This window comes from Colias eurytheme, chromosome 9 (assembly GCF_061535395.1).
Source record: "Colias eurytheme isolate Ceu_HAF_F1 chromosome 9, ilColEury1 Martin Lab GWU primary, whole genome shotgun sequence".
NCBI lineage: Eukaryota > Metazoa > Arthropoda > Insecta > Lepidoptera > Pieridae > Colias > Colias eurytheme.
The window spans coordinates 189,440-766,155 of NC_142988.1; the positions used below are offsets into that span (position 1 = coordinate 189,440).

General features: G+C 35.2%; 35 protein-coding genes, 1 long non-coding RNA gene and 3 other non-coding genes across 48 annotated transcripts; 20 read left to right on the top strand and 19 right to left on the bottom strand.

Annotated features, from left to right (window-relative positions):
- The first annotated feature begins 68,789 nt into the window (after window positions 1–68,789).
- Window positions 68,790–72,586, top strand: LOC149905507 (rhomboid-related protein 2-like). Its single transcript, XM_090105272.1, has 6 exons — window positions 68,790–68,795; window positions 69,001–69,366; window positions 69,475–69,627; window positions 70,052–70,227; window positions 70,492–70,673; window positions 70,955–72,586. Exons 1-6 carry the CDS (start codon window positions 68,790–68,792, stop codon window positions 71,077–71,079), a joined length of 1,008 nt encoding a protein of 335 aa, XP_089961398.1. The 3' UTR covers window positions 71,080–72,586.
- A 387-nt stretch (window positions 72,587–72,973) lies between these two features.
- Window positions 72,974–84,652, bottom strand: LOC149905508 (uncharacterized). Its single transcript, XM_090105329.1, has 11 exons — window positions 84,610–84,652; window positions 78,958–79,005; window positions 78,267–78,479; window positions 77,914–77,988; window positions 77,143–77,373; window positions 76,636–76,854; window positions 75,598–76,366; window positions 75,116–75,525; window positions 74,893–75,006; window positions 74,609–74,794; window positions 72,974–74,458 (listed from the first exon to the last, which is right to left on the bottom strand). Exons 1-11 carry the CDS (start codon window positions 84,650–84,652, stop codon window positions 73,500–73,502), a joined length of 3,267 nt encoding a protein of 1,088 aa, XP_089961455.1. The 3' UTR covers window positions 72,974–73,499.
- Window positions 84,653–90,906: 6,254 nt separating this feature from the next.
- LOC149905509 (uncharacterized) lies at window positions 90,907–92,407 on the bottom strand. The gene is made up of 2 exons (XM_090105337.1): window positions 92,223–92,407; window positions 90,907–91,451 (listed from the first exon to the last, which is right to left on the bottom strand). The coding sequence occupies exons 1-2, from the start codon at window positions 92,361–92,363 to the stop codon at window positions 91,308–91,310; spliced, it is 285 nt and encodes a 94-aa protein (XP_089961463.1). The 5' UTR covers window positions 92,364–92,407; the 3' UTR covers window positions 90,907–91,307.
- Window positions 92,408–99,932: 7,525 nt separating this feature from the next.
- LOC149905510 (uncharacterized) lies at window positions 99,933–138,012 on the bottom strand. Its single transcript, XM_090105243.1, has 6 exons — window positions 137,871–138,012; window positions 115,369–115,442; window positions 104,308–104,361; window positions 103,906–104,085; window positions 103,372–103,563; window positions 99,933–102,964 (listed from the first exon to the last, which is right to left on the bottom strand). The coding sequence occupies exons 1-6, from the start codon at window positions 137,876–137,878 to the stop codon at window positions 100,905–100,907; spliced, it is 2,568 nt and encodes an 855-aa protein (XP_089961369.1). The 5' UTR covers window positions 137,879–138,012; the 3' UTR covers window positions 99,933–100,904.
- Window positions 126,534–126,615, top strand: TRNAS-UGA (transfer RNA serine (anticodon UGA)). Its single transcript has one exon. It is a non-coding gene; the product is annotated as a tRNA-Ser (tRNA).
- Window positions 138,013–143,118: 5,106 nt separating the features above from the next.
- Window positions 143,119–144,006, bottom strand: LOC149905512 (uncharacterized). The gene has a single exon (XM_090105276.1). It carries the CDS (start codon window positions 144,004–144,006, stop codon window positions 143,119–143,121), a length of 888 nt encoding a protein of 295 aa, XP_089961402.1.
- Window positions 144,007–147,446: 3,440 nt separating this feature from the next.
- Window positions 147,447–147,528, bottom strand: TRNAS-UGA (transfer RNA serine (anticodon UGA)). Its single transcript has one exon. It is a non-coding gene; the product is annotated as a tRNA-Ser (tRNA).
- Window positions 147,529–148,200: 672 nt separating this feature from the next.
- On the top strand, window positions 148,201–148,282 carry TRNAS-UGA (transfer RNA serine (anticodon UGA)). The gene has a single exon. It is a non-coding gene; the product is annotated as a tRNA-Ser (tRNA).
- A 252-nt stretch (window positions 148,283–148,534) lies between these two features.
- LOC149905515 (E3 ubiquitin-protein ligase rififylin) lies at window positions 148,535–155,260 on the top strand. Its single transcript, XM_090105542.1, has 7 exons — window positions 148,535–148,993; window positions 150,444–150,629; window positions 151,366–151,467; window positions 151,743–151,907; window positions 152,720–152,902; window positions 153,332–153,514; window positions 154,199–155,260. Exons 1-7 carry the CDS (start codon window positions 148,759–148,761, stop codon window positions 154,372–154,374), a joined length of 1,230 nt encoding a protein of 409 aa, XP_089961668.1. The 5' UTR covers window positions 148,535–148,758; the 3' UTR covers window positions 154,375–155,260.
- A 10,029-nt stretch (window positions 155,261–165,289) lies between these two features.
- On the bottom strand, window positions 165,290–168,857 carry LOC149905516 (beta-keto L-gulonate decarboxylase-like). 2 transcript variants are annotated; one of them, XM_090105605.1, is made up of 8 exons: window positions 168,762–168,857; window positions 168,360–168,439; window positions 167,884–167,982; window positions 167,050–167,225; window positions 166,565–166,744; window positions 166,288–166,384; window positions 165,991–166,157; window positions 165,290–165,691 (listed from the first exon to the last, which is right to left on the bottom strand). In XM_090105605.1, exons 2-8 carry the CDS (start codon window positions 168,436–168,438, stop codon window positions 165,518–165,520), a joined length of 972 nt encoding a protein of 323 aa, XP_089961731.1. In that variant the 5' UTR covers window position 168,439; window positions 168,762–168,857; the 3' UTR covers window positions 165,290–165,517. The 2 variants fall into 2 exon arrangements, with proteins under 2 accessions (XP_089961731.1, XP_089961730.1); XM_090105604.1 differs by lacking the exon at window positions 168,762–168,857 and adding an exon at window positions 168,578–168,706.
- A 1,830-nt stretch (window positions 168,858–170,687) lies between these two features.
- On the bottom strand, window positions 170,688–250,292 carry Vps13D (vacuolar protein sorting 13D). The gene is made up of 70 exons (XM_090105105.1): window positions 249,981–250,292; window positions 249,611–249,801; window positions 247,446–247,625; window positions 246,977–247,222; window positions 245,760–245,927; window positions 245,234–245,387; window positions 244,613–244,794; window positions 244,168–244,487; window positions 243,674–243,860; window positions 242,943–243,100; window positions 242,067–242,247; window positions 241,622–241,799; window positions 241,097–241,220; window positions 240,751–240,874; window positions 240,145–240,320; window positions 237,873–238,017; window positions 237,334–237,512; window positions 236,661–236,800; window positions 230,679–230,945; window positions 230,357–230,484; window positions 229,858–229,999; window positions 229,089–229,331; window positions 228,675–228,846; window positions 228,289–228,417; window positions 227,731–227,893; window positions 227,347–227,493; window positions 227,013–227,165; window positions 226,113–226,239; window positions 225,746–225,882; window positions 225,268–225,504; window positions 224,800–224,979; window positions 224,579–224,717; window positions 223,872–224,154; window positions 223,144–223,306; window positions 222,332–222,530; window positions 201,872–202,057; window positions 201,483–201,685; window positions 201,129–201,251; window positions 200,690–200,814; window positions 200,288–200,425; window positions 199,824–199,989; window positions 199,375–199,542; window positions 198,110–198,212; window positions 197,473–197,666; window positions 197,077–197,175; window positions 196,578–196,792; window positions 196,216–196,381; window positions 195,857–195,993; window positions 195,344–195,611; window positions 194,963–195,119; window positions 193,557–193,797; window positions 193,118–193,298; window positions 192,668–192,862; window positions 192,078–192,290; window positions 185,837–186,049; window positions 185,038–185,267; window positions 184,623–184,767; window positions 184,043–184,353; window positions 183,797–183,911; window positions 183,166–183,346; window positions 182,756–182,916; window positions 182,329–182,571; window positions 181,798–182,021; window positions 174,820–174,973; window positions 174,304–174,486; window positions 173,695–173,869; window positions 173,279–173,410; window positions 172,749–172,921; window positions 172,068–172,339; window positions 170,688–171,902 (listed from the first exon to the last, which is right to left on the bottom strand). The coding sequence occupies exons 1-70, from the start codon at window positions 250,075–250,077 to the stop codon at window positions 171,671–171,673; spliced, it is 12,561 nt and encodes a 4,186-aa protein (XP_089961231.1). The 5' UTR covers window positions 250,078–250,292; the 3' UTR covers window positions 170,688–171,670.
- Window positions 250,293–250,650: 358 nt separating this feature from the next.
- Window positions 250,651–254,076, top strand: LOC149905518 (uncharacterized). The gene is made up of 6 exons (XM_090105463.1): window positions 250,651–251,076; window positions 251,144–251,269; window positions 251,422–251,463; window positions 251,616–251,683; window positions 252,605–252,808; window positions 253,728–254,076. The coding sequence occupies exons 1-6, from the start codon at window positions 250,737–250,739 to the stop codon at window positions 253,812–253,814; spliced, it is 867 nt and encodes a 288-aa protein (XP_089961589.1). The 5' UTR covers window positions 250,651–250,736; the 3' UTR covers window positions 253,815–254,076.
- A 6,959-nt stretch (window positions 254,077–261,035) lies between these two features.
- On the bottom strand, window positions 261,036–266,544 carry LOC149905519 (uncharacterized). Of its 4 annotated transcripts, XM_090105191.1 has the most exons (6): window positions 266,406–266,511; window positions 266,018–266,321; window positions 263,767–264,018; window positions 262,679–262,792; window positions 261,446–261,803; window positions 261,036–261,321 (listed from the first exon to the last, which is right to left on the bottom strand). In XM_090105191.1, exons 2-6 carry the CDS (start codon window positions 266,222–266,224, stop codon window positions 261,068–261,070), a joined length of 1,185 nt encoding a protein of 394 aa, XP_089961317.1. In that variant the 5' UTR covers window positions 266,225–266,321; window positions 266,406–266,511; the 3' UTR covers window positions 261,036–261,067. The 4 variants fall into 4 exon arrangements, with proteins under 4 accessions (XP_089961317.1, XP_089961319.1, XP_089961316.1 ...); XM_090105193.1 differs by having other exon boundaries at window positions 263,767–264,015; window positions 266,018–266,544; XM_090105190.1 differs by having other exon boundaries at window positions 266,018–266,544.
- Window positions 266,545–266,908: 364 nt separating this feature from the next.
- Window positions 266,909–269,966, top strand: LOC149905520 (protein CNPPD1). The gene is made up of 5 exons (XM_090105847.1): window positions 266,909–267,083; window positions 267,520–267,616; window positions 267,871–268,076; window positions 268,395–268,523; window positions 268,914–269,966. The coding sequence occupies exons 1-5, from the start codon at window positions 267,033–267,035 to the stop codon at window positions 269,649–269,651; spliced, it is 1,221 nt and encodes a 406-aa protein (XP_089961973.1). The 5' UTR covers window positions 266,909–267,032; the 3' UTR covers window positions 269,652–269,966.
- A 3,754-nt stretch (window positions 269,967–273,720) lies between these two features.
- On the bottom strand, window positions 273,721–280,952 carry Dronc (Death regulator Nedd2-like caspase). The gene is made up of 10 exons (XM_090105756.1): window positions 280,664–280,952; window positions 280,384–280,570; window positions 279,918–279,995; window positions 279,728–279,838; window positions 279,315–279,496; window positions 278,360–278,586; window positions 277,754–278,007; window positions 277,329–277,546; window positions 276,913–276,985; window positions 273,721–273,777 (listed from the first exon to the last, which is right to left on the bottom strand). Exons 1-9 carry the CDS (start codon window positions 280,793–280,795, stop codon window positions 276,983–276,985), a joined length of 1,392 nt encoding a protein of 463 aa, XP_089961882.1. The 5' UTR covers window positions 280,796–280,952; the 3' UTR covers window positions 273,721–273,777; window positions 276,913–276,982.
- Window positions 280,953–283,445: 2,493 nt separating this feature from the next.
- On the top strand, window positions 283,446–284,117 carry LOC149905522 (selenoprotein M-like). Its single transcript, XM_090105795.1, has 2 exons — window positions 283,446–283,662; window positions 283,762–284,117. Exons 1-2 carry the CDS (start codon window positions 283,567–283,569, stop codon window positions 284,002–284,004), a joined length of 339 nt encoding a protein of 112 aa, XP_089961921.1. The 5' UTR covers window positions 283,446–283,566; the 3' UTR covers window positions 284,005–284,117.
- A 747-nt stretch (window positions 284,118–284,864) lies between these two features.
- Window positions 284,865–306,252, bottom strand: l(3)80Fj (lethal (3) 80Fj). Its single transcript, XM_090105061.1, has 39 exons — window positions 306,154–306,252; window positions 305,976–306,078; window positions 305,492–305,687; window positions 305,088–305,268; window positions 304,727–304,891; window positions 304,317–304,569; window positions 303,598–303,776; window positions 303,050–303,247; window positions 302,530–302,691; window positions 301,681–301,840; window positions 300,871–301,200; window positions 300,500–300,693; window positions 300,046–300,221; window positions 299,545–299,674; window positions 299,193–299,273; window positions 298,575–298,798; window positions 298,011–298,192; window positions 297,532–297,711; window positions 297,012–297,142; window positions 296,718–296,854; window positions 296,351–296,582; window positions 295,684–296,112; window positions 295,347–295,475; window positions 295,088–295,211; window positions 294,640–294,876; window positions 294,119–294,298; window positions 293,460–293,749; window positions 292,642–292,837; window positions 291,713–292,227; window positions 291,331–291,468; window positions 290,893–291,045; window positions 290,014–290,202; window positions 289,482–289,744; window positions 288,717–289,038; window positions 288,235–288,465; window positions 287,111–287,342; window positions 286,361–286,809; window positions 285,797–286,054; window positions 284,865–284,996 (listed from the first exon to the last, which is right to left on the bottom strand). The coding sequence occupies exons 1-39, from the start codon at window positions 306,166–306,168 to the stop codon at window positions 284,874–284,876; spliced, it is 8,067 nt and encodes a 2,688-aa protein (XP_089961187.1). The 5' UTR covers window positions 306,169–306,252; the 3' UTR covers window positions 284,865–284,873.
- A 2,747-nt stretch (window positions 306,253–308,999) lies between these two features.
- On the top strand, window positions 309,000–310,288 carry LOC149905524 (uncharacterized). Its single transcript, XM_090105201.1, has one exon. It carries the CDS (start codon window positions 309,123–309,125, stop codon window positions 310,266–310,268), a length of 1,146 nt encoding a protein of 381 aa, XP_089961327.1. The 5' UTR covers window positions 309,000–309,122; the 3' UTR covers window positions 310,269–310,288.
- A 321-nt stretch (window positions 310,289–310,609) lies between these two features.
- On the bottom strand, window positions 310,610–314,086 carry LOC149905525 (uncharacterized). The gene is made up of 4 exons (XR_016457057.1): window positions 313,766–314,086; window positions 312,888–312,970; window positions 311,769–311,950; window positions 310,610–311,190 (listed from the first exon to the last, which is right to left on the bottom strand). It is a non-coding gene; the product is annotated as an uncharacterized LOC149905525 (long non-coding RNA).
- A 52-nt stretch (window positions 314,087–314,138) lies between these two features.
- On the top strand, window positions 314,139–317,238 carry LOC149905526 (uncharacterized). Its single transcript, XM_090105203.1, has 6 exons — window positions 314,139–314,329; window positions 314,424–314,589; window positions 314,745–314,807; window positions 315,408–315,549; window positions 316,003–316,159; window positions 316,351–317,238. Exons 1-6 carry the CDS (start codon window positions 314,213–314,215, stop codon window positions 317,221–317,223), a joined length of 1,518 nt encoding a protein of 505 aa, XP_089961329.1. The 5' UTR covers window positions 314,139–314,212; the 3' UTR covers window positions 317,224–317,238.
- Window positions 317,239–320,613: 3,375 nt separating this feature from the next.
- Window positions 320,614–368,662, top strand: sprt (PDZ domain-containing protein sprite). 2 transcript variants are annotated; one of them, XM_090105718.1, is made up of 11 exons: window positions 320,614–320,778; window positions 338,568–338,659; window positions 339,916–340,006; window positions 341,659–341,709; window positions 351,176–351,297; window positions 351,527–351,751; window positions 351,883–352,035; window positions 365,424–365,558; window positions 366,065–366,194; window positions 366,487–366,648; window positions 367,239–368,662. In XM_090105718.1, exons 2-11 carry the CDS (start codon window positions 338,592–338,594, stop codon window positions 368,478–368,480), a joined length of 2,379 nt encoding a protein of 792 aa, XP_089961844.1. In that variant the 5' UTR covers window positions 320,614–320,778; window positions 338,568–338,591; the 3' UTR covers window positions 368,481–368,662. The 2 variants fall into 2 exon arrangements, with proteins under 2 accessions (XP_089961844.1, XP_089961845.1); XM_090105719.1 differs by having other exon boundaries at window positions 339,919–340,006.
- A 985-nt stretch (window positions 368,663–369,647) lies between these two features.
- LOC149905528 (uncharacterized) lies at window positions 369,648–378,957 on the bottom strand. 2 transcript variants are annotated; one of them, XM_090105568.1, is made up of 11 exons: window positions 378,743–378,957; window positions 378,048–378,367; window positions 377,529–377,761; window positions 377,291–377,394; window positions 376,948–377,101; window positions 374,902–374,996; window positions 374,677–374,755; window positions 373,810–374,525; window positions 373,347–373,647; window positions 372,324–372,525; window positions 369,648–371,392 (listed from the first exon to the last, which is right to left on the bottom strand). In XM_090105568.1, the coding sequence occupies exons 2-11, from the start codon at window positions 378,254–378,256 to the stop codon at window positions 371,359–371,361; spliced, it is 2,127 nt and encodes a 708-aa protein (XP_089961694.1). In that variant the 5' UTR covers window positions 378,257–378,367; window positions 378,743–378,957; the 3' UTR covers window positions 369,648–371,358. The 2 variants fall into 2 exon arrangements, with proteins under 2 accessions (XP_089961694.1, XP_089961695.1); XM_090105569.1 differs by lacking the exon at window positions 378,743–378,957 and having other exon boundaries at window positions 377,529–377,844; window positions 378,048–378,187.
- Window positions 378,958–379,330: 373 nt separating this feature from the next.
- Window positions 379,331–398,028, top strand: LOC149905529 (E3 ubiquitin-protein ligase RNF185-like). The gene is made up of 4 exons (XM_090105433.1): window positions 379,331–379,789; window positions 389,721–389,859; window positions 395,736–395,898; window positions 397,899–398,028. Exons 1-4 carry the CDS (start codon window positions 379,635–379,637, stop codon window positions 397,994–397,996), a joined length of 555 nt encoding a protein of 184 aa, XP_089961559.1. The 5' UTR covers window positions 379,331–379,634; the 3' UTR covers window positions 397,997–398,028.
- Window positions 398,029–402,653: 4,625 nt separating this feature from the next.
- Window positions 402,654–411,172, bottom strand: Prp19 (pre-mRNA processing factor 19). The gene is made up of 10 exons (XM_090105447.1): window positions 411,021–411,172; window positions 410,656–410,805; window positions 409,342–409,475; window positions 407,372–407,512; window positions 406,902–407,084; window positions 405,773–405,895; window positions 405,271–405,389; window positions 404,442–404,586; window positions 403,896–404,074; window positions 402,654–403,569 (listed from the first exon to the last, which is right to left on the bottom strand). Exons 1-10 carry the CDS (start codon window positions 411,037–411,039, stop codon window positions 403,263–403,265), a joined length of 1,500 nt encoding a protein of 499 aa, XP_089961573.1. The 5' UTR covers window positions 411,040–411,172; the 3' UTR covers window positions 402,654–403,262.
- Window positions 411,173–418,351: 7,179 nt separating this feature from the next.
- Window positions 418,352–420,817, top strand: LOC149905531 (uncharacterized). Its single transcript, XM_090105188.1, has 3 exons — window positions 418,352–418,427; window positions 419,782–420,150; window positions 420,405–420,817. The coding sequence occupies exons 1-3, from the start codon at window positions 418,352–418,354 to the stop codon at window positions 420,815–420,817; spliced, it is 858 nt and encodes a 285-aa protein (XP_089961314.1).
- A 1,625-nt stretch (window positions 420,818–422,442) lies between these two features.
- On the top strand, window positions 422,443–423,786 carry LOC149905532 (GTP-binding protein 10 homolog). The gene has a single exon (XM_090105547.1). It carries the CDS (start codon window positions 422,549–422,551, stop codon window positions 423,713–423,715), a length of 1,167 nt encoding a protein of 388 aa, XP_089961673.1. The 5' UTR covers window positions 422,443–422,548; the 3' UTR covers window positions 423,716–423,786.
- Window positions 423,787–426,416: 2,630 nt separating this feature from the next.
- On the bottom strand, window positions 426,417–443,910 carry LOC149905533 (BTB/POZ domain-containing protein 9-like). 2 transcript variants are annotated; one of them, XM_090105571.1, is made up of 15 exons: window positions 443,670–443,910; window positions 438,210–438,314; window positions 437,631–437,794; window positions 436,567–436,630; window positions 436,307–436,463; window positions 435,298–435,397; window positions 435,002–435,130; window positions 434,547–434,706; window positions 433,789–434,011; window positions 432,318–432,477; window positions 431,645–431,772; window positions 430,408–430,647; window positions 430,008–430,086; window positions 428,945–429,069; window positions 426,417–427,092 (listed from the first exon to the last, which is right to left on the bottom strand). In XM_090105571.1, exons 2-15 carry the CDS (start codon window positions 438,289–438,291, stop codon window positions 426,963–426,965), a joined length of 1,941 nt encoding a protein of 646 aa, XP_089961697.1. In that variant the 5' UTR covers window positions 438,292–438,314; window positions 443,670–443,910; the 3' UTR covers window positions 426,417–426,962. The 2 variants fall into 2 exon arrangements, with proteins under 2 accessions (XP_089961697.1, XP_089961696.1); XM_090105570.1 differs by lacking the exon at window positions 426,417–427,092 and having other exon boundaries at window positions 428,710–429,054.
- LOC149905534 (uncharacterized) lies at window positions 438,377–443,334 on the top strand. Its single transcript, XM_090105812.1, has 2 exons — window positions 438,377–438,836; window positions 439,102–443,334. The coding sequence occupies exons 1-2, from the start codon at window positions 438,647–438,649 to the stop codon at window positions 439,932–439,934; spliced, it is 1,023 nt and encodes a 340-aa protein (XP_089961938.1). The 5' UTR covers window positions 438,377–438,646; the 3' UTR covers window positions 439,935–443,334.
- Window positions 443,911–444,864: 954 nt separating the features above from the next.
- l(3)mbt (lethal (3) malignant brain tumor) lies at window positions 444,865–465,440 on the top strand. Its single transcript, XM_090105204.1, has 12 exons — window positions 444,865–444,991; window positions 445,276–445,497; window positions 445,576–446,364; window positions 447,966–450,041; window positions 450,415–450,640; window positions 457,971–458,110; window positions 459,171–459,342; window positions 460,048–460,201; window positions 461,849–461,914; window positions 461,995–462,055; window positions 462,649–462,822; window positions 463,262–465,440. The coding sequence occupies exons 2-12, from the start codon at window positions 445,348–445,350 to the stop codon at window positions 463,448–463,450; spliced, it is 4,197 nt and encodes a 1,398-aa protein (XP_089961330.1). The 5' UTR covers window positions 444,865–444,991; window positions 445,276–445,347; the 3' UTR covers window positions 463,451–465,440.
- A 1,062-nt stretch (window positions 465,441–466,502) lies between these two features.
- PGAP3 (Per1-like protein PGAP3) lies at window positions 466,503–469,402 on the top strand. Its single transcript, XM_090105580.1, has 7 exons — window positions 466,503–466,812; window positions 467,104–467,258; window positions 467,451–467,606; window positions 467,825–467,949; window positions 468,303–468,436; window positions 468,824–469,028; window positions 469,274–469,402. The coding sequence occupies exons 1-7, from the start codon at window positions 466,695–466,697 to the stop codon at window positions 469,344–469,346; spliced, it is 966 nt and encodes a 321-aa protein (XP_089961706.1). The 5' UTR covers window positions 466,503–466,694; the 3' UTR covers window positions 469,347–469,402.
- Window positions 469,403–469,510: 108 nt separating this feature from the next.
- Window positions 469,511–472,482, bottom strand: LOC149905537 (uncharacterized). Its single transcript, XM_090105078.1, has 3 exons — window positions 472,398–472,482; window positions 470,155–472,313; window positions 469,511–470,086 (listed from the first exon to the last, which is right to left on the bottom strand). The coding sequence occupies exons 1-3, from the start codon at window positions 472,480–472,482 to the stop codon at window positions 469,511–469,513; spliced, it is 2,820 nt and encodes a 939-aa protein (XP_089961204.1).
- A 1,049-nt stretch (window positions 472,483–473,531) lies between these two features.
- On the bottom strand, window positions 473,532–476,784 carry LOC149905538 (uncharacterized). The gene is made up of 3 exons (XM_090105182.1): window positions 476,697–476,784; window positions 474,452–476,622; window positions 473,532–474,380 (listed from the first exon to the last, which is right to left on the bottom strand). The coding sequence occupies exons 1-3, from the start codon at window positions 476,782–476,784 to the stop codon at window positions 473,532–473,534; spliced, it is 3,108 nt and encodes a 1,035-aa protein (XP_089961308.1).
- Window positions 476,785–477,612: 828 nt separating this feature from the next.
- Window positions 477,613–478,405, top strand: LOC149905539 (uncharacterized). Its single transcript, XM_090105581.1, has 2 exons — window positions 477,613–477,888; window positions 478,155–478,405. Exons 1-2 carry the CDS (start codon window positions 477,613–477,615, stop codon window positions 478,347–478,349), a joined length of 471 nt encoding a protein of 156 aa, XP_089961707.1. The 3' UTR covers window positions 478,350–478,405.
- Window positions 478,406–482,063: 3,658 nt separating this feature from the next.
- On the bottom strand, window positions 482,064–496,721 carry Hsepi (D-glucuronyl C5-epimerase). The gene is made up of 8 exons (XM_090105370.1): window positions 496,519–496,721; window positions 495,470–495,590; window positions 494,986–495,128; window positions 493,229–493,804; window positions 487,468–487,602; window positions 486,646–486,830; window positions 482,802–482,966; window positions 482,064–482,486 (listed from the first exon to the last, which is right to left on the bottom strand). Exons 2-8 carry the CDS (start codon window positions 495,576–495,578, stop codon window positions 482,120–482,122), a joined length of 1,680 nt encoding a protein of 559 aa, XP_089961496.1. The 5' UTR covers window positions 495,579–495,590; window positions 496,519–496,721; the 3' UTR covers window positions 482,064–482,119.
- Window positions 496,722–516,747: 20,026 nt separating this feature from the next.
- Drep2 (DNA fragmentation factor-related protein 2) lies at window positions 516,748–525,131 on the top strand. Of its 3 annotated transcripts, XM_090105320.1 has the most exons (5): window positions 516,748–516,814; window positions 517,171–517,235; window positions 518,517–518,613; window positions 520,001–520,174; window positions 520,978–525,131. In XM_090105320.1, exons 2-5 carry the CDS (start codon window positions 517,215–517,217, stop codon window positions 521,928–521,930), a joined length of 1,245 nt encoding a protein of 414 aa, XP_089961446.1. In that variant the 5' UTR covers window positions 516,748–516,814; window positions 517,171–517,214; the 3' UTR covers window positions 521,931–525,131. The 3 variants fall into 3 exon arrangements, with proteins under 3 accessions (XP_089961446.1, XP_089961445.1, XP_089961447.1); XM_090105319.1 differs by having other exon boundaries at window positions 516,751–517,235; XM_090105321.1 differs by lacking the exons at window positions 516,748–516,814; window positions 517,171–517,235 and adding an exon at window positions 517,893–517,971.
- A 2,184-nt stretch (window positions 525,132–527,315) lies between these two features.
- Myd88 (myeloid differentiation primary response protein MyD88) lies at window positions 527,316–534,415 on the top strand. Its single transcript, XM_090105652.1, has 6 exons — window positions 527,316–527,622; window positions 528,100–528,317; window positions 530,534–530,715; window positions 531,649–531,814; window positions 532,143–532,302; window positions 532,627–534,415. Exons 1-6 carry the CDS (start codon window positions 527,483–527,485, stop codon window positions 532,919–532,921), a joined length of 1,161 nt encoding a protein of 386 aa, XP_089961778.1. The 5' UTR covers window positions 527,316–527,482; the 3' UTR covers window positions 532,922–534,415.
- A 2,862-nt stretch (window positions 534,416–537,277) lies between these two features.
- Window positions 537,278–546,550, bottom strand: Elp2 (elongator complex protein 2). Its single transcript, XM_090105838.1, has 12 exons — window positions 546,328–546,550; window positions 545,750–546,041; window positions 544,947–545,159; window positions 544,121–544,339; window positions 543,487–543,698; window positions 543,002–543,152; window positions 542,273–542,464; window positions 541,288–541,407; window positions 540,247–540,412; window positions 539,216–539,480; window positions 538,394–538,602; window positions 537,278–537,532 (listed from the first exon to the last, which is right to left on the bottom strand). The coding sequence occupies exons 1-12, from the start codon at window positions 546,454–546,456 to the stop codon at window positions 537,394–537,396; spliced, it is 2,307 nt and encodes a 768-aa protein (XP_089961964.1). The 5' UTR covers window positions 546,457–546,550; the 3' UTR covers window positions 537,278–537,393.
- Window positions 546,551–546,848: 298 nt separating this feature from the next.
- Window positions 546,849–550,017, top strand: Rtel1 (Regulator of telomere elongation helicase 1). The gene has a single exon (XM_090105564.1). The coding sequence runs from the start codon at window positions 546,945–546,947 to the stop codon at window positions 549,852–549,854; it is 2,910 nt and encodes a 969-aa protein (XP_089961690.1). The 5' UTR covers window positions 546,849–546,944; the 3' UTR covers window positions 549,855–550,017.
- On the bottom strand, window positions 550,017–550,796 carry mRpL21 (mitochondrial ribosomal protein L21). The gene is made up of 2 exons (XM_090105565.1): window positions 550,634–550,796; window positions 550,017–550,562 (listed from the first exon to the last, which is right to left on the bottom strand). The coding sequence occupies exons 1-2, from the start codon at window positions 550,689–550,691 to the stop codon at window positions 550,087–550,089; spliced, it is 534 nt and encodes a 177-aa protein (XP_089961691.1). The 5' UTR covers window positions 550,692–550,796; the 3' UTR covers window positions 550,017–550,086.
- Between the last annotated feature and the right edge of the window lie 25,920 nt (window positions 550,797–576,716).

Below are 576,716 nucleotides of genomic sequence, written 5' to 3' on the forward strand. Positions count from 1 at the left end.
ATATTAAATGAACAATGTATTCAAGGTATTTAATTGGTTAAGGATTAATGCTGTATTGGTTAAAATAGCATCGAAAATTAGCCATTATTTGTCGTAAAAAGTAAATGACAAAAAAAAAGTTATTGTGGGTTATCCATAAGAGATAGACATATACCATCGCGGACTTTTCTGTAGACCTTTTCAATGTGTATAATACTTAGTACATAATTTTGATAAAACTCGTAGGGTTCAGCCTGCGTTTGCAATTTAAGCGGAAAAAATGTAATTTTTTACGACATCACATTAGAAACCTCAAAAATAACAGTATTTATCCACTATTTAATGGATGTTATTATACATATAAACCTTCCTCTTGAATCACTCTATCTATTAAAAAAAACCGCATCAAAATCCGTTGCGTAGTTTCAAAGATTTAAGCGTACAAAGGGACATAGGGACAGGGAAAGCGACTTTGTTTTATACTATGTAGTGATGATGATAGTGATAATCAGAAATCAGATTAATAATTTTAATAAGATTTTGTATATTTAAAGGTTGAATGTAATGTTTGTGTATGAATAAACACAAACATTACAGGACTAATTTCATGTTCGTATATCACAATTCACAAGTACTATCTATAAGATCTAAGATACTTAAGATTTGCCAACAACAACGCAAAAACAATAGCCCGCGCCCCGTTCAATAAAATGAATTATAATTATAGTAACTACATAAGATGTGAAATATATCCTGCAACAGACTTTCGCTGCTTTCACTTTATATTTTGGACATCTTATTTCCGTTTCTCATATTATATTCATACTTTTTATAAACAATTAATTCTATAAACTCAATTTAAATATTGCTGTAGTTATAACGTACAACGTTTAATTTCTGGGATATTTTTTTTTAATTCGAAAAATGTTTCACAAATATATCAGGTTCATTAATATCTATTATCACAAACAAAGTCTTAATGAAATTATGCAAAAAATGTACACTGAAATCTTCCAAAGTAGTTTCGTGAAGTAAGAAGTGTGATTATCACCAAACGAAGTAGGTGATCATTTTAAATTTTGCAAAACATATTAATTCCGTAATGTAATTTGATTTGTCACAGAAACGGATACTTCGTTTCTGTGACAAATGTTTCTTTCTCAATATACCTTACATTGAAAGGGATAAATATATTATCGATATTATATTAGGGAAGTTTTACGGAACTTAATGTGAAATTTATTTATGGAGAAGGATGGAAGCTTCGCGAAAATATGGCGCATATTTACGGAATATAAACTAAATTGAGTTTATAACTTTCTAAATCGAGTCTATTTTCGTATCCTTTGGTAGTCGCTTAGCTTATAAATTATTTTTGTTATATTATTTTTGTACGGTCATCTATTAAATTGATATTGATTAAATACTTGTCACGGGCTTTGCGAAGTGTTCGAATTGACAGGATTCGGGATAAGGAATAATAATAATAAGTAAGTCGCAATCGTACTCGTAGTTTTAGTAACTATTAAGAAGTCTGTGGTTTTAGAAATAAAGAATAGAATTAAAGTTTATATCTCTATTTTATATCTCAAACTCTAACCAAAAGAATATGCTACATAACCTCAATAAAATCTCCTTAAACTCCGCAACTAGTTCAGTTGCTTTGTCGCAAGTTCCATGCCGTTAACTTTTGTGCGATAGCTTATTTTTGTTTCCTATGTGATTAATCTGCACACGTGTTGGATAAACTGATCGATAGCTATTTCAGAGTAGAAGCCAGGTCTCATATCTGCATTTAGTGGCGGAAGTAGGACACAAACTGCATTAGCCTGGTTATAAATACTGCGTAAAGCGACGTAGGTTGTGAGCTGTGATTTCATGGGCTTATTTCCTCGATTCTTGATGACTGGAATTTAGTAATCTAGATTAGGTACTGGTTATGATTCATACTTACGTAGTGCTAATTTGTGAAACGGAACTCGTTAAAGTACAATATGGTATGTTTCCTAGAGAAAACGTAAAATAAAACAAAAATGTTTCGGAATAAAACAAAAATGTTTTGTTGGGTCTCATTTTACCTTAAGGTAACAATGTACATGTATTTCGTTTTTATGGCTGATAATGGTTTTAACAATATAAATAACGGGTTAATATATTATTATAATACAAAAAGAGCTACAATTTTAAAACAAGACAGTTTTATTTTCTTGCGTTAGATTTAACAGGACACTCATGAATTAATGATTCAATCGAGAGCACTCCGAGCATGAATAAGCGCTTCATTAGACGTTACAAAGACGGTGTTTACAGCAGATCTTGTCAAGTATAACATTAAATAATAATTAATGGTGTAATGCATTATAAGTGCGATACATTATACATGCGGTCATCTCACGCGAGCTTGACGCACTTCCTACAGTAAGAATTATACAAAACAAGCAATAACCGCTTGAATACATTAAATCAAATGCCGCTATAAATATTTAGCGAACCATTATTGGCGCTTTTTCTAGCCGCTGTTGCAGCGCTTGAATGTCAATGCGCGGATAGAAAATGCATCGATGTTTTATCTGCATCTAATTTGAATGAATCTTTTGTTTAATGAGGTTATTTTAGATACTGAATGAACAATTGTATATTAATAGTGCGGAAATCTAATTGAGTCTATTGTGTAGACCACTGCATACCTAAGTACATTATGTTTTCAGAAGTATTACTATACATTCTTGTTGTCTAGATATATCAGTAGAAATGAGAGGAAGATTATGTCAAATTTTCAGAGTACGCACAGTAGTAGAACGCCAGCTGTTCAGAGATTTCAGTTATTTGTGTTATGTTGTTTGGTGGTGCAACTTAGCGTATTTCAAACAACTCATTTGAGAACCCTTATTTCAAATTCAAATCAAACATAAACCTTATTACATTAACTCACATTTATACATTAAATCTTTCGTTCGTGCCAAACAATAAAAATCCCAAAAATATACATTCAGACATGATCGGAGTCCCACAAAATGCTTGTTAGATCAATAAGAGACGAAGGGACGTGTTTAAACGTTAGTAAACCCTTTTATCGTAAGAAACGAAGCGAAATCTGCGCCTCCCGAGTCCCGTCGCATACAAATTAGGGATAAGTGTGACACTGTGAATAGCTTCTGTAATCTACATTGGGTAATATCTTTAGATAGACTAATTTGTAAGAGTATCCGGATAGCCTGAATAATACTAGCTTTAAGCTCCCGACCTTCTTTAATCTCAGACAATATTTGAATAGGTACTCAAATATACAGAACCTTATAGTTTCCCGTCTAGAGAAGTTTAATAATATTACAAAAATGGAATGTCTGATCTTTATATGACACTTAAAAGAGCTTGCAAACTTCTAATACATACTACACCTGTAGTTAGGTATACATATTATATTATATTATACTAATTAATTTTTAAGAAGTTTTGGAGGTAAAAATGCATGTAGTTATCCTTCCATAGCTGTGTAAAATCCTGTGTTGTGCTTTTAGAAGCTGGCATCGTAAGATAGAGCCTGGCAAAAGTCTTTTCCATAAAAAGGATATATTCCTATTTTTCCAGAATAATTACATATGAATTATCATCATCATTATATATTGGAAATGTTGATTAAACATTTCTTAGAATCATTTATAAGGACAGTGTTATGATATTATTGAGAACAAGCTACAATACATGTATTGTAAGCTTGGCGTGCGGATGCGCAGTTGAAAGGGCAAGTTGCCGATAACAGGTTAAATATGGCCGGGATCAATGACCTTCATACGGCTCTTTACTTTTACATCTATCTATGAATGATTATTTCATTACCTTGATGTCATGCGAACATGGAATTGAAAACGATAATACGATTTACAGTTGAACAAGGAACAGTTTTTGGGCAGTTCAGAAACAAGTCGTAAATCACGATCATAATATGTTCTATTTCATTTTCTATATCTTGTAGTAAGGTTAGAACTACAAAATGAATATAAGACAGAATACATAGACTATTCCTATCGCCATAATTAAACTCAGTAAGTCAGTAGGGTAACATAGAAGTTAGGTGTGAACGTGTCGTCTAAATAATGCGTATCTTCCAGCAAATACATAAGAAGTTTCAAATCGATAATTTCAAGAGCGATTTCATAATACTCGCTATAAATAATCCCGGGATGGCAAAGTCACGGCTATTTCACGTTATTCTTGTCCAGAGATATGACATTTTTCTACGTCTCGCCCGGCGCCCGCGCTTCGCCCTCATTTGTCACCGGCTCGGACACACGGACGTCAGCGCTTACACTTTACTGTTGATATATTGTTTATAATTACGAACATTTTATTTTTTACTATTTCCTAATTGTATTTGATTACTTCTAGTTTAAGTTTTTGGTACATTTAATGATGTAGAGTAAAACTGAATAACAAAAACAACATTTAATAAAATAATTATGTTGTATCCATCGAGATATAATTATGTACGTACGTAGTACATGTATCTCGAATGTTGTATCTGTTTCTTTACACTGTTTTGTTAATTTTAGGACAAGACGTCTACAATATTGGCCGTTTATGAATAGTAGAGATCAGATTCTAAATAAAATAAATATATTCCTGGTTTTTATTCCTCTAAAATATATAAATATCCATACTAATAAATAACGAATTAATATATTGAAAAAATAAGAATATGTTAACGATTACGAATTTAAACCAATCTAAAATTCTCAAAATAAAAGATACAAATAAATTTCAGGTGAAATTATGAAAAGTGCCAACAGTTGTGACACGTCCGCAGTGAATATATTTTGACAGATTTAAATGAGAGTCGAGGTGAATTACACTGCGACGGTCAGACAGTCAGACAGTCAGTTAGCAACGCGTTGAGAGACAAGTGGGTGATGGCACAATATACAGATACAACCAGTAGGGAAACTTCAACAACGTTCCAAATGGCACACGCACACAAGCAAGCGTGCTTACGAGAATCGTAAGGGTATTATGACAATTGACAGATATATAAGAGTACCCTTACGATTCTCGTGAACTTGCCTGCTTGTGTGCGTGAGCCATTTCGAACGTTTGTATGAAGTTTCCTTACTGGTTGTATCTCTATATTGTGGTGATGGTCAGTATCACCTATTCATAAATATTGTTTGTGAATACAGGTGTGAATATTTAGAGAAATATATTAAAGGTATAGAGAATGTTTGACGTAATTCTAAAACTGCAGGCATTGGGAGTTATGACATGATAAGCTCATCTTCAAGATAATTTTTAGTATGGTAGTGACCATATCAGAAGATAGTGATCGTCTTCGGTTTTATTTGGAAGATACGTTCTGAGAATTTCTTAATAATTATTTATTATAGCAATAATTAATGATATTGTTCTTGTTTTTGATTTTTATGGCCACTACTTCTATAGATTGTTTATATTAACATTTATTTATTTTTATAGATGTTTTAAAAATAATAAATATGTATATAATATTATAATCTAATTACATGATAACAAAAATATATCACAGATTTTAAGTTAACTTTTATAAATAATGAATAAAAACATGATGAGATGAAAATAAACTAAATATTCCGAATTTTTCTTGTCAACATAGTATTTTTACCCCGAGACTGTGATACATTATGAAAATGTTTCAGAGAAATTATTTAAGATGTTTAATAAATACGAGAGTATTATTTTTATAACACCTATTCTAGCCGTGTTTTGTAAACATAATACATATAATTTATTTATTTATTTATTTATTTATATTTTAGGAGAATCTACAGCTGTATCCTTAAAGATAGTCACATAATATAATACTTACAATAAGCCATTTACAGATTCTCACGGCTAGAAAAATGTTAATATATAACAATTACAAATGTGAGCGATTACCTACACGAATCAAATGCTTAAAACCAATGCCATTGTAACACTAATCAAATTACATATCAACTTGACCACCAAACTGACGGAAGAACTCGTTAGCTAACTGACGCTTAATGGAGTAAGAACTGCTGCAGAATAAGTCAAAGTCGAACTGTTTTGATAGCTTGTTAAAATTATTGCTTACGCGTAGAATAAACGAGTTTTGACGATAGTTAGTGTTGACTGCGGAAGTAAAGATAGGATTATATTTACGAGATAAAATTGAGGGTGTGTATAAAGAAATTTTGGCTAGTAGTTCTGGGCAGTCTATTTTATTGGATGTAATGCCTAAAAGTAATAAAATATCAGAAATCTCCCGGCGATATGTTAGGGGTAGGAAGTGAAATTTGCTGCAGACCTCGTAATAATCCTCAGATTTGTACGGGACGTGTAATCGGTAACATAGGAATTTCAAAAATTTCATCTGTATTCGTTCAATTCTAGTTATATATTTATCGTATCGCGGATTCCATATTGGCGACGCATATTCTAGAATGCTACGTACGTAAGCACAAAACAGAATTTTAAACGTTTTCGCCTTTTTAAAATCTGACGAAATTCTCATTATAAAGCCTAAAGCTTTAGAAGCTTTAGCTAGAATATAATCGATATGTTTATCAAACATGAGTTTTGGGTCATGTATCACTCCTAGATCTCTTATGTCAGGGCTAGTTCCAAGATCTTGATTTTTTATTCGATAGTTGAAACGCAGTGTTTGTTTTTTACGACTAAATGAGACGACTGTGCATTTACCAGGGTTGAGATCTAATTTATTTTGAGTACAATAGTAGTCTAATTTATTAAGGTCATCTTGAAGCATAGCAGCATCAGCAGAAGTTTTAATAGTCCTAAATATCTTCATGTCATCAGCAATATATATTATATTATTAATATATATATTATATAATATATTATTAGAATGTTATTATTATTACGTTTTGCCGGAAATGACGCAAGACTTTGAAAATCGTAATAACCAAAAATAAAAACAACTAAACATTGTTTATTCTAAACTTAGACAGCCGGCAAGTAGCCCTGAAGTTGCTCTGAGGGTCCAATGTAATTTTATTTTTTTAATTAATTCAGAATTCAGACCAAATTCAATAACTTCAACGTTTAAAATAACTAAAGCTAAATAAAAAAAGGAGAAATACCAACACGAATATTCATAACCGAATAAAAATAGACCGAAGAATATAAATAGACAGGCCATGAACGCAGTTTCATCAAGCTTCAAATAATGAAAATTCCGTCCTATATTTTTATGAACCTAAAGCATAGTTGGAAGATAAACTTACACCAAAAAGTCATCTTCACATGCATTTCATACATTTTCGGTGTTTTAAAATCCCAGTACACCCTCTTGACATCCAGGTCACTACAACATGTCACTACGAGTCACTACACGTCACTACATGTCATTACACCTGACTGCACAAGTACACCCTACACCTGACGCACTCCACATCTCATTATTTTAATTTTCTCGACTGTGATGCGCCAAAATATGAATTTTATTTTGTAGGGCAAATATTTGAGATTATGTGCTCCATTTGTCGGAGACTTTTTTCTGATGATGGGGATAAAATTATTTAACATTTTAAAGTTTTAGTACATGTTATAAATTATAATAATAGACCTGTACAAACTGATAGGGAAAGAAATCTAAGCCTTATAGGTCACAAATAAATTATTATACTTTTATATTAATTAATTATTTTTTATATATGATACCTTCATATTATGTCTGATACAAAATACAGCTTCATCATAAAATGAAGATCAAGTAAGAAAATATTCGCAGATACAAACATTGTTTTAATTTATCTGTTTCAAAAATATATTTGAAACGACGACAGCAGTTCATGGTTCACCTCCGACCACATAACTTATTTTCCGACCAGGAAACGTTGGAAAATTTATCATCCATAATATATTTTGTAAATAAAAAAAATATGATATTTTATACAACTTTTAGATGGCCACTTAAATATGAAAACAGGTCGTTTTTGTGCAATTTACGACGTGTTTAAATCCTTGACGATTTTGTTAGTGTTTCTAGTGTTCATAAACAATTTAAAAACTGCGTTGTCATTTGTTTACTACAGCTCGTTTATGTCTGGCTATTGCATTATACGACACAAATGAAAATAATCTTTAGTTATGCAATCATAGTAGTGTGTTAAAAACACTTCTGATATATTATTTTTGATCGATTATATTGAGATAAACAATAACGTTAATCATTTTATACCCAGAAAATATTGAATTTGAAAAGTAAATATTAAGTACCTAAACAGTTCGGAAATTGACTTGTTAAACTATTAATTTTGTATTGTTTTTGTTAATGCAAACAACACTAAATGAGCTATATTTTTTTATAAATTAACATTAATTAATGTGCATGCTATGAATCATATCAAGTCGTGATATACAAAGTTTATTGTAAAAATATCAGTTTTAATAAATATGAGTAGGTATCGAACCCAAAGATTCAATATAAACATTTGTATAAACGTATTATTTGGATGCTACTCCGAATGTTGCAGGGCAAAGTGGAATCTATAAAGATAAGCATTAAGCACCAGACAAATAGGATTTTATTCCCAATCTCTCTTATTGTGGTGTCGTATCGCAAACGTGGCGCGAAACGACCGCTACACTATTCGTAATAACAACTATAAATATTTATCTCTCTATAAACTTAACAAGCTCTTGAAAGTAATTCAGGAATAATGGGAATCTATTCTGTTAATTGTTTCGCCGAATTACTGGAAGCTATTGGTAAACAATAACTAATAGGCCAATACATTTTAATTGCTCAGAATAGGGAATACTTATAAAAGATCCTGTTCAAGTTGATGATCTGATTTAGAAATAGATTGAGAACATTATGAACTGAATATTTGTGTGTGTTTTTATTAGTTACCTACCTACTAGTTTTGCGGATAATCTATGTTATGAAAAAAGTGTGATGCTTTGGTTTTCATTCCATATTCCAAGACACAGTCTATTTTATATTGATATCAAATTATATATTTTTTTTATTTCATACAAATTAGGGACCTTCATAATAAATATAGTCGTCATACATAACAAACTACGGAAAAAAATAAAATTATTTCCTCGATTGAGACTAGACGATTTTAATCAAAACAAGGAAAATCCGGCAGCCCTGGACTGAAACCTCTAACTTGCCCTTTAATTGAGTCTCCGGGAAACTTTTCCCATTCCACTTTCAGTTATCATTAATTTTCCATAGAAGTTGTAAAACATTGAGTTTTAACGTGACCAAACTAACTGAATAATTGATTTGTTTGCTAATCGTTCAGTGTTTATTAACGGCCAAGGTTTAATGAACTTCACTCAATTACAGGCTGTTTATATTTTTAATTGTTATATTTGTTCTTGCGATGGAAAAGTTGCGAAACTATATCGTGTAAAAAATGGCTTGGCCTATAATGGCTTTTAGGAAATGGATTAAAATGATGTCTCATTGGTTTTTAAACCTTCTCTTACATCTTCACTTTTTATGATTATCAGGTGCTAACGGCTCCTTGGGGAATAGTGACATCTTTTCGACGTTATTGCTGTCTCTAAAATGTATGAGGAAATAATTGTTGATTAAAAGATGTATGAACAAAACCTAATCACAGTCATGAACATCTTATATGCTGCTTGTTATATACACCGAAAACAGGTTAAGTATCCAAAGACATAATATGTTCATGAAACCTCACAACACTTTATTAAACTGTTGTATGATATACATGAACTAGCATTTAGGTTCATTGTTTCAGGTTAACCGCGTCGGGGCAAGAGTTCAATTAATACGAACATATAATCATACAGGCTATAATCAAGTACTTTGAAATGATTGGTCAATAAATAAACTATTGTAGTCCCGGAAGTGTAGTTAGGTACCGCTAGCTGGCCGCGAGATGCAAGATGGCAGATATCCATGTGTGATGGAGGAAGCAGGGTGATTGCACCGCTGCGTTCTGAGAAATCTCGTATAGCCTTTCTGATCCTAGATATTGAAAACAAGTCACTGAGATTTACTAATAGCTCGTGGCTTTATCGACGGTCCCTAAACAGGCAATTCTCAACTCGTATCGTGAATTTAGAGGGTTTATTTTTGTAAATTTATTTGTATTTACTGTAAAATTGTAGTCTATTGATTCGTTTGCATTATAACGCATTTATTTTCCCATATTTTCCGACCTCTTCCTATTCCTTTAGTATCTTAAAAGTTAAAATTCTATTGCTCTATAACAACATGGACATAAGTAGAATCAATAAAATTCACCATATAATTAAGTTGTTCAGCTATGACAGGTAATAGAGGTAATAGAGATAGTACAGCTAGGTTCCAGTAACGGTACGCAATCAAGTTATAATAGTAGACTGCCGATTGCAACCTGCCGCGGCCGGTAACAGTATTGCTCGTTATGGTAGCTATCCCTGGCGAGTGGCGACCTGATGACTCAGGGCTTCATTTTGTTTTATAGAGTAGATGTCTGTGAGTAGAGCAATATATAAAAAAATGGTATGACCATGTTTCGTACAATATTATAAGAAGTCAAGAAGAATTATGACCCATATTTCTCTCATGTAGAACCATGTTATGTTCAATTTTACAAATTCAGATATTTGTAGTAAGTATTTCCGTGCTAAATCTGTGCCTTATCTTTTGAAACTAAACCACTATTGCGCTTTAAAAATATAGGGCATTTACTAATAATATAATAAGCGTGCGTATTGAATATTATAAGAATTGGGCCAAACAAAACTCTAATCAACAGGCGTTTTGTATTAAAATCACAGCTTTCTGTTTACTACACGATGTGTTTATTTAATTGCCTGTATCTTCGTATCATAACATCGCACCAAGTATAGATTTTTAATAAAAATATTTATTCAGCGGCTACCGGTCGACATATAAACCCAAATATTTTGGATATCAGATAAACATATCTCCAGATCAGCGTTAAAAATATCGTGTTTACGTGATGGGAATTAGGCGGCAAATCTTTCAGCTATGTTGTTAGGAGATAGCCCAGATGCTGCGGGAGCGCCTAGAGCTAAACAATTTGTGGACAGAGAGGGATCGGACTTGAGCACTGACATTGACTTTTATTATCTAACTGCACCAGGTATTAGATTTTGGACAAGATGAATCTATTTATTTGATTGTAATATCATCGAAATAGAAAACATTGCAACGGCTTACATCTTAATGCATTGTTTTAACAAAGAATAATGAAACACTTTATAAAATATTACAAATATACATTCTAAAGTCGAAGCGCAAACAGTTTAAATTTCGTAGCAAGACTTCAATATTAGGCTTTCGAAGACTTAGCGATTGTTTGGAAAGTACATCTCTGTAGGAGTTGTAAATAAGAAAAGTTTCTAGTATATTTTCGGTTCGATACGCGTGGGAACAGGGTACAGGGTACAGACGAAGGTAGCAGTAGTATACAGACATGAGCATCGACTCGGCGATAATTAGCGAAGTTCTGTGTATCGTTCCCACATGTTTGGTTATCGGATTCTAAACAAACTTCCCGCAATTTCAACTTTTCCTTTCGATACTTCGTTTAGTAGTATCTACTGCGTATCGGAATATTTTACACTTACGCATTAGATAAAGAAATCAATGAAGTTGTGTGAATTCCTACCTAAACAAATATGTGTGTGGTTTTAAATAGTATAATATTGTTGCACTGCATTAAACTAAAAATTACCTTCTATCTTCTTGTACAAAACCGAGATGAATCGCTCTTAAAATGAGCAAGTAACACCAGTTTTAATTCAATTATCTCCCACTCCACAGTCTAGTTCTGAAATAAAGTCTAGAACTAAAAGATAATGAAAACGTACAGCTTTTCTAAACTCCCCAACTTGAGCTGAAACTTACTAATGTTCCAGTTGCGACCTCGTTCAACTACCCTCTTGTGTTGAATAATGCAGTACATTAAAGTTAAATAATACAAGCTTACAACCTGTGGTATTGTTCGCGAGGTAACCAAAGAAAATTTGCAAATTCTTTTTAGCAAATTCTTCTTTTTTTTTGAGAAATGAGTACTACTTTTTCAGAATTAGGTAAGCATTCATCATTTCGCCGGGTGATAAGCAAATAGTGTGGGTCAGGATGAAGCATGCTTCACTACATAGTATAAAACACAATCGCTTTCCGCCGTCTACGTGTCTGTATGCATACATCTTTAAAATTCAGCAAAAGATTTTAATAGGGTTTATTTAAATAGATAGTGAGTGGAGTAAATAGAGAGTGGTTCCCGAGGAAAGCTTTATTATATAATTTGTTAAATTTAAGATGAAACTGGCAAAGCCGCGAGCGGAAAGCCTTATAATAGTCAATTCACATTACATTACAATAGTCTTTGGCACAGATTATACTTATATAAACAAAATAGAGAGAGTAATTAATTATGTAGTGAGAGCGAGATGCTGTCGAGTGACGTTATATCCGTGTTTATTTGGCTCATTGTTTCAATAAGTTAATGCTTGTTACATATTCATTGCAGCGGCGCTACTCAGCTATTTGCATTCTGCCCATACAATGCGTGCTATGGAAACGAATTAGGGACTGACTACATATGAACGCAGTACAGATTTTGTTTAAAAAAAATATCAGTTATTAATTATTGTTTTATTTCACTCTTAATACAGTAGAATGAGATCGTATGTATTATAATACTGTGCATATATTATATTTATTCACAAATATAAACACGAGCAGATGTATCGAGTCCCCAGAAAGAGACTCAGTATTTGCGATGCACTCACATACATCGATTTATATTCATACGACAGTTTAGAGCTTTCAATCAGCTACACAATCGGCCTGAGTATAATATTAAATATCGATATTACCATAGTTATAACAGGACATGCACCTGTATGGGAATTAGTCTTGTAGAAGCTTGTGGGATGCTTGTGAATGACGGAGTTGAGACTAATTACAGTTACTGACTATTTTTCAGTTAGTTATTTATATATTATATAGTATTACTATAGGTAGAGCTTCTGTTGACTTGAAATTTGTTCATGAAAGTTACCTAGAAGTATCATCATATAAAAAAACTGTTTTAATAAAAAAATTATAAAGTTTTTATTAATATTTTTTTTATCAAAATAACATCAACAATTTAGCTCACAAACTTGTGTAACAAGTTTTGCGTAAACAAACACGAATAGCTTTCACAGAGTTACAAATTTGATTCCGATGAAATTCAATTATATCTGTAATAGACCCCAAGACTTCGGCGACTGGTTTAAAAGTTGCTGAATAACAATTAATTGGGTTTATCGACTTCGAGACGGCCAAAATAAACTTCTAGAACTAAATATGCAACTAGTAATGTGACGATCTGAGCTCACAACTAGTATAAGAGTTACATTTGATGTGTATTAATAAATTAATTGATAACTTAATTAATTAGTCAATTAACGAGTGTTATTATTGCCTTTTCTAATGGTTTGGTTTCGCAATTATTTCGTGTAGAGTACGCCCTGTCCTGTGCCGTCCCCGTAACAGAATATAATTTTACTCACTCTTGAAGTTGTGTTATAAGCCGTAAAAGTCAAGTCTGAAGTTACTGGTTTTGTAGTAGGTACTCTCGAATTATCATGGCAAAAATATTTTGAATACAGTTTCTTAATTATTTCTGGCAAAACATAGAAGGGTAATGAATACAAAGATACAGATAAATGTTACGCGGAAGTGTATCTTTCCTTAGATCTATTTGCACATGTTTCGCATAAATAAATTCAAAAATAGTGAGTGCTCAATTTGCAAATTTATGAGTTCAGTTTAATGATATCATAATTTTCGGTTGAAGATAAATGGCTTCCGGCTCTCTCGAGGAAATAAAGCGAAAACACATAAATAATATTTTTGTATGACATTGAGCGGAGAAGCGACAATGCGTGTGACGTGTTTTTTGTAATACAGAATTATTTTACACTGATCAAAACAATCTTCTACAAATTCCTCATCTTCAAAAATTCTTGCATGTATCTTTTTATCATGGTCACACGCGTCCAATTTAAGTGATGTTTGAGTATAATTTAAGTATTAATAGTACATACTTAACATAGAGTAAATTTGATAAGTATGTAGGTACACCGATGTACAAACAGTTTGGATACATCATTAAATGTGAATAAAATCAAGTAGATGTTTTTTTTTAAACTACCTTAAAACCACCTTAGGTAGGTATGCGATTTTTTCATAAACAACACAAGGTTTAGCAAATAAGAGAGCAGAAAATTGAAATTGGAACATACACTAGAAAACAATATTAAAAATGTTTTATATTTCACAGTTTTCATTGTATTACAGATTTAATTAAGCGATCTTGAAAAATACTTATCTTCCAGATTTGTTATCTGACAGAAGCGAATGTTTGTAAACAAACGCATATCACGTATAGATAAACCTGTACTAACACGTTTATAGCAATCGTATTTTAATCAAAACCTACCCAATACATATTTGATTGCGAGAGTTTTGCCAATATGTGTGTCGATATGAGTATGACATAATCACATATAAATACAATTGATTGACGTCAAATGTTCGTCATTACGAGATAAGTGGCGCCGGGATAAATTAGGCCTTCTGAGAATTGTTTAATTACTAGTTCTTAGGTCTTCTGCGAACAAATGCTACGAGTCGGTCGGATGTAATTGATGGAGGCGGTATGGGCTAGTTGACATATATATTTCTAGCAATTGTGGATGTTAAGGGAACAAGAATTTAATATTTCTTCGATGTATGAGATACTACAATGATAAAAAAAACATCGATAAGAATGTGCAGGCACAATGCACAAAGTTTTCTTAGACCATTGTAGAGCTTTGAGGATAGAGTTTCATATTATACTATATTGTTACAATAATAATTGAAATTGAAAGAGTTCGAATGTCACATTACAACGAACAGTTAATAAATAGCTTGTTCTATGTATCTGTATGCGTGCGTGTGTGTCTATGTACACATACAGATGTATGTGTATGTGTGTGTGTTTGGCATAGATTTTACATCTCACCGCTTTTTCGCCAAACTGTTAAAAACCATGTTTAAATAAACGAATATAATGGGAACTTGTTTATAAAGTACGAAACAATCTTTCACAGTGAACGTTTAACGAAATATTTCGATTGATTTCATAAATAAGTCAATTATCGCATCTGCCTTGTACAGCGTTCGGATCGTGTTGAATAAAATCAAAGGCGGTCAGTGACAGTCGCTGTTGCTAATTGGGGAAACGCCTGTGCCAAATGCGATGAACCCTGTGGGAACAATATTTTTCAGATCATAATATTTTTATGACACTATAATTTTATGTATGTGTTAACGATCTTTCCGCCCGCGTCTTATAAATCTGAGGTTTAACAAGGTTTACAGGTTAAAATAATAATCTGCTTTTCCACATCATAGTGGGATTATTTGTGTAGGTACGTTAAGGTATTTCATGTTGAAGAAGGGTGAATATTTACGCATGCCTACGTACAGTTATGTAAAATCTTTGTCAAAATTAAAATAAATAGTGTTACAAGCCATACAAAAAGTTTATTAAAATTATGTTAACAAACTATATTCCTTCTAGTGATGCATTGATTATGAAGAAAAAATATTAGGTATAGAATTTAATTTGTGTACTATTATTAAGTCTAAAGATAGACGAAAGTTAGTCGCTTTAATTAATTTGTAGGCTTCTCGGTTTACTCGGCTTCAGAAAACTATTCAGTTCGATGACATTGCTATAAACTTGTAGGACAGTGAAGGTCATTTTACCTGTTATAATTTTGATTTTTCGATGGAATTTTTTTCTTTAGATGTGAAAGATCTTTTTAAATGTCGAGGTGTTGAGTGGCTTGGGATAGTGTTCGAAACGTCGTTAAATAACGATTATAAACACGTCCATTTTTAAATCTATTAAAAATGGTATAATTTCTAATTGTATCTTATACAAAGTTTTTGAGGATGGATGTTTGTTAATCTATCACGCAAATACTACTGAACCGATAACAATATTTTTTTTATTTGTGTAGCTGAAGACCCTAAAATAAGACAAGGATTTTTTTCGCGGAAATCTCACAGGGAAGGAAACTATGGGGATTTTCTTTGAAAACGTGGGCGAAGGCCCGGGTGGTAGGTAATCTAGTTGGTTTATAATTGCATGAAATCAAAATATGTTTTATTGCATATACACTTTATGTAGGATTTACCACAACGCATAAGAAAATGTTATACTCGAATATGCAATTAATAATTTGCTTCACAAGATTTTCCCGCTACGAATTTTCTTTTTATCATGCCGCATGCAAAGGCCAGTGACCTCTGCATCACGCTGACCCGCGGTGTGGTCGAAGTATTGGACGCCAGATATAGCGCTACACCGCAACGACAGCTTTATTGCATGTATTTTTGGAGAGCTTTCTTTGATACTCACTCTCAATTTTATTGTAAAAACATTATTTTTTTCAAAGTGTTTGCAAAGCATTGTGTTCAAAGAGCAAATAATTATATTCAATTTTTGCTAGATTTTCCTACGCTTCTTCATGAACTTGAGTTATGTTAATTTCCTCAAAGAATATTAGCTGCAGTTCTTGGTGTCGTTTGCTTGCAATCCAGATCGAATGTAGCTTTCATTTAAGTATATTTTTCTCTACTATAGTCAATCTTTACCTCATATTAATATACTTGATAGGGTTTGTGGGATCCAGTAACATACACTGAACACCGACATTATATAAAAATTTAAGTACATTTAATATTATAGTGAACTTAGTGAACTTTTTCTCAATTCAAAGTTGTACTGGCGCTTTTTCTGATTCCTGCTAATGAAGTGGCAAGTTGTTTTTAACGAAGGATTGTGCAACGAAACATCACGTGAAGTAATTAAGTTGTTTGTCAGAGATTTATTTAAAGATCAGGGTCGGAGTTTAGAGACTAGAAGAACTAATTTAATCAAATTAATTATTATTTTTCAGCTTGGGTACGCTATCACTGACCACCCCTCTCGAATAAGCTTAGAACGATACTAAAGGAAGGCTGTATCCGCTGTGAAACCTAAAAAATAATTGTCAATCTCCTTCAATGTTTATTATCTACTTATCCATAAAAGAATAGATTGCTGCTTGAGCTCATTTTTCACTATCTTCAACTAATGCGAGTGATTCGATTTCAAACTGTATTACTGTGGTATTACTGAAAATTCACGTCTATCTGTTCCACAATCCACCCAGACTAAAAGACATATTTACGATATTTATTCATCACTATGTGTTTCACATCATTTTTAAGTGCAATTGTGGTGACGCAATGTACGTACTATCTGTACTTTTTTTTACCTACTAAGTGTTTTCTCCATAGGGCAATAAATAGAGCCTCCTGTGGAGTCCGTCTGGTTGTAAGTAGAAAGTTCTAGACTGTATCGTTGCAACCTTGAAACTATTCAGACTTCAGTCTTACTCATTAGTACGAGTATTTTAATACGGTGTCATTTACGTGCATTTACAGTATTATTTCGTTGAGGTAAAATATTTAAATTTGTAATTGTATATTTTTTTACGAAAACGGCAAAGTCTCCCAGACTAGCTCGACCTATTGATAAATTTCACCTAGTAGCTCCTATTTTTACCGTGTTTTTTTTTTCAAACATAAATGTACAAACCTCCATTTGAGTTTATTAATGAGCATTAAGGTTGGGTCGCCTAAGATCGGATGTGACATAAGATCGGATGCATGGAATAACTCGCAAACTAGGCAATATTCTCTACTGCTACCAACACTACTAGATCCGCCATTTTGTTCTGCCCCTCTCTTCACTCTGCGGCCGGCCAGCGACCAGACGGGACGTGTACACAGGTGATTCAGCAGAAAAGGTGTATTTTGTGGCGAAAATCGTCGATCCGATCTTACCTACAAAATTTTGATGGCTCATTGTGGAGAGTACTTTCATTGAAATAATGTAATTAATTATTTTGGGGCAGAATTAGCGAATTCTCTTTCCATCTGTATACTTTGATTACGCCTAGGACGTTCACAACCCAAGATCCGATCTTCCCTCCCAATGCCGAAGATCGAACCGAAGTTTAGCTCTTGACTGCGCCTTATGCAATAATTATTAACTTTTAATATATTTAACTATCCAATGACGCTATGACTATCAGACCTTAGGTACATTTTCATTATTTAGTCCTAGAACACGGAGGATAAAAGTTTGAGAAACTTAATTAGGATGAGGAGGGAAGACCGGACTAAAAAAACGCAATAAAAAAAAACTTCTTTGTCAAATTTTTTGAGGAATTTCCTGACTCAATCATTGATGCTCAATGTATGGACGTAAGTCCGGATGTTTTCCTAATGTTAACATTATTATTAAACGCATAGAAGTGAAGATACTACATAGTCCGATCTTCGGCCGAACTGTTATTTTCTTCACTATGGTAAGTCGAAAAAAGTCTGCTTTTTAGGCTCTAAATTTGCTTAGATAGATAGCATCTACGCAAACCAAAAAATTAGGGGTTAAACAATATTTTTTTGTCATCAATTTACAGTTGACCGCAACAGAAAAACGACATCGAATCATGAGAAATAAAATAAAAAATACAGTACGTATAAAATTTTCGGCATATGCGTCCGATCTTAGGCGACCCAACCTTACTTTTTTAGAAATTTAGGCAATACGTAGGGCAATATTATTGAGATTTTCAAGAGTAGGTAGGTAGATAGTGTTGATAAAACATTGTTTGAAATCGGAGAAAAAAATGCAAGAACGTCGATATTGAAAATTAAAATATTGCTGTAGGTTATTCAGAATCTGAAAATTTCCTTAAATTAACCTTTGAGTCAAAGCAATGATTACAGTTTAAACTTAATCAAATATAAACAATATTTAGTACATTTTTATGGTTTATTTACTTATGAAGCAGAGCGGACGCGGCGCGCCACATCCGAAAGTGGTACCAATTTGTCGCTATAAAGCTTTTAGTATTGATTTTCGGTTATGTGAACGTTTCCTGGAACAATTATGATGTAATTTTAAAATTAATTATGGTGAAAATTGAATATTTAACAACTTTGCATGAGCGAGGTGGTGGTCGTAATTTTATCAACGTGAAAAAATTATGCTTGCGTAATTTGTTTTACCCAGAATTAATGTTTGAGATTGTGCTTGTATTGCCAAAATGAATAGTAATTTTTAAAAAGATTCTCCGTCTATTTGGTTCACCTAATTTTTAAAGGAAAGAACCTCTTTAATTAAAATTTCAGCTCAAGATACACCTTACTATCTAATTTAAATTTAAAGAGTAATATTATGTTTCAAATAGTAATAAGAGCTTCCCAGAGACTTTATTTTTCGTCAACGACTTAAAGGTGTCAGTTATTTAATAAATAAGCACCATTATACACTTTATACAGTTATCAACGCACATTTATCTTCTCGATAAGCCAAAGCGTGTGTCGAATATATACTTACTAATATATAAATTGATCACGCATATACGGGACACATTAGTAGGTACTTAAGTCTACGATAAGAAAACCCGTACGTAAATTCGAAAGATTTTCATCTCCAGATAAGAAACCGGACAAAGCTCATATCATAGTATTCGTGTTAATATTCAGATTTCGAATGTATTTTTCATCAGATTACAAGTTGTGGAACGAGAGACTTTAGAATGATAAAGACTTTCGACCAGTGGTACCTACGTAATACCTACGTTCTATTCGTGGATATATCAAATAATACCATGTACTTTCGAACTAATATTATAAACGTACGATTATAAGGTAAGGAATGTACTTAACAAGGACAAAAGGAAAGGCTTCACCGACGCATAAACTGTGGAAACAATATTTTAACGCACACGCAACGTGCAACTTTTGCACGAAACACCATAAAAGTTATCATGATTTATTTCATACAATAATATAACTTTATGACGTTATTTCAGCAATGTCAGGTGAAATGATACAATATAATATCTATTTCTGGACTTCGTATTAACATTATAAAAACGAAACTTTTATCAGATGGTTGGAAGAGATTGGTCTAAAACGCAAAGTATTTTGCTGGAATTTTACAAGCGACAACACACGGAATTTTTACAAATATTATTATACATATGGCTTGAAATATAATAAATCTTCTTTTATCTAAGTATACCTATGTTTGTCGAATTTCGGCAACGTTGTTGTGCTAGGATACCCTGATCACGTAGCTTCATGAAAATATGTATACAGACTTTTATCAAACCATCAAACTCCTACACAATGAATTCGTGAAGCCGTTTAGAACTTAACATGGAATTTTTATTGGTTAGTCATCAACAACTACAATTAGTGTGGGAACTCCTGAGAGAAATAAAAAATATATATTTAATCTACTAGCTGACCCTACAGAAGTTCTCCAATATACATATAAAAGCCAAACGCCTGAAGTTGTAATAGCTGTTATAAAGTTTTCTGACCCTTTCCTAAAAGTATTGGAAAACTTAATAAATATAAGTGAATCGGCAATGGTCATGGGCAAGGAAAAACAGATCTATTTATTTAGATAATATATTGTGCAATAAATTTTATTTAAAATAAGAGGTGCTTATCTAATATCTATACTATCTATACTAATATTATAAAGAGGAAAGGTTTGTATCAGGGATGTAACGGAGGTAGTTTTATCGGAACCGAAATCGGAATCGGAGTTTTCAAATTTGGTTTATCGGAATCGGAATCGAAATCGGAATCGAAATCGGAGGCAGGGTCAGTTTGTTTAAAGACAAATAAAACATGATTTATAGTCAATTCTTTTCATTTTTATTTTTTATTTTAAAATAAAAAACAACTGTGAAAAAAAATTGGCATAATTCCAAATGAACAAAAGATAAAATTAATGAATTTAAAGTTTAATTAAAATTAAAACCCAAAGTAGCGTGTTACATTTGGTGACATTACAATAAATGAACAATAGCTAAAGCAAATTAAATCAAAATGGACTCCAAAAGTAATGTATTGTACTTTATGAACAAAAGCTTTGATGCTTTGTAACAACAGCTAACAAGTGAAAAAATAATTGATGATAGAGTGCACGTAGTGGGGGTCGGGGGATTCCCCGCGCGACATATATGAACCTGTTCGGTACAGGCCGTCGCGCGCCGCCCGCTTTGTTTCGTTCGACCTCCGATTAACATCCGATACAAAAGTATCGGAACCGAAGTCGGAACCGAAAGTGTAATAATAATCGGAAGTTCCGACTTAACGGAACCGGAATCGAAGCTCCGTTACATCTCTGGTTTGTATGTATGTATGTATGGTTTTCATGCATAAACTACTGGACCGATTTTGATGAAATTTGGCACAGATAATCTTTAAACCCTGAGAAAGAACATAGGCTACCTTTTATTGCGAAATATGTACCACGGGCGAAGCCGGAGCGGACCGCTAGTTTTAAATTTTAGAATAGAAATGCGGATGTATGTTGGTCTTTAATTACTATTTGGAAAATACCTTTAATAAAATCATCATTTTCATCATTTTCAGCCTATACTTGTCCACTGCTGGACATAGGCCTCAGTCATGGCACGCCACTGTAATAAAATAAACTTGTCATATTTTTCAAGTATTTTCCTTTCCTCCAACTTTAACGGTATTAACGGTATATAATATTCTAAAGGATATTGATTTATTGCATATAATATGCAGTCTATTAAACTCGGAAACAACCCTTATTCTACACCTGAGTAAAAACCTATGGTCACTTCCTTTCAACCGTTTATAGTATAACTAATTATACAACTCAGATCCCGTGACTAGACCCATAGTGAGGTTGTTCACTCTATACAACATAGTTTTTGTCCAAAGCTGGTTTATGTCTTCGGAGAATTGCTTTTTAATCATTCATGTATGTTAATCAAGTTAGCAAGAAAAGACGTATTGCTATTGGCAATTATTATGTAAATATTTGCATATATAAGTTCATCGTTTTTTTAAATAAGGTACGCTAAGTAAGGTTTATTTCTCATGGAATGAATACGCATACAAATGAATTTTCTAGATTAGTTACAAACAGCAAAATATTAGTAAATTTATGCATACCAATAAATTAAATCATGAAACGGATTTATACTACAACGAATATAAAATTTATTAAATAAATGGACGGAATTCTTCCACACATATATAAGACAAGCCGCTCCGCGCGGTTTCACCCCCGTGGCTCCTCTCCTGTTGGTCGTAGCGTGATGATTTATAGCCTATAGCCTTCCTCGATAAATGAGCTATCTAACACCGAAAGAATTTTTCAAATCGGACCAGTAGTTCTCGAGATTAGCGCGTTCAAACAAACAAACAAACAAACTCTTCAGCTTTATAATATTATAGTATAGATGAAGCATACATGGAAGTTGTTTAAATAAGAGAGAAATATAATAAAGATTGCCACTACCAATCGTACTTTTCCATTAGATAAATATGATCTATACATTAAATAAACGCTTTATGAATTTCATTGTATGAAACAGTAATTAGTGTCGAAGTGTCGTTGTCTCCAATATATCAGAGAGACAAGTGGCAATCAGAGCGTTATTAGTTTGGGATGGAAACAATTTGGTGCCAGGCTCGTGGGAAATATCATAGGTATTAGCTTATAGATTCGGTTTCACTTGACCTTTTTGCAATCTATTTTTCTTAAATCGTATACTAATTAAATGCGTTGGTTATGTGATAAACACAGTTTTTAGTACCTAGTATATTAAATACTAGTTGTGCCGCGCGGTTGCTCCGTTCCTGTTGGTCTTAGCGTGATGATATATAGCCTATTGCCTTCCTCCCATGAATGGGCTATCTAACACCCAAAAAAAAATTTCAAATCGGACCAGTAGTTCCTAAGATTAGCGCGTTCAAACAAACAAACTCTTCAGCTATATAATACATATTAGTATAGATAGGTATGTAGATGCATAGTTAATCTACACGGTTACATTGTAACATTATCTGTACAGCTCTCCCATTTTCTAATAATTAGCTTCCGTTCTTCTTGTTCTAATATTATAAAAATATTTCTTATTTTTCTGTAAAGATACAATATGAAATCAACTTAAATATTAAAAGACCGATAAACTCAAAAACGACTAAACTGATTTTCATACTGTTTTGGATTGATTGATTTGTTTTCAACAATTAATGCCTTGGTTCTCCTGGAAGGCTATTATATATTATCATATTAAACATGTGTATTTTGAGTTCAAAGAAATACGTTGGATGTATTTGTTCTAGTAAATAGCCGTGTTGGTACATAAATACAATGTTTAATATCGTGCAAACTATTTTGGTTACGTTTAGATTGCAAGTCGCGGCAGTAACACTCCGATTCTACGAACTGTTCAAATGTATGACCACATTATTCGGTAGGTACTCACAAATAATGTATTTACGGAAACGACAAAACGTATTTTTGTGGTAAATCTGTGCGGTATAGAAATTATCGTAAGGTTATAATAGGTTCATAATTCCTCTTGTTTTGGTAATAAAACGTAATTATTATTATTTGTGTTACATTATGATGGTATGGTGAAGATTAAGATCTACTAGCTTGTAAAGGTGACGGCAATTTGTAACCACATAAACCACTAAAAATCTAAAAGATACGACTCTACAGACATTTATTAATCTAACCTCTTCTCGAATACGTATAATGTTTTTATTGGATATTTCGAAGTTGTGATTTATAGGTATCATAAATTTATGTATCGTTCAACATAGGTACCTACTTTCATTTTATGACCTGTAATAGATTTCTCAGAAAAGCATTCTTACCTACCTATAATATAGATATAGTGTGAATAAATAGTACAGTCTATATTATGTGGTCTATAGCTTAGTGATTAGTCTATAGGTACTCTATACTCTATAGCATAACTCAAACTCAAACTCAAACTCAAACATTTATTTATTCAATTAGACTTCTTCTAGAAGCACTTTTGAAATGTCATTAAGTACATATTTTTAACATTTACCACCGATTCGGAAAGCAGTATCTACGGAGAAGAATCGGCAAGAAACTCCATAGTTGCTCTTTTTAATCATGTCAGATTTACAATTTTACAAATTACATATGTAATATCATAATATATTATCATAATATGCCAAAGAATGTTTTTATGCATAGCCATAAGGATGGAGATATTGTAAATAATCTGTTTGTTTGTATGCATATTTCAGGGCATTATTCCCATCGAGTGGACTGCCGCACTATAATTTATACCCCTGCAGCGTAAGTTTGGCTGGTTCATTCAAATTTAGCCTGACCGAAGAAGAAGCACATAGCTTTTTTTAACTTCTATCCAAAGCAGTCAGTAAATGTATATGATTCATAAAAGCATATTGTTCTACATAATATTGTAGTCCAAGAGAGCATTTCATCGATAATCCGCCATAAACTGTATCAGGCGATGTGAGTCACGTCACTTGGCCCACTTGTTCTCCTTTGTTTACAATTACGCACTCGCTGCTCGCTGTTTATGATTACCTGTTAATTATTTTAGTATCTAATGGTTTATTTTTGAACACTTATTGATTTGAATTTTGAAGTACTAAGCCACCACTGCATTATGTAATATTAGCTGTGCTTCGCGGTTTCACCCACATTGCTCCGCTCCTGTTGGTCTTAGCGTGATGATTAGCCTATAGCCTTCCTCGATAAATGGGCTATCTAACACCGAAAGAATTTTTCAAATCAGACCAGTAGTTCCAGAGATTAGCGCGTTCAAACAAACAAACTCTTCAGCTTTATAATATTACTATAGATTCGTAATAATAAAATACTTTGTTTTTTATATTTATCTAAATTAATAATTATTTCGTATCATTGTATTACATTCATCAAAGCCTAAAAGGTAACAAGACTGATTGACTGTTAAATGCGGAACTACGCACTTTAGGTATATTTAACTCGTAGTCGTATTTATAGTAGATGCCGTTGCAGATTACTTAATTAGATAATTATTACTTTAATCGCCGTAAATTCATTGCGGTTGTGTGGATGAATTCCAAGGAAGAACTTTGAATAATATTATTTTTGGCATAGGACATTCAGCTCTAAAGAGAATAGATGCAACAGGTGGTAAACGCTTTTGTCTCTACATTCCCCAAATATGGGCACGGCACCTTACTTATAAATCAAATCATAGCTATATATATTATAGAACAAACCCATTATTCTACCAATAATTATTATCCTAACTATATAGGTACCTATATTAAAAATCACTTAAACCCTAAAATCTCCTAGAATATGTGCTCCATTAAATCCAATCTAATATATGTCCAATAAATAAACGAAACGTTCCGGGAACATATTTCAATTCGATTATTGCTAAAATATGAGACTCAGATTTGGCAACACAAATACAAGTTACTGCGTATTTGCGAGTTCAATTATTTATATCCGATATTACTGGGCATATATAACTAGGAATCCATCTGTACTATAATATGAGAATGTAATAAGAATTCAGTATATTGAAGTTACTTGGAAGAGAATATTCGATTTAGGTACTCTTAAATTGATATTGAACCCAAATGTACTATCATAAAATTGAGGTTTAACAAGAAAACTAAAATCTATATATTAGTACATACATATATGAAATACTATCTAAGTCTTTTCTCATGTGTAAATTATTATAGAATAGTGTGAACTGCAAAGGCATTCGTAGAAAGGTTTGTCTATATTGACTCTATAAATAACGACGGATTTTAGGAGTGGGTAGCGACCTTGTCCTTGCGAAGAGGCGTGGGTTCGATTCTCACAAATTAAAAAGGAAAACCACGGAAAATTATTTGCGGGAACTCTGCTAAGGAATCGAAAAGAGTATATTTACAAAGACCAAGATGGAATTAATTCTCATCGGTTCCTTTTTTAACTTCGATATCTTTGAATGATATCTTGCGAATCTTCTTTATGTTTTTAGATAAAACGACGCTGCTCTTTGTAAATTTTCTTAATTACTTTTATACTCGTATATAAATTTGTAAATCGGTTTCCGTCTTTTGATCTATGTGAGGATAAGATTAATAAAATATTCATCAATACAACCTTATATATGTATTTGTTTTTATCCAAGCTTAATTTACGAATGTAACTATATAGGAAGGAATATCGATTTTCATCAATAGAAGATATTATCTTTATTCCGATCTTTGTAAAATTCTTGTAAATTTTCCGTGTAATTGAAAAGATAAGCTTGTAGTTGATTGGAGTCGATGTTCACAACAAAACAAATTATCTAATGAAATTAAAATTAATGTTACTATATTTCCTCACTAATAGATTTCAAGTCTTAGATTTAATTCAAAAATTAGTGTACAGACTGTAAATAATACATACAAACTATACCTAATATTTACAACAAAGATATTGTAAGGTGTAAATACGTATTACAAATCTAAGGCATTTAAAAGATATAATAAATCACACATACACACGTTAAAACTGTAGAACTTTTTTACATAAATACTGATGAATTTAACATTACACATAAGCGAGATCACGTAATAAATCCACTTTCAAAAAAGAATAAATGTGTTTATGAATCGAAAAATTCCGCTCTGAATATTTCGCATGTTTGCTATTACCCCGCGAACGATATCTCAATAAATAATTCGAATGTTACGTTTTTATCATTGTCATTCTATTTGCATTACCTTTGATGTTGCGAACAAACATACATTAGGACGGAATGTTTGATATTATGGTACATAAGATGAATATGATATTACCTATGTATGTTTAATGGACTTTTATTTATCGTGCATTGTTTTTTCAGGCATATATTTTTGCATATTATGATTGATGTTTTGAAATTATTTTACGTGATATGATTGAAGAAGATTTCCGTTTGAAAATGATGGTTATTGTACGGTACAATTATTTGAACATAACTTCTAGAATGTTCATACTTCTTCCGTAAGAGTTTTAACTCTGTGATGAGGTTTTAGTTTTCATAAAATAAGTTTTAGTTTTAAAAATATTGCTAGTATTTACTATTTATTGATATTTAATTATATACAGATACTTTTTGTAGGTATACTGAGGAAACGACGGCTATGAATTTCTTTTTTAACATTTTTGTTATTTATGAGAAACGAGCGAACTCATCTCGGGATAATCCCGTACAATCCTAGGTACTTTAAAAATTCAATAACATAATATTGCAAAGTCTGGAGCTTACTTCCTGCCGAATGGATGGCGAACATCTATTGACGGCATTCGATGTGAAATTATTAGATTTGATTAAAAGTGAAGACTTTAAAAAAACAGTGAAATCTCCAATAAGATTAATTTTTATTGAGAAAACAGAACTTGAAGGAATTTATTTCATCCCAGCGAAGTGAAGAGATAGTTTTGTATAAATAAATTTCCCTTATTTTGTTTGCAGAGCGGCTGGATGCAGGCCGCCGCTGGGCGATCGACTAAAAATCTCATGAGGACATTTCATAGGCGAAGCTGTGACTTTTTAGTCATTCTCAGTATTGTTGCAGGCGTATAAACAGTTAAATGTTTCATCCGGTCGAGTCATTTAAACTTAAAATTGTTTGTTTGTTTTGTAGTACCAACGTAAATACTTAGAAAACTAAAATTTCACATGTTCATTGATAACAACAATGAATGGGCGTCCTTGCGTGGCGACCTCAGTTATAAATACAGATGTTTATTTAAATAATGTGGAATGTGCGGATACACGGTAATTACGCAATCGACTGTGAACAGGGTTGCCGCTTGCCGCGTGGGAGCATAAGGATAAAGACAGGAAAGGAAAGGGGCTTCGTTTCACCTGTGTCGTCATTGTATTTATACATAGTTAAATAAATGATTCTTATGGTATAGAGAGCTAGAGGCGAATGAGCATCTAAATTTTGTATTTTAACTACGCTACAATTTGTTTCAATGATGATGCCAAAGTTATTTACCTACCTCTATAGTATAAAAAGAAAGGTAAAACTTTATGAGAACAGAAAAACATCAATGGTTATAAGAAGCAATAAAATATTATGATTGTGCTTACAAACCGAAACCGACTACACATTAATTCTATTGATATATCAGTCATTTATATAGTGTCTTAAATAAAGCGAAAATAAAAGTTAAAAATTAATGGCATGGTATATAAAGTCGATCTTACCATAAACTAGATGTAATTTGACTATTCTAACTAAAGAATAGGTTTATTCTACCGATTGCTTGGCATAGTGAGTGAGTATTATTCCTTAGTTGTGGCCGGATAGGGGAAGAACTTTTTAAATAGATTTATAATAAAGGGAAGTAATAGATAAGTGAAATAGTTATAATAATATATCACCATTTATCATACAGTACTGATCGTAAAATGAGGCAAAAATCAAGGCAGAGGCAAGATTCTGTCTTATTAAAAATCAGTCATCACCCGAGTCCAGGTACACAAATCATCTTTGTCACTCACAACATTCCGTGACAGCCCTACTGTAAATCCTAGGATCGTAAAAGTATTGTTATAAGTAACTATTAAACTCTGTCTGGCGTATGTTATTTTTACGTGAGATATGAGCGGGAAAATTGTTCCACATTTTTTTGGAAGTGACCTTCACCTGACTGTAGAAAACACATAATATAGATACATAAATAATGCAAGCTTAAGATTTGACGCTTCGTATATTTTTATTAGTTTTACGATGCAATGAGCTTGGGGAATGGGGATTGTTAAGTCTATCTGGATTTTTGTTTATTCAATTTTATGTTAAAGACTCTGTGATTTAGATTATTTTCGGGATAAGTAGTAAGAAATATAAACTGTAACCTAATAAAGTTATTTCCTCTAGTTATATATTTCGTGAGTCCTGACTTCACCATAATATGTTTTTATATTTTTCTTCTTAGGTACTTAAAAAAATTCTAAACAAAATAATTTTTTATTCCAACATGCTATTCTGATCTAAATCAAATGTTGGATCTAAATCTTTAGTTAATTAAACCCTCTTACTGGCGACAGTGAGAAGTAATTTCTCGCAAACACACAGACACCGTTGTATCACAAATCATAACGACCGCAATGATTGATAGAGCTCGCTCTTCCGACTCGTAAAACTTTACAAGCTAATAATGTAAGGCGGCGTATACACGAACGTTTAACTGCTGACCACAACCACATGTGAAGGAGGTATTTATAAAAAAGTAGTAAAACTATTTTACATGTGAAGTGTGGTAACTCGAAGACTCAGACTATTAAAATTTGACGAGACGAGTGAAATACGTATTCTTTTAAATCAAATAGCGGGAATGGAGTCTCTAATTTTCTATAACTAAAGGGAAATGAAGCGTGTAAAATGAATATATTGTCATACTAACTGATTTGAACTTATCGAATGATAACCGTTAGATTTCTTACTACTAAGTTAGAAATATTTAAACAGGTTATTATAAAATCGACATCTTTCGTGGAGAAATAAACGTAATAAGAGCAAAATTATTTTCTCTTACATCATATAAAACGCAACGACACACACGCTCGCGTACCACCATCCCAGCGTATAATAAAGCCAACTCCAAGAGAATTTACGGCGCACTTTGATGTAGACTTTCAGCGTAACCGATAACCGCTTTATCGACGACCATGTGCCAAACACCAATCGAAAATAGCACGATGAACTGACACGGTAGTGCGGGAAATACACCAATGTTTGTGCCTCTTTGTGGTACACAAACGTGGATTTCCGAAATATGGAACAGATTTGAGGATAGCTTAACCTAAAATAGATACAATTTAGAGAGTACTCAACGCTACGATTGTACTTTATTTGTGTCAATCGGCTAGAAAATGATTTTCTCATTATAATGAGCGTTAATTTACAAGTAGACAGAAAATATTAAAGTCCGGAAGTAAGCAAGGCGGGCACTATTACCTTACAAAACATAAACTTCTAATATATCCAGAACCACTCATTAGAAATTCATGTTTAGGTATCTTTATTTTATCCAATCGTGAAAATCTAGGAATTCTCTGAGATGTCACGCACTCTTTTTCAATACTCAATATTTTGCATAAACAAATATATTTGGATGTCAACTTTCCTCCTACGTGTTCCTACGATCAGCGAAGCTGTACACGTGGACACATAACTTCGTTTTACTCAAATCTAAATCAGATTCTCGATCACATGAATCTCACTGACAATTCAATTGTCACGACAATATTTTGTGAATATTTGTACTTGTAAAAATCTCATTTTATTTTCAGATTTTACGAATAATATTTCTACATTTCATGTCTTTTGAAAGCACCACTTTTAGTGACTGTTTAGCAATAGATACATATATTATTTTGAGATTTTTTTAAACCTATTCCAGATACATATTTACCTATACAGATTTTTGAAGTAAGGGAAGACAATTGAAACAAGAAACTTTACACATTAATATCTATTTACTTAGTGAATAGTGTAGACTAGAGTGTAGTGTGTACCTATTTTAAGTTTAAACCTCATACCTATAACCTATCAATATGACCGCACAAAACTTTCATATTTGTGTGTGTTACATTCCTGTTAGATTACACAAAAACATTAATTTGAATCATCATACATTAGCTTCCGTTTGATCTTCATTGTTTCTTCTAAAAGGTTTTCCATTCTATAGAGTCGTAAAAATACTAATAGCGTTTCTGGCAAATACGCAAAATCTATCATTTCTTTCTAGATTTTTCTGATTATATTACTGAGCTTCAGCGGCGGCCTTACCCATTGCGAGGCTCCGGGCGGCAGGCCCTTTGCGAGGCCCTTTGCTCTTTGTGAAATGTATGTGATGCGAAAGTAGGTCTGGTTGTTTGGTTTAGGTATTTGTCATATTTGAGGAGAAATGATAAAGTTATACAAATGAATAAAATTTGAGTTTTAAAATATTTATATGTATATTTATACATAGAAAGATTTACCAAATTAACAAATACAGAGATGATAAATTTTAAAATTGATGTTTGCGGCTTTTCCTAAGGCTAAAATCTTTAATTAAAGCACAATAATCCAACGAATGAGCTACGTCACTTTCGATTGAAAGAATAGCAAGGGCTGAAAGCCGATCTTGTGTCATCGAATTCCTCAAATATGTTTTAATAATTTTAAGCCTCGAAAAACTCCTTTCAGAAGACGCAATTGTCACAGGTGTGGTGGCAATAATTCTCAGGACTATTTCGATAGTGGGGTAAACTTCAGTTAATTTGTTTTCTATTATGTATTTCAGCACCGAGATAATATCGTCGTTTCCTTCATACACACGCATGAACATACTCAGTACACGCACACATTTTCATTTTTTTAAATTTGCTTGGGTGGGTTGTTGCTTGTTGCGCGAGGCCTCTGCAAGAGCGAGGCCCCGGGCGATTGCCCCGTTCGCCACCCCCTAAGGCCGCCGCTGCTGAGCTTCAGCTCAACACAATCCAGAATTTTTGGTTACTTACCCATAAGCCCCAAGCCCATTATGACATTCTTATAAAAAGCTATTAGTTTTCATTAACCGAAGGGATATTTCTAATATAATTATCATCTTGAACGTTAACTATACAACGACCAATATTGTAATATATATTTATAGAGCCATCAAGCGAAATTCCAACTGGAATAAACATTGTTATCTGAATAATAAACATGTCTGTTTGAACATCACGTTCCTCCCCGAGTTACTGACCGCTGTAATCGTGTACATAAATTAAGACGGCTATTAATTTTAAGTCACTTCATAAACTTCGGAAGAAGCTCTTAGACTCGATTTCTTAGTAATTGATGTTAAAGTGGAATCACTTTTATTTCTATGAAATTATATTTTATAATATTACTGACATTGGGACTAAACTTAAGGAACTACAGTAAAATGATACAATTCGTATATCTCATGTTGTCGTAGATGTAATCAAACACAAGAAAGTGCTATTTATATTTTATCAAGGACCCTTTGGGATTGTGGAATGTCACTTATTTCTTCCAGAAACTTATTATTTTCCTGGTGCAGTTTCGTCTGAGTGACTTTCTGATTTATCCCAGATCTAATCTTACCTGAAAATAATTCTGTAGAAGTCAGCTACAAATATTAATTTTATTAGTAGACACGAAAAATGTTTTAAATTAGAATTGACCGCAAAAAATTAATTTAGATCACTAAAAATTCTTTAATTATTAACAGAAATTTCAAATAAGTGAATGAATGTCTTTTATTTTCTTTATCAATGAAAAATGTTTCATTTGGGAATTTTCTGTGACAATAAAATGAACTTTAACTTCGTTAATCAATGATCGGGACATGAAATACAGACTGTAAAGGTATACGATAGAAAATTTAAGGTAATCAATATATCCTAGCATCCTATCGGTTTTATTCCTACTAATATTATAAATGCGAAAGTAACTCTGACTGTCTGTCTGTCTGTTACGCTTTCCCGCTTAAACCTCTCAACCGATTTTGATGAAATTTGGCACAGACTATCTTTAGACCCTGAGAAAGAACATAGGCTACCTTTTATTAAAACACCACGCGGGCGAAGCAGCGGGCGGAAGCTAGTGGTAAATATATTTTCCAGAGTTACAAGACAAAAGCTTCTCTTAGTATTCCTGTTTTAACACTAACTTACAGTCATAATGCGGATTAGATATAACAAGCCCTAGTTCGACCACTCTACTCTACAAACAGAGCACTGTAAGAGCTCTGAGTGGACAAACACTTTACAAGGAAAACATTCTAATTCTCATCTCTTCTGGTCAAGTGAAGCGTTAGTAATGTTTACAGTCGATTTTACATTACTATAATTAATGGTCAAAACTTTCCAAAGTTCATATTATTATGGTTGTATGTTTAAGTATAATTTGGAGAAATTTAAAAAGACAGTGTTTTGTTCAATGGTTTTTGAGACAAATTATTATTATTTAACACGAATAAATTTAGATTCAGATTTTGCTCAATTACGTGAAAAGAACTGAATCGATTTTGAATTATAACACTTAATAAATAAGTTATACTGTGAATTAAAATATTATGCTCTATAATAGCCTTTACATTAAATTATCAATACTTATGACGATTCTTTAAAAGGCATTGCAAAGTAAATGCAATATACAATGATGACGTCAGAGTTCGTTCCCTGAAGGAAATGAGAGCGTGTTTATATGACGATCATGCTCAAAGCTCAAAGCTGCACTAGTTTCATACAATAATAAGCTTTTCTTTCTTGAGTGTTGTTTCCTTTGAAGAATAATGCATTAAGTGTTTTAACAACACAAAATTTGGATCAAATTTATTTATTTGGAACCTACCTAACGATAGATAATGTTTAAAATTTTATTTGCAACCTACCTAAGGATAATGTTTAAAACAGGTTGCATTTCAAGGCACTTACCTAGATTTTTAAAATTCTTACTTCATACTAAAATGGTCATTACAATCCATTTATTATGGAATTTTCTAGACTTGGCTATTTGAGTTAATAAAGTTACTTTTAATAATTAATAGAATATTTATGTGTTATAATCAAGTTAGAATATAATTTTCTTTGATAATATGAATTCGTATCTACATTTAGGTATAAGATAAAATCACATAATTATCTTCGAATTTGTTTTAATATTTTGTGGAAAAATGAAATAACGATTCTTAATTACAGAAAAATTCAATCATCTTCTGCTCTTTATGCTTTTATGGCAATCATTAGAAATTGTAGAGCGTCTTCAATGATTATACTTACGCACGTAGAATTGGAAGTTATTGAAATATGTACATGTATTTAAACTACATATATATTAGAAGAGTCACGGGAACATTTTATTCACCTTTTTCATCATCATCATCATCATCAGCTCTTTATGTTCCCACTGCAAGGACACGGGCCTTCTTTGAGGGTTCAGCTGCCATCCACCACGCTGGCCAAGTTCGGGTTTGTAGATATCACATATCGTCACATTTTCTGTATCTTCGACATGAGGTTAAAATCAACTTTTTACTAATGCTTATTTTCCTAGAGCAACAAATTTTCATGTAAAACATGAATACTTTTGTAACCAAAACACACGAACATAGTAATATAAATTAGCGTGTTCCAGTTATTGCTACAGTAATATGATAGCGGAAGTTATTCCACGGTTCGCTCATTTTCCAATGTTTGCTGACGTACGTACAGACACACATAATACATAGTAGCGACCCAGATTAGCCGAACCGATTAACAGACAACGAATTGCTGTTCGCGTTGTATAAACTTTTTAAATGGTTTCAAAGAAAATTGAATGATATGTTAAAAGAGCTGGTGTAAATGGTTGTTCTGCAACTTATGGATCGAGACAATTATATGTATAGAAAAAACTGAAACTAAAAGCATCTAATAGAAAGGTGATCTTTGGTCTATTTGTTTGTAACGAACAGTTCTTGATCAGGAATTTTGTTATAGAGTACTTCTGAGATTTCTATATTCATCCATCAATAACTTTTAGCGAAAAACTAATTTTCATCGAAAAACTTTCCCATCATTAACTCCGCTTTGATATAAGTAATATCGTGATTGGATAAGATTTATTACGACATTCCCACGAGCCTGCGATTGCGATAACTTATGCCATACAAATAAGGAATGTTCGTAAATAGATATGATTTACGGTATTTTCCGAGATTTTTCTTTCCCTTTTATAGCTTGACACTTCGTTATGTGAGCATTATCCATACTAATATTATAAATGCGAAAGTAACTCTGTCTGTCTGTCTGTTACTCAATCACGCCTAAACTACTGAACCAATTTGCATGAAATTTGGTATGGAGATATTTTGATACCCGAGAAAGGACATAGGCTACCTTTTATTGCGAAATATGTACCACGGGCGAAGCCGGGGCGGGCCATTAGTATTCTATAATTTTATAAAACTGAAACTCTTAACTCTAATGAAATATTTATTTTTACTTGACGAACATTATCTTCTTCTTTCTTTTACCGGTATGACATTCTTATACTCTATTTATGCAGATTTTCAGATATCAGTCTATCATTTTCAAGTAGGTAAATAAATATTTGAAATAAAGACATATAGCAAGTTTACCATAATAGCAAGTATACAAAAACAATGTCATAAACATTTCATATTAACCCAAAGAAAACACCTATAAATGAATGTTATAATCAAAGCAAGCGATGACAAACAATTTAACGACCCTTTAATAAAATTTTAATTACGAAATATTATAGTTAGAGTTCAAGGTGAGCGGTTTATTGCTATTCCTCACGCCAGGCGCTACGTGAGGGTGCCATAAATATCACATTAACTGAAGGGTCAAATGTTATGAATATAGAAAATCTAGCACGCGATTGTGAATAATCCTATATCATTTTTATTATAATTTCACTAAAATTCGTAAAATTATACGCTTCTTTACATCTAGCGTGTTATTTTATGTTTATTAAAGTTAATTTTAACGTAGAAGATCATAATACATATAATCGTGAGAGATAAAATAAAAAACTTAAGATAATACCACAGATAATATAAAACTATACATAGATAGTACGAAACATAATACCTATAACGTTTAGTTTGTACTGCAACTAATAAATTCAACATTAAAATATTTATAAAACACTCTAATAGGGGGTGTCTGGGAAGAACTGAAAAACTGAAACTTAATGAATTATATCTCAGTAGATTAGCCATCTGGTAACAGTCGCAATGATTTATGTTTTTGGTATGGAATTCATTAATTATTTGGCTTTTTATATCTGGATTTAGTCTGAAACTGCTTGTTATTTTTAAAAGAGAGATTTATACTTTATTGTAGGGATGTAACGATACCGATACCGATACCGATATATCGGCCGATATATCGGCAAGCCGATATATCGGTATCGCCGATAATAAATCAACCGATACCGATATTTTTTTATTAAATTCTTTCTTTTCTTTTATGTTTTTGCATTGTATTCATTCATATTGTTTTATTTCTGTTTCTGTAATAGTGTTAAGGAAGAGCGGAACCTCCTGACACAAGCATTTTATTTGCTTACTAGGAGTGTTCCAATCACAAATTTGTTTATGTAAAGGAAAGAAAGATTTTGATTTTTTTTAATTTTTAACGTGATAACGTTTTTAAAATCGTTTTAGTCGGGTGACATGTTCATAAACTTGTGTCACACCAAAACCTCACGAGCGCGATCGCAGGTATAACGAGAGAGAGACGGACCGATCTCCCGTTTCATCTCGAGCGCTGCCACTGCATTATGTTATCACCTCGTTAACATCTCGATCGTAAACCTACTTTACAAACAACCAATTTTTTTGATATCAAATAATTCAAAAATCCGCGCCCAATGAACGATGCGGGAGGCCGCCCGCGCGTGCGCACTTTGTTTTCTGAAAAAACTCAACCAATTATACTAAACTTTTATTAGGTACTGATTGTATGTGTATTGTGTATTACTTAAAAATTAACTGACTTCGTAAAATAATAATACTAAAATAAATGGTTTTGTTGTTTTTTTGATTTGGCATTTTTATTTAAAAGAATACGATTAACAGTTGTCTCTGTTAAATGTTGGTAACTTTTTATGCATAATTCACTATTTATTTTTCTACCAAGCCATCGATATCGGTATCGGTATCGGTATCGCCGATACATTACTACAAATATCGGTATCGGTATCGTATCGGCAAAATCATGTATCGTTACATCCCTACTTTATTGTATACATATAGGCCTTAAATTTATCTACTACATAATCAACCTGTAGATATAGGTAATAATTTATATACCTACCAAGGCAATATGATATGGACAATCTCGGGGCAATAGAGGCGTACAGTCATGTTATGCTAATTGGTGTATTTAGTATTATCAACATTCCTGTTTGTTATAATAATTGAATTAACGCACTGTACGGTCATGTTGACTAACTTACAACCGTTCCATTGTCAAACAATGGTATATGGTGACATGATGTTATTCATTTATGGCTTTATACCGTTGCTTTATAGTGTACATAGGGAAAGAAATTCGATCTTCTCGCTAATGACTCTGACTCGCATGCCATAGCACGTATCGCGATAGGTAAACACTAAACATACTTTCGGAAAACTGCATACCTAGTTCAAAATTCGCGATACGTGGAGGTAACATTCTAAAATAAATTTTATAAAAATAACTTACTTTTTTTCAAAGATCAATACATAGAAAATATAAAAATATCTCGCTCGACGTAATTCAAATTCTTGGTAAAACCGAAAACAGTCCTAGAAGACAGGATAGAGGGCTGGGCAGCGCTTATAATATTCTTTAATACCTACCTATTTATTGTCTCTTGATTTTGCAGCAGACTTTTCAGTTTTTACTCATTAAAATATCTACCAATAACAAACGAACGAATTTCACAATAACTCTTAAGTACCTTAAAGATGAAAGGTATTCGATCGAAACCAAGGTTAACACATTTCTATAATATATTTCTACTGTAGTCTGTAGGCTAAACCGCAGGCCACAGCATTCGCAGACAATACACATCAAAGGGTAGGTACCTTATAGCACTGATCTATTATGTAATTATTTATTACAGCTATAGTTGAGCCATCAAATGTTTATGATTACAGATAATTCACACTCTAAAAAACATTTTGCTAAAACATGAAGCGCTACTAAGAAATCTAGCTAAATTAATGTTTCGATTCTGGATTTGTAAAAATAATTTGGAGAATTTGATGATCCTTTTTTAATACAAGTGTTATTTCAGTTTGTACATCTAAATTCTACAAGGCATTTAGTGATATACCTATACAATTTAGATTCTACTACTCTGCTGATTCTTCTTTAAAAATAAAATGAAATTATTTTTACATGTATGTGGGATTTAATTTCAATTAATAAGTGTCACAATAAACACATGCATTTAATAAAGATTTTATCGTTTAATCAACAGAATATAAAATCAGCAGCTGTGAAAATAAATAATTGCCTGTAAGTATATTACGAAGATTTATTTCACAAACCAAAACACCTCAGTTCGTTGCGCAGAGTCCAGACTAAAATGAACATTTGCATGTTTATTAAATAAATCACATTATGCCGCTTTCGTCAGATTTGCAGTGACGTATTTGGGTTATACTAAAATAAGGGATTTTTGATGGCTTTCTTTGGTCAGCGAGAGAATTAAAACAAAGCAGTCTGCTGTCTGATTCATAAACTTATATCCCAAACGCTCACTACACAACACAAGATGGTGGGACACTAAATATAAAATAATAAAAATTTCACAAATAATCGGGTAAAACGTAGTAATCCACATAGTGAAACCACTAATTACATACCACACTGCAGTTTGCATTTTTCAGTCGAGTTCTATTCAACGTACGAAATTGTTACTTCAAATAGACCTTAGACATTTAAATTTTGTGAATAAAAAGTCCCGTAATTACCATGTTTTATCTAATCCCGAGGAATTATGTTAAAGCATACAACTACAGCTATAAATTAGCATCAATAACAAATTGATGGTAATGATATACATTAATGTCGAATCTGGGAATAGTAACGGCTTAGTTAAAATGGTGTAGATAAAAATATATCGTGGAAAGCTTCTCAAAATATACGAACGTACTCGCGGCAATAATTCTCTGAAACCTGGAAAGGATCAGCGTCACTTTGGGTAAATAAGCAATATTTATAAACTGGCAACTTTAAATTTGCCAGAATTTTTTTGCAAAGTTTTCAAACGATTTGTTTTGGCGGTTCGTTAATATATTCGTGTACTTTATTCGAAGTATTGTAATAGCACAGACTAATAATAATAAACTACGTATACAAATGGGTATACCTAGTACAAGACTATCTGGTCAGCTTAAATAGACAAAAATAAATACTACCTGTTTGCGTATTACACATAAAAATAAATAGTAATTTTTATGTACTATTTTTTAATAATTTTCAGGTAGGTAACTTACATGAAGAAAAAAGTTGTAGGTATATACTATATATCCTTTTAGAAAATTACGCGAACCGAATATCTAACTACCTATGAAAAAGGTAACTAGGTAATGCAGGATGCTGATTAAAAAAAAACTCAATAACTAAGTATTCATAAACATTCTATAAAAAAATCAAATTTAAAAAATACTAGGTAAGTAGTACTTGTATACGTAGTATATTATTATTAGTCTGTGGTAGTACTTGGTTGGAGTTCAATCTTTTTTAAATGATTAAAAATAAATCGAAATAATATTATTTCGTGACATCTATCGGTAAGCACAAAAAACGCAATAACGTTGGGAATTGAAAACATTAATGTGCTTTAGAATAAAACACTAGATGGCGCTACTTATTTAAATTAAACGGAACATTTTATAATATTTCCAATTGTTCCTATTTTTGAATTTCATAAAATATTCCCGAATAATTAAGTAGGTAAACTTTGGTGGTCTAATTTTAATTAATTATTATAACATAAAAAGTACTATCACTACATATATTAGAAACAGCGCCATCTACTGTTTTACGTCGTAACTTTTAGAATCGTCAGTTTAGAATGATGTTAGTAATGTGGTCTCAATGTCCTTCTAAAAGGTGGCAACACTCATTAGTGCCTTGGTGTGTGAATCGTATTCATTTTTGTTTTTCAAATATTATAAATGGGAAATTTTCACAGGAAATTTTTCTATGGGCTACTATCTAATCTGTGCTATGGGGGAATCTTTGCATAATAATAATTATTAATGTGTAGATTATTTCTAACTGTAAAGTAAGTTCTTCCTGATAGAATAAAATATATTGTTATGTAAAACTCCAGTAGTAGGTATTATATTATTATATTATCTTTGGTAAAACCAGTAAAACTAAATAAAACAGTGTTTATAACTATACCAAATGGAGCAGATGCTCGCAGTTAGTTTGAAAAGAAACAAAAATAAAATAGCAAATAACTTGAATAGCACACAGATTCGTTTAAATCAATATTGAAATCCCAAAACCATCTTTCATCGAATCTTCAAAGATAATTAATTATTTTAATTCGGTTTTAATTCGAGAACTATGTGAAGGTCGACTTCAAAGTGTGGCGATTGAAGAAAACCACAAGTACGTTTAATTTATTTTTACAAGAAAATGTTATAAATAATAATAAATCTTCGTTAAGTAATAACATTTTGTTTATTAAAACAGAAAATTCCGACTGTATTTCAATGATGATAATATAGTTTGAATTTCAGTAATGGAATTCCAATGTTTAAAAAAACGGAGGCCTCAACCTTTGAGGCCTCAACAAGTTAAATAGAAAAAATGTTGTGTGCTACAAAACTTTTTCTTTATTATACGAATTTAATTGTGAAAAAGAACCGTATAAAATATTTTGATTGTATTAGAAAACCAGCGCCAAAAGTTGATTAATTATAAATATTTCAGATTATTTCATTATGATTACTTTTTTAATTACCTACTCAATCTTAAAATTAAAGCATTATTCCAATCATATTCAATGTTTATTATCAGGCACATTTCAATAAATTATTTTCAAGTGCAATCGAACCTAATCTTCATGTGCACACACGCTTTCAGATCTTTTTCAGATTTCCACGCGTTTGGCGCCACCTGCATCATGGGACTGCACCAAGGACTGCACTGAAGCTTTCAGGATTTGCAGTCTGTAGCAGGACGTTGCCATGGCAACGCACCGGCCGATGACCCCGCCGTCGCGACGACGCCCCGTATTTTATTTGTAAACACAAAACCTATTCATAGTTCTCAACAAGGAATAGCTCGGGCTGATGACGTTTCAAATAATCGCGGATAATGGTGGGATAGGGATCAATGTGAATTAGTGTAGTGTAGTGTTGGTGAAATTCGCACGTTGGAGGTATTGGTAAGTGTTTAAGGTCGTATTGCTCGACATTTGTCAATATGCTGAAATTGTCATAGCGTTTTGCTGATATTGCGCCTGAAATCCTTATATTTCTACAATTCATGATGGACGCAGTACTTAGTAACAGTATAGTTTCTTTTGTCCTTTCATGAATTTAGTAGACCTATTTATATACCAAAATAAAATTGTGGCAATAATTTATGTCTCACTTAGAATTGTACTTTAATGCTGTGCTTTATTATAAGAAAATGTCCTCATAAATATGTAGTTACCTACTTTCTTATAAAGTGGGAGATATTATTAATATTATGTTTGAAACAGGATGCTCACATCTACATCGTATGACATCGTATGTTGTAGAGACCATCATTATGTATGCATCATTCTTGCATGATTTTACCTTATTATTGTGTTATTCTGATCTTCGACTTATTCTTCAAAATCTTACCTATTAAAGTCTTGAGGTTTATGACGACATAATATTCAAATAACATAGTTTAGAATCCATAGTATAAGTTATAACATGATAAATGATAAATTATGAATATCTGTCTGCATATCTAAACTAGAACACCGATTTGGATGAAATTTGGGATAAAAATAATATTTTTTTTTGTAATCAACTCTTTAAATGTAATACTAACTGAAATAGTTTGGCACAGTGCAGCGAGGCGATAAATAATCCTAACCCATCATTTTTATTAGCCGTTTCACTTATAACATCTTCATGTTTAATCCATTATCTAATTGTGTTTATAAATTAGCAAATGCTTCTGGCAAGCATCGCTATAATTCACTAATAGATAGTAATAACATTTAATAGCATCGCACTTGACCGAATTGAAAGCAGATGAGCCGACGTAAATATTTGCCTTGGTCTGTTGAAAATGAATGCAACACGTGTTATAGGTTGTGCAATTTATATAATAACATACTGTTATAATCCTGCTAAAATTAGGTTCGATATTTGTTGCTGTATTACGCCAGAACGGTTAGACTTTGACCGATCTGTATATGGAAATAAATTAATAGCAGCTAAACTAAAGAGTAGATATGTAAATAAGCCTCCAAAGACCGTCAACCCGGGAAAAAATAGCCTATGTCACTCATGGATAATGAAGCTTTCATTATTTTCACAACATTGCTCCTTAGCTCAACGATAGCAACATCTATTATATTATTTATATTGTCAATAATTATGCTAACCGAATCAGTACAAAGCTAGAAACTTGTACTTAACTTAGATTTGTGTAAAAGTAGCCAAACATTATTCCTACTATGTAAGTAGGTATATAATGAAGACACTGCACCGGTTCGAAACGAAAAACGGAAAAGCTTGTTAACCACGTGATGTCGGACATCCTTTCTGCTCGAAAAAATTATACCTCCATAGTCTATTGTATTCTCTTCGAAAAATGTAGTCTTTCTCTTCTCTTAAAATCATGAAATTTACAACTTTACAGTTTTAGTACCTGACTCACTTACGCTAAGCAGACAATATTATAGGACTTCCCTCGTAATATTTCAAGAACACGCAGCCAAAACGAAGACAAAGGCCAGCTTATAAGGTCAGTGCCAAGTGAGTCACAATTGTTTAGCTTTTAAACTAGGTGACCCGTTTAGCAGTATGGCTGCGACCTCGGAGCGGCGACCAGCCGTCTATCTGATCGCAGCCTTACTTGCTTGTCCTTGTCTTGTACGGTAAGAGGGAGGGAGACGGATATGCCATGTCTTCTGCGATGGGAGGGAAAGAGATGGCAGTGTCTGATATCTGATCCTTCCGAATTTGCGTATGGTCAGGAATCAAGTGGTAATTAGGCAACGTATATTTGAATGTCAATTTGGTAAAGGATGAATGCTGAATTAATGCTGATTGAAGGCTCTTGTTAGAGGATATGGTAAAACTGCATTAATGTTTTTCAATTCAGATGTTGATAAGGCATTCAAAGAAGACGAATCCTTTGAATGTTACTTTAGAGTTTTCTACCGTTAAGGGCTTGGTCTAGTAGTGCAAACAAATGCATCCTGTCATCCTATATGTAAATAATACAAATGTACTAAGGGAAAGTTGCTCCACTTAATTTTATTTAAAAAATTAAATCATTCGTATAATTTAATATTCGTAATAAGTACCAAAAATGACAATTTGAAACAATTTTCGTGAAAATTACACCGGGTGATTTTTTTTATCAGTACACAAAATTTGCGAATACTTTCTATTGATATCTTCAACTTCATGTTTATATAACTGATCAACTTTTACAAAGAAATTTGGACTAAATATAAAAAAAATAAGCTTTCCATACAAAATGCATAACTCTATACATTTTTTTCGACCTAAGTTTCTTAGTGAAAGTTGTTCAGTTTAACTAATAAAACGGATAAACAAATTTTGTATATAATAAAAAAAATGTAATGTTTGTGTTAAAAAATTATAAAATAGAAAAATACACAAATGAAAACAAAAGATATTTATTTCTGACTAGCTTCCGCCCGCGACTCCGTCCGCGCGGATGTCAGTCTTCGCGTCTTCTACAGATTTATTATATTATGTATAATATATAGATTTATATTTATAAACCTAATAAATCTTTTGCTAGCATTCTGATGCTTTATCGGTTGCACTGGATTTATCTCTTTTTTTTCAATCGCTTGAATGATATAGGATGGGTCCTTGATGGCATCGAATGCTGAAGTCTCGAATCAATCAATTCTGACAGTAGGCAATTTATGTAAAATCTTGATAATGGTCCATCATTTTATTTTGCCTAAACGTTACATACTTTTTTATATATGTGAGAGAATCATAACAGAGTAGTTGTTATGTGGCTATACCTTTCTATTATAATGTACTCTATTGTGTACAACATAATGTCGATATTGAATTGATATGAAATGCATGGGCTTACGGGCCATGCTATGGTTTATATTCCTTGAGTCAGTAGCTCGATGATATAGTCTCGGTACTACCATCGACCGCGCAAGGTGTGCGCACTGAGTCATTATTTAATATTATTTCACATATCTACCTAATTATAATTAATTATGGAGAGTTATTTAAATTCTCCGACAGCAGCGGTGGGATCGGCACTTATTACCCCCGATTCCAATACGAATAAGACTTTGTTAAACGGTGCAAATCTGCAAGTGAGTGAAACGAGTGATAGTGTTAGTGAGATTCAAGAAGATATAGCTAGTGTAATGAGGTTCGAGAAGAACCACAGTTTCCACCAATAAATCATGAGAATGTTAGCACGACAACGACAATGTTGTGTGTGGGTTTCGCAATCATCATGTCGTGCGCATCCCTGTTAAAAGAAATGGCAGATACACTTTCCCGAAACGAAACATTTTGTTTCCGGGTCTAACGCATAATTAAGGAAGGTAAACTATAATGATGTTTACATACCGATGTACGACCCGAATGATAGCGAGTTTACGGCAGCATAATGGTGTAACGAAAATACCTTTTTGAGATATGGTATGGTTAAAAAGTGATCGAGTTTCAACATACATCAAGTGTTCCACTACAAAGTCGGTGCTAACCGACCGGCTGCGAAGGGGCTGGAACTAGCGAATATAGTAAATTCGTGGTAGAAGGTATTGCAGATGACCAGGTATGATCTGATTTATTATGATACACGCCGATTGATTTTGTGGGTCTTGATAGACATTTTGGCACAAATCAATTAAAGCGTCGCATGTTGCAAATTGTTTGCTATAACTGTGTGTTCACATGTCATTACAAACGTGACGGTAAATCTCGCCTATGAAACAAAATCAGTTAGTTTAATCAATAAGAATAACAAAGGTCCGTTGAATATTTAAGAAATAGTACAACAACGCACTTATAGTCATAAATTTGGTCACATAGAAGAGGTTTGTTTTCTAAGCAACGGGCGGCACGCTCTTTAAGAAACAATACCCTGTTAATGTGTGTTTACAGCACGATACCCTGCTTACAGTCACAGATGTTGCCAGCGTTAAGTTCAAGTGCCTTATTGACAGCGGGTCCGATTGTTTTTTTTTCCTTTGTAAAAGGATAGCCGCGGATAACATGACCAGGCCTCTAGAGTTTGTATACACTCGCGTAACAAGAATTGGCATGTATCAACCTATTCATTCGCCCGTTCACATTACCCATAACTGTAAATGATGTAAATATGAGCTTTGGTTTTTGTAGACTCTTGAGTACTTCCTGGGATGAAGTAACAGGTTGAGATGTTTTTACTAGAGCCGGACGTAGTTTGATTATGGATAACAATGGGACTCAAATTATTCGTGAATTTAAAATAAAAAAATATTTGTTTTTTGCGGACAATAATTTTGAATTTATAGACGCGGATTCGAATGATTTTAATTATGTTCATCGTGTGAGATCCATTATTGAAAGTAAAGCACGAATTTTGTGAAATGGAAATAAGACTTGGGAATACAACACTAGCACAATCTATAGTTCTTTCAACGTTTATAAGGCTTTGTAATGCCCTTGTTGTTAACCAAGGACTAGATAAATTATGTGACTTCATAGCTACTTTTTATATTCAACGATGTTCTCGAGTTTTCAAAATCATAAGAGGTTACATTCTTTTGTTTAAGAAGAGTATTGAAAGTCTCACTTGCTCAGAGTTTTCATTTAATTGGAATAAATGCAAGTTGCTGTTGCAACATTGAATAGGTATTCACCGCAAGGTTTCATAACATCAAACGGTAGCTTCGTCAGATAAATAAGAGATTACTCCTAGCTTTTCTTAAGTCTTAGGCCCTTTGTATGAAATAAATAAAAAAAAAAGACGTAAAGTAGGATTGGTGCACTTCGCATACGGACAGCCACCCGCGGAGAAATTAAAGTAAAAACAAAATATAATGACGTTCGTTCATCGTTGTTGAAGTACACACAGATTCCTGTTCAATAGATTATTATGGTTCAGTTTTCCTACAAGAAAGTAATGATCAACTTAAAAATCGAATATTATAATCAAAGAATCACTGACACAGAAAGTTGTTATCATAGTTATTGAATAGAGTTAAAAGGTTTAAGAAGACCTCAAGCATAATCAATTAAGCGTTAACATTTTAAAATATTAACAGACTAAAATAGTCTCAAAGCATCATGTCGTAAGAAAAAGATTTTCTCCTCGTGTTCATAGATGATGGGCTTACATACAAGCTTTTGATTTCGATGTCGGTATACCTACGCAAGGGTGCAAGAATACCGCATGTAGATTTTATTAGTAGAAACTAGTTGTCTCCACATAATGTTCAATTCGGGCAAAAATAGTAAAGATTCGCGACATGTGCGATGAAATGACATTATTGATTTAAGGTTGTCACATACGATAAAAAAAATGCCTGCTATATAAACTTCTTGTTTTGTTAGGTGCAAATGAAGTGTTACCATTCATTTATTGATACAATCATTTCATGATTATTTGAAACATTTAAGTTTGGAAAAACCTGCAAAAATTTAGTGTAGTAAGTTCGTTAGAACATACATTGAACATTTTTACATCGCAAAGTTAATAAAAGTCCCTCCAGAGCTAGACAGTCGACTTAACATCCGATAGAAAATGTGTCAGAGCCACTTCATACATTACAATCGATACGAATGGCACTTACGAGTTTAAGAAATGCGCATTGGTAATTGTTGACGCATTTACTGGTAAATATTGTCACCTAGCTCCTGTTAAAAATGTGTCTTCACAAAAAAAAGAGCATGTTAAGCGCTGTGTTTTTGTTGTCTTATTTAAGGCGCTGAAAGGAATAGTAGCCGATCAAGCTACGTCATTTGCAGGTAGCGAACTCATAGACTTGTGTTGACAGTGTTCTTTTGAGTTTTACGAAATTACAAGCGGGATGAGTTGCGCTAACGGGTTATTTTAAAAGGTTTATGTCTGTTCTTAAGTTCATTATCGCTGAAAATCATGAACGTAGATATTGGTATTCTACAATTATTGGCAAAATTCAACTTACTTTGAATTGTATTGTATGAAAGAAACGCACAGCACTGGCGACAGCCCATTGCAATTGTCTATAGGCTGCAAGTCCACCGCGTAATAATGTTTTAGTACGAGTGTCAACGCTTTAGTAGTTAACCTTTTTGAACACAAAAGTCAGGATGGACGAGCAATTGCACGTCTATAAGGCTCGTATTGAAAAAAAAAAAGCATTCTGTTTAATGTTGATGATTTTGTGTTAGTAAGAAAGAAAAGCCGATTGTAACATCAATGTTATTTTATTTGTTTTGACAGTCATTTCTGATTATTGAATTGTCTGAAGGTAGACTATGACAATGTGATATCGTCGGTAGTGGTAAATGATATGGAAGTCGGTGCGACTTTAGAACCGGGTTCAGCCTTCGTAAATTAATTATTAGCTGTTACTCTGCCCCAATTGTAAAGTGTTGTTATTATACCTAGTATACATCAAGTTATAAGTGCAAGGTGGTTTTGTGTTTTCCTGTAAATAGTGTCAACTGTCACTGGACGACGAATTGATGGCGTGTTATACGATGTTAATTATTAAGTTAGGAGAGAAGTTCTCCAGTCCATGCAAAATAATCTAAAATTTGCGATAACGAGAGGTATCGAATCGAGTCTCAAACTGGAGGCCGCAGTTGGAAAGTGAGTCAATGAATGAAAAAAAAAAAAATGAAGTCCACAAGTTACTCCTTACTTCCAGTAACTTCCAGGTTGCCTGGCAGAGATTGCTGTGTGTGAGCAATAAGGCCGCATATTGTGTAAAATATTTTTACCTTATAAGTCTGTACTAGATTTCCTTACATTGTTTTGTACAATAAAGTATTATTAATAAATAAATACATACTCCGTATAATTTTATTTTTGTTTTATTTTATTATTTTTACCTATTTATTCCTTTGGTTGTTACATAGTTCCGTATAGTTAATCTAAGTGTTACACAAAAGTTTCATAACACACATGCACACCACAATTTAATAGCTCAATAATAGCTCTGTGTTTGACATAGCAAGGCGTGTATGTCATATTGTACATTGGAAGCTCCGCGCTTCGTGTAGTTGTGGGTAGCGCTTGCGCTCCTTGTGATCACAGTACATGGCAGGCTCCGCGCTGCATGTAGTTCCAGATGTTATGGGTAGCATTGCGCTCCTTGTGATCACAGTACATTGGAAGCTGCGCGCTTCGTGTAGTTCCAGTTGTTGTGGGTAGCTTTACGCTCCTTGTAGTCACAGTACATATGAGGCTCCGCGCTGTATGTAGTTCCAGATTTTGTGCGAAGCATTGCGCTTCATGTGACTACAGTACATGTCAGGCTCCGCGCTGCATGTAGTTCCAGTATTTGTTCAGAGCTCTACACTTACAATATAATACACACACACACACACCAGTACATGGCAAGCTCCGCGCTGCATGTAGTTCCAGATGTTATGGGTAGCATTGCGCTCCTTGTGATCACAGTACATGGCAGGCTCCGCGCTGCATGTAGTTCCAGATGTTATGGGTAGCATTGCGCTCCTTGTGATCACAGTACATGGCAGGCTCCGCGCTGCATGTAGTTCCAGTTGTTGTGGGTAGCTTTAAGCTCCTTGTAGTCACAGTACATATGAGGCTCCGCGCTGTATGTAGTTCCAGATTTTGTGCGAAGCATTGCGCTTCATGTGACTACAGTACATGTCAGGCTCCGCGCTGCATGTAGTTCCAGTATTTGTTCAGAGCTCTACACTTACAATATAATAAACACACACAATACATTCAAAGCTTCGCCTTTAGGCGACAGTAGCAGTTGTTGATATCGCCGATGATGACGATGGTGAGTAATAAGTTTGTGAGTCGGTGTGAAAAGTTACAAACCGTGAAGGGAAAAGAGTTTGAATACAACAAATGAAATAACAACGCATTAAGTAATTTGCAAAATTACTTGTCGAATTGTTCGCGCGAGAACGCGCTCGTTGTCAGAATGGCCGTGTGAGAGAATCATAACAGAGTAGTTGTTATGTGGCTATACCTTTCTATTATAATGTACTCTATTGTGTACAACATAATGTCGATATTGAATTGATATGAAATGCATGGGCTTACGGGCCATGCTATGGTTTATATTCCTTGAGTCAGTAGCTCGATGATATAGTCTCGGTACTACCATCGACCGCGCAAGGTGTGCGCACTGAGTCATTATTTAATATTATTTCACATATCTACCTAATTATAATTAATTATGGAGAGTTATTTAAATTCTCCGACATATATTATATTTTTAAACGAATGATTCACTCCAGTCCAAACAGCAAATAAGCAGACTTCTGCTTCTGCAACGTTTAGTTGTCCCTGAATTTGGAAAAAATAGTCATGATTCTTATCTATGACAAAAGTGTTATTTTTTGCATTGTATTTCAAATATTAATTTTTTTTAACCGCATCTTCGGCATTCATGTCTTTTGCCGGAATTAGACATTTAACTTCTACTAGTCCCATTTTCCCTTTTTGATATGGGAGTGTATAAAGTAAATTTTTTAGATATTTCTCGTTATACTTTTAAAAAGTTATTATTGTCATTTTGCTCATTAGGTAAAGTAATTTCGATATCAGTTTTAAGTTTTTTGATACCTGCAATAATAACGTCATAATCGCCTGCACATACTTATCGATTACACCCTGTATACAATCCACCATCCACATTCATAATGTTTTCCTGTCCTCCTCTCCTTTACGCTGTTCACCGATACATTTTAAATGAGTAAATCTGCTACCACTGAAGGATGTTTCATTGTGATCAGCAAATTTTCACCACTGTTGTCGATTATTTGTTTTTCATTTTTAATCAGCAATTGGGAATCTTCAGTTTTGTTTTTTGCAGATTGGTGATGTACCCTAACAATACGTCGAAAAGGGAAAGATCAACGAATTATCGTTTTCGTCCTCTTTTTTTATTCTTCGCGTCTCTGTTACTTCTGTTTGTTTAGTTCTCAACACCTACTGAATTTTCTATGTTATTGTGATCTTCCATTACATCTGAGTTTTGATGATGTGATGATAATCCATTCGTTTTAATATTGGTACTTAGAGTTGGTAGACTAAACTAGAAATGGCGGACTAAATTTGTCAGTGCGTCTGTAAGATCAGAATATAAAACCAACATCCTGTATTTAAGTTACAAAATTAATAATCAAACAACATGCCGCTACGTTGAAAATGACTAGAAGAAAAAATTAAAACACCTCGGATCAATTTTGGAGTAAACAAATCATTTTCCCCGTATGGGGATTTCCCCGGATGAACTTGGGAAGTTCAAGTTCTCAATACAAATTTATATTATATTTCGTATTTCTCAGACGAAAAATAAACATTTTTGGAACTTCAAAAAAATTATATTATAAGAAAATTTATGAGCTTACTTTAGTTTTAAAGAAATATACATCCCTTTACTGACACCCCGTAAAATAAAGAAATTGTTGCCAATCACCTTTGCAATCTATTTGGTTTCATTAACTTTATGTTCGAAGATAATTTTTTTTCTAGTAGTTACACGCGTATTTTTTTCGTTTATTTTCCATATCGAAATCAAATGTTTAAAAATACGAATATTTGCACAAAACTAAGATAAAAATAATCAATTAACAAAAATATTAAATTTAATGAAGTAGAGCAACTTTCACTTCGGTATGAAGGAAAATCGAGCGTAGAGCACACGTCAGAACGCTCCGGCCCAAGGAGCGCGACTAAAGAAATTCGCTAGGATTTTTCCTAATTATTTTAAATATTTTTTTAATATTTAAAGAATTATCAAAATTCAAAAAAAATTTTTTTTAAAGGATTAATACTCATTGGTCTTCAACCAACTCGAATAAATTAATGGAAAAAATAACTTTTAGCAGTATTTATCAATAGATTTTGTAAGGCAAAAAATGGGAAATTTAATGAATTTATAACGTTCTAATTAAGAAAATCATAAGTTTTTCGGCAATTGTATTCAGCAGTTTTTAATAACGACTATATAAGGATAATAATGTGCTGATCAGATTGTGTAAATTGTAATCGGTTGCAACGTAGTGAGTGCACAAACTTAGCTCGAAATGTCTTTGGGAGAAAGAGACTTATCTTGAAGGCCTGATTAAGGTAAAATAAAGTAACTTTATAAATGTGAAAAAATTCACGCGCATTGCGTATATAACACTAATTGATAAACAAGAAAAAAAAATCAGTTTATCATTTCATTAGCCGGGAAAAAATTGTCAAATAACTTGTTGAAAACGCAATTTTGCTAGACTGCAGCCTTAAATGCAAAGATTTAAACCTCAGGATTGATTTGGATGAAATTTACAATGAAATAGTGCATAATATGTCGCAGGCAAATTGTAATATTTCGCCGATTACAAGGCATTTTGTAATAATATGTCGAGAATTTGTAATCAGAAATTTATAGTATATTTTCAATTAATGAGCTTCGCCCTCATACACACGCATTTCAACTATTTTAGAATTTCTCACGCAATATTTTAATAAAACAATGGTGATATCATGCAAGTGTTTTATATCATCATGTTATATGTCGCATGATTTACGACGTAGGTACTTAATTACGAGGTAAAACTAGTCATAACATATTCAAGTACTTACGCAAAATTTATAGCACTCAATTTAGTAATATTATCATTACATTTAGTTTAACTCCATCGCCAGTCATTTTTTTCTAAAACCATGATAATATTTCCTACCTGCACATTCCCAGGATTGTTAAATAAAATCCACCCAAAAGATAAACGCAGAGTTACAAGTAAATGGACAATGGTCGTACTGACAAAAAGTCTGACTCATGGATCGATACCTGTAGGCTTTAACTGTGCAGAACCAGACGAACAATTATACTCGTGACTCAGAACTTGTAATTAGCAAGGAATATGACAATTACGCCTTTTTAAACAATAGACTGCCTGGCATAAAAGCCTTCTGAGTAAGCTGTTCTATTGATTGTGAGATTTGCATGCGTAGAGTGTAGACCAATAAAAAAGTATTATTGGCCTGTGTTCGCATGTGAGTTATTCCATATTTGTTACCAGCGGCTGCATTTCGGGATGAAAAAATGTCTTAGTTATACAGTAAATAACGCATATAAAAGATTGTAAGAAACTTTGCTTGATGGACACGTGAAATTTTAATTTCAAGAATGATATAACTAATCTAATGTATTATAAATTATTATATAAGTCTGGCTATACAATTCAGCAGAGAATTTTAAATAGCACACACATAAATATTACAATTTACAAATCAATTAAAAGCTCGCAATATGCGATTGCATCACGGGATGAACTACAGCTAGACGAGACGGTATCGCATGGAAATATTTTAATGAGAATGAACAAGCGTCGTAGTAATTACAATGATTATGATGCAGACGAAACGTGAAGATGTAGGGTGCTCCACGCGGGTCGATGCGGCGGCGCGGCGCTTCGCCCCCGCGGCTCGCGTATGGTAATGCAGTTTGATACACTTTACTATTCACGCATGATAATTTTGATTTGGTTGAATTAATGGCAAGTATACTGCGTCGTAGCTTTTGATGGATTGATTGGTGATCAGCGCTGAGATAAAGTTCAATTTATTTGTAGAAACAATTGCAAAAAATATTGAATAACATCAATTATTATGCCTTAAATTATCTTCTTATATTATGTTAATTGACCTATCGACAGTGCAAACTTGTCTAGACTATGAAAATTTTTCTTCATTCCTTCAACGAATTAATACAAAAAGAACGTTTGACCAAATAAAGACCACGGTAACATAATATGCTAGAAAGAATAATAATAAGCTAGACTGTGTATCATACAAAATATAATGCTTCGTTATTCTGTACCTTTGTTATCTTCACTTAATTAATTTGATGCATGCCTGAACATAAGTACCACATGCTATTAGGTGACGGCGTTGTTCCTTCTCCTTGAATTAAAAGTGCCTTTGTGTGACGTCACTTGCACCCGTGACCGAGGCCGCTTATCAGCTCTTATCAGGCGTTGACCCCTGCCCTGTGAATGCACTAAATTGGCGCTAACCAGGTTATTATAATCAGATCACTGGATTTAGGTTTAACTTCCTAGCCATTTTGCCATTTTTTATGTCATTTTACTGATAGTAATGTTTATTTTGCTTTTTTACGTAATTTTCGTTTCTAAATGCTGTTTGTGCTTGTAAACCTGACACAATATGTTAATGTTGTTCTTATTTTAGTGCTTTCATTAAATTAATGAGACATAGGTGACTGAGTTATAGAAAAATCGATTTTTAAGGTTTTTAATACTTATCGGTTTCTCTTCTTTATTAACGCAGAAAATATAACCACATTACGTACGTAGTACGTACCTACATTAAAGGCAGTTTGTAAGTAGCGTGATGATAATATCTCATTATTTAGCATGCTAAGCAATTAGATTTGAATTTTGATTAGGTTTCCGCCCGCGGTTTGCTTGCGTGCCTGTGCGCTACCCACCGAAACACGCATATCTCACAAAAATATTTTAATTTAAATATATATCTAAAAATACATTTATTTTGTCCTAGCTAGTTATGGTATACGCGAATTAAGCCTGGTTCAAAACCAGATAGTGTAGATCGACGATCGTAGTGTTCTAACAGACGAACGGCAAGTTGCGAACGGCAGAGGCTACTTCAGCCGTCGCTCACCACCTGTCGACGTCAGTCGACGGCCGCGGCGCCTCGGTGGCAGCAGTCAATAAGTCGACGGCTGCTTGCTAATATGCTTATATTAATGCTCTAATGTGCTTGCTAAAACATACTCAAAAATAAAAAAAGACGTGTGGCACTCGGGGACTGCCGCGGTAAAGCTATTGCATGCTATGCCTTCAAGCCACACCTCCGCGCCTGTCGGAGTGGGGAGCGTGAGGTTTTTCGTTACTAAATTTCTGGATTCGGTCCCCGCGCTCAAGGCCCGCGATAGAAACTATACAATAGCTTAATAAAAATCTTATTTAAACTATCTACATAATGTATGATTATTTAATTAATGTATTATTTCTGATCATTCTGTCGAATAATGTATAAAACTACCATTTTAAAAACGTATTCTGATTGCGCGTATTTGACAGTTTACGTGACATTTTAATATTATCGTGTAATACTTTATTGGACGGATAAGTTTTATCCAAGCATTGAAAAATCGGCCCTTAAACAAATAAATAATTACAAACAAAAAAATATTGTTTTAAATAAGTCCAAATAATAACAAAGGGTACTAAGATAAAAGTATTACAGGAAATTGTGATATTACAAAATGCAGAGCAAACAGAACAGGAAAATAAATGCAATACGACAAATTTTTATGCAGACAGACTTATTTTACGGAGAAAAATGAAAAAGGGAAATGGACTGCAATAGCTGCGGATTCAATCCTTTTTAAAATGGGTTACCTGGTAATGATAAAAACTGCCCGGTTTATCGCTGAAAGATACAATTTTTTATTACTGCATAATTTTCTGTGTACCTCCATAACTTTATGCACCTCAATAATGGGCTTGAATTCACTCATTTATCATAATTTAGAAACCTAAATTCAAAATTACATAAATATATTTTATCCTTACTAAAGTTATAATTTATGTGAAAGTACTTTTTATATATTTTCACTGTTTGTCTGTTTACAATCCTTTCTCATACGTAGCAACTAGTAACGGAGTAATTTTATCTTTTTGAATATTATAAATGCGAATGCGAATGAGCAACTATGGAGTTTCTAGACGGTTCTTCTCCATAGATACTGCTTTCCGAATCGGTGGTAAATGTTAAAAATATGTATTGACGTTTCAAAAGTGCTTCTCGAAGAAGTCTAATTGAATAAATAAATGTTTGAGATTGAGTTTGCGAAAGTGTGTTTATTTATTCGTTTGTCTCTCTTTCAAGTCGCAACGGAGCTATGTCATGACATTCTCGTATAGCATTTCCCAGCTGCTTATCAAACGTTATCAGAGGCTGAGGATCACTCGTGCGAACTATCCGCGAGTGAATCACGTCTGATAAACTAGTGCCCTTTTGTTGTGCGAGACAATGTATTAATGTGTATTAAAGTGTATTTACGGAGCTTAGAGTATGGTATGCAGTTAGATGGATAGCAAATGTAAACATCCATTATGAATATGTATTTTATTTCATAGCTTTCCTCCCGCGACTTCGCCCGCTTTGTCTAAAATCAAATCTATACCACAGACTAATAATAATATACTACGTATAGTTACAATCTATACTAATATTACAAAGCTGAAGAGTTTGTTTGTTTGTTTGTTTGAACGCGCTAATCTCGGGAACTACTGGTCCGATTTGAAAAATTCTTTCGGTGTTAGATAGCCCATTTACCGAGGAAGGTTATAGGCTATATATCATCACGCTACGACCAACAGGAGCGGAAGCACGGGGGTGAAACCGCGCGGAGCAGCTAGTAAATTATATATATAAAAAAACTGCATCAAAATCCGTTGCATAATTTTAAAGATTTAAGCATGTACATAGGATATAGGGACAAGGAAAGCTACTTTGTTTTAGGTATAGGTACTACTCGTATGTGGTGATAATTCAGCACGCAGGTTCGCTTGCATTTTACTCTTACTGATACGCATCCTCACATCTAATATATATATGTTTTTTACAGTATTATATTATACTTATATGTGTAGTTGTAAATAATTAATAAACAAAAATATGAAGTTTAAAGAGTTAGACTCATTAATTTAAAATGCAATGCGATTCTGTAATTGAGACAAATTTATAGGTAACTAAGAGCACGCGGTTAATACTACCTAACGAGATCAGGTTTATCTCAACCGCAATTAAAAAAATGTGCGTAAGTATAAAGTATTCATTTCTGTCGATACAAAGTAATGAATTAATCCCACATAAGGCTGGTCTTACACTGTGTTAATTCGATTCTGAATCTAAAGATCAAATGCATGTCAATTTTAAAATTTTATTTGCTTATTCATATAGAGAATCTTGTAAATAAATATTTCAAAACATTTTATTTTTATAAATTAATGCTTTAACTATATTTTTAGGGCAACCCTTTTGAAATTGTGTTCAGTAACATATTTTATTTGATAAAATCTCAGAGGAATAAACCTATATTCCTCTGAGGATAAAATCCTTCGTCCTGTAAGCACTCAACAGACGAGCAAAGGTCAAGATAAAGCAAAGTTCCAAGTTTCCGAAATTCCGATTAGTTTATACTAAGATCATTTTTATACTTTTAGTTTATACTATTCGGAATTTCTAACACTTGTCCGTATCATTTCGTCAGATAAACTTATAAATACTCTGATTAATCGTTACATGTGTTTATAAATTGTATGCGAATTGAGACGGTAAATCCAACCATGTGTTTCATGCACATGCACAAACGTGCATTTTAGTTTGTACCTAGTTTAGTGTTATATTATCTATGGTCTGTACCGCCCTTATCTGTCAATGAGTGACGTAGGCACGTGTGAATGGTAACCAGACCTCAGTCAGCTATTTGTTATCGCATCAGTCTTGCTATCAGAGCCCAAAGGGTCGCACGTGCGGCGTGTCGCTAAAAATTGTCGTAAAACATCGTTTTTTCGTGTGAATTTGTGCGATGTTTGGGAAGAATATTGAGAGTAAATAAACTATGTTTGGTGGACTCTTGAGGAATGAAAATAAGTGCATCGAACTGCAATTTTTGTAGTATTTTCATATTTTTCTTGTTTTCGAATATGGAGTTTAAAATTGTAAATGAGGCTTGATGAGCAGGCTGTCGTTTTGATGTAAGTTTATCTTTTGTTTATTTATCTAATCTTATCTAATAGTTATTGTATTTACTTATCTTTTACCTACATTTCTACGACTTGAAGCAATGATGGAACATTGAGTTTTTGGATATAAATATAATTAAGGTAATGCAATATTTGAGTACAACAGAATTTCATTTTTCCATAATTTTTCTCTCAGAGGCTGTTTAATAAGTTTCACACTATACCTATGAGTAACCCATAGCTTATTAATTTTAAAGCATTGCGTATCTTATTTTTCATTTAATTCAATCCTATTCATTTAAGTAATTATTATGTGATAATTAATTTAACGTCTTTTAATTGAAAGTACCCGCATTCGCAGAAAAACGATAGACATATTTTTTTTTTATTGAACTCGTGGTGTTATTTTAAGTCTTAGAGCATTTAAGTGGAACCGATTAATTAATTATTGACTGATAAGGGAGCACCAACAAGCTCAATAGTGGCTTATCTTTTTGGGAATTGATAGGTAGCGATAATCCGTTTATAGTTAGTAATGTGTTTCACTTTTATGAAAAATAAAAGGAATATATCAATAAAATAATATGACGGATTTGTTTGTTATTTCATCATCACAGTGTCATTATTCGCCATTTATAATATTTGTTTACACAATCAAAATAATGTGTTTTATGTGAATAAATAAAATAATAATCATTAATAATTTATCCTTTTGTTTTGGCATCTGGAAAATGGTTGAACTGTATAAATCCATACTACATAATATTATAAATGCGAAAGTAACTCTGTCTGTCTGTCTGTTACTCAATCACGCCTAAACTACTGAACCAATTTGCATGAAATTTGGTATGGAGATATTTTGATACCCGAGAAAGGACATAGGATAGGTTTTATCCCGGAAATCCTACGGGAACGAGTTTTTCTTTGAAAACGCGGGCGAAGCCGCGGGCGGAAAGCTAGTACATACCTCATAAGTCATAATTAGTATTGTATGGAATTCTTCTAGCTTTATTTGGATATATTTATAATGTTATATAACATGCGCTTTATTATGAAAATTCCGCTCATTTAAACACGCAGCATTCTATCAGTCCTAAAAGGTAACCATACGTTTGTTACCTTTACCATATATCTAAGTAATGTCATATACCTAACACCTTTTTAAAATATAAATGCAGACTACCGCATAGTCTACATTCTGGTGCAATATTTTATTCCGCGTATTGCTAAAACGCCAAAAACTTAAGAGCGGCCAACCCGTCCATCTCTCCATACAAACGCTCTTACGTGATTATGGCGTTGTTTAGGATCTTTCTTTGATTTTTTTTCACTAAATGGTATCCTCTGAACTATACCTAGGTTTATAATAAAACATGAACTCAATATTTGGAAAAACAGATGCAGTATAAGCCTCCAAAAATCTGCTTTTTGCACGAATTTTATCTGAATTTCAGGCGTTTTTATTGTACTTATTAATTGTACCAGTAAAAAAATTATTTGGTTTTAAACCTTGCAAATGTAATGGAGATTCTAAATGTCAAACATTTTTTTAACAAACTTGTAAGGCTTACTAATAATCACGTTTTTCTTGAAACAAGTTTTATAAAATTTCCGCACACTATTTTATCATTCAATGTTATCGCGCTCTCAACTGCTTGTTGCGTAGCGGTAAGAAGTATGCGGGGGACGAGCCGTGCAGGGTGAGACGCAGGAGTTGAAAGGCGTTCGGCTCGTTCTTCGGGAATTGTTAGTAGGTATTGAGTTTGTTGAATGTGCATTGGTACGTAAATTGTGCAGTTGCGTGTTATTTTTAGTGAATTCTGTTTTACTTACTAGGTACGAACGATTTTATTTTGCACACCGGACACTGATTTTGCTTTCGAAAGGATAATTGATTTATATTCTGAAACGAACCTGGCACTAGTGAATACGGACACCGATTTTCTTGTGATAAGGAAATAGACGGCGAGTTAACTTATTACCTACTAGCGGTCCGCCCCGGCTTCGCCCGTGGCATACAACATATTTACGTTTTCTCTACATAAGAACCATCCTCGTACTTCAAAGAATATAATAAAAAAAGAATTATCGAAATTGGTCCACCCGTTCACGCGTGATGCCGTGACAACGCGAAACGGGTTTCATTTTTATCTATACTAATATTATAAAGCTGAAGAGTTTGTTTGTTTGTTTGAACGCGCTAATCTCGGGAACTACTGGTCCGATTTGAAAAATTATTTCGGTGTTAGATAGCCCATTTATCGAGGAAGGTTATAGGCTATATATCATCACGCTACGACCCACAGGAGTGAAGCCACGGGGGTGAAACCGCGCGGAGCAGCTTGTCTTATATATAAAAATGAATCGCAAAATGTGTTGGTAAGCGCATAACTCGAGAACGGCTGAACCGATTTCGATAATTCTTTTTTTATTATATTCCTTGAAGTACGAGGATGGTTCTTATGTAGAGAAAACGTAAATATGTACCACGGGCGAAGCCGGGGCGGACCGCTAGTATTATATAAAAATGAAACCCGTTTCGCGTTGTCACGGCATCACGTGTGAACGGCTGAACCGATCTCGATAATTCTTTTTTTATTATATTCCTTGAAGTACGAGGATGGTTCTTATGTGGAGAAAACGTAAATATGTACCACGGGCGAAGCCGGGACAGACTGTTAGTATAATATATACGTATATAGACTTGTAATGTGAAAAACGAAACATCGTTTTGAAAAATGGGTAAGTCGATTTTTTCACATAATTATACAAGACCCAAGTAGGGACATATCACATAGCTAAATATAAATATACCAACTACTTACACAGTTACATACATTAGATAGTTATGTACCTATTAGCTTGCCTTCTATCTGTATCGTATTGTATGTGTGTGGGACAGATCACAGACACATTTTTCAAACAACAATAGATCGATGTTACCTAAAATACCTACTTATCTACTGATTTTTACAGATAACACTCAGCCAAATTACCGTAAAGGTAATAAAAAGCGTTTACGTCTCTCGGCTCGAAGGAACCTACTCTAAGTACTCACGCTTTTCTATTTCGAATTTTCTATTTTAGATTGTTGCAAACAGGACGCACGAAATTAATTTACATAAAATCTATCTTACTTTTTTTACAATATAAACATGTATATTGGTTTATATACAAAAGAAAAAAAAATATCTAACTGACGGACTACTTAGGTTTCTATTATTTTCTTTTCATGCCGTATAACATCATATTGTAACAGTATTAGGAAGGTAGGTACCTACCTATATATATTCACAGAAAACGACCGAAGATTGCACTATTACTTTATTAGTTTATTACGTTAGATCAAACTACCTATATAGGTACATATAAGTATTATTGAGTACATTTCATGAGTTTTGTGAATATCACAAACCTACCTACACGTTAGAGCAGATTATTATTACACCGTTGCAAGGTTGATCTTATAAAGGTTCATATTAGGTGTTTTCGTAAATTTTAGTCCTTTTCGTTTTTAAAATTGTATAAAATTGCTGTACCTATGTGGGTACGAGCCACGAGGATATAGCTTATAGCGCAATAATGTTTGTAATGTTTGTAAAGTGGGGGCTTGTGTGGAGTCAAGGTTTTGTACAAATCGTACAAAATTGTGACGTCACATGTATATTGGTTTATATACAAAAGAAAAATAAAATTATCTTACTGACGGACTAATTAGGTTTCTATTATTTTCTTTTCATGCCGTATACATAAAAAGCTAAGCCAAGTGAAACTTGAGTGAATTTACAGCGAAGTGGCAGACTCTTTGTGGGGTACCTACCTACGCAGTTTTTTATTACAAATATTTTTCGAAAATCTGTCTGAATTTCTTTGTTCGTTCATGAGATAGGTACCTACTTGCATAAAATACGAAAAAGGTAATGTATGGTATGAATATTTTCCGTGTTGTAAAAATAGCTCACGTACGGTAAGTACCTCCAGTGCTAAAAATAAATAACAACAAATTATGTTGATAAGCTCCAGCATTTCAGAGTAATGTACCTACGAAAATATAGATAGCTAAATAACTATATTATATAGCGCGCGGACCGCGGTACGATATCCACTAAGCGCCCAAACAACCGGTCCAAAGAGCCCAAACATGAAACAGCGACCGATAGAACAATAGATCTATTGAGTCTCGTTTTACTGTTTACTCACGATCGATGGATCATTTTCATGAATGAATCATAAGCGGCAGACCGTGCTCGTACGCGACCGCGAGTGACCAGCCGCGGCCGCGGCGTAAGTTACCGAATGCTAACCTAGCGCTCAGGCGCTCTTTCTCTGTCTTTTCGCATTACCTCTTTATCTGACATTGCGCTGGATGAAACAACAAGCTTTTCGATCACGCTCGCGTTGACGATAGTGCCACTGGGAAGGGGCCTCTTAAAGCTCCTATTTTTTAAATGCCTAATCCCTCACTCACGAAATTCACAACTGTAACATAGTCTAAAGATTTGTTGTGAAAAGTAACAGGTTTTAGGTTTGATCTGCAGTGTAAAAGCATAGTGGCAGCATAGAAAGCAGTATATTATACACCTAATGTACCTACATGATTTCAGGCTCAAAAATTTGTCGAAATTGAAACATTGTTCCTATTTCACGTGGGTCAGTTTATATGTACATGTACAGTAATATGTACATATTAATAAACAAAATAAACATTGACCTTATAAAATATTAATGAAATAAACGTCACTTCCAAAACTACATCGATAACCGTATCTTTAATTTTAACAAAGGGCGCCTTATCTGCAAGGACATTAATTATTGTACATTTGTACACTAACACGGACACTAACTCGGTTTCATTTTTAGGCATTTTAACCGACTTCCAAAATTAGGTTATCAATTTGACACGCATTTATTATATAGGTACCTAACCTCATATTATCCTAAGTCAGTCCAATCCTAGTCAGTAAAAATTATAAGTATTTGCATTATCTATTTTGGGCCTTCAAAAGGTGGTTTTCGCGAATAAGTCAATCGGTTGGTTCTGTTTTTTTTTTGTTGCATTTAGAATTCCATGGCAAATAATGCAAATTTCCCAAAATTGAATTATCTAATAATTAAATAAACAAAAATGATGTTTATATAAATATAAATTAAACTGGCACGGAAGGGTTTTGTAAATATTGTAAAGCTAGCTCATCCAGGTAAGAATAGTAAGGACCCGACGAGCGTGGTGGAAATTAACAACAAATATACTTTTGTACAGAGTCTTTGTTGTGGTTTTATAATAAGCTATTGAATGTTTTACCTTTATTATAATAACCATACGAAGGGCATTGCTCTCGTAATAACTAAAATAACAAATGAATACCTACTTCACTTACTGAACGGTTATGTGCAGTCCGCTTGAATACAAATATATTTGTATATCCTATATTGTTGTAACAATGCACACTAAATTGAGTTTAAACTGAAACATTTTATAACTTCCCTGAATTTTAATTGTATTGCAGTGCATTAATTTTTTAAATAATTCATTATTCGTAAAAAATGTGTTTCTATATTGGTAACTAGGTCAATGATTGATAACATAGCTTAATAGGAAATATGGATATAATTTTTTCCTTGAATCAATTTTAAATGTTTAATGTTTTCCTCTGATAAATTGCACTTATTTTGAACTAGAGCCGCATTAATAATATTTATGAGGAGGAGGATTATCCATACAACCGCTGTCGCATAAATCTAACATTGTCCGTACATTTTCTGAACATTTTTGCGAAAGATGTTTATTTAGTTTTCTTTCCTGTTGGAAAAGAAAACTAACTACATCAATACAATAAACTAAATACCTACAATAAGTTTGTAAGGTTAAGCAAGCTTAATATATTTTAGTTTCGTGCCTATACCAAATAATATACGTATACAGGGTGTTCCAGATGCATTTTTTTTTTCAAATAGATGAATTCTTAAAACTCTTTGTGTACACCCCTAACAAGCAACCCGCCCAACTTTGCCACCCGCACGTGAGCTATCGTTTAAGATTATGTTTTCATAGACAAAATGCTCAAATTAGCGAAGCGTTATATGCCGGCTGCTAGAGAAGAAAACATAATTTTAAGATTAAATGCAAAAAAATTTTGGCATATATTTGTTATCTAAGTACATATTTTTTACGTGATCAGTGTATGCAAGACTACAAGTCCCTTCGCGCTTAGTATACCGATAGTGCGGGACACCCTGTAGGCTGTATAGCCATAATATATTCACACATCCATCTTCACAGCCACAGTAGTATTCTCGTATATAAAGCTATTTGTAAATAGTTTGATTACTGTATTCATATATATCTCATAGATGTAAGTATAAAATATAGCAGGGTGCTTGCTAGTATACAAATCTATGGGTTTATTATGTGTATGGTAATAAAATACGTCAATTAATGTAATTAGTTCAGCGGTAATGAGACACTTGAGGTCGACGCGCTAATTGAAAGGCTCGTAATAATGTGGTTATGACTTTTTGATTTCATCTAATCGAAATGATATGTTTTTTTTTTTATTTTAGTAATTATCTGCTCGTCTAGGTTTCGTCTACTATCAACTTGGGAGTAGATTTAGATATCCATGGAAAATATTTCATCGAAATCGATCTAGCTTTATAATACAACAATTTATGTGCCGGCTGTACGAATAAATATTGATGTTGTGCCAAAAATTAGTTCACGATGATTTTCAGTTCGGTAAGTTTGTTCATTGTTACCATGACAACGTACATTCACACGGCCTAGGTAATCGGTCGTGTCAGTTTTGTACAAAATCTAAAAAAAAACCACAAGCACCATAAATTATAAATCAAATGAACACCACCCACGCTCTCTATATTTTCAAGGGATTCGATTCGTAATTGTTATATTGCTTCAGTGTGTATCCTTTTTAGAGTCCAGGAGAGAACAACTGAACCTATTTCAATTATTAATTTTATTATAGAGTAGAAATTTAAGAAGAAAAATGATAGTTTTTATCAGCAGATAAGTGATGTTTAACTTCCAATTTGACGACTGAATCTGAATATAATCTGTGTCCGAATAAGCTACCTAATATACGAAACCTGTACTTGAAAGTTGCAAAAGTACAGCTACTACCCACAACAGCTAACCTTCAAACCGCATAATCTATCGTAACTACAACCCATGAAACATTTATAAAGCTATAATACATTCACAACCTTTCAATAGAAAAACTATTTACATAATTTTATTGCTCTCATTTATGGGCGAATACACTCAAGGGTAATAATTTTTATCTCGTGAATGCGAACCGATACTCGTACATACTTTATTATTTACGATCGAATGTAAATCATTCGAGGGAAGTCGATTTATTTTCTCTTTGACCTTCGCCTTGGCTTCTACAGTTCAACACGTTCAGGAGATTTGATTTGTGCTGTCTATAAATATTTGCGTAACGGTGCATTTACACCAAGCGAACATAGAGTTAGAGCTAGAGCATTCTTTCGTGATCTTTTAGTGTAAACGAAAACTTGTATTCAGCGTTGTTCAGTATTGAAAAGAACAACGAAAGAATGTTCTACGCCAGTTTACACTGAAAGAAGTTTACATAGCAGCCAGTGGGATTAGAATGAGCATTCGCTCGTATGATCTAAATGTATCGTAAGACATAGGTTACACGCTCAGTCTGGCGTCAGTTCAGTCCATCAGTCTGCTCAGAATGACGGGAGAATTGTCGTCTAACCGGTTGACTGACGGACTGATGGTTCAGATTATTACCGTGTTTTTCATCCATCAGTCTGGCATCAGTCGTTCGTTCGTTCCATCGTTCGTCGAGGCGCACAGATTCTAGGCATCGCCATATGGTTGACGTTCCATGTACCCGGACTAAGCGGTTCGGATCGTCATTCTTTATTCGAACCGCCAGGGACTGGAACATGCTTCCTGAATCTGTGTTCCCCGACGAGTACAATATGGGGGTCTTCAAGAGGAGAGTGAACAGGTACATTCTAGGGAAGCATGCTCCATCTTAGGCCACATCTCAGCTTACCATCAGGCGAGATAGTGGTCAAGCGCTCCCCAATCGCAGCGTAAAAAAAAAAGACTGAGCGCGTGTAACCTATGAATTAGATATATCATGTTCGTGTTCCTACGTTTTGTAAAAATGACATGTAGCTATGCAGAAATAAGCGCATCAGAGACGAAACTGTTTGTCGAGTATAGATATAGTATCTATACTCTAAGCTGTTTGTTGTTGATACAAGATTTGTGTGCATGTGTGTGTGCGATTAAGGGGAAATAGACGTGTCCATAATGTGATAGATTAACTATTAATATAATATATGCATAGTTTTCTGTTCATGGATATATTATATAACTGTAGAAAAACGTATGTAGGTAGTGATTGCCTGTCTGAAAGTATAGTGTTTGTTTAAAGTATCTCATTAGTGAATAAATACGTAATAGATTAATTATAATCACAAAATAAAAAACGACTTTTTCCTCAAGGGTGTAACGTCTTTTGCGTCAATGCAATTCGTTACCATGCAGATAAAATAAACAAATATTACGAGAATTTGATATTTTGTTAGGGAATTCTATTGAATCGTAGCGGTTTTCCTCGTTATTCGGAATTGAATGTTTTCGCGTACTACATATCTATATATTATGACCTTACAATGACATAGCCATGGCACATGATGAACATCTGCCGAAGTCTTAAAGACTCAAACTTAAATCCCTGAATGGATTACAATTTTTAATGAAAAGATACTTACTATTTTTTTTTGTAGTTTTGTTTAATCAAAATTGCTAACAAGGACTAGTAGCAATAGAAAGCTCAGTAACATAATATGATTGACGCAGGTGAGGGTCGTGCCCGATTAAAGCTAAGCAAGTCAGTTGTAAGCGGCTTGTTAAACCAATTACGGGTCAATTACAAACGAATACATGTTTGTATGCAAATAGTTGTGTGGGTGGTCTATTGTTTTACTGCAACTCTATAGAATATGCTGGTACAAGGGCTTAGGACGTAATCTACCACTCTGATGATGTGGGAGTTCGTAGATGTCACTGTAATATTTTACTGTTGTAATATTTTAGATTTTTTAGAAATACACGTTGTATCATGATTTTTCCTTTACCAAAGGGAGCCGTGAATAAAGTGAAGATTTTTTTTAATTGTAAGGCATAACATGTTCATAATGCGATCATGGGACTGAACATGAGTCGCCGCCTCATGATCGAACATGTCAGAATTTTTTTTTATTTGTTTTCTGATTCAAATTAGTCTTTACATATAGTCAAGTATATCATCCTGTAAAAACAGTTAGTTTAGCAAACACTATTGTCCCCATTTCCGAATTTCCACTACGACGGCTTTTCCCTCGCCCAAAACTAATGAAAATCAATGAGGTTAGTCACTGACCTAATAAGGTTACTGTACTAAAGTATTCCCATAGGGCCACAAAATGGCATGTTTTATGTTTCTTTAGAAACAAGGAAACTGTGACTAATAGTTACTAGATTTATTTTGTGTTTACATACGTACTATAATAATTTTAACGTTATCCTGCTCCTTACGTGCCATCAGACACACAAAATATGGTGGATTTTATACAGGTAAATAATGAGGAAAATGACTAAATCTTAATTAATTTGAGTAAAAACTTATAATGTAACAATCTTGACCTACTTAAATATGTGTTACCCAGTTCTCAAAAGGTATGCATAGAATAACCATTTTTTATATTTACATAATATTCGAAGTTAAAGACACTGGAAAGAGGAATAAGCTATATAATATAAAGCTTGTTTTTCTGCCTATTAAATATTATGTTATTCAATACGTCTACCTCATTATATGCATGCATATTTATTATGACTAAAGCGAGCATGTCTAAAAAGGCTATCTCCATCACGAAATACACCGCGAATATTAAGTGTTGGCACTAATTACACTAAATGTATGGTGTGGGTGCATTAGTGTGTGTCTCGCATAGCAAATACATCCCGATAATAAGTGCGTCGCAAAATGGGTGTGGTGGACCGCACCACGTATACTTGCGTGTAAAAAGCTTTAACTGAATTTCAAACAAGCGATGGTTTACAATTCTCTACGTGAGCGTGTGATCTAGAGGGATTTTAGTAATGTATATTATGTAAATTTACCCATAATTTTAGATTTTTAATGCATTTTTTAAAGGCGTACGTACATACATGTGCGGAATAAAATATGATCTATAAGACATCATCAATTATAACGTCGTAGGGCGTATTGATACACTATGAGTATGTACTTGTTTTTCTGTATGTATTTAGGTAGATTTTCTTTATTTTTTTATTTATTTTAATACAATAATCATCGAAAAATCCATATGCACCTTTCTTTAATAAATTGTATAAACAATAGTGTAAAATGCGTTCATGCGTGAAATGTTTATAATTTTTTTCTTTTAAAAATAAACAAACTTAGGATAAAATAATGATAAATACAGGAGTATATTCAGAAATTTAACACGTCATGAAGTTCCCGTAATCCCATTGGGGTCAATTATCTTTCGTAAAATACGTGCAGATATCACGTGTCGCGCCTCACGGTTTTCAGAATGTGATTCATTCAAATAACACACAATATAGTTAAATTGTTCATTAGATTTACATAAATAGAAGCGGCCTTAGCGGCTCAAGATATTAATATGGTATTTCCTCGATTTAACCGCAAACTCGAAAACCCATGAAGGCTGCTTGTTTATCATTTTTACAGGTACAAGTTTGTCTATTTAGATACTGTAAACTATCTGAAGGTAGTGAATTTGTTGGTAACTGATTAATATAATTATTATCGGCGCTGGAATACCTATTATGTATAATAATAATCAACGCTGGACTACGCGTCTAGCTGAAGATCTGATTTAGTGTTGAAAATGTTTTGTATATTTAATGAGAATTTTCAACCTTTCTTGTTTGCTTTGATATTATGTTGTATGACGCTACAAATATATTTTTATATATTTTTACAACTTAGGTTAAATTAAGAACTTGAAAGTTGAAACGGCTTACCAAAAAAACAGTCATACTGATAGAATAGGATTATTAAATAAAGTCGGTTTAAAAAAGTTGCTGTTTTACTCTCAAATTAAGATGAAACATAATACATAATAATGACTGTTTATTAAATTCATAAGTGGACTGTGGAAGGATAATATTCAATTGCTTAGTTTGTTTATTCTTTCTTTGCACAAAAGCTTCGATTTCGTACATTATCGTAATAGTTTCAACAACTGTTATGTCACAGTAATATTATTATATATTTTCGTGGTTTTATTATTTATATTACCGTTGAACGAACAGATTTGTAGTCTACAAATAAATATACGGAAGACTGGCAACTAACTCTGAAAAGCTTGAAATTGTGCCAGTATTTCGAATCAAGGGCTAAATATTTATGGTAAACATTTATTATAGTATCAAAATAACTATAAACTACATGTTATAAAATATGTTTAAACTATGTTTCATCATTCAAATTTTAACACCATCAATATGGGGTTGAGTTTGTATGAAAATCCGACATTTTTTAAGCTAAAAGTGAATCAAATCGCGAGCAAAAATCAAGTCGAACATATCTCAAGTGAAAAATCCCGCGTATCAATAATATTTGCATTATCTAAATGTGCCTCTATATATAAACCTACTTTGTAGACCGTAGGGCGTGACATATGAATAAAGACCACCTTAATCGGAACTGATAAGAATAAACGCTTGTTACTCGGGATCACAGTAAATCTCTGCTTAACTACACGATAGTAAACCGCAGCAATAAATACGGACAAACTGTTTCCCGTTATATTAATATAGAGGGAATTCCTCAACAAATCCAAATATAGTTTTCCTATATGTGCGGTATATATTTGATGTTTTCTGTATGTGGTGTCACTTTGTCGACAGGCGCTCAAGGCGATGCTGTGACATGATCTTCTGTGGAAGATGACAAGGGGATTGAACGACAGAGAATATGGCTCCACACGCAGAGGATTGCGAAAAGGTTATTTATGTTTATTTTTTTGCCAATATTATTTTACTCTATGATAAAATCCGATCATCGGTTTATGCTATTCAAAACTAAAAAAAAAATGTTTATACTTATACTATATCCAAAATTTTTGCATGTATATAAATTCATTCACATGAATGTAGAGTCTTAATTTTGTGATAATCTTTTCACTTTAACCCATTTCTTTCTTGATCTCATATCATAATAATATGTTTTATGTGCCATTGCCATCTATAGACTTGTAATAACCCTGATATACATGTTATTCCTAAACTAACTTTACATTTCTATACGATCTTTCTATTTATGAACATATATGCTAAATTAGTTTACTCGATCTACAGGAGGAGCGATTAAACGGGGAGAATTATCAGCCAGTGCCAGTACACCAGGGAAGGAGGGTACTGCCAGACGACAACGCTCCCGCACAGGCGTGGATCGAGAACGAAGATTCGCCGCAAGGTCTCGATAGCAGGACCAATAGTCCTGGTGAAAACCGCCGCCTACTTGGACATAAACCCCTCCACAAATCCACGACAAGGCTTCAATCAGGATTAACTTTGGGGGTGTGGAAACAATCGAAATGCTCCTTAAGCGCTAAGAGCGTGAAAATAAAGCCCAGGGTCAAGAGCAAATTTGAGAAAAGAAAGGAGAAGATCGTAGAAGCTCTCCGGCCACCGTATTTCATCATCAGCATGATCATTTTTATAGTAAGTTCAGGTAGTTTACCCTAAAATTTTCTTCATGGCAATGAATTAAGTGGTGATATAAATGTAGGAAGGTGTTGGGCAAAGACTTATAATTATGTTTCCCTTCAGGTATTGCTGCATCTATGTGGACCGGAAGAATGGCGCGCGCATTTGGAATGGTCTCCCGGTGCCTGGTGGCGGGAGCCCTGGAGGCTGATCACGTACGGCTGTGTACATGCTAGTACCGGCCACCTGGCACTCAACGCGCTGGTTGCTTTAGCTGTAAGTTTCGTGTTCAATTTTACCTTGCATATTTATGCTCTACATAGAACAAGACAAACTCATTCCACTAAAAACATGTTACGTATTTCTATTGAAATCTTATACTAATTTAAATCAAAATCAATAGATATTTAGCAGTTTAGTTTTTTAAAGTGAAACTTTTATTACATCGTCTCAAACTTTTTGGTCTGTGTAGCGCATGTCGCGTGACGGTCGGCTGCCGAGTAGGTATAAAGCAGTGTTCGAAAAGTTTCACTTTTACCGTGGTTTCATAAAACCACACAACATTTATAAGTTCTTCGAAATTTACTTCATTCTTATAAAATTATTTCGTAATATTTTTCATCAACTTAAACAATTAACGGAACTGTTCAACAATTAACGATAGGTATTTCGATTATTCAATTTTAATGCTTTTTTCCAGGTTGGCTGGCGCCTAGAACGTGAACAGGGTTGGATGCGGGTTGCGCTGGTGTGGGGGGGCGGTGTGGCGGCGGGCGCGCTCGGGGCCGGCGCGCTGCAACCACGGGTACGAGTGGTGGGGGCCTCTGCAGCTGTGTACGCGCTCTTGACCGCGCATCTGCCTAATGTGTGCCTTAGGTAACTGTCTACATAATATCCTTATGTTTCGTATTTTTTTTTTAATAACTTAAACGTAAATGTTGCTTAAAAGATTTTTATTTCACTGATGAATGCACTTTTTAAATGAAGACTATTTTTCTGTATAATAGAAAAGTATAATGTGAATTTTTGACAATATTTATAAAGGATTCTAGACATTTTCTACCAAGAATTTGTTAGTAGCCAAATAATTTCTCTACCTCTCTACATTCTAACTAAGCAAACATTTTTGTTTTCATTTAGATTTGGGCACATTCCCCTCTGGTGGTTTCGGCCTCTAAGCGTGGTGGTGCTGGGAGCGTCAGAAGTTTGCTGGGCCTTCATCCGTGTGTCGGAAGGTAACGCTAGCTCAAATCATGTGGCTTGGGCTGCGCATACTCTGGGCGCTGCTGTCGGTGTACCGCTTGGATTTCTCGTATTTAATGGTAAGCTTTTTTGTATTGACCATCTCCTTTATTCAAGTAATAAAATTTTATATTTAATTTTGGGTCAATGGAACTAGAAGATTTTTAAGACTAAGCACCAAGTTTCCATGAAGCGAAACAATAAAATATCTTCCGATTCTCTCTCAGATACTAAATAGAGTATACCGCACATAGACCTTATAGTTTTTCATGCGCTGACTACGTAGAAAGTACTATTACATTTTGAAAGTAAATAAATAAAAGTAAAACATAGTTCTAACAAATTCTTATTGTAATTGCAGGCGAGAACAGCACAAGGAAAAATATGCTCTGGTGTAGAATAGTATCGAGCTTCATCATGACGGTCGGCGTGTTGGCCGCTATCTGCCACTATCTCTTCTGGTACGATGTGGACCACTACACCTGAGGAAGACTTGCCTCCTACCTCGCATCAAGGAGGAAATACAAAGTCTGACAGTTTCGATTATCGAAATATAATTTGATCTTTTGATCGACTAATGTAATACTGAGGTATTGGATTATGACTGGCTTTAGTTTCATGTAAGGAGCCTGAAAGTTGTGCTGATAAATTGGAAATTTTAATGTCAAAAGAAGTGTAATCGTTTTTTGTACTGAAGTACAAAATTGATTGTAATTATTAGCGGAAGGTTTTGCATTGGATGTTTGTGCCATACGATATACAGAGAAGCAAAGAATAAATATTATTATCTAAAAATCTAACGTACAAAACAATGTGTTCAAAAACGTTTTTACATTGTTGAAATTGTTAACATTTGGCCGATATTAAATGAAACGCACAAGAGTCTTCCTCTAATATTGTTGTATGATATTTTAGATAGGAACCTAACGAGTACTTAAGCCTAACGTGTACTATATACTATCTCTGAGAGAGATGTGTGATATTGTTGTTATAAAACGTTTGTCGTGGACCAAATATTGAAATTGTTTGTACTTTACATTGTATGAATTGCGCCATAATAATATTTGAATTTCAAGCCATTACTTGGTCTACAGCACTCGTTTACTTACCATTAGGTAACTGATTAGAATGATACAAAGACAGAGTTTGTCAATTGTACAGTATGTAAGCTAAACGTAAGAATTTTACATGTTGTCGGTACTTTTTTACCATTTTTTATACTGTTCGATAAGCGATTGTTGTAGTTAAATGTTATGAACATAACCGTGTGACGTTATTTAATATTTTTAACTATGCAATGATTTCAATGAGATCTCGCGATTTGTTTTGTATCAAAACGCTTTAGGAATTGATGTTTGGAGGGACAAGTTAGCGAATTATGTATTTATACTTGTTTTTGTGAGTTATAATAATTATTGTAACCAAAGAGATTATTAATCTAGTCCTATGCTTTATGTTGTTGTAGAAAAATTATGTGAATATAGAAATTCTTTGAATTTAGTTTTAGGTTCTCCCGCATAATTTGAAGTTACAAAAAGGTTTCGGCAATTAATATCATAGAAATAAAATTCATTCAAAAATATCATTTATAAACCTATGAGTCACTGATTTGATGCAACCTTTTCTTAAAATTTTATTGTTATTATATCACGATGTAACTCTTCTTTGTAACTAGATAAAAAACTTAACAAACCGTTTTTCTCTTATACTCTTTTCCAGATGAATTTAATTGCCGATGCCTAATTTAATGTTAAATTATGAAATATAATATGACTAACATTCATTTATGACCCTGAAAGTTTATAATAATATTCGGGCCGACCTGTAATTAAATAATTTTACTACAAACATGGTAACTTTATTGTAATGTTTTTTAGTGGTCTGAATTACTTACTGCATATTCTAACATATCATATTTTTACATTTAACCAAGAACAAGTTGTCTGTGTGTCTTATGCGTACTTATTAAACTGGAACAAAATAAAATACTTTAAAAAAGCTTTATTGTTTTATTTTTATCAGATGTTTAAATAATTTAAATTTCCTTCTTTTACACAGATCATAATCGGGGTAGTAACATGCAAATATAATTTATTTGAGTGATTGGACACTGCAATTATAATTTTTAAAGTGAAACTTTTATTACATCGTCTCAAACTTTTTGGTCTGTGTAGCGCATGTCGCGTGTATCGCGGCTGCCGAGTAGGTATACCTACTCGGCAGCCGACCGTCACGCGACATGCGCTACACAAAGCAGTGTTCGGAACCGTTCGAACAGTTTCACTTTTACCGTGGTTTCATAAAACCACACAACATTTTTTTTTATACTAACTAGTATATTTGAAATTAATGATATTTTAATGCTAACGTCCGCGTCATGACGAATATATACTTTAATCAAAATATAATATGAGGAATTGTTACCGAAACAGATCTAAACTGTATGTATGAAAATACATTTTATAAAGAAGTGAGATCAAAGCCAACGGCTAAACTCTGCTTATCTAATTAACTAATTATTATTATATATCTTACTGACTACTTACTTATGCTAATTTATATCAATCATAGAAGCGTTTTCAACGAAACGGATTAACATCTCCATAAAATGTCCATGGGTACGTGTATATTAGTTTCTTATTGTGTTTTTTTTGGTGTTTTCACAAAACTCATTAATGGAAGATTCTATGACATCAACATAATAATTGCCTCCATCATTAAAAACGCTTCATGTGATTAGTAACAGCGCAATAGGCGTTGTGTTATAAATGCAATTCTTCGAGGTATATTGACTTCCAAAATAATCCGTACGTTTACCGAGATTTTGTTGCACTTTTTAGATAAACGTTCATTGCCAGATTAAATTTGAATGGAAATTGGTATCCTGATAACATCTAGTATATCTATTAACTACACGTTAATGGCCTACATTGCACTCCAAGTTCCGTACATTTGCATTCTTGACATGGTGAGGAGAGCTCAGCTATCATTCTACCAACGTGGTACATTCGCCCGTATATATTACATCCCGCTAGCTTCGGGAGGCCTGGTATCAAACCTGGTAACATATTTGATGGTCTAGAAACTTCTATGGCCTGTCCTGATTGACCCTTGCTTGTTATTTCAATAGTTTTAGTTGTTATCGGTCGAGAAGTTGACTTTAAGAATGGTTTTCTTGTTGGCGTGAATGGTTTGGACGTGATAGGCCGAGTGGTTGTCCTCTTTATTGCAGTCGCTTCTCCGAGAACCAAGTGATCGATCCTGTCAACTGTGTTTAATTTTTTTGATGGAATAAATGAGTATTGATTTGATGGAACAAAACTCGATACAACTTGCGGTTTTCGAGTAGTCGTGGGGGCTGGTGTCGTGGTTGTCCGTCTAGGAATATTCGTGGCTACATTCGGAGGCATTTTTTTAAATGGCACAGTGGTAGTAGTTTCATATGTTTCGCTGAGCAGCAGTTTTAAGACGTTTCCTAAAGAAAATCCTTCGTCATCGTCTTCATCTTCATATTCTTGTGATTGGGAAGAACTAGGATTTATTTGATCCTTTGTGGAACTATCGTGATGTGATGTTTGTTTTTCTGTGGTTGTTATTACAACTGGTGACGTAGGCAATGCTGTTGTACTCACATTCTTTGGACTTACTACATAGGTTTCTCTTATATCAGCATCGATTGCGGGATTTCCATTGTTCGTTGTGATAGTCATATTATTAGTAAATGGTTTTGTTTCAGTGATATTTTTAAACTCAAATTTGTTTAGCAAGGAATCCAGTGTTATGTTATTTACTACATTAGTTTCGGTTGTAGTAGTAGTAGTTGTTGTTGTCGTCGTCGTTGTTGAAGTTACTTTTGTTTTATTTGCTGAAAAAAAAATCATATATTAATTTTATAACCACTTTATTGCAACACATTAGGTATATTGAAATCTCAACTTATATTTCAGATTGTATATTGTTTTCATACGTAGTTGCTACATGCTAATGTATATGATAAAACGTGTTTCATTCTTACCTCTTTCACAAACCAGTTCACCACAGCACTGGTTCGCAGTCACAAGGCGGCGTATGCATCCCGGGGGAGTGTTGCAGGGGCGAGGGGAGCAGTGCAGCTCTCCCCACGCGCATGTGCAGATGGAACAGGCTTGCATGACGGTGTCTCCTTCAGCCACTTGTTTACCATCATTCGATATACATTGACCTGCAATCAAATTTACTTTTAGTACTAATATTAATATTACGATTGCAGTTAATAATATACTTGGTAAATTAATTTGAGGGATGATAAATAAGTTTTACCTTTCTCATCAATTTGCATTGATGTTGTTAAATGCGGTATAACTGGTCCTGGAGGTGTACTATATACTGAATAATATTCGTTGATTATACCAGGTCCTTTAGGAATGAAACCACCTGAAAATAATGTATTCCATTTAATTCGTAAATCATTTATAGGATAATATCAAATATTATTTATCTGCCAATGATTGTATTGAAGAATATATTGTACGTAAAGGTCTACCTTCAGTTTCTGCTGGCGGCGAAAACAAATTGATTGCAGGTGCTTCAACCTTCATATTTTCAGTCGTGATGGGTATTTTCGGTTCGGCTTTAATTTCTTTCGCACTTCCAAATGACGTACCAACAGTAAATTCCATTGGACTTTCCAAATCATCCACATGACCTGCGTAGGTTTCTGGTATTTCATGAGGTAAGGGATAAAGAGAATCGTCTTTATTCGTGAAAACTGGATACTGCGTTGGATTATAAGTATCTTCACGTCTTGTTATGTATGGAATATCCTTTGTGTCAATATTTGGATAATAAACAGGAAATTTGTCTTCTCTTTCTAATGCAGGATACGCTAACTCTTCTTTAGGAGCAACATCATCATCATCAACGACAGCATCAGCTGCTAGAAAGGGAATGATTCTGAAAAATACATTATTTTAGTAATAAATTATAATTAAATCATCACGAAATACATTTTTATTAATAACTCACTTCAAATTAGGTAGTGAAGGTGGCAACGTTGGTTCAGTATAATCGTAATCAGCTTCTTCTTTTGTTTTCTTGGTAATATTATGAGAATCAGCCAACATTGGTGACACAGTTTTAGGAGTTACGGTAGTAGTTGAAGTAGACACAGAAGACGGGAATGATGTGTTAGTTCTTAAAGAACTCGTCACATTTATAACAAAGCTTTCGTTTTCATCGAAACCATCGTTGTAACTTTTTTCAGTGATCAACTCGTTTGCTGGGAATGTATGGGTTTCTATATCTAAGCTATCGACAAAAGGTATTCGTGGCTGTGTCTCCATGTGCATTTTTAATGTATCGTTTATATTCGTTATATTGTATAGCAGCGATGTAGACGATAATTCAGCTGTACAATTGATTGTACCGTTTATCATTATTTTCACAGAACCATCAGGTTGTTCTGTTGTTTGGCTCTCTGCAACTTCCTCAGTAGTGCTTTGTTCAGTCATTGTTGTTGAGTCTTTTGTATAGTCATCTAATTTTACTGTTGTTTCAGTCATCACCGTACTGTCACTCTCTGCAGTTAATTGAGTTGTTGAAGTTTTAACATCTGTAGTGGTAGTAATGGGTTGCTTTTTACTTGTAGCGATGGATGTACTTTTATCTGTGGCTGTACTTATAGTTTTAATAGTGGTTTCTCGCTTAGTAGATTTCGAAGGGTGAAAAGATCGATCTTCGCTTTGTGATGGTTCTAAATAATTTTCTGGATGGGCAAATAAGCTATGAATTATACCTGGAAATTAAGTGAGAAGTTATTAACTTGTGAAACTTGTAATATTTCGATACATCAAAGTTAAAAACATACATTATTATGTTTTTGTATTGATTTAAATGTTGTGTGCAGTTTTAATTGGGTTGTAATTTTAATATTGATTAATTTAGTAAGTTGATGTAAATGCTTATATGGGTTATATCCTGTAACTGTGCCTTATAGAAATAAATAAATAAAATACGTTTTAGCAATATACATACGAAGTACACATAAAATAAAACGTCGATTACCTAATGCTGGTTTCATCTCTGGTCTCGTGTGATTGCATTGGTACTGATGAGGACAGCACTGTCCAGCTTGTACCAATGGTTTGCATCCCTGAAGATTTGGAGCACAAGATAGATGTTGACATCGGATCATGCCTCTCAGACAGAAGCACTGCGTGCAATCGTCTCCAGATGCAACTCTTTCTCCTTCACCTATCCACTTGCCATGACTCGTTTCACAGTCTGGAATATATAGATAATATTTTGAGATAAAATGATCCTATCCTTAGAAATTTATAAACAAGAAAATATTTCGAAGTAGGTACTCTAGAAAATTTTATGATCAGACTGTAGGTTGAAGGTGAGAAAAACATTCTATACTTTATATTAAAGTAATAAATATGAGTGAAATTCAAGAGGAACCAGAATGTCATCGTATAAAAAAATCAAATAAATAAAAAAAAGTAACACTAAGAGATAACGTTACCCAATATTAACTTCTTGACTCTATGCTTTCTATTCAATGCATACCATTTGGATTTCTCTCCGGGGCCACATCGGTATCATGTTCGCAATAGTACCGCTGCGGGCAGCAGGCGCCCGGCGCGGGGCGCGGCTGGCAGCCCGGCGGGGGCGGCAGGCACTGGGGTCGCACGCAGCGCCGCGCACCCCCCAAGCAGAAGCACTGCTCGCAGGCTGTGGTGGAACTCATTGCTGACCCGGCTGCGTAGACCGTGCCGCCTTCGACGCAAGCGGGAAGGGCTGGAATTTAAAGAAGTATCGTTGATGAGCAATTTGGAGAACAATGTTGTAAATTGTAGATATAAAAATCAATTTAATTTTTATAGTGAAACTTTTATTACATCGTCTCAAACTTTTTGGTCTGTGTAGCGCATGTCGCGTGTATCGCGGCTGCCGAGTAGGTATACCGACCGTCACGCGACATGCGCTACACAAAGCAGTGTTTAGAACCGTTCGAACAGTTTCACTTTTACCGTGGTTTCATAAAACCACATAACATTTTTTTTATTCCTTGTCAGTTTATACAAAAAATGTTGTGTGGTTTTATGAAACCACGGTAAAAGTGAAACTGTTCGAACGGTTCTAAACACTGCTTTGTGTAGCGCATGTCGCGTGACGGTCGGTATACCTACTCGGCAGCCGCGATACACGCGACATGCGCTACACAGACCAAAAAGTTTGAGACGATGTAATAAAAGTTTCACTTTAAATTCCTTGTCAGTTTATACAATTGTTTCGATACAATAAATTAATATGAATATTACGAATATCATAACATACCAAGTCCGACAAAGTTTGGAGCAGCGACTTCAGTGTCTTCCAATAGAGCTTGTCCATTGACGAAATTCACTCCGTCTGAAATAATGAGGGAAAATTTTAAGGGTAATTCAAAGATATTATGACAAAATTATAAGTATTATATTTTTATTTCCTGGGAGTAAATCATTATTGAAATTATGCAAACTTGTAACTACAAGGTATAAATATAATCGAATTAAAATGTGGCTCCATCAGGAAATGGTAAATTTCAATGAGCTTCTAGAAAATACCTACATCTGCAATCCATCAGAACGAACTTTAAGATCACATAGAAACCTAGTCAATTATACGTAGCTACATCTCCCTCTACATACCCGGGCACTGTATTTGCGGGCAGCACTCCCCTCTCCGCTGCATCACTTGGCAGTGCGGCGGCGGCTCGGGCAGCGGGGCGCAGGCGCGGCGCCGGCACGACAGCGCGCCGCGTGCGCACGTGCACGCCAGACAGGCCTCCCGCGTGCCCACAGTACTGCCGTCGCTGTGCCACCGCCCTTCGTACAGGCAGCCAGAGGGGAGCTCTACCTTGCCTTTAAGGATAACTTTTATTAGGGAAACATTGATTAACTTATATGTATTAAAATGGTTAGAACCAAACATCTTATCATCAAACGTTTTACATTATATAGGCTTGAATTTGACCTTTTTTAGTATCTCGAATATTACTACATATATTATTCATAACCATACCTAATTAAAATATGTAGTTATAATAATCATTTTTAAATCTCTCAACGCTCCTTAACTTATTGGATATTTTGGGTAGAGAAAAAACTGCTCTAAATAATACGTTTGTAAGTTGATGTTTAGGTATGTTTCTTATATCACGCAAAAACAGCTGAATAGATTGTGATGGTTTTTAACAATATCACAATAACAGAAATAATCGATAACGCAGGATCAGGTGGGATTCAAACCCGCGTCTTTCGTCCGCAAAAGAAATCGATGTACTTTACGTAACTTCATATAGGGTTTTTTTTATAAAAAACATATCGCTATATTACTTACTATTGCCTCTTAATTTACGAATAGTTCTATCTACGCCTTCGCTACAACCTGAAATGGAAACAATGTATTTTAGAAATACGTCAAATTATCACAAATCACAAAATACAAATTTTCTGCATAATAATAAGCGCCTTATCGAAACCCACAGCAAATATTTTGTATTGTGATACACTATTCTACTAAATATGAAATAAATACGTTATTTTTAACCTTTATATTATAATCAAACCTTCGAAACTAAGTTATTAATCCTTAACAAAAAAACCTGTCATACCTATAAACTCGTCAATAAAAATAATGCAACCTAGAACTTCCGTGAACAAGGCATGTAAAAATTGCTTCGGGTCAGTATGGGCAAGTCAGGGTAATTCAGAGTGCCATATTGTCGAGCAGGTTTGCTGTGGGGGGAGGGCAGGGGGAGGGGGGTCGTGGGAACCGGCGGGAGAGGGTCCATTGACTAACTGTACTCCATCGATGTGCTATATTGGCCCGTTTGACGTATGGCTTTGAAGTGTATCAATGTGCTTTGATTTGAAATGCTTAGACAAATAAAGCTTTGATTCCAAGATAGAAGCTTTTTCCTGTTAATTTCACTACTATTCAATATTACAAAACCTTTTGTTTTCATTGATTTGTAATGCAATTGGCGTGGATTACATAAAGGCACAATGTAGAATGTAGATCCGAAGTTAGAGCTTTATCTCTTATTTGCACGCAATGTTTATAGGAAGCTCAACTTTACCGGTGAAAAAAAATTGAATTTATCAATTAATTATCATAAATTCAATTTTAAAATAATGAATTTATCTTTAGACTTATATTGGAATTGGACTGACTTTGAATTGAGAAATTCTCATACTAATATACCATTCAATGCATGACCATCTCGTTAGAAATGAGTATCACAATTAATCTACTACTTCATATTTATAATAATAAATACACCTCACGTGTTTTACTTTTATAAAATAATTACCGTTATTATTTTCAAAAAGCTAAGCAATACGATACATAAGAATCACACATTAACGTCTTCAATTATAAGTATGAGCTTAAGAAGTATTGTAATTATAATAATAGAAACGAAAGTGTGAATGAAAGTTTTTCTAATTAGTAATGTGAAAAACATAATGGCGGTTTACTTTCCCATATGTAACCCGAATTGTGTCGTGCGAATTTGAAATGACTCAAAACTTTTTAAAAACAGTTTTGAATACATACTTTTACTTGGAATAATAAAACCCACTTATTGCATATTATGTTATATTTTAATATAATATTCAACATACATTTCTAGAAATAGTTAAAAATATGAAATGGCTCTACGTTACATATTATATCTTTTATAACGTAAAAAGCTTGCTCTTTCAAAATGACTTATTCATTCAACCCATTCATCGGAATCGGTAATTCATCAATATTAAATGACCAATTGGAATCCTTCCAGTTAATTTTAAAAACGAATAACGATAATATAACTGGTTTATAAAAATGGTCCAGACACCAGAAATGTTGTCTACCTGCCAGTTAACTTGATTGTTAAATGGATTTTCTTTTTAGCACAAGGTCATGGTATTGTATTGAAAAATCTATAATTTCACTCGATGCTATTATTATTAAACTAGATATCTCGTGATTTTCACACAATAATTTAATCATACAATCGTATCTACAAGATGCACTTATCAATACCTACTCAAAAGAACCACCTGATAATATAAAACACACGTCTATCTTCAACTTTTAATCAAGCCAAGTTGTCATATTGTCGACTTCTTATTTCCATAAAAAATGCAATAGACCTAATACAGGAAAGTAGCGACTAAACTTTGGCGAAGACGATACGATAGTTTGCGAAAATGAAGTGTTATTAATAGTAATTATATAAAATAGTAATTAATTTCAAATAATACATGCTGTATTCTCTACAATAGAGTTTTTAGACAATGAGATATATCAACTACGCGCTTACGCTAAAATTTACTCACGTTTTGTACCGTTGAAAACTATTGTTCTGTTCTAAATATTAATATTTGTATCTTAATGAGATGAAAGTCAAGGTAAGATTTGGCAGACAATGGGTTCCCGCGTGAGGAGACACGCCATGGGAGCGGTCTGCAGCGACGGGCATCAAACCAGTGACCCACGAATTATGCCATTGTTCTAGTTGATTATAAAAACTACTTGATGAATATAAAATGCACATAAATTACTTCCAAGTATAACTGCGTTATTAAAAACTATTTTAAAAGTAAAACCTTTTTGATAAAATACACGTACAATAACTAAAATCGTGTTCTATATAGTGTAAAATATAATATTTAAAGCATAGAAAACCCGTATAATTAGCAGCGTGAAAACGACAAAGGGACCCGTATGTTAGTGTTTAAATGATAACAAATAGAATTTGAAAGTCGAATATCATCTGTATTATTTGCCTTGTAAAAACATTTCTGCACATTTATTATATTATCTAGTTAACCGAAGAGTTGATAAATTGAAGAGATGTAACCTCGTTAAAAAAATAAAGTAAAATAAGAGTAATTCAGTTACAATACCGTCAATAATAATTCATAATACGTACTTTGAAATTTTTATGGAGAGTTACATCTATTTTTATAATTTTATATCTTTAACATCAAGGCTCTCTGTTAGTAAAAACACCTGATATGTATGAAATATGACAAATAACAACGGGACTGACTTCGATTCCGGTTTAAGTTCATTCATTCAACAGAGTTATGTGAAAACTTATCGTACTAAACTAATAAGGTCTAATTTTCTATAGATTATTGCTTAGATAGCGGTCTGTTTGCATAGATTACCGCGGTGGTTGACATAATGTGACGTCATAGAGAGTAAGAAATATATTACGGTATAATTCAGCTGGCATTGACAGTTCCTTAAGAAGAAAATATCCGAAGCCTAGAATGAGATTTTGATGAGACACAATTCCCTTTATTCGCGCTTTTCCTCGAAAACTAAAGGGGCAAATGTACAAGCTTGTATTTGTTCTTAGTTTGACTGCTAATTGGCGTCAATTTAGATCTTCAATCAATTCCATATATAAAAGTATGAGTTGCGGAGAACATAATAATACGTATTAACTATCTCTGAAGCAAATTTCCAATATGGAGAAGTGATACATAAATAAGCATTTATTTTCTTACTAAAGCACAATAGTTTCTAAGTATTACAAAGTATTACAATTTAAACATAGGAATTTAATGGCTTGTTTTTTGTGACAATCATCATGGTATTCATGTTATATGTATTTTTTATGTAAAGCACTTCATACATTTTACATCTTTATACAGTTTTTACTGAGGCACTAACAAACAGTTTTTCCACTTCACTAAAATAAAAGCATTCTCACTTAACAGTACTAATCATAAACCTCACTCAGTGCTTTGTATTAGCTTAAATATTTAGGCTGAGCCTCAAAGGAGGCTTTGTTTATTTCAGAACCGTGTCAGTGGCGCGCTACGAACTATTTGCATAACAAAATATGTATTTCTTTTAACTCATCGTGCTCAAATGAAAGATTGTACTTACAATAATAAGATGTGTATTAATTTTTTTATGGGAGTTAAATTTTGTATTTTAGGCTTCTATTGTTCGAAATATATAATAATGATTAAGGAATATTTTCAATGTGAATATTTTAAAACAGAAGTACATTAAGCCTAAACGTTTTGCAATAATAATAAGTTCACAAGAATTCAAGAAGATGCAAAAATATCGGAATCTGCGAGGCAATTTTGGTCCAGCCGGCAAAAGCGAAGATTAACATCAAAAAATACAATAGGACTGAAACCTCAGGTCATCGCTTCAAGGACATGAGCCAGCGAAAGAAATTTCTTTTTATTACCGTCCGTCCGCGTCGGTTTGCGTTGTGTCGGTCCCGCGTCGGGTCCGCATTACACGACTTATAAATAATACCCATTGTGTAGCCATTAATTAAATTGTGACGGGAAGCGAGCCCTTTTGTTTTATACGAATAGCGGCCGGGAATACAATGTTGCAGATCATATTATATACCATTTAATTATATAATAACGCGGTTGCCAAGGAAACTGGAGGATTGAGTTCCAATGTTAGTAGATTGCTGATAAAATCTTGATAACGAGCTTACGAACTTTTAAAGTAGCTTAATTCATTTCACTGATACGTTAGAAACCATAGATTAAATATAATATTATGTATATCTTTGGTAGAGCTTCCTGTCCTTTCTCTGATTTCTGAATAAAATGTTAATTAAAAAATATTATGAGGTGTATACTTTCTTCTGGGACTTTTAATTTTAAATTATATCGTTTCTTATTTGAAATATATTTTGCATATTCACCATATCGTTTCACAACAAAAAAAGTTCGCAGCCCTTGGTGTGTGTGGCGCGCGTTGAACTCTTTTTGATGAGCCGGTCTCGACCGCAGGCTTTACGTGCTGGACGCTGGTCTAGCCTGCTTAACATCACTCGACACGCTTGCTAATTATATTATATTATAGTGTCTATCCGTGCAAGCTTTTAGAAAAAAGTATAGAGAAAAATAATTAATTCCACTACTTATTATAGTAGGTAATTTGATTATTATATAAATGACAATTTGTAGAGAGTCAAACAAAATTTAATCCAATGACTGCCGACCTGCTCTTAGGGTTTTAATAATAAAAGATATATATAAAGCCCTTTGGTCATAAATGTCCAATTCCAAACCCAATATAATTTGATGTAAAATATTATCTGGGATTTAAATAAAAGGTGGAAGGACAATCTTCATAAATACGAGTATATATCATTATCTATATTGAGCCCATGGGACAAACCCATCATAATACGTGATATCGAGATTACAAGAAACCTGTTCACGATCATTGATGCGCATGCGCATCCTATGAAATCACGTTGATCCATTGCAATTGAAAACTATAATTCTTACAAGACTAGAGTTATGAATATGAAAAATGATTATATATATATACCTACAATGAGTGTCTTTTAAAGATATATTTTGAGATTCTCACTCCGATATTGATTGCCCTAATATAACTATTCAAATTCAACAGTGAAATTGAAAATTTTCACATAACTATAAACATTAATACTTAAAAATATGAACAAATAAAATATATTAGTTTAAAGAATCAATTCACAACACAAACATAAAGACTCATTAAATTAATAATCCGATAATGTTCATTGTCTATCGTCTATAATTAATATATAATAAGTCATGAAGTTGTTCCGTTATGTAAATTGAGATCGAGACAGATTAGCTCTTATCTCATCTCAATCGCGGCAAGCTCTTCAAAGCTCAAGCATCTATTATAAATTATAATGCTGGGAATATTGCACAAGTTCAGTATTATTTTAATTCAAATAAGGTAATGATTTCTTACTCCCAGTTACACATAAAAACATTGACAATACAATAACTATACCTATAAAAATCTTTAACGTATGTTTAAAAACGTAATTTCAAGTTCAACGTATCAATAATTCAGCCTAACAAATTTCTTTCAAATATCAATAAAACCATACTACTCGTGTATCACAAACCAAAATACAAACAAAAAACAGAAATCCATGACTTAAAAGGTCATAAGGCGCTTATCCTTGGGCAAGGGTCATTGACCGTATTTGCGTAGGACCTGCGAACGCGAGGAGGACGCACAGAAGGGACAGCGGGGCCATGGCGCACGTGCAGCCTCCGCGACGGCTAGCCGCTTACTGACTATCAGAGCCTATCAGTACACACTACACCCACTCACATCTACAAAACACCATACAGAACTATGAGCTTAGGCGCTTTTACACTGGACGGATACGGGACGCCAACGTCTGAGATTGATTGCATTGTTTGTAAAAATAAATGTAAAATTTGTAAATGATAATAAAAAATTAAAAATGATGTGAACGATTTCGAAAAGACACAGGACTGCATTTTATATTCGCTTGCTTTACTCTCTATAAGTAGAGCAAGCGAATATAAAACAAACAATCCAGAATAAATAGTCACAGTTCATACATTTTTAGCATCTACTCAACTGTATCATTTTAACTGTGTAATGGAAAAACGCCCAGTGATAACTTTTAAAAGTGTTGCATCGAAGTACATTGCTGCTTGTGTTTGAAAATAAATAATAAGCTTTCCATTTTCTATGAGAACCAGCAATGGACATCGATTTAACGGGACGATTATCAGTTATCAATACAATGTAATGTAGGAACTGACATTCACACAATATATCAAGCAAGTGCTCGATTTATATACTTTTTACTTTGAACAACTACTTGGTGGTTGTCGAGTTTTTTACGTAGAGCTTTATGTATGATATGAAATTTATTAAACGAAAGGAAATTATATGATTTGTGAATGAATTACGTTTATCATGTACAAATATAGACAGAAATGTGTACTTATTTTTTTAATTTTCGTGAAAAGATAAATTTTGAGCTTAACTCAAACTCAAACTCAAATATTTATTTATTCAATAAGACTTCTTTTAGAATCACTTTCGAATCGTCAATACATATTTTAAACAATTACCACCGATTCGGAAAGCATGGGGAGGAACCGGCAAGATACTCCATAGTTGCTCTTTTAAAATCATGTCAATATTACAATTAATTACAAATTGCTATAAAATTTAACTTAAAAATTTAAATTGTTTTCATGTACGTTAATGTTTCATTGCATTTATAGATGAGATACTAGATTATTAATTTTCAGAATTTCAAAATAAATATAATTGGGTGTAATTAAAAAAAACGCTCTACTATTATACGTATTAATTGTTAGCAACAAAGTAGTCTAAAATTCTGTCTTCACTTTTTCTCAACCGAAACATACCATCAATGTCGTGGCGTCAGAAGTCATTGCAATTAGCAACAATTAACATGCACTGGTCTTAATGTCTTGGGATTATGGTGAACAATTTGTAATGAGCTTACAATGTCCCTTAATTATTATATTACGTACCTAGAGTGTTAAAATAGTAGAGTGGTATACCAAGTCATTTGTTGTATTTTATTTTTTGAAACTCATTAACACAAGTACTTACTAACACAAGTACTTTTGTTCATATTTTGAATGTGATTAACTTATTTCAAATATGTACCTAGATTCCGAAAATAATATTATCAATTAAAGGTCTCCTTTACGCGTTCCCAAATTATGAGGTCATTTTTTTATTGTTATTTGTATTTAAACGAGTTATTGTATGTTTTTGTTTGTTTATATCGTGTATTATTTGTTATATGTTTTGTAAAATGCTTTCAGTAGGCTAAGCTTACCTAAGCTTTTGAATTAAGCTTTCATGTACATTTTCTAACTATAAAACTTTGTCCTTAAAGGCACCTGCTAGTATCATATCCAACTTTATAACCAGTTATTTTAACTATATGACTGATAATTAGGTCTAGGCGGATGCTGGTTGAGCCCTAGGATTCCTAACGGTGCGCGGCGACGGCGGCCCGTGTGTTCCGGCTTAATTGTGATCATAATTAACACAAAAAACACCTATATACTATCCACCTTACCATTAGCAAAGACATTTTAAACTGTTAAAGGAAAACCTTGGATGTAACAGTACTGGATTCTCCAGTAATTGAATTAGCTAATTATCGATAAGTAACGACACCTCTGCAACTGTTATATACCTCCTATACGAATGTTTATTTGCTTCTGATGTAGCCTGTAGGTGAAGAGTTTGAACTTCAATAAGTTTGTGATGGATTGTCGCGTAAACATATGAAACACTTTGTATTTAGCTATTTAAATGATGTTGATGAACTTATTTGGAAATACAGGCAAAAGGCTTGGTGAGTTACAAAACAATACCGTTTACGAATGTCGTCACAATAATTATGGATGGTGATCGGATGTTACGTCACTGGCCTGCTCTACCGCGACTGCAATTGAGGCCATAGAGTTATCGATGTACCCGTGGGTTAGCCGTAAGTTATATATTGTATTGCCTGTAAGTTATATCATGGACTTAGTAATAATATGACTTCCGAAGAGAAAGCTTACGATAAATCGATATGACAGAGTTGTCACCAGAAATAATTTTCTGACTCAAAACTATTTTTAAACCGAATGAACACGATCGAAGTATTAATAGATATTATAAACTTAGATCATTTTCCCGTTTTCACGTGTATATTTTTTTTAGTAATCTAACTTTATTTTTCACAATCTTCAGTATAACGAGGTTATATAATTAGAGACAACCCTTAGAGGATGTATGAAGTATATTGTAAAAACCGCGGAAACTCAGCCGCGTCGGTCAGCGACACCACTGTTGGATCTGCACTATTTTTAATTATTACTCAACTGAAAAACAAAGATTCATTTACTCTTATAGATAGAGTAGTTTTTCAAAATCTTTCGAAATAAATAAGACAAGCTAAGTATAAAATCCATCATATCAATTGTAAGACCAGAAAAATACTGGAGTTTTCCAAGTTACAGAGTAAAATTATGATGTCTTTCGCAGTTAAGATTAAACGAAATTCTAAACATATGGTCATAGGAAATAGGGATCTCTATTTCCTGACACTTCTCACACAAGCTTTAATAATTATAAAGTCATTATATTATATATAATTGAAAAACATTTCCTTGGTCGGTGAAAACAAAGTGAATAATTAGAATAACCTAAAACCTATAACTGGTGGAGGATGATGATAATTACAATGTGTCGGTAATTAGGTATTCTCGGGAGTGGTCACTGGAGGGTGTGCAGACGAAGAGGGGTGGGAGGGAGATCGCAAAAACATTGCGCTCCCACACGCCGCTGTCACTAAGCGCATCATATTTATTGGGGTGTGTACAAACTGTGTGTTACATTTATTTATGTTTATTTTATACTCTTATATGACATCGATAAATTAACATATTATAACTCATTTTAATTTATTATGAAAAAAACATAGACTTATCTTCCATACTGACGGTCCATTTCAGTAACTATTAACCTGAAAGAATTTTTTAAAGCTCTTTTAAACTATTGAACTTAATTTTGTTGAAACCATGTTGGTTTACCATCTACATAGAATTTAGAATATTCTAAATACGTTATTCACTCACAAAATGTGTTTTCTTGACAATATACATCCTCTCCCAAGGTTTTTATCTATTCCAAAATTCATCAAAATCGGCTCGGTGGTTTAGCAAGATTTTCAGATAGAGTTATTTTCGTATTTATAATATTTGTGAATATAATATAGATTTTTAGGCTTAATATCTTTAATTATCTAACTTTGTGCACTTAGCCCAACAACAGAGCACTTTATAATGATAATATCAACTCGTCAATGGCACTACATTGCTGAGTGTATAATTACCAGTGTTAGATAAACTCGGATTTGCCCAGGGACGTGCCAGGGATACACAATATATTCCCTATTTTAATATATATTGAAAGAAGGTTTGATATATTTTCTGTAAGACAATCGGCTCTTATGAATATAGAGATAGAAGACTAATCGGCTATAGGAGAATTACAAATAACTATCTTCTTTATAAAATTTCTTTATTTGATTATTAATTCTTACTTATACATACTAAAAGGTATTGAGGATTATTTTATAAACAGTTTTGTTAACAGGAAATCTATACTATATATAATATTATAAAGCAGAAGAGTATGTTTGTTTGTTTGTTTGAACGCGCTAATCTCAGGGACTACTGGTCCGATTTGAAATATTCTTTCGGTGTTAGATAGCCCATTCATCGAGGAAGACTATAGGCTATATATTATAATCACGCTAAGACGAACAGGAGTGGAGTCATGCGGGTGAATCCGTGGAGCGCAGCTAGTATTCGCTGCAAGGAAAAGTAAATTGAAAATCTTCCTATAATTCAATAAATAGAGCAATAAAAATGTTTATTTTTACATACTTTTTAAACAATCACACCCAAAACTGCACCATGTACTTATCATTTTCCTTATTTACTAGGTATACATTTCCTAATGTATTCCGTCACCGAGCGTCAACAAAATAGTCGCAGACCACACGCACGGCTAACGGTAGATCATAACATTAATTAACTGTATCAAATACCGCGGTGTCGCCTCACACTTCCTTCTACATTATCTATTCACACGTACAAACGATTCGATTCCCACGGGTGGGACTTTTTCAAGAATATCGTGTATTTTTCTTGGAAAACTGATTATACAGTTTTCATGGAAAAAATCTAACGTAAAAGCTTCAGTCAAGGAATTTTCTTCTAACAAATAAAACAAGAATAGCTCTACTAAAATTAATTCGCTCTCTAATTTGTTAAAAAAAAAAATATTTTGTACAGGGAAAATTTGTTTAAGTAAAAAATATTATTGTTATTAATATAAATAATATAACATTACATTGGTACGTGAGATGTACCTACCTACATGTACTAAGCTTTTAACTTACAAAAAAAGCTCATCATTACAAAATATTTATAATGATACTTTTAAAAGGCGCCATCTGTTTTGTGAGTATAGAAACAGATATGGACAAAGTGATTACCTCAGTGATTACTTTGTGAAGTTTTCTTTAGAGACACTAGATAGAGCCACTATCAGTTCCAAAAATCTTCTTATATATAAAAATGAATCGCAAAATGTGTTGGTAAGCGCATAACTCGATTTCGATAATTCTTTTTTTATTATATTCCTTGAAGTACGAGGATGGTTCTTATGTAGAGAAAATGTAAAGATGTACCACGGGCGAAGCCGGGGCGGACCGCTAGTTAATTATAAATACGTACTTGAATCATCACTGTATAGTATAAAACAATGTCGCTTTTTCTGTCCCTATGTCCCTATGTATGCTTAAATCTTTAAAACTACGCAACTGATTTTGATGCGGTTTTTTGTAATAGATAGAGTGATTCAAGAGGAAGGTTTTAGTATATAATTTATTAGGTTTTAGACAAAGCGGGTGAAGCCGCGGGCGGAAAGCTAGTTAAGTAATAATATGATTAAAGGAATATATAATAAAGGAGAAATATACAGTATTCTTTTTATAATTAAGTAATGTCATTTTGTTTTGTTCACTGAATCCCAATGTAGAGTCGTTTGAACTAAACTCTACTCTAGAAATAGTCAATCAGACGAATACTTTAACTAAATATACATATTAAAATTCTTACCTTTAGTGTATTTATTATTTACTGCTCTCTTTGTATATACAAATAGTACTCCTAATAATATTGTAAACAGGTAAAGATTCCATTTCTAACTTTGAATGTAAACAATTTAATTTAGATTATTTGCAGGGGCTTTTCCAGTGTATGTCTGTGGCAAGAGGTTAATTTTTCTTCACTATATGCATCTTTACATATTACCCAGTGATATTACTTATCGCATTTACTGCAAGATTGTTTTGAGACATTTAAAACAATTGCTTGTGGCTCTCACACTCACATAATGTAACAATGTATGTAGATATTCAATATGTAATGCTTTCAAAAAACAAGGCATTAGATGCGCTGTCACGATAAAACTAACGAGACACTTTCATCTGATAAACTATCAATGGTTATTTATTGTAATGGCTGTGATGTAATGTCTTATAAATATCATATTATGTGTAAATTTTTTATTGTATGTACATATCTACAACCGTATTTAAGAATGTTTTTTCTTTAGGCATGTAAGTGATCCCACTAAATGCATGAGTATCATACTTATTATAGTTTTACTCTTTTCTGTAATTTTTCCATATACGATTTTGAGGATTGTTCCTATACTATATTGTACTGGTCATTATATAATTTTAACATTTTGATTTTGAACATCCTATCTATTTAGTACTTTAAATACTTTACAAACTTAACTATACGTATAAAAAATTGTCACAGTAAGTGTAAAGAATTGCAATTCTTATTTTATGGGTAATGATGATAATGATGAAAATTATGTCATCTAGTGGTTACATAATAAAACAAAATGTATTTCGTTATAATTTATTATAAAAATTCAAATGTATCTAAGTATAAAAGATGTAATATCACATTCACTGTGCTTGCTTCACCAATAAATTAAATATTAGTCAACAGTTGGCCCCTGGGAGCCGTAAAACTGGAAACGGACATAAAATTTTATGAGGATTCTTTACGATTATCGTACTATTATCGTACTTATGTAGTAAGATGTAATCCATGTGGAATTAAATATTTCCAATTTGAGATTAATCTCCTCTTAAATATAATTTTATAAAAGTATAATGCCATTCAATACAGAAGGTTTTTTGTACTATAAAACTTGTACTCATTTCAGGAATATTTGATTGTATCACATGATAATCTTTTCGTATGTCCGTTGCCAGCAGCCTATCCTAGTATTGTTCTAACTCAGTGTTGTCCGACGTGGTTGACCTGCGTCTGGAGGTTGTTGATGACCTCTGAGGGGAGCTGATCGCCGAGGATTTCGAAGAGGTTGATCTTTTGGTTTCCGGGGATGGATTCGTAGGCAGCTAGTTCAATGCCTTCTTCGACCTGGTGGAAAAATCATTGATAAGTTTTATTTTAATAAAGTGTCTTTATCCTATATTAAATGTAGGGTTTTCTAACGAATAACACACATTAAATATTTATTTGCGGTATGAATGGTTGAGTTTGATGACTTTCATTTAAAAATAATATTTGTTGGGTTGCTCCATTGTTCATTTAATTTTGATCAATAATCAGAGAGTTTTCCGAACTGCTTTTTAACATACAGTTTATTCACATTATATGCAAACAACCAAAACTTTTATTGTTTCTCTTGAACTTGCAGTGCCGAAGTGCAAAAGTAGGTGACATGTCCGTGTGCATTTAAAGTAAATATTTACCATAAAGTTTCCGTTTGTTTATTAGTATTCTGAAAAGCTGCTTTCTGAGAAGGCGAACATTATGCACATTTACCAAGAATACAGCATTTATATTGTAATAAGTTTACAAGCGATAGGCTTATTTAAATCAAAGTAATGGAGCTTTATTGGACGTTATCGAGTAATAACTTTATGTGATAATAGTCTTTAACAAGTTAGACTTATAATTTTCATTCAATCTTGTAAACATCGAACTATAAATCAGTATTGACAGATTGTTTCTTCTTTACAAGAATTAATTGTTATTAAAAAATAACTTCAAATTTAGATCTCTAAGTTGTTAGATCGCTTTTAGTTTCGTGGAAATGCCAACGCATTAAAAGCGATTTAATATTTTAATCTCCTGCACTCTATTCAAGCAATCATCTAATTCATTTAATTCTACTCATCTTCTTACCTTCTGAATAACAGCATCCTTAGGGATGAGATACGTGCTCTGCGCCTGCTTGATGGCCTCCTTGCTGTAGGCAGCACCTTCCCGCTGCGGCGCGGCGCTCACGGCCACGGCTACCAACAAGCAGAGCACGAAGGATTTCATCTTGGAATAACTCCTGGGAACACCTGGAAGTAATGAAGAATTGATATAGCTTTGGGGAGAATAAATATGTCTTTATAGCTAAGGTACTTGATACTATTTGTTATGAAAATGTGAAATTTTATTAGGATATAGTTTTCTGACGTCATTACATATTTGATATTGGATATGTTAATATCGTATCAAATGTGTATACTATTATTAAGATATTGATTTCTATAGCTGAAAACCGTGACTGATAGACACGTGTCAGACAGTAAATTGCGGTGTATTTTAATGAACTAAATAGTAATATCGCTCTATTGTCATAATTTATTATTGGAAATTATTTTTACTCTTTTGTTTATAAGAGCTTTGGTAATCAGATATTCATCCCAATTATGCATACCAAATCTCACGGAGTTTTATGTACAATCACATTATCCCACTGATATTATCCCAGTTGTATACGGATGCCTGTATGACGTCATAATTTGACATAATTCATATGTATGACAGGGTTAGCGAGCGTGCATCTCTTTACGCAACGCAGTTACGTTACCATCCATAATATACAATTGAAAGATCGTCTACTGATGCGTCGAGCACACGTCGCACATAAGTAACATGTCAGTATTACGAAATTAAAGGCTTAATATCATCGATAATGTTGCATAAGAGGCTGTCGCAAGACGCTGATAACTGCCAAATGAGGAGAAAGTAGTCGAGTCACGATCTTGATAGTGCAAAAAGGCTTCGTCCTGCGCGTGCGCAGAACGAAGGCTTTTACAAGAGCTAATGGATTGTTTCTACGTTTCGAGAAAGTTGGTCCCATTAGTGGAAAGGAATTTTAGTATGCTCGGATTTGTACGAAAACTTTCGTTTTGTTTTGCCAAATCTGTAATTTCTAATATATTTTAATAGGCTTTTAGAATATCATCGATTTCCTCAATTTAATGAATATTTACGATTAATTATTTTGTGAAGAGGTATTTTTAGTTTTTTATTTGTTTAAATGTCATACGAATGCGAAATTTTTCCATAAGCTCAACGCGCGACGTGTAGATTGTCCGGTATTGTAATCGTAAGTTTGAATGTCTATTTTGTATTGATATCATACCGTGTTTCATCGATAAAGCTTGCATTAAGATAGTTTATGACCTTACTAAGAAGATAGTAACTATCTTAGTTTAAAATGTAAGCTGTATCTAAGAAACATGGTATGATGTAATGACATATATGAAGATGATATTTGTATGTACTCGTATATGGGTCTTTGTAACTTGTTTTGACGGCGCCATCAGCAACGTGATTTAACTGGTTATGTATTAAAATAATCTGATATAGAAACCCGTTAAACCAAAAGCTCTGAAGCGATATTATCTAACTATAAACTATGTCTTATTGGGAAACATTTGTCCGGTTTGTTTCGACGAGATATTTAAATGCTTCTATATTGCACGCCTCATAAGCGAAGCGTTGAGGTGGGTACTACTGTCACTTCGCGCAAAACATCTGATTTTTCAAACTTAAAATGTCTTTATGTATCATACATTGCACTTGTAAGATAATACATACACACACATATTAAGAAAAAACACTATTTTTAACGTTCATGATATTTTTGATGTCATTTTTGTTATTTAAACTAGTTAAAAAACAGTTTAAAAAAGTTCTGTCTTGGACGTCCGTGTGTCTGTATGTGCGGATCCTTTTTCTTGTTAACACGATAGCGACCGAAATACTTTACTAATCGAGTCTTTTTTTTTCTCTTACGTTTGATTATGCTCAGGAATAGAACCCTTTCATTTTTCAGGGTCTGATTCGATGTGGTTTAATTGTTATTAAATAAACAAAAATAATAATTAATAAATATTTATTAAAAAAAAATTATGAGGCGTGCACTTTTGGATTTTCCAAATTATATTTGTGAAATAGTCTTTATATTATTAAGAGAATGGATGATTAACGTTCTAGAATGTTTAAGTGAATACTATAATTTACCATAATATAAAGAATTATATTGCAGGATGAGCGGATAAATATAAAATCAATTATTAGGCTAGGTAATTTGTTATAAGACAATAAACACTTTAAATATTATTCTTCTCTAGATTCACAGTGATCTTTACGTGTCTAAGGTTCATTTCAACATACAGACAAGCAGAGAAAAATAAATAAATCTACACCACAGATCGCTGACACAATGTTTCAAATTAAGTAATAACATACGCAACTTTGTCTAGAGGATTATAATTTATAACGATATACCTATGACATAATATGAATCTGGCACTGATCTCATTCCCTCGCGTGATGCAATACAGGAAAGTGATGCTAACTCACTCACACTCACTATATGCATGTCGAAATTTAAGATATTTATCACTTTTACTTTTTATATTGTTATTATGTTATATGAATAACCGAGACAAAACATACAAATAATATTTAAAAAATATCGTATTTTTTATTATATATAAAGCCATTCCTATTATGATATTGTTATTATCATTTCAAACAAGAAAACTGTGTCTAGTTTAATATCTACGATTCGTGATAGGGTAGTAAATATTGTTAGTTGTATACTAACGTTGTATAAAAACTACTGAACCGACACATTAATAAAAAAATTAAAAAAAAGAATCATGTCGATTCTAATAGGCTACTAAGATAATACAAACATGAAGTGATAAAATCGAAACCAAATACGAATGACATCACAAACTTATAAAGCACATATAACATACAAATATTAAAATTTATTTTCAAAAATAGACTGTGAATGTAAATATTTTCCTTTAAATAGATATCTATAGATAAACTATTGCTGTGAGGCTCCTAGTTCAACATAAGAACTTAAAACTTATTAAAGTTTATTTAATGCGACATTTATGTATTCATTGTACATATTATAGCAAATGTTATAGAAAATATTAACCCTTTACGTATCAATTATAATTATTCTGACAAATTGTAGAAAATAAGTTTTATTAGAATGTACATATTTTAATTAATTGATGATGGTAGAGTATGAACGTTGATGTCTTTTGTTCGTAGTAAATGCTATAAGAGTGACGTTATTTATAGAATTCACATGTTCATATGAAAATAAATAATCATTATATATTTAAATATACATTATTTTTAATAAGAGGAGATTAAAGGAGATTTTTTTACTTGCACAATAAATATTCAAAAATTTTCTTGTGTAATAGGCACTTAAGATTTTAAATATATTTTTTGAAGAAAATATATAATTATTAATACGATTAAAACGTCCGGTATACAATTGGCAATAAAATAAACAATACCTTAAACTCACTCTTCATTAAACAAAAAACCAAAACAATTATCAATTAAACCAACAAATAGATACAATTCACCAAAATAAAAACAATTAGAAAAGTAACATAATGTGCGACTTACCGAAAGATCTTGGAGTGAGGCGCGCGCGCACATCACAGCTTCATATATCGTCCCCCTCCCCCCCGCAGCACTTTCACCGCCCCGCTCCTGGCTCCCGTGTCATCTGCCGCTTATGGCAGACCAAGGCACTAATGGTGTAACAAATTTAGGACCGTTTAAGGGACTGAGATGAGGCTAGTATGCAAATCATTTATTCGCTGAAATTGTTCGTGAGAACAGCGTGTAAATGGGTCAGACTAAGGATGTATGGTATATAGAAGGATCTAGAAAAGCTTAAAATAAAATGATGAAGTAATTCTCTGATCTCGATTTCGATTCTCTGGTAGGAATTGCTAAATCAGTTGCCACTACAAAGCTCTAATGATGAAAGCATCTTAAAGACGGATAAAATCGACGGTCCTAGTGTTTCAAAGTTTATGGTACCAACCTGTATCTGTCTTTAATTGTGCATCAGATGCTTTGTATATTTGAAAAGCTAAATTTAACTTATAGAAAGAATAGATCTAATGATATCGAAATTCAATCTAAGAGCATTGCAAAAGCAATTGGTAAAGCTGTATAAAGCTTTATCTGTTCATTAAGCTTTTTCTGAGCGTTGATCCCGCCTAAATTCAAAAATTTATTTTAGTTCATAATCTTCTTTCAAAGTTCATCTAGCTTGCAATTTTCGTAGTTAAATGTGAACTTATTATAGAGCAGTCCTCCGAGTGACCTGAGTGCGTATGCTCGTCTAATTACATACTATTACTCTCAATTATTTACTAGGTAGTCGTTCTAGATAACAAGTACTTGATGTGTTGATACGAATCAAGTCGACAATTATGCATTTTTTTCTACGAAGGTGTTTATATAATATTAAAGTAGCTTTCCGAACGTGGCTTTGCTTGGATAGAGGTAGATATTTTAGGTCTCTGCTTTACCCCAAAGGGCAAAGGTAGCTAAAGATCTATGACATTATATATTTTTAATGAAATGTGGCTATTTTGTGTGACCATATCATACAGCTGGCTTTGGGAATAATAACATAATATATTTTGATCAGACTTCATAAATTACTTTTTTTATTCTTCCTTTTTTTACTGATTTGAAAATCCATGCTAGAACCGTACATTATTCACAAAGTGTCACCAAGTCGTGTTACTCTCCACCTCCACCTTTTGCTTCGTGGTCACATTGCACCTCTTTCAGCCTTTTTTAAACTTTTTAAAATTACATTCAAAACAAATCTGTATCTTTGATAATAATTTACGGACTTTCAATTTTATGATGATGTAACTTTAATATCTTATCCGGTGAGCAAAAAGTAATATAAACATATAAGTACACTATGTATTTAAGAAAGTAATGTATGTGTATTTGAGTGCACATTGATAGATCTAACCGGTAACTCAAATAATGAAGATCGACATAAAAGCGCCATTGGAAAGTTATTTTTATAAAGTAAATGTTTTATTTCGGTGTCGCTTTTGTACAAGACTGTAAATATATTCGTAACATGTAGAATATTTGCATGAAAGTCAGTGAGATTTTATTGCAAAATCAAACGTAGGTCACTACACTAACTTTACTTATTTTAATTTTGCATTACTTGGAGATTATTTTTATTGCTCTGTAGTGTTAAATTAACTATATTTCTATCCAAATTTATAATTATTTAAAGTACAAAACTTAAACTTAAATATATGTATACCATAGCGTAGGATGGTTTCTTAATGCAAATTTGAGAATCTTTATCTCAATAGTATATTATCTCTAAAATGATGGACAAATCTACGAACGAAACATTATCGAATTTTATTTTAAAAGAGTTCCCTAAAAAAATTAAAATCCCAAGCGTCAGGGAGTATCATACTAATCTATATGTCTACATACACAACCTATCCATAAATAAATATCTGTAAAATAAATACAGCCACAATCAACATGTAACTGGTAAGTTGGTAACATAAGAGGAGCAAAAGTTCAGACGTTACCTTTCTACTGACCGGCGACCGCTCTCCGACCGCCATCTTCCGCGGTCGCAATCGCTTGCGCAGAACATTCCAAATTTTACGGTTGCATTATTTTAGAAATGAAATAATGTATTAACATCGTTCAAGGATTATGTGTGTATTATCATGGTTTCAATTATATAGTAGCTGTAAAGTTTTCTTGCTTAATAGTTAATCGATTATTGATACCTATAGGATTAGCCATAACTCTTAGAATAATTAGTATTATATTGATATAAATTGACTTCATATACCTACTTAACATTGTACCTCTTTAGTTCTTCCATAATTACTTGTTTATGTAAAACTCACTGGAAATTTATTTCTAGCTAGAATAATTTATGATCGAAATAATATTCGACATTTGAACCAAATAAATTTAGAAGTTAGTTGATATTATTCAAACTGGAAGATATTTTTAAATAATGGACCAAGACACGAGGCAAATTGGTTTTAAAAACAATAATGACGAATGAAGAGTGAGGTCAGAGGTTGATGCGCAAGCGCAGCAGAGGTTAGGCAATGTGCTGGCAGACGCTGTCGTTCGGCTAACAAAAATATATATGTATTGCAATTTGTATACACTTTGTATCGACCGAATATTAAAGTAGTTATTGTGAACTTAAATTGAATACTTAGAAATTATTTGGAGACAGATAGAGCTAGGTACATTATACAACACTAGTTAAATTTAACAGCCACGGCGAAAATTTGTATTTTTATAAGCCATAACTGTTCCACTGCTTGTTAAAAGACCTCCCCAAAGAAATCAAAAATAATTTCCTTATTTCTAAGCTCTAGTAAAAACCACGATATAGTAAAATAAATTCATAATAACATTAATATTATCCTTTCAATAGTAACACAAACATACTCAAAAGGTTATAACTTATATATTGTATATAGGTATTCTATTGTTTCGACCTCAGTTATGTTGCGTCCAAAATATACGCAAGAATTAATTAACTAATCGACGCGTATTGTGTGCACATAATATTATTACATTATATTGATTAGAAAGTCAAAGCAGGCTCGTCAAAGAAAATATAATAATCTGTGCAATTCAAGACTAAAATAACATTTAATTAAGGCACGCAGGGAACTTTAATTTTGAGGTAAGTATTGTAGGTATACTGGGGGAATGACTGGGTGAAATATACTAGGTACATATTACATATATTTGATAAAATATGACAATGTTTATGTTCTCCTTGCAGCGATGATGCAGTACACTATTGATCAGCTACTATAAACTACTCAAATTTCTATAATAATTATTTTAAATACTTACTTAGTTTTATTGTCTAAATGAAAAGTTTCGATGAGTCGTGTGAATTTAAGATTGAAAATTAAAATACCAGTTTAATGTACTGTAAGTAATTCCACTTTGATACAAAATACAAGTTTTACATAATTTTATCTAACTATTCAATGAATGTATAATATGTTTTCTCATATAAATCAAAATATTTACTCTTACAAAATTGCTAGCGTAATTCTAAGAGGCGCAACAAATTCGAGATATTTTTTTCCAATCCATTATCCACATACGTTACCTTACACTTCAATAAATTTACCCGATTAAAAAGGAAAAAAATCTCTCTGATCATCATCATCAGAATTTGATTGTCCACTTCTGGACAAAGGCCTCTTCCAATGCGCGCCACTGAACCCGGACGACGGCCCTCTGCCGCTTGTTTGTTTGTACGCGCTAATCTCAAGAACTCCGCTAGTTTAAATATAAATGTATTTTTTTAAATTATATGTTATTTTTAGGAAGGAAGAAACACGATTTTCAAGTATCTTTAAATTTTAATGACCTATTAAATAAGCCATTTTATATGTATCATTACAAAATTTTCTTTAATTATTTAAGATTCAAAAGCAATTATTTAAGATCACATAAAATAAAATATATTAATATTTTTAATACTTTTAACAAGCCAAACGATCCTGCATTGCAGATTGGTTTGGCTTTATCGATAGTTTGTTAAAGTATTCCCAATTTGAAAGTGATAATTCTATTACTATTCTAATCAAAGATAAAAAATACAATTTGGAATTGTTTTCTAAAATTTATAATATACTTTTAGAAAGTAGCAGTTCTGTAATGGAGATTATAGTAAAATTTTCCAGGATTATTATTAACTAAAGATTAAAAATAAAAGACACGTTCAGTCTAATTTGTTTTATTTGTAAAAAAACAATCATAATTGAATACATAATATGAATGAGCACGTGCGCTTGTTGCCCCGGAAAAGAAGTGGTCTTCCGGGGCAAGAAGGAGCACCGGCCGACTCGACTTAGCCATAGAGGTGAACCAAAAGTTTAAATTATCCAAAGAGTCATGATTACTTACTATGTATGAAATCACTTTACCAGTAGCAATCGTCCAATAATAAAGTAATCATTTAAAGTACGTTAATTATAGTCCTTTGGCAAATCAAAATCTCACAAATATTAATATTATAACATCGAAAACAAATTAACTCAATGTATTATCAAAATTGTATTCATCACTGGTAAAGTAATTAATGAAGAGTAAACTGTACATAATATTACATTAAAATTACATAATTTATATTGAGCTTGATCATCGCTTTATACGCGTAGAAATAGAAGATTTATTTGTGCAATAATTAGACACTTTGTGCGTTAAAACTACCACTGAATATCATAAGTTATTGCTAGCATTTGTACCAAATTTTGTCACATTCACAGGCAATCGGTCACGGGTCGGCTAAGGAGTGTTTAATCTAAAGGAACTAATCTAGTCGGAATGATTCGCTCGTTCCATCGCGTCAGCTAGCGAACATGGCAACATGGCTCCGGCGGACACCCGCCGTCACTAATTGACTAGCTTGGTTAATCGATTCACGTTTCTCACTAAAATAAATAACTTACACACGAAGCTTTTGCAACGACGAACTACGCTTAGCTAAGATTATAAATAATTTGTCCAACTAATATATTAATAAATTCAACCAGCGACTGGCGGCTACTTAAATTATAAATACGCTAATTCACAATTGACGATACGATTAATCTGTAAATGAATAGTCTCTACAATACTTAGTTTCAATAACGAAACTTAATCGATACGAAATGCTGAAAGTTGAGGTTCCTTTAATTATATTTGCGCCTCTCATGGAGCAACACTCGAAGTATCTAAGGCGTGTTCTGTTGTCTCCTCGTCTGCGGGCGAAGACGTCTCTGCTTGTTCATCCAGTGTCGTGTCGCCTGGTACAGCTTTGTCGTCATTGGACGATGGAGCCTTGTCTGCACTTGCGGATGTTTCGACGTCAGAACTTGGTTGATCATTGCTGTTTTCCATAACTACTTTCGTAGGATGTTTATTTATTGTTGGGACATAAGATTTGGTAATTATTTCGAAGTCTTTCTTGTCAATGGTCCCGTTGTTATTTTGCGGGCTATTGTCAGATACGTTATCTATAATGGGCCTTTTAGTTGTCGGTTCTACTTTGTCATTCGGTGGTGGTGAGTCAGTTATGCTATCTGATTCTTCATCTTCGATCTCTACGTTCTTCTGTTTGTTAACTGAGGGCTGGCTTTTACTTTTGAAGGGAACCTCTGTAATGGAATTTAAATTCCAATTATTGTTTTTACTTTTGTAACCAGCGTTCACCGGAATCAGTTCTTCAGAGTCCGAAATCGTGGTAGAGCTTGAACCGTGATGTGCGTCGGGTGAGTCAGTATGATCGCTAATTAAAGCCACATCACCGACTAAATTAATTAAATCATTCAACACACTATTTTTCCTTGCCCGGGGAGGTTCAACTATCGCCGCACTTTTTTCGTTATCGGGAACTATTTTGATTAGTTCGACGGCATCTGTGGCAGTCTCTTGGGAACCAAACGAGGTGAGAATAAATTCCGTTGTCTCCATGTTTTCAAGCGAGGTGTCGCTGCCGAGTTCCATTTTAGGTATCGAGTCTGACGATAAATCGACATTTAATGGATTAGCTGTAGAAGACGATAATTTGTCATCTGAGCTATTGTCGGTTACTTCGTGAGGATTTTGATCGCTTGTTTCAATTAGTAAAGAGCTCGGTTGATTTTCTGAACTAATATCAGTGGTTAATATTACTGACCCTTTTGATTCTAGCACATTTTCAGTTGTCTGTGGCGTTATCACATCTGCACGAGGTTCTTTATAACTATTTTGTCCCTCCACTTCGTCTCCCAATATTGCCGCACCTTTATCCGATGATATTTGAGCCTCATCTGTGGGTTTTAAATCTTCAGCAGACTCTGTGGTAGGAATATCTGTTGTACTCTCCATATCATCTGTTGTCTCATCTGAGATAAAGGAGGGAATGTTAAGGATTTGAGTAGGAAGAACTGATCTTAGATTTATCATAGAATTTTCTTTCGATGTAGAAGATTCCGTGCTAGATAAATCATTTTTAGTAGAAATACTAGCTGATGTTAATTCCTGTTCAGATACATTTTCCGTAGAAATAGGCATCCCATTTGTCACAAATAACGTCGTTGTTGGTGATTCTTTTATAATAGGTGCTTCAGTTAATATTTTGTCATTCAATGTCATGACGTCATGCATGGATACGTGTTCGTTGTCTAAGTTTTGTTCTTGTATAATTTCGTCATCGTGGTTACCGACTACAGTAAGATCATCGGGTATCGGTGGAAATGCTGGATTATGATCGAATAGCGATGGATCCTCCTCTTCAATCATAGGAGCTTTTGTTGTCAGCGGACTAAGAGATATAGGTTGCGATGGACCACCCATCAATATCAAATTTGGTACATTTGAAGGATATATTTCGCTGTTTAATGAATCTTGTGTGGAAAAGCTTATTCTTGAAGGCGGTGAATCACTGCCCTTTTCGTTAGTATTATCTTCCAATGATGGTTTAGAATCTGAAGATTCGTTTAAAGGTGATTCCGTTTTGAGATCACCAGTTGTCTTTTCAGATGTTACTTCGCGTGGAATAAGTGGAGATTTCGATGATGAATATTCAGCGACGTCCATATTATGAGGTGAGGGTAAGATTTCCTTAATCTTAACATCAGTAACGACAGGTATTTCCGAAACGGGTGTGATTTCTTTGATAGTAATCTTTGGAACCGTGGGCTCGATTGGCAAGGAATCAGCACTGATGTTGACCTCCACAGCAGGTGTACTCGATACAGATGGTGTCATGCCATGGACCGATGTAACTCCTGTAATGAGAAAATGTTCCAATAAATTTTAATTGTTATTTTCCATGTAAATAAATTATGCATATACCTAATAATTTAGACTAAACTGATATTATTTGAAATTGTTTGATATTTTTAGTCACATCATTCAAATGTTTTTGGCGAAAGACTCGGGTTCGAATCCCGCCTCGTAATCGAATTTTGTCCATCATTTAAAGATTTATATCATTTTTTTTAGTAGTAGAGCTTATACTGAAACTCTGAAATACACAGATAAACTCCAACATTTCCATTCAAATAACCGTTTTGAAGCGCTTTCATTACAATTTGAATAATTAAAGTTTTGCTTCTCTCGTGAACGAGTTATCCCCTAAATCAAGAGCAATTCCTACCTTTATCAGAATATGTAGAAGAATTAAAATATTTACCTCTAAGCGGGCAGTTATCATACTCCGGGCAGCACCTGCCAGGCACGAGGCGCGGCTGGCAGTCATCCCTCACGAAGCACGCGATGCGGCGACAGACCACCTCGCCGCCCTGGCAGTAACACACGCGGCAAGGGTCCTGCGGGTCTACTAGCTTCTCACCATTGCCGTATACACGACCCTCTTGCTCACATTCTGAAATTAGGATTTCGGGGTTTAATTTTGCAAACAGATGTTATATGGTTTCATGTATGGATTGCAATTGATGATAAGAAATACGTTAATAACATGATCTATAAATAGAGTTCTAATTAACTTCTAAACCAATTAATGGACAATAGAAAAACTGGTAACTACTCATAATAGGGAAAGTGACTATATAATATTTTATGAAATTTGTATTTTTTATACGTTTTATTTATTTTGTATTTTTAAAATAATCGTTCGAATTATGTTAATGACCGTAATTTACAGTTATTCTATTCAATGCAATTACTAACTGTAATTGAACAGTGCAGATAAATAAAAAAGTATTACCACACTGATAAGTCGGACAGCAGTGGTCCGGCCGATGCACAGCTTTACACCCGGGCCGCGGTTCGCAGCGCTGCTTCTCACACTGCACCTCCCCGCCGGAGCACGCGCAGCGCTCGCAAGCGCTGGCCCCGGGGAACTCGTCCCCGGACATGTAGACCACATCACCTAGTGCGCAACTGCCTGGAAGACGGGGATTTCTTTGTCATTGATGTGAATAAGAAATGGTAACGGGCCAAAGTTAGATCCTAGAGGAACGCCACGTTCACTATAAGTAAAATTAATTTAAGAATTATAAATCTGAAAGTCTGTATATGTATATGTTGTTGTTTTTTTTTATGAAAATTCTGTTTTCCTAGTAGGTAAGTTATTGATGTAACAAGTCATATTAACAAGCATTCTCACCTTCTTTTAATCCTAAATCCATGCTCGTCACATTCGGCAATGGGCCCAGAGGACCTGGAAATAAAGAAAATTTGTTTAAAAACATTTTAAAACTATAGAAACATTGTGTTTTGATGTATAATTCTTGGGAGGAAATTATGGACGCAGTCAGAAATCTTTTCATTTCAAATATCTCACAATCAAATTTTAATATCCAAAAGCGAAGAACATAAAATTCTTAAGTTACAATATTATGTGATACATACACAATCATATTGTCATGTTATATAGGCTAAAGCCAACGGTAAAACCCTACAAACTTTTAAGCCCACTTGATTCTCCTCAAAGACTTCATGGAAGGACCCTCAAGCACTGAACCGTGGAGCATATAATGATGTCAACTTCGGACCATCCTATACGCTTCCTTGATTATTTCTTATTTGTGAATTACCTTAACAAATACTGAAATATATAAACAAACTCATGTTCTAACTTCTTGTATACATATATTACGTGATTATTGATATTATTAAACCTGTAATAAATGATGTAAGACAAATAACTATTAATCGAGTAATCACATAATAAAGTCTGACAAAGTACTTTTTTCAAAGAGTATTAATCAAATTCAGCAATATTATATTTATAACATACTTATTGCATATCGATTAATGTTCTAATGGAATCTTATTATTTAACTTGACACGTGTAAACTGTTATTTCACATATTATTTGTATTGTTATAATGGCAAAGCAATACTCATATAGTTGATTTGAAATTAATTGCCATCTATAGATCGGTCGTCATCTATTCCTTCCTGTGAATTTCTGATTTCGTAAATTCTTGTACATTCTAATTTTTTTCTAACATATAAGATTATATTTATAAACCGACAGTGCAGTTGTCTAGTCTCAATCGATAAAGGTTACCGTAGCCGAAATTCTTGAGAAGACTCCTCCGAATAAATCGCCACATAAATGACTTTTCTTGTACACAGGACGACATTATAGCAGTATAGCGTTCCACCGTAATTATCAAGCAAACGTAATCACATGATTTCTGCTCTAAATCCGTCGACTGCGAGAGTGAGAGAGTGATCCAAGTCATTATTTTCCCGCACTTTCGTTCCAAAGCCAATTATTATTTTTTTGCAATTAGAACTTATCTTAATATTTTCATTTTCACGTCAATTTATCTAGCTTTAACAATTATTTACAGTTCACTCTTCATTAAAATTAGACGATTTATTTACACTATGAGAAATGCATGCAATTAATTTGTTTTTCACGGGTTATTAACACTAATGAGTTACTTATATCAATGAATCGATGATATTAAGCACGATATCTAAAATATTCTTGATTCGATTGTAATAGTAATTTCCTAAAGTTACCCAGGAAGCCCAACATTGCAAAGGAAATATTTCCTGCATATCAATTGAAAAACTGTCAGCTTAAGCATTCGGTGTATGAGACAGATTGTTTTCATTGGAAACCGAATGATCGGAATAACTGAAGCATTGTATCCATTCAGCTGTTACCAGTTTAAGGGTTCACTAACTTCCCTCGTCGGATTGTGGAAAAACTTCGTTTTCCGAATTCATAAAACGCACGTTAGCATACGAGTTACGTAAAGCCAGGCACGAAGGCATGTACAAATGCTAACCCAATTGGATTCCTACTCGCGGGCACTGGAGCGTGAGCTGCGTCAATGCAAGCGCGTGACGTAACGGAGATTGCTTTCGTGTTGTTCTTTGCAAAACGAGAAATGAAAATGCGTGTGTTGTCTTTATATTTAGGTAGGACCAATTTGGTAGGATCAATGGAAATCTTGGAGAAGCGGTAGGTCGGTCCAAGGAATCAATGTCTCGGAAAAACAAGCTGGAAAATACTTCTACCTCTTCTTTTTTATGGCATCTACATATTTGATTTGGAAATTCATTCACAGCAGTTTTTATAACATCTTCTTTATCGATAATATTGATTGGTAATTGCTAGTAAGAAAGAAACGACAATCCGGTCCTATCGGATGTTGTGCAACTACGAAATCTTCCGTTCATATTGAATGCTGAACTTTTTGTAGGTAACTTTTTTATTGTTTGTTTTCAACTTATTACATCGTTCAGAATCTATACTATATATACTTTAAGATATCTACGAACAAAGTTACTAATTAAGATGAGATATTACAGAAACATGGTAGGCCTTCCTGCAATGGGAACTGGAAACAAAATATAGGATCATTATATAGTCAATTGTACATATTAAGGAAAAGGCGCAAAAGCAATAATTAAATTGACCACAATAACACGCAGTAATCGATCAGTGAGGTTTCCTGGAGTATAGCATGTCGGTATCGGGTGTCTGCTGGTCGCGAGGCATTGAGCCGACCCCGCCCTTGCGTGAACCCTAACGTGCCTGATACAGATGTAAGGTCAAGGGAATGATATTGACAATGAGAGTTTGTATTATTGCAGAATCTGTTATGTACGTAATATTGAAATAAGTTTCGTCTGCATAGGAGGGAATAAATAAATGATGCGAAGTGTTAGCGCCAAAATACTGAAAGAAAGCCCAATCCCATTTTCTGCTCAGCGAATTCCTGTCTCGAAAAATATTAAAAACGATCGAAAGCAATATCCTTGGTTATAAGAATGAAAAAATATGTAATCTTCATTTAGAATACACAAACCGACTCAGCTCGCTCGCAATTTGCCATAAATACCTACCCTTAATACACCAACACAAATGCCGCATATAAAAATCTAAACACAAAATATAGAACCTACGTCGTAATAAAGTGTAATATGCCTGATTAAGCCGGTTCTACACGAGCTATTTATGTCCGAAGTTAATCCGGCACAATTATCCGGCCTGCTGGGCTATGGACTCATTTCACGCTCGTGTGTACCGGCTTAACGCCTAATTACCTTATGAAGTATTTAGGGAACGTGCCGGGATGTTTTGGGCATGTTTCGCTTAATCACGGTGAAGGTATAAAGGTGATAACTTCTTGTTGGATTACGAAATAGGGTGAAAATTTGCGTTTAAGTATCTTCTTCAAGGCGCGGCATTTTTATGTAACAACTCGCTATGAAATGTTAAAATTAAAACATTTAAATGAAGAATTACTATATATTCTGGCTTATAATCAAATAAGCTAAGCTATTAATTAGTAAAAAGGTACTAAAAGTGATGGTTGTGAAGCAACATATTTTTGCCAAGCTACAAGTTATAGAAACTGAGCAATTCATTTAATAACTTAATTAACTAGTCGGTTTTTCCTTTAATAACAACTTAAGTGGATAACATGTGTTGACATCTAAAATTATTCTACAGCAAGCCTGTAATGTTTTAAAGTTGCAGCATAATTAAATTGAGATTCAGAAATTTAAAAATGTGTAAATCCTCGTATCCCCGTATAGAGCATGGAGCAACTGCAGTCACATTTTATCTGTTGATCAATATACGTTATAGACTTCGGTTTAAGAAGTAACTAGATCAACATCAGCATCTTACATCTTCGGGAATCTTATCCAAGAACTCATAGTTCTTCTTTAGTCTTAACCACTGTACCAAAGAAAGGTTCATTAGAAATAACAGAACATGAATACTGCAATGATAAAGATATTGTTCTTATAGCCGGATACGTTCATCTATAATGAAGATAAGCGATGGGGAAATCTCGCGTATGCCACATCACGTCCGACTGTTCACGGCGTGTCAACACTTTCGTTTCCGCTTATAATAATAATTCTATGGATTCTGGACCTTTCTAGAAGCATTTGAGTGAGAAAGTTCATCTGTTTGTTGGTTTATTGATTTGATAGACATATATTCGCTATAGTTGTTTGTTTAATCTCTTGAAGTGTGGTAAGAGGTACCTATGATATGGTATAGTATGTTGAAGTGATATTTTTGATGATATCTGCCCCCCTATGCAAGTGGCTTTCTGTTAGCGTAGCGTTCAATAGAATAGACTACGAATGTATGAGATTGACGTAGGCTGTAGATAAACGTATCTACAGCTTACGTATCTACAGCTTACGTCAATCTCATACATTCGTAGTCTATTCTATTGAACGCTACGCTAACAGAAAGCCACTTGCATAGGGGGGCTGAGCAACCAATAGAAATCGAATTTCGATATAAATAAATGACCTAAAAGGACCGATTCCTACAAACAAATTACACTGGTCATCGTCTTATTCATACAAAAAAATCAATGTTAAACTCAAACATTTATTAATTTAATTACACTTCTTCTAGAAGCACTTTTAAACATAAAAGAAGGCCTGCAATTTATTGAGGGCGTGGCTAGTTACTGCATACAATTATTGTCTAAACAGCTTATTCATGGAATCCCCAATATTGGCACATATTGCTGAGTTGTTTTATATTTATCTATGACACGTGCAACAACAATTTGATGACAACTTAATTCATTATTAAAATATATGAGGTAATAAATGTGTTTAGAGATACATTATTAATGATATTTTACTCGCCATATGAATATTCAAAAATAAAACTTTAACATATATTTTATAAGCTTTAAATAAATATTCTCGTCTCTTGCATCGATTATTTTTTTAAGGAAATCAGAATTAAGATGCGCAAAATAAAAAAATAATGTCTCCCCTTTTTTTTGAGAACAAAACTGCTTTCATACGCTATCAGCTATCTTGGTATTATTAGGCAGTGCTGGGTGACAATCCTACATACCTACGTAACCGTGAATCATAAACTTGGTTTGTAATATTATTGTTTATTTGAAACAAGTTACAGTCGAACAATCAAAATTAGGTATGTAATAAAGGTTTATCTTTTCATGAACTTTATAGCAGTTTTATGGTTTCTCGAAAGAAAAAAAACTTAATGATTCATCAATGTTTGCTCTGACGTAAGTTATTTGAACTATTCTGTTTTGAAAATAGATTGTTCAATATAACATTATTCATAAGATAAAGCTGCGTTTACATTGGCTTAGTTACAAAATACAGCACGATACTTAACTGATCCTCATTAAGTTACATTATAATAATAAAAAATTAATTTTCTTAGCAATCTCTAACTTTGCTCAATTTTTAAAATATATAATAATTAATATAATATAGGGTACACGAAAATTTAAAAACCGTAACTAATAAATGTTGGGTGCACACAACACGCTACTATAGGAAACAGCGCCTTATTTATTACATTATTATTATATCTTTAGTATAGTAGATCTTTCGCTATAAAAATCAGTAGGTATATTAATTAAGAATTAAAATAAGTTTCCTTATTTCTGATATTCGTTTTAGTTACAAGTACATAAGATTTACACAAACTTTCTTAATTTCAAGAATAGTTTTAAAGAAAAAAATTAAATTCAGAACGACACATTTTGAATTGACTTTGAGACCACGTTTGAAAATGTGTATTTATCTAAAAAATTGCACTTCGCTTAGTGACCCAGTGTACACCGAGCTTTATGACCGTCTACATGATTCAGCGCACAGACTCATCTTCTTTACAAAGGTCACGTATAGTATTGCTTGTTATCGTAAGGCGTGTGCTTTGATTCCACATGATAATAGTGTTAAGGTTTCTATAAAGAAAAATAATGTTAAATTATGTTACTTTACGAATATTTTCTGATATTCTCGGGTTAGTTTAAGATTGTATAACAGTTTGTTTGTAAACAAATATCTCGAAAATTAAATATTTCTTCATAAGCTCACATTCAAATAAGAATTATTAAAATTAGTCGAACAATTTTATAGCTACGCCAAATTTGAACTATTGTAGAGTTTAACTCTGTACATTTAATGTCCTATAATATTTATTTATTTATTTCTGCATAAGTATTTTTCTGCTTCCTAAATTCTCATACCCAGTCATCAATGAACACGTGGCAATGTGAAATTGTCGGTTTCCTTGTCATAATATCAAGGTGCAAGTTACAGAGTGGTACGTGGCCGATCAATAGGCCTTCGCCCCGAATGTTTATCCAAATATCTACGCAAGGTTTCACAATATATTTATTTGGGTGAAAGATGACTCAGTTTTTATTGAATAACGACGTCTTTGTTCCATAAACTGAAAATTATATGACAATAAGTTAAAAAAATAAAAATCTTACTCCATAGTATTAATAAAACATTAAATTATATTTCGCAACGCTCCAAAAAGTTCTAGAAAACATGAATGAGTTGTAAATCGGAATTCGCGGAACCTCATTCAATGATGCGTCACTTGGGTCAGTAAAGGGCAAACTTTTGTTTACAAGCGTTCTCGTGAAAGCCAATTAATCAATACGATAACAAGTTTTTGGTAAATATTTACAGACCAAATAGATTTAGGAATTATTTGTTTGGTTTTCCTAAACTTCTTTTATTAGCTAAAAGGGCAAATAATTTACCAGACGTCATACTTCAGAACTTACTGACTCTTTTGGGTTAGAACTTGAGAATACTTTCGTATAAAATGTCTCGTTTTAACTTTATGCGAAATAAGGAAATATTTTTATTTACTTTTTAATTGTTTAACAAAACAAGTAAGTGCAATAATACAAGACGTCTCTTGTAATGTATATTACCTTTCGACTAAATCATAAATGGCAAATCTATAATTATATGATGACAGAATATAGACATTAATTCTACGAACATACATAAATATTCAATCGGCGATAAGCCTCAGCTGATTTAATCATAATGATGCGAGCCATTATTCATTATTGACCCCTAACACCGCAATTTACAAAACAAAATATCTATTATACTGTGGTTATTGTACCTTAGCCCTTTGAGTATAGGGAAGATGCAGATCATGTGTTTTAGATACCTACTGGAAGAATTTCTTTACAAGCATAGCCTAGGCCCTAGACCCTCTTAGATCAGTCTTCTGTTCTGACACTTCGAAGAGTTACAATTTAGTGTAAGTTGGTTCAAAAATATTGTATAGAAATTAAAAATTCGAGAAAAAGGATTTTTTTTTATTCTATTGCTGCTGCTGTTATGAAATAAATAATTTTCGGTAAATGTATGAACCAGGTGTTTGTATCCGTTGAATCTTTTGAATTTACATTTAGTTTAAGAGTATGGTAAATGTTGCAAAAGTTATGATAATCCGATTTGTCGCCTCTAATATGTTTGAAATTCGTAAAATATTGAAATAAAAATAAGCATACCTCATTTCATCACTCATAAATATAACTTCAGATCAGGCATTAACAGTAAATACGAAAAGCTTATAACTCGCAATATGGCGCCAGACGGCTGTAAATATGTTTAATTACCACCAACAGTTCCTGGCTTCGTTGGAAATCTCTGCAGATTTTCCCCGTCTTGTGTAACTGCGCGTTTATTTCTATGAAAATATTCTGTTCACTTATCAGAGGAAATGTTCATGTTAACAATATGTGTGACAAATGATTTGTAAATAAACGCGTAATAATTGTGCTGGTGCAATTTACGTCAGAAAGTAAAATATACGTCATATTTAAATAATAAACAATAGTTAATAGCTATTATGAAGTGTTTATGTTCTTTCATAAAATAAAGGTGTGCAAAATTTGTAAACAATGTTAGAAGTCAATTTAATCTCTAAACTTGTAGAACCTGTTGTGAACCTGCGAACCTGTAGTACCTTCTGGGATAAATGCCTCAAAATAAATAGAAAAACGTCATAAAATAGATTTTGTAAAAACAGCATTACAAAATATGTTCTTATCTACAATACATCTAACGGTAGAAGCAATGAAAACTACAAAGTAAGTGGCACAGATAACGAAGGAGGGCGAACCTCACGTTTCCTGCATTACGCTCTTAGAGCCCTCCAGATCCTCTTATAAGTACATACTTATGTTTTTCAACGAGTCTTGAAGAAAGAAGTAGGCATTATTATGTATGAAACAACATAAATGCAAATATTAATATCATATCAATATTAAACACAGTAAACCAAAATCCAATTGATAACATTAGACCTGCTTTAAAACTATAGATTTAGACATTAATTGAATACTTATGTCCGGTTTTGTTGTGTTAAAAAGTAGTCTGTCACTTCCTGATCTTAAATTATGCGTAAAAATTGGGTCAATCAGTTACACCGTTGGACATACAAAAAATCCTTTCACACACCGCATATTCAGTGTTTGCAAAATGAAAGATTTGTGCAATAATATATTTTTATACAGAAAATACCCTAATGCATATATTTATATTTATATATATAATACATATATTTTGAAAGGCAGAAAAAGGAATAAATAAATTTAAAATTTAAGCTATTGATACAGATGAAAAATTTTAAGATGATAAAACATAGCACTTCGTGTTCATTGTAAACAGGATTGAAGTCATCACTTTAAAACTTCAATATTAAAGAAGAAAACGTATTAAGATACAAAAGAAACAACTGCAAAAACCTGCATCGAATTGATGCAACGATGATGCATTCGAGTAACACTATGTAACGAAAGCGAGTGCAGGCTGGAGGCTGGCATATATTCGATCGCAGGCATTCCTCCAGATAGCGAGATGTCATTATGTAGCGAACCGCGTGGGGTATGTAGCTGTTTGTGTTAATTCATGTTTATTTTTGGTAGTTATGTTTGCAGATTCGAGTATGTATTTATTTATGAGTGCAGGTTTCTATGAATTGTAACAATTATAAGCTTGTCAGAATTTTACCATAAGAAGGTTATGTTATAGAATATGGCTATATCAATAATAATTTATATATGCATTCTTATTGTTTCATTCAGTATTGGTTTACTCTGTTTCACTGCATTATCTACACAGTCGTTAATCTAGCTGAGAAATTTTATAAAAAATTAATGTTCAATTTACTTAGACTAAAGAATAAGACGTTACGTTTTTGCCTTATAAAGGCGTATACACGGGTCCTGGGAAATATAAAACAGTGTGGAAAGGCGTTTAAATGCTGTCACGCATTAATAACATCGATTAGCGCACAATCAGCCGTCAAATGGCATAATAATCAACAATCGACAATGGCGCAATTAATCACGCATTTGAGACCAGGCGCTTTCAGCTGTTCAAATACTTTTATTGTTCGAAATCATCTTACGAGGATACTACAACTTAAAACTAGTGGGAGTAGATCCTTGGCAAAAAGTAAATTGTAAATCGAATGGAATTTTTAGTTATGTCAACTAATGTGTGGAATGTAAACCCAGTCAAGACGAATCGGAATATTACTCATCGATATTTAACTAATTAATCTCTCGCAAATAAACCTCTATGAACGCTTAATTCATGTACGGCGTGGTTATTCACAAACATTTTCATTCAATATAAGTGTTTAGATTTCTCCCATTTTTTATATTCACATACCACGACGCATTTTAATAACAGTTACTATGAAACGGTGCAAACAAATAGCTTCGACATTTTCCAAAAAGCCCTACCTATCTACACAGGCTTAACAAAACAGGCGGATTTGAAGAATTTAAATCCGCCAAACCTTCGAGGTCAAAGTGTAACCGTGAAATTGTCAAATTAAAGACCTGGCAGTAACTGACCACAGCGCGCTGTGAGTCACGCGCGGAATGCCGCTCAGCAGGACCCCCCCCTCGCCTGTCTAGTACGCATGGGAATCGCATACCTGTGCCCGCACCCGGCGTCGCGCGCTAATCAGCGTGAGGCTATTAGTTTTGGTGATTCATAGATATCCGTTTTGGAAGATACGATGATTTTTGAAAAGATGGTATTTTATGTATGAAAAATAAGATTATGAAACAAGATTAAAAAATCTGTTACTATTGCACTACTGTAAAAAGTATATCTCCGATGCTGATGCCAAAGCCACTTTCTCCATTGCACTTTTTCATTTACACCTTCTTCCCTCTTTAGCGGAACGGAACATGTTTACATGTGTTATATGAATATTTATTCGTAAAAATGAATATTTATATGTAAAAGCAACTAGTACTGTCTGTTACTGACAAATCATTTAACAGCTATACTTGTCATCTGACCCTGACCCTCCCACGGGGGCGGAATGTATCACACGCCCACTCGCCAGACTAGGCAATTGGGCAGGATGACTGCGCTAATCAACTAAATTAACTTGCAAGTGAAGCAATTTATAAACCAGACTATTATTCAAAACGTTATGAAGACTATAGTTTAAGAAGATCAGTATTTGCAAACAATAATGTATAACAATATAAGAAACAAGAGCAACAACAATGAGTAGATTAAAAGAAGAAAAAATAGTGTCATGTGTGATGCAGACGAAAGGGCCTTGACTCAGGAAATATTTGGGGAAGGGAAACTTTAATAATGTTTAATCGACCAGTAACCAGAAAGGTATCATATTATATTTAATTATGAAATCTAAAAATATAAAAACTGTAAATTGAACTTCTTAATAACTCATGAATTAATCTACAATTAAACACTACTACTTCCACTTCTCTACTGACTAACAAAAAGATTTAGAAATTTGAAACTGCACCATCCTAAGTAAGACATAGAGTTAAATTATAATAGGGTTACTATGAATGATTTCAGGCCGTGGTTTTGTCAAAATTAGTTCCAATATAAATTGATTGCCACAATTAAAATCGCGTGTTTAATACATACATTTATTAATAACTTAAAAACTGTTGAGTTATAATAAATAGTTGTTAACACGACCTAAATTAAAAAGAGCAACAAGTGGAAAACATTCCTCACTCGACGAAACCTGATCACTAGACAATGGTGCAATGTGCTGACTGCGACTGTTACAAAATAGATAAATGCTTACTAATAAATAAATAAGCTTATTAAATAATAACTATTTAATTTATGTCTTATACTTGGTATATAACTTTTTATAGAATTGCAACGATTACAGTATTTATGGCAATTTATGACATCACGTGGCATGGTTTTAGTTATAATTTCACGTGAACTGAAATTTCAGCTATATCTTCTGCTTACGAGTTATTAGCATCGGAAGGTAAAACCTTAATGAAAAAAATATTAAGGTTTCTACACTATAAAACTATTCATTTGCTAATTAATGAATATAGTACCTACCAAATAATTGTACTTATATTAAAATTTACAAAAATCTCACCTGCATGACTGAAAGCGATATGTAGAGCAATGAAGAGAAACAAGCACTTCGGCAACGCCATGTCGCCTTTCGATCTGAAACAATTACATATTTTATTAGTACTAAAAGTACAATACAAATTTAGTACCTATAACAGAAAAACTAGACAAAAATATTTTTAACTGCCACTGTAAGCGCGTAACTGTAGCGTCAAAGCGCTTTCAATTGAGCTTTCTTTGTTACTGCTGTGCCCACAGTTTGTGCCCTAATTTTTAACAATACCTAGTCTAAAGTAAGATTTAACTTTGTATTCATAGTATTTTGTCAATTATCATAATATTAATCCCCTTTATCCATCCGAATGTGTAAACCTTAAGTAAAATAAAACCTAACTTCGTTTGCAGCGCACCAAACGAACAAATTGAACATAGGTTGAAAAAAAGTGCATTTATTTTTAGCTAAGCGGTCTTATACTGGATAGTGGATATAAATACCATGATCGACATTACTACGATCTAGTCGGATGCAACGCAAAAAGCCTGCGGTCGCTGACCCCGCACGAGATGGCTGACGTAACTTGTGGTTAGTTGCGATCCTGTGATGCTTCATATCGACCCCATAGAGATAAAAACACCTCTGTATGGCTTTGTACAGAGGTACTTGTAGAATAAACATTTGTATGGTCAGTGGTCTATAATCTATAATATGCTATCATACATAAAATAATACTACCAATAGAGTATAGAATTTTAGATGTTCTGTATTGGTGGTTGAAGATTGTGCAGATTCATGAGTTTTAAGCTTTTTGTCTGAACTACCCTCTAATAACAAGTATTGACAGATTGGTTATAAATGTTGTAATTATAATTTTATGTTGTTCACGTGAATACTGCATTGATTGGTCAAGTAGAGAAATGCAATTAAATTAAATGATACCCCGAAACTGAAAGCCTCAAGTATGACCTCCCTGCCTTCTTTCTGTATATTTTACATTCCAATATTTTAATAGAGGTCGCTATAATCCAAAAAGCTTTGAGAATGGATGCAATAAGGCTAATGTATGTTTATAATCAAATTATTTATAGAACACTCTCGTTGAAAATACACTTATGTACATAAATAGATACAGTATTACAACTTCAGGAAAACCGTTATTCTTTTTGTATGATTATTCCATATTAAAAAGAGATATACAAGGTTTATGTTTTAGGCTAATAAAGTAGAAAATAAATTGTTTTCTTTCAGTCGTTTCGTGAAAGTTGGCAAGTTTTGAACACAATGTTTGAGGTTTTTTTTTAAATATAAATACACTGTTAAACTTCAAGTGAAAGTCCTGTCTGATGGGCATAAATAATTTAAATTTGATTCCTTGTAGAAATTCACAATTAATTTGTGTTCAATAGAACAATAGCTGTATTTAAAATGAGTTTTAGTAATTTGAATAATTAAAATTACTATAAATTGAAAACAGTTCAATATTCAAATAATAATGGCAATAAGCGCTAATAACCGATACTGAAATAATAGCAATTAATAACCATTTAATAAATAAATTATAATAAATCATGTCAAGCTTACTATTAAAAACTTTTGCAATGACTGATTTGTTCCTTTACTACCTAATAATGAAAGATGTAACACAAAAAATTAATCAACGCCAATTTATAATAAACGTAATTGAACATCAATTTATAACAATATCCTGTCAGCAGTATCTGGATCAGTGGTTGCAACGAGTAATAAATATTAATCGAAATAAATTACAACAAATGGTGTTTGAATAAATTCGTTCGCAATTGAAAGTATCCATCTTTCACTTTCAAGCTGTCGCGGCTCATGAAGAGTGACAGCGGAATCGAACCCACGACCCATTTGCGGCGTATCTGATGTAAACTGTGCCACAGTTGCCGCAGGGTGCGCGTCCAGTGAAAGATCTGCTATTGGATGCTATGCTGAGAATCATGATTTAGTAATTACAAATCACGTTTTAGTTCTGATGAATGGAGGATTATTTCTATTTTTAAATTGTTATTAAAGCCTATCTGTTAGTGATCGCTATAGAACGATCATCGTTACAAACCTTGTTATTCGCATTTCCACATTTTCATTCATTCATCTAGAATTAAAGTAACAAGAAAATTATTTCTGTATGCTTCTAATAAAGTAACTCGACTTATTCAACCGATTTTGCTAATTCCTTCACTTTCTACATCACTCCCATCATACCCAAGTTAAACTCAGCTACATCACATATAGCTTGGCAACAACAGTGGAGGTTTGTCGGATTGACCGCGTGTGTCCGGCCAATCATCCAATCGGTCCAATTGAATGATGACCGTGGGTGACACCGTCCCCTGCCGGCTTCCGTGTGAAAGCATAGATGCTGTGAGATTGCATACATCGATACTAATGTTATTGTTACTTTTTAAATCATAGTTGTTTCTAATGAACGTGGATTAAAAGTATAAGAAATACGTAAATATACAAATAAAGTAGTAATAAAGACGAATGTCGATTGTCACGACTACCACAAGTTGTTTATAATGTCTGGCTACATAAATTTAATGAATAAAATAACTCGTTATAAATATTTTTAGCGCGTTGAAATTGAGGTAAGGCAATTGTAATTACATTTTATATATTTTTTACTAGCTTACCGCCCGCAGCTTCGCGGTTTCTTTGTCTAAAACCTAATAAATTATATACATACTAAAACCTTCCTCTTGAATCACTCTATCTATTAAAAAACCGCATCAAAATCCGTTGCGTAGTTTTAAAGATTTAAGCATACAAAGGGACATAGGGACAGAAAAAGTGACTTTGTTTTATACTATGTAGTGATGATGATTAAAAAGATGAGCACGAGGACCTTCTGATTTCCGAACCGTTGTTAAAATTTCAATTTTAAAATGTCTAGACTCCAGATAAAAGATTGCTTTCTTGAATTTGTTGGTATAATCAAGTGATTTCAAACTCGATGAGTGATGACTTCATCATAAGAGAAAATTTGAATAATGACAGTTCAAAAGGTCCTTTAGTTTTTTATGATAGCATTTCCTCAAACAACAGCAACTTATTACAACACCATATTAGGACGACATTATATATTACTACAGTTAACTCTTCCTTTACTAAAATATTTACACCTTGAAGAAATTTAACAAGTTCTTTAAATAGTGTCAAAGGTTATATGATTTTTATGTAAATCATTGTTATTCCCTTTTTTATTGTTAATCATAAAGACCTCTTAATAAAAAACACAAAAGATAGAAATAATAATAACCTCCTCCTTTTTTTTGAAGTCGGTTAAAAAATAACACAATAAATACAATTCAAGTTGCATTCATGAACTGATTATGAATTAATACAGGGAAATAAAAACCACAATGCTCTAGAATTCTAGTTCTAAGTTCAAAATCTAACCTGTGTGTGTTGCTGTGCCAAAAATTAAAAGTAGAAATAAGAGAAAGGTCCATTATTACATAACTATTGGCACCACTATTCCGATCGATGCCAGTAATATTGTCTAATCGCCCAAAAGCGGAAAAATACAAAAAATGTTGGTTTATAACATTTTTTTTAACACGCAACCGGAATGCAAGTAAAATCTCAAAGCAATAAAACAATTAGATGACCTAGAACGCCCAGCGATAAGTTTTCACTTCTTTTCATATGCATAGTCAGCATCCTAAATGAATTAATTAGTGAGATTTTTTAGTTTCAGTTTATTATAGCAAAGTATCTAATCCTCTGTTGAGCATTATATATACTAGACAAAGCATTTTTCGATTAGGATCAGGAATTATGCCTGAACACAAACACAAAAATGCATTAAAGGTAATAAATCTACTAGAGAAAGATATTTTTGTGATCTGATTTTTAATAAATCGTTTCCTGATTTAATTTGAAAAATCTCTATGATGACCGAATTTCAATTTCAAGAATATATTTTCCACTAAGCAATGTAATAACTAAACCTAATCATAACATTATTATAACCCAGCCAATTTAAAAAGCGCCACGGACCAAGGAAGATGCACTAGATAAAACCTAAGTATCGGATAGGATGGGTGCTATTTATAGCAGAGTGGTTACCACGGGATGCAACCGCGTTATTATCATTACTCTGATAATGGCCCCGACGCGGACGGACATTGCTTCTTGAGGAACAAATGATTTAGAATTCTTGGACGTGATGCGAGTGCCTCTTGTTTGAGATCGTTTGTACTTTGTCGCTTTGCTTTGGTATATCTTTTGGTGGATTTTGGATGCTGGAACCACTGGCTGAAACTATTTTCTGCGTAAAGATTAGTTTAACGGTTAACAAATATGTGGCAGTTATTTCGATAGGTACATCAATATTGTATGGCACACGCCGAATCTCAAATATTCAGTAACATTACTCCATGCACCCTATAGCTTTGATATGATGAGACATACTTTGAACTATTTTTAAAAATAAGAGGTTTTGGTTTTCCATATCCATTTTCTGAAAAGCTTCATATTGAGAACTACAGAAAATATATCAAGGAGATATAAACTCAAAGCTCCATTCGACTATGATTTAACTTTTCTTTAAAGTCATAAATTTCTCGACATCCACTAGCACTCCGAGTTCCGTCTCATCACAGTAATGTGCTCTGGGGAAATCTGATAATAAATAAATTTAATTAAAAAGCCGTGTAAATGAAATGTTCGGTGCATTGACCCGAAAGCAAAAAGGCGGGTAGCGGTCGAGGCGCCAGCGAGAAATCGGAATAACGCCGCTTTTGTTATTTTTTTATCATTTTCCAATCGTGCTACTTCATTAGATTCTCAGAGGCGTAAATGCCTCGTGGATACTGGGTATTGGTTTTTTCAAGCTTTGTGTATTCGAGGAATAACTGTAACGAGCTTTAATAGTATTATACTTTAAATTAAGTGTCAGTAATGTAAGGTAAAGAGGAAAGACTTGACTTGTTGTAGGTACTTATCTCCGTTCAATAACTTAATTAATCTCTGCCGAATAACATGAGCTGCATATTTTACTCATGTCAGTTTAATATATTTGCTTTTGACAAACTATTTAATATTTATTTACTTAGATGTAGTCACAGGATGTAGTATTTGATTTTGGCGAGTCAAAGAATTACAAAAATTCCGCGTCATTAAATGTCTGCAAATATTGGTACACCGAGTTCTGAAAGAACGTGAAAAAAGTTACTATTACTATAATATTAGAGAAGTTATAAAATATAATTACCTATTGGTACCATTTAATCAGAAAATAATCTAGCTTGTCACACAAAATATTTCAACGGAAATAAAAAAAAATTATACACTTTCCACGACCTTCCTCGATAATCTGTACAATTTTGTTTCTAAGAAATGTTTATTTTATCACTAGATTTCCGCCCGCGATTTCTTCGTAACTCTGTAAAGTTGCTTTGCGAAGCTTGCATCATATGTTATAGTTAATTTCATGATTTTTTTTATAACTTTGAGCTTAAGTCTGGTTCAATTAGCATGCGATCTTTAATCTCAGCAAGACCTATCAAGCATTGTATCTACTATGGTCACTAAGACCATCAAGCACTTAATACGGAATGCGCAAGAGCGCGCGCCGCGTAAGCGCCGCTCGTCTGCGCATGCGTCAATGAGTGTACGCCGTTAATATTCACTTGACGCGCGCGAGAGCGTCACGCTGCTGCTGTATTTGGTTTTGTAAACCTCGGCTTGGCGATGAGCTGCTGAATTATTTATTTTTCTGAAAGTTTTTTTGCTTTAAAATGATTAGGATGCAAAGTGAAAATTGTAATTTCTTATAAAAACAGTTGTATTGTAAAAAAGTTGTAAAAATAACGCATCAAATGCGTTTACAATATATTTTTTGAAAACTTGTGCAAAAATTACCTACCGTGTAACCAAAATATATCGAATTATAATTTAATTTAAAAAATAAATTTGATCTGTGTAATTCAACAACATTATTCTATAAAGGAACACGAACTACGATAGTAAAGCAATTTTTTTTTTATTGTAATAAATTATAATCTTCTACTGTTATCTTCAATCTCATCTGATTTTTATCTAGGTTCGCGTTAGAGATAACTTTAGCCTCGTTTCACACCAGTAAAGAATGATTGGATGTTATAGAAGGGAACTTTTGCAAAATAGGCTATCATTTCTATGATGAATATAGCAGCATGTGTGCGAATCAGAGCTGTGCAAAGAACAGTGCGAAAGCTCATAGAATGGAGCTTTGGGCTGAAATTTCTCTCTTAAAATTTTGTTACCTATGGAAAAAAGGTCATCTCAATATCTGCAGCTGCAGCAGTTACTAGCCCATTTAAAATGTATGTACGGCTAACGCAATAAAACTAAAAATTACCCCAACATAGTACCGATTTCTAATATACAGAAATTCAATCATCAAGCCAAATAAATTATTCATCTCTTGGTCTATAATTGTAATTCAAATGACGTCATCTACTTAGAACATTACCTAAGGTTGCGTCTTCGTGTGCGGACAGAATGACTTACTTAGCTTGATTCATTACCACTAACTTCTACACTACTTTTACCGTGGGATTAGCAAGGTTCAGTGATAAATTATTGAGAAAATCTGATCTAGAAATGTGTGGTAATTAAAAAAGACGTGTGGCACTCGGGGATTGCCGCGGTAGAGCTATTGCATGCTATGCCTTCAAGCCACACCTCCGCGCCCGTCGGAGTGGGGAGCGTGAGGTTTTTCGTTACTAAATTTCTGGATTCGGTCCCTGCGCTCAAGGCCCGCGATAGAAGCTTTGCCATAGCTTAAAAATATATGTTATCGCCTGAAAAAAAACCTTCTTTACTGGAGGCCAATAACCCGGCCAACCCATATTTCGAGAAAAATAATTGAAGTCATAACTTGGCCCCAAAATAAACTGACCTAAATGCATCTAACCGTTTACGATGCAATTATACAAACACACGTTATTGTTAACTGAAGAAATAATTTAATTCCTAATCATTGTTAGCGTAAATATTTAATTATCTCATTTTGTATAATAATTTATACGTTAATCGTCTCTATATTTCACGGTAATCAAAAAATTAAATGTCCGACGATATAACGCATATATGTTAAAAGAATTTTGAAACATCGTGTACTTTCTAGTTTATTTAATAGCTAAACGAAACTTAAGTAATATAAAATTACTGTACTGGTATACCCTCTTTATATTTTCCTATTACATTACCATATTAAATTTAAAACTAATGAAGACTGATTATATTTGAATAATAATTATAAGTTATCATGCTACTCAATCATATCGCAATATTCAAATAATATAGGGACGATCACACGTAAATACAGTTAAGGTTCAAAGCTGCATTCACAAGGTATGTAGTCTAATAAGTATTAAAGACTGTATGCTAAACCAGACAATAATCTTTCTCTGTGCCTTACTGTGTGCCAAATTCACCAAGACCCTATCCGTCATTTTTGCAAGAAAGACGACAAGTAAGCAAAAGAACAGTTTAACTAAATACTAACAAACAGAAAACCTTCACAAAACTTTCGCGTTTATAGTAAGCAAAATAGTATTACTAAAAATACATAAATGACTTCATTTCACGCAATACAGCCAGCTAACTGCACACGTGACTCATCGCAGGATCGCAGTTTTTTCTAGACTTTTTTCAGCCTAGTCCATACTTGGCGCTGCAAGCCTCAAGGCAAATGCGAAACGCAACTTTTTATAAATCTTATTTATATTTATTCAGACGATGAGGATGATGTACGCGGAAACTTCTTAATTGAACGATGTTTTAACTAATTATTTATTAAATACATTGAAGATGCTTGGATTTGCATAAATACGAGACGAATATTTGAAGCATTTTGTTTAAATATTAAAATTTAAATCAATGTTAAATATTATCTAACTTAAGGACACATCGTATAGCAGTAATAATTAAAATGCCTAGACTTTCAGAATTTAGAACATTTAAAACATGAGATTGATATGGATTGCTCTGAAGATCTCAAGTTTCTTTTTAATTCAAGAAATGTTGAATACCTAATCGAGCAAAATGTTTGACTAAAGAACCCGCTTCAAACATAGTTCTCGTCAGCACTTCATCCTTCATATAACCACCGTGCCTCGATCCCAGCGATTAACGAATAACCATACAATAAAAGATTACCTCCTCACAATGACACACAAAAAGACAAACTGGAATTCGTCACAAGAACAATGCGCATTGTGTGCGATACGTCACACCTGTTGCGTTACATTCGGACCCGTTACAGACAATACGATAATCGATGTTTGTTTTATCAACGTTTAATTAATGGCTTTTATTTAAAAACTAGCTCTTCCAAGCAGTTTCACCCGCATTGCTTCGCTCCTGTTGGTCTTAGCGTGATGATATATAGCATATAGCCTTCCTCGATAAAATGGGCTATCTAACACCGAAAGAATTTTTCATGTGATTAGCTTATTTGTAGTTCCTGAGATAGCGTTCAAACAAAAAACCCTTCAGCTTTATAATATTAGTATAGATTAACAAAAACTAACTTTACTTAAGATCGAGTGGTATCTGGACAAAAAATCGTCTTAATCCAGGTCAGTGTCTTAACTCTTAATAAACAAATCAGAACAGTAGATTCTGCGATTCAGTGTCAGAAATAAGAAAAAAAAACACTCATTAAACTAAAATAGCCTTAATGTTTATGTAAAATGAAAAAAATCAAACTTTTACAAACATGTTTGTATTGGAAATTGGAATACTTATGTTTTTTTTTTTTTAATAATACGCGATAATACTTAACAGTTAATGATACTTTATTAGATCAGTAGATATCCTATCACACAAATTTAAAAAAAGTGAAAGTATATAAGAATGCCTTTAAATGATTTTATCTTTTTAAACCAGAACTGCTGAACGTATCTGGATGAAATAAGGCAACAGAGATTTCAGCGATACAAGTTTATGGGTGGTGACGAAGAACCACCATGATGATTGCTATGGCATAAAAAATACTATGGATTACAGTCGGTACTGTATGAATAAAGCCGCGGGTTTCAATAAGTTTACAATTTTTAAATACATAATAGAAGCAAGTTGTTTTTTATTTCACTGATTACTTAGCCTTAATTATTATTTATTGCATGTATTGTACTTTATAGGAAGTCGTAGTAGGTATTATTGATTCTATAAAAATAACGACAGCAGACAAAGTCTAGACTGAACTGAATTTAGGATAGTGTAGTTTAAAGCGGAAGACACACTGTAACAGATACGAGCGTGTGCAATTAGCGGGCATTGTTACAAAACCAGCGGGTTTCAGGTGCCGTAGCTATGAAAGGTTCGACAATGAATGCAATGCTAAATTATTGGCATTTCAGTATTTTTTCAGTGAAAAAATTGTACTCTCATTTCAATATATTTTCAGTAAATGAGAATTCAACGTTGTTACAATGTTTATATCGACCTTTCTGAACAAAATAAAACAATTTATTTTTTTATTTTTTATAACTCTTCAATAAAATTGTACAAATAAAAACCTCTTACTATGAATTTTAATCTAGCCACATTGACTCCCTTTATTTCAACAATTAATAGCAGATAATATAAAATGTAAAAATTATATTTTCACAGTAATATTACAAGGACTTAAAATTTCGATTGTTTGTTACGATTTACACCAAATCATGTTACCCGTCAAGCCGGGTCAAGCCAAGCAAAGCCAGGACAAGGTAGTATTATATAAAAGTACCAAATATTGGAAAGTTAAAAATTGGAAATATTAGAGCAATGTTTCACGTTATGTATTGGATAACAATCTTGACACGCAAACGCAATAAAACATTATGTAAGTATGTATACATATAGTTGTATCGTCTGTTTACATATGGCTTACTCATCCTCTTCATTAACACAAGGTTATTTTTTATCCTCAATATCCTAATGTGGACCAGTTTGTGAATATGGTCTTCTTTGAGGTCTTGATGATTTCCGAACGAATATTTGTACGTTATGTATTCTCTTCGTGTATTCTATAATATGTTATGACTGTTACGAATAATAGGTGGTTTAATTTAAGGGCAACAGGTTGAAAACATATTGGCACTAATATCTCTGTTTACTACGCTTTCACAGCTACACCACAGTAGCAATTCAGATGAAATTTAAGTATGTGTAGTGATGGTGAGACTGTTTAGATTTTGAGGTTGAAAAACTTCTCCATTATAGAATCATCCATACTAATATTATAAATGCGAAAGTAACTCTGTCTGTCTGTCTGTTACTCAATCACGCCTTAACTACTGAACCAATTTGCATGAAATTTGGTATAGAGATATTTTGATACCCGAGAAAGGACATAGGATAGGTTTTATCCCGGAAATCCCACAGGAACGAGAACTATGCGGTTTAAACTTCTTTGACTGCGCGGGCGATGCCGCGGGTAGAAAGCTAGTAACAAATAAAACATCTAAATCTTCTATACAATCTAAACAAACATTGACTTTAAATCTCGCCTTATAGGTAGGTACTTCTTCGTTACAATTTCAAAGTGGAGATCCCAATACTTCGAGGTCAATAAAAACCCTTTCGTTGACATCACAAAATTCGATTTTGACGAAAACAATCGATTAATCATAATTTTCGAATTCTTAAGCTTATAAGCAGGTGCTAAGAGCTAATAAATCGACACAAACACACAATATTGACATGCAAATTCCACTTCAATTACAATGTAGTAAAGTATACATTTGCACACACATGCTAAGAAATCATTTACTTATCAGCCAAGTGATTATAGGAAAATTCTAATATTTGTGGACAATTGTAAGTCTTATCACTGTATAATACGGGTGACATTTGCGTGTGTGTAGATGAAATTTATTTGATGTATGTGAATAATTGTATTGAAGTGGGTCATTGACAAAATATGCCGTTAAATCAACGCCTGCATGCGGGGACGATGCACAAATAATGAGGAAATCATATTTAATATATGTATTATGAAAATTCGTGTTAAATATTAGAAAACATGGTTAATAGATTAATTAGTAAATATACGTGTAAAAAAATAAAACAGAATTATGCAGAATAGAATTGAAAACATAAGTTTTATTATTACATGGACAGTGTATACGCGCACTTACTTTCGTTAAGTTAGAGACCAAAATTTCGAGACAGTCTACACAGCTGAGGTGTCCGAGTGGTTAAGGAGTTGGACTTGAAATCCAATGGGTTCTACCCGCGCAGGTTCGAATCCTGTCCTCAGCGATTTTTTTTATTTTTCATTTAGAATTTAGATTGTCCATTTTAACATGATTCTAATTAGCTAACTAATTTAAGCGAATAATGGTATCCCGTTTTTTTTTTCAAAAAAATATCCAACATTATGAAATGTTATCTTTTGTTATGTTCTTGTTATTCCAAGAAGTGTAAAATATTTGACTTGTAAGGTCAAATACGACCACCTACGAGTTTAACATACTTAAAAAATTTCTGAAATTCCTCACATGTAGCCGCGAGACTAACAGTACCAAGAAGTCGGTGACTTAAATGTTCATATTAAAACATAAATAAATATTGGCAATACAATACAAACATACCTGTGCAGCGACCTTCGAAAAACTACGAGAATCGAATGCGAAAACTAGTTGGTTTTCCCGATCGTCAACGTTATTTGGTATTCTGTGTGACAAACTAAATCTTTGTTCCTGGTCAGATGTTTCTAGACTCAATGTTTGTTGATTTAAAAAATAGATTTAAGTTGTTTTTACAGTTTATATTTTATAGACTTGAAAGAATGCCCAAACGTCAAGAATTATGTTAATATATCGAAACATTTTCCAAATCTGATAATCTCAGAAAAGGCGACACGTTATTCGGATGAAGTCTACTCAAGCCACCTCAAGCTGTAACTTAGTTAAAATATAAGGAGAACTGCTAGGTTAGTTCAAAAAATGCACCGAGCTTGACAGAATCGTTGATAAATATTAAAAAATGTTATGGCGATTCAAAAGTGCTTTTATAAGAAGCTTTGAATAAATAAATGTTTGAGATTGAGTTTATGTTATATGTATCTTCCGAGTTTAGTCCCTTTCGCATCATTAATTACCTCTTAATTCAAGTACAATAGAGAATTTATGTCATGAAAATTATCACATACATACCCAACGAACTTACTCCCGTCATATATTTACAACGCACCATATAAGATTTCTACACAACATCTTGCAATAACAAAAACATAAATTGTATTTACCTCAAATATTAATTTAAGTCTAGCAAGGTCACTTCAGCTTGACAGAATTCGATATAGCTCCGTTAGCGTAATGACTGAGTAATAACTTCACGGTCACCTAATTAGTATGCCCCGAGAGACGTCCCAGCTTCAGGAAGCTGAGTCAGGCGTTTTCCTTTGATTAATACTTGGCTTTGTACACGAGCGGACGAGCTGCGGAGTTTTGTTTGGCTAAAGAATAGGAATGAACTATGTATATAAAAGCTAACTGATTGGTGTATCAAAGCATATAAAATACACATGCAAACGTCAACTTTTGTATTAAAGTTTTTTGTAAAGACTATGGCAATTAATGCAATTATTTAAAATTGAAAATGTATTTTCTACCTACCAAACTTAAAAGATTTATAAAAGGTATGGCTAAAAAAGCGAATAAAGCTAGATTGGTCCCATCCCAGTTAAAGAACTAAAACGAATTATTAAGTGGTTATGAAACCAAAAACAATAAAACAATTTCAAGTAATCTGATCTCTGAAAACCAACTCTTGTATAGACGCCCTAACTGACCTCCACTTATCTCAATGTCAACTAATTCTAATAGTTTCCACAAATTCAATGCATTTATGTAACAAATTGTCACAGAGGCTTCCTTATTGTCGAAACTTTGCGATGGTAGCCTTGCGTGTATTATGCTCGTGCTAAATCGTTCCTAATATGTGACCGACACTGTTGAGACAATTGTCATTCTATTACAAATAGCCGTGTAACCTCTATAAACTATTTTTAATGATAGATTTTAAATACAGCACGTACATATCGGTATATGTGAGATATGGCACATCGATAATAGTGGAGATAGATCGGATAAGGATGCTGTTGCTATGACTAGAAATTAATTTATGCTGGTAACTTGATAGGAAGATGTAATTGAGAAAATAATGAAAAAACGTCGTTATTTATCTATAAAAACGGTAGGTATATAAACATATTATTGATATGAACAATCTACTAAAACATTTTTGATTATACGTCACTGTAAAACGAAATATCTTCAAAGCATAAACTACAATACAAATATTAAAAATAAACCAAATCTAATTCGACCACCGTCGCGCCAATAAAAGCGATGGCGCCTCGTCATTAAGAGAGAAAGGAAATAAGTCAGTCAATCAAGGCAAAAAGCATCGAGACAGATCACAGAATAAGTGACCCAGATCGCTGTATGACCGATACAAGGTCAACATACAATGGGATGTGAATCCAGTACACTTTCACCGATCGGACACTAACGGTAGTGCGTAACGGTAACATTCATTTTGTTTCGATTTTTAATTAACAAATGAAAATCGTAGTCCGGTCTGACGGCTTCCCTAAGATTTGTAGACGGCAGTGTGGCAGACATTGGCATAAATATTCAAGCAAATGTGATGAAAACTTGTTCTTTGGCGCCTTTTTTAATATGGACCCCAAAAAGAAAGAAATCCATATATTATGAGAAAATATCCTGCCATTAAATGTAAACTTCCCCGAAAGAAGTAATGAAAATTAAAACAATTCTCGCTACATTTAATCCATTAGCAATATGAACCTCTAACCTAATTTATTATACTTTTATTTAAAAGCCTACAAAAAGATTCTTAGAATAATAATTTTCTCAGAAGCAGGCAAATTTTCAATTAAGAACCATTGTCTAACCATCCATAATTTTGTGAAGGTTAATTAATAATTATCTGTTGACTTTTGTCTAGATACGAATAAAAGCTTGATCCCAAGAAGAGAAAAGGCAATTTAAATAATTGTGGAGTAAAAAGTGAAAAATTTAGGTCACATTGCAAGTGGTGTCATCTTTGTAGTTTACGAGAGTCATTGTGTCAGCTCTGATGAGGTCGCAATGAGCACTTTCAATGACATTTGGGTTCACCGCATCAAAATATAAGTAATAAAAATATTTGTGGAAATATGCAAATATTCATACATTACCAACACTTTCAGAGTTGCATACAAATGTAGGGTCAGACTAAAGGATGGATAATTATTGTTGTTTGCCAATATTTTAATGATGTTAAAAATATCCTGTACTAAATAAATGAAAAGAATGAAAAAAGTTCAATATAAAATTTAAGAGTTATGAGTAAAAAATATTATTCTTTATATTCCAGACAGATTGCATCCAAATAATGCTGACTGCATGAAAATAACTATATTACCCCACTACTACAGTACTGTGATCAACGACTGTGACAGTACTGCCTACGTCTCCTTCCTTGACGGCAAGACAATGTCACATTTACTAACCCAAGCAACAAATCACCAGACGCAAATTTGATCGATAACCAGAAATTAATAAAGCAGCGTCGCCCAGCAACCGTAACTCAAATTAGCATATAATGAGAAGCACAAAGCAATTATTTGCATCACACTGCAATGATCGATTCGCCACGCAGCACGCCTCAGCTGGGCCTTGCAAAATGGACACGAAATAAGCACTAGGTTTATTAGTTTTTAGATTACACCTCCTTGCAAAAGAAATTTAGTTTTTCGCTCACTTTATGGAGCCACTTATCCTTGGCCCGTTTGGGTTATCCAGTGATGGAAACAAATATGAAATATAGCCGACGTCACGTGGAAATAATGTTGCTTTCTTCTTGTAAAGGATTTTTCTAATGAAATGATAATTTTTGAGCTTATTCCTATCACACATTAAAAGTACAAATATTCCTCTTTTCAATATTAGTAAAGATAGACGATCATGAAGATAAGAAATAACATAACAAATTCAAACTTAAAACATTTGATGGTTTAACTCCCAAGTCGTTTCGGGAAACCCAAGCGAGTTATGTGTGTCAGCATGAATCAGCCTGACTAACGGACACAACTGTACTTCGCAACACAGACCCGTCTAGATTTACTCTCAAGTCTAGATTTGCTTTTAAACGATGGCTCTATTTAGAATTATTAATTATTAGACAAATCTTTATTTTGTTTAATACTTTAAAATGCAAATTCAGAAAGACGTGATTCCAAACGACTCTGTTACGAGTTTGAGGATTGGTTTTAAGGAATTAGTCAATTCAAACAATTTAAATAAACAATGTATAAACATATTCAAATAAACTATAAAATCCTAGCAATCTTTAAGAACTGCGCCAATTTTGTGCACAATGCTCATAATAATAGACAGGTAATTCAATACATTACAACAATAGTCATTTGATCCTCACTTCCACATCTGGCCCATACAACACATTTATGGCATATTTGCACGTGACAATGAACCCAACAAAGCAGTTGCAGAATGCAGTCGCTAATATTATAGTACTTATATACATATTTAATATTGTCAGCACATGCACAATATCAATAAAAATCACATATCCAAAAGGAGGCCAAAGCAATTCAACGTAAATGAGCATTTCACAAATATTCTCACAATTATTACCCACGTTAGTATTCTTTGCACAACTCCATTTAACTCTGAACCTCATACTGATCTAATTAGTGAGATACAATCTTGACATCGTAATAGGAAGCTGTTAACATCGTCTTTGTTTAATCTATTCAAGAAGCTACCGGATTCATTATGCTAATTCTAAAAATATCATAAAAAGATTAATAGGTACACAGTTTCAAATGATAGTGTCGATTCGTATGAAAATAGATATGAAATATAGAAAATAAAAAAAAATAAAATAAAAAAATAAAATAGATATTAAATAGATTATGTTTTTAATTACGCATAATTAAGTTACAAATATTTTCCCTCCATAATATCTAGTGCGATATACATATTATAATAATAAGATTTAAATGTTTAAGATAAAGAATGTTTGCGAACTTATTGATTTTAAACATGCTGTATCTTACGCAATTTTTTTCGTATTCTTTTATCGCTATTCTAGAATCTGCACATGATTTCTTATCTGAACCAGAATATAACCATTAACATATGAAATTATGGAATTTAAACAATGGTCAACGCCAAAGTTGAACGCTAAGGCTCGATAGGTCTTACTTGCAAAATGCGTCAAGATTTCCCTTACCTTATCCTAATCGACCTTGAACACCCATAGAAAGAGTTACCCACCACATCGATTATTAGCATGGACAGTGTTATACAATGTAATCCATCAGGTTTCTCAACTTTTACTATTGTCAAATTATATATGTACGATTGACACTCGCACGCATGGCGACCGTCGCGCATACCAACGGAGTTTATGTATGCAGACCATGCAGGGAAGGAAAGTGGAGACAATTTTACGACATGCTATGGATCTCTATCACTTTTTATAAAGCTTAAAAGTAGCAGACATATCCAGTGTTGAAAATATACAGGAATGAAGCTAGCAATGGAAGATGCGATTGATTCATCAACAACAAGTAAAAATTACTATATTTTGTCGACATTGTAAAGGTAGAGTAAAACCAAATGCCAAGCAGCAATCATCGTGCATTCAATCATAATTTAAATTAATGCTCTCTGATGAACACAAGGACAAGGGGTTGGGGACGAGAGAGAGCTTAAATTTTACGTCTAGACGTTTAACCTACGGAAATGACAGCCTACTGCAAGCGTTCGACGGATTACTGATGGAAGAACACTTTCTGATAATATTATTTTCGTTTGTTAAACAAACTTTGGAGGCGTTCGAAAAATGGCATATTTCTGAAGAACTTATAAAGCAAAAAAATTAATGCAGTAGGATATGCAAAGAAAATTAAAAAGCTATTAAGTAGATAGAGGTACAATTCAGAAGGAAAAAGGGATAATTATTTTCTTGAGAATGATTGATGAATTTTTAAGAAGGTATCATTTCCCTGAATGTGTGAAAAATTAACTCCAAATAGAAAGAAAAGTGAAAAATAATCAGAATCGTGGTTAATAATCAGATAAACATAGCACTTCTAATAATAGAATTGGCAAATATTGTCAACAGTGTTATATAAAAACCACAAGGTTTACGATATCAAGACATTGATCGGAACATATAGTGTTAAATAATATGGCTATAAACTTGCCTGCAACTATTTGCAAATTGCATAACAAATTTATTTTTAACATTAAAATATTGTACTAGAACCTGCGACCTGTTTAAACAACCTTATGAGCTTTTGGGCTTTCAATCTATTATTTGAAGGTAATCTTATCTATTCTTTATATACGTATATATAAGCATATGAAAGTTCGAGTAAATCTAAGATTTTGTAAAATATTCCAATAAAACATCATAAACATTATGACAAAGTTAAACTAATGGTGACTATTCATTATAATTATACATCATTTAAATGAAAGACGAAGGCTTTTATGCGAAAACACAAACAAATTTAGTTTAGTTTTTATCTTCAGATTTGAATACTATAAAATAAATTAGTTCAAGGCATCCCAAATTATCACATTTATAACTTCCTAAAAGAAATCCGCAGATAAATTAAACCTCATAAATATTAGATATCAATATTCTACGATGTATATTTCCTTTGAACATTAGAATATTTTGCGTGATTGAATAACATAATTTGGATTCAGGTTATAAACGTAATCACTACCTACAACAGAATCTAGACTGAATGGTGCTAATTGTGCAGTTGGCTGACCATCTTTGCATATATTACTTAATTGTTACGTGTCTCCTTCACACAAACAAACTGAGGTGCAAATGTAATATTATCAACAACCAGGGGTCAGGTCGAAGGTGAAATATTATGTCACTGAAGAATTTTTGTTTATTTGCATATACAGACATAAATTAATTGTTACAATATCCTCTCAATTTTATGTAAATAACAAAAAAATGCGTTGTTCTTTTATTTGATTAAAGTTTTAGATAAAATTATTGCAAAAGAATTTGTTTTATTACCAACGTTTTAAATATATGAACACATTTATTGCAGTTTACTCTTTAAAAAAAGTTCTTATTTTGTAAAATCACTCTGACTAACTCTTGCTCTCAGATAAACCTTGTGAAATGCACAGAGGTCGGCACTGAATAACCAATAACTGCACTACATTCCTAACTCCTGTCTCCTATTCAACCAGAGTACCCATAGCTTCAGAACTAGAAGGATTGGCGCCAAACTGCCACAAAAACATTACGCAACACTTCGCTTCGTATTCGCCGCGCGCCGCCGCTCAATTACGATCCTAATTATATAAGTGACTTATCGGCTTTAACCGACTGCGCTGAAGGATATTCCAGTCAGCTCACGCAGGACAGAAGTACGCTGTTGCGAAAGTAACCTTTTAGACTGTTGGCAAGGAATTTAGAGCAACAAACTAAAGCTACCAACTATGATTCTATTCTATTAAAAAATAAATTTCTATCCATTTGTTTAAAAATACTCTGAACTGAAATGTATAATTGACTGCTAACCTATCACTGAGATGCAAATAATTAACCAAAATAGATCTAGTAATCTAGGTCCTCAAAATTCAAAGCGATGACGACAACACAAAAGGACTCGAAACTTAATAAAAACACATTCCTGAATATTACTCATTTGCTGTAAAAACTACACATCATACATTTTTTATGAATCGCGAAGTGTAGCCGTGACCACGGACCCAGAATTAAGAGCAAAAAATCATTAATTAAATTAAAATAATATAATTATGATAAATTTTAAATCCTTGATCCAAATCGTGCTACATTCTTGAATATAAATTAAAAGAATAACTCGTAATCATATCGCACACGCATGATGTAGACTAGTTAGCATAAATTGTAATGTTACGCACAAAGTGACGGAAAATGTAAACAACATAGAAGTGCCGGAATCCATAATACATAATAGAAAAGGAAGACTTTTTAACAATTCACATAATTCAAGTTTTATTTTTACGACAAAGCAGCTTTTACAGTTCCATCAATCTCACAGTTGCTAAAAGCACAGAATATTATTCAAGTTCAAGATTTGTAAACTTTGGGAAATATTGACTGTCGCTGAATTAACGAAACGTAAATTCATGATTTTTTACGTTCCTAGGTATTATTATTATCAAGCAGCTTAATCGACATTCGAACAGTTAAAAACCCATAAAAATCATTACAAACATACGAAAACAAATGGATTAGCAAACAAATCCCACCTAATTCGGGTCTGCATGACGTATTCCGAAATTTCCAGCAATTTACTTAATTGAATTCACGTCAAATACTCTGTGTCAAATACTAATCGGCGGCATCTCACGCGCCACGTGACGTCACGGTGCAATATTTTGGTAATACGCGAACCCGAGGTCATTGCGTCAACAATTAAAATTCCTTGGCGCCGCAGCCTTCGGAGATCGACGCGAGATCTTCAATAAATAAGCCTTCTTTTTAGTGCGGAATGCGAGCAGAGGATCCATAACGGTACTTGGATTGCTCCTGGACATGTGTGTGTACATTGCTGCTTGGTAAGTGTATTTGAACCGTTTGTTGGTTGAAAACCAGCAATGTAAGATAAAGCTCATAAGCCGCTTAGCGTAAGGAATGCGAATGTTTTAATACCTTTACTTAATTATTGTATAACGATTATAAAATGTATACAGCATATTATAATAAACGTCATATTAAAGTACCTTTTTGTTGGATGAAATGTTTGTAATTATATGCATAAAAATTTCAGAAAAATAATTAATTTAAGCATGCAATTAAAAGCTATATGGCAAGAAAAAAAGTTTAATTCAAAAATCCAGTTTGAAAATAAAATATCCACTGAAAAATAGATAAACAATGACCATAATATATTATAGTTATTTTATTATAAATATGCAAACAATTATATTATGTATACTTAGGTACTCTAGGAGAAACATAACGAGAGAAAATTTATACATACAAATATTAATATGGATAATAGACCACTCAATAGCAAGGGAAAGTTTTGTTTTATTGTGTGAGGCTATAAACGTCTATAAAATATTATAATTTCTACGTATACCAGCATTACGAACGCTTCCAAAGTGGGCTCAGTAAGTGGCACTAGTTTTGCGAATTTATTACATCTTGTGTTGTTTTATTGTTTTATCTATTAAACGATGACACATATTTTGTGTTAAACTTACTTTGAAAATCATTAAATCAATAAACCGAATTTGTAGTAATTTTGTAATTTATTGCCTATTAAACCTTTACATAGTGTATAATATTATAGTGTAATCGGATTGATTTTGTAAACAACTATAATTGCAGCCAAAACCATCAGGATGACCTAAACGCTGTATTACTATTTCCCATTTTTAGCCCATGATTTTTAGGCCCTTTTTGTATTTCTTAAGAGCTTTGCACGTAATTGCAATTAATGATAATAATCTCGCTGAAACACACGTGTCACGATGTAGTCGAAACAAATTGGTGCCTTAACTAAAGTTTGAGAACCGCTGGCCTACACCATAACATTACGTATAAGTATGTGTTTGGATACAGTCCAAGTGTACTTAGAGCAGTAACATCACATAAGTATCAATTACGATTTCCTCAAGTCGCAAATGACATTGTAATTACGTGTAGTTATGTTTGTCTTTTATTCTTCATACAATAATATCATTTATCAATTTGGCAAAGACAAAATAAACAAGATAAACTGACATAGGGACATAGGTACTATTTTTCCCCATAGGTTATAGCTTCCGTACATTTAGTTAACCGCAAAAAATTTCATCCCTTATATCATTTTCTTTTATTACGTCTATGAAAGGAATCATCACCATCTTGTTAACTAATCTTTTAATGTATGTATACTAAAAAGGAATTAAAGAAGATGGAAATCCCAGGACTACTGACCCTCAAAAACCTACAGATAGACAGTTCGAATAAATTTATATACTTATAATATGATTTTTTTGTAAAATATAGGTACCTAGGTATACGTTTTTAAAAATAAGCGATAGATTTTTCCGGGCATTTACTATGAGGGAATGTGTTACTACGTCTCGTCATAAGCTCTACGAAAACAAATTTCTCGGAAGGAACTCACTCTAATTTGGCTGTCTCAGAATTATCGGATAGAAATAAATATACCTCGTTGGTTAGAAAATTAACAGTAGACAGAGACTGGACAATGGACATGGTAATTGCTGCATTGATACAGGTAACTGGTGCAAGCGCCATCAAAGTCTGACATATTGGCACAATTTGATATTGATATTGGCTAGAATAATAAATATTAATACAAATAAAAATAACTTGAGAAAAAGAGTTTATTTTCATTAATTAACAACTTAGACTGCAACGTTGCCAAAATATGTAAAATTGTTGAAATTAAATTTTACTCTGAAATAGATATTAAAGATAGATATTAATAGATATTAAAGGTATTAAAAGCAAGGAAAAGAAAAGCATGCACACTTGAAACGTAATCAATTCTATGGAAACATAGGTATAATATTCTTACCTTTTACGTTACCAGTTTTCCTGGAGGTACCAAGTTAGTTCTTAGTGCATTTTAAAAATAGTAAAATATAAAATACTGAAGACAATCTAACTCAATACATTATAATTGCGTAGCATATTTCGAGAGGATACTTGTATGTATCTAGAATTAGATAACCACGATAGTGTTCTCTTTGGAATATTTGCATCCTGGCGATATTCAGGTACCTACCTAGGTAGGAACTTCAGCTTTTTCGTATTACTTAAACTTACTACAACCTTATACGTGCTTATTCCTACGTAGGTACTGAGCCTTAGAGCCTATAGAACCTTCAAAATATTTTTTTCTCGATGGGTCCAGAACAATTATTAATTACCCGGTAGGTAGGTACTTAATTTGCAAAATTTCATCTAAATTCTGACTAATGTTACAGGAGTCAAAATGGTCGTGATATTGTGTCGTGAAAGGTAAATTTGCTGTATAATTGTATAATTTTATGGTTTATTTGATTGTGTAACGTCTGCTAACTGCTTGCACATGTCAAAACAATAAATGGTTGGCAAGCAAGTGATTCATTAGAAACAGACATCTCAGTTGAATACTAAATAATATTATGAGTGAAAATACTGCTCGTAAGGTCGCAGCTACATAAACCCATGTTTTATATTTTATTGTTTCTTTATTAGTTCCTATTTAAGACTTAACCAAGAGTTCAAAGCTTAGAAGAACACGTCGCAATTTTCAAACGCAATATTGTAACTATTTCTCGTAATTTCATTAAAAAGGTAGTAGGCATGTAATCCGTATGAACAGCGAAATAATATAAACAATTCATTATTCGCTTAATTGTTTACGAAACCCAGATAATAGCGCGAAGGAAATTGATCGCGCTGACAAGCGCGCCGCATAACTTTTATGTTCAATCACTTACCGATGCATAACGTTGTCGTCGGTGATGATCACAATTGATTCCACGTTTGGGTTATCACAGCACACGCGTTAACGGGATGATTTATTTGTTTTAGGGCGAGGTCGCCATGACGTGCGGTCGCGGCGGAGTCTCGAGCGCGAGTGGGCCGGGAGGCGGCTGGCGGGCGCAGGCCGAGCGGGCAGCGGCCCGAGCCCCGAGGTGGTCGAGGGCCGCGGCGATGCGCTGCGCGGAAGCGACCTTCCGAATCTACAACCTGCATTTTGCGAATACCCCGCAGGTCATCGACTTTACCTAAATTTCCAAATATATTTTATTGTTAAAGGTATGTGCGTTAACTACCTACGTTATGCGTAATTCGCAGACATAGGTGTTTGATTGATTCTATTCAATACTTTTGGAGAATCTGTACGTGTTTGATGTTTTTCATGTGTCATAGGCCATAGCCACAGACTTTCACAATTAAAGCTTTAAGCTGCCAAGGTTAGAGTTACCTATCAGATATGTAGCTAGGTACCTATGCATTCGATTCGATTCGAAAGCACATAGAAAAGAAGTCTAAAAATAGTTAATACCTAGTCTAATTTATATGTAGTTTGAATATGAACAATAAAAATATCGTAATGATGAAATATGCACAATAAAGCGGTCGTAAATTTTCAGGAAATAAAATTTTAACTGAAAGTATTTTTTAACACAACTTTTATGTAGGCTTTACCATCGTACTAGGTAGTTACTAGTTACTAATTTACATACCTACCTACCAACATTAAAAATTTCACGAAATTCAATCAATTTACAATGCATTATTCACCATTTAATTCGGTTTATGTGGTATTTTGGGTCCTATATTTAATAATACTAAATCATGGTGAGCCAGCATTTCCCATGAAGGGAAAACTCGTGAATTATTAAAAAGCGACAGCTCATTGTTTTTTGACTTTATATACCTACAGAGCAGAGCTTGTATTATATGTATGAAAGTTAGTTACATAAACCCATTTTAAAATAAACCGCATCAAAATCTGTTGCGTAGATTTAAAAATCATAGGGATATAGGGACAGAGTGTTTCATGTTGAAAATAATACAAATATTTCATATTAAATATGCACTGAGGTAAATGCTTTGAAGCGGCCGGCAGCGGATATTTTCCTTTTCCAAACAAAAATTTAAGACAACATAAGTATATGTACAACACATAGTAAACTAACTACATAACATGTATTTACCTATCATTATTGTCATGCGATCCATCCTTGACCTCAACAGACTTCAAAATATATATGTTTAACTATAATCTTTCCATCTTTTTCGGAATTTTGCTAAAATAATTTTAAATTCAACGCTATAGATCCTATCCGAAACAACAAAGAGAATTTGATGAATGATCCAAATAATCCTTAGATCATTAAGTAAATGATCTAAGAAATAATCTAATGACTTTAAGATAAATAAAAAATAAACGTTGAGACACAAAGAATAGACATATAAACATTATTATTTATTTTCATCATGTAACTGGTTCTTCAGCGCCAACTATTTATCCACTATATTCTTATTTTAAAAGTATACAAATAGTGATAGAAATATAATAGTGGTAACTGTAAGCTCTATAGAAAAAGCTCGAAGAGCTTAATTTGCTTATTTAAAAAAGTGATTTGGTAGGAATCGCTATTCGCTACTAAGGTCACTCGCACCTATTATTTTGGCGCAACAAAGAAACAAACATAAATGTACATTCCTAATACAATATTCTGTAAATAATTCGAAAATAAGACAAGAACACTCTCCGATTTGACCTTTTGATTAACTGTGTAAATCATTTATTTTAACACTCGAAAAATCTTACTTTTTAACATTATCTATTTTAAGTACATATACGAAGCTTGTCTGCAAATTTATAAGCGTTTGCAATTTATTTAGACCACAAGCACGTGTAGCAGCGTCATAATATACATCAAAAGAAAGTAAACAACTTGCCAAATTCAAGATTCTAACGACGATGACTCGACATTTCACGAAATTGCAGTAATTTCAGTACAATTCTTGATATTTATATGTAGTAAAATTAAGTATAAGTAAAAATATGATTTAGGAAATTCCGTCAAAAAATATTATTTTAATATTGTATTCAAACTGTGCCTAAAACTTTAGAGCTGCATTTCATTTTTAACTTATAAGAAACTGAGTCATCAATAATTTATAACTTTTTTTTAAATTAATTTGTTCTAGAACATCATCATTAAATAAAAGTTCGTTCATTTTAACACAATAAAAATTAATACAAGCAGTTAAAACATTTGGTACATTTTTTATTGAGTTGATATTATTATAAGATTTCAGGAGTCCAAAAATGGAAAACTGCTAAACTCGTACATATATATTTAAAAGTTTATTTTATTGAGTTGTTATTCATGATTAGTACTTATTATGATTATAAATTATATTTTAATTTTGTGTTACAATTAAACTCAGCCTAAGTCCTAACATCACAGTATTATTTACGTAATACTGTGCTATCAATATAGCCCATAACAACCAATCCATGTATGATATAATTGTTTTCCATAATTAGCTATTCGTTACACTCAGCAAATATTTTGATGATACGTTTGTTTAGATTAGGACAATAGTGGCGCGACTGCTGCGTGAGTCAGCGATGACAGGTCAAGCGGCATGTTATTATTTCACTAGTTTTTAGGGTTACCTAAAGGAAAATTTTATGATGTTATACTAGCTGTGCTCCGCGGTTTTGCCAGCAGTGCTCCGCTCCTATTGGTCTTAGCGCAGCGTGATGATATATTATAGCCTATAAGCCATTAAGCCTTCCTCGCTAAATGGCTATCTATCACCGAAATAATTTTTCCGAGATTAGCGCGTAAAAACAAACAAACAAAAAAACTCTTCAGTTTTATAATATTAGTATAGAATTTGTAAACTTACTGTTACAAACCGCGACAAAAATGTTTCTTTGATCCTAATCGTATACATGCAATTTCGTACCTATGCTTGAAAAAGTGATTTGTTGTTTCTAAGAAATGTCCTAACTTCAAATCGCTCTATATAACTTGACATTCGTAAAATGATACTCTACTTGAAGGCTTTCGAAATAATAATTATGAAAAAAATGGTGACTATTATCCTGTATCCAATGTCAAAGAGGCAGGTAACTATATAACCAAATGAAATGTTCAGTATAGGATCTAGGAGATTTCGAAATTTCATAAATTAATCTGTAATATAATATTATGTACATAAATATGTAGGTATAGAATATATTAGACATCAACGACATCAACTTCGTTTTGTGATGAGATGCTAGTTTTTAAATATGATAAAGTTAACGTGCTTGCGTCGCAGCTGTGGTAATATTCCTAAAATAGTGTATTAATAGAAATATACCAAATTAACTGTAATGTAAAATCGGAACGTTTGTATTTTTGTTTCCTTTTCTTGAAATAGTAGTTACGTGTATTCTCGTAGCACCATCTACGCAGAGACCTAAGACTTGATATTGGAACTAAAGAAAAGGTTTAAAGACATCCAACCTTTCGCTTCATAATAGCATAAAATAGTTAATAAATTGTAATTATTGTCACGTTCTGCAGACACACGTGGCTCGTGACGTCACAGCATTGATTATTATCAATTTATTATTCACTTGGAAAGACTGTGGTGACTGGTGACAACCTCGTGGGAAGATCGCACATACCACATCCTATTGTTGATTTATTAGAAAGTTACTTTTTATTAGTTGTGCTTAGTATCTAACCTAGTTCACATGAGTTTAATGCATTTAATTATTACAAAGACTAAGAAATTTCTTGAATTATGGTGGTTTCCTAATTAATATTAGGACTTCTCCAGCACTACACGTTTCGCGATGAAACGTACATACATTGGATATTTCTTATTTTCTTGCATGTTAGCTTGATAAGTTAAAAGGAGAGCAATTTGAATAACTGCTCTACTTCCCGATATTGAGACATTAAATTCGTATAATAATTGAAATACCTATAATTTATTTAAATTTACTAAATACTAACATTATAATTCTGAAGAATAAAGAATTTGTTAAGCTAAACGCGGACCAATAAGAGCGATATGGCAATTAGTAGGTACCTAGTAGGTTTTTTTTTTCAAACCGCGGAGCAAGGCATTAAAAAAGAAGATTACAGAAATATTTATTACTAGCTGCTCCGCGCGGTTTCACCCCCGTGGCTCCGCTCCTGTTGGTCGTAGCGTGATGATATATAACCTATAGCCTTCCTCGATAAATGAGCTATCTAACACCGAAAGAATTTTTCAAATCGGACCAGTAGTTCTCGAGATTAGCGCGTTCAAACAAACAAACAAACAAACTCTTCAGCTTTATAATATTAGTATAGATAGTACATAAATATTATAATAAAAGAAAAATCCTTGATTACAACGCAATACATAAAATTGCATAATAACTGTACTTGTCATAATGTAAGTAAGTAGTATTATCGCTTAGACGACATTATTCCAATTTATTTTTGAACATATCCAATTATGTTCATCTTTCAATAATTATAACTACATTTATTTAATGCAGCGTGTGCAAAAAAAACATATTTATTTTTTACTCATAAGCTATTTATTTCATTGCGACTTAGCTGTTAACACCTAAAAAAAGAGGAACCTTTAATGTTTTATGAATTTAAAAAATAATAAGTAGGAGTACTTTTATATAATACATTTTTTTTTTATGTCAGAGCAAGCAAAGGAGCAGATGGGGCCACCTGATGTTAAGTGGTCACCACCATAAATAAATAAATAATGTACAATACATGTACCTAATTTCGATGTAGACCGTAGACGTTGAAATCAACAGCTCTTAAGCTAATGAAATTGGAGTTTTTTTATGTTTTAAACAATATCAAAACAAAAGCTTACAAATAACAAACACAAAATACTTATACATGTACTAGCGGTCCGCCCCGGCTTCGCCCGTGGTACATATGAAAAATAGATGTTGGCCGATTCTCAGACTTACCCGATATGCACAGAAAATTTCATGAGAATCGGTCCACCCGTTTCGGAGGAGTATGCAGACTAACATTGTGACACGAGAATTTTATATACATGTATAATATATGTATTGAGATTAGAGACGTACATCGGATCGATTTTTTTTTTTTTTTTTTTTTTTTTATGTAAGAGCAGGTAACTGAGCAGGTGGATCACCTAATGAAGTGACACCACCGCCCATGAGCACTGACAAAGTTACCTTTGTGAGGCTGTTACCGGCTGTCGAAGATGGATGTAGGCTCTCTTTTTAAAGGAATTTAAGTCATACACGTGCGGGAATACAGAAGAGGGTAGACTGTTCCACAAGGTGGTAGTGCGGGGTAAAAAGTGTCGCGAGAAGCGTACGGTACTCGTTCGCCAGCGGTCCAAATGGTGTGGATGGAAGTATGCTTTGTGACGGGCGGAGCGGTGGTGAAATTCCGCTGCAGGTATAAGCTCGAATAACTCCTCTGAACACTCCCCATGGTATATGCGATAAAAGACACACAGTGAAGCAATGTCTCGTCGCAAAGCAAGAGGGTCAAGCCGATCGCTAAGTCTTGGGTCGCCAACCATTCTGACTGCTCTACGTTGAACGCGATCAAGTGGAAGGAGTTGGTATAACGGGGCGCCGGCCCAGAGATGTGAGCAGTATTCCATGTGTGGCCGTATCTGAGCTTTATACAGTGATAGAAGATGGTCAGGCCTGAAATACTGCTTCGCTCTGTATAGGACGCCCAGTTTTTTTGAAGCTAGAGAAGCTTTGCCTTCCAAATGATCGCGAAACTGAACATCGTCAGAAATATTGACGCCAAGAATCGCGATGCTGGACTTGACGCTGAGGGGAGTGTTCATAAAGAGGGGAGCTGATTCAAATGGCTTTTTTTTGGCCGTAAATGCACATAGTTGTGTCTTAGTGGGGTTAAACTCTACGAGGTTTTTACGACCCCACTTTGAAACTTCTTCCAAAAGAGTTTCAATCTTGGACACCAAAGTGTTTCTGCACTCATCGACATTTTCTCTCGAGAAGTTAGCATGGCCAGGGTAAGAGGCGTCACCAGTACTATCATCTGCATAACAATGAATGTTACTAATTTGTAACATGTCATTGATATGCAGAAGATTTAAGATTTATTCATTATTTTATCTAACTTTCCCGCCTTTCAAACACTTTTGGCGAGCGGGAGTCCAAAGAGATAATTTCACCGAGTATTTAAGCATCATTTTAAATCCTATATCGAATCTGCTAACTGTACCAAGATAAAATTATTTAAAATTGTTATATAGTAATTTAAAATTAAACGTTAAAATAGACTTTGTCGGCCAATACGAGGGAATCCCCGTAAAATGTAATATCAACACTATTATAAAATTAATATTTTATGATTATTAATTATGTTTTACATTTCAATCACAGTTCAATGACCTCTGATAATATTTCCCATTTCTGTTTTCTCATGAAATTTTTGGTTAGTTTTATATAGAGTAGCACTGCAGTAGTACAGCAATAGTGATCAATGACTAAGCTACAGATAGAGCCTGAAAAACGAAGAAATAAAAATAGAGAAACATCCATTCATGAAGGGTGGCGTTAAAAAATATTTTTCCAGAAAACGCATTTAAATCTTCAGATACTTATATACCTAAATTACCAATAAAAAAAATTAAAAATGTAATTTGTTGTGTCGCTACTGTTGCTGTATGAAGAGCGTAGGTACGTGTGTAGAAAGAAAAAGAATTTACTTAGTGCCAAAACTAACATCGATTTGTAGCTAAGTCACAACAAATAGACCGGAAAGCTACATGCACTACAGTCTACATAATATGAGAATCTTCTTGACCTACTGCCCGTAGTGCATTGCAGACCTACCTAAAAAAAGTTTTTTAACCTCCATTGATAATGATGTCTTTTCAATTTGGAACTTTTTAACCGACGTCGAAGATTATTCGCTTTTTTAACTCTCCCTTCCTAACAATTAATTTTAGCTAGCTCAAAAAATTGAAACCTGAAAATAATAATAATCTAATTAATTAATTATTGATTACATATTTTGATAAAAAAAAAACGATCTGTTCTCGTAACATAAAATCCTGAAGAAAATTGAGTTTTATTTTTTGATACGGTCTAGGTACTCATTTACTACACTTAAACTTGTACCACACCACTCTAGGGAGAGCGGGGATGAAAGTCATATTTTTAACTTTTTTTATGTAACTTCCAAAATACGTTGTTTAGGAATGATATTCGTATACCAAAAGATAGTGTAAATATTCTGTTACAAAAGAAATAAACGTATTTTTGTGTAATATTATCAGTTGTAGAAATATTTTGTATTTTCACTCTAAAGAAAAATGTGACTTATAACCCCGGGTCAGGGATGGTTGTCACAATGCCTAGGGTAGGTAGTCACATACTAAATAACAGGCAATTTATAAATAGAAAGTCACACTTTGGTCTTATAATTTTACGGAATAGTTTTTAATTAAGAACTCTTAACCAAATGAAACCGTGTCTACGGTCTTTATTTCAGTCTGAATATTCATCAATCACAATATTAGCAAACAATAATAATCGTGAGTCAATATAGAGTCATCAAGGACAGATGGACTTCCAGCAGGTTTGTTAGGGTGATTTTCCGGTGTTGATTGAAAATTTACGGCTAAAACAAACAACCTCAAAACGCAAATAAAGTCATCTCGCATACCGGGGGCTGGTTGATATGTGACAACCAGCCCCCAAAAATTTGTGACAACGAGCCCCATAACACGTTTTAGAAAAATAAAATTGAAAATAAATTCCGATCAATGAATATCTAAAAAACTATACTACGATATTATAAAACACATTTCATTATCATCAAATGAACTGAAAGATTATTACTGTAAAACAAGAACGTATAATTACGAGGTTCGACACAGCAGCACAAAAATTTACTTTTGCTGTGCGAAAACAATAAACACGTGTGAGGCCCTCACGGCAGATCGGGGCGGTCTGACGCGAAGTTGGGACAGCGTTGTCACTGTATCGCTCTTGCCACGCTGTTCAACAGACTTAGGGTGCACTCACACACATCAGTCACCGTCACGGCACGTCACCGGACAGGATTAAAAAAAAATATGTATCAATAGTTCTAGTATGACTCTGTTCCCACACGACAGTCGCCGGCACGAAATCTATCAGTGACGTCCCCGGTCAGGCACGTCAAATAATCTTTCCATACATGTATCATACTTTTATCCCCACTCACCCGGTCCCGTCACGTCTCAGTTCAGTCAGCGTCGTGCTACCGTCAATTGCTACATGTTCTCTAGCGTGACACACGTCTAATCACTCACTAACCTGATGTATGTGTTCAATGATTCAGTCAAACCGGCGACGTGACTGACGGACAACATGACGGTGACTGGTGTTTGTGGATACGTACACAAACCGTCACCGATCAGTCATCGGTGACTTGACGGTGACTGATGTGTGTGAGTGCACCCTTATTCGATAGTTCAGTTTTGTGTTAAGACCGCTGTGACAACCAACCCGTGAGACAACCAAACCCGGTCTCCCTAACTTAATTAAAGTATAGGTCCTACATACTTCAAAAATACAATCCTCTTTTAGTACAGTTGAGTAATAAATCGGAGAGGATCACATTAAGTAGGCCGCTTATGGTCATATTTCGCAGAATCACTCCTTAATGAATGTGTCACATTCACAGAAACATATCAACTTTTTCTCGCCTCTCTTAACCGTATTTGAATATTTTTCTTTTATCTTATTTTGGCATGTCAATGGCATATTTTATATTTATGAAACAAACAGCATTAATTTTGTATGTTTTTGTGTCTTTGAATAATGATCTTCACATGAGCTGCAGCTCACCGCAATAAATTAATGTTGCAGTAATGATATAACTTTTATGACTTTTGTTTATGTTACGGCTAAAGGTAGGTGAGAACATAAACTTAAGATTAGCCGGCTAAACTTAGGTTTATCTTCGACGAGGTGTTAATGTTAGTTTGTTCTATCTTTAGCCGGCTAAACTTAAGTGTAACCGCAGGCCCTTGGCTAAAAATGTAGAAAGAAATGGAAAAGGAAACAATGTAATAATGTTTACTATTTTGACACGAAATATGCTAGTACTGACTCGTTATTGTTTTACTTGCCCATTACAGACAGGTTTAAGTGTTAAAATCAAGCCCTCCGCGGTCCGCCGGCCCGGCGCGCCCATCGAATAGATTTTTAGCCGTTTCGTTTCGGTTAATGTGCACATTAACCGGCTAAAGATGGAATATCACGACGCAAACAACCATGTTATCGAACTTTAGCTTTTCTCGAAGATAAACCTAAGTTTAGCCGGCTAATCTTAAGTTTATGTTCACACCTACCTTTAGCCGTAACATATATTATATTTATGATAATAGAATAATATTATGTTTGTAACTATTAGTAGCTCAGCAAAAAAAATTTGGATTACTTTCCCGTTTTATTAACAAATGGAAGTAAAGCGTTAACTATAATAACAAACATAATATACCTACAAAAATATATTCGCTGAGGACAGGATTCGAACCTGCGCGGGTAGAACCCATTGGATTTCAAGTCCAACTCCTTAACCACTCGGACACCTCAGCTGTGGTGGTTCATGTGAAAATAAATATCATTAAAATCGTGTAAAAGTGAATATATACCTGCAACTTTATTGACATAGATGGTTCATTGGTTCACTCTATTATTCGTTCATTATGCTTATACGTTTTGAACTAAGGTTTTGAAATAGATTACAATCACGTATGAAGCGATATAACTGCTATAAAATCTATCTATGCTATTTTTTCAGCTGTCTGCAAACGAATTCGTCCCAAATCAAAATCAGCATTGACATAATTTCGCTAAATTGTGCTCAAAGCAAAGCAAGTGTCTTTTCTCTCGAATTTCATCCAAATCGGTTCAGCGGATTAGCCGAGAAGAAGAGACAATAGGCATTAGGCATAAACTTAGGCATAAAGCATTCTGTCCAACAATAAATCTTAAATTATATTACCTATATACGGAATGCACATATTTGTCCTTGTTGAGGCGAGAGAAATATAAATATGTATTAGAAATATGCGCTATTGTTAGTTCTGTTGTATTCAAACATTGCTTGTTTAACGAATATAATCGATTTCAACCCGATTAGCAAAGCATCTGTGTTGAGACGAGCATTTAAATAAAATACAAACCAACTATGTCAACAAAGCTGTAGGTAAAGCGTTTTTACACGATTTTAACGATAGTTATTTATTTTCACATGTAATTTCACAGCTGAGGTGTCCGAGTGGTTAAGGAGTTGGACTTGAAATCCAATGGGTTCTACCCGCGCAGGTTCGAATCCTGTCCTCAGCGAAAGCATTTTTATATCTTTATTTTCTACTTTTATAATATGAGGTAGGTACATAATATATATTTTTGTGAAATTAAACAAACGAACGTTAATAAAAAGGTACTCTACAATTATTTATTTACAAAAAGAAAATTTTGTATTTTTAGTTTCCGTTGTCAGGGAATAGATTTAATTCAGCTTAGCAACACTGACTCGTACGTCGAATGCTAAAATGATTATGTCAAATTGACAATCACGACAATCACTAACAAAAGTTGTGCGTGTTACCTGCCCCTGCTCTGCCTCTTGCCCTTCAGGGCCATAAAAACAAGAATTAAACAGGAACGCTGGTTTTCGTTATGTTTAAGTTTCGATAAATTACGTTTTGATTCTAGCAATAATGAATTTATGGCACTGGACGTAGCCCGGAAGTGGGGTTTTTAGTGAAATCCAATGAGTTTCGTGTTGTGATTAGTGAATACAAGGACGCGGATGTAAAATGCCTTGCGAGAGCTGCGCTGTGCAGTTCAGCGTGTTCAAAAGGAAACGACCATGCTCTGAGTGTGAACGGTATTACTGCAGCGCGTGCCTGCGCCGCGGCGGCGGGATCATGTGCGCCCCTTGCCGGGTGCTCTCCACCAGGCCCCTGTCCAGACAAACTATAGCCCACTTGAAAGTCCGCGATCTCCAATGCTTCCTCCAGCGACAAAATGTTTCCACGCGAGGCTGTGTTGGTAAGTTATACAAAATTGGGAATCTTCTAGAAAACAAGATAAACTTATGCAAACTTTGACCTCATGAAAACTTATTAATGCATGATTTATTTGTGAAGTCATTGATGACTTGCTTTTTATCTATTTATTTATCACGCATAGTATAACAATTAGGTAAATAATAATAGAAAACAATTATATTCATAGTTACTAATGATTATACATTTATTTTTAATCCATCAGGCCCCGGAATCACAGACACAATAGAAAATCTATTGTGTCGCGGTCGGATCTGGCCGTTCGGGGCTCAATGGGTTAAGTAATACTCAATATATTGCAAATTATGAATATGAATGTTCATCGTTTGAAAGTAATAATAACAGATGTTATAATTTTGTATAACACTAGCGGTCCACCCCGGCTTCGCCCGTGGTACCTACATGTTATATGTTATATGTCATAACATAAGAACCATCCTCGTACTTCAAGGAATAGGTCCAGTAGGTTATGCGTGAAAACCATATATACATAATTACAAACCTTTCCTCTTTATAATATTAGTATTGATATCATATTTAAATTTAATTTCAAATGATTTATCTGTATCTAGATACTAAAGTCATCCAATATTGTATTTGAACATGTTCGCTATCTATAATATTTTTATAAAAATATGTGTTAATTTTCTCACATACAGCAGTTGATTTTATTACTATCCCGTTATGCAATCATTGAGTGTTTATATAAACATAGCGTATGATCCATTTCAACAAGAGTTGTTTTCTTTTAAGTATTTTAGAGGATAACTTCCACAGAGATATTTATTTTTGTGTAGTATGTATTAAAATTTAAAATTAATTTTGGTGTAATGTAAAATTCTTCAGGATTCACATATTGCACTGAGAATAAGACGAGTAAGACTAGTTACAATACTGTCGGTTGATCTTAGTTTTATTTATTTTAGGTCATATTTATAGTATTGCTAGACATATTCCAGATTTGTCTATATCAACTACGGCAGTCTGTTACTGTATTGTTAACTCTCACTTTTAATTCTGTTTCAGCCCAGATCAAATAATTTTTGCCTGCACAACAATATATTATTATTATTATATCCCCATTCCCCTACTAAATTCACCAGAATAACAGAGGCTGACCTAGCAAAAAGTCAGTTGGAAAGACAGTTATTTTGTATATCCATGCTGCTTTTGCGGATGCTTGACCAACTCTGCCACTGGTGGGTCACGAGTGGCTGAGTTGGTCAAGCATCCGCCCCGGATTGGTGTGAAAGGATATGGGTTCGAGTCCCGCCTCATGATCGAATGTATTCTATTCTTTATAAATTTATATTTATTTGAATGCCATAAAACCAAAAAATATCAAAATTCAATACAAACACTGCAATATGTATGAATTAGTAAAGATTTGTAATTTATTTCATATAACATAACATGAAATGAAAAATTTTCAGAAAAAGAAGAGCTCCTAAGCCTCTGTATCTCACACGTGAACAGCTCAGCGTACCGCCGCCGCGGGTCCCGCGCCGGCGCCAGTCCGTTCACCAGCACGCTAAAAGGCATCACAAATAACATCAACGACTTCATCACATCCACCTTTGATCTGAGGAACACTGCGCAGCCTGCCCCGCCTCCTAGAAGTATGTTATAACTACCTTCCACCTTATGTAACTGGGTAAAACATCAGTTTTCTAGTGGTAAAATAATGTATAAATTGGAAGAGAGGTTTTCAAGTTCAATCGTTATTAAGCAAACAAATAAAAAGTCGAATCTTGAATGTTTTGCCAATGTGGATGTTGAAGTATAATCACATTACACTCTAGGTACTATTATAGATAAGATATAAAGGTAATTCAATAAATATTATCAACAATGCTGAATAATAAACAATGCTGAAAACGTAGCTGTAATTGTATGTGACACTGAAAAATTGTAAACATCATGATATAATATATCCTGCAAGATTATAATCTGTTGAAAAATTTTAAAATAGTGAAATAGCATTTGTCAGAATGCACCTCACACGCTTATTGCCTTCATGGATATGATGCCTGATGGGTTAGGTTAGTTCCTGTTAATTAACTAAACACTGACACAGGAAGATGTGCCTGGAGCTAACCAACTAAGCTAACGAAAATAATGTGTTAAATAAAATATTTTATTATAGATGCATGCAATAGAAAAAATTAAAAGACGTGTGGCACTCGGGGACTGCCGCGGTAAAGCTATTGCATAGCATGCCTTCAAGCCACACCTCCATGTCCGTCGGAGTGGGGAGTTTTTTGTTACGGAATTTCTCGATTCGGTCCCCGCGCTCAAGGCCCGCGATAGGAGCTATGCAATAGCTTAATATTAAAAATAAATAATCTGTTTCAGGTAGTTGTTTCAATTCAGCTCATGCACACACACCCTCCAGTGGAACAGAGAATATTCAACCAAATATTAACAATTCTGACCGAAGGTTCACAACCACTCCAGGTAATTATTACAATATGCTACACAATTAAAAAATAGTTAAATGAGTCGCAAGTAAAAATAAAAAAATACCACCGGATTTGGTTCAAGAAATGCATAAAAAAATCTTTTTATTTTATTTTAATCCTGATTATAATATTAATGTAGATGCAGATTTAACTATTCCACAAAATAGTGATTTATAAGTCATCAAACTTCATTTGGTCCATATGTAAACAATCAAAACATAAATCAACATTAACATAAAATTTAATACAGAATTATATTCAATCATCCAGGTGGTGAGCAAGACATCCGCGTGCCCGTACCGGAGCCCGCGGTGTCCCGCAGCGAGTCGTCGGGCAGCGCGCGTGTGGATACAACCGACTGCTTCGAGATAGAAGACCTGGATGATACCGGCTGGGAGTTTGTCGCACGACCGCCTGCGGAGCCGCTGCCCAATGGTAAATAATCCACTGTGGTAGTGTAGTTGCCAATTATGCGTCATGTAAAAAGAACGCTGACGGTTAAGCTGCGCATTGGCGATTTATTGGTCTATTTGGTGTTATGAGGTGGTACATATAAGAATAACAAATATGTAGTTGCGAAGCCACGACTCGAGAGCCTACTTCAAAAATAAAATAAGCAGCAAATAACTTTCGTGCTAAACTCGATACATGCCAAAACACGCCCCATCACTTTCATCCAACGTTCTTTTTACATAATTCGCGTTATAACCACTGTTACTGCATGATTGCACCATAACTCCACTAGGAATGGCATGACTACACTGTGGCATTATGAAACGATTACACCAATGGCAGTAAAGTTCCAAGTCTAAGTATCGCTTATTAGAAAACTCTGCCTGATACAAGCAGAGGCAGAGTTTTGCTTCAGCCAACTTTTAAGCGTTATGGTGAATTCAGTTGTTTATTGCATGTCAGTGTCTAATCATCAAATTTCACATGTACATTATTTTCTACCGATTCTAAAAGGAGTTTCTATAGAAATGAGCTGTCTAGAAACTGTAGTTGCTCTTATACAACACTAGCTGCTCCGCGCGGTTTCACCCCCGTGGCTCCTCTCCTGTTGGTCATATCGTGATGATATATAGCCTATAATCTTAAATTAAATGGGTTGACTAACACCGAAAGAATTTTTCAAATCGGACCAGTAGTTCCCGAGATTAGCGCGTTCAAACAAACAAACAAACTCTTCATCTTTATAATATTAGTATAGATTAAACAAAATTTTAGCTAAACAAATTCTTCCACAGATTCAGAAGTGCTAATCACAAGCCACACGATCCCACCCCCCAACAATGAAAGCGAGCGTATAATCGAGCGGGCGGCGTCCGAACTGGAGCTGTACCGGCCCGAGTCGGCCGACACCGCGCGCTCCGACACTGCCAGTCTGCAGGACGAGCCCGCCATGCAGGATGGGGTCAAGGATGACGATGGTAGGATTGTGTGCTGTTTTTGGTTGACTGTTGGAAAATGTAGTTGTGTGGGTAATGAGTAAAATATTTATTCGTATTAGCACTTAATTTCGTGGGAGGAATGTTCAATTATTTTTGTTTACCTTTAATGAAATACTGCATTGTAGACGCGTAGGCAGAGTTTTGCTTCGGACAATTTTACAGTGTGTTATTCGTATAAACATTTTAGTTTTGTGTAAGAGTAAAAGGGTAGTTGAATGTCAAATTTGTTTGTAGACCATGGGGTCCATATTTAAAAATAAAAATCTTTTAGATACTAAGATCTATTGCTTTCGCTCATTAAAAGACTTCGCCCAATAGACACATAGGCAGAGTTTTGTTTCAAACATATTTTGAGCGGGATTGTGAATCACAGAATTTGTTTAGTTTAATCCTTTGTAAACTTCGCAGATAGTCCAAAGCATATAAACCTGGAGAACATAAAACAAGCATCAGATTTGGACGCGTTGAATGTGAAACAACTGAAGGAGCTACTGACCCGCAACCGCGTGGAGTACCGCGGCTGTCTCGAGCGGAAGGACCTGCTCGAGAGGGCCAAAATGCTGTGGAGGGACCACGCTAAATATAAAGATGGTCAGTTCATATTAAAAGTACTTCATTAATTGTGTAGTTCAAAGTTACAGTTTAAAACAGCGCGTGATATGACCCTTGAGGTACTCCTTGCATAAGAAATTTTTGAATCATAAGAAATTTTTGATACTTACTTATCAAATGCTTTCGTAAAAACATATCTTTGAAGAATTTAGCGTCGTTCGTCGTCGTCGTTCTTTAAATTTTAAATTCAATATCAATTGATTGTTTTCAAATTCACACACACATATACAATTAATAATAATGGATTGACATTATGTGTATAAAATAAATAAAAAGCTCTGCATCATTTTTTTCTGTTAGTATTTATGTTTTCACTACCGTAGCCTGCTCTGGATATTAGGACACAAGTTCAACAATCAACTATCGAACGAAACAGTTTTTCTGGTATGCTAATTTAGTAACCAGTCATTGAGTATTATAAATAACTAGACACACAATCGCCCATGAATAGGTCGTCAAAAAATGTTCCGAGTGGTCTTGCATAAAACATTCATTGAAATAAACTCCTTATTTCGTGGCACGAAATATATTCAATATCTATTGGATCGTTCATAAGAACGCCTAACACACGCTCATTATTGCGTGTCTAGTTATTAATTATACGTCAATATCACCAATATAATAGTAAGTAATTCGGAAATGTATGTATCGGTACGGGTGCAGAGATCGACAACCTGCCGCTGGAGGAGTGCTGCAAGATCTGCTTCGCGGCGCCGCTGGAGTGCGTGCTGCTGGAGTGCGGCCACATCGCCGCCTGCACCGCCTGCGCCAAGCAGCTCGCCGAGTGCCCCATCTGCCGCCAGTACGTCGTGCGCGCCGTGCGCTTCTTCCGATCTTGAACCATACGTTTGGTCACTCCCAACTGCTCCTTTATCCCGTGCTACTTCTATCCCATGCCTTACTTACTTCTCCATACGAGCTCTGCCCCATGCATATCGCAATACGGTGTTACTTACGCTCCTGAGCCCTATCTACCCCACCACACCTCTACAGTACCATTGTCCTCTTCTGCATCTGCTCTGTTCCTCAGCCATCCACCCTTTTGCCCCGTGCTAACTCTGTTCCAATTTCGACCGTGTCGCAGTATTACACTTTTTCCGCTCCTGAGCCATTCGCTTGGTCACTCCCAACCGCCCCTTTGTTTCGTACTTCTGGCCCTATCTAAATACGGCCTCATCCCTGCCCCGCGCTAGATCTACTTAATGTCAAACATTCATATTAGTTCCGTCCTTGAGTAAAGTAACTTCACTTTTCCTGTTTCTGATTTCTTTCCATTATCTCCTCCGCTACCGCGCCTATCCCACGTCTAAATGTCCAATCATCCTTTTCTATCTCCCATTTCCACCAAAGCTCTATACCTAATCCTGCCCAATGCAAAGGACATTACTCCATTACGCCAATATAGGACTATTTCCTGCCTCCAAAGACAATATTTAGCTGTGAAATTGCAAATCTAAAATTACTCTTTAATATGACTTTAAAATCACTCTTATATCCATTTTCAACATCATTCAGTTATCATATTCCTATTTCTAAAGTTTTTCTTAATTATGTCTAATTCCCGAATATATTGTCCAAGAGATTTTTCAAAATTTCAATAATAATAATTAACAATTTGTACGCTTCCAATTTGACATTATCTAACTGCTTATAAAAAAACGAAAAATTAAAAATCTATATTGTTCAGTGCATTAGGGTAATTGCGAATGTTGGGTAATTTTTAGTTTCGACCATAGACTAATATAATCAAGAAGACTTACAATCGCCATAGTAAAAAACGTAACTCGTTTCTCAGTTCCCAATTTTGTCGATAGATGTCACTCACAGTAGCATTTGGCATTTTTATAAGCTTTTTTATACGTTTAAGAACTAGATGTCGCCTTAGAGCATTAAGTCGGTTTAATGAAGCTAAGAGATGTCGCTACTAAAAAAATCAATGTGCCAAATAGTATCTTGACGTAAAATATAATACGCAAAAAACGTAAACTATAACGTAAAATATAATACGTAAAATATAAAACGCAAAAAAATATTTTTATTTAAATGTTATTTTTTGCTCTGAATCGCGCAAGCGAAATGTTTTCGCTACAGAGCATATATACAACTTTCCGCCATCAATAATCGGGGCCTTTACGGCCGGCCGGTCGAGTAGACTAGTCTCTCCCTTTTTCGATTGAGGAAATCCACCTCCCTACCTCCACATCATTTTGTTTTAGTTTTAAAGATTTAATAAGCGTAAAATAATACTTTCTTCATTTTTGTATTTTGAGTAAACGTAACACTAATATCGGTTAGTTTGACCAGAGGCGACTCGTGACAAAATTGTATGGGTGTTTAATTAAGTATTGAACTAAAGTCTAAAACAAAGAAAATACAGTAGCGTAGTAAATTCATTACAAAAAAAAAGCACCACAAAGGGTGCTATTACAGATTTTTAACAAAAAACGCTATTTTACGGTACAATTTTAACTCAAAGCATGAGAACAAAGTAATATCTTAAATTAAAGATAATAATATATTCAGTTCTACGATCATCTTATAAAAATTGTACGACGTTATACAAAATTGTCGCTGAAATACGATTTTCCCAGCACAATGATCGCATAAAATGCAAAAAAATGGGGTCTAAAACGGTACAATTTTAAGAAAATTAAAAGCCTAATCTATCTTCCTATAAATTATTGAGGGATATATAGTCCTTTATAGATTCTGATAATTTTTTTGTATCTAAATCAAAATTTTATTTCAATTACTAGCGGTCCGCCCCGGCTTCGCCCGTGGTACATATTTACGTTTTCTCTACGTAAAAACCATCCTCGTACTTCAAGGAATATAATTAAAAAAAAAAAGAATTATCGAAATCGGTTCAGCCGTTCTCGAGTTATGCGCTTACCAACACATTTTGCGATTCATTTTTATATATAAGATTAGCTAAATTAAAAATACTTGTCGATTTCTTCATACATTTTGCTCTCGCGAGTCGCGACTCGCGGGTCGTCAGACCGCGCTCAGAAGCGCTCTTGGAAGGACGGGTGTATCGCTCCTCGTCCCAAAAACAAAACGAATTAAAAAAAGATTATTATGCGTGCACTGTCGTTTTCGTGATTTGAAATATTTGATACTTTATAAGAGTAAACTGTATAAGTTTCATATTCCAATTATTTGTAATATAAAATTATGTTTTAAAAATTACCTTGCCTGAGATGCTCTTTTTTATGGGTTGTTGAATAGATTGGTGGGGTAAAACAATTCAAGATGGCGTCGACGAAAATTTGACTTTTTTCGTGATGGGTGTCATTTTCATAGTTTTTGGGGTAGCTATTAACGAATATGAGGTCAAAACTGAAATCCAAGATGGCGCCGACGAAAATTGTACTTACATCTTTTCGTCATGGGTGTCATTTTCATGGTTTCTGGGGTAGCTATTAACCAATATGAGGTCAAAACTATAATCCAAGATGGCGCTGACGAAAATTTGACTTTTTTCGTGATGGGTGTCATTTTCATGGTTTTTGGGGTAGCTATTAACGAATATGAGGTCAAAATTATAATCCAAGATGGCGCCGACGAAAATTTTACATCTTTTCGTCATGGGTGTCATTTTCATGGTTTTTGGGGTAGCTATTAACGAATATGAGGTCAAAATTATAATCCAAGATGGCGCCGACGAAAATTTTACATCTTTTCGTCATGGGTGTCATTTTCATGGTTTTTGGGGTAGCTATTAACCAATATGAGGTCAAAACTAAAATCCAAGATGGCGCCGACGAAAAATTTGAGATATTTTCGTCATGGGTGTCATTTTCATGGTTTTTGGGGTAGCTATTAACGAATATGAGGTCAAAATTATAATCCAAGATGGCGCCGACGAAAATTTTACATCTTTTCGTCATGGGTGACATTTTCATGGTTTTTGGGGTAGCTATTAACGAATATGAGGTCAAAACTAAAATCCAAGATGGCGCTGACGAAAATTTGACTTTTTTTCGAGATGGGTGTCATTTTCATGGTTTTTGGGGTAGCTATTAACGAATATGAGGTCAAAATTATAATCCAAGATGGCGCCGACGAAAATTTTAAATCTTTTCGTCATGGGTGTCATTTTCGTGGTTTTTGGGGTAGCTATTAACGAATATAAGGTCAAAATTATAATCCAAGATGGCGCCGACGAAAATTTTACATCTTTTCGTCATGGGTGTCATTTTCATGGTTTTTGGGGTAGCTATTAACGAATATGAGGTCAAAATTATAATCCAAGATGGCGCCGACGAAAATTTTACATCTTTTCGTCATGGGTGTCATTTTCATGGTTTTTGGGGTAGCTATTAACGAATATGAGGTCAAAATTATAATCCAAGATGGCGCCGACGAAAATTTTACATCTTTTCGTTATGGGTGTCATTTTCATGGCTTATTAACCAATTTGAGGTCAAAAATAAAATTCAAGATGGCGCCGACGAAAAATTTGACATCTTTTCATCATCGGTGTCATTTTCATGGTTTTTGGGGTAGCTATTAACGAATATGAGGTCAAAACTATAATCCAAGATGGCGCTGACGAAAATTTTACTTTTTTCGTTATGGGTGTCATTTTCATGGTTTTTGGGGTAGCTATTAACGAATATGAGGTCAAAACTAAAATCCAAGATGGTCGTCGAATTTCAAGATCGCGTCATGGTAATACTGTCACGTTACGGAGCAAGGCGGCGATTTTGGTATCTATGAATCTCGCCAAAGAAGTTTCACTCCTGACACGTTTTCTCGGCACACACGTTCTTTTTTATTTTATTCTCTTCGTTTAAATGTTTTAGATAAACTTTATTTTAAATAAAGTTTAGCGAATATAATATTTAAAGTTAATAATATCTGTCAGAATATTAACACAGATGATGATTGCCACAGAGTTGCGTTTTATATTACATTTCTAAAATAATATGCATTTCAAATTTCAATGTTCTTTAAAATTGTTTTTTAAGACTTTCTACAAAACTGTAGTTGTTAAAGTTTTTGTTATTTTATTTAAGTTAACTTTAAAGGAGTAAGAAAAATATACCTAATTATCGACGGTTATATTGGGGATTTGGTAATACTGTCTCAAAAACCTTGGAAATGACACCCATGCCGAAACGATGTAAAAGTTTTGTCAACACCATCTTGGATTTTAGCTTAGACCACATATTGGTTAATAGATACCCCAATAACCATGAAAATGACACCCATAACGAAAATATGTAAAATTTTCGTCCGCGCCATCTTGGATTTTAGTTTTGACCTCGTATTGGTTAATAGCTACCCCAAAAACCATGAAAAGGACACCCATGACGAAATGATGTCAAATTTTCGTCGGCGCCATTTTGGATTTTAGATTTGACCTCATATTGATTAATAGCTACTCCAACTGCTTGAAAATGACACCCATGACGAAAAGATTTCAAATTTTCGTCGGCGCCATCTTGGCTTTTAGTTTTGATCTCATATTGGTTAATACTTAATAGCTACCCCAAAAGCCACCCACATTTGCAAATGTGTTTGCTACTTAGGAAAAGTTCAGTTTTGACGAATTTAATTTATTTCTTTCCGACTGTTTCTTGGAATAACATACATTTACTAAGAATTGCATATTAAAATGCCGGGTTTAATAATATATTGCCGGTAACATAATATTATGTATGATAATAATTCTTAAAAAAGTATTTTATACATTTCTTAAAAAGCTTCGATATTGTATACAATTCATATTCAAATTGTTGTAAAATAGTCACACTTTTTTAAGTTGGTTGAATACACTAAAATACTTATAAGGATCGTACCTACTAATAAAAGTAACAAAATGAATTTTTAAAGTTCCCAGTAATCTTCTGGAATCAATTTCAATAAAAATATAAAAAAATAATACTAGATATCAAGTATGAAGATGATCTATAAAATGGATTGCGCTCATATTGCGCTATATTTACGTGATCTTTTGTTTCGCGAAGGACTGAAAATTATTGGATTCCGTATTTAGGCATTTGATATTCGTATTGGAGTTTAGGTATACGATAAATTTAATTTAAAATTAAAGATATATTAATTGTTAAATGAATGAGCACAACTTTATTATAATTATTTATGGGAGTTCACTGCACCAGCGCTCCTTAGGATGGACCGCCTATTTTTGTCACTTCGTTCATCGCTGTTCGAGAGTGACTTCGTGACCACCATGGACTTAGATCATTAAGTAATCGATAACACTCGCAGGTGTTTCCCCTTTTGTCGAGGTATAAGATTATTCGAATCGAAAAATCTTATGCTTTCATAAAAACTACTTGCGTAATCGATTACAAACACTCTGCGTTTTCCTAGGCCAAAACATCGAAAGGACGTCTTTGAGTGCTCCGCTAAAAATGCCGTTTTGCACTGTCAAGCCTTGCAGAAGCAATTCAAACATGTCGAATATTAAAAAAGATGGAATAACCTTTCATTTGTGTATATTTTTTTAACATACATTTCTAATTAAATGCAATTTCTAATAATCGTCGATGTATCGTTTAGCGATATGATCAAGACAAATAATCGAGTCGTTTACTCGATCATTGATGCGGCCCCACGAGACTATCATGGAAAGAAAATATACAAATTTAATCTTTATGAACTAAGAGATAAAGTTGAATTTAAAACGCGATAATGAACCGCATTCCTTACGAGTCTATCTTTTAGCCCCTTGACCACCGAGCGGCCCGATCGGACCACGGCCCACGACACAATAGATTTTCTATTGTGTCTGTGATTCCGGGGGCTGAGGCATTAAAGAAATACAAATTTAATCTTTATGATCTAAGATATAAAGTTGAATTTAGAACGCGATATTGAACCGCACTCCCCACGAGACAACTTGGAATGAAATACAAATTTAATCTTTATGAACTTAGGGATAGAGTTGAATTTAAAAACTCGTCGCTTAAAAGGTCATAAATTTTTACGATTTTCGTGACACAAATTATTTTTGTGAATGTGTGATTGTGTTTCAATAGTGTGAGTTACCTTCCCCGCACCAAAATCAGCAGAAAGTTTAGTTAGAACATTTACCAGCGTACTCCATCCATTACATAATGATCTAAGACCATGGACCACGTTGCTATGAACCGTTTTTGTCAAAGAATTACTCGAACAATTAGAGCATAAATTTCAACGTAAGATGTATAGGTGCCCGTAGCTGTATTGATGAGTCTCGTACTTAAAAACCGATAGATGCTGGTTCAAATCATTGCCGTACATCAACATTTTTTTTCTTTTCCCGTATTTTATTGTCATATAAATAATACTGTTTACAAGGGAATAATTAAGAAGAAAAAAGATATAGACATTTTTTTTAACAGAAAATAAAGAATATATATAAATATAATATATATTATATACACTACTCTGATCACTATGTCGAATGTTTGTAGTGGGTGTCGAAATCTTATTAAAGGTACTCTCTTCCTTAAGATGCTCCACAATCCTATATAAGTTACTCTATGATGCTCCACCACCGCGTTGCTATGAACTGTATTTATCAAAGAAATACTCGAACAATTAGAGCATAAAGGAGAATGACCACGGGTGGTATCGGTAAAATTTTAGTTGTGCCACGTATTCGTGATATTGTTAATTCTTATTTGTATTTATAATGATCATATGTATCAATATTAAGTCTTAATTATACCGGATAAATTGAAATAATAGTAAAAGTTATTCTTTTGAAACATGTATGACCACGTATGGAATCGGTAAAATACTAGTTGTGTCACGTGTTCGTGATATTGTTAATTCCTATTTGTATTTATAATGATCATATTTATCACTATTAAGTCGTAATTATAACGAATAAATAGAAATAAAAGTAAAAGTTTCTGTTTTGACACATATATATCTATCTCTCTTGCAAGCGTCCTGCGTCATATGTCATAGTTGAATGAATGTGTTCGACGCATTGTTCGACGTTATTTATTTTGAAATAATGTGAAAAGTAAATCGTAAAAAACACGATTTACTTTTCACATTTGTCTTGTAAATTAAAATATTACCTATGTAATAAATGTAAAACTTAACGTTCATCGTTAGTATAAACTCGATAAAGTATTTTTTTGAAGCGTTGAATAAAACTATTGTTTTATTTTTATTGTCGTGAACTGCGGCTTATTTACATAAAAACTTTAATCGTTTCTAAAAGTACTAACATCAAGCTTTAAATTGAGCTATATTTCATCTTGACACAATAAGTTTGATTGCGATACCAAGTGCCATAGTCACTTGGGCAATCTCCTTTCAATGTAAGACGTATAAGTGCCTGTAGCTGTGTTGACTGAGTCACGTACTTTAAAATCGATAGATGCTGGTTCAAATCATCGCTGTACATCCACATTTTTTTTTCTTTTCCCGTATTTTATATTTCATATAAATAATACTGTTTACAAATTACAAGGGAATACTTAAGAAGAAAAAAGATATAGAAATTTTTTTTAACAGAAAATAAAGAATATATATAATATAATTATATTATATACAGTACTCTGATCACTATGTCGAATGTTTGTAGCGGGTGTCGAAATCGTATTAAAGGTACTCACTTCCTTAGATGCCCTAAAAACTAAAATAATAATTCAAAAACACCGGAGTTTTTAAAACAACGCCCTCTAGATGTAATAATTGAAAATCGATAGTTTGCTGTTTCCTTAGTTCTAAAATTGGTCACTAGGTGGCGCTTTTATAACTGCAAATTAAATAATAAGCTCAAATGAGAGCGCCATCTAGCAATAAGCTGAAATTACGGGGTACGATCTTTAGTATGACGTTCATCAGTCCTATATATTTATTAGTCCATGGTTTCGACTTCATAACATCTTTTTGTTATAAGAATTGCATAGATATAGTTACGTGTAGACTTGAATAAAATATCAATGATGTTTTTTCAATAGTTGCTCATTCGAAAATTTTACATTATCGGTTTTATACCATCCGGGATTACCCTAAAGCACCTTATATTAAATATTGTGCTAAAGAAATTGTCAGGAGCCAGAAACTTAAGGAACTAGGCTGTGCAAACAGACTTGACTAAATCTTAGTTTTGAGGATTTTTGAGTTCTAGTCTTTATTTCTCTTGTTTTATTTGATAGTGATATGGTTTAGAAAGGCTTATTGTTACATGTTATCTTTAAAATTCGCTTTATTGCCTATTATATGAACACGAATAAAATTAAATTATAACGAATTTTAATCACGATTTCTGCCCGTAATTATTTTAATGAACTAAACTTTGGGTGGATAAGTTTATAAAACAAGAAAAATTCTGAAAAATTGAGGAATAAAACTTTATCCGTTATTTTTTAATTCTTTGTAAAAAATTATTATGTAATGGGCAATAAATCTATATTCATTCCTAGATTAGTCTGAGATTCGACACACGTACGTTATAAATTCATGCAAATTTAAGTCAATTGTCGTTTGAATCCTCGAATAGATGTATATGGATGTTGCAAATTACACGGAAAGAATAAAATTAGGATTATTATTTTATAGTATTTGGTAATAAAATAAATTAAGCATTCCAGAACTGTGAATTCGAGTAACGTCAATCGTTTTATGACTACCGTAAATCTTTGTCAATAAAATTAATACTTCTTAGGGCCGATTTTTCAATGCTTGGATAAAACTTATTCGTCGAATAATGTATAAAACTACCATTTTAAAAACGTATTCTAATTGCCCGTATTTGACAGTTTACGTGACATTTTAATATTATCGTGTAATAGGTACTTTATGAAAAATCGGCCCTTACTGATTTAAAAGTTAAAAATATCATCAGTAAGAAATCTCGATGAATTTTTTTTTAGAATTTAGACTATTGATAGGTACATGTGTCGAATGTTCTAGACGGTCGCTTAGTTCATTAGCCTCTCGGTATTTGCACTGATGTATTCATAATATTGTTTTTGTAAATAGTTATAGTTATTGCTATTTTTATATATCGAAATCGTATTTTAAGACTCATTTATATTTTTATGGAAGAATTTAATTAAATTTTGGAACATTTTCATGGATTGTACGAAGATGGTTCGTTTATTTTAAAATATTTTTATCAATCATTGTGTAAACTATTTTTAATTTTGAGACATATTGCGCCATTACATTTTATCATGAGATTTATCAATTAAATATGACTGTATTAAAGGAAATCATGAATTTGTTAATAAAATAATTATTTTGTTTAGACGTTTTCGAGCAACATGAAATAAAAATGTATTTTAGAAGATTGTAAAGTTAATTATTAGATGCAAATTGCAATGAAATGAAAAAAAATAATAATGAAGGCCGGTCCTCTCGCTGCGGACGATCGGCAGCGAATCGTTGTTGTTAGTTTTCTAATTTTTGTACAACGCCATCACTTGTAAATATAGAATATCACAGAAAAAATGTTTTTTATTTATATACCCAATGTTTTTGAGAGTAACCATTTTGAGAAACAGTTAAAAGTTTAATTCAATTTATAAATGCAAAAATACTGTCTTTTGAATGCATAAAACGCTGAATGTATTCTGATGCCTTTCGATTGTGTCAAACACTAAACATCAAGAAATATTCTTTGAAGTGAAAACTTCTTTAGCGGCGTTGGGTATAAAATCTTAAACTCGCGTCAGGACACGTGTGATGGATGTCTGTGCGTAAGACGGATTTTTATTAGCCCTTATATTCCATGAGTAAGACGGATACCATTCACAAAATATCAAACATGCTGAACGTTAATAATCAAGTTTTCACTTCTGCCGGCACTCCCGTAGTGCAACCCGTCTTTTTTTTATCGATTCAATGTTTCTATGCTTAAGCATCTACTTTGCTAAAAGTGCATTCCTAAAGTTACCTTAAAGCAAATCATTCGATTGGAAGTGTAAACTTCACCCGGTATTATTATGCAAATATGCTACAGCCCCCAAAGTTCTCAATTAGTGCTAGAGGACTGTAGCTATACTTGTGAGTTGTGTGTAAAGAAAGAAAGAATTTTTCAAATCGGACCAGTAGTTCCTGAGATTAGCGCGTTCAAACAAACTCGTCAGCTTTATAATATTAGTATAGATTGTACTACTACTGTAGCCCACATTTGTTTACTTAAATACAAAATAAAAAATACCACGCATTTAAAACAAAAATCACGCGCAACTATATTTTATATAACTACGCGCGTTTGAGTGGATTGTTTTTGAATGAAAATTAAATATATTGGAGTATTTTTTTCAGCCAAGAACTAGTAAATTAATCGGTAAATTGAAATATAACGTCAATACAGACGGGAGTCTAATAATTTTACTAATATCTGGCGTCTGCGTAAAGCTCCGACCATGAATTCCAAAAACGGCCTGTGAAGAAGCCTTTATAATGGAAAAACTATACACAAAATGTAGAATGTTTTTCAGCCAAGAAACAAATTATGAAGTGGCAAATTACTAAAAACTTAATAAGTCATATTTTTTTCGTAGTTCTGAAATCAGCATTTCCGGCTATTATCAGATTCTAGGGCATTCAGAGACTCGCTGCCGCATACCGTGTACCTACTAAAGGCGTGAACGCTCATAAAAATTTTCGATTGGTAGCAAATAGAGAACTACATGGGTATGAATGAATTGTCAAAACGGGCCATCTCATATAAGATGAGTTTAACTTGTATATTTATTAAATTGCTTAATATTAAAATACTTAACAAAATGCTACTAGACTAGGGAAAAAATAAAACCACAAATGTAACAATAGTAAAGTACTTTATTAACATTTAACAGATCATTTCTCTATTACGTATATAGATTCTAGAGTATTTACAATGTTCAATTCGTCTTAAACAAATTTGTTAAATGCCAATTGTTATAAACACATTCGCTTTATTTCAAGGCTTATATAAAAGTTTATCGTTTACGCAGTTCTAAAATTAAAATAAACATAAAAATATATAACAAATATCGTCTAAAAACGTAATTAATCGCGTCCAATAGCGTGCGTGGCCTCCGGGCGGTCGATCCGCACGACGCTGTCGGCGAGCACGAAGTAGCCCTCGTAGTGCGCGGCGTCCGGCGTCGTGTCGTAGTGGTAGTGCCCGCCCTCGCCGTGCGCGCTGTACCCGTGGAAGTGCTGCACGCGCAGGTCCAGGCCCTGCACAATGCACATTTTATATAACGTGTTTTGGATGAGATTCATTTATGGGAATTTTGTGGGTTGGGCAATTTAAAATATTACAGGCTTTTGGTGTCGTTTAAAATTTTTGTAGTTTATGATGTGTGTATTTTTATCAATATTTTAAATAATGGACATTTTCTTTAATTATTCTCAATTTCAAATACTGTCTGAAAGAGAGTACTCTAACTTGATCAATGTAATGCTACGAAATATGTAGCATATTTAAATAAATTCTTATCATAACTAGTCAAGAAGCTAATTTCTAGCGCTCTCACCATATCACCCGTGACGAGCGTGCCCACATGCATGATGGGCGCGTTCATCTCGAAGTAGTGCAGCCACGCGTCAACGTCCGAGTCGGTGCAGAGCGGACTGGACGAGAAGTCCGGCATCACGTGGTGCTTCACCTTGCCCGCGCGCAGCACGAACGCGCCGCCCAGACCTAGTAGCAATTAAACAATATAATGATAGTTATTGTAAACATCGCCGTATACAACCAGCAATATTATATTATACAATATTTCAGTACCTTGTTAAAATAAAATGTAGTTATCGAATCTAGGCCGACTTACCGACAACTTTGTCTCCGTAATGTTCCTTTAAAGTCTCTCTGATTGCTGTTATGAAATTTGATGGTCCAATACGTTTCTTAACTTCTACTTTGATGACCTGAAACATATACACATATGATAAAATTCATTTTAATATGCAATATGGCTTTGTACTATTTACTTTGAATATGTATCCCTTTTGCTCCTACTCAAGTTGATTTAGGTTGCTTAATATGTTTGTTAATATAAATTTAAATGTCTTATCCGCAAGTGTCAAATTTTCCTAGGTTGTACCAACCTTGCCAGGTTTTCCCTCCGACAGCAAGTAGTTACCGAGCAGCGCGGTTCTGGTCTCGTTATTCGGCAGCTGCTGCTGCAGGAAGCGGCCGCTGCCCTTGGCCGCGCCCACCGGCGTGATCGACACGATGCGCGTGCCTTGCTCCACTGAGCCGTCGCGGACTGCCATGTTTATGATTCCCTAGGGATAGAATATGAGGAATAGAAATATGAGTTACTTTTTTCAAAAATCGTTTAAATAATAGTTGAATAATTATCTAGTATCAGACGTTGAAGAACGAAGATATTATGCAAATGATAGGATCGATTTGTTAATTATTTTTTTATAAATATGTCGTGTATACATACATAACTACCTAACTACTTGTCTATTAATGCAAGAATTGGAACAATAAAGCATCATCTCTTATGTTTAAAACAAATTTGTTTTATTTTCAATTTAAAAAGATTCCCGCATTGTTTTCCAATAATCAAATCATTAATCACCTCGCAGTTAACGCCAATGTACGGCCAGGGTCCCGCACCCGCGCCGGCCAGCAGCGCTGGGTCGCGCGCGAGGTGCCGCAGAAGCGCCGCCAGGTCGTAGATCTTGTCGCGCTGCACCAGCGGCACCAGGTACGGGGGACCGCCCAGCTCGATGAGCTTCGCATTGCTTGACAACCCTGGGGCACAGAAGTTTCATATTTTCGTCTCAAAAACTTTTGTATACTTTGAAAATACGATATTGTTTGCAATAAAATATTTTTGAGATATGTCTTTCTTTTATTTACATTCTGAGTAAATAATTATGTTTCAATATTACAACACACGTTCTTACATAATTAAATGTAGGACATTATCAAGATAAACCCCACCTTATGAACACGCCATAAGATATAATTTATAACATCAAAGAAACTATGAGATAACAATCATCACGTAATCTCAATAACAACAACGAAAGTGCTACTGTCTCATATCTATGTTTATTTAAGATACTACTGATTTATTCAAATATTAATAATACAAAGCCATAAAATTTCAATATCAAGTTTTTTATACCACATGATAATTTGATTCATTGTTTTATAACCAAAATGGTTAACTATTTTCCTATAAGGTTGTAGGTATATGCTATTTTTATATTTTGTCATTCTTTAAATGATTATAAATAGGATATTAAAAAAATGTTGTGTGGTTTTATGAAACCACGGTATAAGTGAAACTTTATCGTACGTTTCCGAACACTGCTTTATACACTTGGCAGCCGACCGTCACGCGACATGCGCTACACAGACCAAAAAGTTTGAGACGATGTTCAAAAGTTTCACTTTAACAAACCTGGAGTGGTCAGATCAAATGGTGCTTTTCTGAGGTCTGGACATTCTTCTGCAGAGACGCTGACCGACTCGAAAGTGTTGCGGAGGCCACGAGATAATACTGGAAGAAATATATGTATTTTTTGTAACTTTTCAAATAGAGAGATCATTAGGATGAATACGTATTTTACATAGGTACCTATATGTATTATTATAAGGCTCTTATTAATTCTGATATAGATTGATGGTAATAATTATTAAAATTTATCCTAAACATTAACTTTGGTAAGAATTACTCAAAAATTACTGGACCGGTTTGGAAAACTCTTGATCCTGTACAGGTTTTAAAGACGGGACAAGTGTTTAAAGAAAGTGCATACACTAACAAGCTATAACTTCAAAGTATACACTTTAAAAGAAAGAGGGATTATATTTACACTTTACAGTACTAAAGTAAATCTAACTAATGAATTCATAAGCTCTTATATATAAACTTACCTTCAGCCACTTCTTCCAACGGTGGTGTGTACAGGGATTTCTCCTGTATTGGCACTTTGGAGTAATCTATTGAAGTCATTCTATAATATGAGAAACAGGTTTATTATCAATGAAACTTAACATAAAATAAATTAACAAACTACTTGAATAAAAATATCGAGCAAAAAGTAGCCAATTTAAACATTTCATTAGAGTTTTCAATGATATTTAGAACTCACTTCGAAACAATATTTTCGTGCAAGGCCGCAGCGTTTACATTCACGAGGACAACATTTAAGAATGCTCCAAACGCTATTAAAGTGACCATCTTTCAATTGGGACAACTTTAACAACTAATTTTTATATATGAGACAATCTATGGGTTAGGATTGATGACCCTTGAGTAATAAAACTCATACGTACGTTTTTGTTGATTTGATGTCAGCTGAGACCGAGGTCAGGGTCACTGACCACGTGATCGAAGCGACGTGTTCTTTCTATGGTGAACCCGCACCAACTGCCACCGGCCGGCGATTTTACATAATATATTTTACTCTCAAATTGTACCACAACAACTTTGTGACTGTGGCTTTGTTTGTGTTGCAATTGACATACAATTAACCTATCGATAGATATGAGTATTAATGATAGGCGTCGCTTAACCTTATGTTATGTTATGATGGGTAAACAAATCATACTGTATAAGTGCAATTAGTGTTTTTGTTGCATTTTTTCTACATTTCATTGTAATTACCACACACGGACACCTATACTTCTTTTATATATTTATGCAATATTCTTCCTTATCTCAAGTGCCTACCAACAATTAACGGCCACTATAATGTGAAGGTTATGTATAGAAATAAAACAATTTTATGTAAACAATATTTTATTATCAACCATCAACCAAGTCTTATTGCTTTAAATTACTATCAAATCCCTCAAATAAATAAAATGTTTTTGGCATTCATATCTCAAACAAATTGACTTTTATACATTTACAACAAAGTTACAGACTGTAAGTGCACACAATAAATTAAAAAGTCAACCATCCTTAACTAAAACAACATTATTTAAGCATTGCATTTTCCTCACTTAATAAAATAATAAATAATAATACACAGATAAGGCAAAATGTGCGTTGAACACTTCGACGAACATACAATATTGCATCCAAGTCTCAACCAAAAATATGGCCACAATACACGGCGATAGTTTCAAATAAACATTATTAAATAAAATATTTCGTTACTTCAACAATAAGGTGTCCAAATCAATTTATTATTTTTTTTAAAGTCGCCGTGTATTGGAGCTCTTAAATCTTGAATTATCCTACAGGTCTATGAACACAGCCTTGTTCAGATACATAGTAATAAATATAATCAACCAAAGCGCTGATTGTAGGTCAAAATGTGCGCAGTTACGTAGACTTTTCATTGTGAAATATAATATAAATAAATCATAGAATATTTAGGAACATAAGATAACATGACATGGTGAATTTGACTATTAGTTTGATGAAATTGAAACTTTTTTCAATAAGACTTAAAATTGAATGCAAAGGGAAGTATAATGCCATCAATATAAATTTATATTATATTTTAAAATGAAAAGCCATTTTACATTCTTTTAGGTCATAAATAAGGACGAGTACACATCTTATATAAGGTACAATACACACGACTGAGTCGCATCTAGGCTATAAATTGTGATGACAATATTTATATTTAGTAGTAACACTAGTCCTAAATTCTAAGTAAGTCGCAGGATTTAATCCTGTAAATAGTCTTATATTTAATAATCCTACATTTCACTGCAATCTTTTCGTAAAATAGTGATTGCTTAGGTACAAATAATTTTGAATCGTTCTGAATTCTAACTGAAAGGAGTGATTAAAAAAAATACTTATTATTTAAATATGTTAAAAATATCGTCAAATGGAACATCATCGTATTATTATTATTGAAAGAACAAAAAACGAGCATCTTTATTATAAAACTTATTTTTCGTTTATATAAAAACCACACATTTTGTTCTAAAACCCGAATAAGTATAGATAATTGTTCTATCTGCAGTCATAAAACATTATGTAACAGTCGACACACAACTTTCGAACAACACGCGTTATCGAAAAAATAAATAAAACATTACATACCATTATTGATACCAGTGACTCGTTTACAAAAGTATTATATAGTTTTATCTTACACATTACTTGTATATTCACAAGTTGACTTTCTCTTGATTTCCATAGTTTCATTTACTTTTCTTCCCTTTATGTCTGTCAAACACTAGTTTAAAACTACTGTTACAAGGAGGATAAACAACCAAACACACAATCATATGTTTTATTATACTTAATATTTCAGAATAAATTAGTCAATTACCTACGCTAGTCAGTCACGCTTGCACTAGGGAATGAAATGTTGGATGTCAGTTTATTCATTTGCACACCATAAATAACTCGAATCTTAAAGATATAACTTATACATTTCCATTCATTGGCACCAACATTCTAATTTCACATTTCGATCACTTTATCTAATAATTAACAAAAGAAAAAAGTATGTAATTGAAGGAAATAGTTGATATTTATTTCACGTTTACGTTGAATTAATTTCCACCTCCACATGTGCATCTCACACACACAGGGCATTATTACAAATTTGATCTTCTAATTTGTGCGGTGTTGGGTAATGTATTGTGTAGTAAAAATGTTGAAATAATTGTTAAAAAATGTTGTCATTATTAAGTAGAGTTGGTTAAATAATTTAATAAATCGAGGTCTTAAATTTAATTATTACACGTCTCAAGTAAACGACACAATTATCTTTTTTCGGGTACTTTTTATCACACTTCAAAACGTATATTTACACATATTATTCTCTGAAGCATTACTCTAATAAAAAAATGAAGTACACTGAACCAAATCATTACGATTGATACCACTCGTATATATGAGATCGTATACGCACATTGCGTGCGCGTACGTTAGCAATGCGTCACAACAATATCACCCGTATTAGAACGTAAATGTAATATAATAATATATTACTTATGAGCTCATTTTGGTTTTGGCTTATGAACGTGTACACTTTAAATTATGGGCGTGTACGTAATTGGCCGACTTATGCCAATCGTTGTACATCGTTCTGTGATGCTACAGTATCAGTCCGGTTGTGTTGCAGTCGTATACGTATCCACTCACGTCTGCATATATAATATTATAGGATATAATGTCATCGTCGTGCGGCATAAGCATGTGCGTGCACACGCATCGAGTCACGTTTATACAGATAACGTATACATGTACAGCCCCACTATATGTGTAGTTACGTGTCGTCGTGCGGCACGAGCGTGTGTGTGCGGTCGTGGTGCAGCTGGCGCGCGTGTGCGGCGTGCCGCGCCAGCCAGCGGGCCAGCTCGCGCGAGTCGCACTGCACGCGCGGCCGCCGCAGCCCCTCCCCCGCGCCGCCCCCCGCCCCGCCCCCGCAGCCCCCGCGCACGCCCAGCTCCACGAAGTGCGCGCCGTCTACGGTCACTGCTGTGCACGATACTAGGTTGCTGTTGACAAATGTATCAAATTAATATAAAAAGTTGTGTATGAAGAAAGAAAAATAATTATACAGCTATATTTTATTTAGAAGTGTTTTGAATTGACCTAACACATTAAAATTATCTATTACAAGTGGAAAGCAATTTAGCTAGAGTGAAGGTGCGCGTGCGTACCTGAGGTGCGTCTCCATGACGATCTGCGGCTGCGCGGCCTTGCAGGTGAAGATGCGCAGGTAGCAGTCGGACAGCAGCGCCTGAATGTCGTGCGGCGTGTCGCGCACGGCGCGGTGCGCCAGCAGCCGCTCGGCGTAGTCGCCGGCGTTGAGCGCGTACAGGCGCGCGGCCGCGTGCGCCTGCGCCGCGCTGTACCGCGCCAGCAGCGCCGCGGGCGGGGCGCGCGGGGCCCGCACGCGCTCGCCGCCCGCACCGCGACCGCCGCGGATACCCTAGATAACAGAATATAGGCTATAATGTATTTTGAAAAGCCAGAAGGACTAAAAAGAAGAAAAATGAAGCATCATTTTCATCATGAAATTTTCCTATTAGCTATTTATACATATTCAAAATCCTAACTAATATGTATTATAAATGCGAAAGTAACTCTGTCTGTCTGTCTGTTACTCAATCACGCCTAAACTACTGAACCAATTTGCATGAAATTTGGTATGGAGATATTTTGATACCCGAGAAAGGACATAGGCTACCTTTTATTGCGAAATATGTACCACGGGCGAAGCCGGGGCGGACCTCTAGTGTCAAATAAAACAACATTTTATAGCGAGCATCACGTTGCTTATAAAACGTGTTTTTTTATGCAAAATTCTATATTTTCCGTTACATGAATAATTTGCCTACCTTGCGGCTAGAATCCCTAACTGCTGCAGCGGTCTCAGCGGCGAGATCGAGCACGCCAATGACGGGTTTGGTAACGGTGCCCACGAGCCCCTTGCCAACGCCTGCGATAAATCCTGGCAACCCTTCTGCTGTAGCACCTTCATAGCTGTGCTTTACTAGTGACGTCATGCCGCCTATACACACACAAAAGAAAAATATTTGAATATGAATTAACTAATACCAGCTAACTAAGTGACATACTTTTTAGATACCTAAGTTTTATCGACTTTCAGAGAGCCAAAAAAATTGCTAAGATATCATCTTTCTTTAAAAGTAATCGAATACAGTTAACCTTATGGCTTATAGTTAAAACTTTAAAGTAATGAACATAAACATGAACATGTAACAGTAAAAATAATTGATCCTTCGAGCTGAACTGTGAAAAACTTCGAGCTACTGTAAGTAGTTAACTTATAAAGAAATCATCATCGCGTAATTGGTCCTTCGAGCCGGATCTACATATGCACAGACTATAGCACGTATAGACTCACCGAGCAGGCCGAGGCCGAGCCCCCGCAGGCCGGCAGCGAGCCTCGCCCCGGCAGCAGCTGAGCGGATGCGGCGCCGCGTCTCCTCGTGCGCCTCGTCGCACACCACGCGCTCCAGGCCGTCGCCCAGCGTCTCTGCACGACAACAACACATTTTAGATGTTTGTGAGATAGAAAAAAGGCGGTTATCTTTTAGCGAGAAAATAATTAAACTGCGCTCTGAAAGAACATATTGGCGATTATGGGTAAGAACGGACACTTTGCGTTTCAAGGACGATAAAGAATTATAATAAAACAACAAATTAAAAATAAATTTAATCGAACACTAAATTTGCAGTTATTTGGATTCTATTACATTGTTATTTAAATTACAATTTTTTATAGGTAACGTGCAATATTTGAATAGTATTTTGTCGTACCTGTAACTTTTGCTGCAGAATTTGATATGCCATGTGTAAGATTTTGCAGTAACGCAGCCACATTGCCTTCAAGTATCAGACCGGACACGCCCTCCGACACATCCGCGACGAATCCCAAGGGATTACCCAAGAAATCCACTGAACCCAGGATTTTGGCCGCTTGCCATTTTAGTTCCTAAACAAAAATTTATTGTTTTAGTTTTAATCTGTTATGACACGTTAACATGCGCGTAAGAAACAGATCAGATAATCCACAAATAATAATTTACTCAAACCACAGCATTTAAATCATTTAATACAAAGAACAGAAAATATCAGAAATTGTGTCCTATCAATAACCTAACCTATAGGTATAAATATAATGGCATTAAAAAGATCACTAGATCAAAGTTGTTGAAGTGAAAACTTCTTTAGCGGCGTTGAGCACTTTTTCTGTAATGGGTATAAAATCTTAAACTCGCGTCAGGACACGTGGCCTGATCGAAAAAGCGTAAGACGGATACCATTCCAAAATATCAAACATGCTCAACGTTAATAATCAAGTTTTCACTTCTGCCGGCACTCCCCCAGTGCAACCCGTCTTTTTTTTTATACCAGCACTAAACTCACATCTTTAAAGTGCTGCAGCACGTCCCTGGCCAGCGCGGGCGCAGTATCAAACGCGTGTGCTCGTAGAAAGGGCTCCAACTCCACAGCTGCGTCCTCGAAGCGGATCAGCGTGAGCCCGAGTCGCCGCCGTAGGGCTCCCGCACCGCCCTCTACCTTGCTCGATGTGGACATTGATAGACGGATCTGCGGGAGGAGTTATTTTATTGTGAGGGAAAATTTACAATTTACAAATATACCGTGGCTTCTTGAATAACACAAAGAGAATAATGTGAAAATAGCCATTAAAATGTTTAAATATTGAACTGAGTGACAAACACTTCACCCAACACAAAACAAGAATAATAATTATGAATGAAAATAGCCAATTCATTAAGCAAGTAGTTAGTCATAGCTGTTTCATTTGTAAGGCGTCAATTATTTGAGCAAATATTTTTGGAAACTTAATTTTCTTAACTGTTATATCTTACATAAAGTTTGGACTTAATTACCAACCAATATTGCTAAATCATTTGATACCTGGCTGGGCAGCAGCTTGATAAGCGCGAAGTAGTATCTAGTAGCGTGCAATGCGGTGAGCTCGTCCAGCACTCGGCGCGTCTCCCACTCCGCCTCGTCCGGCACCTCCTCGCCCTCCGGCTGCTGCAGCCACTGCCATACCATCAGGATCAACCTGCCAAGAACACATACAGCTTTCGTTACATCGACTAGGACAAACGTTATTTTAGAACAACATGAAGTAAAATAATTATTACAAACAAAACTCAATTTTATGAGATAAATTCATGATGAATGAATGAATGAATGAATGAATACTCTTTATTGTACATACACAGAAATACAGTTTGTTACATGGTCGAGATAACTTATGACTAAATTAACTTATTATATATAGGGTGTATTCCGTTATGCACTGCGACCACTGTAAGGTGTGACGTCAATTCAGTATACTGTGAAGCCGTTCCTTTATAGCCAGTTATACTGGTTACGATTTAAAACGGAACGCAATCCAGTATACTGTCAGCCGCATTTTTTGACGCAGCATTCAAATGAGTGTATTAAAGTTTTCTAGAAGATAAAAATAAACTGTTTTGGAGTACTGTCCAATTAAAAATATTTTAATTAATATTAATTGTAAATTGAATTTATAATATAATAAAAGTAAGTACTTTTTCATGAAAAAGAATAAAAAAGAACTTTCAGCTCGTATTCAACATTTTCAACACAGTCTAATAAAGTTAATTTTTGCAATTCTTCCATTGTTTTATTTATTAATCCAAACTAATTACAGAACTTTAAAATTTTCTGATTATACTGTAGCTTTGTATAAGACGTTAGGCACTCGAGTGGTTTTGAGATCATATTACTTGCTCTGTGGACTGATCACGTGATCAAAGTACTGCGAGTACCTTACCTCGAAAACGCCAGTGCTCACAGTAGAATATGGCGGCGATTAATGACGTCATAAATTTCCCTAGGGTACTGCGGCAGTATACTGGCAGTCCATAACAGAACGAATTTTTCTACAGTGATAGCACTGTGCAGTGGTTGCAGTGCATAACGGAAGACACCCATAAACAAACTTAAAAATATGTAATATATACTCAAACTCAAACTCAAACTCAAACATTTATTTATTCAATTAGACTACTTTTAGTAGCACTTTCGAATCGTCATTACATAAGTATTTTTAACATTTACCACCGATTCGGAAAGCAGTATCTATGGAGAAGAACCGGCAAGAAACTCCATAGTTGCTCTTTTAAAATCATATTGTCAATATTACATAATCTGTAACTTAAATCTAACTACATAATATATCATAATATGCCAAAGAACTGTCCTGTGGTTCTTACGCGACAACCCTCCATGGATTTTCATCTTCCATATATTCCTTAATGCTATAATAGGCTCTCTGAACTAATATATTTTTTACATAAGTTTTAAATTTAGCACTACCAAACTCTTTAATATTATGAGGAATTCTATTGTAAAAGCGTATACCTTGACCCATAAATGAATTTTTAACTTTAGCTAATCGGAAAAATGGCATTTCAATTCTATTTCTGTTCCTTGTGCCATAACAGTGTCTATCTCCTACTCTTGTGTGTACGTCGGCATTTTTGTGTACATGCAAAATATTATTAAATATATACTGTGATGGTACAGTAAGGATACCAGTATTCTTAAAGAGATCTCTTAGTGAGTCCCGAGCACGTAAATTATATATAGAGCGAATGGCTCTTTTCTGTAAGATAAATATAGTTTCTATATCTGCTGCCCTGCCCCATAGTAGAATTCCATAGGACATAATACTATGAAAGTAGCTGAAATAAACCAATCTAGCTGTATCTTCATCGGTGAGATGCCTTACCTTTCGGACTGCATATGCTGCTGAACTGAGCTTACCTGCAGCGGTGTTGACATGGGCTCCCCACTGTAGTTTCTCGTCCAATGTTAACCCAAGAAATACAGTCGATTCTGTAGGGTGTAATACCTCCCCGTTCAAGGTAATATTTCTGCTCAACTTTTTAACGTTAGGTAGTAAAAATTCAACACAAGTTGTTTTTTTGGCATTTAATAATAAATTATTAGCAGTAAACCAGTCGGATATGTGTAAAAGAGTACTGTTCACTTCGTCAACATTTGGGTCATGCCTATCCACATTGAATATTAATGAGGTATCATCTGCAAACAGAACTATTTCACACCTATCCTGTAAATAATAAGGTAGATCATTGATATATACCAAGAACAAGAAGGGTCCTAAAATAGATCCTTGTGGAACACCAATGTTAATTGACGCACCGCTAGAACGTTCTCCATTAACAACTACAGTTTGTATCCTATCATGCAGGTATGAGGCTATGAGGTTCTGAGCTTGTCCTTTAATCCCATAGTGATTAAGTTTACGCAATAATGTACAATGTTCAACGCAGTCAAATGCCTTGGAGAGGTCACAAAATATCCCCAAAGCATTTTTTGAGTTTTCCCATGCCTTATATATATGTGTTAGTAGTGCAACTCCAGCATCTGTGGTTGAGCGCCCCTTTGTGAAACCAAACTGTTTGGTGTGCAGCAAATTATTAGAAGCAAAGTGACTAGTCAATTGGTTTAATATTAACTTTTCGAATACCTTACTTAATGTTGGTAAAATCGAGATAGGTCTATAGTTGTTACAGTCTTCTTGATCGCCTTTCTTAAATAGAGGTATAACTTTACTAAGCTTTAGTAAATTAGGAAATGTACCATAGTCACAACACTTATTAAATATGAAAGCTAAATTGTTTGCAATATTTTCTATTATATTATTAACTAAATTTACGGACATTCCCCAAAGATCACAAGTGTTTTTTAAATTAAGTGTCTTAAATGCTGTAACAATATCATTAGCAGTTACGTGACGCAATTGAAATAATGTACTGCACCCCGCAACATGGTCCCTCAAAAAGGTCTCTGCAAGTACTGAAGACGAGTTTAAATTATTAGTAATGCTAGCAGGGACACTACTAAAGAAATCTTCAAAAGCAAGCGCAACATCAGCATTTTTGTCAATAACCATGCCATTATGTACAAGTTTTATGGTATTACTTGATTTGCTTTTACCCATTTCACCATTAATAATAGACCAAACTGTTTTAACTTTATTATCCGAGTCGCGTATTTTATCTCTGATATACAAACGCTTCGCAGTAAAACAAACAATTTTAAAAGTTTTTGAGTAATTTCTAACATATCTAAGAAAAGATGGGTCTTTATTATATTGCTTCATACCATATAACTCATAAAGAACGATCCTACACCTATGTATGCTAGGTGTCGCCCATTTACTAAATGGTAAATCCTTGGTAATATTTAAAGATTTAACTTTAAATATTTTTTCAAATTCATTATGAACTAAATTAAAAAGATTTTTAAACATTTCACAAGGATTATTATGACAGGATTGATCATTCAGTACGGGCAGGTTTTTATTAATATTATCTCTAAATTTATTAATGCCTTTTTTAGTTATAGGCCTAACATTAATTCTTTTAAATTCAGGTAAGCAATCCCATTCAAAAACTACTTTCTGGCCACAGTGATCCGAAGTGAGTGTATTGAGAATATTTTTCTCTAAACAGATGCAGTCGCAGTATATATTATCAATACAGGTTGCAGAAGTAGGTGTAATTCGTGTGGGTTCATTAAAAAGTTTATACAGATTAAATGACTGAAACAAATTAACAATTCGTGTTGCCGTTTGTGTTTGTAAAAGTATATCAATATTAAAATCACCACATACTATAACTTTTTTTTTACTCCTACTTAAACGCTTTAATATTTCTTCCATGACTGTCTCAAACATATTATAGTCACTGGAAGGGGGTCTATAAACGCAAACAATAATGTAACGCTCCAGTTCAACACAGGACAGTTCAATGGTCCGTTCTACAGAAAGACTAACAATGTCAGTTCGTTCTTTGCATTTTACACTATTATGTACAAAAATAAGAGAACCTCCATGAATAGCATATGTCCTGAAGTATATACTTTTTAATTTATAATTATCAATATTTATTAACAACTGACATTGTTTAAGCCAATGTTCTGTTACACAAAAAACCTTAATACTATTATGATTTAAAAACAATTCTATTTCTAATAATTTGCTAGCCAAGCCTTGAATGTTTTGATGTACAATAGAAAAGGTCTGCTTAGCTGTTGTCTTATATACTAGTTTAAATCTAGCTTAGGGCTAGATTTTCTGTCAACACTAGGTTGGTGTATATAATTACTACTACATAAAATTATAGTAGATCCAGGGTCTGATACCGAACATGTACCAGACTGGTTAATATTATATGCTATTAACATAGCAAGTTCTCGCTTATATCTAGATGGCAGATACACTGTATTCTTTGTCAAAGTAAAAGATTTAATACACAAATTAATGTCAAAGTAAATAAATGCATCACGATGATGATTTGTTACATTATACAATTTTAAATTCATATTATGAATTAATCTATTTTGTTCTTGTGTCAAACCAGGTAGGTATGGCAATGTACACAACATAAATTTACATTTAGTCTTACTACTAATTTCCAACATTTTTTGAAATCCTACATCAATATCCTTATTTTTTACATTTAAACTATCTCCATATAGTATAATTACAATATTATTCTTATTAAAGCTGAAATGATCAAGTGATTTGATTATATAATTAAATGAACTGTTAGGAGTGCAAATATTAGTGACTTTAAGCCCTAAATTGTTGAGCATAGCGCCAAAACCCTGACCAATATTATCTGACAACACAAAAATTTCCTGCTCGGAAAGGTGTTTAGTTTTACTAGTTGAAATTGTTGTCACGGGTTTTACACTATGTATGTCTGTGCAGTCAAGCTTATGGGGCGACGTTTGCTCATTGTCACTTTTTGAACACTGACATACATATTTATTGGTCAGCGACTCAAAGCGATCCATATTTTCAGTACTCAACTTAATTAAGTCATCTGCCTGTTGTATATGCTCGTTTATTTGTATTTGAGCAGCAGAATATTTTTGGTTGACATCATTTAACATATGACTTAAAGAGTCTATCTTCTCCTTTAATTCATTTGTTTCTACATCATACAAGATTTTATAATATTCTAGATCCCTATGATATTTGTCTAACTCTTGAACCAGGTTTTTATTGTCTTTCTCTAATTGAACTACATTTTTTAAAGAACTCTTTCTAACAATTGATTGGGTACGCTTGATAAACTTACTTAATCTAAGGTATTTTTTCAACTTCTTATGTGAAGAGAAATTGATTTTTTTAAAGTTTACAGAGCCACTTAACTGTCCACATTCAACTAATTCATCATGAAGACTACTTGGTGTGTTGCATTGCCGCTTGGGATTGTCCTCTTGCACTTCCATTAAGCTACATTCCAACTCCGCGATACGGCTGAGAGCTATCTCATGGTCACTAGAGCACTGCTGGAAGCTGTCCACAACGTCTTGGAGGGCTTTGCACTTGTCTTCACTATAAATGTATTTCATGTGTAGTTCAGCCAGCTCGGCCTTTAGAAGAGAGTTCTTTTTAATTACTTCTTGAATTTCTAATTCACTATCATCCCGCTCTTGTATGAGTTTTTCACATAAAGATTGTGAAGCTTTCAAATCATGGAGTGTAGCTTTTAATTTGTTCTCCATGTCCTTAGCTACTGCCTTGCGGGTCAGCATGTTGTATTTTTTAGTTGCTGAAACAGATGAAAGAAAATGTATGAGATAATTATATTTGAATACTATTATGATAGTACTAAATGTTGATAAGTGTTTAACGGTATGATGTAGTAAAGAGTAAAGAATAATATTGTCTGGGGCGATAAGTTTTTGTCTTCTAAATTGCTTCCAACTTGTCAAGCAAAGTGAGACGGTAACTTTTGTGCCAATGTATTTATTGTGACGTAGCTCATTAAATATGAGCGGTGTTGGTATAACAAATGAATGTAGGTGTTGTTTATAATTAAATATGAAATTATAAAACTAGTACTCCCCTGGTTTATGGAAGAAGTTTGAATTTGGATAACCGTTGACACGTTGACCTCCGCGTTATACAAAACGTTGCGTAGATCCCATAGAAGGTGTGTTTCACAATAATTTTCACTTGTACATCAATGTAATGGTTAATAATTACTAATATTTTCTATTTAAGTACTATACAATTCGTTTTAAATAATTTTATAATTTAAAATCTAACAGCTGAACTTAACTTTGCTGTTGACACCTGTCAAGTCAATCTATATATATATATGTACAAAGAGCGGCTTTATCGCTCGTGAGCGAATTCTTCCAATACATGATATTATTGTATCGTTACCGAACCTTTATAAGTGAACAAATTGAATTAAATAGAGATAAACTACGATAACATGGCGCGCCCCTCCAAATTACTGTTTCAATGTGTGTAGTGACATCCTTACGAAGGAGTTTGTATGTAGTTGTACGTATTCGTCTTTAGTACTTTACGTCCAGATTTGTTGGTCAACTAATCATAAGTTGCCGAGCGCCCAAGACAACGCACGTGTCGTTTTCATAGAATACGTCAGTGCAGCGCCATTACTAATAATAATGAGCGATTAGAGCGTGACTAGTCGAGCAACAAATCCTTGGATTTGTTTTTGTTTGACGGCCGTCTCATTACGCACACATGCGTTGTGAATCTTGGTGGTGCATTGTAAATACTTTCACAAATACTTTCAAACGTTTTGAATTTTGGAGGGGCGCGCCATGTTATCGTAGTTTATCTCTACGTCCGTTTTAATTGATTTATAAACGACTGTTATTAGTTGGAAAGTCGAACTAGAGAAGTCGGTTACATACAAAAATACCAGCATGCAAAGTGACAAGCGAAGCTAATATAAATGTTTTATTAACAAAATATTTTTATCTAACTCATAAAGAAGACCAAACTGGTCCTTCGAGCCGGATATCTCAGATTAACTATCAATGTAGACTTACCTCTCCTCGAGCTTGACGGCGATGGGCCTGAGCGCGAGCAGCAGGTGCGTGAAGTAGCGCGCGTTGTAGCGCGGCGGCGGCGCGCGCTGCATCTCCAGCGCCGCGTGCAGCGCGGGCAGCGCGCCGGCAGCACCCGCGCCGGCAGCACCGCCCGCACCGCCCGCACCCGCCCCGCCCCGCTCCGGCACGCAGTACAACAGCACCGGGCTTGAGGTGCCCAGCAGCTGTATACAACAAGCGATATTTTTTGTTTTAGTCACATATTGTGACCCGATTTGTCAACTTTGACATATTCCATAATTTTGAGTCTTAAATAAACAATACGCAGGAAAATAACTTAAACAACATAAAATAACATTTATCCAAAATTTGAGACATGATTATTCATTTCTTTCAATCCCACTGCGTTACTGCATTAAAAATTATAATAGTTACAAAATATGTGTGAATTAAATAATGCCTTTCTAATTGCTCGTGAAAGTTGACATAAAATGTTGAGTTTGAGTTTAAAACTAGTAGTAGTTTACGCACCTGGTTGTCCCACTGCATGTCGTGCACAGAGAGCGTGAGGCGGGCGGCAGATGCGTCCCGTGCGACGTCCAGCCGCACGCCCAGGAACTGCGCGTACACCAGCTCTACCCCCGCCACGAGGGACACGCCCAGCCCCTCCAGGGACACGGACACGCCCCACTCACCCCACTCCCCTTCAGAACTCGCGTCCAGCTTCGCTTGCTCCTCTTCCTCGTCATCCGCACATTCTATTTTTGTTGATTCCTAAGTATATAAATATAGTTAAAAATAAGCAGAAGTTTTAAGAGGAAAAAATGATAATTCAAATTTATTGATTTACATTTTAAATGATATCGTGATAGTTTGATTGATTCTTTCCAAAATCTTGTACATCAATCATTCATTAAACAACAAACAAGCAAAATTCTAGAATTATTTATTTTCTGACCGATTGTACAGTGTCCATGATTCGTATTAGACGAGTTGGACCATCAGCAGTGAGCGTGACACTAAGCCGACCGGATCCCGGCCGCAGCGTGCGCCAGCGCACGCGCTGCTCCGGCGGCACTGTGCCCGCGTCACCAGCTAGCCCCAACGCCACGCGGTTACCTACACACATCAAATTATATAGTACTGAATAACTTTTTTTTCTTATATTATGCGATCTATCGTCGTAATAGGTCGCAAAGTGAATCCTTATGTCAGTTAGAGCGTGTTGATTTTTTTTTTGGTAATATCATCCTATTAAGAAATGTTATAACAAAATATACTGGCCGAATTGATAACCTCCTCCTATTTTTGAAGTCGGTTAAAAAGTGTATGCGATGTGTGTATCACGCATTGACATGAATTCGGTACCGGGGGCGAGCGCCATGAGGCCGCCGGCGGGCTGCACGCACAGGTTGCGGTGCGCGCACGCCATGCGGCCGGCGGGCAGCAGGCGCCAGGCCTGCGTGGAGGCCCGCCGCCCGTCCGCGCGCCGCAGCACCAGCGCCGCCGCCACGCCCGGCCGCGGCGCCGCGCCCTCGATGTCCAGCACCTGCCAGGACCACGCGATTATGTTTAACACGATTATTTGTTGCAAGAAATTCATTTTCCTTTCTTTTTGAAAATTACGAAAAGTAATGGTCCAAGTAACGAACCCTGTGGCACCCCGAAAAACATAGTAAGGGACGAAAAATTATTTTCACTAACTTTCACTACCTGTAATACGGTCGTAATAAAATAGATATTCCAATACAATCAAGGATCAAGATACTGTGGCAGCGTAGTTTTCTAATACTAATGTTGTGGTCAACCTTATCAAAAGATTTACTATAAAATCCGCATGTACACATCGATTCGGATGAATTGTTAGGAAATGTAAACATGAAAATGATATCGATAATGGTAATCCTAGGTGCCGTGTTATTGAATAGGGGCGGTAACTTACATTGACATAATCTAGGATGTTATTAACCAACATTTATTTAGAGAATAGAATAATTACCATAGCATGTGGTGAGATGGTGGTATCATCAGAGAGCATAGCATCCGTAGGTTGCGGCGGCGAGCTGCCTTCGTGAATCAGTTGCCCACCTGGCCCGCGCCGCCATAGTTGTGATCTAAGGCATATATCAGTCTCTTAACTTGGTAAAAGAGAGTAAAAATTAGAAGTTTTATCAAAAAAATTTTTTTTTATCTGTCGAACGTCATGACAGAAAGATATAACATCATCAGTGTATAGCTATCTCACCTGTCACCATATCGCTTAGTGGCGAGCTGCACGCGCGTAGAACCAGCGGGCACCTCGAGCACGAGGTCCGCATCTGGTGAGGGCGGGGCGGGTGTGGGGGAGGAGGGCGAGGGGGAAGCGGGCGCGGGGAAGCACACGTAGATGAAGTTCTGGTACAGCAGCGTGTGCGCAGAGTGCAAAGCGTCCAGCGGCAGCGGCAGGCGAGGGCCGCCGGGGGCCCTGAGGGCCACAGTGCGCGGGCCCTCCGGCTCGGGCAGCGCCCAGCGCAGCCGCGCGCCTGACCGCACCACGCTCTCCTCGCTGCAACCCACCTGTGCGAGATCATAACACTTTTAAGTGTGTGACAAAAATCAAAATTATTAAAATGCCTAAAATATACACAGAAACAATGACTTTCTGCAGGTATAAAAATATATAAATGAAAAATAAAGCTGTACTGAATACGTAACAAAATACATCATGTGATTAAAAAAAGAGTTATACTTTTTGTGACCAAAATATGTTTAATGGATTTCATTGGTCGAATGTTTTTGACAAATTTTTGCGTTTGCCTTTAAAAGGATAGAACCGTATTGCCGACCTGGTGGAACATGATGGGCACGGGCGAGCAGTTGTCGATGCGCAGCGGCGGCGGCGCGCACTCCGCGTCCGTCAGCACCACCAGCAGCGCCGCGTGCTGCCGCACCACCTCCACGCGCACGATCAGGTACGACCCGCCGCTCTCCCTGCACATTAGCCTTGTTTTTAGCGTACATTCGAAAAACTTATTACATCTTTTCGGATAAATTACCAAAACTACGAGAATGGAATAAATATTTTTTATTTAGCCTACAAACATAAGAGGATAAACAAAAAAAATCTGTGAAAATCATAGATCATAAGCAAAGGCTAAAAAAGCTTAAAACTACAAACTGCAAAAGGAGAAAAGACCAATAAATGTAATTAGTCAAGGTAATAATATAAAATCATTTATCAGTCTTATCTAGCAATCATACCTGCAAGCGATGTGCAAACTCCTCGGCGCGTCAATCTTAAAGCCACCAGACCAGGCTGTGAGCGGTGCTGCTGAATCACTAGCCCCAGAATTTGTCCCACTATTGGTCCCAGTAGGATCAGGTAATACGCGCACGCAGAGAAGCGGCTCGCGATCCCAGCGCGCCCAATGCCACGGCAGGTAGCAGCCGGCCACTGCTGACATGTGTGTTGCCATCGCGCCAGGGTCACTCTGTATAACCGTAAATACAATAAATACATACATATTATGTATAATTGTTCATTTGACACTAACATTACAACAATGTCTATGCGATTGAACGAATAGATGCTCGTTTTTCTGTTACGCAAAATATTTAATCGAATCTTGATAAAAATTTGTAGATCCATATATTTCAAACCGATTATTGCGTTCGCTAATTGAAAGTTATAGTAGTACTAGCTTTCCACCCGCGGCATCGCCCGCGCAGTTAAAGAAAAACCCACATAGTTCCCGTTCCCGTGGGATTACCGGGATAAAACCTATCCTATGTCCTTTCTCGGGTATCAAAATATCTCTATACCAAATTTCATGCAAATTGGTTCAGTAGTTTAGGCGTGATTGAGTAACAGACAGACAGACAGACAGAGTTACTTTCGCATTTATAATATTAGTATGGAAGTATGGATGGTTATACAAGACAAAAATAGTATAAATGTTAATTTAAACGGCCTATTCGTCTAAACTCTAAAGCGTCACGCGTCTAAACAGCCTATTTAGTGCGTGCGTACGTGTCTGAAAAAAATAAGGAATTTACTCACGAGCGTAGTAGCAGTGCACTTCTGCGCGAACTGCAGCGTGCGCGAAGTATTGTTGTGTATCTGGTAGCGCGGCGTGAAGGTGACGACGTTGGTGCGGCGGTGGCGGCCCCGCCCCGCGCGCACGGCCACGCCCACGCTGTACGCGCGCTCCTCCGCGCCCGTCTCCAGCCGCTTCACCGTCACGCCCGGGCCCAGCCCGAACGGCGAGCACCACTACACAACATATTGTATGAAGATATAGATTTTGAAAAGTAACCAAAAATATAAATTTGTCGGAGCAAGATGTAGATTGTGAATCTATTTTCAAGCTGTGGGCGTTGCGTTGGGTAATCGAGCAAAGAAACACCTCAAACTCAATCATTTCTTTATTTACCACCGATTCGGAAAGCAGTATCTACAGAGAAGAACCGGCAAGAAACTCTATAGTTGCTCTTTTTAATCATGTCAGTTTTAATACAATCACTTTAAATACAATCACTTAATAACCGTTACGTTACACATTTAAATTAAACACTAGCAAAGAAAAGGTTAACAGTTCCTAGTAGTGGAAGGTCCGAACTCTTCGATGTTCGAATGTGAAGTGCCGTCCCGAGGGCGAGCCTTCACGGGCTCGACCCGGTACAAGCATGAAGTAAGCCGCCAACTTCACTGTGCTGCCACCTCCCGGAACTCGTGCTTAGAGTCGTTTTACATCCGCGCTATTGACCGTCTCCGACACGGCCATCCTGCGCTGAACACGTCCTCGTGTTTGTGGGTGCTGTAACACAGAAAACATCTCGCACAGTACATGCTCTTCGGCCAATCCTGACAAATTTTTACAATTAAACTCTGATATTTAATTTTTAGGCTTTTAAACCACAAAACTGAAAAAAACTAAATCCTTAAGATCACTTAGTTGTCCGTAAGTCTATCAGTCTATCTATCAAGACCTTTGAAATTCATATCGCATACCATCGTCCCGTTAAGCTTTGAAAAGTTATAACAGTCGATCAAAAGATAGCAGTTTTCGACATTCGCAGGGGACATGAGGAATCAATACCTTCAGGATATTTCTTGTGAACACAGAATCATGAAATTTGTACAAGAAACGTCCTATAGCAAAGAATCTCATAATACAAAATTTAAATTCATATGAAAACAGGTTTTTTTCTTAATTTGAATATCCTAAAATAATTTCCAACTTCACCCCTTTGAAATTAACCATTTTGATTAAAATAATGAAACATTGAATTCTGATCATTTCAATTAAATTACTACTAAAAGAAAGTAACGCATAAGCGACCAAACACCACTTTCACTGCTATTGTCATCAGAAGATCATTATTAAAGTATCACAAAAAAACTAGAGCATGAATCTTATCCGCGGCCTGTGGCTTTTCACTAAGCCCATCATCACACACGCATTCCACCGAATGCCAACTCTGGCTTTTCACTAAGCCCAACAACACACACGCATTCCTCCGAATGCCGAGTCCCACGGACTCCCATATTCCAATGGTCTCTACAAGACCCAACCTCCGCCAGCGTCACTCGCCCACCGCGTATCCACGGTTTACTACAAGCAGCTATCTGTACTCCTAATAGCAGACGCCGATTTCAAACGGACTACGGTAATACCGCGTATCCACGGTTTACTATAAGCAGCCATAACTCCTAATAGCAGACACCGATTTCAACGGACTACGGCTACGAAATGACTACTGGCACACTCTGACCAACCGAACTAAGATTCATCGCTATCACTCAACTCAAACTCAAATTTCAAACACTAATCAACTTCAAGTGGTACTTGGCCCTCAGGCATCCTCAATATGTTAACAAGGTGAAGTTACCCGAACATAGTATAAACAAAATCCATCTTTTCAGAGTGATTATTGGTGTTTACAGGATTCAATAGCTCAACAGTTAAAAAAAGTGAAATCTTATCTGAACTGAATATTACTCATCCAACAGAATCAATATTCTTAATCGTTTTTCGTTTTAATTAACTCAAGTTATCTCCTATACAGCCATACTGACAATCATGTGTCCCCGTACGCCATTTCTCACACTACATTACTACGGTAATTCATCTCGGGATACCAAAATAACTACCATCCTGCCTCAGCCCACACTGACCTTACAGGGTAACCATACTGCCCCGGTCCTCCTGACCGGTCAGAACACACATCTACTATCCTGGACCTCATGCCAGATAGAACACCACAATCCTCCGATGAACTACATTACCATCACAATATTATTTCACGCAACACACACTTACTTCACAACGTACGAGACAACACAACCATCAGTATGCTACAACTATACTCCACTACAACTCTACTGAACTATACCTCCCAAGTCTATCATAGTGACAGCCTGTGCAGCTTGCTCAAATGTTAACAGCAGTTTTATTTTGTTGTTATGATCATTGACAAACAAATGTGACAACAGCACAAAAATAACATCTAAAAAAGTTTAAAACGAATAATTCGTAACTGAACCGCAGAAAACACTCAAAAAGTGGTGAAAGCTTATTCCCAACTGAATATTTACCAACTTGAATTTAAAGTAATCATGTGATAACATAATATCTGCCTACAAAAAAAAACTAGAGAAACACTTCAAAACTTTTTTTTTTTATCGGCAAATTTACATGTGGCTAAATTTTTTACGTTATGTTTACTTTTGAAAACTCAACTTAAAACAATTAATAAGTGTAGGCTTAAACTCATCTGTTAATCTAATATCGAACGGCAAAAGGGCTGAGCTAAATTTTAGTTTCAACGTAATAAGATTGAACTGCTCAACAACTACTGTACAACTACCTAATTGATGTATTCAGTTGATGTCAAACTGCAGCTAGTCACAAAACTAAATTATCAAGAAATTACATTAAATGCACACAATGTAAATCGATTAGGTACTATCGAATACTCCACGTTTAGGACTTATTTGAAGCTAAAAAAAACAAACAAAAATGTGTGCGTGTACTACGCGTACGTGTACACACGTAAGAAATGAAACTTCTTTATGACCTTATTTTTCAAAAAATAATTTACTATATGCAACTTTACAGAAATATGTCGAATCACGCGTGATAGGGATAAGAAAAAAATGGTGCGTAACGGAAAAATGTCACGCGTAACGAAAAAAAATGTTACACTAAATTCTTTTTTCAACCCCGATAAAGAAGTTTCACTTCAAAAACCTTCAGAAAACCTGGATGGGTTTTTCTTTTCTCTATTCAATTAAACAGACATTATCTGACGACAGTATGTAAACTGTAAAGGCGCTATTAACCTTAAGATTATTTTCAACAGTCTTAATATCTTAACATTGAACGGACCCAAACGTCGATGAGATAGTTAAAATAATTTTAAAGCAATCAAGTTACGTACTCAAACTAAATCTAGACCCGTATTCCAATCATAACATTTATCTTAGGCCAGCTGTTTATTTGAACACGCTAATTATCTGCGACATTGTATTATGAACTGCCTAAATAAGGACCTAATAAATTCTCCAAGTAAAAATTCAAAACTAAATGCCTCCCTTTAGGTACCTTTTATTCGATCAAACTAAATCTGTAACATTTCATGAAACTTCATATCGTAAAAACTGTATACTGTGAATTATTCACAACTTTATTTTAAGAAATTACCACAAATATCACCTGAAATAAAACCTACGAAAAGTTTTTTAAACCTCTAATGCACTCGTTTTTAATCGAATAGCAATAAGGCTGTCTCTGTGTAGCAATTAATTGCTATTTGTCAAGTGTTATAGCCTAAATAAAAAGTAACGCAGGTAGTTTAAGAAATTAATGCGGGTAGTCAAGAAACTAACGCGGGTAGTTAAGAAACTAATTTAAAAGTAATTCGCATACTGTTTTTGTTCTGACACACGGACAAGCGAATGTTTATTGTTTACGTTCGATTGAAGGATCTGGATGCAGTGTACCAATTAATGTGCTTTCTTTGTTAGTGTTAGCTCACAAAATAACAAACATTAAAGCAATTCGTTACTTAATTTATCTTGATGGCAGTGCTTACGCCACAAAGTATTTTTTTTAAATTACGTGAATTACCTACTAAAGTGAACCCGTCCCTGAATAAGTGAAATAGGTACTGATAATTTATCACTGCGTAACTAAGATGGGTTGAATGTAATGGAATAAGTTTTAACTAACTACAAAACCGTAAGGCAATATCGCACGACCTAATAATAACAACACTGCGTAAATAAGTTGAGTTAAATGTAATGCAATAAGATTAAACTATACACTGGTCTTGTAGGTTACAACTTTTAACAAAATCTGTAATCATTACATTCGGTACAGCCTGTAAATTAGCGCTGTTTTTGTGCAGCATTTTGCAGAGGCTGTGACCATTTTCCTCAATTAATTTTAAAATAAATTTTGTAACTAATGTTTTTGGCAATAAATTTCTTTTTCTTTCGAATAAGTTACTACATTTTGAAAACCTACTTTCTTTATCTAACTGTACACTCAAAGTGGAATGTTATCTACTGACCGGTTTGGTATGAGATTGAAGGATAGTTGCACGACACGTCGACACGTCGCTCTGGTTCAGGTGATCTCAGGCTCGACGTGCTGATGGTAGTGATGGTAGCGCGACGCCCGGCGTGGTATTGCAGTGCCTGGCGTGGATGTGCAACACCTGGCGTGGTGTCGCGGAGCCCAGCTTGGTGCCGCGGCGCTCAGTATGGATGCGTAATGCACCACATGGCGCAACGCATGACGCTCGACGCATGATGCTCGACGCTCGACGCATGATGCTCGAAGCCGGATGCTCGACGCGATGGCACGGTGCACGACATGACACGGCGCTGCTCTCGATGATACGGCTTCCGACTTCTTGCTGTTTCCGTTGAAACTGGATCGAAGTGCCACGTGGTTGCGGCGCTTTGACTTTTAATCAGGTTATCGTATATCGTATCGAGGTTATCGCCACGTGTTTTCTCATTTGCTCGATTTGATCCCAATTCTGATGTCGGAGCAAGATGTAGATTGTGAATCTATTTTCAAGCTGTGGGCGTTGCGTTGGGTAATCGAGCAAAGAAACACCTCAAACTCAATCATTTCTTTATTTACCACCGATTCGGAAAGCAGTATCTACAGAGAAGAACCGGCAAGAAACTCTATAGTTGCTCTTTTTAATCATGTCAGTTTTAATACAATCACTTTAAATACAATCACTTAATAACCGTTACGTTACACATTTAAATTAAACACTAGCAAAGAAAAGGTTAACAGTTCCTAGTAGTGGAAGGTCCGAACTCTTCGATGTTCGAATGTGAAGTGCCGTCCCGAGGGCGAGCCTTCACGGGCTCGACCCGGTACAAGCATGAAGTAAGCCGCCAACTTCACTGTGCTGCCACCTCCCGGAACTCGTGCTTAGAGTCGTTTTACATCCGCGCTATTGACCGTCTCCGACAAATTAAATAACATTCACTTTGTTCGGTGCAATGACCACCGAACAGCCTAGTCAGCAATACTAGGTATCGCGGGCGGCGTTTAACCTAAATTAGTCAGTCCACAAAATGACATATTACCGTCGCGACGCGTAACATTTTAACATTAAACATATAATATAACATTTATTTAACAGAATAATTAACATAATATAATATAACAATTAACAATAGCATTGACAGTTAAACATTAGCCAGTAACAGTGTTATAAAAGTAGTGATTTTAGAAATAAATTAATTAGTGTAAATTTTAGTTTGATTTTACAACAAATCCCTCCAACACTAGCCACGTAGCCCACCACTGGGTATATCGCCCTACACACTATTTAATAATCTTATATATAAAAATGAATCGCAAAATGTGTTGGTAAGCGCATAACTCGAGAACGGCTGAACCGATTTCGATAATTCTTTTTTTATTATATTCCTTGAAGTACGAGGATGGTTTTTATGTAGAGAAAACGTAAATATGTTCCACGGGCGAAGCCGGGGCGGACCGCTAGTTTCTTATAAATTTGTTTCGAAGCTTGAAATTATATTAATTGTTTTTTCTTATAGTGAACAGTAGTTATGTAATATGAGATTTAGATATTCCGCTATTTATGTTTCCGTTACATAAGATACCTACAGAGCATATTAATACACATTTTTACTAGTTTTGTTATGTATGTGTGTTTGTATAAGTGTGTACGTTGCCTACATCGTGTTTAACTAGTTGAATAGTTTTTTAATGTGTATGTGTGTGCAGTGTGCATGTGCTCACCTCGGGGTGCGCCGCGAGCGCGGTGCCGAGGCGCGCGCTGAGCGTGGGCCCGTCGCCGTCGGCGAAGGCGAAGGGCAGCGGCGCCACCATGCGCGCCAGCTCGTGCTCCGCGAACTGCCCCGCCGCCTCGCCGCCCGCGCCGCCGCCCTCCGCGCGGAACACCAGCGGCAGCCCCGTGCGGTTCACCAGCCAGTACGCCGCCGAGATCGACACCTGACCAGACAACATGACTATATTACACGGAAACAAGTATTAGTCGACATTTACTACATTGGATTGTATGAACGGCTTTCATCATATATTAGACTCAAAATTACGATCAATTAAGTGTCCGTGGCAAAACTCTGCCTATGCGTGTATTAGGCAAAATTTCGCAATGAATGATACAAGAAACTTTGAACGTTATTCCCAGTAAATAAAGTTAATTGTTAAAGACATAATATTTCGATGACCTTTTAATATACGATTATTATATTTTAAAATAGTTCGTCAATGCTTTATAGTTTATACTCATTTATGAACAGGCCAATACTATGAGCAGAAAATTCCCTTCTGTAAAAACATTAAATTGAATAATATCGAATCTTTACCTTAATACCATCAGTTTTCTTAACAGTAACTCTTGCATTCAAGTACAATCTTCTTCCTTTAACGTCGCGCAACTTGAGTCTCGCTGAGAAGGAGTGGTTAGACCCTCCTCCCCCTCCACCACCCACACTCAAGGCAGAGGACCAACCGAATCCTTCCAGTTTTACTGTTATCTCGACACCTTCTTCTACATCCAGCTGAGAATGATAAAATTAAAATAAATTATCTTTGTAAGCTATTGTCTCAATAAAAGAACGGTGAGTGACAATAAATATGGGATGATTATGATGATGAAGCTATTGTTTTTATTTATTTAATTTTGCATTTATAGTGTTTAATTAATTGTATTCTTTTTAGCTCGATGAAAATTTTGATATGACCAGAAAAAAGACACGTAGAAGACCTTATGATTTTAATTAAGCTGTCTATAATTCAAGTGATTCAAGTCGTACCTGATGGAAAGGTTCCGTTTGTGCAGCGGGCAGTGCCCCTGTGATCGAGCCAGCACGATACTGCAGCTCCAGCGGCAGCAGGTTCTCCAGCCGCAGCGCCGGCACCAGCCGCAGCGTGTGACCAGCTAAGGGTTCACCACGCTCCAATGGGAATCTCTCGCGGATTATCACACAGCAAAACCTGGTGGAAAAGTATCTTATTTAGTAGAATGTTGAATATAGATAAATTTGACAAAAAAAGTTTATTTTTAATTGTGCTGAATCAAATCCTATAAACAATTTGAGGTAGAAATTTTCATAGAATTCAGTAAATTATATGTAAAACTTGCAAGTAAGTATGATATTGCTGAAGACAAAACATAAAGATCAGATAAAGAATGTAAAAGGACATTGGAAAAATTTCCAACAGGATTCATTCTCGAATGAGTAGAATACGTACCTGTAGACGTAGTCGTGCGGCGCGCGGCACTCGTAGTGCAGCAGTGCGGGGTGCGCGGGGGCAGCACGCCAGTCCAGCGGCGCGGGCGACGGCGCTGGGGACGGCGGGCGGGCTCGAACCAGCGGCCGCGTCCATAACACCGGTGCGCGGGCGCTGAGCGGCGCCGCCCACCAGCCGCCCGCCGCCACCGTGGCCCCGCGCGCGCCCGCCCCGCCCCACTCGCCCCATTCCCCCCACTCGCCTGGAAACATCAATAAAATCAGATACCTGTTACCGTCCGCTATTTGGCATACATAGATATGTACAAGTGCTCGTGAGTACATAACACAACATCGATATAATGCAATTGCATTAGAAGGGAAAATTCCAGGTCAGTTGTTAGTTGTGTAAACTTACCTAGATTTACTTACTTACTAATTAATATAATTATGCAGTTTATAATCTTTTAAAACCAATAACTGTTTTTATAAATATATTTCGGTAACCCTACAGAGCAGAGTAAAAAATAATTCAAAAAATTACACTTCAGCTTGATTTATTTTACGCATATATCGCAACGAAATACGTTAATAATTATTATGCATCGTTACAAGTGATTCGTCAAGATGTGTTACATACAATATTGATGAATTCTAACCAGTTATAACTATCTATCGTACAAATGATACTACATGAAATCTAAAGCGTTACTACTGCTGCGCGAAGTGAGTGTCACAAAAGCTAACGCATGTACACAAGTACCGGCGCCGAGGAAGACGGGCAGGTGCGGGGGCAGGCGCGGCAGCGGCGCGGGGCACAGCGCGGCGCGGCGCTGCAGCGCCCCGCACACCGCGCGCACCCCGCTCAGCCCGCGCGCCCCGCGCGCCCCCCGGGCCCCGCCCATAGCGACGGCCGCTGCCGCGCCCTGCCGCTGCAGCATTGCGTGCTCTACACCGTTCCTTCACTTTAGTGTTACGTATCTACGTCGTGTGTATGTTCAGTAAAACGTATACGTTTTGTACGTGCGTTTTTTAACTAAATTTTTTGTGAAATATGTATAATATGTTACCAAAAATAAAGCCGTTTTTTGCATTCCTTTAAACTGACTGATGGCACTGAGAACTACGAAAGAATAATAATATGGCTGACAATTTTATGTGCATAAATTTAGATTAAAGTGCGCAGGATTCTATATTTCTATTGAAAGTATTTAAAGCTGATGATTAATTGTGAGTAACCGAACCGTGAGTCACGATAAAATATTTGCGCGAAATATTAACACCATTCAAATAAATAAATTTAAGTCAAAAAAATATTATTTTCAATTTTATTACTAGTTCACTTACCGAGAATATTACGAGACACCGTCAAAATATACTGTATTCCACACTATTCCTAAGGTTAATACAATATATGGCAGTACTGACCGTGCGCGTGCGCGTGCGGGTGCGCGTGGTGCGTGCGCACCTCGACGGCGTGCGGCAGGTCGTTGCGCAGGCACAGCGCCGACCGCACCGTCACCAGCTTGCGCGCCGAGCCCTCCAGCGACACCTCCAGCACCACGCGCGCTTCTGAACCGGATTTCTGCAATTTTAAAACACATTAATAAATTAATAAAGAAAATTAAATACAATTATTCCACTTCATTTAGGGATCGATTGTTATTTCATTAACAACAGCTGTGCAATTATCATGAACTGTGGGAATATTCTTTGAGATGTAGGGTAAAAATTGTCATAACTATTAAGATTTCATGCACACATCACTATTAACATAATTTTTCTAATTATAAGAGTCAATACACTCACATTATGTGTGATATGTCTAAAGAACACGCCCACTCGGTCGACACAAACAGGGTCTAGCGGCGACCAGCCATCTACCCGCACGACAAGGCGGTGCAGCGGCGCAAGAGGCGCCGGGTCGGAGGGCGCGGCTCCCGAGGGCGCCGGCGCCCCACCCCGTGCTCTACCACGCCGCGCCCCAAACGAGAAAGGCTCTGTGTCGCCCGCACGCACGCAAACCCACGAGTCATCCGGCCCTGACCAAGACGTTGTTTCGCCGCCCTCACGCAACCTGCGAAATCATAAATACCTTTAAATCTTGAAAATGGACAAAAAATAAATGCAGAGTATAATTCACGTAAAAATCATAAGATGAAAGATCTTTTGAAATAAATATTTTTTATGAATAATTGACAAAGGAAGTTTCGTCATATAGAAAATGTTAAGAATACTGGCAAACAATTTATGGACACCTGTTCTGTGTCCAAAAGGACAATTAATGTATAAATTTCCTAAATCAAATGTGTAATAACTAACTCATCGGAGGCAGTGGTGAGCGTGGTGAACCACAGGCGGTGGCCGGTGAGGTTGCGCAGCGCGTACGGCACGAAGGGCGAGCGGCGCCGGTGCCCCGCCGGGCTGCCCTTGGGCGACTGCTCCGATTGGCTCGAGCCCTGAACCAAAACTTAAGTATGAAAATACCCGCAAAAAAAATTCTTGCAAAAGTAGAAAAAAGCAATTTCAAACATGCTGAAACAAAAATAATTTGAAACACTAACACTGGTGTTATATCGCTAGTACTCAGGACCTAACCACCACTTTAATTATCACTTAACATCAAATGCCACTTGCTGCCTTACTTGATGTATAATAAAAAATAAAATAACCTGTCTTACCTGTGGTGCATAATAATCAGCGGTCCAGTTGGTCCTGACGAGTCGGATAAGGTCCACAAGTGCGGACGTGATGTTTGTGTTCAAGATTTCTGAAGAGGCTATTTCAACTTGTAACCGGCGGAGAGATAGTGCACTTGATAGTGTGTACTCCCAACGACTTTCAAACCTGTAATATTAATGTAGTTATTTAAGAGCCTACTTATTAAATTTCCATATTTATCAATTAAGTCTAATATCACGACTAACATATTAAAAATGTACTTTTATCAGGGTGTAAAAGAGCATTTAGATACGTCAGGATAAAAAAAAGAATATCGAAATTATTTTCAACCTCCTATACTAAAACAGAAAAGAGTCTGTACCTCCAAGGCTCTACAATAGGTTCCCAGCCAGACAGCATGCGGTTATAATAGTCAAGCGTGAGCAACGCTTTCAGCCGCCCCCCGCCCGCGGCCGTGCGCCGCCCTGCGGCCGATAGCGGGACTATCGCACCCTCGGGGACGTTGCCGCTAGAGCTGCCCGATGGGGTCGATACTAGGATCGGGTCTTCGAACGCCTCTTCCACTTTGCGGAGGTCCTATTTGAATATATTGAGAAATTACTACTCGTTTCCCTGTTAACCCTTATCTTGATAGAAAAGGTATTATTATTCAATTGTTATCAATTGAATAATATTCAATTTTTCTTTATTAATTATTACATTTCTTTTAGACTTTAGATGTCATAAAATTGTATAAAATCAATTTTTTCAAAATGTTATGTTACATTATCTTAATTAATTAATGTAATTAATGTCACCCTATGTTGTACTGTTACACAAACCTTCCAATACAAATGAAATACATAATTTATTATAATCACCTGTTCAAGCTGCAGATCTGCAAGTGACAACTCCAGCAGCGGAACATCAGAGTCCAGACAGTCATCGATGACGCACAACGTCACACTTTCCGCGCTCACCTGCACACATACAAACAACATCAATCTTTTAAGTGAAACTTCTTTAGGCGCGTTGATAGTAATATTTTAAAGGTTGCGTCATGGCAATACCGTCACGTCATGTAGTAACGCGACGATTTTGGTATCTTTTAATCTTGCCAAAGAAGTTTCACTTCTGACACGTATGCTCGGCATACACGCTCTTTTTATCCACTTTATCGTATCTTCTGTACTATTGAAGTACAATTAAATCAATGTGTCCTTACACAGATACAATTAAATCAATATTTTATTTCATTACAGATTAACATAATATACCTGTACAGCTCGTAAAGTCTTCTTAGGCGGTGGCTGCACACTCGGCGCTGGCGAGTGCGTATGCGCATGTGCGTGCGGGTGTGAGTTTGTGCGCAACCAGCGCGGGGCCACGAGCCGCGACGCGTTGTTGTTGGCGCGCATGTGCACGCTGTTCGCCGGCTCGTCCGGTATGTGAGGACTGGGGTCGGACTTGTCTGCAAAAATAATGTAAATGACATATTAATTTACGTAACGTACATAAAATGGTAATTGATACAGGTTGTTGGTATCGATCTTTCTATTGTGTATTGTGTATTGTATTGTGTATTGTATAATAAATTGATCGATCGATGTTCTTATCTCTTCTTGAACGACGTAAAAAATGCATATATCGTGGCCATTAATATATTTAATGCTTTAAAAGTATAAGAGAGTTGCTACTTTAACACTGAAACTGAAAATCGACAAAATATGTTCTTAGTGTAAATATTTTTTTAGCAGCAAGAATGTAATAATAAATAATTTCATTTTTCATATCATGCATTTTTCCGATCGGATATAGAGAAATACAGGAAATAATAGAGGTATAAAAGAGAAAGACTGATAAAGACGGATTTGTATCAGTGTCAAGAAAAAATATTCAACTCGTATCACTGACCTGAAAGCGCGAGTCTCGCTTGCGCGGGCAGCGATTGCATCATGGCAGCAAACATGCGCATATCGTGGTAGGAAAGGCGGAGGTTTAGTGTGCCCATATCCACCTGCAATAGGGAGTTTTATGAGCTTGTGCGGTAAACAATCATTTGGGAGTAAAACTACTGAGGAATGCTCTGGTGAGTGAGTATGTGTATCAGTGAGTGAGTGTGTAAGTATGTGTATTTATTATTGATTTAACACTTTAATATAGTTTAACAAACAAGAAACTTTAGATTAATTACAGAAAAAGACAGAGTTCTACTTATTTGGCGGCCTTATCACTTATTAATGATCTCTTCCGTGCAACCACAGTAAAAGGTAACAAGCAAAACGATCACTATGTGTTTGTTGTGTGAGTGTGTGCGGATTGAGCGAGTGTGTATAGATTGATTTGATTGAGTGTGTGTGTAATGAATGAGTTATTGTGTATCACTACATAGTATAAAACAAAGTCGCTTTCCCTGTCCCTATGTCCCTATGTCCCTATGTCCCTTTGTACGCTTAAATCTTTGAAACTACGCAACGGATTTTGATGCGGTTTTTTTTAATAGATAGAGTGATTCAAGAGGAAGGTTTATATGTATAATAACATCCATTAAATAGTGGAGAAGTACTGTTATTTTTGAGGTTTCTAATGTGATGTCGTAAAAAAATACATTTTTTCCGCTTACATTGCAAACGCAGGCTGAACCCTACGAGTTTTATCAAAATAATGTACTAAGTATTATACACATTGAAAAGGTCTGCAGAAAAGTCCGCGATGGCATATGTCTATCTCTTATGGATAACCCACAATAACTTTTTTTTGTCATTTACTTTTTACGACAAATAATGGCTAATTGTCGATGCGATTTTAACCAATACAGCATTAATCCTTAACCAATTAAATACCTTGAATACATTGTTCCTTTAATATAGATCTATATGGCCCTTTACACCGTATGATTTAAGTGAATATTTTCGAAGATATTACAGATTTAAAAATTGCGGGACGTAGCGTTTGCGGCGGTACCGGCCGGCCGCCCGGCTATCTATTTCACCCGTGCGAAGCCGGAGCGGGCCGCTATGGTTTTATGTACAACGTTCACAGTTTTTCTGTAGTGTATTTAGTATCAGCATTGCACCCGTGCGAAGCCGGGGCGGGTCGCTAGTGTAACTATATAAGGTTACAAGCAAAAAGATCACACTGTGTACATGTGATTGAGTGTGTGTGTAGCAGCGACTCACGTGCAGCACTTGATCCGCGTTGAGCGCGAGGTGCAGCGCGGCGGGGTCCACAATAGCGAGCGCGGTCTCGTCCTCCAGCCCCAACACGCACGAGAACACCTCCAACTCACTCACTTCGCACACTAGAGCCCGTTCCTCTGCCACGCGGTACGTGATCACTGTGGTGCTCTGGAAACAGTGCACATTATGGTTAAAACGAAGTTAAAATAATTATTTTTTTAGTTCTGATAATTTGAAATCAGAACTAAGCAAAATTTAAATAATGAACGAGAGAAAACGAAGAGTACTAGCTTTCAAATAAAAGTCGAAAGACGGTAACAAACCCAAAAAAATACGGTCGAATTGAGAATCTCATTTTTTTACAGCTGGTTACAAAACAATTAGAATTTTCAAATGAAGTACAGCAGATAAATAAAGTAGATTACATACGCCTACCACGATTAGTATACCTTCAATATAACAGCGTTAGTGTCCCACACGGAGGCGTCCTCCACGAGCACGAGCTGCGAGTCGGTGACGTTCAGCTTGAGCTCCATCGGCTCGGGCGGCTCGGGCGCTTCGCCCCCGCTCTCAGTGTTGCTGGCGTCTAGACCGTACTCTGGTGACCTTTCCTCGCTGTACAGGTAACAAAATAATTAATATTTACTTTTATTATAATGAATAAGAGCACAAACTTGACGAAAAATAGCCAAAAATACTTGGTCAATTATTTATTATTATTTAAGCAAACATAAAATAACTTTGAACAAAGAAGAGAGTTAAAAAAATGCGCTATTTTAATCGACTCCAAGAAAAAGGAAGTGGTAAGGAACCTAGAGGAAAATAAATAATAACAATTTCTTCGTAGCACCTGTTTTGTCGATTCTCTATTAAGGTACCTATTTTCCGGAAAACAATAATTATGTATACTTACAAGTATAGCTGATCAGGGTCAGCCGGCGGCGGTGGAGGCTGCATGATGAACTGGTTGGCCGCCTCCCACCAGTCGAGGATGGCCATCAGACGCATGTTGTTCACCATTATTGTGTACGCTGACGAGTCCGGACGTTTCCTGTACATAGTTATTTTTTTATGAAGCACTAGTAGGAAAGTCTTTTTTTCAACACCAACCAAATAACGAGAAATCAATTATTTGGTAGAAAATATGGTCAGCCCAAGAATTATTCTGAAAGGTAATGTATATGCTGTCGTGTGTGACCTGGTCCAGAGATGGAAATATTTCTATATGATTATGATTCTAAAGCATTCTGAAATTACTTCTAACAAAATATTTAGTTGAATAAATGTTTGGATTTTATGTAGCACAATATATTACCTAGCGTGCAGTTCAGCCTGCACGGTGTGCGGGTGGTCGGGCTGCGGCTGCACGATGCGGCTGAACACGTTGCCGCGCCGGTTGGCCGGCTCCGATGAGTACCGGCTGTCGCAAACTAGGATCTCCTATAAGACAATACTAGTTTTTATCGAATTCTGTATAGAGATCTAAATTTGTCGCTTTGCGTGTGTGTGTGACACTAATTGAAAACTCAATATGTACTTAACTATCGTCAATTGTATTAAATGTCAGTTATTGTTAGATTACACAATAAATTACGGTATTTTGTTCCTATCTCGTACTTTAGTGGTCCTTCGAGCCGGATTTCATACAAAATTGAAACTTTCTATATTTTGATAGTAATTTGATAGTAGTATTCGAGCCATACCATAAAGAAATAGCCTTTTCGTATACTTCTTTATTTTCTTAAATAACCTACCTGAGATACAAGGTCAACATCCTGGCTGGTGTCGGAATACGAATCAAGTAGTAATCTTGACTTGATGAAATGGACCGCGGCTAGCGGTGGCGCGTCCGCACGACGTAATTGCACTTGCACGTCCTGTAATAACATTACATTTGCTACTTTATGGCTGTATAATAACACACATGGTTTATATTAGTGGAAAAGCATATGTGTATTATAGTTTTATACGGTAATTTGTACAGTCAATTTTTAAGGAATTAGTACCTTTTAAGAGCTACAAAATGTAGAATCTTCAACCATATACACACTGATACACTTGGCAGGGCACAAAAAAATATACACAAAGTTCGAACAAGGTTCCCTTACCTGCAAGTGCAGTTGCAGCGACCAAGTGCGCCACACATCTGCCCCCGCCGCCTGCCCCGCCTGCGGCGCGGGGGCAGGCGCTGCGAGCTCGGGGCACGCCTCGCCCAGGTTGTGCGCCAACACGCCGCGGATGAGCCGGTACTGCGCCGCGTCCAGCGACACTTGGAGAGTAGTTAGCGTGCCTTGCATCGTCATGTCCGCCACTTATCACGATAATACATTAATTAAATAATGAGAAATTATTTATTGTACATCACATAGGCACAAAAAATTATCTAAGTTCAATATATGGAAATTGCAGCTACAGTTATACAATTACAGTTCTAATCAAACTAATTATTGAGAAGTTGGCCTTACATAAAAATAAACAACATGAATTTTCAACTAACCATTGTGCGTTTTATCACAATTGATCTCCAGCTGCAACTGGAGGTGCGTGGGCGCAGGCAGCAGCGGCGGGCCCACTCGTCGCACGCGCACGCCACGCGCCCCCCCTCCCCCACCCCCGCCCTCCGCGCACCACACCGACAGCCCCTCCAGACGGATCGTGCGCACGTCCAGCAGCTCGCGCTCCGCTGGACCAATAAATTAACTTTATTATCAAACGAAAGTGATAACATCACAGAATGATTGTACATCATCCACATTGTTATGTGAGGTCTGGTGCGATGACCGATGCGACAACTGATGTGAACTGATACGAAGTCAAGTTACATGACGTGATATCATGTGATGGGTCGTGTTGTCATGTAAGCATCAAGTTATGCGATGTGAAATGACATGATATGATGTAATATTATGTGACGTGTCGTGATGTGCTTTAACAGGTCAGGAAGCTGTAACAGGTGTTTTATCAGGTCAGGGAGCTATAACAGGTGCTTAAACGTGTCAGGGAGCTTTTACAGGTGCTTAAACAGGTCAGGGAGCTTTTACAGATGCTTTTACAGGTCAGGGAGCTGAAACAGATTTTAACAGGTCAGGGAGCTTTAACAGGTGCTTTAACAGGTCAGGGAGCTTTTAAAGATGTTTTATCAGGTCAGGGAGCTATAACAGATGACTTAACAGGTCAGGGAGTTATAACAGATGCTTATACCGGTCAAGGAGCTATAACAGGTGCTTAAACGTGTCAATAAGCTGTAATAGGTGCTTTAACAGGTGAGGGAGCTTTTACAGGTGCTTTAAAAGGTCAGGGAGCTTTTACAGGTGCTTTAAAAGATCAGGGAGCTTTTACAGGTGCTTTAACAGGTTAGGGAGCTTTTATAGATGTTTAATCAGGTCAGGGAGCTATAACAGGTGCTTAAACGTGTCAGGGAGCTTTTACAGGTGCTTTTACAGGTCAGGGAGCTGCTACAGGTGCATGAACAGGTCAGGGAGCTGAAACAGATGTTTTATCAGGACAGGGAGCTACAATAGTTGCTTTTACCGGTCAGGAAGCTGTAACAGGTGATTTAACAGGTCAGGGAGCTTTAACAGGTGATTTAAGAGGTCAGGGAGCTTTAACAGGTGCTTGAACAGGTCAGGGAGCTTTTACAGGTGCTTTTACAGGTCAGGGAGCTGCTACAGGTGCTTTAACAGGTCAGGGAGCTGCTACAGGTGCTTTAACAGGTCAGGGAGCTGAAACAGATATATTAACAGGTCGAGGAGCTTTAACAGGTGCTTTAACAGGTCAGGGAGCTTTTACAGGTGCTTTAACAGGTCATGTAGCTTTTACAGGTTCTTTAACAGGTCAGGGAGCTATAACAGATGCTTTTACAGGTCAGGGAGCTGTTAAAGGTGCTTTTACAGGTCAGGGAGCTATAATAGTTACTTTTACCGGTCAAGAAGCTGTAACAGGTGCTTTAACAGGTCAGGGAGCTTTAACAGGTGCTTTCACAGGTCAGGAAGCTTTTACAGGTGCTTTCACAGGTCAGGGAGCTTTAACAGGTGCTTTCACAGGTCAGGAAGCTTTTACAGGTTCTTGAACAGGTCAGGGAGCTTTTACAGGTGCTTTTACAGGTGCTTTTACAGGTGCTTTTACAGGTCAGGGAGCTGCTACAGGTTCTTTAACAGGTCAGGGAGCTGCTACAGGTGCTTTAACAGGTCAGGGAGCTGCTACAGGTGCTTTAACAGGTCAGGGAGCTGAAACAGATATATTAACAGGTCAAGGAGCTTTTACAGGTGCTTTAACAGGTCAGGGAGCTTTAATAGATGTTTAATCAGGTCAGGGAGCTATAACAGGTGCTTAAACGTGTCAGGGAGCTTTTACAGGTGCTTTTACAGGTCAGGGAGCTGCTACAGGTGCATGAACAGGTCAGGGAGCTGAAACAGATGTTTTATCAGGACAGGGAGCTACAATAGTTGCTTTTACCGGTCAGGAAGCTGTAACAGGTGATTTAACAGGTCAGAGAGCTTTAACAGGTGATTTGAGAGGTCAGGGAGCTTTAACAGGTGCTTGAACAGGTCAGGGAGCTTTTACAGGTGCTTTTACAGGTCAGGGAGCTGCTACAGGTGCTTTAACAGGTCAGGGAGCTGCTACAGGTGCTTTAACAGGTCAGGTAGCTGAAACAGATATATTAACAGGTCAAGGAGCTTTAACAGGTGCTTTAACAGGTCAGGGAGCTTTTACAGGTGCTTTAACAGGTCATGGAGCTTTTACAGGTTCTTTAACAGGTCAGGGAGCTATAACAGATGACTTAACAGGTCAGGGAGTTATTACAGATGCTTTTACCGGTCAAGAAGCTATAACAGGTGCTTTTACAGGTCAGGGAGCTATAATAGTTACTTGTACCGGTCAGGAAGCTGTAACAGGTGCTTTAACAGGTCAGGGAGCTTTAACAGGTGCTTTCACAGGTCAGGAAGCTTTTACAGGTGCTTTCACAGGTCAGGGAGCTTTAACAGGTGCTTTCACAGGTCAGGAAGCTTTTACAGGTGCTTGAACAGGTCAGGAAGCTTTTACAGGTGCTTAAACAGGTCAGGGAGCTTTAACAGGTGCTTTCACAGGTCAGGAAGCTTTTACAGGTGCTTTCACAGGTCAGGAAGCTTTTACAGGTGCTTTCACAGGTCAGGGAGCTTTAACAGGTGCTTTCACAGGTCAGGAAGCTTTTACAGGTGCTTAAACAGGTCATGGAGCTTTTACAGGTTCTTTAACAGGTCAGGGAGCTATTACAGATGACTTAACAGGTCAGGGAGTTATTACAGATGCTTTTACCGGTCAAGAAGCTATAACAGGTGCTTTTACAGGTCAGGGAGCTGCTACAGGTGCTTTAACAGGTCAGGGAGCTGCTACAGGTGCTTTAACAGGTCAGGGAGCTTTAACAGGTGCTTTAACAGGTCAGGGAGCTATTACAGGTGCTTAAACAGGTCAGGGAGCTTTTATAGATGTTTTATCACGTCAGGGAGCTATAACAGATGACTTAACAGGTTAGGGAGCTATAATAGTTACTTTTACCGGTCAGGAAGCTGTTACAGGTGCTTTAACATGTCAGAGAGCTTTTACAGGTGCTTTAACAGGTAAGGGAGCTTTTACAGGTGCTTTAACAGGTCAGGGAGCTTTTATAGATGTTTTATCAGGTCAGGGAGCTATAACAGATGACTTAACAGGTCAAGGAGTTATAACAGATGCTTTTACCGGTAAAGGAGCTATAACAGGTGCTAAAACGTGTCAGGGAGCTTTAACAGGTGCTTAAACAGGTCAGGGAGCTTTTACAGGTGCTTTAACATGTCAGAGAGCTGCTACAGATGTTTTATCAGGTCAGGGAGCTATAATAGTTACTTTTACCAGTCAGGAAGCTGTAACAGGTGCTTTAACAGGTGAAAGAGCTTTTACAGGTGCTTTAACAGGTCAGGGAGCTTTTACAGGTGCTTTTATAGGTCAGGGAGCTTTTATAGATGTTTTATCAGGTCAGGGAGCTTTTATAGATGTTTTATCAGGTCAGTGAGCTATAACAGATGACTTAACAGGTCAGGGAGTTATAACAGATGCTTTTACCGGTCTAGGAGCTATAACAGGTGCTTAAACGTGTCAGGGAGCTTTTACAGGTGCTTAAACAGGTCAGGGAGCTTTTACAGGTGCATGAACAGGTCAGGGATATTTAACAGGTGCTTTTACAGGACAGGGAGCTGCTACAGATGTTTTATCAGGTCAGGGAGCTATAATAGTTACTTTTACCGGTCAGGAAGCTGTAACAGGTGCTTTATCAGGTCAGGGAGCTTTAACAGGTGCTTTAACAGGTGCTTTAACAGGTCAGGGAGCTTTAACAGGTGCTTTTACAGGACAGAGAGCTGCTACAGGTGCTTTAACAGGTCAGGGAGCTGAAACAGATATATTAACAGGTCAGGGAGCTTTAACAGGTGCTTTAACAGGTCAGGGAGCTTTAACAGGTGCTTTAACAGGTCAGGGAGCTTTTACAGGTGCTTTAACAGGTCAGGGAGCTTTTACAGGTGCTTTTACAGGTCAGGGAGCTATAATAGTTACTTTTACCGGTCAGGAAGCTGTAACAGGTGCTTTAACAGGTCAGGGAGCTTTTACAGGTGCTTTAACAGGTTAGGGAGCTAACAGGTGCTTTAACAGGTCAGGGAGCTTTTATAGATGTTTTATCACGTCAGGGAGCTATAACAGATAACTTAACAGGTCAGGGAGCTTTAACAGGTGCTTTAACAGGTCAGGGAGCTTCTACAGGTGCTTTTACAGGTCAAGGAGCTTTTATAGATGTTTTATCAGGTCAGGGAGCTATAACGGATGACGTAACAGGTCAGGGAGTTATAACAGATGCTTTTACCGGTCAAGGAGCTATAACACGTGCTTAAACGTGTCAGGAAGCTTTTACAGGTGCTTTTACAGGTCAGGGAGCTAAAATAGTTACTTGTACCGGTCAGGAAGCTGTAACAGGTGCTTTAACAGGTCAGGGAGCTTTTACAGGTTCTTTAACAGGTAAGGGAGCTTTTAAGAGCTATAACAGGTCAGGGAGCTTTGATTGATGTTTTATCACGTCAGGGAGCTTTAATAGGTGCTTTCACAGGTCAGGAAGCTTTTACAGGTGCTTTAACAGGTCAGGGAGCTTTTACAGGTGCTTTTACAGGTCAGGGAGCTGCTACAGGTGCTTTAACAGGTCAGGGAGCTGCTACAGGTGCTTTAACAGGTCAGGGAGCTGCTACAGGTGCTTTAACAGGTCAGGGAGCCGAAACAGATATATTAACAGGTCAAGGAGCTTTAACAGGTGCTTTAACAGGTCAGGGAGCTTTAACAGGTGCTTTAACAGGTCAGGGAGCTTTTACAGGTGCTTTCACAGGTCATGGAGCTTTTACAGGTTCTTTAACAGGTCAGGGAGCTATAACAGATGACTAAACAGGTCAGGGAGTTATTACAGATGCTTTTACCGGTCAAGAAGCTATAACAGGTGCTTAAACGGGTCAGGGAGCTTTTACAGGTTCTTTAACAGGTCAGGGAGCTTTTACAGGTGCTTTAACAGGTCATGGAGCTTTTACAGGTGCTTTTACAGGACAGGGAGCTACTACAGGTGCTTTAACAGGTCAGGGAGCTGAAACAGATATATTAACAGGTCAGGGAGCTTTAACAGGTGCTTTAACAGGTCAGGGAGCTTTTACAGGTGCTTTAATTGGTCAGGGAGCTTTTACAGGTCAGGGAGCTATAATAGTTACTTTTACCGGTCAGGAAGCTGTAACAGGTGCTTTAACAGGTCAGGGAGCTTTTACAGGTGCTTTAACAGGTCAGGGAGCTTTAACAGGTGCTTTCACAGGGCAGGGAGCTTTAACAGGTCAGGGAGCTTTTACAGGTGCTTAACAGGTCAGGGAGCTTTTACAGGTGCTTTAACAGGTCAGGGAGCTTTTATAGATGTTTTATCAGGTCAGGAAGCTATAACAGGTTCTTAAACGTGTCAGGGAGCTTTTACAGGTGCTTTTACAGGTCAGGGAGCTGCTACAGGTGCATGAACAGGTCAGGGAGCTATAATAGTTACTTTTACCGGTCAGGAAGCTGTAACAGGTGCTTAAACAGGTCAGGGAGCTTTTACAGGTGCTTTAATAGGTCAGGGAGCTTTTATAGATGTTTTATCAGGTCAGGGAGCTATAACAGGTGCTAAAACGTATCAGGGAGCTTTTACAGGTGCTTTTACAGGTCAGGGAGCTTTAACAGGTGCTTGAACAGGTCAGGGAGCTTAAACAGGTGCTTTTACAGGTCAGGGAGCTTTAACAGGTGCTTTTACAGGTCAGGGAGCTTTTACAAGTGCTTTTACAGGTCAGGGAGCTAAAATAGTTACTTGTACCGGTCAGGAAGCTGTAACAGGTGCTTTAACAGGTCAGGGAGCTTTTACAGGTTCTTTAACAGGTAAGGGAGCTTTTACAGGAGCTATTACAGGTCAGGGAGCTTTGATTGATGTTTTATCACGTCAGGGAGCTTTAACAGGTGCTTTCACAGGTCAGGAAGCTTTTACAGGTGCTTTAACAGGTCAGGGAGCTTTTACAGGTGCTTTTACAGGTCAGGGAGCTGCTACAGGTGCTTTAACAGGTCAGGGAGCTGTTACAGGTGCTTTAACAGGTCAGGGAGCTTTTCCAGGTGCTTTAACAGGTAAGGGAGCTGAAACAGATATATTAACAGGTCAAGGAGCTTTAACAGGTCAGGGAGCTTTTACAGGTGCTTTAACAGGTCATGGAGCTTTAACAGGTTCTTTAACAGGTCAGGGAGCTATAACAGATGACTTAACAGGTCAGGGAGTTATTAGAGATGCTTTTACCGGTCAAGAAGCTGTAACAGGTGCTTTAACAGGTCAGGGAGCTTTAACAGGTGCTTTCACAGGTCAGGAAGCTTTTACAGGTGCTTTCACAGGTCAGGGAGCTTTAACAGGTGCTTTCACAGGTCAGGAAGCTTTTACAGGTGCTTGAACAGGTCAGGGAGCTTTTACAGGTGCTTTTACAGGTGCTTTTACAGGTGCTTTTACAGGTCAGGGAGCTGCTACAGGTGCTTTAACAGGTCAGGGAGCTTTTACAGGTGCTTTTACAGGTCAGGGAGCTATAATAGTTACTTTTACCGGTCAGGAAGCTGTAACAGGTGCTTTAACAGGTCAGGGAGCTTTTACAGGTGCTTAAACAGGTTAGGGAGCTAACAGGTGCTTTAACAGGTCAGGGAGCTTTTATAGATGTTTTATCACGTCAGGGAGCTATAACAGATAACTTAACAGGTCAGGGAGCTTTAACAGGTGCTTTTACAGGTCAGGGATCTATAATAGTTACTTTTACCGGTCAGGAAGCTGTAACAGGTGCTTTAACAGGTCAGGGAGCTTTTCCAGGTGCTTTAACAGGTAAGGGAGCTGAAACAGATATATTAACAGGTCAAGGAGCTTTAACAGGTGCTTTAACAGGTCAGGGAGCTTTTACAGGTGCTTTAACAGGTCATGGAGCTTTAACAGGTTCTTTAACAGGTCAGGGAGCTATAACAGATGACTTAACAGGTCAGGGAGTTATTAGAGATGCTTTTACCGGTCAAGAAGCTGTAACAGGTGCTTTAACAGGTCAGGGAGCTTTAATAGGTACTTTCACAGGTCAGGAAGCTTTTACAGGTGCTTTCACAGGTCAGGGAGCTTTAACAGGTAATTTCACAGGTCAGGAAGCTTTTACAGGTGCTTGAACAGGTCAGGGAGCTTTTACAGGTGCTTTTACAGGTGCTTTTACAGGTCAGGGAGCTGCTACAGGTGCTTTAACAGGTCAGGGAGCTGCTACAGGTGCTTTAACAGGTCAGGGAGCTGAAACAGATATATTAACAGGTCAAGGAGCTTTAACAGGTGCTTTAACAGGTCAGGGAGCTTTTACAGGTGCTTTAACAGGTCATGGAGCTTTAACAGGTTCTTTAACAGGTCAGGGAGCTATTTCAGATGACTTATCAGGTCAGGGAGCTTTTGCAGGTGCTTTTACAGGTCAGGGAGCTGCTACAGGTGCTTTTACAGGTCAGGGATCTTTAACAGATGTTTTATCACGTCAGGGAGCTATAACAGGTGACTTAATAGGTCAGGGAGCTTAAACAGGTGCTTTTACCGGTCAAGGAGCTATAACACGTGCTTAAACGTGTCAGGAAGCTTTAACAGGTGCTTTTACAGGTCAGGGAGCTACAATAGTTACTTTTACCGGTCAAGAAGCTGTAACAGGTGCTTTAACAGGTCAGGGAGCTTTAACAGGTGCTTTCACAGGTCAGGAAGCTTTTACAGGTGCTTTCACAGGTCAGGAAGCTTTTACAGGTGCTTTCACAGGTCAGGGAGCTTTAACAGGTGCTTTCACAGGTCAGGAAGCTTTTACAGGTGCTTGAACAGGTCAGGGAGCTTTTACAGGTGCTTTTACAGGTCAGGGAGCTGCTACAGGTGCTTTAACAGGTCAGGGAGCTGCTACAGGTGCTTTAACAGGTCAGGGAGCTGAAACAGATATATTAACAGGTCAAGGAGCTTTAACAGGTGCTTTAACAGGTCAGGGAGCTTTTACAGGTGCTTTAACAGGTCAGGGAGCTTTTACAGGTGCTTTTACAGGTCAGGGAGCTATAATAGTTACTTTTACCGGTCAGGAAGCTGTAACAGGTGCTTTAACAGGTCAGGGAGCTTTTACAGGTGCTTTAACAGGTAAGGGAGCTGAAACAGATATATTAACAGGTCAAGGAGCTTAAACAGGTGCTTTAACAGGTCAGGGAGCTTTTACAGGTGCTTTAACAGGTCATGGAGCTTTAACAGGTTCTTTAACAGGTCAGGGAGCTATAACAGATGACTTAACAGGTCAGGGAGTTATTACAGATGCTTTTACCGGTCAAGAAGCTGTAACAGGTGCTTTAACAGGTCAGGGAGCTTTAACAGGTGCTTTCACAGGTCAGGAAGCTTTTACAGGTGCTTTCACAGGTCAGGGAGCTTTAACAGGTGCTTTCACAGGTCAGGAAGCTTTTACAGGTTCTTGAACAGGTCAGGGAGCTTTTACAGGTGCTTTTACAGGTGCTTTTACAGGTGCTTTTACAGGTGCTTTTACAGGTCAGGGAGCTGCTACAGGTGCTTTAACAGGTCAGGGAGCTGCTACAGGTGCTTTAACAGGTCAGGGGTCTGAAACAGATATATTAACAGGTCAAGGAGCTTTAACAGGTGCTTTAACAGGTCAGGGAGCTGCTACAGGTGCTTTAACAGGTCAGGGGGCTGAAACAGATATATTAACAGGTCAAGGAGCTTTAACAGGTGCTTTAACAGGTCAGGGAGCTTTAACAGGTGCTTGAACAGGTCAGGGAGCTTTTATAGATGTTTAATCAGGTCAGGGAGCTATAACAGGTTCTTTAACAGGTCAGGGAGCTATAACAGATGACTTAACAGGTCAGGGAGTTATTACAGATGCTTTTACCGGTCAAGAAGCTGTAACAGGTGCTTTAACAGGTCAGGGAGCTTTAACAGGTGCTTTCACAGGTCAGGAAGCTTTTACAGGTGCTTTCACAGGTCAGGGAGCTTTAACAGGTGCTTTCACAGGTCAGGAAGCTTTTACAGGTTCTTGAACAGGTCAGGGAGCTTTTACAGGTGCTTTTACAGGTGCTTTTACAGGTGCTTTTACAGGTGCTTTTACAGGTCAGGGAGCTGCTACAGGTGCTTTAACAGGTCAGGGAGCTGCTACAGGTGCTTTAACAGGTCAGGGGGCTGAAACAGATATATTAACAGGTCAAGGAGCTTTAACAGGTGCTTTAACAGGTCAGGGAGCTGCTACAGGTGCTTTAACAGGTCAGGGGGCTGAAACAGATATATAAACAGGTCAAGGAGCTTTAACAGGTGCTTTAACAGGTCAGGGAGCTTTTACAGGTGCTTTAACAGGTCATGGAGCTTTTACAGGTTCTTTAACAGGTCAGGGAGCTTTAACAGGTGCTTGAACAGGTCAGGGAGCTTTTACAGGTGCTTTTACAGGTCAGGGAGCTGCTACAGGTGCTTTAACAGGTCAGGGAGCTGCTACAGGTGCTTTAACAGGTCAGGGAGCTGAAACAGATATATTAACAGGTCAGGGAGCTATAACAGATGACTTAACAGGTCAGGGAGTTATTACAGATGCTTTTACCGGTCAAGAAGCTATAACAGGTGCTTAAACGGGTCAGGGAGCTTTTACAGGTTCTTTAACAGGTCAGGGAGCTTTTACAGGTGCTTTAACAGGTCATGGAGCTTTTACAGGTGCTTTTACAGGACAGGGAGCTACTACAGGTGCTTTAACAGGTCAGGGAGCTGAAACAGATATATTAACAGGTCAGGGAGCTTTAACAGGTGCTTTAACAGGTCAGGGAGCTTTTACAGGTGCTTTAATTGGTCAGGGAGCTTTTACAGGTCAGGGAGCTATAATAGTTACTTTTACCGGTCAGGAAGCTGTAACAGGTGCTTTAACAGGTCAGGGAGCTTTTACAGGTGCTTTAACAGGTCAGGGAGCTTTAACAGGTGCTTTCACAGGGCAGGGAGCTTTAACAGGTCAGGGAGCTTTTACAGGTGCTTAACAGGTCAGGGAGCTTTTACAGGTGCTTTAACAGGTCAGGGAGCTTTTATAGATGTTTTATCAGGTCAGGAAGCTATAACAGGTTCTTAAACGTGTCAGGGAGCTTTTACAGGTGCTTTTACAGGTCAGGGAGCTGCTACAGGTGCATGAACAGGTCAGGGAGCTATAATAGTTACTTTTACCGGTCAGGAAGCTGTAACAGGTGCTTAAACAGGTCAGGGAGCTTTTACAGGTGCTTTAATAGGTCAGGGAGCTTTTATAGATGTTTTATCAGGTCAGGGAGCTATAACAGGTGCTAAAACGTATCAGGGAGCTTTTACAGGTGCTTTTACAGGTCAGGGAGCTTTAACAGGTGCTTGAACAGGTCAGGGAGCTTAAACAGGTGCTTTTACAGGTCAGGGAGCTTTAACAGGTGCTTTTACAGGTCAGGGAGCTTTTACAAGTGCTTTTACAGGTCAGGGAGCTAAAATAGTTACTTGTACCGGTCAGGAAGCTGTAACAGGTGCTTTAACAGGTCAGGGAGCTTTTACAGGTTCTTTAACAGGTAAGGGAGCTTTTACAGGAGCTATAACAGGTCAGGGAGCTTTGATTGATGTTTTATCACGTCAGGGAGCTTTAACAGGTGCTTTCACAGGTCAGGAAGCTTTTACAGGTGCTTTAACAGGTAAGGGAGCTGAAACAGATATATTAACAGGTCAAGGAGCTTTAACAGGTCAGGGAGCTTTTACAGGTGCTTTAACAGGTCATGGAGCTTTAACAGGTTCTTAAACAGGTCAGGGAGCTATAACAGATGACTTAACAGGTCAGGGAGTTATTAGAGATGCTTTTACCGGTCAAGAAGCTGTAACAGGTGCTTTAACAGGTCAGGGAGCTTTAACAGGTGCTTTCACAGGTCAGGAAGCTTTTACAGGTGCTTTCACAGGTCAGGGAGCTTTAACAGGTGCTTTCACAGGTCAGGAAGCTTTTACAGGTGCTTGAACAGGTCAGGGAGCTTTTACAGGTGCTTTTACAGGTGCTTTTACAGGTGCTTTTACAGGTGCTTTTACAGGTGCTTTTACAGATGCTTTTACAGGTCAGGGAGCTGCTACAGGTGCTTTAACAGGTCAGGGAGCTTTTACAGGTGCTTTTACAGGTCAGGGAGCTATAATAGTTACTTTTACCGGTCAGGAAGCTGTAACAGGTGCTTTAACAGGTCAGGGAGCTTTTACAGGTGCTTTAACAGGTTAGGGAGCTAACAGGTGCTTTAACAGGTCAGGGAGCTTTTATAGATGTTTTATCACGTCAGGGAGCTATAACAGATAACTTAACAGGTCAGGGAGCTTTAACAGGTGCTTTTACAGGTCAGGGATCTATAATAGTTACTTTTACCGGTCAGGAAGCTGTAACAGGTGCTTTAACAGGTCAGGGAGCTTTTCCAGGTGCTTTAACAGGTAAGGGAGCTGAAACAGATATATTAACAGGTCAAGGAGCTTTAACAGGTGCTTTAACAGGTCAGGGAGCTTTTACAGGTGCTTTAACAGGTCATGGAGCTTTAACAGGTTCTTTAACAGGTCAGGGAGCTATAACAGATGACTTAACAGGTCAGGGAGTTATTAGAGATGCTTTTACCGGTCAGGAAGCTGTAACAGGTGCTTTAACAGGTCAGGGAGCTTTAACAGGTACTTTCACAGGTCAGGAAGCTTTTACAGGTGCTTTCACAGGTCAGGGAGCTTTAAAAGGTGCTTTCACAGGTCAGGAAGCTTTTACAGGTGCTTGAACAGGTCAGGGAGCTTTTACAGGTGCTTTTACAGGTGCTTTTACAGGTCAGGGAGCTGCTACAGGTGCTTTAACAGGTCAGGGAGCTGCTACAGGTGCTTTAACAGGTCAGGGAGCTGAAACAGATATATTAACAGGTCAAGGAGCTTTAACAGGTGCTTTAACAGGTCAGGGAGCTTTTACAGGTGCTTTAACAGGTCATGGAGCTTTAACAGGTTCTTTAACAGGTCAGGGAGCTATTTCAGATGACTTAACAGGTCAGGGAGCTTTTGCAGGTGCTTTTACAGGTCAGGGAGCTGCTACAGGTGCTTTTACAGGTCAGGGATCTTTAACAGATGTTTTATCACGTCAGGGAGCTATAACAGGTGACTTAATAGGTCAGGGAGCTTAAACAGGTGCTTTTACCGGTCAAGGAGCTATAACACGTGCTTAAACGTGTCAGGAAGCTTTAACAGGTGCTTTTACAGGTCAGGGAGCTACAATAGTTACTTTTACCGGTCAAGAAGCTGTAACAGGTGCTTTAACAGGTCAGGGAGCTTTAACAGGTGCTTTCACAGGTCAGGAAGCTTTTACAGGTGCTTTCACAGGTCAGGAAGCTTTTACAGGTGCTTTCACAGGTCAGGGAGCTTTAACAGGTGCTTTCACAGGTCAGGAAGCTTTTACAGGTGCTTGAACAGGTCAGGGAGCTTTTACAGGTGCTTTTACAGGTCAGGGAGCTGCTACAGGTGCTTTAACAGGTCAGGGAGCTGCTACAGGTGCTTTAACAGGTCAGGGAGCTGAAACAGATATATTAACAGGTCAAGGAGCTTTAACAGGTGCTTTAACAGGTCAGGGAGCTTTTACAGGTGCTTTAACAGGTCAGGGAGCTTTTACAGGTGCTTTTACAGGTCAGGGAGCTATTATAGTTACTTTTACCGGTCAGGAAGCTGTAACAGGTGCTTTAACAGGTCAGGGAGCTTTTACAGGTGCTTTAACAGGTAAGGGAGCTGAAACAGATATATTAACAGGTCAAGGAGCTTAAACAGGTGCTTTAACAGGTCAGGGAGCTTTTACAGGTGCTTTAACAGGTCATGGAGCTTTAACAGGTTCTTTAACAGGTCAGGGAGCTATAACAGATGACTTAACAGGTCAGGGAGTTATTACAGATGCTTTTACCGGTCAAGAAGCTGTAACAGGTGCTTTAACAGGTCAGGGAGCTTTAACAGGTGCTTTCACAGGTCAGGAAGCTTTTACAGGTGCTTTCACAGGTCAGGGAGCTTTAACAGGTGCTTTCACAGGTCAGGAAGCTTTTACAGGTTCTTGAACAGGTCAGGGAGCTTTTACAGGTGCTTTTACAGGTGCTTTTACAGGTGCTTTTACAGGTCAGGGAGCTGCTACAGGTGCTTTAACAGGTCAGGGAGCTGCTACAGGTGCTTTAACAGGTCAGGGGGCTGAAACAGATATATTAACAGGTCAAGGAGCTTTAACAGGTGCTTTAACAGGTCAGGGAGCTTTTACAGGTGCTTTAACAGGTCATGGAGCTTTTACAGGTTCTTTAACAGGTCAGGGAGCTATTACAGGTGCTTTAACAGGTCAGGGAGCTTTTATAGATGTTTTATCACGTCAGGGAGCTATAACAGATGACTTAACAGGTCAGGGAGCTTTAACAGGTGCTTTAACAGGTCAGGGAGCTTCTACAGGTGCTTTTACAGGTCAGGGAGCTTTTATAGATGTTTTATCAGGTCAGGGAGCTATAACAGATGACTTAACAGGTCAGGGAGTTTTAACAGGTGCTTTAACAGGTCAGGGAGCTTTTACAGGTGCTTTTACAGGTCAGGGAGCTGCTAAAGGTGCTTTTACCGGTCAAGGAGCTATAACACGTGCTTTAACGTGTCAGGAAGCTTTTACAGGTGCTTGAACAGGTCAGGGAGCTTTTGCAGGTGCTTTTACAGGTCAGGGAGCTGCTACAGGCGCTTTTACAGGTCAGGGAGCTTTTACAGATGTTTTATCACGTCAGGGAGCTATATCGGATGACTTAACAGGTCAGGGAGTTATAACAGATGCTTTTACCGGTCAAGGAGCTATAACACGTGCTTAAACGTGTCAGGAAGCTTTGACAGGTGCTTTTACAGGTCAGGGAGCTATAATAGTTACTTGTACCGGTCAGGAAGCTGTAACAGGTGCTTTAACAGGTCAGGGAGCTTTAACAGGTGCTTTCACAGGTCAGGAAGCTTTTACAGGTGCTTTAACAGGTCAGGGAGCTTTAACAGGTGCTTGAACAGGTCAGGGAGCTTTTACAGGTGCTTTTACAGGTCAGGGAGCTGCTACAGGTGCTTTAACAGGTCAGGGAGCTGCTACAGGTGCTTTAACAGGTCAGGGAGCTGAAACAGATATATTAACAGGTCAAGGAGCTTTAACAGGTGCTTTAACAGGTCAGGGAGCTTTTACAGGTGCTTTAACAGGTCATGGAGCTTTTACAGGTTCTTTAACAGGTCAGGGAGCTATAACAGATGACTTAACAGGTCAGGGAGTTATTACAGATGCTTTTACCGGTCAAGAAGCTATAACAGGTGCTTAAACGGGTCAGGGAGCTTTTACAGGTGCTTTAACAGGTCAGGGAGCTTTTACAGGTGCTTTTACAGGACAGGGAGCTGCTACAGGTGCTTTAACAGGTCAGGGAGCTGAAACAGATATATTTACAGGTCAGGGAGCTTTAACAGGTGCTTTAACAGGTCAGGGAGCTTTTACAGGTGCTTTAACTGGTCAGGGAGCTTTTACAGGTCAGGGAGCTATAAAAGTTACTTTTACCGGTCAGGAAGCTGTAACAGGTGCTTTAACAGGTCAGGGAGCTTTTACAGGTGCTTTAACAGGTCAGGGAGCTTTAACAGGTGCTTTCACAGGGCAGGGAGCTTGAACAGGTCAGGGAGCTTTTACAGGTGCTTAACAGGTCAGGGAGCTTTTACAGGTGCTTTAACAGGTCAGGGAGCTTTTATAGATGTTTTATCAGGTCAGGAAGCTATAACAGGTTCTTAAACGTGTCAGGGAGCTTTTACAGGTGCTTTTACAGGTCAGGGAGCTGCTACAGGTGCTTTAACAGGTCAGGGAGCTTTTACAGGTGCTTTAACTGGTCAGGGAGCTTTTACAGGTCAGGGAGCTATAAAAGTTACTTTTACCGGTCAGGAAGCTGTAACAGGTGCTTTAACAGGTCAGGGAGCTTTTACAGGTGCTTTAACAGGTCAGGGAGCTTTAACAGGTGCTTTCACAGGGCAGGGAGCTTGAACAGGTCAGGGAGCTTTTACAGGTGCTTAACAGGTCAGGGAGCTTTTACAGGTGCTTTAACAGGTCAGGGAGCTTTTATAGATGTTTTATCAGGTCAGGAAGCTATAACAGGTTCTTAAACGTGTCAGGGAGCTTTTACAGGTGCTTTTACAGGTCAGGGAGCTGCTACAGGTGCATGAACAGGTCAGGGAGCTTTAATAGTTACTTTTACCGGTCAGGAAGCTGTAACAGGTGCTTTAACAGGTCAGGGAGCTTTTACAGGTGCTTTAACAGGTCAGGGAGCTTTTATAGATGTTTTATCAGGTCAGGGAGCTATAACAGGTGCTTAAACGTATCAGGGAGCTTTTACAGGTGCTTTTACAGGTCAGGGAGCTTTAACAGGTGCTTGAACAGGTCCGGGAGCTTAAACAGGTGCTTTTACAGGTCAGGGAGCTTTAGCAGGTGCTTTTACAGGTCAGGGAGCTTTTACAGGTGCTTTAACAGGTCAGGGAGCTTTAACAGGTGCTTTTACAGGTCAGGGAGCTATAATAGTTACTTTTACCGGTCAGGAAGCTGTAACAGGTGCTTTAACAGGTCAGGGAGCTTTTACAGGTGCTTTAACAGGTAAGGGAGCTGAAACAGATATATTAACAGTTCAAGGAGCTTTAACAGGTGTTTAACTGGTCAGGGAGCTTTTACAGGTGCTTGAACAGGTCAGGGAGCTTAAACAGGTGCTTTTACAGGTCAGGGAGCTTTAGCAGGTGCTTTTACAGGTCAGGGAGCTTTTACAGGTGCTTTAACAGGTCAGGGAGCTTTTACAGGTGCTTTTACAGGTCAGGGAGCTATAATAGTTACTTTTACCGGTCAGGAAGCTGTAACAGGTGCTTTAACAGGTCAGGGAGCTTTTACAGGTGCTTTAACAGGTAAGGCAGCTATTACAGGTGCTTTAACAGGTCAGGGAGCTTTTATAGATGTTTTATCACGTCAGGGAGCTATAACAGATGACTTAACAGGTCAGGGAGCTTTAACAGGTGCTTTAACAGGTCAGGGAGCTTCTACAGGTGCTTTTACAGGTCAGGGAGCTTTAACAGGTGCTTGAACAGGTCAGGGAGCTTAAACAGGTGCTTTTACAGGTCAAGCAGCTTTAGCAGGTGCTTTTACAGGTCAGGGAGCTTTTACAGGTGCTTTAACAGGTCAGGGAGCTTTTACAGGTGCTTTTACAGGTCAGGGAGCTATAATAGTTACTTTTACCGGTCAGGAAGCTGTAACAGGTGCTTTAACAGGTCAGGGAGCTTTTACAGGTGCTTTAACAGGTAAGGGAGCTATTACAGGTGCTTTAACAGGTCAGGGAGCTTTTATAGATGTTTTATCACGTCAGGGAGCTATAACAGATGACTTAACAGGTCAGAGAGCTTTAACAGGTGCTTTAACAGGTCAGGAGCTTCTACAGGTGCTTTTACAGGTCAGGGAGCTTTTATAGATGTTTTATCAGGTCAGGGAGCTATAACAGATGACTTAACAGGTCAGGGAGTTTTAACAGGTGCTTTCACAGGTCAGGGAGCTTTTACAGGTGCTTTTACAGGTCAGGGAGCTGCTAAAGGTGCTTTTACCGGTCAAGGAGCTATAACACGTGCTTTAACGTGTCAGGAAGCTTTTACAGGTGCTTGAACAGGTCAGGGAGCTTTTGCAGGTGCTTTTACAGGTCAGGGAGCTATAACAGGTGCTTTTACAGGTCAGGGAGCTATAATAGTTACTTGTACCGGTCAGGAAGCTGTAACAGGTGCTTTAACAGGTCAGGGAGCTTTAACAGGTGCTTTCACAGGTCAGGAAGCTTTTACAGGTGCTTTCACAGGTCAGGGAGCTTTAACAGGTGCTTTCACAGGTCAGGAAGCTTTTACAGGTGCTTGAACAGGTCAGGGAGTTATAACAGATGCTTTTACCGGTCAAGGAGCTATAACACGTGCTTAAACGTGTCAGGAAGCTTTTACAGGTGCTTTTACAGGTCAGGGAGCTATAATAGTTACTTTTACCGGTCAAGAAGCTGTAACAGGTGCTTTAACAGGTCAGGGAGCTTTTACAGGTGCTTTCACAGGTCAGGGAGCTTTAACAGGTGCTTTCACAGGTCAGGAAGCTTTTACAGGTGCTTGAACAGGTCAGGGAGCTTTTACAGGTGCTTTTACAGGTCAGGGAGCTGCTACAGGTGCTTTAACAGGTCAGGGAGCTGAAACAGATATATTAACAGGTCAAGGAGCTTTAACAGGTGCTTTAACAGGTCAGGGAGCTTTTACAGGTGCTTTAACAGGTCAGGGAGCTGCTACAGGTGCTTTTACAGGTCAGGGAGCTTTTACAGATGTTTTATCACGTCAGGGAGCTATAACAGATGACTTAACAGGTCAGGGAGCTTTAACAGGTGCTTTAACAGGTCAGGGAGCTTTTACAGGTGCTTTTACAGGTCAGGGAGCTGCTAAAGGTGCTTTTACAGGTCAGGGAGCTTTTATAGATGTTTTATCAGGTCAGGGAACTATAACAGATGACTTAACAGGTCAGGGAGTTATAACAGATGCTTTTACCGGTCAAGGAGCTATAACACGTGCTTAAACGTGTCAGGAAGCTTTTACAGGTGCTTTTACAGGTCAGGGAGCTATAATAGTTACTTTTACCGGTCAAGAAGCTGTAACAGGTGCTTTAACAGGTCAGGGAGCTTTTACAGGTGCTTTTACAGGTCAGGGAGCTATAATAGTTACTTTTACCGGTCAGGAAGCTGTAACAGGTGCTTTAACAGGTCAGGGAGCTTTTACAGGTGCTTTAACAGGTAAGGGAGCTATTACAGGTGCTTTAACAGGTCAGGGAGCTTTTATAGATGTTTTATCACGTCAGGGAGCTATAACAGATGACTTAACAGGTCAGGGAGCTTTAACAGGTGCTTTAACAGGTCAGGGAGCTTCTACAGGTGCTTTTACAGGTCAGGGAGCTTTTATAGATGTTTTATCAGGTCAGGGAGCTATAACAGATGACTTAACAGGTCAGGGAGTTTTAACAGGTGCTTTAACAGGTCAGGGAGCTTTTACAGGTGCTTTTACAGGTCAGGGAGCTGCTAAAGGTGCTTTTACCGGTCAAGGAGCTATAACACGTGCTTTAACGTGTCAGGAAGCTTTTACAGGTGCTTGAACAGGTCAGGGAGCTTTTGCAGGTGCTTTTACAGGTCAGGGAGCTGCTACAGGTGCTTTTACAGGTGAGGGAGCTTTTACAGATGTTTTATCACGTCAGGGAGCTATAACAGATGACTTTACAGGTCAGGGAGCTTTAACAGGTCAGGGAGCTTTTACAGGTGCTTTTACAGGTCAGGGAGCTGCTAAAGGTGCTTTTACAGGTCAGGGAGCTTTTATAGATGTTTTATCAGGTCAGGGAGCTATAACAGATGACTTAACAGGTCAGGGAGTTATAACAGATGCTTTTACCGGTCAAGGAGATATAACACGTGCTTAAACGTGTCAGGAAGCTTTTACAGGTGCTTTTACAGGTCAGGGAGCTATTATAGTTACTTTTACCGGTCAAGAAGCTGTAACAGGTGCTTTAACAGGTCAGGGAGCTTTTACAGGTGCTTTTACAGGTCAGGGAGCTGCTACAGGTGCTTTAACAGGTCAGGGAGCTGAAACAGATATATAAACAGGTCAAGGAGCTTTAACAGGTGCTTTAACAGGTCAGGGAGCTTTTACAGGTGCTTTAACAGGTCAGGGAGCTGCTACAGGTGCTTTTACAGGTCAGGGAGCTTTTACAGATGTTTTATCACGTCAGGGAGCTATAACAGATGACTTAACAGGTCAGGGAGCTTTAACAGGTGCTTTAACAGGTCAGGGAGCTTTTACAGGTGCTTTTACAGGTCAGGGAGCTGCTAAAGGTGCTTTTACAGGTCAGGGAGCTTTTATAGATGTTTTATCAGGTCAGGGAACTATAACAGATGACTTAACAGGTCAGGGAGTTATAACAGATGCTTTTACCGGTCAAGGAGCTATGACACGTGCTTAAACGTGTCAGGAAGCTTTTACAGGTCAGGGAGCTATAATAGTTACTTTTACCGGTCAAGAAGCTGTAACAGGTGCTTTAACAGGTCAGGGAGCTTTTACAGGTGCTTTCACAGGTCAGGGAGCTTAAACAGGTGCTTTCACAGGTCAGGAAGCTTTTACAGGTGCTTGAACAGGTCAGGGAGCTTTTACAGGTGCTTTTACAGGTCAGGGAGCTGCTACAGGTGCTTTAACAGGTCAGGGAGCTGAAACAGATATATTAACAGGTCAAGGAGCTTTAACAGGTGCTTTAACAGGTCATGGAGCTTTTACAGGTGCTTTAACAGGTCAGGGAGCTATAACAGATGACTTAACAGGTCAGGGAGTTATTACAGATGCTTTTACCGGTCAAGAAGCTATAACAGGTGCTTAAACGGGTCAGGGAGCTTTTACAGGTGCTTAAACAGATCAGGGAGCTTTTACAGGTGCTTTAACAGGTCAGGGAGCTGCTACAGATGTTTTATCAGGTCAGGGAGCTAAAATAGTTACTTTTACCGGTCAGGAAGCTGTAACAGGTGCTTTAACAGGTGAGGGAGCTTTAACAGGTCAGGGAGCTTTTACAGGTGCTTTAACAGGTCAGGGAGCTTTTACAGGTGCTTTAACAGGTCAGGGAGCTTTTATAGATGTTTTATCAGGTCAGGGAGCTATAACAGGTGCTTAAACGTGTCAGGGAGCTTTTACAGGTGCTTTTACAGGTCAGGGAGCTGCTACAGGTGCATGAACAGGTCAAGGAGCTTTAACAGGTCAGGGAGCTTTTACAGGTGCTTTAACAGGTCATGGAGCTTTTACAGGTGCTTTAACAGGTCAGGGAGCTTTTATAGATATTTTATCAGGTCAGGGAGCTATAACAGATGACTTAACAGGTCAGGGAGCTTTTATAGATATTTTATCAGGTCAGGGAGCTATAACAGGTGCTTAAACGTGTCAGGGAGCTTTTACAGGTGCTTTTACAGGTCAGGGAGCTTTTACAGGTGCTTTAACAGGTCAAGGAGCTTTAACAGGTCAGGAAGTATTTACAGGTTCTTTAACAGGTCAGGGAGCTTTTACAGGTGCTTTAACAGGTCAGTAAGCTGCTACGTGACGTGATATTATGTAACGTGACGTGATGCTAAGTGACGTGATTTGATAATAATATTAGTATGCGATGTGTCGTGTTGTGATGTGATATAATAATACGATGTGATGCGATGTGAAATGTCGTGATTCATGACATCACAGTATGATTATACTTTACCCACACTGTGATGCGAGGTCTTATGCGATATCTAATGTAATGTGAAGTGATATGGCGTGTTGTGATGCGATGTGATGCATGATGTAAGGACTCACGCCTGGCGGGGTCGAGCAGCGTGCTGACAGTGCCGGGGTCCCCCGCGCGGCGGAAGCAGTTGTCGAGGTGCAGCAGGCGCAGCTCGGCGGCGAGCGCGGCGCGGCTGCGGCCCGACACCGGCACCACGATCAGCGGCGCCGCGACCCGCACCTTCAGCCGCATGCGCTGCGCCTGCGACGCGCGCGCCACGCTCGACACCTGACACACATTATTTTTTTAAGCTATTGCATAGCTTCTATCGCGGGCCTTGAGCGCGGGGACCGAATCCAGAAATTCCGTAACGGAAAACCTCACGCTCCCCACTCCGACGGACACGGAGGTATGGCTTGAAGGCATAGCATGCAATAGCTTTACCGCGGCAGTCCCCGAATGCCACACGTCTTTTTTATTTGCAATCAAACATGGTTACAAACACAACAAACAACTCTCACACTATAATTACTACTAACACATGCAGTTTTCGTTATTCCGATCTATATAGTTATGAAACGATCGTTTTAGGTAAATAACAAAACATGTGAACTTTGGTCCTTCGAGTCAGATTAAAATTAACGTTTTATTTTTGTGAAAACAGATAGGACACAAATGTTTCACTTTATAAAAATTGTAATCTATATACAAATATTATAAAACTGAAGAGTTTGTTTATTTGTTTGAACGCGCTAATCAGGAACTACTGATCCGATTTGAAAAATTCTTTCCGGTTTAGATAGCACATTTATTGAGAAAGACTATAGGCTATATATCATCACAGTAAGATCAACAGGAGCGGAGCACTGCGGGTAAAACACCTAGTAAAACAATATAGTACCTTTCGACGGGCCTGCACAATGACGTGTCGTAGAAGACTAAAGTCGCGAGCGAAGGCTTGTAGTTCTAACACAAAACGACGCGTATGCACATACGTTAGCGGCCCCATATCCAGTTCTAGACTGGTCTCGTACCCAGCTTCCAACGCGGCCGCTGGACTCAATCTAGTGAATAAAATGAACGAATTGAATTGAATTGAATTATTATTGACACTTATCTTAATATATATAAATCTCGTGTCACAATGTTTGTCCTCAATGGACTCCTAAACCACTTAACCGATTATAATAAAATTCGCACACCATGCAGTTCAATCCAACTTGAGAAATAGGATAGTTTAAACATGTAGGTACCACGGGCGAAGCCGGGGCGGACCGCTAGTGTTACTATAAACATAAAACAAAATGTTGTTAGTAGGTTGTAAGGATTGAATTGAATATTAATCATTTATTCATAGAATCAATTTTTATCTATCTAATAGGATGTATGGATGTATGGATGTATGGATGTATGGATGTTTGTTACTCTTTCACGTAAAAACTACTGAACCGATTACAATGAAATTTAGCACACATATAGAGGGTAACTTGGATTAACACATAGGATAGTTTTTATCCCGGAAATCCCACGGGAACGGGAACTATGCGGGTTTTCCTTTGCAAACGCGGGCGAAGCCGCGGGCGGAAATCTAGTTAAATGAATAATAATTCGTGACACAAGCTGTCTGACCGGTGGTAGTGCAGCGTGAGCGCATGCCGCTGAGCCGTGCGCAGTCGGTCGCGCCAGAGCGGCGCGCGCGGCGCCAGGTCGGCCAGCGCGAGCGCGCCCAGCTGCGCGCGCACGTGCCGCTCGGCGCCGCGCCGCACGCGCGCCGCCCCGCGCGACACCAGCGCGCGGCACAAGTCCCCCCGCGCGCCCACCACCACCACCGATAGCGACCGCACGAAAATCTCTGTCTCCGTCACCGTGCTGTCCACATCGGTAGACACGTCGCTTTGCCCATCCACGCAATCTGTAAAAAAACAACAGGCTAATTTTAGCTAATCAAATACGCCATTTAAAAAAAAAGACGGGTTGCACTCCGGGAGTGCCGGCAGAAGTAAAAACTTGATTATTAACGTTGAGCATGTTTGATATTTTGGAATGGTATCCGTCTTACGCTTTTTCGATCAGGTCACGTGTCCTGACGCGAGTTTAAGATTACCCATTACAGAAAAAATGCTCAACGCCGCTAAAGAAGTTTTCACTTCAATAATGAAAAAAAAATACGTTTAATCACAAATACTTTTACAATTAGAACTAATACACTTTTAAGAACAATAAACATTAAAATATTTGAACCTCAGCATATCATAAAAAGCACCTTTTATATTCATAATTAGATCATTATAAGAATCATTATCCACAATATAGTATGCAATAGTAGAAATAAATACCTTTCCCATTAATATCAGTATTAGCATCCTGTTCTGCTTCATCTCCAGCGACTCCAAAAAAGTCCAACACGGCCACCCAGCTGTCGATACTCAACACTAACTTCAGACAGTTGAACTCCACTTTTGTCAATCTCGACACCTGTAATAATTTAAAACATAAATTTCAAATTTCTTAAACAATACGTTGTGATTGTGGTCCTTCGAGTCAATTCCAATCTAACCTTATTGAATTTATCATTAAAGTGCGGATGTTGCGGGTCGCGCGTGTGCACGGAGACCCACACGAGATTGTCGTCTGCGGCATCCCCTTCGCAGCCCTCCCCCTCACCCCCCGCAGCACCCTCCACGGGGGAGCAGGGCGGGGTGGGCCCGCAACGACTGTCTTGCTTTTCTCGTAACCGCTAGAAGATGTTATCTTGTTAGTCTTTATTTATATAAAATGAATAAAATGATCATTTAAAAAAACAGGGTCGCATTCTACAGACAATTTTGACTGGTTAACAATTTATAAAATTTTTACTCATCAATTTGTATAAATAGTTGAAACGTTAAAAATACGGGTTGTACAGATGCCTGATGATGATATAAATATCATTCGTGTTCATTAATTTCATTGCTAGCGCATCACAGCTCCTTTATTTAACAACCATAGTTTTAACTGATACATCAATTTGTCATACAACACAAACCTCTTTCTCCGGCTTATTCTCTGTAGCATTAAGCCCCGAGGGCAGCGAGGGCCTGCGTACGAGGGGTGTTGGGGGCAGCACGGGGGCAGTACTCGCGTGCCACGAGAAGTCGGGGCAAGACTTGGAGACGAAAACTGCCTTTGGGGGCACCGGCGGGGAGTGGGATACCATCAGCATGCGGTGCCGCGAGTCCGGGTCTTTTGTTAGGTCCTCCATCGTGATCGAGTACAGCGACACCTGGTGACGTATCGTAATTATTTAATGGTGCATTACAACAACTATAATAAGTAATAATAATCATGCAATACTAAAAACAAGAAACTAAAAACAGAAAACAAGGAAATAATATATTATCAACCCAAATCTTTTGAATCAATTATTTAAATTAGCTAAATTTTCCATAACAGCTTGGATTATTTTTAATAATAGTAGCAGTTTACAAATTTTAAATTTAAAATGGCTAGTGTTTAATTGTTACCTGCAGCGTAGTCTCATGCGGGTGTAAGTGCGAGTGCTTCAGCGAGAATTCTCTGAAGGTGAGCGCTACAAGGCTGCGCTCGCCCGCACCCAGGTCGGCGCGTAACTCCACCGTAAAGTTGGGCAATTCGAATGTCACTGTTAAAACACGTCAGCATGTATTTATGAAACGCCTGAAACCTACGTGTACATTTATCGACCTTACTCCATGACTTGACGGTATTGCTATGACGCGACCTTTAAATTTTACTCTCGACGCGCTTAACATTACACTTACACTTTAACCTGTATTTATGAAACGCTTGAACCTTGAGTGTAAAAATCCTCTTTAATAAAAACAAAAGCATCAATAAATGATGATATCTCACCGACAGTGGAAGTAAAGGTGGGTTTGGGTAGCGGCGCGGGCGCGGGCGGCGGCACGGCCAGCACGGCGGCGCGCACCGCCGGGTCCAGCCGCAGCGTGGGCACCGCGCCCTCCGCTAATGTGCTCGTCTGTACACGTAGCATAACTTATTATTAAACCTTGGTTTCACTTTAATTGCCCAAATGCTGTTAATCCGAATTATGGCTTCCATCAAAGAACGTCAACTTTATTATGTGGAAAATTTCACGCAAAATTTTATGCATGTGTAATAATTCTCATTGTTTTCAAGTGACACCGCTCCGAGATATCTGTTCTTTCGAGAAGTTCTTTATATTCACACACTGGCTGCCTGATGATTGTCATGTTGTTGATTTGGGAATTAAACATTTTAACCATAAATGTTTAAAATGTTTACCACCGAAATATATCGTTTTTGTGTACAATAATCTTAATGATATAATACTCACAAGTCTGATAAATATAAATGGTAATTTAACCTTTAACATAGTTACATTTAAAACAAAAACGGACCTAGAGCAGAACCTTGTATTTACATAACTGTGCCGGGTGAGGTTAGGCCTACCAATAAAATCTATTTGATTTAAGATTTTGATTTAGGTAAGATAAGTTAGAGGAAGTTACATATTTTAGCATTATTCGTGATTCAATTAAAATTATTTTTCTTAATAATGTTTTGTGTTCGACACAATCGAAAGCTTTAGAAAAAATCACAAAAATACTTATTGATTACTTTTTCTTGATTTTCACAAGCTTTATATGTAAAGCAAGGCTACGCTAGCGTTACTCGTTAAACGCCTTCGGTAAATCAAAATTTCTTGGAAGACAAATCTTGCACTACTACCACTCCTCACTATAATTTACTACATACATAACTACAGACCTGATCACCGAGCGGGTCATCCTGTGGCGGCGGTGCGGGCGGGTGCGCGGGCGCATCCCCGGTCACCCAGCGCACTGTTTCCAGCAGCTGCTCGTACTGCTCGCGGCTTGCAGTCACGTGCAACCCGCCCACTACTTTGCCCTCCACTTGGCACTGGAATGGCACAAAATTAAAGTGAAACGATAAAATAAGTTAAAAATGTATATGTCAAATTAACAAGCACTATTATACGCGGTACTAACAAAAATTGAGGCAATTTGTTTGTAATTACAAGTCTAGTATGACTTTTCACATGAACACTTTTCTGCTGCTGCTGCTGCAGAAGCTACGGTACCTGCGGCTGCTGGTCGCCGTCCTGCAGCGCGACAGCGAGGTGCAGCGCGGTGTCGTGCAGCACGGGCCGGCCGCCCGCCACGTCGTACAGCGCCTGCACGCTCAGCGGCTGCTGCTGCTGCTGCTGCAGACGCTCCGTTACGTCTAGCTGGTGGGGCAGAAAAAAAGATTTTGATTTTGAGAAAAAAATATTTTTTTGTTTACAAGAAATATAGACAGAGTAAGAGAGCTTGGATTAAAAGGAGAATAACAGCATGATATGACAGTTAATTATGTTAATAGAGTTAGACAGAAATACTATTGGTTTTCTCTCTCTCTCTCTCTCGCCACGCACGGCACCGTCCCCCCGGCGCCACGAACACGCCCACACTACACAGACACTCACGGACACGAGGCAGATGTCGCGCACGCGCACGCGGTAGAGCGAGCGTGCGGGCGCGCCGGGCCGGTTGGCGAGGCTCATGCGGCCCAGGTGCGCCACGAACACGCTCGCGCTCTGCGCCGCGCACGGCACCACCACCACCGGCGACTCCAGCTCCACGCTCACGCTGCAATACATACGTTACAACATTAACACAAGTGAAATCTCAAAAAAAATCTGGCAAGAAAAATCTGAATCTGAAAAAGTGAAAAAATTCGAAAAAAAATTTTTTTTTTTACAAACAATTATTAATTTAAATAAATCTCTAAAAGTAGATAAAACGTTTTGGTTAGTCAAAACTAACTTTTTATTTCAAAACAAATTGTTTGAAGTGAAACTTCTTTATCGGGGTTGGACAAAAATTTAGTGTAACATTTTTGCGTTACGCCATACGCATGACATTTTTGCGTTACGCCGTACGAGTGACATTTTTGCGTTACAACATACTCGTGACATTTTTAAGGTCATAAAGAAGTTTCACTTCTTACGTGTGTACACTAGTACACGCACACATTTTTATACCTCAAGATCAATTGGTGAGGATCTCTATCGGGCTCATCTAAAGAGTTGCCCAAGCTCGTGGTCCGCCGCCGCGGGGACACGCCTTCCGTAGACTGCGACAGTTTTGGATTTGCGTATAAGCTGTCCGTTCTAAATTAAAAAAAATAATAATTAGATTTAAACATAATTAAAGGCCAAATTTGTTTATACTGTCGCTATTTCGCACTTTTGTTGTAAATATTCTATAATTATTTTTTCATCAATTTTAACTGACAGATAAACAGAACATAACAACAAGCAACAACATATGTACAGATCGTAAAAAATTCTGATAATCTAATACATACATTTTTATTCAAAAGTGGGACTAACAAACTGTATTTGTGGCAAAAAATAAAGCAAAATACCTGGGATGCACCAAGCCAATAGCCATGTCAGCAGCGGCCGCGCGTATAGACCGCGCAAGGTTTGCCAAATACTGCTTAAACTCTGTGAGGCAGCTCTGCAGTTCTCGTAACAGTGGGCCCGAGTGCGTGTACCACACACTTGCCACTTGCACTTGCACTTTCACTTCCACCACTAAAATTGAAGTGAAAGAATATGATCACATAATATTTTACGGGTACACTGTTTACATTCTTCTTTTACCTCACAAAGCGATCTATAATATTCACATAATTATTTATCTATTTAATTGTAATTCTGTTCAATTTTCTTAAAATATAATATTTGCCATAGTTTTGTTATTCATACTTTACACAGCGAATTATGAATTTTAAAACTGTCCTCAATTTAAATTCACGTTTAATCCAAACACCTACCTGGCATTTCATCTTCATTAGGCGGTTGTACATTCCTCGATATCGTAAAGAATAGCGCTTTTTCATCACTAGTCTGTGTGTCCGGGGGCCTTGGGGCGAGTGGGGCCAATGGAGCTAGTGGGGCTAATGGGGCAGGAGGGGCACGACCCGCCGATAGAATGCGGGAATGTAGTCCTGCGTTCTCCGATACGGACACCACTTGTACGCCGCCAAGTGAGCCGCTCACTTCAACGCTCGAACCGTCTGTGTTCATGAAAATACAATCAGTTTTATGTAAAGTTTAACTTTATGGCTTGATAGTAACTTTGGAACGCATTATAAATATACATTTTTGATGTAACAATTTTTTTAACGTGATAACGTTTTTAAAATCGTTTTAGTCGGGTGACATGTTCAGAAATTTGTGTCACACCAAAACCTCACGAGCGCGATCGCAGGTATAACGAGAGAAAGACGGAACGATCTCCCGTCTCATCTCGAGCGCTGCCACCAATAAGACGTTATCACGTAAACATCTCGATCGTAAACCTACTTTACAAACAACCAATTTTTTTTAACAGAACTAATTTTATTCGAGTATCTTAAAAAATCTTACTTTAACGAATTTCAATTCTAATATAAAACATCCACATTTTCACACACAGTTTTAATTGCACAAAACCATTGCAAACAACTTTAGAAAACTTTAGTGTTAAAGTTTAAGTGTCAAAGTGTAAATGCCAAAGTGTAAGTGTTGCAGTGCTTCATACAATAATGAACATCAACATACTGAGCGTGGCCTGTATGCGCGCGTCACCCAGCGTGGCGGTAGCGATCTTGTTAGCAACAAGTGCACCCTCCCGCACGCCCGCACGCAGCAGCAGCACGCCCAGCCGGTGGAAGTCGAACGTTATCTCCGAACGCACGCCCACCTGAACACATACACAACTGTTGATTTATGGATATTGAAGTGCTAATTGATATCGGAAATTAGTCAGTTCGATGGCATAAGAAGTATTATGTGATAAGCAATAATGAATAGAGATTAGAGTACTATTTGTGGTTATAAGAACATTCCATGAAATTTTTACCTGATTTAAAGGAAACCAAACCATTGAATAAAATAAACAAAAAATTGTCGTAACTTCACGTAAAACATTTCAGTGTGATGTGCAAACAACGACAGATTTCAAACTATCTTCTGATCAATGTAGATATCTAACTCCGTAAAGTTTTGTATCCATTATTCTACTATGTACGTATGAGATGTGTGTGTGTGTGTCAGTCACCTTGGGCTCATCCGCGGCGGGTGGCGCGAGCGGCGAGCTGTGTGCGGGCGGAGCGGGGCCGCGCGCCGCGCCCGCGCCCACCACGCGGTGTGCGAACCCGATCAGCTCCACTATCGTCTCTTGGTTCGCTGCAAATGGAAACATGTAAATTTGTGTCATTCGATAATCTTGTGGTCCTTCGAGACAGATTTATTATTATTGAAGATATAAATAAATACAATAAATCACTTAATAAATTTAACAACAAGCTTACAAAAATAACATTTAAAAATGAAAAAACAAGTAACTAATACTTAAGTTAATATTATGATTTGTTAATTACCTATAACATCCAAATTATTGAAGAGGATATTAGCTATTCTCAATTCCTCCGAAGTTCCATCGCCTTTCACTATACACAGTTCAACTGCTATGAGCGCTTCCGAGTCAACAAGCCCGGGTGTGCCCCATGCGGCCCCGTCTGAGCCCCAGCCGTTGCCCCAGCTCGTGCCCCGTGGTCCTGTGGCCCCAGCAGTCCCGTAACTCGAGTTCATGCTGGCTCCTGCCATCCAAGTTTGAGTCGGACTCGTTCTTCCAGCGTCAGGAATGTCTGATAGAACAAATCATCAAATGTAACGTTTATATTGTATGTTAGTGAACTTAGCAGATCATTTTTAGCAGATCAAAAAAAAATGTGAGTTCTTATCGCGTGCAGTTGAGTTCTACAGTTCCTGATACTTTTTAGAAATAGTTCTGGCGTTTTTACCTTAAAAAACGACATTTGAAAAAATGATCTGCCAACTTCCCGTAGCAGATCATTTTTAGCAGATCAAAAAAAATGTGAGTTCTTATCGCGTGCAGTTGAGTTCTACAGTTCCTGATACTTTTTAGAAATAGTTCTGGCGTTTTTACCTTAACAAACGACATTTGAAAAAACCCGACCTGGACCCGGCTTAACGTGATGACGTAATGCTACGACGTGATGCTCCGACGTGATGCTACGACGTGATGCTACGGCGTGATGCTACGCTGTGATGCTACGGCGTGATGCTACGGCGTAATGCTACGGCATGTGTTACGGCGTGATGCTACGGCATGTGTTACGGCGTGATGTTACGCTGTGATGCTACGGCGTGATGCTACGCCATGATGCTACGGCATGCTGCTACGGCATGATGCTACGGCATGATGCTACGGCGTGATGCTACGGCATGATGCTACGGCATGATGATACGGCGTGATGCTACGGCGTAATGCTACGGCGTGATGCTACGGCATGATGCTACGGGATGATGCTACGGCATGATGCTACGGCATGATACTACGGCGTGATGCTACGGCGTGATGCTACGGCATGATGCTACGGCATAATAAATAAATAAATAAATCACAGTGTAGCACCACGCCGTAGCATCACGTCGTAGCATCACGTCGTAGCATCACGTCATCACGTTAAGCCGGGTCCAGGTCGGGTTTTTTCAAATGTCGTTTGTTAAGGTTAAAACGCCAGAACTATTTCTAAAAAGTATCAGGAACTGTAGAACTCAACTGCACGCGATAATGTTAAAATTTGAAATTGCAGCCTTCTTACATATACATTGTGCATTGTACTAGATCTGTGATGCATTGTCAATGTCATTATTTTATTGCTATAATCTGTGGATAACTTCCTTGTTCCTTTTGGCGTCGTCCGTGACTGTAACTGTACCTAATTGTGATTGATTTAATTAAAACAGTTTCTAATAACTCGTAAATCCGTTTTTTATTTACAACAACAGGTTATGGGCCCAGGCCAACCTGCCGTAGTACAGATTACAGTCGATTGTTGAATAATACTTAGTCCGACAAAGTACCGCGTGCATAACCTCACATCAGTTACCGGCTCGCGATCTTTCTGTTGCTTTTCAAAATTCAAGATGAACAGTAACAATACAATTATGTCGATCCCAAAACTCACGGGACGAGACAACTGGTCCAACTGGAGTTTCGCCGTCAGAGCGTATCTGCAACACGAGGAGTTAGATGACTGTCTTACGAGGGAACCCGATTGTAATGATCCAAAGGCTATGAAAAAGGATGTAAAAAGCTTAGAAAGTTCCGGTATGAAAATTAGTGCTGACTTAGTAAAAAATAAATTACTACAGGAAGTGAAAATGTCAGACACTACTGCACTTTATACAAACACAAAAAAATACTTGCCCAAAAGTGATAAGAAAGGCCCTAGATGTTTTTATTGTAATAAGTACGGACATCTCAGCAAAAATTGTTGGCATAAGAAGACAACCAGTAAAAAAACAGATAAAGACACAGGTTATGTTGCAGCTTTTTCAGCATCCACAGCAAATGACTCTAATTCTTGGCATGTTGACTCAGGAGCATCCATGCATATGACTATGCACCGGGACTGGCTCACTGACATCACCGTTTCACCTGTACCGAGCATAAGGATTGCTAACAACAAAGAATTAAAAGTTGAATGCTGCGGGAATGTATATATTAAGGTAAAGGCACATGATGGCAGCACCGATTCAATACAGGTGAGGAATGTTTTATTTGTACCAGAATTGAAAACTAATTTATTATCAGTCAGCAAAATAATTCAAAGTGGATGCAATGTAATATTTAATGAATCTGGCTGTAAAATTTACAATGCTAGTAACAAATTAGTAGCACATGCTAGATTAATGAATGCAACATATCTGTTAAACACTTTTCAAGAAATGCAAGTCATGATGGCCAAGGCTGATGATGATACTTATCTGTGGCACCAAAGGATGGGTCATTTAAATTTCACAAGTCTTAATAAGGTACCTCTCTGTACAGAAGGAGTCAACTTGTCGACAGGTATGGAAAATTCCATCTGTGTTACCTGTCTTGAAGGCAAGCAAACGAGAAAACCGTTCCCTGCTGAAGGTTCCCGAGCAACCAGCTTGCTAGAACTTATCCACAGTGATGTGTGTGGACCGATGCAGCAGACATCAATAGGAGGAGCAAGGTATTTTGTAACCTTTATTGATGACTTTTCTCGCCGAGTATGCATATATCCTATAAAAAACAAAAGTGAAGTATTTGAAAAATTTGTTGAATATAAAAATAGAGTGGAAAATGAATTGAATAAAAAAATAAAAATTCTTAGATCTGACAATGGAACTGAATATAAAAATAATATTTTTGAGACTTACCTGAAAAAGCATGGAATTTTGCACCAGACATCAAATCCATACTCACCCGAACAAAACGGATTAAGCGAACGAATGAACCGTACACTTATTGAGCGTGCTAAATGTATGTTGTTAAACTCTGGTTTACAGAAAGATTTTTGGGCTGAAGCAGTAACTACAGCAGCTTACATAGTGAACCGCTCTCCCACCCGCAGTTTATCAGATGCAACACCATATGAAGTATGGACTGGAAAAAAGCCAAATTTGAGCCACATGAGAATATTCGGATGTCCTGCGATGGTGCATATTCCTAAAGAAAAAAGAAGTAAGTTGGATGTAAAGTCACGAAAATTGATATTTGTTGGTTACAGCGACGGTACAAAAGGCTACAAATTCATAGATTCTGAAACAAAGAAAGGAATTGTAAGTAAAGATGTTGTCTTTTTGGAAAATTCAATAAAACAAAATAATGTTGTAGTACCAATTTCTAGTAGTGAAAATATAGAATCAACATGTAATGTTAAGCCTACAAATGTAAATTCTGAGTTGAATGAAAATTCACTGGATAATTCCCAATCTAAAGATATAACCTCCGCAACAGATAGCGATGATTCTTTTCATTCCAATGATGATGACATATCTCTGTACATACCTGAAAGAAAAATTGAATTACTACCGAATATTAACATAACAACAAGATCTAAAAGATTAATAAAAGATAATAATACTTACCTCTGCGTAGATGGAGTTACATTACCTGATGTGCCGCAGACATACTCTGAAGCTGTGTCGTGCCGGGATGGAGACAAATGGAAACAATCAATTCAGGAGGAGCTTAAGGCACACAAACAAAATGAAACCTGGACGTTGGTAGAGAAGCCTCCAAATGTCAAGACTATTGGATGCAAGTGGGTCTTTCGTATCAAAGATGAGCCAACAGGTATGATTTATAAATCTAGATTATGTGCCAAGGGATGTTCACAAAGCTATCAAATTGATTATACAGAAACATTTTCTCCAACGGTGAGATATGACTCAGTCCGAATTATACTAACTGAAGTATGTCAACACAATCTTGAAATGATACAGTTTGATATTAAAACTGCTTTTCTGTATGGAGACATAACAGAAAATATATATATGTATCCACCTGAAGGATTAGATGTTCCATCAAACTATATTTGTAAATTAAAAAAATCTCTTTATGGATTAAAACAAGCTCCAAGGTGTTGGAACTCTAAGTTCAAAACTGTTCTGAACAATTTTGGTTTTAATAACAGTCACTCAGATCAATGTGTCTATACAGGTCATGTAAATGGTATTAAAGTTTATTTGTTGTTATATGTTGACGATGGATTAATAATATCAAAGGATAAATCTGTAATTGATAAAGTTATAAGTCAGCTAAAAGAAAATTTTGAAGTTAAAACTATGGAGCCAAGAAATTTTGTTGGTTTGCAAATAGAGAGGTCTAAAGGACACTTATTCATTCATCAAACAAAATATATTGAAAAATTATTGATAAAATTTAACATGAACAATGCTAATGGATGTAGTATACCTATTGATCCTCATACTTCCCTAATAAAGAAAAAGGTGACACTTGAAGAGAGAATACCATATAGAGAGGCTGTAGGTTCTCTTATGCACTTAGCTATTGTAAGTAGGCCTGACATCATGTTTGGAGTCAGCTTAGTTAGTAGGTATCTTGATTGCTATGATGACACTCACTGGGTTGTTGTTAAAAAGATACTTAAATATTTAAAAGAAACTAAAGAATATGGTATAAATTATTCTTCAACAGACAATAATATAGTAGAAGGGTATAGTGATTCAGACTATGCCACAGACACCGACTCTAGAAGATCTACTTCTGGGTATGTTTTCATAAAAAACGGTGCAGCTGTCACTTGGTCGAGTCAACGGCAACAGAGCATTGCACTGAGCACTACAGAGGCAGAATTCATGGCTGCGTGTTCGGCCACAAAAGAAGCTTTGTGGATTAAAAGATTACTTTGTGATATTAGTGCGTATAATCAGGATTCAATTTGCTTAAATGTAGATAATCAAAGTGCAATATCAGTAATTAAAAATGTAGATTTTCATAAACGGTGTAAGCACATTGATGTAAAGTATAAATTTGTAAAGGAAAAGTTTCAAGAGAATGAAATAGATTTAAGCTATATATGTACTAATGAACAGTGTGCAGATATATTTACTAAACCCCTTCCTCGAGTGAGATTTCAATATTTAAGAGATAAAATGGGTGTAAAATTAAAGATGTAATTTTTGTTTTGATGTTTTTGTTTTGTTGTAATACATATTAATGTATCAGTACACTGTTACAAACTGTGTGTATGACTATGTATGTCATTTTTGATAATTTTTTGTTTTTGATCTGTGTTTATATGTAAAGGAATATGTAAAGTAAATTGTAGTTTAGACTGAAGAAGGCTTTAATTTGGTGGGTGTGTTAAAATTTGAAATTGCAGCCTTCTTACATATACATTGTGCATTGTACTAGATCTGTGATGCATTGTCAATGTCATTATTTTATTGCTATAATCTGTGGATAACTTCCTTGTTCCTTTTGGCGTCGTCCGTGACTGTAACTGTACCTAATTGTGATTGATTTAATTAAAACAGTTTCTAATAACTCGTAAATCCGTTTTTTATTTACAACAACAGATAAGAACTCACATTTTTTTTTTGATCTGCTAAAAATGATCTGCTAAGTTCACTAACATTTATATTGTTGAGTTATATCTACAGAGAACAAAAATTGTATTTGCCTATAATAAATGATATCAGATTTTAGGGATCGAGCCCAACTTCATTAAACTTCGTAACTTATTGCTTCTTTTTTATTTACACGCTTTATAATATTAGCTTCACCTGTATGTTTGTAACCGACTTCTTTGGGCGCGATTTTGACCCACTTTGAACGGCCAGATTTCGTTCAAACTTTGTAGATTTATTTAGGATCGATGACAATGCACTAATTTGATAAAATAAATAATAGTTAAAAAAAAATAAAAAACACGCGTTTTATAGAAAACCGAACTAAAAGCGTGTTTTTTAGTTTTTTTAAACTATTATTTATTCTATATGTGATTTATTCTATATTTTCTGTCTATGTATTAAGTATATCCTTATCTACTCACATGAGCTGTGTAACGAGTGAAGCGCATTGTGCAGATCCCGTGGTGAGGGCGCGGGGGGAGGAGCGCGGGAGTCGGGCGACGCGGGTGAGGTTGGTGATGTGGGCTCCGACCCGCGGATACTGCCCGATGTTGTGTCCATGCTGGCAACAATCATTGTTAAAACTTCTTTAATGTTATTTTTGTCTATGGCATGAAATGTAGGTAAGGTAAAGGTTAAATAATGACGTCAATCTACAACTTGTTCTGAAGTTTAACACGGCAATCACAATACATTAAAATTGTTTTCTCCGATTAAAACCACTTATTATACCGCGATCTATCGATACAAAATAAAAATGTGAAAAATACTTTTTTTGTCAAAATCCAATGCACTACCACGTCCAATAAGGTGAAACAGCGTTCAAACATTAAGCTACAACTAAAACACATACCCCACGTGTTTGTGGCTGGCCACCAGCAGCTCGAAGTCCGGGCCGTAGGTCTGCAGCGCGTCCACCAGCAGCAGCGAGTGCACGGACAGCGAGAGGGACGTGTCGCACTCAACACACATACCCCACGTGTTTGTGGCTGGCCACCAGCAGCTCGAAGTCCGGGCCGTAGGTCTGCAGCGCGTCCACCAGCAGCAGCGAGTGCACGGACAGCGAGAGGGACGTGTCGCACTCAACACACATACCCCACGTGTTTGTGGCTGGCCACCAGCAGCTCGAAGTCCGGGCCGTAGGTCTGCAGCGCGTCCACCAGCAGCAGCGAGTGCACGGACAGCGACAGCGACGTGTCGCAGGGCCGCGCGCTGACGGCCGCACGCACGCCGCACACCTGCACCTCCGCTATGCTGCGCCCGCGCGACTGCACCTGCACACGCAAGCGAGACTAGTGTTGGCACGGGGTAAACTGTATCGGGACAAGATGCAATCAGGCAGTAATGCGAGTAGAGTTGGAAAAGTAACCATAATAGTGATAAATGTGAAATTATGTAAAAAAAATGTGAAAAAATAAATAAATTTTTAATTGGAATTTGATTTTTGACTTAAATAATTCTCCGAGTAAAAAATCGGTTAAATAAAAAAATAAAGCCCTTTTTCCATAATAACGATTTACGAGATGAATAAACACAATTTTTGACAGTGTCAGAAAAAAAATAATTATATAAAGTGTTAGTATGTAACTTAAAAAGTGGGTTAAAAAAATACCACTATCATACAAAAATGTCACCTCTACAGAAAGCTGATCAATTGCAAACTGCAGCAAGAGCAGCGTGGCGTTGTTGTGCGTGGAAAACTCCGACCGTTCCGTCTCCGAGCTGATACTGCTCTCTTCCTCTTCTTCGTCGTCTTCTGAGCCGTCTTCGTTGGGAGATCTGGTGGAAATAATATAAAAAAAAAATAATGATCCTAGGTTTCTTAATCAGTCATTATAATAATGAATGTGAAGTGTATCAACAAAAGAGCCGGTTTTACTACTGCTAGTGCGCTTTGTGTCCAACGTTATACTAGAAAAATCGAGAGTTACAATATTTGAACGTCCGATAATACAAACAAAATTCAAATCCATACTAATATTATAAATGCGAAAGTAACTCTGTCTGTCTGTCTGTCTGTTACTCAATCACGCCTAAACTTCTGAACCAATTTGCATGAAATTTGGTATGGAGATATTTTGATACCCGAGAAAGGACCTTTTACTGCGAAATATGTACCACGGGCGAAGCCGGGGCGGACCTCTAATAATATTATAAATGCGAAATTGTGTTTATTCGTATTAATGTGACATGGCCATGGGTAACTTTTGACAGTGACAGTGACAGTCAGGAAAATTTCTAGAGAGGAAAATTTCTCTTTGCCGCAAAAATGATTATAATCCAGGAAAATTTCTATACGCCAGGAAAAATTTCCATAAGAAAGGAAAATTGAAGACAGGAAAATTTCTATACGTCAGGAAAATTTCTATACGCCAGGAAAATTTCTAGACGTGAGGAAAATTTCTCTTTGCCGCAAAAATATTTATAATCCAGGAAAATTTCTATACGCCAGGAAAAATTTCCATAAGAAAGGAAAATTGAAGACAGGAAAATTTCTATACGTCAGGAAAATTTCTATACGCCAGGAAAATTTCTAGACGTGAGGAAAATTTCTCTTTGCCGCAAAAATATTTATAATCCAGGAAAATTTCTATACGCCAGGAAAATTTCCATAAGGAAAATTAAAGACAGGAAAATTTCTATACGTCAGGAAAATTTCTATAAGCCAGGGAAATTTCTATACGTCAGGAAAATTTCTATACGTCAGGAAAATTTCTATAAGCCAGGGAAATTTCTATACGTCAGGAAAATTTCTATAAGTCAGGAACATTTCCACAAGTCGGGAAAATTTCTATAAGCTGGAAAATTTCCATAAGAAAGGAAAAATTTCTATAAACAAGGAAAATTTCTATACGTTAGGTAAATTTCTATGTCAGAAAAATTTCTATACAGCAGGAAAATTTATATAGATAAGGAAAATTTGTATAAGTCAGAAAAATGTTTATAAGCCAGAAAAATTTCAGGAAAATTTCTATACGCCAGGAAAATTTCTATACGTGAGGAAAATTTCTCTTTGCCGCAAAAATGTTTAAAATCCAGAAAAAATTCTATACGCCAGGAAAATTTCCATAAGAAAGGAAAATTAAAGACAGGAAATTTTCCATACGTGAAGAAAATTTCTATACGTCAGGAAAATTTCTATACGTGAGGAAAATTTCTCTTTGCCGCAAAAATGTTTATAATCCAGGAAAATTTCTATACGCCAGGAAAATTTCCATAAGGAAAATTGAAGACAGGAAAATTTCTATACCTCAGGAAAATTTCTATAAGCCAGGGAAATTTCTATACGTTAGGAAAATTTCTATAAATCGGGAAAATTTCTATAAGCTGGAAAATTTCCATAAGTAAGGAAAATTTCAATAAGAAAGGAAAATTTCTATACACCAGAAAAATTTCTATAAACAAGGAAAATTTCTATACGTTAGGAAAATTTCTGTCAGAAAAATTTCTATGCGGCAGGAAAATTCCTATAGATAAGAAAAATTTGTATAAGTCAGAAAAATGTTTATAAGCCAGGAAAATTTCTATACGTCAGGAAAATTTCTATAACTCAGGGAAATTTCTATACGTCAGGAAAATTTCTATAAGTCCGGAAAATTTCTATACGCCAGAAAAATTTCTATAAGTCAGGAAAATGTTTAAAAGCCAGGAAAATTTATATACGCCAGGAAAATTACCATAAGAAAGAAATTTAAGACAGGAAACTTTCTATAAGTCCGGAAAAATTCTATACGTCAGGAAAATTTCTATATGCGGGTTTTCCTTTGAAAACGCGGGCGAAGACGCGGGCGGAAATCTAGTTATATATATTTGCGAGAAATATTTTATATTGTATTACTAATAAAGGTGTTATTATTACCATTCTACCCTTTACTTGGATTAATATGGGTTAATATTGTCACTTACGAGTTGGGCAGTGGGTGGTGTGCGTGCGCGGGGCGGGGCGCTGTGTGCGCGGCCAGCACTCGGCGCAGCGCGGCCAGCTTGTGCTCGGAGAGGTGCGCCACGAGCGCGGGCAGCGAGCCGCACAGCGCCGCCGTCGGGTACTGCGGGTCGCTCGTCTGCACCACCCGCCGCTCCGCCTGAACACACACACAGTTAGTACACTAACACGGACAATGTAGTTGGATAAAACTTACAATTTAAGTCGTATTTTGTACAAATTATTGTATTTAAAAATTTGGTCCTTCGAGTCGGAAAAAATTAAAAAAGACAAATGTACGTTAAATTTTGTTTCAAAGTTTAATTTCGTACAAATGATTGCGCAATTAATATAGTCCTTCGAGTCAGCAAGTTAAAAAAAATACAACAAAGTGTGCAAAACTGTTATTTTTGTGATGAAATGAACTAAGAAGGGAAACCTTATTCAAAAAAATAACAAACAAATTGGTTTAGTATTTAAAATTATTATATTTCTTTAACCCATTGACCACCGAATGGCCCGATCGGGCCGAGACACAATAGATTTTCTATTGTGTCTGTGATCCGAGGACTGACGGATTAAATTGTTACCTGTAATGAAATACTGAATCGGTCAAGAAGATGCAAGGCGGAAGTAGCTTTAGTGTGTGCGTATTTCCAGTTGTCGCGCGCGCGCCCCACTAGCAGCTGTAGATCGCTCAGCTCTATCTTGTACCTGTTGCAAATCAGGAAAACATGACATAAAAAGAAAAGGATTATTTTCTAATGACTGTCAAAAAACTTTCAATAAAACACTTTTTATGACATGCTGCGATGTAAAAATAAAATATGTGTTTGTGTGTGTATGTGAGCGTATGAATGCGCTTGTGTAAGTGTAAGTGAGTGTATGTGCTCACGTGCGAGTATGCGTGCGTGCGTGTGTGCGTGTGTATCGTACCGATCGTAGAGGCTGGTGTGCAGGTGCGCGGGGTCGAGCGGGCGCGGGGCGGGCGGCGCGTCGGGCGGCGAGCCCGGCGACAGCAGGCTGCCCGGCGGCGTCGAGCACGGGGTCATGAACGTCTCTGCAAACAAACACGTATAGTTTTTACATAAGTATAGATATAGAAATGAACATAAGTGAATTATAGTGACTAAATATGGTTCTTGTTAAGATCTTTATAAAATTTCAGTCGAAAAGAACTTAAAAAGAACTTAATGTAAAATAATTTTTTGAAGTGAAACTTCTTTGTGCGCGTTGAGAGTAAAATTTTAAAGCGTGACCTTGGCAATACCGTCACAAACAGAAACACGCCACATTATGTACACGTCATGTAGTATCGCGACGATTTTGATATCTTTAAATTTTGTGAAAGAAAGTTCTCTTTTGACGCGTGTGCTTGGCATACACGCTCTTTTTTTATTTAGGCAAACAACAATAACACAAGGAAACTACAAAAGGCCGATATCATCATCCTATCCATACCTTCATCATCATCGACGGAGAGCGGCTTGGGCTCCTCCTCCACGAGGTTGGCGTTGGCGAGCCGCAGCCGGCCGAAGTCCACGACCAGCACGGACGCGTCGCGGTCGCACAGGTCCTCCACGAACAGGATCTGCGGCGCCGATATGTCCAGCTCCACTTGCCACGAGCGACGGTCATTCTGTAATAAGAAAAAAATATGAATCTTTTTTCTTATTTTGTCACAATTCCGAAGGTTAATCTGTTTAAGTAAATTTCAGTCAATTACACACAATTACCACATTTTAATATTTTTTTTATCAATGTCCATTTCTAATGTTGGTTTTTGACATTCATGTCAAATTCAAAAGAAAACATGTTTGGTTGAATAAGATAAAATTTGCAATGAATTTTTCAAAAATGTTTAGTGGTGGTGTCTGTACTCTGTAACCCAAAAGCCATCACACACCGGCGTCCGCCGTGCGTGCAGCAGCCGCTCATAGTGCGTGCGCAGCGTGGCCCGTGTGTGGTCCCGCACGTGCGCGATGGCGCGGCCCGGCCCCGCGCCGCCCGCCGCCGCCCAGCGCTGCGCCCACCGCACCGCCTCCACGCACCACACCACCTCCACCGAGCGGGACTTTACGCGCAACCTGCGGAGCAATACATAATCCATTGAGCCCCGAACGGCCCGATCGGTCCACAACACAATAGATTTGATTTTCTATTGTGTCTGTGATTCCGGGGCCTGAGTTAATAAGAACATAATATACAGGGTGAATTTTGCAACTAGGTGTAGTAAGTGATATCCGAAATTATGTGAAATATCGGAAAATGCTAAAACGAGTCATGAGACCGATTTTGATGCTCTTTTCAGTTTTTTATGAAATTCCTCTTAGTTCCGCATATCCCCCACCAGATCAAGTGAAAATTCACGTACAATAGAAAAAAAATTATTTTAGCGTGTGATGCTTATCGCTTTTTATTTTTATATAAATTAAAACATTAAAAAATTGTGGATAGAATTAACAATTAATTCATACTGCCAGAGACAGAATGAGTGCATTTTGGTCCAAGAGCCGTAAGACACAACTTATTTTCTAAAGCATATAAGTTTCGGTTCACAGTAGTCAGTCTAGTGCACTTTTTAATATTTGAATGTTTGTGGAGCTCTACCAGTGACACCTGCGCCACCTGAGCCAAAACTTTTATCAGACGCTTTAAAGCTCCAATAAATGAGCTTAATTTATTTTTAAATGTCAGATTTTTTGATATGTTATTAAGATAACTATTACAATGTTATATTTAATCAGTCAGACAAATTGCAAAGTCTTATAAATTGACACACCTGTGGTCACAATTGAGTCCCACGGGCCGCTTCTCGTACGTGAACTGGAAGAGCGGCTCGTCGTCACTTGTCACGTGCGCGGGCGCCTGCTGCGTGCGCCACCACGACGCAGCACTCGCTGCCGGGTTCATAGCACTTAGGCCTTCGCGGATCATGCCCTGGTGAGTTATAGGTAGAAAAGTCAGTTGGTGAATTTTAATGAAGTGGTAATAATATGTAGCTTTAAGCATTTACACGAAAAAGTTTTGTCCATATAATACAATAAAAATTAATTTGTAAATACTATCAGTATTCCTTTTAAATAGATCATAATTAAATTGTTTTTAAGCTATTGCATAGCTTCTATCGCGGGCCTTGAGCGCGGGGACCGAATCCAGAAATTTAGTAACGAAAAACCTCACGCTCCCCACTCCGACGGGCGCGGAGGTGTGGCTTGAAGGCATAGCATGCAATAGGTTTACCGTGGCAGTCCCGAGTGTCACACGTCTTTTTACACGCTTTATATTAGCTTCACCTGTATGTTTGTTTGCAACCGATTTCTTTGGGCGCGATTTTGACCCACTTTAAACGGCCAGATTTCGTTCAAACTTTGTAGATTTATTGAGGACCGATGACAATACACTAATTTGATAAAATTTTCTATTTTTTAGTTCGGTTTTCTATAAAAAGCGTGTTTTTTAGTTTTTTAAACTATTATTATTTTTAATTTATATTTGTCGTGTTCGCGTTACCTGCGGCGCGACGAGCACGGGGAAGAGCGTGCGCGGGTTGATGCGGTCGCGCAGGCACACGGCGCCGAGCGACGCGTGCAGCGATAGCGCGCCGGCGCGCGGCCGCGACTCCACGCGCACGCGCACAAAACTGAACTGCAGCTCCACGCCGCCGCCTGCGTTCTCACTCGCTGAGCCATTCGCCGGACTGAAATGTCATTTAGTAAGAAACAAAGTCATTTACATCCAGCTCGAAGGACTAATTTGTAAGAGAAAAATCAAAAAATCCGGCTCAAAAGACCAATTTGTTAATTTCATTTATCTGTTGTAAGTTTTATCCAAAACAAAGAGAAATTTTTAGGATAAATTATTGTAGTAGTATTGTAGCATATAAGTATTGTATAAATTGTTTTTCATTATGTACGTGTGAGGCTATGTGTCATTAAATAAACGTTTTTTCTTTCTTTCTTTCTTTCTTTCTAGTACAATTGATGAAATTTTACTTAAAAACGCACCTATCGTCGCCTTCTGTGCACAAATCGAAAGAGCCAGTGTTCAAAGTGAACTCGAAGAGACCGAAAAGCGCGTCTCTTCTCAGCAGCGTATTATCATCCAGTGAATCAGCTATAACATCCAGGATCTCGTGTTCCAGTCTCGCGGGTGCGGGGTCCGAGGTGTTTGCGGGGTCCGGAGGGCTGGCGGCGGGGTCGGGCGGGGGGTCCGGGGGTGTTGCGTACCAGCCCCACCATTGCGGAAACCAGCGCACTAGCACTGATCGACCTGAACTGGCTTGTTCTGGCACTGTGGCCGTTATTGGCACTTTGCGTATCGCCACCTAGGGGTTAAAATTTAAAGTAAATATGTAACAACATAAGAAGATACAATTTCAAATGTAATATTTTTTTTTCTACATCATTGTTTGATTATCTTTTAAAAATAGTTTTAAAGATAATAAATTACCTCTCTGCATAATTTAAGTACGGACAGCGGGTTGGCCCACTCAAAGTCATCTTTGGCCTGTTTATCCTCCGGCGGCAGCGTGGCGGCCGGGTTGCACAATATACTGAGGCAAATCTCCACGTAACGCCGCGTCTTACGAGCTTGCTCTAAACACGACTCCCAAGTTGGTTTGGGATCCATCCCTAAAACATTTTCAAATTTAAACATTAGGGAAAAGGAAATGTGACTCGAAGGACCAATAAATTCAAGGTGTCATGCTGTATAATATAAAATTATAAAGTTAACTTTGTTACGTGCGCAAAAATCGTAGCAAAATATGAAAAATTATTAAATTAAAAAATATGGCACTAGATAAAGTTCATTTTTTTAGGTGCACGACAATCGTAATCCAATTTTATAATCAAAAAAACAATATAAAAAAAAAGACGGGTTGCACTCCGGGAGTGCCGGCAGAAGTGAAAACTTGATTATTAACGTTGAGCATGTTTGATATCCATCTGTCTTACGCTTTTTCGATCAGGTCACGTGGCCTGACGCGAGTTTAAGATTTTATACCCATTACAGAAAAAGTGCTCAACGCCGCTAAAGAAGTTTTCTCTTCAAAAAATAGATATTTCTTACACGTATGATGCGGCAGATGCGCTTTGAGCGCGTAGAGCCACCACAGCCTTGCATGCGCCGCGAGCGGCACGAGCGGGCGGCTCGCGCGCGCCTCGCGCAGCCGCGCCACGCGCTCCAGCCCGCGCACGCACCCGCACATCTCGCTGTACTGACGCTGTACACACGTATTGTTAATGTGTGGGTGCCAGTACCAGATAAAATAAGTTTAGTAATTTTACAGACATTTTATAGTATATAAAATGAATTAAGACCGCATAATTGTTGCTCACTTGGAAATTGCAATTTTTATAAGAAACAGTATTCAATAAAAGAAATGTTTTTAAACTTTCATGTTTTATGCAAAAAATTGAATAAAATACTTTGACTGTGTGAAAGTGTTCGAAACGTCAGGATTAAATAATATAATGAAAATCACATTTAAAATTCGACAAAAAAAATATAATTTTTTTTTTTTAATTTACTTGAAAATTCAGCAAAAAAAAATAACTTTATTAACTGTTAGAACGAAAAAATAAGTTTTACATACCGATGTAAGCCTCAACAACACCGCATCCAATGTCAAGTGGCACGCTAGTCGCGGCCGTGCGCGGTCCCTTAGCGGCTGCTCGCAGCGCTCGCGGCGCACGCGCGCCGAGCCGCCCGCCGGCCGCACCACGAACTGGTGCGCGCTCACCCACGTGCTGCACATGCGCTCCTGCACCACACATACGGAGATATAATACATAGAATAAATAGAAGAAGGTCGATGTTCATTGCATTGAGAGAGATCATATAATTCGCTTATCTATACTAATATTATAAAGAGGAAAAGTTTGTAATTATGTAAGTATGTATGTATGTATGTATGTATGGTTTTCACGCATAAACTACTGGACCGATTTCAAAAATTCTTTCACCATTAGATAGCTGCATCTTCACTGAGCAACATAGGCTATAAGTATTGCATTTTCAAAAAAAAATGCAATCATGTAACCCAAGGTGTAAAAAATTCCTCAATAAAAATGCTGTCATCACGTGCGCTGCGGAATCTATTGAAGATAGAACAAAAAAATGTTCTACGGTATTATAGAATGGATCAATATCTACAAGACAGTCCGCGATACCATATGTCCATCTTCAGTAGTTATGTTACTACAACAACTTTTTTACGTTTTCAAAGTAAATAGAAGTGCCGACAGTAATCAAACCATGTTATCCATACACATAAATTAATCCTTATCCCATTAAATGATGTTTTATTATAGACAGTTTCAATACCAGCAAAATACTTTTTAAATAAAAAAAATTGGATATTCCATTCAAAAGATATAACGAATTTTTAAAAGTGTCAATCTACAGAAAATAGTAGGTATAATGAGCAGGCGTAGTGCGGGACGGGGTGAAGGTGATTTTCATGTGATTAAAAATTAAACCCATACCTATAGTAGACTTTTCACTGTCACGATATCGTTATCTATGCGGGTGAAACCGCAGGGCATTGCTAGTAAGATAATAAATTGAACTTTTTTGCAATTTTATAAATGGATGAATGAAACAAGAAAATTTGTATTTTCTTTATAACTTAAAATTACACATTAAATTAAAGTTACATTTTCAGTATTCAATTTTAATATATAATAATATACAATTTTCCATTTTTATTGATGATATTCTCATATAATTAAGTGTATACTATACAAACTAAACGAATAATGAACATCTCTACATTACTACCAATTCTAAAATGTACTAAAATCTACTAACCGTAAGTTCAGACATAGTGCAATCCGCCATCATAGCGGCCACCGGCATGGGGTCCCAGTAGACCGCCAGGTTGACGAGCTCGAGCAGCTTGAAGGAGCAGGGGTCGTCGAGCGGCGTGAAGCCGCGCCGCCAGCCCGCGTCGCACGACTCCGCCGCCAGCGACTCGGCCGCGAAGCCGCACGCGAACGCGCGCCCGCCGCACGTCAGCGCGTCCTCGTAGCGGATGTGCACGTCGTTTATTTTCAACTTGAAATTTTATTAGTTTATTAGAATTTTTATAACTAAGATGTGAATACATTTTGAAGATACGAAAATACAACGATTATGACATTTACTTTAAATCAAAGGTATTTATTTAGTTGCATAATGAAATCTCGCCATAGAAAAGGCCAAAGACGTTTTAAATCGCACCCCGCCATTGAATATTTTCGGTCAACAAATATTTGACCCAGACCTTTGAAATATTTACCTGCAGATTCTCCACAATATTGGCTAGCAAGCCAGTTCCGTAGTTGAGCCATGATGAGTAGGACGTTGCGTAGTATCCCGCGTCACTCGCCTCGTGTTCCGCCCGCCACTGAGCTTCTAGCGCATCGAGGATTGATACCTTTTGTTCATGTGCTATGGTAGCTTCCACTGCACCATCCCACTAAAAATATAGTGAAATATAAATTTACGACTACATAATATGAAAGTTGTTTCTGGCTGTTTGTCGGTCTGACCCTATGATTGCTTTTAAACGACACAACGGATTCAGATGTAGTTATATTTTTTTCATAAATAGAGTGGGCAAAATCGCAGGTCGTAATCTTGCAAAAAATAGTACTTTATCCTACTATTTAAAATGAGTTCTTATGCCTTTCATGCGCATTTTTTCTACAATGTGAATACTTTAGCCTATACAAGAATGCTTATACTTAGTCACCTATGCAGTTAAAACTGTGGACCATTAGAGCATTGACATAGAATAATTATTGTAAGCCTATTAGTGTTCCAAAGAATTCAGGTCAGTAGATATTCTAAAGATAATTCCTGTTGGTTTTTTACTTTTCCGATTGCAATAGATAATCAATAGAGAGAAAGTCACTTTGCTAATAACTGTAATTTAAATTATTATTCCACACCTTGTACAAGTTATTTTTCTATTTAAATATTCCCCCACTAGCTTCCAACCGCAGCTTCTCCCGCGTGATGTTTTGATAAAATATCTTTTATCATAGGTTATCGCCTATGTTCTTTTTCAGGGTCTAAAGATTGTCTGTGCCTAATTTCATCAAAATTGGTTGAAAGGTTTAAGCGGGAAAGCGTAACAGACAGACAGACAGAGTTACTTTTGCATTTATAATATTAATTAGTAGTGATATTTGCCTGGTAGTAAGTAGTGTATTCTATTCAGTAGCCACTGAGATAAATCTACTACAATTTTGACTTATTATTTGAATTCTAGTAATATATTCACACAATAAAAACATAGGTGTCAAATTCTAGAACTGTTCTCTATCATTTCCGATATATTTGGTACAAAATGTAAACATTGATATGTCATATTCATCACTCATAATAAAATCCTTATAGTTGATTATCTTATCTTTGTGACAAAGGTGAAGGTTATTACTAACTCAGAACATTGTTACCAAAATTATTTCATATTTTTATTTTTATCATTGTACTAGCGGTCCGCCCCGGCTTCGCCCGTGGTACATATTTACGTTTTCTCTACATAAGAACCATCCTCGTACTTCAAGGAATATAATAGAAAAGAATAATCGAAATCGGTTCAGCCATTCACACGTGATGCCGTGACAACGCGAAACGGGTGCAGACCCGCCGCCTTTTTTAATTTTATAGCTCCCGCCGCGCAGCGCGTCGAACGCGGCAACTGATACACAAAAATAATCCTTATGGCATGATTCTGTATTCACGCGCGATGACTTATAACGTATTTCATGTATAACTTTGGTGTTTCTACACCGATTTACATGATTCTTTTACTATAACCTGCCCAGGAGTATGAAGAATAATTGTGCCAAATTTAGTTAAAATCCGTCGGGTAGTTTTTGTTTCTATAACGAATATACAGACAGACAGACAGACAGACAGACAGACAGACAGACAAAAATTTTACTGATTGCATTTTTGGCATCAGTAGCGATCCCTTATCACCCCTTCATAGTTTTTTTTTTAATATATTTCATGTACAGAATTGGCCTCTCTACAGATTTATTATAAGTATAGATAAAGGTGAAATAGACAGAATCAAACTTAATATTTATAAACAAATTAGAGCATTAGTATAGTAGTAAATTACATTGACACTAAATTAATTGAAATAGTATAAACCACATATATTGTTATTCAAATATTAAAAACCAATTAATGATAATAAATTGGCACAAATATTTAACTGATCAGATGTTTATTCAAATCTTTATTTATAGACTTTATAAATATATAGTAAATATATAGTATATTTTGTACCTATTTTATGTCCATGACATATTAAGGACTATGTTTTAGACACCACATTCCTTTAATCCCACATGCATCATCAATATTGGCAGCTATAGCACTTCTATATCCATCTTCATTATTTTACAATTTTGGAACACATCCAAATAATGAAATGCAACAAACCTCATCCAGATTAACAGGAGCTGCGACAAGGTACAGCTTCTCAATAGCAATGAGCCAAGGCACTGAACGGATTTGCCGGACTGGCACTTGGAGCTGCACCTTCCCAATGAAGCCAGCTTTGATCTCCACTGGCAATCCCAAATGCCGTAATGCATCTTTCTTTAATGGAAGATTTTCTAATTCAACCTTACCTGGAACATCAATAAATATTTTTTTGTTGCTGTTTTCAAAGTATAAAACTTTAAGTATTGCATAATACAATCTTCCAGTTGATTATTTTGTGAAATAAAAAGAACATATTATTTAACTGGTAAGGAAACAGATGTTTCCTGTTTGTACTGTGAGGTTTGTTTACATTCTTTTAACTTACCAGAAAGAAGTGCCACACTGAGCTGATCGGTATTTAAGTTTTCTACATATTTTCCAAGATAATTGTTTAACACCCAAGCCACTAAGCCTTCCAACATTGTGCATTGTTAAATTTCCAATAGCACTTTCATAAAAATAAGATCACTCTCATAAGATTACAATAAGTTATAGGAGCGACTACACATCTATTCTTTAAATTATACTGATATAGACAGTGGGAAAATAATAAAACCGCTAACAATATTAAACGTAAATATTAATCCCGAACTTGTACTCTATATTTTGGAAACATTTTTATTATTTCATAGGTGACATTTGTCAAACTCAAATCACATAAGAAAGGGATGACATAATCCATTGAGGAGTGAGGACTGAAAGTTCACAATGTGGTTCACAACAAACTTGAATGATTGGAGAACGTAAAAATTTTGTGATACGTTCCAAATTACGTAAATAGAAATATCTTTGCAATTATTTCTCAACCCTTGAAACCCATTTCATACTACATAATAGTAATAAAAAAATACATATTGGAAAAAATTCTTCTTATGTGTGCTATAAATATATTTTTTTACAGCAACCTGTAACTTATAAATAATATATGGACACACAACAAGATTAAACGTCACTTTCAAGTGTCAGATTTGAGATTTGAGTTTGTATAATACCAATCAAAAGTCAAAACTGTCGAATGTCGATCAGCGTCGAATTTATTTTAGAATAAATACATAATTCATGTAAAGTACATATTTTAAAAATGAAATCTATGAAAATAATAAAACGAATAAGTGGATCGTCTATCCTTAGTTTTAATATTGGTACTGAAAGTACTATCTTCAAACCACAAATTCGACACAGTTACAGTGCTGCTGTGGGGTGTTTTAACGCTAAAAGTTTCACTCCTTTAGCTAAAAATGTACGAAACTTGGGTTTAGGACCTACCTCTAAGGATTTTGAAGACCCACCCCAGCTATCAGGACCACTAACAAAAGCGCACGCGACAGAACTGGTACTACATTTAAAAGAGGATGAGAGAAAAATACTATTCAACGCCCTACAAGAATACGAATCGAATAGAATTAAAGAAGAATTCGAAGGTAATTTATTTAATTAACAAAAAATAATGAAGGTTAATTCTCAACTAATATCTAAAGCATGTTGTAGACAAATTAGCTGGCCAGAGATGGAGAACAAAGTTGGGGAGGCCCAGTAAGGTTCAAACCCTTGGGGATGTGGATCCTACAGGCACTTACTGCCCTGTTCCTGAGGATTGGCTTAAGAAAAAATATGGTATGTGTTTTCTGCTTATTATTATTCAATGCTTAACTATAGGATTTGCTTACTGATGATGTCATAGATTGTGTCCATAAATAGCAGAATGACTTATATTGTCTTAATTATTTATTTTTATTGGCTAGTATTAATTTAATAAAAATTTTCAGCTGCTACAGTGCCAAAACCATCAACCAGGGAACTATTGCATTGTAAGTTAGAATTTTAAAGAATTATAATCATAATTAATTATTATATAATTTTTAAAATTTGTAAATGATAAAACTTATCTTGATTTATACATATTTCGTTTTTGATAACTTTCCGTCTTGCATTAATAAGTTTTTTTCATTTCTTTTTCCAGTATCACTTGCAAATTCAATACCATTCATAGGGTTTGGATTTCTGGATAATTTCATCATGATAATTGCTGTAAGTAAATACTTTATTAATATTTATTTCAAATCTGTGAACTAAAACTTTTATCGCCTAAAAAATAGCCAATTAGTGTTAAACTATTTGTTCCAAATTGTATTGTGCTGTGGTTCAGCTATATTCATATTCACAGCTAAATACAGATACCAAACCAGATTCTTTCTCATTTATATAAGTATGTACTAGTTTCCGCTCACGACTTTGTACGTGCATCCCCGTTTTTCCCCGTTCCCGCAAGAATTTCGGGAAATCCTTTCTTAGCAGATGTCTACGTCCTAACATCTACCTGCATGCCAAATTTCAGCCCGATACGTCCAGTGGTTTGGGCTATGCGTTGATAAATCTACTATATCAGTCACTTTTGAGTTTTATATATTATATAGATGGATTTGTAAGTATCAACATTAAGATAAAAGTAATTATTATCTTAAGACAGTGCTTATTGTAGAGATAACACAGCTTCTACACTTACATCAAAGCTAAATAAACATCATTTGATAATGTGGATAATAATGTGTGACTCTACAAAATTCTTTTGAATGATGTTGGTTTGAATCAATGTTTGAGTTATGTATTTGGCTAAGATTGTGTTAATGATTACAATTAATATGGTATTTAGTTGCAAAATGGACTAGTAAAGTAACAGTAAAAATATCTTGTTATGAATGAATGTTGGTTATGAGACCTTGGCACCCAACTATTAAAAAAATCACGTTTTTTGTGTTCATTTGATAGATTTTGATATTATAGTAGTGGATTGACAAAAAAATGAATCAAATTTTTATATATAAATTTTTGCAAGCTTAATTAAGGATTATTGGAAGTTAAAAAAAAACAACATATAATATGCAAATGTGATATTTAAAATCGCTTGATACAAAATTGTTCAAAAAAGTAATTTCCATGGTAAATTTCCAGGGCGACCGCATAGAGAGCAGCATGAGCGCGTACATAACGCTGTCGACGATGGCGGCGGCGGCGCTGGGCAACACGTTCAGCGACGTGATCGGCATCGGCTCGTCGTACTACGTGGAGCGCGCCGCCGCGCTCGTGGGGCTCGGCGCGCCCGCGCTGTCGCCCGTGCAGCTCGACATGCCCGTCAGCCGCCGCTTCGCCAACGTGGTGAGATATATTATAAAGAGACTATAGTCTAGAAGCCGTGCCGTAAGACATACTGAAATTAGAGATATTTTATAGTGAAATATTGTTTTTAGTTGTAAGTAATTTTATGTTTATATATGTCAACTTTTTTCGGAAATAAAGGCTTTATTATTATTATAGTCTTTAACCACAGAATACTTAATAGTAGCTAACGCTACAGAACGGACACTCTTCGCCTCCCGTCAAAAGTAAACACTTACGTCAGCCCGCAGGATCACGAGTAATATGGCTTGCTTTTACCGCAAGGATGATACGCGGCGATGATTACGGTTGACAACAATATAATGTTTAGAAAAGTAATAATTTATGAAATGTACTAAGTAGATATGTGATGTGATGAATGTTTTAGTGATATGGATTTCTAAACCTAGTGTTCTAAACAGTTTCTACATATGTACTGAACCGCATGCAAAACTCGCGAGTCGCGGATATGCTGTGTTTTTGTTTAAATTGAATGTACCTACTAGTGCCTATGTTGGAAATTTGGTGCAGGGCAATAAATATTTTTGATCGACCAATGTGACATGAACACGCAGGTCACAAATGTGCCAACCCTAAAGCATAAACACACACATTTGCACTTTGTACAAATGTCTAATGCTAGTGTGACTGTCAAAACAATAATTTTGTATGGAGTGTCTGGGGTGTACTATAACGGCATAGAAAAATTGCTAAAATTCAAAGTTAAAACATATTAAAATAGGTTTGTTCGGAGTCCTCTGGTGCAAATCCGGTCGCACTTGGCTGGTTTTTTAAGTCTGGTGCCAAGATCACACAGTGTTCATACACACTTATGCAGATACAATACTTAATATAATTATAAATAATTAATTATAAATCTCATGTTTAAGTAAGTGTAAACTTTTTCAATTTCTTACAGGGTCGCGTTCTGGGCATCACTCTTGGTTGTTTTCTGGGAATGATTCCATTACTCTTTAAGGACGACGAGAAAAAACCGGAGACTTAAAGCATATCACTGTTCGCGACTAAATAGTCTTAACGGAAAATTTATTCTTCTCACTGTGATTAGAACCAAACTTGCACTGAATTCCTAATTATAAGAAATCCTATTAGGAGTTTTTATAGTGCTGTAAAATCTATTTTATTAGTACAGTAATACAGTACATATTATAACTAAATATTGACGTACAAATTCTTTCAGGGAATTTTCAGAATTTTCAAAGATTATCCATATTCAATTAATGCCGCCATTAATAAAAAAATATATTTATTATAATCCCTTATTAAATCCTTTTAAAAAAAAAAGATGTATTGCAATATTCTTGTTTTATTGCCATTAATTATTAAAATCATGGAATTAGGTAGTCAATGTAGCTTATTAAGTCATTGTATATGATGTAATGTTCCTTAGCGACGCGAAATATAAATGCTTCCGATAAATCGAATTACTTTATGTATAGATTTATTAATGATATATTTATTATTAAGATTACTCATATGATATTATATGTTTTATGTGGCTTTTCCTCTGTGCCTATTCAGTGTGTGTTAGTGTATATTCTTATGGCTTTGTTAAACTGAAAGCGTACTCAGCACTTATTAGAGCGCAAAACTGGCGTTATGTTAACGCGTAAAATAAAGCGTCATAGAGCGGCATGTGGCGACAGTTTAGCGCTCTGACGCGCGTTGAAAACGCGTTCTGTCTGACAAAGCCATTACTGACCCCATAGTTGTGTGGCCTAAGCAAATATCCCATACCTCCCAATTATAATTTAAGAAATAATTTTGCTTTGGTAATTTAAAAGTACAACATTGAATGCATTTACAACACTTTCAAAGGCTTAGGGCGCTTGTGCACTACAAGGAATTTTACTGTCCGGCATTCCGATTTTTTACGGTCCGGTGTGGCATGAAAAAACCGATGAATTGCTTGTGCACCTGTCCGTCTTTACTCGGATCAGTGCGGTACAGTTCAAGGAAGTTTGGCGGTATAATGCTATCATAATAAGATTGTTTTTGCATTTTACAAGAATTTTTTTTATTATTATTATGAGCCATGGCTGTCCCACTGCTGAGCAAAGGCCTCTCTTCCCTCATGAAATGGAACTGGGCTGGCCATGTTTGCCGAATGTCGGAGGAGTTGTGGGCGAAAATTACCACTTTGTGGATCCCCAACAAGGACAAAAGGCTGCGTGGTAGGCCCAGAACAAGATGGCGGGACGAGCTTGATTCCCATTTAGCGGATTGGAGCAAAAATTTTACAAGAAACGAGTAAAAAATATAGAAGGTGAAATATTATATTATTTCGTTATAATAAAAAGTAAAGTTCCGTAAGAGATTTAAAATGCGTGTTTCACTTATTTATTTTAATCGGTGACGAGGAGCTAAAGCTATTCCCACTTGAACTTTAACTTACCAACACTTACTTAGATAATAATAATTATAGGTCAATGCTTGGTCAATGTATATAAAATAACAATACCGACTTCTCAAATCTCATTGCCAACTAAAAGAAAGTAAAACAAGAGCTTGCTTTCAATTGGCATATGCAGTAAAAACAGTAAAATCCAAGCAAGTGGGCATTCGAAAACAATTATACCTACAGCGACTCGTAGACACAAAAAACCATCCGGAATAGGGAAAAGTAAAATGTCGGACAGTAAAATTACGTATAGTGGACAAGCTAGCGTTTAGATTAATGGCGTGCTATACCGGACCGTAAAAAATCGGAATGCCGGACAGTAAAATTCCTTGTAGTGCACAAGCGCCCTTACTGTCCAATGAGTGAGATTGTTTACAATTTAACTTAGATGTAATGTTACTGTTAATATATTGTGTATTACTAGGCATTAAAGAAGCCTAATAAACAGCACTTGCCATTTCTCTCTAAATTTTAGACGACACAATTTAAAATCAATTTGATATCGTAATTGTACTAAGGTACGTAGCGACTAGTCAGGGTTCTACAATTTATAACACTTTATTTATATAATGAAGCAATCCTTAATCTAAGCTAATTTTATTTAATAATCGTGTATTGACGGTTACTATACGTTACAATTACAAATTTTATTATTTAGAATACAAATTTATTAAATGTTGTAAATATTAAATATTTCTTTTCTTTGACTTCCCTATTCAGTCCTCTGTATTTACCTTGATCTAAAATGTAGTCTACAGAAGTGTTCAAGTATGTACCTATTCCAAAAAATCAATGGCACATTTGTTTTGAATAACGATTACAGATTGGTTATAGATCGGGTCGATAATTTTTTTTAAACAAAAAAATAACTGTTAAAAAAAACCGACTTCAAAAACGGAAAAGTAAAAAATAAATTGATATTCATAATTACTAAATATAGCTACATATTATTTAGATGTGCTTTTCATTTTCCCCTCCTATTCTAATGGGTTTCATCCATGTTTCATCCTATTGTGTTTTTTTATCATTTGTGAATGCTTCGGAATTACACTCGAGGGTAAGCCTGCTGGTCTATTAGCCTTCAATCTGTAGAACTGTAATTTCACTCAGAACCTTTTAGTTCTACGCTCACGATTTAAGTTTAACCACAGGCACTTACCCAAGCAGGCGATCCATTTAGAGCTAGCGCGCACGAGCAACTTTCTCTCCGCAACTATTTTGTCTCTCCCATCAATTTGTATGGGGAGTTGCGTCGCTACGTGCGCGCACTTTCATACTAGCCCATAGGTGGGGGAGACAAAATAGTTGCTCGTGCGCACACTGTCTTAGAGATAAATGTAAAATCTTTATCTTTGAATCACAGGGACTCAAAATTAATTTAGTTGCGCATTATTTAGATTTCCATGTCTCTCATTTGCGTTTTTATTTCATTTGCATCGTGTACAGAGCATAAATAATATTATTGAAATGAACATGCTTATATATTACACGGATTAATAATTTTCCAATTTTAGATATACTATTTCCCACATTTTAATTTTTTAAAGTTTAAAAATGGTTGTTTTATCCAGCATGATCAATTTTCTTATGTAAATATTTCAACTGACTATTCAGCAAAAATGGTATTTCTCGCGATTTACCACAAACAAGAACAATATTAACTAAACGGCGAGTTGATCTCCAGGATTATATAATAAAAAAGGCAAAATTAAATAAAACAAAGGTCTTTTCAATACTCATTTATTCAATGATATTGGAATATTCAATAAATATGTGCGAAGCATTAAATACAAGTAAAAAAACTGTACGATATGTAATGCTTATGAGCGGACTATGTGACAAAACTCAATTCTCATAAAACTAGTATCAAGACTTTTAACACATAATGGCTAATAAGAGTTTGAAAACATCTTATATCTTCTAATTGAAGGTATGTACTGAAAATTTCTTCAAGTTTTGTATTCATTACAAAGATATTGAAATGGTCTGCCGCATTTTATTATGCATTCGCTTGTTTATCCTACATATATCTTGTCTATTGGAGCGACAATATTACAGTCCAATCCTTATATCATCTTAATTGACGAAACAATTACAACATCAATGCGCGGGTGGGATCATATAAAGCGATACATTCTGGAGACATGTCTTACAAGTTTCTAGCAGTCAGATTCCTAAGTATACACAATATTGTTATCAGAAAACAAATAATAATTCGTCTTTTGCAAATCTTAATATCGAACAAATTTACATTTTTTTAATTAAATTAATATTGCACAAGAAACAACATTAAAATATACTAAAATTATTGGACCTTAGGACAAGCGCATTTATTATTATATAACAATAAAGTATGAAAAGACTAGTTCGCGTTCGACATTATACAATAGCGCATTACAGAAGCGATAGGAGGCCGACACTCGCTCTCATTTACAGCAAATGCTTAATCACTCGGAACGGGGAATTCTTAATTAACTGCGCCAACAGTATTTTATATGTACATATATGTAATTAATTACAATACCTATAGTATAAAATCAATAATTTTTGAAAACAAAATTGAATACGCAACATCAAGGATGATCCACGAGGGATAGCTTGTGTATAACGGAGCCCTGGCGCTATTTTACCATTTTTAATCAATAATGTATTATGATTAACTAATAATAAATTAATGAATGAAGTTTAAGATCTATGAGAATTTTGGATCATTGCTACGCTAGGAAAGTTCTATAATGTAATAGCGGCAGTACACATGGGGCCAAGGCGTTGGGCCAACGTGTTGGGAAAAAATGAAGGATATCAAGATTCCTGTTCACACATTGGCGTACTGATCATTCTGCATTGGCGCTTCAAAGATGGACGTAGTCCGTAGAAGTTCTTGCAGCCGCGGCAATTTATTTATATACAGTGCGTTTAATTATTACGTACAATGTGCATCAATAACAATGAGTGTACTCTGCCGTCTGCGATGATACCATTTTCCAATCTCTATTGTCCTTTTTTATTTCTGTATAAATAAAACATTATTATGTTTAGATTTTTTCAAATGTTTAAAATGTGTACATTTTACATTTAATTTAATTTTAACTACCTATACAACGAAACTTTAAAGATTAGATTTTAGATATTATTATTATATTAAATGATAATATTATTTATGTAATAAAGCACAATTTGATCAAAATCATGCTCATTGTATAATTATTGTTATTTAATTTTTAAGAACAAGTAACTTTTTAATACTATTTTACTCATTTTATAAATATATTCATTTTTTTATCGCATTGTATGAAAGTGAGATAAGAAAAACATCTAGAATAATATAATAAATAGAAAATAGAACATCTAATTTATTGAGTCATATGGTTTTATTTTTGTGTAGTTCATGCCGTGGATTCCAAATTATTCCTTCATGTCGATACAATTCTACGAATTGTAAAACCTCGGCGCCGCCATCGCTATCGGAATAAATTTCATTGACGCGCAACGATACTGTCTCCGCTGACGAGTAACAACAAACTGAACAAGACAAGACTGAAGACACCAACGTGTGAACGCTGTTTGTGGAGCGCGCCAAGATCCTTTGATGTGTGCACAAAAAACCGACAACATTCGGTTGGCCTGCCAATATTGGCGCCAACTAGGCTAATGAAGCCAACATACCGCCAAGTAGCTCTCTACACGTTGGCCCAACCCGTTGGCCCAACACGTTGGCCCAATGTGTACTGCCACCATAAGGATTATTATTATTACCGATCATGCAAGCGCATAAAATATGACTTGAATAAGTATATAAAACATATAAAAACTATTGATTCTACGGAACTTATCTATGTATGTCTAGTACGAATTATACTGTTTTTCTGTTGAAGACTATTAATACTGAATATGTCAGCTACCATTTTGGAAAAACATTAAATATTGTTTATTTTCGCTTAGATTTTTACTATGTGCTATGTGCTATCACTATTTCAAATTTTTACGATGGCCATACCTAAATATCAAATAAATAATTGTTGTATAGACAAAATCTCACTTAAATTGTACTTTGATACATTTTGTTTGTATCATTGAAATTATCTTTACGCAAATGATTAAATTTCGATAATCTTCATGCTATATGGATAAATAATGTCATTTAGGAATAGCATAAGCAATGTATAAAATGACACGAATGTACATAATATTTGCGGTATAGACTATACCTACAATATATAGTTTGGTTTGTATTAGGTGTTGGAAAAAGTTCAATTAATTATTAGAGAAGCGACTTAATTCAGTTTGTAATTTGGTGTTATTTTACACATAACTTCTGACACTGTGCCGTTTTTAAAATTAAATACCATTCTACTATTGCTTTAACGATTCACATTAAAGTCTATTTCGATAATATACACAAAAATAGATTCTACGTGGTTATAAATACGTATGATAATCGAAAAGCAAATAATTATGACATTTAGTAAAATTGCGTGAATAAAAAATAACAAAAAATGGTCCTCATACCATTTAATAAAAAAGCGTTGCAAAACTTCAATATGTATAAAAGAGGTAAGTATAAAATTACAAATTAAATGAAATTGCTTATAAATTCAAAGAGACATTGTAATACAAAATAATTTATTATGAATTTTATTATATTATGAGGATAAAATTTGACTTTCACCGCGGATTTCTTTTTATGGTCAGATCTAATTATGCTTTCTCAGATTTTTACCATTACATATAAAATTATGAATATGACGCTATTGATAACTTTTAAAATTGGTATAAATCATATCCGAAGTGAAATAAATTAATACTAAAATAAAAAATCAATAAGAATAGAGAACTATACAAAGTGAATACCAAATAATGTACAAGGAATATAGCAAAAGTTCCCGGAACTTCAATTTTGAGATCATATTTGTGCTTGCGTTAAATACAACATTATCGTGCAGTGATGCTTATTACAATAACATAATCATATATTTACAAAAACCATACAATCAGCGACGCGTGCGCATTGGAATGAAACGATTTTTTTCACAGCTTTTCATTTACAAAATATAGATTCATAAAAAACCTTGTATATTTTAATTTAAATTAAACTAAATTATTGAATTTAAAGTGTAATAAAAAATTGACAATAAAGTTAAAAAATGAGTAAATCATGGCATGTTGCCAAGAAACAGGATTGTGCCATAATGTCATGGACTTATCGCAGTACATATTTTAATTTTTAGAGTCTTAATAGTGATTTGTTATCACAGTATAGAATCTCAGTATGACTATTTCTTTTAGGCTATACACCTGTACTTATCTTTAATGTAAAAAAATCACAACATTTATCAGGCATATAACGTGAATCGATTCATTCCAATGCGCAATGGCATAAACTTAACAATAATTTTGTACAAAAATGTAACTGAGGTTACATCACAACAGCCTAGACATCGTTCGACACTTAGTATTCAAACAGAATATTCATATAAATCACTACTTTTATATCGTAATACATATCGGTATATCGTTCGTAAACCATGAGTGCTCGCCAACGGTTGTCTGGTGGGAGTCGGGCAGTGCCACTGCCGCATGCTAAATCACTTTTTAACTGTCTCCCTTTATGACGTCACTTAATTTCTTATTGGGCTATTAAATTTTTGTAAATTGAAAGATAAAAAAAAAAGCATAGGTTGAAACATCAATCTTCCTGTTTGTAACAAATTAATCTGTCTTCAATCGACTGATTTATCTTGACTTGTAAGTTGTAATTATTGCGGCTGCTTGTGGGGGCGGCCCACTGTCACTACGCACTGGGCGGGGCTAGCGGGGCGGGGCTAGCGGGGGCGGGGCTACGCGTCGCGCTCGGTGCGCTCGTCGGCGTCGGCGGGCGTGGTGGTGGCGTTGCGCTCGAGCTGGGCGAGCAGCGAGCTGGCGGCGCGCGCGGAGGCGCTGCCCCAGGCCGGCCCGCGCGCCGCGTACCCGCCCTCCTCGAACCCGCTGCGGAGCCCCAGGATGATGCTCAGCGCCGACGCGTCCTGCCCGTGGCAGCCCGAGTAGCGGTACTGCGGCTTCTTGTCGAACCGGCACCCGGCCGACTGCGCGCCTGCGACCGACAATCAACTTTTATGATAATTATTAACGAGTGAAAAAATGAAAAATTAAATTTAAAAAGATGAGACAGTCAAATTATCTAAAAAACAAATGCACAATATTAGAGTGTAACGCACCAACGGGCATGATGCAGTCGCTGGTGAGCGCGCACTGCACCCAGGGGCGCATGACGTCCGCGAGGCGGGGCCGCGCCGCCAGCACGAGCCGCGTCGTGTCCAGCATCTGCACGAACAGGAAGTCGTCCACGTCCGCGTGGAAGTATGTGAACATGTGCGGGTGCGTCAGCGACGTGACGGCGGCGCGCCGCGGCCACGCGACCACGCCCAGCGGCCCCGCCCCCGGAGCCTTCGCCCCCGCAGGCCCCGCCCCCTCGCCGGCCGCGCGCTTCCACACGTCCGCGAGCGCGGCGGGCGAGCCGCGCCAGCGCTGCGTCGTCTCGCAGTATATGACTCCGCCCACGCGGCTCAGTGCGTGCTGCAAAATAAAATACATAATATTTGTGTTGTTACAGGGAAAACGTTGAGAATCGATCAAATAACGCTATGTTAGAAAATTCAATTAAATATATATCTCAATTGATTATCACACTGAAATAATATTGTTAAAATAAATTAATAGCAACAATAGATAATTACACCTGGTAGACATACACATACACAAATGATATACCTACTTATTAGTTATTACAACAATTTAATTACATTTTGTTTTAGACTCATGGTATCATATCAGTAGCAAGATATAAATGAGTGTATAATTATTTAAATTAATCATCACTGTAATAGTGTTAGACACGCCATAATTAGAGGAAGGTAACAAAGGTTAATTGTAGCTGACTCACGACATTTGATAGTCAAACTTGCTAGTCACTATACATTTCCTCTTAGTAAGACATAACTTCCTTAGTTATTTGTATTACAATAAGAAAAAAGTAAGATAATGGAATAAGCAACATCATGCTATTTTTCCTTATGGATCTTAACTATTTATTTATGTTGAACAAACAGGAAACCTTCCAACTGCTGACAGAATAAATATCATAGCTGAACAAAAAACAACATTTTTTTCATTTACATATTTTAGATAACTTTTAAATAATGCAATATTTATTAATTTTATGAAATTCTTGTCATACATACATATTAAAATATAAAGAACATGTTATGTAAGTCGACTCAGCAGATAATAATAATTATTTGTTCCTAATTGGATTACCAAAACTTACTACTTAATAACTTAACATGATTATCGTCAACCTTCTTAAGACATAAATTTAATGCCTATTATGCAGCATTTGTAATATGGGTATATAGAGCTTATAATCGCAATATAACTGTTTATAATCTCACCTGAATGATGAGGGGGCGAAACGCTGTAATGCTCTCATCAGCGACATGTGATGGAAACATGTTTAGATCAAAGTCCACCACTGCACATTTGGAGGAGTTACAGTAGTTGGATACCTGGAATATATAAATAAAGCTACAGTACATAACACTGTATGAGTATCACTACAAAGTTTAAAGGCAAATACTACAAAGTTTATATATAATTTTCTACATAATTTTATATAAAATTTAATATGGCAGTTTAGAAATCATCTACCGGCTACCCAACTATGATATTCAAACTAAGTTAATTTTGAAATAATTCATAGAAAATAGGTTGTCATACAATCCATACTAATATTATAAATGCGAAAGTAACTCTGTCTGTCTGTCTGTTACTCAATCACGCCTGAACTACTGAACCAATTTGCATGAAATTTGGTATAGATATATTTTGATACCTGAGAAAGGACATAGGATAGGTTTTATCCCAGAAATCCTACGGGAACCGGTTTTTCTCGGAAAACGCGGGCGAAGCCGCGGGCGGAAAGCTAGTATGGAATATACAAGTAGTAGCACATAGTTTACAATTTCAGAATATGTTCATATTTGCAAAGTAGAGCCCACTTCAAATCCAATGTATAACTTTAGATAATAAGATAAGATATGGTTCACAAAGTTACACCATATAAGCCAACTCAAGTACATGATGAGAAATAAATGGAAACATTATCAGTTTTTATCATGTTATAGTTAATCATTTGGGTAACTTTGAAGATATTTTACACATTGAAGGAAATTCGTTTTTAAAGAATGAATTTTATATAACAACTAGCTCACCTTCGCCCGCTTTGTCTAAAACCTAATAAATTATATTATACTAAAACCTTCCTCTTGAATCACTTTATCTATTAAAAAAAACCGCATCAAAATCCGTTGTGTAGTTTTAAAGATTTAAGCATACAAAGGGACATAGGGACAGAGAAAGCAGCTTTGTTTTATAATATGTAGTGAAAACAAGAACAATACTTATATCAAATTCATCAAGCAAAATATTCCCTATCTATTTCAAAGATTTACAACAATAATATGACACTATTAAAACTTACCACATTCAAAGAGTATGGTTTGAGGCCAATATTATAGACAAGTATGGTGTATGGCAACTTCTGTGCAGCCCGTATGAAGGCCACCACTAGGGCATGTTCGTTGTTCCGGGCGTGCGTCACAATGGCAGGCAGGGTGGTGTTCTTCCAGGCCTCCACATGGCCGGACAGCCCCACCAGCGCGAGGTACCGCTCCTCCTGCACCAGGTGTCTCTCCTCCACATCACGGAGCTGATCCTGAGGCAAAGATACCTGCTATGTTCAGATATTTTCAGATTAAAATATGTATATATTCATTGCTACTATGTAATTTTTTTCCTCTATTCTATTTATCCTTGCATGTAACAAGCTGTTATACAGGGTGTACCAAAAAGTAGTGATGAACGGAAGCTGAGAGGTAGAGGACCTAAAGGGCTATCCGAATCACCCCCATGTATGTGATGCGATTTTTCGTATTTTCGGAGTTATGACGTTTTTTTCAATTTTTCACCTATCGCCGAGTACGATGATATTTTCACTCATGCTGACGTCAATGATTGCGGAAGATGCTTGATTTTTTTTGTGTGCTAAGCTGAAAGATAGGCCAATTCAGTATGGTAACATTTACTATCGTTAGATCTTTGAATGGAATAAAAAAAAAGAATTAAATGGCAAGAAAGATAAAATTACCCAGTATGTTCACCACTTCAAGGGCCCGTAAAAAAATAAAATCACATAAAAAAAGTTTTCCGTTTGACTTTTAAAAACTTGCTCTATCTATCAGATAGCTACCCTGAAAATTTCATTTAATTATTCAGAAAGCTTCAATCGAAAAATTTAAATCAAAATGTGGTAAGTGCAAAAATTGAATTAACTTGATGATCATTAAAACCAATAAATAGGTGTTTAATTACCAGAAATTTTTAAAATAACCCCGCTGTTGCTCAATGCATGTGCGACATCACCGTAAAAAGTTGTCTTTTAAATGTCTGAATGCCCTTTTATCATTTTTAATGGTTTCTTCTGCTACTATGAATTTCCGGGTTATTTCGTCCAAATTGTGGCAGTCTCTCGTCTTTGTAGTATCCCCAAGGAAAAAAATCAATAGGGTTTATGTCCGGGGACCGTGCAGGCCAGGCTAAAGGGCAAAGATACCCTGAAAGATGGATTGGTCGTTGCAGCCTGCGCATGCGCCGGTGATGCCTGCCTTAAAGCCTGGCCTCCACGGTCCCTCGACCTAAACCCCATTGATTTGTTTCAATGGGAATACTAAAAAGACCTCGGCTACTTGAGAAAATGCCACAATTTGGACGAAATAACCCGGAAATTCATAGTAGCAGAAGAAACCATTAAAAATGATAAAAGGGCATTCAGACATTTAAAAGACAACTTTTTACGGTGATGTCGCACTTGCATTGAGCAACAGCGGGGTTATTTTAAAAATTTCTGGTAATTAAACACCTATTTATTGGTTTTAATGATCATCAAGTTAATTCAATTTTTGCACTTACCACATTTAGATTTAAATTTTTCGATTGAAGCCTTCTGAATAATTAAATGAAATTTTCAGGGTAGCTATCTGATAGATAGAGCAAGTTTTTAAAAGTCAAACGGAAAACTTTTTTTATGTGATTTTATTTTTTTACGGGCCCTTGAAGTGGTGAACATATTGGGTAATTTTATCTTTCTTGCCATTTAATTCTTTTTTTTATTCCATTCAAAGATCTAACGATAGTAAATGTTACCATACTGAATTGGCCTATCTTTCAGCTTAGCACACAAAAAAAATCAAGCATCTTCCGCAATCATTGACGTCAGCATGAGTGAAAATATCATCGTACTCGGCGATAGGTGAAAAATTGAAAAAAAACGTCATAACTCCGAAAATACGAAAAATCGCATAACATACATGGGGGTGATTCGGATAGCCCTTTAGGTCCTCTACCTCTCAGCTTCCGTTCATCACTACTTTTTGGTACACCCTGTATATGTACACTATTGTTTGCCTGTAGTTAGTTGGTGTTATACCTTTCCTCTTCATCTTAACTCTTAGAATGAAATTATCTTTTATTTGTAATGTCTTTAAACAAACCCAATGCATTTTTAAAAATTAATATTTCAAAATTATTTAACATACTAGTTCTTGCTTTGCATATAACATGAAATTTAATATAGAATGAATGAATTTAAGATATACCATTGCTTAGTTAAAATTCTATCAGTTTTAAGTTACAATATTTTACAAAATATTTTTTATAAAAAACAATATAATTACCTGAAAGTCCTTAATATGTTGGTGCGTTTGTGATACAATATTTTGGAATGACTGTGGCGGCTGCGAGTGAAATACTATCAGGAATATACTTATCGCGAAAACCGATGTCGAAAACAACAGGAAACTTTTAGTTTTCATCTTGAATGCATTCTTGCTTCTACCTAATGAAGCTTTCTTCGCATACTTTCCATACAACGCAGATAACATGAAAAAACCACAGGGTTTTAAAACAGTTCCTTCACATTTTAAAACAATTTCCTTGATCCCCAAACAAATCAATATCAATGACGGAACACCTTACGCCCTAAGAAAAAATTATATAAACATTATATAAAACTTATGTTTACTGAATAGCTATTGACTTTTATTTTTAAATTGATTTATATACGTTTTTGGATAGAGGTTTCAGTAAAAATATGCGTTGTAAATGTTAAATCCTTCGCTTCTTCATTTGATTAGAAGCGGAATTAAAGATCGCTTTTATATTTTGACATTGACACAATTCTTTTTTTCAATTTCAACTGAAATGACACACGGCAGTGGTTGTTTTGCCAGGGCAGAAATTTTTGCAATGGTATTAATAACTATTTTGAAAATTATTGGTTCAAATAAGTCTAGCTTGAGTTTTTATTAAAAATTTTATGTCCCACTTCTTTATGTTCAGCAATTTTCATACATATTTTAGATTACGAAAAAAACTTCATGCCACAGACTTGAGATTAAGCCACAGACTAAATTTAATATCACACCCACAGAGTACATATCACACAACACGCAGGCCACAGAGCAAGTAATATAGTACTGACGCAGGCTTGAGAGTTGAGGCTTCGCTTGACGAATGGCTTGACGCTTCACTAATCACTCTCACTTCTCGGTCCGCCTCGTCAAGTTTCGAGTTTCTACGTGACTCATTTCATCATTTGACATTTCTGGATTTTGATTTGTGAAATCTGATAACAACAAATTCCCTGTAAAATAGTTAAATACATGTAACAAGTTTCTAAAGCATTATAAAATGTCCAGTGTATCGAAGAGAAGAAAAGAAGGCACAAGAGCCAAGATCAAGGTAATAAATAGAGGTCAAGTACGTCGTGGCGGGTGACCGATATAAAAAAAAGTGTTTTTATCCCAATATTGTAGGATACCTTTTCCCGTAGTCCCGTACAAGTTTATCAAGTTTCATATGTGAAAGTTTTCTTTAGTAACTTAATCACTTCTCAAATTAATTTGAAAGCTATACATTTTTAGAAAGGTAAATACCTAGTACCGAGTGCAACGTTTTTTGTTATTTAACATGTGGTATTCAAAGTCACGTAGAGTACATTCGTGACCTAAACGTTATCATGTAAGATTGCTTTTATGGGTATAAGTCAATAAATATGATGTATATAATTTAATTATTTAATATGAAGGCTCTACTTAAATCTTTCAGTGGCATTCTAACTTATTGAATGTCTTACATAGTTAGATAAATGTTACAAAATTTTATATACTATTTCCAGAGTATGGGTGATCACAGGGAATTCTTAAAGAGAATATCGAAAACTTTATATTATGGACAATTGCCGACTCTGCCCTGCTTGAGCCTGCCAGTTACTGGTGTGTACTTATAATAATTCCGACAACATAAATATTAGGTAGGTAGATATATTATATTTGTATAAACCACATAGCTTGCAAGTTGCAACGCAGCACGAGTTACAAATATATTTTTATGTTTAGCAATTAGACATAATATATAACAGCAACACATCAAGAGAATGAATGGCACTAGCTATCATAGCATTTATATATTAAATAGAACTTAAATAAAGCAGAAGTAATGAATATTTGACAGTGTGCTATGGTTTCAGAGATATCATGTGAGGTGTGGTCGCTGGCGCAGCGCGGGCGCTCGGTGCGGCGCCTGCACGCGGACCGCGCGGCCGCCATCGCGCGCTCGGCCTGCGTGTCGCCGTGCGCGCTCGTGCTCGCCATCCTCTACCTCGAGCGGCTCAAACGCTGCAACCCCAACTACCTCGCCGCTACACCCCCTGCTGATCTCTTCCTTGTCTCATTGGTATGATTAACTATTGCTTGAATGTAAAATTTATATACTCACACCTAAACATTATCTCATCCAAAACATTTTAATTTTTAACTGTTAATAGTTTTTGAGTCATATTGTTATGTTATATGAATAAATAGAAAAATAAACACAGAAATGCAACAATAATTAATACTTTCATAATCAATTTTGTATTTACACAGTACAATAACTTTAAAATAGCAGAATAACAATGAGAAATGTAACACATGTGTACCCATAATAAATTCTAATTTAATTTAAAGAAGATTTTGATGAAATTACGAATTAAATTGATTATTAATATTCCAGATGGTAAGCAATAAGTTTCTCCAAGACGATGGTGAGGAAGATGAAGTGATATGTTCGGAGTGGGCGGCTTCGGGTGGCCTGGACCTGCAGCAGCTGAAGAAACTTGAAGCAGAATTCCTGAACGCTATTGTAAGTTATCGAATTATTTCTTTTTTAACATCTACAATCTATATGTAACAATTTCATACATCTACAATGTGTATAACTGTGATTTATTCGAAATTCGTATTCAAAGCATATGACTATCTTTCGCTATTTATTTATATCAATGGTTGTAGATTATCATAAAAAAAATAATTTTGAAATTTTTATTTATTCATACTTTTGATATACTACAAACAACTAGACTCAGAATCGCTACAACAGAAATTATCTGTAGGTCTGTCTATTTTTTTTTTCGAAAGTATTGAGTGGGTATGTTAATGACACCAGACTGCAATAATTCCAATTGTTTCATGTAGTTACATCATTTTTAAAAAATCAAAAAAATTTAATCATTTATTTTTTTATAATTTCCAGGATTGGAATGTGTATATCAGTGAAAAGTCATTCGAATCGGGCCTATCGTGGCTGGAGCGGCAGGTGGCCATGAAACAGGGTCACCTTCGCGGCTACTTCACGTACTCGGACCTGGTGGCCAGCTACGACAGTGCGCTGCTCCGCGAGCTGCTCCGCTCGGTGTCGGCGGCGTGCTTCGCGCTCACGCTGAGCTACGTCACCGGCTTCATGACGCTCGTCACGTCCACGCTGGTGGTGTCGCACGCCTGGCTCCCCACGCTGCAGTACGTCGCCGCCCGCGCCGCGCTCTCCACCGCCCTCGACACCAGCACACACACTCAGCCGCAACTCCTCACCAACACGACCATCGATCTCAACGCAGACTTCATCCCCGAAGACTCCATCAATATAGACGCCTTGAAGTGCTGCGAGAAATGGCAGAAATATCAGGACAACTTGCAAGATAAGAAAACTTGGTACAATGGCGCCCGAGCGGATGATTTGAAACTGTTCGAGTCCTGGTGGTCGAAGACGTCCGTTCTGAATTGGTTGTATCAGAGTTCACTAATCAATCCGATGCAGAGATGGTTGGAAAAGATCAATGAATATACAGATTTTATAAAGAATAGACTTGAAAGCGATAAAACAAATGACCGTTGCAATGGTTTTATGCGGATGACGGACAGACAGCATTGCATTCAACAGAGGCTCAATTTTAGTAAATTAAGTATATTCGCCGCTTCCGTGTCGGATCGGTAAATATTGTGTCATAGTTGATGCTCAAAGTATCCTCTCTATTTTATCTTGCAGTGAAAAATTAAAAAAAAAAAATTGGATAAATGTTTCCACTAAAGTTTTATAAATAACGACGTGTAACAAAATTCTTATTAAAAACATTTTGTCGTAATCTTGTCGAGAAGTTGTATACCAGAACAATTAAATAGAACACTGTCCTAATTTTATTAGTGACTTCGATCTTTGTAATAAAATGAATAATAGCGCTAACTTTTCTATGTATTATATTTTTACATCATCATAATAATATGTTTTCATATAATAAATTTTAAAACCCTATGTCGGTATTTTATTTAAACATTTACAACCTAACTAACTGAAATGGCTAACAGGCTAAATAAGAAGAAGGCTAGAATAAATAAAAGGGTTCTTTTCAATTAGAGATGTGATATGCTTCTTTAACTGGGGATGTGTTTGATAAATAATATCATATAATTTTTTGAAGAATCGAAAAAATTCAATCACTAGGCGGGATTCGAACCCGCGACTTCCGCCATCCGCCAGCGAAGCGTTATATGCCGGCTGCGTTCACGCAGCCGGCATATAACTAGCTTCAGCTAGAGAAGAAAATATGAATTTTGAGGAAAATTTTGTCAGTGTAAGACTACAAGTCCCTTCGTTCTTAGTATACCGATAGTGGGACACCCTGTATTTATAATTAGGAGAATATATTATACAGGGTGTCCCAAAAAGTAGTGATGAACGGAAGCTGGGAGGTAGAGGACCTAGAGGGCTATCCGAATCACCCCCATGTATGTTATACGATTTTTCGTATTTTCGGAGTTATGACGTTTTTTTCAATTTTTCACCTATCGCCGAGTACGATGATATTTTCACTCATGGTGACGTCAGTTGTTGCGCTAGATGCTTGATTTTTTTTTGTTTGCTAAGCTGAAAGATAGGCCAATTCAGTATGGTAACATTTTTACTCTTCGAATGGAATAAAAAAAAGAATTAAATGCCAAGAAAGATAAAATTACCCAGTATGTTCACCACTTCAAGGGCCCGTAAAAAAATAAAATCACATAAAAAAACGTGCCCGGGTGAACCGGAAGGAAGTTAGCGCGGAAAGTTTATTTTTTTTAATTATTAATATCTCAAAAAATTGCTCCTTAAATGCTCCATCAGAATCTGTAATTGCTCCACTTCTATAATTATTAGCACAGATTATTAGTTTATTTATAATAAATTAAAAAAAAATCCAAATACTGAAAACTTGATTTCCCTATAGAATGAAAAATATTCACTTTTCATAGAAAATTTTTTTGCAAAAAAATTGCTCCCGATTTGCTCTATCAATTACAAAAAAAAATTATTTAATTTTGATAATTTTTACAATAATTAACTGCAAAACTATGTTTGCATAGTAAACTACTGCGCTGTGACGTCATCAATTATTGTCGTTGCGACGCATAAGGGTCATAGGTATTTACACGTATCAGCACTGCAGCGATATCTATTAAGACCTTAATGTTTGTTTTCTTATTTATATTATTTATATTTACTAGATTTCCGCCCGCGGCTTCGTCCGCGCAGTCAAAGAAAAGCCCTCATAGTTCCCGTTCCCGTGGGATTTCCGGGATTGCGTCATTTTCTCGAGATAGCCTATGTCCTTTCTCGGGTATCAAAATATCTCCATACCAAATTTCATGAAAATTGGTTCAGTAGTTTAGGCGTGATTGAGTAACAGACAGACAGACAGAGTTACTTTGGCATTTATAATATTAGTATGGATAGTGATTGAGTCTACAATTGAATAACAAGTGTAAGTACTATTTTATTCAATAATAATGAACAATTAAGTAATAAATATTTCTACTGTAAGAGATTTTCACACAGAGATTTTCACACAGAGATTTTCACACAGAGATTTTCACACAGAGATTTTCACAGAGATTTTCACACAGAGATGTTCACACAGAGATTTTCACACAGAGATTTTCACAGAGAGATTTTCACACAGATTTTCACACAGAGATTTTCACAGAGATTTTCACACAGACATTTTCACACAGATTTTCACACCGAGGTTTAAACAGAGATTTTCACACCGAGGTTTAAACAGAGATTTTCACACAGAGATTTTCACACAGAGATTTTCACACATAGATTTACATACAGATTTTCACAGAGATTTTCACACAGACATTTTCACACAGATTTTCACACCGAGATTTAAACAGAGATTTTCACTAATAGATTTTCACACAGAGATTTTCACACGGAGATTTTCACACAGAGATTTTCACACAGAGATTTACACAGATTTTCACACAGAGATTTTCACACAGAGATTTTCACACGAAGATTGTCACACGGAGATTTTCACACGGAGATTTTCACACGGAGATTTTCACATAGAGATTTTCACACAGAGATTTTCACACGGAGATTTTCAGGCAGGTTTGCTAAGCTGAAAGATATGCCATTTCAGTATTGTAATATTTACTATCGTTAGATCTTCGAATGGAATAAAAAAAAGAATTAAATGCCAAGAAAGATAAACTTACCCAGTGGTGAACATCACCACTTCAAGGGCCCGTAAAATAATAAAATCACATAAAAAAGTTTTCCCTTGCTCTATCTATAAGGTAGCTACCCCGCTGTTGCTCAGTGCAAGTGCGACATCATCGTGAAAAGTTGTCTCTCCCATCAATTTGTATGGGGAGTTGCGTCACTACGTGCGCGCACTTTCATACTAGCCCATGGGTGGAGAGACAAAATAGTTGCGGAGACAAAGTTGCTCGTGCGCGCTAGCTCTTAGGGGACTCCCCGCGACATCTATTGTGATAACATCTATCTCATGATCTCAACCAATATGAAACATTATTTCAATGATTACAATATTGTAACGAGAGCGATGGAATGCGGCCTTGTTGTAGAATTTGATTTTATGGCATTCAAATGGTTTATAAATATCATGGGTTCGAATCCCGCCTCGTTATCGATTTTTTTAGTTTCGACCGACGCGACGTCGGTCGGTACTGCGCTGTGGTCTGTGGTACTGCGCCTATAGGTAGTACACTCAATTAATTAAATTGGACGAAATTATTGAGCTGCTGCTTATGTGAGAGGGAGTGTCTTGGCTACTCATTATTGTATACTAGCTGTTCGCCCGGCTCCGTTCGGGTCTTTTTATTTGTATATTTCACCAATATCAATGTTATTATCGATTATATTAGAATATGACAACATTATTTAATACTAGTAAAATGCGTTTATTCTTTAGATCGTTGAATGTTTCGTATAAATGGGTAGGTTCAACATACACCGCTTTAAGCTTATACATTCTCGATAAAGTTTATTCACATCCTTAGGGCATCAATTTATTGGAAAACGTATCTGATGCAATTATTTTCAGTATAGTTATTATTTCAGAATTATTATTTAAGGTATGTTTTAAATAAGTTAAATGTAACACAGAATCAACACAGTATATCAATGGAGAACAGTGTATGTGAATGGAAATTGATGTCAATAATTTGTAGCTTATTGTTATTGTTACTTTTAGGAAGCATTCAAATTAATAATGGTTACTAATAAATGTACTCATGAGATATATGGTTTGAAATAAAAGATTTCATTAATTAGATAAATTTATTATAAAAATACTGTACTTGTCAAAAATCCTTTACAAACATTGAGCAATAAGTTAGGTTTAAAATTGTCTAGATAACTTACAGTTTAAATGCATAATGGCCGTAAAAAGCGTTAAGTATCACAATTATTTTTTATGTGATTGTTTATATACAAATACAATGGTATACTTATCATAGCTTAATATTACTTACATACATTTGATTGGAATTGGAACATAATCCAAACAAAAAATTAATAAAAAGTGAACTAATAGTGACCCGGATTTTTTTTCCAAAACATACAAAATCGTTATTTGTATGAACATATTTTTTCAAGAAAAAATTAGCATGGGTCGATTATATCAAACGCTATAACTTAAAAAGTTAAAATGTATAAAACTAACTTATACTATATGAGTAAGATTCACATGATGTATAATAATGTACTAGATAAATATATAAATATATTTGAAGATCATTGATATTTCCGTTGATACAGCATTTATCCATCCAAAATAATAATAATAATAATAAATAATAATAAATTCTTTATTTAAGAGTAACAGAGACTCATTTTACATACAATACACAAAAATCACTAATACACATATAAAATTAAGCTCACAATCATAAAATATAAAATTAACATGTCACAAATAATAATAATCAATACATAAAATCACAGAAAAATTAAATAAAAATAAAAATTAAAATTAAATTACGCAATAAATAATTAATCTAAAAATACAAATTATAAAATTGACATGTCACAAAAATATAATAATAATCAATGAAACATACATATAATCACAGAAAAATTAAACAAAAAATAAAAATTAAAATTAAAATACGCAATAAATAATTATTCTAAAAATACAAATTATTAGGTATACAATTTAAAAAACTTCACGTCTCACCAACACATTAATAAAATGTTCGTGTATTGGTGAGTCTATTTTTTGCGATAATGTATTTAGTATTTTGTTGGGACTTGCACGTAACCGTTGGAGTATTGAAGCTGTCTTTTTTCGCAAAATGGCATGAAAATCATTAGTGTGAGCCTGCGCAAACATTTCAGACGCTGAACAATGCCTCGGCAAGCCCATCAGCATCCTAAACCCATTATTATATTGCACCCGTAATGCATTCATACTCTTTTTTGAGTACTTGAACCACAGGTTTCCCGTGTAAAAGTTTTGGCAATAGGCTTTGAATAGAGTTATTTTTGCCTCTTTGCTACATCGGGCGAACCTGTGGGCCAGCATATTACATTTCGCCGCCAGGGATCTCCTCTCACGCTCAATGTCAACTTGATCATTCAAGTCCTCCGAAACACAGTGTCCGAGATACTTAAACTGTTTTACCCTCTTTAATGCTATTTGGTTTAAGCTGACTACGGGTTCGTAACCAATGTGCTTTCGGGGGACTCCAAAGATCATATAAACGCTTTTTGCGACATTATATGATAAGCCATGCTTGGCAGCATACTCCTGGCAGGAATTCAGTAGTTCTCTAATGGAACCTGCAGTGGGTCCTAACAGGACCATATCATCTGCATAGCTGATGTTATTAACGCATACACCATCTATCCAACAGCCTCCCTTTTTCCTGAGCTCTAATATGAGTTCATTTACATATAGGTTGAAAAGCTTCGGCGAGGTTAAACCTCCCTGCCTCACGCCACACTCCAACCTATATGAATCGGATAACTCTGTCCCCCACCTGACATTGTTCACTTGATTTGCATACCAAAATTGCAGTACACTTATCAACTCCCTTTGTACTCCCGCCTTCTCCATCTTTTCCCACAGTATATCATAAGATACAAGGTCAAAAGCCTTAGAAAGATCGAGAAAGCAGGCGTACACTGGGGTTCTTCTGCTAGTATAGTATTGAATAGTTTGTTTTAGGCAGAGTATCGCACTTTCTGTTGATAGACCTGGTTGAAAGCCGAATTGGGCATCATCCAGGTTCAGCGCTTCGCCAAGACATTTATCAAACAAACTATCCAAAACCTTAGCTGCTATGGTGGCCAGTGATATTGGTCTGTAATTTGACCTATCCGAAATATTGCCAGTTTTGTTTTTGACAATAGGGACCACAATAGTTCTCATCATCTCAGCGGGAATATAAGAATGACTTACACAAAGAGAGTAAAACTTAGCAAGCACTCGGGGCAAGTGCACACCTGCATATCTCAAATGCTCCACACTGAGGCTATCATAGCCCGGTGATTTACCTCTCGTCATCTTATTTATGACACTCGCCACCTGTTTAGCTGAAAAAGTAATAAGATCATTGTTTAGATCTTTATCAAGGCTAAACATCTGCTTGGAAGGTCCCAAAGGTGATGATACCTTAAAGTGATCCCTAAACATATTTGCAATTTCTTTCGGAGTATTGCAGCCCGCGACACTCACTGGTAAGCTCGGTCGAACATTGAGATTATTGGTCGCTTTCCAAAATCTGGAAAAGTTTTTTGTTGACCTGTAAGAAGCAATCATGTCCATTTTTATTTCATCTTGATGATTCTGACACCATCTCAGCCTACTTTTAAATATTTTACGACTTACACACATATCTTCCCAGATCTTACCAGTTTTTGGTTTATTATATGACAGCCATATGTGGTATTTCGACCGAGCCTCACAGTGAGCCTCACGTACATGTTTATTCCATCCAACAACTTGACCTTTTTTCTTCTCAATTACTGTATGAGACAATGAGGCAGCATGGGACAGAATTCCTATAATCTCATTGTACACTTTATCAAGGCAAACTTTATGATATGTGTCTCTGCATATTTTTCCACAACTTTTATGAAATTCAGCAAAATCAATCTCTCTGAGTTTGCTGTTACATATTTCATGATACTCACTAATCTGGCGCTCATTCCTGTGACCCCATTTTATTTTATCAATGACATATCCTGATTGAGGCATTTTTGTCATAATACAATTGAGGTCACATTCTATAATAAGAGGAAAGTGGTCAGACCAGTAGACATCATGACCTAAACTTACATCAATTACAGTCCGCCAAGCAGATTTAGTCACTATGCAGTGATCTAACCATCGAAGACTGCCATTGATGTCACTTCTGTAGGTGTATGTATTAGAATTAATACCCAATTTATTTGTGTCCGCACATATCCACAATTCATCAGAGCAAAAAGTGTCTAACTCATTCCAGAAAGGCTGCATAGGATGTGCGTTAAAGTCACCTAACATGAAAATATTTTCTATGTTATAGCTATCAACTATGGTCTTAATTTCACATAAACAACTCGTAAATTCAAACATATTTTCAGAATTATCAGTTGGCATATATACACTAAATATTATAATATGTGTATTATTACTTAAAACAGCTTTAAACGCACATATTCTATTACTATTGCAATCAATAATTTCTACACTTTTAAACAAGCCTTTTCTCCACAGGATTGCAACCCCACCGTATGGTCTGCCCTTAAGTAGGCCCTTAGTTAAGTCTACAGCTGATTTACCTGTGTATTCAAAGTCTTTGCTTATCGACCCAAGCAAAGGCAGATCATACGGCAGTAGCCAAGTTTCTTGAAGAGCAAGAATATCTGCATATCTACACATGTCGCTCACATTATCCAACGATCGCTTTAGTGATTTACAAAAAAGGACCACTTAGCACCATGTCATTCTTCATAAAATCTCTTAGAAAGCTCCCATGGTCTGTCTGATATCACTGAAAAATGAAAGGAAAACACTCATTTAGCGAAAAAATTTCTCAGAACGCGTTTCGGGCACAGTAAAATAACCACTGCATGAATTTCGTGTGATGGCTCTAATAAAAGTTTTTTTAAAACTTTACCATTATATAAAACTAAATTAACATAAATTATAATTTGAGGAACTATTGGGCAAATTTCATAAAATCTTTTAACGTTGGATTTGTCCTCAGATGCTAAAAACTATATACGTACCACGAACTCAAATCGTGACGGAGGGCTCGCGCTAGTAAAATCAAAAAATTATGCTATTTCCATATAATGTAGACGTTCAGTCAGGGTATCTCTGGTAGCACTGACCGGCTCGTCCTCGTACAGGCCGGGGTGCAGGTAGAGGCGGCGGTTGAAGCCCCAGTTGTCCACGGAGCTGGTCTGCACGCGGAAGCGCGCGTGCAGCCGCTTGTCCACGAGCTTGAACAGCTTCTCCACGTGGCAGTCGTGTGCCCGCGCCGCGAACACCTCGCACAGCGCCTGGATGTACCACGAGCCCAGCGCCGGGTCGCGGTACGACACCGTGCCTGCGCACACGCACGGGAAAATAAGTATAAATTAGTACGACACAAAAATGCCGTGTATGCTGTGCATTGAAGCTACTGCAAATTATCACGTTTAATTCAAATAAAAATGCATGACTTGAGAGTCATCAATTACAGTTAAAAAGCTGTATAATAAATGGACAAAGAGAAATTTATTTTACTTTCATACATAACTATGACAAAACTCACCCGGTAATGTGGAATGTGCAATGAGTATATCCGAATACAGTCTATCCCGCTTCGCAGCAGGCGAGCGTGGCGGCGCGGCGGCGAGCCCGCGCGCGTCACACACCACACCCCGCCCCGCTTCGCCCCGCTCCGCGTTCGCTTCGCTTCGCTCTGCACCGATAACGCGCCCGTCCCGCTGCGCTCCAGCGCGCTCGCCTACGTCATCCGGGTTTGTGAAGTGGATTGGACCCTCTATGTAGTCCTTGTTAGAACCTCTGAGAATCATAGAAAAAAATCATACTAAAATCATACTCACTTATCATATAGTTATAGTAGTAGGAGGCAAAACAAATTCATATTATTTTATATTGTAACATTATAATATTATTTTATATCTACCAAGAAAATTAACTATTATTCATTTTAAGAGATAAGTCATTGTTGCAATCATTAACGACAAATAAGATGTTTCTCAACCTACATTATTGGTTAAAATTTTAGTTAATTGTTAACAAATTCAATTCATTCATAGAAAAATGGACCATTTTTGAACTACATATTACTTTCTAGAAATATTTAAAAACTGGACTCATTTACATTAAACAAAATACAAATCACCGAACTCACCGGCACAGCTGAAAGATGAACACCTTGGGTATCCCGTGCAGCGCTGGGAAGTTTTTATTGCTGAAGTGCTCAATGATCTCATGGCTGGAGATGAGCCTGCCGTCCGAGCAGCGGATGTCCGTGTCCGAGGTGGCCGGCCGCTCGTAGCCGTGCGACGACACCACGATGAACACGCACTCTACGTTCACTATCACTTCCTTTAGATATGTCAACGTTTTCAGCGTTTCCTGTGGACATTTTTTATCTTAAACAATGTGGAATGTTATGTTGTAGGTAGTAATTAGCTTAATCAAACGGCGTCGTTTAATGAACAGTCTAGGGGCTAGGCTATTGTGAAGTAAGGAAACTTAAAATATTATTTAAAGTTCGTTTTTTCGTAAAAAATAATTCAATACGTAGTTTTATAAATAAAAACTATTTTCATATTATGTCTGAGGGACTACCCGCGCTGTATAACTAACAATTATCTCCACCAATATGAAACATTTTTCAAACAAAGTAACAATATTGTAATTATTGAAATAATGTTTCATATTGGTTGGGATAGTTGTTAATTATCTCAATAGATGCCCCAGGTTGTCTATTAGACACATAAAACCGAAAGAGTTTTAATATTTCGATTATATAAATATAATTTACTTTTTCCATTGAAAAATAAATTATATTTATAAAGCATTTGAATGCCATAAAACAAAAAATATCAAATTCAATAATATTCATATTTCATACTCTAGATACAATTATTATAATGAAATCATAACATTATCTATTCTCGTAATTAATTTTAGGTCAAGAGATAAAAGATAAAATTGTAGCCACAACTTACAATATTTTTCTGACCACAATTTTTTAAACATAGGACTGACCTATTTAATAAAGACATGACAATGAAATCTAAAAAGAAAATAGTTATTGTATATAATTTTAAAATGCATCTTTTTTTTCTTTTACTTACATCTAAAGTGAGATTATTGTATGAGAGCACTTTGAAGCCCATTTCAGGGAACAGATACTTGAGTTTCTGACAATCCACATCTACACCTTTCCTGTACTCCTCTATGTTGAATGCAAACTCAATGTAGCTCAATACAACAAGAATGCCGCGACTTCGACCCCTGGTGTGATACAACTTTATATCTAAAAAATAATCAATTTTTATGAATATTTAAAAGTGTTAGTTAAGTTCACTTCGGAATTGGATATATATGCTGTTTTACTTTGTTTTTGTTAAAAATGAATAAAAAAAGATTATTTGACAAAAAATTGTAATAAGATAATTGGATAAGGAAACTTTCTGAAAACAGATAGCTTACCAACAGTTCACAAGTTAATAAAAAAACACAAGTACTTATATAAAATCTTTCTTACCATCTCCATCTTCAAAGAACTTTGTAGACTTTTGAACCACAATATAATAAGGATCGGAATTTAAATAATTTGCCTCCATGCTAATAATTGGTGCTTCATCTGAAAGCATATCTACAAATATTTGTAAAAAAAGAATAATACACTTAAATCATATAAAACATACAGTTAAATTATGGAATAAATTACCGACTTTTATTATCGTCAGGCCTTGTTTTTGTTTTTTTCTTCTCAGTGCTTATACTAACATAATTGTTATCGTTTGGCACAGCTGAAAATATTAAAACATGTTTTACTGCTTGAAGACAAATGCTTATTTAAAAATATATTGTTAATTACATTTTGATTTTTTATTTATTTATTCATTAGGTTTGAATAGGGTTTCACTATTTTTATATACCATAAATACATGGCAATACAATTTTTGCTAATAAGTGTCAGTTTTTACTGGCCTTAAAAAAATGGTTTTAAGTTCAAAATGAAAATGTTAAGTTATGAAATCACATAGTAAAACAATTACATAGCATTATGGTAGCCATGTTATTGTGCATATAATTTTTTTTTGTCTGTGTGTGACCTCATACAAATGATGTCACTATCTGTGAGTTTAAGATTATGATAATGTTTTTGGCATTGTATATTGTTGACAACTGACTCACTGGTGCTAGGGACTGATACTTTTGTTCTCCTTGTATGCAGGGAGCTATTTGGGTCAAGTTCTCGGACAAGGTCCCAATAGCCAGCATCAGAAAGAACGTCAAGTAAGTGTCCAAAGGCTTCTGGGCCACGTCTCGTGATGTCCATGTACAGCTCACGCTTGCGAACTCTAGGATGCTTACTGGTATCCTAAGAATGAAAAAAAAATACCTCATTCATGCAAAAGTTATTTGAAGAAATGCAGACCAGAGCCGTTTCATAAATTATATCACATTAACTTACCTTATAAGGTTCAATCATTTGCTCCGAAAATACACCTTTTTCATATAAAGCTGTTACCATATGATCGAGATCTGTTTGTTCAACCAGGGGAACAAAATTATTTTGTATTGCTTTTCTGTGTTTTTCTTCCATCTTAACATGCAAATTTGTATTGGTGTAATTGCTTGAAAAATAGCTATATAAAGTTATCAGTTATACTATAAAGAAACATTAAAGTTTTTTATTTAAACAAAACAATTTGTTTGCTTTGAAATTCACTACTATATTACTTGCTCTGTGTTCACTACCACATGACACATACTAAACAATAAACACCACAGATATAAACACCAATAGACACATAAACACGACAATTGACAGACCATTGACGTATTTTTTTATTTGTAGTTCAGTCGTTCAGTCAATAGACACCCCGTTTTCCAATTACAGCACTAGAGCGCATTATGCGGCATAATGCATAACGTTGAATCTTCCAACTACAGCAACGCTTCGCACCTTCTTCGCACAATCGAGCACTAGAAAAAGTAATGCGCGTGAATTGATCCCCGTTTTCCAATTACAAAGCATAATGCGACTCAGTGCCGCACAATGCCGAATTATGCTGATGCTTAATTGGAACATGAAACGCACCAGCAGGTTGCGCTAAGTTCAGTGTTGAAAAAAAAATATTCATAGAGTTAGCAATAACCTCATTAATGTGTAAATAAAGTGGTATACATAATAATTGGTTGAAAAATATTTACGGTTGTTTAAAGTAATTTCGATTTTGATTATTTCATTAACATTTTTTTCAATGTTTGTACCTTCATCCATACTTATATTTATTTTTTTAACACAATTTGAATTAACTTTGATTATTTCGAAAAAACTACAATGAAACGAAAGCTTTAAATTTTTTTCCAACAATTAATAATTACTAACGATAAATCGATTGCACGCATCAATTCACGCGCAATTACTTTTTCTAGTGCTCGATTGTGCGAAGCGTTGCTGTAGTTGGAACATTCAACGTTAAGCATTATGCCGCATAATGCGCTCTAGTGCTGTAATTGGAAAACGGGGGATGCGTGCAATCGATTTATCGTTAGTAATTATTAATTGTTGGAAAAAAAATTAAAGCTTTCGTTTCATTGTAGTTTTTAGTCTTAGTCTTAGAGCGTTTTCACATTATCCGATCCGATATCGGATATCGGACGCCGATAGCCGATATCCGATATCGGATACAATTTGTCCTTTCACATTGTCCGATAAAATCGTTCCGATATCATCATGAGTGTTACCAGAAATTTTAAGAGAAAACTAAACTAAATTGCCAGTTGATAAAAAAGGTATAATTTAAAAAAATCAAATGTTATAAATCATAGTTGTACATGTACATTAAAATTATAACTACGATAAAGAAAAACAACTTCAAAAAAGAAAAGTAAAATGTAAAAAAAAGATTTGATATCACAAATTACTGCATATTATTTAGATGTGCTATTTACTAAATAGTTTTGATATCGGTCATTTGTATAACATAATATACTTATGTTAACACATTATAAATTAAATAAATTTATATCAATACCTACTACAACCTAGTATTAGTTAATAGTTTTAGTAATACATATCAAAATCTTTTAAATGTATTTTTAGCAAGACGTACCTAGTCATTTAGTCATTTTTTCACTACATACATTTATAAAAGTTCATGTACCTAGTACCTATGATAAATTTATTAAGTGATACAATCTTTGTTCACATTTTCTTTTCTTTTTCTTATTACACTGTAATATCCTAAAATAATATTGTCACTCGTTCAAATATATTTGTAATATGATTGTGGTAATTTCCTGTAAGTAAAGATACATAAATTATTTTATTCTCATAAACAATTATTTTAGAATTAAGTGTTTTCAAACTTTGTATTCTTTGTTTTAAATTCAAAATAAAAATAAAATCGGTGTGAAATCTCCTTCTTTTTTTGAAGTCACACAACAATACAATAAACAGCACAACCAACATCCGAGTAGGAGGAGGAGCGAGGCAGAATGAGATAAAATAAAGATGATAGACACTAATGATTTCGAAGATAGATATTTGAATTTAAGAACGCATTATATTTTTGTTTACTTCAGTTCAGCCAATTGCCGTATATTTTAATACGGCAAATAAAAATACCTGCCGTATAAATCGTATTTTAAATACCTATAAATACTTAAATGTGTGTTTTCTTAATAAAAAAAAGGTTTCTTTTAATAGAAAGGGTTTTAGGTTAAAAGCAAAGAATTTTTTTAAAGATTGAGCGCCATATAAGACTGAAAATACACAAACTAGTGCTTTTTTGCTGTTGGTATACTGCCTTTTCGAAAATTGAGTTGGCAACACTGAACTTTATCGTCCGATAGCTACTGGGAATATCGGTGTCGGCTCCGATATCCGATATCGGACCGGACAATGTGAAAGACAGGCACATATTTCATACATTTTACTTCCCTCCGATATCGGATATCGGCTATCGGCTTCCGATATCCGATATCGGATCGGATAATGTGAAAACGCTCTTAGCGCAACCTGCTGGTGCGTTTCACGTTCCAATTAAGCATCAGCATAATTCGGCATTGTGCGGCACTGAGTCGCATTAAGCTGTGTAATTGGAAAACAGCCTACATAAATCTGTCTGCTGAGTGCTGTCATTTATGTATGTGTGTGTGTGTGAATAAATAAATAAATAAAATAAATTTATATTACTTGCTCTGTGGTCATTTATCACGAACTCTATGGAAGCCATACATATTTTGTGACATTTGTCATTGACTCATTGATCTCTGTGGTCATTGAAATTGATAAATATTAAATTCATTACTGTGATAACCGTGATAACTTTTTTAGTGAGTAGGCAGGCTATTCGCGGATTAATAATGGGATATTTGCAAGTTTACGTTATCACATTATGTGTAATTTTAAGTATTGCATCTGGTTACGAACTTTCTGATGTAAAATCAGCGAAAATTGAGGTAAGCTGTAACAAGTCAATATTTCATTTATAAATTAATATTATTTCATATATTATTGTGCAATTTGTGTTCAACATTTGTGTTTTCTTCGATTTCTAGACTTGCAGAGGATGTTCATTAAATCGTCTTCCTGAAGTGAAGAAATTTGTTATGGAAGATGCGCCGTTTTATGAGCGACTGGAGGTGAAATTTATCACCGGTGCGCCCCCAGAACTGGTTCTGTTGGGTGACGGTGACGTAGAACTTGAGCGCCTCTTACTTTCAAGCCTTAGTCGCCAAGAGTGTAATGACTTAGTTCAAAGCAAAGGATTCTCAAAAAAATCCAAAAATGAGGAATTTTAAAATTAATTAAACATGTAATCCACATTCCTCAGAATTAATTCCATTAGTTTTAAGCTTGTCAAGTTTTATGTACAAACTACAAAATACGTAATTAAATCTGGTTTTTACTGAAATTCTTTTATTATTATTAACACCCTATTTTTAAGAACAGTTTGCCAATTAATTAATACCTATCATTATTGAGTTAACTTTATTTCATGAACTAGTTATCATGATAAATAATCATTAGTTTAGAAAATTCACAAAAAAAAAATGAGTAAACAAGATGTGATTACTGATTAGCATGTTTATATCTGGGGCAGATATTGTTTATCAAATTCATTCAAGGCAGTCTGTTCTAACCATTCTAACTAAAGCAAACATCCAAAATCATCAGTCAATCAAACTTTAACATGCAAATTATTTTTAATATTAACTAGCGGTCCGCCCCGGCTTCGCCCGTGGTACATGTTTACGTTTTCTCTACATAAAAACCATCCTCGTCCTTCAAGGAATATAATAAAAAAAGAATTATCGAAATCGGTTCAGCCGTTCTCGAGTTATGCGCTTACCAACACATTTTGCGATTCATTTTTATATATAAGATTGTTGGAAATTTTTGTTTTATAAAAAATAAAAGTGCTTGAGGCAGAGCACATTTTTTAATATTCAAAGTACCTATAAATTATATTAATGAATTTACAAACATTTGATATCCGCCCCTTGTCTGTGCAGTTGTATTAGCCTAAACCCTGCAGCATAGATAATACAATACTATAGCATAAAGATCGTAATGTAGACCTATAAACTATCCAGGAGAAGGTGACGCAAGGTAGGTAACAAATAAAACACGTTATGAATAATAAAGATATATTGGCAGTGTGCGGTGTTCAGGTGAGCAGCGTGCAGTCGAGCTCCTCCTCGCGGCCCTCGGCCACGGCGCGCCGCAGCAGCCGCGCCACCACGTCCGCCAGCGCCTCGCGCCCGCCCTCGTCCAGCAGCGACATGCATTGCTGCACAATAACACAAAACTATTTAAAAACATTGCAAACATGACTTTTAATACATTTCAACTATCTGTAAAACCTATACTAAAATAATTATAAAGCTGAAGAGTTCGTTTGTTTGTTTGTTTGAACACATAAATCTAATGAACTGATCCGGGTTGAAAAATTTTTCAGTGTTAGATAGATCATTTATCGAGGAAGGCTAAAAGGCTATAATTATATCATCAGACTAAGATTATATCAATTTAAAACATACACAAATTACATAAAGATTAGAGAAGGTAAATTAATTGGAATAGTGGATCGCTTGTTATATTTGCTGGAAATTGTCTGATAACAATATACACTGAAAATAGCTCACTATCGAGCAGTCTTCCTGTCATATCAGTTTCATACATAATTCAATATGATTATTATCAGCGAGAATAATTATAATTGCGGAAAAGTGAAAAAGCTTGTAATGATTTATTATCGTATTGTTGACATTTAGTCATGGTGTTACTTTTGTTGTGTTATTTTGATAAGATAATCAATTTTTTTATTTAAAAATTAAAAAGTTATTGTACAGAGTTGTTGTACTGGACGCAGTGGCAAGAATGTCGCAGATATTTTTGAATATCTGCATTCGATTAATTTTTTTTTCATTCGATAAATTAATTTTGAATGCAGAGATTCAAAAAATATATGCGAGACATTCGTAATAGCATAATTTCATCATGTATATAAATGTATGACCAATATAAGAATAGTCGAATAGTATATTGTATGTTCGTGTTATTGCTCTTGGGAATATATATTTAGGTTACCTGTTGGTGCTGCGGGTCGTGCGGCAGGCGCAGCAGCGCGCGCAGCGCCAGCTCGGCGTTGGCGCGCACGAGCGTGTTCTTCTCCTTGGTGCCGTTGACGAGCGCGGGCAGCAGCGCGCGCAGCAGGTCGGCCGGCCCGCCCGCCGGCCCGCCAGCCGGCCCGCCGCCCGCCGGCCCGTCAGCCCGCAGAGCGCCGCCCAGCGACGCCGCCGCGCGCGCCATCAGCTGCTTCACCTCGTTGCTGTTGTGGTTCATGCTCTACGAGATATATGATAAATTAAAATGAAATGTAATAAATAAATAAATATACTTATTAGTCCAATAATTGATACATAAGTGACCTTAAAGACACAGAGGATTTTTAAATTAACATGAATTACTGATGTACAAAAACAACGAAAAACTTAATTTGTAGATTGAAGCACGCATGTTTGTGTGTGTGTGTGATGTTTCTGTATAGGTGTGCGTCAATTCATTTTTATATCAATTGAAAAGTAAATTTACTTTCCAAGGAGGCTATTTCTAGATAAATATACTGTCAATACACAAGCCAAATAAACTCACCCTAACAAATTGTGACATAATGTTCTGTGGAATGGGTCTGTCCTGGTCGAGGAGGTACTTCATGAGGTAGCCCATGCCGCGGATGCCGTTGCAGGCGATGGGCGTCTTGTCGCTGGCGAGGTAGCCGAGCAGCGCCTTCTCGACCTTCTCCTCGAAGTGGTCGCGGTAGACGGCGGCCGGCGTCTCCTTGAGCGCGACGAAGAGCGCGCACGAGCGGCCGTGCTGCAGCAGCCAGTCGTCTGGTGCAGCGTGCGGGCTGGGCGCGGCGTGCAGCACGTGGTGCAGCAGCGCGGCGTCGCGGTGCGCGGGCGGCAGGCAGTGCAGCAGCGCGCCCAGGCAGCCGCCCACGGCGCCGCGCGGCGGGTCGTCCGGGTGTGCCAGCAGCGCCGGGCTCGTCAGTGTGCTCAGCACGCTCAGGGCCAACTGTTCCGACATTTTTTCTCCACCGCCTGTTATAAAAATTGGTTAGTGTTAGGTTAGTAGGTGTTACGGGAAAAAAAGAATGTACTTGCACGTAAAAAAAATGTTAGGAAAAAAATTCAATTCAAACATTGCTAAAAAAACAATGTAGCTAAGTAATACTTTTTCCTTGTTTTGATTTTTAATCTTGAATGTTTTCATTACACGGCGTGCAAAAGTTTGCAAAAAAATCCATAAATATGTTTATCTGTCTGGATTAACATTGCTTAAAACGTTTAAAACTATCGATATATCGTGACGCCCTACGCTTCGAGATGGCACATGACTGACCGGTGATGACGCTGCGCAGCGCCTGCAGCATGGTCTCGCGCACGGCGGGCTCGTCGGCCGCCTTGACGCCGTTGTGCATCTCGACGAAGAGCGGGTCGGCGCGCGTGTGGATCAGCACGAGCTGCGCCAGCGCGGCGCCCGCGCGGAGCCGCACGGCGCGCGAGCCGTCGTGCAGCGCCTTCAGGAACGTCGTCTGCAGCTGCGGCAGGAACTGCTTCAGCATCACGCCCACCTAGCGACAACAACGGTTTATTATTTCAAGCATTCACAATAAATGCTCAATTATGTAGTTTAACACAACCTAAAATAAAAAAAATTGGTTGTTTGTAAAGTAGGTTTACGATCGAGATGTTTACGTGATAACGTCTTATTGGTGGCAGCGCTCGATATGAGACAGGAGATCGGTGTGTCTCTCTCGTTATACCTGCGATCGCGCTCGTAAGGTTTTGGTGTGACACAAGTTTCTGAACATGTCACCCAACTAAAACGATTTTAAAAACGTTATCACGTCAAAAATGAAATATTTGTAAAAAGTTTAATGAAAGTATTAAGTTAATCTTCTTATATATAAAAATGAATCGCAAAATGTGTTGGTAAGCGCATAACTCGAGAACGGCTGAACCGATTTCGATAATTCTTTTTTTATTATATTCCTTGAAGTACGAGGATGGTTTTTATGTAGAGAAAACGTAAACATGTACCACGGGCGAAGCCGGGGCGGACGGCTAGTTTTTAATATAATAATAATTAGTAAAAAAAAAATTGGTTGTTTGTAAAGTAGTTTACGATCGAGATGTTTACGTGATAATATAATGCAGTGGCAGCGCTCGAGATGAGACGGGAGATCGGTCCGTCTCTCTCTCGTTATACCTGCGATCGCGCTCGTGAGGTTTTGGTGTGACACAAGTTTCTGAACATGTCACTCAACTCATTTTAAAAACTTTATCACGTCAAAAAAAAAATGCTTTCCGCATTTGTACAGTTTTATAAACCCATAAAAAAATATTAGTATGTAAACTACTACATTCCTATCATGCAATTACATTATAGGAATGATGAACTTATTTTTTTTTTTACTATAAATTTATGCACATTTTTCTCTGATTATGGAAATATGAACTCACCTTAGCCAATAATAGTGCAAGTGTTTCTAGCACAGCCGCTTTGACACTAGAATTGAATCTGTCTCCCAGGATCCTGATGAGTGGACCCGTGATGTGCACCACCGAGGGCTGGAGCGCCTGCGCCGATGTGAGCTTGATCACTTCTCCCAACATGAGAGCGGCGTTCTCTTTGTCTTCAGGCAATCCGTTTAGTATGGCTTCTCGGAATAGTGGTAGGATTGGTGCGATACCCTAAACATTAAAAAAATCGATTTATGATTTCTTTTCCTTAGCGTCACGTTTAAAATGAAAAAAAAAACAATTATTTGTAATAAAACACACAATTACTTTTTATTGTATTTCTAACAGATTCCATGATAATGTTAAAAGGAGACACTATGCGAAAATGGATAACAAAATAAATAAACAAAGCAGTGGCCTATATGTAGGTATCTTTTATCTTTCAAACTTGAAATTAATTTGTATTGTATAGAAGAGTGTACCTTGGGCAGGCAGAAGCCGGGCAGCAGGTCGCCCTTGAGGTCGGCGGCGGCGTAGCGCACGGCCTGGCGCACGTCGGCCACGTGCGCGAGCTGGCGCTCGGCGTCCAGCGTGCGCGTGAGCGCGGCCAGCGCCTCCCACGCCGTCTGCAGCACGTCGCGCTCGCGCTCGGCGAACAGCAGCAGCAGGCCGCGCAGCAGCACGCCCACGTGCGGCGCCAGCTCGGCGCGCGTGTGCGTCACGAACGCGCACAGCAGCGCCGCGCCCGCGCGCCGCGCCTCGCCCGACTGGCTGCGCACGCACTCCAGCAGCGTGTCGATTATGCTGCACAAGATACAATATTAATTGTTACATAATAATCAGAAAAAAAATTAATGTTACATTATAGTTATATGTTCTTTGTTTCCACTGTGATTCATTAAACTTTTACAAAGAATGTACATGTTGTTTTATTTTAAATTAATTAATCAATAATTTATGAACATAACCCGAAGCTAATATTTTAAAATCAAAGTGAAACTTATGGAGAGAGTGCACATTTATTTTGATATATTTGAAATTTTTATACAAGTGATAAATATTAAAATTAACACATTAGAAATTAGAATGTTGATTGTTTTATAAATGTGCCATTGTGCCACATAAAAAAATAATGTTGAAAAATAACAATTGAATACATTCTCTTTAAAAGTGATTTAGTAACAACACATTTCATTGAACTATACTTTCATTTTAAAATGCGTTTATAATGTACGTGTACAACTCACCATCGCACGCCCGCGTCGTCCGTAACGGGCAGCAGCGCGTCCCTGCAGTAGTCCAGCTCGCGGGCCTCGTGCGGGCTGCCCCGGGCCGCCCGCAGCGCGGCCAGCAGCGCGGGCAGCACGCGCGGCAGGTGGCGGGCCAGCGCGTTGCCGGCCGCCGCCGCCAGCGCGGACAGCGCGCGCGTGTCCACGGTCGCGCCCGCGCCGGTCCCCGTCAGCACGGGCACGAGGTACGGTAACACGGCGCGAGATTTGATCGCCATTATCTGCACACACATATAATACTTATTGATGTAGGTCCTTGTTTTACTATGCGATTCAACTAAAAATAGGATCAAGTCAGTGCCATTTTGTGAAGGAAATTTAAAACCGTTATTGAAATGCAAATAAAGATTTTTGGGCAAATCGTATTTTTCAAATAACATTTGACTATGAACATGTTTACGATATACCTGTTGGAGACCACCCAGCGTGCGGCCAAATAGCAACAAATTTTTAAAGTGTTTTTTCACAATTTTTTAGTTCTTGGATATACCTGCCGCAGCCCGTCCAGCGTGGCGTCCGCGACAGCCGGGTCGGGGTGGTGCAGCGCGTCCAGCATGGGCGGCAGGATGTCGTCCAGCGCCTTGTTGCCGATGGTCGCGTGCAGGCTGTCGAACGTGCGCGCCGCCGCCATGCGCACCTCGGGCAGCTCGTCGCACAGCGCCGTGCGGACTGTCGGCACCTGGACGGGAAAAAGAAAAATAAAGACGGGTTGCACTCCGGGAGTGCCGGCAGAAGTGAAAACTTGATTATTAACGTTGAGCATCTTTGATATTACGTCTTACGCTTTTTCGATCAGGTCACGTGTCCTGACGCGAGTTTAAGATTTTATACCCATTACAGAAAAAGTGCTCAACGCCGCTAAAGAAGTTTTCACTTCAATAAAATAATTTAATTAATTTTTAGAGACAAAAAATATTCGTAAAATATCCCTCTATTTATATGTACTTAAAAAAAAGACGGGTTGCACTCCGGGAGTGCCGGCAAAAGTGAAAACTTGATTATTAACGTTCAGCATGTTTGATATTTTGGAATGGTATCCGTCTTACGCATGGAATATAAGGGCTAAAAAAAATCCGTCTTACGCTTTTTCGATCAAGCCACGTGTCCTGACGCGAGTTTAAGATTTTATACCCAACGCCGCTAAAGAAGTTTTCACTTCAAAAATAATCGGCTGAATGTAATTTTAATTAAATTTATCTGTGTGAAAAAATAACAAAAATCTGCACTTCCGTAGAAGCTTCAACGAACTTTCCAAGATTGAACCATGATTCATTCTTAAACGAACTGCTATGACAATTATGCTCAATTTAATTGACACCCTAGAATGTTATACGCTAATAATGATAAAAAAATGATGAAGAACACTTACCAATCCATCAGCAAAACTAAGAACAGCATCTCTAGATGTAGAAGCGAGGATTTCTCCCAAACCAATACACACTCCTTGGCGCTGGTCGGCGCGGTCTGAACGTAGGCCACGCTCTAGGATTGGCACTATTTCAGGTAACACGCGCTCTCCTAGCTGTGAGGGCAAACATTCATTGAATAAATAAAAAAGTAAAGATTCTAAATCTCAAAATAGAGTAATATAATAGAGCAAATGTAAAATATTTCACTTCGAATAGTGACCTAACTTATAAAAGATTTTTTAATAAAATTTTGAAACTATTGAACAAAAATGCAAAGAAACATGAAGCATCTTAATTACATACAAACAACAGTTAAAATTATCTATTTTCATTTTTTTTATTTAAAAACCAAATTATAAAATTCGTTATTGAAAAGTATATCCAGAATGAGCACTCACCTTTCTGACCAAATCACCAAGTGTCCTGGCAGCGACCTGCCGTTTGTCGTAGCTGGTAGAAGCCAAGCAGCCCAGCAATAAACTGAACAGCGTTGGTAAAATCTCGCGCAGCGTCTTTGGTGTATTTGTTACTACCACCTAGACAGATAGGTAAAATTATTGTCATAATTAGGCAAACCAAGAAAACATATTATTATTGATAATAATAAATATGAACTAATACAGAAACGAAACGAATAAAATATGGTAGATTTGTAAAAAGACTAATTTTATCATAGGGTATGTTTATGACATTTTTTTGTAAAAAAAACCTACACAAGTAAAGAATGTAAGGATAATTTCACGAGAATTTTAGTAATGCCTATAAAAGCTGAATATTTACCTTCCACACGTGCAGAGCAGCCTGTCTCACCATGAGCGCCACATCACTCCTACCCATGTACAATCCAGCCAACACCCTATTCCTCCTGTCTGGTCCCAGGGCATTAATAATAGCCTTGTGCGACTGCTCCGTACCGAAATTATCATCTTCTGACGCTGTTTCCGTGCTCATTTTACCGGAAACTCCAGAAATACGGTACAGCAGATCACCTAGAAGTTGGACCGAACTGTACCGAATTCTCCAATTGTCGTCGAAAAGTCCGTTTTCAAGTTCTGGTAATAGTAAAGTGATGGCAGATTCTGCGTATAAGTTGACAATTCTTTGTCCCGCCTTCAGAGCGGTTTCTCGCACGTATTCGTTCTCGTCAGCAAGGGCTTTGAGTATGGGGTTGATGATCTGGCCGATGTAGGGGGTGAACTCGTCGGTGAACGCGCCCGGCATGTAGATAAACATCATGATGTAACCGTCCTTTACGTGTGGTGCTATGTCTGTGCGTTCGGCTGTTGCTATTATATCTGTAAGAGATGGTCAATGTGCAATATTAACATAACATTTCTCTTCATTATAAATAATAAATATAGTTAAGCAATTTAAGTGTAAGATATCTGCAGTGATAATAGTTTCAACAATAAAAGTACATTATTATTTATAAAGTAAATTAATACTTTAAATTAAATTCATCTACCACTTGAAAGTAGACGTAAAATACACGATTAATTACATGTTTGTCTTTACGTACGGGTATATTTTCTTTTAAGTGAAATGTGTGTATTCATGTACTTTATAAGAACATAGAAATAAATAATACATATAAAACCTATCAAGAGGCCAAACACAAAAACAATTGGATTTTTTGGTCCTTCGAGTTCGAATTGTCTATATCTAATATAATCGAGAGTATGAGAATGTAGGTCAATTTGGTCTCATACCAGGCATGATCTTATGCAGCTTGTGCACTCCCAGGCCGGCGACCACCTCGGAGAGCCCCTGCGCGGCGCCCGAGCGGTCCACGCTGCTGGACTCCGACGTGAGCGTGTGCATCAGCCACGGCAGCAGCTCCTCGAAGCTGCTCTCGCCCATGCCCTTCACCATCGCGCCCAGTGCTCGTGCGGATACGGAGCGGACCTGTTAATGTTAAGGAGGTTGTTAAAGAGTAGTTGATAAAAAATATGTTTACGTTACAACTACGGTCAAATCAAAGTCAAATAAATACTGTGAAATATGCAAGCTTCTGGATAAATGTTAGGCGATTAACACACGGTGCCGCGTCCCGCCACGGTTGGCGGTGAAGCGGTTCTCAAGTTGCATTGGCTTCTATTTAATCCGTTGATACCAAACACACATACACCGCCCGACCGCGCGGTCGAACGGTCCGTTCCTCGTAGGGATTCACTGCCAACCGCCGCTGTGCGCGGTGCCGTGTGTTAATCGCCTTAGAAAACAATTTTATATGCCGTTTTTTAATATCTGCTCACTTTTATTATAAGCTAACTAATGTAAGTAACCAATATGTCCCAGATATTAAGATGTCAATTAACCTGCTTTAAAGTGTGATGTGATCATGGAAATACCGTCACGTCATGGAGTAAGGCGACGATATGGAATCTTTGAATCTTGCCTAAGCATTTTCACTTCTGATCATATGCTCGGGACACGCTCTTTTTTGTGAATTATACCTTTATAAATTAGCTAGATAGTTTTATAACCATTTCATATATATAACAAGTAACTAAACACAATATCTTACCTCGGGCACAGGATCCAGCAGCGAGCTCTTCAACCCTGGTATAATATTGGGCAGGTACGGCATCAGATCCTTTTGGTCAGTCAGCGAGTACATATTGCCAATGATCTGGGCAGCCATCTTTCTGGTCTCCGTGCTTCTGTCGAGGAAGGCTCGCTGCACCACCGGCATGATCAGCGCGAGGGATGGAGCGTCGATAAAGTGCACGAACTTCGTGTCTAATAGTGTTTGGAGGCACGCGGATGTTTTGTTTGACGGGTCTTGTAACGCTTGGAGTAGCACTGGCACGATCGCTGTTGGGAGAAATACGTGTTATCAGCAGTTGCTATACCATAGATCATAAATAAGTGTATTATTACCGCTTAAGTTTTTTAATACCTTACATAGGTCAAAGTAACGTTACTTCTACATATTAAATGCATAGACTTGAGTATGTAAAGAAACTGAGTTACTTTTTATAGAAATGCCTTATCCCTATACTCCATATGACAGGATCTTTACACACTACTTTCAAAATCAGCATTTGAGGATATTTAAACATTAACTTTACCTATATCTGAAGTTTTCTCATTTTCTGTCACAATTTGGAATACAATTTACAGCAAATTACAAACTACACCTACATATAACCTCAAGAAACTAAAAGCACATTGCACACATACCTTGAATCTCCGGGTTCCGTATAACGGAGCCGATAACTTTGAGCGCCTCCGCGGCCGCGTGCTGCACGCGCATGTGTGAGTCGCTCAACACTTCGATCAGTTTGGGCACGATGGACGGGAGGCAGGAGGATAGCTGTTTTGGGGCGCAGTACGCCATTGCGCCGAGCAGCTCGATGGATCCTGAATAGGGATACAACTATAAGGCTTAAATTTTAACCTAGAATATCAGTGCCTAGCAAATATGGATTTTTGCATGGAAAAAAAAAGGTCAGTTGGAGTCAAAATACGTACAAATAAGATAAGGTAAAGAGCAACTGTAAAGAAAATTGGTCATCCATGAAATTTTTGACCATGCTAACAGTCATGAGTATGATTTTGCAAATAAATTATTGTCCGATAGGGAACAAACGGAATTGAAGGTCTTAAGTTGTATTTGATTTTTAAGACAGCAAAGCTTCTATTTTTTTAGTGAAGGGTTTCGCTGATGATGTTTGAACAGCAGCAGCGCGGCACACACTCACCAGCCTTGGTGCGCCAGTTGTCGTCGTGCAGCGCCTGCAGCAGCGCGGGCAGCACCAGCTTGACGCCGTGCGCGGACAGCTTGCTCATGATCAGCTTGGCCGTGTCGTCGGCCGCCGCGCGCACGTACTGCGAGCTGTCGCCGAAGCAGAGCAGCAGGTGCGGCAGCACGTGCACGATGTACGGCTCGAACAGCCGCCCCAGCTTGTAGCACAGCATCTCGAAACCGAACAGCGCGCCTGGAAGATCAGTTAACATTTAATTAGGACGTTTACTTAATTTAATTTCAATTTTTGTTCCACGTAATGGTGGGTAACATATTATATTGAAATAAGATCCGGCTCGAAGGACCAATGGATTACAACTCTAAAGTTAAAAAAGTGCAAGAAGCCAAAAATATGATCATATAGCCAAGTTTTTACTGTGTTATCCACAACAATAAGAACTCACCCTCTCGGTACTTGAAATTCTTCTTCTCTTGAATAGCTTCAGTGAGTTTTCCCATAACGTCAAGTTGTTTCAACGACAAAATTCCCAATCCCTTTATAATACCAGCTATACCATACGCGGCGCCCTGAATCGAATAAAAACAGATGATTAAGTTATTATCTAGCTCGACATAATTATAATCTTAAAATTATTAGAAAAAAATATATTACTTTTTTTTAAATTTACACATAATATTTATTAAAATTGATATTTTACTCACTTTCCTGTCACCATATTTCTCAGCGGTCAGCAGCTGTTTCATAAGCTTGTTCATGATTGCGGGTATTTCGCCCTCCAACGCTGGTGACGTCACCAAGTGCGGAAGACAATTACTGACCGCTTCTTGAACCTGTAATGGAAATTAAAAATTAATTATTTGAAATATAGTGCAAGTTTAAGAACAGTTCAATAGTCAACAAAGAGCCAACAATAACGTGAGTGGCAATGATCATCTACATATTATTCGTTTATCCTCTGAAAACACTACACTATAATTATTATTGTAATCGCTATAAATGATGTTTAATATATTTTCTAGATTATAAGCCATGACTGACCTGTTGACTAGGCGTAGATAGTGCAGAGACGAGCCTCAACGTGATAGGCTTGACCCTCGCGTCCGTGGGCTCCAAGTGCCTCGCCAGCGACCCCACGAGAAGCACCACACTTTGCCGCACATCATCATATCCTCCAGACTTGGGCGCGTTATCCAGGAACTTCTCAAACACCGGTAACTGTGTGCTTATAGTTTCCTTTCCATGTAGTTCCACCACGGCCATTGCAGCGTTGAGCATGTCAGAGCGGACCGTTTCGTTTCTATCCCCGAGGGATTTTTGGACAAAGAAGCTCATGGCTTCGGAGACCACGTCAGCGCGGAGGCAGGGGGCGAGCGCTCGCAGGGCGAGGGCCACGCCGCGCCGGCTGCCCCAGTTGTCCACTGCCGCTTCTGTCTCGTGCCCGAATTGGTCCAGTTTCGCCGGGATTAACTATTGGATGGAATAAGTAAGATTTGAATTTTGATCAATAAGTTGTACAGATAGTTTTTGATTTTCCTAAAGGAAAATCCTTTCCTAGGGTGGTGGTGGATAAACTAATAGACTGTATGGCATAGACAATAGATTCCGCTGATATTATTTTAACGATTTTCTTAAATCTGCTGATCTATAAATAGTTATTTGTCAGCACGTTCGTCGCTTGCAGCTCGTGGCAGTGGAAGACACTCACTGGCAGCTTGTCGTCATACACGTGGTGCAGGCGCTGCAGCAGCTCCGCGGCAGCAGCATCAGGGCGGGCGGCGCGCGGCACCAGAGCAGCCAGAGCCGCAGCTGCTGCTCGCTGCACCGGCTCCGACGGGTGCTGGATCTCGTGCAGCAGCACGCTCATCATCTCCAGCTCACCGTGCTGCACCAGCGTGTCCGCCGCCGGCAAGCGGTCCCACAGCTCTTCCGCTAGCTTCCTGCAAAGGTTACAATGTTCTTAGTACACAGAACGACCGGCTTCAAACAAAATAGCACAAAAAAGAACGAGAAATTAAATTGAATTTCAATTTTTTACCAGAAAGAGAGAGAAAATAAAAAAGGATAAAACATACTTATTATCCTCAGAGATGTCAAATGTCGCAATATACAGTCTCTTGGTAAGTTCAAGTGCAAAATCTTCATCTTCAAAGAATGGCGGTAGGCGGTCAGACACGCAACCCAAAGCGCGTAATCCCGCATCACGAACCACCTATACAACAATTATCAGTCAAGAAATTAATAAAAAAATTGAAATCAGAAATTTACATCATATTACTACTAATAGAAATTAAATGCAACACAAAACACTACAGGTAAAAACAGATTTATTACGACAAAAAACACATTTAATAGACGTTATACATCACCTCAGCGGGGCTCTGCAGAGCAGCAAGCAGGCAAGTGACGTCATCCCGTGAGAGCGGCGCCCGCGCAGCGCACTGTGCTGTCTCTAGTAGTGCCACCGTGCACGCCGCTGCTACGCGACCGCTGCTCGACCCTGTGGCAATACATTGGTTTAAAGTTTAAACAGATCCGGCTCGAAGGACCAATTGTTTAAGTTTGGTAGAAAGAAGTAACAAATTGGATAGCGAAATATATTTTTAAAACACACAATATGTAGTAACGACTAAACTAAATAATCTATACATATTATAATAAAAATGAATCGCAAGTTAGGGCACAAGGAAGGTTCTTATGGAGAGGAAACACTAAAAATGGGCATTAGGTCAGAACAACTTCTGCCGGAGCTGCAATATTTTTTTTTTCAAGCTATAGGATAGCATTGCTCGATTTTAGACATTAAAATTCACCCTACATATTGTTATTTATCCTAAGAAATCAAATGTTCAAAATTCACAATTTTTTCATCTACCATAATCTACTCACCAATAAGATCGATAAGCAGCCTGAACATCTGGTCAATAGGGAACAGCGTGGGGTACAGCATGTCCTGCGCGGCATCACCGTCGCTGGTGGTGTCCCCACGCAGCGCCGCGTGCTGGGTGATCACCGAGAGACCGTTCACCACCATCGCCTCGTTCGTGCGAGCTGCTGTGCAGGTTAGACCTGGAATGATGGGACTTTTACTACGATTGTAAAAGTTTTACCTGGACAAAACTTCTATTCAAGAATTTTTATGACGGTATTTTTAACTTTGGGTAAAATTATAAGCTTTTCTGATGCGCTTCTGTTGGTTATCCAAAATTGTATTGTAGACATTATAAAGCTCTTTTGTTGGTTATCTAATATTCTAGAACTTTTTAATCTCTTTTGTAGGATATTCAAATTATAGAGGTTTTCTAATGCTCTTTTGTGGGATAAAAAATATTCTAGAGCTTTTCTGGAGATCTTTTTAGTGCACCAACCTTTCTGCAGTAACGGGAATACGTAGCAGAAGCCGGGCGCGGTAAAGTGTGCGGTTTTGTGCGAAGCGCCGTCCGCTTTGGCACCCGTCGCCTCGCTCACCATGTTGATCGTGCGCGCTGTGGCTTTGTCCAGGTCTTCTTCTTCCCAGCTCGGGTCCAGGTCGCATTGCGGTTTGTGTAATCTATGGAAAAGATAAGAGAAGGTAGAAATTATGAATTTTTTCTTTGAAACAAATGATAAACTAATTTTTTTTTCATTGTCTTAACAATAATTAAAAAATACTTGAAAACTCTCAGATGGTAAAAAGAAAAGGGCAGGATTTTATGTAATCATGATCATATAAAAAGGGAGGAGAAAAAGGGAAAATTTTGCGTGTCATTTATTTTGACAGAAACTAGCTCGCGAGTAAAAACAAGTATTTTTATAGCTTATGTGTTATCACTGTTAGTTATCATTAAAGTGTATTTAAACATTTGCTTGAAATAGTTACAAATATCCATCCATTATCAACAACTTAGCCAATACTAGAAGAAAAGATTGTAAGAGAACCTATTATGTAGTACCTGATAGTAACCCTCGCCACGTGATCGCCCAACGCAGCGTGTTGCGGCAGCAACGCGGGCCGCAACGCAAGCAGCGCGTGCACGAGTCGCGGCGCGGCGAGCGGCGAGCGCAGCGCGTCCAGCAGCGCCGCCACCGCGCGCCGCGCGCCCGCACGCACTGCGTGAGCTGACCCAGCTTGCACCGCGCTGGCGAGACGCACCGCGGATACCACGCGCGTGTTCAGCTGCAACACATGTATAGGTGAAATCGGAGTCTAGTTACATAACTACGTGAACAATAGCTAACAGTATTTGTACAAATAATTCAAATAATACGGAAAAGTGACTAACAACTTTTCATCGGTAAGTACCTAACTAGATAATAACTTTTAAAACTTAGAGCAAAAAATGGCGCACAGATTTTGTTCGTGGTGCCTCCTCCATACGTAGTAATATTATCTCAATTTAAAATAACGATAATTTAAATATTTATCATTTAATAGTCACGCTATAGCGAAGCATTTATCCGGAATTAGAAAGTAGTTCGTACGCGTACCATTTTGATTAAGAAAAACAGAAAAAAAAGCGAAAACATGCAGCATACTACTATAATTATTATACATATAAATAAAAACTCACCGCAGTAAGTCTCTCTCTAATAGCCGCCTCCTTCGCCATCTGCACTTTGATTGCCTCCTTCTGCTTAGCGCTGAGCGGCACCTGAAAGACGAGATCTGAATTATGCACTAACATCGCCACCCTCCACGAGTCACAAGGCAAAGGGCCGGCGCAGATATGGCTTTGTTATTATCGACTTTGTCACTATTAAAATAATATTCAAAATCAAATAACAACAATTTATTCCCGAGGAGCATCATGAATATAATTTTAATAAGAACAATGTCGATAATAGTTTGCCAATGAATTATGCTCTGCGCTGCGCTTTGCCATATCTGCGCCGGTCTAAAGTCAAAGTCAAGTTGAACGGTACCTCCTTTACTTTGCCCTCCTTGCGCTTCTTTTCTTCAATCTCCCGACGTAATTGTAACTCTTCGAGCTGTTCCTTGTAGCTATATGCCTTGCTTTCGCGCTTTAGATTCATCTCTTTGCTGTCTTCATTGCTGCAATGTAAAGATTCATTGAAATTTTTTTTAGATGTTTTATGCATTAACCATAAACAATAAAACAATTATACTTAAAATTATCCAAAACGGAAATTTTTCCACACGTGTATTAGACAATTTTCTAATGTGCTATACGAGCGACTTTGAACATTACTGCGACAAAATAAGGTCCTCATTCCAATTAATGTTTTTCATAACACAGTGTAGACATTTTTATGTCTGTCTGTATCCAGTTGTTTATTGTACGTAAATTATTTAACGAATTAAATAAGAACATAATAAGGCAAATTGTTTGTTTATATTTATGGCAAAAAAGTTTTGAATTTCTTTAAGTACATAAATTACCAAAAAATAATCTTTTCACATACCCGGGCACCACGCTCTTATCATACAGGTCGGTCGGAGGCGTGAGGTACGTGAAGTACTCGTCCCTTGTGACTCTCAGCAGCGCGGGGTCAGCGAGCGTGGTCAGCGCCGCTGATAACGCCGCGCTGGCCAACGTTGGGCCACACCAGGATAGTGTGGACACCACGTTTGACATCGTCTGTAATGTGGCCATGGATTAGTGAAGAGTTAGGACTAGGGAGTAGATAGCTCCTATGCAAGAAATTGATTCAAATGTGACCGAGTTATTTGAAACTAAATGAAGAAAATAATCTGATATGGATGGAATATAAGAAGTGCAGAAGACTTTCGACTTAGACATTACTTTTGTAATTAATATTCTAACAATAAGAATACGTATTAACACCTAAATCAACTCGTCTTAGTAACAAATTCACAAAAAAAATCCTTATAAGTAAATAAAAAACTCCTACCAACCTCAGTAGGCACATATCCATTGATGTACGTGTTCTTCAAGTTATTTGAATAAACAGCAACTAATTTCCTGGGCTCCAATTTCATGTAGCCCACGAGTTTGATCCAGGCGCGTTTGCTGAGCGCCGCCGCGAGCGGCTGGTGGCAGCTCGGTAACGCGTCTATTGCCAGCTTCTCGGCGTCTTCGGACGGGTATCCTGGGAATCATTTAATTATTTATTTAACAATATAAAAATTCGAATTTCTTTAGCTGAATCAACAAAAACATTATATTTTTAATATGTATTCAAGTGATAAAAAGAAAAATAAATGATATTAAAATACTTGAAGGCAGAGAAAAAAAATTCTCATAAAATATATTTTTCATCACTCACCTCTATATGAACACAAAGATTGAACACAGTCCAGTATCATCTTCCCCGTAACTTCTCCCTTCTCCTCCGGCGGCGTCTTCTCTTTTACATTGAATATCTTGCCCTCCTCGAGCACTTCATTCAATTTCAGCACTAAATATCTGGCCATTAAAGCTCTGTCTTCCGAAGCAAGCAGTTCCTTCACCTCTTGCAAGGCCACTGTACGAACTGCCTTCACAGGCGACAACAGGACGTGTATAAAAGCCCTGTAGACTGGGGAATTCCTATCGCTGGCAACAATTTGGTAGTTTTCCAACACTGTTCTGCATAGCAACACCACCTGTATTAGGACTATAAAGGGGTAAATGTTATAGTGCTACCTTAGAGCAAGATTTTATCAATAATATTTCTGTGGGTATTAAAATTTGTAGATGCATTACAAATTAATAGAACTAAGGATATAGAAATCTTGTGTATTTAATAGACATTTTTGAATTATGTTTGTACTTATAGCTACAAGTTTATCAATGTTATCAATAGATTATGTGAATTTATATTCATCTTCAGTCCAGGAATTATACTATAGTGCAATGCCTTTTCTTCTTAAAACATGTTTAGAACAGGCAATTCTTTAGTTTGCGTATGTTTGCGTATGCGTATGCGTGCGTACTTGTATGTGCGTACACATGCGTACGTGTGCGTGTGTACGTACACATGCGTACCGCGTACGTGTGTACGTGCGTACGCGAGCTTACATTTGCGTATGTGTATTCATGTGCGTATAAAATGCGTAACTGTGCGTGTATATTTGTATACAATGTCATGTGTTACCGTCGTCATGTGCAGCGGCCAGCAGGCGGTCGTGCAGCAGCACGTGCTTGTCGGGGTGCACGAGCGCGTGCCACACGGCGCCGCGGGACGGCAGCTCCCGCGCCGTGTCCAACTTCACCAGCGTCACCATTGCGCACACGCCCTCACTCACTATTTGGTGCTGCGGATTTTTATTCATGTGTTATTGAAGTGAAACTTCTTTATCGGGGTAAGAAAACAATTTAGTGTAACATTTTTTCGTTACGCGTGACATTTTTCAGTTACGCGCCATTATTTTCTTATCTCTACCACGCGTGATTCGACGTATTTCTGTAAAGTTGCATATTATAGTCAATTATTTTTTGAAAAATAAGGTCATAAAGAAGTTTCACTTCTTACGTGTGTACACTAGCACACGCACACATTTTTTTTAGAGATTTGAAGTTATTATTCAAAAGAAAAAAAATATGATAGCTATGCAGATTTTAAAAGACAAATTATAAATACGTACTGTTTTTTCTTTACATATAGACGTCTATAACTTAAAAAAAGAGCGTATGTGCCGAGCACACGTTTCAGAAGTGAAACTTTTTTGGCAAGATTCAAACATATCAAAATCATCGCCTTACTCCATGAAGCGTCCTTGAAATTTTACTCTCAACGCGCCTAAAGAAGTTTCACTTCATAAATAAAATAAGAAATTCTAATACTACATTATTTTGCTAAAGTGCTATCTAATCGTCTAAATAACAATAGAATTATAAGCACACCCCCAAAACGGATATTTTCTAGTCGTCAAAATAACAATAGAATTAAGAGCACACCCCCAAAAACAGATCCTTTTTTCACGCAAAAGAAGGCTAATTTCACCTGTAACGGCTGCTGCAGCGCTTTCTCGACCGCCGCAAGCAGCGAGGGCCGCAGCTGGTCCGCGTGCTGTGGGGCCGCACCGCCGCGCACCACCAGCCGCGACACCAGCGACGCGTACGCGATACGCACCGCTTGGCTCGTGTTCTTGCTCGATAGGTTCTTCTGCAATGTTTTGCGGGTTAAGTAACAATATTCTTTGATAGTACATTCATTGTACTCATTTTTTTCTGTTCAGACTTGGATAAAAAAAGTAAATATGTTAGGGCTAAAAGTTTATTATATCAGGCTAGGTGGTCGGATGATATAGTTACGACAGCTGGACGCAGATGGTTGAGCAAAGCCCAAGATCGGCAACTGTGACACATTATGGGAGGCCTACGTCCAACAGTGGACTTATATGGGCTGAATGGGTGGATGGATGGAAAAATTAATGTTAGTCATACTTTTGGAAGCGATCTAATATTTTCAAATTTATCTTTTTTATCGTTTATTTTACTAGAAAAAAACCTAAAAAAAACACCTTGTATATGTCGAGCGCAGCGGGCGGCAGCGGCTCCTTGCGGCGCATCGCCCAGCGCAGCAGCGCATCGAGCGCCGCGCAGAGCGTGCGCTCGTGCGACTCTGCGTCCACCACGCGAGCCACCTGTGTTGCCGCTTCTTCGAACACCGCCCCGTACTCTTCTGCGCTCACCGCCACCTCGCTTAGCGTGCCCACCGCCTGACAAACATTTTAATATGAAAAAATCATATAACTATATAATATATAAAACTCAAAGGTGACTGATATAGTGATCTATCAACGCGCAGCCCAAACCACTGGACATATCGGGCTGAAATTTGGCATGCAGGTAGGTGTTAGGACGTAGGCATCCGCTAAGAAAGGATTTCCCGAAATTATTGCGGGAACGGGGAAAAACGGGGATGCACGTACAAAGTCGTGGGCGGAAGCTAGTCCCTACATAAAATCATAATCTTTTATTTCAATTGTAATACGTTTATAGGTGCAAACTTTTAAATTATTACTATACTGCACATAGGAATAAAAGCAAACGAAAATTAACCACATACATTAAGCACAGCAATCTTGTCTTCACTGGATGTGAGCTTGCCACTCGCTCCATGGTACTCTGCAAAAGCAGCTTTGAGCAGCGTGATCGCGGGCGCGCGTCCCGAGCATCGCCCCGCTACCAGCTCGAGCGCGCGCACGCACGCCTCGCGCGTCCACGCGTCTCGAGAGTGCGTGTTCACTGTAATAGTGTCACTTTTTAATGAATGTAAACATGATTTAATCAAAAAAAATTGTTAATTTTTTTAGAACAGTAATAATTTAATAAAATCAATCACAAAAACACCCTCCAAATAAAGTCTATTTTCGTTATTTATGTAGACCTTGTACTGTAGAATAAGAAGGAAGTTAAGTAATGCCAATATTTTAAATGTGATGAGTGAATAAACTCAACATTGATTTCAAGCAAATTATGAAACTTTACAGTACATAACAAATAGTACAAATTGAAATAATGCATTTTCTATAAATTCGCATTGCAACATTTTCACCATTGCATTGCAAAAAGTGAAATGTTGAGTGCACACTAGTGGATCTTTAATGCAAATAGCGGATTACAAGAAACAGATTAACAAAAATAATCAGGTTGATTATAACATCCTAATGCCATTTGCCATAGTCTTAATTATTATGTTATAAAAATGGACTTTTGCTTATATAATAAAAATAATGGATTCATAATTTAATTACAGCTTAGGCATATTACTTCAAATTTACGTACCTATTAAACTTTTCCCTATATCAACTGCCAAATTGTCTAACTGTATATTTATATTATCAACAACTTCCCCCACTGCCTCTATGATGGTCTCCGGGCTCCGCAACATGGCTTTGTGCAACGCTGGCAGGAGAGTGTCTTGGACGTCACTGAGTTGCAGAAGGTGCAAGAGATCTGAACAACTACGTATGAAGTTTGGATTTGGGCGGATTTTTACACTGATGAGACTTTTTGTAAAACTTTCCAACATTTTTGCCTGTAATGAAAAATAAATAATAATAATTAACAGTAAATCTACTTAATAATCAGATTCAATATTTTATTCAACAAAAAAATTTGTTTACTTGATCCATAATAATTATTAAATTCAAATCTGTCTTCGAAAAAGATCTTAAGCAAGAAAACATTCATACCTTATGCTTTATAATTAAATCTTCCTTTCCTATTTGTTTTGTGTGTCTACATAATGCTGAAAATGAGACACATATCTGTGGTCCCGAGTCAGGGGCTTGTGATAAAAGTACTTCAATCCATTTTTCTAATTTTTCTACACCAATGCTACTCCATGCCGTGTGTAACTGAAATTATCAGATTTGTATGCACATAAGAAAACTTCCTCTCAACAAATATAAACTACTTAATAGCCTAGTTGGATTTTAATAGATATGCATCAAACCAAAACAAAAAGAATTGGCAAATATTGGTTTCTAAGTATAAAGAAACATAATCCTTTCTTTTTTCTTGGAAATAAAGATACTTAACAAATATATTTACCATGGAATATGCATTTTCATTCTTCCTTTTGTCACCATATGCAGTAACAACAGCAAGTAAATTAGCCTGGCACATTACAAGAGGAGTAAAATCCACACCATCGTCTGCACTTTTTAAGCCATTTTCCACTAAAACTGTTGACCATCGTAGAGCGTATAATCCACTCTGGCTTATATTTTTACTAAAAATAAAAAATTTAATATCATAGTCATTATTATTTATCTTGGCTAGTTTTTATCTACAGTAGCACTAGTACACAGCAGTTGAAAATTACTGGTAGCATTACTTGAAAGTGCTTTAAGATATAAAATAAATTCAAGACAATCATACAGAGGTACATGATGAGTTTAAGAACTTTGTATATGTAATTATTAAGATATTTAAAAAACAGCATAAATACTTACGATGTGGCTGTATTCCTTAATTGTTCCGAAATTTCTACTAAAACTGGTACAAAATTCTTAAACGTCCACTCCCTATGGTTTGTAGCGAGATAAGCTAATAATCCTTTGACATATGATTGAGATGTAGAGTCTCTATATCGATGTAGTGTCAAAGTTAACACTCGACATACGAAACGCACTGCAGGCTCCGTAATTCCTGCAAAAAATAAGGAACAATAATTATAGGTTATTTAATTGTTAGTTAAAAATTCATAAGAAATATACAATTTCAGTCATTTATTGCATTTGTATTTTGAAGTTTACAGTTTTCTTTAAACACGGCTTGCCCAATTTAGTTATTTACTTTCATAATTTTAAAAACTTTAATAGAATTGCAGAGGATCAATAAATCGAGCCTCTGTTTTGTAATGTTCCAAACAACTTTTTTACTAAGTTTATTCACACAAAATTTATACCGATAAATAATATTTTTAAAACCCTATACCTGGTGTGGAGAGAACATCCTGAATCTCTTCAATTACTTCACGCCGCTCCTTCAGACTGGAAGTCTGAATTCTAAATGGAACATCCTTCAATTTTTTTAAAACCTGTAAATAATAGTAATCATGAGACACCGGATAAAGCACATTTAGCCCGAGATTTTATTTAGGTACTCTAAATACCTCTGTATCTGCCATATTTTACAAGCATTCAGAATTAATTTCATAAAAAAGCACACGTCTTGGAAAATCATACATGAAAAAGAATTTGACAGATCATTGACAATTCGTACTGATTGATCTAGATACTAGTCAGTGTTAGCAACCTGAAGTGAGCTGATTATCGTACCAGGGGCGTAAAATTATCGTACATTAGGCGTTTTTGGTTCGAAATTATCGTACTTTTTAGAATAAAGTCAATTATAAATAAATAAATCATATAAATTGTAATATTGATAAGTATGCAAGTTCTCTATAGTTAATCTTTGTTTAACTACCGCTGTTAAATCAACGGGACACTGAAACCCAAACGTTTTAAGTGCCTTAATATTCATTATACTCTTTGGTTTTACGCGTGGTACAGACTACAGACCTGAACCAATTCCATTTCCACTTTATGTTCAATAAACGCGCCAAGATTAAAATTCAATCTGACAAAATTTCACTGTTCCCATGAAAGTTCGATATGAAACACGTCAAAATGTCATATTTGTATGGGTGAAATAATATAAATTCTCGAATTTTGCCTGATAGAAATTATCGTAAAATCAGCGTACGATAATAACATGCTATCGTACATCGTACGTAGGCACCAAATTATCGTGTTTGTACGATAATTATCGTACGGTTGGGAACGCTGATACTAGTACATAGATCTAAATAAAAATGTAGTTACAAAATAAAATGTATATAACAAGCGTAAATATCTCATGGGTGGGTTAAAATCGAATTTCTCAGAGGAATAAACCTATAGAGTACTTGTATCGAGCGTATACAATTTACATATATTTGTTTCTCTCTATCTAAAGAAAACGTCGTATGAAAGAATGAGATAGCTATAGACTACAAGCTACGTTTCAACATAGTCATGGCACCACTTTTACTATAGGTACGTATTTAGATAGATAGAAGGTGATAGTGATGGGATGTGCTTCCATCGATAAAATCGTGAATGCATTTTGCATTTACGGTTTCGTGAAATAATAAATAATAAAAAAAAAACAAAATTAATCATAAATTTCAGTTGAATACATTATTTGTTTAATCCTACGAATATAATAAATGCGAAATTATGCGAGAATGGATAACTTTCTCTTTCACTGCTGAACCGATTACAATGAAATTTTGTACATACACACATAGGATAGGTTTTATACCGGAAATCCCACGTGAACGGGAACTGTGCGGGATTTTCTTTAAAAACGCGGGCGGAAAGCTAGTATATTTTAAAATAAATTTTAAAACTTGAAATGTAACTAATTTAAAATAAAGATCAATAAAGTTAAAGGAGTGAGGAGAAAGGCACAGTCAGCATGAATTTTAACAAGTTCATAAAAGGACAGTCTTAAAGAAAACATTTTCCTTACATCCTACTAATAAAGCGAAAGTTTGTGAGGATGGATGTTTGTTACTCTTTCACGCGAATACTACTAAACCGATTACAATGAAATTTGGAAAAATTACTTTTGATCCCGTAAATCCCACAGGAATGGGAACTATGCGGGTTTTTCTTTGAAAACGCATGTATATTAAGTATGTATTTCAATAGTAGTTTCTCATCTATGAGAACTGTCATTTAATCAACCGTTTAATTTTCACATAGTTACACATTTAAAGTAATTATGTGTAAAAAAATTTCCAAATAAAAATTCACTCACACACAAATGTATTTATTATCTAAAGGAACAAAAAAAACGTAAGCGTAAGATTGCACAATTCTTCTAGAGTATCCATCTTGATAACACGCAGGCTCGAAATGCAGTGAACACAATCTAGCAAATTTCGACGGCGTCCAATCTACACGTCTCATGTTTTATACCCATTATTTATTTAGCTCTGGAAATCTAAAACAAAATGAATTTATTAATAATCTAAAAGAGAAACAACAAACTAAACAGATAAGTCAAATAAAACAACCACGTGGAATTTTTTATTTTCCTGCTGTAGAAAATTTACATCTATTATTTGCTACAACAACTACATATAAATCTGATATAAGAAACAAAATAAATAAATCAACGTTAATATGAAATAGATTTTTTGTCATAAATCGATAATATACGCTAGATGTGTTACAACACTACGGTGGTAAACAAAATGCCAAACGTGATAATATTGTGACATTTTTTAAAAATTATTTAATTCTTTTGTATTCCACAACCCCATAAAGTGGGTAAATGTTACAGTTACAACATAAACTTATAAAAAAGCGCTTGATAAAACCTTCAAATAGGGTTAGAACATAAATATTTATCAATTTGCTGAAAATCACTTACCGATGGAAAGATATTTTTTCATTGTTTTCATCCAAAACTCCCATTCGACTAGTAATAGCCGGCAGCTAAACATACAATAGTCATTTTAGCACACTGACAAATAAAAAGAAACACTATACACTTTATATTTTCTAAATATTTCGTTAAAAACACTTGACGCACCGAGACCTCCAGCTGGAAGGCAAACAAAACATAGCCGGCGCGCTACGTTTGAAGACAGTGCAGATACTCTATCGCTATCTCAATCTGACTTATGCTGTTATTGACTAAGAGTAAGTAGATTAGAAAATATGTATTTTGTTCTGTCTCAATATAAGAACTCTATAGGTTTATTCCTCTGAGTCGAATTTAAATAAAATCGTGATATATATATAAACTCAAGTTGACCGAGGATAGACGCGTTGTTTGTACGTAGGTGGGACGCAAAGATACATTATTGATTATTATATTCTGTGTTATTTGTGTTAATCTGTAGGAATTGTTTAAACGTCAATGCCATATTAAATTGTTTTTATTTTAAACTGTCAGGATTCTGGCGGGAATTTGAAAAAGCGCGGTTCATAGTTTTGAAATTTAAATTAAATTAAATACAATTTCTAAATAAATAAGTGTAAATAAGTTAAAAATTAGAACATTAATATAGCGTATTCATAAAAAATGGATGGAAATGAGGGGGGCGGCGATAACCCGCCCAAATCTAAGAAGAGACCACGACATCCAGAAGATCGAGATGTTTCGGGTACTGGCGGCGGTGGTGAGAGTGACTCCTCTTTTCTACCTTTCCGTAAACCAAATTATAAAAGACTCTATCCGGACAGTAACATAAACATGCAATTCAAAGTATTTGTGGAAAGTAAAAACAAAGAAGAAAGAATAGGAAATAAAAGTCCAGTCTATTTAAATCATATATTTAGTAATATTAAAGGTGTGACGGCACTGAGGCGTATTAGCGCGAATAAAATAGTTGTGATCTTCAACCAGCACAATACGGCTAATAATTTTCTCAACCACGGCAACTTCCTGGAAAAATACAACATAAAAGCATACATTCCAGCAGCACAAATAGAAAAGACTGGTATAATCAGATTTGTACCAACTAATCTATCAAATAAAGAATTGTTTACAAAGTTAACCTCAGTATATGAAATAATTGCAGTTAGGCGTTTTATGAAAAAAGTAGGACATGAGTTAGTAGGAACACAAACTGTCAGTATCACATTTCTGACAAATTCCTTACCGGAGAACGTACAATATGATTTATTCTCATATAGAGTTTTTGATTATATTCCTCCTCTTCAACAATGTTACAAATGTTTTAAATTTAATCATTCTGCTAATATATGTAATGGCAAACAGCGGTGTTCAATCTGTTCAGGTGATCACTCATATAAAGAATGCAATAGACCAGATGAGATTTGCTGTGTGAATTGCAGTGGACCTCATTTAGCTATTTCTAAAGTATGTCCCATTAAAATGAATAAAATATTAGAGAAGAAAAATAAAATTACCTATGCTAGTGTTGCTAAGACAAAAGAAAGTACTGACTTCCCTTCTCTGCCATCACGTGGCATCCCTGTAAATAAAAATGTAAATATTGTACAAAAACCTGTAAATAAGTCTGTAAATATTAAACCTGTATTAAAGAATGTAAATATTCACGATATAAAATCACAAATCATTGGAAACAGTGATGTACTTATGGCCCTAGTACACACACTGGTCCAAATAGGCAATAAAAGTGATAACGAACCAATTACTTCTTCATTAATTAAAGATGTCCTCATTAAAAATTTGTCAACATAATGGATACACAAACTCATAGAACTCCCTCTTTACGTATTGCGCAATTCAATGTCCAAGGTGCAAATCACAAAAAACCTCTTCTTACAAAATTTTTAAATGAAAAAGATATTGATATATGTTTATTAAATGAGACATGGTTGAAAGATCATCAATCATTTCATATTCCTAATTACAATTTTTACAACAGAAATTCTAAAAATGCTCGTAATGGTGTGGGAATATTAGTTAAGGAACATTTGAAATACAACGTTTTAAATACCTCTTTTTATGAAGATATACAAAATATAGCAATAAGTTTATATACAGAAAATACTACACTATCTATTCTTTGTGTTTATTGCCCTCCCTCAAGCGGACATATAAGAATGAATAGATTGCGCAATATTATAAGAGATTTACCAAAACCTCTTTTTGTGAGTGGTGATTTCAATGCACATCATATTGCTTTTGGATGTCTATCTACTAAAGCTCGTGGTCAAAACTTGTATGATATAATTGATGAATATGATTTATGTATTTTGAATAATGGTAGCTTCACTACTGTAAATTATCCTACACGCAATCCTTCAGCAATAGATGTCAGTTTTATTAGCCCCGAATTGACCCCACTTTGTGAGTGGTCTGTGTATGATGATCCTATGGGTAGTTATCATTACCCAACCATCACAGACATTACTATGTGCATTGAAAGATACACAATCAATAAACATGTTGACAAATTTTTATATAACAAAACTGATTGGACTCATTATGCAGAAACCTCATATTCAGTCTTCCAAGACATGATAGTCAGTGCAGAGAACCCGATGAAATCTTATGAGGAGTTCTGTAATCGGCTTGATAAACTCAAAGAAATTGTGATTCCTAGATTCACCAGGACCAACTTCAGGAGTAGACCACCAGCTCCCTGGTGGAACAGCATCTGTGAACAATCTGTTATTAAATCTTATGAAGCATTGAAATTGTACAGAAATGATCCAACCATTAATAATTACATTAACTATAAAAAATTAGATGCTTTAAAAAAAAGGACTATCAAGGAGCAAAAAAGAATTAGCTGGAATAGTTTCTGTAACAGTTTCAATAGAACTACTCCCATCAGTCAAATCTGGAATCTGATTAAAAGATTTAAGAATATCAGAATTAGTAATAAGTCATATAAAGATGAATTTGTGCAACCACTACTGGATAGACTATCAGATAGCACCAATTTGACTGACCGGGTTCAATTAGACGATTATTTTAATATTAATAATGAAAATCCGCAATCACGGTTTTTATTGGATCCTTTTTCATGGTCTGAATTCCTAATGAGTTTACAATCTAGGAGAAATACTAGTCCTGGTTTAGATGGTTTTCCATATTTATTGATTAAACATCTACCTGAATCAATACAAAATTTATTTTTGAATGTTCTTAATAATCTTTGGCATAAAAAGTTAATACCAAGTTCATGGAAAACTCAATGTGTTCTACCTATACTTAAAAAAGATAAACCACCTGAACAGGCTAGTTCCTATCGTCCAATTTCACTGTCTTCATGTCTTGGAAAGATATTTGAAAACATGGTGAAAACTCGCCTTGATTGGTATGCAGAATCGAACAGTGTTATCCCTTATGTTCAATATGGATTCCGCAGAGGACGAAGTTGTGCTGACAGTTTCGTTTCTCTTATAAGTGATCTGAAAAATGCAAAAGACAAGAGATTACACACAGTTTGTGTATTTCTAGATGTGCAAGGTGCATTTGATAATGTAGATCCTGGCATACTGGTGAAGGTTTTAAGCAATGCAGGTGTACCTGGACAATTGTGTAAATGGATTTATGATTTTCTTAATAATAGACTATTATATGTTAAGCATAACAATATCTTACATGGACCCAAAACTGTCTCAAAGGGTACTATGCAGGGTGCAACTTTATCACCCTTATTATATAATTTGTATACTTGTGAGATATGTAAATATGTAAATACTAAAAATGTAAATATACTTCAGTTTGCAGATGATTTAGCATTGTACAGTTCAGATGTGAATTTAACCGTAGCCATTAGTAATGTTAACATTGCTCTAAGGCAGTTGAGTAATTACTATCACCACAAATTAAATTTAAAAATAAATGTTGCTAAAAGTAGTGTAATGATATTTGGTAAGGATTCACCACTAATCAATGTTGCTTTTAATGGTGAAATTATTCCAAGAGTAATGTCCCACAAATTCTTAGGTATCGTAATTGATCACAAGCTTTCATTTGAAGAACATATTAAACATATATCTAGAAATGCATTAAATGGTGTTAACATTTTGAGATGTCCAACAGGTGTAGCATGGGGTGCTGATCCCAAAATACTTTCAATTTTATATAAATCCATAGTCAGAAGTCATTTTGATTATAGTTCCTTGGCATATTTAAATAGCACTCATACTCATAAACTGGATATAATACAGAACAAAGCTTTGAGGATCATATCAGGGGCAATGTGTTCGACTCCCATAAGGGCCATGGAAGTTGAAACAAATATTATGCCTCTGTTATTGAGACGAATCAAACTTGCAAAAAGATACTGTTTAAAACTACTATCATCAAATAATCTCCTTATTATAAATAAAATCACCTCACCTCATTTAATAAGCACAGATGGTCCACTGACTTCACCTAATGATCTGCTAAAAGGTATATGCCCAACTTTGTGCCATATTTTCCTGGAAATAAAATCTCAATGTTCAAATATCAAAAAACAATCTCACTGGTCATGTTACACTCATTCATTCAATAGTATTATACATCCAATGTCAATTTTATCTAGGACAATTGATAACAACTCTGATTTTCTAGCATTCTTAGAAGAGAACCAAAACTATTATACAGTCTACACTGATGGTAGTAAAGGTACAGGTTATGTGAGAAGTGCAGTGTATGATCCCCAAAGGGGTACTGCTCAAAGCTTTGTTCTACATCAACAGTGCTCTATTTATACAGCAGAGGCATATGCAGTTTTTGAAGCTTTAAGATTGATTAGTTGTGTAAATAATTGTAAATATTTTCTAATCTTAACAGATTCTTTAAGTCTTATAAATAGTCTGAAACTTGTAAATCTTAATTTTAAAAGTAATTATATTATCTATTTTATTAAGGATTTTGTATGGCGGTTACATAATAAAGGAGCTACAGTTGCCTTTATGTGGGTTCCCTCACATAAAGGTATTTTGGGTAATGAAATAGCGGACAAAACTGCTTATGTAGGGGTCGATGCTATTGACGTCAGAAATGTGGTACATGTTCCTATGACTGATTATTATTATGATGTAAATGTTTCATTAAATAGTATATGGTTAGAATTCTGGAAGGAGGATCAGAAATTTAAAGGAAAATGGTATGGAAATATTCAAGAGGATTTACAGAGAAGACCGTGGTATGATGAGCTGGATGTAGCTAGTCGTGAGTTTATCACCACAATCAATAGACTAAGATTTGGCCACAATAAAACACCCTCACACCTTGCAAGACTGAACATAATTAATAGCAATATATGCACTTTTTGTAATGAGAGGATCGCCGATATGAACCATATTTTTTTCAACTGTCAAAACCATATGTTCATATTTCATAGACTAGTATTGGCAAGTGAAATAGTAGAAGTAAGTGATTCCTCCCGCCGCCAGTTGAGTGATTTATTGAAAAACAAGAAGTGTTATAGGGCATTGTACAGATACATTAAAGGCACTGTCGGAGCGATCTGATTACTGACAAGGGAATGAAAAATATCTCGAACATTATTGATAAATAAATAAGAATTGGCTTAAAGGTCTAGTAACCAGGCCATTAAATATTCAAAAAAAAAAAAAAAAATTTAAACTGTCAATTGTCATAACTAAATCTGTTTTCATGGTTTCATTCGGATATTTTTTCAGTTTCTGTGTAATAATATAATATTTTCAACAATTATGAGTTCGGCAAGACAAAATGAGCTGTCTGATTTGAAATCATACATAAAAAACATCGACAAGGAAATAACTTTAATCTTGCAAAGCTTACAATGGAATCGAGGCACTCTTATTTCGGTATTTGATCTAAAATTACAATTTATAACTTAATGTTGTTCTCTATGTTGTTTTTTCCTATCATCAAATATAAAATATTCTTATTCGTTTCTAGGAAAAACCTCCTGTTACTTGTGCTTTAAATATGGCACACAAAGTACCACTTGAAAATAAAGCAAAGCATGAAGAGCAGTGCTGGCTGAAAAGTCTGGGTTATAACGCTCAAGATAAATTGTTGCCGGAACCACTGGACCCAAATGCTAATACTATAGTGAAGCTTGGTATGATCTGCTTTTGGTACTTTAGTTGTGAATTCAAATAAAATTCATTGATAAAGGATTCAGATATAATTTAGATTCACAAGAGCCTGTATCTTCTGTCCTATTTTAACTTCAAGTATTGTCTCAAAATCTCAATTCTTTGTTAATTTTTTCAGGGCCTAATGACATAAAACTCATAATAGACACTGCTTCAAATAATGATCCAAGCTTCAAAAAAGGTAAATTGGAAACTTTACATTTTTTTTATATGATTAGATGAACTTAATTATAATTTATACTTTTTTTTACAGTAAAGAAATCCTGTTATTCAGTCAATACCAATTTTATTGTATCCTTTGTACTTCATACTTTGAAAAGCATAATTTTATATAAAGTTGCATTGCGAATTTAATGCAAAAATAATTATAAAAACTACACAAATCTTTGTATTGAATAGTCACAAACATTACTTTCTATTCCCCACTAGAATTATTTATTACTAGCTGCCTTGTCAAACAATGTTTTGCTCTATTGTACCTTTTACTTTTTTTTTCCATAAAAAACAAATTGGTCAAGCTATTCCTGAGTTATCAGCTTAGCAACACATTAGTTGATTCATTTTAAGTTTATTTAGTTTCTTTAGCACCTTCCCACCTTTACTTTAGCTAATACACCAAGTTGAATGGCAATAACTTGTTTTTTTTGTATAGATGTCTCATAGTTTAGTTAAAAATACTAAGTACAATTATAATTACTAAATAATTTAGATTAGAAAATAGGAATGCGAATTTTAGCATAGATTATAACTGAACAATTGTGTGATTTCCTTAAACACTAAGGCAATGGATGGAACGAACCTGTGCCTCTCACTCTGGAGCGAGTTCAGTCCACTTATACAATGGATGAGAGACGTGCAATCCATGATGCTGTTGTTGCATCTGTACCAGCCTGTCATGATCTCTCCGATCTGGCATTGTTTGAGTAAGTATTTTCTTATGTAATTTATAACCTGCCAATAATCTTTCTAGTAACCGTTTTCGGTGCATTTAACATTGAATACTATATTATTATACATCATTATTATCAAGTGGAATTGAAAAATTAATAACCAAATCCAATTTAAATTATTCCAAAAAATTTATTTGTTTCAACACTTAACTAACAATTAAAAAAAAGACGGGTTGCACTCCGGGAGTGCCGGCAGAAGTGAAAACTTGATTATTAACGTTGAGCATGTTTGATATTTTGGAATGGTATCCGTCTTACGCTTTTTCGATCAGGTCACGTGTCCTGACGCGAGTTTAAGATTTTATACCCATTACAGAAAAAGTGCTCAATGCCGCTAAAGAAATTTTCACTTCAATAAATCAATTGTAACCATCCATTAGTTTTATTTTATAATGTTCTTCTTACAAAATAAAATGTTAATTTCAGTGTCAACGCAGTGAAATCGGAATCGGAAGATGTAAAGAGATCTCGTACGGAGATTCTGGCTGAGTTACGTGATATGAAGAGACGACGCACCAAGTATCGGGTCGCAGCTAAATCGAGGAATTACTCTGACATCCTCCGAGATGTTATTAAAACACAGGTTTTTGTTATTGTTTATTTTTAATGAGACTTACCTACTTACTTTACTTACAGAAATTTTTTTTAAACACATCTCTACTCATTCTAGTTTTTTTTTATATATTTTTATACAATAAGTAATAACATATGAGTTTATAATAAAAAATACATGAAGATTATAAAAAATAAAATTATTATTAATTTGTACTTTAGATGGAGATGTACACTGATACACAAGCAGAATGTGGGCATACTTCTGACGCAAATATAAGTTCAGAATCAACAAGGAGAGATGATGACTACTCAAATATTCAAATGCATATAAAGCGTGAGAGAAGTACCTCAAGACAGGGAGATTACAGTGAAAGTAGAAATGGTAGTGAAAGAAATTATAATTCTGACCAAAGATATGACTCAAGAGATTCAAGATCATCCAATAGACATCATAAAAGAAAGAGAAGTAGAAGCAAAGACATTTATGAATACAGAGATAAAAGACATACTTCTTTCAATGATCGTGGTAGAGAAAAACGCGACAGGAAAGAAAAGAATGACTACAGAAAAGAAAGATCATCCAGACGAGATTATGATGACAGAACAAATAAAGAAAGTACATCTAGAAGAGATGATGATGACAGAACATATAGAGACAAACACGAAGAAAGTCGGGAAAATAGAAGATATAACGAAAGTCATAGAGATGAACATACAAAACGCAGTTATCATTCAGTCAATAAATATGAAGGTAGAAGAAAAGATAAACATAGCAGAAATTACGACGAAAGAGTTAGAAAGATAAATGAAAGACACGAAAGTGATAAATATAACAGAGATAACCCAAGAACTGACAATTATACAAAAGAAAGAAGGCATGATAGATCTAAACATTCAAAACGCGATTCTAATTCAAGAGAATATAGTGAAGATAACAGATATTGGAATTGTGATGCAGTGAAAATTAAACAAGAAGTTGATGAAAGTCCTCATGATAGGCATGAACATACGCAGAGCGGGAACGGCTTCGAGGACCGAAGTCCACAAAAGGTTACGATAAAGCAGGAGAAAGATGATTATGAATATGAATAAAATTATTTTAAAATACGCTTTTGTTTTATTTTCTGCTCCCTGGCCTTGTAGACTAGAGTAGATAATTTTTGAAACAAAAAAAAATCGCAGTCGGATGAAACCCATTAGAAAAGGAGGGGAATATGATAAAAATGTAAGGAAAAATAAATTACGGTCAATCCGAGTTCGGGAAGCGGGAGGGGGGAGCTTTTAAGAGAAAAATATGGTTTCTCTCGATTTCCGACAAAACTACAAGTCATATAGAAAAAAGTTCAATGGCAAAGTTGTAGGTAATTAAAAGTTCTACAACTTTTGTATTCACAATTTTTTCACATAACCTAAAAATTTAGGGGAAAAATTCAAAAAACCAAGTTTTTGGTCTTTTATTTCTATCTACTTCAAAATTTATTTTTTTTCTACGAAATTTGGTGGAAACTTACTTTATTATGTCCCAAATACACTGTAATTTATTTGATTGAAAATATTTATTTTTTCGCCTTATTTTGAATTAATACCAAAAAAACAACCTAATTTTCAATCGAAAAGTCACCCGTCAAAATATCAGCTTTTTTCAAAAACTTGGGGTGCCTTTTATTCATTGAAATCTCTACTTTCATATGGTGTAAAAAAAATAAACACCACCATAGTAAATGTTCTCAGGAAATGCATACAAACAGTCTGAAAATTAGCTTTTACTAAATCAGACACACTTCTCGAACTACCTGAAATGTTTTTATCGACATCATTTTGCTTTTGAATATGCTGTAAAATATTAAACTTAGAACAGATAATTATTTTTCTTTTGAAATATTACCGAAAAGCCTATACAAGAGAAGATATAGAGTTCAAGAAGTGTGCCTGATTTAGTAAAAGCTAATTTTCAGACTGTTTGTATGCATTTCCTGAGAACATTTACTATGGTGGTGTTTATTTTTTTTACACCATATGAAAGAAGAGATTTCAATGAATAAAAGGCACCCCAAGTTTTTGAAAAAAGCTGATATTTTGACGGGTGACTTTTCGATTGAAAATTAGGTTATTTTTTTGGTATTAATTCAAAATAAGGCGAAAAAATAAATATTTTCAATCAAATAAATTACAGTGTATTTGGGACATAATAAAGTAAGTTTCCACCAAATTTCGTAGAAAAAAAATAAATTTTGAAGTAGATAGAAATAAAAGACCAAAAACTTGGTTTTTTGAATTTTTCACCTAAATTTTTAGGTTATGTGAAAAAATTGTGAATACAAAAGTTGTAGAACTTTTAATTACCTACAACTTTGCCATTGAACTTTTTTCTATAGGACTTGTAGTTTTGTCGGAAATCGAGAGAAACCATTTTTTTCTCTTTAAAGCTCCCCCCTCCCGCTTCCCGAACTCGGATTGACCGTAATTTATTTTTCCTTACATTTTTATCATATTCCCCTCCTTTTCTAATGGGTTTCATCCGACTGCGATTTTTTTTATCTTTTCATTATTTTCAAAGGCTTCTACCCCAGTCTATTGTTGTAAGTAATTGTCTAAAGTTTTCAGGTAATGTGTAATAAATATTATTATCAATTTTATTTAAAGTACGTTTTTGTTAAACTTATGGAAAAAAATCGTAAATTTTTTTTTTTTTAATAGATCTCAAAAGAAAAAGGCTTCGATTTTAAATGTCTTATTTAATTGATAACCCATAAATATGCAACATAATAATGTATCTAATGACAGAAATAATACCCAAACCTTTTTATGTTGCAAGGCATTGCTCAGTTTTTGTAACCGAAGTAGCCAAAGTAATTTAAGAATTTGTAATAAAAAATTGTGGTCGCAGATATTTCACGGTCGTAATGGATCACTTGCTGGATGCAAATGCATGAAATGTATACTTATTTCTCAATTAGCTAGAAATTGATACCTGACGAAAGAGAAGCGGTTTGCATAATCCATGAAAAAGTTTGTGTATTGAGTGATTAGCAGCTACTTACAATTATAATAAGCTTTAATAATTAATTACGACTTACGATAACTTATTGTACACTGACTATTGGTAGCATCACTCCTGTTCATACCCGGAATATAGACTCTTCCGGATTTTTTAAATTAAAATATTTTATCCAACATGCTTCAATATCAATGTGATATTATATTGTGCCCATTTTACAATTTCCTATAGCAATTTTTTGCCGCCTGCGAATTGTAAAGAATAGGCTAAGACTAAAACTCATCAAATTTGGCTCATCTAGTTGAAAATTAGAATTGAGAACCTCCTCCTTTTTTTGAAGCAGGTTGAAAAAAAACGTCTTGAACCATTTTATTAAGCTATTTTCTTATAAACACGTTAGATTATAATAAATGCATTCGCAGCTCTGATTTATCAGAAGCCCAGAGAAGCCCAGAGAAAACGGTTAAGAGATGTTTACATCTCTTAACCGTTTTCTCTGGGCTTTAATTAGCTTAGTCAATAATAAGATAATCACTTTCATTACATCCGTTTCGTCAAATCGTCGCAAGCGGCGGAACACTAATTTCACGGCTGGTGATTCGCTGCCAAGTGCCACTTTTTGCGATACTTTTTGTACGCCAAAATAAGGTGTTGACGTTGGATCTTTCACAAATTCCATGGATATTAACAAATATTGAACTTATCTCGGTACAATAAAACATAATAATACGACCATTGCTCTACAAACTGTTTAGTTACCGGATAGTTCTTTTACATTGTTTCGTCTAAGCAAAGTGCCTACAGGAAATAGTTGCGTAAAATTTTCCCATGTTAAAATAAGACAATAATAAAAAGAAGACAGTGTGAAGAATGCAAAAGGAGTATTTACTTCGATTCGGGACGAGACCGGCGCGGCGCGGGCGCTCGCTCGTGGGGTCACCGGGTGTAGAGCAAGAGTCAGATGTCATTTAAAATGATAGATCTCATGAGCTTTCCCTTCCTATTTTTTATCATTCCTAATAACACAAATAGACAGACGCATATTTACCCTAATTCTGTTCTAATTAACTAAAACTGGATAAAAATGTATTTTGAAATTTTTAGCGTAGCAAAACTATTAGGTTGCTCCCTATTATGCTGGTTTGTACTTACTGCTATGCGATCTTACTGATGCATATAGTAATACATAATATGTATTTAATATAATATTTATTTTAAACTATGTATATAAATTAAGTAGCATTTTGTTAAATGAGTTATGTATTACATAGTTAGTATAGAAGTTACTTAGTTGATTAGAATTCACTCCATCCGATGACGTATATTGAGACTTTCAAAAGTTCGCTCAATCCTATTACCTAATTAAAGTTCACAATCTCTCAGACTACAAAGTTAGCAAAACAACACAACAAAACATAACAATGGCTTGTGTTGGGCACGGGGCACGGGGCAGACTGAAGGGGCACATTGAGACCTCGGGCTTCTAAAAACTCGTCAGTGAGCCCGCGACTCTGCTGTGTACTGAACGTCGCGATACCACGCGGTAGGAGCAGCTCGTTTCGGAGTTTACAATTTAACTGTGTGTATTTTATTGTGTGTGATTATGTGATGTGTGTTTGAAAGAGGATTTTTAATTTTTGTTTTTTGAAGTAAGTTTTTTTTATAAGTATACAAAATTTCGTTGTTTTTCACATTTTTATTTATCAGTTTTAATTATTATTTTCCAATTATTTAATTTTGTATTAGTTTTTAAATAATATACTGTTGATTAAAAAAAGTATCATTTTAATATAACATATGCTTTTCTTAATTCAATGTCTTCTATCACGTCTTTTTTTAGGTATATGCACTCTAGGTGGATTTTTAAAAAGATAGAGTCCTCTCTCTATAAAAAAAATATTTAGTTTATTAAATTAAATAAATATTTTATATGTAAGTAAATGTTTAATTTTTAAATTAAATTATAATAAAAAATCAACGTCGTCGTCCGTCCGCGTCGTAGCCTACGACTCGTAGGTTATAAGGTCTACTCTAGCATTAATCGAAATACATAGAGCGAAATGAAAAAAAATCACAAGTAGTAGTGGGTCTAGTTTTTGGTTTCAATTATTTCAATTACAGGTTTCAATCGCATTTCCTATTCAAATAAGTGCTATTTTGCTAAATAGTACCCATCTACTAAATTAGAAAGATAGAATAAAATATAAATATAGATCAATTTATTAAATTAATAACCCATAATTCTGTATGTATGTATAATGTCAACAACTCTCGGTGATATTTCTCCGTAACAACCACAGAGCACGGTGTTGGCGCTAGAAAGTCTATAATTAAATTGTGATCACAGCAGCTCTATAAATTTTATTACAGACTCCGCACGCATTCTTAATTATTGTTTATCTTAACTACAGCCTTTAAATAATTTATAATAACATATTTTACAACCTATATCTTAGGAGTTAGGATTTATGCTTGTTTTCATGTACGGTTTACAACGAAAGCCGATTTACATAATTTTTATTGTATAATTAAATTTAGATGATTAAAAATTACAATATGTATTATAATGATAAAAGTATGCTGTTAAACATTTACGGTAGTGTTGAGTGCTTGTATGTAAATCAGATACCTATTACATAAAAATGATAGAGTAGCGACCTAGACCTAGCTGCATTGTTTAACCGACGTTCCCAAAAACGACGGAAGTTCTTAATTCGTAGTTTTTTTTATCATTTTTATTATGATGCATCAAGGCCAAAATAATCTTATGTAATTTACTTATTACATGACAATTAAATGCGCCATCATTTATGACGATGTTAACATTATTTACTAGATATATTTTCACTGTCAAAATATCAGTTTAAAGCAGGAGCGAGCGTCTTATATGTATTATAAAAATACGGCGGCAAATCTATATCGTCGTAGCAAAGCTTTATATTCTACTTACATTTCGGGATAAGATAATTAGCTCACAATTACACATGTTCTAGTGTACCGTGGTAATTGTAACGTGACGCACGCTCTTGTAACATGTAAATGTGAGCCGGGAAAAGTTGCGAGACGCGAGTGAAGCATACCAACGTATCGGACTACATCTCCAGTCTGGATGTATGAACATGATGCTTGAAAATGATTCGGTAGTGGACTTTTTAATGACGTTTGAGATGTGCTGTAAATCATCTCATTTACAGCTTACTGATGAATATTATTTAAAATATGTATGATTATTTTTTCATGAAAATAAATTAATGATGTGACTGTTAAACTACAAATGTTATAAAATAGTACCTACATATTAGCATAATTGGCATGAGTTCTGAAACAATGTATTTCCAAAAGATAAGTAAGTAAGACCTTCTACACAAAATTACGTCAATTTTCAATTTTCTTATCTAAGTAAAGACATGTAACACACACCCTTTCGTCAAGAAATTACTCCACTAAGTAAAAATACATGATTAGATTATTGTAAGAAATTAGATGCGTGCCAACACAAGTGTTTGTTTTCACCGCATGGCAATCAGACTGGAGCGTGCTGCCACAATAAGTGCTGGCCTTAATAACACGCTTCGAAGGGATCATTATCTAGTTATATGGAACTCTATGTGCTTATTAGGAGTCTGTAAACTGATCATACATGCATTTTCTCGCATATAATCTATGATAGTCGTGTCTTTTTGCTAATGAGACGCTTTTAAGCTTCCTCGTCGATGTGTTTATTACGTGCTTAAGCCATCATCTACGTTTATTATACTAAATAACTATTCGTGTACAATATTATGAGACATTTTAAGATATGTTCATTTAAATATGTTTTAAATTGACAAAGGAATAGATAGATATCCCGTGACTTTTACCTCCAAACTCTCTCTGTACGAATAGGTAGGTACTTAGGTTTTATAATGTTTTAATAAGTAATTATGTTTTTATCAATGTTCTACCGTGTTGTGGAACTTTAATATTACGGAAGTAGTTATTTACTAGTGGTTTATCATTTAGTTCCCAGCGGTACCTCCCACGGCGGACGCAAAAACATTCAAAATTGAAAATACGCACATAGAGCCTTCGTTACGAACTTCGTGCACGCGATAACACTTAGAACACGTATCGTTATTACACTTATCAAAGTATATCTTCTAAGGTATACTAATTAAATAAAATTTATTTCGTTTATCAAAATACATTGTATATCTATTTATTTTGGAGCAATTTATTCTGATTAAGAAGTTATGTCAATTTTAGATAATGTTATATTAATAATGCATATTATATATTATGATAATTATAAATAAATGCACTTTTACGATTGTCGCAGTAGAAATGTCTAAATAATTAAAGTATCAGCTATGATAACGGATAGGGTAATAAAATAAAACAAGATTAAATAATCTAAATATTTATTTTTCCACACAAAAATTATGAATATACATACAAACAAAAATAATGCTTCACACTTAACAGATCATGGATAAACCGCGCTCCTATTTTCAGCCACCCTATTGACTTCCTATTGAAAAATCGGATAAATATTATTCAATGCATGTCATACATTATTGTTCCACAAAATTAATGAGTACAATAGATGTTTTTTCCAATGGCAAAATACATTGATTTCATAGAACAAAGCTGTGGCCTGTGAGAGAGTGCCGAACAAAAGACGTCAACGCGTCGCTGCGTACATCTGCTCTGTAACGGTATAGAGGCAAATTAAGATTTAACTCCGCAAGTCATTAGAATAATTACACGAAATTGTATCATACCATACTACCGACTATTGTTTATTATGTGGTATTACATTTAATAGTTGGAGTTTTATTACCACGAGCTTACACATGCATTCATTAGTAGAATCAGTTTTAGAAAAATATAGAAATGAATTGAAATCATTTTTGGTGTGGAAGGCCTATTAAGCATATTAAATGCTTGATATTCTGGACATATAGGTTTGGTTTCTACTAGATTTATATAGTTAGAACCCTGTAATGCTAACCAACACCAAAGAGGCGGTATCTATTAATGATTTTACCTTAAAAAGTAACGTCCGTCCGATACAATCTGTGTCCTGCGCATCCGTCGAGGGGCGCGTGATTTTTTATAAACAATCGTGCACACAAATATCACGCTTATTCCTATAAATATAAGGTATAAAAGGTTAAGGTTTACTATTCCAAATTAATGTTAAGGATGTTCTAACCGTTTTTAATAATAGGGATTGAATTTTTATTCAACTCGAGGAAAAAAAAACGCTAAAAGGAATACTATAATATGGTGTGTAACGGTATATTGTATTTTTTTGTCTTGGTATCATATTTTTATCAGTTCCATTAATTTTATCCCCTTATTAACTATAGTCCCTGTCGGACCATATTGATATCAGCAAAAATTTACACCATTTGCCTTTTGTTTTTTCATTGTTGAAACAAAGTACCTAAACAGCGCGACTCTATGATTTCTATTCTTTCCTTACTTGAGACGATAATAATTAATTATTTTCAGTTTTCACCTAAGTTGATTCTAATACGATAGATATGTCTCTTGAGTAATTTAATTTTATATTTTCAATTTTAATGTATCTTTAATACTTTCCCAAAATAACAGAAACCACAAATTCAATGCGGATTTGCGTTACAACTCCATAATCTTGTCTATTTTTAGTTTTCTCTTTTATGTCGAAATTCGAGTATTGTGCGGCATATTTTGAACAATGGAGTATTTACGGCATCGTGGATAATTCAGCGGTAGCATGCGCGGGCGCACACAATGGGGCGGCGATTGGCGGTAATCGACGATACAGATATTATCCTCAATTAATTGGGATTGTGTGGACGGTTTATAGCAGTTTTATGAACTTAGTTTATTGATCCGAAATCAGGGAATAGGGTTCATAATGTCTATTGGGGCCGTTATTTGAATTTTGAAATCACAGAATTAAATGTTAAAGGGAACTTTTGTAGGAACTTTTAGACGATTATCCATTTGCGTAGTGTACTTTGAAAATTATTTAAGAGAAGTAAACTTGACTAATAATAGTTAGTACTTTCATGCAGCGCAAGACTATCATAAAATAAGTCAGTCTGCCCGTGGGCCGTGGCCCGTGACAATGCCTGCTGTAAAGTGTTCGAAATGTAGAATAAATCGGGCTATAAGTATTTTATGTCTAAAGTTTTCCTTTAAACCAATGTAGATACTTTAGTGAATATAAAAAGATTATAGACTCGACCAATAAAATGAATTTACTGTATATCAGAGTCAATCTCTTATCACATACCGCACCATAAAGAGAAATATTCATATCGACTCTATTTATATAACTTTATTAATATACGCGATGAACATTCAAAGCCAGCTTTATAAGCTCATTAAAGCTTGCGCATAAAGCTAACTTGTGGTTTGTTTACGAGAGATCGGATTACGCATGCGCGCGATTTGATCTGTAATGTTCATTCCGATTATAATAATGATTGCTCGTTCATATGGTTATGATCTTTTTAAAATGTATCGGTATCATTCTAATAATAAGAATATGTACTACTAGTAAAGTATTATATTATCTGTGATTATACAAAGAGCATTGAGCAAGCTATAACTATGCGTGCTATAAAATATACCTACCTGTATTATAATAACATACCATGCCTACACAAGTTGAATTAATTAATTATAACTTTCTGTTACAGTTATGCATGGATATCAATCATTTCATCTTCAATAAAAACGTATAAAAAGCATTTTAATAACAATACGTTTTATCATGGAACTTTTTACGTGTGTCTATCAAATATAGATCCGTTATAACAGCATCTAGACATTTGTACCAATTCATCACGCCGCTCGACAATGACTGAGTGACGTTTACAACTTGATATAAATAAAGTGCACAATGGTACTGTTAGTTTATCTATTGCGCTTTGTTATTGTGTGGTCCAAGCACAGGTCCAAGGGATGAAATGTCTCTAATAAGAGAGCGTTAGATACGTTGGAATAAATACTTTGAAGATTGTATATATGTTATGGAAATGGCTAAGCAAAATAAAAGCTTTTTTCAACACCTTACCAATTCAAATTTTAATGTTTTAGTAACTCAAGAGCTTTAAGTTACTAATAATTTAAAATTTGAATGGATATAAGATTTTAGCAAAAGCTTTCATTCTCCAAAAGTTGCTCTACTCTACCGATACACTTCACTAAAAAAATTAGAAAATTACATGATTTCGGTTTCTGATTATTTAAAAACTTTATCAATTTAAGTACTCTACGAAACTAAATGAAAATCGCTGTACGTTCAAAACTTGTACATTCATTCGATTGCGTTAGTACTGTACAGCGCAAGTTTATGGGTGTCGAAGGGAAGATGACAATACAAGGGGGTTCGAGTGTGACGGACTTTGACAATGCCCTCAACGGTTTCTAATCTCAATAATATGCGTGTATAATATTATAGTTCAGGTATTACAGGGCTGCCACTGTCCCATTTTAATATTATTTGAACGTAATATTAAAATGTATATTATTTCTGTTAGCTTAAAGTATTTCAATAAAACTTCTGCGCTTGATTTCTTTAACCTGTTAGTAAAACCTAAAATTATGTATTTTATTTATGTTCATAAGCATTGAATTAATTAATAATTTCGGCATCTTATGACAAATCTAACAATTTAATAATAAATTTATTTTTTTATCTATACAGCAAGCAATGGGGATTAATAATGCTATAGGTTTTTTTATGCAAGTATGTATTAAGTAATTATTACAACCCGTAAAATGGTTCGATTTTCAAAGGTGTTTTTAAGATATTATTAATTAAATAGATATATTATTCTATTCGTGTAGCAACCCTTGTGCAAAATGCTCCTGTGAATCCTTTGTCAAGCTACATGTATGTGTGTGTGTTGGTGTAATTTTAATTACAGTAGGGCTCTCTACGCTTCAATTATTTTCTATAATGTTATGAATTAATAAGATTTATGTGTTGCGTAACTCTTTCACACGTCAGGGGTGGAATATAATGAAACGTTATATTTTATTTGTTAAAAGTTTATTTTCGTTAGATCATTGTTTGGGATTCCCGGTGTCATTGACTTCCAGATCGACAGATGAATGTACATGTTTACATTAAATGCATAATACTTACATAATATTTGTTAGATAAAAATAATGTTATCAAACAGTAGACTTGCATAATTAAACCATTTGATTTAATTCGTGAAACACAAAATAGATATTTTTAATACTTACCATTCTAATTTGAATACTTAAATATAATTTGCCGTTACAATATGTATTATAAAAGTACTAATATGCTTTTCGTGAATGACCTATCGATCCCAATATATATTAAAAAAATCTAGAATAACCTATCTACATATTATTATATTTCAAAAATACTATAGCGGTAGATATCTATAACAATGGATCTCAAATAACCCACATCTAACGATCATCAGTAGCATCATATTTTATTCACATATCCAAAGGAGTGCGCCTAAAATCAAGAGAAAGTATTAGTTCGTGAAACCAGTTTATAAAAATGTTAAATATAATGCAGGTCGGCCCACAATGCTGGCCATTAATCTAACTGACAACAACAAACCCTGCTCGGTTTTAAATTACACAAAACTTGTATTAGGAAGTCTCATTTGATATGTTATTTTTAACCGTATCTATTATTATTATTCCGAAAGCTTAAATATAAAACTGTTTATTGCTGCGTCATGCAAATACTAATAAATTGATTTCGCATTCAACAACAAACCGTAAGTAATTGTAATATTCATAGTTGGCTAAAGATAGAGAAATCTCGATTCTATGACATTGTGCCATCGTTCGCAATTCGCATATATAATTGATATCTAAATGTTATTTTCAGTTCCTCTTATTTATTTACGAATTTGAAATAAATTTTATCGTAGAAATGCATATTTGCATTGCCAAATCTTAATGGTATTTTAAAACTAATAGTGTAACGGTTTGAACAATTTTTAATCAAGTCCGAGATGGTCACTTATAATCTGACATATAAATAATTTAAAATTTATTTTAAATCGGAATAGTTTAATTATATTTATGTTGTAGGATCTTAAGTCACACATACATTGAAAGAAAGATAAAGTTTATTGCATGCCTTCAATTTAAAAGCATGTACAAAAAAATTTAACTTTCTTAGGAAACAGTAAAGCGATTGGATTACGGTTAATTCTAATGTATTCGATAATTAATAGTGTTTGTTTCAGTAGTCCGCATTTACAACCTTTAATTTTACTACTTAAGGAAATAAACCATTCCTTTAATGTCATTAAAATTTAAATGGAGAGTTATAAATTAACAGTTTGCTGAAAATTTCTGAGCGAAATAAAAAGCACTCACGATCGAAATATAATGGAAATCTATTTCTTTTTAACGAATGCAATGCAGTCGAAGTTACTTTTAAATAAGTCAACATTGCCAAACGCGTATACAGATTTCCTCATTAGAGTGAAATGCGACGAATCAAATATAATGCACGTTTCCTTGGGCGAGAGGGTCGTTACCTAGAGTATGGTATAACATGTAAGTGAGGGCTTCATTCACGTCCATCAGCCCGTGCATCTAAACTGCTTTGAACTTTAAAGGTCTGCGTGTAATGGACCTGTTACTTTCAATGCACAACGTGAAGGAGATTGTTGGAACTTAGGGCGGCGGGTGAAATAGAATTTCATATTTAGAATGTTGATTTCTAAATTTAACAAAATTTGTGCGTATATATATTTTATATTCTTACACATAACTACTTATAGATAGCTACTGTAGTCTGTAGCAATATGGTAAAACGCATAAAGTACCTACGCTGTCTCATCCCACGTGGTCTAACTATAATAATATGGTAAATACGAGCTTATCATCGCGTCCGCGTTAAAATGTAGAAGCCCTTCTAACATTGAGAAACACCACACACAAAAAAGAGAGCTTATCGTAAAAGCAAGCTTAGCGTATAATTAGATAAAACCGCTAAATAAACTTTATTTTTTATAAGCTGGTGTCAGACAAAAAATTTGCAAGCGTTTAGAGAAGATATGAAAGAAGGATTGCATCCCTGACATCAAATTCTTATAACAGGGGTCAGGGATTCCTATCAGAAAATAGAATCGAAACGGCTCTCAATGATAACATCAAGTCGTTTCTTCGAGAATAGCATATCTATACATACATAATAAATCTGTAGAAGGGTCAATTCTGTACATTGAAAATATTGAAAAAATAAATAGCAGGGGGTGTTACTGGATCGATACCAAACCCAAATATGTGATTAAAAAAATTTTTGTCTGTCTGTCTGTCTGTATGTGAAGGCATCACGTAAAAACTAACGGTTCGATTTCGATGAAACTCGGTATAATTATACCTTATTATCCTGGGCATAAAATAGGATACTTTTTATCCCGGAAAAATACGTAGAAATAAATAAATCTTAATTTTTCCGCCCGGACGGAGTCACGGGCGGAAGCTAGTTTCAAATAAAATGAGTTATCTCTTGAAAGCAAACATTTCACCAATCATCATTGGTATAATAATGCATGATACTTAGTCAATAAGTTAGCTTAGATAATATAGAGCAAGCTTTTAAATTGATAAAATTAAGGAAGTCGAGTGATACATTATCGAGTATTGTCTTCGTAACAAATTTTATTAAAAAGCAACCCTCCTAATTAAAAACACATGTCCATAGAGCAACGGATGACAACCTATGATAGCGTAACTCTTAATTACCCAAAAACTCAACCCTTAAAAGTAAGACATTGGGTTCCATATGCTTACTTATAAGGGTATCTAATATGCGATGCTGACCAAAAAAAGTATCTTGTCGAGTGAACAGTGTTTCTTAAACGATAGGTGTGATCTCAATCATAGAGCGTGCACGACAAGTCTCATTACGCAGAAAGTCCGGGTGATGCGGAGTGTAAATACTATATGTTACGTGCGCTTTTTTGTTCGCGTTTCTATTTCACCTGAAAACGAACAACGAGATCATTGAACTGCTATTATATTATATTGCGATGTCTCTTGGAAACTGATTATGGCATAGTTGTCACTCTCTAGTTATGTTATGCATTACAATAAATGCATTCGTAATCATTGAATTGCCATTCAACTTTACTGTTCTTTTTTTCAGTCTGCTATTTTATAATGGTCTTGCATACGAACTCATTAGAGTCATAACATACTTAAGTCAATCTTGTTGATGTTATCTTGAAAATTGTCGTTGTTCGGTTAAAATTCGGTTGCTCTACCAATATCGAAGTTTTGATAAATCAAATAGGTTGAGATCCAATATCTTAGGAGCCATTCCGAGATGCTAAGTAGCCAATTCAAGCCACCAACCATAAATTGTAAAGATAATCGTCTATCTTTTGCTATTTTGCTGAAGGGCACAAAACAAACTTCTACATTAAATACATTAGAGAAGTAAGGACATCAATTTACTCCCCCGAGTCAACAGACCCAACCCGTCGTGTCCGTTACGATAACAGGAAATTTAGTAATAATTTTTCTGAGCCGGAACAAAGAAAACAGCTACAAATTGTTCACTAACTACTGCCAAGCCTGTATCTAATGGAAAAACAATTGACTCAATTATTGTACTATCGCTTGGTGAAAATGATGAAACTAGATAGAAGCGATGTTTATGTCTGTATATTGTATAGCGATTAATAAAGTGCAATGTGCATACGGCATAGGTACCAATCTATTGTAGTAGTTGAAAGTGAGTAGTATATTGATATTCCAGTAATACTTTAATTCTCGACTCTACATTTGAATAAAAAATATTCTTGAAAGTCAAATAAATTAAGAAATTTCGTCGATAGATTTACAACCTTTCTACAGTTACGAACCTACAACTCAAAATTGCATTTGTAACTTGTATATTACCTCCCATATATTTATTCGTTTTGTAATATCGTAAATGTAAGTTTGTAAGTAAATGCAGTAAGAATAACGTGGGAGTCTCCGCCGCGTCACGCTCGGGCTGCGCCCTCCGCCCTTCGCCCTGCACCTGTGTTCACGCGCGGCTGCTGCTGCACTTGACTTTCTGCGGAATTTATTGGTTTATCCATAGCTATGTACACTGTACAGTGCGTAAATTACATAGCTTCCTGTTCGTCAACTTTCTTTATAACGGTTATAAAAATATCAGTAAGCAACACAATAAACTATTGTAGGTAGGCACACAGGTAAAATATTCCCTTATATAGAATCCAGAATATAAATGAAAATAATGTAGAGTGTATACAGAAATAATGTTTACAAACAAATAATAAATAACGCAACTGACTGTTTTGCGCGACTCTACCACATTATAAAACATCTATCCAGAATTTAAAAAACCTTAGTACAAAAATTCCTAACCTAAAGGTTAGATGATAATCGCTTTTAATAATAACATTAAAATTCTACGATAAGGTAATACAAGTTTTCCATGAAGCTTTTAGTATGCAGGCGTCTCGTGTTACATCGTTTATTATATTCCATAATCACATAATCATTGGAACATGACTTCATTAGACACGTGGTGATCTCCGCGTAGAAATTGTAGAAAATTGTATGATAGTATAATGTTAACAGCCCGGCCTGTAATTATGCAAAATCAACCAATGCTTTCGCGTTTAAATAATTTGTAACGATATGAGATTTTAATTAAAAGATAAGTCTATTATGATGAAAACGAGCGTTAGACACCATAATTGATTGCATTCATAAACAGGTACTTAGCCCATTCGCTATTTATTACTGTCGTATAACTTTATTAATTATTTTATTATTATTGAGGAACTAGTAGGTAATATATGACACAAGTCTGCAGTCACCTATATTCGCATTTGGGTAACTAATCTTCATCTGAGGCATGAGACGTTCACATAGAGTTCAAAAACAGCGAAATCTGTCGAGAAGCATTTAAAATCTATGATAAAATCGAAGCGAATATATGTATTGCGCACAGCTCCATTTGGGGAACACAACTTGTTACATTATTAATCAGTATATGATTATGCGTCTGCAATTAACTTTCATTATCATATAATTTGTCGCTTTAATTTATGCGTGTTTCTTGTAATTACGAGATTGTTAGACGGAGTGACATCGCGTCTCTAGGAACCGCAAACTAAGCGCAATTTACACTCGATTTCTATAATATAATCGATGATTTCCTACTAGAACATTTCCGCGTATCACTTCACACTTGATATATTATTTCCTTTACTCATTATAATGTGTTATGATAACGACATGCGGCGCAGAACGCGTGAAAGGATGAACGAAGTCAGAAAAAAATATTATAAAAAACGTCAATAAAATTTTTATTTTCTTTACTTGAATAATTTCGTATTATAATAGCTCAAATAAAATTATCGACATTATTTACATGTTATTTACACATGTGATTTATAATTTTTTAAGTATTCATTTCAATAATTTTCAAATTAAATTGATTTATGAGATTTGTGTGCGTAATAGCTATATAAAACAATTTCCAACGGTTAGTTTGTTAATTGCTTTTTATATAAAAATAACTGCTTCTCTCCTACTAAAGTATTTGGCTTCATACATTTTACCGAGCCATATTCGTTACACATACAATTTATATAATATAAAAATATGTGTTTATATATTATATCGTAAAAATTTCGATCACTGGGCTACCATGCAGTTAACACTAGTTTGAACGAATAAAATTTATGCATCGTTTGTGACTAATTAGAGAGCCACATTTCTGCGTGTCTGCATACATTGTACCTACTGATTTCAGAGGTATGCAGGCGTTTGTTTATAATATAAATGTAAGCAGGTGCAATGTTATATTGTTAAATATATTCTTATGTGATAAAATGTGTATTGGTTCGATGTTATTCCATGAAATATTTTCCGTTTAAAATAATCGTTTGTTAAAGTTTGAAAAGGCCCAAAGGCGATGTCGGTTCATGGTTTTACGAGAAAGAATAAAAAAATCAGTGTGGCTTGAGACCGGTTCGTGCACGCCTTGCTATCAGAATTTTGATCATCGGAACAATTCCAAAGCACATTCGCAGAAATAAGTACTGAAATAGATTAAAATTCGTAGAAATGGTTGTACAATTATGAAATAACTATTACCTATTGAAAGATTAAATTAACTTTTATTAATAACTCTACAAACTTTAAACTCAAATTTTTACATCCCAAATATTTATGGAATGTTAACTATGTGGCATATCAAAACTGACCCTAAGTTAGGTACAACTATAAGCTTCTTGGGTACAACTTGCAAGATTTATACGGAATGTCAAAATGTGATTAGAAATGATTTACGATGCATGGAACATTCACGTTAATTCACTTTCGATGAAATAAAAATATTAGATCTCTATCTGAATGTAAATATATATTACATAGGTACACACGCGTTTTTGGCACCCGTTGATTTATAATGATTAATGGAATGCGATCTGATACGTTTCGTGGAGTGTGAAGTGTGAATATTTTTTGTTCATCTGTGGTGAATCTTAACACTTTTTTTGTAATGATACATGGCACCATGTCATCATATATTTTATTACATACGATTAAACTGCACCTGCGACAGATTACTAAAAGTAGAGAAAGTAGCATGGAATTAAAAAAATATATATTTTAATAAGGGTTTGATATAAGGCTTAGATCTTGTTATCACTTATCATGATTGCACGGTTCAAAGGATACTATGGTATTATTTTAACGGAAATTGTGGTTTGGACACAAATTTATGGATTCATTGTGTAGCAAGATTTATACAAGTGTGAGAAACTTATTTGGACAGTACTTAACGTGTTTTATTGTCGCGCGATGTTTGGTGAGAACCGTTTTGTTATTGGCTCCAAGATTCGACAAAATTCAATATTTACTCTATTTAAATATTATTTTTAAAATGTCTCTGTGATACTTTTAAACAGGAATATATTCTTCTAATATTATAAATGTGAAAGTTTGTAAGGATGTGTGTGTGTGTTTGTTACTCTTTCACGCAAATACTTCTGAACCGGTTACAATGAAATTTAGCACACATGTAGAGGGTAACTTGGATTAACATATAGGATAGGTTTTATCCTGGAAATCCCACTGGAACGGGAACTATGCGAGTTTTTCTTTAAAAACGCGGGCGAAGCCGCGGTCGGAAATCTAGTGTTTATCTAAACGTTGTTAAAGTAACGACTGAATTATTAGTCCACTATTTAAATTAAAGTATGTACTTAAAGATAACATAGTTTGTCGTTTCTTTAAAAATATACTGTTTTTAATCTGCCTTTGACTTATAATGAGCTTGTATGTATGATACCGGTTGGTAAATTAATTTCATCGTATTTACTGTCGAATATTTTCTCGATATTTTGAAGATAATTAATCTTATAACTTTTTGTGGATAGACATACACATAATATACCTACTTCTTACTTTTCACGTTTCACATAGATTTACTTATAGAGTAGAGTAGTTCCTATAGAGCTCTACATTTTTCCAGAAACAATGAAAGAGCGAGCAATTGGCATACGTATAAATTTTCAATTTATGTTCGTTGTAAGTACCTATACAAAAGGTATTACGTTACTAAATGAAACAAAATTTGTTAAGCCTTATAATTTATAGATAAGGTTATTTATTTATGCTAGAATAACTTAATTATGTGACAACCTGTTTATTATAATTAGAAACACTTATAATAGAGTAAGGCGTAAGAAAGTAAGTGGCACTAAATGTGTAAATTATAACAGATATAGGCTGTCTTTGTTATAAAAAATATTGCACGCCTCATAAGCGAAGCGTTGAGGTGGGTACTACTGTCACTTCGCGCAAAACATCTGATTTTTCAAACTTAAAATGTCTTTATGTATTATACATTGCACTTGTAAGATAATACATACACACACATATTAAGAAAAAACACTATTTTTAACGTTCATGGTATTTTTGATGTCATTTTTGTTATTTAAACTAGTTAAAAAACAGTTTAAAAAAGTTCTGTCTTGGACGTCCGTGTGTCTGTATGTGCGGATCCTTTTTCTTGTTAACACGATAGCGACCGAAATACTTTACTAATCGAGTCTTTTGCACGCCTCATAAGCGAAGCGTTGAGGTGGGTACTACTGTCACTTCGCGCAAAACATCTGATTTTTCAAACTTAAAATGTCTTTATGTATCATACATTGCACTTGTAAGATAATACATACACACACATATTAAGAAAAAACACTACTTTTAACGTTCATGATATTTTTGATGTCATTTTTGTTATTTAAACTAGTTAAAAAACAGTTTAAAAAAGTTCTGTCTTGGACGTCCGTGTGTCTGTATGTGCGGATCCTTTTTCTTGTTAACACGATAGCGACCGAAATACTTTACTAATCGAGTCTTTTTTTTTCTCTTACGCTTGAGTATGCTCAGGAATAGAACCCTTTCATTTTTCAGGGTCTGATTCGATGTGGTTTAATTGTTATTAAATAAACAAAAATAATAATTAATAAATATTTATTAAAAAAAAATTATGAGGCGTGCACTTTTGGATTTTCCAAATTATTTTTTTCTCTTACGCTTGAGTATGCTCAGGAATAGAACCCTTTCATTTTTCAGGGTCTGATTCGATGTGGTTTAATTGTTATTAAATAAACAAAAATAATAATTAATAAATATTTATTAAAAAAAATTATGAGGCGTGCACTTTTGGATTTTCCAAATTATTTTGATTTACTATACCTATTACAATTTATTACAAGAAAAATATCAAAATATTATTATTTCGTAAATACGGGTGAGAAGAGTGACCTTAATTTAGTTTTATTTAACGAACAATTTCTCTATCTTATTATTATTTTAATTTAAGCTACAAGTATATTCAATAATGACGCGTTAAAACGCCCGTGTATCACCAGCCTAACATTTCCACGTCTCAAGATAACGCTCTATTGATGCGTCCGCACGTAACGCCGGGTGATTAGTTTATTTAGCCGGAAAGACTGCGTCATCTGCGCAACATACCTACCCTTCTTTAGAAATATATCGTCAAATGATGACCGTTAGATAACGAACGTGTCAACTTACTAATTATGAAATTTTGTATCTTTCTTTGGATGTTTATAGGTTACAGAATAGTTTTAGTAATAGGTAAAAGCTTCATATTATGATGGCAATATTACCTATAGGTAATGAATGTCTGTCTGGTGGTCATTAAACATTCATTGTTGACGACGCGGTTGGCGCAGTGGTAAAGTAACTGCCTACTGAGCCGACGGTCCCGGGTTCGATCCCCGGTCAGGGCAAATATTTGTGTGATGAACTCAATTATTTGTTCTTGGGTCTGGGTGTTATTATCTATATATGTACCTATTTATTAAATATTATATTTATCGTCGCCTAGTACCCACAACACAAGCCTTAATTGAGCTTACTGTGGGACTAGGTCGATTTGTGTAATAATGTCCTATAATATTTATTTATTTATTATTTATTATTATTTATTGTTCATTTGAGTCAATGTAATAGATAAAATATGCAACCTTAAGGAATCGGTACTCAAATACTCAAAAACCTGCAGAAAATAAATCACAACCCCGTAGACATCAAATTCATATCCATGAACATCTAAAATTATCAATTTCTATACGACTCAAAGGCAATGAAGGAAATAGCAAAGCGTTAGAACAGGAAAGGGAAAAAGGATTTAAGCTTCAGGAATTGTGTCGTCATGTTCCTTTTAATTGTCGTTTCCTGATTTTTAAATATTTAACTATGTTATATATTATGTTATTATAAGATTATTTTAAACTTGCTTAATAATAGCAATAGGTAGTGAACTTTATAAATGACGTAAGTCCTAAGCTTTTCGTTTTGCTACGTCATTGCTTTGAGATAAAATGTGTATGGCTTTTATCTAAGCTGGTGATTTATATAGCAATAAAACCCGCAAATTATGATATTTAACATTTATTTATTAGTATATAAAATGATATAAATACTTGAAAGTGAATAGACATGCTGACTCTAGGTCACCATAGCCATTTATAGACCGTATCGACACTTCATTAAGAGGTATGCGGTCAAGCACGAGCTCCCAATGCGTTTTATCTCAATTTTCTCGCTTAACTATGCTCGTACGATTCCTTTTTAATTTAATCTCTAATAAGAGAAAATTGCAAATAAATTATGCAACAATATTTAGTTAACTAATTATTTTTTTATCAAATACGATATTTAAAAGATACGCCTTTGTTTTTGGGAACGTCAGTTAAAAAGTAATAAATTCGTATGTACATACCTCGATGAGCTTATAAACCTACATGCGTAGAATTAATACATTACTGAAGTAATCTTTAATCAGTATCGTACAATGTAAAGGTCTATTTACACATACTATTCTTTGAAGCTGAAAGTTAGCTGTTCATATATAGAATATATTTCGTAGCGTTAAATAAATTCCAACTACTATAATCGGGCGAGAGCTTTCATAGTTTATCAGATAAACACCGCATGTGACGTCGGGGCCATTATATGTAAATCTGGCGTTGGGAATACGAAGATTATTGCGATAACAGATTTATAAATGGATGGCATTACTTACACGGTAGTTGAGTGGTAGTGTACGACTGGACGTAGCAATATGTGAAAATATCAAGCCTAATTGTTGAGGGCTACAACCATGTAGGGATTCCAATTAGGTACCAACGGTGTTTGAGAAAAGACAAGAAAAATGAAATTTTTTATCTAACTAGGTACTGATCTTAAAATTGAAAGGAGTAAAACCTAACATATAGAGGTCATATTTTATCTTGGTAAATTAAGAAGTTTAGCAAGTTAGCAAATTATACAATAAGCATCAAATTTGAATACATCGGAAGGCTGCATTTGTGCAATCCTCCAATAGTTCCCATGACGCTGAGTCACTCACGTAATGCAGTAATTATTATGTTAGCGATTGCCACGGGTGTTGTGCAAACCGCGTATCTGCCAACATGCTGCCAACCGATTGAGCAAAGATGTGTAATTGCTCTTACGGTTAACAAAAGATCGTTTGATGTGTTTAAAGTGATTTGTAATGGAATTGTTTTCATTTTTATTACTACCTGAATTACCTATTGAGTTATTTATAGCTATTGTTGAACTTCTGGTTTTAACAATTATATATTTTACACAATTATTACCATCAGCATTAAATATACACTATTCAGAAATAAAATGGGTTTTACTATTGGTCTTATAAAATTTAAAACGATACACTTCTAAGAAAAACATATGAAACCAATTTTAAGTTTTGTCTCCTGAACAAAACCTAGAATTCGCAAAAGATGAACATGAACTTGCTGGGATAACATTTTATGTGCATACTGTATCTATAAAATTAATAATCAACATAGCTTAATATGTGTAAAGCCTTAACAATTTGTAATATGAGGTTTTTTTTCAGGTCTTATGAACAATCGCCGTGGCGATGTCGGCGGTGATGAGCACGCTGTCGATGATCAGTGGCGGCCGCCGGGCTCATAGGAAACTTGCAAGGTAACGTTATTGTAGAAACAAATACATATTTAGTTTGTACAACAGGTCATGTATTCACCACCTCTTGAAATAGTATGCAATAACATAACAATAACCTATAACCACACCTATAACATAATGGTTTTTATAAGAATTTTATAAAAGGACGCAATACATTAATACAGAGTAACAATAAAAAGGGCTTCTTAAAATTATTGGCCTGTTGTTTATTTAGTAACATATAATACACTGCAGGTAATATAATGTGAGTCTATATGTTATTTACTTTATGAAATGCTTGTGTAGGTGTAAATTTTACATACGTGTTCATTTGGGCATTAAGGTAAACCTGTTTTCAATTCTATTGATAATGAAGTACTTACGTTTTAGTGTAGAAGGTAAACGAGCATGTAGCGTGTTAATTTTATCGTATCTCACCCACAATAATATGTTCTACTGCCCACCCTGAAAGTTAAAGTAAGCAGCGTCTTCTAATGTAGAGCCACAAAACATAGAAACGTAAAGTGAATATCATATTTTGCTCTACAGCTATATAGAGTTGTAGAGTCGATTAGAGGCGTATTTTTTATTATTCAACTAAAATATACGTCAACGTTAACTTGAAACCGACATTTTGATAAATATTTTACAAATTATACAGACTATACATATAATATATATCTTACCTATCTACCTCATATTAATCTATTCGATATTCTGAGATAAAATTAATGAAAACAAATAACGTTTTCTAATCTGTCCATTCATGTGATATTTATATCTCAAATTTAAACTTTAACTTCATGCGTCTTCCCCTGACGCAAGCGAAAAGCACAATATCCACTAGAAATACTCTGCAGCACCGCGGCCGGTGCATGCGTCTGCGCATCATTAATTTTATTGCATGCGCTAGACGCAAGATGAATTGAAAGTTGGCGACGAGATGCGAGCATATGCATGACGGACGGCGTTGCTTGTATTTTATTGACCTACTCGTATAAATATTATGTATACCTATGCCTCGTATATATGCGTGTCTGGAATAATAATTATAATGATCATCTCAAAGCCTATCTAACTTTACTACAATTTGCTATTTCAATTCAGACGACTTTTATCGTGCTTCTTAATTATGTATGTCTATTTACACTATTATTAAATTCCTCGAGCGTATTATATTGCGTATGAGCATTATTTATTTTTCTATTACAAATATTTACACTCAAAAATATAATGTTAGAACTTAGAAGCCATTTCAAATACTGTAATTGTTCCAGCAGCCGCAAATCGGGGCAGTACTCCGACGTCGGCGAGGACCGCACGCGCAGCCACCATGACCTCAGCAAGCAGCAGCGATCTGCCTCTATGGTAAATATCTCTGTAGTATAGGTATAAAATTGTAATAATATGTATATGCAAAAAAAAAACTAAAAGTTATATGTACATATATGAAATATCCGAGCGAAACATCGGACATCCAAATAAAATTGAAGATTACAATGTAACATTTTAGTGTTTTTATTACTGTTGGCGTATAACCGTTACGCCGTATCAAAGGCGTATCCTTTACGCATATTTAATTGCTAGTTTTTTCTTGAGAGGAGAGTACTTATGAGTCATCTTTGCTCTTTGGAGCGAAAGAATTTCTTTAGATGTGTATTTAATTTACATTGCAATGTATGATTTGGCTTTTAAATTAATGTTAAATATCTAAATGTTACATATCAAGACAAAGAGATCCACCAAGATTATCTCAAGCCAAGCTTATCAGGCAAGGGTGTCTCTACAAACTTTAACTGAAGCTCATTTGAGAGAGCCAAAATATAAATGACAAGCTGTACCGCGCAGTTTCAACGGGCAAATCCAAGTATTTTGTATACTTAGGTCATGTGATATTCTTATGTATAAAACTGTAAAGTTTCTTCCAGTACATTTTTCATTAAAGAGTCATTCGAGTCCAAACATTCATACATCCATCCTCACAAACGTTCGCATTTAAGCAGTTCAATTTATTGTAAAACACTGCGGTAACAGCCCTATTTCTAATGACTGGAACATACCAGCAATAGTCGCGGGGTAATTAAAGAAAAGTAAAATTCTGTGTAATCCCAGTCGGCCACCGAGTACGGGCATGCAATTACAATACTTCCTCGTTTCACTCGCGTTCCTGCGCACAAAAAATCTAATTTCAATTAGAATGCCTATTTCTTGTTTAGAAAATAAAAATTAAGAAGATTACTTCTGAGAACTGATTCTTTAAAGTTGTTCGTATTCGTTGGTATTCGCGTTGTTGATGTGTTATTGATAGAAAGGATTTCTGTTTAATTTAACTTTTTAGGTCATTTCATCACAAAAAAGAAATTGTAAAAATTTCTAGAGGTAATTTATATAGAGCAAGGTTTAAAAAAATATTCAAATATTTTAGGTTTATATGATTAACTTATTGCTTTGTATCAGGCGATTTTAATTATTTCCATTTATCTACCATTTAAGCCGTTGCATAAATCAACATGTTCAGATAAAAAAGTAAAAAACACATCCCAAAAATTAACTGAATACAAATTATCACTTACGGGGAACCAAAAAAGCTTCTCATGTAAGTAGGTATATTATATTTATACCTACCTATTTTTATAATAAAACACAATTTTAAAGATACGTATATTTTAGTTAATTTAATATGTATATTTATTGTGAAACTTTATATCTACTTCAAGGTTAAAGGTTTTTTGGTAATGTTCTTGTTTTATTGTGTTTTTATTTCGTTTTTTTTTTTTTCACGGAAGAGCAATTAATAATTTTCAATAAACATGTACTCCAAAACTAATGAAGTCATTTGATATTCTCATTTTTTGTATATCTAAGCTTACGTTCACATAAAAACATATTGGAACGCTCATTAAAAACACATTTTATATTCAAGCATGAGCTTTGTGGCGATCGCCGAAACGCGCACAAAGCACAGAGGCCTGTACTCAAACATTAATTAACATTACAATTAAGAGGTCTGTTTGTTGCAGCAAACGCTGGAGACGGGAGGGGTCGTTAACCTGGAGAATCTGGAAGCCAAGGTAAAGTGCATCTTTAATCTTTATACATCACTACATGTCAGCTAAAGCAGTTTTAGGTAGGTACTCCCAAATTCTACTGTTTCGAGTCGTAGACAGTGTTAGAATGATTTTTTTGTGAAAATTTTTACTGAAATAGATACCATATATATACCACACATATTCATTACATAGTTATTAATTATACATATTTTATTTCGAGTTTAAGTCAGTATTAACAATGCAATGGTACAAAAAATTGGATGCTTCGTCATAAACATAATAATTATAATCTGATCGTGTTCTATATTTTTAATTAAAATTAAATTAATACATTTTAAGCAAACCTGAGAGAAAGATAAGGTCGGCACAATTCTTCAGGTAACTGTGGATGATACTATCTATCCGTTTAATTGTTTATTCCGTATTCCCTGGCACTTCGAGACTAATTGTGTGTCAAGATAAATGTAGTTCTCATACTGTTTATCTTTTCATAGAGATGAAGTTAATCGGCAACGGGATTGAAATGCTTTAAATATTCAGTATACTGTTAGGTACATAGGTGAATTAATTGCTAACATTGCCTCGTAAAGTAGGTTAATACCAATTAAACATTTATAGATACCCTTGAAAATCGTTTATAAATCATATCTAACTTTATTATTCATAATTAAACATTATAATGTAAATGTTGTTTTTATGCCATCAAAATTATAATTATCTATAGGCGCGTTGAATAAAGTTATTATTTTCATTATTGATTATACGATTTTTTTTAGATGCTAAATTATACAATCGAAATAAATAGATACTTATATAAGTATCTATTTATTTCTACGGTATAGTTAATGATAAGATATCGATTTCAATATAACTTTTAATAAGCCAAACTTTCCTGTAAGTTCAATACCAAACGCATGATGGTTCATTAACCATAGAAGTTAGTGAATGAAAGATTGAAAGGTTAATCGATAACCACTAATTAGTGACATCTCTATGAGTGGCATAACAATCGGCTGAGATACGATCTGATGGACGCGTGCGTCACGTGTCGTGACTCCCTGACGTGATGTGCCGTACGGTTTCTGTTTCACATAAGGTTCCAATTAAAATAATTATACGCAATCAAAGTTCAAAGGGCTCATCTTTCTAGATATATATTGTTATTTATGTTTAAATTCAAACAATTATTTTTCGACTAGACGTTGAATCGTCGAATACATGGCTGATCGGAAAGCAGTAATCAATCTTATTACGCGATTTGATTTTTCTAGTATTACCTATATGCTATTCTGTGATAAATACGTTCACACATAATTTGTTTCAAATAAAGGTAGACAAGTTGCAACTCGGTTTGATTTCATTTGATTTAATTATTGCGAACTAATAAGGTTAGATTGATATATTCCAGTGAGTCAATATGGTTTCATGAGAATGTTGTCTTGCTCTCAGTAATAATCGATAATTTATGTGTAAGTACCTAAAATAATACTGTAGCAATCAATATGTCTCTTATGTATTTTATTACTTTTCTTTAAAACATAGAGACGTAATTAAAAATTACTAACAATAATCGTACATCACATTGTACTTGATCTGAAGTTAATTCATATGCATTGAAAACGATCATCAGTTTCACATTCCTAGATATTAGTTTTAATGGCTGTTGTCAGAAGCACATTATTAACATTATTATATATACGTTTATAATTACGAGATGGAGGCTCTCGATTTTTTGCACTTAAATAACATTCATAAATAACAAGATAATCAGGAATTAAATTACAAATTGCCATAAATGTGATTTCAAAGCAACGTCCGTTTGTCAATAACCATCAATACTGCTTCCATAAAAACTACGACTTAACGATTCAATGATCGAAATGCTTAAGAATTTACGCCATATAGCTTTAATTCTGAGGAATAAAAAGGAGGAATAGTTTAGCATTAGGCTGGATGGTGCGAGATCGATTAATAAATAGTAGCGCTATAGAGAGTTTTAAAAATATCTAAACACGTTTTACGTTTACGTATAAGAAGGATTAAATTAATATCCTGATATTGGTACCGAGCTGCCTGATTGCCTATTCCACGAGATTTAAGATCCTCATCGTCGTAACCCCACGTAAAGTTTCCAAATGACCGGGTATCTTATTTTTTGATGGTATGAATAAAAATGTAATTTATTTCATCACAGCTCACGGTTATAATGAAAATGGTATAAATGAGGTGTTTTTGTAGCTTTGCGCAGAGGGCGCAGTAGGATATGCGTTGTATAATTAATAATCTGGATTTAGTCTGCCTTGCGATCAGCAGTCGCCGGGTGCTACGCAGCCTAAGTTATGCTGATTCAATTACATTTAATAGTCCCTACGTTCATGGCATTTCGCTGAAGTGCTGACATGTAGCACCGGGGTAGTTGATGTATCCTATGTGGCCAGGCGACATACTCGCAGGCGGTTTGCGAATTATTGAACCTGCTGATGGAATCAAACGTTAGATAACGATTGATTTGTTTATGGTTCTTGATGATTTTAAACTATTGTCTCCGTTTGTTTTATGGTTGCAAATTATGAAAGGTAATTAATTAATGCTATTTATAGGTAATTATATAAGCTGTATTAAACTAAAATCATAAAATTTCGCCAAGAAAGCAGGATTTGAACTTAAACAATATTTTTTTTATAAAAAGGAACAAAGCTTTAAAATACAACAGGGTCGATCAACAGATTCGCTTATTCAAGGGATATAAATAAAATATTAGATACATAATATATAAAATATCATACTTTGTAAGGTTATTTGTATAGACATGAATAAAAACTAAATTTATAAAAAAACGTCCAACCGCAACTAACACCGACCTGTAAAAGCTGCAACCTACGTGTCCACAACTGCGATAATCTTGGATTCCTGCCAATAATTATGCATAATGCATGGCGATTACACCACTTCAAATCGTGTTAAATTATGATTATTTTATAATGACATATGAAAATAAAACCTACCTGCGCATTGCGACCGGTGCAACAAAATATAAAAGTAGAGACTAAGTTAAACAGCGTTAAGTAAAACACTATTGGCATTGGCACTACATGGCATCATGTAGACCTCCAGCTCTACACTAATACTAGCTAGCTAATATTAAGTTTAGAAACCAGTAGGTAACGCATATTTGCATATGTTCCCAAAAATATGTCTTTAACTCGTAACTTTTATTCAAAAAGTATACAAATAAGTGCCTAAACCTAACATATGAATTAAATATTCTAATGTTTTGTTAAATCACTATTAATCTGGTTGAAAGAAGTCTAGTTAGTTGGTTCGTTGTAAAATCTCTGATGAAACCAGCTTATAAACAAATAAAGCAATTTATGCAATCGATCAGTAAAAACAAATGATTGTTTGATAAATAACGCAATTGCGGAACTGTAGAAGAACAATAATTGTGGGAAAATTGAGATAAGCACATGACTTGGATGTTTCCTCGATGAATAGATACTGTCACTTGACTAAGTAGACAATTTATCTTATTGTAAAACATGTTACACAATACAGAATGCAGTAAAAAGCTGTATAATGCTACAATTAGAAAATGAATTATCATAAAGAAGATGAACAGCGGCGTTAGATATAGATACGATATTTTAAAGTCAAAACAAATGCAATGTGCAGCATCAAGAAACTATGAGAATTCGAATACATAGTAATTTTATAATCTTATAATAGATCAAATTCGAAGGGAATTCTAGATTGATTTATTAAATGGTAATTAAGGTCTAAAAGACCAATCAGCATATTAATTCTGTACTTTTAACTTAACATATATGTATTGATATCGATTCTTGGACAGTGATGAGTGGTATACAAGGGAACTAGTCAATTTATTTTAAATAATTAAATGTGTAGTGGGTGGTGCTTTGGCTTATGAATAAAATAGATTATAGGTCCTTCCTCTAGAAGGAATTAATGTACCTACTAGTAATGTAATATATGTATAGTGTAGCTAAAAATACAGCATTTATTAAGCCTAAGGAGAGCCTGCTGCAAATTCTGTTCATTTGGTCATATTTACAGTATATTTTCATATATTACTAACCACATAATATTACTAAATAGTATATACTACCAACATTTTACATATCTCTAAGGATTCACACACAACTCATTTGGTTGTAGAGCGAATGAAAAACAGGTTAGCTTCAAAGCACGAAAGTGCAGTCTGTTATTTAGCCAATTCAAGAAACATGCAAATTGCCGTTTGGGCGCAGGGGAGCATGTCGGGTTCGAGGTTCTACATCAAAGAGTTTTTATATTGTATTAATTTAAACGGTTAAGTTTCATCAAAATGAAGTGAATCTCGAGAATTATGATCATTAAATATTTTGTTATTAAAAGTTATAGATAAGGAAAAGACAGAACAACGTTTGCCGAGACAGCTAGTCTTAAAATAATGAATCCAAAAGCAAAATGTCCAAAATCCAATAAAGCGACTGTAACATCAGCCCCTGAGAAGGATGTAAATTAGGCTATATCTACGTAGGAGTCGTAAAAACAAAACTCTATTTATTCCGCCTTGTATGCGTGCTGTTTAAAAGTCTGAAGTTCAATATCACAAACATACATACGGAAATCTAAATATTCTATAATGTCGACTCGACTGGTCGTAGCTCGCTTCCTGGCTCCTGGCCACGCTTCGTTCCACACGACCGCTCTCATATGCCCAAGAAATTTAATAATCTACGCGCTTTAAATAACAGTGAAAAATAGCCTAGCCGTTAATCTTACCAATTTTTTATAATTAACTCTTCAAGGCACTTCAATTATAACATATTAGTTATTAGCTAAGTATTTATGTACGAGTAAAATACGATTTATGCTAAGGTTTTATTTAATTCGAATGTAATTAATGAACATACATGTTGTATATAATCACATTCGATTTGTTGAATCGTTTCAATATTTATAGTAAAGGTGGGTAAATGCTTAAGCTTATATTAATGTCACATCCTAATAGTATGCTAAGCGAAGATTTTATTCCGCTGGGAAAAGCTTCAAGTGTTTCAAAGATGGAAAAGATTTAAGATTTTCCATCGTTGATCTCAGTCACAACATGCTAATAAAAACAAAACACATGAGCATTATATCTAAAGTATAATTATTATAACTAAGCAATTAGCTTAGTGTTGTCCTTACTATTTTGTTTCGGAAAACTGATTTAAAATTGTACATATTATTCATAAAAGACTTTTTAACAAAGCGTTCTTCCTCCTCTAAGTTCAGCTTTACGTAAATCTTTTGATTAGGAAAAATTTGCATTTTTACTTAGTATTTTATTTGTTAATTACCCTTGCATATATATAACTCGAGCTAAATTATATTTTTTTATATAAATGAATAATTATTAACTAAAGATATTAGATAAGGCAAGTATAAGGACTTTGTCGATACCTAAAAGATCATAGAAGGTCATATTGTACATTCTGGGCAAAAGAGAGAAGGTTTCAGTATTTAAGTCTCACTTCCAATTACCATAAAATATCTTAGCATCACAAAATATCTTACTTCAGCATTCAAAAGCTTCGCTGGCTATTGGCGAGCGAGTTGAGCCCACTCAAACGATTTGTCACGTCCGCGTCGAAGCGCCCGGTGCGAGCAATAGTAAAAACGAGATACACCGGCTCTATAAATCCATTTTAATCTATCACGATTGTCGGTTATTACGGCTAGATCGGCTGCTGTGGGTGTACACACTGTCTGCCTCGCATGTGAACTGGTATTCCACACATCGAGGGGTAAAAGTAATAAAGAAGTTAATGTATGCGAATGAACCGTATTTACCGTAGATTTGAGAGAATTATGCTGAACTTAAGTGCTTGTTTTTATCTTAATTACATATGTTTATTAAAAAATTAGATAATTAAATGTTAATCAGTGTATTTAATGATAAAGACAATCAGTGTAACGCTTTCTTTTCTAAGGATTGATAATCGGTAACGCTTGTTTTTGCGATATGGCAAATTCTGAATTTACAGAATTTGAGTTTGAAGAAATAAGTTTTTGTTAGAGCTGTCATTTTCTGCGATAGGAGTTTTTTAAGTAAAAATACTGTGAATTCGAATTAATATAAAAATAAATGTACTTAGTTATAGAAGTAGTTACTTACTAAATAATATAAAAAATAAATAACAAACGTGCCGTAGTAGTTTAAATATAATTTTCTCTCTCGATTTAATAAAATATGATACGTAAATCGTACAGTGAGTAAAGTTCCCTATAAACATGGTATTTTTTCTCGTCATGATCGCGTGAACGATTTAATGAGAGAAATTTAACTCCATCCATCAACTCATGATTGTGTGAAATGACGACACTCTGTTACGTGTGATGTATGTGACAGGTCTATAGCTATCTAACTCTTTATCGTATAGGAGCTACCAACGTTGACAAGTGAGCATTTTAGTATAGTTGGTTCTTTGATATACTGTTCCTCTTGCTATTTCGGTTAGAGTCCGGGCTGTCTGGCTGGTCGCAGTGGTTGCGTTTTTTAGTGCGCATCTCTTCTGCACAGGATAATTTCCTTAATTTAAAGTCATTTTTTAACGCGTAATTTTTAATATTTTACCTTTAGATAGATCCATTAGACATAATTTTTTTATTGCAAGACGTTTTTTTCGTTGTTAAATAGGTGCCAGACGCAATTTTTTATTTCGTTTTTATAAAAAATTCAAATTATTTTAGAATGTCTGTAAATTTCGTATTATGTTCTTCAAACATAATATAATCTAAAATTAATTAGCCAGACGCTAATTCGATTGTTAAGTATTAAATAATGTGTATAAATAAAAAAAAGTAATGAAGCATGCAGCTCATCAGCTAGTGTATTTTAACTATGCGACAGGAAATAATTGCAAGAATACAATATTATTTACACTTGTTCTTATAAATAAAAGCTAAAATGAAAAAAAAATAAACATAAAAGTGAAAAATAAATTAAAGTTACCATACATTGAAAAGAATGGAATAAAAACTTTATCAATGAAGGTTAAACAATTACATTGTTAAATTTAAAAAGCCATCTTCATAATCATCATCATCATCATCTTTCCTCACACTGTCAGAATTATTTATGTTATCGTCTAAGGAATTGTTATTGTTTTCCAATATTCCATCATCTGTAAACAACTAGAAAGTTTGTTTCAATATTGATGTACACACATACACACACACAACACACACACACCACACCACACACGACACACACACGTGAACACACACACACTCGCATGTTTAAGTTTGTATTGAATTTAACTAAAGTAGTTAGCATGAATTTATATAGGTATACTAGCGGTCCGCCCCGGCTTCGCCCGTATGGTACCTACATGTATAAACTATCCTATCTCTCAAGTTGGATCGAACTGCACATGGTGTGCGAATTTTATTATAATCGGTTAAGTGGTTTAGGAGTCCATTGAGGACAAACATTATGACACGAGATTTATGTATATATATATTAAGAATTAAGATTAATGAATTAATATTGTTATCATCATCACTACATAGTATAAAACAAAGTCGCTTTCTCTGTCCCTATGTCTCTTTAAATCTTTGAAACTACGCAACGGATTTTGATGTGGTTTTTTTAAATAGATAGAGTGATTCAAGTGGGGGGTTTATATGTATAATAACATCCATTAAATAGTGGAGAAGTACTGTTATTTTTGAGGTTTCTAATGTGATTTCGTAAATAATTACATTTTTTCCACTTACAGTGCAAACGCAGGCACCCTACGAGTTTTATCAAAATAATGTACTAACTATAGTACACATTGAAAAGGTCTACAGAAAAGTCCGTGATGGTATATGTCTATCTCTTATGGATAACCCACAATAACTTTTTTTGTCATTTACTTTTTACGACAAATAATGGCTAATTTTCGAAGCGATTTTAACCAATACAGCATTAATCCTTAACCAATTAAAGACCTTGAATACATTGTTCATTTAATATAGATCTATATGGCCCTTTACACCGTATGATTTAAGTGAATATTTTCGAAGATATTACAGATTTAAAAATTGCGGGACGTAGCGTTTGCGGCGCAGCCGGCCGCCCGGCTATATATTTTATACCCGTGCGAAGCCGGAGCGGGCCGCTATGTTTTTATATTCAACGTTCACAGTTTTTCTGTAGTGTATTTAGTATCAGCATTGCACCTGTGCGAAGCCAGGGCCGGGCGGGTCGCTAGTTAATATTAGATATATATTAGAAAATTTAACTTGTATTGGCAACACTGTATTTTGTCTGTGGTTCTTTTTCTTCTTGTACGCGGTGTGTAATGTGTGGTATTAGGCAATGTGCTATTGGAAACAATATAAATAAGTTTATGTAATCGCTGTTTTCATTTAAACCCATAACTTAATAGTTAAGTAATAAAAAAATTGTTTTGTATAGAAGATTGTTGATGTACCCTAATAGTTTATTTTTTAGCCTAAGGAATAAAATGTACCAATGGAAGGTACTTGTTCCCACAACACAGGGAATCCTAGAGTAGGAACAATTCAATTTCTATGTATGTATCTTATATTTTCGAAAAAAAAAAGTTATTTTTTATTGTTATTTAATTTTCGCGGCCGACCCTTTCTATCTCTCTTGCACTTTAAACTATCTCTCCATATACACAATCATCAAATTGTTATACTTACCTACTTTCACTACGTTTTTATTTGTACGTATTTAATACTTAACAATCGAATTAGCGTCTGGCTAATTAATTTAAGATTATATTATGTTTGAAGAACATAATATGAAATTTACAGACATTCTAAAATAATTTGAATTTTTTATAAAAACGAAATAAAAAATTGCGTCTGGCACCTATTTAACAACGAAAAAAACGTCTTGCAATAAAAAAATTATGTCTAATGGATCTATCTAAAGGCAAAATATTAAAAATTACGCGTTAAAAAATGACTTTAAATTAAGGAAATTATCCTGTGCAGATGAGATGCGCACTAAAAAACGCAACCACTACGACCAGCCAGACAGCCCGGACTCTAACCGAAATAGCAAGAGGAACAGTATATCAAAAAACCAACTATACTAAAATGACTTTTTTTTTAACGTTAATAGCTCCCGTACCATTAATGGTACATCGACATCTTGATACCAACGGTAGTTAAATATTAACATTTTTATAGCGGGATTTAATTATTTTTATAAATTTACTATCGAATAAATTAAATTCAATCTTAGGTCGATAAAGAACAGTTGTAAATTGTAATCGTATAACATTTATCCTTCTTACTATACGTATATAGCCAGAATTATGTCTAAAATGGACATGACTACTTGTACTTTAAAATTATAGGCAATACACAGGCTTCTAATCTCTAACGTCTAAGTACCTACTTAACTATAAGTGTTTTGAACTAGTTTCTGTGTACCGTGTGTGTACCTGTGTTCTTCTAACGTTGAATATTTTTCCAGATGGCAAGCATAGAGGTGTCGTTGGGTGCATCGAGGCGGAAAAGCGCTGGCGCGCGCGACGCGGCCCGCGAGCTTGAAGCGCTGAAAGGGGCAATCGCAGACAAGGATACTTTGATACAAAAGTATGAGATCTAGAGCTTCACCCCATGTGTTCTCATCTATACACTTTTATAGCTTTTCACAAATTTTAACGCTCAATTTCTGTAAAAAAAAAAAAAGAATTTAACCCTGCAACCAACTCATAGAAATGAATTTGCATAAAATAGACCATTCGATTTATTATCCGACGCTGTATAAGTAGGAAATATTTATATTTGCAGCTTAGCATCGTAATTTTCCCATTTTTCACAGTTTAAAGAAGCAATTAAGCGCTTCACTCAGCGCAGCGCGTCTAGCAGCTCAAGCGGCTTCCCCAAAACCTGGCAGAGGCTCACGGGAGGAGAGTCCTGCAGCGCTGTCAGCGGATGAAAGGCGCGCGCTGGAAGAGCGGGCCACTGCGGTGCGCGCTGAATTGGACACTAGGCGCGCCAACATTCAGGAATTGAGGAGGAGACTAGAGAAGACGCATGTCACAGAGTAAGTACCATAAACCATTTCAACTTTTTTTTGCACTGCATCAGCACTGTAATTATTGTCGCAAACACAGATGTAATGTTGAGGAACATATTGGAAAATATTGATTTAAAATATATGTTTTATGTGTCCAGTAACATCGACACGCGTATCGAGCAAGCCGAGCTGCAGTACCAAGTGGGGCGGGAGGAACTGGAGCTGCTGACGCTGGGCGAGCAGGCGCGTGCGCTGGCGCTGCTCATCGAGCAGGCGGACGCGGCGCGCCACCAGCGGCTCACCCTGTACAGGTACCTTGTGTCCACGGCGTAAGGTCTATATTCGTGCACACCGGTGACATCGCGAGGAGCTGAAGCTGCTGACGTTGGATGAGGAACAATCTTAAGTCTAAATTTGATCAGCAGTGATTTTAAATAATGGACTACTTTGAAGGGTCTTAATTTGCAAAACATATCTTTATAGTTTATTCACAATACACATGCAAATGCAACGCAACGTAGGTACGTTGTGGTGTTTTTTTATTATTTCTAAGCCAAATGCAATTTAATAACCACTTCTACTCACGACCATATTCAAACACATACCTAAATGATACTATTTTCTATCATTACAACCTACACTCATATACGAAATAATTATAGAGCAATCGCGCAACTTACGTGAGAATCTATCAGAGTAATTATCTTACTTTTACATGAGATCGCATCTTCAGAAAACTATCAAACTCGTGTAAATTGGGACAAGCGCTTAATGGCTTATTTGGCAGTGTTGAGATTAATGATAACACCTTTTACAAATAGCTTTATGTAATAGGCTGAGTTCATACAAATTCATGTACACACGATCATTGCAACACAGAAGACTATCATGGTTTTATAATCAAGCATCAATCACATACCGAAACGTAGGACTAATCCTAAGTATTAATTATTTATCAATTGAAGGATTACAAACAAATAAATATTTTATTCGGCGAAGGTAGGTATGTTTTATGGAAGAAAATATTTTTACGCGTCAGGATTCAGGAATGATAAGTCTGAAAATATTTGCCACTGCTACAATGCCACTGTTTAAACTAAGTACTAAAAAATGCACTAATAAAATGCATATAAACTCTTAAGAAACATTTTTTTTTTAATTCCCAATTCCCATCTTGATGACCTTTGCAATATACATTATGCCTAGCTTACGTAAGAAATTGAATAAGTTTATTTCGCGATAGTTTCGACACGACCCATCCATTGTGCGAGGGGTGGAGCGATTTGAAATCGTACGTTTCTATGCTAATGTTCCGGATTATCTTGAGAAAATCTTCACGATGCAGGTCACCACATCAATAGTGGAAAGTCGAAACGTATCAATTTGTTCAGTTACAACTAACGCCGGGATTGTTCAGCATTTCCGTGCTGGTAACAATGGAACATGATTACAGGTTGTGGTAATTGCAATCATGATGAATGTATGATCTAGTTGACCCAGGTCGGGGGTTATACATTGAAATTGCTAATTCATTTAATTGTTTAATTTTGCTTTTTTCGTGACTCTATCGAACTTTAATAAAAATCGCTACACGTTTCAGTGTTACACAAAAAAGTTTCAATGCCTATGGGTTTTGTTATCATAACATTTATTAATTATGAATTTCAAGAACTTAATTATCAATTAAAAATTATTCATTTAACTCATACGAATCAAAAGCAGTATGTTATTAGTAAAGTAAAATATCGATGCATGCCCACCACATTAGATAATAAATAGTACCTTGAAACTATAACAGAACCTTGCGGGAGCCTCAGATATCGCTGATTTGAAAGAAAATTCACGACCCACGCGCTACGGCAGCAATCGATCAGTATACTAATTGTAATAGCAACTTTATTCACAATCATATTTTTTCCCTTGAACAATAACCTAATGAGAATTAATTCCAATCATGCGATTTTACGTTGGAAATATTACTACGCTAAATGAATTTTACACTTTTTTGCTCTACTGTTTTGTAATCGTGAATTAATGCCATATCTGTAGGTAGGTACTAGTACATACTATGTATATAGTTTCATATAACAAATTATTATCTGTGTTATATACATTCACATTATTGACGAAATATTTGTTATTTATTGTGAATACCTACTCAGAGTTTATTTCCCAAGATCAGTTGTGCACAAAAACATAGAGCTGGTAGGATATGACTTCTTATCACGAGTGATGATGGATGTGAGAAGATTCGTTAACAATGCTCACTACATTACACTGGGACAGTTACTTTTTGTCGTCCGATTGTTTTGGTATAAATACTAAGTAGATTATGAAGTCATAGAGAATGAGTTTAAAAAAATTGATGTAGAGAAATTTTTAAATACTTATACAAGTTGTATTTTTCCAGAAAAGCCGGTAATTAAGTAAAAAACAAACTCAAAATGATATACCCCGTTAATATTTACTCGGATCATATATATCAATAATTGTTAAAGAATCGATTTTAATTAACCAATTTGTTATGAATAAAAATATCCTCAACGAATATGAACTTATTGGCATATTCTTAGATTTTACAATGCTACTTGATTCAAATGAGAAGCTCTTTAAACTTGTGAAGTCTAAAATACTGACAAACTACAAGTGCTACAAGTAAGGTCGGTGGTTAGTCCCACGCTCTCCCTTGATGGATAACCGCGAGTCATTAACACTAATTACTCTTAAGCGATGCTAATACCGCACTAAGACAAATTACTTTTCGATGCCTCCTAAGTATAATGAGTCAACTGACATTTTAGTAATTTTACAGGAGAGTGATTTGAAGGCAAATCGTTTATATTTTAATGAAATCAAATTAATTCGAAACAAAGTAAATGTTTTTTTAATAAAAATTGTAAGCCCTTCCTTTGGTATAAAATGATTTTGCTGATTTTTGTTTTTAAATGGCTTTTTTTGTAGATGGCTGGGTATACGCCGGCGGGACTCAATAGTGAAATGGTTTAACTACCAGTTATATTTATGTACGTTGTTCATCAAAATCTATCGTTAACACCAAAATCACATGAAATAATGATTGTCATTTTATTAATTTAATTTTACTTTTGTTTGTTTTCGGGTTTGTTTATCCCAATAAATAATAAAATGCTGAAATTATGTCACTTGACTCATTATACTAGGAAAGTAATTAGCAAAGTTAACATTTGAAACCTCAACGTATACTGGACCAATGTAATTTACTGAGGTTTATTTTTAGGAATCTTTTTTTGTAATACCTTTCGATGTGTGGGATTAATAAAAGCTAGGAAGAAGAACATGAATAAGAAACCAATAACAACTCATTTTGAAGAATCACAATGTATTTTTAGCCATAATTAAGTAGGAATATCTTTTAACATAATAGCTTTACTAAACGCTACAACGTGAACAAATCGCTATTAAAAAATATCTATTGGTAACTTACGTTTAACAATAATGAAAATTATAGAAATTAATAACGTAGTAATCCAGACATTTCTAGTGCTTAACAAATTAAAAATCAGTCGTTAGATCCATTAGAATTAACAATGTTCCATCATCAAAGAGAAATAAATTAATAACGTAACAGTCTAAGGCATTTCTAATACTCAAAAATATCAATTTTAACAAATTATAGTCATATATTATCTATAATCATAAGTCAGAATCGCTGTCGTTAGCTGCATTAGAGTTCGTTGAAATCAAATTATTATAAAATAAATGATACTCTTTAGGAATTACCAGTGTCTTACAAAGATCCATCAAATCTTTGTGCTTATTTTGGTCAACAGGAATGGGTATCTGATAAGCTAAAGAAATATTATTATCTACGTCAATATTTAACTCTTTTCTATTTCGTGTAGCTTTTGATATCTTTACACAATCTATCTACTTGTAACAACATCTTGGTATCTCGTTTTACAAAACAGCCTATATGGATAATCCGCTTAAACTAGTTCTTCTGTTACTTTATTCCAAGGCATTTTTGATCCATCATTGGTAGTTGTCCAGTTGTTTATAAGTTATAGCTTTGATTTAAAGTGAGTGAGACACTTTAGTAACTTTGTATGGCTTTTCATCGGATTTGGCAGAACTAAAAGCTGTAGCTGTCTTTCATCTGTCTTTCAATTATAGCGTGCATACTGTCGCCTTCATTTGGACCCACTAATAGAAAGCTATGACTAATATATAACAAACTTTGAACTAGCTAGTTCAAAGTTTGTTATAGATATATTATACATATTATAGTCTGTCCACTATAAGAATTGCTTTTTGACAGCTCGACGGGTGATACCAGAAGTGATGTTCAAAAGATTATCGATTGTGATACCATTTCAATTATAAATACAAAATATTATCATAAATCGAATCAGGTACGTAAATAATAATTACAACGTAAACGTACTAATAAGATATGTAATAATAAGACCACATATCTATGCATTGTATGTTAAAACTAAACTAAACTAATATTTTATTATTTATTGGTTTCTATCTTACAATTTGGTTGTCTTTACGTTTAAATTATATAACATAATAGAAGAGTTTTTCTGTATCGGATATATTTTACAGAGTATTTCTATCGATTATTTTAATCTATCGACCCATCATTGAATAATTCTGTGTAGGCATCACTAAGTGGGCGGGACCTGTCCATGAAGTACGATAATTATTTGTATGACATTTTAACATAGACAATACAATTATACATAGGCGTGAAGCTGTCAAAAAGCAAATAATATAATGGACAGAGTATATAATACATTAAGAATATAATTCTGTTTCTATTTTGGCCTCCACAGTTGTCTGACCTGAACCGGTAATCTTTGACACCATTACCCACCGTGTCTTCTATAAACTTGAAAACACAGCTGGAAATTTCATTAGCGCCTCTCTTTGCTGTCTGTTGTCATAAAAAACAATAACCATAATATCATTCATTCATGTCATCAATCATCATAATATCATCGATTCCTGTGTAAATTTTTAAAATTTTCGCGCCCTGTTTGACTGCATTCTGTTAATATTATTAATTTAACATGTTAAAGAACAATTATTATCTAAAATGGCGTACTTACTTGCCGCCATTCATAGTCTACTGAGCCGATATAAACTTGTATATCGATACAAGTTTATTGTGTACCCCCTCACGCCCCGCGTACACTGGTACAATGTCATTTAGATCAGTTTACGATGTACGATTTTAACTGATGTTGAAATTGATTTAGTATACGTGAAATTATCTCGGTAATTATTGTACTTTTTTAATTTTTTTTAACACGAACGTTTAGATCACGATTTATCATGTTCGTTTTTATAAAAATATGAAAATACCTAAATTTGTTAGTTGACTCAGTATACTTAGGAGGCATCGTTTTGATTCCCGCCCAGACGAACGACTTTTGAGTGTATCTCATGGACCTATTTGTATTTATACATATGTAGGTAGATTCTTTGTTGTTAATTGACGAAGAAAATGATAGTGAGGTAACCGGCATGTCCAAAAACAAAGCGAAAATAACGACTTGCTAATCCGCACGCGACCGACCCAAACATTCAATTGTGACCCTCCGAAACAGGTACGCTAGTAATACGATGATAATTAGGAAAAATATTATTGAGCCATATTATTATTAGTAGGAACTATGTTATTTTTCGAAAATATATGATCACAAAAATTGTATAAAAATACAATTAATTCATACATAAAGTAATTTAATTTACGTATTGTATTTTGACTCTATGCTAAGGAAGGTAATAAAGAGTTCTTTCTCTATATTAGGTAGAGACTTTTCTTTGCCATGCTTAAATCCTAGTCGAAGGTATAAAGTTAAACCGATTCTTTTGTGTATGTTCCTAATAAAGGTAAGTAATTTACTTTGGATTTGTGTCTGCTTCGCTGCACTCACGTTTCCCGAACGCTGGCGTGGGAATCGAGGAGCGATGCTCTGTTTGAAATCCTCATGAATTTAAAAGAAGTTATGGTGGTTGTGATCTGATAATTCCTACTCATGATCATAAATCGACAGGTTTATTTTCTATGAGTGTCTATGTAAGTTGAATGGCCTAATCAAAAGAATACAATAGCGTAGGTTTAAATTTGATAAATATGCAAATTAATTATAGGATGATGTAACAATATCTTAAGCCAATTTTATCCATTTACCACGAATATTATATGAACAAACCAATAGATAAATCATTAATACAAACACTTCCATACAGACAATCAATTATATCCTTACTACACAATACTTAATTAATACAGGTTTATTTGCGTTTCTACCTTGTTATTAGCAGGATCGAAGAGCATTGTGCAGGAAGGCCGTGGGCGGCACGAAGCTGCGCTCGTAGGATGCTCGATTTGCTATGTACTATAATTGCATGTAACGTCGATTCATTATCGTAAATTTATTGTGTTGTGAAATACTTGATTAATACTGCTGGATATGTAATCATTTCTAATGGATAACATGCGTTATACTTCGCGGATATTTTGTTCATTTTCATAATCCAAATGCACTTTACATACAGTTAGAATAATGAGATAGACATTTCTTACATCGGCACATTTTCTTGTTGTCTTAAATCTTAATTATTCACCTACTTACGAAAAAAATGCTGTTTTTTATATAATCCTGCACATACCATACCATACCATATAGAGATAAAAAATGAGATTGAACTTTGTCCTAAATATAAATCTACCTATTTCATAATAATTTAATAGGTTCAAAAATCTTTACATTCCCAAAAAACTGGTTTAAATGAGTTTCACACATTAATACAAGAGCATTGTATTGAAGAGTTCATGTCACGGATATACCTAACTCGAATATAATAACATAATACGATCATGATTCATGTCTTACGAAATAGCCTCCGAGCCTTTAATTGAGATCAACATGCAACGAAGACATTATCTTCATTGCATGACGATGATATTTATTAAATAACTAGCGGTCCGCCCCGGCTTCGCCCGTGGTACATATTTACGTTTTCTCTACATAAGAACCATCCTCGTACTTCAAGGAATATAATAAAAAAAGAATTATCGAAATCGGTTCAGCCGTTCTCAAGTTATGCGCTTACTAACACATTTTGGGATTCATTTTTATATTATAGATTTATTTTATACTACTGTTATTTCTACATAATTTTTCCCTGTAGCACACCCCGGACACTCCATACAAAATGATCGTTTTGACAGTCACACTGTAGAGACTGCAAATGTGTGTGTTAACGCTTTATGGTTGGCACATTTGTGACTAGCGTAAAAAAAATTCGCGTTTTTCTGATGAAATACATCCGTAAACAGCACAATATCTAACCATTTTCTACGAAAAACGATAATCACAAATCCAAAATAATAAAATTACTTTAAGGACGCTGTCACAAATCTGCGTTACTCAAATTTAGGTATCTAACGACGTAACTTTGTTCGCGGCAATACCACGCTCACGTAAACATAGCGCATTCCATTTTATAGACCATCTTCATACTTGATATTATTTTTAATTTTTGATATTATGTATTTTTATTGAAATTGATTCCAGAAGATTACTAGGAACTTTAAAAATTCATTTTGTTACTTTTATTAGTAGGTACGATCCTAATAAGTATGTTAGTATATTCAAACAACTTAAAAAAGTGTGACTATTTTACATCATTATTTCATTGAATAATAATCTATGAATTGTATACAATATAAAAGCTTTTTAAGAAATGTAGAATTATTATCATACATATATGATGTTACCGGCACTTTATTAAATCCGGCATTGTATACAATTCTTAGTAAATGTATGTTATTCCGAAAAATAGTCGGAATGAAATAAATTATAGGTATTCGTCACATAACACATTACCTAGGATACTCTTAAATCTGAACTTTTCCTACGTAGCAAACACATTTGCAAGTGTGGGTAGTTTTTGGGGTAGCTATTAACCAATATGAGGTCAAAACTAAAATCCAAGATGGCGCCGACGAAAATTTTACATCTTTTCGTCATGGGTGTCATTTTCAAGGTTTTGGAGTAGCTCTTAACAAATATGAGGTCAAAACTAAAATCCAAGATGGCGCCGACGAAAATTTGACTTTTTTCGTGATGGGTGTCATTTTCATGGTTTTTGGGGTAGCTATTAACGAATATGAGGTTAAAACCAAAATCCAAGATGGCGCTGACGAAAATTTGACTTTTTTCGTGATGGGTGTCATTTTCATGGTTTTTGGGGTAGCTATTAACGAATATGAGGTTAAAACCAAAATCCAAGATGGCGCCGACGAAAATTTGACATCTTTTCGTCATAGGTGTAATTTTCTTAATAATAAAGAAGTAAACTAAAAAAAAAAATAACAGATTTTCGTCGGCGCCATCTTGGATTTTATTTTTGACCTCATATTGGTAAATAGCTACCCCAAAAACCATGAAAATGACACCCATGACGAAAAGATGTAAAATTTTCGTCGGCGCCATCTTGGATTTTATTTTTGACCTCATATTGGTTAATAGCTACCCCAAAAACCATGAAAATGACACCCATGACGAAAAGATGTCAAATTTTCACCGGCGCCATCTTGGATTTTAGTTCTGACCTCATATTGCGTAATATCCACCCCAAAAATCATGAAAATGACACCCATCACGGAAAGATGTAAAATTTTCGTCGGCGCCATCTTGGATTTTATTTTTGACCTCATATTGGTTAATAGCTACCCCAAAAACCATGAAAATGACACCCATGACGAAAAGATGTAAAATTTTCGTCGGCGCCATCTTGGATTTTAGTTTTGACCTCATATTAGTTAATAGCTACCCCAAAAACCATGAAAATGACACCCATGATGAAAAGATGTAAAATTTTCGTCGGCGCCATCTTGGATTTTATTTTTGACCTCATATTGGTTAATAGCTACCCCAAAAACCATGAAAATGACACCCATGACGAAAAGATGGCAAATTTTCGTCGGCGCCATTTTGGATTTAAGTTTTGTCAAATTGCTTTACCCCACCAATCCGTTCAACAACCCATAAAAAAGAGGATCTCAGTCAACATAATTTTTAAAACATAATTTTAAATTACAAATAACTGGAATATGAAACTTATACAGTTTACTCTTATAAAGTATCAAATATTTCAAATCACGAAAACGACAGTATACGCACAATAATCTTTTTCTAATTCGTTTTTATTTTTGGGACGAGGAGCGATACACCCGTCCTTCCAAGAGCGCTTCTGAGCGCGGTCTGACGACCCGCGAGAGCAAAATGTATGAAGAAATCGACAAGTATTTTTAATTTAGCTTATAATTGAAATAAAATTTTGATTTAGATACAAAAAAATTATCACAATCTATAAAGGACTATATATCCCTCAATAATTTATAGGTAAGAAGATAGATTAGGCTTTTAATTTTCTTAAAAGTGTACCGGTTTAGACCCCATTTTTTTGCATTTTATGCGATCATTGTGCTGGGAAAATCGTATTTCAGTGACAATTTTGTATGACGTCGTACAATTTTTATAAGATGATCGTAGAACTGAATATATTATCTTTAAATTAAGATATTACTTTGTTCTCACGTGTAAGTGCTTTGAGTTAAAATTGTACCGTAAAATAGCGGTTTTTGTTAAAAAACTGTTATAGCACCCTTAAGTCAATTTGATTAATGTTGTCAATCTTCGTTGCCTATCGTCCTTGTAGAAAAATGCGGACCATTTTATGTCTGATCGTGCGGGGTGAGGTAAGTGTTTAATTTTGGCGGGAGGCGGAGAGTGTCCGTTCTGTAGCGTTTAGCTACTATTATGTATTCTGTGCCTGTAGTACTAGTGGAGCGCCGTAAGGTTTATACCTCGGAATCCAGGGCCAGTCAATGAATATTAATATAAACCTTGAAAATATGTTTTTAATAGTATATAGAAAAATGTTAAAAAAAAATTTTTTCGCGCTCTCAATTTTTTAAAAATTATTATAAACAATTATTAATTTTTTGGAGTTTTCATTGATTTATATTAGTCAAAAGTCATATTTTAAAAAGAACAACTATTACAAACCTGAAAACTTGATCTTGGATCTTTAGGGACTGCAGATATACCGATGAAGGTCGGGTTGGAGACTATTCTCCAACCTCCAAAAGAGGGGATAACAGCAGCTGTTCGGTATTGTTCATGGCGGGCAACTTGCTAGACATAATACGTAGCTGTTGTTTTCGTTCCGAAAAATATTTATTTCAGATTTTTGTTTATTAAAAATTAATGTTTATATTATTGTGCAGTGAGTGTGATAAAAGTTAATTACTGAACTTTACTGAGTTTTAAAAACTTTGAAAATAGTGGCATAAATTGTAAGTAGGTATTTGTTTTTCATTTATATTACATGCTTTTGAAAACAGTTATGAATATTTTGTAATAAATCGATGTTAAAAGTTAGAATATAATAGTAGAATTTAATAATATAAATCATTAAGTAAAAGTTAGTTATTAATATTACTAATATTTGTTGTTGCAGCCACGTGTCGCAATGGGTGAACCATCCTCATGATGAAGACATCTAGTTCTGAATTAAGCTCTGAACTAGGAGATATTATAAAAGTCACTAGAGGCATATCATCATTAAAAGCTGCATCTGCGGAAAGAGGGGATGGACTTTCTCAGTACCTATATAAATACTCGCGACTTTGTCTACGTGCATTCGGTATGCAGACAAAAATATATTAATAAAGGATGCATTAATTCTTATTTAAAAAAAAGAACACCACATCGATCTGCATGCTCTCCACCTAAAAAAAAGCTTCGAACAGCTACTTCAATTGATTTTGATTGGAAAACTAGGTGCTTCTTTTGTGAAAAAGAAGCGGATGAAATGAAGGAAAGAAGGAAGTCCAAGTCGTCAAGACAACAAATCAGCTACGTCACTAGTATACTGATTTCAAGAAAAGTATTGTAAGTTTGATATGTGAAGACAAAAGTGAATATTGTCGCAATATTCATAAAAGAATTGTAGGCGTGTTAGATTTAGTAGTTCAGGGTGCTAAATATCACGCGGATTGTTACATGCGTTTAAAAACAACGCTAAAACAGACTCAGAGGGAGAAAAATCACTAGCACTAATCCTTCACCTACAATCTATATCAACGAGATCCGTGAACGAGATCGACGACGACGACAATAATGTACAATGATGTAACAATGTGTATAGTTAATGATAAATTTTTTTTGTAACTTATTTTTTACGATAATCTAATAAATTAACATTGAAGTTACTCTGCACATATAATTTATTACAAATAAAATTAAATTTTTCACTATAAACACTTTTTCCCCCTTCCGCCTCTCATTTTTCAGTAAATTGTTGTTAAAAATTCTTGTGTATCGAGATCGGTCAATTTTTTTTTTTTTAACTTTTTTATTTGAGGTTTTAATAATGCAGTCTCATACTTGATATACAGATTCATTGACTGGCCCTGGGTTCCGAGGTTTGACCATTCTTATGCCTTACGACACTCTACTATACACGCCTTACGCATAATCTCCGATCCGAACCGGTGATATCTTATTGACATACCATTAATAATTATTTATAGTTTAACGATTAAAGAGTCATTTTTAACCCTGATTTAATGAAATAATGTTTGATATTGACTTTATTATAATAGTAAGTACTAATTTGAGAGCTTTCCTCTGCTTTCTTTTTATAAGGCAATAAAAAAGAAAATTACCTATTTCGATCAAAACTTTTCTTGGAATCATAATCTAATCTGGCTCTACTACTACTATAATTTAAACTATTTCAAGTAAAACTTCAGCGGAATGTCCAAGGGAACCTATTAAAATAATAATCTATATCTGGTTATGTCCGCGGGGTCAGTGTCCCGGCCCTCTGCCCCGGCCGTGACTTGGGGGCAATAAATATGGCCTTTAGACACGACGCTGTGCCCTATCGGTACAAGCTCATCTCACGGCTAGGGCTGCTGCATGATCTATTTGTTCAAGTTCATAGTTTTTTGCAATTTAATTTAGACAGACTTTGAAAACACATCCTACTAACTCAGAACTTTACGCAAAACTACTAATCGAATTTTGAAGACATTCGGCAATGATGTATCATTTGTACTAGAATATTATATAACTAAGCTATAAAAATACTATCTTTTTCCCGCAGGTTCATCTGTATATAAAATCGTGCGGTTCAGCTAGTAACTAAAAATCAATTTGGTATAAGTTCTTACGCATAACCCTAACTCTCACAATTTTATTTAATGCCATAGCAATGTATGCATGCACGATATAATATGAAACCAGAAATAGTTACCTATTACTTATTAGATAGTGGAAATCTTTGATTGAAGACCCTAGTAGTGTCTGCATATTATCATGTTCAATATAATATCTATCGAAACACGGAGATAACTTATGATGCTTGTCAAGATCTAACCAGAAAAGGAATATGCGTATATGGTCACAGTAAAAACTGATATAAATACTTACCTTATTTAAAACTAGCTTCCGCCCGCGACTCCGTGCGCGCGGATGTCGGTCTTCGCGTGGATGGTTTATTTCTCCATTTTGAGTAACTCTGACAATAACATCTTATAAATATCTATTGGACCCAAATACGGCTAGGCCTATAATAATACCCAACATGTGTTCGCGGTTCTACAGAACAACGTCTATGGATAAAACTGAAAAATTAAGATTGTTTTTTTTATACGTATTTTTCCAGGATAAAAAGTATCCTATTTTACGCCCAGGATAATAAGGTATAATTATACCAAGTTTCATCGAAATCGAACCGTTAGTTTTCACGTGATGTCTTCACATACAGACAGACAGACAGACAGACAGACAGACAAAAATTTTTTTAATCACATATTTGGGTTTGGTATCGATCCAGTAACACCCCCTGCTATTTATTTTTTCAATATTTTCAATGTACAGAATTGACCCTTCTACAGATTTATTATATGTATATGTATAGATTATAATTATGCTATCAATTTAACTCATTCGTGAAATGCACGCAAACCCTTACTCAAGGAACATTAATGATCTTCCTTTTTATGGTTTAATCACGAGGAACATCCGACATGAATGAAATAATTGCAATTAGTTAAATTTGTGATGTTAACATGTTGCGATTCAATTATGCTGTGCCTGTGAGATATTTTAGTATGTAAGGTCGTGGCGGGATAAAATATAAGATGTTACTTATTTAAGATCTGATTTATTACTCTATCTTGTATGATTAACCTAGACAATTATAATAGTTATGTAGTAAATTACAAATACAATTTTCGTGTTTTTGGCTCTTAATGACTATTAAAGCAATATCGCGTGATCACTGTTTTCTGTTAGAATAAAGCGGATTGACATATCCTACATGGATACATTTTCTAGTCATCCTAATTATAATTAACGTAGGTATAGCGCCCGGCAAACTTCTTAGCCAAAAAGTAGCGTGGTGAGGGAAGCTTGCACATATAAAAATGTACTAAAACTTGATGCACAACCTTCCCCCACCACGCTACTTTTTGGCCAAGAAGTTTGCCGGGCGCAAATGCAAATTCACAATAACCCAATCACAAAAAATTATCCAAGTCGTTTTCCAATCAACAAAATCATCCATGATTAAAATTAAAACTTAAATTATGTTTTAACATCATAACTCGTCTGTTTTTCAGCACTGTACGCGAATGTGGAGGGTCTGGCACAATCGTGTGTGCGGAGGCGCGCGAGGGCTCGTGGGGCGCGTCCCCGCGGGGCTCCGGGGTCACTTTGGAATGGAGCAACCATCCTGCTCTGAAACCTGGTGATAGGTAAGAATTTTATTTTATATACTAGCTGTGCCCTGCGGTTTTACCAGCATTGCTCCGCTCCTGTTGGTAATATATATGTAATATTTGGGCAATAAATGGGCTATCTAACACCGAAAGAATTCGTTTAGAAGATTTAAAATCGGACCAGTAGTTTCTGAGATTAGCGCGTTCAAACAAACAAACTCTTCAGCTTTATAATATTTGATTGAATATTTGTAGTAGGTAGTCGTTTTTTAAGTGTTCATTAACCACGATCTTTCATATAATATCTTTACCAAAATTAGATGTATTTGGTTATTAATATGGTTATACGAGTAATATTAAAATATATTATTGACTCGACCAATATCTGTTTACAATATCTCACACATATTTTCATGATGTAAAGTAAAAAGCAACTCAAATTTAACCACTAACTAAATCAACATTCAACCAAGTATATCAAAAACATTCAATTGTTACACCATACAACAATAAAATCCATTCATAAAAATACCTACCTCCAGACTAGTAGAAGTAAACGGCACGAACGTGATGCACTGCAACCTGGAGGATCTCCGTCGCGCCAGCTCGGCCGGCTCGCCCGCGCGGCTCGTCGTCATACGCGGCCTCGTGCCGACACAGCCGTTCACACAGGTAAATGTGACAGAATTATAATAACTTCTCCATTATCAATAAATACTTTTCCTTGATATGAATTAATTTTCCTTTATTTGACTCGATTATGAGTTTAAGAGAAATGATGCATAGTGAGAGGAAGTATCCTGTTAAGAATCAGAATTATGTCTTAATCCTATAGTCCAAGTAGCCAGCGTATTATTTTCCTATAATCAAAAATACCAACATTTAAAAGAACAACAGGTTCAAGGTTTCAATCTGTAACTTAGCGATCTGGTCTGGTCACCTAGTTTGAATTATCAAATTGTAGAACGAAGCAGCCACATTACGAACAGAACTGGAAGCGCTGAAGAGTTCTGCAGAGGAAGCGGAGAAAGCGAAGGAGGGGCTGCGCGCCGACAACACGCGCCTCACGCACCGGATCTCCTACCTCGAGGAGCAGGTCGCAGAGCTGCTGGCGAGACATACGCAGGTACGATCGACCTTTGATTTATTTATTTATTTATTTATTAGACACACCAATAATGACTCAATTAATACAATTTACAGAAATACATTAATAATTATTTCATAAACTGAATTGGCCATAAAGCAGGCGTATACAACAATTATAAAAAAAAATGTCTTAAAATTTTTCAGTTCTAAAAGTCTAAAAATACATAATCAAATTTATCATCCATTGACGAAAAGAATAAATATAAAACATAAAATTCATCACATAAGTAAAAATTTATCAAGAATACATCAAATTAATACTACAATGATAACATGATTAAAATTTTGTAATTTTAAACATCCATGAAATAAAAAATATATAAAATTCAATTAAAACATGGCAATTCAATTAACACATAAAATAGGGCGTATTGATGTTAAGCAAATGCGATTTGTCTAATACCTATAGGTGTTATCTGTAGAACTGTTTAATGAAGTATTTGTCACGTAAAAGGAACTATTATCCTTCTAACTCGACATTGAATGGAAATATTTTGTTAAAAATAAGTCTTCAATTAAGTCAATTCAAAGTCAAAGTTATTTATGGGAAATTACTATTTGTTGCAGTTACGCCCGTCAAGCAGCAACGAAAGCTGCATTACAGTGAACAAAACGAAGAAGAATGTCACCAATATTAACATAACAAGTGAGCCTCAACCTAAACAGAGCCCCAAGTCAGAGGTGCAAGTATTTCAAAAAGGACCAGACATAACGGCGATTGTAGCCAAACTACCCGGATTGGACGGTGCTGAAGCTAATCTACCAGTAATTCGGCCGAGATCTAATGCATCTGGGGCTTCTTCACGTATGGCTCCATCTCCACGAACATCACCACCTCCTCACCACAGATCGCACAGCTCTCACAGCCTGGAACACCGAGCAGGCAGAATGAGGCACTCCTTATCCCACCACTGTATTCACGGCGGAATGGATTACAGCGCAGAAACAGACGCAGCCATCCGGATGATAGAACGCAACCAAAGACATATGGAAAAACAGAGGTTGAAAAATGAAAAACTAAATAGGACAAAAACAGAAGAACATTTCAGATCCGACAGTGATCTTGATAGAAAGTCATCGAGTTCATGTGACCCGCGGCAAGATATAAAGAAAGCCGCAGAACGAATAGAAGAAAGTATCAAAAAGACCAATTGGGCCGAAAGAAAAACTCTATCGATCATTGAGCAGCTCAAACGCTCACAACGCATGCGGAAATTAAAAAAGAACGACAGCTCTGAAGATATTCAAGTAGATAATACATACATGTACAATAGGATCGATGGAAAAGTTTTAGAAAATGCGCACAAATCGAGTAGAAGAACATCCAAGCTTTATTCTCGAAGTGCAAAATCATCTGAATTTGAATCAGAATCTGACTTCCCTAATGATATTTATAGTAGTTCGCCAAGATTGGATTACGGGTCTGAAAGTTGTTCCAGGTTAAGTCACTACAAAAAGAATGAAGAAAGAAGAGACGATCCCAAACGACCGACACCTCCGCGCAAACCGTTGCGACTGTCACTTCACAAAGCGAAGAGCGCTCACTCATTAATGAACGGAAGCGAAACAGAACAGAGCAGACCTCCTTCAGAAGCTCAAGAATCAGTCAAGCGACCGGTAAAGCGAACTCACGGGGCTGATAAGAGTAGAGAGAGAATACGGGACGGTGGAAGAGCTACTCCGCGGCCTTCCCGGAAAGTTTTAAATGGTTTTAGCGCGTGTGAGACGCCGGCAGCTGACGACTTGTACCCGGACACACATGTCCCGGTCAGAGTTAACGGAATGGTTCGAGCTGGCAAATGGTGCTAGCATGTGAGCTTGAAATTGTGCAATTTCTTCCACCTGTATGTTATGTGTATTGTGTAGGAGTTAGACAATGATTTGAGGCTATTTCTTTCCAGTGAATTTCTGTTCATATTTACGATAGTGCACCCACCGTTAATACTCACCAATAAATGTATTTATTTAGTGAATAAACCATTTTATAAAACGTTTTGTTTTTTTTATACCACCAACCTAAGTAGTTTTGAATAATTAAAATTATACACTGAAATTGCTACTTTAAAGGGAATGGTTTGATGAAAAGACCATTTTAATAATTATTATTTATTTTAGAACGCCGATTACATAGAATTATCAGAATGAAACAAATATATCTAAGAAATTATACATTAGCATGCAAATAAAACAAATGACAATATTTACAATTACAAAAAAAAATAAGGATCATAACATTACCATTGCGAAATCATAACCTTACAAGAATAAACAAAGATGCCAATAAATTCTATTGCAGTTCATAATATACTTAACGTTAGAACAATATAACAAGTGTACCACATTTTCCATTCCAAGAACCCCGCCGTAGAGTTAACGAATTAAAAATGTCATCGTTTGCTGCATATCAGTTCCAATTACTGTTTTATAAGGTTTTCAGAATTGAAAATGAATGGCACATTTATAATTCGCTACTCTATCAGCGTGGAATTAAACATTTCATGAAAAAACAATATGAAAAAACTCCAATCTTAAAACAAATCATTATAAATGGAAACAAAATCCAACATTGGCAAACAAACACCGACGGGCACTAATTTTTACATTACCCACAAAGTGACTAGAGCCTAACCAGGAAACATTGTGATGTCTTTCACATGAGTTCGCAGAGCAGTCTTGACGTCCATTTTAAAACTTTTCATAAGCGAAATTATCACTAAATTCAATATAAACATAAGTGTACAATTATATTATATAATTATATACATGATACGAAGCGCCCAAAGGTAATATAATAAACATCTGAATACATCCTTTCTTTATCACGCACTGGTAATCTCACTCCAAATAATATTTTAACAATATATTTATGTATGTTTTCTAAACGAGTATGTAGCTTAAATCTATTTATATGATGGTGGCGTCATCATGGCGGTTTAGTTTTTTTTATTTAGATAGTTCATTAGTGTATACTAATGAACTATCTCTACAGGCCGATTAAGAAGAGCTGGAACGTTAACACATTTACACATTGCACATGTGTAGTGTCTGTGAAGACGCGCGCGGCGTGACGTCATACTGCATACGCATCATGAAAAGTCTGCCCGTCTCTCTCGCGCGTAGACTAAGCTTATGAGGGTGAAGGGGACAATTATTAATGTTTTTATTTTGCAACTAGAGGTCCGCCCCGGCTTCGCCCGTGGTACATATTTCGCAATAAAAGGTAGCCTATGTCCTTCCTCGGGTATCAAAATATCTCCATACCAAATTACATGCAAATTGGTTCAGTAGTTTAGGTGTGATTGAGTAACAGACAGACAGAGTTACTTTCGCATTTATAATATTATATAGTATGGATTTGTGGGTTAGGTACAAACATGTCACATTTGGACCCCAAACTAGGACAGCCTGTATTTTGGGGTCCACCTTCCTTAATGACACAATAACAACAAAACTATAGCATAATATTAACTTAAATAATGATTTAGGTAATTTAGCTATTTTTTTTTATACAAAATTATACAAAATAAAATTTTGTATAATTTATAATGAATATGACAGGAAATTTAACTATTATTTGATAATTGAATGATTTTCAATACTATATTACAATTGATTATGAGAATAAATAATAGTAAAAAAAGTACGAGGATGGTTCTTATGTAGAGAAAACGTAAATATGTACCACAGGCGAAGCCGGGGCGGACCGCTAGTTTTACATATAAATTATGAGAGCTTTCATAATTATATTTGTCTACAACGCACTCATTTTACAATTCAAGTCTACAATTAAACTAAAGTCGCATTTATTTTTGAACATACTGTATAATAAAATTGCATAAGTGTGAGTACTGTGAATATGCCAGCTTTCCTTAATCGGCCTGTACCTACTCGTAAACCATAAGTGGACTAGTACCACGTTTCTCTACGAGTTTTATTCTAAAAACTTGGTTATTTATCGGATAATACTTTTCAAAAATTAAACCAACAGTTCACATCAGTTCTTACAATTCAGGATTATCAGCCATGACGACACCAATTGACATTAATATTCAAAGTACATTAATAACGAAATATTACATACGGAACCCAGCGCGAGATGGTCACATCGCACTTGGGTCTGATAATCATTGTATAAAGGTGTTACCTTACTACAAGATATCTGTAGAAAGTAGCCTAACATTTAAAAACTACAATATATTCTTAGGATGCTGTTCGCTATTCATATATGGTCGATTAAGACTAAATAGTTATTGTATATTTATTCCTATGATGCCATTCATTGAGCGCACCTATTTATGTTGTTATCAATAATAACTTAATAGATAATATTCGAAAAAATACATACATAATATAGCAAACACCAGAAAGATAAAAATTATATGATTGTAAAAATTCCTTGAAGAACCTATATGGTCCTTCGAGTCGGATACATTCAGTGTTAGAAAAAAAAGTTCATTGACAATTCCAATAAAATAAAAAGCTTGTAATTTAATTTTTTGACGATAGTTTTAAAGTTTATTTGATTGTTCCTAGTTATACTAGCTTTACATGCGTATTTGTTTACACTTAGTGAGTTATCGAGGCGACTCAATGACGGCTAATAGAATACGATTAAGATAATGTATAAAAGTGTAATTACGTACAACAACACCAATAACATCAATCCACCTCTCTGCTGCTTCTTTTTCTAAAATTCGTAGCAACGGCCCCAGTTCACAAATCTGTAAAAATAACCCATGTTAATTACATTAATCCATCAGGCCCCGGAATCACAGACACAATAGAAAATCTATTGTGTCGCGGTCGGATCTGGCCGCTCGGTGGTTGAGAGGTTAAATTGGTAAACAAAAGATACAAGGGCGTGTGCGTGTGGGTGTGTGTGTGCTCGACATTCTCATCGGTGTCCACTTTTTAACTGAAATAACTTTTGCGATTTTCTCTTAAAATGCTGCTAAGTTCTGCCGCTTCCATAAGACGCAATGCAGAAAGTGTATTGTGTGTGCTTCGTGAAAGCTTTTCGCTTAGCGAGTGCGTTCGCGGCACCCCTCCCCTTCCATTCACCTACTGCTTATAGCGATAGCGAGTGTGTGTTTGTGCTAGTATACACGCGTATGTATATGCGTTCGAGTAAGCACGCGCGTGCTTTAAGTATCTCAGGTCAAGATCTGCGACCTGGTATGTCGGTCTCGATCATGGTCTCATGGTCCATACCGACTGAAACAACCCTCTTTCTCCTGTCCATATCCCCGCGGGATGGCCGTTAGGCTTTACGTAGCGGGGGGACGTATAGCATTGCTGCTTTTCTCACTTATGATCTATTCCGTCAAACTTTTCGCATCCGTTCCTTTTTTCTTAAGTCTTTAAGAACCTCCGTTGCATAAACGCTCGTTGCTTCCCATGATTTTTTGTTTGACAACATCACGCCGATTATGTTCTCAGGGCATATTTTTGTTCTCATTGTTGTTTCCCAGGTGTCCCGGGCTTCTTTGTATGCTGGACATATAAAGAAAACATGTTCTGCATTTTCGTCTTGTCCACAGGTGGGGCACTCTGGAGAATCTTCATGCTTAAACCGATGTAGGTATTCTCGGTAACAACCGTGACCGGTATGCGCGTGTATGACTGTATGTGTGTGTGTGTATGTGTACTCACTTCTTCAGCGGCTGTGGCAGCGGCAGCTCCCTGACAGCTCGCTTCATGAGCAGCGACAGTCGTACTCTTCTTGCGTCCCCGCCCCGCGCGATCCTGCGCTGCCGCTGCCGCTGCCGGCGGGCCTCCGCGCGCTCGATCACCTCCTCGAGGGAGGGACGCCCGGATGAGCGGCCGGAGGAGCGGGACGAGCGGCGGCGGCGACCTATAACGTGGGGTTAATAACACTGGTCTACCAACAAAAAAAATGTATGCATGTACAAGTGTACACACGTAAGAAGTGAAACTTCTTTATGGCCTTATTTTTCAATCAATAATTTACTATATACAACTTTACAGAAATACAGAATAAATACGTCGAATCCGTGGTAAGGGATAAGAAAAAGATGGCGCGTAACGGAAATATGTCACGCGTAACGAAAAAATTTTACACTAAAATTTTTTCCAACCCCGATAAAGAAGTTTCACTTCAATAAATTCGCAATCTTTCAATTATTGTGAACGATTGTAATAACGGCGACCTATGTTGTACGTACGACGTGACGTTAACAACACTAGTCTATCAAAAAATTCGCGCTCCTTCTATTATTGTGCACCATTACTGTAGCGACCAATGATATTATGAATGAAAAGGTGTAGATAGTTTATTACGACCTGCACACGATGAAATGCGGTTAATTAGCAACAAATTTATTCACGGTAGTAGAAATAATGTCATTTTACTTTGAAGTCTAATCATGAGAGTTATGTTACATCACAAGCATTGAATTCAATTTACGCACCCGTGCCCGCACATTTACGAATAAATCGAAAACAATGTCGTATCGAAATAATAATTTCACTTGTATTTTTGACAGAGAATATGAAAAAAATAATCAAAATTAACATACATTATCCACTAACATATTATGATGAAGCACCTAGTTAAAGACACTGATAAAAATCATATCTAAAATTAAAAGTTAAAACATGTTGTTTTATCGAAAACTGGCTAATATAAAACTTAATACTATTAAACAAACTAACCTGTAGATGGTTCAGGTTCCGTATCTGTTTCCCAACTATCTGAATTACCACTCTCCGATTCTTCAGAATCATCAGACTTTGACTTGGGAGAACTGCTTGGAGTGTTTTCTCCGATCCCGCTATCAAGTTTTTGCCTCTTCGCCTTGCTTTTGGTAACTCCTTCATTGTCCTCTCCCTCCTTGGGTTTGGGTCTAGCCTCCTCCCAGTCCATTTCAGCAGATGTGCCCGGTTCTTGCATCTTTGGTATGTATATTTCTACTTCGGATGGCATCCGCGGATTGGACGAGTCAGGTTTATCATCCTGGTAATGAAAGTTATATTATAGATTTAAAAAAATATATAAAAAGAAAATATTTTTAAAATTAAATAATAATGTACGATATCACAGTAAATAAACAATAGTTATCAGTTGAAATATAATTTTCAGTTACTGTATATAAAATTGACGAATGCAAATACTTACATCATCGTCACTACTGTCTTCATTAATAGGTGTTTTCGATCGCGACATCTTTTTGTTATTGTCTTTATCTTCACCTTCTTTGGAAGTTGAGGGCTTTTCATCATCAACTGAGTCGCTGGATGATTTTCTAATGTCCTTCCTCGATAGCTTCCCATACTTCTTGCTTTTTTTGCCCCAGTATTTCTTCTTCTTCAGCTTCCTGATTAACTCAAGAGCTTGATCGCTGTGGGACTCTGTTTCTTTGTCTCGAGATGTCTCACTCTTGGCAGTATCTTCACTCTTGTGATAACTAGAGTCTTTATCTATTTCTGATGATTTATCAGACTTATCATTGTTTTCTGTCTCTTGATCAGTCTTTGTGTTCTCTTGAGCCTTATCCTTTTCATTCTCTTGCGTTTCATCGCCCATCTCTATATTTGCTTCAGCAGCACTTTCAACATTATCAGTCTTTGTTTTTGGGCTCTTTTCCACTGTATTGTCTGTTCCGTCATTGCCGTCGCTGTCATCGTCATCGCTGGAGTCATCATCGTCTCCGTTTCGACTCCCACCAGTTTGTTCGTCGGAATCGTCAGAATCGTTGGACCGTCTGGCGACTCTGTCGAAGCGCAGGGCGCCGGCCACTCTGTTCTGGCCCATGCTAATCACCAGGCTTAATAAAGCATTCATTTCGTTCGCTCCACTCTCTGTGTCTAGATCGTGGAGGACATTGAGGTTCTCTGTAAAAGGAACAACATTTTATTAAGAATATTTTAAGTAAAGGTCAGTTTATAAAATATGATTCAGAGACATAAGGGCTCAAACAAAACTTTTTCAAAACTGAATGTGTATATGCATATGAGCATGTATTTATTAATATTTTCCACTTACGGACTTCACCGCCGGGTTCAATAGGTATGCAGATCTTCCTGGGGCAGGACACGCGTCGTGGTCGGCGCCACGGCCTTTCCTAAATAAGAAAAAAGTTCATACAACAAAAATATTTCGATCAAGAAAAGTTATCCAAGTAATATTCAAGTAAGTTTTTTGTGTATAAAACAATTTAAAATACGAATAATATTAATAATTAAGGCAACATCAATAATTTCTACATACCTTCAGCTCTGGATTCCTGCGAATGACACCCTCCTTCATGGAAGCACGAACCCGCGCCCTGGCCAGCAGCTGAAGACGCGGCGGCATCAACTCAGCTGTCAGAAACATACTCACATGATATATTCAACATCTTTTATGATTTGTACATCATGACAATTCTATAGTGACATGCAAGGAAAAATAACAAATTAAGTAATTACAAATTTAAAAAAAAATATGTTTTTTGTGTTGTAATACTACAACAATATAATATAAGCTGTTATGATTGACAAACAATATACAGCTTGACTCACAGTCACTCTCAAAAAACGTCCAAAGGAAAACTCTGCCTATGCGTATATTAGGCAGAGTTTTTGTTCACATGTGTTTAGAGCGCACTTTTAATATAACGCCACGCAATAAGAAAGTGTTCAATGAAAAACTGTACGACAGTTTTTCATTGAACATTTAACAGTGTGTTCAAACATTTAAAAGGATGGGCGTATTTCTTAAGCATTTTAGAATAACACATTGCTATCGTATGCAGCAGTCAGCGTGACACTTATTGCTTGTCCGCACAGCAATATTAACCCCAAGTTTTTTTCGCAATTCTATAACACAATGAATCACACACAATGAATCACAGTACACACACTCACACATCCATACCAAACATTCTATAATGGGTACGTTTTCCTCTTTTTTGTATACCATGTCCAAAAAAAAAATATATATTAATTTTTTCCACTTTGTCATTGTTATAATTAATGTAAAACTACTGTCACATTAATTGTCTTATTATTGGTATTCCTTTTTATTGGCGTATTGTTTTGTTAAAGTTAATTATAAATATTGTAATACAAATAGCTGTAAGGAATCTATGTATGTAAAAAATAAATAAATAAATAAATAATCTAAAGGGCGTTTCCGCATTGGCGGTAAAAAGTCGCCAGGAATCATTTTTTGTGATTTAATGCAAATTGAACGCGAATATTTCATGCTATATCATCGTATGGCAATGTCCGAACTGCGGAATAAAATTCGCGTATTTCGCTCAGTGGTTTAACGACGCGATTGAGAAGATCCATCCATTTTACACGTGTTTCTAAGTTAAAAACTAAACTCACCTGAAAATAATCGAACGAAATTTTATTCGCAGTGCGTACAATTCTGATTTTATACGCGAGAATAAAAACCTCGCGGTGAAATATCGCTGTGCGAACAAGTCCTAAGACCAGCCTAACTTATTTCAATCATGGTTTTGTATCCATTTACTCATTATCAACATCACACATAAAAGCAGAATGCAAAAATATTTCTTATGCAGTACTGTAATCATTTGTAAACCCCATCATTTAGAAAATATTATTCAACATTCACTAATTTTCTGAATCCTAAAACTATTTTAATGAAAAGTTCAATGTTTCATAAACATACATTTTTTTAGAATAATTGCTAGAGTAAAGTACCAAGGTACGTAGAATATAAAAGATATAAAGAAATGAAACTGCTTTAGGCGTTTTGAGTGTAAAATTTCAAGGTCACGTCAGTACAATACCGTCACGTCACGGAGTAAGGCGACGATTTTAGTATCTTTGAATCCTGCCAAAGAAGTTTCACTTCTGATCCGTGTGCTCGGCACACACGCTCTTTTTTTTATTCTTATTGTTTTCTTTCCACATGACTATTTAACTGAAGCTTTTAGGCTGTTTCTGGGTTGTGACATAGTTTAACATCGCTCATCGTAGTGACTTTTAACATTACTGCCACAAAATAAGATGTTAATTTGAATGGATGCTTTTATCTTATCTGTACATTATTTAATTAATGTATGTGTTATACGCAAAGCTGCTCAGATATTTTTGTGCGACCTTCTAAAAGTACATTGAGAGTGTTTGTTTATATTGTCAATTCATGTTATGATAAAATATAACGAAATAATTTAGATATACCAGAAAAAATTAGTAATACATAGCATTGTCATAATAATCAAAATTTTCAGAGAATGGAATGACAAAAAAAAAATTCATAAAAAGAATATTTACTCAATTATAACTTAAAACTTACCCAATTTAACGCTGTCCAAGGAGTCCTCTTGCGTGGGCACTTGTAAGTTCAAGAAGGACACATTGAGCAGGCTGCGAGACACCCACTTGTTCTCCGTCACTCGCTTCACCTGCTGCAGAGTGTCGTTGATGGGCAGCACAAGAATGCCTCCAACCTGTTGTAAAATTTTACATTCGGTTAATTTTCTATTTTTATGGATATTGTTTTATTATTTTATAAAAGTGAATTTTACTTTTCAATTCAAACATTTACAAATGAAGCATATTTTGTTTGTAAACATATTGTATTTTTGAAAAACATTTTTGAGTACAAAAATTAAAAATAAATGAATTAACAATGTTACCTTAATAAGATTCTTGAAGTAATTTTCATATTCTTCAGGACAGCCAGCCCCGCAGTAAACTCGATCATAGCCACACTGAAGAGGAGCTATGCACAGCCCATTGCCTGAATATAATTAAATCAAATGTTTATATGATATTGATTTTCAAGTAACTAATAAATACAATAAACATATTTTTATATCTATAAAGTAGAGCTTTATAGACTTGATAGAGATACAAACATAATCAATAACTTACCCGTGAAAAACTTAGGTTCGCAAAAGTCAAAGTCGTCCAAAGATGGAGAGTTTTCAATGAACTGGCTGAGCTTCTTGGTGGCATATTCCACAATGGTGGGATGCACCTCCACCCCGTGGCTGATGCCTGCGGTGCCCAGGATCAGCCCGGCCAGAGTGCTCAGGTATCCTGTGCCCGATCCAATGTTCAGGAATGACAGCCCAGGCTTCAGCTCAAGTCCCTCCATCACCTCACTAAAGAGCCATGGAACATCACTTAGATACAGAATCATGAAATTCCAAGTCTAAGTGTAGAATCAGTCCATGAATACTCTTCCCTGAGTTCAAAAAAGCCAGGTATGTTGAAATTTTTGCAAATAATCCACTTATTGTCTACTTACTAATATTATATGTATAGTATGGCTACATTATATGTAGAGAGCTACTGTTAAAGTATGTTATTATCAATATCAGTTGTAAATATCAATGTTAAAAGAGAAAAGATAGTGATTTCAATGTAAACTTGAAATTGCCATATTACCTGTAAATACATGGTGAAGACAAATGAAAGGGTTCCTTCCTCCAAGCTAGATCTTTATAAGCCTGGTCCCTAGCCTCAGGTGTCATATAATCCGCACGATCCAAAGCCCGAAATACTTTTTCTACCCGCCTAGTGCGTATATAGTTCCCACTCAACAGATTGTCTATCAGTTCATTGTTGTCGCGACCCGAGCTCACGGCACCACCCATTTTGATATATTAATAATTTACTTATAAATCCTTAAGCCTCTATTCCAATTGCAGCTGGTTAAAATTGTTTGTGACGTCACAGTTGTTTTTCAACATATTTTTCCAGGGCACGTACTACTCGACCAAGCCAACTAGACCCTTTTCAACTGTGACGTCACCCGCCCATGTCTCGGGTACAGATAGCAAAAAAAAAATATTAATAATATCACTGTTCGCTCTCCGCTATGAATAGTCTTATTTTTCCCCATTTCGAGGGCTGTCTATGAATAACAACACAGTAAAAACTTAAACAAATAACAACGAAAAACTTAACAGTCAACAACAAGCTTTAACGATTAATAATAAAAAGTACAGAAATAACTAGCGATGCGAAACGTACGAATGCGTCGATGCTGCGAACCGTACTAAGGCGAACGCGGTACCTGAGGCGGTAAGCGGGCGGGGAGGCCGCATTCCACCCGAGCGTCTAGTTGGCTTGGTCGAGTAGTAGGTCTAGACACCATTTTATGATTTATATTCTTTTCTTTCTTATTTAAGTTCATTAATCTTAGCATATAAATATACGTAGCTTATGATTATTTAGATTAAATAGAACAATAATACCAATAAAATTATTATTTTACTTGAAAAATATGTTTTAATTTTCAATAAATGTAATTGTTGAATCTCGCAAAGCCAGAGAAAACAATAATTACCATATTTGAAATTATTTGGCAGTATAGCAAGGTTATTGCCTGATCTAAAAAAACTAAATCATATTTTACAATTTACTTTCATCAGAAAAATACAAAATTGCATGGAACTAAGAAATAAATATTGTATAAAAAATATTCTTTGTAAATTAAAACCAACTACATTAATGTCTAGGCTCAATTTATATTATATTTAATTTAACATAAGAATACATCTCAGTCTCAACTGTATACTTTCGATAATTTCTCATACTTGATGATTTAAAACGCATGTTTTTAATCTCTTTACGTAATTAAATTTACAGTAATATATTGTATCTAGAAATAAATTTGTTATAACTATTCTCATTTTTAATATCATACGTGGCTGTATGATTTAGCACTTCTGTTATCTATTGCCAAAATTGACAATCAATCAGTGGTCAAACTGTGGGGTTGGTTGGGGAAATTGTTTCTCATCTTTCCAAGTTCCAAGGTATTTTGAAGTGCGAAATTGTTTCAGTAATTAAGTAAAAGGACTGTTAGTGTGGTGTACTGTTACCAGTGAAAGTTACTGTTAAATCTTAATGAAAACTGCGATTTTTCTTAAACGTCATTTGCTGTTGTGATTACGCTAAGTGTATTGTGGAATAGATGTTTTTTTGTGACGTAATAATTTAAGAAGGGTGAGATTTATTGAGCCTGTAATGGCAGAGACAAGTGAAGCGAAGCCAAGTGCTTCTGCTCCTGGTGGTGATGCAGGCGGAGAGGAGGACAAGCGCGATGAACGAATGCTGGAATGCAACATCTGCCTGGACACGGCTCGAGATGCAGTTGTTAGCATGTGTGGACATTTATTCTGGTATGTTCTGTTACAAATGTTTACAAAAATAAATAAAAAATTGAATTAAGCTTCGTTTAGATATGTTCACCTTCAAACTCATGACTTTAGAATATTAGGTAGGGTAATGTTTGTGTACTATCAATACAATAACTGATGAAGCTTAAGCTAAAATTAATTTAAAAAAAATATAATAGACTTGAAAAAATGATGTTAGGAAATTTTAATAATAAAACACTTGTAAATAACTTGTGTATTTTTCACAGAAGTGTATACTTGACATTTGGATATTGGGCAATTAAAATATGTCACAATAGGTACATAGAATGTTGTCTAAAATTTATGATAATACTATAACATCAAAGTTGATTTTAATAAATATTGGTTTCAAAACTTGGAAACTTTAAAATTAAATGATTTGAGAATAAAATGAGGGTACAGGTTAATGAATATGGCATTGAGGACATGTTGACATGTTGCAATTTTATGGTACCTACTAATAATATAAATAAATAAAATATGTAAGTGTTTCCACCTTTAAGTTATGTTTGTATATAAAGGAGTTGAGCAGGAATAAATATACCTATATGCAAACTCAAACTCAAACTCAAACATTTATTCATTCAATTAGACTTCTTATAGAAGCACTTTTGAAACGTCATTACATATTTTAAAATTTACCACGGATTCGGAAAGCAGTATCTACGGAGAAGAACCGGCAAGAAACTCCATAGTTGCTCTTTTAAATCATGTCAGTTTTACAATTTTACAAAATACATATAACATTATAATATATTATAATAACATGCCAAAGAACTGTCCTGTGGTTTTTTCGCGACAACCCTCCATGGGTTTTATCGTCCATATATTCCTGAATACTGTAGTACACTCTCTGAACTAGTACATTTTTTATATAAGTTTTAAATTTAGAACTACTAAACTCTTTAATATTATGAGGAATTCTATTGTAAAAGCATATACCTTGCATCTTGCTTATTTTAATAATTATAAACTGTTGAAGTTTTTTTTTTTTTGTGTAGCCTTTATAACAATGATATTGATTCTGTTTCATGTCTATATAAAAATAAATCCCTATTTCCCTTGGTCACAGCATAATGCCTAAACGACTAGGCCAATTTCGATAATTATTTTTTTCTTATTATCAGGAGAAGGATCTTATGAAAGAAAAACTTAAGAAGTTTGTGCCATTTAATCATCACAGTTTTGATAATAAGCACATAGACGGGACCATGTCTGTCAGCTCAGCTCAGAAATAATATTTAATAGAATTCAGTATTTCAAAGAGAACATATAACCTCTATGCGTATTTCCAAACTATACATAGCCAGAACGCACCCATAGGAAACTGCTCGTGTATACTTTGTAATGCTGTTTGTAAGTTTGTTATTACAATATATACACGAATTTCGCGTACTGATCGTGTATACTTTGTAACGCGGATGCTTGCTTCTTCGTTCCAAACTATACACGATCAGTACGCAAAATATGTATAACTAAATATAGCTACTACACCACTTACGCTTGAGCGAAATAATAAATAATATATAGGCAATCAAAGACTTGTACAGCTATATCTATCTACTTTTATTCTTGATTGATTCAGTAAAATATGGAATAAAAATATTATTAGGTAAGCTTAGAAAAATAAATAGGTAACAGACATAAGGGTTACCTATGGGTTAGGTTAGGTTCGTGTTTTTTTAACTACACAAAAATAGGAGCCCTCGCAACCGTCTTCTTCTGGACTTATTAGATTCTTACATTTTAGTACTATTGTTAATTGTAAGTCGTGCAGTATAGTCGGGAACGAAGACACAAGCATCCTCGATACAAAAATTTACGATCATACAACGCAACGTTATATACACAATACACATGCATTTTAATAATAGATTTCAAAACAGCAATACAATAATATAAACGCGAGCAATGGAAAGACGCCGCGCTTACTCCGAAACATACACGATTAGTCCGCATGCGTACTGGCGCTGTATGTTTTGGAGCGCTATTCTTACTTACTTCACTACAAAGTATACGCGAGTATTTGCGTACTGCTGTTGTATGCATTGGAAGAACTTTGTAAAAAAGTTATTTCCAAACTATACGTGATTAGTTTCACACCGTTGCGTACTGGCCTTGTATAGTTTGGAAAGACGCAACCTCTATACATATAAAATTAATGCCTTGCTATAGCAAGATCAAGTTTTCTGAAATTCTATATGGGATTTAAATAGGAAGTTAATACAAGAGTTTTCCTCCATGAATGTTACCAAATATTAAAAAATATCTAAATATCCATACTATCTCTTACTCTGTTGTAGATCAAGGAAAGTCCTAGAAATTCAATTTTGCATCTTTAGTACATATTTGGATGATGTTCTTTATCAGCAACTAGCTTTCTGCCCTTAGCTTCGCCCGCTTTGTCTGAAACATAATAAATTATATACTAAAACCTTGCTCTTGAATCACTCTATCTATTAAAAAAAACCGCATCAAAATCCGTTGCATAGTTTTAAAGATTTAAGCATACAAAGGGACATAGGGACAGAGAAAGCGACTTTGTTTTATACTATGTAGTGACTAGTGATATAGTTTGATTTTTAACAGATATAAATCTACAAATGTGGATAATGGCTGCAGACATTTTATAGTGTTGTTTTTCAAATATTATTTTATTCTATACTACTAGTCCTACTATAATCCTACTATCCTAGTAATATTATAAATGCAAAAGTTTGTGAGGATGTGTGTGTGTTTGTTACTCTTTTACGCAAATACTACTGAACCAATTACAATGATATTAAGCACACATATAGAGGGTTGCTTGGATTAACACATAGGATAGGTTTTATCCCGGAAATCCCACGGGAACTATGCAAGTTTTTTTAAAAAAACGCGGGCGAAGCCGCTGGCGGAAATCTAGTCAATTTATAATCACATTCATAGTCATTGTTTAAACCCTCGTCTGTCGGAACACAGATCTGAGCCAAAAATTTTGTACCCGTTGTCTGTCGTGGCACAGATCTGTGCCAAATCATCGCCGGTTGGAAATTAGCTCATTGTAACGCAAATATAGTTCAAATCTGCATAAACGACTATTTAGTTGATAGCTTATGAATTACTGAATATTTAAAGTCCATCACTTAATAATTTGACCGATAAATATTCGAAATATAACAGTAATTATGTCATACTTTAGTCGAGTAACTTTTAAATTTTAAAGTTTTAAAAAATGTAAAATTTTGCGGAAAGTTGATAAACGGTAAGTATTTATTGTTCTTTTTATTATTATTCACTATATATCCTAATGTTTATGTGCCGAAATAATGAAAATTACCAATAATTATACCACAAATAATGGCTCCAAATATGTATCTACCATTTCACTGTACGTTGCTTAGTTTTTGACCCCTGGTTAATCGTATTTTATTTTTAATATTTTATTTGTTTTTTACATCATTTTACAAGAATTTTTATGAAGATTTTTATAATATAATTCAAAATTTGATACTGTGTTCCATTTTAAAGATATTTCGTTTTCAATTCAGAACCGACAATAATTTCCCCGTAAAATTCGCGTACAGGATGTTCGCATATTGTATGAAATTGAAAAATTTAATTGTTCGTCTTCATACATATGTTTTGTTTATATTGATGGGTATCGTCTTTGTGGTATTTATTGTCCTCAGGTTTAATACGATATAATCAACTATACAAATTATAGTCCGTAACCTCTATGGAATTCCTTTAATTTTAGTATATTATGGTTAAAAGTGTATATTATATGCTGGAAAAATAGTAAAAAAAACCTACATCGGGAACAATGGTTTTCACTATGACCTATATATAGGACAAAGTGACTATGTTACTATGTAATTTGTGTAGGACAAACTGGAAAAGAAATTTAACACATTAATTGTACAACATATTCTTACCTTAATACAAATGCAACATATTATTTTTTATTGGGGAACCATATGTTTCCGAAAAAATAAAAAACCGGCCAAGTGCGAGTCGGACTCGCGCACCGAGGGCTTCGTACAAACTTATTTTTTTAATTATGCTGTAGGTATCTTTTAATTCATATTTTAGAATTCTTTATCTGTGCTATAAGACGTTGCTATTGTAAGTTTTTATAACCTTGCAAATGTCGAAAATTACGAAAATTTGCAGCATAAACGGTTGTATCTTTTGATTGCTTGGCATATATTATGTTTGATTCTGTTTTTATTTTGTTTTTCTGTCGTCTCACAATTTCAAAATGAACGATAACACGGGAGTTGTCATTTTTGAAACCCAGATAGTCCAAAGATGTTTTTACACATATTTTGGGGTTATTTCTTTAAAACTGGAAGAATGTTTTTTTATAGTTTTGAACCTCAATACGATTCGCGCTTCAAGGACTCCGAACAAACCTACTTTTTATTATGTTTTAACTTCTAGTGTTTTTAGTGAATTTTTCTTTATCTGTGCTGTAAAACCTTGCTTTTAACCAAGTCCACTTAACTTTTGACCCGTAGGTTTTGATTCCCTTGCTAGTAGTTGCGGTTTTCAGAATATGCCGCATATGAATATTATTTCTTCTGATTGCGTCTTAAATCTTATATCTCCATACCAATTTGCATGAAATTTGGTATGGAGATATTTTGATACCCGAGAAAGGACATAGGCTACCTTTTATTGAGAAATATGTACCACGGGCGAAGCCGGGGCGGACCTCTAGTCTTATATATAAAAATGAATCGCAAAATGTGTTGGTAAGCGCATAACTCGAGAACGGCTGAACCGATTTCGATAATTCTTTTTTTATTATATTCCTTGAAGTACGAGGATGGTTCTTATGTAGAGAAAACGTAAACATGTACCACGGGCGAAGCCGGGGAGGACCGCTAGTATGTATATAAAAATGAATCGCAAAATGTGTTGGTAAGCGCATAACTCGAGAACGGCTGAACCGATTTCGATAATTCTTTTTTTATTATATTCCTTGAAGTACGAGGATGGTTCTTATGTAGAGAAAACGTAAATATATACCAAGGGCGAAGCCGGGGCGGACCGCTAGTGTATTATAAATCTGAGTTTTTAATGTGAATATCAAGTTAATACATGTAGCCGTTCATTAGTTGTAAGTTGAAATTATTATTTTTTTTTATATATAAAGTGTAATTAAAAAAATCATGTTATTTGCGATTATTCCTATATCTGTTTTATAAAACATTGCTTTTTACCAAATTTAAAGATTTTATGTACTTGGGAAGTACCCTGTCGGTTTTGATTCCATTGCAAAAGTCAAAATTTGCTAAAAATTGCAGCATTAATGGCTGCATCCCAAAGGGTTTGGTTTTTAAGGGTCCAGAACCCTAATAGGATCACGTCTGTCCATCCCATCTGCCCATCTGTCTGTCAAGACCCATTTTCACAGGAACGCGTGATGTGACATAAAACTGAAATTTATATTGATTACTTGAGTCGATTGAAGCTGTGAAAAAATCAAACTTATAAACCAACGCAATCAAAAGATAAAGCCGTTTATTAACTCAGGCCCCGGAATCACAGACACAATAGAAAATCTATTGTATCGTGGACCGATCGGGCCGTTCGGGGCACTATGGGTTATGCTGCAAATTTCGACATTCGCAAGGGAATCGACACCTACAGGGTACTTTCCGTGTACGTAGAGTTTTGAAATTGGGGTAAAATAAGGTCTTATAGCGCAGATTGAAGAATAATTTCGAAAAACATAAAATTTCGGAGTTACAACATAATAAAAATGTTGTGTGGTTTTATGAAATCACGGTAAAAGTGAAACTGTTCGAACGGTTCCGAACACTGCCTTATACCTACTCGGCAGCCGACCGTCACGCGACATGCGCTACACAGACCAAAAAGTTTGAGACGATGTAATAAAAGTTTCACTTTAAGACGATACACAAAAAAAAATCCACTGCTTGGCGGGCGGAGTCTAATAGCTCGCTATCGCGAACGCGGGTGTGCGCGAAGTCAATCTTGCAAACTCGCCGCGCTGCCGCTGGCCGACTCGGGACAAACATGTATGGAGTCGTCATACAGCTATTATATTGTTATACATATATTTAATCGTTGATTTATTGGTTTTATTTTCTTGCTTATAAACAAATACTCTTCTTTTTAACAACTACTTAGTTAGACACTATTAATAATTATTATTATTTCGTAATGTTTACTTTATTACAAAATACTATAGGTTATAAATAATTTTTAAAATAACAAAAAATATTTTTACTCTGAAAAAATGAAATGGTACTCAATAACGCGGAATACTGAATTGATTTAGATAGAATTTGATGCTGACGTAGATATTGCATCATGCCCGGAAATGAAAGGTACTATTTCTGAAAGAAGTTATAACCCTAATTACTGTGACGCGATAACTTGATTCAAAGTCAAGAGTGGAATATATCAATAATACAGTAAAACTGATGCGAAACTTTGGATGTTTATTTGTATATTTGTTTGTTAGTTGTTATTCAATCACGTCAAGACTACATTACCAATTTTGATGAAATATAGCTAATTGCCTGGATTTACACATAGGATACTTTTTATCCGGACTGAACACTTCTGTGGGATAAAACAGGATTCACGATATAACCTAATTCCACGCGGGCAAAGCCGCGGTCGGAATGATATAAAAAAATTGTTTAAAAAAAAACACAAAATATATTTACGCAAATATTTATTTTTTGCACTCTATCCCATTGACCACCGAGCGGCCCGATCGGGCCGCGACACAATAGATTTTCTATTGTGTCTGTGATTCCGGGACTGAGGGACTATTATAATTGTAATTATTCATTACAAATAATCAAAATAAAATAGCCAGAATAAAGTTAGGCTCTGGTAGGGTAGGTAGGCAGGTACAGCAATGTGAGACGAACACTGGCTTATTTATACCAATAATAATGTATTATAAACATTAAATTAAGTTTACTTTCTAACAACAAAAATACATAATTGATTAGGAGGAGTGACTGCAGCGCCATCTTCCGGGCCCAATTGTGTTTCCAGATCACCCAGGAACTTAATTTAATATACACAAAATTTTTCGAAATGAAAACTTTCACATTACACATGTAAATATGAATATAAACCTGTTTTAGTACTAAGCAATTTACCGCACAGGTATAGTAAGTATAAATGAAATAAATATCAACATCAAATTCTTTATACAACATACGTATCTACCACCTACGAAGAAATGTAATTCTTGAATTTTTTTTAATATAATACTACTCCAATGAGCTCCTGTTCCATATTAGTTAAATTACGTCCACCATACTTCCACTAAGTTCACCATGATTTTTTATTTCTTTGCACGTTGTTGCTTTTTGCTAAAAATGGAATCATGCGATAAAACCAGTAGAGCGTTGATAACATACATTTTTGACTGAATGAAGGTACTTACGAAGGAGTGGGTTCACATTGTGAACAATCAGTGGGTTTATTTTCCTTCTGGATTCCGTATTTCTGAAAAGATTATCTATGCTATACATGAAAAAATCTTACACATTCGTTATGTACTTAAAACAGGGGTACATATCAAACATCGTCTACAATATAAATATCATCAAATTTAAAATAAAACCAACTTACTTCATTAATTTGTTCCAATTGTAAGCATTCTTTTTCCTCGAACCTTTATGTTTCTTTCTCTTATTTTCTTTATTGTCCCGATTTGTCTCATTTTGTCTTATCGTGTTGTCACCCTTTGTTACGATTGCGCGAGCGACACAAGTTCCCCGTGTGACGGCCGTAGCGGGAATGACTCGTGCAGCGATCGGGGTAGGAAGGTACAGGGCGGCTCACGCTATATTGGCTGGTCGCGCGCTAATTTCAAGTATTTCTTGTTTATTTCAAAACCATCGCATATTTCAAAATTCTAACTCGGTAGACGTATAGGTTATATATTTTATAGTTAATATCCAAAAACTCGTAACTTTACGTTTGTTATTTTGAAGATGCCAGAGATTATAAAAAAATAACAATGAGAACTTTGTATTTTTTTTCTATCGAGAAAATATCATGGAATCATGTTTCTAAAACGGTAGACGTATTGTGTTACTATTGAACTTTCTTGTCAAGAATTTTCATCACGACAACTTTAATAATATAAAAATTACGAAGGTTTGAAAAGGGCCGTAAATGTTAGAAAAATTAATTCATCACCTTAAAAATTGGTTTGTTCGGAGCCCACGGTGTGCGAGTCCGACTCTCACTTGGCCGGTTTTTTATTCTTATGTACTATATGTAGTACATTCGTAGGCCGAATGTTAAAGCTGATGTAGATCGCTGTCTGAAGATTATTTTTATTTGCATTCATGACTTTAAATAGCCTTGGAACATTACTTATTTAATAAAACGAATTAAATGCATCATTTTGAAGTAAATAAAACATTTAGATGTATAATAATTGTTTATTTATTTTGAATCTTTAAGTTTATTGATTTTTATCCTTAACATAAGCTGTATTTTATAAAAAATATTTAAAACTCGAATTTCCGAAATTTTTGATTTATAAGTTAAATGTAACGGTTTATAATTAAGTTATGGTATAATTAAATGTAGATTTCACTTTTGTACAGCTTAGACATTTTTCTGTATGGATACAGTGCCTTTCGATTTGTAGTTGGACAACATTTCATTTTATAGGTACTATATTATAATAATTAAGAGCATGAAAGAAAAAAAAGCATTTCTTCATAATGCTATTGTTACCACAAAAAATATTTTCTTAATCGCTAATTTTAAGAAAAAATAAATTAAAATTAAAATTGATGTGGAGACGTTATACATACAGACGTTAGAACAAAGTCCACCATAAGAATGAAGTCATTTAGGAATAAGACGATTTTTAAACATTAATAAAAACCTAAATATTTTAAAAAAGTAAAAATTACTGTTAGTTTTTATCTAGTTTTGATTAAAATAAAAATTAAAAAAAAGTAGCAAAAATTTTTGAAATGTTCTAATTTTGGAGCAGACTGTAATGTCTGTATTTGTATGAACATAATATGTGGAGATCGCGTCCACTTATTTTCATGCGTAAACGATGATATTCATACTCAACTTTCTCGAATTTTTATAAAATAAACCTATGTTTTTGTTATATTCACTCAAAAGATTGTCTATTCTAGTGTGAAAATACAAAAATAAAAATCTAAAATACCTTGATATTATTTTATTATGAGTATTTTTCTTAACAATGTCGTATTTTTTCAAAATGTGTGGGAGAAAATGGTTCTAATAAATAAAATAAACATGCCAGGGAGTAAGTAAGGTAACTAATATAAAGTTTGGTTATCTAGTTAGCATCAAAATTTACAAGAGTGTCACAGGTTAAAGTTTATATCACAAATTTTAATATCGAAAAAAATCGGCAAATCAGCGCCGACCGCTCGAATTTCTCCGACAGACAGCACCTTTTTGACGCGGCGCGCCGCGACAGCTGAGGGGTTAATTCTATTAATTTTTTATTATCCTCAAGCAAAGGTAAAAAAATTATAGCTAATGGAAAAATAATAAAAGTTGGATCAGAAGTGACCATCTTCAAAGTAATTAATTCATTAATATTAACAGCCTTGCTTAAATATAAATTATATAATATATAATTATAATATATATAATTATACTGTTTAAATATGTTTATAATACAAACTCACTTATTCATAATATAAACATAGCAAAAATGATGGCAACAATAATTCATAATGTTAATTGTGAATACACTTCTATATGTGTGCTAAATTTCATTGTAATCGGTTCAGTAGTATTTGTGTGAAAGAGTAACAAACACACACATACACTTATCCTCACAAACTTTCGCATTTATAATATTAGTAGGATATATAAGTGTGTCAAAGAACCATCTTTCTAAATGTATGCTTGCTTCTAGCTGGCCATGCTTGCACCAGTGGCTGGAGACGAGACCAAGCAGACAGGTGTGTCCGGTCTGCAAGGCAGCCATCAGTCGAGACAAGGTGATTCCGCTGTATGGCAGGGGGAATACTAAGCAGGAGGACCCTAGGAATAAGGTAATAACTACTGTCGAGAAATATTGTTTACTAACTGCAAGTTTCTGCTTGATTGCTTGTTTTAAATCGATTTGGCAAAAAGACAGACTTGGTTAAATTAACCGTGGACTAAACCGCTAGCAAATACAAGTATTTAAATAAATTGTGTGCTAATCTAGTACACAAGCTATATCAATGCCAAGTTTCATCAAAATCGGTTCGTGGTTTTCACGTAAAAGAGTAACAACTTCCATACATTATTACAAACCTTCTTAATATCATTAGTAGGATAGAAATTGAATAATATCTTGGTATAAACAAAAGTAAGTCTTAATGTAAACAATAGTACCTAAAGTGTGTATCTTTATTCTTTAACATTCCTTTAAAAATGGGTTAAGAAATTCCTTCAATAAATCTTATTATCTTTGTAGTTTTCAAATATTTTCGTCCGCATATTTGTGTCGGAGCATACACGTAAGGAATTCTTTGATAATAATTGCAAATAGCGATTGATTTTTTTTTCTTTGATGAAATGAATATTATGTAGAATGTAGACTATGTATCATGTTTTGGAATGAATAATGTACGATGTACGTAAGCGGATAAAATACAGGCGCCTAAATATATACGAGTAGTTGTAGTTTCAGTCATGTGACTGAATGATTAAATAATAAAAAAATTTAAAAGGAAAAACAACATAATTAATGTTAAATTAATTGTTATTGTACACTTAGTTCATATTTTTTAATATATGTTAAACCAAAAAATACAAATATCGAATAATATATCGATGTAATAAATCGAAATTTCCTGCAGTACATTATTTAGTATATTATTAATTATTATAGATACATGGTTTTGTATATGGTGGTTTTCCACGATTTTATTTATAAATAGAAAACCATGGTGGTGTAGGTGGGTAAAAATATTTCAAATGTTGTAACTGAAAGTTTTGTAGGTATATTAAAGTCATTGTAGTGTCTGACCAATTATAGTCCCTAAGGGCCTTCTCACTTCCTGCAAGGCGCAAGCCGAAGTTCGTAATCCCCAAATGGACACTAGGTCGCCAGTTTAAATTTAAAACCACAACACCAAATCATTATTTGTAATAGGGTTGTAACGGAACTCCGCCTCCGCCTCCGTTACTGCGGAACTTCCGCAAAGAATTTAACCTCCGCCTCCGCATCCGCCTCCGCAAAATTTATGCGGAGTCATATCGGAAGTTCATTTACGATCACAAACAACGCGCAAGGAGCGACGCTAGGCGACGCGGCCGCTCGGCTGCGTGTTTTCAAGTGTCGTGAATGGTCGAGAGTTTGCTTTAGCCGCGGGAACACGGCCAAGCGGGTGGTGGGAGTGTGAGTGAATGAATAACAGGCTGGCTGATATTTTGAAGAATTGCAGTGATGAAGAGGAATCGGAAAATGACAGCATGGATACCAACAGCAACCTCATGATATGGAAAACACTAATTAATGAATATAATAAAGAAAATAGACTCCAACTAAATGAAGATCCCTTATTGTGGTGGAGATATAACATTAAAATATAAAGTTTTTACTCCCATAGTTCGCATTTACTTATCGGCGCCACCAAGTTCAGTGCCAAGCGAACAGTTATTTAGTGCTGCAGGCTGCTGGTTTAATTTACGAACCCTTGAGAAACCGCTTCGAAGGCGAAAAAGCCGCAAAGCTTTTGTTCGTCTACACTAATATTATAAAGAGGAAAACTTTGTTTGTTTGTTTGTTTGATTGTAATGAATAGGCTCATAAACTACTGGACCGATTTTAAAAATTCTTTCACCATTCGAAAGCTACATTATCCACGAGTAACATAGGATAGGTTTTATCCCGGAAATCCCACGGGAACGGGAACTATGCGGGTTTTTCTTTGAAAACGCGGGCGAAGCCGCAGGCGGAAAGCTAGTAAAATATAAATTGCCTCTAGTCAATTTTGATTACTAAGATGAATCATGAACATGTATGTACAATTGTACACATTATATTATCATAATCATCATAATACTATTATAAAGGCGAAAGTTTGTAAGTATGGATGTATGGATGTATGGATGTTTGTTACTCTTTCACGTAAAAACTACTGAACCGATTACAATGAAATTTAACACACATATAGAGTAACTTGGATTAACACATAGGATAGGTTTTATCCCGGAAATCCCACGGGAACGGGAACTATGCGGGATTTCCTTTGAAAACGCGGGTGGAAATCTAGTATAATATAAATAAATGTTGCTGACTCTATTAATCATAAATTTATTTATATTTTCCCAACAAATTTCACCTCCGCCTCCGCCTCCGTTAACCTCCGCATCCGCGGAGGCAAACCTCTTCACCTCCGCATCCGCCTCCGCCTCCGCTAAGGAGGCCTCCGTTACAACCCTAATTTGTAATATGTATGTTGTGTTGTGGTTATTATTGGCAACACACAAAAAAAACAACATAATTGTGGCGCGAAAAACTTAAAAAAAGGCGCGAAAAAATCACTTGAAAAATTATCTGTGATAATTTAAGCTTTATATAAAATGTAGCCAGGAATTTAAAGGGCATATTTATTAAAAGGTATGATAAAAATATTTACATTAAAAAAGAATGTACATATTAATTTTGATTGTGAATTGTTAATTATCGATTGTTCAGTGAAAGACAAACGCGTTGACCTTGGTGAGTGGATGATGACATGTACAGTGTACAGTCACCCCTCTTGATAGGTTTATTATAATTCGGAATTTTAATTATTAATTAGTGTAGGTAATTGTTCAAGTGGTCACATATTATTAATTATTATATTAGCTGACGCGACACTGCAGCTATGCGATAAATTGCACGCCTCATAAGCGAAGCGTTGAGGTGGGTACTACTGTCGCTTCGCGCAAAACATCTGATTTTTCAAACTTAAAATGTCTTTATGTATCATACATTGCACTTGTAAGATAATACATACACACACATATTAAGAAAAAACACTATTTTTAACATTCATGATATTTTTGATGTCATTTTTGTTATTTAAACTAGTTAAAAAACAGTTTAAAAATGTTCTGTCTTGGACGTCCGTGTGTCTGTATGTGCGGAGGATTTTCTTGTTAACACGATAACGACCGAAATACTGTACTAATCGAGTCTTTTTTTTTTTCTCTTACGCTTGAGTATGCTCAGGAATAGAACCCTTTCATTTTTCAGGGTCTGATTCGATGTGGTTTAATTGTTATTAAATAAACAAAAATAATAATTAATAAATAATTATTAAAAAAAATTATGAGGCGTGCACTTTTGGATTTTCCAAATCTTATAAAGGGTGTCCGCCGGCAGATTTTACACTTTAAAAAATAAAATAAAATGAACCATGAATACTATCAAAGTCATTTATTAATTATCTTACAGAAGAATAATGCGGATTTTATTTTTTAAAAAGCACTCCACTCAAATGGCGTCCTTCTAGCTGCAAACATTCTTGTAACCTTTCCTTCATGTTGGCGAAAACTCGCTTACAAAGTTCCGGATTTATCGCCGCAACCTCGCGTCGTATATTTTCTTGGAGGGCCGGTATTGTTGATGGTGAATTGCTGTATACGCGAGACTTTAAATATCCCCATAGGAAAAAGTCGCAAGGTGTCAGATCTGGTGATCTAGGGGGCCAGGCTATGTCGCCAAAGCGACTTATTAATTTTCCAGGAAAAAGTTCTCTCACTTTTGCTATTGAGTCCCTAGCAGTGTGTGCCGTGGCCCCATCCTGCTGAAAATTGGTCCTATTATTGTCACTAACATGACGATGCAGCTCCGGTATAAAAAAGTTGTCTAGCATTGCGCAGTAACGTTCAGCAATCTTCCGAATAGACTTACGCGGATTGCGTAAAATTTCTCTTCTCACGTGTTCTACGTTTTCAGGCGTAGTAACAGACGTTGAAGGTCCAAGCCGAGGCTCATTTTTAAGTGAGCCAGAACCTCTAAACTTCTGTACCCACGACCATATTAATTGTTTTGATGGCCCATCGTTTAGTCGTCGGATTTCATAGCCTGAACAAAAAGGACGCCTCGCCACATTGGTCGAATTATTGTTCGCGAAATACGCCTCAACCGCAAAAGCGCAGTGTGCTCCTGTCCACTGACTCATGGCTACTAAATAATCCGCAACTCTGGCGCATCGAATGATACCCCTATCCCCACCCTTCCGCATTATTAGTCGCCGTAAACACAATTCAAAGTGTAAAATCTGCCGGCGGACACCCGTTATATAAAATTCTCGTGTCACAATGTTAGTCTGCATACTCCTCCGAAACGGGGGGACCGATTCTCATGAAATTTTCTGTGCATATCGGGTAAGTCTGAGAATCGGCCAACATCTATTTTTCATATGTACCACGGGCGAAGCCGGGGCGGACCGCTAGTTTATTTATAAAATACTTTACAATTAAAGTCGTTCACTTGTGAATAAGATCTTATGTATTTTTATTCAAAATACTTAACACAATGATAGTCTTGTAAAAATAATTCGATGATTTAAGGTATACACATACAAGACTTATTTTTTTATGGGACATAGGTAATCAATAATCATATAAGGATCTTTACTCTCTATTTTGTTTTGTATATTATTAAACTGATTAAGGCCTTGATCGATTTGATTGTTCAATACAAAACCGGCCAAGTGCGAGTCGGGCTCGCGCACAAAGGGTTCCGTAGCAGCAAATATAATAAATTACAGTTAAATCAACCTATCTCAAAAACTATAAGAGATACTTTGATCAAACCAAAAATCGTTGAAAGAGTTAATTAGCATGCATCACCTCTATTTTTTTTAGAATTTTATACCCCGTAGTTATAAAAATAGAGGGGGGGGGACATACTTTTTACGACTTTGAGAGCTGATATCTCAAAAACCGTTCACTTTAAGAAAAATGTTTTTTAGAAAACTTTATATCATTTTAAAAGACCTTTCCATTGATACCCCACACGGGTATGTACATCGAAAAAAAAAATTTCATCCCTCAGTTACATGTATGGGGGGCCCCACCCCCAATTCTTTTTTTTACTATTTAGTGTCATATTTTTGTAGCGGTTCATACAACACATATTCCCATCAAATTTCATCACTGTAGTACTTATAGTTTCCGAGTAAATCGGCTGTGACAGACGGACAGACGGACAGACGGACAGACGGACATGACGAAACTATAAGGGTTCCGTTTTTGCCATTTTGGCTACGGAACCCTAAAAAGTGTGTTATGAATATTTATCTTGTTAGATTAAAGCTGTTTATGTTGCAAACATGCATAAACAAATTTACATTTCTTGACCTGCGGTTATCACTGCTCGATCTCTGAACGTAACGCGTTGAGTGATTTAGTTAATATCCATCACATTATCTTACACATATAATAAAGTATAAAATTGTAATTAATAAAAACACGTAAGTTTGTGAGGATGTTTGATGTTATAACTTATAAGCATAGACTAATACACTCACTTATAAGTTACTCTATGAAATAAAAATTCCCAAATCAAACTTCCCGAATATCTTTAAAATTAAGTACCATTATAATTATTTATAAATAATAAACAAAGTCGTCGGGGCTGCCACCATCATTATCTATGTAGTTTGTTTTAAGTTCATGCTTGTTTCTCTTGAGGTTAAAACGAGAAAGGAATTAATGGCATGGCAGCCCCGACGATTTTTTTTATTGCCTTTTGCCCGCGTCCCTTGGCTGTGGACTAAACTGCCTATTTTCATTCTCTGTATAGACATAAAGCCGAAAGAGTAAAATAAATTCGATTGCTTTGGCGAGATTATAAGTTTATAACGGTAGGCCTCCGCGTGATCGTTTTTTTGTTTAATACTCTTTAAAAATTTCTAACAATATTTTCTGATTCACGTAGGTGCCACCACGGCCCGCGGGCCAGCGCACGGAGCCCGAGAACAACAGCGGGTTTCCGGGCTTCAGCTTCGGCGAGGGCTTCCACATGTCGTTCGGCATCGGCGCCTTTCCCTTCGGAGTGTTCACCTCCACATTCAACTTTGGCGATCCTAGACCGAGCGCTGGTTGGTATTTTGTTTAGGTATTATTTTATGGAATATGTTTTTGAAGTGAAACTTCTCTTGGGCGCGTTGGCAATACCGTCACGTCATGGAGTCAGGCGATGATATTGGAATCTTTGAATATTGCCAAAGAAGTTTCACTTCTGACACGTGTGCTCGGTATACTCGCTCTTTTTTTTGTGTTGTTTTAGTTTAATAAGCTAAAAATGGCAATTTGATATTTATTTTTCTTTAGGCAGAATTTTTATGTTGTAATAAGTAGGTACACAGTGTAGGTAAGTTAATAAATTACGTAGCAGAGAATAGAGATGCAAGTAAAGTCTTGTGCTATAGCATTTGCATTTCGCTCAAATGTTAATAATTAATATGTAATCAAATAATATGACGCATTTTAATGTTAGCGATGTACATACTTACAATGTAATACAAAGTCGTTCAGATGGACAGTTCAATAAATTGAATTAATCGTAACTGCAATATTGGGGTCAAAAATCCTTTTAAAACTTGATACATATATATGTACAATTATATGCAGGTATCATTTTGCTTTGATTCGAGTTGACTGGGGTGAATGAACTCTAATTATGTCACGAAACAACATTGTTTTATAATTTGTATAATTATTTTGGGATAAGTACCTACTTACCTACATCACGCACGGAATCGGATGCCTATTATAGATCGCAATTATCTAAAAATTACTAGAAATATGCTCCAATTCATATTATCCTAATAGTTGCGAAATTAAATGTGTAGTCGAGGTTGAACTAGTCTTGAATATACAGGGTGTCCCACTGTTGGTATACTAAGCTCAAAGGAGGTTATAGTTTTGCATACGCTGAGTACGTAAAAAATAATAAAAAAATTCCAGACACATTTTTTTTTCAAATAGATGAATTCTTAAAACTCTATGTGTACACAAGCGAGCCGCCCAACTTTGCCACCAGCACGTGAGCTATCGTTTAAGATTATGTTTTCATAGATAAAATGCTCATATTAGAGAAGCGGTATATGCCGGCTACGCGAAGCTAGAGAAGAAAACATGGATTTTCAGGAAAAATTTAGCAAAAAATTTTGGATGTAATTTTTTTTTAAAGTATTTTTTACGTGATCAGTGTATGCAAAACTACAAGTTCCTTCGCGCTTAGTATACCAATAGTGGGACACCCTGTATATGCGCTTTAGATTATAATTAATTTATTATCTATCTCTTTGTCTATGTTCGTACTTACAAATGCATCTAAAATTTTGTAATTTCTAATATTACGTAATTTTCACCAACACCCAAGTTAAAAATATCGGTGGCCATTAAATTAAATTAAGCACGTCGGGGTCGAAACTGCTTTCCAAACCAGTTCCAATTAAAAATATGTCCAAAAGCAAGATTTGATTTGAATGCATTTCAAAATATCTGTCTATAGTCACTAGTGTATATAAAACCGACGCAATATATCCTGGCAGGAAAAGTTACGTTAATTTAAGTCGTTCTATATAAATAGATATATGTAAATATTTTGTATGTGCGTATTTGTAAAACATGTGTATGTGAGATACGAGCGAAATGATATAATTGTTTAAAAACTCTTTATCGGTGTGAAACATGATAAAAGTGTTTATTTTGGTTTATTGACCACGCTAACTCCTAAAAATCTGTCGTTGCCTATATAACTATTCCTGTTCCTAAACTAAAAAATAAACTAACCGAAGCGATGTAACCCTAATTACTTTTCCAATGTTTTAATGTTATTCATTTATATACCAAGTGGGAGTAGAGGTATATACATATAGTGACAGTAATTTACATGTTTTCAGTGTATGTATTATTAATTATTTAAATAAATTTCAAGGAAGACTTTTCAAAACCTTTACGAAATTACGACGGTATCCGAAATCGGCACGTATAAAACTGATTTCATAAGAATCTATATTGCTTTTGCGAATTTGTATAATAAATAATATAGGCAATTTTGACGACAATTTTGAATTTTCTCGTTGTTTTCCAGCACCACGCGGCACGGCGCAATACGAGGAGGAGCAGTTCCTCTCGAAGATATTCCTGTGGGTCGCCATCTTGTTCGTGCTGTGGCTCATATTCGCATGACCAGAGGCGTGCGCTTCGGGGCGGGGGAGGGGGTGCGGGGTGAGGGGGGGGGGGGCTACACGTGCGCGGGCTTGTGACGCGCTCTGATGGGGTGTGACGCGCTGTGACGTGCTGTGACGGAACACGGGGTTGACTAGATGGGGCGATGTTTTTTTCGGAAACATTAGTTTTTTTTAAACGATACAACTGGTTATTTGCGCCGTTTGTAATTTTATTGTTAATGTAATTTGAAAAATAAATGTGTTATTATTGCGTTATAATAGACAATAAACAATTATTGCGGTGTAAAAAAAATTGAGTTGTATAGAAATGAATGGCTTTATAGTTTTTACCTCAACTGTGGAACGATCAATAAATGTTTTTTTTTTTTGCCCCATCTAGTTAAAGCTGTGGTTTCTTGCCTTATGGACGATGTGCAGTGTGCATTGGGCTTATTGTAAAGATAAAATTTGCTTGGAATACGGAATAAATATTTTTATAGTAATAAATATAATGTGGGACGGTAGTTATTGTCGTTTAGATCGACTAGTAACTTTTGTAATTATTATTTTCACATGAAGTCCCGCATTTCTTTAGGACAATAACACTGACGTTTTTTTGCATATTTATTTTATGATTGGTCTGTTTGAAACATTTACTTTTCATTACTTTTGATTCTTTAAATTCCGTTTAAAACCTAGTTATAACGCGATACGCTACGCACTAGCATAAATGAGGCGATTAAAGTTAGTGAAGTCCCGTGTCCCCTAGTGGGGTAAGGGGCAGATGCATTATTCATACATCTGTTTCACTGATCGATTTTCTTTAGGGACAAGTAGGTGATCAGCCTTCTGTGTCCTGCCAGACCGAAACATTTTTTTTTCTTCGTCTCCACCGGGAATCGAACCCAGGACCCCTCGGTTCTACGCTCACGCGTCAACCACTGTACCAAGGAGGCGGTCGATGCGATTAAAGTTACTATCTAGTAATTACAAAGCAAAGGAGCAATAAAAATTAACTTTACCTTAAATTTAAGCCCGCGTCTAAAGTGTAGGCTACACTAAGTCATTTGTATAGTGTCAATACCATCCAGCGGCTCTCCCGCTCGTGTGTGCAAGGCCTTAGGTGTCGATATAAGTACTAAGCTAACTATGTGATAGAAAACGTCGCTTTCACGTATATTATATTGAATTATTGATTAGGTTTTAGAAATTAGTCAGTAATGGCACTAAGAAATCATTATGTTAAAAAAAATCGTAAACTACCATTGAGTGAAATGACTAAAAATATCAGATATAAGTAGTCTACTTAAATATGTACTAAAATGATAATTGGGAAAGATTTGGAAGAACAACACTTTTGTAAAACTGTAATATCAGAGATTCTCAAGCATGATTTCTTACGTTATTTTTTTTTTGTTTTTTACTCTGTTGCCAATCGTAACTTTTTAAATTAATTTTGTCAGATATTTTATGTATCAAAACCTTAAATATTTGGATTTTAAGTCTATAACAATCAATATAGAAAAATTTCGCTAACGATATATGCGTAAGATACTCATGCTTGTCACTCTGCCGAGAATTTGACCTTATTTGTGTATTAGCTGGCCTTAGTTTATAAAATTACGATAGACATGCGAATGTTTATTTCCTTTCTATTCATTGTTGTACCTTGACATGTTATAAAGATTTCCTTCAACACTCTGTAGGCAGAGAGGAAAACACATAAACCGATTTGTCGCACAGTGTTGAAATAAGTGCATTTTGATCTTATTATCATATCACAGTTGTATTTTAATTTTAAATGGAACTGATTTGTTCTGGTTGGGTTTGGCACTAGAAAAAATATAGTTAGGTGCACCTAATAATGTCGACCTAGATATCAAATAACATAGTAAAATAATATTTTTATAAAACAGTGTCTCAAATCCAACTGGCACTGAAGTTTTCAGTTTTCACTGTCTCGAAACTAAGATAGATACCACATTATTACATTCCTCCTTTATTCGTCCTCTATTTAAAAAATTGTTATCATACTTATAAAAACAGAAAACGAAGAAATAGATAAAAATAAATCTGTGATGAAACTGAAAAAAATCGAATAAATTAAATCAACTTGTGTTTAAGAAAAGGTATTAACTATTGTGACTTATAAATGGGGAAAAAATTGTCAATTTACCTGATGTTAAATGCAAAAATATACAAAAATCCGGTTAGGTACAAATCACTTTAACACAGTCACTTCAGACTTTGGTATTAGATTCTGTTTACGATAAATTGCATTTGTAAATAGACGTTTGTGCCACTGTAAGTTTGGAGATATTATAGATTATATTGGTGGGGTCGGTAGTTAAGTTGTAAGGCGTCATCTATATAAAATATACTTGTTACATATCTTAAGAATCAACATCACAAGAAAGCAAGAGCACTTCGCTTTAAAACAAGCTTTTAAGGCTGGTTTACACGATAACATTTAATTAGTGTCTCGACGAAATGTTCATATATTTTCTATACAACCTCTCAACTTATGTGAAAAAGTTCAGAGGGGTTACTGTGAAATCTTAAGCAGTACTTCTTCCACTGTGGGAAAAAGAGAGCTGTATATCATCTAGCGTCATCACTTTCCCACGATGGAAATAGTCCTACTTTAAAACGTCAAGTTAACCTCACAGATGACGCCTAATTGTTAAGTTATAATTTAAATAAATCTCGTTATATTCGCAACGCTACAGCGCTTATGGCGTTTGTTAAATTTGAAATTGTTTTAAAGTGTTAACTCTTGTATCATAATTGTATATACTTTGCGAACTGTATGTAAATTATTGTAATAAAGATTTATGAATTGAGGCTTATTGTTGTTTTTTTTACTCATATAACCTTTGGATTCAAACTCACAACTTTATGTTTAAATGTTAACAAGTGTTTATGAAATTGCGTATGAAATTTTAAAAACTAGCACTGATTCAGTATCGATTTATGAGAAGCAAAAAATCGTAAAGAGACTCAATAAATCACCCCTGTACAGAGACAAGTTATTTCTTCCAAATATCATCAAAAGACAAAATCCGTTCAGTGGTTTTCACGTGAAAGCGTAACAAAGGTAGATCCATCCTCACAAACTTTCGCATGTATAGGATACACAACTGTAAGACCAGTTTTAAAATGATCACGGAATACCTCGCTAGATCTTCAAATAAAGATATCTCACACCACTTTTTTCTGAAGATAAATATTGTCTTATACACTGATCGTCTCGATCGCATAGGCAGCAGAGCTTTGCCGCGTTAGCAGCTATGTGAGCGCCCCATGGATTTCTTTCAAATTCTATCACTACTAAGAACCTACCAAATATGCGATATTGAGCAGTATTCTGATTTCATTAAAAATAAGTAACAGTTACAATTGGTTTGTGTTCGAAATGGTCGAAAACTATAGATAGATCAAAAAGTACCTGTCGCGTTTTGTTAAGTCCATATACACTTTACATGTGCAGACTGCACGGCTATATCCTAAATCAACGCCAGTTGCCGAACGACCCAAGAGCCGATTTTCAAAAGTAATTTTAAATAGCTTCGTAAAAATCTCAGACTAAAAGACCTCACAAAGTAAATATTTTTCTCCTTATCTTTGATAATATTTTGCTTATGATTTTAAGCAATAGTATTTTAGTACGGTACCTAAATGTAAAATTGAGAGAGCGACAGCTTGTTATAACAAAAACGCTTCCACAAATCAGATTTTGAATTCAGACAAGCATTTTTTGTAAGATCGATATAAAAAATTATAATCTTTATGAACAGTAATATTAAAATTGTATGCATTCCTGTGCTTGCTGAATTTAGTTTCTGAGAGGCATTGCGGCTGTATGAGGCCGGCTTTGATAGATTTTTTTTTTTATACTCTTTCATAGGATACTTACGAACACGTAACAGAGTATATTATGTAATTTCCCATGCCAAACCTAACCTTCTTACTTGGTTCGCGAAATATTTATTTAGACGTGATTTAGACCAAACTAATTTTTCATTATTATTGGAAGTGCATAGGCATTTTGAAAAAAAAACATTAGGTCTTCAACTTACGACTATAATCGCATAATTAACTAAATATCCTATCAGTCTCAATATTTATAAGCCAATTGGTTGGCGAATACCTATGTTTCGTGTTACGTACTGACGTGCTAACCTTATGTATATTTCATTTCTAAAATACATTTTATGTTATATTATGTATCTGATCATTATTATAAGGGTATAAATGTATAATAAAACGACTTTATCATATGGTCACTCAATTTATTTGCATATACTATTTTAACAATAGAGTTGTATGTACTTATACTAATTGTTATTGAATCTGTCATTAGCATCAATCATCTCACGCCCAGACTTTCGTACAAAAGTATTAACTATAATTAAATATTAATTACACTTAATTAAACTTAATATTTGTAGCTGTAAATATGTTGCACAAAATGTAGTGCGCAGTTCAATCTCTTACACAAAAACAATTTATTAGTGAAAATTTTGAAATAAAATACAAATGAATACCTAAACAATTCATTTATTACAATTACTTAAAATCACGATAATATAATCTGACATTAAATCTAACGAACCCTCTTACTTATAAAGACAATATAACATTGACAATCAATAGTTCTGCTTCTGCCATGCTTCTGCCTTCTATCACACAAATTATTCGACCCTTGAAAGAAAGATACAAAAAATGATCACCTTACATTGAGAAATTTATAAGTAAGTTTCGGGCAGTTTTCAAACTGAAAAAAAACGACATTGCCAACATTGACGTACTATAAACAACAAGACTCTCAATCGCCTATTAAACATACATTCAAATTAACACCTTATTTCGTGGCAATAACGTTCAAATTTCATTGTATACGCTCATCAGATAAAACTCTGCCTAATAGATATGTAGGCAGAGTTTCGATACGGACAATATTATTTAAAGCATCATAGCGAGTCTAGTTGTAAAGCGCGTCACACACGGTGAAGATACTATAATATTTTATGTTAAGATTCTCTAATATAAAATATTACAGTATCTTAAGGTATCCGGTATCAGCGTTTTGACCATCATTTTTCTTTTTGTCATTGCGTACTAAGACCCCTGTAGAACCGCCATCCTGTTACAAATGACCCGAAATAGTGTTTCGGAAGAGATTCTTAACATAAAATATTATAGTATCTTCACCGTGTGTGACGCGCTTAATTCGTACATCAATGTTTACCAAAAACGTGCCTATCTACCTATTCTATCCAACCCTACTCGATACCATACAGCTTGAGCGTCCTATCCATGCTCGTTGATGCTATGTACTGCGCGTTCTTGCCAAATCTGACCCCAGTGGCTGATGCTGTATGGTCATTGAAGACCTTGAGCTCCTGCCATTGCCGGCACAGGTAGACCCTCACGTCAGAACCGGCTACAGCCAGGTATGTGCCACTCTGGTCGAAGCAGAGTTCCTTGATCGCGTAGCCTTCTTCGAGTTGGATGGTTTTGAAGTTCTTCAGTTTACGCAAGTCCCAGAGCTTCACGCACGCGTCTTCAGCGGCCGTGGCTAAGTAGTACCTGTGGGTGATAGTTGGATGTATTAATTGACCTTATTTATGGGTAAAAAAATGTCGAAAACTCCTATAAAAATCCACTTCATTGATATGTTCTTGACACATTGCCACATTAATGTTACACTGATGACTTGATATTTCTAAACGTTAATAATATATTTTTAAATAAATTGTCCACTATACACTACACTATACACTTTCGTTACGTTTTTGCGTGCATTTTGTTAAAAAAGAAAAAATAAAGGCTTGACATAATTTTCATCTCAATAGTTGTTTTACTATGGATTTTTGCCTAACCCATGCGCTTGCGCATCCCATAGTTTCACTCACCCGTTCTCCGAGAATGATATAGACGTGACCGGCCCCACGTGTCCCGGGAAGTTGGCCACATTGCTCTGCTCCTTCAGGTCCCAGATCTTCACCTGCGAGTTCTCCGTGCCCGTGCCGAAGATCAGCCCGTCCGGGTGGAACTGCGCTGTCGTTAGACTGATGCCGGACGAGTCGCTAACCTGTGATTAGATATATGTTTATAATCTATACTAATATTATAAAGCTGAAAAGTTTGTTTGTTTGTTTGAACGCGCCAATCGCAACTACTAGTCCAATTTGAAAAATTCTTTCTGTGTTAGATAGCCCATTTATCGAGGAAGGTTATAGGCTATATATCATCACGCTACGACCAACAGGGGTAGGGCCACGGGGGTGAAACCGTGCGGAGCAGCTAGTTACAGAAATATATCAAATCACGTGTGGTAGGGATAAGAAAAAGATGGCGCGTAACCGAAAAATGTCACGCGTAACGAAAAAATGTTACACTTAATTTTTTTCTAACCCCGAAAAAGAAGTTTCACTTCAATAAATAAACGTGTCGGTTACCTTGGTGAGCAGCGCGCCGGTGCGTATGTCGGAGAAGGCCCAGCTCTGGTCGGTGGAGGTGGACAGCACGTAGTCGCCCGTCGGGTGCAGCGACAGCCCCGTCACCGCGCCCTCGTGCGGCCGCAGCAGCGCCACCGTCTGCGAACTGTAGCCACAGAATACATAATAGTAGCTAAACGCTACAGAACGGACACTCTCCGCCTCCCGCCAAAATTAAACTTACCTCACCCCCGCGCGTTCAGACATAAAATGGGCCATATTTTTCTGCAAGGACGATACGCAACGAAGATTGACAACATTAATCAAATTGACTTAAAGTAATTTTATTATTTTGGATTTGTGATTATCGTTTTTCGTAGAAAATGGTTAGATATTGTGCTGTTTACGGATGTATTTCATCAGAAAAACGCGAATTTTTTTTACGCTAGTCACAAATGTGCCAACCATAAAGCGTTAACACACACATTTGCAGTCTCTACAGTATGACTGTCAAAACGATCATTTTGTATGTAGTGTCCGGGGTGTGCTGTAGCTCTACCGTGAGTGTACGCACACGATACTCGCTAGCGATTGTAGTAAGCGGTTTGTATAAAATTTCGTACAGCGCCCCAAGTGTGCCGTAGCGGAACTAAAAAGCCTACCATGAGGTGCAATAGATACTACAGTAGATAACGTATAGTAAACTATACTACACTCGCTGTAGTAACCATACAATTTTTGCACCATGAGTTTTAAATTTGACATATGTCATAGTTTATAACTATTCGACGATAGATACTAAGTTACTACAAATACACCAAAATTAACACAATTAGTGAATATGACTCACGTGGGCACGTTCCACACGCGTATGGTGTGGTCGGGCGACGCGGTGACGACGGTGTCTTCATCAGGGTGATAGATGACGCGCGTCACCTTCTTTGTGTGACCCTTAAGGATCGCCACCACCTGCGCACAGTTAAAATTTTTTTCAATTTCAATTATATACTAAATTTTACTATGACTAATTAACAGCGTTTTCTGAACACACTGGATTCAATTAATAAACAAGTCGACACTTTTAACACAGATTTCAGTAACGCTTTTGACAGAGTTCCACATCATATCCTGTTGCAAAAATTAAATAGGAATGAACGAATGAATGATAAATTCGTAATTAAGCGGTGGTTCATTCTATGTCATTACTGATGCTTTTGATGCTTCACCCCATAAAATGCATCTGGTGTACCTCAAGGGTCTCAATTAGGTCCATTTCTTTTTAATTACTTTGCTGATGATACATATTATTATACATTAAAAAAAAGTGTTAAAAAATAGGTATCCTATTGTACCTGTTCAGTATCCTTGTTGAAGACGGTAGCGTTGCGGTCGTTTCCACCAGTCAACAAGCGGCTGTGGTCTGACGGGTTGATGTCCAGCGAGAGGATACCGGGCACACTGGCCGAATGGAGACCCTGCAAGTGATCATTATATCATAAACTAGCTTTCCGCCTGCGGCTTCGCCCGCGTTTTCAAAGAAAAACCCGCATAGTTCCCGTTCCCGTGGGATTTCCGGGATAAAACCTAGCCTATGTTACTCGTGGATAATGTAGCTTTCGAATGGTGAAAGAATTTTTAAAATCGGTCCAGTAGTTTATGAGCCTATTCATTACAATCAATCAAACAAACAAAGTTTTCCTATTTATAATATTAGTGTAGATTTACAAAAATGTTATATCGTTAATTTTCACTCATGTTGAAAAATAATGAAATATGTTAAATAATATAAAATGTGTGTGAGTGCACGCGCACGATCTTTCACAGCTGCACTCACGTGAAGAGCTTTCGCAACTGCACTCACGTGAAGAGCTTTCCCAGCTGCACTCACGTGAAGAGCTTTCCCAGCTGCACTCACGTGAAGAGCTTTCCCAGCTGCACTCACGTGAAGAGCTTTCGCAGCTGCACTCACGTGAAGAGCTTTCGCAGCTGCACTCACGTGAAGAGCTTTCGCAGCTGCACTCACGTGAAGAGCTTTCGCAGCTGCACTCACGTGAAGAGCTTTCGCAGCTGCACTCACGTGAAGAGCTTTCGCAGCTGCACTCACGTGAAGAGCTTTCGCAGCTGCACTCACGTGAAGAGCTTTCGCAACTGCACTCACGTGAAGAGCTTTCCCAGCTGCACTCACGTGAAGAGCTTTCCCAGCTGCACTCACGTGAAGAGCTTTCGCAGCTGCACTCACGTGATGAGCTTTCGCAGCACTTTTGGACTCATGTGATTCTTTGATAGGACTTTGAGAATGTAGTGGCTAGCTCACTTAAATTTTTATGTTGTGTATCTTTACATAGTGTTTGTCTCTTATTGTTTTAGGTATATCTGCATTTTGATCGACGTATGTATATTAATGTTAATTTCTCAAGCATGTATTATTTTCCCAACGTGACATTGCCACCCTTGGAAGAAATAGAATAGAATCCCACTCACAGGGTGCGAGGCGAGCGTGAGGAAGGCGCGGATCTGCTCGGGCGGCTGCAGGCCCTCGGGCACGGTGCGGCCGCGCCGCTTGCGCTCCTGCGTCAGCGCCGTGGCGCGCTCCTGCAGCCGGGACACCACCTCCGCTGACATGCCGATGGGGACTGCGCCACCGCTGCCCGCTGCTGCCTCCGCCTGGGTACAAAAGTTTATCATTAATTTAAGGAAACTGAATTATTATAATATATTAGTTTTGTGAAAATTTAGTTAACTAAAATCACACATCGCAAATAAATGGTTTAATGAATATAGAGTAAAAGGTCATCAGGATTTGAGTCAGCTGATTGCATATAAATTCTAACTGTTATCAATTATTGTAAATGAAAAAAAATAACACATTGTAGCTTAACAATATGCATCAATACGATATTGCTAACTAGGTTGATTAACACATTTCATCACTATATCCCTTATCTCCTTACCGCATGTGCAGGTTGTGGTGCAACAATACCAGCTTGGGGCTTCAGTGTAGCGAGGGCTTCTCTGGCGGCCGTCACCTCCTTCGTTAGACGCGCGATCACACGACATGCAGCGTCGTGTTGATACAATGCGTGACTTAGTTCCTGTTAATGTTTTAAAGTATCCCATTTATAGGCAATGATATTTTATGTATAGATACGTTATATACTCACAATATATCCAAAAAAAATGCTTCATATGCAGTGTCAGGCACACACAAATACAATTTTCATTTTACTTAATTTATTACATTGACAGACTGTATAAGAGAGATGGCTCTAATAAAATGATATTTAAACAAAAAAGACAAAGATAGTTTGTCACTTCCGCGCAGGTGTAAGCAAAAGTCATAAGAATTCGCCAATTAAATATAAATAAACAAATAGTTGCCATGGTAATTGGCATAGACTAACGACACAGAAGGTTCAATGTTATAGAATATAGATGTTAGGTTTCCTGCACAAGTAAATAAATGTGACAATTTCATTTATTATTTTATGATTATTATGATGTCGTATTACAATGAAAAAAAAAAAAATTTTTTTGGAGATATAACTGTATTAAGTATTTATTACTAGCTGTGGTGTTCGTTTTCGGTCATCATCATTTCACCCGATAAACACCCACTGCTGAGCATACTGCATAATCCTCCTTATAGAACTCCATAAGGACCGATCTTACGCTATTCGTTTCAAGGCAGTTCCCGAAACCCGTACAAGGTCATCACTCCAATTCGTTAGGATAATTATAATAATAGTGGTGCCTAGATGAAAAAAAAGGATGAAATAAAAGAAAGGATGAAGTATAAGCCTTTTTTATCTAAAACACGAATAAAATTTATGTTCAATAGCTATTTACAGAAAAGCAAATAGCATTTTTCGTCAGTAGCGATAATCTTTTCTTTAATATTTACGTATATTCAACATCATTTTATTTTTATTTATCATTTTATTATTGCAAACAAACATTTTTGGCATCACGATTTCATTGTATATAATAAATAGCTATATTTGTTAATTATATGCACTGGATGTAAACTGTGGATTTAAATATAAAAATAATCAAGTATTTACCCAAATCGAAATTAATAAAATAACCGTTCTATTTTCAATAATCGTATCTACATGATAATCTTTGAACACAGTGTACGCTAGCTTTGTCACACTAGTGATTGAAGCAATGTTTTATCCCTTTCATTATTTCAATACACGTGTCAAGCAAGTGTCATTCATAAAGAATTGTAAATTGTTATTTTTACTCTTAAACTGTAATAATTTAATATATTTTGCTGTGATATGATATTCCTTTATCTTTTTTTATTTTTTTGCATGAATACGTGCACTTTCTGAACACACAGGAAGGCATTTTCGACAACTTTAATGTACCTATCGGCATATACGCTCACTGGGACCGGTGACAATCTGACTGATTGCATTGGTCCCAAATAGGACCAATTCACGGAATCAGTTTTGGTGCGTTGATGACGTATCTACCTCTTGTTTCTATATATAATATCATTGTTTATAGGAGAATAAATTAAGTTTTTATTTCATACCATTCATTTTACATCAAATTAAAACAGGTATAATCACAATTTATTTTGAGAAAAATAATTTCATTGAATTATTTAAAAATTGAATATTATGCATAATTTTAAAGCTTAAAAAATGTTTTAACGGAATATAACTTCTCTTAACCCATTGACCACCGAGCGCCCCGATCGGGGCGCGACATAATAGATTATCTATTGTGTCTGTGATTCCGGGGACTGATGGATTAAAATAAACACAAGAACATCCAGTATCATACAAACCTACTATTTATTTTTATGTTTTGAATTTCCTGACAATTTCAGACTCAATCAATTTTTATTGTTTGAAAATATTATTGTACTAACAATTCCAGCAACCAAATATAATAAATGCAAGTTTACCTGTCTGGCAGTCTGCAACTGCTGTCTCTGTGTGAATGTGTGCAGCATTAGCGCATCCCATTCGTCCTGCATGCTCTTCAGAGTAGCCGGAATGGATGTGGCACTTGGGGGCTTTGGCTTCACTATTGGGGGAGCTGCAACATTTTGTTTGGGTATCATTTAAGCTATCACCAATTTAATTAGTTTTGTGTTTCTTAAATAATAGGGTTTGTCCTCAAAATAGTAGATCTGTCACCAAAATGTAGTCACCAAACAATGCAAAATCAGTTCCACAATAAATCACCTAAAATCCTGAAATATAAGGTCTAGTACCAAATAAATGTTTTTGTATGTATTATAATAGGTGTGTCCTAATAAGTATTTAAGCAAACTATTTTAAAGAGATCACCAATAAATCATATTATGTTACTAGAAAATTGCATTAAGTTCAAATAAAAAATTAGGGTTGTCGTCATCGTTTCAACCAAAAGATTCTGCTACTTAACTAGACTCCCAAGGTTCTAAATTTCCACTGGTAGTATAAATTATATTTAAATTTAGCAGAGTAGTAAATAAATCAATTAAAGTCAAAATAATCAATATTTATTGTTTAAAATAATTACCACTGAACAATCAGCGCTGGTTTAAAATAGCTGGCTTATGGCTAGCAGAATAGTAGATAAAAAACTTAATTAAATTTAAAATAATCAATATTTATTCTTAATTTTTAAAGCGCGCCAATTTGTCTCCGCCCCTTTGATCATTTTTTCATTAAAATTATAAATTGATGTATTAAATTGGTAACGAATACTATTAATTTAATATATGAACGAAATAAAATGTTACTAATGTATTGGTGACAAAATATCAAATAAAAAGGAGTCGCAGTCAGGGATCGATAATCGATTTATTTGGTGACAGATCTACCATTCTGAGCACAGAGCTATTATTTAAGTAACAAAACTGTTATTATAAGAACGAAGTTTATATTCATGTAATGCAATATAATTTTAAGATAATTTTATTGGTTATCGATCTCTTATTTTACACATATATTAACATTAATTTGATAATTCATACCTGGGAACAATTTTTGTTTATCTGAGAACGAAAATATTTCGTGGTGATAGATCTATTTATTAGGTGATACAACTTGATGACAAATATAAATTTTGGTGATAGAAAATATAGTTCCCATTTTGTTTTATATGATTTTACATAGAATAAGCAAAGTAACTACATGTGAGTACACAAAAAACTCAATGTTTTTCAAATTATTTAAAAAAACAGCGAACTGTTGACTAGCAAGTTTCCCTAGTTTCCCTATCAACTTACTCTTAATTTCAATAAGATCTTCCACCCTTAATTCTTTTCCACTGATTGGATCTACCCCATTTTCTATTATATATTTCTCAATAATACGTTTCTCGAACACCGCTCCTGAGGAAGGTGACACCACGGGCACTTCTGGTACTTCGTTTGATACTACAACAAACAAATTAGGTTAGAAGTTGAACGTGAATTTTTATATAGCTTGACTCATATTTTTCTTTTCTTTAACACTTGATTTCACGAATTATCGTAAAATTTATGAACAATAGTATTTTTACTCTGGTAAATATATCATAAAAATGCTTCAAATAAAAATGCTTTTGGTGGCAACCGGTGCGCTTAAGTTATTTGCCGTTTCGAACACTTACTTGCACAGTACAAAGCCATTTTATATCACGATTGTTTTCGATTTAGTCACAGAAGGAACATTAATAAAATCCTTCTAAAAGTGTTTTCCCACAATTTATATGAAAATTATATTTATAAAACTAGGACAAAACACTATCTTGCAAGCTACTTTCATAGTCACAGAGCAAGTAATATAGTAAGAGACGGCACTCAGTACTTTGATTTCGAGCTCACGCACACATATGCATGTATTGGCTAAGGGCGAATCTTATATACCAACATAAGCTCACTTACGTCAAAAATGACATACATTGCTGCCAACATTTAAAAGTTGACGTGCTAGTGATGTCTTTTTGAGTGCATATTATCGATAAAACTTCATATCGATATCGATAAAATTTTCGATGCTGGGTAACATCACTACTAATTATCATCCTTATTCAAATTTATAGGAAATTAAAAATAAAACACCAACAATGTAGATCAATAAGTTTATTAGAATATAATATTTATAATTATATAATAACATTTTTATATAATATTAAAACTCACTATAATAGGCAAAAATGGTTAATTAACACCATTATAAGTAACACCATTTGAATTTTGCTGAATATCTTTATTTAGGCATGTAGGACTTAATTCGGTTAACGGCTTAAATATTATGTGAATACAGTTGATTCACATTTTATACTTTTCCTTGAAACATTTTGCGGGATTTCTATTTTAAAATCTCGTTCTAAATTTCGATACCAATAATATATCGTTGCCGTTCGGATCGCCATATTGGAATTGTATATGAAGAAGCCGTTGTTTTCTTTGGACATAATAATATCTCTCCAATTGATTCTACAGCCAGAACATGACGTAATAGAGAAGTTTTCTCATAAATTGTTATGTAATTATTATGTTTTATCTTCCTTATAGAACAGTCATTGGGTACATATTGCAAATATTAAGTCATAAATCAAATAATTATTAAGTACACACAAAGATTTTAACATTGTTTACACATAACACTTTTTCTTCTTTTTTCACTTTTGGCAGAAATACTACAAATTAACAAATTCAATGTACACTTTGATTAACTGAGTAAATAACAAAATCTACGATTTATGAAGAACAAATTTTGTTTAACTTCCACCAAAACAAAATAAAACGCCATTTTGAATTCAAATTAACAAACAACGAATCAACATCAAGACGTTGTCTATGCTTAAGTCTTAACCATTGACAAGAAATCGAAGAAAGAAAGAAATAATTTATAAATGTACTAGCTTAAAATTAAAATGTACAAAAATAAGGTTTAAAAAAAAAGAAGAAATAATAATAAATAATTAAAACTAAAATATTAAATCTTATAATATATGATTACATCGGAGAGGCCAACATTAGAAATATTTTTATTTTTTCTAAATGTTGGCATGCCAGACTCGCCCTTAGGTCTTGGAAAAGTACAAAATAATTTGAACTCTATGTCAATTGAATGAAGTTTAAAATTGCTTGATAATGGAATCCTAACCAAAACGATGTTCTAAGTGTCGACCCACTGTTCATAGTTTGAGTTTTGACACATGTTTGACATTTCATTTCACGATTCGCTTTGTAACGTTCAAAAACTTGCTAGAATACGCTCGAATTTTTTGATGAACGAGGAAAAAATTTAAACACATTATATATAATATATAGAAAATATTATAACACTGTGTAACACATTGATACGCTTACGTATCATAGATGTTTAAAGAAACTAGGCATGACCTTAATAAGCTGATATTATGACGATGATTTCATATTTGCATTCATTTCTATCAATGGTGATTTATCTAAATTATCTCGACATCTAGCACACCTAAATTCTAGAATTCTAGCATGTTTGACACCAATGCAAACTTACCCCGTACTCAGTGCCGCACAATGCCGAATTATGCTGAAGCTTAATTGGAACGTGAAACGCACCAGCAGGTTGCGCCAAGTTCAGTGTTGAAAAAAAAAATATTCATAGAGTTTAGCAATAACCTCATTAATGCGTAAATAAAGTGGTATACATAATAATTGGTTGAAAAATATTTACGGTTATTTTAAGTAATTTGGATTTTGATTTTTTCATTAACATTTTTTTTAATGTTTGTACCTTCATCCATACTTATATTTATTTTTTTTAACACAATTTGAATTAACTTTAATTATTTCGAAAAAACTACAATGAAACGAAAGCTTTACAATTTTTCCAACAATTAATAAATATTACTTATAGTACGACATAAAAGAGATGAAATTAATTATTTTGGAACTAATTCGTTTTTCATTACCTGGCAACCCTGAATTGCCAATGTAGCTGTCAAGTTGAATAAAAATTTGTTGTTTTTTTCGTGAAGTGGAGAATTATTGAGATAAAATTGTTATTTAGAACAAGAAATTTAAATAAAAAAGGAGACATCATGAAAAAGGTTAAACGTAGCGGTGTCCGTGATGTCGTGTATAAAGTTTTTATTCGGTGTTTGTCCGAATTTCAAGCTGGAAAGTTATTGACTGATTTGGAAAACGTTTACAAACGTACAGCAGAATATACCGGTGAGATTCCATTTATTTTTGTTCATTACTACGTAAAATAGAATATTCCATTAGTGACGAGTGTTAAATGTATGTATGTATGGCGATTATTACGTTTTTGCAATTTAATTTGAGGTTATTTGTATGTAAACAAAAACTTGTTTTTATAGTGCGACCAGCACAATTTGAGTCAAGAAGTTATATCCAATCCAACCAGCCTCAAATAAAGTACCTAGTTTAGATTTTACTACATAGTATAGTGATAATTGTTTTCATACAGCTATCTATTAATCAATCAAACCATAAGAAAAAAAATCATATTTTAGATTTAGCTTACTAACTACTTACTAGTGTAGCGCAGGGACGCTGGCCTCCTACATTAAAAAAAAATTAATAAAATAAAGGAAGTTTTAGTTTTAAGCTACTATAAAAATATGTTAAATGTACTATTTGATTTTATTCATCTTAATTCGTTTGTTATAGGGGTTTCTGAAAGCACAGTACGCAGGATAGTAGAGGAAGGGAGTAGAAATGAAGGCAAATTTTCAACGCCAGCCAAACATAGGAGAGGTACTTCGAAACAGAGTGATGATCAGTCCTTTGAAGGAGTAGAATATTTAGATTTTGATGAATTATATTAAAGTACAAAATTTATCTACAAAAAAAAAATAAAAATATGTAGTTTTCAAATCGCCTTGTTTTTTTTCTACCCGACGGACCCAGAAAGAGGGTAATGTGTTTGAGCTGCATGTATGCTTGTTTGTTTGTATGTTTGATTCTATGTGCGCCTCTGCAGTCTAAACACTTGACCGATTTTTATAAAATAACTAATTCCAAATACATTTAAGTAAAATTTGACCTAGGTAGGTCAATTAAAATACTAATGTATTTTTGTCTTAAATTTACACTATTGCTACAATGAAACAATTATAACGGTTTAAATCGCGGTATTTATTTTAGATTATATTATATAGATTTTTAGATTTTTATTCTATAGTATCAAGATCGCTTGCGTCGCAGTATCAGTGTTGCTATATGAGCGACGGTGGCGCCCTCATTTATTTTCATCTCTTTTGTGTCGCACCGATAAATCGATTGCACGCATCAATTCACGCGCATTATTTTTCTAGTGCTCGATTGTGCGAAGCGTTGCTGTAGTTGGAACATTCAACGTTAAGCATTATGCCGCATAATGCGCTCTAGTGCTGTAATTGGAAAACGGGGTTAGCACCCCATCAATGGAATTTTGTGTCTAGTAGTGAATTTAAAATAAAATAAATAATTTAATAAATTAAATGATGGACCTATACGGACCTAACGGTAAAGAATACGATTTTGATGAAATTCGCCAATATTGCTATGGATGAGGTGCTAAAGTGTATTTTTTTACACCCAAAATTTAAAAAATTATTTAAAAAAAACTAAAGGGGACCTAACGAAAAAATTGTGGGACCTTAAAGGACCTAACAGAGATCTATCAATCAAGGTCATTTTTGACCCAGTGGTATCCACAGGCCGCGACTTTAGAGAGGCACGACTCCGCGCGACGGCTGGAGTGGCTCAAGTAGTTGCCAGAATAAAAAGCCTCGGACTCAAAGTAGCCCTCGATAAATCCGAAGCTATATGCTTTCACGGCCATCGGAGAGCACCACAGGCTGGAGAAGAGATCGTTGTGAGTGGAGTGCCCATCCGGATCGGGCCCCGACTGAAATACCTCGGTTTGGTGCTCGATCCGCGATGGACATTTCAAGCTCACTTCTCGGCGCTGGGGTCAAAGCTCACCACCACGGCAGCGGCTCTTTGCCGTATCATGCCCAACATTGGAGGGCCGAGCGGGGCGTGTCGCAGACTCTTTGCCGGAGTGGTGCGCTCACAGGCGTTGTATGGATGCCCAATATGGGCCGACAAACTATTGACGCGAAACACGATCGTGCTAAGGCGGTCGCAGCGAGTGATAGCTATAAGGGTAGCAAGGGCGTATCGCACCGTGTCGTATGATGCGGTCTGCGTCATAGCCGGTACTGCACCCTGGCACCTCGAGGCGGCCGCCCTGGCGGAAGTTTATTGGCGCAGAGTGGAGGTAAGAGAGAGGGATGAAGAGTTGCCCTCCGAAACACTTGAAGGCTGGAAGCGGGAGGCTCGCGACGCGGTGTTCGTCAATTGGAGTCGAGAAATTAATTCATCCTGCGTGGGGGCCTGGACCCTCAGCGCGATAAGCCCTGTGCTTAGAGAGTGGGTAGAGAGGAGGTGGGGGCCTCTCAGCTACCGGCTTGTGCAGGTCCTGTCAGGACATGGATGCTTTGGCAGCTACCTGCACAGGATAGGTCGGGAACCGGCCCCCACCTGTCACCACTGCAGCGACCAATTGGACACGGCTCATCACACCCTGGCCGAGTGCCCGGCATGGACGGCGGAGCGAAGGGCTCTTGAAGGCTTGCTAGGAGAGGAAGAGGTGACCCTGCGGGGCCTCGCGAAAGTGATGATCAGTGGCAACACTAAATGGAAGACAGTCGTGGCCTTTTGCGAGGCCGTGATGAAAGCAAAGGAGGTTGCAGAGAGGGCCCGGGAGAACGACCCGACGGCGGATCCTCTGCGCCGACGTAGACCCGGCAGACGCAGACGTCTTTACGCCCAGCATCAGCCGTGAAAATAACAGGAACTGACGAACAAGCTCAGGGGGAGGTTTACGTAGAAACAAGCATATTGTAGCTATGCTCGCTGCAAGTAAACCGGCCCCCCCTGTGCCAGAAGGTGGATAGCCCGGCAATAGAGCGTCGATATCCTTATCGGATACCGACGCCTATTGCCACGTTATGGGCTTAGGCGAGCCGCCAAGTCGCGGCAATGACCACGTAAGCGGTGGGGGTATAAGGCCTGGCTGTTAACCCCTGCCGCCGAAGGTGAACAGTGGCCACCGTTGGGTTTTAGTGGGTATGGCTTCTTGCGAGTCCCACATACCCCCTCACGCAGAAAAACTGCAGAGGGGGATGCGTAAATGCATTTCCCAACGTAAAAAAAAAAAAAAAAAAAAAAAAAAGGTCATTTTTGACCCAAAATTCCATTGATGGGGTGCTAAGTTTGCATTGGTAGGTAAATCGATGAATTTTGTGACTACTTGAACCAAAGCGAATCGCGAATTTTTATGTGGATAAATAAAATTTGTACACTTAATAAAATATGTTTATTTAGTTATCTCATTTCATTTCGTGTTCACAGTTTTGCTATGAATATCATCTAAGAGCGTTTTCACATTATCCGATCCGATATCGGATATCGGAAGCCGATAGCCGATATCCGATATCGGAGGGAAGTAAAATGTATGAAATATGTGCCTGTCTTTCACATTGTCCGGTCCGATATCGGATATCGGAGCCGACATCGATATTCCCAGAGGCTATCGGACGATAATGTTCAGTGTTGCCAACTCAATTTTCGAAAAGGCAGTATACCAACAGCAAAAAAGCACTAGTTTGTGTATTTTCAGTCTTATAGGGCGCTCAATCTTTAAAAAATTCTTTGCTTTTAACCTAAAACCCTTTCTATTAAAAGAAACCTTTTTTTATTAAGAAAACACACATTTAAGTATTTATAGGATTAAAAATACGATTTATACGGCAGCTATTTTAATTACCGTATTAAAATATACGGCAATTGGCTGAACTGAATTATAGAAAAATATATTGCGTTCACTATAAATTCAAATATATCTATCTTCGAAAACATTAGTGTCTATCATCTTTATTTTAACTCATTCTGCCTCGCTTCTCCTCCTACTCAGATCTTGGTTGTGCTGTTATTGTATTGTTGTCATTGAGTGCTTTGTTTTTAACCGACTTCAAAAAAAGGAGGAGATTTCACACCGATTTTATTTTTATTTTGAATTTACAACAAAGAATACAAAGTTTTATACTCTTAATTCAAAATTAATTGCTTATGACAATAAAATAATTTATGTATCTTTACTTACAGGAAATTACAACAATCATATTACAAATATATTGGAACGGGTTGACAATATTATTTTAGGATATTACAGTGTAATAAGAAAAAGAAAAGAAAATGTGAACAAAGATTGTATCACTTAATACATTTATCATAGGTACTACATGAACTTTTATAAATGTATATAGTGAAAAAATGACTAAATGACTAGGTACGTCTTGTTAAAAATACATTTAATAGATTTTGAAAGGTATTTAATAATATGTATTACTAAAACTATTAACTAATACTAGGTTGTAGTAGGTATTGATATAAATTTATTTAATTTATAATGTGTTAACATATACTATACAAATGACCGATATTAAAACTATTTAGTAAATAGCACATCTAAATAATATGCAGTAATTAATGATATCAAATCTTTTTTACATTTTACTTTTCTTTTTTTGAAGTTGTTTTTTTTAACGTAGTTATTTTTAATGTATGTACAACTATGATCTATCATTTGAATTTCTGTCAACTGGCAATTTAGTTTAGTTTTCTCTAAAAATATATCTGGCAACACTCATGATGATATCGGAACGATTTTATCGGACAATGTGAAAGGGCAAATTGTATCCGATATCGGATATCGGCTATCGGCGTCCGATATCCGATATCGGATCGGATAATGTGAAAACGCTCTTCTTCTTCTTCTTCTTCTTTTTTTTTTTCAAATGGCAACTCCCGATCCCATCATCGTAATTAGAATTCTTCTATTTCACGTCTACCCTCTTATAGATTATTTTTTTAAACACGATAAAAAAGGTGTCTCATTTAATTATTATTCAATCAAACAAAACTCTATTTAAATATGTTGCGCTTAAGTAATGAAGACTGGGAGCGAAAGAAGTGGTATTTGGCAAGAAAGTATTTTGAGGAGGAACCAAGTAAGTTGAGACAGTATTTATTTTATCAAAATAGAAGCTGTATTTTTTCTAATGGCTAATTTTGCTGGAGATAATGATGATGAACCGCTGCCCTACCTCAAATTCGTCTAGCTACGGCCCTGTGATGAAGTCCACTTCTATGAGGGATATCATGTGCAAAAGATACTTATACATAGTTTATGTTTGCTCATAAACTATTCTTTATATATAAACTAGTGATCCGCCCCGGCTTCGCACGGGTGCTATGGCGGCCGGCCGGTACCTCCCGCAAAAAAACGCTACGTTTCGCAATTTTTAAATCTGTAATATCTTCGAAAATATTCACTTAAATCATACGGTGAAAGGGCCATATCAAAAAACAATGTATTCAAGGTATTTAATTGGTTAAAATCGCTTCGAAAATTAACCATTATTTGTCGTAAAAAGTAAATGACAAAAAAAGTTATTGTGGGTTATCCATGATATAGTCCATTGAAATTTGAAATGTTACATTTTTTAAGGCCTAATCTTGCGTTTTTTAGAGGACGCATTTTTATTTTTTGGATGTGTAGGGGTGGTCACTGTGAAGCTAATACCAAGTCTGTGGGGTCGCCTCCCTTGTCCCACGGCCGCCATCTTGAAAATAGTGGTTGAAATGGTTTTTACGATATATCACTTAAACAATTTATCTGATAAAAAAACATTGTTAGCATTATTTGTTGCAAATTAAATTTTCTACAACTTTAGTCCAGTAACTTTTTGTCATAGAACTATAAATAAAAAAGTTATAAGCGAAAATGTTCAGAAATTAGACCTATTTATATTTTTCGATAATTTTTTTTTTATCATTTTACGAAGAAATTATATCAGACCATTTTTGTAGATTGTTTTTCGAGGAACAACTTTTATATACAACATTTTTTAATTACGTCAATAGCTAAGGTTTTACAGCGCTCTGAAGTGAGTACTTTAATTTCTGAACATTTTCGCTTATAATTTTTTTATTTATAGTTCTATTATATTATTTATAGTTGTAGAGAATTTAATTTGCAACAAATAATGCTAATTATTTACGACATCACATTAGAAACCTCAAAAATAACAGTACTTTTCCACTATTTAATGGATGTTATTATACATATAAACCTTCCTCTCGAATCACTATATCTATTAAAAAAACCGCATCAAAATCCGTTGCGTAGTTTCAAAGATTTAAGCGTACAAAGGGACATAGGGACAGAGAAAGCGACTTTGTTTTATACTATGTAAGTAACTATGTAGTGATGATGTAGTGATAGTGATAGTGATGATTACAATGCGATCGGAAAAATAAAGAAAAGGTATAATAACTAAATCATTGTTCATTTACTTTCAGGGTTATCTCCCATACCAGAATCGCGAGAGCGACGCAGCAGTAGTGACTCGACTGAATATTTACCAGAGCTAAATATTGAAGTGGTACCTAAAAGAAAAGATGTCGATGACCCAGAAGAGACTTATCAGGAGTTAGAGAAAAAAATGAAGGAAATTATATCGGCAGATCGAAGAGCGTGTGATGCCCCGAAATCTGAATATCTGATAGTGGAACAGGAAACGTCAGAAACGAACAAATCACGTATAAAAAATTCTGATGCACGTGACATTGACCAAGAGCTTTGTGAGGTCGAAATAATATCAGCACCTTGTTCCCCCTTTATGTCTAGAGCGCCATCTATTGAATTGCCTAAGCTTGCTAGCACCGAAGGTACAAAAAAACACATATTTGAAAGCCATAGTCCAAATATTTACGTAAATTTAATAATGTCTGCATTTGGTTTTTACGGCCTCTGTGTATTAGTATCAATTATTAATAATACAGTAAAGTCAGGTTATAAAGTTACACAAACAAACCCCAATAGATATTTTTAAATCATTATTATCACGAAGTTTATCAATAAATTATTATATAGTAATGTTTTCGAATGCTCTGTATTTTAATCAATGATAACTTTGTTTCAGATGCAAGTGAAGACAAATCTGATGGTGACTCTGTACCAAAACCAGATATCATGAGAAACAAACGAAGTATCTTACGTTCTTCTGACGTATCCAAATATGTTAGTGAAAATACGTCCACTGGTTATCCCACTTCATTGAGTCATGCTGCTTCAGAATTATCAGTTAATTCGGAAGTTGATTCACAAAATAGTATAGAACCTCTTATGTGTTCTACTCCGAAAATTGATATCTCGGATAAGGGGATAAAACGAAAGCAAACTTCGAAGATATCTTCATCGACAGTCAAGAAAAGCAAGACAGCTCAAACAAGCTTTTCTGACAATTATGAAAATGGTTTTATTTGGAGTAACTTTTTAGTTGGCAAACCTTTTGTATACAATTTGTGTAGATGTAATGGTCACGTGTGTTCTTAATTAATATTTAATATCGATCATCAATGTGTATAGATTACGCTTAGATTATGTATGACATGATATAAATCGTGTGTGCCATAAATCTTTTATTAATAAGTAGTTATATCCATAGGATATATACGTAATTATGCTTTTATCTTCTTTTAAAAATGTTTATTACATTTAAAATTTTAATCATACTTTAATTGTAGGTAGGCATGTACAAATGTGTGGAATAATGACCTAATCATAATAAACGATCACCCATACCTACATCCAATTTTTATTATTTAACAATAAATGTTTGTTTAAATTATGCCTATCATTCTTTATTTAAACTAAGTTTACCTGACTGAAACAAAATGTGCATTTTCAAATGTGTAACAACTGAAATAATCCCAGTTTCAATTAATAATTATTAATGTACCTATACTAATATACTATTTATAATTTGTAATATTATAAATCTGAGAGTTTGTTTGTTTGTTTGAACGCGGTAATTTCAGGAACTACTGGTCCGATTTGATTTCCGAATTTCTTTATTGGATATAATCTCACCAATGCAAACTTAGCACCCCATCAATGGAATTTTGGGTCGAAAATATTTTCTCTTATCATTTGTAAAATTCTTATACTAGTCTTTGTTCACATACGTATATTATTTTTACTACCTATTGGTGTACCTTTTAATTGGCGTAGCTTAGTATTTATTCATCTCAATAATTGTATCACTAGCTGTAAGGTACCTTATCATAAATAAATAAATAAATAAATAAAATTACCTTGATCGATAGGTCTCCGTTAGGTCCTTTAAGGTCCCACAATTTTTTCGTTAGGTCCCCTTTAGTTTTTTTTAATAATTTTTTAAATTTTGGGTATAAAAAAAATACACTTTAGCACCCCATCCGTAGAATTTTGGGTCAAAAATGACCTTAATCGATAGGTCTCCGTTAGGTCCTTTAAGGTCCCACAATTTTTTCGTTAGGTCCCCTTTAGTTTTTTTATAAATATATTTTCTTTTAATTTTGGGTATAAAAAAATTACTGTGGCTGTTTTCCAATTACAGAGCATAATGCGACTCAGTGCCGCACAATGCCGAATTATGCTGATGCTTAATTGGAACATGAAACGCAACAGAAGGTTGCGCTAAGTTCAGTGTTGAAAAAAAAATATTCATAGAGTTAGCAATAACCTCATTTTATGTGTAAATAAAGTGGTATACATAATAATTGGTTGAAAAATATTTACGGTTATTTTAAGTAATTTGGATTTTGATTATTTCATTATCATTTTTTTCAATGTTTGTACCTTCATCCATACTTATATTTATTTTTTTAACACAATTTGAATTAACTTTGATTATTTCGAAAAAACTACAATGAAACGAAAGCTTTAAAATTGTTTCCAACAATTAATAATTACTAACGATATATCGATTGCACGCTTAGATCATTAAGATTGCACGCATCAATTCACGCGCATTACTTTTTCTAGTGCTCGATTGTGCGAATCGTTGCTGTAGTTGGAACATTCAACGTTAAGCATTATGCCGCATAATGCACTCTAGTGCTGTAATTGGAAAACGGGGGGTTTAGCACAATCACAGCACAATATATGTTTTATGTCAAAACATATGACATTGACAATAAATATAACCTCTTAAAATTCGAATGACAAATTCCTGTTTATTTATAATTTGTATTTCTTGTGAAAGCACACCTGTAAGGAAACTATAACATCAGTTATAACAAAATGGTTTTAATAAGTAGGATTTTGTTTAGTGTAAAAGAGTTAAAAAAGCCTAGGAAGTATCTACGAACTAAATTTATAGATACAGTGAGACTTCACGTTAAAGGTGGAACGGGAGGAACAGGCCTACCAAAATATGGGGGAATGGGAGGGCAAGGCGGTTGCGTATATTGTATTGGAAAGGAGGAAGCGAATTTGGGAAAAATTATGAGTCAACATCGTGCCAAAACAATAAGCGCCGGACACGGCGAAGATAGCCGTAAAAACAGAATTGTTGGAACACCGGGAACCGATGTGAAACTGGAAGTGCCTCTCGGTGTCACTATTTACCGTGAAGATGGCCATGTTATAGGATCAATTGATGAGGAAGGTCAAACTGTCATAGTAGCCAGAGGCGGCCCTGGTGGGAAGCCCGAAAATAATTTCCTAGGTCATTTCGGTCAGATTCATCACATACGGCTAGACCTTAAATTAATAGCAGATGTTGGTTTAGTTGGCTTTCCCAATGCAGGCAAAAGTTCACTTTTAAAAGCTATATCAAGAGCAAAACCTCGAATAGCAAACTATCCGTTCACAACAGTCAAACCAAACAAAGGTGTCATACAATTTGAAGACATGAGACAGATATCTATTGCCGACTTACCTGGTCTCATTGAGGGAGCACACAACAACATTGGACTCGGACATAAATTCCTTAAACACGTAGAGAGAACAAAATTATTATTATTCATCGCTGATGTGGAGGGATTCCAACTTAGTCCTAAATATGCAAAGCGAACATGTTTAGAAACCGTTTTACTTCTTAACAAGGAATTGGAGCTTTATGATCCTGAACTATTAGGCAAACCTGCAATTTTAGCTGTCAATAAAATGGATATGGAAGGGGCGGATTCAATATTTAAAGAGATAAAAGAATCTTTTCAAAATATACAAGAAGTGATAAACAGACTGAGAATACCTGAAGAAATAATTCCAGAAAATATCATATCATTTGAAAATATTGTTGGAATATCAGCATTAAGAAGAGAGGGCATAGATGATCTGAAGAACCTGCTCAGGAAAAGATTGGACCAATATGCTGAAGAGAACAATCCAGATATAGTAGATGCAAGTGAATTGTTCAGAAAGAATAAAGATGTTGTGAGGGAGAGGGGACCTAGAGTCACTTAAATGTGTACCATTGTTAAATATAGTGTGTAAATATTACAAATTGTTATAGAATAAATTGTATTAAACTTGCATTATTCATATTTTTATTTAATGATCTATAAATAAAATAATTTTTGGTTAAAATAGTTTCTGAAGTGTTGATAGGACTAGTATGAAATACATTGCATGCTTCAATTAATCATATAATTAAGAAGTTTTACGATTTTTATCTCTATTGATCAAAGATTTTCACAGATTTAGGGTATTATTATATAAATTCGTAAAAATATCAATTGATACATTGTTCATGTAGTAAATAAAATAAAAACACCTCTCACAGATTATTTATTTTATTATAATAATGTTCTACAGTATTCTTACAAAACTACACCTCTGTATTACAACTACTTATGCTATAACATTCAAATCTATCACAGTCCATACCTCTGACCACGCCGGGGCGCACAGAGCCGCGATCCTTCAAACAAGCATAACATTAAAACAAATTGTTCTGTAGGAATTACACATTATTACTGTATTTTATGAAACATCTATTATGACCACATTTAGATTTCAAATCAGATTTACCAACAATTTGTTGTTGCATACTCAAAAAAAGACAATACAAAAAGATATTTGTATTGTCTTTTGTAGAGTGTCTACTAAATAAAAAATTACATCTCTATTATGTTTTTACGTATTAACATAATCTCTAGGTTGGTGGTTGATTGCCAATATTCAAGTAACTGCTAATACAATTAACATTCGATAGGCCTATCTTGTACTTACATCGCCATTTCTACACAAATAAGTAAATTATTATAAATTCTTACATACATATAACTGCATTCCTCTATAATATTACACAAAACTTGATCTTATAGTCTTATAGCTAAAATTATAAGTATTCATGATATTCAATAACACAAATATTTGCTACATTTCAGGTAAGTTTTATTTCTACATTGATATTTTTATAGAGTTGTAAAGAGACAAAATTGTTCAGTCATAAAATTATGCATCAAGTTGTCGCAGATTGTCCGTGGATGTTCCATTTTGTGTAAATAAAAACATTAATCACAACCACTTAATAAAAATAATATACCAATAACTTATACACAATAACACAATATGTAATTGGAAAACAAATATACTTATTCAAAGCTATATAAATAAAATTATTCGCTTAATAATGTGTATTCAAGATACATACATATTAAATATTTATTCTATAGTACTGAAATCAAAGGGAAATGCGTTATTAGTGTAAGAACTAAGCTTAGCTACTTCAACTATATTGCTTAGGCACATACAGTGTTGGCGCCAACTTTTAAAACAGAAAATTGTAATCTTTACCTAACTTATTATGCGCAAATTAATAATTACTATTATTGGCTATTGCATACCAATATATTTTTAGTTTTGTTGCCATATTTAAAATTATAACAGAGTTAATAAATGTAGGTATGTATTAGAAATCTTCCAAGAGCAGGCAGTGAAAATATTATTGTTAAAATAATATGACGACTATAATCTCCATACTTTTACTTGAGCGTTATAAAATCGTAATTCGCAGTACATGGAACTCGCTAAAGAAGCATTCATTAAAAATAGTTAACATTAATTGAATATATAAAATAAAAGGTGGGTTAGTTATGGTATCTCTAATTAACATATTTTTTATGCCTGCTCCATTGAGGTATTATTACTACGTATAGAGAGGACACCACGAACAAAATCTGTGCGACAATCGAGGCGGTGCTGGGCGCGCGTGGGGCGGCTAATTAGTCATTGATATAAGCCACTTAAGCGATGTTTGAGACGCTTGGCTCTAACTCGTGTTACAAATAGTGTAGTAGCGATGCCCTCTCTAGTAACTCAATGGCCTGCTCAGGGAATATAGACATGCATTCTACATATTTACAGACTAGACAACACTAATAAAACTTATATATAAAAACATAACTTAAAACCATAGAATAACATTTAATTCTTAATGTAAAATGATACCATAGTCTAGGACCACAGTCACACTGTTATCCCTTATTAATAAAACACATTTTAGTTTTTCCGATAACTTATGCCTACATTTTTTTATATTCGATGTTGTCTATTTTTTTTAATTTTTAACAATAATAAAGAAGATAAGAATGCCTGCCACGAAACATGTCAATTGAATTTACAAAAAAAAAATAAGTTTTAAGATATAAATTTGAAGATCCGAAGGAGTCCCTTATACTATCAATAAGTGATATTCTTTGAAATAAAATTTAAACATTAAAAATATTATAATTTAAAAGAAGTCCGAAAAGTAGTAAACCGTTAATGTAAGTATGTTATATTGTTGAAATTGCAGTATAATTTGATAATTATTATAAGTAACCTGATATGAATATGAGTCTTTTTACAAGTTTTGGAATATTTTGCAATGTCAAAACATCACATAATGTTTATATCACAAATATTAAATATTACTACATTTTATCAAGGATTTTTGTATGCAAGACAATTCGTGCTTTTTTAACTCAAGCTTTCTCTTATTTAATAGCCCAAAATTTTCGTTTCTCATCATCACATCATTTAAATTTTTAGGTTTCACAAACATTTTATTTTTTATTTTGACGTGTAAATTACACGAAATAGCATTTAATAAACTTAGTCTTACACAGATCGTTATTCTTTAAAATTTTATAATAATTTTATTTGTAATAAATGTTTCTTATGAGAAACTCATAGACGATACGACACTATTGAAATTTATGCAATGCTTAATCGCTTAATTTTACCAATGTATTGATAGCGACTAGTGCATTAAAATCTCAGCGTACTGTTGCATTCTATAATTTTCCAAATCATGTGAAAAGTGAAACCCCTCACCGGTAAGTTTAATATAAATTTTAAACATTCGAATGAACAGTCCTCCTCCTCACTGGAAATCGTATAACGTCTAAAGAAGTACGATTAGTGCACTATTATATTTTTACACTGGAAGTCATCACCACACCAGTTGGAAAACAGACGCATTCCCTGTGGAAAGCGTGATTAGTGCACTATAGTTCTCTCAGTCCACTTACACCTTATATAACCAGTCAATATTTATATACTGACTATTATATAATCTTATAAAGTACTAGTGCACTATATTTCTTCCACCTGGTGAGTCCGCACTCACTACTTATGTAACCGTCTTTAATAACAGTCTGTATGTAAAAAAGTGCACTAGAGTTCTTGATGAGTCGACTCACCAGCTATTCAACCACAGGAGCAGTTAATCAATCGCTTCGTACCGTTCCTCCGCTTCAGTGGCTGTCTCGGCCACGGGCAGAGCCCTACGCGGGGGCTCCGGGGCTGCGCCCTCGCGGGCTGGCGATGGGGAACGGCGCTCCTGGCTGCTGTTGCTCGTGTTGCTGCTGCTGCCTGTGAGTGGTGTAGGTTGGAGATTAGTTTTGTGCGTGGGGGGAGGGGAATAGTAAAATAACTTTAAAGAATGTAAGGATAAATATCGTTGATACTAAAGCTGGGTATCGACTTCGCGCTCCTGGCGCGCGCGCCATGAATGACCGCGCCGAGAGTGCGTTCCGCGGAGCGCGTTCCAAATAATTGAAGTATATCAACTAAGCGCGCCTGGCGCGCGTGGCAACTGTTCCAGTGTTTGACCGTTCATCATGGAAGCTAGTCGTGTACTAGCAGCAGCACCATTTTTTTCTTTAAATCCGGCACAGGGACTCCCATTTCACTACTGATTTCTCTCCAACCAATAAATCGCTCAGAGAAGATCTCTAAGCGATTTATTATGATACGAAGAAATTTTACTGTTCCACAAAACTTCTTTCGTACCATATATGTAGCTGAATTAATTTACGGCAACTTTGGTTATCCATAATAATTATTACTCGGAGCGCAACAAACACAAAAAATACGACAAACCCGTCTCCATTGGCGCGCGCGCCACGTTTGATGCGCGGTAAAAAACCGACACCCGACGGAACGGACCGCTCCGCGTTCGACCGCTCCAACGAACATTTTGGCGCGCGTTCCAAACTGGTATCCATTTCACGCGGCTGGAGCGCGCGCCAATGTTCGACCTCTTGGAGCGCGAAGTCGATACCCACCTTAAGATCATAGGTAGTTGACTGAATTATAAAAATCTGAATTGAAAAATAAATAAACGTTATTTTCTTTCAAAAGTTTAAGAAAGTTTCTGTCCGACACCGTCCGTAAATTCATGGATACTATGCGCAAAGGGCGCTATCGAATGAGCGGGCGTTGCGCTGCGAGTGAGCGCGTTACGTGCAATCGATAGCGAGGCTAGTCACACTGAGGGGTGTGTATAAGCTATGACCTGTGGACGGTGGGGGTGCGCGCGCGGCTAGCGGTATTTGATCAAGCGCCGCTTCCCGGGCTCCATCTACTATGCCCTTGCGTGCACTTGTATAGGGTAAAATAATTTTGAGGAAAAATATACACGAAAACTGTTTTTTTTTTTTTTTTAATTGAATTTACGTTCAATCAGTGAAACCAAACCACTGGTTTCAAGGATAACAGTGTTTACATTAACAGCCTGTATATGAAATGAAATGCATAGTTAAATGGATTTAAGTAACGTTTACGATAAGAGTGAAATAAAAATGAGGAGGTGTAATAAAAATAAAATTGTCAAAATATTTTTTTAGTTCACGGGCCACTAAACAGCTGGAACTCCAACTGCGCGGGGCACTCCAGGTGCACGAGGTGCACACCTGCACCTGCAGAGCCACTCACCTTGCGGCGCGAGCCTGTCCCCGCCCTCGGCGCGCTGCTTCTTGGCGGCCGGGTCCTCGCGCTCCACCTGCGCGGGGCACTCCAGGTGCACGAGGTGCACACCTGCACCTGCAGAGCCACTCACCTTGCGGCGCGAGCCTGTCCCCGCCCTCGGCGCGCTGCTTCTTGGCGGCCGGGTCCTCGCGCTCCACCTGCGCGGGGCACTCCAGGTGCACGAGGTGCACACCTGCACCTGCAGAGCCACTCACCTTGCGGCGCGAGCCTGTCCCCGCCCTCGGCGCGCTGCTTCTTGGCGGCCGGGTCCTCGCGCTCCACCTGCGCGGGGCACTCCAGGTGCACGAGGTGCACACCTGCACCTGCAGAGCCACTCACCTTGCGGCGCGAGCCTGTCCCCGCCCTCGGCGCGCTGCTTCTTGGCGGCCGGGTCCTCGCGCTCCACCTGCGCGGGGCACTCCAGGTGCACGAGGTGCACACCTGCACCTGCAGAGCCACTCACCTTGCGGCGCGAGCCTGTCCCCGCCCTCGGCGCGCTGCTTCTTGGCGGCCGGGTCCTCGCGCTCCACCTGCGCGGGGCACTCCAGGTGCACGAGGTGGAACACCTGCACATGATCAAACTCCAGCCTCCGTATAGACATTATTTCATAGCGCACACAAAGTCAAGTGAAAAGTTAACCGTTCGGAATACTTAAATTTAAAGATTTTTTATGGTAACTTTTTCAGGTGTCTAAGAATAGGTTTTTTTTAACCATCACCGAATTTATTATCATTACTTAATTAAAAAACAAAAATAATTTTTGCAAACAACTTAAAGGGCCCAATTCATAAAAATGTTTACATTATTTAGAACCAACAAAATGAGACCCGTGGATGTACAGGCCGATTAAGAAGAGCTGGAACGTCAACACATTTACACATTGCACATGTGTAGTGTCTGTGAAGACGCGCGCGGCGTGACGTCATACTGCATGCGCATCATGAAAAGTCTGCCCGTCTCTCTCGCGCGCAGATTAGCTTAGGAGGGTGAAGGGGACAATTATTGTTTTTAATTTGCAATAGTTTATAAATACAGGGTGATGTGATTTAAACAAAGACGTTAGGTACATCTACTACTAACTATATACGACAAGATACTTCGCGGCAGGCGGATTAGAATATTATTTTACTTTACCTAGGTTAAATTATGTAATCATTATAATAAGTTTTGTAAACAAAATGTAAACGCCGTTAAAATTTTCATGCATAGCTGAACAATACAGCTTTTATTGTAATGTAGCCTTATCTCTTACGTGCTAGGGTTTCGCTTGTATTGTTTCTTGGGAGTGAGCGCACGTGTTATTTGTACTGTTTTATCGTTATTTTGAATATTATGACAAGAAATATTATGAAAAGATGCCAGCTTTCCTTAATCGACCTGTACATATGGTCGTGTATTTTGGTCCTTCGAGTCGGATTGATACAATCATTCAGTACAAAATATTAGTTATGAAAATCGCTTATTGCTTACATCTTGTCATTTGCAAGAAATTTCCATGTTATCAAATTCAATACTCACTTCATTGACAGAATTGTTTGTGCCGACGACACGGATGATGGACACCGGCCGGGGAGAGAAGTAAATTACTTGCCAAGACCTAAAAAGATTATTATAGGTACTTACTCAAAACACACATGAATATAGATAAACACAATTATGTGTATCAAACTATAATGTTAGTTAATAAAGAATACAGTTTAGACTTCAATACGATATCTCACGACTACCCTCACTGTAATTAATTGTGAGGGTAGTTGTGAGATATCGTATTCAAGTCTGAACAGCTGTATGCTTGCATGAATAGGAATACACTTTTAATTATTTTGGTTTTGTGTGGCGAGTATTGCCAAGTATATTTGTGTGCATGATGTGTGCGTGTGTTGTGTGTGTTGGCGTGCATGTATGTTTGTGTACGTACCTGCAATGATCCCTCGTCCGATCAGCCACCATATCCCAATGCCAGTAATTGATAGACACCTCGACGTAGTACGAGTAGTGCCGGTAGTCGCAGTCCCAGAGCAGCATGCGTATGGAGGACAGCAGGTAGGGCTGCGCGAGCTGCACCACGATGGCGCCCGAGCCGAGCTGGTGGCACGTGTAGCCCTGCTCCCAGTCGTAGTGCTCCGTGTCGCCGTTTAGTAAGGCGTTACGGGAGCGACTGTGTACCATTGAGGTATTATTACAGAAATATTTTGGAACAAAGTTCCTTATCGCGTGATGTGAAAGGGGGCTAGACGGAAAAAATTCTCACGAAAAGTTGTAACGACACTTTCTCTGTCTGTCTCCCTCTCTCATAGAAAGAAAGTCAGCTATTTTAGTAACTTCGTTCCATCCGGGTGTCCCTTGGCACTTCTCAAAACTTTTATTTATTACATTTGATTCAGGTAACAGACAATAAATTGAACGGATCCATAGAATATGTATTTTACAGACTAACACACACACATTAATAATATGAGTCAATTTAATGGTAAGAAGTGGAGACGTAGGTCAGGAAGGTAGATTTTTGAATATGATGCAGTTTGAGTATTGACAAAAGCAGTAACTCTAGTAATGCGTAATTATGGATGATGTTCGTGTATAACAATAAAAATTATCCTAAAAGTAACACTTTTAATAATTATCGTAACTAAGCAATTTTTTATGGACTAAACCATTAAAATCCACAAACGTTTGAGATGAATCGTGACAGAAATCCTGAAAGTTCAATATAACCTTTTTTCCTTGTCTCTCCTATTGCTGGGTGTTGGCAAAAATAATAATATATTATTATGTTCACAGTGAAAACACTATGAGAAGGCATTTTCATTTATCTTTAGTCAATAAGATTTTTTTGTTTTATATAAGAGATATTATCTCTGTCTTTGTCTCTGTATGTTTTCCAATAAAGAAAAAAAAATGTGTGCGTGTACTAGTGTACACACGTAAGAAGTGAAACTTCTTTATGACCTTATTTTTCAAAAAATAATTTCCTGAAGCAACTTTACAGAAATACGTCGAATCACGCGTGGTAGGGATAAGAAAAAGATGGCGCGTAACGGAAAAATGTCACGCGTAACGAAAAATTGTTACACTAAATTTTTTTCCAACCCCGATAAAGAAGTTTCACTTCAATAAAATAACCCCCCTCCCCCCTACATATAACCCCCACGCACCTGATGCCCTCAGCGACGACAGCAGAGAGGTCGACGGTGGCCACGTTGTGTACCGGCTTGATGAGCCCGTCGCACAGCGGCGGCACGCGAGCCGTGTGCATGGCTTCGAGCGACACCGCGTGGAACACCTAACATGTAATACCACACTTAAAGTTAAAGCCAATTGTTAACGAAACTGACGTAAAAACAGCTCTCAAAAAGCTAGTTATAATAACTTTAACAAAAGTTTGAATAATAGTTTAGGAAACGGTCGTAATAACAGCTTAGGAAGTGGTCGACGGTGGTAATAAGAGATTACGAAACGGTCGTGATAAGAGATTACGAAACGGTCGTAATAGCAGCTTAGGAAGTGGTCGTAATAAGATATTACGAAACGGTCGTAATGAGAGATTACGAAATGGTCGTAATAGCAGCTTAGGAAACGGTCGTAATAATAGCTAACAGAAAGCTTGCAATGGGACTAAAAAAAATTGCGTGATAACCACTTTTGTCGAAAGTTCATAAATTGTAATAAAAAGCATATTAAATGTGATGCTATCAGGAACTTTAAGATATCTGGTAACAGATAAAGGTATTCAGGGTAAGGGGTGGATAGTTCTTAGCGTAAATATTATTAAAAAATGATATACCAACAGATTACTTACAGTATTCGCTAGTGTTTTACATCAAATACCTTGTTGACCGTGTTGCTGGTGCCCACGATCTTGATGTACTGCACGACCCTGGGCTCGAAGTACAGGTTCTGCCAGGAGCGGCAGAAGTAGTTGCTGTGGTCGATCACGCGCACCCAGTCCTTTTGGTCGATCGATACTTCTATGTAGTATGCGTATGATCTGTAAATATAAGGATAAGATTAATAAACAGAGAGAAAGCAGCTTTTACCGGAAATATTTTGTTTGGTAGACCACATTCTGGTGACTGAGCAAAGATCGAAATGGAGCCCAATTTCAAACTTTATTCGGGTAATGTTAATAAGTCTTCACATTATCCGAATAAAGTTTGCAAGTCGTGTATGCAAACAACAATAATTTGAACCAAAATTATACACACAAAGTTAAAATAAGCTGTACAAATAGGCGGCCTTATTGCTAATTTTCTGTTTGGTCAGTATGTGGAAGTGATTCTTGTTCATTTTAAGCCGCTGATTTTAATTGTAATAGACTTATATCGACAAAATATTACATTCTAAGGAACATTTTGTGTCAGAATTCAGTTTTTGAAGTGAAAACTTCTTTAGCGGCGTTGGGTATAAAATCTTAAACTCGCGTCAGGACACGTGGCCTGATCGAAAAAGCGTAAGACGGATTTTTTTTTAGCCCGTATATTCGTAATTGTATTGGTATGCGCGTATTGGTATGCGTAAGACGGATACCATTCCAAAATATCAAACATGCTGAACGTTAATAATCAAGTTTTCACTTCTGCCAGCACTCCCGGAGTGCAACCCGTCTTTTTAGGGTTCCGTACCTCAAAAGGAAAAAACGGAACCCTTATAGGATCACTTTGTTGTCCGTCTGTCCGTCCGTCCGTCTGTCAAGACCCTTTTTCTCAGGAACGCGTGGAGGTATGAAGCTGAAATTTATATCAATTACTCAGGTCTACTGTCCCTTGAAGCTGTGAAAAAATCAAACTTCTAAGCCAACACAATCAAAAGATACAGCCGTTTATGCCGCAAATTTTCGACACTTGCAAGGGAATCAAAACCTAAAGGGTACTTCCAGTCGACCTAGAATCTTGAAATTTGGCATGAAGCAACGTTTTATAGCATACATAAAGGAAAAATTCCGAAAACCTTAAATTTTTAGTTACATTACAAAATATATATTTATTTTTTAATAAATATAAACTTATTACTTTTTTCCTCATGAACGCGTAGAGCTATCAAGTTGAAATTCATATCAAATACTTAGATCTAATTGCCTTTAACCCGTGAAAAAAAAAATTGCAGGTTTGTACGGAACCCTCGGTGCGCGAGTCCGACTCGCACTTGGCCGGTTTTTTCAGTATGTGGAAGTGATTCTTGTTCATTTTAAGCCGCTAATTTTAATTGCAATAGACTTATATCGACAAAATATACACTCCCGGAGTGCAACCCGTCTTTTTTTTAGCTAGCTTTTTTCGCTATTAAGAAAATCTTTTCCCACCTATTGTCCCTATCCCAGAGCAGCAGCCGCAGATGATTGATGATGGTAGTGGTGGCCAATCGCACCACAATACCCGGGTTATCCGGCGCGTCGGATATCGTGTGCCGCGTGTACCCGTGCTCCATGTCGTAGTTGTCCACGTCCCCGTCTAGGAGTGCTCCCCTCATGTCACCGGTGAGGACTCGGGCACCGCGTTTTGCGGTGGCTACGTTTTCTTCTGGCACTGTTGGGAGGGAAATAGAAAGATGACAATTTTGAAATAAAGAAAAAAAAACATTGACAACAAAACGTGACACATTACAAAGTAGACAATAAAAAAAACCATACAAATAACATATTTTGCCGTGTTTTGCTGTCGCTACCTTCACAGAAGCGAATTTTTTTTATTAATGTGGTGAACCATGGGGAGGAAAATTGTGAAGGATTATATTTTTTGCCATGTTTTACTGTCTGAACGTTCTCTTATGACAATGTGATGCGAAACATTTTATATGAATGTGGTAATAGATAGAACATTCCAGCCTTGTTAAAGTAGGTGGATATGAACTTTTTAAGTGAGACCTAATATTTTGGAAAATAAAGGCATTGACAATACATTGTCTCCATACAAAAAATATACATTAAAAGCTCCCTAATTAGTTCTAGGAACTGATTTTATCTATTGCTATCTCTTGTGGACTACTATATTCAAAACTGAACTACAAGTAAGGATTGTTTTGTTCTCCCAATGTCTAAATTGCCCAAGATATTGAACTCACACAAGAGCCCTCTATGCGGCAGACCAGTGCTATTGGTCTGCGTCTTCTCTTGTATAGCATCCAGCAGCATATCAGGTGTCACGAGGGAAAAGGGTCGTACAACTGTGAGCAGTTCCTCCAGGCTCATCAGGGTTAGACGAACGCACTTTAGGATCTTCTCCTGAAAGATAATTGATAGATGAGAGATTTACTTTGGAAATATTTATTTGGACAAATTGACTTTGACTTCGAAATACTACTTGGGAATTATTTCTAATGGTGAAAGGTCTACAAATAGAAGAAAAAAGAGAGGCTTTGTGTAAAAAGTAAAGGATTAAAAATATATATCATTCGTAATTCGTGTATTTAGCAAACACGAATTACGAATCGGAACGTCACGTCACGTCACGTCAAGCAATATGAACTTCATTTTTAGAAAAGGTTATTTTTCAATATATTCAATACCCTACACTCACTGATTGTGCCATCCCGCTCTCTGATTTGACCCACTGCTGGTTGGCATTGAACCAGTTACACACAGCCTTGAATATATCTACTTCTGGGGCGAAGAACGAGTCCCTCTCTAGTAGACCTTGCAGCGCTTCCTGGTAAATACATACATATTTTTTGTAATGAGGTGTACAATTAAATCATTAAGCTGGTAATTTACTGGAATCCTGTTTTATTTTGTTACAAACCATAAACTATACCTTTAGAAGGAAATTATTAGCAACATCTTTAGCAGTCAATTTAATCATTTGGCAATACTTACGACGGACAACTGAAGGAAAGTGTCGTGCTGTAAGACTTCCGTGGCATTCCTGTCCAGGAAGTTATAGCAGTAGTCCATCAATGCTTCCAGACCGTACAATCTGTGAATAATTGTAATTGTTGGTGATAACATTGAAGACCAGACCGCACTAGGCGTAACTACGCGGCAGCGTAGCGACGCGACAAAGCTTAATATAATTTCTATGAAACTGTATGAGGTATACTGACTATGGGACAAAGAAATTACGCGCCACGGCGCTGCACGACATAATTTTACCAAATCGGAAAATATATCGCGACGCTTCCCAAAGTTACGCCTAGTGCGGTCTGACCATTCTAGAGTTACCAGAATAATTATTATTTTCAGTTTAGATCGAGAATTTCATAATATTTATTGGACAAATTGAATACATTTCCTCCCCACCGGGTTACGGGTACCGATAGTGTAAAACACTTCAAAGCTCATGGATATACCAATATACAACTAAAACAAACATACGGTAATTTAAACCACATCAATACATATTGTGATTTGTGATGTACAGGGAACACGTATAAATAACTCCAAGTCAAGCAGACAACTGTTTATTGTTAATTATCTTAGAACTACCATATCATAATACCACAAATATCGGTACCAATCGAAAATGCTTAGACTAATCACAAACGCTCCTTGGTATGTTACAAACCAACAGTTACACCACGATCTTAAAATTCGAACAGTTAAAGACGAAATCAAGCACTCTATGAGCTCCTACAAAAAAAGACTTGATAAACATCCCAATGCTTTGGCCATGGATTTAATGAAAAACGACACAAGATTCCAAAGACTTAAAAGAAAAGCTCCCATAGATTTATAAGAAAAGAAAAAAAAAAGTAATAACGGCTGGCATCACTGGATCGCTCGCCCTACAAGTCTCAATACATTCATAACCAAGTGCTGAATGTTCTATGAACAGATTGCATTTACACATACATAAAAAAAAAAAAAAAAAAAAAAATATCGGTACCTGGCAGCATCCAGCACAGCGCAAACATTCCTGAGCGCCAGCACTTGTCGCAAGTAATCCGATATGGCCGCTTCCAATTTCTGGAAGTTAAACTGGTGAGCCAGACCCAGCATGTCTAACACTGTGTCCTCGCGGAGGAGGGATAGACCCATGTGACCTGCGTACAGGAAAGTTTGTAAATGTAAGTGCTCAACGCTGATTCTGGGAATAATTAATCTAATGTGTAATATAATGCAACCTATATAGAAAATATTCCATACCTGAATACACATAGCGCAGGAGAGCTTTGAAAGCTTGCAACGGCGCTTGTAGCTCTACTTCAGACTAGAATAATATAAAAATTATAATTCATAGGATGCTTGTTGTAATAAGTTTAGCAGTGCTAAATTTAAAACTCAAGTAAAAAATTTATTTGTTCAGAGAGCCTATTACAGTGTTAAGGAATAGATGGAAGATGAAAATCCATGTAGGGTTTTCGCGTAAGAACCACAGGTCAGTTCTTTGGCATATTATGATATATTACGTAGTTAGATATAAGTTACATTTTATGGAAATTGAATTGTAATATTCACATGATTTTAAATAAAAGAGCAACTATGAAGTTTCTTGCCGGTTTTTCTCCATAGATACTGTTTTCCGAATCGGTGGTAAATGTTAAAAATATGTAATGACGATTCGAAAGTGCTTCTAAAAGAAGTCTAATTAAATAAATAAATGTTTGAGTTTGAGTTTAACATGTAAATAACAAAATTTTTATTCTTTTCAATACAAAAACCATAGTTTGGTTTTGTCCTTATCACCTAGAGTAAATAAATGTCACCTTTAAACATATGTGAGTAACAGTTCTATTCAAATATATACAAAAACAAACTGAATATCTGAGACAGATAGCAATATGTTAAGCACTTTTTATTAATATGTTTCAATGTAATTTTAGAAAATTTATTATTTGTCATTTTTAACAAAGAACATTTTTAACAAAGAATTCAGTGCATTGACACTGTACCGTAAAATATGGACACTTCATATTAATGTGACTTTCCTAATTGCGCTAACGTCGCGTGCGCAGTTCGCGCGAAGGTCGTTTAGTCGAATTTCACCTTTTTATTTTATTGTTTGCGTCCAAAACTAAATTCCGGATTTATTAAATAAAGTTAACATTTTTACGAATTGTGACTTTATTACATTATCGTTGAAATCAGGTTGAACTAAAAATTGTTTTAAAATATTTATCTTTGCTAGGAAAGAAATATAGCTTAAATTTTTCACATTTCATCCAGATTTAAGTTTCAGAAGTATAGAAAATCCACAATAGTCTTCTTACCTGATTAGACTCTCGCATCCCTCCATACAGCAAAGCCCTGAAGTAATCGCTACTCGCAGCTAGAATAACCTTGTGCGCGGGGATCCTCTGTCCCTCTACTATTAGTGTCACATCTGAGTACTCTGATGACAGGCATAGTGACCCGATGTGCTCTGACAAGTGACCTGTTGAGCATTTGTTTACTGGTTAGCTGCTTCTACTCATAACTCAGGCCCCGGAATCACAGACATAATAGAAAATCTATTGTGTCGTGGACCAATCGGGCCGTTCGGGGCTCAATGGGTTAATGAAATCATGTATTTGATGTTCCCAGGGCAGTATGTACTGGCATCTAGGCTTTAATGTTCATAAACATTCAACCTATATGTGTCAGTTTGAGAATATTTATCTTATAAGTAAATTTAGTCTGGCAAGCTATTAAAGCTATCTAAATTCTCTTTTTTATCACGAAGAGCTTAATAGTTTACAGATTGTAAAACATAATGATTATTCATTGGTGCATTTCATATTATGTTAACAGTATAGTGTATAAATTATGTTAACAGTCAGCATCTGCAAGATATTTAAAGGTTTACTTACTGATATGTTCAATTTCACCAACACGAGTGCTACAGCCGCTGTTGACGGACATGTAGTGGTGCTGGTTGGTCATCTTGTCCATCTTGCTCGCTTATAAGTTACAACCTGTTTCAAAATTATACCTTGATCTTGATAAATCTAATTTTTCGTTGTTGTCTCTAATTATATTCGCGCTTTGTCTTCAAGATTAGTAACGTTAGTAGGTATTTATATTGTATATAACACATGTAGTACGCATACGTGAAACCACTTCATTGAGAATAAAAAAAAAAAGAAAGAATTTATTTTGGCTATGGCAACATTGCAAAAATAAAATAGGAATTTCAAATTTTTACCCCCACCTCCGGCTGTTACCTGCTCGTTGACGCTCGCGGGACTCAGCTTCATTCGTATTCCAGTGTTCACCACTTCTACACATATTCTAATGTTAAATCATAATGTCGAAACGTGGTAGTGAAGATACGAGCTTAGATTTTGTTTTAAACAAAATAAGAAAATTGGAAAAAGAAGTGAAGCGTTCACGCCGCGAAAGACGCAATGGTTTTTCACTTTCTTCATCTTCATCTTCAAGTACGTCGTCCTCGTCATCAAGAGCGCCTTCCCCTAATCAAGATGAAACAATAAATCGTAAGTACCCTCACAAAATATAATAACGAATGTACCAGATCAGTCTGAGGGACTGTTTCGCCACATTCATATTTTTACTTGCAAGTATGTTAACTTTATGCTTCAGAGTTGTCTGTGGGACAATCTCGCGCATACCTAATTTGCCTAGCTTGTTTAAAATGCACCAGGGTTGTCTGAAGGACTCTCCCGCCGCATTTAATAAATGAAGGCCTTAATAAACCACTTTGAATACATAGATGGTTAACACGATGCTTTCTTGTTTCAGATCAAGAAACGCTTGTAGATGAACCACCAGCGTCGGTAACAGAGGTTGTTGAGGTAATTACACCAGACGAATCGGAAAACATAGACATCCAAGATATTTTGGGTGTCGATCCAACGGTGACCTTAGAATATGGACCAGAAATCCATAAAGACGTGGCGAGTCGATTCGCCCATATAGCTACCACAGGATTAGATAAAGACACTCGAAAAGAACTGTCCAATAAATATTTGATTCCTGAAAACTGCACCAGCATAGCTGCTCCTCAGCTTAACCCTGAGATTAAAGGAGTTCTCTTCGATCAAGTAATAAAACGAGATAAAGCGATTGAGGGTAGACAAAAATTAATGGCTGTTGGTATTACGGCTTTGGGCAAAATTATATCTACCCAGCTCAGTTGCAAAGACAAAAACAACGATCTTATAAAAGAACTCATGGACATCGGCCGTATATTTTGTGACATTCAACATTCAGATTCCGAATGTCGACGCAATTTCGCTCTTTACTCGGTCAAGAAAGAGTTGAAAGAACAATTATCAACTACAAAAATTGATAAGTTTCTTTTTGGAAGTAATCTTTTAGAAACAGTCAAGACGGCTAAAGCTATATCAAAATCTTCCTCTGATCTGAAACCTGACGCTCCAAAGAAGCCTAAGTCCAACCCAACACCTAGTACTTCTGGCAAGCCTTTAAACTGGAAAACGAGGACTCCGGCTCGCAGGCAGCCGCCGGGCCCTCGGTCGCGTCACCAGCAGCCTGCAGCACAGAGCGCACCGGCTCGAGGGAACTCGTCGCAGAGCTACACACAGCGGCCGAAGCCCTCTCGCCGACATTAAACACGGTAAGCTATGCCGGAAGGCTAGCACTTTTTTATAATAGTTGGTCTTTGATAACATCAGATCAGTCTATTTTATCTTGGATACGAGGGTACAATATCCCTTTTAATCGACCTGTTTATCAATCATGCATTCCCATGCAAACCAAATTTTCAGAAACTGAAACCATACATTTGATTGATATTCTTAAAAATTTATTAGAAATAGGTGCGATTTCTGAATGCCTACCCTGTCAGAATCAATATATCTCTCCAGTCTTTTTAATACCGAAACCGAACGGTAAAATGAGATTTATTCTTAATTTGAAAACATTAAATAAATATATAGACACACAACATTTTAAACTCGAGGATATTCGCACTGCTCTTAAATTGATTTCTAAAGATTGCTATATAGCAACTTTAGATCTTAAAGACGCTTATTTTTTGATAAATATTCACCCAGATTCACGAAAATACCTTAGATTTCAAATAAATAATAAATTGTATGAATTTAACGTATTACCGTTCGGTTTATGTACTGCACCATACATATTTACAAAAATAATGAAGCCTGTCATAAAATTATTACGGTCTTGTGGTTATTTGTCATCTATTTATCTCGACGATATTTTTTTTAACCGGTTTTTCTTATAAAGAATGTATTCAAAATATTGAAATCACTCAAATGTTATTAAAATCCTTGGGTTTTATCATTAATGAAGAGAAAAGTGTAAAAATACCCTCTATGTCTTGCAAATATTTAGGTTATATTATAGATACCCACAAATGGCAGTTAAGTTTACCCCATGACAAAAGATTTAAGATAAAGTCTTTGTTGCAAAAAATTAAAACGTTAAAACGTTTTAAAATCCGAATATTCGCCCAATTATTAGGTAAATTAGTATCCGCATGTCCGGCTATAGAATATGGTTGGCTGTATACGAAACAACTAGAACGTTGTAAATATCTTAATTTACTAGGTAACAACGATTATGAGCGATATATGACTTTACCAAATTCATTGTTGCCGGATATAAATTGGTGGTTAAATACCATTGATCATTCAGTGCATAGGATAAGGGATGAAAATTATGTCTTAGAAATATATACTGACGCCTCAACTACGGGATGGGGCGCAGCGTGCAACGGGGAAACAGCATGTGGTCGATGGTCTGACGCTGAAAAATCCTTACATATTAATCGACTTGAACTTTTAGCTGCATATTTTGGGCTAAAAATTTTTTCAAAACATCACCGTGGCTGTCAAATATTACTTCGAATTGACAATACCACTGCTGTGAGTTATATTAATAGAATGGGAGGTGTTCAATACCCTCATTTAAATAAAATTACTAAAGACATATGGCAATGGTGTGAATCCAAGAAAATTCATATTTTTGCTTCGTATATTAAGTCGAAAGATAACGTCTTAGCCGATAGAGAGTCTAGACGTACTCATCCTGATATAGAATGGGAGTTATCTTGCACAGGTTTTCAAAAAATTAAAGACATATTTCCTTTACCACAAATCGATTTATTTGCAACACGTCTAAATAAAAAATGTAATACCTACGTTTCATGGCATAGAGACCCACATGCTCATTCTATAGATGCGTTTACTATAGATTGGTCAAAATATTTTTTCTATGCTTTCCCACCAATAGCTATGATTCTTAAAGTTTTAAGAAAAATCATATCAGATCAGGCTGAAGGTATTGTGGTTGTGCCAGACTGGCCAACACAGCCATGGTATCCCCTTTTTATGCGTTTAGTTTTATCCGATCTTATCAGATTAAATTCTGATGACGTCATTATACCCTGTTCCAGGAACCTTCAAACCAACATTACCCTGGTTGCCGCTATATTGTCCGGACCGCGTTGTTACAACAATGTGTCCCCATCTCAGCTGTAGACATCACAATGGCGTCCCTTTCAGAAAATACATTAAAACAATACGAGGTCTGTTTTAAACGGTGGTTTACCTTTTGTAAAGAAAATAATGTTAACATGTTTGAGACATCCATACCAATTATTTTAGAATTTCTTACAAATCTTTTTCACTCTGGTGCTCAATACGGCACAATAAATAGCCATAGGTCAGCTCTTTCATTAATTTTCGGAAATATTTCCGATGATGAAAGAATTATTCGTTTTTGTAAAGGGGTATATAAATTAAGACCTCCTTTACCGAAATATAATGTTACATGGGATGCCAGCATTGTTCTAAATCATTTAGCAACTATGTTCCCAAACGAAAACTTAACTCTTGAGGCACTTTCAAAAAAGTGCATCACTTTACTTGCCCTGGTAACAGCTCATAGAGTGCAAACGTTGTCTAAAATAAAGATCGATCAAATAGTTTATCAAAATAGTAAAATAATTATAAAAATTACTGATTTCATTAAAACTTCTAAAGCCGGTACTAAACAACCGATTTTACATTTACCCTTCTTTAATGATAGACCCGAGATCTGCCCCGCTAAAACCCTTGATATTTATATAAACAAAACTAAGGGTATACGAAAAACTGATCATCTGTTTATAGGATTTCGTAAACCATATAATTGTGTCACAACACAAACTCTTAGTCGATGGATAAAGTCTACTTTGAAAGACAGTGGAATTGACGTCTCTATATTTTCTTCGCATAGCACCCGCCATGCGGCTACATCTATGGCCCATAAACTAGGAGTAAACCTAGACATAATACGACAAACTGCGGGTTGGAGCGGCAACTCCACTGCCTTTGCGCAATTTTATAATCGGCCTGTAATTAACAGTGATGATGATTTGTTGTTTGCAAGAACAATATGTTCAATTTAATTGTATTAAGGTTTAAGTTGATTTTTATTTTTGAATTATAAAATGATTATGTACCTACATTGTTATCAAAATAAAGGTTGATATCATTAAAACGCCTTCATTTTTCTCGATATTTCCTATTACCTCTCTCAACATCTACATGTGTTATATACAATATAAATACCTACTAACGTTACTAATCTTGAAGACAAAGCGCGAATATAATTAATGATTAAACGAACTTACCTGTACGTGAAGTTCAATCATAATTATATGAAGCGCTTTGTCTGAAAAGATTAGTAACACCCACCCACCCTGAATTGCCCTAGGAAATAGGAAATATCTCAGGTCTCTAGACTCTAAACTAAATGAAGCTGAGTCCCGCGAGCGTCAACGAGCAGGTAACAGCCGGAGGTGGGGGTAAAAATTTGAAATTCCTATTTTATTTTTGCAATGTTGCCATAGCCAAAATAAATTCTTTCTTTTTTTTTTTATTCTCAATGAAGTGGTTTCACGTATGCGTACTACATGTGTTATATACAATATAAATACCTACTAACGTTACTAATCTTTTCAGACAAAGCGCTTCATATAATTATGATTGAACTTCACGTACAGGTAAGTTCGTTTAATCATTAATAATAACATAGATGCAGTAATGTGTATATCATGTACCAAATAGCTTTTAAAAAAAATATGTTGAAAAAAATCTTCACAATAATGCTCAATTGTACATGATTGAGTCTACGAACGATTACAAATATGTATACGTTGTATCTAATGGACAGTGTAAACGAAATTCATAACTGTGTCATAGCACACATTATTCTGTATTTGGAACTTTCTAGAGATCTTATAAGTTATAATCGAAAGTTAAATTGTATGCAGTGAAGATTCCTAAGATCGAAGTGCTAAAACATGTTTCGATAAATATATATAAATAAAAACTCACCTAATGATATCGTTTAACATTGATGATAATTCATACATACGACGTATAAATAAATATTGAATAATTTACACGATTGCTCACAGCATTTCACGTTAATCAATTATCTTTACTTAAATGTTATCTATATTAAAATTTTATATCCTTAATTGTAAGGTTGATTATTAAATAAATAAGCAAATGAATTACGAAAATATTGCGACGGCACTTCATGAAAAATATTTTGATTTCAGTATGTTTTTGCTGTCAAGCACCTGTCAAGTGTCATATAACATCCTATAGAACGCTTGTCAAAAAAGATAATAAAATTAAAAAATCGAAATGAAGTAAGTTTGCAATAAATCAATAAAAAAAAATATTCAACAGTATTTTATTGGGAGAAAACGAATTATTTAATTTAATAACTTGGAAACTGCTAATAGAAAATCAGAATTTTAAGTTTTAATAATGTGCTGCATTTATATTATAATAGTTATGAAATTTTGATTCAGCAGTAAAAGTGTGGAGTGGATTTTATGTTAGATAAATCCATTTTTTTTTGGGTTAAATTATTGAGATTTTATCATGGTATACGTATGTATTGCATTGTTGTACGTGTATCCGATCGGTAAACTTATGTATAACGGAAGCTCTGAGGAACCATTATATACTGAGAAAAGAACAACGAATGAAAACTAGATCCCTCTCATTTCCGCTTATCGTTTAGTGTTTTTTATATTCAATTTTATGCTGAAAATTTGTTTCATTCAATTACAATTGCGTAACGATATGAAAAATAACGATAAATTTAATTAATACTTGCAAAATTTGTAATTGTTGATCTACATCAAATAAAAATAAAATATTTTATCGTGGCTGCGATAACATAATATTCATATTATTATCACTTCTATTAGCCTTAAAGTAAGTTTTAAAGATTACTTAGCGCAATATACTGTCTTGAATATATTTATTAATTTGTTTATTTATAAGATAAGGGAAAACTCAACAGAAAAGTAGTTAATTGCATAACAGTTAAGTTCGTATAGAATTATTATTTGAGTATCTGTTGAGCATTCATTTTTTTAGCTGAATAATCGGGCGCGAAAGCTTCGTCATGAAAATGCAAGATAGTGATTGGCTAAAAATTTTGAGAGTACCAACATTAAGGTATTGCATTGAATTTTGGTTATGTTGTCAGAATTATTACCAGTTGTGTAGGCAGGTAAAATTCGTCGCTTTGCTGAATATAATTTATTTTCTTAAATGGTTTTCAATACGATTATGGCTGTAAAATATTTAGAATATTACCTATGAAATGTTTCTTCATATAATTACAACAACAGGTTCGTAATAAATTATTGTTTTAGTGTTTCAATAACTTTTCTTTTTAAAAGGTTGTGGTTCTGCAAAAGTAGCTGCACAATTGATAGAGTGCGATACTCGCGAAAGAAAAATGTGACGATTATGTACTCATTTAATATTTATCCTGAAAAACACTTTTGGTTTCTGATTATTGAAATTTAATTTTATTTGGATATAACTTTTACCAGATGGGTAAATATTACAAAGGTTTATTGGAGTGCGTTTCTATTTCACACCAAAATATTTTATTTTTATTGCATTGCAGGTCGTTTATAATGAATTGTTTAAGATAATAAAACATCTGTAATGATTACGGAAATGTTTTGTACGTCGAGAAATGGAGCGACAACATTGTAATACACTTCAAAACTTTGATGAACCAAAAACTGAAATATTAAAAAAAAGATTGCTGAAGGCTACGAATACTTCCGCTAGTGTTAATATTCCTCAGAATAGTGCGCACAATGTGCTATTAAACACATTGCGTGTAAGTTTTAAATATTTCGATGTCTAAATGCGATTATAAATATATGCGCCTTCAATGACTTTGTTTGTTACGTTCCAGGCGCCAACCTCGAACAGTATGATTGTTACCTCGGTGCAGGCGCCACAGAGCTCCATGCCCATAACTCATAATCTCGTTACTCATTCAATTGCTCCTGTGAAAATACACACAAACAACTCCCCATATCCCTTACAACTCTCCACAGTGCATGTGCCAGTTCAGATCCCTGGCTCCACTTCTAACATTAATGTGCCTGTGCAATTGTCTGGTACGACTAGTACTGTTCCTTTGCAAATCACTCCTGTTAGTCTTCCAATACAAGTTTCCGGAACAACTAACGTACCTGTTCAGTTACCAGCTGGCGAAACAATAAATGTGCCACTACAAATTCCTACAGGAAATCAAAACATCCAACTAACAGGACCCACTTTACCTTCTATGCCTCTTCTCCAAAACACAGCTCAGCCACTTCACAATTCTATTATACATTTACACATGGGGTCAAATGCTCGACCAGGCAACCTAGAGGGTAATTCAGATATGAATGTACCGAGCAATCAAATTCAACTGCCAGAATCAGGAGTGCAAGTTAAAATGAATAATCCCACAGTGACTCAAGGACAAATGGGTTCGAACATAGTTCAAATACCCAACTCATCAAGTAGTTCTATACAGTTATCTCTTCCGAACTCATCAAATTCTGGAGCAGTTTTGAGAGGTGCGCCGAGGACAATGCCTCATGTGGTGTACATTCAAACACCAACAGGACTGAAGCCAATGACTAATACAGAGGTGATTAGCCAAGCCAGCACGAGTGGCAATCCGCCACAGATTATTGTCCGGAGACCTGTAAGTATTGCAAATTATTTCTAATGTCCAATAATAATTCCTATTTAACAATTTTACCTCTATTAATAGATTTGATTAAGACTTTCATTAATTCATCAATTATGCATAATACATATCAATAAGCTACTTACATGACTACAAAATACCTCAAGAAGCATAAGCAAAGACTTGTTATGCATCCTAATCCGCTCTCCCAGCAACTGCTGAAACTAAAGCCCAGGAAACGTCTGAAAAGAGCTAATGTTGATGTTGAGCTACGTTAGAAAGGGGAATTAGGGCACTGGTTCTGGTTCTCAAATCGCCAAATCATTCTGTCAAAATATCTGCTCATAGTCTGTTGACTGATCGCAGATGTCAATAATAATAATAAACTTACATGAGATGTTGTTTACATTCTAAGTAAATCAATAATTGTAGTGGAATTTTACAGGACATTCAGTTTTCAAAGAAATAAAGAATATCTTTTTATTTGTGTGGACATAAAATATTCAATATTAAAGAAATTGTAATGATATTAATGCAATATTTCGATGGAAAAATGGATTGAAAAGTTCATAGAATAAAAAATTAATTAATTATTTATACTTTGTTGGATGTTTAAAGAAAATCAAATTTATTGATACATTATTTTGTTCAACAGAGAGAATCTAAAAATTCTGTTTTCTAAACATATATGATATGTATTTGGATAGTATTTGTTTTTATGTGATATTTCCACAATTTTCTTGTCCCATTTTTTTGGGAAAAATTAATTTTACATTAGTTATTGTGTATGATAAAAAGTTTACAAAATCTTGCATAATTAAATGAATTTCCTAATAATTCCTTTAAATAATGTGTAGGTAGTTATACCTAAATATAAAATGGAATGATTGGTGGATTATAATAAATTTTGTCAATGAAATTACAGTATTCAATGAAGCAGGTAATAAAGTAATAACAATAACTTACTATAAAAAAATTATACCTTGTGTAGTTATAGTAGTATGTTTATATGAAAACAAATATAACTAATCAAAATGTTACCTATGCTAATATTATAAAGCTGAAGAGTTTGTTTGTTTGTTTGAATGCGCTAATCTCAGGAACTACTGGTCCGATTTGAAAAAAAATTTCGGCGTTAGATAGCCCATTCATCGACGAAGGCTATAGGCTATATATCACGCTAAGACCTAAAGGAGCAGAGCCACGCGGGTGAAACCGCAGAGCGCAGCTAGTTAAAGCATAAAAATTTATGTTAACAACAAAATTATGTCAAAAATGCTTAATAGGCATTAAATATAATAATTAAAGCAAAGCTTCAATCTAGTTTATATTATTTCAGTATTTTGACTGGCATGATATGTGTTCTATATTGCTTGAAATACTTGAGCTTTCATATCATCATAACAACTTTTGTAATTAAATTCCTTTGTTTTATTTGTATCTGAAGTAAAAAAGTATTTGACAAAGGTTTTGTTTGACCCTTCTTTGTTTATATAAATTTATCACAGATTAAACATACATTTATTTTTATATCAAGAATAGATAATTGGTATTACCTTAAGATAGTGAAGTGCATATAATATTGTGAAATATTAATGATAAATCTTTTCTTGCAGGTAACAAGCAATTCAAATATCCATTTAATATCAAATGTTGGAAATAAGCCCAATATTGCTCCAAAGCTTCCTGGACAAAAAGGTGCTTCAATACTTGCACCAGCAAATACGGCTCAACCGATTGTGATTCAAAAACCAAAAGGGAATGACAAGATGATGGTTCCAGTCAGTATCGCTCCTGGCACCCAGGGAAAACAAGCCATAGCATATTTAAGCTCAGTTAAAAAACCCAGCACAAAGAGCATAACAGAAAACCAATCAATACTGATATCGAGCAATCAAACATCTGTTAATACAAACAACCAAAAACTTTTTATAACACCCATGAACATGCCAAAGATTCAAAACACGAAATTCATTTTACCCGTCACTCTCCCTGCTACTATGTCAACCAAGGGTCCTGTGATAAACCTACAAATAGCCAATGGACAAATACAGAATGATCCTCAAGGGAACATAACAGTCATGCGAGATACTCCAATGGAGTCTTCTGAAGTGCCTCCATTACAACCACTAGGGAAGATAGTTACTATTAATGGCAAGGATGGTTCTATACCTCAAAGTCCGAAGGCAGACAAAGGATTTACTATATCCATTCCTGGTTCTAGAGCTGAGCCCACTGGTGAGCAGGGCGAGTACACCTTATCAATACCAGAGACTAATGCATCAATGAATGATGACATATACACTGTGTCCATTGCTGATGATGATGGTGGACAGAGTCAGGAGCAATCGTTTACATTGGCCATTCCTGAAAAAGGCAAAAGCCTTTTAAACAAAAACATCTTAGATAGAAATGACATAGCACCGGTTACGATAGCGGCTCCTGCCATATTACGGCGATCCAACTCCGATAATGGTGAACGGAAAATAAACAATGCTAATATTAAACGTCGGATTTCTCTGTGTGTAGAGAATCTAAACAATAAAAACTTTAAACTAGGTCCGCCTCTCATGAAGCCAATGAATAAATCCGATGAACACCTAGATACGGATAATAACGACGATCATCGCGTCCCGTCCCTCTTCTGTGATGAAAAGCTAGACAAGGATAGAGATTCAGACAATGAAGATTATAAAGAGAAATCTGACAAAAGCACTGCTAACGATATTACGTACATCACTTTTAAACGTGAAGATCCTGAAATGGAAGAAGATCCACCTGGCTTGATATGGAATAACGGAGTTGCAAAGCTGCAAGGAAGCAGCATACACTTCAAGACTAATGAATTTGGTATCATTGATGTGATCGACGGCAACAAAGACGACAATTCAGTAGGAAAATATCACACGCCTTTGAAGCAAAGAATTGATAAGACAAAAGAAAAGAAATCGTCATCACCTGAAGACCTCTACAGATGTGACGGGTGCGGATGTCACGGCATGGCCGCGGAATTCATCAATCAAAACTTCTGCAGTGTTACATGTCAAACAGAATATCAGAAGCTAAACCACAAGAAACGGGAAAGAGAAAGAATTGAATTAGCAAAGAAGAGGAATAAAATGAAAAAGCTTTTGATGCGGAAACAGAACTCTGACTCTGAAATGTTGCAAGACAAAGAGGACGGTGTTAGGAGCCAGGAACCGGAGACACAAATATCTGAAGTGCTATTGATGAAAATGAATGAAGAACTAGTTGAGAACGAGAAATATCCATGGATGTGCGGGAAGAATGGTTTCTCGTGGATGCGTTACTTGGACGTGTGCAAAGCGAAGGCGGCTCCCGTGAAGTTGTTTAAGGACCCGTTCCCGTACAATAAGAACGGGTTCCGAGTTGGGATGCGTCTAGAGGCGATAGATCCTCACCATCCCTCCATGTTCTGTGTGGTGACAGTGGCCGAGGTGCAGGGCTACAGGATGCGCCTGCACTTCGACGAGTACCCGGACGTGTACGATTTCTGGGTGAATGCGGACTCGATAGACATATTCCCGCCGGGCTGGTGCGAGAAGAACGGGCGCTCGCTGAAGCCGCCGGCCAGCTACACGCCGGCGACGTTCTCGTGGCCGATGTACTTGAAGCAGATGCGCGCTATTGCGGCGCCGAGGCAGCTGTTCCCGCATGTCACTACGTCTACGGTAAATCATTTTGTTTTTATAATAATTTTTTTTATTACTTTCACTCTAAGGATTGTTTATTAATTTTATAACACAAATTTTTACTGTGCTTTTAAATCCTCAATGTCATAATCATAAACATCTCATTCAAAATATAGCCAATGCCAGTTAGGATTAAGAATGCTTTCTTCTGGTGAAATAATTTTTTGTATTAGTAATTTCGTATTCGTAGTAATTTAGCAAAAATTAGTTTCGAAGTTCATGAACTTTTCTATCAAACACACAATTAAATCTTCCTTCTTTTCAAATCTTCCATTCCATTTTATAAAATTTTATAAAATATAAAATAGTGTACATATGTTTAGACTTGCTAATTATAACACCTCTCTCACAGATGGTGAAGCCCACCGGTTTCCGTATCGGTATGAAGCTCGAAGCGGAAGACCGGCACAACGACATGGTGTGCGCGGCCACAGTGACCGACGCGCTGGACCAGCGGCTGCTGATCAACTTCGACAGCTGGGACGACATGTACGACACGTGGGTGGATCCGACTTCACCGTACATACACCCGGTGGGATGGGCGCAGCAGAACGGGCTGGTGTTGACTCCGCCCAATTGTGAGTTGTTTTTTTATATTAAACTTTTATGAACTAAGTATGTATCTAAGGATTGGAACTCTACCGAATACAGTTTTCCCAGCTTCTTATAATCTATCCAAATTTAGAGCAAATGTGAATTAGGCACATGTTGATTTTAATATCTTGGTGGTTAATATCTAGGTGATTTTAATATCTAAAAAAATAATCGTAGAAACATAAATTTAGTGTCGTTAGCTCGTGCGTAGTTCACGCACGCATTGCCGTGTTGACTCTCAGTCAGTACTCAGTATGTCTGTAGCGGTGCCGCAACGTCGCATACGCGCTTGCAGTAATGACTTGCACGCAGGGAGCTTATATTATATTTAGAAATATATTTTATATAGAAATATAATATATTTCGAGATAGAGAGAGAGAAGAGATTCTATTTATTATTATAGAGAGATTTTTTCTCTATGGGCAATTTAAAAGTCAGAAATAAAAACAATGCTGCTTTCCTCTCAATAACATGAATCCAAAGTATCTTTGTAATAACAGAAGATAGTAGCAAATATTATGCCTCCTCTACACTACTCGCGAAGTACTCTGCCGAAGTCCGCGGTGCTATAATATGGCTCGCACGCTGCAGTTACGTTATGCGTAAGCGCACGATGTTGCACGTGACTAGGCTTGCACGCGTTTACGCACGTCACGTCAAGTTGTAAGCTGCGCTTTACTGCTATCCAAAATTTGAACGGGCTGATTCTCTTAAGTTACCTAACTTACTTATTATAAACTATCTGCTCCGCGCGGTATCACCCGCGTGGTTTCGCTCCTGTTGGTATTAGCGTGATGATATATAGCCTATAGCCTTCCTTGATAAATGAGCTATCTAACACCAAAAGAATTGTTCAAATCGGATCAGTAGTTCCCGAGATTAGCGCCTTCAAACAAACAAACTCTTCAACTTTATAATATTAGTATAGATTGGGTGATGTCAGGGCTCGAACGATCGTTCTCTTTATTTTATTGATTGTTTCTTCGATATGTATCCAAAATGAATCAAACCTAGTGAAGGAGGAACTCTTTGGTTCTATTATTGTTCTCATAAAAGGAAGAAGTAGTTTCTCTATGGCCTATAAGGCAGAAGATCATACATCGATTTAAGAAAAAATAATATACTAAATTTATATGACAATACTGGATCTATCTTATATAAAAAAACGTTAAAGCAAAAAACGCTACCACAATTTATAGGTATTGAATAGGTATTTAATCTAGAGAAATCATAAATACTTAACTGAATTGGTAGAAATAATTTCGGTAATCAATTTGCCGATATGTTAATTTTTCAAAAATTTCACAATATGTCTGAAGTTCTTTACGTAATAAAAAAGTCGGGTTATACGTGTTGTAATTGGCCACTCAGACAATCGCTATGAAATTTCCTGTTGATTTATTTGAAATGTAGAGAATTTTCTTGTTTGTTATTCTATTTTGATTTGATTTTTGTAATAAGAAAAGTTTTTAAATAATTTTTATTCATAACACCCAAACAACTTCTATATATTTGATTATATGATAAAAAAGGTGATACATAAACAATTAAAATGTTAATTAAAATAATTTACTATTTCACATAAGAAGTATTGTTGTAGGTATGTTTTTCGATAGATATGTATGTATTACAAAAATTGTGCCAAACATTATGCATACCTTACGATGATAATTTACAACATCACCACTATATGTATAAAAAATATATTTTTAAACTACATAATATTATGTCAATAACTAATAAACTGACAAATGAGAATCAACCTTGTCGCGCGGGTTCCGCACACGAAGTATTTTTGTACGCAAACACTGTTATCAATGTCGCTCTGGTTATAGCTACGTGAGTCGAGACAAATTCGATAAATAACATAATATATTTATTATTTTGCACTTTGTTTGTTTGTGTGGTAATAAATTAGCGGGTTTGACGCACTTGGTGCACTTCTCAACTTGTACACCATGCTCAAATGGTGAACTTAGCAACTTGTACACTTCTCAAATGGTACACTTCGCGACTGGTACACGTCTCAAATGGTGCACTTCGCAAATGGTGCACTTTTTAAGATTAGTTGAGATTTGGAAAAATTGTGTAAAAATGAAAGGATTTTTAGTTTTGGATGTTTAATTTTTATAATTATGTCAACACAATAATAATAATTAAACTATACAGAATCACCTTAAACACTATAACATTTTGGGTCATTTTTATTTTTGAAAAAATAAAAGCTTTAAATTAAATCATTATTACTTTTACTAATTTGTTTTTAAGAAACAGGTTATGATTTAATTTAAAGCTTTTATTTAATTAGTAATAGTTAAAAGTTAAATAATAATATTACAAAGGTTATTGATATAATATGATATTATATCATATCTTTATTATGATATTTTTTTACTGTAAATCTACTTTTTTTTGACATAATTATATTATTTTTATTATATCCGAGTCACATTCTTATTTTTGAAAAAATAAAAATGACCCAAAATGTTATAGTGTTTAAGGTGATTCTGTATAGTTTAATTATTATTATTGTGTTGACATATAATTATAAAAATTAAACATCCAAAACTAAAAATTCTTTCATTTTTACACAATTTTTCCAAATCTCAACTAATCTTAAAAAGTGCACCATTTGAGACGTGTACCAGTCGCGAAGTGTACCATTTGAGAAGTGTACAAGTTGCTAAGTTCACCATTTGAGCATGGTGTACAAGTTGAGAAGTGCACCAAGTGCGTCAAACCCAAATTAGCTTATATTATTTAGAATTTTCGATAAGGGTGGGAATGTAATCAGTACTTATACTTAACATGAGGTAAGAGGATGATACTGTTTTGTGGATGGTCAAATGTTCGCAGAATTGATTGCAGCCATGGTCAAACTTATTCTATTCTGAAATTTTTTATTCCAATATTCATAAACATTGTAATTTTTTATGGTATAAATCTTAAAATTATAAAGTAATTAGTAGTTATAATAATATAAATAGAGGAAACACTTTCAATAAATATTTAGTAGAATTAAGCGATTTCTTATCTATAGGGAAATATTATAGATTTGGTTAAATAAAATTTAAGCAGATTTTTTTAAAACTGTTTTTGCACCTACCACAGAATATATAATAGTCAACTACATTCTACACAGTTTCTGTATAACATGTACTTGAAATAGTATAGACAGACCTTAATTTCTTTATAATTTACATTTTTTTAAGAATTCATTAGTTCCTATGCAATTAGTGCATTCCCAATGCAATCCCATTAAAAGGTAACAATACAAAGTATAAATTATATTAATTTCATTAATTATATAAACTTTAACATAACTTCAAATTACAAATTACAATTAAAAAACTAGACCAGTTCTCTTACGTAGAGTGGATGACCTTGTTTAACTTAAAACACCAAGTTTTACTTAAAATAAAATGCAGATAAGTTTCGGCTAAAATAATGAATTAGGTACATATATGTGTTCGTGTTGACAATGTTGAAAATAAAAATAGATTCTATATTTGTAGTTTATAAATGAGTTTTGTAGGATCTAACTAAGATATCAAAATAAGATAGAGAAATATGTAATTTAATTACTAAAATAATACTTAATTTCATTTTCAAGTCATATTCAATAAAACAAGTTAAATTGCAAGTGTTTACAGTCGAGAGATACTGTAACAAGATATTTTAATTGAGATGTATCGATTAAGTTGCAAATTTAAAATACGCTCGTAAACTCTACCGAACGAAAGCCTTCGTTCAAAAACGCATCCCTCTTTACGTCAACAAATAGTTATGATTGTCCTATATTTACAAATTGACTACAAAATTTCCTTAACAAAGTAATTATCGTATTTAAACAATGCGAGGTTTTTAACAAAATGGTGGATAATATATTTGTTAATTACCAGTGTTGTTTAATGCTTAATAGTAAACACGTCAGTAGCTCACGGACGTCGGGGCGGAGTGCACGCGTGTCGTCTCGCGGGCTTTTATTTCATAACTCAGTAAAGTTGAATCGGGATAGACTGGTGATATTTACATAGTTATTCGATAAGATAAACACTGTTGCTGGTGTAAGACGTGAATTTGAAGCAGTGCATGTAATATTTGTGTTGTTTATTGTGAAACAGTGCAGTTAAATATTTTAATTTCTTTAATAGAGACGTAAAAGTTATAATTGGTTAATTTTCTATCCTGATGGAGGTAAAGTGGGATATCCTTGTAGGAATACAAGACGGGGGAAACAGCTAGGTAATGTTTACGATTATTTTGATTGTGTATAATATAGTAATTAAAATTTAATGGTAAAAACTTTATGATATCGGCGACATAAATTGCTGTTTAGCATAATTATCTGTAGCATTGTTGGTCCTTATATTATCATTGTTAAATAAACGAGTTATATTTCTTACTAGCTTTCCGCACACAGCTTTTCTCGCGTTGTCAAAGAAAACATAGAGCCTCGGGGTTTTCCCCGCGTGGTTCCCATTTCCGTGGGATTTCCTGTGTTCTTTTTCGGGTCTCAAACTATCTCTTTACCAAATTCCATCCGAATCGGTTCAGTGGTTTAGGAATAAACAGGAGACAGACAGAGTTACTTTATTTTTGACGTTCTTCCACAAGTTAGTTCGCTTAAAACACTGAAGAGATTTTGATAGAGTTTTGTAGAGCCTGAATTTGAAAACTTATAAATTATTATGTAGGTATTATATTGATGACCTGGTTTGTTTTATAAATAGAAAAGCAAATTAGTTATCAGTCGTTTTAAATTATCTAAAGGATTCTACATAGAATGTTAAAGAAACCGTATTGAATAGATTTTTCTAAGATTCAATTAGTTAGTAGAGCAACTCTATCAAATTGAATTCTCTAGAGAAGTAAAGTTTATATTATCTTTGTGAGAAAGGTAAATATGGTTAGAAAAAACCTTTTGTACAGAACTCTATATTTTTTAACCGACGTTTCAAAATACGGAGTTCTCAATTCGTACCGTCTTTTTTCTACTTTTTAATGTATTTGTACACAAACAAATAATTTCTCATGTAATAAAATGAATCATATACGTAACATTTGCGTATGTTTTCAATTAAATAATGAATAAAAAGAGCCTTAAAATTATTCACGCATGTCCATGTTTGTCCTTCGAGACAAAGATGAAGGAATGTTAAACATATATTATATTTAAATTACAACCGTGTTTATGTGTACATTGTACTGATATTAATATGATATTTCAAGGCATATATTGTCTCTTTGCCTGACTCTACATTGTTTAAAAAGTATCTATTCAAAGATCAATCTAAGGAGAATAATTAATGTTGTTAATATTTTCGTTACGAAACATAAATAAAAGGATGAATGATGTACCTCGTATTTTTGAGTTAGGAAAAACGATAAAGTATGGTATGATAGGGTATGATATATAAACATTACAATTCAATTAAACGGGATTAAAACTGTTGTTTATGGATTCTATTATGATAAAAAAGCCTTATTTCTAATATTTGTATGTATTGATTTGTATTTGTTGTTTTTGTATTTGTATGTGTCTGTGGTTGTGATTGATTTATCTAATTATATCATAAATCAAAATAATGTAAAGAAAAAAGGAACTAGTCTTTCTTCGTACTTAATACTTTTCATCCAATTCACCCGAATTACATTACGTCTTATATTTATAATAAACATAAAAATTCCTTATTTCTCAACTATATAACACATACACCCGTATTATTAGCTAAATATAATATCTATACATAAAAAAGGCCAAGATATCCGTTGGTCCCATTATAGAAGCCCGCTAGCATGGCGTCCTCGGCGCTCGCCTTATATAACGTCGCTTATTGAAATTCACTACAATCGTGTTTGTGGAAACGTATCACCTTGCTACTCGTAATTAATTATTTATTTAATACTGGCAGATTACCCTGGCTTTGTGCGGGTCAATATAACGCGAAAAAGTAGTCTGGCAGTCTGTGAAATTACGCAGTATTATTATTATTTTTTACAAAACTAAACCGTCTTCAAATAGTTGCAAACAGACCAAATCTAAACAAGGCCACACGGCCAATCGAGGAACAACCAATCAAATAAAAAAAGAATCATCAAAATCGGCTCACCCAGTCGAAAGTTTCAACGTAACATGCAAAAAAAACAGTTCGGAAGCGGAACGAAATAAACACCCTCCCTTTCAAAGCATTATGCAATACATAACATTTCGTTTAGTTTGAAGTCTGTTTTCCTGTCCTCATTTTCGTCGAAAGATTCTCTTTATAATTGAATATTGCATATCTTTGAAAAGTATCTTATGTTATATAGTCGCGCGAATATAATAATCACACTGGCTAAGCTTAGTAAATATTTGGGGTTGATCAAATTACTTGCACCTTGAAGGAAATCAATAATTCAATGTTAATGCAACTTATATTTCAAGCCTGACAACTATGAGATACTTTAACCTTTGCTACTTACGCCACGTGTATTTGTCTAGCCTCTACCTGTCTGCTCTTTATTGATATTTTATAATTAAGTGGACTGAAGCCGCGGAGTAAATCCGAGGCGGGAACGTCCTTATTAACCCCGTTTCTCTATAACCGCATTGCTTCTCATTAGATTTCCGGTATTGTAATATGATTTAGCTGAACTAAAAAAAGGTGTATGTTATCAGCTTTCTTAGGTTGTTAGGGAGAATATTTTTAATAGTGAAATAGTTTTCAATAACATTTCCTCCAAGAACTTTCAAAACGAGCCATTATTTCCAGTTTACAAAGAACTCGAACGTTCTCATGGGACGTGTATCCGTCAAAGACGATATCAATATCTTTGATTAACGCAATATTTTCGAAAGAAGTAAAACACAAAGATGTTATCCATTCTTCCAATTGACAAAGACCTTAGATCTTAGACCACATCTCAGCTTAACATCAGGCGAGATTGTGGTCAAGCGCTTCCCTATTACCAAAAAAAAAAAAAAAAAAAACGACACGTTCACGTGAGACGCGTTTTTATCGGAGACGATAGCGATACCTTCATTGAACCTAATGCCCTAGGACTGACACATTTAAAAACATTGTAAAAAATTGCCCTAAAGAAAGTAATATTGCCCTAAACAAATTTCAAGACATACGTAACTAGATGTATTTCAACATGCATGTAAAATTGACATGATTTTGATAGAGCAACTACGGAGTTTCTCGCCGGTTCTTCTCCGCAGCTTTTCGAATCGATGGTAAATGGTAAATTATGTCTGACTATTCAAAAGTTCTTCTAGAATAATTCTAATTGTATAAAAAAATGTTTGAGTTTACGAATTGTTCCAGTCTACAAAGACCCCGAGTCGTTCACATGGGACGCATACTTATCGGAGACGATGTCGACGGCGGCGCCGCCGCGCGCGTTCAAGCCGCGCCCGCCCGTCGGCTTCAAGCCCGGCATGAAGCTGGAGGTCGTGGACAAGAGGGTGAGTTGGTATAATATTGCTTATAAATGAAATAAAGAGGTGTTTTGTATAAATAATTATGTATCAGGCTATATAATAGACGCATCTCTTCAATAAGAGTGAACCTTCTAGAGCGACTTGAGTTCACATCTTAGGATAAAATCAGGCCAGAACTTGGTCGAGCGGTACCTTATCGGCATAAAAAAGATACAAAAAATATTTGAAGACATACTAGTTACTTAATTTTCAAATATAAAAGTTTGTTGAATAGACACTTTTTCGAGATATAATTAATTTTTTTTTCGCAATGCTCGTTAATTAATTAAAATATAATGCACGGTTGCAGCAACGGAAAAATTAAAATTGTAATAACGTCGGATTGCAAGTATACGAACGCAATTTCGCTTAATTTATCATTCCCTTGTACGATTTATTTGCATGATATTTTGTTGGTTATTAATTATTATATTGTGTATAAAATATTTTCAGTAATAAATAGAAACGTATTTTTTTGCTTGAGTTTGGAAATCGTTTGTGTAGAGCATGTTTGTCGGTTATAACTTAGTTATTTGTATTTCCTGGAAGAAGTTACTAAAATGCTAAAGCCGAAGCTTGTGATCGATTCGTTACGTCATGGAGTAGGGAGAGGATTTTGGTATCTTTGAATCTTGTCGAAGAAGTTTCACTTCTGCACACACGCTCTTTTTCCATTTATAATATGTATTAGTATCATTGAGATAATATTACTACGTATGGAGGAGACACCACGAACAAAATCTGTGCGCCATTTTTTAGCTCTAATTAAGTTTTAAAAATTATTATCTAGTCAGGTACTTACCGATGAAAAGTTATGTTAGTCACTTTTCCGTATTATTTGTATTATTTGTGCAATATCATATCGTAACACACACGAAGGCATATTTGATGCTTTTCACTTTAAAACAAATAAAAAATGAGCATGCAGTTAAGCCATATGACTTATGTTGAGCGGAACATAAGTGATGTAGGCGGTGTCGTTTCCATATGTATATCTCAATGATTAGTGTGAAGTAGGATTTACAATAATCGACAACACACGCAGGTGCCGTTCCTGATCCGCGTGGGCACGATCAGCGCGGTGAAGGGGCACCAGGTGCGCGTGTCGTACGACGGCTGGCCGGACGAGCTGGCGCACTGGCTGGACGACGACTCGCCGGACATACACCCGGTGGGATGGTGTCTGAAGACGGGTCATCCGTTGGAGCCACCGTTGAGTGAGTAGTTAGTTATAGTTAGGTATTTGTTGATTATAAATTAGATCACAACTGATTGATTTTTTGACGTGACAACGTCTTATAATTCGATAGAGCCGGCTGCACGCACGAAAAAACATGACTCATGCGGCGTTACCTCGCTCTGAGGCGTTCCATGTAAGGCTTGAAGTGCAAGCGCTCCGGAACGAGCGACCAAGAAGCAGAAACGGACGTTGTCACGTTCAACTATCGTCAGTAAAGACGACTTTACAGACAACCAATTTTTTTTAAAGTTAGGGATTTGTAGTTTATAAATTAGACCGGAATTGCTAGATGTTTTTTTCTATGATGTTTTTTTCGGTATTCCTTAAAAGTAGTAATTAAGTGGATATGTTAACATTGCACTAAATTTAATGTGGAACTATGATATTCTGCGGATCCCAGCAGGTTACTCAATAAATTGATATTAAGTACTCCCGAAGGAACTAATATGAACTTAAATTTTGTTTGTTTTCTTATAACGTTGGGAAATGCCTTTACGCATCCCCCTCGGCAGTTTTACTGTCCAAGGGGGTATGTGGGACTCGCTGCGAAGCCATACCCACTAAAACCCAACGGTGGCCGTCTAACACCCTGAACGACGGGGGTTAACAGCCAGTGGTCCCGGGGCCTGAGTTATTAATATTATTAACATGTATAATCTGTATGTATGTATGTACGTTGCAGCGTCGGAGGAAGGCTCGGCGGTGGGCCCGTGCGGCGTGGGCGGGTGCCGCGGGCTGGGCTCGGTGCGGGGCGGCGCGCACAAGCAGCACGCGGCCGCGTCCGCCTGCCCCTACCGCGCGCCGCCCGTGCCGCTGCCGCCCAGACTGGTGCCCAGGTGTGTATACGAGATTTATTCATATTTTTAAGCTATTGCATAGCTTCTATCGCGGGCCTTGAGCGCGGGGACCGAATCCAGAAATTTAGTAACGAAAAACCTCACGCTCCCCACTTTGCCGCAAAATTATATAGATAAGGAAAATTTGTATAAGTCAGGAAAATTTCTATACGTCAGGAAAAATCCATAAGTCGGGAAAATTACGATAAGACAGGAAAAATTTCTGTCAGGAAAATTTCCATACGTCGGGAAATTTTCTATAAGCTGGAAAATTTCTATAATTAAGGAAAATTTCTATAAGCTAGGAAAATTTCTTTACGTCAGGAAAAATTCTATAAGCCAGGAAAATTTCTATACGTGAGGAAAATTTCTCTTTGCCGCAAAAATTTCTATAAGTCAGCAAAAATCCATAAGTTCCGTACATATATTTATAAATTTATAAGTTCCGTACACTTAGATTGGTTGCAAATTTAATACATAATATGGAATTTTTTCCACGATCATACAGCAAAAAAAAAAAATTTATTTGCAATTTTAACATTGTTCCGAACTGCGGACAAGGTTGCAAAATGAGATTTATTGTCGTCCCAATGTACCATTCACTTGACCGTAGTTTGAAAACTTAAATTATTGTGAATTGATTGTCTTGACTGACTGGAGTAATTGCTCTAAACCGTTGTTAGGCGATTGTGAAGGTAATATTATTATTTATTTAATTTAAGTATTTAATTTGATAGATAAATTAAAAAAAAATAATCAGAGAGATAATGTAAAAAGCAGTTTTAATCCTACTACTTAATATTATAAATGCGAAAGTTTGTGAGGATGTGTGTGTCATGTGTGTGTGTGTGTGTGGTTGTTACTCTTTCACGCAAATACTACTGAACCGATTACAATGAAATTTAGCACACATATAGAAGGTAACTTGGATTAACACATAGATAGGGTAGGTTTTATCCCGGAAATCCCACGGGAACGGGAACTATCCGGGATTTCCTTTGAAAACGCGGGCGAAGCCGCGGGCGGAAATCTAGTGCTTTATAAATTCAAATTGAGCATTTGAATGCCATAAAACGTAACATAAGGAATAGAAAAAAATCGATCACGAGGCGTCTTCACGCCAATCCGGGGCGGACGCTTGACCAATTCAGCTATGATTATTTATAAAAACCATGATTCATTGTATATAGAAACCATGGTCATTCTATAGTGGTACTTCAACGTGCCGTACGCACTGCCACCGCCTCATATACAAGTCTGTACGTACGGTTTCATAATAAAACATTTGTAAATGTTCATCGTGCTGTGACACATCCACGCGCGCACGCTGTTTGCCGCCGCCGCGACTCGTGGCCAGGTACATACAGTTTTTCATGATAATATACTTGTAAAAATCTTAGAGCTCGCCCCGCTACCGCCGAAACTGGTGCTTGGGTTTGTATAAACCGCCATCATTCTATAAGGTCATCCTGAGGCACTTCCGGGTGCACGTTATGTGTTATCTCTCTTTTGATTGGGCACGTCGCGATGTCCACACGTCGTTTCAGACCATAAAATCAAGCACGTGCAAGTATTTACATTATAATAAAATATGTGTTTTAATGATCTGTAACAATTTCATAATAGCTTAATTTTTTCCTATTTCAGATCGCAAGGGAAATCCGTTAAATCCATCAATTCATGTACCCCGACTAGCGATACACCTAAAGAGAAGTAAGTTTGCCTTCTACTTGATGCATATTCTGTATAATTTTGTACTAAAATGATATTAATTTATGTTTGTTTATCTCTAGGTTACCGCGAGGTCGACCTCCCAAGCACAAAAGAGTGGAGGAAGTTGCCAAAGCTGAGCCGGTAAGTTTGTAACAGTATTCTGAAACTGAAAATAACTGAAATTTTGATTACATAATATTATACAGTTTTGTTTTAATTTGAACTTTAAATTTTAATTGACAATTCGTTAATAATCCGGTGCGTCGTTGATGGTAGAAACTAGAATTACCGAATGAATGGGAATAATTGCGTGATCTTTTGAAAAACAACCGAACGTTATTTAATATAATAATATCGTTGGTTGGAAAAGGGGATGGGTTAGGTTAGATTCGTGTTTTTTTTTAACTACCCAGGCATACGGAGCCCCGCGAAGCGGGGCTTCCTCGACTTACTCGATTTGTCTTCTTGTGGATGTTTGGAAAAAGTAAATTCTGTCGTCATTCAATTAACGCGCTAGTCATTTAACAACAGGCCGAGCGTTATATCCGCTCTGTTCAAAGGGCTATGTTACAATCTGCTAACTAGTTGGATGTTGAGTGTCGCGTATCAAAGCAACGTTCGGCCTAGTGATTCAATTGAATGTCGACGTTCAATCATCGAGCTAAATAGTTATTCAATCAAATAGCAGATTCGACTCGATGACGGCGATGTGTATATTTTTTTTTCATGTACAGGTATCCGACGAGGAGTCGGTATCGAGCAGCGGCTGCAAGCGGTGGCGCGGCTCCTTGCCGTGCGGGGCTGTGCGCGGCGAGCGAGCGGCGCGCGAGCCGCTGCCGCCGCGCGCGCTCGTCGCGCACCACCTGGCCGAGCTGGCGCTGTGCCCCGACCCCACCGCCTGGACGCAGGTATTGTGGATCCTGCCAATTATCGGCTCGACGCGCGAGCCCTCTCACTCTCACCGCCTACAGCCGACTGAGCCATGACTGAGCAGTGTCACGGCCGCACGTGCGCTAGAGACAACATAATGCTTCCCTTTCTTTCACTCACATACACTACAAGTACAGAGCATAAAATTATGTGCAACTTTCCGACATGATTCACCGAGCCTTAACGGCCGGCCAGTCAAATAGGGTGGATCCTCCCTTTATCAATGGAAGAATTTCACCTTCCTTCACACAATATTTAGTACCTAATAAATAATAAATAGATATAAATGATAGTTTAAAATTTAACAGGCTAAAAATAAAATTTTCATCATCAAATTCAAATATTGTAACTATTTCTCAAGAATATTCCCTCAACTAAAATTAATTTATTTTAACAAAATTTTTTTTTGTTTCGCAGAAGGAGGTAGCAGCCCTCCTATCCCGTATCGCGGGAGCCGCAGTGGGAGCAGCAGCTGCCGCAGCCCGGCTCTCAGGGGCTGAACTACTCATGGCTTCCTGCGAGGAACTCGTTCACTGCCTGCGTCTGCGTCTCGGGCCAGCTGTGAAGGTGTATGCAGCGGTGCGACACCTGCGGGAGAGGCTCTGATCGCGGCCCCTCGCGCACTCCCGCGCTATGTCCATCATCATGTAGACTCGTGAAGTGTAGTGAAGTCACAGAATACAAAATAGTAGCTAAACGCTACAGAACGGACACTAATAATTAAACTTACCTCACCCCGCACGATCGTGATTAAAATGGGCCACATTTTTCTGCAAGGACGATACGCAACGAAGATTGACAACATTAATCAAATTTACTTAAAGTAATTTTATTATTTTGGATTTGTGATTATCGTTTTTCGAAGAAAATAGTTAGATATTGTGCTGTTTACGGATGTATTTCATCAGAAAAGCGAATTTTTTTTACGCTAGTCACAAATGTGCCAACCATAAAGCGTTAACATACACATTTGCAGTCTCTACAGTGTGACTGTGAAAACGATAATTTTGTATGGAGTGTCCGGGGTGTCGTGAAGTGAAGTGAAAGTGCTAAAGTGACTCAGTGTGGAACGATAGTGACTAGGTTTAGTGAATAAACAGTTTTCACGGCCTCACCTCAGTTGCTTCCATTGATAGACTGATTATAGGTATAGTGTTGGCTTTTTTGCTGATTGCCTCGCTATGTGATCTATAGGGGAAAGATAGTGATTGCCACTTTTGGATGAATTTTGGATTAACTGTTTTGTATTTGAGTGCAAGCTTAATTGACATGCTCAGCTTATTACCTCCATGATTTTAGAAGCTGTGTTCACAAAATAAACTTTGTCTGTGTTCATAGAGACAATGTGCACGCTGTGATTTTGCAAAATATTTTTGGGAAGACATTCACATGAAGCAGTTTTATTTTGCCTGTTCTATTGCAGCATAGAAATTGCGAATTATTTTGTACAATACAACGACAATATTAAATGTTGTTATATATGTTGTAAATATTTAGGAAATTTCTAAGTGTATGTAATTTTTTTATATATATTAAAATTTGATAGACAAGCACAAATGTATTTGTTTAGATTTGAGGTTGTGATGAACAAATCACTAATGTAAGGGCAGAAGAACATTTTTTTTATCTGTGGTCAATCAGATTTATGTTTTACATAGATTATAAATCAATGTGTCATGTTTGTGAAAAAATATTTGTTAGCATGTAACTATAAATCACAATTTAATGATCGTTACAATGGGTAAATCACTCCATATTACAATTAAGGAACAATTCTTTATATACCACATCCAAATAATCATTAAAATTATTAATCATATGGTTTTAAGTGAATCATGTTAAGATTTCAGTCAATGTGAAATATCTTACCGTTAAGACTAGTCATAGCCAAGTAGGTAGTCAATATTACTAAATATTGCTTGTTATCAAAATCAAAATTAACTTTTTAAACAAATCAGGTAACTTTACAGTCATTTAAAAATTTATGTGTGTACACACTGTTTAATCGTAAAAATATATTGAGATATTTGATGTGTTTCCTAACAATTAATAAAACTAGAACATGATAATTAATATGTAATACCAAAGATGTGTAACAAATAATCGAAATTAGATTGTGGAATGTATATTGTTGTACATAATTACTTATCATTTGTACATAGATTTTATATGTAGTGCAATTATAGTATTAATAAAGAAGTTGTAAATAATGTAGTAAAAATAAAAGTTTTTTGTTTATCGTAAAGAAGTGTTCAGTTTCAGTTCTACTTTTGAGATGAATGGACTACTGTGGTATTTTAGTAGTTTCGTAATAAATGGAAGAACTGCAAAATGTGCCGTCTGAATTATAATTAGATAAGAAAAGGTGGATATTGAAACCTTTATATGGACTAAAGTATATTAATAATTATGATAGCAAGGAAAATGTAACATGGAATGTTGTTTTTTTGTAATGAGGAAATCATTTGTTTGCAAAATTAAATTTATCGCTGCTCAAATTGATATAAAATTGTATAAATCCTATACTACATCATATCCTTATTCTCTGGTTTTTACATTAGTTTTTATTTGTTGGTATGGGTAAATCAAAATTGGTTATACCCATTGAGATAATATTACTACGTATGGAGGAGACACCACGAACAAAATCTGTGCGCCATTTTTTTGCTCTAACTAAGTTTTAAAAATTATTATCTAGTTAGGTACTTAACGATGAAAGTTATTCCTTTGCACTTTTCCGTATTATTTGTATTATTTGTGCAATATCGTAACACACACGAAGGCATATTTGATGCGTTTCACTTTAAAAACATTAAAAAAAACCGCTCAACATACGCCACATGGCGTATGTTGAGTGGAACATAAGTGGTGTAGGCGGTGTCGTCTCCATATTAATATTATCTCAATGGTTATACCTTGAAATTTATATAAATTGTGACCAATGATGTAAAATGATCCATGTAATGTAGTTTAATGGACTACTTCGCATTAAAATCCACAGGATTATTAGGTGTAACTTCTAAATGTATTAGGTAGGACATAAGTTCTTCGTTTAATAAAGTCTATTTTTGTTGAACTTTGTAAATAGAATTTCTGTAAGTGTTTTTTACAATGGCCATGTACAGAGTTGTGGTTATAGATGGATGTAAGTTTTTACAACTTCCTAATGCTATTTGTGCCATCTGTTTGGCACGGTCTATTGTAAACTGTTGTTCTGTAATTTAATAAATTTTTTTGTGAAATAATTTTCATTTTTATTTTGTGCACAAACATCCTTTATACAAGGCTAATAAAAGTGCTCTTGAAATATTACTATTAAAGAAATACCTAAAAAAAATCTATACCCGGGTATACCCGGGATACTCGATTGCGTGCAAACATTCGCGCAATAATTATCTTTGCGCTCTTATAAAAACATTTGCAAATGCCATTTTACGTATTCGTGGGTCTGCTTATTCGTGCGAATGTGTCACCCAGGTGCCCAGAGCGACCGGGCTTTTAACGTTCATGGGAAAAGCAGATTTTATTTTATAAAATAGGCTCTATGCCTTCTCTGTGCTCGTCTCTATGCAATTTATTTTGATCGAGATGTCAATGCTAGTGTCAAGTGTCAACAATCATCTGTGTTCTATCAATGTCAATAAAGTGTCATGTGAGGCCGGAGCCGGTCGCCGATCGATAATAACAAATAGGAATATTTGTTACAATAATACAAATATTTAATTAAACATAACATAACTTAAGTTATACTTTTTTATGATTTTAGTAATGGATACAACAGTGTGATCGTGAATGATTTGCATAATGGTTTTGAAATAAATCTTCATTAGACTTGTATTGATTGAGAAACATGTTACGAATCGCGTATTTCTTTGCAATAATAACTTGTGTTCTATGTAGCGATGGTGATAGATCTCCTTTCTACAATAAATGTCTCAAAAATTGCGTAAAATCTAATTGTACAGCAGGTAAATTTAATTTGTAAATTTGGTTATATACCATTCATACATCGTTTTTTATAAACGTAATTTCGAACATATTTTGTAAACAAGACGATTTGGTGAATTGTAAATCTATCGAATTTAAGTATAAATAAAAATAAAACAATAATAAAAGTTATGAAAATTGCTGGCTGTTTCTGTACAATTCAATGTTGAACAATTGGAAAGTTAATCTTATCTTTTATATCTTAAGATTAAATATTTATTTTGAAGTGTTACTGGAAAAATGTTCTCTATAAAAATTCATATTCTTTCCAGATGATAGCTTTTTGCCAAGCGCAGCAAATAACCAAGATGTGTGGAGTAAAATGTTGTTATGGAGCTGTCGAGATGAATGTCGGTACTCCTGCATGTGGAAGACTGTGCAAGGTTTCCATGAGCGAGGCTTTGCTGTACCTAAATTTCATGGCAAGGTAAATCGACAAATTATTAAATGTAATTGTGGGATATTACAAATAACAATTATTAAACAAAAAAACAGTCTTTCTTGGTTTATGCAAGTTTTTTATATCTTTCTTCTTTCTTTCTTTCTTTCAATTAATTAAGATTCTATTTCAGCAAGTCATGTGTACGCCATTTTTTCATTCATTATCATTTATTTTCAGTGGCCATTTGCAAAAATCTTGGGAGTGCAAGAACCAGCATCTGCATTTGCATCAGTGCTGAATCTTGCTGTACATGCGTTTATGTACAATGAGATAGCGAGGCTCTTCCCGACCAGGTCTATGCCTGTTGCGCTATTTTGGCATGTTTTCGCTGGGGTACGTAAAGTTATAATAAATAGAGCATAAAAATATGTCTTGTATATAGAAGTGACAATACTTATTTGCTGTATGTTTGACCTACATTTATTATGTGTACATTTGAAATCTAGCTCAAATGCATGCATGTGTACATACATCTATATTGTGCCTGTATAAAAAAATAATATAAAGAACTATTTGTATAGAATGTAATAATTATGGATTTTCCTTTTTAGATATGTATGAATGCTTGGTTTTGGTCTACTGTATTCCACACCAGAGACAATTATTTCACCGAGTTTATGGACTATGTTTGTGCTTTGTCTATGGTCATGAGTTTATTTGTTGCGGCGGTATTAAGGTATGTGTTAATAATAAATATCATATCAACTAGTTTTGTATGAATTCTCGTATCGCCTGGTATATTTTAGTCTAGTCAATTTTTGTGGTAATCAGGTGATATGCCTTTTTGTTGATTTTTTTTGCTCATCCCCATCTGAAACGAACCAGGACCCGTCAATTCTACATGCACACAAGGCCGTCAAGTCAACTAGCTCTCATGAAAAAAATAATTAACACTCAAATCAACCCTTTTGCATAGGAGTGTATTAAATAAGGAAAGTCTATATTCTATTAAATTCATTTGCCAGCTCATCTATATTCGTGAATATTCTGACGAATATTCGCATTCAAAATTAATTCAATTCATGGCAGGGTGTTTCACAAGCGGAAGACGATATCAGGAGTGGCGCTCCTTTCAACACTGGTTTACTTCGTAGAGCACGCGTTATATTTGTATACGGGACAGATCGACTACGACTATAATATGCAAGTCAATGTGATATTTGGTAAGTTTCATGGTAGAGATTATTTTTATATGAAGTTCTATGATAACAAACTTTGTGTTGTTACGAACAATATGCTGATTATTCGCCTCGCGTGCTCAGTCTCTTTTAATTAAAAAATGCAGGAATTTTTTGCAAATTTTTAAAATACCGGGCATGTTGAACTTTTATATTTTAAATTATAATAAGGATTCATTGTTGACGAATGAACTAAAATTTTTCGAGTTACATTGTATTGAGTCATTCATTCTTCGAATACTTTGATCGTGAGTCTAGTTGTTTATTTACTTCAATACTATTATAATCATTTAAATTTTAGTTAAATCCACATAATCATCATTTAATTCATAGTTAAATCCAAACTAATAATATGGAATTTGCCATCCCCAGGTGTGCTAGGCTCCGTCATCTGGTTAACCTGGGCGATCATCCAGTACATAGCCGGTCGTCGCTACGTGCGGCGCCTGATCCTCTTCATCATTCTCTCCGGAGTGGCTCTGACCCTGGAACTGCTGGACTTTCCACCCAAGTTCGGATGGGACGCGCATGCCTTGTGGCATTTGACCACTGCCCCGTTACCATTATTTTTCTATAGGTTTGTATTTTTTGCTTTTGAAAATTTATGCGGGTACTTTTTTTGGAGAGTTCGGGAAAAGTTTTTTTCGTATTTGATATACACGTTTGTTAATGGAATATTGGTAAACTTGCGTATTAATTAATACTAATGAAGATAGCTGAACCAAAATGTTGAGATTAATAGAATCATTTCAAAGAACACGATAGCAAAAAAAAAAATTTTTTTGAAAATTTTGTATAACTCCTGGAACCATTTTGTTTCAGGTTTGTAATAGACGATCTCAACTATCTCAAGACATCAGTACCAAGTGCAAAGAGTTACGTGAAATCAAATTAAAATATTGTAATTTAATTAAGATATTGAAATAAATAAATAAGTTCAAACCAAAATAATTTTATTTAAAAATAATAAACACTGAAATTTACCCCGCTTTTACGAACACAAATTTAAGGACATGCACTGTTGACGAAGGAAGATATTTAGAAGATATTCCAGCACAATTAGTTATCTAAAATTAAGTTTTTAAATCGTTCACCGCACCGGCAATTCAACCCTAATTTGTGTTTCTTTAGAAAACCCATTTTTTCTCTTGTGCTAATCTGCTCGTTACGATCTTGATAGTCATAATCTAATATTTCACTTTCCGAATCTGTTCTGTCATCGACTATGACACTGCGAACTTCGTAGTTCTTACGATACGGGGTGTTGCGTCGCGGCATTCTGACCGAGCGGCTGGGGCCAGGTCTTCCCGGATAATACTTTTCTTGGAACCTTTCGTTCCACTCCCGCTTATCTTCTTGCTCCATGTAAGGAGACCTACTTATTCTTTTTCCATTCACTTGTATATTGATAGGCGCTGACTTTTTAGCATATGCTGGCCTAACAGGTGTGGAGACCCGATATTGCGACTGATTGACGCTTTCACTGTATATAGTCTCATAGTCTTCGGTTCCACTTCCTTCAGATGGTTCAGCATCTTCTTCCTCCTCAAGGTCACTTCGTCGCGGTTTACGTCGTTTTAACCGTTTAACCCCTCTGATAAAGCGTTGAAGAAGACCTTTTTTCTCCTTATTCACCTGTAAATAAATGTTAAATTAAAGGTTGCTGTAAAATTTGCTTACAGATGCATCATTTTAAATATTACCATATCGTTTTGCGCATTCGGAACAACAGTTTTATCGCTCTCTTCACCGTCACTCAAAATTTCCGTTCTATCTTCAGAATATTCATTCAGTTGTTGGCGATTTCTTTCGTCGGGCCTATAAAGTTTGAATGCTTCTCTGTTTGATGTCACTGTTGATCTACCCCTTTTCATATCTTTCGTGTTGGTTTCTTTCGTCTCGCTTTTATCTTCTGATTGTGCACTAGTTTCTGCATATTGTAATTTTGTACGCAAGGGTCTACCAATATCTGAAGATAAATATACTGCTGCATCTTTGTCACTTCTAATAACATCTGCTTCACTTCTCATCGTTGATTGAGTATGTGTGAATTTTTCGGAAGAATTATTTTCAGAAGATTTAAAATTGTTATATTCACTCCTAGAACTCGCTTTTGTAGAATAATCCATACTGAGAGCAATAGATTTGTAAATATCTTTTATTAAGTTATTGGTTTCTTTACTTGGTGTATTCACAGAAGCTAGACCACCTTCTGTGTTTATTGCAATGTTAACTGGTTTGTTGTGATGAGAGTGAACGCTCTTATTTGTATAGTAGCAAGAATTCATTTCGTGCCTGTGGCAGGGATGTAGTAGATACTGAAGGTTCTGCATACATTTAACTGGTTGATAAGGAATACTTGCATAGCATAATGGGTTAGGTGGTATGTGTGGGGAATAGGGCGTATAATATGAATTAGCGTTGTGCGATCCATTGTATGTTAAACTATGCAGAAGCGTTGAACATCCTGGCATATGATTTTGTGACGATCCTTTCTGAACAATTGCATCTTTTTTCGGCTTCTCTTTGATCAGTTGAGAGTTCGTTTTCACTTCGGTTAATACTGATTGCAATATATTCTTTATTTGTTCTAACATAATTTCAGTATTGTTATCGTTTAATAAATTAACTTCAAGTTGAATGCTTTTACATCTTTTTGTTTGGCTTTCAGCTGTTTTTATTTGCACTGTGTTATTCTCCTTTTCCTGTGACATTGTGAGATTATGGTCTGTTGTTATTCTTGTTGGAACAGTTGGTTTAGTGTAAACATCACCACACTCGATGGAACAAGTATTTGAACTTTCCTCGTTTATTTTATTATCGATGTTGAGAGGTTTATATCTCCTTGGTTTAGACATAAAAGAACGGGGGTTTCCTGCTTTTATTGGCGGTTGCTTATAATACCGATGCCTAGCCGGTATTTCGGTTCGATAGCTAAGTGTTACGGGATTAACTCGATGTTTTGGACGTATAGTTTCTGGCCAACGATTAAAGCCTTGTTTTGTATTTCCAGATATTTCCTTAACTGGTACAATATCGTATAAATCAGAGTCGTAGTAAGTCTGATTACTATTTCTAAAGTCACAAACCTGTGACTGGCCTGAATCAACCATTAAATTGAAGCCTTTCCCCATATAATGATCGATGTTTTGGAAACGCCCGTGGCAACAAGAACAAATATCCGAATCGTACTTTAGGGGATTTGTTATATCTTTACAGATAGGTCTAGAAAAATCGCTAGTGTCTGAGAATTCTTCAATACCAAATTTGGGATCATACTGTTTTCTCAGAATATTTGATAAATGCTCGCTCACAATATCTCTTTTCTCTGTAAATTTATTTTTATTCTGATAGTAGGTTGAATGCATGTCCGTAAAGGGTATGTGATAAGTTTCAGCGAAGTAAACTAATTGAGTATTTTGCCTACTTTCCTCTTTGTTACTCTTCTTTTTGCGTCTTCTAAATATGCTTTTGCTTTTCTCTCCAGATTTTGAATCTTTTTTTCTTTTATCACGTGTCTGAAAATGTTCTGAGCCTTCCTTGTGTGCTTCTAGTGATAGAGATGAAAGAGCGAAAGATAAATTTGATGGCTTTTCGTTTAATGCACAATTATTGCCAAATGAAGAGTATTCTTTTGATTTAGTTCCAGTATAACTTGCGCTTATTGATGTCTCCACTACATTTGTATTAAAAACACCAGTCGACTTTCCAGATATGTTAGGAACGTTCTGATCATTGTTTACTCTAGCATCTTTAGCTTCCTGTAATTCTCTTTCTAAATTTATTATCTTTTGCTGAAGATCAGTTACATCAATAGGAATGCATGAGATAATTTTGACTTCAGTCTGTGATGCGGTGTTTCCTAAGATAACGTAAAAACGATTTAGAATTTAATGTTAAATGGTATCTGAATCAATCACGAGACACGAAGTGCTTAAAAACATACCTAAATTAAAAGCAACTCTCCGTAAAAAGTTTTCTATTCCTTTAAAACGCTGTTTGCATGTTCTTGGTATGTTTTCATCACACATAACGATTTGTAAAACTATCCGATCTTCATTAAAATGGATATTTCAATCTGTCTGTTATACCTTTTTGTTAATAATGTAACAATTTCCGTCGTTTATTTAACAAATAATTTAATTTAGAACCTGAAGTGAATCACAAAATAAAATAATTTAAACTTTAGTTCACCATTGAATTTGAGTTGTTCAAAGAAGTCAAAAGAGTGACACTATAATTTGTCGTAGAACTTTATGTTTTATTTTCTTTTATAAAATATACTGGCCATTTAAGCTGAGGCTTCACTACCAGGGGTTTTCCGCACACCACGGAAAACTGTTTGCTGTGTTCCGTCTATAATAGCCAAAAATATTTATTTTATACACAATTTTATACCTACTAGCTTCCCCGGCACACGTTGTTCTGCCCTTTTGTTTCTAAAAAACATTTAGGTATCTGTGATTTTATGTTCATTATCATTAAGGTGCATTAACATTAAAAAAAAATAGAGTTAGAGCCAAGCATTCTTTCGTGATCTTTTATAGTGTAAACGAAAATTTACAGCGAAAACTCGTATTGTGTTGTTCAGTATTAGAACATTGCATACAATATTTTCAAACGCACTAAGAACAACGAAAGAATGCTTTATAGGTAGGTACCTGCTTACACTAAAATAATTTTACAAAATGGGGTTAGCATGAGCATTCGCTCGTTTGATGTAAATGCACCGTTATATGGTTATATTATGATACTAGCGGTTCGCCCCGGCTTCGCCCGTGGTACGTGTTTACGTTTTCTCTACATAAGAACCATCCTCGTACTTCAAGGAATATAATAAAAAAAGAATTATCGAAATCGGTTCAGCCGTTCTCGAGTTATGCGCTTACCAAACACATTTTGCGATTCATTTTTATATATAAGAAGATTACATAACGGCTGCATCACAGAATACGTTAAAAAAATGAAATAAAAGCCAAACACGATATAAAATATAAATTTATATATTTAACACATGAACAACACCTTGTAAAACAAGATACAAAACAAAACTTACTTTAATTTTTATGAAAAAAATTTACTATATAAACATTCGTGGTCTATACATTTTTGGGGGTTCACCCCAACTGGATTTGTCTTTACCGAGCAAAGTACGAACAATTAAGTTTCTCGGAGAAAATGGATTTCTTTTATAAAATAGCTTCTTCAACATCGCGTTTCTTAATTTCATATCACCTTCGGCGAGTTGCTTTTGAGTTTTGAGGGAAAATTTCATTGGATCTGAATTGCTACTCGCTTGCTTAGCTTTCTGTTGCAAAGTTTTCCAATTGAACAAAACATTATTTTCTTTGGCAGTCTGTGTCCCGCCGCTGTGCTGTTGCTGCATCACAACTGGACGACGGACTGTTGGTGGTTGCGTTTTCTTTTTGAATTTTTTGAATATTGACATCTTTCTATCGCTCTGGGTACCGGTACTTTTTACTTCAATTTCTTTTAAACACAGTGGAACTTGAGGAGGTTTAGGTACGTTATTATAACGTGGGTCATAGTCATGATTACAACATGGCGCTGCTTCTCTCGGTTGCAAATGATAGCAGTGTGGAGTTGAATGATCATGTGGACATTGTCTGTGCTTGTAGGGATTATATGGTGATGTTCTTGGTCCACAACCATCATCACCGCACGCATGTCTATGTGATACGTCATGTGCCTGACAATATCTCTTCTCAGGTAACGGCGGTGGATGAAAATACTCTTGCCTGTGAACAGAATAGTCCATAATATGCTGTGGAAAAGGTGGTTTAGAATTACCTCTGAGTTTAACTTCGCCTGTGCTATCGCTTTCACTGACTTCTTCTATAACATCTTTCTTCTTTCGTTTAAACAAACCAATTTTGCGTAATACTTTTGAGAACTTATGTCCTTTCATCTGTAATTATAAAAGATTATTATTTATGAAAGTAAAACGTATTGTAACCTAATAAACATTCAATACTTTACCTTTTCAATGGGCTCCTTATCAAGTTCATATTCCGATGACGAGTCAGATACTTCTAAGCTGAGTTTTTCTAAAACAGTATCAGAATAGCTAGGATTAGTCGAGTAACAAGTAGCTGTAGTCATTCTTGACCCAATTGCTTCACAACTTTTCGAATAACATTTCATCTGAGGTGTCTCGACCATGACGTCTCGTTTAGATGTGTTGGAACTGCCGACGCTTCTAGATGTTAATATTTTCTTTTCAATGTTCACCGTGTGATCGTTAGCGTGGTTGAAGCGTCTCGAAGTTTGAGTATTTGGACTTTGTGCAACAAATTTGTAAATCTCTTTTATAAGTTCTTGGGTTTCATCAAAAGATTGAGGCTGTTTGTGATTAGTGGTGGATTTATTGTTATGACAAGTTGTTTCTTTCGAACTGTTTGCGCAATTTGCACACGTGTAACTTGGCGTAGGAAGGACATAACCATTTGGGGAGTAATTGATAGGACATATAGGAAGAATTGGATAACAGCAAGGGTTCGTAAACGGTGGCATAAAAGGAGGTACTGGACACTGGCCGAGATTATTGTCAGTATAAAAATTTTGTCCAGTGTTCGGAACTTGGCTGGGGATATTTTTTGAATCTGTTTGTTTTTCTGTTGATTTTGTTGGTTCGCTGTTTATTTGAGTGTTGCTTAGAGTAGTTTCCTTTTTGATTTCTTGCAAAAAGCTTTGTAAAATATCCTTTATTTCAAACAATGCCTGATCCGTTTTATTTGTTGTCGATTCAGTAACGTGTGTTATTAGCGTATCGTCATGTATATTGTTTTGCTCGGTACAATTTGTGGAGCATTGCAAATTAGTATCATGTACCTTAATCGGTCTTATATTTTCTTTTTTGTGCAAATTGTATTTGTTAAAGTCTTGTAAAGAGTTATCGGAGTGTTCACTTGCCTCATCGATATCATTATGTTTATGAGATCGAGCTGGTAAATTTTTATTACGACGTTTTGGTGCTATACTATCTTCGTAATCATAATGTTGAGTTTTTAGATTAAGACGGGGTCTGTGCGTTCTAGGCGATGGAGGAACTTCTTTGTAACATTCATATGGAACCGAAGTTTCTTCAATAAATTTTCGTCTAGATTTCGGACTTGTTTTCTCTTTTACGGGAACTAAATCATAGACAGTGGAATCATTGTAATCGTTAATATAAGCTTGTTTGTATCGTTTATGCCTTTTCGAACTATATAATCGTGCATCACAGATGCTTCTCATGTCGCTCAGATCATGTTTATAACAATATCGATGACTAACTCTGCGTTGTCCTTCATAGCAACAAGAACATAATTCACTTCCTTCCTCGACGTCATTACGAGGCGAGAATTCCTGGTCACGACAAACTGGGGCTGAAAACTGACTGTAGTCCGATAATCGCCTACCAAACAGTTGTACAGGCTTGTATTGTCTTCTTATGATATCAGCTATAAATTCTTCATCCAAGTCTGGTAGTTTGTGTTTTTTCCTGCGACTTTTATGGTGATCATTAACTTGAGCATCTCGAAGGTCATTTTTTATCCTTTCTCTTTGCTCGTGATGAGTCGCTCTCTCAGCGTAATGTGATGCTTTGTGTTTGCTACTACGATGATATCCAGAACAAGTTGGATCAATTCTATCTTTATCTTTTGGCGAATAAAGATTAATACTTGAGGTAGCTCTATACATTTTTTGTTTATCTGGACGTATGCTGGACATATGCTGTTTCTTATCAGATTTTTCGATATTCCTGTTTTGTTTAGTTGATCTGTCTTTAATATCTTGATTATATTTGGGAGGCGATGAACGTGACTGAATTGTTTTCTTTGTAACATTAGGCGGGTAATTTGCTGTGTACTCGCTTTCGTCGGATTTTATACAGTCTTGTTTGGGAGTTTTATATATAATTCTTGTTTCCACACCTCTTAAACTTTTTTTACTATTCGTACTAGCGCTGAGTGATCGCTTGTCATTGCATATATTTTGGGTCGTTGAGCTCTCTGCTCTCTTAATACTGTTTTCGAGACAGGATAAATCACGGCAATGTTTGCTTACTTTGTCTAATTGTTGTTCTATGATATCTATTTTACTTTTTAAATCAGATACACTAATAATTATACTAGAAGTTGTTTTGCAGTCCGTCTGAGATGATGTTCCTATAAAAAATATTGTGGTTAAAATTTTAATATTATGTATGTGAAATATTGTTTATCTTATATCTATACATTACCAAGTGTTTTTTTGAAGAAATGTTTGATAGCTCGAACTCGGCGCTTGGTTCTAGGCGAGATACGTCGCCGAGGAGTACGAAATGGCATCACCTTTGTACTTTACTGTTAAGATAGTTTACTTTTTATATGCAATTAATAAATTCGTATTAGATATTCATGAAGTACGTATTAAGAGGCAAATTGGAAATGCACCACGTATTACGAGGATAAAAGTATTTAAAATGTATTGGTAAGTTTTGAGAGTAGGTGGAAAATCATCTTAACACTATGCAATTTAGTAACGATGTATAAATTCTTGGAAAAGATATTAAATTGGATTATTGGAAAATTAAATTAGCATTGTTCATTCATATATCTATGAAATCATATAACTATACTACGTACCACTATTTTCACGATTTGTTAAAAAGCATAATAATGATTTGTTGTAGTTTCGTCACACAAAATAATTTTCATATTAGCAATATCGATTTTTGGATATATGCTTAAAAATTAAAGTAGTTTTATTTCGTTTAAGTATATATTTACTTTTGACTTTTGAATTTCATTATATGAATTGTCAATATTTAATTTAAAGATGTACCAGCCAGTTATTGGGTAATAAGAATTTGAATACATTTTACAATAAACAGAGAAAAACAATGTTAAAGTGCCTATATTTATTCCATTATATCTTAACGAGATTGATATTGGGGCGATAAATAATCCTTTCCACAGCGGTTGAGTTCATAAATACAAAATACAAAAATGAAACTTAAAATCATAGAGTAAAGAGTAATGCAATACTCTTGAAATAGTTTTTATTATATACAATAATTTAGAATGTCATTATGAATCGTCATACATATTTTAAGCTTTTTTAAGATTTAATTTTTAAGTGAATTTTTCGTATATGTACCTACCTACCTATTTTTAATGTTTACAGTCAGTATGATCTCAAAATTAGCATTATTAACTAAAAGCGCCATCCGGCCTGCAGGGACGATGCTAAAAGCCCTACCACCGTGTCGTGCGACTGTCAGGTCGGCAGGTGACTACATTCCTCCCACACAATACGATGTTCCAATCCCTCGGAGACTGTACTTGACTTATGTGTTAACCGTCTATTGGGAAACCGTTCCTTTATTCTTGGTCACTTGCACCAGTCTGACGCTTATGGTTATTTCTATTGCTTGGGCAGTTAATAATAAGGTATGTTTGTTGGTATATTTTTATTTAGTTAAGCTTTATAGGTATAGTCTCTTATCTCTAGTTTTAATAAGATATGTATTATCTAGCTAATAAGATACCAATGGAAAAAAATCTTATAGAGTACCTAAAGCTTCTTTCAGATTTATATTTTCTTCTTATATATTTTTCAGATATATATTTTCTGAGTTTAATATATACAATATTCTTAGGTATTTGTTAAACAAGAATATGTAGATACTGCAGGCTACAGCATGTGTGTATTCCAGGTGGACGTGGTCTACACAACCCACAACCGTGAATGCATATCCCGAACAATGGACCTGCGGAACCCAAGTATCCACAAGATGCTCCTCATCAACCAGCGCTACAAACCCTGGCCCGAGATGCAGGACGTTCTTGATAAAATGACGTCAGCGGAAAAAAGAGTGGCAAAACGCGCTGAGATGTGTAGCCACCCCTAAAAATTAGAGGCTATTTGCAACCTTTGCCTGTTAAATGGGGTATAAACCGTATAAACAAAAAAAAAAAAAATCTCTCCATATAAGTATAACTACATGATTGGAGATGTTATTATCAAATTGTCTCTAGTCATGGTAATGATGCTGGCTTTAAAATTGATATGCACAAAGCCATTAAAATTAGTCAATATGATGAAAAAATAAGCTTATATCCTGAAATATCTCAAGGATTCAAAGAAAAAGGCTAGCAATGTGAATGAAAATGTGCAATAGGTAACAAATTGATGAAATAAAGATTTTTATAAGATGTTTGTTTATCATTTTACACCACAAAACGAATATTTATCGTTCGATTCTAAATAATTATTAATGCTTGAAAAATGACTAGCATTTATTGTAATGAACGGTGCATTTACATCAAACGAGCGAGTGCTCATTCTAACCCCAATATGTCAAAATCTTTTAGTGTAAACAAGCGCAGAGCATTCTTTCGTTGTTCTAGTGCGTTCGAACATATTCTATGCAATTCTAATACTGAAAAACATTGAATACATTGAGTTTTCGTTTACCTACACTCGCAATCACAGCTCGCAATGATCACGAAAGAATGCTCTAGCTTTTTGTTCGTTTGATGTAAATGGATAGAGGATTATAAGCACATCTTCCTATCTCATTAGTGATTGTAGCGAAATAAATCATTTTGTTATGCAAGCAACTGGGTTTCCAATAAAACACATTATAATTGAGAGTTATTTTATTGTCATTCACAAGTGCACTCTAACACACTACAGTCTACATTATTAAAATTCAGGATCTATACAATAACGTCTTATTTAAGGGCTGTTTTGAGGGTAGTTACTAACATGTGACGACATAACAAAAATAATAATAAATCTACAAACAAAACATCAAATTATAGAGTATTGTTAATATGTTGGATTGTAAATAAAGTAGAAAACAAAGTATCTACATCCCATACATTTGATAAATACGTGTTGAATATATTTCTTTATTTATTATGTAGATACTTAATATGGAAATGGTGTGTATACTTCTTGACTATAGTTGAAGCTATATAGGTAGCTATACTCAATGATCCTTCGAGTCGGATCAATCGCGTAGGGTTACACAATATGAAGATGTAGAAGTGACATACTGTTTACTATAGCTTGACCGCAACCGTTGTACCGCGCCCTAGGAATGTGCGGTGAGGCGGAGACCGGGTAAGAAAGAGCACGAGATAGAAGTTAGAAAGAAACGGAACGGTCGGTACTCTCCCCCGCCTCGCCGCGCACATACCTAAGGCGCGGTACAGCGGTTGCGGTCAAGCTTTAACCGAATGATGTGGTCTAAGAACTTAAAAAGTAGTTTTATTAGATCTAACCCACGTAATGAGACTGTATTAACAATTTAGCACGCCGATATTATTTTGATATACATACAATAATCTCATATTAATTGTTAACGCGAAATCAATTTTAATTTTTAAGCTCATTTAACAATTGGAATGTTGTTAAGTTTCATGTGCAATTTGCATAATAACGTATACAGCTTTCGATATAATTAATTACATACGAAATTTATTTTTATTAATTTAAGTTTAAACAAGATATGGCAAGAAATTATGAAAAATATTTAAAATTAACATGAATATAAATAAAATAAATAAATATAATATTGTTAACCAATCATAGTTTTATATCACTCGCACTCGAAACATTTTACAAACGAAAGAACGGAATTGTTATCAGTTTGAACATCAATTAATAAAGTTTACAAATTTTAATATCAATTCCTACTTATACAATTTGGATACTGTTATCCACCTACAAGTATATTTACATCGTTTTTATTGGTCTAAGTATGAGAAAATAGTTTTTTTTAAATAATTATTCTTCATATACTTACGAAGTTATCAGTTTATTCGTACTATTATAATAAATGCAAAACTGTATCTGCCAGTCATGTATAGCCTTACTTGGCTGATTATGATGAGATTTAATAAGTATTAGTTAAAATATTTTCAGATGCAAAGACGCGGGATATATCTAATATTGAATTTTGTTAAATAGTATGTCAATGCTATTTATCGTTGGAGAGTATTATGGGATCGTTAAATAATGAAAACATTTGACTTGCTTTTATATAAAACAAATAAATTAGGTATTAAGGTATAACTTTGTAACATACATCGATAGTGTTTATTTTCTATTGCTTTTATAAGAAGTTATTGCAAATTAATTCATTCTACGTGATTTAAAAGTTTATTTGTGAAGCTTATTAAAATAAAAAATAAAATATTCTGTATTCTTAAGTTTAAAGAGTATAAAAATTAAGTAATTATATTGTATCTACAAGACATTCATATAAAATCGACAACGTTTTGTGCTTTCGTTCACAACCGTACTAATTTAATCGTATTTATGTACATTTCGATTGTTTAAAACTGTTTTAAATCCAGTTTAAAATGTTTACTCATGACCATACGTGTTAATTCTGTAATTTTGAGAAGGTATTTTGTAAAATATTGTTTAAATCTTAAAAAGAAGAACCTTCTGCTTTATGGTCCCTAAGAGTAAAATTGATGTAAGTGCATATATTATGTGCATACCTAATAATTACTTTGATAATTATTTACTAATAGTAATTTCTCTGTAGAGGGTGATACTATACCACCAATGAGGAATATTACAATTATAAAGATATTTAACATCATTGTTTATTTTGCGTCTATATTTACGTGTTATTTAAAAAAAGTTATTCAGTTGTCTACTTTCGATACAAGATATGTTAGTTTAGGACTAGATAGCGTGTGAAGTTCGTGGATTAATATATGTCGGCTATGACTAATAAGTAATATATTTTTTAAACTCAAAAACTGCTTCATCGCTTTCGAAAATAGCTTCCCTAGTAGAACAGCTACATCATAATGCAATGGGCTATATTTTTTCATAATTCTTGGGCGTGGTAATTATTTATTTATACATAAGGGCGTTTCCTTTAAGGCAAGCCCATAAGCATCAAGATTACTCAATCTATCTTCTTTCTAATCTTCTCTTATACAATAATATTAGAGTATTAAATATAATAAATAGTGTATTTACATTAAGTACCATTAAATCACATGTCATAACAAATTAAACTTATTCACTATGTACAAGATTACAAAAAGCGGATCGTGGTTAATAGTCAGTCTTAGAAAACCTGCTCGATACAAAAGGGGAACATGTTACACATAGAAATTCCACATCAAAAATGATTTTTTATCAATTTCAATTCAATTAGATACATAATATCTACATAGGCATAGAAAAAAAGGTATATTGATAAAATCACATAAACTACTGCGCTGATTCGGAAAAGTTTGAAAAAGTGGTAGCTATGTTTCAGTAGTATTTTAGTAGAAATTTACAAAACAAATCGTTGTTACGAAGGCTAAAGTAGCTTAGAATACAAATAATTGTTAATAGGTAGTCGATTAAATTATATTCTTTTTACAAAATGTCAGGACCTCTGATTCTTAACTGATTTATAATCTAAAATTATAAATAGTAACAACAATTATCGCGATTTTCCACTTTGTCTTTTTACGCTTATGTATTAAAAACCGTTCGTTTAAATATCAGTTTCTAATATATAAAAGGTTTCATTAACAATCGAGAACTCATCGTTCTTCTACACGTCAATTCTTCTTTCACAGAAGAAACCTACAAGAACCTTCGAGAGCTTTAGTAAATATCGATCCAAATTTCCAGAACATTCTAGAACGTTCTTCAATTGTGCGCAGCGCGTTTCCCCTGCATGTATCCCTCCCATCTTTTAGCCGTGTTAATCAAAATGGGGTCCGGATCGAGTCCAGCCAATAAATATAACTGATTCACGTGAGTCGCGTGATAATCCCATCTTGCTATATTCGGACTAACGCCTAAAGTAAAATGGCGAAGGTCGTAGAAACTCCCGCTGCCTGTATCGAAGATGGGTAGGAGGGTTTTTAGGGATAGCATTCCGTCATCGAACATCTTTTTTGCGAGGGATGCTGAATTGTCTCCTTCTATGATGTGCAGGTCGTAGAGCCCGAGAAGCGTGTATATGAAGCCGTTGAGTACGAATAGGGGAGGTTTCGTGGGGTATTCTTCGTACCTGGTGGTGGAAATAAATGTTACTTTTAAATTATTAAATAGACATTTCTTTCATATTTATGTACGGAGAGCAAGGTCAGTACGTTGTAGTTATGTCTGCCTCTATCAAGAGAAATAGAAACTAAGACGTATTTTCTTCTCTTATATCTAATGTTTAAAACCGTCACCGCGTCCCCGTCATTGTGCGGACTTTATTGTAATATATTGTAAACCTTGTAATTAACCGCTGCGGTGATACGCACCAGCTGCGGTTCTGCGGTACCGTGCCCTTGGCTCATTGCCGAGTACCTGAAAATGACTTAGAAAGGCTCCTCACCACACATATCGATCCATCCACATGGCCTTCACACCGCCCTCACTACTGGGCACGTCCAACAACGCAAGCGCGCGTCGAGCGGCCCGCAAGTACGCAGCGTCACCGCTGCGGTGGTACGCACGGGCTAGCACTGATATACCGTGCCCTTGGCTCATTGCTGAGTGCCTGGAAACGTGGAAAAGTCTTGTATAATCGCATAAAACAAAAAAAAAATGTCATTGTGTGCTGAAATTGCGATTAAATAAAATCTAGAGAGAAGTAAAGATATATCGACGCTATATGGACAGAGGAAAGTTCTTGTATACGTTTTTTTAAACCTACTACATATATAATATTATAAATGCGAATGTTTGTTTGGATGTGTATGTGTGTGTTTGTTACTCTTGCACGCAAATACTACTGAACCGATTACAATGAAAATTAGCACACATATAGAGGGTAACTTGGATTAACACATAAAGAAAAGTGAAGTCCCGTGTCCCCGTAGTGGGGTAGGGGGCAGATGCATTATTCATACATCTGTTTCACTGATCGATTTTTCTTTATTGACAAGTAGGTGATCAGCCTTCTGTGTCCTGCCAGACCGAGACTTTTTTTTTTCGTCTCCACCGGGAATCGAACCCAGGACCCCTCGGTTCTATGCTCACGCGTCAACCACTGTACCGAGGAGGCGGTCGATCTCTGGATTAACACATAGGATAGGTTTTATCCCAGAAATCCTACGGCAACGGGAACTATGCGGGTTTTTCTTTGAAAACGCGGTCGAAGCCGCGGGCGGAAAGCTAGTTTACAATAATTGAGTTAGTTAACTGAAAGCACTTTTTAAATATTTTTGATTCAGACATTAATTCATGTTCTTATAAATGTAGATCTTGATAGATGTTTTTTCAAAAACGAAACGGCTAGTATAAAACAGTCGCTATCGCTATCTGTCCGTCCGTAGTTAACTTATATATTTTCATTCTTATGAATTGAGGCAAACCAATACTTAGCGGCAGGTTCAAAGGAACATAATTACCAGACTGATATAATACAGATAAAATATTAACAAATAATAGTGTCATAACATGCCGTTTTATCTCCCGGCCTTGAATCTCGGACTCAGCCGCATGCAGCTATTTAGCGCAAGTATGCAGTACGACTTACATTCCTTATATTGACGGAGTATGTAGAATCTTAATTAATTGGAACATGTCATGTGTTAGTTTTTATAGTCCAGTCTGTGGGGAAATGTAAAAGCCTCTGCACTACAAAAGGTGGCGTAGAAAATATTTTGAAACAATATTGTTTAGGTATAAAAGGTTAATCCAAGTTTTCGACCTTGACGGACCCAGGCGCTAGCCGCCATCTTGAATGAAAGGTGCTAAAATTAGGTATATTTTAAATAACTTCTCAATTGTTTACTAAATCACAAAAGTGTCTATGAGGGGTTCAAAGAAGACAAAATTACCTACATTTTTTGCATACATGATTATTCTGTAAGTCTTAAAGGTAAAAAGTTACAAGCGACGGAAATAATAATATTTACAGAAATCATATAATATAAATTTTGTTAAAAATTGTGCAGCTATCATTTTTTAATTCTTTTCGATGGCCCGGGCTGGTCAACGGTGGCTTCTTCATTATGGTCGCTGAAATTTTCTGTTTCATTGTCTGTATTTTTAGTTTCCAACCGTGAAATTTCGTCGTCACGACCAGAAGAAATCGAAGACGCCGGAGCACGCTTTCTAGTAACTTTGTACAGAGGGGACACGGATAAGGAATCCTTAGTTATCAATAAAAAGTAAATTTAAACATGCTTCTTTGCCGCCAACAAAGGACGCTGCATGGTATCATGCGTTTAGGACATACCACCTGTCGCGGAAGAATTCCAACAAATACCCGCGGCTCCATCATTAAAGCGGCTCGACGGAACACAGTGGGGTTTTAGTCGGTAAGAATCCGACATAACCCACGGCTCCTTCCCCGGGGGCCGTGGGTATCTTTGGAAGATTTCCCCACTATAAAAAAAAGGACATACAGGTAAATTAGCTTGGAGAAATTTTTGCGTTTGTAGTAGTGTATGGTCAGCAAATAAAATAAAACAACATTTTATTTTTAGTTTTTATTTTATACAGGGTTACTTGTAAAACACCAGCAACCTCGCAGGACAAGATAGCTAACATCATAAATAACAACATTTGTTCTACGACTTTTGGCATAACGCAATAAATTATTTTTAAATGATTTTTTAAACTTTTATTGTACTCTCCTTACATTTGTAAGTCTATGTTCTATTAATTATCGGATGGACGACGCGACACCCCCTTCCCCCTCTCGTTCGCTTTTTGTTTACGTAATTTTTGGGAGGCGTAGAGTTTATAATATTCAGACGGAAAATTAAATGAATATTTATTTTTGTATGAAAATAAAATCTAACAAATTATCAAAAGTCGAAATGTTGTTACTTATGATGTTAGCTATCTTGTCCTGCGAGGTTGCCGGTGTTTTACAAGTAACCCTGTATATATAAGGGATTTTAAATTAAACTATATGTGTTTCTCCTCTGAAAAAGATGAGACTTTATTTTAATATTTGCACATTTAACATACATATAACTTTTACATTAACAATGTTACTAAAATGAAAAATTTACTAACCTGAAAAAGAAACGACATTTAAAGCTTAATTCTTTAGTTTGAGAAGTCAAAGGCTTGCCTCGACCATGTTTTAACACTGGAGCCATATTGAATTAACAATATAAAGTTACAACACTTACACACAAATTAAACACTAGTTATGGCCCTGCCTTCATACAAAACTGCTGAATACGCCGTTCGCACGGGAATAGAATGTGGATGCGATTTCCCTTATAGCATCCAAGCTTACGTCTTTATAATTATTAAACTGTATAAATTCATTCTTTAACTCCGGTCTGCATCGTGCAGACATGGGTGTAAAAGTCTCATTTTAGCTATTAAATGTAGTTTTTAAGTACATCTGAGTTTTCATTTGGGGCCTCCGGCTGCGGGACATGTAATTCACTTCAACAAATATTATAACAATAATAACAAATAATAACAACAATCAACAAATACAAAATTTATCAATTAAACTACGTACATAATAATTATAATTTTTGAATGAAATGTGCTTTATGTTCTAACGCTACCAAACGACTGCACGTGGCACCTGCGGACAGCGTAAACTGGTTTATTCTGGTTTTGTGCGTGTTTCCACTTTCCACTATCAAGTGACGATTTATTTATTTGTTTTGTTTCGTAATTATTATGGTCAAATATTAATTATGAAACAAATTATTATGGACACGATATTTTATTGTTTCACGGTAGTCGCCTTGTCGTTTGCTCAAGGACGTAAAATTGAATGATATATTTTTTTTATAAAGTCAAAACCATTTTCTTTCAAATAAAAACTTGTTTTTATTGAAAACAAAAGTGTTGCTAGGAATAAGTATAAAGTTAAATAGTAATGTTAGGATATCGAAACATTTTTGTATAGGCCAGAACGATATAGTGGAAACGCGCTCTAAGATCTGAGTAATATACACACCACTACATATGCAAAAATTTCTCCAAGCTAATTTACCTGTACCACCTTCTTTCTTTCTAATAGTGATGTTGGTGAAGGTGATGATGGGGCAGGTGATAGTGACGCTGAAGGTCCCGCTCGACCGCTACTGGCCACACTCACCAGCCGGGGCGCAGGTCGGGCACGCGCGCGGCGACCCGGCGGCGCGCCGGCACGGGCCAGCCGCCGCGCGCGCGCTGCGAGCCCGCCAGCCAGCGCGCCGCCGCGAAGTGCGCCATGTGCGAGCTGCTCGACCGCTACTGGTCACACTCACCAGCCGGGGCGCAGGTCGGGCACGCGCGCGGCGACCCGGCGGCGCGCCGGCACGGGCCAGCCGCCGCGCGCGCGCTGCGAGCCCGCCAGCCAGCGCGCCGCCGCGAAGAAGTGCGCCATGTGCGAGCTGCTCGACACACGCACGTTGGCAGCACTGCCGCCGCCGGATAGGTGGATGCTCGCTATCTGTCATAAATATCCAGAGATCAGTGAAGTCAAGGAAATGCCTTCTAAAAATATTTTTGTAATGTTGTATTTAGTAAACAACAAAGATGTTTGCTCTGTGTCTGGGTGTTAATCCATACTAATATTATAAATGCAAAAGTAACTCTGTCTGTCTGTCTGTTACTCAATCACGCCTAAATTACTGAACCAATTTTCATGAAATTTGGTATGGAGATATTTTGATACCCGAGAAAGGACATAGGCTACTTTTTACCCCGGGAAATAGGAAAGGTTTTATCCCGGAAATCCCACGGGAACGGGAACTATGCGGAATTTTCTTTGACTGCGCGGGCGAAGCTGCGGGTGGAAAGCTAGTTATCTATATAAGTATTTATTTAAAAATTATATATGTATGTTTATCAGCCATCTGGTTTCCATAACACAAGCGAATGCTTAGTATGGGATCAGATTGTGCCGTGTGTGAAAATTGTCCTGAAAATATTTGTCCTGAAATATTTACCGTATAATATAATTGATATTAAATATGCAATTACTATAACATAATATACATACGAAAATCAATCAATATGATGAATTTATTTTGGTGACAAGATTCAATCAAGTTTTAGATTTATCTGTGAAATAAACCAATACTTACTCTAAACTTATTCCTAGGAGATTTCCGCTTGGGCCGGTCGAGCAGTGCCCAGCCCTTTTGCATGTCGATGATGAGGTCACGTGTGAGCCGCCGCCATTTGTATTCAACGCCGATGCCGTAGTATATGTGCTCGTCCTACGAATTATAAGTACACACGTAAATCAAAATAAAAACATATTTCTTGCAAAAAAAATATTTTTCTTTAAAGTTACTAGTAGGGTCGATCCGATTAATTCTTGAATTTAAATACGTTAGTACTAACATTTATGTTTGTTGCAAATAGTGTTTATTCGTAGATACCAAGTCGAATGCTCTGACAAGTCAGAGAAAAAAATCAAGATTTTAAAGTGAAACTTTTATTACATCGTCTCAAACTTTTTGGTCTGTGTAGCGCATGTCGCGTGTATTGCGAACCACAAATAAATAATAAAACACTATTTGCCTCCAGACAATTTTTATTTATTTATTTATTTATTTATAATCTTTATTGCATACAACACAAATACAAATTTCACACACACAGACAGGACATTAGATGCAAAGGGCGGCTTTATTGCTTCAAGCAATTTCTTCCAAGCAACCCGAGCAGCCAATGTATTGGGAAAAAAAGAAAATTAAGGTAGATTATGTACACAATAGAAATAAAAAAATGACATCACATAATAAAATAAAAGACAACAACAAAATTATGATAAATAAAAACACATGAAAATAAACAGTAAAAAAAAAACAAGCAAGAAAAAAAAAATGACAATAATTAATAATAAAAATAATTAACAGGTTTGCAAATAGTGACACTTAACCATATTTTTAAAAGAGTGGAGCGTTTGTGCTTTCCTTATGCTAGTAGGTAAGTCATTCCAGAGTTGAACGGCTTTTACGGTGAAAGAGGCGTTGTAGAAATTAGTATGGTGCACTGGAACACGTAGCATTAGGTTATCATTAGATCGTAGGTTCAAACTCCTGGCAGATAAAAATTCAAAATTATCTTTTAAGTAGCATGGGATACGGGGATCAAATAGGATGGAGTAAAGGAGAGAGAGGACATGAGCGTTACGACGAAGTCGTATGGGTAACCACTGAAGCTGCTTCCGGAAGGCTGTGACATGATCAAATTTCCTTAACCCAAAAACGATTTGATTCGCAATCAATTAAATTATATAATAAAATGAATAGAACTCTAAATATATATACAATGTCCTTTGCAGACTGTAAAAAAACAGTGCATAAATGGCTCAAAACTATCACTTATGATGATGCGGAAGATTTGCTATTGTAAAAAAAATAATAATAATAATAAAATTAACATGATTTTGTTTATATAAATTATTCTATTTTATTTATATATATGTATGTATATTGTATATCTTAATATAAAATATTCTGATTTTATTTATTGTATTTATTTACTTATTACTTATATAATATATTTATATATTTACTAGCTGTTGCCCGCGACTTCGTCCGCGATTAGGTCGTTTTTCGTCATTCGTCGTTTAAAAAAATACGTGACACTTTATTTTTGAATGTTCTTAATTATTGTCTCTTATAAAATTTAACTACTTACATTAAAATTGAACACTCTGATAAGAAAATCTTAAAATCTGAAGAAAACATGAATGAATGTGATTTAAATTCTACATTACTTAGTTAGTATCAAAATATAATAATCTAAATTAAATGTAGATTAACAGTTTGAGCACACCATTATAGAATATGTACTTAAGTATTAAATTACGTTAGTTAACTTTACTAAAAACACGATGACTTTCTTTCGCGCTCGGTACCACAAACTAAGCATGTTTGTGGTAAGTGGCCCGCGTGACGCGTCACTTGACCCCCCGCGAGTTCCCCTCCGTTGCTATGCGAAAATACATTCGTTGCTCTATTTTAGGAAAAATTTGTAATACTGTGGCCTGGGCGTTATAACACGTCCAGGGAGTTCCTGAGTGCCGATATCACCATCTTGAGGAAAAGCTTCTAATGTCGATTTAAAACTGCATACATACGAATTAACCTGTTCTAAAATTGTGAAATGAGTTCAGTTTTAAATTTGAGAAATATTGATTTCTTGTATTCCACTATTCGTTGTAGTCGAATACAAAATATAGGTATTTAAACAAACTTAGGTTGGCCTACAGGCAAAAGGGATCCTATCAAATGGTAAACTTGACCTTGTATCTTAAAAGTAAGCATGAACGGACCTTCTTATAATTATTGAGCACCAAAGGATCATTTGAAACGCGCTACTATAAGAGCGAATATTGTCTAATAACAGTTTACATTGCACAGTATGTTCCTCTAAAAGTAGTGATTTCAAAGGTTCCGGTGTATCTTCAAATGAAAGCCGACTCCTTACTACACTTTAAAGCATTACAAAAAGAACATACTACGCCTTTACAGAAGATGATCTGTAATCAATTGTGAGGTTATAAGCAAACCCACTTTTATATTTGTCAGACCACACCACCGAATTCGTAGATTGTTTACCTCAAGTCATTAAGACTATGACGAAATCTGTCTGCAGTAAGACGGCCGGCCTCTCGCTATTCGTCCGTTTCCAGAGACCGAATAGTTTCAATTCTTAATCTTTCATTAAACAAACTTATTAATCGTTCTTGTCTCATATAATTGTAATATTCGCGTCCCTACTCTAGTCATTGCATAAGCAATGAGTATAAACTCATGTTCATCTTCAAGAGATCGAATAATATTATGATGCACCCTATCATTTGTCAAACGGTCTTCATATTGAGTAAAGTTTCAGATTCTCGAGATAAAATATGACTGTCGTGATCAGTAGTGAGACGTAATTCCGCTCTCAGTGAGGGTTTCGGTCTCACGGGATAGTAGGGGAGACCGGATTTGGTTGTCTCACGGGTTGGTTGTCACAGCGGTCTTAACACAAAACTGAACTATCGAATAAGTCTGTTGAACAGCGTGGCAAGAGTGATACAGTGACAACGCTGTCCCCACTTCGCGTCAGACCGCCCCGATCTGCCGTGAGGGCCTCACACGTGTTTATTGTTTTCGCACAGATTTTTTATGATATGAGGACCGAATATGTTCCTCATAACATCACTTTTTGTGAACGAAACGACAGCGCGGTTTAATTTAATGCCAACACCATTAGAAAAAAGGATTATTATTAATTGTGAAAAAATATCATGATTTACACTATTAACACTCTTTTAACATAAAATATAAGTCTGTGAGTGTGTAAAAATAAATCCAACTAATTACACATAAAACTTATGTTTATAATTAGGTATACGACATGAAAATATATTAATTACCAAGCAATAGACAACAGATAAGCAGTGGTGGCTCAGTGGTGAGAACTCGGACTTCGAATCGATAAGTCCGGGGTTCGAGACCAGGCGAGCGCGCAGGAAATAAATTGATTTTTCAATTTATCTGCGCATGTTGTAACATCACCACTGCTCGAACGGTGAAGGAAAACATCGTGAGGAAACCGACATGTCGAAGAATTAAAAAGTTCGATGACATGTGTCATCCGCCAACACGCACTTGGCCAGCGTGGTGTATTATGGCCTGTACCCTCATAGGAGGCCCGTGTCCCAGCAGTGGGAACGTATATGGGCTGATGATGATGAATAATACAGATAAATACTGAACATAAGTAGGTATAATAGATATTAAGTAGTATTAGCTGTTAAAATATACTTTGACTGTTAGTCAAAGTTTATTTTTACTAACAACATGTAAATGAAGAAGAAATAATAATTACCAACGAACTAACCTTTGCTATAATACTTAACACGGCACATTTTTCAAATTATCTTGCTCAACCCTGCTCAAAAATTTGAGGGTTTTGTTGGAACTTTAATATGTCAAAACTATGATATATCTAAACTACGATACAACTTGCTTGCGGAAATGCTCATTACAATTGTGAATCTAAAGAATAACTAACAACATACTATTTTATTGAGCTGATGAATATCTTTTGCCTGGAAGAAATCACCGTCGCCTAATAAATATACTGTGTTTTCTTATAAAACCGTTACATAATTTATTTTATCTACTTAAATAATGAAAATGATATTATATTTATAAAATATAAAAAATATTATGTAAAATGATTAAAAATAAATAAATGAAGCAACTACGATTCAAAGAAAACATCTTTTTCAGTGTTAAAATGCTCTTAGCAATCCCGGATGATGAACTGTATCATGTACTCTGATCCCAGTACGGTCGGTACCTCGATAGCCATAACGATAAATATTATAATCAGATAACCGTCAATGATAATGGTGTCTAGTTTTACTTTACTTAAAATAATAAACATCTACCCTCACTTTAAAAAAATGTAGTATATTTATTATTTACACGAAATAGGGAACCTTATAGGGAAGGGAAGATATGGGCTAAAGAGTTAAATAAATAACATAATTATATTTAAATTATTAATTTCCAACTGTGTATTCAGTAGTGTTAACATCTAAATTGATTTGATTGTTACGAAATCTCATAGATGGCGCTGTTACAAAATTAACATTATACAACTTACATTCTTTAAACTATGTTTCTCTTCCCAAGTTACTTAAATGGCATAATTTTTAAGTGTCAATCTAGATATTGTCAAACAACATTTATATATGCGTGATTTGATTATTAATTTCCAATAGTTAACGTGTGTTTGATTTTTCTAACACTTCATAGATGGCGCTGTTTCAAATTTGTCTTTATACTGCTAAGATTCATTTAACTGTTTCTCTGCCAAAATTACATAAATGACGTAGTTTTTATAGTCTCAACTGTAAAGCTAGAAAATAGCGTGGCTTACTCAAAAACAAATTTTCCAATAGTTAACGTGTTTGATTTTTATAACACTTCATAGATGGCGCTGTTTCTAATTTGTCTTTATACTGCTAAGATTAATTTAACTGTTTCTCTGCCAAAATTACATAAATGACGTAGTTTTTATAGTGTAAAGCTAGATAATAGCGTGGCTTACTCAAAAACAACATTTAAATATGAGTCTTTAGATTGTACGCTGAGGTAGTACACGGAATACGTAAGAAAAATAAAGGTTCACAGCTCCTCCCCCGGAGGTGATAGCATGATAATATGTTTAAAAAAGCCTCACCCGACCTGTTAGTAATATTCATGCAAAATTTGAAGTCAATCTATGCAGTACTTTTCGAGATTTGCCTGGACAAACATACAGACAAACAGACAAACAGACAAACAGACAAACAGACAAAAATTCTAAAAACTATGTTTTTGGCTTCTATATCGATTATAGATTACGGCCCAAGTATTCTTTTAAAAAAATATTCAATGTACAGTTTTGACTTTCCTACGATTTTATTATATGTATAGATTATTACTTAGTACCATATAAATTAAATAATTTTTGTGTTGTATTGTTAGCATGTAGCTATATTTCAGTAAGGAAGAGGGAACTTCCCTACTACAGGTCTATATGACTTAAAAGGGAAGTTCCAAATGATTGTGACCACACCGCCATGCTGATCAATAAATAAATTGTTTAATTGTTTAATTGCGAGTAGGTATACCTACTCAGCAGCCGACCGTCACGCGACATGCGCTACACAAAGCAGTGTTCGGAATCGTTCGAACAGTTTCACTTTTACCGTGGTTTCATAAAACCACACAACATTTTTATTTAAGACATCGAAATTTTTCATGAATGGGAATTTATCGAAACTTTAAGTGCAGGGGCAACTAATTATTGTACACCAAATTCAAGTTATACTGTTCAACGTACCTGCGCATATATCAACTGCGTACTCGTCACATAGTGCAAGTACACCGTCTCCTTCTTATCCTTATTCTGCAACACGACCGACAGCGACGAATTCGGCTTCAACAACAAATCCAAGCTGAGCACGAAGTCCTGGCTTATATTCACCTTGCACCAGACCTGACTCCCCACTTGGTCCGTCGTCGCGAATCTTATAGCATTCGACTTCAATGCTTTATCATATTCTCTAACCAATGTCGCGTCAGTGCTTACAGTCCAACTGGCTAGGTTTTTATCCCCATCGTCTATAATTCTGACTCTAGGCTCTGGTTCTGTCAAGTTCTTGCTATAATGGGCAAGGCCAAACTGGGCTATCTGTGTTGGATAGAAGAAGCCCCTTGGTTCCCATTGCGTGGACACTGGCACTCCTTCTATACCGCTGATGCATTTCACCCTATCCCTGACCTCCACGTTATAATTTTCGAAGGTAGTAAATGTGCCGCGAGGATCGTATTTCTTTTTCGGGTGATATATTTTGCTATAGCTATGCGACCATTCGAACTTTTCCACGCCATCTGTAGCCGATATTTTGCCGTATACCTGGTAAATAGTTCCATTAATTGCTATGATTATGTAAATTTTCTATTTTTAACAAAATTGTTAGAATATGTAAAACTACATAGACGCCAAGTTTTTATAAATTTCGTAACAATTGTCGATCATTTCTAAAATCCTAACCAACTTTACTTTGTGCTGTTACACCAAAGTTTGAAACGAAAATATAATTATACCATCCGTGTAATATAATCACGCGCCAAGCAAGATATCTGTCTCATAAAGTCATATCTCACATCAGAACATCACCTTGGACATCGCCCCAATTATTCATCCGCTAAAAGTCACAGCCCACTCGACGAACAAACACACCATTTCCAAAAGCATATTAGTCTAATCGGATTACTCTGTGCAATCTCGACATCAATTGGACGGATTGGTCATTATCCTAAATAACTTTAAAAGCATTGGCTCGCCCTCGGGGCCGTAGGTGCATGTAGGTATTAGGTCGACGTGAATGCATTAGTAATACGAGGTATTTTGGCAACGTTGCCTTTGCTAATTACGAGCAGATCTGTTGTAGAGATAATTACTTTATTTTAGAACGTTTTTGGGTCGTGACTTGCGGGAATAAGTTATTAGCGCGTTAATTACACGAGGTGGAAACTATGCTATAAAAATGCGATGTGTATGTGTTTGCATTGCATTATCTTACTGGTCATGAAATGTACTTTCTTGAAAACATTGTTTTTTATGGGCCGCAATTTTCTTTCTTTTATTTAAGAAACGTTACTGGTGTTAATGAAGATATTTGATTATAATTAGCTTTATTAAAAATCAATGTCAGCTTAATCCATCAGTCCTCGGAATCACAGACACAATAGAAAATCTATTGTGTCGCGCCCCGATCGGGCCTTACGGTGGTCAATGGGTTAAACTGTATAGCAAATTTTTCATATTCTTCTATTTAAATTTTTTGAAAGTTGAATTATGTAACGATTTGAATTTGTTTAAGTCTTTGCTATAACAACCTTCATTAATTAATTGAAAAGCCGATGTTTCATCAAAAATTTATTTATACATATTAAGAGTGAAATCATTAAACCAGGTTTCTTTTATAAATAATCTACTGCATTGTTCACTTAATTTGGGATTGTTCACTTAAAATTTATGGCTTCAGTAGTATTAACTTGATTGAGAAAACGAAAGTATAAAAGAAAACCTACCTCGAAGTACTTGCGTATGAACGAGAATGGTAGGTATACTTCGTCATGGTCCCGCCGGCAGCCCACTGAGTATTCCCCATTAATTACACAGTCAATATCCTCATTGCTGCGTTCCACGAGGCTATTGCTGAGTGCTGAACCAACTGGTGACAATATTATGCATAAAATGTAATTGAAATATATCAGAAACGTCAAATTACGATGTGCAGGTATTGGTGTGATTTTAAGATAATAAAAAAAATCATTAGCTACTTATATTATCTTCAATGAGAAATTATATCAAGTTGAGGTAAAGATTATATTCAAATAAAATTTAAATTCAAAATTTATTTATTTTTCACAATTTTTTTACAAAACATAAATTGTAAAGCTCTGCTTAACCCAATAGGAAAACCTGTGCGGGGTCAACCAGTGACCTCCGTCGGCTTTGCATATTTTTAACAGTATAATTTGTATTAAGAAATTGACTCTAAACATAACTAACTTGGTCTCCTCGCGAGATCGCCGCAGCGGCTCCAGTACAGCATGATGAGCAGCGCGCCGGCGCACAGCGCCGCGAGCGCCACCCGCATGTTCAGCCGCAGCAGCATCATTGCCGATATCTGCTATAACAATTACACCCTGCTTAAAATCTACCTATATAAGGTTACCTAGCTGTGCTCCACGGTTTCACTCGCATTGCTCCGCTCCTGTTTGACTTAGCGTGATGATATAATAATATAGCCTATAGTCTTCCTCGATAAATGTGCTATCTAACACCGAAAGAATTTTTCAGATCGGACTAGTAGTTCCTGAGATTAGCGCGTTCAAACAAACAAACTCTTCAGCTTTATAATATTAGTATAGATTCCACAATGATGTAAGGAATTCTTTACAAGTATGTATCACTTACAGAGCACTGATAAATTTTTATTATTACTTATTTAGTTCTTATATAATATAGTTTAATGATAAAACTAGAACAGTTGTTTTCTGATAATTCTTACTATAAAATAGCAAACACACAGCAAAAAATATAAGAGACAAGTCACAGGTTAAGTCAAGATAATAAAATCAATTTATGTGAAACATTATAAATAAATGGTTGAATTATGCTCCCTTCTAACGTAAATTACAGCATTGCTTAAACCATATATGGACATAATCATTATGTTAACATTAAGTTCAAACAACTTAAACACTTATAATACCTAAGTCACAAAAATTCTTAGCATAACTTTGTACATTATACGATTTATATTCAGGAGATTAAAAAACCTACACTTTAAAAATTATTATATTGATTGTAGTATATCCGGCTAAATAGTAGACATAAATATGTACAGAAGACTACATAATATGCGACGATAAGCACTGTGTAAATAAAAAAACGTATCAAGCTATGAATTGCTGTTTAGAGTTTATCAAGTAGATACTTGAGAGAAATTTTGCTAAATTATAGGCTGTAATCGCTTGTATACAATTTAAAATATAAATAAACTCAAGATCTAGTTCTATTTTCATGTACACAATGTTTTTTAAAGAAATGCTTACTTTTCGCACAGCGGTCCATTCGTTTGAACTTAAATTAAATGGACACTTCTTTCATATTCATGAATTAGTCTGTATTTCATATTAACACTTTTAATTATTAACATAGCACAGTAGTCTTAACTTTCACACGGCTTTTCACTTGAATAATTTTACATTTAAAAATGTAATCACCGAGTGGCGAGTACTTTGCGTGTTCATCTCACTTGATTTGACAATTGACAAAATATGACAATAATACAAATGACAATTGCTCCGCTGACAGTTGACATTTGACAAACGAATGAAGCGGAATGAAGTTTACGATTAACTTTTTTTATCTCACCGGTCACTGGACGTTCGCAGAATGCGGTTCTTTTGGGAATTGCAGCACGTATATATGACTAAAAAAAAAAGAGAGAAAACTTAATAAAATTGAAGTGCAGTGTGATTTTGTTGTGGGTTTAGTGATCAATTCATAATCATTATAATTTCCTTTATATGTTACTAGCTGCTCCGCGTGGTTTCACCCCCGTGGCTCCACTCCTGTTGGCCGTAGCGTGATGATATATAGCCTATAGCCTTCCTCGATAAATGAGCTATCTAACACCGAAAGAATTTTTCAAATCGGACCAGTAGTTCCCGAGATTAGCGCGTTTAAACAAACAAACAAACTCTTCAGCTTTATAATATTAAGTAATAGATTTTCACTTATTAGGCTAATTAACTGCATATGAACCCTGCTATAAATTCAGGATTATCTCACGGTTGTTTAAGGGCGTGGGGTGACGTGGGCCATAATTTTTGAAGTGAAAACTTCTTTAGCGGCGTTGGGTATAAAATCTTAAACTCGCGTCAGGACACGTAGCTGATCGAAAAAGCGTAATACGGATGTTCTTTTTTTTTTAGCCCTTATATTCCATGCGTAAGACGGATACCATTCCAAAATATCAAACATGCTGAACGTTAATAATCAAGTTTTCACTTCTGCCGGCACTCCCGGAGTGCAACCCGTCTTTTTTTTAATGTATTAGGTATATTAACCCTTATTAAAACGCTGGGAGCTATACTTCCCACGTCTCAGATTGAAGAAAATCGTGTTTTATTTTTATATGCTTAAACCTAATGCAGTGTAATATTTATCTACGCAATCTTAACATTTCAGAGAACTTTTTTTCATGGAAACACTTTTCAGAGAATTATTACATGTCATGGTAAACACACGTCAAAGTCAGGTGACGTGATTTTGCAGCCGAAAACGAGACCGTTATTTTTTAGTTTTTGGTGTAGTGCTCAAAAAAAATTAAACTAGACTATATTACGGTTGCGTGAAACTTAAAAATATGCCCAGAATCTTTCGTTTATACCTTGGTAGAGTCGATTGAAATTAAGTCTTTAAGTGGGAAGATATCATCCCAGTCTTAGATCCCAGTGTTCGTCACTGCACACGACATTCGGAAATTCTATATATAAAATCTGTGTGTCTAAAAAATTTTTTTTAGTTGGTATATGCAACTTATTTATTGTAATTCGTTATTTCCTGATCAGATAATTAGAAATCGTAACTCAATACATTAGTATTTACCTATTGTTTTTATTTTATTTTAGAAAAATGCCATTTTTATGTTGAAGTCATTCATTTTTCAATTCCCGAATTCTTCCCTCAGTAAAATAAACTTGCATTGATGAGTACTTTCACCTCCTTTATTAAAAAACTTGATCTTTATTATTTTTTACGATAACATTAAATTCACAAGTGGAGTCAGGGCAACTAACTAGTGTTTTAAAATATTTATGTCTGGAGTGGACACTGGGAGCTATAGTTCCCACCTATCCAAACTTTTTACAAGAGAGAACAGATGACGGGATATATACTTCCCACCGAAAAAAGGGTACTTCCCCCCCACTAACCCCTTTTTTGTGTGTATTTTTGAAATCTACGACCCAAAATTACCCAGGAACGTATCTTACTTTTTTGTTAGCTCCTCCACAGGCTCGCGTTTGAATAAGGGTTAAATATGTTAAAAACACAAACGGTGGCCTTACGTTTGGTCATTTGGAATATGTTATTATTTATAAATATATATTTGAATAAGTAATATATTTTTATTTAAAGAAATATAAAATTGGATACAGAGGTATGAAATGTAACGAAAATGGCTTCAGATCAATTCTTATAATAAGTTTAACGGTAATAGGATTATCACGTGTCGTGATTCAAGCGACCTTCACAATATATTTAATACATAAACGAATCCACATATAGTGTGACAAAGTAACTTATTTTAAGGAAATTAGTGTTTTTGTATAAACAAAGCAAAGTCAGACGGTTAAGTACCTCTTGGCTCTCTATTCATTTAAAATGAGAACAGTTGGTAACCCAGGGTTATACCTAACCCAGGCTGTCTAGCGGATCACTTTCCGACACTGAATATAATACTATCTACTTTTAACCAGGTTCACTAATATAAAGGACCCTCCTCGCCCCGTGATCGAATTTTTCTATTCTTTATAAATTTATATACTTAAAGAAAGATAAACGTATCTACAGCTTACGTCAATCTCATACATTCGTAGTCTATATATTGAACGCTACGCTAACAGAAAGCCACTTGCATAGGGGGGCTGTTAATTTAACTTAATAAGTAACTACCTAATTTTATTTTTCTGTAACTTCGTTTGAAATAAATTGTTGTTATACTCAGTATATCCAATTCAGTTTGGATGATATAGAGCAGATCTAATTTTCTTAAATGCGTATTTATACAAAAATAAACGAAAAAAAGATCAAATTATACCGCTAAATTTTAGATAAGTTTTAAAATAAGATTTAATAAAGGCCGGTGGTAAGAATGTGTTACATATTATATGTATTGCAGACTGCACGGAATGAGTATTTAACTTTCGATCTCTGATTAAAATGCATGAAATACAGAGGCCTTTGAAAATTGAGACAAAAAATATACATAAAATATGACTGTGGCTAAATTGTATTCGCATTTACAAGTAAAATCACCTCGACTGCTAACAGTCTACTTTGATTTCACAGTTCGTTATTCATTGTTTGCCTCCCGGGCATATAAATACCAACTTATCTTACTACCTTACAGTGCAATAGATGTCCGTTGCCAACAGATTTTCTACCGAAGTGCTAAATTGCCACTCGACTATCGTCTTAAAGTGAAGGGTCTTAAGCTGTCAATTGCTCGTGGAGTCGAATAAAATAGGGGAGGTGTACACGTCGCATCGCGAGTCCATTGGTAGAAGGAGGTCAGTGTGCGCGCGAAGTGGGTCAGGGCGGATGCATCGGGCGCTCGGGGCCCGTCGGCGGCGGTCGGGCGCGCAGGCGCGGGTGGCACATCGATCGCCGCCCACGCGGCGCAGCGCTAAGTGTTCCGCGAGTCGTGACGCGAGTCCCGGGCTGTGCCCCTCGAAGATGGCGGCGTGAACGCGCGCCCGCGGCCTCCGGCGGTCATGCCGCGATGGCCAGAGAGGTAACCCTCATGCGACCGGCGCCGCCGCTTACGTAACCGATCACTGACACGCCCGGAGATGGTTATTATCACGCCCTCGTGCCTGCCCGTGTTCCCGTGTGCAGTAGTGCTAGTGCAGCAGTGCTCCATCTAGGGTCTGGTGCCGCAGCCGGCGTCCTGTTCTCGCGCGCCAAACCGCCATGCGCGCGTCCCTTTCTAGCCTATATGTGCACATGCAGTCTGCATTAGAACAAATCTTATCAACCCTCGTATTGTACATGTTACTATAATATATTAGAATACGTATGAAATAGATCGATTTTCCACTTAAATATTATTCACAGAAATTTCTAACGACATGGTTTGTTTTCTCTCAACAATATATGAAAGTATTGATTTGAATGGAAATAGATACAAAAGATAGGAGAAATAACTATAAAAATATGCATTAGAATGTTGGCACATGCGTGAATATAAAACCCGTAGCCCGTAGCAGGCCCGTAGCGGTTGCTGTAGCGCGTAGCATAGATAAAATATATTTTTTACTACCGGGCTCTGTCGCAAAAATGTACATCACAGTCAACAAATTAATTTAATAATATTGTATACACAGAAATGTACGTACACTGTAGAGCATAATATAATGTACATATTTACAGTAAATGGAAAGGTGGACGACCAGCATTTCGGCAGATGCTTTTATCTTAAAAAAATATTTCAATATAAGAATTTTGTAATTAAAATTATTCATTATTTCATTTCTTAACTAAACAGATTCCTCTGCTAGTATTGCCATATAATTGGGATAAAAGTCTATATATTTGTTGTTGGTGTGTGAAATCAATAGAGCACTGTCGAAGAACCATCCAACAAGCACATTGCCAAGTGTTCTGTTAAATATAACTTACTTCATGTGAAATATTTTATTCTATTCTCAGAGCTATAACTTTTTTTTATATTTAAAAGCAATTGAATGAATAATTATTCACTTCTCTTAAGTCGTATAGGGTTACGTTTTTTTAGGTATTTACCTATGAGGTTTATTTCATTAATCATTTATTAATATTATTTATTAATGCTAGTTATGTTTCTCAGTATTATTGAACTATATAATATAGTTTCACTTATTTTAAACGGAAATACAATATAACTTTCGTACTGAAACAAGTTATAAGTAAATTTGCAAAATTTTATCCGAAACAGTTGAGTAGTTTTATCATATATTATAGAGTTTACAATACATACTAGTAATACATACATTATAATAATGGTCTAAGAGCCTGTAGGACATCGACCTTTATCGATTATTAAATATTTTTGATATTAAACATATCTGTTATTATCTATCGAAAAGTGTTCAAGGTTATTTATTATTTATTAATTAGTGAGTCGAATGTTTTCCCTAACTTAACTCTGATGATGATAAAGAAACGTTTATTAGCGTCATTCTTATGATAAACAAACGTCACAAGTTCTTGACATAGATAATATGACCCCTAATTAGTTCTGAATTAAAAGAAACAGCAATAAAACCAGAAGCGTAGCGTGCCTTGGCGGGGCCCCGTATAAAAATTTGTTTGGGGGCCCTTAGGAAGGGTAAAAATTTCTCACAAAAGAAAAAAAAATGTTTGCATTAAATTAAAACAAATATTTATTCATCATAATTACCTATCTGTCACTTATTTCAAAATTTTTAACAAACAATACAAATTAAATATACACACAGGAGGCCAGAAAATTGCTTTTTTTGACTTATCATTCCTGAAAAAAAAAATTGGGAAGTTTTTAGTAAGTTTTGCTTACGCACGTTGGGGGCCCCCTTGGCACGGGGGCCCCGTACAATTGATACGGCAGACACGGCGGTAGCAACGCGCCTGAATAAAACAAATGCAAGACTATACAGGAACGAGATCACAACGAGATACTTACTACTTTTTAAATTCTTGATTATGAAGGGTGACGGAGTATCACCCACAAAAGTTCTAAAAAATTACGTACCGTTTATAGTCATATGACTAACTGGTTGGCTTAGTTGGTAGTGGCCCTGCCTTCCAAGCCAGAGGTAGATTCCCACGCAGGGCAAATATTTGTGTGATGAACCTAGGTCATAGATGTTTGCTCTGTGTCTAGGTGTTATTAGCTATATAATTATTTTTTTAAAATTATATATGTATATTTATCAGCCATCTGGTTTCCATAACACAAGCGAAATCTTAGTATGGGATCAATCGAGCCGTGTGTGAAAATTGTCCAGTAATTGTCTTGAATTGTCCTGATATAATTATCGTAAAATTTCAAATTACCTTCCGTTTATGAATTATGAATAAGGTTTTTCGTATTTTATGTTGACTTTAAAGCACTTATTTAATAACATTTAAGTAACTAAAAATTAAAGTACATTAAAGAAAACAATTACAATATAGGATTACATAAATGATTTAAATCAGCTGCTATTGGCAGATATCTTCGTATCTATAAATAATAATAATAGTTTAAAAAAACTAAAAAACACGCTTTTTATAGAAAACCGAACTAAAAAATAGAAAATTTTATCAAATTAATGTATTGTCATCGGTCCTCAATAAATCTACAAAGTTTGAACGAAATAAAAAAGATCTTGATTGTCCTCATCAAAGATAATCCACGCTGAAGGACACTCCATCCTTAATTAAGTTTAAATGAACAGTTACATACAAAAAGGCTTTTAAAAACTTTTTTATATCACCATATAATATTATTTAATAAACCACCCACTTTTAATAAGCGTAAATATTCTACCAAAATAAGTAATTAAAACAACAACTTTTAAATAAATAAATAATACGCTACGAGTTATTGGAATGTCGGTTAATGTCGGTTAAAAAAGAAGTCATGTTACTTAAACCACTTACCTACTCGTATTACTGAAGATTGGGCTCATCAGACTTTAATAATATTAGATTTGTTGAATTTGTTTCCGATAACTGACAAAAATTTGAAATCCTTTTCCATCCGGGTGGATGCGATGATAAACTAAATAAATGAATGAGAAAAATTGATAAAATTGAAATATTTTTGTATTTGATAATTTAGTTAATGTATACCTGAAATAATTTTTTTCTGTAGGTAATCGATAACTGTAGGACTTCAAAAGATGAGGTTGGCAATAATATCACTTCTAAATTAAAAAATAGTGATTATTGTGTACGTCTACACTTTACAAGTACGATTTTATCGTAATACTAACACAGCCATACTTAATACGTAAATTATACCTAATTTTTACATACTAAAATATGATATCGTTTGCTTTTTGTTTATTGTCCAATGTGCATAGGTAATTAGCTTGCACAATTTATGTCGCATTTATGTCTTTTCATACATACAATGTAAACAAAATTAATCACAGTATAATTGACTTGTAAACAATACATACGTAATACGTGTTTATTATTCTTTCAATACACAGCTCGATAATATAGTATTTTTCATCGCGACATGCGTAGCTATCGATTCAGTCTAATGAAGTATAAAGAATAGGGTTCATATTAATACGATCGTTTCAAAATTAATGACCTCATAAAGATCCTCATAAACTTCTCCGAGATCAGTTTTAAGGAGATATGTTATGTTCATTTTTGGTATGTATTCATACACGTGCCTTATGGAGGAATAGTAGCCGAAGATTTGAGTAAAGAGAGAAGATTTTGAAAATTTGCGATGTAATTTTTTTTCATTGAAAAATAATAGCTTTCAGAGCTTTGCATAACTCGCAATTTTTGACAGATGAGTTTGAAATATTTTGAGGTCAGTTAACTTCATTTTTGACTTCAAAACTGTTAATAAATATATTATTTTTATTTAATTTATAAACACAATTATAATATAGGTAGGTAGCTGTAGCGTAACCCTAATCCAAGCGGAGACAATATCCAAAAAACTAAATATCGTTGAACAACACGACTTTCTCTTAAATTTTTATTTATACAGGAGAAATAATTTCATAGATAAGTAGGTAGAAGTTTGAAGTCGCGATAAACAATTTTCGCAAAGCAAAGTTACGCATCCACCCCAACCCTCTGTATTAGGTTGAGCAATAGCCTTCCGCTGGCCTCAGCAAGACCACCGGAGAGTTCTTGCAATTTAGCATAAGCGTTGCAGTTATTGAAAAACATTTATTTCGCAATAAGGTATCGATTGTATCATTGCATGTAATTCTGGCATTAACATTTGTGACTCCAAATCGTCCACTTGTTATAGTTAAGTAATAATTAAATAAGTTTAATTTTAATTTAATTTTATTTTTTTAAAAAAGTCAAATCGCTCCCGCAAAGTTTAACTGGCGCAGCCGGTAGGATAGCCACATAAGGTCTGCATGTCTAGAGGTCTTCAAAATTAGCCCTAGAACATTGCTATAAAGGCCGTGCTATCCTGAAAGAACCGAAAAATAAATTTGTTAAACGACCACGACGAGGAATAATGGGATCGACGATCGGTTGGTGAGTAAAACTTTTTGCCATCCTTTCTGATATATTCCCATATCCTTTTCACGAGAGTGTAATTTTGACTTTTAACTATTTTTAACTGTTATTTTGGGATTGAACGTCTCGCATTATAACGGATCTGGTTTTAATATGAAATTCTATTAAATCAGTAATTAGTTAGTTATACGTAAGAAATATCGTATTTAATTCTAAGAATTGTCTTGCATAAAACTCTGCACAGACTAATTAACTATAGAGTGTAACTTAATTAAAAGTTTTAAATTAGAAAATTAAATGATTTTTGCATAAAGAAATATTAATATTAATTGATTTAATTGATCTCAAAATCGATCGTAATTCAATTAATGATTTTTATATTTTATATGTGATTTTATAATTACTTATTTCAAGTTTTAATTTTTATAGTGATTGATAACATATATTTTTTTTTGTGCTATATTTTAAGACTTTTTATTATATCGTGTTTTTAATTGATTTTTGTGTGTGTGATTTTTATAATTCGAAATTATTGTAATTGGTTAAAGACTTCAGAACTTTAATTACTCTGTACTTATTTAACATGGAAAGCGTAAACGTAATAACAATTCCGAGTGATATGTTAAAGCTTATTCCTCTTTTTGGTGGAGACAAAAGAATTTTGAATTTATTCTTTCGAAAATGTGAATATATAATTAATAAATTTAGAGGGCATGAAGAGCAGAATATTTACGTTTTACATGCCATAACTAGTAGATTAATAGGCGATGCCGCCGCGTTATTATCCGAGCGCGAAGATATTAATACTTGGCCGGCGCTAAAAGAATTACTGGAACAACATTTTGGCGATCCGCGCACTGAGGATTGCATAAAAATCTCTCTTGAGTCCTGTAAAATAAAATCCGGGGAAAGTTATCTTGAATTTTGCAATAGGATACAGAATATTAGATCGTTACTAATATCGAAGGTTAATTTATCGGTAGATACGGAAATTAAACGCGCGAAAATTGCGATTTATAATCATACAGCCCTGAACGTTTTCTTGTATAATTTGCCCGAAAACATGGTGCGAATTGTTAGACTAAAATCGCCTAATACATTAGAACAGGCTCTAGAAGTTGTGTTAGAAGAAGTTAATTTTCACGAACAATATCAGTCGCGCAATCGTACCCATAATAATACAACGGTGCCCCAATTTTTACAAAATCCTCAACAAAGATTTAATTTTGGGACACCAAATGTACCTCAAAAATTTGGTTTTAAATTCACACCCCAACAACCGTTTAATAAAAATCCACAATTTGGTTATAAGCCACCGTTTAATAAAAACCCACAGTTCGGGTATAGGCCTTCATTCAATCAAAATCCACAATTTGGTTATAGGCCAACATTTAATCAAAACCCACAATTTGGTTATAGGCCTCCTGAAACTTTTGGTATGACGCCACAGAATTTCGGTCAAAGACCTCCTCAAAATAACCGCTTTGAGTCTACTGACGTTTCCATGAGGACGGCACCCCCTCGACCACAAAATATAACTCAGCCAGGTTTTAGAGTGAATGAAACCGACTTACATAATGACAATTCACTATATGACAATTATTACTATGGCTATAATACTTACGACTATACGAATTATTATGGCTGTAATCCTTACGATACGAATTACGAATACGACGCGAATGAGATTTATACACCCACTGACGATACTCAAGACGATAATGTGCTTCCGTCTGATGAAGAAAATTTTCAAACGAAAGCCTCTACAAAGAAAAAATCATAGAATCAAATTGCGATCCAAATCTGAAATTTCCACACATTTATATTCCTGAAACTAATTCCAAATTTATGGTTAATACTGGGAAGCAAAATTTTAACGCGGACGCTTTATCTAGAATTAGAGTTAACGCTACGCATTCCGATAATGAAAACGAATCTATGGTTGTTAATATAGGCGATAGAGACAATAGGCCAAGAACGCGTAACGACTCTAGTACAATTTCTATACCAGAACGCGATTCTAGTGAAACGATATCTATTCCCGACTCCGAAACTCTATCGGCGCTAAGTTCTCCTAGAACATGTGACTACCCAGTCAGGTCACCATCTGTAACGTCAAAATCGGATACAGTCCATTCAGCTAATATAGTAGAATCGTCCGGTATACCTATATTACATGAAGCAATAGATACGAAACCAAATCAAATTTTAGTATATACGTGGTTTAAGAACGAAATGCAAGTTCACGACCTTTCACGTGAAAAACAAAAGGTCTTAGAAGTATTCTTGCCTATTAATAACCCAGATCTAGTAAAACAATTTTTAAAAGAGTATATTAAACCGAAAGTTAAGTATTTCATTTATTTCGAAGATGATGAACATCGCAAACAGTTCACTAGCATTGTCATAGAATTATTTAGAAAGGATACAGTATTGTTATTTGAATGTACGGAGCGTGTAGTTTTTATAGAAGATGAGAAGGAACAAAAGGCTATTATAATAAAACACCATCAAGGCAAAACGTGTCACCGCGGTATTAAAGAGACTCTAGCAAGTATACGTAGAAATTATTTTTGGCACAATATGCAGGAAACTATTTCAGCCCTTATTAATGCTTGTGAAACGTGTCCTAAAATGAAAATGATCGAAACTAAGCAAAAAGTAAAGGATAGGAGAGGTGGTGAAGATCAAATCAGTCTCCCTTCAGGAAAAATTATATTTTCGAAAGACGTTAATAAGCGAAAAAGCAAGGATAAGCCGCGATTTCATAAAGCTAAGGTTATAGGACAAGGTTCAAGGAACGTTATACCGATTGAGATTGGTAAAAGGAAGACTATGGTCCCTATTAAAAATGTAAAACGCCTTCCGCGTTGTGGTGTTGGCTGATAGTGATGAAGTCCGCGCTGGCCCTTCAACTACAACCTCTTAAACATAACCGGAAATTTAGACTATAGTGACGCAATTAGATACGATAAACTTACAGCTAAACTTGAAAACGATCAGACTATCGTTAGAAATAAAATTACCTTAATATCTAAAATGCTCGATAGTTTTATCAATTCTACTGAAGTCTTAAATCAAAATTCTAATATATTAGATAAGCGTTTAAAAATTGTAGAATCTATGATTAAGGAATTAGCATCTAAGGATAATCATTGGGTTTATACTACTTATGTTGTAAGCCTTTTAAATTTATTTGTTAGTAATTTTCGTTCTATTTTTATAAAATTAGGAGAAATAGAGACTGCTCTAGCATTTAGTAAAGTACCCATATTACATCAAAGTATTATTAATTCTACTGAACTGTTGCAACATTTAATTCTTATATCTCAAACTGAAAATTTAGTGTTTAAAGCGAGTGAGGCAAATTTAGTAAAACTAGAAGAAACTATTAATGTTAAATCGTATATTAAACAAAACCAGATTACGTTCATAATGGAGGTTCCAATTACAGATAATTATACTTATAACTATTACAAATTATACTCTTTACCTATGTACCGTGCATCCGATAGTAAAACCCTATCCATTTTTCCTAATATCCTTACCTGTTGGCAAAGGGGATGAAATACTTACCGGTCGTAAAACCGTGCCGATCGCTCGCTGCTGGAGAACAATTTCTATGCGATGAACAAAATCAAACGCCATATCCTGAAACTACTTGCATAGAACAACTGCTTAAATTTGAAGGAAACCCAATGCACTGCGAACAACAGCTAATCAATATAGAGAATGTGAGAATTCAAAGAATCACACCTATAAGTTGGATACTTTTCTCAAAATACAGAAATACTCTAACTCAAATTTGCAATAGTGATGTCAGCAAATATCCTGTCGTGGGCACATACATAATGACCATCGACGAACCATGTAGCATCGAGATCCAGAATATAAAGATTCGCCCTCACCAAGTAATCACTGAGAATGATCCTGTAGAACCAACAAAAATTATAGTTTTGCCGCAATTACCTGTGAATAGAACTCCAATATTATCCAGTACACGTGTACTCAATATGCGAGGCATCAACTTGGACGAAGTTAAATATATGTCAACGATATTAAAGCAATTAGTGTTCAGTGATAGTGAAATGGTTAACAGTGAAAGAAATTTTAGATTCAGTGCTACTTTAGGCTATACGTCTCTATTTTTAATCTTTGTACTTGTAATTCTATTTTTACTTTACTTACTTCGTTATAAGATATTAAATGTAACATGTCTGCGAAATCATCGGATAGTTATTAAAAATGAACAAACCGATAATTTCGCACTTAAGGAGGGAGGAGTTACGCATCCACCCCAACCCTCTGTATTAGGTTGAGCAATAGCCTTCCGCTGGCCTCAGCAAGACCACCGGAGAGTTCTTGCAATTTAGCATAAGCGTTGCAGTTATTGAAAAACATTTATTTCGCAATAAGGTATCGATTGTATCATTGCATGTAATTCTGGCATTAACATTTGTGACTCCAAATCGTCCACTTGTTATAGTTAAGTAATAATTAAATAAGTTTAATTTTAATTTAATTTTATTTTTTTAAAAAAGTCAAATCGCTCCCGCAAAGTTTAACTATCTGTCACTTATTTCAAAATTTTTAACAAACAATACAAATTAAATATACACACAGGAGGCCAGAAAATTGCTTTTTTTGACTTATCATTCCTGAAAAAAAAAATTGGGAAGTTTTTAGTAAGTTTTGCTTACGCACGTTGGGGGCCCCCTTGGCACGGGGGCCCCGTACAATTGATACGGCAGACACGGCGGTAGCAACGCGCCTGAATAAAACAAATGCAAGACTATACAGGAACGAGATCACAACGAGATACTTACTACTTTTTAAATTCTTGATTATGAAGGGTGACGGAGTATCACCCACAAAAGTTCTAAAAAATTACGTACCGTTTATAGTCATATGACTAACTGGTTGGCTTAGTTGGTAGTGGCCCTGCCTTCCAAGCCAGAGGTAGATTCCCACGCAGGGCAAATATTTGTGTGATGAACCTAGGTCATAGATGTTTGCTCTGTGTCTAGGTGTTATTAGCTATATAATTATTTTTTTAAAATTATATATGTATATTTATCAGCCATCTGGTTTCCATAACACAAGCGAAATCTTAGTATGGGATCAATCGAGCCGTGTGTGAAAATTGTCCAGTAATTGTCTTGAATTGTCCTGATATAATTATCGTAAAATTTCAAATTACCTTCCGTTTATGAATTATGAATAAGGTTTTTCGTATTTTATGTTGACTTTAAAGCACTTATTTAATAACATTTAAGTAACTAAAAATTAAAGTACATTAAAGAAAACAATTACAATATAGGATTACATAAATGATTTAAATCAGCTGCTATTGGCAGATATCTTCGTATCTATAAATAATAATAATAGTTTAAAAAAACTAAAAAACACGCTTTTTATAGAAAACCGAACTAAAAAATAGAAAATTTTATCAAATTAATGTATTGTCATCGGTCCTCAATAAATCTACAAAGTTTGAACGAAATAAAAAAGATCTTGATTGTCCTCATCAAAGATAATCCACGCTGAAGGACACTCCATCCTTAATTAAGTTTAAATGAACAGTTACATACAAAAAGGCTTTTAAAAACTTTTTTATATCACCATATAATATTATTTAATAAACCACCCACTTTTAATAAGCGTAAATATTCTACCAAAATAAGTAATTAAAACAACAACTTTTAAATAAATAAATAATACGCTACGAGTTATTGGAATGTCGGTTAATGTCGGTTAAAAAAGAAGTCATGTTACTTAAACCACTTACCTACTCGTATTACTGAAGATTGGGCTCATCAGACTTTAATAATATTAGATTTGTTGAATTTGTTTCCGATAACTGACAAAAATTTGAAATCCTTTTCCATCCGGGTGGATGCGATGATAAACTAAATAAATGAATGAGAAAAATTGATAAAATTGAAATATTTTTGTATTTGATAATTTAGTTAATGTATACCTGAAATAATTTTTTTCTGTAGGTAATCGATAACTGTAGGACTTCAAAAGATGAGGTTGGCAATAATATCACTTCTAAATTAAAAAATAGTGATTATTGTGTACGTCTACACTTTACAAGTACGATTTTATCGTAATACTAACACAGCCATACTTAATACGTAAATTATACCTAATTTTTACATACTAAAATATGATATCGTTTGCTTTTTGTTTATTGTCCAATGTGCATAGGTAATTAGCTTGCACAATTTATGTCGCATTTATGTCTTTTCATACATACAATGTAAACAAAATTAATCACAGTATAATTGACTTGTAAACAATACATACGTAATACGTGTTTATTATTCTTTCAATACACAGCTCGATAATATAGTATTTTTCATCGCGACATGCGTAGCTATCGATTCAGTCTAATGAAGTATAAAGAATAGGGTTCATATTAATACGATCGTTTCAAAATTAATGACCTCATAAAGATCCTCATAAACTTCTCCGAGATCAGTTTTAAGGAGATATGTTATGTTCATTTTTGGTATGTATTCATACACGTGCCTTATGGAGGAATAGTAGCCGAAGATTTGAGTAAAGAGAGAAGATTTTGAAAATTTGCGATGTAATTTTTTTTCATTGAAAAATAATAGCTTTCAGAGCTTTGCATAACTCGCAATTTTTGACAGATGAGTTTGAAATATTTTGAGGTCAGTTAACTTCATTTTTGACTTCAAAACTGTTAATAAATATATTATTTTTATTTAATTTATAAACACAATTATAATATAGGTAGGTAGCTGTAGCGTAACCCTAATCCAAGCGGAGACAATATCCAAAAAACTAAATATCGTTGAACAACACGACTTTCTCTTAAATTTTTATTTATACAGGAGAAATAATTTCATAGATAAGTAGGTAGAAGTTTGAAGTCGCGATAAACAATTTTCTTTTATGAAAAATGTATTGATGGAAATTTATCTTTTCGAAAGAAACTGCGGGCAACAGCCTAGTTACTTACATAAAGTGCATATCTTTATTTACATATTTCTTAGAAACATGAATATTGGAATTTCATAGCAATAAAAAGTTTTCATAAAAAAATTACATTCTGAAATAGAAAAAAAATAGAATGAAATAAATAACAACGGTTACGTTTTCTCATGAGAATATAAATATTAATTACATCATTAAGAAAAAAGTTACGAGCCATTTTAAAATCTTATATATAAAATTCTCGTGTCACAATGTTAGTCTGCATACTCCTCCGAAACGGGTGGACCGATTCTCATGAAATTTTCTGTGCATATCGGGTAAGTCTGAGAATCGGCCAACATCTATTTTTCATATGTAGGTACCACGGGCGAAGCCGGGGCGGACCGCTAGTAACCGTACAATTTATTAAACCGTTTAATGAATAGAAAAGTATAATTCATACTATTGCTATATGGCAATCGTTCAAATAATTTCTTTCGGTCCGTATTTACACTCTTAAAATTTCCATGCAGTTCGTGTTCATTAAATTTAGGCAGCTCTTAAATCGTTTTCAGTTTAGCATCACGAATCCACTGAAGGTGGATAAGCTGTATCAATAGCTATTGTTAGCGTTAATATGAGTAGTTTATGCGAGGCCTGTTCAACCGTGAAATCATTTAAGTATGTGCCACAAAACAATTAAGCATAACTGATAAAAAAGTAGCTATAAATCCATACTAATATTATAAATGCGAAAGTAACTCTATCTGTCTGTCTGTTACTCAATCACGCCTAAACTACTGAACCAATTTGCATGAAATTTGGTATGATATTGATACCTGAGAAAGGACATAGGCTACCTTTTATTGCGAAATATGTACCACGGGTGAAGCCGGGGCGGACCACTAGTATATTAAAAAGCACTCGATAATTTAGAACAGGCATGTGTAATTAAGAGTGAGATAGGTGGCAAATGTGAAAATTCTTTAAGGGCAAGCTGTCAGATCGCTGTTCTCATTAAGGCCCGTCTCAGAACTTAATATCTCGGTATTTGGAGCCTCCTCTTCAATGTTATAAAACTATTTCTGTAATAACGTTCCACCCCGTATTTTCCTTTGTAAGAAAAATTTGCTTTATAATGCAAGATTCAACGTAACTGACGTTGAATTTTTTGCTTTAATTACTTAGGTACTTCGTTTAGAAAGGGTTTTGAAAATAAATTAGACGAGATGCTAGATAGTGCGATGCCTTTTAGGTACAATATTTTGGAAATTAGGTCTCATAATTTATCATTTTAATTAAAATGCATTGTTTTTAATTGTTCACTTATGTAACTAAGAAGTTAATGATGATTGTACTTATACACTTCGAACGTGTTTAATATGATAATGACAATGTAGTCGACAGATAGACATACACAATACACATACATTTTATACTCGTACACAATATTTGGAGCTAGTTAAACCCAGGATTTTCTATCGATCAATAGAGAGAAATAATAATTGATAAGCTATTTAAGCCATTTTTGTCAAGTTATTCTCGGTAGATATCAATGTATGAAATGAGTTGTTAGAGATTTTAATATAGGTGCTAAGCATTTTTATGAGACTAGCGGTCCGCCCCGGTTTCGCCCGTGGTACATATTTCGCAATAAAAGGTAGCCTATGTTCTTTCTCAGGGTCTAAAGATTATCTGTGCCAAATTTCATCAAAATCGGTCCAGTAGTTTATGCGTGAAAACCATACATACAAACATAATTACAAACCTTTCCTCTTTATGATATTAATTATTAAGTATAGATAATATTATTATATTCACACTCATAAAAAATCAAATACACCTTTATACTAATCCACTAATAAGACTAGATATAGGAAATATCTCTATATTCTTCTAGCTCGTAAATCTCCACTTTTCGTATTGATCTTATTATTTTTCATTACATGTTTAACGAAAAATATTTGAAATAAATTTACTTACATTATCAAAGGCGTTTAAATCACGTCGATATCTATAATACACTCACCGGCACGGAATCTTGGCCACTTACAAATTTGCCGATAAAAAAAGCTTGAAGTGTTTTTCACTATATTTTTGTATGCAGATATGTTAACATATTATTTGTTAAATTTTATGGTAAGAAATCATTAAGTTTGAGAATAATATTTTACCACTTTTTAAGAGTTACTCGAAATTTGTGTTTTGTGCGGTTAAGCCGAAGTTACGAATTGTTCGTTTTAAACTTTTTTCGATATCGTTTATGCCGTTTTAAGATAGTGTTATTGTTGTACTGTAGTCAATGATCATAACAAACAATAAAAAATGCCTTTAACATCTGAACAACCTGCTCAGGCCATCATAATGTTAGACCAATGACTGCCGCAATGTAAAGTACCTAATGTACAGTACGTACCACGTTCAGCGATGCACTATGTATGGAGAAGATACCAGGAGACGGGCAGCTACACGTGCAGACCAGGAAATGAAGGCGTGAGGTGCACATCAGCTCGAGAAGACCCGTTTATTGTTCAAGAGATACTCAGAAATGGTTTTCTGACAGTTTTCGAGATACGCCACCGGCTCTAAAACACCAGGATCATAAATGTGAGTGAGCAATCGGTGAGAAGACTAATGAAGGAAGTTAATTTGAAGGTTTGCAGACCAGCACGCCGTCCAGAACTCCTCAGACATCACAGAGAAGCACGTCTTCCTTTTGCACGAGAACATGAAAACTGGACCAACAGCCAGTGCGCTCGTGAGGTGTTCACAGATGACTGCTAAGGCACTTTACGAGCTTCTGATAGCCAAGAGTCAGTATAGAGGAGACGAGAAGAGAGGTTTTTACCCATCACCACACTCAAACTGCGATTTTTCATGGAGGCTCAAAAATGGTATGGGGAGGTATAAGTTCCGATGCTCGCACGGAGTTAGTTATCGTAGATAATGGCTTAAATTTGATCAGGTACATCGAGGAAATTCTCCAGGAACATGTTCAGCCCTATTACAGGTTTATCAGTGAAGACAATTTGCTACTAATACACTATAACGCACGTCCGCGTGACGTACGATGCGTATAAGAGTACCTTCAAGAGGTTATTATTGAAAAATTGGAGTGGCCAGCTCGTAGCCCGGATCTTAATCCAATAGAACACATCTGGGACATGCTTAAAAGAAACATAAAGTTCGATTCCAACCCAGCACCAATGTTAAATGAGCTTAGAAATACAGCTGGGACCGTTTGGTACACTATAGCTCAAGTGGACATCAAAAATGTCTTCTGGAGTATGTCAGACTGGATGCAAACAGTGTTAAAGGCAAGAGAAGGAAACACCCTATATTAAAAGGTTCAATTTTTTTTTATGGAAACGTTCTTTCTAATTTTTGTGCATTTTTTAAGAAATCATTAAAATTTCACAGGAAAAGCGTAAATTCTTGTTTAATTCATATCTACGCGGTAGTACTTCTTATAAACTTCCAATTATTACTAAAAGTTAGTAAAAACAATAAAGTAACTAGTTTTGATTAAATTTTTTATTGAATTTTGTAGTAGAAAAGAAATAGTGTTATTTTACGCAAAAATTTGCAGTGGCCAAGATTCCGTGCCGGTGAGTGTATAAAAATGAATCCCAAAATGTGTTGGTAAGCAAATAACTTGAGAACGGCTGAACCGATTTCGATAATTCTTTTTTTATTATATTCCTTGAAGTACGAGGATGGTTCTTATGTAGAGAAAACGTAAACATGTACCACGGGTGAAGCCGGGGCGGACCGCTAGTATTTTTTAAAGGTTAACATGTAATTTAATACGTAAAAAATTGCGGACTCCCACTGTTTCGCAGTAGTAAAGGTTAACATCATTGCGTAGGTCTGTTATTTATGTAGAAGTTACAATAAAGATAATATTTTAATAACATTTTCATTCATTGCAATACTTTTATATTTATTGGTATGAATGATGTATTTATAGAAAGAGTATGCAACTCGTAAACTTTCTTCTTGTTGTAAGGTTGGCAATACTGCGTAACGTCACACAAAATCGTCTTTTCGATCGCATTAAAAAAAAGATAAATAAGTTTTGAATGGTTTCTGATTTAAATCATCCTTTTACAAAAAAAATTACAAAGGTTGAAAATATGAGGCATAAAGAAAAACTAGATTATGTCCTATTTGTCCTTTCCATCTGTACATTATATCATTTAAGGTTAATTAAAGAAAAATTACAAAACATTACACCTGATAAAGGGCACACGAATTATGTCCATCTACATCGTTTTCAATAAACCACGGTATAGATTGATTAACTATAAAAAATAACCTGTGTCTGTTGCAAGCAGCGTCGAGACAAATGTGTTAAATTCATTTTTCCCTACGTTTGATCCATTAAATGCACCAATATTGAAAATCGTAACCATTTTCCATTTTGCATGGAAACGTGGCTATGAATTCCGCATATTTTTTGATTCTAATGCATTTGCATAGCTAGAATAAGTAGGTAATGTAGGTAGAGATTTCTACGTGAATTTACGTGTTTCATAGCTTTAAATATTCGTTTTATTACTTTCATACTAATTATTTAATTGTAAATACAAATTAGCGATAAAGTTTTAGAGAGAATTTCGAATACATTTTTGTTGCCGGAAGTTCATACAAACTCAAACTCAAACATTTATTTATTCAATTAGACTTCTTTTAGAAGCACTTTCGAATCGTCATTACATATTTTTAACAATTACCACTGCTATAATTTACACCGATACAGGCATAACGAAACACGTAATATAATTGTAAACAATCCTGATAATCTTATAAATCTGTATAGTACTTAAATAATTAATGAAAAATAGCATAAATTTCTAATAAATAGCATTGTCTACAAAACTTGCTACGAGAATATCGTAGCTCATGAGTTCGTAGCACGGCAACGTTTAAATACAGCTTTACCGTATCGTGTAGTCCGGATTCGATCATATTGAAATATTTGTAATTGCTTTTATTTTTATCCTATCAAAATAAATTATAAATAATATGAAAACATGGAAAGCTTAAAGATGTAATTCACCGTAAAATCGTATTTGCTACAAAACATTCACGCTAAAAGCGAATCACAAAATAGTGTTGCAATCCATTCATCATATCGACGCTCTACGAGTTCTGACAGTGGGTTAAATACTTTTTAATATCCACACGAAAAGTGCATCATTGGTGTTGTTAATTTCGAAGATGTTACGGCATCGGACGGGCGCTGCAGTGCGGGTCTGAGGCCTCAGCGGGGGTGTGCGGTGCGCGGGGCGGGGGCTCCCTCCGCCCTCAGAGGGAAGGAGGCCGCGACCCGGTCACGAGTTACGATTTGCGAGGCAGCAGAGCCGCCGCGGCGCTCGCCGGCGCACCGCGCCGTCCAACTCTATTTAACCTCTAAAAACTATAATTATATTACATGTATTACGTACTTAATAGCATTTTATTTTTCCGCGTGAACCTGTAATTGGATTACGAGAGCGTCGGATTATTACGTAAAGTTGTTGAGTGGCAATGACGTTCGCATTTGTCAAGTTTTACCGTGCAGTGATACAGAAATGTTTTTATAGATATTATTTACGCGATTTTATACATTATAGGAATATTTATTGAACGTTGTGCTTTTCCATTTAATGGACAATAAACGTTTCTTATATTTTGTGATTACGATTTGTTTTCAAAATGTTATGTAACTGTAAAACAGTATGTTTAACATTACGTACCATTTTCGTCTGTCGATTAATGAGTTGATATTTTTATAATGTTTTACTTTAGAGGATAGACAATTAAGTGGACTTTGAGTGAAGTGAGTGCCGTCAAAATGATTGTCGAAATACAAGAGGTAATTTTAGTAATCATTGACCTTAGCTGCATCCTCATCGCTCATTCCGAAATTTGAAATTATTTGCCAATTTATTTTACACCAATCCCGTTAAAACATCTAAAATATTTTTTAACATCCCTCTTCTTCATAAACCACCCCAATAAATAATACGGAATGCAGTATGTTTCATTTGCTTATTAAAGCGGTCAGTTTTGATAAAAAAAAAATTGTTTACGCACAAAATTATATCAGAAGTTTACGTACACTATATGAGTATCAGCTGATTTGAAACATTAACAATATAGACATTGACGGAAGTGGATATGAACAGTCTTGTTATTTATGCCCACTGTTGGGACAGTTTAGATTAAAGATCGTAGAAGGAGTCAGTAGGTCAACGCACAGTGCGTGCAGGGGCGTGTCAGTGAGTTGGGCATGTGCGGGATTGTAAGGGGGTTACGAGGGGTCCGCGGGGCGGGGGCGCAGGTCGCTCGGGCGTTGCACCCAGTGCAGTCTTGCAGCTAGTGCAGGCTAGCAGGACATAGGCTACGCCGTAGCCGATACGACGCACCGCGTAGCACGCGCATGATTTTTCAGTTTATGCTTTGTTTTAGTCATAAGCCCTCATTTCATGAAACATTTTTGACATTTTCATACCTTTGCAGATTGTAAATAATAAATGATGAATAATTATAAAACGTTCAAGCGATACTTTTTGCTACGATGGAAAAATGAATAAAAGATGTGTCCCAAGGTCTTCGAATATTTTCTTTTTTTGTAATTAGATAAATATTGTAATATTTAACACTTATTTAGGTTTTTCATGCACTAGTTTTAAATCGCTTATTTCAACCATTTAATTCAAATTTCAAAAGGAACATTATCGAAATTAATTCATTACTTCCTATCCCATAATTGCTAATATTAAAAGTATTTTGTCTCCGTATTGTTTGTGATTTTAGCAATGTTTAGAGTGATTATTACCTTACGATTATTTTATACTTGTTAACAATTTGTACTTATACTTGTATGATATGAAAAATCAAGGCTCCTTATTTTGTAATTGCTACTGTATTGATATCATTGAACAGAAGATAAAATCTTGCATAATAAATTGCAAAAGTTTTTACATTTGTTGAAAGTTTATTATAACATTTAGATTGTTCTGGAATTAATTACCAAAATAATGCGATAGATACAAAATGATACGCTAGGACTTATAGGGTAGTATCAAAATAAGTAATATGAAAAGATCTAAGCAGTTAGCAGGGTTATGTTAATGAGAATGATTTCTTTCAGGAGGTTAGAGGAAAGAGGCCTTTCAAGATATGGGACAGCTCTCGTAATGTAAGAAAGGGGTTGGTAGTCACTAGCTTTGAGGAGTTAATACATAGAGGTCAGTATCCTAGGTTTTTAAATAGTATATTATAATCCTTACGAACAATATTAATGTTGTGGAACTAACCGATAGGGAGATGGCTATAAAAAATTATTAAAAATAAAAAATGTGTATTACGATCGGTATTTTAGACGTAAGAGGAAAGAGAACACTAAGTCTAGGTCTGGCTATGTTTAAGTAACTAAATTATTATCACGTAGTTGTTAAGAATATTGATTGTTGTGGCAGAATGTATGTGCTACCGTTCTCTACGTAAACAAGACTGCAGTTTTTCATTAAAAAAGAAAAATAATAATTGAATAGTATATACATAGATCGAATACTGATGCTTCCAAGAAAAACTCTAAATCGCCAATCTCTTTATCAAAATTTTAATTTTTCCTTACATTTGAAGATCCCTGAAAATGATACCGATCGCGATTTAACCATAGGTATCTTTAAGCATAAATAATATTTTTCTAATGGTTGGAGAACATTTTAAACATGTTATTGTTTGTCATTGAAAATTGTAGCAGTTCAAAATAATTACATATTATCGTAACTAAACTATTATTAAAAAGTTTATTTATCTTTAGTTCAACAAAATCCCACAAAAAGTGATTAAGCGCTAAATAAATACCCTGAATCTTGACATTATTACAATCATAGAGTTGTCATTTTGTTTAATTTTTTTTTACATACACTTGTTGCATCATTAAAATGCAACCAACCGTGCTTTTAAATTTGACTGATGACAACTACTACTAAGGATAAATAAAATTGTTCCTTACTTTTGTTCTTTACAAAATAAATGAACCAATATAATATCCTTCCCAATAGTTTTCCCAAAATTATCGTATGCCTCATATACGCACATATCCAATTATGATGTCACCTAAGCCTAACACCTGGTGTGAGGAATGCACATTGCACATCTGTAAACTGTTTACGGCAGGTCAATAGAATTTCTCACGGTTGTACGCTTGACCTGCTTTCCTGGTCGCGCCCTGGTCAGTCCCCAGCGGTGCTACGTGCAAAGTGCACGTCTTACACGCGTTTTTACTATGAAGTAATTAGTGTACGATAGACTACTACTACGAATCGGTTTAAAGGGGCGCGGTTGCGTAAAGTTTACATAGGGTATGCAGAAGTTTGAAAGTGCTAGTGATTTTTACTTATCACATTAGGAACTAATATAATATGTAGGTATATGACTTTAATGCACATTACATAATACTTATGATTAAATCATGAATCAGTTCATTTAAATTGATTTACAAACTGGTGGTATCTATATACCTAACTACAAACAAGGCTCTTCGCGTCCATATTGTCCTAATTTTCAGTCCTTTTACGTGAAAGCGTACTCGAGCGTATCAATCTAATGGCCACAATTGGATTGTAGGGAAGGAGAAGTTATCGGTAGCAGCGAGTGAGCCCGTGCGGCTGGTGCTCGAGAGCGACGGGACGCAGGTGGAGGACGGCGAGTACTGGCGGACTCTGCCCCCCAACACCGTGCTGCTGCTGCTGCGGCAGGGCGAGCGATGGTACCCCACTGGAGTCGACGTCATCAAGGCCGGTACGTTCTATATCTATGCTGAAGAATTTGTATATTTGTTTGTTTGAACGCGATAATCTCAGGAACTACTAGTCCAATTTGAAAAATTCTTTCAGTGTTAGATAGCTCATTTATCTTGGAAGGCTATATCATCACGCTAAGACCAACAGGAGAGGAACAATCGGGTGAAACCGCGGAGAACAGCTAGTTATAAATAGTTTACCATGCTACGTCTGCTCTTGCAGGAATATTTATATTATAGTCATTTGCCATTGAGAGCACTCAGATGGAATATTTTTGTTATTGCTCGGAGCGCAATTTTATATAGCTATATCTTCTTCGATAAATGGCCAAAAAATCAGTTACATTCGTGATTCGAACCAGTAGCTTCTGAGATGGGCGCGTTGAAACAAACTAATAAAAAATCGTTTTTTATTATAAAAAACTGATTGGTGAGTTCCCATAAAAATTGTTATTTGTGTGTGGAATATGCAATCAGGCAATATTTTTAACATACCAACAGGTGGTGCATCATTTTTATAATATGATGTTTTATTTTACGAGGAATTTATATATGAATCCTGTTTAATTTAAATTCCCGAAACATTCTACCAGGAACACGATAACATTATATTGATGTATTAACCTGTTTTATGAAAAGATTTCATAAAATGTATTTTCATAGCCACACAATTTAAAATTAAAATACAAACATAACATTTTATTGCATTAAGTTTACGCTTCATTTAATTGTATCACATTCCTTTGTAATTCATGTCGATTTATTTCTACAGTCTCAATAAAATACTTTAATTATTTTCCAGCGATATCGGCAATACCAAAAATAGTATGCGAAACGATCCACGCGCTCGAGTTGCACGATGAGACTCCTTCATGGAAGATCATGGACAACAAGGGGCGAGTTACCGTGGTGCTGCACTGGGACCAGCGGCCGCAGGCGTCGCCCGCCGCGCGCTCGCCGAGCCGCCAGGCCAAGCCCGACCGCCGGCCCTCGCTGGTCATCCAGACGTCGCTAGACAGGCCGCAGCCCCCGCCGCCGCACATCACCGTCGTCAACCACGACGAGCCGGGGCCCGCGCGCGGCCGCCTGTCGCGCGCCTCCTCCTCGCTCGACCACCACGTGCACACGGCGGAGTGCCGCGCCGCCGCGCCCCCGCACGCCGGCCCGCACTCCGCCCACGCCCCGCCGCCGCACCAGCACCGGCCGTCCACGGACGAGTGTGACTTCCACTGCTGCGCTCTACACGAGGAGGGCCGACGCATCGCCGTACACAAAAGCGTAGCTACGTCGCCCATACAAGATTCCCAACCGCGCGCTTCACCACAGGGTCGGCCGAAAGGCCACGTTCGCTTCCTGGACGCTGAATCGGCCCGGCGCGGCGAGCGGGACTCTTCCGAAAGTGAAACGGAAAACACTCTGGTCGAAGACGAGGCTGTGACGTCAGAGAAGTTTCTTCTTCTAATAGATCAGCTCAGTGTCGATCAGAAACGTCATCTCACCATTAAAGATATAGGTATCATATTAGAAAGATTAAGCTCGAAAATATTAGACGTCGAGAGGCTCGACCGCGAATCGGAGTCGGACGATTGTTACAACTGGACGATCAAGGCGACCATACGCGGGGACGCACTGCGGGAGCTGGGCGTGATATACAACGGCAATTACTACGCGATCAGTGAACACCCGGGCTACCGGGAGGAGAACGAGGAGGCGGGAGACGAGGGCGAGGAGGAAGAGGAAGAGGACAGGCTCTGATCGGGCCTGTGCGGCGCCGCCGTGCCCGCCGCCGCCGCGCTCCGCCTGGCGCTGTGCCGCGTCGCCGCACGCTGATCGCCGCACTGCCCTCGTCGCAACGCCCACTGCCCGCCGGATCTCCCCCGTGTGACACGACTCGACGGAACCGCATCCGATCGCCGCGCACTTGCCGAACGTGTTTTATAGAAGAATTCGAATTCTTTCTGGTGCATCGGGTGCGTGTTCGACTACAATTTTAGCGACATTTTGGCTCGGAACGTAGTTTAGAGCGTGATAGGTCGCACTTAGAGACTTTTATGAAATTTTGCCGCGGCCGCCTCGCGCCGTCCTCGCGACTTCGTCTGCGGGGCGAGGCGATGCCGAGGCCTAGTTAATAAATAGTGAAATTAATATAAGTAAAACTGACTTCCTATCGTTTTCTAAGATGACTAATTAAGCGTGCCGCTGACGATCACGACGGTGGCTCAGTTCCCGCACCGGTGCTGGGACTGGGAGCGAGCGGCGACGTGTACACGATGTATTGCCCCGTCAACAGACATGGTATCTGCACAAATGTATATCATCGAGTTTGTTTTCAGTATGTAATTAGATATATAATAAATTATACACAATTTAGCGACTACTCAAGAAATCAAATTTCATAATACATTAGTATATTTGGTACGAATTAACGATTTTATCTCCTCTCCGACTTTACAGTGTGCCAAATTTTCGTATTACTTTACAAACGTGCTTTGTTTAATTTCTATTTTGGCCTAAGCATCGTTTACAATTTTTACAAACTTCCTTGTTACGTTGGTCATTTACATCGTTCATAATGTAACACGACTCTATATATACGTGAATAAAAAACAATAAATATAGAAAAATTAGTCTATTATACACGAGACGTTCGTATTCGGTATAGGAAATTAAATAATTACAGGATAAGGCAAAAAAATATTGCTCATAATATATTCGTTTATGTACGTGTTTGCGATATCGGTTGTCGGATAGGGAATAGTTGGGTCTTCTGGCAAATGAGTCTGAGCGAGCAGATACTGTATCGTAGACTGCACAGAGTCGCTACCTTGTAACATTCGACCTTTGAAGGACACAGGCTTGTCGTCGATGCCGGAATAGAAAGCGATACTTCAGAGAGAGTGAGTTAGGAAATATGATACCTAGATAAAATAAATTATACTTACTAATCGATAAAATTACCTACACTGTTATAAAAGAGGTTGTAATAAAAATATGATTAAACCACGATTGCATCTTATCATCGTGCAGAATCGACATGGTAGTAGTAAGTTGGGTCTTGTATCTAGCTCTATGGTATTGTAGTATTATTGTAACGTTTTTAATTTTTGTATAGTACAGTACACACTGTTGTATGATATATGAAATTTAATAAGTTTTACAGTCCCGCCGGGGCGTCATAAATTGTATAGTTATTTAAGGTTAATATTAATGATTATTAAATTATTATTGGGTAAGTACAGGTCACCAACACATGTCATGGATGAGGTCACGGATTCACGCGTAATGTCTAGTTTGGTGCACGAAGCCTGTACGTGTTATGTGATGTCCTTTTATTGTTTAATTATTAATAATATTGTGTTAAATAGTCCATGAAATCGCATCGAAATCCGAATACTCCGGTAAGAGCTTTAATTGTTTCTGCTCAATATTATACAAAATACCATAAGAAATTAGTCACATTTAGGCTTGTCTCCAAATCTACCGTAATCATAAAATTAATATACTTAGTTATTTAAAAATGTATCTAACTATTCGTATACATTAATTTAGATGGTTTTGAAAAAATGAATTTGAGGTTGTCTCTACAATAGAGACAACATTAGATATGTATCTACCTACATAAAAAAATCGAATTAAAAAAAGCACAGTTTCTAGCTTATAATATCCGGTGAAGTCAAGAATAGAAAGTAAATTCCAATATCAAAAAAATATACCTATATATAATATGATTCTTCATCACGGTATATTGAAGGCAATAAAAATATACTTTCTAGGTATGTACATATATTGTTTACATTTATACACATAAATATAAAAAAGCGATGTTCATGGACTATTTCATACCGTCTTTTGATATTTTGATACATAATTAGTAATTTTATTTTAAGGAGTTTGTTAAATAATTAATTAATTTCTAAAATTACTCTTACTAATAAATTTAGGCGAATCTACTAGTACAGAACAAGTGGCTGAGTTTTTATGAAGCATTGTGGATTTTAGGATACTTTAAGAGAATTTGTAACTTTAACGATATATAAAAATAGTTTCATGTCAAACGAACTATGAAACCGACAAAACATGAAACAAGTTATATTATGTTTAATACTTAATTTCGTCATATTATAGAAGTCTAATTTCCCAGATAATTTTATTCATTTTAAGTAGTACATTTTCAATTTTTATCTTCATTAGTTAACGTTAGTGAAGAGTCTATTATTGGTTTTTAATTAGCAAATTTTTACTTTTGCGATAAAAAATACAGTATACAGTAAACATACCTAATAATACCTATGTAGGTACTCCACAATTCTGTACGATATATATAAAAGACAGTGACTTTCAAATAAATACATCAATTTTGATTTTTACAATATCTACATCTTAATTAAAAAAAATATATACCTAAAAATGCATGTGTTTTGTGAAAAAAGTCCTATAATAATATCGAAAATAATCAAGCTTTCAAATTGATCAGTGTTTACAATTTACATCGATGATATGAGAGTGTTATAAAAATATATACCAAAGGGAAAAAATGACGACGGAAAACGCACAGATCGGATATCCTAAATGAATTAGCATTTTCTGATATGGAAATAATTTACGTTTACCGTTTTATCGTCCAAAATCGGCTAAAATCTATTGTAAATAGGTTTTCACGTCTGTCTTTGTGTCTGTATGTATAACCATTGATTACATTCATACAATGTTATAAATTACTTATAGTAATTATCGTAAATAAAGGAGATTATTTATTAATTCAGTATTAAACGATTTTAATTATCTAAGTATTAATGTACCTAATTAGTAAAAATATTGTGTTCACTTATTTTTTTAAACGTTCTACTCATTGTTTAAAGTATTTTTATTTTTTAAGAAATGTGTTAAATATATTATGTACTATCTAGTTATATATTATGATACAAATAGTATGAAATATTTTGGATTGACTAGTCATTTAATTTTAAATCATTTTAACATTAGCAATGAGTTATGTTTAAATTAAATTGCTATCAATTACCTAGTTGAGTTATTGTCTATATTTTATCAACTTGTTTTCCTTGATTTAGTTCATATTAAATTTCTGGTAATATTAAATTATAATAATCATTATCGAATATATTAGCATACTCAATTTAAAGCAAATATATGTTTGTACAGGTTCTAATAAGTTTATGATGTTAACATACGTTACGCACACATTAATAAAATAAAACATTATATTTATTGACATTATGTTTTAAGCTTATGGAAATTATTATTTATTTTTATTTAAATATTTTACGAAGATAATGCTTGTATGACAATTAAACACGAGAAATTTCATTATTTATAAATTAAGGTGTTTGAAAATACATTTTTAAACGATTGCTTCTGAAATAATTGTGTGAAATATTGTTTAGATTTCACGTCACATTTACACTAATAATTTCAATATGTATGGGAAATTTTATTAGTGAAACATACACTGTAAATATGTTTTTCGATTATGAGATGAATTAAATATAAAAATATATGAGTGTTAGTGGCGTAAAGTTTCCAAAGCCATAGACGCACCTGAGTCGTAGTTGAAAAGTTTTAATAATTATTATGTTTAGTAGACGACTCGAAAATTGGGATAACATTTTTGATATAACGATGAAATGTTTAGCATTTTGTTATAATTATAGTTTCCTTAGAGGTATCGATGTTGGAGGAATCGATTGCGAACTGCCCTATCGTAAACGTTTTGGATGGATGAGTGCAAACGTACTTATTGCGACGTTATTTGTGATGCTTGAAATTATTAAGTTACGTCATCTCCATGTAAAGTGCCAAAATTTTTATAATTGTACCCTTTGTACCTATACCTCGGAGTCGGAGTCTTTGACAATAAATCACGATGAAAACCGAATATAATTAATAATAATATCAAATATGTATCTAATATGTTCTACAAAGACTTCGACGCCTTCATCGTTTTAGCTAAAGTAATTTGATTTGTATCCCTCATAGACTGAGGCAGGACCGGATTTTGTTTGTTAAATTAAGTGATGTACCCAAAAAATTCACTGCCACTAATTTAAAAATAAAAATATTGGAAATGATATGGTAATTTCTTTATTTTTTTAACATCCATATACCGACTTATATCCTTTATAACATTCTAATATTTGACAAAACACGTTGTTATTGATTAGTAGAGCCCTATTTCGCTTTTAGTGGAATGTTCTAGCTCAATTTGTGACTCTTGGGACTTGGTCAATGCATTTATATTCTTCTGGATTACATAATAGTTTAAATACCTAAGCTAAAATGCTTATATAAAGAATAATATAATGCAGAAAGAATATATTCTCTTTGTGATTATTATACACTAAAGCGACTGGACTGTTCTTAAAAATTAGTTTCATCAGTTAATAATTTTATTTTCTTGTTTATTAGATACCAATTGTTTACGCATTACATTCGTCAATTTGAAGACAAATTCATACTTCACTCACCATCATCATAATAATTACTCACTGAACTATCGCTTTGCTATCGCTAATCAAAGCCTTCATACATAATAGTAAGTAAGTAAGTAGGTAGGCACCTAATACTAAATAATAATAGTTTAATAAAACTAAAAAACACGCTTTTTATAGAAAGCCGAACTAAAAAATAGAAAATTTTATCAAATTAGGGTATTGTCATCGGTCCTCAATAAATCTACAAAGTTTGAATGAAAGCTGGCCGTTTAAAGTGGGTCAAAATCGCGCCCAAAGAAGTCGGTTACAAACGGGTGTAAAAATAAAAATTTTCGTCATACTTTCGATATTTTGTTAAAAGTAAATAAATAAACTTACTTGTTGGTTTGTTGGGCCGACCAAACAACGAAATGATACTTTCTATAACCATAAAATAAAACAACTACGTATTATGTATTTTCCTAACTTTTGAATTAAATGTGAATTACCTAATTAATAATGCTGGCAGCATTGTTTTTGGCGCCGACCGCGACAGCGCACAGAGCAAGTAATCCAACAGCGCCACAAGGCGCCACATCTACGCGACGGGACCTCTTTCGCAGCGAAATTATCTGATGCTTGGCCTATATTCTGTGGTTTGACAAATGACAGAATACAATATTCTAAATGTTGGTAGACGGTTGGTAGTCTTGATTTTTGGCGATTGTGATTTGTGTGATTTTATGTTGTGTGTGTAGAAATTAGAAAACAAAGTGTATTGTATAATTAAACGTGCTCACAAAATAAGTGTTACGAACTGGCGACATGTTTGTATGGATGGAATAGTAATTAAACCTACAGAAAAAATTGAAAGTTATAATGAATGCGGTGGTAGACAGTGACCTAAGAGCTTATCCACTCACAGCTCTTACCCATGAATCTCTCAATTTGCTATCATCGTTGCTAAATACAAGAAAAATATTACTTACTGTTTGTCCAGATCAACTTTCAAGACACAGGTTAATATGTGAAGTATTTTTTATTTTTTCTTAATCACAAGAGATGTCAAAAGGTTATCGAGTGATTGTTTTCGATTTGTTTACAAATGTGGGGAAGAACATTTCTGTGATCTAATTAATTTTTGTGATACTATTTTCCTCATAATAAGTGTAAAAGGCCGAAAAATAGATGTAAATTTACGATTAAAAATTAATTCGGTACAATATTAAGCTTGCTGTTGATAATCAACAGGATGTTCTGGGTGACCTACAAAAGTGTTACACATTTAAGCAATGGCACAATCGTTTCATTGCTAAAATTTGCAATTGATTGGGTTGCAATGTAATGGATCAATGAATAATGACTTTACCCACAAAACCTTATTATATTACTACTAAGTACCTATAGTGTAATTAATTAAAAAATGCAAGGCTTCTAAACATGTATGTAGTGTGTAGCACATACCTATTATAAATTTTAAAACACTACACATTCAGGGATTGGAGGGGCGTTGCATCACTTGCCAACATAAGTTCAGAAGTAGCGGCCAGTATCAGAGAATACAATGATAAAACTCGGCGTGTGATAGATTTGTGGATACACAGCAATGATGGCACTGCGACTGTCGGGAGGCTCCTCGAAATCCTGCAGTGGATTGATAGACATGATGTGTATGATGATTTGTTGGATCTCGCTAGCAGAAATAAGCTTATAGGTGAGTCTATCTAGATATTTACTAATAGCAAATTTGGAAATTTTATTATATACAGTTATTTAATAAAATGCAAAATATTCTTAAATTAATCTAGTGTTTAGTATAATTAAATAAAATGTATTAAATAAAAGTATAAATCCTTTGAGTAGTAACTTGCAATCTATAGTTTATCAAAGTATCCCAGCGGTTTAAATAAATTCCTACTATTCTTACTAATATTATAAATGCGAAAGTAACTCTGTCTGTCTGTTGCGCTTTTCCGCTTAAACCTCTCAACAGATTTTGATAAAATTTGGCACCGACAATCTTTAGACCCTGAGAAAGGACATAGGCTAACTTTTATCAAAATACCACGCGGGCGAAGCCGCGGGCGGAAGCTAGTATTTCATAATTTGCAATATTTACTAAAACACATTTAAAAAACATTATCTTTATCAGCTATTCTTTCATATCATTGAAAAATTATAAACAATTTTTTAAAGTGAAACTTTTATTACATCGTCTCAAACTTTTTGGTCTGTGTAGCGCATGTCGCGTGTATCGCGGCTGCCGAGTAGGTATACCTACTCGGCAGCCGACCGTCACGCGACATGCGCTACACAAAGCAGTGTTCGGAACCGTTCGAACAGTTTCACTTTTACCGTGGTTTCATAAAACCACACAACATTTTTTATTACATAATTAGTATTTTCAAGTTACAAAATCACTTAATTAGAATGCACTGATTAAGTGATAACAATAAAAAGTGATAGTTCCAATTTGTAAATATTATCAATTTTGATAAGCTATTGTTGATAAATTATATTTATAATGAAGTCTAATTTGAGTAATAAATTATTGTAGTCTTGAGGAAAATTTTACACATGTATTATAAGAGGTATAGCTTACTTAGCTTTGATTTTCCTTCCTAAACAATTATATCACTACATAGTATAAAACAAAGTCGCCTTTTCTGTCCCTATGTCCCTATGTATGCTTAAATCTTTAAAACTACGCAACGGATTTTGATGCGGTTTTTTGTAGTAGATAGAGTGATTCAAGAGGAAGGTTTTAGTATATAATTTATTAGGTTTTAGATTAAGCGTGCGAAGCCGCGGGCGGAAAGCTAGTTATATTATAAATCTTGTTATATCTTATGTGCATAATAAATTTAAAAAAAAAATTCAGAATATGCACTATTTTGCACGCCTCATAAGCGAAGCGTTGAGGTGGGTACTACTGTCACTTCGCGCAAAACATCTGATTTTTCAAACTTAAAATGTCTTTATGTATCATACATTGCACTTGTAAGATAATACATACACACACATATTAAGAAAAAACACTATTTTTAACATTCATGATATTTTTGATGTCATTTTTGTTATTTAAACTAGTTAAAAAACAGTTTAAAAAAGTTCTGTCTTGGACGTCCGTGTGTCTGTATGTGCGGAGGATTTTCTTGTTAACACGATAGCGACCGAAATACTTTACTAATCGAGTCTTTTTTTTTCTCTAACGCTTGAGTATGCTCAGGAATAGAACCCTTTCATTTTTCAGGGTCTGATTCGATGTGGTTTAATTGTTATTAAATAAACAAAAATAATAATTAATAAATAATTATTAAAAAAAAATTATGAGGCGTGCACTTTTGGATTTTCCAAATTATTTTCTTTGTACTCTGGCTTTTTATAAATATGAAATAATTAAATACATTCTAGGTTATTAGAAATACTTGTTTTTTCCATACACATCCTACGCATCAAGATAGCATAGGATTATAATTTGGAAAATCACATGCTAAACACATAAATTATAAAAATAATATTATAGCATATTATTGAACAGAAAATCAGTTCCTAGAATTTGAGCTCATGAATTATTTTATCCAATATGGATTATCAATAATGGGTTTATATTGTTTTAGTTTTTATAGCATTCAAATGAGATTTTTTCAAGAGTCAGGATTCGAAATAATTTTATATTGGTTGAGATGGTTGTTCATATTACCTGCAGAACCTTTTTTTTTTAACGTTGGGAAATGCATTTTCGCATCCCCCTCTACAGTTTTACTGCTCGAGGGGGTTTGTGGGACTCGCATGAAGCCCTACCCACTAAAACCCAACGGTAGCCACCGTTCATCTTCGGCGAATTACCTACAGAACCTACTGTCTATTGATGTTAAGCATAGCCATAATGTATTTATCTACATAGTAAATAATTACTATCATTTTCAGTTAAACAAGTGAATCAAAATGGTAACCAAGAGATGGTGGCAGTGTCAGAGGAGGATCTAATCACGGACGATGATAAGAAGTTTGGTTGTCCGCAACGTTATCACGCGTACGTGTTGTACGCAAGGGAGGATCGGGACTTTGTCAATGAGCTGTTGAGTCGGCTCACAGAGAATGGGTTTAGGGTATGTATGCAAATCATATATAATATCATTTCGAAATAGGTTTATACATTATAATAAACATGATGTTATGTTGTTGACTGACCGGTTGGCTTGGTTGGTTGACCCTGCCTACAGAGTCAGTGGTCGTGGGTTCGATTCCCACCTGGGGTAAATATTTGTGTGATGAACATAGATGTTTGCTCTGTGTCTGAGTGTTAATTATCTACATATAAGTATTTATTTAAACTATATAATGTATGTTTATCAGCCATCTGGTTTCCATAACACAAGCGAAAAGCTTAGTATGGGATCAGATCGTGCCGTGTGTGAAAATTCTCCCGAAATATTTATTTATTATTTATTTAATATTGCAATATATGGATCTTTTGGACAATTGGATAGACAGATTATTTGCAGTGATAAAGTTTCTTTAATTCATGTTTATAGTGACAGAATTCAAATCCTTTTTTTATAATACTCGTCACAACACTTGTTTAATAATTAATATTTGTGAATGTAAAAAAAGTTATTCGTGTAGCGAAAAAATACGTAGTCTGTCAAGGTAGATTTGGATTTTCGCCTACTTGCAATAAAATTAATAATCTGTTTATGATTCCAAATGCAACTATCCTGTAATATATTACGCAAGGAGATGGTAGACTACATAGTATCCTTTGTGAAATCCATACTATATCAATATTATAAATGCGAAAGTAACTCTGACTGTCTGTCTGTTACTCAATCACGCCTAAACTACTGAACCAATTTGCATGAAATTTGGTAAGGAGATATTTTGATACCCGAGAAAGGACATAGGCTACTTTTATGAAAATGATGTAATCACAGAAATGTGTGATTACATCATTTTCAGTGTGGGCGAAGCCGCGGGCGGAAACCTAGTAAATAATATTTTAACAAACATTGTTTATTAAAACCTATAATATTCATCCCCAGCTATGTACAGAAGACGATCTCCTCCCGGGTCACGGGACCCGTTTCGCGCCAGTCTCTCGTCTGATCTCAGAGCGTTGCAGTCGCATCATACTGATATATTCTCCGGACTTTCTGCGCAGCCCGGCCAATACGTTCTTCATGAATTTAGCGCAGGCTGATGGGATTGGTGAGTGGAATTTGTGGAGCTTTCAAGTTTCAAAAATATTGCTTTTGAACCATAATACATTTAGGTAACAGTTTCTGTAATATTTTTCTTCTAATGATTAAGCAGTTTAAAGTGACACATTATAATATAATGATTATATGATAAGAAGCATAGAAGAAGAGGTCTAAAAAATCGATGTTTTTAAGCCTATACACGCAACTCGCAAGAAATAATATTCTGCTCTACAATATATTTGCTCTAAAATATACAATCAAATAATGGAATATTTAAGTAACTATTCTTATTTCAATATATGTACTACTATTAAAAAGTAATTTATTAATTTCAGAAAAGAAACAACTGAAAATCATACCAATAATGTACAGACATTGCATACTACCGTTACATCTAACCTACTACCATAACTTATACTACAGTACTGATCGCAAATCGCCCTACGAGTTTTGGGGCAAACTCGAGCGCTCATTGGAAGTACGGGATGTGCCCAGGTAAGGTGTTTCTTTATTAATATGTATCTGGGAAAATAATTGTAACACTTTTTTGTCCCAAAAAATAATGGTAACTTGGCCCCTATTTTTTTGATGAATTTTAGGTAATAGAAAAATAAAGTGTGTAATTTTATTTAATTTTGCTTGATAATTTACAGTTTCATTATTATATTGTTAAGCTTTGTAAAATGTACTTACGAATTTAAAATTATACTGCAACTGATATAAATCTAAACTATACTGTTATTCACATAACTTCGCAATAAATCATTCATATTTGTCAACCATTTAGCTGCCATTTTAATGGCTATTTTGTATTTCTAGATTGACTAGCTCATCATCCACCCACTCCGCTATGAGAATCGAAGAGTTACCGAGCAGTGACACAAACCGCTTCACTCCAGAAAAGAAACAAGATAATTTCCTCAAATTACCGAGTCCGCCAACCGACACGTCCTCAATGAACGACCTCCGATCATCGACTGACACCAAATCTTCATACGAAACAAAGTCTTTGAACTCAAGCATTGATATAAAGAAGAAAAAGTCGGGATTCAGAAAACTTTTGGACTCATTCAAGGGGAAGAAACATAAAAAAGCGATAATGTTGCAAAATTAATATCGAGTACTCATTGCAAGAGAGTACTCGATATTAATTTTGAAATTCAAGACAAAATGGCGGGAAAAGAAAAAAAAATTAAAAAGAAATTGTCATTCCAAATTTGAATCCAAAAATATTTTTAAGAATGCCATTGTGATATGGAAAAATATATTTTGCTTTGGATTAATAGTTATTTTAAAATTAAATTCAACAATATATTTGTCCTATCGTTTATTTAGTGGAATGTGATAGGGAAAGTGCATTTTTTGATTTATTCTTATATGTTTTATGTGGCAACTATGTTTTGAGAAATACTACAGTTGCCTAAATTTCATATTCTAAGAGATTATGTAGAGATTTCATATATGCACAAAATTTTGTATTACACAAAAATAATTACGTAATATTAAGTAAGTGAAAATTAAATACAAAATATTTCCTGCTATCAATTAAGAAACTATGTATATGCTTGTGCTATGTATACAATTAAATCTTTTACTTGTAAGAGACTTATATTTGATTTGTGCAATTTGATGCTATAATTATTTTGGTTACTAGATTTTCTAAGTCTACAGTGTCTGTTATTAATTGAAATTTCATTGAAATATTATTAAACGCAACAATACATACAGACAGACACGTTCATACGAATTACATTGGTTGTAATTTTATTTTAAAAGTTGATGCTTTTTAGGTATTTGCTATTAGTTAGAGATGTGTAATTTAGACTTTATTATATAGGGAATAAATGTTATTTTTGTTTTGAATGATATGAGACTGCATTATGTTTCGAATATTTTTTTATCTAAATATTAAAGAATCAGCCCTAATGCAATACGTATTAAATAAAAAGGAATAATGAGATATACAGGTGTCCCACTGTTGGTATACTAAGCTCAAAGGAGGTTATAGTTTAGCATACGCTGAGTACGTAAAAAATACTTATAAAATTCCAAACGCAGTTTTCAAATAGATGAATTTTTAAAACTCTTATGTGTACACCCATAACAAGCAACCCGCCCAGCTTTGCTACCAGCACGTGACCTATATTGTTTAAGATTATGTTTTCATAGACAAAATGCTCACATCAGCGAAGCGGTATATGCCGGCTGCGCGAAGCTAGAGAAGAAAACATGGATTTTCAGGAAAAATTTAGCAAAAATTTTTTGATTCAATTTTATTGTTTAAGTATTTTTTACGTGATCAGTGTATGCAAAACTAAAAGTCCCTTCGCGCTTAGTATACCAATAGTGGGACACCCTGTATACATGCACATAGAAACAAAACACTACCATCTATATTACTAAGTATACATTTTTAAAACTGTTAAAAAGTTATGATTCTTTGCACAAAATGTTATAACAGGTTTTACAGAAATTTATTAAAGAAAAAGATTAACTTGTGATATTAAACATCCTCAAAGGTGCTTCCAAGGTATTTATATATTTTATATAGCGTATATGTGAATTGTTATTTTAATCGTGAAAAATAAAAACAACTGATATGTTTCAATATATTTGTTTTATTTCTAAAAACATATTTACATAGATCTAAGTATACAAGTACATTAAACAGTAATTTTACTTCAAAAGTATTTGATACCTAGCATAATTATTATTATAAATAAGAGCTTCAATCTCTCAGGTTTAAAAAACAATATAAATTTTCATAATAATACACTTAACTTTAAAATATGACTAAGCACAACACAAATAAGGAAATAATTTGTTTTACAAACAAACATTTTGTACTGCACAAACAAAATAGAAAGTAAATAAACTTAACATGACTTAAACATAATTACGATGCATTCAAACATTTATGGTTTTACGCTGTAACAGGCAACCCTACAAATTTTTATTATCTATGGTTAACCCATTAGAGCATAACGTCCGATAAATCGGACGTCAATAAAATCGTTATTTTAGGAGTATTATATATTTTACTCAAGATTTATCTTTTTAAAACAGTAGTTGAATATATTTTCAAACTCGGCAGCACTGTTGTTATAAAATATATTAACGCGCATGCGTGACAGCTGTTAATTCGTAAAATGGCGGCACGGGGTCAAAATTCTTCGCGGCGAAGGTAAGATTATTTTGTGTTTTTATTATATTTTGTTTAGTGTTATGGGTGATAAATTGATATTTTGATTGCTAAACTATTCGACTATTTATTTTCAATGTAATTTGTACGTAGCCACTGTCATTTTGAATACTATGCTTGCCCATTTCGTACCGTCCGATTTATCGCACGTTATGCACGGTGGGCACTGCATAACACGACGTTTTGTTGAATTGTTACAGGTTAAAAGTTCATGAAATATTATCTGCTTTGGAGTGTGAGGAGGTTGATGATTATACAGAAAATATAATTTACGTTGAGCCCCCCATCGAGAATGCCGATCAGGTCACTGACGAAGACAGTGACCTGATCGGATAGGATTCTCAGCCTAATTACATTGAGCAAACTTCCGCCTAACAGTGGCATAAAATTGTTTTTCAACAATTATTTTACGTCTTTGAGCCTGATGAGATACCTGAAGGAGCTTGGCTATTATGCTACAGGGACCTTGAGAGCTAATTGCACTGAGAACTGCCCGGTAAAAGACGTCAAAAAATTCAAGAAGGAGGTGCGATTACCGACTAGCTGATACGTAACGTACGTACGTAACTCGTATTCCGGTGGAATGATAAGAATGTTGTCACAGTAGCCACTAACTTTGAAAATCTAGAAATTACATCTGCAACCCGCTGGTAAAACGAAAAAAAATCCAAAGTGCATTTCCCTCAGCTATCACTTATTTCAAATTACAATAAGTGTCTGTAATTGTGCAGTAGACAAATGCGACCAGGCTGTTGCAAATTTAAGAATTTGAATGCGTATAAAGAAGTGGTGATGGCCCATATTTGCATATTTAGTAGACATTTCAGAAGTAAACGCCTGGTTACATGCTCGGAAGAATGGCTGCACAAGAGACCAGTGTCTCTTGTGCAGCCATTCCTGCAGCCATTCCTTATTCGTTTTTAGACGTTTCATAGCAAGAAGCTTACTTTCGTCACATGGCACACCACCACATCAAGGTCGCAAGCCAGCGAAACCATTATGTACAATAAGGAACTACCCAATAAGTCCCAATAAGTACTGAACGTCCGCGTCGGTGTGCAAACCAATGTGGAGGAAAAAGTAAATTTCAGTGTCAGAAATGTGAATATGTGATGTAGGTCTTCACCCGAAATACCACATGGCATAACACATCATACATTATAATACGTTTATCTTCTGTTGCTTTTTATAATAAATTTCTTCATAAAATCCGTACTTTTATTTCAACCTCTTTTTAACATCAATTGTGTCCGCCATGCATAACGTCCGATTTATCGGACGGGCTGTAAAATCTGAACTTTTACATAAACTAAATATTTTATGTCATTTATTCATTAAAGATACTCTAAAAGATGATATATTATAGTGATCATAATGAAAAAGGCGCTAATGAACTTTATGCACTAATGGGTTAAATGAGTGTTTCGTTGAATATGGGAACACTACATAATATTAATAACATATATCTCATACATTACTTGAGATCTCACAACACCAATATATGTTTTAAAATTTAACTGTCTTACCACAAAAACCTTTAGACAGGGTTTAACTTTAAGCCCGGGTTCTCTTTAATCTGGTTTTGTCTTTTTCACATATATTAAAGTGACAGAGCTCTGGTTTAAAGTTAGACTGTGTTTAAATTATTTTGTGGTAAGACAAAAAGTACTTATTTATGAATACATCAATTACTTCACTATAATATAGGAAGGTGGAAGTCAAGCTATTTTGGTAGACTCACCAGTATGACGTCACTTAGTAGCATTTTTATTCTAGTATCACATAAGTAAGTGATTTTTGAAGTTAAAATAAAACAAAATTTATCAGAAGGAATGATCAGGATTTATGTACATTTTATTTTTGATAAATACAACATAATATATGCTTTCTGCCCGAGTGTTTGGCACTATAGTAAAGACCGAAATTAATAAAATTTTTATGTGCCCATAAAATAAATTCAAACTCAAACATTTATTTATTCAATTAGACTTTTTCTAGAAGCACTTTTGATCGTCATAACATATTTTTAACATTTACCACTTTAGAATTGATTTGCAAGAGTCGAGAGTGGTTTAAGCGCATCACACACGGTGAAGATACTATAATATTTTATGTTAAGATTCTCTAATATAAAATATTACTGTATCTTAAGGTATCCGGTATCAGCGTTCTGACCATCATTTTTCTGTTACAAATGACCCGAAATTTTGTGTCAGTGTTAGGGGGTATTAGGGGTCTTATAGTATCTTCACCGTGTGTGATGCGCTTTAGACTAAAAATTTGTGGGCAAAAGCAAGTAATTCTTTAAAACTTGTTACAAATGCTACTAAAACGTCATCCTAGCAGCGACACACAATCTTCAAGACTTCCACTGTGATGTTCCGTTATACGGTCTTCGCTATGATGCTGTTGACTCTCACGAAGTTATCCGCGCCGCAAGACGCTAAGATCAGTTCGTGCTTTCTGTCCTTGTCCAGTTTTGGCTTGAAGGCAAGACGCTTTACCGCGAGGTGGTGGGCTGCGCTGTAAGGAAATAAAATAAAAATTATTGTAATAAAAAAAAAAAAATGGTTGTTTGTAAAGTAGGTTTACGATCGAGATGTTTACGTGATAACACAATGCAGTGGCAGCGCTCGAGATGAGACGGGAGATCGGTCCGTCTCTCTCTCGTTATACCTGCGATCGCGCTCGTGAGGTTTTGGTGTGACACAAGTTTCTGAACATGTCACCCGACTAAAACGATTTTAAAAACGTTATCACGTTAATATAATGAGTTACGAAAATAGAGCATATAAAAGTCATTATAATAATAGTAGAGTGATATTTTACACATGAAACAATATTATTCTAAAAAAAGCTTGTGCTCGGCATACGTGTCAGAAGTGAAACTTCTTTTCCAAGATTAGAGAAAACCAAAATGGTCGCCTTCCTCCATGACGTGGGAGTATTTCCATGACGCGACCTTGAAATTTCACTCTCAACGTGTCCAAAAAAGTTTCACTTCAAAATGTATATTCTAAAGTTTATTTTTGACATCAATTCTTCTATAAAAGATATAATACATAATTAGAATACATTTTAAGGATGCAGAAAGATTTTTTGGATAAGGTAATAATAATTAATATTATTAACATTTAATCTTATTTGAGAATCTGTATCAAATCTCCAAAATGAAGTGAACAAACCTACTAACAAAAATAAAAACCGACTTCAAAAAAAAGGAGTAGGTTATCGGCGGTTTATATTATTCGGCCGGTATTTTTTTTATGTATGTACACCGATTACTCCCAAGGTTTCTGAATCGATTTACGTGATTCTTTTATTAAGTCGAGACTTAATCAACGCAATCACGTCATAACAATAATATATTTAAATATAACTTACTTCCGATCCATTTCAAGCAGCAGAGACCACGTATCCTTGAACGTGTACAGCAAAATGACCCCTGTCTCCAGGCCAATAGCGGCGAAAACCCCCGGCAAGGGGCCGAAAGCTAACGCAGTTACAGCTGACTGTAGTTCCAGTTTTGACACTAGAGCGTAGTTCCTTAGCGATGTGTCCGTTTGTGTGTCTGTTTTGGACCAGAGACACACCTGGAATTGAAGAATAATGTTAAGTGAGAAATTTTTAAATAACGTAAGTATATGAAAAATTTGAATGTTATAAAAAATTTAAAATGCAATTTAAAAATAATTTACTATACTACTACTATCTAAGTTATATTTTTTAATATAAATAAAACGTATTTTAATAATTTATCCTACTTATACCTATGTGAAACGCTAAAAACAGATAATTCAAGATTTATTGTAGCAGTGTTTTGATTTCTTATATAATATTTTACATTTATCACTATTATGTATCTTGCTTCTTCTTCTTCAAGATTCGAATGTACATAGAAATTTCCTCTAAAACTCAAACTCAAACATTTATTTATTCAATTATACATCTTTGAGAAGCACTTTCGAATCGTCATAACATTTTTAACATTTACCACCGATTCGGAAAGCAGTATCTATGGAGAAGAACCGGCAAGAAACTCCAAGATTCGAATCTACTTAGAAATTATCTCAATCAATTTTTTTCATTCGCAATATAGTTGTATCTTTCACCTCAACTATATTGTGAATGTAACTTAAGTGTACAGTTTAAAAGTTGTAACCACGATTTCTACACATAAATTATTTATTAACTATCAATATATACCTTTCCATCCCTAGACCCAGTCGCGAACCCAGTCCCATCATAAAACCAAGCGCAACACCAAATAATCCTCGTATGTACTCCATTACTCTTATCAGTCCCAGCCACGACTTCAATCGAATTTGTCTCTACGTCCCGTTGATATAGAGTCCACTTTCGATCTCTCGAGACGGTGACCAAAAACTGGGAGTTAGGCGAAAACGCGATTTGTGTGACTGTCAGCTGGTGGGATACTAGTTTGTGGGTTCGGTTCCAGGTTTTGGTGTCCCTGGAAATAAATAAATAAATGAAATTTATTTGTCCATTATATGATTTACAATTAATGTACGACAGTGGGTCCCAAACTAAGTGAAATACTTGTGTCTTGGGACCCTGAGTTGCGCTTCTTGGTTATATACATATGTTATGGAATAAATTTATTTTGGAAATTAACAATAATAGCTTGAAAAATTACTGCTGTATATAGTACGCGAAAAATATGTACATCTTCATGGATAATGGTAAGAAATAAAATAAAGATTTCATTTTTCTTAAAAAGCAAAAGAAATTAATTATGAACAAACTTACGATTTATTCTTTTATGTAAACTTATATTAAACAAAAAAAAAACGGTTTACTGAACGTCCTATAACAGAATTCCAGATTTCATTAGATTAAAAAAAAATATGTAATAAATGCATTTATAGTATAGGAATTTTACAAATAGACACATAAAGAAGACAACGATTTATTTTTTACACGCATTGATCCGCTCTTAAGTATGTGTCTAATTTCACGAAAATCGATACAGCAGTTTTTGTGCGAGGGAGTTACAAACAAACATGCAAACTTTCGCATTTATAATATTGCTAGCGGTCCGCCCCGGCTTCGCCCGTGGTACATGTTTACGTTTTCTCTACATAAGAACCATCCTCGTACTTCAAGGAATATAAAAAAAGAATTATCGAAATCGGTTCAGCCGTTCTCGAGTTATGCGCTTACCAACACATTTTGGGATTCATTTTTATATATAAGAATTAGGGTTAATTTCTCACCATATAAGCACAGAAGCATGTTCAACAGTAGTGGCCTTACAAGCGGTAGCCAGTAACTGACCATCGGGGCTCGCTTCAACGCAGTACACTTCATAACCGTGGCCGTACAGTTTGTTCGCTTCTGGCCAGAGAGTGTTCTGCATGAGAGTTTCTTCTGTTGGCGGTTCTGGTAAAAGATATTTGTTTAAAAAAAAGACGGGTTGCACTCCGGGAGTGCCGGCAGAAGTGAAAACTTGATTAATAACGTTGAGCATGTTTGATATTTTGGAATGGTATCCGTCTTACGCTTTTTCGATCAGGTCACGTGTCCTGACGCGAGTTTAAGATTTTATACCCATTACAGAAAAAGTGCTCAACGCCGCTAAAGAAGTTTTCGCTTCAATATTATACTTACTTGACTTTGACTAAAAAATCAAGTATAATAATTTTGACGTAAAATTTACTAACGTTTAACTTTACGTAAAATTTTCTGCAATAGCTGTTCTGCGCTTTCACAGACGACCATCATCAAAATCAGCTCAATGCTTTTCGCGTGAAGAGAAACATGCATACATTCAAACATACAAGTAGATTGTTTAGAATTTGTAAACAAGTTACTTTTTATTCTATAAGAAATTCCGTTTGACAAAGAGATGTATCAATCTATGTATATACATTTACAATGTTTTTTTTTATAGTTTTCGCTATTGTTAAGCAAACGATATCATCATTATTTTTATTTATTTATTTCGGGCAACAAATGTAGTTACTTTATAGTTTACTAGATTTCCGCCCGCGGCTTCGCCCGCGTTTTCAAAGGAAAACCCGCATAGTTCCCGTTCACGGGGGATTTCCGGGATAAAACCCATCCTATGTGTTAATCCAAGTTACCCTCTATATGTGTGCTAAATTTCATTGTAATCGGTTCAGTAGTTTTTACGTGAAAGAGTAACAAACATCCATACATCCATACAAACTTTCGCCTTTATAATAGTATAAGATAAGATAAGATTTGCATGTTTTTTATAAACTTTTCTATAAAATTATTATCTTTTAACTCACCATGCATCTCCATAGGCACGAAATAGCCATCCTTATCAGCATCAGCGTCCTCCATATTGTCTCCGCTAAACACCGCTTTGTTGGAAAGTCCCAAGGAAGGAACGGACGCACCTTCAGGTCCTGTACGGTATTAAAAATATTAATTATTGCTTAATTTATATAGCGCTATTTACAAATAAAGCATGTGTCATTTTTAAATCTTAATATATATAAATCTCGTGTCACAATGTTTGTCCTCAATGGACTCCTAAACCACTTAACCGATTATAATAAAACTAGCTTTCCGCCCGCGGCTTCGCCCGCGTTTTCAGATAAAAACCCGTTCCCGTAGGATTTCCGGGATAAAACCTATTTTATGTCCTTTCTCGGGTATCAAAATATCTCTATACCAAATTTCATGCAAATTGGTTCAGTAGTTCAGGCGTGATTGAATAACAGACAGACAGACAGAGTTACTTTCGCATTTATAATATTAGTATGGATTCGCACACCATGTACAGTTCGATCCAACTTGAGAGACAGGATAGTTTAAACATGTAGGTACCACGGGCGAAGTCGGGGCGGACCGCTAGTATATTTATATGAATGTAACCGTAAACTGGTAAAATCAGGTATTTCATTAATAGTCCAACTATCAAGATCCACCTTTTCATCAAGTTGTTACTTCTGGAAATAATCCTGTATCTACACATAGACACACTCACCCTATAAAGCTGAAGAGTTTGTTTGTTTGTTTGAACGCGCTAATCTCGGGAACTACTGGTCTGATTTGAAAAATTCTTTCGGTGTTAGATAGCCCATTTATCGAGGAAGGTTATAGGTTATATATCATCACGCTACGACCAACAGGGGTGGAGCCACGGGGGTGAAACCGCGCGGAGCAGCTAGTCAGTAATATTCTGGAAGTTCTGTATGAAGTTGGCTGATGCTATGAACACTCGGACCAACTTCTTCACAAACTGACACTTCACCTGTAGACCCTCACCTTGTGTATCGCCCTCCAGCTCTTCACCAGTAATATTCTGGAAGTTCTGTATGAAGTTGGCCGGTGCCTTAAACACTCGGACCACCTTCTCTTCAGCAGCTGACGCGTACTCCGTGGGGGAGATCATGGATACGGAGCACATGTCGTACCCGTGCACTTGGGGACGGGCTATCTCGTGCCATTGGTATGCGCCTGGGAAAAAACGTGTGAAATAACGACGTATTTCTGATATTTGTAGTTTTAAAACGGTATTTTTTTTATTGTTTGATAGGAAAGCGCTTGACCACTATCTCGCCTGATGGAAAGCTGAGATGTGGCCTAAGATGGAGCGCGCTTTCCTAGAAGGTACCTGTTCACTCTTTTCACTCCACGGTATTACTATGTAAACTAGCTGTTAACTGCTGACTAAAGTGGTCATAGGAAAATGGAAGTAGTAAGTTTCACCGCATAGCCTGTATTAAAATGTGAATTTTCGTTTATAAATGTATATCAATTCCATCGATAGCGGATTCTATTTTATAGCGTTTCTGATATATGTATAAAAGATCTTTAATATTAATATTCCCCTCACCACATTTCGCTTTTTTACCTTACTCCCCTTGGTTGCCTGGCAGAGATCACTGCAAAGTGATAAGGCCGCCCTTTGTGCTTTTATTTTATGTGTTTTTAAAACCTTAATGTACTTATATTCTTGCACAATAGAGTATTAAATAAATAAGTTCCCCTCACCATACATATTCTTCTTCCACGGCGCGTGTATCCTGGCGGTCTGGTCGAGGGAGACGCTGAGGATGTACCTCCCCTTCGGCTCCCACTTCATATCCTCCACTGCGCCGAAATGGCCGCCCAGTACTACGCTCGGCACGCATGTTTGTAATTCCTGAAAATAGTCCTAATTAAATTTGCGTTTCAATGAAAATAGGAATAAATTTTGTTTTTTAGTTATAGGTGAGAGATAGTTTTTCCATTATTTTGACTATAATGGCGCGCAAGTCACATGATTAGATTATTTAATCATCCAAAGAACTGCAAAAGGTAAGTAAATAAATATATGCAGTCATCTGGTTGAATCTGCTATTGAATGGTGACATTTAATAGAATGACTAGGCCGAACGTTGATTTTAATTTAAACAGAGCAGATATAACAATGACTGTTTAGGATACTTATACTTTTTCTTTTTAAATTTTATTTTTCATTTTTATTGAATACTAACTTTATCCAATGTCCACAGATGCAGCGAGCCATTATACCCGTGTCCCAAGAAGCCAGTCGGCCCAAACCGGCTCCCATAGAAGCCCAGCCCATTTCCCCCCACTTCTCCCACTCTTATCTTCTCCACCCACGCTCCCCCGAGTTCTGGCTCCCAGAGGATTATTGTTTTATCCAACGATGATGACAGGATGCGATGTAGGGGTTGTTTGTTATCTGTGAAAAGGATTTATGTTGTTTCAATAGTTCTTAAAGCAACAATATTTTTTTTATAATTTAATTTAGCAGCATTACCCGCGAAAGTTTTAGATAATAACCAACAACACTAACGTTAGTTTAGATCTTACAAGTAGATGTGTCCAAATTGATTTTAATTTGATTTAAAGTTTTAAAGCATTAAATTTTTTTTATCAGAATTGGGATTTGTACCCGCGTCTTTCATACAGTGGCGTCGCTTGACCACTCGACTCATGAATTTAATCTTTTTTTTTTATTGTCGATAGGGAAGCGCTTGACCACAATATCGCCTGACCGGTAGGCGCATCCCTAGAAGGTGCCTGTTCACTCTACGCATCTAGTTGAAACTTGAACACCCGTTAACTCCCAGTATTAAATCCACATTTAAATACAAAAATGACCTTTCTCACTGAATACATCCCACTGTACTCCGTACACCCAGCCCTCATGTCCCGCCAGAACTGCTTCCAGCTTCACCGACCACAGTATATCGTAAGCTTCGAACACTTTCCGTTCCACCTTGATGCCCGTGGAGGAGCACGGCTCGTCATCGAAGCGCTGGATGCGCCACACGCGGATGTATGTGTCTTGGGAACATGAAGCGAGGAGGATCGTGTTGTCTGAAATATGTATAAAATTGTTAAGCTATTGCATAGCTTCTATCGCGGGCCTTGAGCGCGGGGACAGAATCGAGAAATTCCGTAACGAAAAAACCTCACGCTCCCCACGCTCACCTCTTGTCGTTGTTCTCTGACGGGCGGAGGTGTGGCTTGAAGGCATAGCATGCAAAAGCTTTACCGCGGCAGTCCCCGAGTGCCACACGTCTTTTTTTTTGTTATGTTATGTAGTATTCATGAACATTTACACAATTTCAAATTCATTTGTTTATTGCTTGAACATGTCCATTAAATGTTGTCTCCTGAATAATATACATATATATTCTTCAGAATCATTTGTTATAGGATCATAAGCATGCAAATTGAATGCTAGTGTATAATTTTACTAGTTTACTGATATGATAGTGTTTAAGTCTCATTCAATGAATCTCCTAGTCATTTAAGAATATGCCGAACATTATATCTGCTCTGTTCTAAGAGCTATTTTAAAATTTGCTAACTAGTTGGAATTTATGCATGCCTGTTAAATCAATGTTCAGCCTAGTCATTCTGTTGAATGTGTTCAATTGAATTAATAATAAGATCAATAATATTTATATGTGTCACTTACCATCCATCACTGTATCAAGTCCTCTCACCCAATCTTCATGTCCCACAAGTGTATCCACTCGATGATATTCTCCGTTCAAAGCGAACACATGTACTTTATTATCGTCGAGACCCAGGAACAGCACCGGTTTGCTGACGATGGGCAGCATCTGTGCGTGCAGCGTGAGGCAGAGCCCGGAGTTCAGGTGGATAGTTTGCTTCAGGAACACTGTATCTGTAATTTATTTGTTTACATGTTAGTTAAGATTTTTGTTTTTAGATAGACTTAAATTATGTATTAGTCTATTTATCTTTAGTTTTTCTTATTGATATATCACAGAATACATAATAGTAGCTAAACACTACAGAACGGACACTCTCCGCCTCCCACCAAAATTAAACACTTACCTCACCCCGCACGATCAGGCTATAAATGGTCCGCATTTTTCTACAAGGACGATACGCAACAAAGATTGACAACATTAATCAAATTGACTTAAAGTAATTTTATTATTTTGAATTTGTTATTATCGTTTTTCGTAGAAAATTGTTAGATATTGTGCTGATTACAGATGTATTTCATCAGAAAAACGAAAATTGTTTTTTACGCTAGTCACAAATGTGCAACCATAAAGCGTTAACACACACATTTGAAGTCCCTACAGTGTGACTGTCAAAACAATAATTTTGTATGGAGTGTCCGGGGTGTGGTTATATGTTAGGAGAGTTTTTCAAATTACCAGAATTATACTATTTCGGATTTCCACAATTAAGTATGTTAGTAATCAAAGTTCTAATAATATAATTTTCTTGCAAAATACATACCATTTGATCGCTCCCATACTTTAACAGTGGAATCAACTGACGCAGTGAACACAAACAAATCATTGCCCCCAGTATACATCCCAAAGATGCAGGTGACACCATCTTCATGGCCAGCGAGCACACTGGTCACCTTCCAGTCTCCCTTCACCAGGGTCCAGATTGCTGCTGTTTTGTCTGCAGATGCTGATATCATCTCCGTACAAGAACCATCTGGTCTTGTGAGCCATTTTACTGAGTTCACTCGAGCATTGTGATGATTTAGAACTGTTATAGGATCTTTGTATATTATTTTCTGTAAAGGATTATTCGAAATGAGAAATAGGGAAATTAAGTGTACGTAAGCGATGCAGAATTAAATAAATCATTTTAAAGATATATCGTATTTACCATTACTCTAATGAGAATAATCCTCAACCATAAGTTTACTTGAAACAATTTTCAATGTAAAAATAAAATATAACTATCAAAGATATTATGGAGGTATTTGTGTAATAAAAAGAGACCTAAACATTGACTGATTTTCTTAAACTTTATTCGCAATATTATACCATTAGGCAAATAAAATATTACAATTTTACCGTATCATAAATGACGATCGCATTACAGGCTCCATAACAAATAACTCCCGCTTTATTCCAGTCTACAATTTCTGGGGTTCGGTTGCAAGCCACTGAGGTATACACCTGCTTAGTGTTGATCTTTAACATGGTGTATTTTCATCAAATTTTATTTATTTCTGAAGATATGTGCGACTTGTTGAGTTTGTTGTGAATTTTTTTGACACTACATTTGCAAGTTCGACATGCGCTGACAAATTGTATTGATTAAGGTTAAAATATTCGTTTAATAATTCTTTGATCTCAGTTTGCTATTTTCGATAATTTTTTATGAGAAGTAAAAATCTAATTTATGCATGAATAAGTAAATTATACGAATTTACATTCTAAAATATTAATATTATCCTTCTTTGTTGACCAAAGTGTTTCTAATATGAAATAGTTAGATTTACGTTATAAACGTATGTAGTTATTGAACGAATTTAGATTTTGGCGGGAAACCATGCCATGACATTTATAATTTTGACTTGTGTTGTAATCAGCTGGCTGCCAAAGAAATATTTATTTTAGTTCTAAATAAAATGTTTAACCTTAATTGAATTTTTAAAAATTAAATCTTATCATATTATATCTACAAGATGCCGGAAGTTATGATATGCGGTATACCTGTTAACTTTCCATTTGAGCCTTATGAAGTGCAAAAGGCTTACATGGCCAGAGTTATTGAAAGTTTGCAAAATAATACCAACGCTCTTTTGGAATCACCTACAGGTACTGGAAAGACATTGAGTTTATTATGTTCCTCTATTGCCTGGTTATTAGTGAAAAAAGCTCAGCTACAAATGAATGCCCAAGTAGGGAATTTTTCCGAACATAGTGGACCGGATAACTTACGGGAAAACCTAAAATCAGCTGCAGGTAAGAAGAAAGACAATACATCATGGGGCATGCCTAAGATTATATACTCATCGAGAACTCACTCACAATTAACTCAAGCTATGCAAGAATTAAAACGTTCGAGCTACAGGCATGTTAAGGCAACAGTTTTAGGATCTAGAGATCAAATGTGCATACATCCTGAAGTCTCCAAAGAGACAAACAACATGAATAAAGTTCATATGTGCCAGCTTAGAGTGAAGTCAAGAACTTGTCATTTTTACAATAATGTTGAATCAAAGAAGGATGACCGATCAGTTAAGGGTGATGAAATATTGGATATAGAAGATCTAGTTACTGTTGGAAAGAAATTAAAATGCTGCCCCTATTATTTGTCAAAGGAATTGAAGCAAGATGCAGATATAGTGTTTATGCCTTATAATTACTTATTAGACCCTAAATCAAGAAAAGCAAACGGTGTAGAACTCATGAATAATGTGATTATACTTGATGAAGCACATAATGTTGAGAAAATGTGTGAAGAATCTGCTTCTTTGCAATTAAGAACCACAGATGTAGCTTTATGTATTGATGAAATTACACATGTTATGAAGTCATTTGCTGAAGGTGGGGAAGAAAATCTAGATTCAACTGTAGATGGTAATCAGCCTAAGGATTTTACCTGTGAAGACTTATGTGTGTTAAAAGAAATAATGCTTGCATTTGAGAAGGCAGTGGATGAAATTGAAGTTGGTGCTGATGGTTCAACATACCCTGGAGGTTTTATATTTGAACTATTAGCTAAAGCTGAGATAAAAGATCATAATCAAATGTCTGTTATAACACTGATAGAGAATTTGATACAATATTTATCAATGGGGAGTGCATCACCGTTTCAACGTAAAGGTGTTGGTCTGCAGAAAATTGTGGATTTGCTTAATGTTGTTTTCAGTGGTACCACACATTCTTACAAAGAAAGAGTCAAGATGTGCTATAAAGTCCACATACAAATTGAAGAAAAGAAAAATAACAAGAAAACAGATAGTTGGGGTGCTTTAAAAACTACTAATACAAAATCGGCTGAAAGAGTTCTTAGTTATTGGTGTTTTAGTCCAGGTTTTGGCATGAAGCAACTTTTAGATCAAAATGTTAGGAGTATTATTTTAACTAGTGGTACTTTAGCACCACTGAAACCTTTGATATCTGAATTAGGAATACCCATTGGTGTGCAATTAGAAAATCCTCATATAGTAAAATCAAATCAAATTTGTGTCAAGATTGTGAGTCAAGGACCTGATTCTGTACAACTTAATTCAAATTACCAGAATAGGGATAATCCTAAATACATATCATCTTTGGGACGGACAATATTGAGTTTCACTCGTGTTGTTCCTGATGGTTTACTAGTCTTTTTCCCCTCATATCCTATCATGACTAAATGTCAAGAAATGTGGCAAGCTGAAGGTATATGGTCCAGTATCAGCAATATTAAACCAATATTTGTGGAACCACAGCGGAAAGATACTTTTAATGCTATCATTAATGATTTTTACAGTAAAATTAGTGACCCTAGTACTAGAGGAGCATGTTTTATGGCAGTATGTAGAGGAAAAGTATCTGAAGGGCTGGATTTTGCTGATATGAATGGAAGAGCTGTAATTATAACTGGGTTACCATTTCCGCCTCTGAAAGATCCCAGAATAATTCTTAAAAAGAAATACCTGGAAGAACTGAGGGCAAAAGATAAAGATTATTTGTCGGGGGATGAGTGGTATTCTTTAGAAGCTACAAGAGCTGTAAATCAAGCTATAGGCAGAGTAATTAGGCATCAAAATGATTATGGAGCAATTTTATTATGTGACACTAGATTTAATAGTCCAAAATTAAAAGGGCAATTGTCAGCTTGGTTGAGAGATTACATAAAGGTGTCAAATAAGTTTGGAGAAACAGTTAGTGAAGTTTGTAGGTTTTTCAAGAATGCAGAAACAACACTTCCAGCACCTAAGCTAAAACCGGTACTACCACATGAAGCTAATATTTATAAAGATGATGGACCTAGAAATATTGCTGGAGTATCATTTCCTACAGTCAACTCCAGAGCTATTCCAAAATCTTCCAAAGCATCTGTCAGTCAATATCCCAATTCAAATGAAGTGTATGCTGATTTTTCAATGGATTTCTATAAAAATGCATCTGCCTATCGCAATGAATTTAAACCTAAACAAGCAAAGGATTTGTTCAGTGCTATTGACTCCAGCAATGATACATCACAAATGCCTAATACATTAGTGACCATACATAAGAGGAACGCTGATGAGACTAATGTACCTCAAGCTAAGAAAAAGAAGTTGAAAATTAAAGCATTTGGGTTTGATGAGAATTTACATAATGAACCTAAAACTGATATTGAGAAGCCAGAAAAAATAGCTCCTGAGTCACTTATAGATTTTGTGAAAGAGATTAAAACATTATTACAAGTAGAACAATATAAGACATTTCAACTGTCTATATCAACATATAAAAAGGAAGGGAATTATGCAGAATTTATCAAAACTTTAACAAGTATATTGGGTAATAGGAAATTATTTTATTTGCTGAAGGGAATGAAAAGATTTTTTAAAGAGGAACATAAGGTTTCTTTTCAAGAGTTTTGTGATAATTTTAAATTTTGACATTGACTATGAAATTTTAAAGAAAATATCTATTATGTAGCTATTAAAATTATGTAATATAAATTAATAAAATTGTACAATTTGCGGAACTGATTTTAATAATGTAATGGATAATGTATAATTATTTTAAAACTAATATGTACTTTTTATCATAATTTATAGAATAAGGTGTAAATAAAATCTCATCATTTTATATTGTAACACTTTATTCTAAAGTAAATCCTATACTTATCTAAAACACATTCTTCGGGGCTTCATTAATTCTATTATTGATAACCACGGAATTTATCCTGAGCATAGTTTGTTCTGCTCTCTGGAAGTTAATTCTCATGAACTGCTTCCTTCGCTTCTTTTTGAAGTGTGTTCGTGTGTGTGAGAGCCCTTTCGATATAATTGTTGCAGTAACAGTGACTAAACCTGGTTGAACAATGGGTCTACCCATAAGAGAGAAGTCTTTGGTAGCAGCGAGCAGAACTTTGTCTAATGTTATTTTATCACCAATGTTTGGGGGCCAGTATCCCTCGACGACTAATAGATCGCCATCTGTAACTCTCCACTGTTTACCAAGTAAATGTACAATGGCAAAATTTCGTGAAACTCTATCTTCAATGAGCTTGTTGCACGTAGATATTACATCTTTCGTAGTATCGGCTACGTATTGATTTTGTGCTGGAGCATTGTTGGTCATAAATCTTGATAGCATTCCACCTAAAAACGTAATAGTAGTATTAAAAATATGAGCAGCTAGTTTGTGTAGTTTTCGATGAAACAATAGTTACCATGCCCATTGCTAAACACGCTGGCTAGCCTTTGCAAGCCAGCTCTTATTAAGGCCATTATTCTCAATTAAATATGGTAATAATTGGCGATATTTATAATTTTTTAAAACAAATCTTTATAACCTCATTTGAACAATTGCAGAATTACGGAGTGTCAAAATAGCAAACTGACAGATAATCTCTGAACAACAGTTAATACCTGTATAATACCTAAATATTTGACAACCAAATATACGTTCGGAATTTTGAAATAATTTAACGACAAAAAAGATATATCGTCTTTAAATTATTGTTTTATTTTTTAGAAGATTTTAGATACTGATTTAATAACTTGAGCGGTATGAATAAGAGTAAGCGACAAATAAAATAAACAAGCGACGAATATTGGTTGATAATAGAAAATAAAATATAGATTTAGCGCACTAATAGTGGGCTATGATCTTGCTACGCTTATTATTATGAATAATCCATTTGATATAGTTACATCCCTCTTGTTTGTATATATAATATCATTCTATACATCTATAGTATTATGTAATATCTACTACAAAAGAAATAGTTTTTTGCCGTTCTTAGTTATCGCGCTATCTTACCAAATATTTTTTTAACCGACCTCAAAAAAAGGAGAGGTTATCAATTCGGCCGGTATTTTTTTTTATCGAACATATTGAACCGAATTCCCGACGTATGCCTAGCTATGTTTATACATAGTAATAACTAATACACACAGCTAAATACACCTTATTGATTATAGATCTGCCTGGAATGTGATTCGTACAAAATTCTTTCCTTTTAATTCCTTTTAATCCTTATGTTAAAAATTAGTTCCTTCTAAGGACGGGAGGGGCACTTTTCAGTTCCCATGATCATGATACTTGATACGAATACTTTTACGATCGTTTTTTGCGTTTTTTATAATATTTAAATTGAATGAATCTTGATTCGACAAGGTTAATATAACTACTATAGCCTTAAGTACTACTTAAACCAGTAGCTTGGCTCACGTAGCAAAAGAAAGGCACGCATAGAAAGTAGATTTCCGCGATTAACCTATTCTACGTCCTTTCTCAGTTTTCAAATTACATTTCCGCAAAATTTCATCAAAATCGGCGCAGTAGTTCAGGCGTGAAGAAGAGACAAATATATAATAATAATGGTTCGGGGCTCACTGAAAATAGGTGCTGCCACGTTTTTTACGTCACAGATGTTCATCGAGTGACGAGTGTTTTCCCCTTCTAATGGCATTATGTTTCACAGACTACACACGTGAATTTTTTAAATACCATTTACCATTATTTTTAATATTGTTTTGTAATGTCTTTGTCTTTTGTCTTTGTCTTTGTCTATGTGCCATTGAATAAATGTTTTTCTTCTTCGTCTCCTTCTTCTTCTTAATATTATGTAGTTGGGATAGTGGAGTGCATAAATTTTTATTAATTAGTTATCGCCTTACATTGTTTATTTTATAATTTATAGAGATCAATTTCATTTTTGTTACAAGTGTTTTTGGTTCTGATACCCCACCGATCGATATGTCATTCTAGAAATCAAATCGGTCCCAAGACGCTTCCTTGTGGGATGCATTACTAATTCTTAAATGAAATTATTAATTCGATTCTCATCACAAAATAGCGCCCAATCAATCCTATTCTTAGTTGACTCACAAAATACCTACGCGTTATTGTATTAAAATAGTGTACAAGTTTTGACTTTTAGCCTTCCTCGCAGGATAAAACGTGCTGAAAGTCGGGATAAAAATGCTAAAGATAGTAAGATACCTACATCACTTTGACCACAGACTAGAAATAACATACTGCTTTGACGTATTATTGCTAAATTTTATGGTGAGTTCACTTGGTTCAGACGCTTGCGTTCAAAGTGACATTCAACGAGCACAAGCACGAGCACAAGCATATAAACATATTGTTGTTTGTGCATGCGCCCGTGTTTGTAGGTACTCGCGCTTACCGCCGATCGGGACGACTGTTGGTTTTTTGACAAACACCAAAGGCTGAATGTATTTGTGCTTGTGCGCCTGTTCACACGTTCGGTTGCACTCACAAGTTGTATGACCAGACCCATGTTTGTACTGATTGGTATGCTCGCGAGCATGTGAATATCGTGCTTAGCCCACGTAAGCCTGCTTGCCGGGCTACTTGCCGGGCTGCTTGTCAGGCTGCTTGCCACGTTTCTGACCGTATCATTATGTGAATCCATTTAGTAAGTTAAGCGTGTTGTGCTTTCAAGAAACAGATAGAAAAGACAAAAAAATATATACACAAATCTAAAGTTACAGTTTGTGTTGATCGACTGTGAAATGTAGAGAGCCTTTCAACATTTTTTGTGAATATGCATTTTCAATGTACAGAATTTGATCTGTTACATTTTTATATACATGTAAACTTTTGAATATGTATTATGTAAATGTAAATTTACAATACATATTCAAAAGGTGGAAAAAAAAGTGTGTTTCTTGTGGAAAGCTCTCGAATAATATAAATTTTATTTTTGTTTTTGTATTGAATAGTGCGAGCAAACGAGTGGCTTCGGAGTAAATTAATACTGCTGCCCTGAAGCTTGCATTCTCGGCAAACGTAAATTCATTCGATTATTGTTTTTTTTTACATCGAAAGCGCTGAATCAATTCTGAAGAAATTTGGCATGACCAGAAAATAAAAGGATAGTTAACTCTTTCTTCTCTTGTTTTTTTTCAGAGATTGATATTTCATGGCAAAAATAAATAAAGATTTTCGTTATTTTCATAATTATTCTATTTTAGCTGTGAGATGGCCTTTTACCTGCTACGCCGGTACCTAGACGGGCAAAAGCCAGTACTAATCAAAGCCCGAAGTAACATTGGTGTCTTTATATTGGACCTACATAATATGTATTACATTAAAGTACAGCCTAGAAAAATATACATATTATATTATATACCCATGGTCATATGAATGTGTATTTATTGTAATAGATATTAACCGTAACCTTGCGTTCAACAGCCAACATCAACCCGCGCTATGTTATTTATTTGTACACGAACAAAACTAATAAAAACTATAATCACACTACAATCACCTATAATTAGAAAATAGAAGGAGCACTATAATTATTATTGGAAAATAAAAAACTCATGAATTTATTGTTTAAAATATTTAAAATATTTTACATTTAAAATATTTCATTTGATATGCTAGTGCCGTTTTTATTTTTTATAATTTTGACATACCTATGCTGTTATATTATCACGGTGCATTTCCATCAAATGAACATAGAGCTAGAGCATTATTTCGTGATCTTGTAGTGTAAACGAAAACTCGTATTCAGTGTTGTTCAGTATTAGAACATTGCATAGAATATTTTTGGACGCACTAAGAACTACGAATGAATGCTCTACGCCTGTTTACACTAAAATAATTTGACAAAGAGGGGTTAGAATGAGCATTCACTCGTTTGATATAAATGCACCGTTAACGACAACGCAAAAACTTAAATTTATGAGGTCGTTAAGGATAAGTAAATATATATATTTTTTTTTTTATATAAGAGGAGGCAACAGAGCAGACGCGTCACCTGATGTTAAGTATACTGCGTCACCCATAGGCACCAGCAATGCCGGGGACATTGTTAGTGCGTTGCCGGCCTTTAAGGTAGGAGTACGCTCTTTTCTTGAAGGTCCCTAAATAAATGGTAAAGTCGAATGAATCGATAGGCTGATATATTATGCCGCTGCGTAAACGACTTGTATTTTAAAATTGAGAAATTTGTATGAAATTCTGTCCGCCTTTAAACGTAATAGCTTCTTGTTTAGAAATTAAGAATCAAGTATATCAGAATGTATGAAAATTAAATAAATTATATAATTTCATGGTATTTTTTTTTTGTTTAATGGAAGATTTACGATTCACGCTGGCAGACAGGTAGTACCTAAGTTAATACATTCTTAAAATTAAAGGTAAACATCAGACAGTATTAATTCTGAACAATAACTAATGATGCATCGAAATGTGTTAATCTTTAATAAATTAAATGCAAATAAAAAGCAATCAAAAAGCTTTATTTTGAAAGCTTATACGACAAAAATAAAGAGTTGAGCTTTTTTGTCATCAAATATATTATAAGCCAAGAAGATATAAGCATTCTTTTTTACGATGTTATGACATCGACGGCAATACTTTGCGTTTGAACGGTTTGAACTTAATAGACCGGGAGATACTGACACAAAATTTCGAGTCATTTGTAACAGGATGGCGGTTCTACAGGGGTCTTAGTACGCAATGACAAAAAGAAAAACGATGGTGTGAACACTGGTACCGGCGGCTTAGTCGCGTGGGCGTTAGTCGAACTCGTCGTAAAAATAGCGAAAGTCAAACGATTTGTAACACAAAAATTTTAGAATTTACCGATAGCCCATAAAAAAGAAGTAGGCGGTAGTGTCATGCCATACTTTTCCGGTGTGACTTACAGCCCGCCATACCGACGCAAATGTGTTGATTTAAAAAAAAACAATTCAACCATTTGTACCAGGCTAACTTTTGCACAGGTAACCATCGTCGTGTAGCCATTTACGAAAATCACCATACCATACTTTTCGGACGATTCCAAATGGTCGCCATACCGCCGAAAATCTGCAAAAAATTTTTTTTTTCGCCAAACTTTTTGTACCAGTATTGCATTTGGATTTTTGGAGAGTATTTGATAAAATGTGACCATTATTATATTTGCCATACTTCTAGTAGGGGGAAAAGTGCTGCCATACTTCATAAATAAATTTATTATTAATTTATAGAAGTGAAGATTTCTACCACCTAGATCTTTGAAATTTTGTATTTATATTTGTTGAACCTCAAACTTATAGGAAAGATTAATGCCATACTGTTACAAATCGTTCAAAATACGAATAAAATCATACAATAAAAAAAAATCTTATACACATTCGCCACCTCCCACAGGTATGGCATTATCACACTTCTATTTATAATCATTCAGGAGTTGTTGAAAAAAAAATTTAGGGTGTTACAAATGGTTCGGCGAAAAAAAAATTTGCAGATTTTCGGCGGTATGGCGACCATTTGGAATCGTCCGAAAAGTATGGCATGGCGATTTTCGTAAATGGCTGTACGACGATGGTTACCTGTGCAAAAGTTAGCCTGGTACAAATGGTTGAATTGTTTTTTTTTAAATCAACACATTCGCGTCGGTATGGCGGGCTGTAAGTCACACCGGAAAAGTATGGCATGACACAACCGCCTACTTCTTTTTTATGGGCTATCGGTAAATTCTAAAATTTTTGTGTTACAAATCGTTTGACTTCGCTATTTTTCCGACGAGTTCGACTAACGCCCACGCGACTAAGCCGCCGGTACCAGTGTTCACACCATCGTTTTTCTTTTTGTCATTGCGTACTAAGACCCCTGTAGAACCGCCATCCTGTTACAAATTACTCGAAATTTTGTGTCAGTATCTCCCGGTCTATAATGTCAACCAAAGATTCTGAATTTCCCTACGCTTAACAACTGACATTCAAGATGTTTGCCTTAAAATGTTAATTATCCTGCAATTAAATGAATCCGCTCGTTATGATAATAATCTATCAATGCGATGTGTGCTTGTACAAAGACTTTCATACAGACAAATTTTTATAAAAAATGAGTTTTTCTTAAAATGGTAAAATAATATTTGAAAATATACTTGATTATTTATTAATTTAAATTTATTTATCATCAAACTTTTACCGTGAACTTTTATGTAGAAATTGATTGTCCCTATTATAATATTTATTAGGTATTTCGCGTATTATGTTCGCGTGACGCTGTCACCAAGTAAAGATCAGCTCCGTACAAATAAACGATTAAAAATATTAAAAATTACTGTTTATAAACAAAAAATAGTGTATCTTACTCTGTGATTTTTGAACTATCGGGACAAGTGTTATATAACTAAAATTGACTGTAAATTCTACAATATTAAAAGTTATTATAGTGAAAGAAAGTGAAGAAAAAAATCGGACAAAAATATGTGTTAAATCGTTAACTTTGTGTGAAAGTGTGATTCATACAGTTAAGACAATCCCTGGGATCATTATTTTTATTAGTGTTTAGTATCCATAAAAAGTGACAAGATGTTATTTTTTAATTTCCTTTGTTCACAAAAATGAGTCATAGTAACGTATTTTACAAAAACGAATACCACAATTAAGAACTATACAAAAATTTCGTATGCATATGTAATTGTACGCATACTGCCCACCAGAGACTAAAGAGCAGTAACAGCCCTTTTGTGATTTTTCGTTTTATTAGTGATTCTGAAAGCGGGTTTCTTAAGCTTTCTATTGAATTAACTTACTTATTTCTAAGACTATAAGAATGGTTTTTATTTAACAGTTTTCACTTACTGCAAACGAAAAAAATTAACAATTTGGCGTGATTTCCCAACTAAAATACAGTATAAATTATACTGCAGATTAAATTTTAAGGTTTCATAACTAAAATGCAGTAAGCAATATAATTTTACAGTTCTTTAGATAGTTTTATATTTCTGGAAAAAAATAAAAATAAAAAAATTAATACGCAGTAAAATTTACCGCCATACAAGCTATTTTTACTGCAAATTAAGAAAATACAATTTATTGTCACGAACTCCCAACTAAAATGCAGTAAAATCAAAGCTTGTCGCATTTTAGTTGTGAATACTTAACATTCTTTTATCATTATAAACTGACTAACACGCAGTAAAATACAGCATTACTGCAGATTAGTTTGGATAGCATAATGACACAGATATGATTATTCCTAGCTAAAGTGCAGTTAATGTTTTAAATACTGCAACTGTGAACTAGCTATTTTTCTTACTGCACTAGTTAATTGAACACTTTTTTCTTAAAAAACTAACTAAAATGCAGTATTTTTTTGACCTTACTGCATGTTAGTTGGGTTTCTTGACAAAATAACTGATCCAAACGCAGTAATAGGGCTTTTTGCTGCATTTTACTAAGTTTAAAATGGTATTTTTTACAAAAAAGGCTATGCAGTAATAGGCACCAAAAAGAATAAATGGCCATAATAAATTCAGTTATTAAGATATATTTTTTTTTATTGCTTTAACGTGTGAACCTATGCCTTTACAACCTTTCTGCATTCAAATTTTTTTGCTTATCATTCTGTTGATTTTTTAAAATCAATTCTTAACTTTAAATGCGTTTTACTCGAAATCGTGATTTTGCTGTTACTGCACTTTAGTGTATGGTGGGCAGCATAGCTGCTGCCTGATACTACTAGACTTCAAAACAATCGACAACGAGCAAGCAGAGTTCAAAACCAGACTGGGGCGGGAGATATTATAAAAGAATTTTTTTTTTTTTATTTTTAATTTTTTCTTCATATTAAAAAAAGGGATTTGAAACATTCCTGCTATAAAAATAAAAAAATATATATATATTAATTAAAAAAAAAAAAAGGATTTAAATAACAAAAATGAACGACAATCATACCTTCGTAACTTTTAGAAGAAAGGGTCAATCAAACTTTAACGAGTCATTGGATTCTTCATTAATGTCCACAAATACGGATTATTTATCTAAAAGTTTACCTGACATCTCCACTGTAAATATATACGAACACACTGAACTACTAGAACAAATAAGTGAACTAAAAACGCAACTACAATCTGCACACGATGAAATTGATAATCTGTTATTGGAGAAATGCTCAATGGAAAAAAAGATAGTTAAACAACAAAATACTATAGCTCATTTAAAGAAAATTTGTACACCCCCCACACTCAACGATTCGGTCAATCATATCTCATCAATAAAAAAGAAGCCGTGCAAATCCAGATATAGCCTACTAAAAACCCAAAAATTAAACGTGAGTTGCAGTGATCTTTCTGCCGATGAAATTGCGGCAACTGACAGCGCAACAAAAACACAGCCTAACCATAATATGTCGACGGATGGCGCTTCAAAATCTATAAACAATAATAGACAGTGCGAGCAGACACAAGATGGCGTTGTATTAAAAAATGAATCGCATTACTGCAGTGACCATAACAAAAATAAAGAATATATAAATTACAATCAACTTCTCCCCGAAATATATATTATTGGAAGTCAACAAGGCAAGGGTCTTGTCTCCGAGCTTATACGTTCTAGAATAAAAACAAATTATGGCAAATACTACATTAACTCCTTCATCAAACCCTATGCCAAAACTTGTGATATAGTAAATAGTTTACATAGTTTCCGTGATTTACCTGAGAACTATTTAATAGTGTGTGTAGGTGAAAATGACAAAAATCCCTATGAGGTGATTATGGAACTATCGACAATATTAGCAATATGCTGAAGCAAAAACAATATGACTCATCTTAATATACACTATGATGGTAAAACGATTCAAGAAGTTACTGAAACCAAATTTTTAGGCTTAGTTCTTGACCAAAGATGTAGTTGGAAATCACAGGTTGAATGTGTTAGTACGCGCTTGAATAGATTCGTGTTTGCACTACGGCGTATCCGTAAGACTGTATCTGAAAAAGCTGCTATAGTGGCATATCACGGTTACGTTGCATCAATATTGCGATACGGAATACTTTTGTGGGGGAATTCCGTTAATATTAATCAAGTGTTTTTAGCCCAGAAAAAGTGTTTAAGAGCTATAGCGGGTGTCGGTCCTCTTGTAAGCTGTAGGCCAATTTTTCAGCGGCTGAAAATTCTTACACTTCCCGGTATGTACATTTTAGAAACCATAATTTTCGTCAAAAAGCATCATAACTTATTCACAACCTTTGAGGATAGCTCGCTTTTCATTACAAGAGACCCGACGCGTTTGCGCATGCCTTTGTGTAGAACGGCGCTCCTTAACAGGAACAGCTATGCAATGGCTATCAAAATTTTTAACCATCTTCCTAAAGAGTTTAGATCACTGCCACTTAATAAATTAAAATGGCAACTAGTGAAATTCCTCGCAGAGCGTTCCTTTTACACAATGGCAGAATACTTCAAATATAAATTTTGACTTTGATTGTTTGACTTTGATAATAATGATTGTAGAATGTAAATTTAATGATAATGAAAATAATAAATGAAATTTTGATTTATAATTAAGTGACATAATTTGCATGCTGTTAATAACGGCTGAACATGCTGGAACTCAATTGTTAACATCTATGTATACCATGTTTTTTGGCAAATAAATTAATTTGAATTTGAATTTGAATTTAATATCAACCACGAGATCTTAATTCTAATCTGTATGACTGTATCTCAATATATTGTATATAAAACAAATGAATAAAAAATGAACGTTAAGATTTATGAAAACTATTAAATGTTTCATAAAACAAGCTCTAAACGTTTTGTGATAAATTTTACAGCATTAATAAAATCACCAACGATAAATCCTTTTGCAAAAAAAAACAGCAATAAATAGTTGAAGATAAAGTGTGAGTCATCTCAGAAATGCATTTAACGAGTTATTCGTAGCACGACATTAGTTATCGTAGCACTTGCTACGAGCTCGCTACGATCCGTAATAACAAGCACAAATAACAGCGCATTGTTAATATGGTACAGTTTTTATGATTCTTTTTACACAATTATAAATGTAAAAAATGAAATACATTCAGAATAGACTCAACTGAAAAATAACATAAAAAGCCGTCACCGCAACGGAACTTCAATATTATTCATAATTAAAAAGCAGAGCGTATAAAATGCAGCATGAATAATTACGACCCGCATAACATCACGTTCGCAGGTAATCTATCAAGGCTTTTTCCAAAAGCAGGTGCACCTAGGTTGGTTTTCAGGGCGCGCTCGGATATCGTCGGCGCTCTCCACCGCGCTCGTCGATTGTCGCCCGCGTCTGGGGTCCGTTGCCATGCCGACGGGAACGCACCGGACGCAACCGAAAATAAACACAGCTCAGCAGACACCTATATTTTATTTAATTAAGCCGAGATTAATGAACGCATGAATCGAACGGGTGAACAATTTGAATTTATAGATTAGGGCGTGCGCAAAGAATGTAGAGTTTTGCAAAATTTTCTCTGGCAGGCTGTTTGTTCGGGCCGGGTAGATTGGGGGTGGAGGGTGGGTGGGAAGCTGTGCCGGTGCGCGCGCAACGCTCTCGCGTCAGTCGCTAGGCGGCGCGGGCCGGCGCACGGTCGATACCTGCCGCGCGCAACGCACGGCCATGCTGCACGACTCGTGCACGTGCAAGCGGCTTCGTGCTGCCGTCTGAGTGCTAGTGGTCGCGTCCCCGCGTGTTGTGCTTCGGTCTGTACATGTGCGACTTTGCAGTGCTAAGGTAACCGTTTGACACGATTTGTCACGCGACATGGCATCAATCAATCGTTATGCTAATCTCAAATCTCGTAAGTTGTAAGATAAGGAATGTCTCATTGAACCTGTGATGGATATGATTGAATTTTAACGCCGTTTGCTTGGGGTGAAATTTAGAATGTGTAGCGTTTTATTTATTGAAGATGTTATCACAATTTGATTAATAGAAATGCACATTACGGTGGTGATATGCATTCGGAATGAAAAGGTCTCGTTACCTGATGACAAATGAACCTCTAAAATGTCGCTTGTACGTCATACACGTATTTTGCTCGTAGGTTCCCTAAAATCTGTGTCAAGTTCGCTTTAAGAAGTATCGTACTCTGAATACGTGGAGACAAATAATAACGAAAGGTAAATGGAAATGGCGAATAATTAAGTGCAAAAAGAAATGTGATCACGTTGACACAGTTTGCTGGCTCTACTCTCGAATTTGGATGAAATAATTAAACGGCAATTTCTCTGAAAAATTAAGGCGTTGAGTTTCACACTATAAATTCCTGTCGAAGTCACGTGTTTATCAGTGGTAGAGTAGCTTGAAAACAGCTCGACTCATCGCACAAATATTTATTGTACGCCCACTCTACGCTGTTTTATCTTCAATAATTCATCATCGATTCAACTGATTATACAACCTCATATAAACAGCACAAACCAGCGTTTTATCTCGAATAAAATGTCATAAAAATGTATCTAGAACCAATTACTATAACTGGCGTGCTTTACCAACCTATTTGTCACACCCTTGAGCTAAGAGGCTGGTGCTAATGAGCTGGCTTTGGATAAAGATATCACCTTCAGAATGGACCGCCTGTATAAAATAGCTTGACATTAGGAGAATATAGTTGCCGCAATTTGGATTCAAGAGATCTGTGGCCTAATTCCGACAACATCTTCGTTTTTGAATGCGTACACGGGATTCACGTGGCTATGCGAAAATGTTTTTATGACTTGATTTATGCATTCATATTGAATTGAAATAAAGCTTGTTTTTTATCGTGTGTGGATAAAGAACATAAATGTCGATCTTATTCAATGATCATCGGGGCTGTTTTATTTATATAGCATTCACAAGTTATCATGTGCTTATCACATGGTTATGAACTGCGCGGTTATCAATCTTGCTTCACGATCATATTTTCTGCTATTTTATAGATTAAAAACATGTCTAAATCAACTTTATTAACAACATTAAACGATTGTTTATACAATGAACTAAATAATAGTATTTATTTAGTACAAACATTTCTTTGACGACTCTACATCAAAAATCTCTACCATAAATACAATTTAGCGAATTACATAACAAGGTTATGAGATGTAGATTAGGAATAACATATGCGATTACATTAGGAGGTCTTAAAGTAAAACGCGTGGAATATAATCTGTATACGGCAAATGTATATCAATTTTAGCATACCACGCGACGTTATGCTAAGTGGAAGTCTTTCGAAATGTGTAGTATATTTTCTTGAACTACAGCATTATGTCTGTGGTAATGTCTATGTCTAAAAAATAGAGAAATAAAATATTGTTTATCTGTGTCTTTTGGATATAAATGCATGGATCGGAGAGGACAAAAATTGCTTCTTAATATTAAATTTTAAACAACAAATATTGCTTTTCATCTATTGAATGTATAAGTTCGTGATTACTCTGTGTTGTAAATACTGTTTCTGCATAAAAAAAAAACAAACAAAAAATAAATTTAATTAATTAATATGTCTTTGATTTGCTAGCATAATATTAAACACAGATATACAATTATTTGTTATTTATAAATTCTTATAAATATTAATGTAGAACGTACAACAGAGCTTTTAGATTAATTATGTATAGTATGCTCTAAGTAATTAATTATTATCATTAATCTATAAAGCAAGAGGGAACAAAGCCTGTATTATAGAGGCTAGTACACTAGATACAATAGTGTAATTAGTATGTTTCTCATCAGTCATCACCATAAAACTCTGGTACCATCAGAAGGACGGTACCTGGTCTTTTGGAAGGCTTACGTGGGGCGCAGAGGCCATTTTAAGAGTTTTAATGTGTTACGGGACACCAATGAAAATAAGAAGATATGAAAATAAGACTCTATCAAACATGAATATAATTTTAGAAGTATGTACGTATTATTAGGTAAATGAACATTATCAAAAGCTTGTCAATGAGATAAATAAAAACAAAACATAAAACCTATATTGTTTTTATTTGTTTGTTATTTTTCATTTTTCGATTGACTCTACATTCAAAAGAAGTTTGTGTACAATGAATTACAAAATAATTTTGAAGCATATTACTGATATTATTTTAAATAAAACAAAAAAATCAATACTGACTTTCGTAATATATTTATATTGTTTATAAAAGGCATTTATCAAGTAAAATAAAAAGTAAATTATTTTTAGCGGAACAGTTGAATACAAGCGTATATCCTATATGAGTGCAAGTGACAGCTTTATTATGACCGTACAGATGTCATGTGACGCATCTTTCTTTTTAAAAACCATTTATATCTTTTCTAAGAATGTGATCTTTGTTTTACTATACATGAACAATATATTTTCAAATTGGTTATTCATTTTGTAAGACTTTTATTTCATTTTCTCTAAACACTTTCGACGAATAATACCACTTTTTAAAGTTATATGTATCTAAGAACTATCATAGAATATTAAAATTAGCCTTAATATGCCTTTAATTATTAATTTATAGTGTTTAAAATGATAAACATAAAGTACGTCATAACTCCACTAAAAAAATAGTCGTTTAGCATAAACCAAACAGATGTCGCTAGTTGTGCTATTTCAGAAATTTTAATATGAAAACAAATATAAGAATATAATTTAGATTTTATTAAATGATTGACATATTATGTGTTTTATTAATTACCCAAATATTTTAACTATATTCTCCAAACAATTATGATAATAATTAACAAATAAAAATATTTTGTTACCATTAATATTATAAATTTTATTTAATTACAGGACAGATTCCCTCTAAATAGTAATAGACTAGCTCTAGCAATTACGAACATATGTAAAATTTATCTCTCTTATACTCTACATTGAACTTGATATTACAATATATAAAATTAATTGTTGTAAATAAATGTTGATCCCTTATTTGTATTACAGGGTGTAAGGAAAATATGTCAACCTACACTGGAACATAAATTTTAAGATTTCCATACATTACCATGTAGAGTCGATGTGTGCCCAAAATTTGAATCAATATAACAATGAAGTAAACTACAAATTTATCATCAACCACATGAAATGTAGAACACAGTTTGTAAAAAATTCGTTGCATAAAATAAAAATAATATATTTATTTATTTAATATAATATGAATATATAAAATGTTTCAATATTATCATTCATCTCATTACGATCCACGTGCTTTTTGTCATCACAAAACTATTACATCAAACATAAAACACTGAACAGTAATGTATTCATACATTATCGTTTTCCAATTCTTCAATTGTATTTCTAAAGCCTATTATATTGATCAAAGTGTGTATATTCTAAGGAATTATTTTAATGGACGCGTCTGAAGAACAATTTGAATACGAAAGAAATTCGTTCGTCTTAAAATGCAATACCATTATCGAAATGGTGTAAAACAAAGGGAGTATCCACCCTTATACATTAAACTATTCCCGACGACTGTTCAAAGAATTGTGGTTTGCTTTGACGTCATCAAATTGTGTTCATCATTTTACAAATTACAAATAGTGTACCTCTATTTGTGAGACGTTATTTATATTGTTTTTCGATTTAGAATACAATTAGTTTGTCGTAATTGACGTCGTGGCGGTTTTAGGTTAGTTATAGTTATTTTTTTAATATTACTACAACAATTACCGCCTCCTTGGTACAGTTGTTGACGCGTGAGCGTAGAACCGAGGGGTCCTGGGTTCGATTCCCGGTGGAGACGAAGAAAAAAAAATGTCTCGGTCTGGCAGGGCACAGAAGGCTGATCACCTACTTGTCCCTAAAGAAAACCGATCAGTGAAACATATGTATAATGCATCTGCCCCTTACCCCACTAGGGGACATGGGACTTCACACTACAACAATTAGGTACTTACACACATATAGGAATATTGAATTTGTAATAAAACACACTCCATAAGCATATTGAACTAATCAATTTAATATTAACAATAATAAACATATTTATTGAATGCATTTCTTCTATGTTATTAACTAGGAAAAGAGGTTAAGTAACTATTATTTATTTTTTATAAAGTTCAGTAAAGATATGGTCATGTTCTGTGTAAGATTATCATGTCAAGATATACACGAGAGAATGAGTTTATCAAAGACCCATCCCTTACTGGGGCAGGTGCTATTGAAATGTTAACTCACCGTTTTTATTTAGTACTAGCGGTCCGCCCCGGCTTCACCCGTGGTACATATTTCGCAATAAAAGGTAGCCTATGTTCTTTCTCAGGGTCTAAAGATTATCTGTGCCAAATTTCATCAAAATCGGTCCATTAGATTATGCGTGAAAACCATACATACATACATAATTACAAACCTTTCCTCTTTATTATATTAGTATAGATAAACTTATATACATTCTTATAAACCAATCGATATAAGAATACAAGATAGATACCCCTAAGTGCTAAATACATTTTATATAATTGTTACTAAATGATAATGCTTGATATATAGAATTAATGTTGTAAAAGGGTACAAATGTAAATGATTATTCCAAGTATAGTCGATATTAGATATACATATATATTATTCTTGAAATTTGCTAGTACGTAATTGCTATGTAATATTATAATTCAAAGTCGCGTGTAAAAGAAATGAAGGAATATAAAGGCATATGCAATTTCAACAAATAACCGAAAAGACATTCTTAAAATTCTGTCTTTTAAACAATTTTTAAGAATCCATTCGAATACGAACGAACGATGCTACCGAAGTATCTAGAAATTCGACGATCCGAATATAGATTTCACATCTACATTTCTGCAACATTATATTTCAGAGTGAGTCAAAAAAGTGCTGCGTCACAAGCAATTTTGGCATACGTTCCTCCCAAGCCCACAAACCAAACGCTATCGAATAAATCGCGTTGGAATCAATTCAGTACAGACGTCAGAGAAGCTCATAAAATATTTAGTGCCTTTTATCAAAGTATTGTCTTTGGTTTGCAAGCTTGTTAGACGTTTCAAATGTTATAAAACGTTAACAGCCTTTCAAGGCTCGTGATCTTGAACTTGCGTATTGAAATTGGATTTCAATTGTTTGAACTATTATGCAGAGGTTGTACAGGTTAAATTGTGTCTTGTGAGATTTTGTTTTTGTATATTTATGTTTATAATGTGTTTGGATGTTCATCGAATCAATTAAATTATAAATTCATATTCATTACTATATTCTAGGTTCATTTCACTAGAATATTTGTTGTAGATTATCGTGGAAAATTTAACGTATTATGATATTCAGAATCTTTTTTATTTTAATATTTATGTGACATGCCTAGAAATAGTAACTTGATTGATTCAACACTATCTAGATTTCTAAAACGACTAAGGAGGCATTTTATTTAATAATTTATATGATTTTATATCAATGTACTAAGTCTACGAAATAGTGCTACGGCGTAGCGGTTTACGTAGATCCAACTCTTTTGCTATAAAGTTTTTATTATTTAATGTATTTTAAAACACATCACGAACAGTATCAACATTATATTTAACTGGTTATTTATGCTTGATATTTTATTCTAAAAAGTTCTAGAATGATACAAAACAAATATCACACACACATACGTATCAGGTTGAATAATGTTCAATACACATTCAGAACACAGTTTCAACACGAAAACATTAGCAACATTCGCAGCGCATAATGCGAGATATTTTAATAATTAAAAAACACTAAAGTCAAAACAAAACGCTCGTACAATTAAAGGCGGAATAGTGCGCTCGTGTGAGTGCAGTGACGTCACCGTGACGCCCGCCCTGACCCGCTTTCTGCACCCCTAGTATTTGATTTTTAACTCGCGTCTGATTGATTACTCTTTTAACTTGATTATTATGGTTTAGGATTTTTGTACGGTGGTGGTGTTCTTGTTTTGCTTTTTTTATTTAAGTGAAAATATAATGAGGGATAAATATGAAAACATGTTTTATTTTAGTTTTAAATTTTAGTTAATTTGCATTTTTAGTGGAGACTTTAAAGTATCAATTAGATAGAGCGGTAGTATAGCTACATAACATTTACAAGCCGTTTCTATTTTTATAGAAGTTTTACGCAGTCATTGCATTATAAATGTTTTGTTTCTATTTTCAATCTTTATCAGATATTAAATATTGGATATAAGAGAACATTATGTTTATAACTTCTTACTATAATTTTCATCGCACGAATCTGTCTTATGTTCTCTGGAGAATATAAATACAATTACCTTACAATACATAGCTTCATTAAATCTTAAGAATAGCAGACTATCATTCTGAACTCGAAAATCTGTGTAACCGGGTCATTTTTAAAGCCACATGGTAAATGCACATTGTTAACACAAGACAGCACGTGCAATTAATAAATGGGGATGGGTAATTATGTATGGCTCTAGGCTTCCCAGGGGCTCGATACATTTCTAAAACCTTCCTTGTGAGAGTGAAGTGTAGGTGAATTATTAAACGTGCGTGGAAATTGTTGCCGGGTTTTTTTTAGTCAAATAAATTTGTGTACATTTAATGGATAGATTTGGGAGTTTGCAACTTTTGCAGCGATTGTGCTTAGTTAGCAGGAAGTATAGTTATATAGGTCGTGAGAGAATTATTTACTATGTCAGGTAGGTACAGTATTCAGTCTATTTTTTTTGCTAAGAAGTTTGCAGAAAGCTATTGGATAACTATCAGTATAAGTGTGTAGTAAACAAATGGTTAAAATCACATTACTGTACGTTCATGTTATGTATTTTTATGAATAAAAACTAAACCCTTTTCATTATTGGGTTTCATATAAAATATGTAACAGATTTTACGTTCAGTAAATTTCACGTCACAAGTCTCAAAAGATAAGTTCTTTAATTTAGTATATTTCCCTCCAAAAATTCCCTTAACACCTAGATAACAACGTCTTAACCCAGTGTTTTCATACAACAAAACTACACATACTTAAATTACGTAACACACAACATTGCTAACTAGAAACGTCCGTGTGTTCAATGCAATAGAGTTATAAAATATGACGTTAGCACCGTACGGCTTGCCATCGCTGTGACGTGGGATTGCAGGCGCGCCCCTTTTCGTGACGTCAGAGCAATCAATATCAAATTGTCGGCTATAAATCCGTGTAACATATAATATAGGACGTGTTATGTGCTAGTTAATTGCTCAAAACATTAGGGTTTATTGTGTGAACGGCGATTTATTTGCGTGAGTGTAAATGTTTTGGTTGGTGAAAAAGTGTGAAATTTGGTTTGGATATTACGAGTTCAAAGTTTAAATACGCTTTGTTTAAAGAATTTATATTCCCATTATCATCTCATGTGATAAAAAGAAACGTACATATTATTATAACAATAAATAGGTTTTGTTTGGAAGAAAAACAGATAATCATATTACCTATATTGGAGATTTACCATTTTTTTTTTTTTTTTACATTAGGATAAGTAGACATTTGACCACAGTCCCACCTGATGGAAAGCGGTGACGCGGTCTATGGTGGTAAATCATGTCTACCTAGAAAATGCCTATTTATTCGCCTCTTGAAAGAACCCATATTGTACTTCTCTGGAAAGACAGACGCTGGCAGGGATGGCGGTTCGCATTAAGAATGACGACGCAAAGCGAGAAGTGCGAGCAGTCGGCATTTCCACCAAGTAAGGATGGTAGCCTGCAGTGCGCCTGGATGTCCGTTGAAAAAAAGGGGAAGCAGGGATGATGCTGTGCAGTTCAGTGGCGCATTCGCCGAAGTGTAAGCGATAGAATACCGAAAGGCTGGCAACTCTTCGGCGATGAGTAAGACTCTGAAGGCGGTTTACCATGCAAGTATTTCCTAACAAAGTTTATAATATTAAATATTTTACCCACAAATCTACTTATTTTTATTACACAAATATGAATTAAATAACGACTAGGTAGTTTTAAGTGATTCAAAGTTCCAAAAGAATATTGAGCAAAAGTTAGGTAATAAATACGATTTATTATGATTGATGTGTGATGCCTAGTGATATAACATTTTATAAATAACGAATGAATATTACAGCTTCTTTGAAAAATGTTTTATTAGTACTTACCTAGCTTTCAGGATTGTGTTAATAAAAGACTTAGGCCCTTCGCTCATGGAGCTACTCAAAAAGAACTAGTCAGAAACTCAAATTACTAACGAATTGCCTGAGCGTCACAGCCCATACATGTTCTATGGAGATTCGCACACGACGCGACTAGTTACTAACTGGTGAGTAACGCGTTAGCAACCAATCACGCGCGACGCGTCGTGCCGGTCGCCACGCTACTGGTTTCCCGAGTTTCTTTGTTTTTTATGATAAAAATGAAAGAGCAAGTAGCTCCATGAGCGAAGGGCCTTAGGCCCTTCGCTCATGGAGCTACTCAAAAATGACTGAACTAATCAGTAATTACGATTACAAACCAGTTACAAATTGTATCTCGCATACAACGCTACTCAAGTTATAAGGTTTTAGTCACTTGTCAATGTTTGCTCGTTCATTTTTATCATAAAAAACAAAGAAACTCGGGAAACCAGTAGCTTGGAGACCGGCACGACGCGTCGCGCGTGATTGGTTGCTAACGCGTTACTCACCAGTTAGTAACTAGTCGCGTCGTGTGCGAATCTCCATAGAACATGTATGGGCTGTGACGCTCAGGCAATTCGTTAGTAATTTGAGGTTGTGACTAGTTCTTTTTGAGTAGCTCCATGAGCGAAGGGCCTTACGGTCATGTCTAATTTTGAAACTGTTTTTAAACATCATAATGTAAATCATATTTTTCCAAAGGACTATACGCTATATATACTATACACTGTATATTTTACACTATACTCTCAAATTAAAATGTCTTAACAACGAATAGAGGATAATTCAGAGCAAAGTAAAAAAAAACTTTCATTTGAAGAAAACGAGAGTCACAAGTCTTTAAATAAATTTAGTAGTATAAACAATGGACTGTCGTATAAAAATAGCATTGATTAGATATATTTTCATTCAAGTCTACTGGCTATTTTCGTTCAGAACTAGATCACATGGCCACCATTTAATGTAACTTCAATTAAGGACTTTTTGATCAACGGAATTGCTAAATGACTTTAGAGAAGGCTAAAAATAAGATTATGTATTATTGCATGTTTGATAAGCTGTTATTTTGGCATTTAATAAAGAGAGAAAGAATCACAAACTCGTGATATTTTCATGATTTTGTATAGGCTAATAGATTCTTTGGTAGTAAAAAGTATTTGTATCAAAGCACACAAGTACAGACAAACATGTAATGTAATATACAATAAATCATACATAATAATAGAAATCTTCACATATAAAATAATCTTTTTTTATAAAATGCATAATTCACTATTTGTCTCGTAAATACCAATTGCAACACACACAAGTGAAGACTAATAAAAAATATAATAATGCAGTCATTGCAACACACACAAGTGTTCACTAATAAAAATGTAGTTACATTCAAATAAATTGAACTAGGATAAATCATATCTACAACGTTCTCGTCAAGGCTCCCCTATCAAGGGCTCTGTAGCTCTGAATCTATTTGCGATTTCGTTCATACACGGGTTAATAGCATTCACTAATAATATCCGGCGGGGCCGCTCGCTTTCACTGTTAGACACTTTCCATTTTGGCCTAGAAATTTATTTTTAGTTTACTACTGCGTGTCTTGTTACGGGTAAGATGGAGTGTTGCTGTTGAGCAGTTGTTTTGTGGTAGTGTAACTTGAATATCTATACTAATACTAATAATATTATAAAGCTGAAGAGTTTGTTTGAACGCGCTAATCTCAGGAACTACGGGTTCGATTTGAAAAATTATTTCGGTGTTAGATAGCCTATTTATCGAGGAAGGCTATAGGTTATATATGATTACGCTAAGACCAACAGGAGCGGCAACAGAAGCGCAGCTAATATTGTTTAAATGTGTGTAACATTTTAAATTATGAGATGGTTATGTTGGATTCGTGAGATAGAGCAGGATGTAAATTGTAATTCATGATTTAATATTTTTTCCAGATTTAGGATACACTTCTATTTATAAACTAGTTTTTTTATATATGTTAGATATTGTATGAATATTGTATTTATCTATGATGTAATAAATAAAATATTTCTTTTATATTGCACGAAATATGGTTATTGCAAATTATTCGGTATGTTATTTTTTGGTTTTTCAATAAAATCAGTTTAATTAAACACAATAATACACAAATACATAGATCTTCACATACAATAAATAACCGTACAACATAATATTACCGGAATTAAAATCTGTAGAAATTGGTCCAGCACAATCATATTAATTAGTGAGTACCGACTCGTATGTCAAAAACCTGGCTATTAATTACCGTATGGAATTAATTATTATTGCACGATGGCTGGTTTAGCTGCTAATAAGCTACGTGTTCATAGTATAATATATTCTCGTATACAATAAGGTTAGGTCATGTACAAATCTCATGTACTTAATAAATAAGGGCAAAAAGTGTGCATATAAGTTTACTATCCTTACCTGTTGTAGTAAAGAAATAAATTATGTAACATTAGATATCTATGTTCTGTAAAAAAAAAACTCTCACATTTCTGATCATCTGATAGGGATTCCTCCTTGTGATAATTGGAAGTGACTTCATAATACCAACGAATATAACGAAAACATAAATCGAACGATTCGTTACTAGTGGTAAATATCCAAAGATAAGGTAGAGCAAATTAAGAGTCGATCTCTCAATGTTCGTATCTCTCAGTGAACATTTTAGCAGTCAAAACTAGAGACTGCTCCGTTAGAGAGTTCTAAAGTCAAGCGAGCCAAGATTAAAGATAGATGTCTGTGTTAAAACCCCAGTAATATAAAGTTAAGGAAGTTATACAGCCCTGGCACATATTTTTACAGTCAACGTTGATTTCTCAAACCTGTTTGGTCGGCTAATTTGTCCCGACCAATAGCACTCCCCGTGGCCCAGGAAGGGAACGACCAAAACTTTAATAACATTCCGCGATATTTATAATTCCCACGGCGCTTTGTTAAGAAGTGTGAGAAGTTTCAGATTGGACTATTTATACCCTAATATCTCCCTGAGCAAAAATCCGGCGGAATTATTAAAAACGCAACCGAAAAAACCTGCTGGTGACCCGCGCGAAAGTGGTTAAGTCGTAAAATTAAACTTTTTAAGCACTCCCCGAGAACTGGCTGTCTGCGTTTTGGCGAAGCTCGCCTCTTATCCATTCGCACTTATTAGAGTGCTGTTTTCAGTTTCAATTGTCTTTTATGTACAATTTCGCTGCACAGTCGGACATTCCGGCCGCTCAATTGTGCGGTCTTGATTGTTATCGAGTTACTAAATTTTCAATATGAAGAGGTTTTGTGTTTTGGCCGGCGCGTTACGTACCTGAGTGTGGTGGCATATGTTTAGCCTTGATTGTATAATTGTAGGGATTGTTTTAGTGTAACCTTGGCTAATACAATATCTGTTTTTCTTCCTAGTCTTGAAAAAAGATTTTAAAGTGGATAGTAAATTCATGATTATGAACAAGTTTTTTGAATACACTGCATTATGAGATTCTATCTTATTTCAAAGAAAATCGTCTACTTCTAAACTAAGAAAACCTTTTGCAAAAGGCATAATCAATATCTGTTATAAAAATGAAATTCTGAAAATCTCGCCTTAACCCCCTAACGGATCGTAATAAATTCGGCACAAAGTAAGACATGAAAAAGAATGTCTCATCTCGATATTGCTCAAGCAACAGCTGTTATTCAAATACATTTTGTGTGCATACATGTGATATCATAGGTTATGGGATTGTAGAAGCATACTCGTCAAAGAGAACCGATGGAACGATCATGATCCCAAAACAAACACATGTAACAAATGTTTGTATAAACCCGGGGCATATACAGGGTGTGTCGAGCCTACAGCCTGTGAATTTGATCTGAAATTGAAGCAGACACCAAATGTCACCTGCCAAATCGATATGATATCAACCCTTCGCCCCCCGAATGTGCGTCTCGACGGATGTTACTCAGCGAATCAATTATTACCAACAGATCCCACTTTTGATTTATTCGATTCCGAACTGTTACAAACTAATGGCCCAGTGATTGTATATTAATTATTATTTTATTAGCACCGGTGCCTGATATTGTTTATATTATGATTAATTGCCAGAATTTTGAGGAGTTATTTATAATTATTACGGAACCGGCAATTTGTTACAAGTTTAGCTGTTTTTGTAGTAATTTGTTTTGTTTGTTATTTATTGCGCGGCGGTGATAAGAAATTCATTAGCGTTCCCTGATTTTATATTGAACACCCTTTTAATATGAATGATGATAATTAATACGAAGTTGTTATATTAAATCAGAAAATGTGAATTTTACCTATTTTATTAAATTTCATCATATTATAGTCAGGTACATTCAATCAACTAAGCTGCTTTAAAATTAAAAAAAATGTAGAGCGCTTTTGTAGCATCGAATTTTTGAACAGATGAAACGAAATGAAACACAGTTTATAAATTCTAAATACATAATCATAGATAATAGTGCATTATAATAAATAATTAACGTACTCTACTTGATTACAAGACACCATGAGCTTTCTATCTTATAATAGAATTGATTCAAAAAAAATCTTTTGCTATAGATGATATCACATATATCTTGTTTCGTATTGCTGTATTGGCTATGATTTATTGTATAAGAAGTAATATACTTATGAACCCAACAAGAAACACTTAGATATAAATTGAACCTAAGACGATGGACGGATTTTTCAGGTGTACCAGATATTTTTGATGACGTATACAAAATATAAGATGCCTTTCCAATTGCCTTTACTTGTAGAATAAAAAAAAATATAAATATGTATTAGTAAGAGCACTAGACAGGGATTAATTAAGAAGCTTAATCCTACGTAAAAGTTCAATTAATGTTTTATTTAAAAATGCTAAAAGAAATCGATCTTTGTAAAGTAGGATAATTATATCCTGTATCAACAGATGTTATCAAAAAGTATCATATGAATACAAATAATAATCAAACAACTAAACAGAGATATCTAAACAATCAAAACTATTAATAACCAAACTCCGTATACCCTTTTAAAACTATAATTCGAACCAATTCATAACCAAAGTTCGATCAGGATCCCATCGACCAGTATATCAAGAGCCGTGGGTGCGCCTTCATCGCTCCCGCTGTCTTCGGTTCGACGCTTGTGGTGGGGGGTGGGGGAGGTCTATCGATTCTGGTGTATAGAAGCAAAGTTATAACGTATCGTCTTAGATAATGGATCCGGAGAGGCTCTAATCATATTTATTTCCTTCCTTAGCGGCGAGTTTATGTAGGGAACATTGAGTGTGGTTTCGCGTGAATTAGGCAAGATTTATGGCGGTTCGACGGTGTTATGTAGATTCTTGTGGTGTTTAAGATGATTATTAATATAAAACGTTAAGGGACGGTTTGGTTTATTAACCGGTTTTCGAAGAGGAGGCTAGGGATTCGGTACGTGGAATCTTATACGTAAGGTACAAGTGGGTAATAATATATTCGTGATGGTTTAATACAGGATTTTATTTTACTTTCACGTATTTGATGCGAAATTTTGCGTTTATATGTTATGTGTATTACTTTTACTTGCTGTAATAAATGGATATATCGGAAATTCTGTACATTTATTGGTATATAAGCTGCATTAAAAGAGTTTCTTCACCGTTTCAACTGTGTGTTGTTGAATAAGTTATTGTAAGTAAAAATAACAATAAATTATTAATCTACTATAATTTCACAATGTCATAACTATATTTAACTTAATTTTAAACGTGTTTTCGTATAAATTATCGAAAAACTCTCAAAATATTTATTTATAGAACAACTGTCATATCAAATCGATCAGTTTATCCGTCCATCTCTTTACGAGGCACCTCGTTTATTTTTAAAGGCGACTCAAGTTTGTCACTGTTGCGACTTATACACGTTGAACACTAAAACTTAATATTTTATTACACCATAATGTGCCCTCACATTCAAGACACAAGGTTGTTTATCCTCTGCGGTGTTTTATTGTCAGTTTTACGTACGTCAAAGTACCGTTTTGTCGTATCGGGTACATTTTTAAAGGGTTTATTTAGTGATCGGGGCGGAATGGGTTTTCTGTATTGCCTGAATTGAGTGCATGAGTCACGTTCACTAACTAACAATTTTTTCGAAGATCAGACTTTGATGGGACGCTTTTTGTTAAAGTAAGATAAGTGGTGTGAACGAGCTGATGTTCTTGAGAGAAAATAGGATATTTTTGACTTAGAATACCGGTTTATTTAATGGGCAAGTATAATAAATTGTATTCCTGAATTGAACTGTTTTTATAAAAAAAATTAACAAGATCCATTTTATTTCTGTTATGGTAACTTAAGATTATGCAATCATTATAATATAATATAAGTTTTTGGACATATTAATTGAATAACTACAACATACTAAATAATGGAACAAGCACCAAACCATAGCTATAAGAAATTAACTTTCTTCGGTACACAGTTTACACAGTTTATTTTTACATTTTCTACCTATATTTGAATAGAATAAAAGATGAAAAAAAAATACTGAATATTTACAGACAAACATGATTCATAGATATATAATAATAACAGTAACATTGTATTACGATGTATTTACTCTATAAACACTATTCTATTCTACTAATATTATAATTGCGAAAGTTTTGGAGGATGGATATATGTGTATGTGTATGTATGTTTGTTACTCTTTCACGCAAATACTACAGAACCGATTACAATGAAATTTAGCACGCATATAGAGGTTACTTTGATTAACACATAGGATAGGTTTTATCCCGGAAATCGGGAACTATGTGAGAAAAACGCGGACGAAGCCGCGGGCGGAAAGCTAGTTCCTTTATATTAATAAACTGTAATATTATTTAACAAATCTCCAATGATTTGCTGTTAAAGAAAGGTTTTTCATACATTCAAAGTGAAACATGGAATCTACAGTTAAATATTCGTATATCTATAGTTATTTCTAAATCAAAGAAGGTGTTGGTTTCAAGATGAAAGCTTCACAGCTCTTGAATTGGTTGAAATCTAAACCGAATGTTACAAGCCGAGATGGAGCGACAAAGGATTGGAATAGCGAAGCTCTCTTGAGATTGATATGTATGGTCTCCCCACACCATACTGTAAGGTATCTTCATACGAATGTGATAGTTTCACTAGCATCCGCGCGTGGGTTCGTGCATTTTGTAGAAAACTTAATACATTATATACTAAAACCTTCCTCAAGAATCATTTTATCTATTAGAAAAAACTATCAAAATCCGTTGCCTAGTTTTAAACATCTAAGCATACATACATACAGACAACGCCGGAAACATTGAATATTATTATTGAAGACATAAATTGTTTCTTATGATACGTATCCTTGGCTTAGAATTGTCTATTTCAATAAAATTGTGCGGTACCATTGTATTTATGTGGTATTTATTACCAAACTCTTGCG

What these genes read in the sequence shown, in the direction of transcription:
- LOC149905528 (XM_090105568.1), bottom strand. Translation starts at nt 378,256, where the DNA reads ATGGGTGGTGCCGTGAGCTCGGGTCGCGACAACAATGAACTGATAGAC. An exon ending in TCTTCACCATGTATTTACAG is followed by an intron (nt 377,762 to 378,047) that starts GTAATATGGCAA and finishes ATGGCTCTTTAG; the next exon opens with TGAGGTGATGGAGGGACTTG. An exon ending in ACTTCAAGAATCTTATTAAG is followed by an intron (nt 377,102 to 377,290) that starts GTAACATTGTTA and finishes ATTTTACAACAG; the next exon opens with GTTGGAGGCATTCTTGTGCT.
- LOC149905529 (XM_090105433.1), top strand. Translation starts at nt 379,635, where the DNA reads ATGGCAGAGACAAGTGAAGCGAAGCCAAGTGCTTCTGCTCCTGGTGGT. An exon ending in AGGAGGACCCTAGGAATAAG is followed by an intron (nt 389,860 to 395,735) that starts GTAATAACTACT and finishes TGATTCACGTAG; the next exon opens with GTGCCACCACGGCCCGCGGG. An exon ending in CGATCCTAGACCGAGCGCTG is followed by an intron (nt 395,899 to 397,898) that starts GTTGGTATTTTG and finishes GTTGTTTTCCAG; the next exon opens with CACCACGCGGCACGGCGCAA.
- LOC149905507 (XM_090105272.1), top strand. An exon ending in ACGCGCTGGTTGCTTTAGCT is followed by an intron (nt 69,628 to 70,051) that starts GTAAGTTTCGTG and finishes GCTTTTTTCCAG; the next exon opens with GTTGGCTGGCGCCTAGAACG. An exon ending in TGGATTTCTCGTATTTAATG is followed by an intron (nt 70,674 to 70,954) that starts GTAAGCTTTTTT and finishes TTGTAATTGCAG; the next exon opens with GCGAGAACAGCACAAGGAAA.
- Elp2 (XM_090105838.1), bottom strand. Translation starts at nt 546,456, where the DNA reads ATGTTAAAGATCAACACTAAGCAGGTGTATACCTCAGTGGCTTGCAAC. An exon ending in CGTGCCTATGGAGATGCATG is followed by an intron (nt 540,413 to 541,287) that starts GTGAGTTAAAAG and finishes ATCTTTTACCAG; the next exon opens with AACCGCCAACAGAAGAAACT. An exon ending in CTGGGTCTAGGGATGGAAAG is followed by an intron (nt 538,603 to 539,215) that starts GTATATATTGAT and finishes CTTCAATTCCAG; the next exon opens with GTGTGTCTCTGGTCCAAAAC.
- LOC149905539 (XM_090105581.1), top strand. Translation starts at nt 477,613, where the DNA reads ATGTTTACAGTCAGTATGATCTCAAAATTAGCATTATTAACTAAAAGC. An exon ending in CTTGGGCAGTTAATAATAAG is followed by an intron (nt 477,889 to 478,154) that starts GTATGTTTGTTG and finishes TGTGTATTCCAG; the next exon opens with GTGGACGTGGTCTACACAAC.
- Dronc (XM_090105756.1), bottom strand. Translation starts at nt 280,795, where the DNA reads ATGGAAGAAAAACACAGAAAAGCAATACAAAATAATTTTGTTCCCCTG. An exon ending in AAGGCCTGACGATAATAAAA is followed by an intron (nt 279,839 to 279,917) that starts GTCGGTAATTTA and finishes AAATATTTGTAG; the next exon opens with ATATGCTTTCAGATGAAGCA. An exon ending in GTTCTTTGAAGATGGAGATG is followed by an intron (nt 279,497 to 279,727) that starts GTAAGAAAGATT and finishes ATTATTTTTTAG; the next exon opens with ATATAAAGTTGTATCACACC.
- LOC149905534 (XM_090105812.1), top strand. Translation starts at nt 438,647, where the DNA reads ATGTCGAAACGTGGTAGTGAAGATACGAGCTTAGATTTTGTTTTAAAC. An exon ending in TCAAGATGAAACAATAAATC is followed by an intron (nt 438,837 to 439,101) that starts GTAAGTACCCTC and finishes TTCTTGTTTCAG; the next exon opens with ATCAAGAAACGCTTGTAGAT.
- LOC149905526 (XM_090105203.1), top strand. Translation starts at nt 314,213, where the DNA reads ATGAGTTCGGCAAGACAAAATGAGCTGTCTGATTTGAAATCATACATA. An exon ending in TGATCCAAGCTTCAAAAAAG is followed by an intron (nt 314,808 to 315,407) that starts GTAAATTGGAAA and finishes TTAAACACTAAG; the next exon opens with GCAATGGATGGAACGAACCT. An exon ending in TCCGATCTGGCATTGTTTGA is followed by an intron (nt 315,550 to 316,002) that starts GTAAGTATTTTC and finishes TGTTAATTTCAG; the next exon opens with TGTCAACGCAGTGAAATCGG.
- LOC149905524 (XM_090105201.1), top strand. Translation starts at nt 309,123, where the DNA reads ATGGATGGAAATGAGGGGGGCGGCGATAACCCGCCCAAATCTAAGAAG.
- LOC149905537 (XM_090105078.1), bottom strand. Translation starts at nt 472,482, where the DNA reads ATGTGTGATGAAAACATACCAAGAACATGCAAACAGCGTTTTAAAGGA. An exon ending in GAGAGTTGCTTTTAATTTAG is followed by an intron (nt 472,314 to 472,397) that starts GTATGTTTTTAA and finishes ACGTTATCTTAG; the next exon opens with GAAACACCGCATCACAGACT. An exon ending in CGAATGCGCAAAACGATATG is followed by an intron (nt 470,087 to 470,154) that starts GTAATATTTAAA and finishes ATTTATTTACAG; the next exon opens with GTGAATAAGGAGAAAAAAGG.
- sprt (XM_090105718.1), top strand. Translation starts at nt 338,592, where the DNA reads ATGTCGGCGGTGATGAGCACGCTGTCGATGATCAGTGGCGGCCGCCGG. An exon ending in GCTCATAGGAAACTTGCAAG is followed by an intron (nt 338,660 to 339,915) that starts GTAACGTTATTG and finishes TAATTGTTCCAG; the next exon opens with CAGCCGCAAATCGGGGCAGT. An exon ending in TGGAGAATCTGGAAGCCAAG is followed by an intron (nt 341,710 to 351,175) that starts GTAAAGTGCATC and finishes ATATTTTTCCAG; the next exon opens with ATGGCAAGCATAGAGGTGTC.
- LOC149905508 (XM_090105329.1), bottom strand. Translation starts at nt 84,652, where the DNA reads ATGGCCCCGCTGTCCCTTCTGTGCGTCCTCCTCGCGTTCGCAG. An exon ending in TCGTAAATTAAGAGGCAATA is followed by an intron (nt 78,480 to 78,957) that starts GTAAGTAATATA and finishes TTATCCTTAAAG; the next exon opens with GCAAGGTAGAGCTCCCCTCT. An exon ending in AGAGATGAAACCAGCATTAG is followed by an intron (nt 76,367 to 76,635) that starts GTAATCGACGTT and finishes CTTAATTTCCAG; the next exon opens with GTATAATTCATAGCTTATTT.
- mRpL21 (XM_090105565.1), bottom strand. Translation starts at nt 550,691, where the DNA reads ATGGCCTTAATAAGAGCTGGCTTGCAAAGGCTAGCCAGCGTGTTTAGC. An exon ending in CGTGTTTAGCAATGGGCATG is followed by an intron (nt 550,563 to 550,633) that starts GTAACTATTGTT and finishes TTACGTTTTTAG; the next exon opens with GTGGAATGCTATCAAGATTT.
- LOC149905516 (XM_090105604.1), bottom strand. Translation starts at nt 168,666, where the DNA reads ATGGTCACTTTAATAGCGTTTGGAGCATTCTTAAATGTTGTCCTCGTG. An exon ending in ACATTGGCGTTAACTGCGAG is followed by an intron (nt 166,745 to 167,049) that starts GTGATTAATGAT and finishes TTCTATCCCTAG; the next exon opens with GGAATCATAAACATGGCAGT. An exon ending in TTACGGAGACAAAGTTGTCG is followed by an intron (nt 166,158 to 166,287) that starts GTAAGTCGGCCT and finishes AATTGCTACTAG; the next exon opens with GTCTGGGCGGCGCGTTCGTG.
- Prp19 (XM_090105447.1), bottom strand. An exon ending in CACCACAACCTGCACATGCG is followed by an intron (nt 407,085 to 407,371) that starts GTAAGGAGATAA and finishes TTTTGTACCCAG; the next exon opens with GCGGAGGCAGCAGCGGGCAG. An exon ending in ATATCATTCTCGGAGAACGG is followed by an intron (nt 403,570 to 403,895) that starts GTGAGTGAAACT and finishes TATCACCCACAG; the next exon opens with GTACTACTTAGCCACGGCCG.
- LOC149905515 (XM_090105542.1), top strand. Translation starts at nt 148,759, where the DNA reads ATGCCTTGCGAGAGCTGCGCTGTGCAGTTCAGCGTGTTCAAAAGGAAA. An exon ending in GCCTGCCCCGCCTCCTAGAA is followed by an intron (nt 150,630 to 151,365) that starts GTATGTTATAAC and finishes AATCTGTTTCAG; the next exon opens with GTAGTTGTTTCAATTCAGCT. An exon ending in TGGGGTCAAGGATGACGATG is followed by an intron (nt 152,903 to 153,331) that starts GTAGGATTGTGT and finishes TAAACTTCGCAG; the next exon opens with ATAGTCCAAAGCATATAAAC.
- LOC149905532 (XM_090105547.1), top strand. Translation starts at nt 422,549, where the DNA reads ATGGTTTTAATAAGTAGGATTTTGTTTAGTGTAAAAGAGTTAAAAAAG.
- LOC149905518 (XM_090105463.1), top strand. Translation starts at nt 250,737, where the DNA reads ATGAAATCTATGAAAATAATAAAACGAATAAGTGGATCGTCTATCCTT. An exon ending in TTGGCTTAAGAAAAAATATG is followed by an intron (nt 251,270 to 251,421) that starts GTATGTGTTTTC and finishes AAAAATTTTCAG; the next exon opens with CTGCTACAGTGCCAAAACCA. An exon ending in GCCGCCGCTTCGCCAACGTG is followed by an intron (nt 252,809 to 253,727) that starts GTGAGATATATT and finishes AATTTCTTACAG; the next exon opens with GGTCGCGTTCTGGGCATCAC.
- Hsepi (XM_090105370.1), bottom strand. Translation starts at nt 495,578, where the DNA reads ATGATGCTGCTGCGGCTGAACATGCGGGTGGCGCTCGCGGCGCTGTGC. An exon ending in TCATACGCAAGTACTTCGAG is followed by an intron (nt 493,805 to 494,985) that starts GTAGGTTTTCTT and finishes ACTATTTACCAG; the next exon opens with GTATACGGCAAAATATCGGC. An exon ending in CCCGACCTGCGCCCCGGCTG is followed by an intron (nt 482,967 to 486,645) that starts GTGAGTGTGACC and finishes CCACGTTTCCAG; the next exon opens with GCACTCAGCAATGAGCCAAG.
- Vps13D (XM_090105105.1), bottom strand. Translation starts at nt 250,077, where the DNA reads ATGTTGGAAGGCTTAGTGGCTTGGGTGTTAAACAATTATCTTGGAAAA. An exon ending in CACCTTTACTTCCACTGTCG is followed by an intron (nt 225,883 to 226,112) that starts GTGAGATATCAT and finishes GTGTTTTAACAG; the next exon opens with TGACATTCGAATTGCCCAAC. An exon ending in TGCCCATCATGTTCCACCAG is followed by an intron (nt 184,354 to 184,622) that starts GTCGGCAATACG and finishes GATCTCGCACAG; the next exon opens with GTGGGTTGCAGCGAGGAGAG.
- LOC149905519 (XM_090105190.1), bottom strand. Translation starts at nt 266,224, where the DNA reads ATGTTATCTGCGTTGTATGGAAAGTATGCGAAGAAAGCTTCATTAGGT. An exon ending in AACCATACTCTTTGAATGTG is followed by an intron (nt 262,793 to 263,766) that starts GTAAGTTTTAAT and finishes TATATATTCCAG; the next exon opens with GTATCCAACTACTGTAACTC. An exon ending in CGACTGCATCATGCCCGTTG is followed by an intron (nt 261,322 to 261,445) that starts GTGCGTTACACT and finishes TGTCGGTCGCAG; the next exon opens with GCGCGCAGTCGGCCGGGTGC.
- LOC149905538 (XM_090105182.1), bottom strand. Translation starts at nt 476,784, where the DNA reads ATGCCATTTCGTACTCCTCGGCGACGTATCTCGCCTAGAACCAAGCGC. An exon ending in TTTCTTCAAAAAAACACTTG is followed by an intron (nt 476,623 to 476,696) that starts GTAATGTATAGA and finishes TATTTTTTATAG; the next exon opens with GAACATCATCTCAGACGGAC. An exon ending in ATAAGGAGCCCATTGAAAAG is followed by an intron (nt 474,381 to 474,451) that starts GTAAAGTATTGA and finishes TTATAATTACAG; the next exon opens with ATGAAAGGACATAAGTTCTC.
- LOC149905531 (XM_090105188.1), top strand. Translation starts at nt 418,352, where the DNA reads ATGTTGCGCTTAAGTAATGAAGACTGGGAGCGAAAGAAGTGGTATTTG. An exon ending in GTATTTTGAGGAGGAACCAA is followed by an intron (nt 418,428 to 419,781) that starts GTAAGTTGAGAC and finishes ATTTACTTTCAG; the next exon opens with GGTTATCTCCCATACCAGAA. An exon ending in TAAGCTTGCTAGCACCGAAG is followed by an intron (nt 420,151 to 420,404) that starts GTACAAAAAAAC and finishes ACTTTGTTTCAG; the next exon opens with ATGCAAGTGAAGACAAATCT.
- LOC149905522 (XM_090105795.1), top strand. Translation starts at nt 283,567, where the DNA reads ATGGGATATTTGCAAGTTTACGTTATCACATTATGTGTAATTTTAAGT. An exon ending in TAAAATCAGCGAAAATTGAG is followed by an intron (nt 283,663 to 283,761) that starts GTAAGCTGTAAC and finishes TTCGATTTCTAG; the next exon opens with ACTTGCAGAGGATGTTCATT.
- LOC149905512 (XM_090105276.1), bottom strand. Translation starts at nt 144,006, where the DNA reads ATGTTACAAATTAGTAACATTCATTGTTATGCAGATGATAGTACTGGT.
- LOC149905509 (XM_090105337.1), bottom strand. Translation starts at nt 92,363, where the DNA reads ATGAAATCCTTCGTGCTCTGCTTGTTGGTAGCCGTGGCCGTGAGCGCC. An exon ending in AGGATGCTGTTATTCAGAAG is followed by an intron (nt 91,452 to 92,222) that starts GTAAGAAGATGA and finishes TTTTTCCACCAG; the next exon opens with GTCGAAGAAGGCATTGAACT.
- PGAP3 (XM_090105580.1), top strand. Translation starts at nt 466,695, where the DNA reads ATGTTACGAATCGCGTATTTCTTTGCAATAATAACTTGTGTTCTATGT. An exon ending in AAAATCTAATTGTACAGCAG is followed by an intron (nt 466,813 to 467,103) that starts GTAAATTTAATT and finishes TATTCTTTCCAG; the next exon opens with ATGATAGCTTTTTGCCAAGC. An exon ending in TTTGTTGCGGCGGTATTAAG is followed by an intron (nt 467,950 to 468,302) that starts GTATGTGTTAAT and finishes AATTCATGGCAG; the next exon opens with GGTGTTTCACAAGCGGAAGA.
- LOC149905510 (XM_090105243.1), bottom strand. An exon ending in TATCGCTTTCAGTCATGCAG is followed by an intron (nt 104,362 to 115,368) that starts GTGAGATTTTTG and finishes CTTTATTTCCAG; the next exon opens with GTCCTCTGGGCCCATTGCCG. An exon ending in GGATTTAGGATTAAAAGAAG is followed by an intron (nt 104,086 to 104,307) that starts GTGAGAATGCTT and finishes CCCGTCTTCCAG; the next exon opens with GCAGTTGCGCACTAGGTGAT.
- LOC149905533 (XM_090105571.1), bottom strand. Translation starts at nt 438,291, where the DNA reads ATGGACAAGATGACCAACCAGCACCACTACATGTCCGTCAACAGCGGC. An exon ending in AGAGCGGGATGGCACAATCA is followed by an intron (nt 434,707 to 435,001) that starts GTGAGTGTAGGG and finishes ATTATCTTTCAG; the next exon opens with GAGAAGATCCTAAAGTGCGT. An exon ending in CTCGCGCCGCAAGGTGAGTG is followed by an intron (nt 427,093 to 428,944) that starts GCTCTGCAGGTG and finishes CAGCAACACGAG; the next exon opens with CAACAGCAGCCAGGAGCGCC.
- LOC149905520 (XM_090105847.1), top strand. Translation starts at nt 267,033, where the DNA reads ATGTCCAGTGTATCGAAGAGAAGAAAAGAAGGCACAAGAGCCAAGATC. An exon ending in GCACAAGAGCCAAGATCAAG is followed by an intron (nt 267,084 to 267,519) that starts GTAATAAATAGA and finishes TACTATTTCCAG; the next exon opens with AGTATGGGTGATCACAGGGA. An exon ending in CTTGAGCCTGCCAGTTACTG is followed by an intron (nt 267,617 to 267,870) that starts GTGTGTACTTAT and finishes CTATGGTTTCAG; the next exon opens with AGATATCATGTGAGGTGTGG.
- Myd88 (XM_090105652.1), top strand. Translation starts at nt 527,483, where the DNA reads ATGAATGCGGTGGTAGACAGTGACCTAAGAGCTTATCCACTCACAGCT. An exon ending in GATCAACTTTCAAGACACAG is followed by an intron (nt 527,623 to 528,099) that starts GTTAATATGTGA and finishes CTACACATTCAG; the next exon opens with GGATTGGAGGGGCGTTGCAT. An exon ending in TCACAGAGAATGGGTTTAGG is followed by an intron (nt 530,716 to 531,648) that starts GTATGTATGCAA and finishes ATTCATCCCCAG; the next exon opens with CTATGTACAGAAGACGATCT.
- Rtel1 (XM_090105564.1), top strand. Translation starts at nt 546,945, where the DNA reads ATGCCGGAAGTTATGATATGCGGTATACCTGTTAACTTTCCATTTGAG.
- Drep2 (XM_090105320.1), top strand. Translation starts at nt 517,215, where the DNA reads ATGATTGTCGAAATACAAGAG. An exon ending in TGAGGAGTTAATACATAGAG is followed by an intron (nt 518,614 to 520,000) that starts GTCAGTATCCTA and finishes ATTGGATTGTAG; the next exon opens with GGAAGGAGAAGTTATCGGTA. An exon ending in AGTCGACGTCATCAAGGCCG is followed by an intron (nt 520,175 to 520,977) that starts GTACGTTCTATA and finishes ATTATTTTCCAG; the next exon opens with CGATATCGGCAATACCAAAA.